We start from the raw sequence: 542,653 nt of genomic DNA on the forward strand, positions 1-542,653 counted from the left end.
TTTTTAGCACTCTCATGCTGCAGAATGTGCAGGCCAGGTCAGCTTACCATCCCTCACACATTCTCCCCAGATATTTTACCCATACCCACATAAATAAATAAATGAAAAGGCAAGAAATCAGCTAGCCCTTTTGTCCAGAGAAAGGCCAAGGTTTCAAATCAATGCTCTGGAAGGCAAATACAGAAATACCCTTCAATCACCATGGGACCTGGAAACCTCTCTAATTATCCAGGCTGACCCCCTCTGGCAGCCTTGCCTCATCTGAGCACTCAGCCAGGGCTGGGGGGTGGCCAAATGCCCTGTTGAACCCATGTCCCAGGTGCCCTTGGAGGACACCTGCCAAGACTGAGCAGCTTCAGCCCCTGCCAAAAACTTCCTTTTCTATCACTTATTTTTTATGAACTTCTACAAGCTGCCAAGAAAGATTTTCTTACATGGAGAATTGACGAAGACAGCAGGAAGACAAGAAAAAAATGCTCCTTCTCCCCCCACTTTTTCATTCATCACTTAAATTAATGAGAAGCATTTGCAAAGGATGCAGGCAATCCAGCCCACACTGCATGCTGGGTTTCCCACTCCCACATAACCCCAAGGACCAGCTTTGTGACAAAAGGCCCCCAACATGGCCTGAGCCACAAGACTTTAAGAATCACTCTTCAATTAAATTAAAAACATTTCTTGCAATAGTGTTATTCAGAGCCCGGGGCTTAAGGGAGGATTTCTGAATGCCAAATAATCCATTTATTAAAAATAAAAAAAATCCACCCTTACTTTATCACCTGCTGTTCTAAGGTGAGAGACTTAAACCAAACCTCTGCAGAATGCAACTATATTGACTACAAATGGGATTACTCATAGGAGCTTTTCATTTGTAAGTTTTCTGTAGAGTTTGAAGGTCACACATTAAAAAGGGCTACAACCTCCTTCAAAAAAACAGCAAGGGAGAGCACAGCTGCTTATGCAAGGAAACAATAAATGCTTTTCTTAAATGGCATAAATTGAGCTGTGCTGATGTTTCACAAAGCCACAAATCTCTGCTCTTATTTAACCATCTCGTTGTTTGTTCCTGGAGGAGACCCAGGCCCCTTCACCACCATGGACAAATAAACCTCACAGCTGCAAAGTGTGAAAAGCCATCTCAGAGTGCCCAGTACAGCTCACAGGTCAGGTAAAGGATACCTCTGAGGAGAAGTCACTCTGTCACATATATCCTTTACTTTACAATTTGTAGCCCAATGATTTGACCCTCCAGAGGCTGACCTTTGATATGGTCAAAGAAGAACCTTTGGTCCCTTTAAGGATCCCCCTTGAGATCAAAGCTTTGGAGAAGTCACCACATCCTGGCTGTGCCCAACCAAAGCAAGGCAAGGGCAGACACATCTTGCTGGCCCCAGACCCTGCTGGAGGGCTGTAGGCAGCTTCATGGAGGTGACAGGGACACCTATCTTGTCTCTAACAGCTCCAAGCCTGCAAAAATGAAGTGATGTGCTCTCCCAGCTTCCTTCCCCAGCCCCAGGCAGCACTGGTGATGTTCATCACGTGCTGGTGGACTCCCTCCTCTCGGCAGGGACGTGGTGGATCTCATTTAGGGGCAGAATGAACTCACCTCTGTCTTGCCACTGGTCTCTGCAGTAATTAGCTGTGGCTCAGAGGAACCCCTGTGCCAAAAATGACACATCTGAAGAGACCCTTTTATTTTTAATTAATTTCAGGTCCTTTAATTGTCTCCTTCAGCACATTTCGGTGACATCTATCTTTCAAAAATGTCTTAATTAAATGCCAGATTTTCAGAACTTTGAAGGATAGCAGCAGAAGTGTCATGGGACAAATGCACAAACTCCTACCCCACCAGACACCAGGGGCTTGGTTATCTTTTCCTTTCAAGGAATTGAATTGTCTGGCCCTCAAAATGTCTGCTTGTAGCAATTTTTGAAATTCTTACTATCTAAACCACTTAGTAATTTAGCTTCAGCCCAAGGCAGACACAGGTAGTACCCATGATTTAAAAACACACCAGTTCTGTGCCTGGAAAACACTAAGTGTGTTTCCTGCTTTCAACTTGCAGCAGAGAATGAGTAACACACCATGAACACCCAAGCTACAGGATCAGAGACCTGTGTAAAAACTGACTGCCCTGGAAGGACAAAGAAAGAAAACAGATGACTGCTTCTGCTCTCTCCTCTCTTGTTGAAGGAGTCCCCAAAATGAATGGAGTGAGCACTGGTCTGACTCAGGACCAAACCTCCAGCCCACTGCAAGCAGAGCCACTGGTGGGGAATCCTGCAGGACCTGGTGTCTGATTCACTGGAAACCACATTTCTGGAGGAGTTATTTGTCCTTCAGAAAGCCAGGAATCACTCACGTGGCTCCCCAGAGGCAATGGCTTGCAGGCACTGCCTGAGGTAGCTGATTCTAGTTACCCTGAAGAGTACCTTCTTCCTCCAAAAGCCCATAATAAGCAGTAAAGAAATCAGTGAGGAGAAAAAGGAAGATTCACAGGACCAGAAGAGCCCAAGCCATGAGAGAGTGACTCCAGGAGGTTGCATTATTAAGCACAGACATCCACCAAACAGTGCAGGAACTTCTTTTCCAAAACAAGCACCCATTACACATCCTCCCACCTGACCACAAATCTTCCTCTGCTGGGGTGAAATCCACCTTTCTTATGGCCCCCGAAGCTTTTATAAGTCTGGACCAGTGAGTCTGCAATCCAATTCTACCTGCCTCAAATACCTGCTCACCTTTCAGCTGTCCCCACAGCACCCAGTTTGTCTCCCCCAGCTTGTTTAAACAGGATGCAGAGCAAAATTCTCTCAGAACCAACTGTAACCAACTCTCCTTCTGTGATGCTGTTCATTCATTGCATCTGGCACTTTGGCACAGTGGCTTTGTTCTGGACTGTGACATCTCCAGCTTTCAACTGTGGGAAAGGCAGGTTGGGGGGATGGAAAGCCTTCCTGAAAGATCACAGACACAACTGGATGGTAATGGGGGCAGCAGCATGGCCAGGCTCTTCTCTTTGGGCTCCTTATCCAGACAGTATCAAGGGCAAGTCCAAAAATGGCTGTGGAACAAGGATGTGCAGCCCATGGTAGTGCCATGTACTTATGGAAGACCTCAGGTGGTCTGAAATAACCAGGAATGATCCTCCTGGACCCAGCCTTTCAGAAAACCCTTAACACTAGGTGAAAACTTGATCTAGGCTGGCTAAGTTATCCCTTGCTAGTCCTGGGAAGGCTGGTGACTTCCCAGGAGTCCCCTAGACTTGGCACCCATGTGGTCTTGTAGAGCAGGCAGCTGTCCCTCACATACCCAAGGCCAGGGTCATCTTTGTTGCTTGGCAACTTCATCAGGTATCACATAATGACATGGATTTTAAATACTAAATAAATCATGTCTTTCATAAGCATTTATTGCTCATTAGTTTGGACACCAAGCTAATGAATGACTCATTTGTCTTCTAAATCCCTAATGACCATTAATTACGGAATTTACCCAGCCTGCTTAGAAATGAAAGTAAGAAATCAACTGTCAACTGTTTAGGGAGATACACAAAAGTTGCACAGCTATTTTTAAGGCTCCAGGATGCTTTGTCAGGGAATTGCAATCACTCACGGAAGTGCCGTGCTTTAATTTCTAGTTGGAAAGCTTTGGAGCATTTCTCCTGGCAATTGTTAAGTGGCTGAATGATTGCTCCCCATTGACAAATGAGGGGCTGGCAGGTCGCAGGTGGTTTTGTGCATTCATACAAAGTAGCACAATGCAAGACAGTGCTGCTGCTGCTGCGTGTGCCTCACCACTTGGTATTAACAAAGAAAAATACCAGGAAAGGTTTCAAGTGTTTTGCTTATTAAGCAGCTGACTGATTGCTCCAGACTGGCAAGTGACACTGAGAAAGGTACAGGGTGCTGCTGCTTTCTGGCATCCTAAAGCAGCTGAACTTCCTCTTGAGCTAACAAATTAGTCAGGGGTACAGTAAGAAGATGAAGGGTTTGGTGGATTAAATATTTTAAAGTATCTGTTATGTGATGTGTTCTTGTCAACCCTACACCCCTCCTGTTATAGATGGAGCAGCTCTTTCTATTTACTCTGAAAACAACAAAAGCAGGACTTGGCTGAGCCCTCGAGTCACAAAAGTTTCCATGGAGGCAGCTGGGAGCTCAGCATAATTGGGTGTTAGGTGAGGAAGCATTTCCTTGTGTTTGCTTTCAACCTGCTGCTCAAAATATTCTCCGGTGGCCTTTGTGCTTGTGTTCAACAGGGTGGTGAATAATCCCCTGGTCACTCCATCCATCACCTTCAAGATATCACAATTTCTAGCTCATCTCACCTGCAGTCATTTCTTTGCCATGAGGAAAAGTCCCATTCTGTTCAGTGTTTGGTGTCTGGAAACTCCTGTACACCCTTGGTCATCCCTTACCCTTCTCTGTATTTTTCCTGATATATGTATAGTGCTGTTGGCTTCACTGGAATTAATACAAGCATTAAGTTGAGCTTGCAGTTAAGAATTTATTGGTTTTGTGTGTGTATGTTAATGTCTTCAAAAGTCAGGCACACAAATATAATTTCAGTGACATTGGGCTAGAGGAGAAAAAGCATTGGCTGGATCACCATATGCACAGGCTACAAAAGCATGGACTTTGCAAGGACTTGGTTATCTGGATCACTTGGTAGCCAGGAAGATGTTACCATTAAATGATGCAATAGCCAATACATGCCTTTGAACTTCACAAAACTCATTCAATCTATACCCTGCAATTTACATATTCAAGTGTTGGCTGTGCGCATCTGCTGATGGGTAGAAATGAGACCTCATATTGACAAAACAAAGCATTCAAAAATCATGTGAGACACCATCCTGCCTTCAGAAAACATGTACAGGGTAATTTTCTTCTGGGAGGGATTTTTTTACTCTGTGATTGCTGAACCTGTGAGATTTTCTAAGTTGAGGTTTCTGGGCTTTTTGGATTAGCCACTTTCTTTGCTGGCATCTCAGCATCTTGTGGGAACTTAATCTATGGCAATAGTTTTGCTGCAGCACCTTCCCCCTTGCTGCTTCCCCAGTGTCCTCCTCACAGAGGCTCTCATGGCACACACAGGCAGTGGACATTCCGTGCTGTCTGAGGTGGGATTTTTTAAAAAATTAAAAAAACCCCAAACAACATAAAATGCAAATGGAATGAATCATCAGTTTTGTAACATCCCCTGTTTATACCACTGTTGAATGGGGCAATGCTCAAGGTCTCAGCATCTTTGATGGAGAGGAAAAAACGGTTCCCAACTAGCTCTGCCTAATTACAGCCTCATTAATGTGAGAACTGAGTGTACTGAGCCACTGGCAAAACTAGGCTGCTACAAGGCAAAGGCCACAGATTTCACAACCTCTGTCACTGCCAGGCTGGAGCTTCTCTGGGAGATCTCATGATGAACCAGTCCAGATATTGCGAGTGTGGACATACAAATACTCCTGAGTCTGGGTTTCTACTGTTTCACGGGTGTGATAACTGACGGGAGGTGATGCCACCCCCAGCTCTCCTTCAGCCAGTGTTTATCCCCAAGGCTTCACTCCCTGCTTTGCCAGAAAGCACAGCCTGGCCTGCACTGCCACAGTTCTGCTACCACAGCACCTTCCTAGGGAGCCAGCTCCAGTAACTCCACACTGACAAGCTGGGACAAAGCAATCACATTGAAACTGGCCTTAAAATATATATATAAGTATATATATATATATATATATATGTATAAAAGAGGGTTAAGTGTTTCATAACACCACCACAGACTAGGAAATCCCCTGGACTCCACCACAGACTATTAAATCCTCTGGACTCATTGCTCTGAGTTTGCAGCTCCTCATCGAGAGGTCCAAAATGAAGGTGGAAAACACAAGCTGGGGTGCAGGCAAAATACACAGGTGATTAAAAGCAGGCTGGGCTCCCCTAGCCCACCCTGGCTGCCCACCTACCTGGCTGCCCAGGACCCTCCTATCTCCCATGATTCAGTGGCCACCTCAACTAGAAGCCCCTTGATTTGTTTTTTTTATATAAAAACTGGTGTGTAAGCAGGATGAAAGGTTTGGAGCATGGGCTTAGCTTCTAATTGATTAGTGTATTCAATTAATTGCCTTTCATTTATTATTTTTTTTTCCCCCCATGCTATCTCCCATCTTCCCAGAAGCAACTTTGGCAGCAGAAGCAAGGAGAGAGCAAAGCCCAGGGCTGGAGGTGGGGGCTGAGCCAGGGGGTAGCGGCTGGGAAGAGCCCGGCGCCTGCTCCTCCTTCATCATCACTGGGAGGGCAGCCAGGAGCCAGAAAGTTTCATCATGTCCGAAAGAAAAGAGCAGAGTAATGAAAGACTGCTCAGACAGGGCTGCGGGGTGCCAAGGGTAATAAATCAATCAGAAGGAAAGTAAAAACAAACAGGAGTGAAAACTTCTTCTTGCACTGAATTTCAAGCCTCGCTTTGGTTAAATTTAGAAACATTTGGTAAGTCTTTATTTTTATACAAAACTTTTGCAGTAGAATTCCATTTTCCCTCTAGACTTTTTGTTTGAATCAATAATTATTTTTTTTTTAAATAAAGAATGAGCCTTCCACAGAGGATTTTGTAAATGCTACAGCTACAGAAACGCTATTTTAATTAGGATTACTTATTGCCCAAATTCATTTTGTTAAAGTAAAAACTCATGTTTATTTAAATGTGCAATTTGGAAAAAACATTGGCCAAAATCCTCTCAGAAGAAACCCTGGCCACAGTGTAATGAAGGGGATTTTTGTTCTTGATTACAATGAGGACCAAGATTAATCACAAGATGATTTTGAGAAACAGCTGAATTTTTGGCTAGAGGGGAGGGAGTTAAAAAATAAAGTTGGCATAAAGATGAAAATAAAAGTAAAGACTTAGACATTTTATTTATCTAATTAGCTAATTATCCTGTCCTAGCAGTTCTGCTGTCTGCACAAAACAAAAATAATCTTAAAAGAGCACTGAACTCCTGCAGATTTCCAAAACATATTTTGGAAGCTGTTTTGCCATCTGATTCCTTCCCTGAATTTCTCTTCTCTCCTTAGCCTGGCCAGAGACTGATTAAATCCCTTCTGTTCATGCTGGGGGGTGAGATGCAGGTAGGGACCTGCCAACAGGGAGCTTCCCAAGCCTCAGAGCAAAGCTGGAAGCCATCAGTAGGGCCAGGCTGGGACATGGTGACTTCTCTTGTGCATTCAAAATGGAACCATGGTAAATAAAGACTATTTTACTCCCTTTTCACCTTTTGGGAAACATGCAGACCAACCCTTTGCTCTGAGGGCATTTTTGCATTTGTAATCAAAGCTATAATTTAATGTGTTAGGTTTTCCTCAGGAAAGAGGAACCTTAGCAAGCACAGACTACAGAGACATTTCCAGCTGAAAACCATCAACAGCTACAACCAGGGTGAGAGCAAGGTCTTAAGCACCCACCACTTTGTGGCCCTTGGGGCACCAATAAGTGATTTTTTTTTTAGTGGGACTGTCTGAAGAAGAAACTGCTGAAGAGCTTGAAGGTACAGGGAGGTTTACAGAGGGAAAGAGTTGGCCACTGACAACCCAAAGAGGGAGCTTGTTGGTGGGCCTACACAAGTTCATCAAGCTGCATTTTTCAGGTGAGGAAGAAAGGTGAGTGCAGGGAAGGCTGGTGGAAATTTGGAACACTGGGGAGTGATGGATTGATGTTAGATTGGAGCTGCTATAGACACATTGCTGGCAGGACATAGGCATGGCCTGGATGCAAAGAACTTGAGGTGGTGACCAGACATTGGCTAGGGTATGTCAAGAAAGCAAGCTGTGGCTGTGATCTGGGAGAGAGATGTTGGTCTGTGAGTCAACAGCATGGGCTGAATTCAAGTCCACAGATGAGAAAACCTGAAGAGAAGCAGAGGGAGAAGGGTCCCAAGGACAAAGCAATGTAGAGCTCCAACATAAAGAAGGAAAGAAGTGATGCTCATGGCCTGGTGTACCACCACCCCTTCACCACTGGTGCTCAGGGAGCAGTGTCCTTCCCTGGCAGAGTTGAGAAGAGCAGGAAGATCTGCCCTGCTAGGCAGTGTGGGCAACAGGAGAGCTGTGGGGACACTGGGAACTCAGCCTGTGACAAGAAGAGCTCAGCTGACCTGCTTGGACAGTACCCCACCTGCTGCAATATTTCAGAGAACAAGAAAGATCCTCAGGGAAAGTCATAAAAAGACTCTGAGCTGGAGGCTTATGAACAGATTAAATCCTAGAGGTAGTCCAGCAAGCTCAGGTACACTTGTGCCAATCATGTTCCCTTCAGAGACACGTTGCCAGCACCTGAGGTTTTACATACCCAGAGCATCATTTGAAACACAACTGCTGTGCTCAGGGGCTTTGCTCTGTGGCACTCCTTGCAAAAAAGGCATCCATACCCCAATGCACCAGCTTGGACACGAGCCAGGTGAGAGCAAACCATCCCTGCTCCAAAGCCCTCAGACCCACAGCAACCTCCCAGCAAAAGCTCAGCAGCAAGCGAGGTGCCAGGAGCAGCAATTAATTCAGTTTGATTTGATTTGCTTTGCTTCAATATTGCCCCAGCAAATGGGGTCCTGCTCGTGGTGCAGCAGCAGCAGCAGCAGCAGCAGGGACTTCTGCCCAGTGGTGGGGACAGAATATGGCTGTGCTGGGACATGGTCCAAGGTGGCACTGAGGACAGCCACCCCCTGACCTGGGAGAATCATGGAGGGTGCAGGGTAAACCTGCCAGGCAGCCCTTGTCTCAAACAGGTCCTTGCAGATGATGCAGTAATATTAATTTTTTTCTGGCATCCAGAGGTATGGATCTTCACAGGTTGCCCCTAGCAGATGCCTGCCCTCACACAAGGCACCCTGTTTCTTCCACCTCTGACGTTCAAAGAATCCGTGGGAAGGGTGGCAGCTCCCTATTCCGAACGCTTTTTGCCTTTTCCCTCCAGCTGCAGGTCCCTACTGATTCCCATGTCCTCCTCTATCAGGACAGCTATTTTTGTCTGCAGTTTTACAAAATGTCAGCAGGTATCACCACGTACTCCTTGGTTATAACTGGGGGAGGTTTCAGAGCTTTCAGCCTTCCTTGGGGAGAACTCTTTCGTTTTGACAATGCTCTCCCCAGCCTCTTCCACTGAGAGTTGAGTGGATTAGTGTGGAGTGTCAAAATGGATGTATCATGCAAACACCTTCAGCCCACAGCTCTTAGATCATTTGGCTTGCCTGGTGGAAGTGAGTTTGATGGTCATGGTGCCTTCTTTGTCTGTAATAACTACTGGTAAAGTGATCTCACAGGAGTAAGACCAGGAGGGCAGGGCAAGGAGTGGGGTATTACCACCAACAACCACGTGCCAAAGGTGAGTTTGTAGCAAAAACCAGAGTGTGCCCAAGCAGCAGGGTTTGGCTTTTGTGAGCACGTTGCCCAAGGTGAAGCTGGAGAGAAGAAGCATCCCATCATCAGAGGTGCCATGGCTGACGTGAGACACATCTCTGCCCACTACCAGCAGGAAGGAAAGCAGATGAGGACATAATTTCTCCTGCCTGTAACGCTCAGCTTCTGGTCTTGCCATCAACCAGCACCCTTCTGGTCAGCCACATAGAGCAATCCTTCCTGATTCTGTGAGGCCACTTCCTCACATCTAACCCACCATATGCATCAGCAAAAAGTTGTAACAATTTCCCTAAAGCCATCATTCGCTTAAATCCAGAACAAAACATCTCTTTGTGCTTCCCAGCGACACTACAGTCCTCAGTAATGTAAACATAACCTCCTTAAACTTATGTTTTCCTGTAATGCTTCTTAGAAACCCTCTCCAGAATGAGTCTTCTCACTCTAATGCTGGACTTGTGTTTCCAGCATCCTTGGTTAAAATTCTGTCTCAGAGGTTTGACTTGTGTTCACTGTGCCATGCCCAGAAGCACTTCACTAATCATTGACAGCCCTGGTCGTACACTGCAGTGTTTCAACACCCTTGGCTCAGGTGCAAAGAGAATTTTGTAAGACTTTTATGAGTTTGACAGCACATTGCTGAGGTGGGGAGAAGACAGGCAATTCATCAGCTGCAGAGTCTCCAAGCTCTAAGACATTTCTCATCCCGTGCTCTGTGTGGAGAACTTTGTCAGCATTCAAGCCTTGGCTTGAGAGGCTCCTCATCCCACTGCTGGTGCATGGCACCAACTACTTGCTGTGGAGCTACTGAGTCTTTGCTAAAAATTATCCCTGATGGATCCTCAAACCTTCCCAAACCTCCACCCACTTCCGACAGATGTAAGCAAATTTGACTGTTATTGTATGAAACAAGATAGGAATAACTAATAGGCAATTTATTTCATGCTGTCAGCTTCATGATTATCCACCTCAGAGATATGGCCTAAGAAAATGTAAATAAAATGTGTGGGTCAGATCCTCATCTCTGCAAATCTGCCTCATTAACTCCATTAGTGCAAGGGAATTCACAACATTTCACAAGCTGACACTATCATACACGTGAAGGCCAGTGCCAGCCACCAGGAAAGGAGCTGTGCATTTGGTGTACAATGTGGGAGCTGAGTGTAGAGGCAAAAGAGCCCAGATATGATAAAGCATTAAGAAAAACTTCCCACTCATCTTGAAGATTGACTCTCCCTTGGGTAGTGCTTAGTGTAAGGGCAAGTCTGTGCTCGAGTGGCTTTTGGCACGTGTCATGTTAGGATTTTTTATCATACTCAGGTGAGGGAAAAGCTGAGCACTCACACACACAATTCTTGTGCTCAAGTCTTCCCAAGCTGATGTTGGCCTGTGGTGAGCACAGGGTTTTCTACTAAGGGCTGCCAGACATTTTAGGTCCCTTGGACAGATACTTGGAGGTGCCACAGAGCAGGAGGTCTGGTGTTCTGCTGTCCCCATAAGTCACCTAGTGACTAAAACCAGACAAAATTAGCAGCCACCCTTAGCAATAACAATGTCTGTCATGGCTTCAGGAGTCAGAAAAGGCAGAACACTCCTGAAATCCTGCTCACCTCCTTTCCTCCCATTCTATACCCTCTTACACAGACACTTGTTCTCAAAGCCATCACCTCCAAACATGCACCTATCTTGCTATATAAGAATGTTCCAGGGAAGGAATGTTCCCTGGCTCCTGCCCTGGCAAGGACGAGGGCTCCTTTGCCACCATCCACCTGCAACTAGTGTTAGAAAATGACCTTAAGGACAAGCTAGGAGTTCACATTTTTTTTCATATCACACCCATCACCCTTAGTTCATTCCTTCATGCCCTGAATTGTTTTGCTTATAAGCCTCTTTGCAAGAGGTCTGAGTAACTTCCATGGTTCTCCATCAGAGCAACAGCTTCCAGGGTGATTTCTTTTTTCCTGAACTTCCTTTGCTTGTGTTCCCAATGACAAGGGCTGGCACATTGCACAAAGACAACGTCACACCTGCTTATTATGGGGAAGGACACCAGCATCTGTAGCTGGTTTGACAGCAGACAGCACGACAGCTGTTTCACAGGGTTCTCCATTGAAATAGCAAACAAGAGGCTCGTGAGCATGTATAGGACATATTTATAGCCTAAACAAAGGGGCAATAACATACATAGTGACAATACTGACAAGCCTTGTTTGCTCACAGCTCTCAGCAAGTTTGTGCCAAGTGCTGGCTCCTGGCCAGGCCAGTGGATGGTACAATCTGGCAAAACCCACCCTCCCCCCTGGCTCTCAGGCAGCTGCAGCAATTTACACCAAGGCAGAAATAAGTAATAATTTTCTCAGTTACACACCAGAATTACAAGAGAGGGGGGAGAAAAAAAAACCCCAATAACATGCAGAAAGGCTGGGGACAAGCTGAGATGCTGAGGTGCTGGAGGGGGATAGCTCTGAGCATGTTGGGTTTGTGTGTGGTGTGGGGATGGCAATAAAGATACAACCATTTTACAAGGCACTGATAGCTGCCTGCATCCAGCACTGAACAAGGCAGACCCCTTGTTTTCAACCTCTTTAAATGGGAGATAGGTATGGAGGGAAAAACTGAACCTCTGTGGATGCTTCTGCAGAGGGAAAGGGGGACAGGGCTCCTCTCTACCCCAGGGCCTCTAATTATTCTGCAAACAGCAATTTTCTCACCCAGGAAAAAGAGAGATGAAGATCACCTCCAGCCTTGACTTAGTCCCCAACCATCTGTGTAATGCCAGAGGATGCTGCAGGGAAGAGGCTGATGGCAGCAGCCACTGAGAGCTGAAACAGGACATTAGTGATCACATCAGTGAGCCGAATTTTGTCTGAAACTAGCAAAGAGAACAACCTTTGCTTTTCTAAAAGCATTAGTGGCTTTTTAAAAACCATTAGTGGCTTTTTTTAACAGCAGCACAGTGTCAGGAGCACAGCTGAGTATTAATGCCATTTCCAGGCAGTAGTTCAACATGTGAGGTGGGAACTGGACTCTTTTCACAGACGACCATCAACAAGACAAGAGGACACAGTCTTAAGTTGTGCCAGGGGAGGTTTAGGTTAGATATTAGAAGGAATTTCTTCACGGAGCGGGTGATCAGGCTATGGAATGGACTGCCCGGTGAGGTGGTAGATTCTCCGTCCCTGGAGACATTTAAAAAAAGACTGGATGTGGCACTCAGTGCCATGGTCTAGCAACTGCTCCGGTGGGTCAAGGGTTGGACTAGATGATCTCTGAGGTCCCTTCCAACCCAGCTAATTCTATGATTCTATGATTCTATGATTCTATGTTTTATGAAGGTCTCCACCTTACGTCTATTTTAAATTCATTATTATAACCCAATGACCAAATTAAAAAATAATATGGTCACTTAGTCCTGCTTTCTAGGGGAGGCCTTGCTTCTCCATGGGTATCTTGCAGCACCAGGTTGTTGTCTTGACTTAGACAAGAAGAGAAAGAATTCACTGCTACTGTTTATAGCAATTAATACCAACCATAATGAATGATGCCCTGCCTGTACATCTTCGTATAGCATAATTATACCCCATCACACCCCACCCTGCCCAGAACTGCTGTTGAGTGTAAGACATTTGTTTCATTTCCAGCTAACCCTTGCATCAGTTCCTCACATATGGCCAGAAACCTGCCCACATGACAGTGTCAACAGGCTGGGAATTAGTGTCCTGATCATGTAACTTTGATTTCACTTGTAGGATCTTAGCAAGAAGCTGCTGTAGGGCTACGTTCAGGTCTATATCACCAGTTTTGTGACATCATCTTGAAGTTGGCTTGTTATGTCACAGGTAGGTATGACACAAGAAAGGTCTGAGGGGTTTTATTTTCATTTCCATTAAGGCAGTAGCAAACACCTCATTAGTTTTAATTTTAGCTTTCTAATACTAAAACCAAGTTTCTCGTCAGGAAAATTGAGATATTTTTTCCTCCAGCTATCAAAAGCCACAACGTGGGTATTGTATGCTAAAAATGCCAGGAACAATGGCAACACAAGAAACTCGTGTACGCAAATGGATGAGGCAATAAAACCTGAATAAGACATTTTCAAACATTTAATGATTACATGTTAAAGCACAATTTAAATGTCACAGCGCCTTATGTGTTCATGAAGAGGAAAACAAAATGACTGAGAACTCCTGGCTAAAATAGTCTTGTTCCTGGCACTGATTGATATTCTTGAATGGAGGACTTGATGGATTATGATTTTTGCAAGAGAATCATTACATGCCAGGTGCACAAATAGAGAAGTACAGCTTGTTGACACCTCTGTGCAAAATAAAGCCATTCTAGGAATTTTGATTCATTATATCTCTATTAGGAATCAATCCACCTGACCTAAATTTTGCATCATAAATCAGATTAAGAAACCAGGCTGAATCTAAGGCAAAGGCTGTACGTCCTTGGTTTTAAATCACACCACTGGATCCAGCACACAATTATTATCCTAAATGCAATAATCTATACTGTATAATTTAGGTCAATTTGATTTCAGAGTAAGCAAGAGCTTACTTGCCCACTTACTTACATAGCAACTGAATCTTTTTAGGGACATTATTTTTCTTTTTTATATATCTGTTGGTTTGTTTTTTTGTATTTTCACATTCACTGCTCAAGATGTGAGGGAAGAAAAACCCACCATGCATAAAGTACTGCAGGAAGATCATAAAGCAACTTTGGAGATCCTTAGTAAAGCCATATCATCTTCTTCCATGGGTAATTACAGTAAATGGGATTTGAACAGCTAAGCAGAGAGGCATTGATTTTTGCTGGCTGGCCACAGCACTTAGCAGAAGCCAGGTGGGTTTGTGATGCTGATAACTGAAAATCTGCCCCTCAAAAGTATAGAGGAGCAAATAGGTCTGGCTGAAAGTCAAAGGGATTTGCATCCTCATCTGAGGTGCTTTTGAAAGTATCCCCACTGGTATCAACCTGGAATTTGGAGTGAGTTTGAAAAAGAAAGGTGGCAGCATTTTCTGCATAAAATTAGACAAGTTCATTAACCGTGAGGATTTTTTTGTTTAACTTTGAGGAGCTGCGTCGCTCACTCCTCTTTGAGCTGCACAAGCAAGCCCAGGGGTATGGCACCAGTCTCTGATGATGAAAGAGCCACGAGCAGAAACAAAATGGGCTTTTGAAAGCTTCAAGCTCATGACAGCTGTGAGAGAGCAATAATTCAGGAAATGTCTTGGGTAAAATCAACTCCAATGACTTGAAGCTTTGTTTTATCATTATGAGCATAAAGGAGTTTCTTTTAGTTATCAACTGCGAATCTCAAGGGGCTCCCTGTAGGATTTGATAATAGCACATCTTGAATAGAAATGGCTGCAAGTGGCAGCAAAATAGCATTAGGAAAGGGACATTTTACCCACAAGCGTCAGTTCCGTCACTAAAACATGAGACTCCCCAGCTTGACACTGACACCCTATTCCCAGCCCATTCCCACCCCAACAGGGAAAGTCTCTCTCCATCCTTCCATGCACTCAACCCATCAAACAGAGATGTCAAAGCTGGTTGTTTCCCTTCCTATGGAAAGTTCCTGGGAAGCCTCCAAGTGAGATGGTGTATTGCTATGGCCTATAAATGGTGGCCACTTACGCTCATGCGTGGGGTGTAGGAAATACAGTGTGCTGTTCATGCAAATGCAGACACTTTGCCAAGGGGTAAGCACCAAGGCAGAAGAACCAAGAACCAAGGCTCAGCCCTGCAGGGCACCCCCAGGTCCTGGGGAAGCTGGTCCCCATCTGACCACTGTGCTGCCATAAGGCTCAGTTGAACCAATTTTTGTAATAATATTTCTACTCTGAGTTTGCACAGTCCCATTTATAAAGGAGATCATTTTCATGGTGAAGGAAATCTGTACACACACCATGTACTTATTTTGTTTTGACTTGTGTGCATTTTTTGTGCCTTTGAAGATGTTCTCGTGGTGGGTTTGGCTGAGATGGTGACAGACTGAGCCTGGGGCAGGACCAGTCCTCACACCGTACCCCATGCTATGGCAGAGACCCCCCCCAGCTCAAAACAGCTCAGTATGAGCCTGGGAGAGCACAGCACAGCACTGGAGAAAATGCCAAATGCCATGATTATCAGCCCTGCAAGCTGGTGCCATTTACACCTGCAGTGGAAACAGCCTGTAAAGGGAACATAAACATTCTTGGCTGCTTCCTCAGTCTTCCTTTTCTCCAGCACAGTGATGTGAAGGGACTAAGTGAAAGTAAAAATCTTACCTACTCTGTATTCTGCAAAATAAGACTCTACCAACTTTCTTTTTGCCTTTCTAACACAAGACAATGAATTCTCTTAAGACATTTCTGATGTTTTCCAAGTCCTTGCATATGCTTTCCTAAGGAAAAAAAAAAAACTGAACCTTTCTTCCAGAGCATTTAGACACATTACAAGACTGGATAACGGACTGCCCATTTCCCTGAAGTATACATGTATTTGCTGACTATCTATGAGAGGAAGCTGATAGAAGCTTTAAAAAGCTGTAAACAGTAATAATAAGATTTTTGCAGTGGGTAAGCTTGACAGCCACTGTGCTGAGAAGGTTACTTGCATATCTTCAGTATTACCCCTGAGTTTTAGCAGAATTTTTGATCTAAATGGTTAATGCTGGAAAAGGACAACAGCTGTGTGTCACACTTCTTGGGGAACTTTGAAACACCTTGATGAAAAAGCATTTCTCCTGAACTGGGTTAACTTTTTTATTCCATTCCCAAATTCCCCTGAGTACAGGCAGGTTGTCTGAGGATGCTCAGAGAGCATCCTGCTGGGGTTGCCTAATTCCCCTATCAAACATCACAAAGTCCCATCCTCACCACAGGCAATACCAGTGTTATTTTCACAGAAAATAAAGACTTTTCAATAGGCACAATTTAAATAATTCAGTCTTGGCTTTTTAAAGGAAAAGAAACAAACCATTCAAACGTGGAATGATTTCTTCATCGGAATATTTCAAAGTCATGTCAGTCTATCTATTACCCAAGAAAAATTACTTTGACAGCACTATCTACTCTTGACATCCAAGTTGTCTCTCTAGCCTATTATATTTTAACACAGGCATAAAATATTGTTCAGACAGTATGGTTAGTCTAAAAAAGTAAATCTAAGTGCTTTGAAATGGCCTATTAGGAGATGAACTCTCAGTTTAGCTGCAGGCAGGGAATGAATCCAGTGCTTTCCTCAGTTCTTCAATGGCAATCCTCTCTGCACTGCTAACCAAATACTCTTTATTCAGAGGGATGTAAAAAGGGACTAATCTTCAGAAGAAGAGAGGGCAAATTAGACAGAAATCAGAAGGGAAAGTGTAATTAAAAACTCTGACGCATGACATCGTTAGAGGATGTGTCTGGGCTCTCCTGCTGTGGAAGAAGTAGAGACAGAGTTAAAATTTACTTCAGTCCTGAGAACACACAACTTACTTGGCCTCCTGCACACCTTAAAATGCAACCTTTGTCTCTGCTCTCTGGCTCAGTATATTGCAAATATTCAGTTATAAATAAGGGATAACGTGGGGGACCCCTTCCCATGGAGCAGCTGCTCCCAAGTCCCAAAGATGGGAGCACAGGGCAGTTCCAGCCCCTCTCTCTTCCATGTGAGGTCCAGCAGTTTCTGACCCTCCTGCAGCTTAGCCTTCAGCCACAGGACTGGCATGAGCCTGTGTCTGGCCACATCAGCCTCTCCTGTGTGTCTAGATACATGGCTTTTAGTAAACAAATGGTCTCAGCTGCTTCAGAGGAATTCAATTCTCCCCTGGAGCTGCTCCTCTCTTTAGCATCTGCCTGTTCAGAGTTTGCCTTTACATTGCAAGTTAAACATTTGTCTATTTAATGTCTGCTATTCAGCAACTACTTTTCCTGCCACTGGTGCATCACGTGGCAGCTTCTACAGCAGAGGACCCAGAATTACAGCCACATACATAGGTACGAGGCCCAGTTAAGCACCTTCAGTAACTTGCTGCCCACCAGGTGTATGATTGGGGTGTCACACATGTTATCCTAAGTGAGCAGCATGTCTTCACTCTTACTCCAGAGACATCACAGTGAAGCATATCTCCCATCAAGCAGCAGCACAGCAGTGGCACCCCAGGGAGAAAAACCACTACAGAGTTGGTGCTGGGACACATCAGTGTGGCTGGGGATTCTACCAAGAGCCACCCCAAAAGTGCAGTGTTGGCCCGATGCATCCCATGATGTTGAAGAGAAGCCAAGCAGGAGGTGCCAGCCCCAGCCAGCAGCAGCCCATGTCACCATCCCCACAGGCTGTCCCCAAGCCCTTGGTAGTTCTGGGTGCCCAGGGACCCTCTGGCCAGGGACTTCAGCTGTTCCCCTGTACCTGAAGGGGCTAGAGGAAAGCTGGAGAAGGGATATTTGCAAGGGCATGGAGTGATAGGGCAAAGGTAATGTTTTTGAATGGAAAGAGGGTAGGTTTGTATCAGATCTTAAAAAGAAATTCATTGTGAGAGTGGTAAGACACCGGCCCAGATTGCCCAGCAAAGTTGTGGATGCCCTATCCCTGGAAGTGTTCCAGGCCAGGCTGGATGGGGCTTGGAGCAACCTGGGCTGGTGGGAGGTATCCCTGCCCATGCAGGGGATTGGAACTGGATGAGCTTTAAGGTCCTTTCCAACTCAAACCATTCTGTGATTCTGTGACTGATCCTGTGAGCCTGAGCACTGCAGCAGCCGCAGGACCCAGCTGCTGTAGCTGAAGTCAGGCATTGCCACCCTGTGGAGAGAGGAGGGGAGCGGAGAATTTGTCTGGGGAAGGCTCCCAGCACTGCCCGGCGCTGACACCTCCTCCAGACCCCGCGGCTGGATCCCCAAAAAGTGCCAGCTCAGAGGTGGCCTCTCTCCCCACTGATGGAGTTTGACATTCGGCTGTTCCCGACAAAATGTGCCCGGCAGCCGGCTCACCCGGTCAGACTCTTCCTCACCGCATCCTCGAAGAGGTGTGGCCAAAGGGATCCCCACTGGGGTTCCTAAAGTTCCCCAGAGAGCCCAGGAAGAGTGCAGGGAGAAGCACGGCGTGCCAGCAGCTGCCCAGGGTAGGAGCATCCCATGCTTCCCTTTGCCCTGTGACAAATCCCAGCAGCATTAACCACGTAGAAAATCCACCTGCATCCCCCTCTTCCCTGGATGACGACGAGGTTTAAACGCTTTAGTGCTTCCCACACTGCGAGGTCACTTCTTGCTGATACACATTTACCATCACAATGGCTTCCCTTTGTCTAATTATCTGGTTATCAGCCACCAGCTTACTCTTACAAACATGCTTGCCTCGCTCCTTTTTTATTCATCATGTCTGATTAGTCTGGAAGATAAATGATACTGGGTTAAACAAGCTTCCTGGGCCAATCAATCAGCTCTGGCGATGGCAGCTCCCGATGCTCGATGAAACTCCCTGCCCTGCCTGCATGGGGGGGATTTCCTCCCCATCCCCCTGGGACTGCAGCACAAGGATCCACCAGGACCTTGGTTTGCTTTTTATAATTGAAAACTGAAAACTCTCCTAATTAATGATCCAGCTACAGGGTCTTGTTGTGTCATTACTCCTTATTGATGAAAAAGGAATAACAGCCATTGGATAAATTAGGACATTCACACTGCTGCTAAATTGCATGTGCTGTCTTGTGAAGGACTTGAGCATGAAGGGGCTTATTAAGAGTGGCTTGATGACAGAAAGGGACATCAAGGATTACTGTCCCCTGCTATTCCATGCGCCTGAGTTACATGCCCTCTGGTAAGCCAGGAGGTCTTTGTGCCCTTCCTCACGTACTCTTCTAGAAACTCTTTTGCTGGGAGGTTGACATTTTTGACCCCCCCACTCCTTATGGTTACAATCCTATGAATTTATATCCATCTTTTTTCTAACCCAGCATTGTCCTCTAACTCAAACCATTCCTTCTTCACCCCCGTGTCTTTGTCAGAGAGAGCACTCAAAGACAAGCACAACTCTCCCAGCCCACCAAGCATCCCCAGCCTCCTCTGCAGGATAAGGTCTCCTCTGCTCTCTGTTTCTCTCAAGTCTTTCTCTATAGCCATTCCAGGTTGAATTCATTTTTCTTGAGGATGTGTGACCCCAATATGTAGTATTCCAGTCAAGGACTTGTACAGAGCTTGTCTGCAGGTAACAATACCTCACATTTCCTCTGTGTGGGGAAAGTTCACCCCACCCTAAGCTTACAATTGACTCTTGGACGCCTGCAGCAGAGAGGTTGTTCTTCCCAGCCCCTAGCTGTACCACAAGCTCCTGGCACTTTCTGAAGTACCCAGGTGCAAGACTTTGCACTTCTCACAACACATCATTCAATTTCTGATGGTTCTTAAACAAAAATACTGTGATTGTGTTCTCCACTGACCAGATCTCCTGAATGTGTCCCAGTGGCTAGTGTGGTAAATACAACCAGCCTTCTTGAGCCATTAAGAAAATGTCATTAAAAACAAAATTTGTCCCATGACTTACCTTTGAAGAAAGTGTTTATTAAATTCCTTGCTTGGTGTTGTCCACCTGCAAATAAATTTCCTATCAACCTTACTTGTTCATTTTGAGAACCAGCTTTTTTAGTTTCACTAAGGACTCCTTGTGAAGCACTTTCTCAAGAGCTTGTTTCCAGGAAGAAGATTTACTGCCCTTGTGTTGCGGGTGTTTGTTAGCTTAGCCAAGGAGAGGGAGAAGTCAGATTATTCTGGCATAAACTTTCTGTCAGCACCTTGCAGGCTTTTGCCTTGCCATGCCATCCTTCCTTTTCATCTGCTTAGGACTCTGATCCTTTGTCTACAGAAACCAAAGCTGCCTTTCATACTGTTTCAAGAGTCCACGGACCCAATCATCTGGGTCAGCCTTCTGGCAGCAGCCTCTGAATTGTCAAACACTTTGCCAGGTGCAAATCTTTCCCAGATCTTATCCTGTGTGGGGCCACCTCCCACTCCAGCCTTGTTCTCCCCCTAAAGACAGGGAGGACACTCAACCAGTCTGAGGAGAAGAGGAGACAGGCAAATAACATCTGCCTTTACAAAAAGTGTAGTGGAAGGGAAGCTTTCTCCAGTTGCATGGAATGGATGCAAGTGTTTTGCCTCCTCCCTGGAAGTGTTCAAGGCCAGGCTGGAGGGATCTTGGTCTAGGGACGGGTGTCCCTGCTCATGGCAGGGGAGTTGGGACCAGGTGATCTTTAAGGTCTCTTCCAAATTGTTCTATGATCCTATGACATCCACCTCCATGTAGAAAACTGGAGAGTTGAAAAACATTCAAACCTTCCCAGAGGAGGATTGGTCCACCTGCCCCTGCTCAGTGCACAGCACACCTTGGCCAAAGACCTCTATGGATGACATCTCCTGTCTGCTCAGACCATACTAAGCAAAAGACAGACTGGAGGTATCAATGGAGCACAAACAATAATCCTGAAGGTGTCTTCAGGGCACATGAGCTGCATATGGAGACACACAGCTATTTAAGTGTGCTATAAAGTGTCTCACCTTCTGAACCACTCCAAACCAGCCATGGGGATTCTGCAAGCCAAGCAATTGTAGGGGAGGGAGATCCAGGAAAGACTGGCATTTTAATATAGGCAATAAATCCTGCTTCATGAAGAAACATGTTGAGGTAAAATTGCCAGTGGCTGTTTTAATAAGTATTTATGATACATAAAGGGATTTGAATCATAAACGCAGTAATTATGTCTTTACTACAAAGCAGTACAAATATAAAGCCTCCTACCTATTACATTGAAACTGTAATTGCATCTCATTAAAGAAAATAAGCAAATAAAAATTAAAAACTTGAGGGGGGTGCCGAGAAGCACTACCCAAAGTCTTGGCTAAGCATTACGGGCTTTGTGTTGTGCCACTCAATCAGCCTAAATACCTCATAAAACAGTGGAGCCCTGAAGATTTGGGTGGTTTTGGGCAACCCAGAAGAAAGCTTTGCTCACTTGAGGACTGAAGTTTCCGAAGAGATGTGTTCACTTAAAAGCCATAAAAGAAACCTCAGCTTTGACCTCACACAAGTGGGAATTTACCAGCACCTTCCACAGGGCTGCAATTGCATCCCTCCAGCCACAAGAGAAGGTTAAAGCCTTCCCTATCCAAAATAGGTGTGAGTGATAGGCTGAAATAAGCATTTTAAATTCTATTTAAGTACACACAGCTGAAGAGAGTCTTTTGTGCTCTGGAAACAGAGAGGTGCCACATCACTGCATTCCTCTACTGCAGGCACCAGGTGGTTGCAGAGTAAATTAATGTCACGTGGAGAATTAACAGCTCTGGGGTTCAGGCCCTGGCCACAGACATGCAGCCCAATGGTTTCACCCCTCCCATCCCACACGGCCTTTGCCAGGACTCCTGTGGGCTCCTCACGGGGTCTTCCTTCAGCATCTCCAGAATTTCAGCCTTTTTCCCTCTATGGTCACTTAACCAGTGTGATTTGGGAGCGAGGGGCTCTTCCTCCTCCTGGAGACATCTCATTCCTGGACAGTTTGGGTCTCCAAAGGCATCAGGCTTCACTCACTGTGTTCATGAGCTCCTTGGGGTCCAGTACAGCTCTCATTGCCCCAGGTCACCTCAGTCCCCATGCCTGTCCACCTTGTTGTGAGAGCACCTCCCCAACATGTTGGAGCGGTGCTGGAGTTATTGATGCAACTTTCCTACCAAATGTTCCTGAGTCTAATCGCTTTCTTAAACTACACAAACACAATCTCTGCACCACAATCAATTATTTAACAGAAAATGATGCATTGAGTTAGAAACTAAATACCATTTAATATGCTCCAGGAATTCTAATTGTGGGATTTCACTGTATTGCTAATGAAAAATTTAACTTTGCAGTGTTTTTAAATCTTCCTTGAATATAGATAAGACAATATCTATATAACTTCTTTTAATGTCTGGAATTATTTTGCCGTTTTAGTGTAATCAGTCTTTCTATTTTGAAGAGGGTGCCCTTGTAGGCTATTTGTTTTCCTTCTGTTTTGCAAATTGTTCCCTTTTCAAGAGTGTTTGTTTAGTGTCAAGAGGTTATTAAACAAACCAAGCACAGTCCTTAAACTAATCAGCTAGAAGTGACAATAGAGATCAGGAATAATTCAATATTAAAGAGGTTACTTTTAAAATTGATCTGAAAATGTAACGTCTTGGGGGGCTGGGGGGGGGGGGGAGAAGGGGAAGCACTCACATATCTCTTATTAAAGGTGAAAAGATGAGCAGGAGGGACCAAATACCTGAAGAGCAAGAGCCCACAGCTCCCACTGATGGGAATTGTTGAGCTCTGACATTCTGCAGCTGATTTCCACATTCATGTATGTTCTCTCCTACAGAATGACCCAAGTGAAAATCCCAGGGGCCTTGCAAAGAGGTGAGACCTGCACTTCCACCAGCGTTTGCTTCCATCTGTGAGCAGTGTCCAAGATCTTTCCTCAAGTACCTTGTGTGCTGCCATGGCTCAGGGTGGACCCTGACTCACAACAAGCTCAATGCTGCAATTGGGAAATCTCTGGAGTGAGGGCTGAGAGAGCTGTATCATAGAACCCCAGAATCTTTCAGGTTGGAAAAGACTCATGGGATCAAGTCCAGCCATCATCCCTGCTCTACAAAGTTCTCCTCTAAACCATATCCACCAACACCACATCCAAACGACCCTTAAACACATCCAGGGATGGTGACTCAACCACCTCCCTGGGCAGCCTATTCCAGGCTCTTTATTCCTATCCTATTCCTATCACTCTTTATGTGAAATGTTTTTTTCCTAATGTCCAGTCTAAACCTACCCTGTCACATCTTGAATCCATTCCCTCTTGTTCCATCACTACTTGCCTGTGAGAAGAGACCAGCACCAACCTCTCTACGGTGTCCTTTCAGGTAGTTAGAGACAGCAATAAAGTCTCTCCTCAGCCTCCTGAGGAGACTAAATAGTCTCTCAGACTAAATAGTCCCAGCTCCTTCAGTTGTTCTTCATAAGATTTATTCTCCAGGCCCTTCCCCAGCTTCACTGCCCTCCACTCCAGCACCTTGATATCTCTCTGATATTGAGGTGCCCAAACCTGGACACAATACTCAAGGTGTGGCCTCACCAGTACTGAGTACAAGGGGACAATCAACCTCCTGCTTCTGGTGGCTACGCTATTTCTAGTACAAGCCAGGATGCCATTGGCTTTCTTAGCCACCCAGGTACACTGCTGGCTGATATTCAGCCACTTCTCAATTAGAACCCCCAGGTCCTTTTCTGCCTCGCAGCTTGCCAGCCATTTCCCAAGCCTGCAGCATTGCCTGGGGTTGTTGTGGCTCATACTGTTGATGTTGGCCCATTGATCCAGTCCATCCAAGTCTCTGCAGAGCCTCCCTATCCTCATGCAGATCAACACTCCCACCTAACCTGGTGTCATCTCTGATGTGTGTAAATCTGTCTCCCTCTACCAAGGTGCTCATTAGCTAATTAACACAAATCACTGTGTGTCTCAGACCATGTTTTCTGGAGTGTGACTTCTCACTTGCTTTTCTCAGTGCCCCCAGGCCCCTGAAGTTCTGGTAAGCACATTGTCTTGGGCACAGTGGTGTTCCCTGGGTTTGCTGACCTTCTCATCTCTCCTTCCACTTTCTCACAGCTGGTCAAAACACAGGAGGGGAAAGGAGTAGAAAACTATCCACCAAGGGACTTTCTGAAGGACTTTTAGTCTTACTTATTTCAGCTGTCATTCCTTGTGTAGCAAGGACTGTATCTCTGCCAAGGACTCAGCAAACTCTTGGCACAGTAAGTAGCTTTTTCCATCTCAAGGGCTTTACACCCCCTCCACTGACTTTTGCCCAGGGAAGTCACAGCACAGGACCTGTGCTGGCCAAGTGTCCTCTCACAGAAGCAGCTCCTCTCTGAGCAGCAGCAGGTCCTTGTGTCTGCCAGCCTGGTCTGTAAAGCACCTAGGAGTCAAGCTTGGCAAACCACAGGCAGGGCTGGTTTTGCCAGCAATTACAGCTAGAGCCAGGCTGGCTCTGAGCAATTTCAAACACCAGAGGTGGGAGGTCACCCCAGACCTTTTCAGATGGGACATCTCTGTGGTTCCATTTGATACATCATCAAAAGGTCACTGCTGTGGTAGTGTCACGGGAGGGTTCCTCATCCCAGCTGTATCACCACCACACATGGTATCTCCTCAGGGAAGTGGCCTTCACCACATCAAGAGGTTTGTGAAGCACCTGGGAGCTACCTGCCTGGCACTGCCCATACTTAGAGCCTCCATGCCCACCAGCCAGACACGAACAGCCCTCACATCTCCCAACGCTCAGTTTAATCAGCTCAGTGCTCCTGATGGAGGCAGAGCAGAGACCTCTGGGGTCTCTGGTCTCAGACACAGCTCACAGAAGAGCTGACATGTTGAATTAACATAAAGCCACCCTCTTATAATAATTTTGGGCAAAAGATCCTCCAGCCAGTCTATTTATACCAGAGACACACAGCACAGAACATGGCACAAGTCCTCTGGTGCTGCTTGCTCCCGGTGCTAATAGTTTGGGAAGTGTCACCAAGATCATCTCTCTGCTCATGTTGTGACCAACTTTGGGGAAATTAATTTAAAGGGAGCAGCTGGTACCAGTCCTGTGCTGTCAGACAGCAGCAGCACTGTGCCTGCAGTGTGGCTCCATCTCACATGAGGGTGCAACAAGCAGTGGCAGAGCATCCCTGTGTGGGGGGCTGGCTTTTTGTATCTTCAATACAGAGAAATCACCTCAGTTCTCATCTCTGCAGCTCAGATCATGCCCCAAAATCCCCTTCTGCCCCCTCTGTGGGACAGAGCAAAGATTCTCTGGCAAAGCTGCAGCTGCAGGAACTGCTGGCTGGGCACTTTGGTGATGCTATAAGTGGGGTTTGGGGATTTTGTGATGTTTTTTTTCTTCTTGATGTCACCTGAAATGAGACTTAAGCTGAAGTTAATAAAATAAGCCATTCATAGGTGGAGGTGTAGTAAATTTACTGGTTTTGCTGTAATGTAAAACTTCCCTGTTTATTTAAAGCAGTTGAGGGGAAGGAAGGGAGGAAGGGAGGAAGGAAAGAAGGGAGGAAGGGAGGAAGGAAATGAATGCTGCTGTCTTTAACACAGAAAGGGGCTCTTAAAAGCAGAAACGATAGAACTACTGAGCCAGCCATCAACAAAGTGCCACGTTTTGTTTTTCACTTATTCTGGTTACAGTTGTCTTCAGAAATGGGAAATAAAATATGCATAAAGAAAGACCTGCAATCACAAATGAGGAACAGGACACTGCAAAGAGGACAAACAACACAACCCAAGTCACTTGCTTTGTTACAATCCTGGGATAAACAAAGCTGCTTAATAAATATTGATATTGTTTGTACATCCTGCCTTTGGGAATTAATAGCAGAGTGATGCTCTAGCCCTTTTCCCTCCCTGGAGAGACACTAAGCTCAACACATGGGTGTATATGCTCCCCAAACTACTTTTCAGAGAAAGATGGAAAACAACTCCACAGCACCATTACAATATCCAGAATGGATTTTGGAAGTGTTGGGATGATAGCACTCCTTTAGTTGGCTGTCTGTGCAACACCTAGGAAAACCCATCTCTCCCAGTGCAAAATAATCACAGTGGCTCATGCTGGAACCAAGTGTTTGCACAAGGAGTGAATGAAGGGTGACTTCAAGAGTCCCCCTTGTCAGGACAGGGCTGCCCTGTGTTGGGGTGCACTGCTGGATCTCTAAAAGCTCCTTGGTAGACCTGAAGCCAGTTCAGTTCCTATCCCAAACTGGTCTTCACACTCCATGGGACACCTCTAAGGAAGCCTGCTAACTGGGTCTGAGGTTCATCTTTCAAGCTAGGACCACAGATACAAATATCCCTTTTTTCTTCTCTGTCTCCATGTAAAACTCACCCATTGCCACAGACTTGGCTTCTCTTCAAACCACTGTTCTCCCAGAAGAGCTCTGCACCCAACCACTCTGCAGCCCCCCTCACTCTGCCTCTGAAAAAAGGACACAGTGACATTCCCACAGCGATGTTTGGTCTCACTCATTCCAGCCAAAGCTTTTTAAACATGTGTCAACGTTTATGTAAATATTGAAGCAAAGATCCAAGGCAGGGAGACCGAGCACGTCTCCCGCAGTCACGGGGGTGCGCTCAGCTCCCCATCGCCAAACCACCTCACCCACTGTCCTGACACCAGCGTCCCTTGATGCACAGCACAACCAAGAGACAGCACAACAGAAACCACCACAGCAATGGCAAAAAAACAGCTGAATCACCTCCAGGCTCCCCGTCAGGAGGCATCAAGCCAGCCCTAACTCCGGCCGGCATCTCCAGCCCGGGAGCAGCAGCTCTTTCCCCTCCTATCTCCTCGGGCAAGGACGATGCTCCCCCAGCACCAAGGGTATTGCTGCCACGCCAGGCAGCTGACTGCCAGCTGGACTCTGCTTGGTCCTACCCATGGAGGAGCTGCTCATTCCTTCAAGGGTTGAAAAATAAAGAGCCTTGACCTGCCAAAATCTATTGTCCCCAAACAGCAATGAAGCGCTGGATTCGGGGAGGTCCCAGCAATGCAATTAAATTAAACAATATTCCTTGAAAATAAAGCAAACCGAAAGTTTCAGAACAAATGTGAGACCTTGGTACTTATTTTAAAAATGTTCTTTAAGCTTCAATCTACAGTCATGCTGAATAAAGCTATAGCTAAATGGAAAGTTAAATGTATTCACAAGGTGTTAATGTCTACATCTTATAATTTGCAGTCTCTCAGAGAAAGCAAAAGTAACTACACTTAGTGCTATGCCAGAAAGTGGTTTCTTGACCAACAATGTTGCTTAAGAATGCAATGAACTGCTTCATTCTAAAGTGGTCACGGTTGTTGATGACAAGAAGCTTTGTATTTGAACGTGGCACGTCTTTTGGTCCATGTGAAAACAAGTTTGAATGTTAAATATTTTCTGACACTTTGGACTTACTATTGCTGCTCTTCCCGTTTTCTTCAGGTCAACGTCTAGTTCAGGGCAATAGTGTACAAGGCTGAAATCTCTTTAGAAGAAGTAGTCAGCAGGTCAGCACCAAGGCAGCACCTCAGTAGTGCACAAGGGCTGGTCACCAACAGGGTTTGTCTTCTTTTCCTTGCTGGAGTCGATGGGAAGGCTTCATTATGTTTGGAGCTGGCTGTCAGCATTCCCACAAGATATTCAACCATTTGGGGTCTCACCAGGAGCTTACAGAGCTGGAGCTGAACTTCCCTTGTTTGGTTGCATGAGATCAAATTCCAGAGCCTTGTGCACATTCTGACCAAGTACTCTCCTTGGAAATGCTTGGGCAGTTCCTGACAAATGAGCTGGAGCACTGTAACATTTTACCAGGCTGGGCAGGAGGGCAGCTGCCCCTTCAGCTGGAACTTTCCTCTCCAACCTGGTGGGTGGTAGCCACGTGCAAATCCTGTCAGAGCTGTGAAAATACAAACAGTCCAGCTTCAACTGGTTCTGGGGCTCAGGCCCTGAGGAAACCACCTTCCTGGGAGTTCAAGCTAACACATTTGCCTTCTCAGTTCAATAACCCCACCTGTGAGGTAAGATGTCCCCAGCTGAAGGGGCAGTTGCACTGTGGCTCAGCTGCTCACAATCACAGGGCTGTTCCCTCATCTCCCTGAGGCAGTTCCACCTCATCCATCACCTCCAGCATCCATGGTACAACAGGCTCAGTAACAGCAGCTGCATCTTTTGGGTTTAGTCTGACTGCTCTTTGCCAAGCATGAACCCTCATCAGGAGATAAAACTGGCTGGTGAGTGAAGGCCCTCAGGACCACAGCCCCAGCTGTTTTCTGTCACCCTTCCCTGATGGAGGGAGAGCAAAGGGGTGACTTACACCCACCAGGATGGGGAAAGAGGGTGGAAAGCATCAGCTTGAAATACATGGACATCCTTGCAGAAGCACTGCTTGTACCTGGACCCCCAGCCAGTGTACCCTCCACAGTCATTGTGCAAATGACAGTGCTAGAAAGTAGAAGCATTAAGCAGGAACACAATGTTAAACCATGAATAAACCAAGAGGAACCCACCCACTCCTGCCAAGTCTCTGCTGGGTGCTGGGGACACTGGCAGTCCCTCTCCCCTCCCCACCAGAGTAGGACTAAGAATTCATTTGTGAACCTCCCTCATTCTCCCTCCGTATCTTTTTTTTTTTAATGTGTGCCACATCTGCTTGTTCTCTGTGCTAGTCAGATGATGACATGAATGACTGAAAACTATCTTCCAAATGTGCATGTCTCGTTTAAACTACCAGGAGGTGTTTAATTATGGCTTAGCTCTGGCACACGCTGCTTCTGCTGCTGCATCTTATTTTATAGAAGTGCCTGGGTGAACCCCAGGTGTCCGTGTCCTCCCCTACTCTGCATCACTGGGATCACACAGGGATGTACATAAAGGATATTTACAGTGCCCTCCTCCCCCCATGCCCCTCCTCTGTCTAGCAAAACGTATTGCTTAGCATCGTTTATTCTGTGTATTTTTTACCATCACCTTACCAGCTTCTCTGGTAATAGAGAGGTAACTTGCAATTAGCAGCCTCCCTTGAAGAGAATGCAAATAAAAACACTCAGGTGTAGGCAGTACAAGAGGTAGAAATAACACTCTGCTTTCACACTGGCCATACATCATCCCTACCCATGTTACTGCCCACAAAGCTTCAGCAGAAGCAGTGTGAAGATTTTTCTCTGGAACAGCAACTGAGGGCAAAACCCTCAAACCCAGTTGGCATGTGCACAAAACACCACATGAGTGAGCCCAGTGGGTGTCTGCATTAGCAGGTATTGCTTGATGCACCCTTCTTGCCTATCCCCATCCGTGCTCTTCAGTGCTCCTTATGCACAGAGCTTTATTTGCCTTAGACTCTGATTTTTCTGCAGGTCACAAGCCCCACTGCTCTAATCTCTCCACATCACACTGGTTCAACTCAGTCTTGATGTGTTTGTTATCCCTCTAATTTTAGAGTGAGATCAAGGATGAAATTACACCCGAGAGATACCCACCATGAAGTATAAGCACTGAATGTAGGGGTGGGGGTGGGGTTCTGGTTTGGTTTAGTTTAGTTGGCCAAATACTTATTGGGAATATTTTAAAAAAGCTTTGCCCTGAGAATTGCTGATAGCAGATGTTTCTCCACCTGGCACCAGAATTTGAGAATCACCAGGCTCAAAGGACAGCATCAAACCCTTCTTTCCCCCCCCTCCCATCCCCCTACTCCATGGAATAAGGAACAGGATGAAGTTGGTTTGAATTCAAATTGTTTTACTCAACAGACAATACAGACAGACCCCTTCTGAAGGAGGTGAGAGTCCTGCCAGGGCTTTCTCAGCTCTGTTGGAAGCACAACCTCACCACTTTATCTAAACTACTCCCACCCACTTCCCATAGAGGCTAAAATCAGTCCACCCCATGGAGATCACACCCCTGTGGCCAAACCTGGATGGTCCAGATTGCACCAAAAAATGCAAATTCACAATGTGGTACTTTGGGCCTGAAAATGTTCTCACTTCTCTATTCCAGACACACTCTTCTCATAGGCACTGGAACACTCATAAAGGCAGAGCTGGGCTGCCTGCACCAAAGCATGGCCATGGCTCAGGAATCCCTGAGCACAGAGCAAAGCAACTTGGGTTGCTCTCCTGGGCCATGCTTACAGACCCCTGTTTCTCCATGGGATTAAAAGGGGGAGAGCATGAGAAAGCTGGGAAAGCCCAGAGGTAGATGGCTTCTGTCCCACTGTCCAGAAGGAGGGGAGCAGCAAATGAAGACAAATTCATGGAGGAAACGGAATGCAAAGTCACCAGCCCAAGGTCAGAAAGTCTGAGCCAGGTCCCAGCAGGCTGGGAACAGGTTTGGAAAGGTATCCCAAAGGCATGCTCATTCTCTGAGGTATAACTCACTTTGTAGGAAGAGCCAGAGACCCAATCTCTTCTGCCCAAGACAGGGGGCAGCCCTGCCCTACTCTGTAGCTTCTACAATTCCCATATGCTTATCCAAGACTCATCACTCCATACAAAATCATCCCTGCCTGGTGGGTTCAGAGGACAAATGGCACAGGATGAAGACAGAGACCAAGAGCATGGGAAGGCAGCAGAAGACCCATGGCTAAGTTGATGGCAGTGAGCTGGGAACCCCCATCCCAAGTGATTTTTCACGGACACCAGGGCACAGAGGTCAAAAACAGTCTGTGGTGAAGGAGGTGAGATGAATGACCTAGCCAAAGAAAGGGTGATATGATTCCCTAGAGACACACAGATCACATTTTATTTCACTTAGAGAGGTGACGATTCCAAATAGCTCCGTGAGTTATGGAGTGCTCTACAGCAATCCATGCTGTTATCACCAAAACAAAAGTGGTTCCTGTCAGCCACAAGCCAGGCAGGAGGCAACACCCTGGCAAGAGGCTTACAGGGAAAGCTGGAGGAGGAATCCTCCATTGGTCAGAAAAGCAAGAACCACTGGAGACTGCCTGCACACCTCTGCTCTGCTAGCACACTGCAAGTCAATCAGACTTGGAGTTCTATCCAGTGATGAATTTTAATCAGTGTTACCACTGGGCCACAGGGACTAGCTGCCAGGGAGTAAGTACAGCCCACTGCTGGTCACCACAAGTGACACCAGACCCATGGTGTGGTGGAAAAAGCAGGAAATTCTGATAGACTGCTTCCCTGTGCCAAGCCTGATTCCATCTTTCTGATGATCACTCTACTGGCACAAATAACAAGTTCACAGATCCAATCAAACCCCAAAAGCCAAATATTACAAAACCACCAGATGAGGAACCAAAAAGAGGAAAAAGAAATTTTTTGTTTGTTTGTTTTTGTTTTGTTGTTTGTTTTTTTTTTAATTTAAGCCCAGAGTCAATCTAGGAGAGCCCTGTAACAAATATATTACCCAGCTGTACAGTGATCCCAGCACTGGTCTGCTTAGCTCTGCAGTACCTCTGCCACCTTGCTCTGACATGAATTCCTAATGCAATTGAATCTGATTTCACTTCCCAGGGAACTCATTTGAGTCACTGCCACATATCCCACCACTGCCCCACTGCAAGGAGTCCAATCTGAAGCTGGGGGGGAGGCTGATGGCTTTACACCCCCCTGCCAAGGGCCTGGCCCTGCCCGGTGCTGGGCTCTGCCCACGGGGGGTGCTGGGGTGGCTGATGCATGGCAGAAGTCACTGTTGGTGACTCTTAATGAAGTGTGAGTCAGCATCACCACTGTAAACCGTGTCCTGAGGAGAACTTAAATATAGAAACTCCTGCCCAGGGTGAAAACAAGGGTAGTCAGGCTGTTGTGAGGGAAGTGAAAGCAAATTCAGACTTGGAAAGCGTGAATGTTTTCACAGTGGGATTTTTATTTGTGCCCTTCTGAACAAAATTATCATTTTTTTTTCCTTTTTGTGTTCTCAGCTGACAGGAGGGAAAACCAAAAAGATCAACAGGCAGGGTACCCTAACCATACTGTGTTCTCCCCTTTTTATATTTCAAAGTTTTGCTCTCAGTGAACACTATGTTATCCATGCATAAAATTGTCGCACCTGGAAAAGCACTAGAACTTGAAGAGACCTCAAAAAGTCCCTCCCCAAAACCAGAGGTTCTGGACAAAGGGGATGACAGGGAAACTAAGTGAAAGAGATCCATGGAGACAGAGCTTTGAGGTAAATTTCTGCATCTCTCACACACATCCAGTAATGGTGAATTACATGGGGAAAAGGCTGGGGGTTATGCTGATGTTTTTTTAACAGACAACCTGAAGTTTTTACAGGCAAGAAAAATATAGTAAAAAGTTCTGAGGCATCCTCACTTTGGGGGGTGGAGCACTATAATGAAATCAGTGAGTGTTCAGACCCCTCACGTTCAGCCCCATGGTGCTGTGCTCTGGTGCACCAGGCATGTACAGACAGGGGCCCTGGAGCTCAGAGATACAGAAGTTTCTCATATCCATGAACTTCAAAAGGATCTGAATGTTGGATGACATTAGAAACCCGAGCAGCAGGTCCAAGCTTCCATTTTCTTATCATAGATGCAAAAGTAATGTGCTCAGACGCATTTGTAGAGGCAATGCCAAAAGGGCACCCAGTGTGGTGGTAACACCTTTTTTGCGTGGTCACTTAGTGGGAATTGGGCAGCCCTAAGCTACGAAAACAAGGATGATGCTGGGCTTAGCTCCAAGGGCTCCCTTTTGGCAAGACCCCTCTCACCAGCACCCCATCACCCAGTGAGCCTCCACCTCCTCCTAACCCCCAAAACCCCCGCTCCTCAGAGCCTCTAATGCTCTGGATGCTGTCCCCTACTTCTCCCTGCGGGGACGCTGAAGAAGTTAGCCAAGCCGAGCAGATCACTGGTGGTATCACTCTCTGCCCTCCATCCCTCCATGGCCACTCAACTCCCCCTTTCCTCGGCCCAGTTCCCGCAGCCTTTCCCGGCAGCGCTGCCGTTCCCGGCCGTCGCACGCCCTCTCTTGGGGAATGACCCTCAAAGCCAGCCTTATCCCCAGTGCATTCAGGGGAAAAAAAAACAACAAACCTGTCCAGGGGAAAAAGAGAGCTGGGAATACCCTAACAGGCAAATCTAGCCCTCCCAAAATGGAGCCATCGGAGATGTAGTCACTCTGGTGTGTGGTGACAGCATCACCCAGGACACAGAAACACACCAGGCTCCATTTTCAGAGGGCTCCACTACAGACAGGTAGCTGGGTGTGTACAGAACTCTGCAGATACACAGAGAAAAAAAAAAAAAAAAAAAAAAGGTGATGGAAAATCGATAGTGCATATGATCCTGAGGAGTCATCTGGCGTGGCTCCTCATCCCACCCCAGCTATGCTGCAGCCAAATCTGATGGATGTCTAATGCACTCTTAGACACCTTCTGTGCTGGACACCCACAGCCTTCCCAAGCAACCTGCTCCCACGCCTCACCATCTGAAAGCTTCTCTTTCTATCTGACCTTGCTACTGCATCTCAAGGGCCTTACTCTTTCCTATCCAAAATAAGTACAAACAACACATTGCCATTCTTCTCTTGAACTTAAGGACCATCCCCTTGTGTGCCTTACACCAGCTTCTGCAGGGTGAGCAGCTCAATCCATCCCTCTTTCCTCCCAGGTTGCATTTTCCAGGTTGCCAGGCTGGGAATATGGCCCAGCCTCAGCCAGCTCACAGCTTTCTGGTTGCATTCTGCCCATGAGTGGAGACCTGCTCCAGGTGAGATCTTCCCAGAGCCCAAGAGAATGGGATTACTTGACAACCCTTCAAGGCTCCTCTCCAGTTTGCATATCTGAGGATGTGCACACCTCAATATGTACTCTGGCCTTTCCAACAGCGTACACAGTCACCTCCTGCTTATTCAGTACTCCTCCATATCCTCTCTGAGAAGCAGTTTCTTGGCTACTTTTCCAAACCATCCCCTCTGCTCCTCTGGCTTTCCAGCACATGTTCACTGTGTGGACTGCATCCAGACAGAGTAGGTAATAGAGTAGGTAACTTGCACCTCTTCAATTCTCTTTTCCTTTTTTTTTTTTTGTCCTTTTCCTCTGTTTTTCAAGGTCATTTTGAATTTAATCCTCTTCTCTGCCTTTATGGCATATGCAAATTTAACTGACAGGTCTTGTACTTAATCAATCCCAGCACTAACAATGACATGGAATAGAGCAGAGCACAGGACACATTCTGGCACCATCAGACCACACTGATTCTCCTGGCAGTGGATCATCCATGTCTGGTCTCATGGTACATTACCCAATGGGCTGTGAAATCACTGTACAGGAGATTCATTTTAGTTGTATGACCAATATTTCTATGAAATATTTTTAATATTTGTAATTTGCAATATACAAATTTGTAATTTGTACTTTGTCTGTCATTAGTAATATTTGTAATGTGTAGTATTCCCACAGCTGTTTTTAATGCAATTTGATGTGACTAAAGATCATTTTTTATTTATCAGCAATAAAAGACAGCAAAGAAGAAGCTTCACATCTGTTAAATCAGCATTATCTGATGCTTGCCCAAAGAATTACCACCAACAGAGAAGGCAATAGGGAAACACGTGGGAAATCACCAGCCACTCTAACCCAAAAGACTTGTATTTGTGTGTTGTAGGTACAACAAGTTTAAAATGTCCAAGGGCAGTGACTGACCTGGGTCTGCAGACAGGGATGGTCACTCAGTCTTACCCCAAGATAAACCATCAGCCTTATTCCTCCTACTCCACTCTTTCCCACCACCAGTCTGTGGCAGTTGAGGCAAATTTTTAAAAATTCAGCTCTGCTGTTGTCCATACTTCCATTTGACAGCACAGTTCATTGACTTTACAGGCCAGAGGGGATGGTTACATTCACCTTGTTTGACCTCCTGAACCAAACCAGGCTCTCCTATGTCACTTGGAGATTTCCAGCAGTGGATCAAGTGATAACCACTTACAGATACCTCAAAATTTAGCTGTTGCAATGAATCCTTGCCTCCCTGAGAAGTTTACTTTTCTATTGCTTGGAGAAAGTAATTTGAGAAATCTAGTATGAGAAGCAAGCTCTATTTTTCAATTTAAAGACTGTTGGAATACAAAGGTTTCCAGTAGCTACAAGCTGGCATAAATTTATTCTCCAGCATCTAACTTCCATGAAACAAACTGCTTCCCACTTCCCATTTAAGACCCATCTAAGAAATAAGGGGGGAAAAAAAATTAAATATATCGTGTGGTTAGTTGTAGGTAGGTAGTGCACTAACTTGAACAAAAAATATCTTGGTCAAACTATAAAGAATTCTGCTTTGTTGTTGTGCCTGAAATCAAAGGCACAATTCCAAAAAGAGATTCCAAATCTCTGGAATCTAAGATAGCATCTTTATATTGTTCATCTTACATTTTCTAAAACTATCATATGGGTTCTGTGAACATGGGAATCACACTGGTCTGTAATGTTTTTTTCACCATTTTACTGGCTTTTTTTTTTCCCTTTGGAGGAATGGTAATGGGAAACAGAGGAGGAAATCTGAACTGCAGTTCTCAGAAAACATCAACCACAAATTAATTCAACATCTATGTGTTTGATTTGTGGTGTTCTGAAGTAAAAGCACATCCATCCCATGCTCTGCTCCACAGGCTGCAAAGCCTGTACATATCAATAGAGAGGTTTATTGATTATGCCAAGGCCAAATTGAATAACTTCATGAGAACTGAGAACAGTAACAAAAAGGACCACTGCTGCAAAAACCCAGCCAAAGATTAATCCTAACCTTGATCCTGCTCCACGAGAGCCACTGAGCACCGGCCCACCAGTTTTGATCAGAACAACCCCACAGAGAACACCCAGTTCACCAGCTCATTCTTTTTCTTGAACCCTTCCACCTGGAGAGTATGGCACTTACAGACCTGGGGAGATCAATGTTGGGAGAGCAGGCACCAAAATCTCATGTAGATGTTCTTCTCAATTAAGTATTTTGAGGCTTAAGAGCCAACTATGCCTTACAATTTCCCTCTAATTTTGCCACCTTAGAGAAAGATGTTGGGAAAGGTTTGAGCAGAACTTATTTTGATGCTGCAAAAGGCAAGTTTAGGCAGAGTCAGTGCAGGGTTCAGCAGTTGTTGACTCTTGTCCCGCCTTAGGCTTCCAAAACAATGTTTTCCTGGAAAAGAGGGAATCCCAAGAAGCCTCCAGTCCCATCTCCCTTCTGAAGCCTCTGAACAAACTTTGTTTAAGGAAAGATTATTTCAATCATCCAATCAGTAGTGAATTAAAGCTAAGACTCTTTTAAAGACCTGCCTTGCTTTGATCCAAATACGTATTTCCTTTACAATCAGTTTGCCTTCACATTGGTTTAAGCCGGTTTGTTTAGGATCAGCTGGATCACTTCCTCTCTTCCACCCTAATTTTGAAAGCAATTTAAAGTGCAAGTAACCATTGACACACAGTGTGTGCTCAACAGACACTGCATGGGCTTCCTACCCCTCACTGTCAGGCAGGGCTTTGGTGGGACCTGATGCAGCACTGTAGCTCCACCAGTCTGTAAGGGTTTAACTGGGACCACAGCAGCTTTCTTATTGTGTAGAGCCTCCAAAATTGTTACTGTATTGTGTAGAGTCTACACAAGTCTCCTTTTGGAGACTTCACAGCATATGTCATCAGTCTGTAATAACACCATGCAATGGGAATTACGGAGTTGTTGGAATCAGCGGGGTTTTGCATATTAATTGCAAACACACCCAAAAAACCAAAGGAATTTATTGGTTTAATCAGTGTTTCAGCTCTAATAGTGTTCAAGATGCATTCTCTCACAAATTGTAAGTAGCAGCACAGTGTCACTCCTTGCTGATGCTCTGCCTTTTGGGAGGGTTGCTAAAGTTTATGGCCCAAGCTCCCTCAGCTGCAGTGTTTGCACCCAGTAGGGTCTGGCAGGAGTTGAGCTTTTTTTTGACACCTCTCTTTCCTAAGCAAGTTGCTAGGTGCTGGCAAAAGGAGCTACTCCACCCTGTCTGCAGATGCTAATGGTGTTTTCCCTGAAAGGGATTTATATAGTGACACTTCCTGGGCAGGATACAACATGGAGCATTCCCACCTCTAGGGTACAAAGTCTGAGACTGATGATTCCACATCTCCAAACCCTACATAACAGGACGCAGTTGCCACACCAGCAATCAGAGGGTAGCTCAGTGTAATGTGTTTAAGGATTGGTTCTGACTTCATGGATGCTGAGAAAACATCTCAGTCTGAGGAGAAATAAATCAGTGTATTTGCAAGCAGACTTTGGCCCCTGGGCTCCCAGGAAGGGCACCTCCATGAAAAACGAGGAGCCAGGAAAAGGAGAAGCAAATGTCAAGAATTCAACTGTGTGCCCAAACAAAACAGAGAGAAACCCACCCAGATCTGATCTCCATCACCTCACACATTCACTGCAGCATTGCACGGCTGATGCAAAGTTTTAGGAACAGCATTACAATAGAGAGGGAAGAGCAAATCACTCCCTGAAAAGTAGCTTCCTCCCCAGGGAGTTAAAACCTTTTATCATACCATCATTATCATACCATCAAAATTTCATCTTAAAACCAAGATTGGACAAAGAATCATTGTTCATAAAGCCTGTGCAGAGGATGGCTCACATCTTCAAACAAGTTATTCTCCTGGGCATGTTGCCTCCTCATTCTCAGCAGCAGGTCTCTCCTCTTTGGGATGGGGAACACATCACAACACCTAAGCAATAAGCAATTTGTTGACAAAGAGAAATGGCACCAAGAAAACATTTCAGCTGTATTCAAGAGCAGGCTTGGATATATTTTGTTTGTTTTTCTAGACATGATCTGGCAGCTGCAAGCAAAAAGAAGAGCCAGGATCATGTGAACATCCCCTTGCTGGGAGGAGTGCAGCCAAAAGCTGCAGGCAAGCCATGCTCTCCATGTCACAGTGCTCACAGCACACTGGAGGAAATAATCCTGCATTAATAGAACAGCAGATCTCAGGCATCAAACAGGCCTTTTCCATTTCTACCCTAGACCATGAGAAAAGAAAAAGAAAAAAAGAAAAAAAAAAACCCAACCAAAATCAGGAGCAAACAAAACACGGAAGAGAGATTTGCCATCAGCCCCCTGTAAAGAAAATCTACTCCCTTTTATTAGAACATAGAGCTGTGTCATACAGAGTAGTTGTTTATTTAGGCTATTTTGTAATTGGAAGAACCCAAAGGAGATGGGCATTCATGGCTTTCTCTGCAAGGAAACAGGGCCACAGCTCACAGCTCCTTCAGAACTGTGCTCAATAAAACCCTGAGAGGAAGATCCCACCAAGCACTGTGCAGCAAGGGCCTGGGCACAGCAGTGGCACCTTTCAGGCTGTGTCCTGAAACCAACAGCTCTCAGCCTGACACACATGGGCAAAGAAGGGGAATTCTGATGTATGTTCAAGCCTAGGATATCAAATTGTACCTCAGCCTCAGGTTCTTGTCTACCCAGGAGGTACCTCTACCACCTCAAATTCTGTGTTCAGCTCTGGGCCCCCACTACAAGAAGGACATTGAGGTGCTGGAGTGTGTCCAGAGAAGGGTGATGAAGCTGGTGAAGGTCTGGAGCACAAATCTTACAAGTTGCAGGTGAAGGAACTGGAGCTGTTTAGCCTGGAGTAAAGGACACAGAGGGGATACCTAAATCTTTCTCTATGGCTACCTGGAAGGAGATTGCAGCGAGGTGTGAGCTGGTCTCCTCTCCCAAATCACAAGTGATAGGACAAGAAGAATGGCCTCAATTTGTGTCAGAGGAGATTTAGATTGCTTATCAGGAACAACTTCTTTACTGAAAGGTTTGTCAGGCACTGGGCCAGGCTGCCCAGGGCAGAGGTTGTCACCATCACTGGAGGGATTTCAAAGTCACATAGATGTGGTACTGAGTGACATGGTGCAGTGGTGGCCTTGGCAGTGCAGTGTTAATGGTTGGACTTGATGACCTTTAAGGTATTTTCCAGCCAAAATAATTCTATTAGTCTATGCTTCTATAATGCCTCTGCTCCAAGGCTATTCCAGGGAACCAGCATTGCCCTCTACTGCTTCTTCATAACTCATTAAGGACAGTAACAAACTAGCTTTAAATCAAGAGAAATTAGATCTTAGGCCCCTGCTTTAACCCCTCACACAGGCTTCAAAAATGAAGATCAGTTGTGGGCAAGTGGGCTCAAGAAATAGTGAAGCATCTCCCATAGATCTGCTTGACACTTGCTATGGAACCAAGGGATTAACTTCTGACCTGGCACAGAAAAATGGGTCCCCATTTGCATGTTAGCCACAGCTTATAGTCAAGCTGTACCTCTTTCTGCCATTAGATGTGGAACCAGCTCAGAGCAGGCTCTCACCTGTGAGTGCCAGGGTGTCCATACAGTAACAGTTTACCTCTCTTGTCTGTAATTAATCTTCCAGTGTCTGTACCATGCAGACATTCACAGTAAAAAGACATTCACAAACTGCTTGTAGTCTCAAAGTCAATGAAGATTCAGTTAGTCTTTATTTTATTCTGACAGGCTCCTTTATCCCAGAGACAATACTTAAGACACAGGATCTTAGCAGGAATTCTTCCCAGAATTCAGTCCAATCACAATAAGGGGAAAAAAAAAGTATTTAACAAAAACATATTTAAAATAGACATATGCCATTTTGCCACTAACTGCCACAGACCCCCTTAACATCAGTCTGTGGCATAAAAAGAATAAGATCACATGAGCATTCACCAAATTCATCCTCCTTGCTTTGTGAGTCCACAGAATAAACTCATCCGGGCACCATAAGCCACCAAGCAAGCATTAAGCCACCAGGAAAAATGCTCAGAGGGAATTTCCAAATAGTAAGCCCAGGACCAAAGTGGGGTTCAATGCACATGTGTAAAACCATGAGGCACAAAAAGCAGCACCTTGTTTTTCTAACAGCAAAACAGAAGAGGAGAACGCAGATGTGGGGCTGTCCTGGTCTCCTGTGGTCCAGTGCAGCCTCACTAACCCAGACCTCAGTAACCTCACCAACCTCCATAAGGAGGGGAGCATCAAGAGGAAAGTCTGCAAGCCCAGATCCTGGATAATAGAGGCACAGGACTCTGCACAGGACACCAGACTCCAGATGCTCTTGCAGCACAGGTTCCTCAGAAAACTTTTCCTCTACACTGGCTGGCAAAAACTCAGCCCCAGCAGCTAAGCTGCTCCACTCAAGCCAAGGCAGGATTTCCTCACCCATCTCCCTAGGGTGAGGAGCCAAGAGCTCCCCAAACCAATGAAGGTCAAAACATTAGGAAACAAGCACCCAGAGAGCAGCCTGCTGACCTCTGGGAGAGATGAGTAACCTGAACACCCTCCTCCAGGGGTCAGCTGCAGACAAGGGGTATCTGGCGCCCCTGCCAGGGCTCTCAGCAGCATCCCTACTTCCCCTTCCACAGCATTTTGTGTGCTTGGATGTCTCCTTCCTCCCCTCTTTCCCAGAGATCCCTTCCATAGCCAGTGCTGCTCAGGCACAGTACAAGGATTCACATCAGTAGCACAAAGATCAGGGATTTGTCACTACAATATCTAAGTTGCTTTGAGAGCATGAACACCTTTTTTTTTTTTCAGTCTTTTAAATTATTATTTTAATTTGAGCATGCAGCTAGGCACAAAACAGAAGTAGCCTTTTCCTGAAACTCTGACCTTCCATTCCTTCCAGGTAGGTTTCCTTATTCACATCACATCTGATCACCTCACAATTCTTAAAAATATTTGCTGTAGTCATCAAGCAAAATAACACCTCTGAAGGGTCAGACATCCAGAGCAGACACTGGCTAATGGTTGTTTGAAATTCCAGCATCACTTGGGAAAGCCAGTCCCAGAGAAAGCTGACTCCAGCCTCTGAGTAAACATTGATTCTCCTCCTCCCATCCAAACCAGGGGACCAGAATTACCCCTTTTATTTGTGCATGAAGCATATAGAACCCATAAGGGGAGGAGGATCCAGTGGAAGCCCAGAGGCTCAGGAGCCCCCCTCAAGCTGCTCCTTGGGCTGTGCCTGACCACATTCTGACCCACAGCCCAGGGACTGCCATCCCCACCTCCAACACTGCCTCTGCTTTTCCGGACAGCTGCACCACCAAGCACTGAAGTTTTTTTCATCTCCCAACTGCTTTTCTCTGTGTTACTTCAGAAAAAAGGAAAAAAGAAAAAAAAAAACAACAAAAAACCCAAAAAACAACCCAACCCACACGTGTAGCTGTTACCACGATGACTGGGATGGAGGAGCCCATCCAAGTACCACCACCAGGGATGCTGGGCAAGAGCCATCAACCCCCCACAGAGGCAATACCGGAGGTCCCTGTGATGAGGAGAGGAAACAAAAAAGCCTGCGGGCAGCTGAGGGAGACTTGATTCTATCGATTGTGTAAACTGTCAATGGAGTGGCAACCAGATTTTTTTTTTTTCACTGTTTCTATCCTGGGGAATAATCCAGCCTGATAATTAGTACATAAGAGATAAGTGGAAAATGAGACATCTAGCCAGGGTGGTTCAAGCCTCCTCATGACATTGATAATGTGCAGATACATAGATCACTGTCGGGGCAAACTGCCACTGTGAGCCTGTGTCTTCCCATTGCCTCATCAATCCATCATCCGCTTAGCTACTGACACCTTGGCAGGCACACACCACCAGCCCTGCATTTGAATTGAGAGGAGAAGGCTCCACCAGGGAATACAGATTTTAAAATCTAAGATTCAAATTTGTTTAAGTATTGTGAACAGCAATTCCCTTGCAAGGCATCTTCATTGCCCTTTTGCCAAGGGGGAACAGTTGGGTCTTTGTTAGAAGTACAAATTGCTTCTTAATGCAAAGGATAAAGCAGAGCCTGGGCACCTCCTTAGAATTCCTCCTGGCTCCTGCTAATGCTGCTGCATGTCAATTTTAATTTTTTGAAATTTAAACCGAGGGCTTTGTATCTAAGCTCCATTTCGTCAGAGGGGAGGGGAGGAATAGTCAAAAAGGATTACAGATCCGGGGGGAATTGAGGATCCATAGCAATTATTCTTCATTTGGGTCTCAGACACCGTTTTTAATCATACTCTAAATAGTAGAAATGAACAAGACATTAGAGATTGATAAGTGTCTAACACAAGTAGCTGGTTATGAACTCTGCTTCCTTCAGCAGGGGGATTTTTGAGGACGGGATGAAGGAGGGATTGCTTTCTCTCTCTGACCCTCCCAGCCAATGAGAAGACAAGACCCACTGAGGACCAGGCAGGAGACAGAAGAGACCCTAAGAACTTGGTCATCACTGGGCTACCCTAAAGTGCACTGGGCTACCCTAAAGTGAGGCTGGAAAAAGTTCATCCCAGCTGGGGTTGCCTTTCCTCCTGCAAAGTCAGGGGCAAAGCTCCAGCCTTGGCACTCCAGCTCCTGTCTCTCTTACCTGTGCAGCTGCACTGATAGCAGTAAGCTGGCAGGGAGGTAAGACCTTCAGAGGGGGAAAATGAAATGACAGGACAATAAAACGGAAGTAAGAGTGTTTGTAAATCGACTTAGGTCTTATAGCTTCAGCAGAGCAACCCCAATTTGCCCAAACTGAGGAGATTACCTGCTGGGGTGATGATGACAAATGCAACTCCTCCACCAAGGTCCTTGAACAGCCTGCACTAGTTACAAATGCATGCACTTTTAAAAGGACACGGAGTGGTTGGGATTTACTACGGACCAGCAGGAGAAAAACCTTTCCAAGTGCTCTGAATCTGTCAGTCTTCTGTGCACTTTTTCTCCCAGCCTATCTGGGGCAGACCCACCTATGGTCAGGTGAGGTTTCCAACCCATATACACACTGTGTAGAATCTCTTCTCCACTGTTTTTTACATTTGTCATATTACAGAAACATGGCTTACCATAATCTCTGATTAAACCACTTTTCTTCTACTTCACTAACCTCTTGGATCAGGCTCAGCCCCAGTAAATCTTTTTATGAGATCTGCTTCACACTCTCACTTTCACCTCTTGATGACTGTGTGCCTCTTGTTTACAAAACTTTTTTCCTCTCCCTCTGCTTCTTTCCAGCTATCTTGAATCATAATGAAGACCTAGCCAAGGTGCCCCATCCTCCCTTTAAATGTTGCTGAAAGGGATTGAAGTGACCCCTCCCCTTTACCTCCCAGCCTCCCATGGCACCACCACAGTGCTCCTTTGCAGCACTGGTAGAGACAGAAAGCAAGAAGACATCATCTAAAAACATAATTTAATGTGATATTTTGGTGATAGTGGACAGCAACTGAATTTTTTTGCAGGAACAGGTTTGACGTTAATGACACCATCATTCACACGAGCATTGCATTGCACAGGAAATAAAAGTTTACGCTTGACCCCATACAAACAAAGCAGCAGAGGAAAAATCAGTCATGGTCCAGCCCCACTTCATGAAAATTATCTGAAAATTCAGCATAATCGTAATTAGTACTCATCAACAAAAAAATGTGACTGGTTCAAATTCCATGTGCAGCACAGTCTGAACTCAGGGATCTTTTACACACCCCCCAGGAACCACTCGAGCAAGAGTTTGAAGCTGAGGACTTCCTCGTGTGACACACAGAACACTGACGCTGACAAAGGGAGAGCGAGGTTCAGAGCAAACGTGGGAGAATAAGGAAGGGGGTTGCTTTGTAGCACTTCTATTTCGTTTCCGCGGGGGTTAAAAAAAAATAAAAATCAAACATACCAACTGATAATGAAGCTAAAGTGACCTGCAGAGACAGCGGACACCGGCAGGAGCAGCAGCACAACGGGGCAGGGGCACAACCAGCCCCGTGTGTGCTGGTAGTGGGGCCAGTCGTGTCGCATCGCCTGTCGTGTGTTAATCGGGGTATAAAAGAAAGCCGGAGAAAGTGCTGTACTTATTGTTGTTGCCTCCGTGCGCTTTGCCTCCGTCCAGCTTGACGTACACCTCGTCGCCGGAGTCCAAGTGCAGCACCACGCTGTTGCTGGCGTAGTCGTAGTTCTGGTCTGCATCTTGGGCTATGGCACTGGCCCGCACCTGACAACACAGCCACGGGCTACTACAGATCCTAAGCGCCTCTTCCCCAGCCCTTTCATCAGCACCCTGAGCCCTTCGTCCCCAGGCTCTACATCAGCCCCCCGAATCCCTCTTTTCCACCTCCTCCATCAGCCTCCCCCAGCCCCTCTTCCCCATCCCCTACATCAGCGCCCCGAGTCCCTCTTCCCCAGCTTATCCATCAGCTACCCCGCAGCCCTTCTTCTCCAGACCCTCCGCTATCCCCATGCCCTCCCTCCCTCTCTCTCCTCGATTCTCCTTCCCCCCCTCCAGCCCGTCAGTAAAGTTTGCAAGCCGGGAGTATCGATCTCATCGCGGCTCTACAGCTGTTCCCCATCGTGCACACCCCCCATCCCCTCCCGACGGTCGGGAGGATGTTCCGGGTGCTCCAGTCCCCCAGTGCCGGCGGCCGAGAGAAGCGGACCCGGGGCGGGGAGGATGAGGAGGGGAGCGGCGGGGACCCACCTGCCCGTTCTTGCAGAGGTCGGCCCACATGCTGGTGCCGTCGCCGCCGCGCATGAGGATGTGGTAGGTGAAGAAGTAGATGCCGCGCACCTGGCAGGTGAACTTGCCGCTGGCCGGGTCGTAGTGGTTGCCCAGGTTGGTGACCACGTCGTCGAACTTGAGGACCTCGTAGCCCTCGTGAGGGCTCTTCAGCCCCACGTAGAAGGCGATGCGCGGCCCGCTGAAGGCGGCGCTCAGCCCGCCCGCCGCCTCGCCGCCCGCGGCCGCCCCGCCGCCGCTCCCGCCGCCGCCCGCCCCGGCCAGCGCCAGCCCGGGCAGCCCCGGTTTCCCCGCCTCGCCCCGTTCCCCCGGCGGGCCCCGCGGACCCGGCGGGCCCGGTTCCCCGGGGGGTCCGCGGGGGCCCGGCTTGCCCGGCCGGCCCGGCTCCCCCTTGGGTCCCTGGACGAAGGGCGGCGGGGGGTTGGCGCCCAGGTCCTGCAGGGCCTCCACGGCGGCGGTACTGCCGGGGCCGGGCGGGCGGCCGCCGCTGTAAGGGTCGCAGATCATGCGGCAGGTGCCCATCATCTCGTAGTGGGCTCCGCTCTCGGCGGGCGCCTGCAGCAGCAGCAGGGGCAGGGCGACGAGCAGGGCGACGGCCATGGCCAGGGCGAGCCCGGCGGCGGCCAGCAGCCGCCTCCTCCGCTGCCAGAGCCGGGCGGCGACGGCGAGCAGGTCCTCCTTGCCGTGCGAGGCAATGGTGGCGCGGGGGGGCCGGCCGCTCCCTGCGGGGGGGGCGGCAAAAAAAGGCGGTGAGCCCCTCGCCGCCGGCGCCTCCCCGCCCGGCCCCCGGCTCAGCCCGCCCGCCGCCCGGCCGCTCGCCCCGCCATGCTGCCGCCGATGCCCCGCACCGCTCCGAGGGGACGCGGCTGCCCGACCGCCCGCCGGGGCTGGGCCGGTTCTGCCCCGCGGGAAGAGGTGCGAGGAGAGGGGGGGGAGGGAGGGAGCGTACGACGACAGGGGATCGCCCGCCCTCGTCGCCGCCCCGACGTGGGGAGCGCGGAGAGGAGCTGGGCAGAGCGGGCGGACCCACCTGCGGGGCCGGGGCGGAGCCGCCGGGGGGGTCTCGGAACTCCGCTGCCGCCCGCGATGCGCCCGTCTGCTGCCACTGGCCCTCCCGCTGTGCCGAGCGCCGGTGACAGGGCGGGAGGAGGGGAGGGGAGAGGCGGTGGGGCGTCCCGCGTACCTCCCGGCTCTCCGGTCCCCCGACGGCTGGCACTGAGGGGGGAGGGGGCCTCCCGCCCACCCGGCATCGGCTCAGTTCCTGCGGGTACCGCCCCAAATGCGCCCCACTGAAAGCGGGACGGTCGGGAAGGCATCGCGTTTCCCCGCTCACCGGCCGCCCTAAACTGCTTTCTCCTTCCATCCCTGTATTCCTTTATCCCTATATTCCACGATCCCTCCGCCCCACCATCCTTCCATCCTTCCCTGCCTGCAGCGGGACGGTCTCTGCGCGACTGCCTGGGTCGAGCCCCCCCATCCCACCGCGGTGAGCTCCGTTCCACCCCCGAGCCACTCCGCTTTCTGCGGGAGGGTTGCAAAGCCTCTCGCAAGGCAACAGGTTGCCCGGCTTGTGCCCACCTGGCTCCCTCAGCCTCCCCCCGTCCAGCCTCAGAGGTCCAAAGCCAAGCGGGGCAACATCGCGAGTGGATCTTGCTCCTCAACACATCCAAGTGCAATTAGAGTCCTTCCACCCGTCCTGATTTCCCGCAGTCACGCAGGGTTCTCCCGGTGGAAGGGGGACCCTGGGAAAAAATGGTTTTAGCGGGGTTTAAGCGGGGTTACAGCACAGTGTTCTGAAGGGTTCACCCCGTGTAACGCTGGGTCAAAGTCAAGCGGGTGTTGTCAATCGAGAAACTGTGATTTATTGCCTTTGATTTTCTGAGTAAATGGTGGTAGTACAGAGGGATCTCTTGCCTCGTTAACTGCCCTACAGGGCAGTTCTCCCTCTGGAGAACAAACTGTGATCTTATCCACACATTCTCAGATCAGTGGGTTAAGGAAGGACCTGACCCGCAGAGTGGTACAACGTTTACATAGATTTCCTAAAGGCAACATTTCAATGTCCCCCGCTCCCCTGGTGCATTAGAAAGGTTCCCAGCAGGTTCATCGGGGGTGAAGGCATTCTGGTTTGTCTTAAAGCTGCAGGTCGAAGGAAGCAAGCCGCTCAGCTTGATCCAAGCCTGCTTGAAGCTGATGGCCTGGAGGCATCATATGCAAATGGTGACATACAGACTTCTCCCAAGAAGTGCAGAAATGCCCTAAAAGGATTTGGGACTCTTGTTAGCTTTCCTTCATATTTAAGGAGGGGACATCAAGGCTTTCCCATATGGCATGCACACACTTCAGGACCAGATCTCATTTCAGTTACAATCCCTGTATGTGTTAAGCATTTTTTCCTGGAGTTATTTGGCTTTGCTCTGCTGCTGCTGAGATCAGGATTCATCCCTGCCCCTCCAAGTCTCTCTGATTATTTTTTTTCTCCATCTCTGTATTTGAAGCTGCAAGGGAAATTAATCTTGTAAATGAAAACCTTTCCCTGAGAATTGTATATATTTATATATAGATAGTATTCGAGTAGCCATATATATTACTTAGCACAATGCAGCTAAATGTTTTAAGAGATGAGATCATGACAAAGATGTAAGTCCTTTTCCTCTCCTCTGAATTAACCGTTGCATCCGACAGAGTTATTATAAGCCCCTACACTTGCCTAAAGCCTTGTAAAATTATTTATAATAGTTGTTTCTCTTACAGCCTTAGTATAATTTTCCATATATTAACTGTGCTAAATACAAATAAATTCACAACTAAATTACACTGCTTTGCCGATCATCCCTACTTAAGCTTCTGTTAATTTCCCTTTTGTTCTGGTATTTGTCACTAGCTTGGGTCTCCACGTGCATGTGAATCCTTGCTATTCCCCCGGAGCTCTGCAAACCACTCTGATGTGTCTTCTTAATCTCCTGTTTTCCAAAGGCAGTAGCCACACTGTAGCTTTTCTAACCCTTTTCTGAATAATTAAGTTCTTGTATTATTTGGGCTCTGTTGCAACTTTCCGATTTGCATTAACTCACTTCTATAATGAGGTGACCGGTGCAGGGAGCTCAATTCCAAATGAAGGTTCACCAGCGCCTTCTGCAAAGCCAGAATAATATCACTGTGGCAGGCTCTATTATTCCCAGGGATCAACAGGGACATACAAAGAAGAATCAACATATTTGAACTTTCAGAAAGACAAAATTTGCCCAGTTCCTAATGAGGATGGTTTAGCACTTAAACAAACTGGCAGAGAAGATTAGAGAGATCTCAGCAGTTAGGTTAAGCATCAAACCTTTGCAATTTTATTTGGGAATAATTTAACTACATGTCTGTGATGCAGTGAGGCAGGCTGATCACCTACTTAATCCCTCCACTGGATTGCTTCAAAGTAAACACAGTGTGACTTTAATGTATAACACATCATATCCAGCAGGATCTGTGCTGTGCTATCCTGGACACCTGGAGTTATGGGCTGACTGATGTAATGCATCTTGTGTCCCAGGAAACAGCACTCTGATGGGTGAGGCAGCTGGTACCACCTACTGATCCTACAATAGTAGTAAGTATTTAGGAATATAGTTTCCAAAAGTGCATGGCAACACTCCGCTTACAATTTTTATTCGTTCTCCTGTGCTATGTTAGGCTCTTGCTTTCTGTACTCAATGGGATGCACTGAAGAAGCACAGGGAGCAGGAAATAACCAGGTTAGTTCATCAGGCAGTGTCTCAAGTACCACTTGATCTGCAAGGAGATGCCTGTTGTCCTTTGAGGTCACAAGTACCAAAGCCTCTCTTAGAGTCAGGCACTTCACATCTTTTAAGGAGTGAGTCAGGTTGGGGCTCTGCTGCAGGCTGTTCAGAGCTGGAAAACTCCAGTTCCCCTGGGTGTGCCCAGAGAGATAAAGACACCCACAGAGCATCCCTGGTGAAACACAAGGTGTGTCTGGACCTTGTCACTAGATGATGGCTGAGCAGGAGTTTTGCTGATTGCTGTGGTAAGTCAAAGCAATATTTAAGCACCTAAAAGCCTGCATGGATCTAAATTGAAACTCCATTTTCAGATGTGGTGTAAGGACTCAGGCACCTGACATGCTTAGGGAAATGTTTGACAGATCAAGCACAATTCCCAGACGCTGTGCCAGTGTCTCACCACTCTCACACTAAAGGATTCCTTCCTAGTATTTAACCTAAATCTCCCCTTTTCCATCTTAAAACCATTACTCCTGCCATTACACACCCTTGCAAAAATTCCTTCTCCAGCTTTCCTGTTGCCCCTTCAGGTACTGGAAGTTATAAGGTCTCCTCAGAGCCTTCTCTTCTCCAGGCTGAAGTTCATTTCATGAACTGAAGCACATGGTTTTCTCCAAAGCCAACAAGAACTGGACTATCCAAGTCCATAACCCTCTCAGGACACAGTAGGACTCAGACCTATGGAGGTGGTGAGGGTTCTGGCCACATGTGCAAATTGACCACTGTGTATTTTAGCTTCTCAGAGACTGAAGGTCAGTGTCTCTCAAGGTAAGTGCTTCCAGGATTCAACAGAAGCTGAGGGAATATTTTTGTTTCAAATTTAGGTGCTTGAATTCTTCTTTAACCCCTTCTTTTTGTTCCTTTTTGGATTTGGCCCTTAACTGGAAAATGTAAGAAGAGCTGTACCAGCTTAGGGCTCTTATTTAGGGAAAATATCAGGATCTAAGTAATTCCATGGTGATACTTCCCTGGTATTTTCCCTCAGCCTCCATCAATCCATGGCTTAAGGATTTCCTGAGCCACAGTGAAGTACTTTTTAGAAGCTGAAAGCAAGATTGCTGTGAATGCAGTCCTTGGATGAGTACCCTCACCTACCCCAGTGAGTAGCTTTGTTTCACTATCTTTTGTGCTGATTGATGGAAGTTATAGATAACATTACTCCCTGATCCTCTGAAGTGCTTCATTCATTGCCTTTCTCACATGACAAGACTCACAGATATTTCTCATTGCCAGAATTAACTATCTGGAACTCCAAGTATTCAACAGCTAGTAAAACATAATATAGAGTCCTTATGCTAAAGGGTTCACATTTCTGGATGAAAGCAAATTTGCTAAAGTTTAGAATGTGTAAAATATTATTTCCATTCACAAAACAGAAAATGTAATGATACTGATTATTTCTGCTTAATGGAGGGAAAATTTTAGAAATGGTTTGGCTTACTGTATTAACTGCCATCACTCCCCACAAATACTTTGCACTTCTTCTTGACCTAAGATGGGTTTTCCAGCCATACTTGTTTTACAGCACAATGCTGAATTTACTTGATGGACCCAGAGGGTACACAGAGTCTTGCACAGCAGAAAAAGCATTTTATTACATAGAACATGGCCAGGAGCTGGCTCTTGTGTTACTGCCTGTAAGGCAGAGTTGGAATAGCTGTGGCTGCTCCAAGCAGAGGCTTGTGCTGCTGTAGCAAAACATAAAATCAGGGAGATTTAGTTAGATACTAGGAGAAAATTCTTCACCATGAGGGTAGTAAGATACTGGAATAGGTTGCCTAGGGAGGCTGTTGATGCCCCCTCCCTGGAAATGATCCAGGCCAGTCTGGATGGGGCCTTGAGCAACCTGATCTACTGGGAGATATCCCTGCCCATGCAGAGGGGTTGGATCTTGATGATCTTTAAGGACCTTTCCAACACAAACCATTCTGTGATACAGACAGAGTCAGGGCTTCTGTTCTGCCACAGTATCTGTTAACAGATCCTGCACACAGAGAAGTTCTGGTGCAGCTGGCCAGGCTTTATCAGGTGTATGGTCACACCATGTGTATCACCAGCACTGTGACCTGCTGGTATTTGCACTCTACCATATCCACTGATGTACGAGGAAGGCAAAGGAGCCACTGCTGGCTCTTTCATAGCATGTGGGGTGTTTCATTAGATACATTTGCCTGGTTGAAAGGGAGCAGTTCACAACCTCCAGATCTGCCCTCAGGGCACTGCTTGGAGTAATACCAAAAGGTGTGGAGAGAATCCCTGAAAGCCAAATGCTGTCACACTCCCCAGACAGGTGCTGTTCACCAAATCTGGGAGAACTCAGCCTCTGTTTTCTGCCAAAGATCAATCAGAGCAAGTGGAACTTGCTTCCCACTTCTGACCAAATGGGCTTTTCACCCTTCTTTTTCTCAGAGCAGGGCCACACCCTGATGTTAATTCATCAAAGTTTCGATAAACTCTGTAAGAACAGAGAAACCCCACATGGTGATTCAAGCTGGTGTTGAAGGTGCCTGGTCCAAACATTTCCTTCTCCCCAAGAAACTCTTAGGAAGTTCATGGGAGCAGCTGCTGACACCTGGCCCCAGCAGCCAGGGTGATGGAGGAAACATTGCAGGAGCTACAGGTTCTTTGGAGCTCCCTGTTCCCAGAGCAGATCTTCAGCTAAAGTAGGTTTAGAGGGAAACAAAAGTGTCCTTAACAAAGGGCAGGATGTGAGCAACATCACCCACAAAACTAGCAGGTCTGAATGACATCTTACTTAAAAACAGTGGAGAAGAATGAAGTGAGAGGCTAAGTTTGCTTGCCCTTAACCAGCTGAAGGCTGGAATTTGGGTCACAGGGAGAGCAGATTCAGCTCTCCCTTCCTAATTCTCTGCTTCTCAGTGTGTGTTTACAAACTGCTTGAGGAGAAACAGGTTGGGCCTAGATTTGTCTTGTTCAATTTATCTCCTCAGATAACGAATGCTTTTGCAGCGTGACGGCTGGAATAGCTCCGCACTATCTATACAACCAAGCATCTGCTTTTTAAATTGAGCCTTCTGTACAAAATGCAGATAATGAAATAATAATTAAGCACATTTATGGTGGGCATATGAGTAACCCAAATTTGGAGGTCTGGCTGAAGGAAGAGATCCTCCCCTTGCCTTCTGAATGTAAGAGCCAAGCTGCCCAGCAATGGGTTTGTGTGTCTGAAACCAAACCCCAGGCAGGCTCTCCAGCTGAAAGTCACCCAGCTCCCTTCTGAACCCTCTGAAATGCCCCATGGGACTCAACTCTCAAGTCTTTGTGATTTCAGAAGAAGGGAGGAAGGAGGCTGGAAGGTCAGAGCACTACAGTCACTCCATTTATGCAGATCCCTTCTCTTAATTTAGCAAAATTTCCACACCCACCACGAGGCTGATTATTCTGTGAAGGGAAAGATTGCTGCGAGGAGATGATGTGTATGGGCAGCTTGGTTTAACCAGGATGACAAACACACATTAAAAATGCTTTTGACGTGTGTTCAGGCTTCCCTGTGGGAATTTTACTGAACCTGCAGTCAGGTACCAGTGAGAGTTCATTCCCAGAAGGCAAAGACAAAAATAAAATTAGTAAGAAATATTATCCAAACCCACAGGTGTGCCAGATGGCACTGAATGGACATTGGCTGGAATGATATTCAGTTATCACAATGAACTTTTACCCTGTGTCCCCCAGAATTGAATGGGTTCCTCCGTTAATCACGTAGCATGATGAGGAAGATAGGAGGATTGGAATCCCAAAGCTAAGGATGTCAGGAATTGGCTTCACACCTCCACTGGGTGCTGGAAACTCACAGCAAGCAAGGTGTAGAAGCTGAAGAAAGGCATATGGGCAAGATGGGGCAGATGGTCCCTGGCTCCACCATACCCTGGTGTGGTTTGCTGGTGACCAGTGGAGAGGAACTGTTCAGCTGAGCAGAGGCAGCTGTGAGGTTTGTGCAGACACAAGTTGCTTTATTACATTCAAATAGCCCAAGGTGAATATTACTCCTTGTCACTTCTGGAGTAAGGGTAACTTGGGGTGTTGCTAGAAAGGAGACAAAGGTCAAGGAGAATCAGTACTGGCACAGTGGCATGAATCAGCTGGGCAAGGTCACCCACTTCTGGGATACTCAGGAATTAATTACTAGTCTAACTGTGAGCGTTGTTTTTGAAAAAACCTGGTTCAGCTGAAAGAAAAAGTAATCAGGAGAGATAAACATGGCTCTCTGAAAAAAATGAAGCTTTAAAAAAGCACTAAACCAAAGTAGGCAAGATGGTTTTCAGAGATTAAAAAAAAAATGCTTTATTAAAAATAGTGAAATTGTTCTAAAATATGTAGCTATCTATGATGACTCTTCAATATAAATCCAAATTAAAAGCGTGACAATGGGCTTTATTTAGAAATGTTCTGACCTTTCTCGTATGACTCGTGTCCTGCTTTCTTGTTACTTGTCATTCTCAGTCACTGTATCTTGCTTAAATGAAAAGTGTAAGCTCTCCAGGGCATAGGACTGCATCTTGTTGGGTCTTTTATCTGCTCTGTACAACAATGCATGCGACAGGGAGACTCTTAAAACTGTTAAATAAAATATTTCATCTCCAATTTTGCAACTTCACTGAATTTGCAAGAAAAAACCCAACACACCCAATAGTGTAGCTATTAGTAAGAAGTTATTGGCTCACATAAGTAATAAGAGTTAGGTTGAAAAATAATCTCAGAAAAGCAGTGTTGTCCATGGTAATGATGATTATTAAATCACAGAATGGTTCCTGGGGGAGAGGAGTGGAAGCCCACAGCTTGGGATCTAGAGAGCAAGGTGGGGTTCTTTTTGGAGGCTGGGCAAAGCCAGAGCCTGCACTGCAGGGCTCGGTGCCCTGCTGGCAGGAAGACGAATGAGAAGCCCTAACAACCTTCTCTATTTTGTTCTTCTATGATCCTTATAAGAGAGATTGATGCTGACAGCATCCAGGTGGTACGTCCATGACTCAGCTGTCACGTCACTGCTTAGGGCTTAAAACCAGTGAGTCAAGGAATGAAAAACAGGTGGAAGGAGGAGGAGAGCCCTCCTGAGGTGCTCACCTCTTGCTCAGTGAGCAGGGCCAATTGCAGACCACAGGGACCCAGAAGAAGGGGAGGCAATGACAGAAGGAATGGCTGGTCACTGTCCTCCAAGGGCAGCAGGGTTGCAAACCATTCACCACACCTTACGTGGTGTGGAAGAAAAGCCTGGTGTGAGTTAATGGGATTCTGCAAGCCAGAAACGTCCCCCCTGCTGACTTTTGTAACTATGATCCGTATGTAAAGCTGTAGATGAAGTAAATCCATCTAATTCAGTTCATGCTAGAGAGGAAAGGTACCACCACAGACATCTGGACATGTATTTCCATCAATATAAAGTTTATTTTTTCAGATTTCATTTCAAGTGATGTCCTAGATCCTATTCTGAGAATGGGTCCTCAGTTTCTCTGAAAAGCCAAGGAGTCCTAGAAAACATAAAGAAGACTCATTGGAGTCCTAGGTTTAGGTAGCTTCTGAAACACTGGTTCCTGTCTGGGAAAGTTAAAAAATGAAATCTGCCACTGCTGACATCTAAACTTGAATCTACTTTTTCTGCCACTGTCTTAATTGGAAGGGCAGCCTCTTGTAAATCACAGTAGCAGAAGGTCAGTGGCCTCTCTGGGTGGATACGGCACTTCTGCCTTTGGGCATGATCAGTGTTTAACCCCATGGAAACCTCTTCAGGGATGGGGACTTCCTGACCTCCACAAGAACCTTTTGCAATACTTCATAATCTCTGCTTTTCACAAAACATTTTCCTGCATCTGAAATTAATTTCTCTGCTGCCATTTAAGCTTCTAATTCCTCCCATTATCCATTATAGGCAGAGAAAGCAGGTGGTTCCTTCCCTCCCTTTTTGTGATAGCCTTTTACACTTTTGGTGATTGCTACCTTGCAAATTTTTCCCAAAAGAAAACTCCTGCTCCTTCCTTATGAGACTTCACACTGAAACATCTAGGAAAAGGAGAGCGGTCATCTGCAAACCTGTTTTATCACAGAACTAGAAGACCACTTCTTTCCTGGGAGTCCCAAACAAGTAGTTGTTAACGGCATCATCACGAGCCACATCTAAGGCAAGATTTTAGCTGCATTAAGCTTTGCTCAAGGCTCAAAGACATCATCTGTCTGCAACCCTCTCCCAGTCTGCTCACTCCCTGTCTGCTCCACCCCAGTTGCAAGTCAGGCAGTTCTGCAGTTTTCAAACCTGACTGCTTCCAGTCTAAGTGACACATCTTATGGTGACACAGCTGCCGTAGGGTCTGCAGGAATTGTCTGCAAGCCAAGAGCTCTGTCCAAAGGAAGGAAAAATGGCAAGGGTATCATTGTGTGAAGTGAATGAGTAAAAGGCATCTACTTCAGGACTGCAAGGCATGGTAACTGAAAATGGCATTTTGCACTGTCTCTGCTCTGCAAAGTAAACCAGCTTTAAAAAGTGCTAAATCATGGCACTGGTTCTGGCAAGCAATGAAACTTGATCTTATTTTATGGAGTTTTGATCTTCACACATGCCAGGAAAATGGTTATCAAGCTAAAGTATTCCAGCCAGCCATCCTCTTCCTGCATGTTTGCAGAGCTCCTGTGACAGCAAAAAGCTGTTGCTTCTGGAACCAAAGAGTTAGTAACAACTGATGTTGTTTATGCATGCAAAGCATTTGGAATTAATGACAAATTTGTGCTTGATTTAAGTGCATTTTTAATTACTTTTGATTAGGCTCAAGAGGATCATTTTCTTTTACCAATTTTCAGGATATTCAGAACATCTGGAAAATAAACCAAGTCTTTGCACTCCAGGTTGTTGGTGTAAACTTCAACATTTCCATGTTGAAAAAATCCTCCATGAGTGGGGAATGGCTGAGGCATCTTGCTTGGCATGAATGTCCTGGGATCTTGGTGCCATGGAAATGGCTGAACATGCAAACCTTTCCCTGCAGCAGAGAAGGGAGAAGGGAGAAGGGAGAAGGGAGAAGGGAGAAGGGAGAAGGGAGAAGGGAGAAGGGAGAAGGGAGAAGGGAGAAGGAGAGGAGAGGGAGAGGAGAGGAGAGGAGAGGAGAGGAGAGGAGAGGAGAGGAGAGGAGAGGAGAGGAGAGGAGAGGAGAGGAGAGGAGAGGAGAGGAGAGGAGAGGAGAGGAGAGGAGAGGAGAGGAGAGGAGAGGAGAGGAGAAGAGAAGAGAAGAGAAGAGAAGAGAAGAGAAGAGAAGAGAAGAGAAGAGAAGAGAAGAGAAGAGAAGAGAAGAGAAAGAGAAGAGAAGAGAAGAGAAGAAGAGAAGAGAAGAGAAGAGAAGAGAAGAGAAAAGAGAAGAGAAGAGAAGAGAAGAGAAGAGAAGAGAAGAGAAGAGAAGAGAAGAGAAGAGAAGAGAAGAGAAGAGAAGAGAAGAGAAGAGAAGAGAAGAGAAGAGAAGAGAAGAGAAGAGAAGAGAAGAGAAGAGAAGAGAAGAGAAGAGAAATCACAGCAACTGTATCATTTATTCTGGAAGGGCTACACTACAGTCAGGGATGAAGCTGGCTTTGCAGCTGAACACAGCTCCAAGGCTCCATGTGGGACCTCCCACTACCAGGCTGCCCCAGTGGATCCATGCTGATGGAATCAGGAATCAGGCACAGATGCCAGTGATTCACTGGGAGTGCAGGAGGCTGCTCTCTTTAATATATGGCACATATGGCATGAGAGTGTTAATAGAATTTATACTGTAAAAAAATTATCTCTGCACCACGTATGGAATTCCTTGGGAGGATTTATTCAGTAGACATAAAATCCAGTGGAAACAGTCTAACCTTTCTGAGACTTATTATTTTTTCTCTTCATTTATGGAAATGCCTTAATTTATGCAAGGTGAATATCAGAAAAAATTGCTATAGATTTAGTAATAACCTAGCTCTTGCTAATTATATACTTTCATAGCTATATTCTGCTCTTGTTTATATGAGGAGTAAAATTATTTAAAGCCACTGGGTCCCATCCAAAATCATCTATATGACTCTTCTGAATGGGTACCAGCACTATGGTATCAGTTGACCCCAAAATTTTGCTAATAATGAGAAAAAAATTGAAGAAAAAAATGTCAGAAACAAAGAATGTTAAAAAAAAATTGCTTTGTACCTTGCTTACTCCTGTATATGTTACATTAAATATACATCAAAGTAACACTCTCCCATCCTTACCTGCATGCAAAGCAGTAAGATGCAGGACTTCCTGAGGACAGTAGGGCCTCCCTGGGGCCCCAGGATACCAAGGTGCTGACTCCTTGGTGGCAAGGAGAATCTTTAGCCAGGTTACTAAGTAAAAGACGACACTCCAGTAGCCACACCATCTGTCCATCTGTGCTTACCCTTTGTGAGCCAGTTTCAACCAAACTGTGACAACATCCTTCAAAAATCATGTTCCTTCAAATATCATGAACATCAAAGAAGCCTTAGTCACTGCTTTGGTGAGAGGAGATAAAGTTTGCCCAAGGGTTACACCATATCTGACAGGGATGGCCAGCTGGGAGGACACTTTCAGCCAGACATCAGGAGTCTCACACATGGGGTGATGGTTGTTGCACAGAGGGAGGAGGTGGATGGAGGGGAATAAAACCACAAATCCATTGGAAAACAGGCTTCTGTTCTTCATCAGTCAAGACATCTTGCTCGGTGCATCTAAACCTCACACAAGTTTCATCCTGTACTTTTCCACAACTGTATCACTGAACATCTTCATTGCTTACGGACACTAATGAGTGCAAACTTAAAATACACCCCTGAGGCCAGCTGGGGTTATTAAGTAGAGGTCACAATTAATGAGCTCCACCAAATCTTGCTCCGGTGGCTTCCAACACCATCACCCCACTCATCTGCTTCAGCTGCTCCCCAGAGTCTCCACCACACAGCTTCAGATTTTTTCTGCTTTCAATTATACTTTCAACAATTATTTCGAAGGATGTCCTGTAAATCCTCACATGTGCTGCCAAGCAGTTTCAGCATTCCCCACCCTCCCCCCTCTCTGAATTCATCTCTTTTCCCTTTGCCATTATCTCACCAAACTGAGACACTGGTGCCTCTGCCTCTTCCATAACACAAATTGACTCAGAACAAAGAGGGGGAAAACATTGGTAAACGTGATTCCTTTAACCAGGATCTTATGTGTGCTCTCTAAACAGTATCTGGTGTGGCACGCTTGTAGGTCTGTGAAATGTCCTAAGTGATCCTCTTGCTTCACTGGGCAGTTATAATCACAGGCCCCATAGGGCCACCATGAAATCCCACCTCAAGTCCCATCCCCACTGACAGCAAAGCATGTGGAATGAAGGTGCTGAAATGAGCTATTGAGCTTTTCCCTTTGACCCATCAGAGGGGTTGTGTCCTGTATGGTGCAGAAGAGAAGTTCAGCTATTTCAAGGATGTGGGATCAGATGGTCCCATCAAGCCCACCTTCTCCCAGATGCTCTGCTCCCAGGTTCATCTAAGGTTGTGCTTGACTGCTGACAGAAGGCCCAGAAAGGTCTATGTAGACATCTTGGTGGTTTCAGTACCATCCTTATAAGGAATTCTCCACATCTTTACAATAGGCAGTGTTTCACAGGATGAGTACAGCCAAGGCAAGGGGTCTGCCCCAGTTAAGGCAGGGTGGTGACCCTGCAGACACCAAACCCCATCACTCAGTGGCTCCAGTGAGGGGACAAGCAGGTGGCACTTTGTATAAGACCCTATAGCACAAGGACCTGACTCTCTGAGCCCTCCTCACATTGCTACTGTATATTCTTATATATTGTATGGATATCTATGTTTGATGCTCATATTGTCTCATGCATCCACACAGAAATTATCAAGCCCACTTCAGGCTCTACAGCACTACCTTCTGCAGTGGCCACCAGAGGTGGAAATTGTCACAGACACATCTCAGTGTCACACCAGTAATTCTTTTCCAAGATTGTGCACAGGAATGTGCATTGGATCTGCTGCACATACCATCCCATATAGCTCTGGTTTTACCTCTCCAGCAGACTGATCCAAAAGCTGGCTTTGCTCCTGGGCTGCTCTCCTTACCCTGGCAGTGTGGAGCCTCCCAAGCTCAAGCGAAACACCTCGGCACATTCCCCCCAACCAAGTGGAGGGCTGGGTGTCAGGATGAGTGCAAATAGCTAAAAATAGTCCAGAAACTGTGGAACCAGGGCTCTTTTCCCGCTCCCGGCTGTGGGATGAGATGCTTCCCCAGCACAGAGGCCCCACTCACTGGCTGCAGTGAAGCTGCTTGTGTGGAGTGCTGGTGACATGTTGTGGCTGGGCTGGTTAATCACACGTGTTCCCAGGAGCTGCCAAAGCTGGTTGGGTAAGAGATCAGATCTAACACAAAATATTCACACTGTACACCCAAAACCTACACAAAGCAGTGAGGGCTGTGGTTATCCACCTGGTACAGGCTCAGCCTTTCTGCTGTGGTTGCAGGGTGAAGCCTGAGAGGTTCAATACTATTGAAGTGTAATTATATACATACATGGAGTATTATTGAACACACTATCTCAGCTTCAAAAATATTCTGATTTAAGCTTGCACCTGATGATATGTATACAGAAAATTCCCCTACAGGTCCTACAGTTCAGTAAGACTCTTAATAAAAGGCCCTGATGGGTGTCTAAGGCTGTGCATAAGAATATTGACTTAATAAAATGAAATACACTTCAGTATTTCTTCCTAACCATGGTATGGGTAATCCATGTTATTCACACTCACCCTATCCCCCTCTGGGAGCAGACCCCAGCTTTGTGTTTAATGTGTGTACCATCAAACTGAACAGTAGGCCAGGCTCTTTGGGACTACAAATAAGATAGTTGTTTAACTAGCATCATTATATGCATTTAATTCAAAAAGACTTCATGCATGCTAAAGCACATGCATAAATTGTTACCTATTTATTAATTGTTATTGATTGTTCCAGCCTGTGCTTGTGAACCCAGAGCTCACAAGCTGCAGGTCGAGGGCAGATGCAGCCTCTGTGAGTGCTTCCAGCAGAAGGAGTTCAGGCTGCATAGCTGCACAGTGACACCCAGAAAATATCCCAGTCCTTCCCTGTGCCCTCATGCCAAACTGACATTTCAGAACTCTGATATCAAGTTGTTTAAATACTGCCAGTTTATGCAGGATCTCTCTCATCCTTTAACAGTGTATTTACTTTTTTCTCAGAAGAGAGAGAGTGGTGTCTAATCATGTCAGGATTTTCTTAAGTAATTCTGCCTCAGGGTAAAGAGTATTTTTTAATACAACAGCAATGGATCTATATGGCTTTAAGAGGCAGATTCTCCTAACACTCAGGGCCAGGCTTAGAGGAGGCTTCTGAACTGAATCTGTCAAAAAGGGTTTACATTTTCTTCAGGGCGAGTTAGAAAAGGGAAGAAACCTAAATGCTTTTGACAGTTGTATTTCAAGTGCTATCTGTCAAATATGCCAGGACCAGATCACAGATTTCCTGAAGATTGTTGTGGCTATCTTCAGCCTTTCAATAGCAATCTGGAGAGCAGATAGGATCCAGGTGGAAAGGCACATTGATGGAGTGCAATGACAGATTTTGCATTAGGACAGAAGAAGAATAGGGAGCATCTAAATTGCACATGGGTATTCTAGGTAAGTGAGGTCTGACAGGCTAGTTTGCAAAAAAACAGAGAGGAAACAGAAACCAGAAGGTTGCCTGAGGCCATGGCTGCGCTACCTGGGCTGATCAGTGCCTTTGTCACATGAGTATTTGTCCCTTAAGTTTTCTGCTGCTGTGGGAAAAAATATTGTGCTTGACCTTTTACTTCCCATTTATGTGTTCTTTTGAAGCAAAGGATCTCTACCAGTCCTCATTTCTCTGAAAACAGCTAGGGGCAGAGGGACCAAACGATGTCATGGGGTAGTGAGGGATGCTTAGGAGTGGAGCCGTCCCAGGACAAGTATCCCACCTCCTGCAGAGCCCCATCCCTAGAACCACCTGCAGCACCAGCCTGGGCACCTGCTCCAGCAGGACAAACAGCACTTACAGAGGACACCCAAGAGCAGCCTTGCACATACATGTTCAAAATCAGTGGCAGCAGAGGACAGAGGCTGCTTAGACTTTACATGGCTTCCTCTATTTAGCCCCCAGATTTGTTACTGATTCCACATGTGACATTATGCAAAAGCTCCCATTGACAGCAGGACCATTTAGGATGATTTCTAATACTCCAGCAGCATCAAATCAGATCTGCTTCAAGGTGATCTGCCAGCTCTGCCTCTCCATTACCCCACACACTGCTGTTTCTAAAGCACCCTATTACAGTACTCTGCTTTAATGCCATGCAGAGAGGAGATCTGCAGGTCCCATTATTATATGAAATTGAAATTCTTTGTGCTGGTTGCACTCCTAGGCTTAATGCAGTGGTTTTACAACACCAAGAGTCCACCAAAAGCAAGATGCCACACATTATATTGGCTACACTGATTTGTAGATAAGGAGTGCACAAATTGATGGCACACTGTACCCTGATATTGCAACAAAAATGCCAGTGAAATGTAGTGCTGTGTGGAGAGATGTGAGCTGTTCCCAGGTGTATTGTCAGGCTGAACTAGTGGGGAAAAGGTGTTGTGTTTGTTGCTGAATGTTCTTGGGATCCCATATGGTAAAGTGATGCTGGTCTGTTAGACCACATGTGATATTATCCTTACTGAGAGCCTGCTTATCCCAAGGTATTCCAGGGACTGTTGATACCCTTAGTCCTGCTACAGGTGCTGTCAACCATGTAGTTATGAATGCTTCACCACTGGTTGTGTTTACCCCTGGGTTAGCAAAACAAGGACTTACATGCAATAAAGTTGAGTTTCAGAGTCCAGGAAGAGATCCCCAACATAGCTTCCATTTCCTGTATGTTTTTTCCTGCACCATGAATACCTTTCAGTTACACCCAGGTGGATGGGCACAGGCTTCAGCAGGTCTTTGTTTCTTACATAGTGGATCCTTGTTCAGAGCCTGAGCAGTGCCTGCAGGGAATGCTCTGCAGTGAACTGCATTTTTGCAGGGCTTGAGAAATTGCTTGAGTATGGAATGAGCAGGGGGAGCAATTCAATATTGCAGGAGGCACCAGGATTCCCCCTGTGTCATATAACATGGAGCAGATGTGCCATATACATCTCACCTCCTCCAAGCTGGGAAAGATGCTCAGCACTGAGTCTTAAAACCAGTTGATGCTGAGCACCAGCCCCCCCCTTTTTCCCTCCCAGTTTAATTCCAGCCTGGTCCTGGTAGCTCCTGCTCCTGCAACCTCTAACTTATACTGCATACAAACACTAAGCTGTTGTAATCCTTCCTCCCCAATGGGTCAAGACATTAATCACTGACACTGCAAACAGGAATCATTTGCCACCACAAGATTGATGGAGTCCCCAGAGGGTAGGTGGGATGGCCAGGTGGCACACAGAATGACTCTTAAAATATAGCTATCATATATTTTACAGTATTGATAGATATGAATATCAGCTGTGCACCTGTTATGAATAGTTTACTAAATTTAAGGGACTCTTAATATCACTGTCCTAGCTGTAATTCCACTTTCCTACCAAAATATGCTGTCTTCTGAATCCCATGTCAATGCTGACATAAACAGCTCCTGTTTTTACATTCCAAAGAAGCAAAAATAGCCCATCAATAACAGTGAAATACAAAGGGTAGATCCATTTTTTTAGCATCATCAGGATGCTAGGGCCAGGCTACAGAAACAGATGCAAGTGCCATGGCACAGCCCCATGGCCTGTGCTGCTGGGAGGCACCACTGCAGAGCAGAAGAGAAACATTTCTCTATTTTTTTTAGTATTGTGGAATCAGAGGGTTTTATAGGCATCATAACCACTGGGAATAAACCACACAGGACAGTAATGGGTCATTTGGAGAGTCAGCAGGAACAGCCCCAGAGGGGATGAAGGGATGTCCCCAGCAGCATGCCCAGGGCTGGGTGCTCTGCCAGCCTGTGCAGAACCAGCTTCATGGGCTGTGTGATGGTCCAGATCTGCCCTGCCACTGTCAGACTGAGCCAGGCACTCACAGAGGTACCTTGGCATCTGCTTTAAAATACATTAATGCCCTTCCTCTTGATGGACACATTTGCAGTATAAATAGTTATGTCCTCTTTATTTCACTCCGAGGCTTAATTAATATATAAATCAAATGCTTATAAAACTCACAAATGCTTGGGAAGATGTAAAATTTAATTAGTTTGCCCACACAACTCCATATGTCAACTGTTAGCTCAATTACTCTTTGCCATGAAATACTGACTTCACTTGCTCATATTAGTAATTTCCCTCTATCTCAGAGTCATGGTTAATCAACACCCCAAACCCAACACACACGCTTGTGTGAAATTAAATATTGAGCACAAGGAGCCAGAGCCCCTCCTTAATGAAACCACTGCTGGGTTGTGCTCAGAAATAAGATTCTCATGCAACATTGGGGCAGATGATAATCTCTACTGTGCAGGGCAGGTTGTCACCTCACTTGGGGACGTGTTCCTGGACCAGCTGACAAGAGGTGCACTACTGTGCTCATGTTGCCACATAGAGGGATGGAGAAAATACATCCCTGTCAGCAAACTCATCCCCCTTTCCTCACACACACCCTCCCACCCCCCCTATTTCTTCTCCTCCCCATTCCCATCACACAGACTCCAAAAACCCCCTCACTGGAGCTGGGTGGGATGCAGCCAAGCCCAGCAGCATTTCCCTGGCCAGGAGTGCTGCTGGGGGAATTGGAAGGAACCTTTACTGGCTCAGCCACAGCACTGGGAAAGCTGGGCTGGTCCCAAGCCAGTGGGACTCTTTGGTGGGGCAGAGGATGCCAGGGGCTGGATGTGCTGCAGCAGAGGGTGCAGCAGCCAAGTGGAAGATGGAAGGGGATGCACCAAACCATTTAGCTGCCATCAGGAAAATTCCCATGGATCACAGATGCCTCTAACTCTAAAAAATACTTTAAGCTCTTATTTTTTCCCCATGCATGCAACTTGCCTGCACATTATTTTCCCATTTGTGCTGTGAACACAGACTATTCATTTTCCCTAAAACTAGTTTCTTACCCATTTTGCTGTCAAAAGCCAGTGCAGGATCAGAGCCTGACCATGACCACAGTGCATGAGCCCTCAGCACTCTCTGCCCTATGGTCTCCCCCAGGAGGCCTGGGCTTTTGAATGTCTGGAAAAGTTCCCACTCACTGTTGTTCTGAAGGCAAGGGCACACTTGTCACTGACCTCCTGGTTTGCCCCTGGGGTTTGGGTTTTTCCCCCCTTCCTGTAAGGGGGGAGCTGCAGACCTCGCCACCTGAGATGCTGCTGGGAAGCTGTAAGCTTTGGATCAAGATTCACCCTACATAGTGCAAATCCCCCCTAAGCCCATGAGATCAGGTGAGAGGCCCATTTCCCTGTGGATGTGACCATCTCAAAAAAAAACACCAAAAATTCAAGCATAAAACCATGTTGGGGTGGTGGTGGTTGGGGAGGGTGTTCTATGCCACCCTGATAAACACAAAGCTGGAACCCAGATGCAATATAAAATAATTTTCATCCTCTAACTTCTTTCTTCAGGCAGTCAGCTTCTTTCTTTAGTTCAACTTCGCTCTTCATATTCAATTCTCATTATATTTGATCTTATTTTTCAATTAAATTCAATTGTCTGTGATCTTCTTAACTTCCTATGCTTCCCTGCACGCCTAATACAGACAAATTTTGCGTTTGTTCTTTTCAAATTTTTTTTTCTCAAGCTGATGATGATTTGCTTAATAAACCCATCTTCCAGCAAAGACAACCAGGTGCCACGTGGGAGCAGAGCCATGGTTCACTCCAATCCTGAAGCACATCTGTGTTGCCCATACACAAGCAAAAACAACTAAAATGGGGCTGCTGAGAGGGGGAAATATCTTATCTGTCTGCTTCTGCTTGACATTGGGAAGCAGGAGTAGGCAGGGAGGGACTTCAGAGCTGTGGCGTGAAGCTGGGCAAGTTTTGCCCCTTCATCAGCCAGCACTGGGGCAGAGGAAAAGGAGCATCCCTCTGCTTTTTGTTGTGTCCCTTCAAAACACAACCTTGATTTCTTTAATTTTTCCAGGGGGATAAAAGGAAGTGTTCCATGCAAAGCGTGGTGTTAAACACAGGTTACAAGCACATGGGGGAGTCTAAGCCAAGCCAGACCCCTGGTTCCAGGTGTCCAATACTCAAAGTATTGCAATGCCTGCAATGAAGCCACGGGGTAGCTCCAAGCTACACATCAGATGTTTTTTTCTTAAGAAACCCTTTCACAGAACCTTCCCCAGGGCACCCAGAACCCAAACACAAGCAGAGCCCTACCTCGAGTCCAAACTCATACCTCCTGTGAGCCATGCAGCAACTGCTGCAGCCAGACCCTACCCTTGGTCAGGATGGGGGGACCAGAGGAAAACTGGGGCCTGTTCAACAGAGAGAGGAAGGAGCTGTCAGTAGATAGGAGAACTTCCAGGACAATTTTATCCACAGCTGTGAAGCACCCAGGGAGCAGAGTGACAAAACAGTTCTGGGAGGTTCTTCCCTTGGAAGTGGTAAAGCTACCACCTATGAAGAAAAGAGCTGGCAGTGGGCAGAGTTCTGACATCACTTAGAAAGAGATTAAGGCAGGAGAGGTGCAGCAGCCAAAGAATAAACTTCAACATACACAGAGGTAACGTATATTGTCAGCAACATCTTTTTATCCAGCCACTTCTCCAAGGGTAAAAGGCAGCTGGGAGCACTCTGCCCTGCCCAGTGACCACCAGACCTGGCATTTGCAGAGGAGATGCTCCTGTGGGGTTTCCTCAGTTATTGCATTTGGGCTGTTTTGTGTCTTTTATACCACAGCAGAGGCTGGCTATTTCACTTTTGGTGTCATCATGATGCTTTCAGTGCTTCTGGAAAGGTTACAGGAGCCAGAGGACCAGTGATCAGGTGAGAAATTGAGTTTCCACCATGTTTTTAAATACTAATAAATGCTCAGTCTCTCTGGTTATGATAAAAAGCTAGGAGCAACCCTCAAGTGTATTTCAGAGATGGAAATACCAGAAGGCAAAGAAAAAAGGCCCCCAATTTTATTATTTTGTATAATTGGAGAGCAGACGCTGTCTGTAGCACGCTGCCATTGGGGACTGCAGATTTCTAATAAGAAATCCTCGGGGGAATTAGATGTTGTTTCAGTGGTGTTGTGGTTGATTTACAGAGATGCACCTGGAGCCAGAATCCATGTCCTGAGTCACTGTACTTCACTGAAAGCAAAATATTTTGGTGTTGGTTTGTAAATCCCTGCAAAAAACTGGGTCTGCAGTGGAAATAGTGATAGTCCCTTAATTATAGCAGAGCTTGTGGGAGCTGTGATAATTAGGAGTTTCTGGTGTTCTGGAAATCAAAGTGGTTTCTATTTTCTTCTTTAATTAATTCAGGCTTTTATCTGTGAAAGCAGAGAGGAATTAAGGTTCTGCTCTGGGCAAAGTGTAACGATGCTACTGCAGTCTCTGGCAGGGTGATGCCATTGGACCCTAGGACTTGGGTGATGTCCCTCGTGCTGAAGCATCCCTGGCCTCCACTTCTCAATAGTTCAGGAAATGAAGTTGAAAAGCCAGAAGAAGACATAACATGAGCAGGATTTGCCATGTAACACAGATATGATAGGGAGTTGCTGCACAGGGAAATGTGTCTGTGTATCCATGGTAGAGGACAGACCTCCTGCCAGCAGAAATTCTAGAGAGGCAGATAACAGACACTCAGCTTTATCACCTCCCCACACTGGAAAGGGTTACCCAAGACGTGTGAAAATCATAGGATTGGTATAAAATAATTACTTTTTGGTTTATTTTTTCTGAAACAAACTAATGATACGGGTTCCTTTTATTTCACTCTGGAAGGGGGTGTTTCTAGGAGGTTTTCTCTGGCAAAGAGAGTTCCCTGTGGCTGGGAACTCACACTGAAAATCCATGGGACTGTTAAGAGATGATGACATAAGTACAGGACTTGTGATTAAATCATATGAGATAACCAAAACTAATCACTTCACAAAGGAAAATTACACATGCATGGATGGCAGAGTGAAGTTTTTCACTGCAAGTAAAGCCTCCAGCTGATGGGATGACCTCGGTGCTGGAAACAGGAGCATCTGCCACCCAGTGGAGCTGAAAGTGGCAGCCCAAACCAGGATATTGCAATTAACCCCCACAGCTGATTAATTGAATCCAGCCCAGACAATGTTATTGAGGAGCTGCCTGAAAATGATCCTTTAGATCAAATAAATCAGGACCCTTCCTGGACAAGCCACGCTCCAGTAGGAGCACCTCCATACCTTCATCATTTCCCATTCAGTGAATTTTGCTGCAGGTTCCCAAACCACGGGCTCAGCAGTGGAGCTGTGCCCCGGAGCAGCTTTGTGTTGGATGAAACTGTTTTCCCGGGAAGAAATTGAAGTTCTACATCCACTTCGTTTAAAAAAAATTTTTTTTTTTTCTTTTTCTCCTTTTCCTACTAGATGGCGCCTGCATGACAGGCAGGGACGAGTCCCGGCAGAGCCAGAGCCGGAGCATCTCTCGACCAGGTCTCCTCCAGGGAAGGGCTGATAAATTACGTTTTTCTCCGAAAAAAATAAATTAAGAAAAACAAACCAAAACAACAGGCAGTTGTGAAAGAGAGAACCTGCCGGGAGCTGATTAGAAGCAGGAAGCCGTTTTCTGGTAGAGCCACGGTATTTGTACTTTCCAACCAACTTCCCTGGGGGATGCTGCCAGACTCCCGTGGGGTACAGGACACAGCCAGAAGCTGAATCTGGGGTACTCCGAAGCCCTGTATGGACACGTCCAGCCCGAGCATCCTCCAGAGCACCAGTGCAGCACGGCAGTAATGCAATGGCAGCACTGTGCCCTGCCTGTAACCTGACCACAATCTGCTCCCCAACCTGCCTACTCCCGACCCGCAGCTCCGAGGATCCAGCCAGCTCTGTCCCTGGAACCATTACGATTCAGAACCACCCCAAGTACTTCCAGTACTTCTCAGCAGAGCCAAGGAATGACTCAAGATACTACTTCTTCATCCAACTAAGATGCTATTTGTGCAACACTGGCTTTACAGAACCATCACAGCTCCCCCCACACCCATTTTTGCAGCCCCAGCTCATTCCCCTTGAAGTGCTCTCTATTTCACAACTGCACCAAATTAATTTCTGGGCCCCCAGTCACTGACAATATTTACCCATAATAATTAACCACTTGTTATCAATTCCAAACACACACACACACCTTTCACACCTTTCCAGCCTCTCAGCACCTTTCTGAGCTCGATGGTTCCGGCACCTCCAGGCCATGTGTCAGTCTGGAGTGCAGAGGCAGCAAACCTGCCTGATGCTTCAGTTGTACTTTTAACCCATTTTCTCAACCCAAACGGTACCATTGGGCCCCGAGAAAGTAGCTTCCTGTCTTAAATATAGCTCTGAAAGGCCTGAGGAGGAGTTATATACACAGACCACCCTGCCAGCCAGTCTAGGTTTGCAAACACTAAGTGCCACTCCTGGATTTCAGGGGAAAGTGCCATTCTCTTGCTGTGACATTCCAGGTGGCAGGGTGAGACAGTGTCCCTGAGCTCTGCTTTTCTCATGACATTTGCTCAGGTGCAGCTGCCACTGCCCAGTGCTGCCACATGCCTGATGGGCTCCAGTGCACAGCAGGCTGGCACATAAACCTCTGTGATGCACGCACAGAGAGGGGGAAGCAGCACAGGGGGGCTTGGGGACCACAGCCTTGGTGTCTTGGTATAGTGATGCCCAGACATGCCCCGGGACAGGGGAGGAATACCCACCTTATCAACTAGGTGCGGGCCAGGAGTTGAGCTGGCCTGGTGCACACCTCCACAGGGCCACCTCAGATGGCTCAAGCATCCCACAGAGAGCCTGGAGACACAGGGTGGGAGCTGGGGGCTCCCTCCAACTCCCTGGCCCAGGAGCCAGAAGCTGCTGAGGTTCATCTTCTCACCCATGCAACACTGTGCTGGCACACGGGCACCAGCAAAGCCTGCCAACCCCAGCCCCCTGCAGATCCCAAGTGGCTGCTTGGCCCTGTGGTGGGGAAGGATGGGGAAGAGGGGGTGCAGGTGGTACCAGGGCCAGCAGAATGGTGGGGTCACAGCCAGCTGGGTACCAGCATTGCATCAGCCATTCCCCCTGTGCTCCTGTCCTCTACTGAGTGAGTGAAAAAAAAGACCCAGAGAAATTTTTTTTTTTTTTTTTAAATCCCCGTGGGTTTGACCCAGTGTTTTTGCCTGAGGACACCACTCTCAGTGCCAGCTCTCAGCAGCCTAAGTCCACGCTACCGCCGCTCTATGGGAGCGGGGCCGCGCAGCTCCGTGAGGGGTGGCTGCAACAGGACAGCTCTTTGCCGGTGAGGGGGAAAAACCCATTATCTGCTCCCACACCCCATGCACAGCTTTTAAGAGCAAGTGCACGGCACCTGATAGCAGGGAGCCAGGCGCACCAAGCCGCACCCTTCCATTAAAGTGAAACCCTGGCTGTCACTGAAACGCACTTTATATAAACAGAGAATTAAGGTCTGCCTCTGACTCCTGCCTGTAGGGGATACCGCATCCCCTGCAGCCCCGGCGGCGATGTCCTCCGGTCCGTGTGTGTTTAACCTCGGCAGTGCCCAGAAGCGGGCCAGGGCTGGAAGGCTCACAGCTCCCTCACCCCTGCGCGGGGCACTGCTGGGCCGCGCTGTGCCGAGCCACACTGGGCCAGACTGTGCCATGCCAGGCAGTGCCGAGCCGTGCTGGGCCACGCAGTGAGCCTGGCTGTGCCGGGCCAGGCTGTGCTGTCACCCTGGCTGCCGAGCCGAGCCGAGCCGAGCCGAGCCGTGCCGTGCCGTGCCGTGCCGTGCCGTGCCGTGCCTGAGCGGATGTCTGGCGGCCGCCGCGCACATGGGCGGGAGGGCGGAGCCCGCAGCCTGACATCACCGGCTCTGGCTCACCGCTACCGGACGGCTCCGCTCCCTCTCCCGCCGCCGCGCAGAGGTGAGCACCGCGGGGGGACGGGCACGGCCGGGATTCGCCCTTGCGGGGACGGTGCGGAGAGGCTGCCCCACCAGAGGGGCTCGCAGGTGGCGGCAGCGGGGCTCGAACCGGAGGGTGACTGGGACGGGGCGGGCCGAGCCGGGAGTGCACTGCGGGGCGGGGGTGGCTCGGCTCGGCGCGGCACGGAACGGGTTAGCCGGGCTTGGCTTGGCACCGCTGGACTCGGCCCGGCTGGGTTCGGCTCGGCATGTCAGGGAGGTGCCGCCCACGGGGGCTCGCTCGGTCCCGGGGCTCCGTCCCGCCGGCACCCCCCCGTCTCCCGGAACCCGGCGGCGAGGCTGGGGATCAGGGCCCGGTGTCCCCCCGCGGCCCGCTGCACCCCCTGGGCTCGGGCAGGGGGATCCAGGGGGCGGTCCGGGCTGTGGCCGCGCGGTGTTGGGCTGGAGCCAGAACTTTTGGAGGTGACCCAGCCGCGTGTGATCGCTGGGAAGAGGCGGGTGTGATGCTGCTCCCCTCCGCGCTGCCCCGTCCCTGCACACGCACCCAGCTGGACCAGGGCAGGGGGTGTTCTTGGGGTCCATCGGTGATGTCCTCTGAAGTGCAGTGGGGTGTTGAGGTGTCAACAGGTGAATGAGTGGGGTGGTGCCCCCCCAGAGAGCAGTTTGTGCTTGGGTTACAGTTTTTCACTCTCCGTTCTCTAAAGGAGAGGAGTGGTTTCTTCCAGCCATGGAAGCACTGAAATATTAAAATAATCTCTGGGAAAATCTTGGCCAGGGCCCATAGTCCCTCAGGGATGAGTGGGAAGCAGCTGTATGGTTTCTGTACTGCTGCAGGGGCTTGTTAAAGGTTTGGATGCTGAATGGGGGGACTTCAGCAGTTGATCTGCATCAGAATAACGAAGGATGGAAGTTGTGAAGGAAACAGAGAGGTGACTTTGTAGTAGGACCGTTGTGGAGTTGATGTGACCTGGTGCAGGACTGTCCCTGTCCTGTGACCCTCTGCCCAGGGGGTGTGTAGGGCTGTGATGGCCCCTTTGCCATCACACAGGGAGCTTGGGGGAGCATCCCTGTTCATAATGCCTGCACCCCACAGAGCCCAGCAGAGGATGGATGGGTTCTGAGGACCCAGATCATTTCCCTCAGTATATTATAAATTGAACAAATGCACAGAGAAATGCCTCCCGTGGTGAGAAAACAGAACTGAGAGGCAGTAGGACGGCCTACAGCATCAATACTTCTGGAGGCTGAGGAGATGGAGGACTAACGAGATTTAAATATCATGTCAAGCTTAAGTTTTCTCCTTTTAAAATCACATTTGCTATGAAACAAATTTACAGTGATACAAGATCCCACAGTCACTGTACATATTTGATTTCCTCTGTAACTGTAAGGACAAAAATGTTAATGACTCAACAAGACTTCGCTTAAACAGATACACCAAATCCCAGGAAAACAGCAATTTTGAAAGCTTGGTAATATTTTTTTATGTTTTGTTTTGTTTTGCTTTTTGTTTTTGGTTTATTTTGCTTTTTATTGTTAGGAACTATGCTTTGACTGTGACCTTGCATCATCACACTTCTAAACAGAAGCAGGGTTAGATTCAGAGGAAACACATTTCTTCCGATGGTGGAAGAGCCAGGCAAATCACTCTGCACTCTGGAGAGGTGGGGGAGGCACTGGCAGCTGAGAGATGTCACATACCAAGAGTTAAAACCCACCAATTTGTTACCTGTAAGTTCACCATCACATAGTAGCTTTTTGTCAACCCAGTGATGGAGTAAAATGCTAATTTTTTTCAAATTTTATTTTACTGCTTCTTCATAGAGTAGTTTTCCCTGTAGCCCTACAGTGGATTAAGCAGCCTCCTGTCTTCATCTAAGTTTTGGTGAAATACAGCTTAACTGAAAGGATAAGACATTTTGAAAGGATGTCAGTGACACATACCAGTTCCAAAAACCCTTAAGTACTTCAGGGTCTAAATCACTTGAGCATTTTGAGAATTTTGCCCAGTGTTTAAGAAGTACACAGAAATTTCTCCCATCCTCTTCCCAGGTACTCTGATTATCAGTGACTCTCTCTAAAGCCCTGATTGTGGTAACACTTGCATATGCATTTCCATTTAGTTCATATGAAAAAATATCCTAAGAGCTCCCCATGGACCTCAGGCTTCAAGGATCAGGGTCTGTAGCTAACCTGTCCACCACAAAAGTATCCTGATAGCAGCTACTGGTCATGTGCAAGCACTAATGGATACCAACATGCATCAGTTCAGGTACTTAGAATAAATACCTTCTCACCACAAGGGTGTCCTTGCCAAAGGTGGGGACAGGAGGCGGTGCTCCAGCAGAGCTGCCTTTAAAAAACATTTTAAAGACCATCAAAAAGGATCCCAGATGGAAGGAACTGACCAGGCAGGCAGCATTAGTTCCCTCTGCAGGAGCCAGCCTGGTGAAACCACCTGCTGCCTTCTCTTGCTTTTCCTCCATCTCTTCCCAGGTCCAGTAACACTCCCTCTTCTTCCTTCTTTCTTGTCAGTCTCATCACCTGCTTGAAGGAATGAAGGAAAAGAGAGAAATGTAACATAGTTGGCCAGAATGGCACAACAGAAGAGACCATCCTTACCTCTCCAGGGTGACCAGGGAGAGCCCTGTGCTCCCTGGGTGAAGAGAGCTGGCTCTGCTCTCCTGGGTCCCAAACCAAAGACACATTTCTGCTGGACACAGGCGAACAGCCAGGGCAGGCAGGGGGAGGTAGAGTGTGGTAGGGTCCCAGCATCTCAGGGATGTTGCCTTTTGGTGGAGAGCACCCTCTTCCCCCATGCAGATCCCCCAGCAGGCTGACCCCGTGCCATCAGTTGTGTTTTCCCTCCACCCCAAACTGCCTCCTGGGCCGTCTTCTCCCCACTGTGTGGTCTTGTGTATGTTCTGAGTCACTGTGAGAGGCCAAATCAGACAGGCAAGGGAGTGCTGATCTTGGAGACCCTTCTAACAGATGCCACAGAGCAGGAATAGCCAACCCAAATATTTTCGTGCACACGCAGTGCAATTCCTGTACATCTTTCCTGGAAAGAAATAAAGAGGATTCAAACAGCCAGAGCCTGCCAGCTCCCTGTGGTGACTGCTAAGTCAGGTCTCACTGTCTCCAAAGCCCTCCAGCTCCCAGCAGAACTGCACACATTGCCTGGAGAAGAGTGGGAGAGATTTTCCCCAGCTGGGTTCAGGCAGGAGCACCTCCTCCCATCGTGTCTGGCAGCAGGGTGTCATTAGATCTACTTGAGGAGCTTCCACCACCTGGGGGCTTGGCTGCTTCCCCACTCTCCCTGTACTTCAGGGAAGGGAAGGCTCAGAAATGGGTCATTGTGAAATAGTCATTAACTTGGTAAGAGAAACAGCAGAATTAAGACCCAAAGAGGTGAGAAGCTACACAGGACTTCAGAGCAGCACCTGAAGTTTTTGTAAACCACCCCTTTAAATCACTGAAAAACTGTGAGGTGATAAGTAGGGAAAATAACCTTGCAGTCAGGTCTCTCAGATCAGATCCCATGTGTTATGTCAGCATCAGCACTGCTCTACCAAAAAAACCCTTCTTGCTTCAGAACTGTGTTCTCCACAGTCTTACCAGGAAACCTCCAGGCTTTCAGATTCTAAATTTATGCCATTTTATTGCAGGGCATGTCCTTCTTAGGCACAGGCAGCATGGTCTTTTAGCAGAATAAGCTCTTCAGAAAAGGACTTAGTGCAAAGGAGGGCCCCTTGCCTTCAGAGTCAAATCTGGGAGAGGAGATTTTTGGGACAACCTATGGCAGAACCTGTTGGTAGCTAAGCTTGAATGTACGTAGTTCTGATGAAAAGAACAAGACAAAAGTTTGTTTTCTAGTTCTGTCATGTAGGTGGGTGATTGTTCTGCTCAGCATTAACATTTCCCATTTAACCTTGAGAAGGGAAATTGTGCCTGCAATGTGACCATGGGCTGATGTATTTCTGTGGGATAACTAGCTAAAGCATCTGAGTTGATGTGGAAAAAAAAGTGCCTGTTTTGCCCTGGTGGGAAATTTCTCCTTCACTTTCCTATTTTGAAAGATGTTTTTGAATTTTGGTCACAGTGAAGAACATCCCATGGTCAGGGAGATGCCCTTGGTTTCACCCTGGCTTCCAAAGTCAACATCCACAATATTTATCAACATTCAAGCCAGAGGGGGTGTGGATTGAGGAGGGTCAGTGCCTGTCAGCCTGTGTTTTCATTAGTGAGTGATGGAGTCTGGAGGCATGTCCTCAATTTGTAGGTGACACTGAGCTTGAAACGTTGTTGAGGAGAGACAAAAAATTAAAGATTGTGACAAATTGGAGAGATTGTCTAAAAAAACAGGGCATGTGTTATGTCCTGTGTGGTAGGATTGACCGATTGCATGGACACGGGGTGAGTGACCAGCCAGGCAGTGGCCATGGGGAGCCAGAGGCCAAGGAGATGGGCACCATGGCCCGTGAGTCAACAGTGTCAGGCAGTTGTGCAAAAGCAAACACCCTGCTGGCATGAAGAAAAAGAAGTGGGACATTGGGGAAGCAGTGGTTCTGCTCCAGTCAGTGCCTTTTAGGGGCTCAGTTGGCAAATGCAGTTCTGGGTGTCCTCCAAGACAAATGAGAGCAAGGAAGAGAGGCTGAGTTATCAGACACTCAGCACGAAACAGCTTTGAGGAGAGAGTTGGGTTTCACTCATGCAAGAGAAACTGAAGGGATATGTGAAACCTATTCTCAAAATACAGACTGTGCCTGCAAAGAAGGGGGCAAATAATTTGCAGTGTCCTTTGGGGGTAAGAGAGGCAGCAGTGAGGTTAATTGGATTGAGAGATAGAGGGGAGAAAGCTGGGCTCTGACGGAGCTTATGGAAGTGGTTTTAACAGATAAAGAGCTGATAAATGAGATAATCAGGTAAACACATGCCCTGGGGCAGGAGGAGGGATGAAGACTTTCAAATGCAAAGAGCAGTGGTGTGGAGAGAGGTGGCAGGAGGACATGCAGCAAGTCTGGGGTTACAGCAGCCCTGCAGGTCTGGGGTCACAGCAGATCTCACAGAAGGTTTAGGGTCACAGCAACCCCAGGAGCCCACGGCAGGTCTGTCCTCACCATATCACATGAGGGGGCAGGCTCAGCACCCAGAGATGCTTGCTCGGGGCAGGAGCATCTCCCCTGGGGCAGGTCCCTGTCCCACCTCCCCACCCTGGTCCCAATCAGCACTCCCTGCTCCGTGTGCCCCGTGGGCCAAGGGGCTGGTGGGGGGAGCCCAGCTCCTGGTGTTTCCTCATTCTGATGGCCTGGCTGGCGTCCCAGGGAGGCTTGCAGCATGGCTTTGCTGCCTGAAGCAATAGCAACGGGTGATTTATTCCTTTTGCCAGTTCCTGGTTTGCGCTGTTGGGGAGTTAACTCTGCTTTGGAAAGAGAAGGAGGGAAAGAGGAAGCAAGCCTGGCTTCCCCCTTCCTTCCCTCATCTTCAGAGCAGAAGGGTTATTTCCAGTCAGGCTGGGTAGGACTGAAAGGTCTCTTGAAATGTGCACCAAGAACTGCAGTTAAAGCAGCTTTGGATAAGCCCTTTTAAATCTGTTCCAGTCTGAACAGGTACATGGTACATGCTCTGTTTCTCAGAGGGGCACTCTGGGTGTGGGAAAGAGACTAAAATGTTGTATTTTTCCTGGGAAAAAAAAATGGCTGTAACCAAAAAAAAAAAAAAAATTTAATATTTCTGCTTAGTCCAAGACCTGAATGGGGACTTCAGGTGCTGAATGCAGTTCTCTCACTGGGGCTTCTCAAGGGTTAACACAGCAGCAGATGCCCAGGCGAATCACTGAGCAGAGGGCTCTGCAAATAGAAACTGTAGGGCTTCAGCTTCATGGTTCAAAGGTCCCTCCATGTAGATTGGAAGTCCCCTTGGAGCAGAGATCACCCCTGTCCCTCCAATGTGGGACCATGCTTCAGGTACCTGGGTGCCAGACATGCCAGCAGAACCAGAAGGGACCACCCTGGTGCAAAATGCAGGGCATTCCTCTGCTCTGATACATCATTTGATTCCTCATGTGGCTTGCTAGTCTTTCCACCCACGTGCTCATTAGGGGATGTAGATAATAATCATAATCATGTGCTTTATCTCAATGCAGAAGCTGAAGCACAGAGCAGGTTCCATGATGACCTGCACCAGGTTGAGTCCACAGCTACTCGAAACTCATTTGTGGTCAGTCTAGACAAAACCTGTCCTCAGGGGAAGACACAAAAGCAGTTGTTTTAGTGAAAGCACTGCTGGCTCAGACTCTGTACATGAGACTGAGCTCAGAGATGAGCTTCTGTGTGAACAAGAACCAGTTTTGTTGCACTGGACAGGACCATTACTTGGAGCTCCTGATGAGGTTGCTGCCATGTTCTCTGGCAGTTTGTCTCAGGGATATGTTAAAGGCATTGCTTTTTTTATTAGAGTTATTGAAAATCTAAGCTGTCTTTTATCTGATAAATCTGAATACTAAGACAGGGAAATGGGCCTTGATTTTCTTTTTTTTTTTTTTTTTTTGGACAAAACTGAAGTGAAACTCATGCCTTACCACCACAGGTCCATCGTTCTTTAGGGTTTGCAACTCAAACACCTCCAGACTGCGAGTTACAGGATACAGCTAAGCTATCCTCCTGTACCAGATGAAGTGCAAGGGGCCTGAAAAGATGGGCTCATTGTTAAAGATGTGGTCAAGGATATCTGGGTCCTCCCAGACAAACTTGCTGGAGTCCCATAGTCATTAGTGTCTCGGTTCCCCACATCTGCTGACAGAGGATAAGGACTGAGCCAGCTCCCTGTTCATGGTGGGGGATGATCTGCTCGGCAGATTGACTCTGCTGTGAGCCCAGAGACACCTGAGTGGGCCCCTTGCAGCCCAGCTCCCACCAGAACAGCTGTCCTGCTGCAAAACCTGAGTGAGGATGCTCAGCAAGGGCAGAGAGGCAGAAAAATCTTGTTTGCCTGGCACTGAGCCTAAGCTAACACCCTCCTGCAAAGCCTCAGGTGCAAAATACATTGAATTATCCATGTTTTTCATCTGTGAGAGCTCCTCCCTCCCTCTGCCTGGGACACAGAGATTTGACTGCTTCATTTTACCCAGCTTTTGTCTGTCTGATCCCATTCTTTTGGGCAGGACTGCCCATCTGGCCAGTTTTGGTAGGTGCCTGGCAGAGCAGACCTCCTCAGCTTGCTGGTTGCCCATCTCTCGCACTGTCCTGCAAACAGCAGTAATTGCAGTGTAGTGGTGAGCTGCATACAGGAACGAGTGTGCTAGAGATGGAGATAGCATCCCCACATAGTGACATAAGAGAGTCTTTAATAGTCTATCTGAAGGGCAGCTTCACATTGGTTTACATCATTTAATTAGGGAACTGCTTCCCAGTTAGGATTGAAGCTGGTTTACTTGTGTGCTTTAAACCATCTTGTAGTTTCCTTGGTAAGAAAATAATCTCTTTGTGAATTGCACATGCCATAACAGCAGGGGTAGAGTTCTCTTGATAGGGAAGATCAATAAATGAGGTTAATTTAAGGCTGCAGCATCCTAAAGTTGTGTCTGAACACTGTGGTCTCTGCTCTAGACCTCCTCTGCCTCCGAAGTATCCTGGCCATGGTGCATTGCACTGACTTTGTGTGGGTGGACCTTGCCACACAGAATTAGCTTTGGGAGGGAGAGTTTTAAGCAGGTAACACATTGCTCAGAGGTGCCAAGAAAGCAGCATGAACATGGTAAGTCAGGGGTGGTGGTGGGAACAGGGTGAGTGCTCCACAGAGATACAGAAGCAGAAAAAACTGTTGCCTAATCAGACACTCCATTTCCAGGTATCTGTTAGGCAGAGAGCACAGTGTCTCAATGTGTTTATGGTAGAAGAGGGATTTTCTCCTCCTTCCATGGGGGATTGCAGAGCACTGCAGCACTGCCATCCCACCAGAGGCTGTACAGTGGGGACAGGTCCTGCTCCAAACCCCCGACAGTCGGAGCACAACTGAAATATTCACACCAAAATCCACAGAAGATATTCTGAAGCTTCTTACTTCTGAACTATCCTGCTGACTTCAAAGGCCATTTCATTCTGTCATCCCTTTTAATCAAAATAACTGAAGACAGCGAAGCTGTTTATCTCCAAACATTGTTAACATCTCTCTATGTGTTCAGTGGCAGCTACAGGACAGGCAAAACACATTACAAGAAAATCTGTTTGCAGCAGAATTCCCATCCCAGTGGGAGCATGGAGAGAGCTTTTGAGGTATTTCAGATGATTATAAAATGAATCTGCAGGTAACAACCGCTTCACCAACCTGAAGGTTGGTTTCTCTCCTCTTAGCTGAGAGCCAGAGATCTGTCTCTCTACTTCAGGATAACATTTGTGCATACGGGTGGTGGAAAAGCAGAGGGGGGTAGGGATGGAAGTGTAGAAAAGAAAGCTTGTTAGGCTGAACAGTAGCATTGGCCCTAGAACAAATAGTTTTGGCCACAGATAAATTCAGCTGGAGCAACACGGTTCCTAAAAAGTAAAGCAGTGAGTTTTTGATAAAGAGTCTGATAAGAATGGGCATGGAGAAAAAACCCAACATTTTTTCAGATAGAACTGCTTTACTTAACACTAGAGGTTTTGCAGCACAATTGGTTGTGGATGAAGAGGACTCGTCTGCCCATATTGCTCTCCAGTGTTCCCATTGACCTCAGCTCCACACCTCAAGAAACCCCAGGTCTCTTCTACCTCCTCACTGATCTGTTTCTTCCCCAACTTGCAGTCTTTGTCATCTCTCACACTTTTTCTATGGCTCCAGGTTTATTCCTCCCATTCCCCCCCCCCTTTTTTTTTTTCAGGGGAATGAGCAGAACTGCAGTGTGCGTTTCAAAATATGGCTTTTTATAGTAGTATAGCAGTGTTCTCTGTGTTGTCTCAGTCCCAAACAGAGTGAGTTTGTTGATTCTGGTCTTTACTATCATCTCTGCCAGAGTGCCCAGTGGAAAAGCCAAATGTCTTGGTGTGTTTGTTCCCTGCTCCACCTCCTGAGCTCTTTAAAAATCTGCCCTTAGGGAATGGCAGATTCCTTTAGGACAGATAAGCCATTCCCTAAGCAAGAAAGCAGATCTGAGCTGCTGGTGGCACAGCCCCTGTGCAGCCTGGCAGTTTCCTGCCTGAGTTTCATCTGAGCTCCCAGGCTGGCTGATGTGCTGCCAGTGAATTTATTGATCTTCTTGAAACCTCTCCATGGCCTCAATACCTAATCTGTTATGGAGAGCCGAGTATTACAGGGCAAAAGTCATTAACGTTTGTAAAGCTCATCAAGATCTTTCATGAGCAAATCCCATCATGTTTTAAGATATTTTTAAATGTCACAATTAAGTTCTCATTATTCATTTAAGAGCTGAAGCAAACAGTGCTTGCCAAACCCAGTATTGGAACTGGCAAAAGCTGCAACTTCTTCATTTACCACTTTTAAGATACTTCTGTTTCAACTGAAACTCCCTGCCTTGATTCAGCTCTTGCAAATCAGAATCACCTCCTGAGCTTTCTCAAGTGTGGGCTCAGGAATCCCCATGGACTCCTGGCCCTGAGCTTTTCAGAAGATGCCCGGTAGCTCCTTGGGGATGTGAGCTGGTCCTGGTTGCTGTTAGCACTGGCCTGGCTTTGCAGTGCGGGGTGCTAGCATGGAGAGCAGCAAAGGGTAGAGAAGTGCAGCCAGGAGGTGTTGGACCACACAAAACTGGGAAACCTTCCTAAAACCCTTTGCCTTCCAGCCCAGTGTAGTGTTTTGTCCCCCTCCAATGGTGCTTGTACATTACTGCACGCTTGCGGGTTGTTTGGCAGATCGGTCCAGGGCTGCTGGATCCAAACCCATGCTGACTTCTGTCCAAGTGGCCGAAATGGCATTTTGCCCACGACTACGGACGTCTCTGCAAGAGCTTCACAACGAGCTTGCGTTTCCCCTTGTTTTTTTTCCCGCTAGGATGTCTGGAGGAGACATGGCCAAACCCCTCCTGGGCCATCGGAGCACGGATGGTGATGCCAGCGTCACGCCTGCCGCCGGCCGTGCCATCGGGGTTCTGGGGAGCGGGGACTTTGCGCGGTCCTTGGCCATTCGCCTGGTCTGCTCAGGCTTCAAGGTGGTGGTCGGCAGCCGCAACCCCAAGCGCAAAGCCAGCCTCTTCCCTTCCGCAGCTGAAGTCACCTTCCAGGCAGAGGCGGTGAAGAAGGCAGATGTCATTTTCGTGGCGGTTTTCAGGGAACATTACTCCACCCTCTGTGACCTGGCCGACGTCCTGGTGGGCAAGATCCTGGTGGACGTTAGCAACAACACCGAGATCAACCAGAGCAAAGAATCCAACGCCGAGTACTTGGCTTCTCTCTTCCCAGCCTGCACTGTGGTCAAGGGATTTAACGTGGTTTCTGCTTGGACCCTGCAGTCAGGTGCCAGGGATGGAAATAAGCAGGTATTGTTTTCTTCTGACAAGGGCCAAATCCCAACTATTTCTGCATCGGCAAATGGCCTAAGGCTTCCAGGAGAAAGGGTCTGAGTGCTGGCTGTGGCATCCAGAGACCAACCCATAGCTTCCACGTTTCTTTGCTCCCAAACAAAGTACTCTCACTTACTTCACACTTTGTAGGCTTTGGAGCCTCTGCCTAAGTGAAAAGTGTTATTTAATTGTATGTTTATGTATACAAGGCCAGTGAAACAAACTGGTGGTGCACACATGAAAGGCAGCCTCTCCAGGACAGAGGTCCTTGGCAGCCATAGTAAATCCCCATCAGCAAGGGAAGCACCATGCTCTGGAAAAACATAGGCTTCCCATAGCACAGCATCCCTCCCAGCACGCTTGCTCCCAGCAGCCTGATCTCTCTTTGCCCTGTGTGTATCTCTCTGTTCGTTGCAGGTTCTGATTTGCTCAAATAACCAAGAAGCCAAGCGCACTGTAGCAGAAATTGCTCAAGTCATGGGATTCACCCCTGTGGACATGGGCTGCATGTCGTCAGCCTGTGAGATTGAGAACATGCCCCTGCGCCTCTTGCCAGCCTGGAAAATCCCCATCTTTTTGTCTCTGGGGCTTTTTCTTTGCTTTTTCACTTACAACCTGATCCGCCAGGTCATCCACCCTTACATCAGGGAGCAGAAAAACAAGTTGTACAAGATCCCCATCGAGGTGGTCAACACGACATTGCCTTGCGTGGCCTACGTCATGCTGTCTCTCGTCTACCTGCCTGGGGTGCTGGCAGCTTGCTCACAGCTCTACTATGGTACCAAATACAGGCGTTTCCCAGACTGGTTGGACCAGTGGCTCCAGCACCGAAAGCAAATCGGGCTCCTCAGCTTCTTCTGCGCTGCTCTGCACGCCGTGTACAGCTTCTGCCTGCCTCTGCGCCGCTCCCACCGCTACCAGTTAATCGAGACAGCTGTCAAGCAGGTAACGTGGGTACTCTCCAGGCCAGCACCTCTAGTTGTAGTCTTCTGCACACATCCAGGTGTTGGGGAGAGGGTTTGCTATCTTGGCTGTTGCATTCGCTCTCCAAAACGCAGTGGGAATAAGCTGCGGGCTACACAAGGACTTCTTCCATGGACCATCCATCTCAGCAGGGTGCTGTGTGTCCATCTGCAGCCAGGGATAGGATCAGCCTCCCCCTTGCCACTGCTCCCCAGAAGCACAGACAGTCCTTTGAAACCAGCTTTACCCGGCACCTGGCATGTCTTGTGACTAGGGCAGAGGCAGGAAAAAAATCACAGAATCATAGAATCATTAAGGTTGGAAAAGACCTTTAGGATCTCCTTAAGGTCCATCTGAACCAAGCAACACCAGCCATGTCTTGAAGTGCCATGTCTACACCTTTTTTGAGCACCTCCAGGGATGGTGATTCTGCCACTTCCCTGGGCAGCCTCTTCCAACACCTGACCATTCAGTGAGGAAATTTTTCCTAATATCCAATCCAAACCTTCCCTGGCACAACTTGAGGCCATTTCCTCTTGTCCTCATGATTCTGCACTTCTTCTGCCCCTGGATTCCCGCTGCTCCAGCCTGCTCCCTCCTGGGATGGCACAAACTTCATGCAGAGGAGTGGGGAACCAAGTGAGGAATTGCCCCATACCCAGTCTGCTTTCTGCCCCAAAATATTTCCCAAGTGTTTCCAAATGCTCATCCCAACAGAGAGGAGGGGGCTTTCAGCAGCAGTGCCTGTTGAAAGCATCCATCCAATGAGATCCTCAGCCTCTCTGCTCCAGCCTTGAGCAAGTCCTTTTTGATTGCCACTGTCACACATTAATCTTGGGCAAGCATCCTGTGTTCATTTCCCCTCTACCTCCTGTTTTTGAGCAACATCTTTGTTTAGTAAATTAAACCCATTAATGAGCTAAAGAGGATGATTCTAAATGTTCCTCTTTGCCATGCAGGATAAAACCCATCTTCCCTTCCATTATCATGAACAATTTCCCCCTAAATGCACTTGAAATGAAGGTTATTAGGAGACTACTGCATATTCAAGTATCTGTATTTGTTTTCATGGCTGTAAACTGACTTCTCATTCTAATTATCTTTCCAAATGCAACTTTGGGGCTTGCTGCTGTGCTTACAAGCTGTGGGAGCTGAGATCATTCAGCCATTCTTCCCAGCAGGCTTCAGATCTGGTATGGCTTGGCCAAAGAGCATTGGGATAAAAGAGCATTTTCACACCTCCCAAAATGCAGGGGCAAATGTACACTGGACCAGGACCCAGTGCATATCAAGGAAACCTGCTTCCAAAACCAAAATGAATACATATAAAATTCAGTTCCTCTATTCCTAAGCGTTCTGTTTTAACAAACCTTCGTTGTCATGCCAGGCTGTGGAGAAGAAGATGAATATCTGGGTAGAGGAGGAAGTCTGGAGGATGGAGATTTATATCTCTGTTGGAATAATTGCCCTGGGCTTGCTGTCGTTACTCGCCATCACTTCACTTCCATCCATCGCAAACTCTCTTAACTGGAGGGAATTCAGTTTCATTCAGGTAAAGTTGATGTTTCCCAGTGCCAAAGAGTGATTTTGCCATCTAACATGTCACAGATCCACGTGGGGATGAGCAGCAGCCTTTGCAAGGAGGGAGTCTTTAATATCTTGCTGAAGTTCTTTCTCACTCTAGATTTAGCAGCATTAGTTAGAGATCCTGAGAAAAATACGGTGTGTCCTGGCCTGGTGCTGGGGAGCAGCACTGCCATTCACAGCTAAAATCCTCCTGAAGTCACACAAGGTAGAAAAGCAGAAAGTTTTAGGGTCATTCTGAGAAGGCAGGCAGGTTTGCTTCTGTGGGCAAGATCCCCTTGAGCCCTGTCATGTGTCAGTCCTGGTGACTGCAGGGGCTGCTGCAGGATAGCTGACACCATACATGAGCTGTGTACACATCTCAGGTCTGCTGTGGGGTTCAAAAAGACCTAGACTGGTCTAGCCCAAGAAGCGAGCCCAAGAAGCACAGAGAAGTGTGTATGATTTCAATGAAAAGTCCATCTCTGATTCTAAAAGGTGAATTAGAAATGTAATTTTTCTTTCTCCAAAGTCACTCACTGGTTTGGGAGCCTTCTTCCCACTTCCAGTGATATCCAAGCTCCCAAAAGCCAAATTCCCTTACTGGCTCAAGCCTACTACATGGGACATTCACAAATCCCCAGTTCTGGGGTTGCAGCATTTTCAGGGATGCACTTGGAGCCAGGCTTATGGATAACCAACAGGGATACCAAGTATTCCCTGCATGTTCAAACTGCTTTTGAGGCCACATTGTACACGCCATGTCCCTGTTGTATCCCTTCCAAAGGGGAGGTGCAGGAGGCAGAGGTGAATGAATAACTATCATCCACCCTCTCCTGTTGAAGCTCTTCAGCACTTGTGCAATTAATCCAGTGTTCATTAGAACAGGAGTTTGAAGCCTGCTTCCCCCCCCACATGCCCTGATCACCAAATGAGCAAGTCAGTTTGTCTTTTTTCCCCTCTTGCTGTAGGCTAATGAATAATTATTTACACTGAGTAAAAAAGCCTCACCAGGAGAGCTCAACTCCAAGAGATCATCCTTCAGGGAGAAGGGGGACCTGGCTTAAAACCTCTTTCAGTTGGGACAACAGGAGCATATTAATTCCCACCTCTGTCTTGGGAAGGCTGCAGCCGCTGGGATGTTGGATGAAGCAACCCTGGCTTAGGCATCTCATACCAGCAATCCTAAATGAAGGGAAGTATCTCCTTGCAGTCTGGAAGGAGGCTTTGAAACCCCCTGCATTTCTCTTTGGCTCCCCAAGCAGCCTGGCAGCTCTCCTGGAGTTTGCTGGTGTAGTGTCATGTACCTTGTCACGACCACGACTGTCACATCTCCCCTTTGGGACCCCTTCCCATGTCTCCTGAGGGAATGTCAGCACTGGGACCAGACAAATACACGATACAAGTCTCCAAAATAGCTCTTGGCTGCCCCACATGGGAACTGGCTGGCTGAGTTCATGGAAAGATACCCACACCTATTTCTGTCCATGTGGGATAAAGTGTGACAGTGACAGGAGCTCCAGCTGATCACATGCCCGAAAGGCATGGCTGGTGCCTTGCCCCACTGTGGAAATATCATGTAAAAAGAGCAGGTGACAGATCTCAGCATGTTATCTTCCCTGTGTGTTTGTTTGTTTTGTTTTGTTTTGTTTTAATGAGGACTCTTTTAAATGATTTACTCTTCACTAAGTTAGCAATGGAATTAAGAGCAGATACAGCTACAGCTCCCCTGAACTAACACACAGGCACAATCTAAATACGAGGGCTGAAGCATGAGGCTGCTTTCTCAAATATTTGGGAAGTTTTACACTTTACCCTGTTACAGCCCATTGGAGGCAGTGTGGCCTGGGCAAGGTGAAAGAAAGGGAACATACAGAGAGCAACCACCCCAGCCAGGTGACTCCCAGAAGATGCTGAAGTCTCAGCTGGACTGGCTGGTGTATTTGAGAGATGCTGTAGCAAAAGCCACATTTGAGAGCTGGCTGGGGATTGTTACAAATTCAGGAGTCCCCTTTAGTCCCCTCCTTTCCTGGAGCTTCCCAAGCCTGACAGTGTGTCTACCTGTATCAGTGTTAGGGCATACTGCCATGCTCTTAAGTTGTGGCAACTTAAGATGGGCCTGATGGGCCAAAAAATCCCGTTTGGATTGTTGCAAAGATTTTATATATAGAAAAAAAATTTAAAAAGAAATTAATTATAGGTCCTTCACATATATGAATTTCTATTAAACAGAGTTAACTTGGATACACAGTTCCCCTGTATGTCCAGTTTTGATTTACAGAAAATGTACAGGACCTAGACACTTGGTAACAGGAATGATTTCTATGCAATTCAACTTGTAGGAGACATTTTTAATGTTCCCTGGTGATTTACAAATCAACTCTAATAGGCTGAGAAGAAAAAATGTGTATTATTGCCTTTACCTTCCCACCCTGAGAAGTCCCTCCTGGAATTTGAAGGTTGATTTGACCTCCTTTCTTTCTTAACTCATGTATCACATGATATAAAAAAAAATCTGTCATCAGACCTTTTCTAAGCCCTCTGTTGATGAAGTGTGAGCCAGAGCCACTTCCTTGGAGCTAATGGCTTCAAGGGGCTGACAGGAGCACAGGTCAGAAACATATTTGGGTCAGGAAGGGGCTGTTTGCTTTGGGTGCTGCCCTGACATTTCTAAATGAGCCACATGCAACTGAATCACCTTCACTAATGCCCTACAGGGAGCCTCAGAGACACCAAGGAGATGGAGGGAAATACAAGATTTTATATAGAATACAAAAATCATGTAAAGCCTGAATGAGAAAATACCATCTTTGTACAGCTGGCTTTCAGAGGGCTTTAATACCTTACGTGGGTGATGGCCCCACATTCCTCGTGCTGGGACAGTGCAAAAGAAACCCTGTCACTGTTTAAAACAAACAAACAAAAAACCAGCCAACAAAAAAAAACCCAAACAAACAAACAAACAAAAACAAACAAACAAAAAAAAAAACCAAAACCAAACCCAATCAAACAAAAGTTTCATAGCCAGCAACTTCATAGAGAAGATAAATGAGAGCAGAGCTTCAAAACTCAGTGTGGTATCAGGGTTAAGCACGCTGGCAGATCAGCCCCATGGGATGCTCAGTGGGCTCCACACTGTACTACCCTGAGTGTACAGTCAGCTGGTTATAGGGAGCTGTATGTATACAGTGAGACAAGCTGCCATCAGCAGACTTTTTTGTTTTTCATGAACTCACAGACCAACCTGTACCCAGCTGGCAGGTCCTGCAGCCAGAATTAGCACTGGGACCCCCCCCTGGGCAACCCCAACTCTCACCAGATAGCCCCTCATGGTGTTGGGAATGGATCAGCTGGCTGATGCACTCTGAGGAGTTGCCAGTGCTGTTCCCAGTGCTGTTTCCAGCCACTGGCTGCTTATCCATGGTTTTTGGGGTTTTTTTTGCCAATTAGCTTTTCTGCTTCACGTGCCCTGCCAACTGCATGCAGAGGTTGGTTACTGAGCTCCTGTGGTGCCTTTGTCCCCTTTTGTCCTACTAATTGGACTTCACCCTGTCCCCTTTCCCTGCTTTACATCTCTGCAATGCCAGATGAGCCTCAAGCTGGCACTTCCAACCTTACCCCACCCGAGATTTTATTTCTTTTTGCCTGTTGGAGAGAAGCTCAGAGTAAATCAATGGTGGATGAGCTATAGGTTGGGTCCTGCTGCTAGGTTCAGCTGCAGTCCTGGTAGATCACCCTAGATCTGGTAACATGTTTTAGGGTAACTTGCCTCCCCTGCCCAGTCCTCTCAGCTGCCTACATGATTAGCTCTGGAGGTTAGAGGGGTCTTGATCTAGTTCATGGGTAGCAACATAGTACATTGTTTTAAGTTGTCTGGATTTTTTAATAGTTTCTTAGCAGTAAAAAATCGGAAGGGATTGAGTAGTTTTGCAGCTGTGATTGTTTTTTTCAAGAGAAAATTATGAGTCCTTCCTCCTGTCTTGCCCTGCTCCCTTATTTCCCTGCTCTCTCCCCTTCCCTGGACATACCTTCTGGAAGACCATGTTTCTTGCTGACCTCTGACTACCTGCACTGAGTCAGGTATTTTGACTTGTAACTGAAAAGTAAAATTACTGGAAAGAGAATTGGTTCTACCTTGGCTCAAAACAGGACACTTCCCTGAGCTAGGGACAGCAAAATTTTTCCTGTGAAGGCATCCAGAAATTTTGTTGTTATTCCAGGCTTAGATCAAGCATTCAAAGTAGGGCATCAGAGCAAGCTGCTACACCCACACTTTTATTTAAAAATACATCAGGAAAGGTTTGCACTTGAGACACCCTTGGGAATGAGCGCCAGGCTCCTGATGAGTGCCAGCAGGGAACAGAGCTGGGAGGCTCAGGAGCCAACACCTCTGAGGCTGGAAACCACCAGTGAGGGGTCTACAGTTTAAAAATCCTCTTGAGGGATCTGGAAATCTTCAGGCTATGATCTGAGCTGAAAATAGGGGAAGTTCTTGTCTGTATATCAGGGGCTGGTTCCTTCCTGCCTCCCTACATGGATAAAGGGCTCTTGACTCCCCGTTTCAAGGACTTGGTCCATCATGCAGCCTGATGGCCTGACTCACCAGCCAACACACATCTCCAGGACAGGCAAGGGATATCCTTCAGGACTGTTGAGCATTTCTGTTTCCACAATCTCATTTTCCTGTAGATGATGGCAGCTACCTGAAGGTCTTTTTGCTTTGTGCAAAGCCACAGCTTCCCTGACTCCTGGCGGTGACAACAGCTGGTCTGGAGCCATGGTGCTGATGCTTCACCACCCTGGTGGGCAGCCTCTCACAGCCATGGGCTGGCAGGCAGCAGAGCTGGCAGCTGGGGCTCAGGAGGGGCATTTGGGAGCTGCCCATGGTTACAGGTTTTAGCAGGGGCTGTGGCTGCTGCTTCACAAGGAGGCAGGAGTCCACCTCTCAGCTGAGTTGGCAGCATCTTCTGGGAGACTCCTGCTGCATTTCTGTTATCACAATTAACCTCTGATTAGTAAAAGAAGAATGCAGTCTGGCACGCTAGCCAGGAAAGGTTTCCAGTCACGTTTTATTCTGCCCAAGAATTGCAGGAATACTCATTGTTTTCACTGTGCTATATACACTTACAAAACAGTGTTTAAAAACAGGAAATTAGCCAGGCACAAGGTCTTCTGCTAACTGGCATGTGTTTTTCTTCCTTTTAGTCCACCGTGGGATTTATTGCCTTAGTAATCAGCACTTTGCACACACTCACGTATGGATGGTCGAGGGCATTTGATGAGAACCAATACAAATTCTACCTGCCTCCAACCTACACCCTCACCCTGCTTGTCCCATGTACTGTGATCCTAGCAAAAGTCATCTTCAGTTTGCCCTGCATCCAGCACAGACTTCTGCGAATCAGGAGGGGCTGGGAGAAGGGGAGATACGTGAAGTTTGTTCTGCCCAGCGCGACGGGGGAATATTCAAGTGGGGAGACCTCCAGCAATGTCTGATAGAGCACACCCCCCACCAGCCCAGCTGTGGCAGAAGATTTCAAAGCACTATCAACATTTCTATAAAGGTGTTTCTTTTTCTTAAATATATGTATGTTTTGGTATGATTGTATTATTATAAATAATAAAATTTGGTGACTTTAGAAAATGAACCATGAAACTAGTTTAGACAGAAGTAGTTAAATTATATTGCTGATTTGCTAGAACAATTATTGCCTTAAAAATGACTGTGAAAGCCAAGCTAACAGTACTAATACACATGGGAAACTGATGGACTCTGTTAGTCAGATCAGTCACTGAGGTGCTGACTGGCAGCTCCCTGGACTGGTACTTCTCGGTTGCTTCCCTGGCTGCTCTCATAAATTTCAATTTTTTTTTCATTTTAATATGAAGCAGCACAGATTTTCTGGCAGCAAAGGTATTATGCCTTTTGAGTGTCTGGATCTATCAAGACAGTGAGGTTTAGAAAGATGAATTCTCTCTGGTTTTGGTCTCCTAAATGAATTCTATGGACAAGTAAGCAATATCCATGCCATGTAGCAGCTGCAGATTTTACTAAGAGCATCCAAACCTGGCAGCAAATACAAGTATCCCGGTTGTCTCAAATGCACTTCTGGTCCTGTAGGCTGTGTCTGGTGCACATTTATAAGCTACAGAAATAAAGCACCTTTTCTAGGAGCATTTGAAGAGAGGGATGTCCCTAACATCACATGTCTGCTCTTCACTGCTGACTCTGAGATGAAAACTGCTGCTGCTGCATGTTCTCTGTTTTACTAAGCCAAAGTTTCAAGCAGTATTTGATGGAAACAGAGTGAAGATAATTAGAGGAAAGACAGGCTGCTTCACAAAGTTACATGGATAAAACCAATGCTTTCCAGCTGGCCTTATATCAAATAATAGGATGAAGCTTTTAGAAAGCATTGTCACCTAGACATGCCCATTTACACACACAAAACAGCAGCTCTAAACCCACTGGGTTCAGTAGCAATGATAAGATCTTCAGATGGTCTGGCAAAGTGAGTTTTGACCACAATGTGAAAATACAGCAACTGTAGATTTTGAGCACAGTCGTTGCCTTGTACCTTAAGAAGTAATTTGCCAGATCACAAAGCAAGTATCAAGTGTTCTTCTGACTTCACACCCTCTTTGGACAAGGTACAGGGCAATGAAGATTTCTGTCCTAATTTCATTTTCCACCTGTCACTTTCTATCCCTTCAAGCTTTTGCTCTATCAAAATAGTTCTCTAGGTTTTGGACATCCAAATCACCAGAGAATGGACAGCCATTCACCAAGGCTCAGTTAAAAACAAGCAATCAGGATGATGCAAGACAACTACCTCAGTAAGGTCAGACACAAGGACATGACTTGAATAGCTCATTTTCTTACACTTAAGTAAAAGACCCCACTCAGTGTTCAGAATTGCTTTGAAAAACAACATCTGTCAGCATCAAATGAGGTCTGGACTGTGGGATAAGAAAGTACTTGTCAGGAGACCAGTTAATATAAATGACAGGGGAGCAGTGATCAATTCTGAGGCACAGAAACCCATCTACAAGGCAGCATTTCTTCTGTAACCTGGATGATTTCTACATGGACAGAGGAGCTTAAGAACTCCCTGTTTACCTCAGCTAACTACAGTGAGTAATATTCTCCAAATATTACATGGTGCCAGTGCTGATCCTGAGGGATTTCAGTTCTTGCCTAAGGCTTATGATGAAGTCTCCAAACACCATGTCTTGTCACCAAATAGAAATCAATCAGCCAGAAGGAAATCACCAGATTTCATAATCGGTTGATCTTTTTTTTGTTTGTTTTTTTGGCAACATGAGGGAACTACCATTCTTTCATTCAGAAAGCTGCATTCAGCTTTCCCCATCCACCTCCACAGACCAGCCCAGATCAAATCACTCTCCTAGCAGATTGATTGCCCAGCACTATTTATTTGTCATTGAAGGGTGGGTAAAATTTTCACATGGATTTGAGACAGTTTCACCTGAGTATAATTCCACCCACGCCAGTGGGTTTTCATTGAGGGAAAACAATTCAGCAAGCAAGTTCTTTTAGTCTTCTCTTCCATTTCATCATTAAGCAAAGTCAACATAAAGGCATCAGTTTACACATTTTCTGGTTACAGTAGTGTATTTTGATGCCTCTTTTTTCCACTTAAGCTTTTTTTTTACAGCAGGCAAGACTACTGCCTGGTGATAAAAAAACCAGAAAAGCATTAGTATGGAGGGAAAGAACATTACAGAGGGTTGCAGACTCTCCCTTCACGGGGAAGGTGTGGTTTTATTGTGAGCTGCTGCAGAGTTAAAGACTCACCTTTCTGCCCAGCAGAAGTAAGGTTTGCACCTTTGCTTTGTTTGTTTGACTTTCACACCCACATATCATTACCCATCACTGGCAAAGGGACAGTTTTCATGAGCAGAAGTAAAGTCAGGCACCCAGAGCTACCTGAGGAGCTGGCTCTGTTAGTGAGTCACTGTGGTGCTTCTTATGTGGACACAAGCCCAGGTGAACAAACAAGCCAGCTCAAAATCCCCACAGCTGCTAAAAAAAAAAAAAAAAAAAAAAAAAAAAAGACTGGCCAAGTGCTCCAGGGTTGCCTGTGCCAAGGTACTGTCCAGCCAGTCACTGTCCCTTTTAAAGACTGAAATCTGTTCCTGTAAAGGCAGAAGAGCATTTCAGATGGTGCCTTCTGTAGGCATAGGATTCTAAAAACTTGGAAACAACAGCTTGAGTGATTTCTGATGATTTTGGAATGGTGAAAAGTACTTTGATGAATTTTTCAGTTATCTTTCTTACACTTTTTTTTTTAATGTGGACAAGGAGCTTAGTGACGTTAGCTTAAAATTTAGCAGTTAACTGGTTTTGTACTTGGAGTTGCTCTGTATATTTGTACACACACACATATATATATTCTGGAATGTAAATCCTTTATATTTTTATTTTCTGTATTGCCAACTCTGTGCCTCTGAAATATGTAAGAACCAACTGAAAAGCTGTAAGAAGCCAGTTTTGATCACTGGCATCTGTAATTATATAAAAGATATTCTGAACAGGTCCATATAATTAAATCTGAACTTCTTTGAGTCTTTTTTCCATCCTCCCCATAAACAATACCATTACTCTAACAGCAGTAGTAGAGTAGTGTAATTATCTAGAATTTAACCACTAGGAAATAAAATACACTACAGACAGCAGATGGTAGAGTCTTGTTATCAAGGCAATAAGTGAAAATGAGCATTGCTGTGATCCGTGGTGCCAGGGCCTCAATTACTCAGCTTCTGTGCATGTAGGAGGGCACAAGTATGTAGACACTCATTTCATTGCAAGAGGCTCCTGATACTTCATAGCACTTGTAGCACAGGATCAAAGAAGCTTAAGCCACTAAAGAAAAAGTGCAATTGGTCCAAAGTTGAAGAGAGTTCCGGATGAGGGTTTACAGGACTGAAAAGAAAATGGGAGTTTTAATACTATCAATTTGTTCTCTGTTTCTTAAGTCCATTCTTCATAGGAGTGGCATGCCCAATCAACCAACCTCTGGATCTGCAGCACTGCATTTTAAAGAGCTAATTTGTAAGTTGATTTTAATGAGTTCATTTAAATTCCTGGGCTGAAGATTAACCTCTGCAGGTACAGTTCTGTTACTCATTCTGTTTTATAATGCAAGGCTTTTAACAGTGCAATTGGATTTTTGCTCTTCAGGGATTTACTTATAAAGTGACATATCAAGCAACAATTAAATCTTTAGGGGGATGCACTTGCTTCAGCCCCTTTATGCAGCCTCTCCAAGATGGCCAAGCAGCTGCATGATCTGCAGCAATCAGCAAGAGAAGTCTGGTGTTACTCTTGAGCCCAAAATTTCATGCACTGAGCTAGTGGGATCTTTGGACTGTGCCTGAGGTTTGAGGAATGAGATTTGTTACACCAGGACAGTTTCCTTTTAGTATGCCTTCATAAACCGCAGCAGCAGTTTTGCAGAATTTCTCAGCAAGGTTTTGTAGTGCAAGACAGAGCCGTGCTTGTTTTAAAGCTGAGTATACAATATACAGGAGGAAGATACCATTTCTGACTAGAGGCAGCTCTTGTTAGCAGAGTGTGTGCAGGACTTTCCAAATCAAAGACTAAAAATACCTGTTGTGTGTGGCCAGGAGGATCACATATTACAAGCCAGAGTGTTACAGTAACCTTTCAAAGACTCAAAGTGGCAATACTGCAGTCCTCCTAGAAAGATAATCTGCTTTAGATTTAGAAACCTCAGCACTGGAGGATCACTACAGCTGTTGTTCAGCTGGTAAGTTACTCTTCTTATCTGTTTCCCATATCTGATGTGCAATCAGCCAGCTTCAGCTGCTGCTGTGGCACGCCAGCCTGCTAGCTGGAAGAGCTGTCTACAATCAGATGTCTGCCTCCAGTAGGCAGATGCTCTAGAAAACAAAGTTGCTGTGCAAGATCCAGGTCTGCTTTCTGTGTTTATTTGACTAGGGAGGGGGGGGGATGTGAAGAAATGGCCAGGATACTAACTGCTAGGATATAGGGCTTTCATTGCTAGGTTGCTGCTTGGACTCTAAAACAGACACAGATACATGCATAAAGCCAAAGATGTGATAGTAGTATAAAAGATACCACATCTTCCATTTTAAAAAATCTCAGTTCATTGAAAAGAGTCTTCCCAAACTGGCCTTACAGACTATGTTCCCTGGGCTTCAGGTTAGAAAGCAAGAATTAAACCTTCCCAAAATGCAGAATGACAGCAGACAGCAGCAGGTCTTACACTGCTTGCTGGCCTTCCTGGTACACAATGCTGTAATCCACCTGGCAGAAAGCACTTTTCTGACTAGCTGCTTTTAGTCCACCACAAAGGGAAGAATCTATTGCTACCTGAGAGAGAGGATGCTAGCAAACAAACTGTACAATCCACATCTGATCAAAAATACTATAACTTTATATAATACTATATATAACTTTATATAATACTGTAATACTTTAACAGGTAGATGAAAGCTCTCTGTCCCATTCTCTCTCCCATTGCATCACCAGCCCACACACCCACCACAGCTCCTTGCCATCTGCCAGGCATGCCATGCTTCAAGACAAGGTCCTGGTCCCCAGCTAAGCAGAACTGGGTGCTGTGCAGAAGAAAGGAGGGAGAATAACACCTCCCAAACAACCTGCAGTACCATGCTGGCTGCCCCCATGCACACAGCAGTCTTCCCCTGCAGACTGCACAGTTGGACCCTCCCATGCATCACCTCTGGATTGTGAATGGTGTTTGAGGGTTAGAAGTGATAGTTTGCAATTAATAAGCAATCAGTCAACAAGCTGGGGTAAACCCCTACCCTGACACCAGTGCTGTGAGGCTACAAGGAAGGAACTAAAGTAGCCCAAATCAGAAGGAAGGAAGGATTTTGGTCACCCAGGTTCTACCAGTCACTTAACTTCCCCCTCTTTGATAGTCTCCCTGGCACCTGCAAGCTGCTGCAAGAAAAGTGTCAGGAATGCCAGCAGAAAGTTCATCACACCTTGTCCCTGTGCAACAAATCAGATTTACCCTTTTAACCAGGCAGCATCTATGCACACCTCAATGACTGACACCATAAAGCTGTGCACAGCACTTGGGTTTGGGCTCTGAAACTCATATCCCAGCTCAGCTCCTCACAGCTCAAAAAGCGTGGCCAAGAGGACAGATTCTCCTCAGCCCCTGCTCTACAAAGAAGAAAGAGTAGGAGCTTAGGGTCAGAAGCATGGAGGATACATTTGTTGTGTGTTTAAGCTGCGTTGCTGAAGATGTTTTGCTCTGCTTTGCACCTGTGCCTGTTCTGGGTGGTTTTCCTTGTGTTTAAAAAAAAAAAATAAATTATAGGCATACTTAAAGTGTACTTCACAAAACCTCAGCAAATTAACACTGATCTTTTCCAGACAATTCTTCAACTGGATGTTCTGCAAATGCCACCTCACAGCATGCAAAGACTTAGATGTGCTGGAACTGGCTCCACAAAGGATGCTCTCTAACAAGAGGAATCCAAGCACCGACACCACTTCAATTTGCCGCTTTTTGATTTTAATACAAAAATAAATACTTTCTGCAAGAAAGGCTTCAGCTTTCATCACCAGAACCCTTGTACAGACTTTGCAGGCTAAACCAATCCACAGATAAGCACTCCTCATAAACATGACATATTTCTTGGCTTACACAGGTTCTGGAGAATGAAAGAACAGGCTGTGCTGACATCTGGTGGCTTTGTCTGCAGACAAAGACAGTTCCTGGCACCGAGTCTTTGCTTTTTGCTACTTCACTACTTTTTTTTTTTTTTTTTTTCCTGATGTAACTTATCTCATTTCCTTCCAAGATACAAAGCATTATGATAAAAACATTTTTGTTTCACTGGCCAGTGGACAGCGATGTCCTATGCAAAGCAATAAAAACCAAAAAATATTCTTTGTTGTTCAGTATTACCAACAGTTTTAAAAACTGCTTTATTTCAAAGCGTATTTCTTCATTAATTAAAAAAAAAATAAACCCACTGACTGCCACAGGAGACGCTGCTATTGTGTATCAGATGAGGTGCAAACCTAACCTTTAAAGCACCACAGAGGTGTCAGACAGCGAGAAGTAAAGGGAAGTGGCTGGGAAAACATACAAGGGTGTGTCTGTTTCTTTAGCTCATTAGGAGAGTAGGCAGAAAAAGAAATAGAATATAAAAGTCAATAACCTGATAATATGAAAAATAGCAAAGTTGTCTCCTGGGCATCTTTGCTTGACTCATTAATCATTTGCAAATCTGTGCCAAGTAGTACTACAGAAAGGAAGCTGAGTCCAAACTGTCCAATAAGAACAAGTGTGCACTTGCCTGGAGTATTTGTAATGTCTCCAGCCAGCTGAAGTTCCTCTGAAACCATCAGTCATATGAGACCAAGAATGACTATTGCATGTCCTGGTTTTTCATTCTTAATCTCTGGATACTCAGGATTTCTGTGGCTGTTAGCTTCCAAGGACAGGACCCATGGAAATTCTCTCATGCCTGTGGTAACTCTTGGACTGTTACCTGCAAGCTCGTTTTTAAGTCAATCATCTGTCAGGGAATGTGCTGAATTCTTCCAGGGAATGAAAGTGAAACATCTCAGCTTGCAACTGGATCACCTTTAAGACAGAGTGTTTACATCAGAAAAAGCACCTCCCCAGTTTTAAGAGCAGTGCATAGCAGATCTTTAAGGACTCCTGTATTTTTGGTGTCAACATTAAGCTTCCCAACCTATGTCAGCAGTTTCTTAGCTCTTGCTTCAAGAAGCAACATAACTACCTCTGGACAGAAAAATACACAAATCCACAAAAACTGCTGCATGCAGTGTTAAGGGACAAAGCCAGAAAAAAACAAGATGTCTGTTCCAGCATTTTATGAGTTCAATTCCAAAAAATTACTAAAATGCACCAGTTTTATACCTTTACTGCTACAAAAAGCAGCACTGCTCCAGCATTTCTGTGCTCAGTGTTGTACATGCCAAATTTTGCATGTTTATTTAGTTACATTGTTACCTCTTTTTCCACTTCATGATAATTCCTTTCCTAATTCTAATTTTCTTTCTTATTCTTTAGGGGTTATTCTCCCACAATCCCTAACTAAAATTCCACTCTCTGAAGTGGTTTTTTTTTTTCCCAAGAAATACTCAAGCCCTACACAACACCCTTGTCTTCCATTGGGATTGCCCTTCCCCACCACAGCCCTTCAATGCAGAAGTTCTACAGGTTTGCAGCATCCACTCTGGATGCTGGGTTTTTTGTTAAAAAAAAAAAAAAAAAAAAATCCTGGTGAAAGGCTCAAAGGACATCACACTGAAAGATTAATCCTTATTACCTCATGATGTCTGAAAACACTAGCAAAGCTATATGACTTATCAGATATCTCACTCTTTAGTAATTTATTAGCCAGTGTTCATAGATTTCATTCAGTACTCAACAATTCTGAAATCCAACCTACTTTGACACCTGGCTTTATCATATTACACTGAAAAATGTTGGAAGAGCATCTATCTAAACAAGTTCTCAGTTATTATTATGGCTGCTGTGGTATTTATTTGTAAGAAGCATTATTAAAGGTCCAATTAAGAAAAAAAAACCACAAAAAAAACCAAACAAACAAAAACAAACAAACAAACAAACAAAAAAAAAAAAAAAAAAAAAAACACACACAAAAAAAAACCAAAACAGGGTAGAAAACCACTTCAGGAAGAATCCTGTTCCCAAGTATGGCCGCTGAGAGCATTACAAAAGGCTCCACTGTGCTGCTACAGAAAGGAGCCAGTGAAATGCCACTGCCAGAGCAAACTGAGCTCATGGAGCAGCAGTTTAACTCTTCCCTTGGAAAGTGAAGCTAATCTGGAGTGCCAGACACATCATTCTTGAATATTTGCATTAAAGTATTTATCATTTTCTCACTGATGCTGTAGAATTGTTCTTTCACTCAGTGTGGCACCAAACATTTGTAACTGTACTAACCCAGGAAGGACAGTTGTTAAATTCTGGTGATTCTTCCAAACACAAATGTCTTAAGAGAAAAGGGATCATAAAACCAATCCAAATCTGCCTGAAAGGACTGGAGACCAGATCCACAGAACAGGACAGCTGGTACTAGCAACAGAAAGGCAGCCTGGACACAAAGAAGAGGCAAGTGGTAAGTTCTCCCCACAAATTAGTAAGTGTATGCAGTACCTAAATCCCAAGAGAATACAGATTATTTCAGGGACAGAGAACTCCTTACAAGATAAAGAAACAGTCACCATTTTAATTGCAGATGACAAAGTGGAAGACTACTGTAACAAGACAATAGAACTCCGTTTGAAGTAAAGCTGTTGGTGAGTAAGACCAGCTACCAAAATCAGTGTAAACCAGAGAACTGTCAGAAAGGATGAAGATAATGAGGTGGGAACAATCCTTGGCCCTACATCTAAAGTGAAGAGACCTTTCATTTAGATACTTTGGAAATCACACATCTGCTTTCACTAACACAACAATCTTTGGCCCTACATCTAAAGTGATAGGAACTTTTATTTAGATACTTTGGAAATCACACATCTGCTTTCACTAGTACACGTCCATATTAGAAAAAAATAAATCATCAAAGCTCTAGGAAGCAGTAAGCTTACTTCTCTAGAAAGTCTCTGTGGAAATAGTATTGTCAGCTGTCACCCAGAGTTGAGAGTAAATGTGTGAGTCTAAAGCAATTGCACGTGAGGCTCATTTGATTTAGCAGAGCCTATGCCCAAAAAGCAAGCTAAAGCAGAAAGCCAGTATAACTTCTATTTCAGTGAAGAGAGGCTTAAAGCCACGGTGTCCCATCTTGGTATCCCCTAAAAAGCCATTTCATAAACAGTATCTATCTAAAGGTACTCGATTGGGTGTCTGATTACTTTTTCTTATTCTTGACTTGGTTAATGCCCACTGAGAGTCAGGAAAAGCCAGGAATTACCAAGAATGAACATATAGTAACAGAGTATTTGGGTATCAGAAAGCAGGAAAGAATCAATTCTAGTCTTGAAGACATGTGGCTTGCAGACTGGGCCTCTCCTCACAAAAAATGCAACCATTCAGGTTTATTCTTAAAACTGAAACCATGAGCTCTGATGCCATTTGGAAACATGTCCAGTCCCTATTTATGCAGACTGATGTCCTGGCAGAACTTGGGCTGCTACCTCTTACATGAAGGTGTCTCCATGAAGTAAAGCTAGAAACAGGGGACCTGATTCTTTAACACAAAAGCCTCCCAACAGTTGTTGTCCCTTTCAGCATGCTAACAAGGGCTGGAAGAGAACATAAAGGAAAGCATTCACCAGTGAAGAGTGTGAAACACTTGCCAGTCTGCACATTTAAACAAAAGAGACCAAACATTAAATGAGAGAAGTAAAGCTATGACTTGAAAAAGAGAGATTTGCTTCTCCAGCTCTCTGAAATACCTGGAGATTTGGTCATAAAATGTTTTCATTCTCATTAAAAGTTTGCACTGTGATGGCATCTTACTGTGCATTGTATAACCTCCATATGTAGCTAATGTCTGCTGCAGGATGATACCAAGAATGTGTCACAGGTCCCATTACACTGCCTGCATCCTAAGAGGCAAGCAAAGCAAAAGGAAATGCAAGAAAGAAAAATGGTCATTTATGTCCCCACTTTCCCCCCTCTCAGTCTTAGCATATTGACAGAAGTTAATTTCAATAGGAAGGGAATTGCACTGTTTGCAAAGCAATCCTCTAGGATTTATTGATCTTTAAGAAAAATCTCATTAAGCAGAATAAGGAAAATTTACAAGTAAGGGAAAACAAAACAATCTCTTGGGATCTTTACCAGGCCGAAACAGGATTAGCTTTGTAGTTTCTGTAATCTTCCTCACAGAAGAATGCTAATTCGGTCTCATTTGCTAGAACAAATAAAAAAATTAAATATTTAGCACACCAGTAAATGAACCACCTAACAGGCAGCTGTTTAGAATTTCACAAGACAGTTGGCAACTTTTTGGTCAAAGACAATTACAGATCAGCACACACTTCCCCCCCCCATATTTTTGCAGAACAGATTCCAGTATTAAACACGTTGTTTAATCTTGTTAACAAAAATAAAAACAACACCAAAAACCTGAATATAAGGAAGTAAATATGTACACAAGACCCCATAAGATTTGTTTAACAGAGCCTTCAGATTTGTTTGTATAAGCATTCAGCAAATTAAGTGATTGCATTTCTAACACCTTCAAATCCTAGAAAAATAATGGAGGGTTTTTGTGTGTGTGTGTATTTCTCTGTTAAGAAAGGGGAAAAGAAACTATTTTTTTCCATTAAATTAGCCTGTAGGTATAATAATTTAATACTTAGAGGATGAGTAGAATATTTTACAGATCACTTTACATTCTCCCTCATGACCCATCAAAATATGTGTCTGAAGAAGTTAATTTTTTGCCCTGCTGATGGTTAATTCATGAGGCTTCAACAATATGCAAAGTGAAAGACACAAATTGGCTTCTCCAGCAATACCTTCAAATACCTCTAATTATTCACAGGGGATATGGCAGAGCTAAAGGACCCACAAAGGTTCAGAGCAGTCACAATTCTTTCAACCCAGTAGGTCAAGGACTTCCTCTTCTAAAACATTAAGTCAGCAACATTACTAATTCAGAACAGAGACAAATCTGATGGAAAGCCTTCACAATTATTCAACATGGAATACTTTAAGGTGCTGTGCCAATAAGTTCCATGTTTGTTTTTTAAATTAAACCTGAAGTTAATGAAGTCTGCCTGTCTTATTAAAAAAAAAAAAAAACAGAAGGGTTTTTAGAAAACAGACAAGACTTTGCAATGAATACTGAATTGTTTATTAACGTTGTTTGTTAATATACACTCTGCTTTAAAAAAAAAGAAAAAAGAAAAAAGAAAACAAACAAATGAAAACCAAACAAACAAACAAAAAAACAATAAAAAAAACAGGCAAGCATTAACTTTGCTGACCAGATAATAACTGTAATAATAATCACTACCACAGAGGCTTTCCTGAGGATACTATCTAATGACCTCATAATTTATAACTCTCTCGTCCAACCCTGTAAAGTGCCAAGGGCAATCAACAGCAGCTTAGAAGAAATGTTCTGTGTGTCCCAGAACTTCCCACATTTTCTAATGGCAATTCTGTTTTATTCTGGTAAATCTTGTCAAGACTAGATATGGGAAAAATCTAACATGTCAATAGGACATGTTATAATCAATCTTCTTACTGATTTAAGTGAAACTGTACAAAATGGGGAGTAGGAGTATATGCTGTCATGCTACACTTCTTGTTGAAGAGAAAAAGGAAAACCTTTAGGATTTACTAGAAAGACCCCACTTCTAACTTAGCTAATTTTCATATCAAAATTCAAAATGGAGTCAGGCCATACTGCATTTTACAAAGTAAAATATAGGAATATATAGGAAAGTACTCTTTCCTATCACAAACACTCACTATATACTAATGACTCACTGCTGTAAATTATTCTGAAAAAATTAAAAAGCGGTTGTAAATGGTTTCCTGCCCTGAACAAGCCACCTCTCTCTTTGTTCTGAGGCACAGAACAGGCTGCTCCATACCAACTTCCTTTCACTACTCTGATATTTTGACACCTTTTTCAAAATCACATCCAAGTATTCCACTGCTATAGCTACAAACCTACTTTCAAAGATGGATAATACCTACAGGTATTTATCAATACCTTTTTGAAAGAAGCCAGCTATGGAAAATGTTCTTTCTAATCCAGCATTTAGCACTGTCATCAGTCCCTCTCCTGCACTGCCTTTTATGCCCTGGGTAGATAAAAACCATGCTTGAGTCAATCTGCTAATGAAATTACAAATCTATAAGACTTTAGTGCCAGTAATCCTCCTTCCTGAGTCCTCTTTTTTTTTCCTCCAGGTAAAAAGACCTGGTTTAGTACAAATAGACAGAAAATAACTATCATCCGTATTACAGGAACACCCAGAAACCTTTAGCAAAGGTTCACTGAAGGCAGTTGCAGTGCACCCCAGAGAAAAATATCAGAGAGAGATCCCAAGTCACTTAAAACCAGAAAAGAAATTGCAAGAAATTAAAGAGCCAAGAAATCCATGAGAAAGAATTTCCATTCAATAGCTGGGGAGCAATCAGAGGGCATGAGGAACAGGAGGGAGCTTTCTCTGCAACACCCCTGCACTTAAGAGCCAAGCAGTTAAGCTCTCCAGCTAGGCAAATCAGATTCAAATGAGATGATGTCCATATCAAGGTGGAATGCAACTACATCCCTGAAGTACCCTGCTGCCACAAAGTCATTCAGCCACATTTATGAGAAGCCCAAAGGACATCCAAGGACCATCAATTTTATCATGACAGACATTTCTTTACATTATTACCAAAAGACATGCCCTATATGTAGTCCCCCTGTCAAAATGTGAGAAATCAGGTCAAGTTTCAGCTCTTTGCTATGTTCAGCACATTCTCTAAATGATACTGCTGGAGCTTTCCTGAGCAAACTGGCTATCAGGCACTGTATGCTGCACATTAAACAAATCTAATCTTATTTCATTATTCCACGCTGGTTCCACTACTTACATTTCTAACCAAAACATCAGTTTAAATGTTACTGATAAGACTAAGCAGACATGGTACTAATAACCTATCTGTCAATCATTTAAAATTACTCTCAGCAGAATTATAAGCATACCCTCTAAAAATCACAATTTGCATTCTGAATATTTGGAGTGCAGATACCTGCTGCCCTCAGTCCAATGATTTGAATGTACATTATCCCCCCTTCTTCCCTGAATAATTATTAAGCAGTGTAAAGAGCATCAGGAATAGCATTTACTTTGCAGCAGGCTATCCAAACATAATCAGCCAGTTATCAGTTTAATGACAATCACAATGAACAGCACCTTCAGTCAATACAAATGTGTTCCTACCTACTCCAGCTGCTTTCAGTGTGCTGTCTTCTTTCAAAATCAGTGTCTCATCATCTTCCAAACTCACTACGAGTTCACCAGTCTACAAATCAGAGAACCAAAATAAAAAGATAAGAATAAGGATTTACCGACTGTCTCTGTCCCAGTCTTGCTTGACAGAGCAGAGATACGCCTGAATTAAAGCACTTAGAGGGGAAGAACACAGCTAGTAATTGTACCTTAGATTTGTGTGCTTGGTGAATAATCTTCATTGTATCTGAAAGAAAACATAATATTTTCCTCAAATAAGGCTTAATAGGCAGGTACCACTGAAAGCTGGGCGAAGGAGAGACAAAGAAAGGGGGGGAAGCTCTTTTCATAATTTTGTGTATTCAGTCTAAAAGAGAAGAGAAGAGATGACCTTTATTTCCTAGTCCTGCAGCCTCTCTCTTAAACTAATAAATCCAGCCATAAGGTACCACATCCTATTGGGCTTGTCTACTGACTGAAATAAAATAACTAATTAATGATCGTCCCAATTGCCAGTCAAAATCTATCAATTTAAATGTCAGTTAGGGTGTTTCAACCTAACAGATTTTACACATACAATAGGGGCAGGACAAGGAGTTAAGGTGACAGGCAGCAAGTGATTAAGACACAGGAACCTGACCACTTCAGATCATTTCTTGAAATTTTCGTTCTCATGAAGAAAGCACTCACGTAGAAATTTTGTTAAGCAAGTCCATTTTCCATGAGCATATACAGCCATATACAGCATATACAGCCTCTCCTCTGTTTTATCCTACACCCTCTTCAGTAATATCTATCTCTGATATGCTGTGCAGTGTAGCATTTTGAGAAATGATGCTATGGAAAAAAAAAAAAAGAAATACTGCTTTCCTCTGGCAGCATGGGCAGGGCTTTGTTAACAGAAGGGGAAAAATGGTGGAAATAATATGCACTCACAAGATGAGTGCAAAGATCCTGAGGGAATGGAAGTCAGAGGATGCGCCTGCAGCACTAAAAAAAAACATCCAACAAACAAAAAAACCCAAATAAACTCCAAGCCTCTGTGTTTGAAAAAAATCAGAATAACAAATCATTCCCTTCCCAGCAAAGAAGTAAAAATCAGTTCTATTTGTCTGCTGATTTTCTGTTCTAGTTTGCTTTTGGGCATTAAATTAACACTACTCATTGAAAGAGTCTGGTAAGTGGAGGATGCAAGAAAGTTAAATATACAAGCTGAAACAACTCTCAAACTACTGAGAACAAGTATTCAGATATTCAGAAGAACAGAGATCACATGCCTATTGAGGACTTTGTTTCCATACCACTCTGACCCATTTTGAACATATTTTTTAAGATGTTTTTACACTTAAATATTTTTACAGAAGCGTAAAACCACTCTCTGTTGCCACCACACCACAGAAGTGACTGAAAAAGCAGTCTTAGCATGCTGCAATAACTGCAGTAATTAGGTGCAAGACATACACAGAACTACAGCTTTTGGATCCAACAGATAAAAGCATTTCAAAAAGATCAAGCAAGCCCAGCAAAAACCTATTGAAATCATGAAACCTTTCTACCACAGCAAACACAATCCAGCCGCTGCCTGTTAGCTTCAAATTTCTCCATCTTGTCACATCCCCTTTTCTCTAGTCTTTGCTCAGTCATCCTCTGAACTATTGTCTCAATTTTACTTCTTCACTGCTCCACCAGTGGCATCCAGAAGTTTACTGGGTCTTTATCTTGGCTATTAAATGGCTTCCCTAACCCTGTTACAGAGACTAAACTACAGTCTGTTTGCTTCCAAGCTAAAAAGCCTTATTTCCTCTCAATTGGCTTTCCTGTTTCTTCCCAACTCAGTCCCACCCAATCATATTCCCAGATTTTTATCTTTCCTTTTCTAGTAACAGATCTTCCATAACAACAGTTATCTAATCATACTCTAAGCCTGGCTCAGTGAAGGATCTACCATGTTGCTCCACATTCATGGAAAAAAGAGAAGCTGCTTATGAGACAAGTTGGCACCCTGGCTGTCATCATCTGTGAAAAGATGGCAAAGACAGGGTGGGAACATGAGAAGATCAACTGAAAAGAGTTCCAGACCAAGGACAAGAATGATGCATACAAAGAAATGAAAAGAAAATGAAAGTCATGAACTCTGAGATGTGAGTTGAAGCACCAAGCCAAAAGGGGAAATGTTATGGTATTTTTAATGATGAGAGAACAAAGTGATGCTGGATTCTAGAGAGAAGGAAGCTGAAACTGGCACAAGGTGAGACAGACAAGTCCAACTAAGATTTCTGGCACTGCCAAACAAATTAGAAGAAAAAAAAAAAATCTAACTCTTAGGAGCACTATTTGTGCCAAAATCTCACTGCCCCTTCAGCACCAAAATACAAGGAAGACAGTAGAGCACACAAGAGGTGCCAAAACCATGAGCATGGATGATTCACAGCCAGAGGGGAAGGTGAAGAACTTGGCTTTGATTTCTGTGTGAAAACTTCCATGCAGCTACCACCATCCCACAAGAATTAGGCCTCCACTTAACTGGTGTAACAGGTTTGAAAGCTCTGGAGTGTTTTTCACCCACATTATACCCAGTCCTACACAGCAGAAACAGGTGCTCAGCCACAAAATATGCCTTCAAAAAAAATATACCAATGCTCCCAGTGATGGAAAAACAAGCAGCAGGGATAGACTTGAGCAGGAATACAACTGGTAGCAGCAGTCTTCCATAGGAGACCCTCACCTAGATATTAGGGGGAGGAAGGGCACTTCCAAACTCATACTTACAGTTACCTAGTTTTAAGACCTTAACTAATATATTAAAAATAATAGTAACATTCATGTCCTTGACAATGTAAATCTTAAGCCCTAACTTGTTTACTTGGGGTTTTTTTTGCTTTCATTTTGCACTGTTTCACCATCAGCAAAAAAAAAAAAAAACCAAAAGGAAAGGGGTTTTTTTTGTTTGTTTGTTTGTTTGTTTTTTGTGGGTTTTTTTGTAACATGCAAATAGTGTATTGGCATTCATATGTATTCCATAGGTTCCTCATTCAGTTCTTTGAATCACTGTAGAGGAAGGAGTTTGTCAACTCCAAGAACATGGGAGGCAGAGGATCCCTTGCAGCAAAACCCCAAGGGAACTTCAAAATGTCAAGTTTAGGGAAAGATACATTACTGACATCCAAGTTAACAAACCTAAGAAAGGAAGTAGTTTAGGAAAAGAAAGGAAGTAAGTTAGCCTAAATTTCACACTAGGCTATTTTGTTTAAGAGTATATTTAAGAGCATTCATATCTACTTTGAGCCAAGTATCCCTGCTTCTATTATACTGAGTAAATTATTGAATACTTAAATCCTAAGCATTTTCTATTTATTGCCTTCAGCTCCCACTTCACCATTCTTCCTGACTTCACAATTAGTAGATAGTGAAATACACAAGCACGAATTTCAAAGCATCTGAAATCACAAGCTGCTCACTAGAGTAAAATCAGAGTTAAAAGGCACTTATAATAAAAAATAATTTAAAAACTTCAGTACCAATTATTAAATAATGTATAACCATGCAGCCTGACACAAAGATTAATAGAGAACTTCCAAATAATGGTCAAGATCTGCAGACGTGGCCTTATCCCAGCTACTAGGGCTGAGTAGAGTTGCAAATTCAGGCAGGCACTGCCACCAGCATGAGTATTCTACAGAGCTGTCTTTTAACTTTATAGAAATTGGCATAAACTATTATGTCTGCATTTTACAGTAATTAACACAAGAAGAAACCACATACCATACTTGTGATTTCTGAAAGGAGGAGGAAGTCCTGTTCTTGAAGGCACATCTATTAAAATAAAAGCACAAAATTAAAAAAGGTTGTCTTATTTATTATTTATTTCCAGTATTTTCCTTTTCATTATTTTATGCATGCATCCTGGACATCACTTACATCAAAATAAATCCACAACACAAGAGATTTGTTTGAGCATCAAATACTAAAACATAACCTTTAGCTCAGACTCTGTAGTTACTCCATGTCTGATTAACTTCACTGGAGCATGAAGTCCCTCTGAACAAAAGGATCCATGAGGACAGTGAGTGAATGCAATTAGGATATGATCACAGGAGTCTTATCCTTCAGAAATCTGCCAGGAACGTCCTGTTACCAGTTTGCACAGCATCTCTCTTTACCTTACACAAACAAGTGACATCTGTCATTCATAACCAAATTGTTCATTAAACACAGCCATGCCAACCAGGCACAGAAATGAACACAAACTGTAGAAAATCAACTCTTTAAAATCAGAGAATAATTTGGGTTGGAAGGGATGTTTAAGGGTCTTCTAGTTTAACTCCCCTGCAGTGAGCAGGCACATTTTCAACCACACCAGCCTGCCCAGAGCCCTGTACAACCTAACTTTGAATGTTTCCAGGGATGGGACACCTACCACCTCTCTAAACAACCTGTGCCAGTGTAGCATTTTCAGTCACATGCAGAACAGAGACCGTAAACAACTGCAAGAACACAAACACCTTCCCTGACACCAGTGTTCCCAGAGACAACCAGGGACTTCACCAGGACTTTGGAAGGCTCAGCCACTTGTGGGGTGCTTGGCAGCAAGGTGCTGAAACCATAATTTCATCAGTAATTTAACAATCAAACTCTTCCTTCAAAACAGATTATAGTGAAGAAAGAACACATCTCCTTTTGGACCAGGAACAGCACCTAACCATCCATCTGTGGAATGAGGTTCCAAAAAAATCTTCTTCAAGATACTAGCTTTGTTTCAACAGAAAAAAGCAAGTTTCTTAGCATTGTTTATTTTGTTCTTCATAACAGCAGCTGTACCATATGTTCTGAAAGGGCTTGTAGATTTCTAAAATCACCCCAAGACCTGGCCATGCCTCTTACTGCCTAGAAGCATGGTAGTTGCTGAAAACACAATACAGCTGAGAGGCCCAGGGCAACGTCCCAGGAGTTGCTCAAATGTTATCAGCTCCAACAGGCTGAGACTTGTTTAAGCTGACTTCATGCAAAAAACTGAATTACATTAGTCTGCACCCTTGGAATGTCTCCATTTAGAGGTGTAGAAATACACCTACAAAATGAGGATAACTCCCTGACTACTGAGCTGCTGCATGGGCTGGTCTACATTAACTTTCAGATACACTTTCACTTTCAACCAGGCTTCTAAAACATAAAGCCCATACATGAGTAAAGCTGCACCACAAAGCTGAAGATGGAGACAGAAACTCAAAAGCAAACATGCACAGTGAGACCTTATGGTGTCCAAAACAATTTTTCAAGATCCTCTCTTCTCACAAAGAGCAACCTGACTTGCGTTTCCACATTCCACAGATTGGTGTAGTTCCTAAGGATTAAAGGCTCACTAAATTCTATTAGTTTACTCCTATTAATTTTTTAATAGCTGCCTGACAGAACTACTCAGGGAGCCTGAGGCACTGAGCCAAACTTGGCAATGCCCTTGTCTCATTTTTACTGAAGATGGGGATTTGGGCAGAGGGAGCAATCTAACCAAATTTTGGCATGGCATATGGAACATAGAAGATCCTATTAACTCCAGACCTCTCATCCAGGGCAGTACATAGGGAAAGTAAAAGGAATTCTGTCATCTCTACCAAAGCCACAGAATTCCCATTTGTTTGCTCCCCTCCACTTTCTCGTACAGAAACACCAATATATGGCACTGAAGTAAATGAATGAATAATACAACAGCCCCTTACCCTTCTGCACAAAAGCCATGAACTGTTTTACTGTCTGATCCAAGTTAACTCCATGGTACACCACAGGTCTGAAGTTCCGGTGTTCAAAAGAGCGAACAAGACGAACGGTGATTGTTGAGCTTTCTCCTGACATGGGAATTAATTCTGAATAACCTGGAAAATAATATTAAAGAGAGAAATCATTGCTTTTCCTCTGTGTAGGGACATAGGTAGAAAACATGGTGCAGGTGGGGCCTCATTCAAAGACTAAAAGGCAAGAAATTCACTAGCATTATGTCTTGCCGGCCTTCCTTTTCAGTGTTTCTACAGAAACACTAAAATAATCTCAAAACAAATAGGGTTACCTAGGATATTATTTGATACTGCACATCCAACAGTCCAGTATTATATCTGTGGTGTGTAATACAGCATCAGAACCCCTGTTCAACACACAAAAATGTTATGCATACATGCAAGTATGTCTTTGGGTTTTAGGTGACTGACGACTCTACCTGCTGAGTAACCTTGTGCTCTAAAAGAGTGTACTGACATGAACAAAATCAAAACCTTTCTAATGTACTTATTTTGTAGAGAACATAATACCCTGAAAAATGCCTAAGCTCTTACACAATGCTCACTTTCACCACCCTACATGAAGTGGAATTCCCTTTCTCCCTCACATATAGCAAATAATTATCCTGGCATACAACAACATAATTAATGGAATTAATTCAATCTATAACAGTAGGTCTCTAAGAATGGCCCTACAGGGCTTATACTACTTTACCAGACCAGGAAAGTCAATGGAATCACCTTATCACCCCGAACCCCTCTTCAAAGAAGCCCACGTGTTCTCTTGGTTCTTTCTCTCCACAGAAAAGCAAGCTATTTACTGCCTCAGCAACCTTTACTGCTTTGGGTGCTGGATATTCCTCAACAACCTTGCTTTCTGGTCACACACACTGAACTGCCATGGCTGCTGCAGCAATGAGCAGACCCCAGTCTAAGTGCTGCAACATCATACAGGAGTACAGCATCCTCTATCCCACTGCAGGCATTTCAGTCACCACTTCCAGTCCCACAAAGGATCCTCTTACCTACTAATCCCTTTATTGGAAAGGGGAGAGTGGTGTTCACGGGGCTGGTTTTGACTTTTTTGATTTGAAGATAATTATTTAACTGCCCCAGCATCATGCAGGTATCCAGGTACCTCCCAGCCTTAGCTGTATCCTGGTGAAGTGAAGGAGCAATGTCTGGAAATACTTTCTGCAGAACGGGGGCACAGACCCCCCACATTACAACACAACTTGCTTTTACATCCCCTTGGTTAGTAACTCAGAGAGCTCTCATTCCACCTTCATTGTAAATAACGTGACACACAAAACTTGTGTCATACACAAATAAAGGATAAAAGAAAAGCATACTTGGCATCTGAAAATAACTAGATTTGTATTAAATAGCAAAAATGCATACTTTCTTGATGCTATTTTACATGATTTTGAGATCTGGAAGGCACAGGAGAAAGCGGAAAAGCATTGGAGGAATACAGATGTGGGAGTACAGAACATTAGAAACCTCCACATTTCACGTTTATTGCACAGACCCAACGGCCTGATCCCACCTAGGGCTGGGACCGGGTACTACCCCGCGCCTCCTCCGGGGACAGCACCGCAGGTTCCCCTCAGGACGCTGCCCGGGCCAGGGATGCTGATGGCCAACACCTCTTGGGAAGAGCCTCTCCGGGCCCGTTCGCCTCCCGCCAGCAGCACCAGAACCCCGGGCGGATCGTCCCTCACCCCCGGCCCCTCAGCCTTCAACCCCTTCAGCCCCTCAGCCCCTTCAGCCCTCAGCCCCTTCAGCCCTTTCAGCCTTTCAGCCCCTTCAGCCTTCAGCCCCTCAGCCCTTTCAGCCCCTTCAGCCCCTCAGCCCTTTCAGCCCCTCAGCCCTTTCAGCCCCTCAGCCCTTTCAGCCCTTTCAGCCCTTTCAGCCCCCTCAGCCCTCACCCTGCGCCCGCCCCGCCCGAAAGTGACCGTTAACGGCCGCCCACCTTACCTCCCGCTCCACCGCCGGCACTTCCGGGTGCCTCTCCTGGCCCCGCCTCACACAGCTCCACCAATCACGTCCTTTCGCTGCATCCCACCTCCCCTCAGGATTGGCTGCAAGGCTCTCTGTCCCCGCCCCTTGCCCCGCCCCTCCCCTCCTTGGGCTGTGTCCGGGCTCACACCTCACGCCTCCCAAGCCCCTCAATCCCCCGCCAAGCCCGCCCCTCCGCACTCTCATTGGCCCCTCCCTCGTCTTGTTCCCGCCCCCGACGGGTGCTGATTGGCGGTAGCAGTGCGAGGGCGCTGCGATTGGCCAAGGGGCGCTCTGGCGAGGGGTGAAGCGGGGGGGGGTGGCGGGGGCAGCACGGCAGACGGCGCTGGGTCCGGGTAGTGCGGGGACATCGCAATGAGTGAGGTACGGCCTGAACCGGGGGGAGCCGGGGGAGCCGGGGGTGGGTACTTCATTTTTCCACACCGCCGTTTGTTGGCGGCGGCAGCAGCCGCCTGTGGGTGCTCACCCCCACCTCATCTTGGGTTCTTCCCCCTTCCAGGCTGCGTTTCAGAAGGCCGCTGAGGAGGTGAAGAAGCTCAAGTCCCAACCCACGGACCAGGAGATGCTGGACATCTACAGCCACTACAAACAAGCCACGGTGGGCGACGTGAACACGGGTGGGTACTACCTCAGACCCCCGCCGGTGGGGAGGCGGGGGCCGGGCCGAGCCCCTCGGACCCTGCGCCTCTGACCTGGCCCCTGCGAGCGGGGAGGATGCGGTTGCGGCATGGATGGAGCTGGGCTGGGGGCACTTCGGGGAGCTAAACCTCACCCTTGTTGCGTGTCTCGCTCGGTGCAATCCTGCGGTTTAGCAAAAATGACTCAATACCCACTTGGCATGGATTTATGTGCAGGCGGGTAGAGGCTGAGCTGATAAGGGTTTGTGCAACCCCTGGTTTTTAGATTAACCCAGCTGCAGTCACATAAATCGTATGGCAACGGTCTGAGAATCCTTTTCGGGTTAGTTTTGTGCAAATATTGGGTCTGGAGACCTATCAGTAAGTAGCTGCCCAGGTCAAGGGATGTTGCTTTAATACAAATAAGTCTCAGTTTAACAGCAAGGCAAACTATATTAGTGTGGGATTGCTATTCTTGCGGGGAGGGGGCAGCTTCTTTAAAGTGGATTGGCTGCTAAAAATAGTATTAGCCAAAAAAAAAAGAGAGGAGAAAACTTTTATAGGACCTGCAGTTAAATACTGCATGTTGGCAGTACAGTAGCAGAAATATCTCTGCAGGTACAGTGTACACAGGTCTCTCTTGCTACTTTTTTCGCTACAGTTCTGACACTGGTAGCTTAGCCTGAGAGTAACATTTAAGATGTAGCTCTCTCTTGACCTTGTGTAGCACTTGAGTAAGTGAATTAGTAAGGAAAAAGGTCATTTGTTTGGAGCACTGGCCTCCTGACCCAGTTGCTGATGACATTTGTATGGCATTGGCTGGTAATGAAACGTGCAAGAAATGGTAAATGTGGGGATTCACAGTCTCTTTTTCCCAAGAACTGACCTTGGTTTTAAGATACAATCCTTTTGGTGTGGCTGGACTTTGGCATTATTAATCTTTGCCAGGGTGAAATGGTTCTATAGAGCTGTAAGTATGCCAAGGTTTCTATAAGTTAATGCATTCTTTTCAAGCAGTAGCTTTCTAGAAGAGCAGCTCATTTAGAATTAAGCTAATAGGGCTTTTTGTTGTAGAGCTGCCACCCAGCTCTGCAGGTGACACTGCCTTATGAGCATTACAAGGGTATTTCTGTGGCTACTGTCCAGGTCCATTTGTTAATCCTAAACATTCTCTTCAAGGAGGCAGAGAAGAAGTAAAACCCCAGAGGGGGATTTTACATGAAGAATAACCATACACACACCCACATCTCACTGATTTATTTATTTCACCCCGAAGTAGCCTGCAGTGATGTTATAATTCAGAGCTTATACCCCTAGATGGCAGAACAGATTCAGAGCTATATGTTGGAACCATATCATTACTTTTAATATTAAAAGTTCTAAGCTGTATGCTACTAGCTTTTGTTTTCATGTCTAATGGACAGTGTAATGGACCTTAGGGCATTTCTGCTTTATTTTAGAGTGATGGTCTTTAATTAGATGGCTGTCACATGACAGCAGTTTCTTCTTAGAAAATCAAATCACACTATTTGATGTGATTTGAGCTCTTCTGCTCAAATGCTGCTGTTGTCTTAAGGGAACTTACCAGAGAATATCTCTGGCACCACCAGAGTTCCAACATGCTCACTTGAGGTCGTGTCCTGACTGCAAGTTAGTAAGTAATAGCTGGAAATAGAAGCTATTGTATTTTATCATAGTTAAGAGTTAGATATCCTTTAGGGAAGTAGTAGATATTATCTGCACTCAGACCACACAAATTAATCCTGTTGCTTACCCTGTCTCCCTTAGACCGCCCTGGTATGCTGGACTTCAAAGGCAAAGCAAAGTGGGATGCCTGGAATGCATTGAAAGGTAAGCATCTACTTAAAAAAATAAAAATTAGTGAATAGTTAGGAAGGAAATCATATATGGATCATCAAGAAATAAAGTAGTTCTGCCTTGATGAGTTCTAGGAGTTTAGAATGCTATGATAATTAACTCTTGCCTTTGTTTACCTCTGTGAGGCAGAAGTAAACCTGGAAAATGTAGCCTGTGTGAAAGGGAATTAAGGTCAAAATGCCCAGCTGGCCCAAGGTGTTATGCAAAGGAGAACTGTAACAGCAGAAGAAACCTAAATCTCTATTTATTAGGTCCCAGCTTAGTACCCAAGGGACTGAGCTCTCCCTCCAGTTGGTTTGTCTCTTCTAAAGCTTTCCTCACTGGAACATGTCACTGGGCTCTCTGCTTTAAGTGAGGAGCCAAACAAGTGGTTTAATCTATGGAAATGGTTGGGGTTTGTTTTTTTTCTGGTGTTCTAGGGATCCAGCACTACCTCTAAATGCAGTCTTAAGTCAATTGAGTAGCTTTTCTGTAACCACTGGGTGTGGCCTCAATAGAACAAATATACAGTTTAGTTGCTGTTAATACAAATGTGTAACTTTGCTTCTAAACACTGTTTTCCCATGACTGCTGAACACATGGTTAAAACTTTAGTGCTAGATTCACAGCCCAGTGACCTTCTTAGCTCCCTTGCTCTCTGGTTGCATGCTACTATGTGCTCTAGCAAGATTGTGACCTGCATGGAAATGAAGTCAGAATCTGTAAGAGGTGTCTGACTGCATCCTGTGTTCTGTCTTCCAGGAACATCCAAAGAAGATGCAATGAAAGCTTACATAGCAAAAGTGGAAGAACTAAAGGGCAAATATGGCATCTGAGGACTAGCTATAGCAGCCATTTGCACACCTGACATATGCCTTATTTCTAATACTGTGGGAAACTGATTTCCAATAATGATTTTAAATACCTGCTGTGTTTTAGTCAGTTCTCCTGGCACCTGTAGTTTGGGGAGAAGCTGTGTACTCGCATCATGTACTGACACGTTATAAATTCCTTCTGGGAACAAAATCTGGAACTCATTAAAGTGCATTTGGTATTTTAGCTGTTGTGATGGTCGTCCCTTAGAGAGAATTGGGAGCTCATCTCTTCGCTGCTGCTTCGCAGCTCTCAAACACAGCCTTTGGCGCAGCCTCTCCCTCCCTGGTGCCACTAGAGGGGGCTCAGCAATCTGTGTTTAGTACAGTGCGGACTTGGGTCCGAACCAAACCGGGAGTGTCTGAGGCTGCTTTACTTCCTGCCTCGTGTAGATGAGCCGGTGCTCCACTAAGTTTATCGTGCCGAGGTTTAAAGATGTGTATACTGAGAACAACGTGGTTGGTATTTGTTGCCTGAGGTATTGAGAAACTGGTCATCAGTTGCCAAATCATCTTTCATAAAATGTTTCTTGGAGATATTATTCCCCAGCCATGTCAGGGTTCTGGAGATCAGGCAAGTACTTGGCATCTGAACACAAAACCTTCCCTGTAGAAAGAAAAGGGTCCGCACACAGTGGAGGTGTTGATGCCCTTGATGCTGATGCTACTGCAGGGTGCTGGTGTTGCCAGGGACTGAGGCTACAATGAGGGATAAGCCAGGGATAGACTGGCTAAACACTGACAAGGCTGTTCAGAGATTTACAGTGATCATCACCAAAAGTTTTATGGCATTTATCACAAATGTGACCATTTCTAGTAGGCTTTTACCTGTTTGGGTCTGCCTAGTGTAGTCTGTTGGAATTGCTGATGCTGGAAAGGGAAACTGCTTTTAAAATTGTGGCACTGAACTATTCCTGCGTGGAGCATATGAGGATGAAGTCACAGGCTTATACTTGAAGGTGTTCTAATTCCTGCTGTGCTGGTTAGCATCTGAACAGGTGAAGGCTTCAAATAAACAGTCTTCACATAGCAACTGATTTACAGAAATAATTAAAGATAAAACCTCCCATTACGTTGTCTGCCTAGGTAAGTATGTAGTTCTATAGGAAGTTACACAGGCTTTGCTGTGGCATCTAACTTGTGTTTTCTTATGTCACTCATAAGAGGTGGAGATAATTTTACCTCATGTGCTTGCAGAAGTTAAAGCTTCACCCTTTTATTTTTGATGGGAAATGTTCCTGGAGCTACTTGCTCACCCTTTACCATGTATTAGAGTAGAGAAGGGTTTGTTCCCTGTTCTCATAAGGAAAAGGGTTGTTTATTCTTGTCCTTCTGTGTAAGTGATGTAAGCATTTGGGGTTTTTTACCCCCTCTTGTATCTTCTTGTTAGTTATTTGAGGTTGTGTTAATTACAGAGGGATAAGAGCTTCAGAGTTCAGCATGAGATGTGTTTAGCTCTTTGCCAGCTCTAAATTCCACAGCCATCTCCATCTTCACAGCTGTGTTTTGTGAAACTGGTTATCCTTGGAGGATTCTGCCATCCCATAGCAGAATGTAGCTCTTTGGCTCACATTTGCTGGAAACTGATGTACCATGAGCACACATGCTTCACCAAGGCACTTTTTGTCAAAATAGGTGTGGTCAGAATTTTTGTCTGCTAAAGCAGTGGGATTGGATTCTGTCTAAATAGTGGGCTGGGAGTAGCAAGTTCTATATCCTAGTCCTCATTCAGCTTTATTTCCCTGTGAGACTTAACTAATTGTTACAGTGCTGCTCTCCTTTCTCATACCTGTCTGGCATGGGGAGAGCATGGCTCTACACACAGCAAGTGTCCCAGGGAGTGCTTGGTCTTGGCCAGGCTTTTATACATTGCCTTGTACAAATACTGCTGTGACTGAGAGCTCTACCTTGGATGTCTTTATTTGAGTAATTTATTTTTACCATGTTAACACCTTTGCTCCCACCTTTGCTTTCTTTAGGAAAGTAAAATCAGCAGCCTTACTATTTAGCTTGCCCTTTGGCAATGAAGCTGCCCTTTTTTTCAGTCACCTGTGTATCTCAGGAGTAAGCTTAAAAGTTAAAGTTGTGGCAGTAAAAACCATGCAGCAAGAGACTGTGCAGAAGGCACCAAGGCAGGCACAAAGGTACTGATGTCTGTGCTCAGTGTTGGTGAGGAGAAGCAGCAACACCAAAGTTGCCTACCCAGCTGTTAGCTGTGGGCACTGCCACTGCCTGGGGAGTGTTGACAAAGGCTGAGCTGAGTTTTGGAGGGCTGGTAGTGTACAGCAGGGTGACTGCCTTTAAAAACAGGGGGTTGTTGCTGACTTACTGACAGCATAGTGCTTGCTGGTGTGGAGTAGAAGATTCCTGGGCTGCATAAATACCACTGGCAATAGTGATGCTAAGGGCATCTGCAAACAGATTTGTAGATAGAGGTAATTGCTTTTATTCTACTAGCCAAGTAGTAAAAATAGACAACCAACTATACAGCCTTGAGTTTTAAAACAGAACTAAAGAGCCTTGAACCAAAATAAAACTTCAGAACCATCAGTCTGTCTGCAGTAGGATACTCTTGATGGAAGAACACCTGCTCCTGATAGCTGGTCAGTGCTGCAAAACAAGGGATTGTTCTGACACCCCTTCAGGGAGTTCCTGCTATTTCCTCTGTATTAGATCAAAGAGAGACCAGCACATCCTGAGCCTCCCTGTGCTTGTGAAGGGGAAAAGATGTGTGCTGAAAGAAGCCCAACATGCAGGAGGTCAGAGGGCAGCTGGCACATGTGCACTCGGCTGCTGTGCTGAGTTTGCAGAGCGTGCAGGATGGAATCTGAACTTTGGTTATGGCAACAATAAATGTTAACTTGTGTGTGTGATAAGACAGTGTTCCTTCCATCGCCCTTCTGCTATTAGTTCTTGCACAGAGAAACTAATTGATTGGCATCCAGTGCAATTAGAGATAAGCTGGAATGGGGTTGCTTTCTTTGGGTTTATTTCTTGCGAGTTTTGCTTGCTTTTAACAAACATGTGCAGGCTCAATGCCCCTAATGCAGATTTCACAGTGCTGCTGAAGCTCGTAACAGATTTTTCAACCCTGCAAAGGTAAGATTAAAAAGCACTCTGAAGCAGTGTGCAACTGTTTCTGCCACAATTCTTCAGTCCTCAGCTGGAATGATCTTGTTTCACAAGGGAAGTATTTTAACCTTTGAATTTACTTGACCCTGATGATAGTGCTAAAAATAAGTGGCAACTATAATCCCTGTTGTTCAAAATATTTGCTCTGCCCCCTGAGTGTTCAGAGCAAACAACGTTGGGCAATGTGACTTTGGGGTGACTGAGCATCTGAACTGTCTTGTGGGATTGATGTAAATCAGGGGAGACAGAAAATGCATTTTGGCTTGGACAGGTTTCTGAATACCACAGCTGCTGCCCAAAAAGGGTTATGCAGTCTTCCAAGTTGTCCTTTTGCAACCATCCCACCATCTGCTGTGGTTTTTGAGCTATCCAAGTCTTTGTTATCTCGAGTACCTAAAGATGTACAGAGGTGTTTTCAAAATCATTGAATGTGTCTTGCCTCTCGTATTTGGAAGATTTCCTGTACTTTAAAGTGAGTAATGGAGAAGTAATTTAAAAAATAAAGTTTCATTAATGAGCATGGGCCTGGGGAGGACCAGCTGGCCAAAATTCCTGGAGCTTTTTAAGTTTAAGAGGCCATATCAAAAACTGGCTGGAAGTGGAATTGGTGGCCCATCAAGTCTCCTCTAGCCCTTACCTTAGCAAGGGTTACTTGAGCTCCAAGTACTGCCCTGCAATGATCAGCTCTTACTGTTTATATAAAAGAACCCAAATCCCTGGCACACCACGATACATGATCTTGCTGCCCAGTTGGTTCTAAGCCAGGTGCTTGTTCTTTTTGCAAGCCCAGATTGCCTTGGACAGGTTATTCCACACTCTGGAGAGGAGGAAAGTGGCTTTACTTGTGTAACACAGCCAGAGAGACACCTCATTTTTTTCCACCAAAGTTTAAAAAGACAGTGGCTTGTGCTGTTGCCCAAAAGGCTGAGATAATGATATGCCATCTCCTGACAAACACTGCTTTTTTTTAATAAGTTCTGAATCTGAAAGGTGAGGTCACCATCTTAAACTACTTGTACTTTAAAAACTGAGAGTTTAGCCACATTGATATGAGTTTTTATTGAGAGAAGACTCATCTATTACAGCTAAGAAACTGAATCATATGATTATCATAGAATCATAGAATTGGCTGGGTTGGAAGGGACCTCAGAGATCATCGAGTCCAACCCTTTTACCACTGTTGCGGTTGCTAGACCATGGCACTGAGTGCCACATCCAGTCTCTTTTTAAATATCTCCAGGGATGGAGAATCCACTACTTCCCTGGGCAGCCCATTCCAATGCCGGATCACTCTCTCCGTAAAGAAATTCTTTCTAATATCTAACCTAAATTTCCCCTGGCACAACTTAAGACCATGCCCTCTTGTCTTGTTGAAAGTTGTCTGGCAAAAGAGACCAATGTCCACCCAGTTACAACCTCCTTTCAGGTAGTTGTAGACAGCGATGAGGTCTCCCCTGAGCCTCCTCTTCTCCAGGCTGAACAGCCCCAGCTCTCTGAGCCTCTCCTCATAGGGTCTGTGCTCGAGTCCCTTCACCAGCCTGGTTGCCCTCCTTTGGACCTGCTCCAGGACCTCGATTATCCTTCATCTTGTTCTGTACTGACATATTGACCCAAATTTTTCTAGTAATCCTAAAAGGGCTAATGTTTGTCACATCAGTTTGTCACAATGGATGTATGGAATCAGCTTGAGGTATGTCCTAAGCCACTGTATTGCCAGAGGTCTCTGAAAAGGGCTGAATCCCGAGCAGAATGATTGAGCACCCAGCGTTGGCCCTCTGCAATGTGATGCTGAGGTAGGTCCAGAAACTGATGAGAAGTGAAAAAACCAAAACAAACCAAACAATTCTTGCCAGGATACCAAAGTTATCCCTTTCAGCCTGTCCTTCTGTTTAAAGTCTTTCTTTATTCATGGAGTTAGGGTGGGGGGATAAAGTCACTGTAATGAACTGGCATTTCACCAGCATGTTTCTGACCCAGCTATGAGTGCCTGAACAGGTACTGTTTGAGGATCCTGGACCTCAGCAGTGTGTATTGCCATGTCCACCAGCCCAGGTCAGTCCCAAAGGTGTGTGGGAGAGCCTGGGACTGCAGGAACACACGGTGGCTGCATCTGCAGTCTGCCTTCCACTGGCACCAGAGAGGTCCAGGCAGGAGGCAAAGCAAAACCATCTGGCCCAGGATCTGTCTCCTCTTTAGGCACTTAGCTGCATCTCTTATGTGCTAGGCTGGGGCTGTGTGCTCAGCTGCAGCACCCTGCAGTGAGGGGAGGAAAATCCTGAGCTAAAGTGGTTTTGACAAGGGGCTGGTCTTAGCTGTGCCAGCCCTGGTGCAGCCCACACCCCCCTTATGTCACACAGACTGCCTGGGGAGTGGGTCACTCACTGAGGATGAAGCTGCCTGTGTTTCTGTGTTCCCAGAAGCTGCTTGGTCTTGAGCAGCTTGCCAGCAACTTGCTGACTCTTTGCCCCATTCCATAAGCTCTATTTCAGCCCAGCTAGGCTGACCACAGCCCAAGCTGAATGCAGCTTCTTCAACTTTGATTTTAAATCTACTGCCAAAAAAAAAAAAAAAAAAGTGTATAGTAACAATGATGTGAGACAGTCTCTTCCTTCATCTTCATATCATCTTCTATGTGCTTGCTTTTTGGGAAAGGTACAAATAAAACCATTCTGCCACTCACATAGGCCTTGGGCATCTCCCAAAGTCTCATTCTGCAAGACACTAAATTTCTATTCATCTCAAAAATCAGATCAACTTCTGTCTGGAAAGACACCTTGAAATAGGGACCTGACAAACGTGAGACTACAAATGCCTGGCCAGACCCATTGCTGTGCCAAGAATTAGACTTAATCAGAATTGTATTCAATAGACAAATACATTTACAGAAGTAACCAGCCTGGAGATTAGATGAACATGTACTGGTGGTGACTGGGTCACTTGTGTTCTGCATTATCTTGAAGCAAAATACTTCATTGCAGAACTGGTTCCCTAAGTCCTGGTGACTCTTTGACTTTAGTCCTGAACCTCCAGGCTTCTGCAGGAGAAAAGCTGGAACACATTCTTCAGTGCTAAATCTCTCATGGCTTTAAATGAACCAGATGAAACTATTTCAATGTTTTACAACAGTCTCTGGTAATTTCCATTATTTACAAACACATTTCCCTGAAAACTTTCTCTCCAGGGATAGGATGTGAAATGCCCGCTTAAACAATAGAGAAAAGGGACTTTCTAAACAAAATAATGAAATTGGCAATATACCAGGAACTCTGCATTAACACAGCTGAACCAAAAATACATCTGAAGCACTGTAACACTCATTTACTGTTATGTAGGTAATGTGTTTTCCAGGAAAAAAAAAATCCTTTAAAAGTGCTGAACTCTTTTTATTGTAAAACAGTTTTCACATACAATTTTCAAAAATAATGTTTTTGAGGCATTTTTCCACTATTATCTTTTCTTCAATCAATTCTGTTACTTTATCTTGAAAAGACAGAGGATATATTTGGCTTGTTTTGAGACAGTGAAGATCAACTAATATTTCCCCTTGAAAAAGGTGCACATTTCTAGCAGACTTCATCCATCCAGACATCTTTGTGAGAAGGTTCCTTCAGCCAAGCAACAGCACAAAGAAAGTGCTCATAAACTGTTAGTAACTGTTTTATTAGCACAAGTGTTATGATCACCCTCTTCTCTGTAACTTCACTGTAGAGTAAATCTGAAAGTATCAGATCAATTCTGGCATTAATTACAGGGCAAGTTGAGTTCTGGGTTATGTTTTATATTTGGTAAAACTAAATTAAATACAAAATACCAAGTCAATTTTGTGTTTGCAGCAAAAGCACCACCCCCAAACCACCCTTTTCCACAATGAACCAGCTTGGCAGATAGCTGTATTAGATAACTAATAGTTCCAACTATGACGGGGGGGCAGTTTCAGTTTCAAAAGTAACTTCTTTAAGTTCCTTATTCTCCATTTATGCATACTCATGTGTGTCTTACCATGGGTTTCTACAGAAAAATATTATCTTGTTTGGAAGGACACACCTCAATTAGAAATTATTTTTTCTAATTGCTGAATTCATGAGGATGACTCATGTATTTTAAAGACAGCTTAATAATTTTGCTAATTGGGAGCCAAATTGCCTAATGCTTTGCAGAACAGAAAGTGTAAGTCATGTGAGGTTTTTGCCAGATAAGCATTGGTGTATTTTGTCTGGCCCCAGCCTGCATTTGCTTAGCACTTTGCAGTCAGTGTTTGTTCAGTTCTTGCAGCAAATGAGACAACCTGCTTGTGCTTTTTGAGCCAAAAATACATTAATATTGTTACTGTTGGAAGTTAGAAGGGTGTAAGAGCAAATGCATATGATCAGCCTGAACACTGGGACACAGAACTGCTGTTTAACCTGTGGAATATATATAGCCCAGGATGTTCATGCAGCTATTCCACAGGCTGATGAGCCTGAAATGCAAGGAGATGTGGCAAGCAACATGTCTACTAGCTTGGATAACATGTTCAGGAAACAAAAAATGTTGCAGACCACAAATGGAGTTTTAACAACAGATCTTGCAAAAAAATTTGCCATGTTGCAAAAGCAGAAAGTCCCAGTTCAGTCTTTGAAAGAAATCTGATCTATTAATGTATACAACTTTTAAGAGAAACAGTTGAACAAAAGATTCTGCAGAAAGTGAGAAAGAAAAAGGTCAGAATCATCAATAAAGTGTGATGAAAATGAAACGCATTGTTCAGAACACACACCCTTACTAGAAATAGTGTTCCAGAAAACACCCCCAGCCAAATCACAGCAGATACAGATATATGTGTATTCTTAAAGGAAACAGAAATCCCTCGTAAAACTCTTGTAACAAGAGATAAAAATAATGAGACAATCTGTACGGACAGCTGATTTGTTCAGAAATGGAAGCTGTTATGAAGGGTAAAGTTTTGATAACTTCCACCCCCTCGTGTTGGAGAAGCAGATCCTTCCATCTCCCCCCGGCTATAAAGGGAATGGTCAAATTCTGACCCTGACAACGTAGGAGGGAGGCCCAGGAACCACGACCTGAGGAGCCCGTGGAGTCACTGCAGACCTCTCCGCTGGAATCCAAAATCACAATTTGGCAGTAAAACAAGAGGTTTTGACGGCACAGCAAAACCCAACTTTCTTGGGCTTTTTGTTTTTAAAAGCTATTTCAGACAAAAAAAAAAAAAAAAAAAAAAAAAGTTAAGACAATCAGTAATTCTCGAGAAGATGGCAAAACATGAGTGCGAAAAAAGAGCAAGGGCATAAAACTTTATGAGCAGAGATTTTTTTTGCTGACAGTACAGGTAGAGCCATAAGGCTAAGTACGCTGGTAGGAGATAAGAGTGCCCGGGGGGGAGGCTGCAGCGGGCAGGGAGGAGATGGGGGCTGGAGAGGCTTGGGGAATGCCCGGAGCGGCAGGGCTGGGCAGGAGATGGGTGTTGCTGTGTTCTGTGCCTGAGCACAGCCGGGCAGCCCCGGGAGCCGGTCCCGGAGCGGAGCAGCGAGGTTCCTCGGCAGCACTCAGTGCCATACCCACCCCGCGAAGGGCTGCGGACCCCGGGGGTGGGCGAGCAGGTCGCGGGCTCGTTCCTCGTCCCAGCAGGGACAAAACCACTGCCTGGAGACACAGACCTCCAGCCCCCCTCCAGCAGCTCAAGCAGGCACACGGGGAGGGAGGGGTGAAGCTGAAGCGCGGCGGGAGGAGCCGCCTTCTCCCCGGGGCGGTCGTGGTCTCGGACGGGTACGTCCCAAGCCCGTGCCTCAGGGCAGGGCAGCGCTGCCCGTCCCCGCTATGCCTGGCCGGGGGAGCTGTGGGGATCGGTCCCGGCCCCGCTCCGCCCGCCGGTGCTGACTCAGCGGTGGGGGGGCCCGGAGGCGCCGCGGGCGGGGCGGGAGCGGTGCCCGCCGCCCTCTGGGGAGATAAAAACCCGCGGCCGGAGCCCGCCCGTGTCTTTCTGCGCTGCCGACAGCATGACCGCCATCGGGGCGCAGGTACGTGGCCGCCTGCTCCCGTCGGGGGGCCGCGGGGGGCTCTGGGCACCGGGGCAGCTGCTGCTGCTGCTGCTGCTGCTGCTGCTGCTGCTGCTGCTGCTGCTGATGATGATGATGATGATGATGATGATGATTCGGCTTGTCCCGGCACGGCCGGCGTCGGCTCGGCCCGGCCCCGCGGGGCGCAGCCAGCCGGATCCCCCCCTTTCCTTCCCTGATAGACAGCAGATCCCCGGCTCCCCACTCCCCTCCAGCCCGGCAGCAGCCCCTCTCCCTGCCCCACCTGGCCCTCTGAACAACACCACCTGGGAAGAGGGGCTGCAGGGTGCTTGGCTTTTAATTAAATTTCGCGTCCTCCAAGAGTTTGGGTGAGGAGGTGGCTATAGCCCACCCCTTCCAGCCCCAGGGGAGTGGAGCCGTGCTGTCTCCGGGCTGATCGAGGAACGGGGTCCGGACCAGTGCCGGCAAGAGGAGAGCGCTGCTGGCTGTGGGAGGAAGGGGGCGGTGCTGGTAACTGGGTGCCCCCCTTCTCACTCACACACGTCCCAGCCGCCTCCCCCATCCCTGGCGGTATCCTCCATCCTCCCAGGGTTCCTCCGGCTCTGCCCGATCGGGAGGCTGTGCTTCGGGGGCCCTGGGGCAGGGTTCCTGCTCAGCCCGGAGCCTTTGTCATCCCGAACCCAGGCCTTGACGTGGGAGTATTGTTCGTGCAGCCAGGGGACCGAGAGAGCTTCACCCACCCTTCCTTTCTCCAGGGTACAGCCTGTAACTGTACTGCCGTCCCATCTGAAAGGGGGTTGATGTGCACAAGCAAATTACTGCAGATGTTGAAGTCCAGGAGCATTGTCCCTTTGCTTTCATTTAAACTTAAAGCTGACCTGTTGACTCAGGTGTTCTTCTCCCTTCCCTATCCTTTAAGGTGCCGAGGCTGCTGGCACATCGGAGACTGCAGAAATCCTTCTTTGAGACACTCATCCGGAGCCTGATCATCCTGTGTGTGGCCATAGCAGTGGTCTTGTCATCCATCTCTGTCTGTGATGGCCGCTGGCTCTTTGCAAGGGGTCAGCTCTTCGGACTGTGGCACTTCTGCACCATTACCAATGGCAGTGTCCTGAAATGTGTCACTGACCTCAGCCTGGCCAAGGTGGAAGGGCTGAGCGTGGCAGTGATTCCCATAAGAAGCATGGTTTCCTTTGCTGTTGTGGTTGCTATATTTGGCCTGGAGCTGCTGATGGTGTCCCAGGTCTGTGAGGATGCCAACGCCAGGCGGAAGTGGTCAATGGGCTCGGTTCTCATCCTTGTCTCCTTTCTGCTGTCAGCCACTGGGGTTCTGAGCTTCTCCATCCTCATGAAGGATCACCTTACCTTCACGGGCTTCACACTGGCATACTGGTGTGAGTTCATTGCTGCCTTTCTCTTCTTCCTTAATGGGATCAGTGGACTTCACATCAACAGCCTCACACACCCCAGGAACGGGGTAGGCAAAATCTAGGTGCAAAGGGTGTACCTCTGCCTTTGTGTAATCAGCTTTGCCAATTAGACTGGAAAGAAAGGGAGTCTAATGAAGTTTGAAAAGGACAACGTGTCTTAAATTGTGTGCAAGGAGGGGAAGCATGAGTCAGTCTTGGTGCCTGTAGAAGACGTACCCACCCACTGGTCATCATGGAGAGCTGTGCAACATGAGCAGAGCAGAGATCAGTCTGGCTGTTGCTGAAATGCGTTTTTGTGGAGGAATAGATTAAAGAAAAGTGATGTGCAGACTGGCATCAGACTGTGACCTGCACATGGGCTCAGTTTTGAGGTCTTCACAAAGCCTCTACTGCTGTGAGTTGGGTGCTGCTGGGCTTTCCCCTGCACTCTGGAGCCTTTGAAGAGTGCCACAAGTTCAGTATGCCTCATGGCTTTGTCCTGTCTCAGGCACAGCTGATTAGTGCCTGGCCATGCTCACTGGTGTGAAGTATTGAAAATCTTCATTGGATCTCATTCCTCCATTTCTCTTTGGAAAGAGAAAGCACACAGATATTGATCTGGTCACCTGTTTTTGTTTCCTGTCATCACATTCCCTGTACCTATCCTTTCCTCTCTGAGTTTTTCTGGGACCTCTGATAGAGGTGCAGGGAGATAAAGTTGTCTTGGTGCCAAGGACAGGGGTTGGGTGATGCAGGTGTACGGGGAAGTGTTATGATGCCTTCCTCAGGCAGCAGTGCATGTTCCTGCCTTTGCAGCCTCTCCCTGAGGTCACCACTCCTCTGCCATCCCTGTGGGACATGTGCCAATCACTCAACCAAACCAGCTCCCTCACAGCTCTTGTGAAGCTCTCTGTGATGGGGCACTGCTCTGCCTGGTTTCTGTATTGTCCTTTTGGGACAAGTGAGCAGGGGCTCACACAGGAAGGTGTTATGGCTGGGCAGACCATGCTGGGATGACCACCACACCTTCTGGGGTGTGTTTTGGTTGTCAGAGTTTCTCACTGGGGCAATGGGAAATCTCATCCTGTAGCTCATCCTGATCCTATAGCATTTCTTATAGGAATAGAAATCTCTACATTATCCTGACCAGACCAAATCCTTTTCATCTTCTAATTCTACTAGTCCTGGGAGGAGAAGCAGATCATGATTGCCTAAGAAGGAACCAAAGAGGGCAGCTCTAATCTGTCACAGCAGGTTGAACTACAAAGGGACATGGCCAAAGTTATATTAAAGTTGGTCTTCCTCCTGCCAATGACTGAGTCAAGATCTCTAAAACTGCTTCAGCTTTGAGGTTCTCCAGAGTGTCTGATGAAAAAGGAGAGATGTCAGAGGCTGGTTGCCCTGCATGTCAGAACTGTCCAACATACTGCACTCTGTTGTCCACAGATAAAAATGTGTTCAAGAGTATTTCAGGGTTTCTGGTTTAATGTTTGTTTTGTACCCGCTGGTTGAACTGCTTGTATTTTTGTTTTAGAACAAATGTTTTTACATGTTTCATCTCTGTAGTTTGTCTGATAGCTGTTGAGCAAGGTTTTAATTTCCTGTGCAGCCAGTTTGACACACTTCTTCACCTGAAACAAAACCATCAAATCACAGATGTGGAGAAGGCTGTGTAGGTGAGCCACGAGTAAACACCTTGGTGATTACAAAGCTGCCTCTGGAAAACTGCACTGTGACTGTGTCTGTCTTTGGGAAAGTGCTTCTGACCAGCTGAACTGCACAGCTGAAGACGTGCTGGTGGGCTGAACTTGCAGATCTGTGTGAGCAGTGCTGTTGGCTTCAGCAGAACTCTTACCCCAGAGTCTGCAATGTCCAGTGCCCAACTGTTTCACTTTGGTGTTACCAGGTGTTTAGTGCCTTAAGGAACCAATAATCACTTGTGGTGCCCGTGCCTGGCAGAACAGTTCCCCTGCATCTCTAAACGTGTCCATGGCTTGTCTAGAAACATGGATGTAACTTCAGAGTGCCTTCTTGGTGATATCCCAAGCTGGAAATCAATTCTGGATGGACTCTGTGCTAGTGGGAGGCTGTGCCCCCCGGCCCCTTTCCTGGGGAGGGCTGCTATAGCCAGGCTGAATCCCAGGGTGGTGCCTTCAGGTTAGAAGGAGGCAGTGGATGAGTGGCCATTCAGTTCATCCAAGGCCTGGTGCAATTGCGAATGGTTTTGGGATGGCCTCTTCTTGCTGGAGGCCTTTTGTTGGGGGTAGGGAATACTCTAGGGAACATGTAGTAGCTTTTCCAAATGCCTTTGTATTGTACTGCTTGACTTATTAATGCTGGGAGAAGGTGTGTTTTGATGGATAAATACTACAAAACAAGGTTGGTTTGTTAAATAAATTTCTTTGAAATGAGGTATCTGTAATTCTCACTTTTTGTATTCAGCTATTGGGGTGCAGGCTTAAGGGGATGAGTGTGGTCTATGTAATCTCCCAGGCACCAATTCAGTGTGTTTACCCTGCTAGACCAAAGAAGAAATGACTACTTGGTGCTTTGCCAACCTCCAACCAAGGGAGCTGAGGCCACGTAGCTGCTGCACACTCCCCTCTCCTTTTCCTCTCCAATGTCTCCACACCAACCCCAGCAGCCAGCGCAGCTTCTTGACTGCAAAACAAGAGGAGCAGTCAGCTGTGCTGCTTCGTGGGAATTGGAGATAACCTTGTAGGGTCTTAATGATTTCCTGCTCTTGCATATGCTCTGTTTACCAGCTAAAGAGCTCTTTCCTGTGTCCTTCACCTCCCTTTCCCACACCGCACCCCATGTCTGAACCATCCTTGCTCTTTTCCCAGCTTCCCTTATCTGGCCTGCAGAAGTAGTGTCTGAGTGCAAATGTGTTTATAAAGGTTTCTTTCTCTAAGCTCACTGTCCATAAAGGTTTAGTTAGATGTCAGGAAAACAGATTCCCAGCTTCACCTCTGAATTAGTTTATGTAAGCTCCAGCAAGTTAATTAGCACCTGGTGTTTTTCTGATAGGAGAGGTCACTGGCCTGTCTCAGATGGTTTAATATCTCTTAAAAGCAGGGAAATGAATGTCACCTTGTTAATGAGCTGTTTAGGCTTGCTTGGTTACTAACTTTAATTAGAAACTTGAGCACAAACCATTGCTTGTGGATAAGAATAAGGAAATAACAGTACAGGGCATGCTAGCCAAGGAGGTATCCTGGACTGTTACTGGCATTTTGATTTTTACTCTACAGTATCTTCATTACCTGGTTTTGGAGGGACATGTGGTTCAGGGGTTGAACTTTGCTTGCTTTTGTGAGTCAGGAGAAGGTAATTACAAGAACATATCTGTCCTCACTTGCCTTCTCTTTTACTCTGCTGAGGCCTATGGTAAACAGGTAATAGCCCTTTTAAACTCCTCATGCCCATGGAAGAAGGATCTCCTTTCAGGGTGAAAGAAAGGTCTGCTCCAGGGGGTGTCCTGGAAGGGATGTTGGCTGGGTTCCTGTGGCCTCTCACCTTAGAGTGGATCCAACCCCTGTGAATTGGCACCCTCCCATCTGACACAGTTCATTTCAGGTCCCCTGATGCCCAGTGAGGTCCTTGCACAGTGTAATTATTCACTGCATGACAATATTGCTTCTTGATTCCAACAGTTTTGCTGGGAACTTCCTTGTTGCTGTGTTGGGAGGGAAAATCCATTAATCACTTCCTCCTAAATTCAGCCTTAGGTCTTAGACCTCTGATGTCTGGGCTAAAGGAACTGCTTTCTGCACTGCTGGCTCCCAGAGCTGCAACTGGCTTTTCAGGGGACCTGGACTGAATAGCCACAGGCTGTTACCACTGTCCCAGAGCAATAATAACTACTTGTCTGAAAGATGGTAGTCAAGTCCTATTTACTGATAACAAAAGCCTGCTTTATATTGAATACTGAGGAACAAATATAGAGAAAGGGAAGCTGATGAATATGGAGCTCGTGTGGAGTCTGTGCCAGTTCTTTCAGAGTGCTGATGCTGGAGGCTGTGTGCCTTGCACCCATTCATCTCCCACTTCTTGCACTGCTTGCTGAGATTTGCTTCCCTGTTCCTCTTCATCTCCTTATAAACATTTCAGTGTTCCTGGGGCTAAGTAGCCCTTTTCTTCAGTATTCTTCAGTACAGTTAGTCAAGAGAGATCCCCAACAGAGAAGGATGCTCTTGCATTGCCTGTGCAGAAGATGGGTGAGGTAAGAACCCATCCCACTATGGTGGTGCTCAGCAGTAGCTTTTTAACATCCAGGTCATCACAGTGCCTGAGGCCAGCTGTTTCTGGCAGCTGCCTGAGTGGACTTGCTCTTCCCAAAGAGCTGAGAACTCCAAATGCCAGCTGACATCCAAGGGTTTCTATGGAGCCTCAGTTCTTCATACAAACTAGTCCAGCACTTGATCCTTGAAGCAAACAATAGAGAATCTGGGAATACTTCTCTTTTTTTTGTTGTTGTTGTGATTTCAGACAAGTCAAATAAAACCAAAATGGCCACGTAAAACAAGACTTTATGGTAGTACTTATTTTTTAATAAAATAACCAGCAGTGTTTTATTTTGGGACATGTTGTTTGCCACTTTTACTGCAGGAGTTCTGTACCTGGTAGGCATCACACTCAGCCTGAGCTCCACCCAACCTGTGCTATCAGTGCTGGTTCTAACTACGTGCTGAAGGGCTGAGCTCTTACACTGGCTTTGGGAGAGCTGATAATTGCATCAGGTCTAATTAATTACATGTTATGGTAGCTCTGAATTTATATTATTTCGTTTATGCTGAAAAAAGGCACTTGCATTTAAACCAAACATCTGCTTCGGCTTGGCTGACAAATGTTTACTGCTCAGACAGGGAACATACAAGTTGTTTCACTCTTCTTGGTCTTATTTTCAGGCTGCAAAGGAAATAAGCCTAATACTTGTGTCTTTTTGGAAGTATCTGACTTGCTAAATGTGCTGGGACAGAGTGAACCCTTGAGAAGGCTGAAGGCTCAGCTTGGCTTGGGTAAGTCAGGCAGAAGTGAGATCTTTCATCCAAACATGCATGGGGGGGAGGAGGGCTTTTAGTTCTCCCTCCATCACAGGACTGATCCTGCTTCTGCTTTTCTTTCAATTTGTTTTGGTTTTGGGGAATGCTGCTTGGCCAGCATTTGACATACTATGCATATTTTGCGGATGTCTTGAAGGTGACCGGAAGAAGGGAGAAGTGTGGTAAATGCCACTTGTAAGAATTGCCCCAAGTGGGGAAATGCAGCTACCAAATCAATTAGGAGGCTTGATTGCATTTGTAAAATTAATTTTTGTATCCCTTTCCAACTCAAAGCAGGAAAATTTACATAACAATGTTATATTTAAGAATATAAAGATATAATAGAAATTCAGATACCTTGTGACAGCATATTAGAGTCCTGCACAGTCCTGTAGATTTCAGCATGCTGAGTGATCATCACCTTGTAAAGAGATTTCTGCGAGCTGCTATGGTAGTGTTTTTCATAAGACACCTTTATTGTCCTATTCATTTCAGCTTTATATGTCCCAAGGGGTTTCATTGCTTCCCTTCACAAACTTGCAGGACAAGTCTCAGAGATACAGACACAATAGGAAAGAGCCATCTTACTGAAGTTTTCTTGGCAACCCTTGGAATATGTTATAATAGCTTTTTTAACCATTTCAAAAAATTATCAAAATCCAAATTGGACCACTGCTGTTTTCAAGATCTCCACAGTTAAAAGAGACAAAAGGAGAAAGCTGTCTGAACCTGCCACCATCATTGGAGCATGCCCAGGCCATGGATATGCAGCTGGACAGGAAGAGTTAGCTAAGCCATGCTTTATGTTCTAATTGTCCCTTATCCATCATCACAAGAGAAAGACTTTAAATCTTGGTAAATTTTAGGGATGAATTAATTTTGGATTTCAAGTCCATGAGCCATGCCAAAGAATGGTGCAGAAACCTTCATCCTACAAAATCTGAATGGGCTCCCAGCTTCAACAGCAGTAGAAAAAGAGCATGTCTAAAACTCACCAGCCTGGCTTAGCCTGGACCATGTTGGAGAGAGGAAAATGAAGGGTCACACTTAAGGTAGAAATAGCAGCTGAGAAATGTTGGTGTGGAAAGAAACACAAATGACTGTGGCCAGAAACCCAAGGAAGAACATAACGTTTCGCCCCATTTTGCCTTGCAATATAACTCTGGTGCTACACAGGATATAAATTAACAGATGTGCTTCAAGAACCCTTGATCTGCAGCCAAGTCCCACTTTTGAATACACACACAAGACTCCACGCACGGGCTGTGGGACTTGAGCATGGAGGTATCCTCCAGGAGAACTGTGTTAAAGCACACATGATCTTTGGAAGGTTGCTCTCCTATGCCCTGGTGGGCTCGACCTCAGCATCTGCATCTCTTGAGTTAAACCACTTCCCCCGTTACTGGCAGAGGTGCTGAGATGCTGACCCAAGTGTTTGCTCAAATGCCACTGCCTCCATTTTCTCTGAACTTCCAGCTGAACCTAGGTAGAAAGGTCACAAAATACTTAGTTCAGTTAGTTTATCTTGGAGCCCTGCGTCGCAGAGAGCAGTATAACAGGAAAAGGAGAGCAGGTTACCTTTGCCAAGGTTTGGATTTGTTTCTTTAACCCTCAGTTTAAGAGGCTGGGGTAGGGCCTGCTTCTTGTCACTTGTAGTGTTATTCCTGTTGCAGCTATGCAATTTTCTGCTAACCTGTTTTTCTATTTAATTGCAGGTGAAACTGTTCAGAAAGTCTAGCTGGCCTCAGTGTTTTGTTTAGATTTTCCCAGTATTTTAATTGTAGTTCTAAAAATGTGACATTTTGGCACTATAAGGAAAAAAAATGCAAATTTTCTTTTTAAAACAACTTTTTCTGAACCCTGGTAAAGGATCAGTCAAAGCATTTCAAACCTGTCCTCCATTTCAAACCTAGTTTTTCTTCCACAACTAGGTACTAATGTTTTGGGGTTTTTTATCCAAAAATTCTCATGTTTGGATAATGTTTTCCCCCCACCTCTCCCAGCATCAGCATTTCAGAGTGCAAGCTCTAGACCATGCAACTACAAAGGAAATGGTCCCACTTCCAAAAGCTTTACCTTATGAGGGTCCTAATAAATTTGGACTGGATACAGCTTTTGAAAAATCCCTCCCAAGGATCAAGCAAAGAAAACATGCATGGGATGACAGGTAATAGCATCATATGTCAGAACCAGTTGATTATCAGTGTGACTGTTTGTGGGATGGTACCCCCACCCTCCATTCCCAGACAGTAATAATGTTATCTGATTTATGAAAGGGCTGCAATAGTTGAAAGCAGAAGTTTGCATCTGGCATACAATTACTTAGGCTTGCCAGGTCTAAGAAGTATTTCACAGGTGACCTTAGGTAGCTGGAAAGAAAACCCTGGGAGAAAACATGCAATTCATTGGAGAGTGTATCCTACTCAGTAATGAGGCATGCTTGAGCAATAAAAAATAAGGTTGTATAAACAAAACTCACCTCACCATTAAGAAAACAATAGAGTACAGCCACGACAAAGCCCTAAAAGATAAAAGAACCATGGTCACGACATTGAAGTGCAGTTTCAGTTTTTGAATGGGGAGGAAGCATCACAAAGTAGGTCAGACAGCTTTTGCCATTGGGACTCTGCTCTGTTTTCTTCTTGTAAACAACAGTTTGTCACTATTACCTGAAATGATCCAAGAGCTAATTCAAAAAACAGCTGAATTTCCATTGTGCCGCTGCTTGTGTCTTCAGGGAAAAAAGCAAAGATGATGTAGTGGACCCCAAAGAGAGGGATGAGGAGGAGGGTTGATTTTGCAAGTCTCCTGAGAACAAAAAGAGAGGGGAAAGCTCATGTAGCGGGAGCAAGAATTCTGATGAGCTAACAAGACGTAAAGTCTTGATGTAAGGGACATACTTGTATTGGTTGAAATCACTGCTCCGTCCTTCAGGTGATCTGAGCTTCCTCATCAAGATTCTTAAGATGTTGACAAAAAAAATGAAATTAATCTGGAAAAACAAAATAAATTTTAAAATGGAAGGATGTGAACAAAACAACAGCAGAACCAAATGCCCAGTAACCACTTGTCTAACAGCCAGGTATCAACAGCCAGGTATTTTGGCTGAGCGGCTGGAGCTCACCTCCCTACATCCCTGTCCCCATCCCTGTCCCTACCTCTCCAGCCTGCCGGCCACATGAAGTTTGGGTGCCAGCTGCTTTCCTCCCTTCTATTTATTACAGCTTTAGTTATGGGGACCATCAGGGCAGGACACCAAAGGGCCCTGAGGCCCAGCACATTGTTAGGATCTTTCCTGACTGCGGGGCTCTGACAATCTCTGCACAGTCTGGCTCCAATTTGTTTGCCATCAAAGAGGCATCACCAGAGCTACCACTTGCTAACTGAGACTGAAAATACTGTTTATACCCTGACAAAAGACATGGCATGGTTTGGGATCATAGGATCGTTTTGGTTGGAAATGACCTTTATCAAGTCCAACTGTTAGATGCAAAATGTCTAAACCACATCCCTCAGCACCACATTTACACATCTTTTAAATACCTCCAGGGATGGTGACTCTACCACTTGCCTGGGCAGCCTGTTCCATTGCCTGACAGCCCTTTCAGTCAAGAAATTGTTCCTAACATCCAATCTAAACCTCCACTGGCTAAACTTCCATTTTCTCTTGTTCTATTGCTTGGGAGAAAAGACCAACCCCCACTGTGCTACGGAGACGAAGTGGTTAAGAGTGGGGGTAGGAAAGACCGAGCTCTGAAGTTCTTCCTTTTGCATTTCCCCCCTCTCCTAGGGTGGATTTCAGATAAAAATGTTGCTCGCTTTGGGGAAAGGTGAAGCAACAGCTGCTTCTGTTCGTTTCTCCCCCAGGCAAAAGAGCAGGAGCTGCAGGGGAGGCAGAGCCAAGCACCTCGCTCCCACGGCATCAGGGAGCAAGCAGCCTGTGCTCTCTCTGCCCTTTGCATCAGGGCTCAGACATAGATCGCCCTGCGCTCCTCCTGCCCCCAGTGCTGCCCGCCGACCCCTGGCATCCCTTAACCCTCCCGTGTTCCTGGGGACACCAGCGTGGCCATGGCTTCTCCTCATGGGGGCTTGGACGTGCCTGCGGGTGTCGGAGCAGGGCTCTGAGGTGGGGTTCCCTAAGAGAAGTGGGTCTACTTCAGATGGGACAGACACAGGATGTCCTTGGGTTCCTGGAATTATTGGATGAAGAACAGCATGACCTGGGCTCCTGAGTGTGTCTGCAGAGAAGTGGAAAGAAGTTGTGGATGCCTTTTCCTTGGAAGTGTTCAAAGCCAAGTTGGATGGGCCTTGGAACATACCTGTTCCAGTGGAAGACACCCCTGTCCGTGGCAGGGGGGTTGGGACTAGAACTATTCTGTGATTCTATTGAAGGAGCTGAGCGGGGAACACGTAGGATTAAGGAATATGAAGAGCAAAGTGGAACATTTGGGACGGCTTAGGGGTGAAGGGAAACTGAAACATTTGAGAGAGGTTAGAGGCAAAAGGAGGCTCAGGTCTGAGGATCCTGTTGTTTTTTTTAATCCCCCAGGCCGGGCATGAGCGGTGTAGGCTGAACAGGACAGTTTGTTGATGAAAAACTTCTGGGGAAAGGGGGACGGCGGGATTCCTGCTGGGAGGGATTGCCGCGGGCAGCGCAGCAATGAATGTTAGCCCAGGAGCACAAAGGAGTTTATCGGTGTTGACTTTCTGCCCTTTGAACTGCTAAGGACTGTGCGCTGTGAGGAATAAAGAGATTAGATCTGAATTCTGAAGGACGGGCTGTTTGTTTGTCTGTGGCTATGGGCTTGAGAAAAGCCTCTCTTAGGTAAAGAGGCAGAGTCATGCGGGCGGCTCCTGGTTTCAGTGGCTAAGCTAGATGTGATCAGGATTTTGAAGAAACTTGGAAGGGGACAGCGGGTGGCCCTCCAAAGATAAAATCAGACTGTGCTTTTAGTCTTAGTGGCATTTAAATATCACGGAGTGGCTCCTGGTGCGTTAAGAGTTGACTCATTTAGAAAAATCAATGCTGCAGCCTCATGAAGTTTATCATAAATCGCTTGTCTGGTCAGCTGTGTGTCTTCTGTGAGTGAAGCATCGCTTAGTGGTAGGTAGGAGCAGAACTTTAACCTGCCATAGGTATTGAGTATTGCTTGTGCTAAACTGTACCTTTACATCGCTACTGCCTCGTACTGAGCAGTTTCCCACCGAGTTTCAGTGCCTGTGCCTTATCTCAGTGGGTGATCCCAGAACAGTCTAATCACAGCCCATTCAGGTAGGGTGCATGTGCTTTCAGCTGCTTTCATTGCTGAAAACAAAAGCTAATGGTCATGTAAGGCAAGTTGGTTTTGGCTTTGCTGAGAGAAGCATTGAGCGGGAGACACAAACGCGATTGTACTGAAATGTACATCCACTTTAGTTTCTCCTCCTGAGCCTTCCTTTGAAACAGTCCAAAACAAGCTTCCACAAGCCAGCCAAGTTCGTATGAAATCAACAGGATGTGGAAACCTGATCTTCTTCAGGCTCTTGCTTCTTGGGAGGACGCTCTAACTTTCCTTATGAACTTAGCTTCGGGGCATTAGTTACTAAATTCTGCTGAGCAGAAGTTGCTTAAGCGGTAATTCATGTGTCACACCAGTTCAGGCACATGTCTGAGATCAGTTCATTAACACACTTCTAAAGCATGTTGAATAAATGATCTCTGGCTTCACAGTATTTGAAAATGCAGTTTGAATCTGCTTGTCCCAGAAAAGACTTACAAAAATAGACAAAACTACAGGGCCTCTAATGATCCACCAGGTATTGGCATTAGTGTTAATATCCCAACACCTGTGAAAATAGAAGAGAAGGTGCAATCAGTTACCAAAACACTGGTATCTTTTCAATGGGGGTTGGGTCTGTTTTGCACTTCAAGTAAGCCCCTACTCTCTTTTTGTACAAAATTAAGTTCCTGTTGTCACTTAGCTGCACATTTCTGACAGAAAACTTCACCTACACAGGACAAAGGACGTCCTGCCCCTACAGTATAACCACTGTTCAAAATTTTGGAAGGGTGAAGAGAAAGGAAGAGTTTCACGTTTCTCAGAGTCACATGGACTTCAGATGCTGAAAACATTATGGGCTGAATTCATGCTTGAATGCTACCTCACCCTTGAAAATGCTCAGATGAAATTTGAGGCTCTTTCTCAGGTTGCTCAGCTGGATCTCTACTCCCACCCACGCTAGGATCCAGGTTTACACCACAGCAGGATGGTGCTTGGTTTGCTTGGCTGCCAGTGGTTAGGAATGAGCAGGACCCCATGGAGCAGCCTTGCTCCCCCAGTGTGCCACCTTCACCTCTTCCACACAACTTACCCAATATTTTCATGGAGCTGCCTGGCAGTCGCCCATGCAGCCACAAACACGGTCGGGGCACCTGTGACGGAAAAGCTGGTTACTGCTTGACAAGTCCATCCCAAAGGGAAAATAGAGACAGGGTTATTAAGGAGGACCAGTACCCCATCCAAGGGCGATGAACCACCAAAGGAACTTCCTTTCCGAGAAGAAAGAAATAACCAGGAGAGTGTGGAGGTACAGTCCCTCCACAAGGAGCCAGCTGTAGTTAGACATGATGCAATACTGAAAGAAGACCATGGTGAGCTTACAGCCAGCCTGAGGAGAGAGAGGATAATTAGCTGATTCCTGGCTTTGTATCTACTTTCTAACAGAGAGAAGCTGTAAATAAATCTTGGCAAACAGAGATATTATAGCTATTAGGGGACTAAATGGGTGACCTTGAGACAGGCATCACATGACAAGGAAGCAGGAGGATTAAAAAAATCCCCAAACATCTTTTTTGTTTTGTTTTGTGTTGTTTCCCTCCCTACTCTTACATTTTAGTTTAAAGCATTGAATATTTTCTGCAATGACTCCCCTCTGCCCCTGGTTGTCAAGACATTTTGCTGCTTATTAAAAAAAAAAAAAAAAAGGAAAAAAAAAGGAAAAAAACAATTTAATCTTTGGGAGATTCTTTTTCCAAGCTCTCTGGGTGCGAACCCATCTCTTAATATCAGGTCTCACACTATAGTATAAGTGAATAATATTTAATGTGTTCTTGAACTTTTCTTGCCAGCCCCATTTAGCAAGATCTAAAAGCCATGTAAGAATCTCCACCCTGGTGATGTGTCCTGTGTTCACAGCCTGAGACACTTATGTTTAGGCATTTCTGATTTCCTGGTGTCTTCTGAGGCCATCTAGACAACGTAATCAAGATGATCAACTCAGGTACCTACTTCAGAGTGACTTGGAAGCCCTCCATGCCAATACTTGTCAGGGCATCTAGAGCTGGGAGGAACAGCATCTGGGTTTCTGTGTGTATGCTCCAGTTCTCATGCCACCATCACCCACACAATATCCATCCCAAGCAGGAAAATCTCAGCCAGGAACAGGCAACATGCAGGACTGAGTGATGGAGAAGGGTCAGGGCATAGCTTTCCTCTCCCATGACCCCTCATGCTGAATGGAAATCTGAGAAAGATTCCCTTCCTTGCACTCTAACTATTGTTTGGAACCTGCTGGGAAACTGAGGCATGGAGCAAGCTGGAGGGCAAATGGTTACCGTGTATGTCCCACAGTAATTGGTGTCTTCAGAGGAGAACAAAACAGCATCCTTGATGAAGTTGGATGAGGCTCGCAAAATGAATGATGTGAAGAGATGCATGTGGATGTAGTTCCTGGTACAGCGAAGTCTTCTGTTACAATAAGAGAGACCCTGTGAAGTTATATTTCTAACCCACACAGGTAGCTTGTGGCTGTAAACAGCAAGTTTCAATGCCCATTAATGCTAAACTAACAAATTAAGAACAATATTTTTCTGTTTGTAAAAGGAAGCCTATTGCATTTCTCAAGAGGTATATCTTAGAGACGACCTGAAAAAGGTGAAGCCACATCACTCAGGTACTAAACCAAGTTGATTGTTTCCAGAAGGATAGTGATTTCACACCATTATGCTTGTCTAGCCTCCCTGTCTCTTTTCTGGAGTAACATGAACCAAAGCTATTCATCCACACCTGGGTGGATTGATTTGATTTGCCTGCACAGTCCACTTGTGCCTGCAATCTTTTCTGTGTTAATTTTCCATATAAACTGTATCTGGATGCTGTGTAGATTGAAGATGACTTTGCCAAAGTAGTTGGGGTTCCTTCTGCCCAGCAGTGCAGCCCTGACATTTACTGTGAGGGGAATTAATTTCACTGAATAAAAAGCAAAGTACAAATTCCAGGTTATAAGGATGCATGAAGATAAGCTGACTGTCAGACCACTGCTGTAAATCTGAAACACCTTCCCAGAAATCAGTGCAGCAGCTCATAGAGCGAAGTTCAAGCCAGAGTGAGGAAAAGAACAGCAGGAGGACAGACACTGCCTGAGGGACACTGAAGTCATGGGAAGATACCAGCAGGGACCTGTTGCAAATGCCAGTCTGCAAAACACATCCAGCTATGTTTCACAGAGGACAGGAGAGCACAGTATAAGGAGCAGCCCTGACATTTTCTGGGAGACAAGATTCAGATAATTTTTCTCACTGATTCCTGTGAAGATTTGCAGGAATAGTTCCACTTTTAACTTGTCCTGAAAGCCAACAGAAGGATCTCTGTCAGCTACAATGACCAGAAGTCCTGGCCAAACACAAACCAGAGATAACTTCTCCTCACCTAAAAGAGATCAGGACTGCTAAGGCTACCATCAATGTCACGAGGGAGGTGCAGTATCCGATGGTGTACATGGTCTTCAGAGTCATGAAATAAGAACGCTGCAAGGGAACATATATTCACATCTTTACCTGTGGCTGTCTGTTCGAAATAAGCCCATACCAAGATAGAGGTGTCTCCTCCTATTTAAAAAATGATTGTTCTCCTAAAATCAGCTACTGAAGTTTTTTACCTTGAGCAACCCATTTTGATAATTTTGGAGGAAGCGTTTATGCTGAAAACCACCTGTAACCCTACACCCCCTTAGTTAAGTCTCATTACCATTCAGGCTCCCCTTAACACATTCCTCCCAAAAGCAGCAGAATTGTGGTCACAGACACCCAGACTCACTCTTGCCTCATTTGTTGTGTCATTGACATTGTAGCCACAAGCGATATCAGGTCTGGGATATGGTTCTGACCAACCCTCACTTGTACAGTTCCGGTAGACAAAACCTGCATGGTAATAACAAAAAACCAAAACAAAACAAAAAACAAAAAACCAAACCAAAAAAAAAAAAAAAAAAAAAAAAAAAAAAAAAAAAAAAAAAAAAAGAAAAAAAAAAGACAAAACCAGGTGTGATCAGTTCCAATTGTATCTTTGTTCCCCTGACACACAGGGTTACTCCAAGAGCAAAAAGAGTATTTTCCCCCAGACAGTGCACTCTGCATAGCTGGAGATGAAATACAGCTGAGCTAATTACGTTGATACTTGCCCAGTGTACTTGTGTGGGTCATAATATTGTTTGCCAACTCAGGGATGAATGTGATGGATGTGTTTTTATTAATTGCAACATAAATAATACTGTTCAGTACATCTGGTGTTTCTTGGCCAGTGTTCCAAGATCAGCAAACACATGACTGTTCCAACCACAGATTCAAAGTCCATGCAAATCTGATACCTTCCTGAATGCTCCCACCTCCTCACTGTGGTTTGTCATGGTCTGAAGAGAACTCAAAACTTTAGATGGTCACAGATTTGTGATGAAATTTTAATGGAAACTAAAGGACTTGTTGCCACAGCCAGGTTTGGACATTGTCTTACTCTGTTGATTTCCTTGCTTACAAAAGGTTTGGTACAAATTAAAGGCTAGGATGGGGTTCCTCTCACTTAAGTTAGCCCTCTGAAAGCTAAATGTCTAAGTCCAACTGTGTCCTTCATGGCTGTTTTTCTAGTCAGTGAAGAAAAGGAGCCATTTGCAGAATCCATCTAATTTTCAGACAGACATCTGCAGAAGGCAGCTTGTCTGACCCAATTCTGCTGGGCAATCTGGCTTTTAAACTCCTAAATCTGATTGAGATGGATCCCCAGTACGTTGCATATGGTTGAGTTGGACAGGTTTGAACATATCCATATTCATGTTTGGCACTGAAGTCAAACTGGGAAATCCTGTCATACACCTTACAGTCTCAATGGGAGAAAGTGACCCTGGCAGGCATGTAGGTTATGTGCTGAGGAGAAGAGAAACTTCCATAAAGAAGTAAAACCACTGCCCACTGTCCTAATCACATTCACATGTCAGGTATGAGCCACACTTCAGAATCACAGAATGGTTTTGGTTGGAAGGGACCTGAAAGATAATCTAGTTCCAATCCTAGCTTTGCTTCAGTGATGGCAATACTAGCAAGGATTTAGATAGGGCCTGAAATCCACAGCCCTTCTCAATAGAAGCCTTGCCAGAAGGCACCATGAGTCTGTTTATCACTAAATGTTAAGCCATGAAGACTCTAGGACATCCAGTGCCTGCAAAACATCTCTGCAGAGTGGAGGGAACAGAGGGAGGTGCATATGCAGCTGTTTGGCACTAGGTGATATTCTTTGGGGGCTGCTGGGACCATCAAGACATCAGGGCTTCTGCTACATCTGGGCTAATTCTGGTGACCTGGCAGCATGTCTGCACTTGATTTGAACTCACCTGTGTAAAACTGCAATGCACAGCAAACATTCTGTGATCTCCAAGTGGGAAGAGCTCTGGGTGTGTCAGTATCAGACTATTATTCTGATGCTTTTATGAACATTTTGTTCCAGCTTAGCATCTTTGGAAGGGCCAGGCTTGCTTTTTAAGCGAGGTTTTCTACACCTTGCTGCAGTGCAACAGCAACAGGAGAGAAACAGCTCTTCCAAACAGTTCTCCCCAACCTGCCTTGGCACCCAGCCAGGCTGTGCTATGGTGGCAAGTTCTCTTCTTCTGCTTTAATTATTGAGACAGAAGTGCTTAACTTGGAGCAGAGCAATGCGCTTGTAAACATGTCTGCAACTGGGTTTTGTCAAAGCAGATGAGACTGGAAGAGGTGAAGTTCTGCATTCATGAGAGCATTTGACTGCATCAGATGCAAAGCATGGGAGGTTGTGCAGGGTGTTTCATACTGATGGATGTGAGCACAGATTTAAAAATGCTACTTGCTTATGGGTGACACACACCAGGGAAACTGCAGCATGCCCTGCTTAGAGCAGACTGGGGGTCTGCAGTCTGTAACCATCAGTGCTTGGTGTTTACTGGAAGCTTCTGAAGTTGCCTGGGCAAGGGGGAACACTGGCTAAAGGGATGGCAATGGAAGTGGGGACATTCGGTGTGGCCTTTTCCTCTGCGTCTGAATCCTTGCACTGGTCACACCTTCCCTCATTTCTTGCCCAAGACACAATGTGCAGGACTGGATGTGAATTGCAGTTAAATTACAGATTATTTTGTTTCTTTGCTCTGTTATGTGGGAAGGGGCCAGACAGTCTGGGCTGCAAATGCAAGTGGAGATGTCAGCACAAAGCTCAACAGCACAGAGTCCAGGGTTTGGTCAGAGCTTCATCCCTTAATGTCTTTGGCATTTGTGGCTGCCCATCTGCTTTGTAAGTGGTGAGGAGAGAAAACTTTTGCTTCTTTTCCAAGCAGACGGATCTTTGTTTTTCTTTTGCAAAATTGCTTCAAACAGGGCAACAACTGTAGCAATAATTAAACACATGAGTCACAAGCCAACCGCAGTATAAAATCAGAAGAGAATGTGGCTATGAGAATGAGAAGGAACTATTGCTGACTTTGACCCAAAAGGCCAGATGCACAGACCAAAATAAGATGCAAATGGCAATAGACCATATCTTGGGTTTCTGTTTTGAACATCCTTACTCTGATGATTGCTTATCAGAAGTGGTTTAGGTCTCAGCTTCTCGATAATGAGGGCAACTTAAGTTTAAAGCTGTTAGACTGTCTCCAAGATAATGCAATACAAATTTGAGATGTAATTTTGACCTTTGGATGTACAAATTCCTGTTCTCTCCCCAGTGAGAGGGCGAGAAGCAGGGAGCGGTTCCCTCTAGTGGCTGTACCAGCAGGGATTTAATTTAATGTATTTAAGGGCTGGGATCTAAAGATTTGTCAGTGCATGCTGAGCAGATTATTGCCTCAGAGATCTCCGTCTTTGAACATCTTATCCTCTGTCTTTAAAGGGGATTATAGGATTCAATGGACCACTACTTTTAGTGTGTACAGAAAGTAGCATGGCATTTATTTTCATCTAAATGGCTCATGTCTGATTTTATTTATAGAGCTCTAAGTGCCTCTTCTTGGACTTATCTAATCTTTATTAGACAATCTAATATTTTGTCTGCTGTTCCTCCCTCCATAAAATGAATCTGTCTGCTTTTCTTTAAGCACGGGATCTCATTAATCCATGTCCTATAACCAAAGAACACAAAAACTTCTTCCAATTTGAATCATTAACTCTCTAAAGAGAAATGTAAGCACATTTCTGGGGCATTGCTGAAAAGCAGAGCTGAACAGAAACTCCTACTTAATGGCTAATGATTACTGTAGTATACTGGCAATAAATTTCACTTAATTTCTAGCTTAGAAATCCCAGAGAAGGGACAACAAATGTTGCTTGAGCTCATCTCTTTGAGTGAGTTGTTGGTGAGCCATGAAACCTGAGTTTCCATGAATTTTTGCTGTTTGTGTGGAGCCTATCACAGCCAAAGGAATGAATCCTCAGCACAGATTAACTCTTTCTGCATCTTTTCCCCCTACCTGGCTGTCTGTCTTGCCAGAAATTTTGTGAACATAATGGTGTATGGTTTTGTCCCCATCAAGCTCAACCAAGATCAGTCACTGTCTCTTAGAGTCATTAGAAGGAGAAAGACAGACAGAAATACATAAACACAGAGATGGGGTGGAGACAATTATTTCCACTAATAAAAAATAACAAAAACAACCTACTATTCAGGACAGCATTAACTTCCTGTGCGTTTCTCCACCTGGCTAAGGAAAACAAACACTTAAAACATCTTGCTACTCTAATTCCAAGCTTTCCCATGTTTAGTTTAGTCTTGGAAGTGGAGCTGTTAAGTGGCCATCAGGTCTTTAAAAGAAGGGACACAATTTCATTTGAAGTGCAGACCTGACAGTGGCATCTTTGTAAATAACACATTTTAACATAAAATAACAATCAAAAACACCTGGGCAAGAAGAGCATATTCTCAGTGTTACCTTTTTTCCCAGTCAGCATCTGGAAGAATACAGGGCACTGAGCATGGACAGTCTGTCCCACCAGGGATGAAGGCCAGCAGCTCATGTTATCCCACATCCCAGCACATCTGCCTGAGGGGGACACAACACAACATGATGCAGCATCTCCACACCACAAAACCTCTCCCAGCAACAAAACACCATGAAACATCTCCAAGCAATGAAAACACCATGCAAAGTCTCCATTGTCCTGAGAACTGTCTTGGATGGGAACAGAACAGGTCCTGCTTTTTTCAAAGCAGTCCCAGCAAGCTCCAGGCCCATCCCAGTGTGGTCCTTGACTCCACTGGTCTCTACTAGCCAAAGAGCAACTTGGCCCTTACAAAGTTTGCATCAGGTCTCTGGTACCCATCTTGTCTTCTGGTAACTACTGAATAGACCTGAAAAGATTAAGGAAAGCAGATGTGAATTTTTTAGCTCACTTTTCAGTACTGCCTGCTAATGCTAGTGCTGGCCCACACCTGTATGTCCCTAGAAAGCTGAATGTGTTTGCATCTTCAGAGTTCTGGTGCAGAGGAAATGGAAAGCTCAGCATCACAGCCATGCCACAGGATAAAAGCAGAAAAATAGGTTGTCAAACCACCCTCCTCTTTGGTGAAGGGCACAGGTAAAGGAAACAAACAATACTGATTTATTCATATCATCAAACTTCTTGTATGTAATGAGACAGATCTGTATTCTGGAGTATCTGGCAACCTGTCACCAGGCACCCTGTCACTGCTACATGGGAGTGATGCCCTGAAGCTGTGCTCACACCCATCATTAGCAAGACTCACAGGGATAAATAAAGTAAAAACAAGGATTTTAGGCATCCTAAGAAACCAGACAATAGACCTTTCCTCTGCGTACTGCCTTTGGGCTAGGTCAGGGTGAAACACTTCTGCATCTCCCACACTCTCTACTAGAGAGGAAGGCTTGGAAACTAGGAAAAAGCCTCAGCTTTGGCTCTGAAGGGTGGCTTGTCTCTGGCCAGACACCCTCCACAAAAAACATGTCCTGGCAGCTCCATCACTTTCCACACTGGTGAGTGTAGCAAGACAAACCTCTTTTAGGGAACGGCACTTCAAGGTCCAACCAGGTGTTCCAGCAGAGACTCACAAGCAATGCGCCAAGCCTACAGCTCTCAGAGTTGACCAGCCCAGATCAGTGCTGCTACTCCAAGAGCAACCAGCCTCTCTGCTGGCTAGCTTGGGACTGAGCTGAGCTTCTGTCTCAGGCCTCACCTTTTATTGGCCCCCTGGTCCTGCTCATGCGCAGTGGGGGCCCACCCTAATCAGGCACAGGTGGGCTTAACACAAGCTCATGCCCACTCCCTGGCAATTAGGGGCACCTGGTTGCCTTGTTACACTACAGGTGAGGACCTGCCATGCCATGGTCCACAAAAGTCACCCAGGAACAGTTCATTCTGTGAGATGCTGTGAATGACACAAAGCCATTTGCAGTGTCAATACCTGGTCATGCACACAAAATAGTCACATCTGGTGCCTCCATCCAATCTCTGAGTCCCCTTGCACATGAACACACTTGCCCAACTTTTTTTTTTCTACAAACTGCAAAAGGAGAGTTGGGAATGTGATGAGGACTCAGTACTACAAGACCTTCCTTGGCCAAGAAACTCCTTTATATGCTGATAAATCCTCTCTAAAATGCAAGAGTTCTGTTACATGACAATAATTTAGAGCAAGGTAAGGAAAATAAGACCCTGAGGACATGTGATTTAATTTTTCCTGATGGTATTCATTGATTTTTAAAGCAAATATAGTTAAACAAATTTGCACTTATTAAGATGACTTTATAAAAATACCATTCAAGATGAGAAGAATTCCAAATCCTTGGCTATCTGCAAGACTTTTTTGCTGCTGTGGCCTCTAGTTTTGAGTACTTCAGCTGAGCAGCTGAATTAGAAGGCTTTTACTACTCTTGCTGTCACAGTAAAGTCAAGGTTCCCCTCTCAGAGCCTTTTAACAGATCTTACCTGATTTTGTGCTCCTGAATGAGAGGTGCATACAAGATGCATGCCTCCTATGGGAAGGGATGTGGGGGGATCAAATTTGGAGGCTACCCAGCTCACTTGAGAGCAGTTTTTACTGTGCACATTCATTCAGTCTTTACCTGAGCTCAGAACTGGGTCATTTTCAGGTGTTCTGTTCTTTGCCTCCAGGGACAGAAGCTCAGCACAGTTTTCTTTTTCCTTTTTCAGGACACTTAGAAGGTCACAGACAGGTGGTACAGCTCTGATCTGCAAATTTTAAAAGCAGTGGAATAACTTTTCCTCTGTAAAGTTTTATCTCCTCAACAGGATTTACCCTTCTTATGCTCATATTCCCCCTGCAACCCAATCAACTGAGTGCAGGTAATTTTTCCTGGAAATACAGTCAATTTCCTTGAAATACAGTCAATTTTACTGTTTGGGTCTGCTTTTTTATATAGTAGCAGCAGGCAAGCACAGACTGAGTTTCTGCCTTCTCTGTTTTGCTGACATTGCCATTATTGAGAAAAATGAACATGTTATTCTGCTAAATTAAGTACATGAGCAGGATCCTCTTCCGAAAGACTGCAGAAACATCCAAGGCACTGCAGGAGTCTTCTGGAGCAACAGAGAAATAAATACTCACCCTGGGCAGTGTTAAACCATTAACCTGAGAGGTAATTTTCCCAGGTACCAGTGATTCAAATAACTGGCTGAAGACCTCTCAAGTCTGTTTCATTGCTGCTGATCAGGAGCAGCCTGAAAGCAGAACCTCAGCCAGGTTCTTGTGAGAAGTTGAATGCTCATTCATCCTGTGATCATTTTCTCACCTTCCCATCTTTCCACATCCTCCTTTCTCACAAAGCAGTGGGGAAATGTTGACCTAAAGTCAATCCTTAGGAAGCAATTCAATGTGCAGATGATGTTACACGTACCTGTACCACAATGAATATATCAAACAGCTAATGACCATTAGCATGGCACATATTGAAAATCACTGCAAAATAACTTGCACAAGGTTCCAGTTGTTATGTCTTGCAGTGAAAAATTACATATACCATTATATTATTTTACCAGTTTCTATTATTTTTTACAATAAAAATATTGAATACAAGTGGGTTCCCATTTTAAAAAATTAGATAATTCCTCCCTCATGAAATTAAAAAAAAAGTCTTTGTGTATTCCATTATGGAACATATACATACACACATACGTGTATAGACATACATACTCAAAAGATTAAAGTCATCAGGATGTATTATGACAAAAGTATCAGAATTTTTTTAGGTACTTCATGCAGGGAAAGTTAACCCAGCAGCATCATATAACTATTCAACCTCATCAATCTTGTGGCATTGCTGATCACTTCCAGATTAGATTTAGGAGACAGAATGATCACTAAAAGCCTTGTAATGAGAACTATTATTTTTCTACAATTAAATTTTAGTCTAACAAACATCAGAAACTGTATTCCCACTCATTTCAGCTGGAATTATTTTGGGTACTGTACATCTGAACAAAGTTTGATCTTGTCAGTGGTGTTTCCATGCCTCATCTAATTGGTCTGTTGTGTTTAACTTATCTTTCTCCCTTGACTTTGTGCATCATGAAATAAACTAACTAAACCCATTTGGTTTTGCATGGTATAATGACTTTCCTGGAATCACACATGCAAATAATTCAGATTTAAAAAGCTATCCTCTGATGCCAGGATTTAAATGCATTCTTAACCAATGTAATATTTGCAAAAAAAATTAAAAATCTATTCAAGCTTTGAAAATAATTGTCTGACTGGAGTAACGTGGCTAAAGAAATGTAATTGCATTTAAGAGTTTCAGTTGTTAGCTGATGGCTGAATTTGGTAATTTCTAAAAATGGAGAGATTTTTAAAATGTGCATCATTTATCACTATCTATGATTATGTATTTGATCACCAATAGTAATGCAATTTACTACATTTTCTGAGTTCACAAGTATTAAAGTGATACTTAAGACCTCCAACATATTTATGCTGTAGTATCTCTTTCCACAAGTTTCTTTGAAAATACATTAAAACCCTGTATTAATGCTGAGCATTTGAGGGGATCAGCAGGACTCCTCTGGTCTGCATGCAGGTCCTTCAAGATGATACTGAACATGCTTAAAATTAATGGTATCAATCACTTTGTAATAATACAAGAAACAGGAAACCTGTCCACCCTAAAAAGGGCTACACATCTCCTGGGCACCATTTGCATTTAAGAAATGTTGGTCCTAAGGAAGCATTTGCTGAGAAAGAGATTTAAATATTATTTCTTTATAGTTAGAATGGGACTGGACACTTGTAGCACATTCAGCTGTGAAGACCACTTTGATCCAGCATTAGTGTCTTGTTATTTCTTATTCCTACTTAAGGATTATTTTCTTATTATTTCTTATTCCTGTTTAAGCAGGAATATGGTGTAGTCAATGCCTTACAATTACTGTGTGTGATGTTCACCATGCTCTCCTGATTAGATACCTCTTATCTGGTAATACAAACAAGGTGGGTAACCAGATTTTACACTCGGAGGAGGCAGAAAGCCCACAGGTGCTGTTTACAGACCTTGTTTCCCATAAATGCTGTCCAGCCAACCCTGGCATCCAGCAGGGCAGGCTGGGTGCTGTTTGCTGAACCAGGTGAAATCCCACACCCCAGCTGCAGCCAGAGAACCCCAACACCACTGCCAGCTGTGCTCAGGCTCCCTCCTGTTTACCATCCCCAGCTGGGAGCAAACCTTGAAATCCTGGAGGAAAAATGGGCTCCTCTGTGGAGGGTTTCTTTGTTTTGTCCTAAATGGGTCACAGAAACAGCTCCCAGACCAGGGCCTGCCACATTTTGATGAGGGGGCAAGACATCCTCATACTTTGTTTAAAGAAAATATGAGGCACCAAAACCATTCCAAACAACAATAGTTGTAACTAAATGCCCAGGATGTTGCAGTTTGTGGTACAGGTAGCAACAGCCAGCTATGTTTTTTTAACTTATGAAATGAATGGATCTAAACACTGTTTAAAATAAATTATATTTCCAGCCACAGAATTCACGTCCATTTAATTTGAAAGCAAACCAGGGTTGGTTTAATGAGAGGACTTAAAGAACAAAAGATACCTGGCAAAATCAAAATAACTATTTGAAGGATGAGAAAGAGTGGAGAAAAAGTAGAAGAAGATGTTCTCAGTGGCACCCTCACCAATGATATCTATTTACAGAGTTCTTTAAGTAATACCTAGGAATAAGAAAATAAAATGAGACAAGAAAAGGCTCATAACCACTATTTTCATTATGGAAGATGATCACAAGGCAAAAAGTCTGCAAATCGCATTCAGTCTGCATTTAAAATATCAAGGCAGAGCTCAGGTTTTCTCAGAATTTGAACCAAATCCCCTGCTGGGGCAAATAGAATGATTTTTCCATTAGTTGCAACAAAACAGTAATTTTTTACATGTACTAAGATCTTGATCCTTTCCCAGCTTCTCACCCCTAAGCTGGACATATTTCAATCTTAGTTTTGCATGCTTTTAAAATATGATAAGCTGAGAAGAACCTGAAGATCACAGCCCAAGTTTAACTGTCCTTCCAGACCCACCTGAGTGTCCAGCACTCAACAGTGACAATCTGCCACATAAGTTCCCAGTTAAATGATAAAAGTAGAAGAAACCAAACTTTGCAGGTTAAACATTGCTTTGCATTCCTTCAATCTGAGTGAAGGGAGGCTTTGGCAGTAGTGGGCATTCCCCCTTAGGGGATTGCTTGCTGATGTAAATCAGTTAAAACTTCTCTAAATGGTGTCAAATCTTTTCTCCTTCACCACAAATCCTGGCATATTTACCAAAATAGATTACTAACACTGCTGTCTTTATAAAGATGGGGAAACTGAGGCATTCAGCATCTAGCCATCTGGCCATGACAGCGAGTGCAGGAAGCATCAGAAGCAAGAGAAAAATACAGAAATCCCAGCTTCAACATAGACAGTTTCAAATAAAGACACTGTGACTCCATGGAATGGAGATGCACATACTCAGATGTGTGATTCCATGCAACTGGGAATAAATAGATCTGAACACCTACCGTGGAGGTTGAAATCCAGAAGATGATCACCCAGATGGTCCACATGGTCAATCACAGGCTGTTTCCTTCATGCCTTGTGCACCAGAGGTCAGCAGGCTGTCTGTGTGCTCTCCAGCATGGCTCTCAGCTCCTTTCAATTCATCCCTTTCCCTCCTTGCTTTTTTCCCTTCCCAGCTTTGACCACCCTTAACCAATGTTTCTCTCCAGCTGCATCAGCAGTGACAGGATCCCCCCCCCCCCTCCTGTCCGCTCCTCCTCCTCTGCAGAAGTCTCCTGTCCCAAGATCAACCACCAGCACCTCTGTTGATCATGTTCCTGCTGTTGCCTGCCTCCCTTCCCAGCTGTTATCCACTGCTATCCACGGGTGTCACTGGGGAATGATCATTCCTCACGCTCCCAGGGTAAGGCACTAAGCAGGGCTCCTGGGTAAGATTATCAGCCCCGCCATGGCAGAGGTGATCAGTCATGGGGAAATAAGGATTTATTTCTGGAATGAGAGCCCTGCTGAGAAAGAGGGTCAGAGGAATGTGATTCAGGCTGCCTGCACTGCTTCTGCTCTCGACAGCTCTGCACATGCCTCCTGCAGTCAGCACGTATTCCCTGGAACCAGAAACCAGGAGGCTGGCAGAGCCTGCTCAGGGCAGCCGGGTACCCCTGCCTCCCACCTAGCCTGGGGGAGCCCTGCCACAGGGGCTGAAGATGGCCTCAAGTCTGGGGTAGGCACCAGAGAAGGGCAAACAGGGATGCTTGTCTTCCTAGCCCTTCCAAAGAGGACTATAAATGCTCCCTGGATTTTATTCTCTAACCCAACATCCAAAGAAACAGCCAGGATGTGTTTTGTCCCAGTGCTTTAGATTGCAAGGTGTCATTGCATTTGGATCTCTGTGGTACCTCATGATGGGACAGATTTCAGCCACCCTGGGGTCTCCATAGGCGGCAGTGCCTCCAGAGCCCCCTTCCCTGGCAGCAGAGTGAGCTTTGGTTTTCCAGGTTTTGTTTCTGTGGCAAAACTCGTGTAAAGGGCTGGTGTGCTTACACTGGGTGTGGGCTCCCAGCTGACAAGGCAAGTGCTCCAAACCCTTGCTTGACAAATAGTACCATAATGAAAACATCCTCAAACAAAAGCCAAAGTTTGTGCTGTGTGCTAATGCCCTCACTGCAGTCCACAAGCTGGTAAAGTGTCAATAAACATCTTTTACCAACTTTTCCAAGTTTTTGTCCTGTCACCCCAGACGCTGGTGATGAGGCACTGCCCAAAATTCAGGGTCTGCTCCCCAGTCTCCTAAGGATGTTCTCTGGATCTGCCACTGATTATGGCCATGAAACATCTAGCTTGTTCCCTGTGCACTGAAAATCCAGCTTTTGCATGAACCAATTCATCTTCTGAGCAGCACGGTGAAGGAACCTGGGTCTCTTAGTGAGCATTGCCCTTTTCCATGCCCACTCTGAGTGCAGTAACTCCAGCTCATCTCCACATCTGCTCCTTAGGGACAGGTGAATTGCAATGCTTTGTTTTCCTACACCCTCCCCTCACCCCTGACCATATCCCAGAGCAGGAGGCAGTCAGCAGCACTATTTGCTCTGCATCCATGCCAGCTCTGTCCTGCCCAGCTGCTCACACAGCATTGTTTCTCTTGCAAAGAGCAAGTGTTTCAGTCTTCCTTGCCCCAGTCCACACGAAACTTGTAGAAACTTTCGTTTTCTTGTTAAAAGGGGGTCTGAAAGGCAGCCAGGCAATGCCATTACAGTAGTCTGAAGAAACCACATTGGCAATGCTGTGTCGTCCCAGTGGGGTGCCAAGTCATTCTCTCTCTTCCTTTGGCTCAAGGAATATTTTATTATTATGTTCATATTGCAAAAGCTTCCCCTGAAAGCCATCGCTCTTGCTCACATTTGGGGAATTGAGGGAGCTTTGCTCCTGGGTGTACTTCTGAATGTGAGGCATTTGCTGCAGTTGCCCTGGAGCTGCAGGAAAACAATGTTGGATTTAAAGAGCAACGGTGTGAACGAAGAGCCCAATATTGTGTGGCCCTCCCATTCCATTCACGTGCAGGCTGAAAGAGCCGGGATGCAAAATAAAAACTGGGAAATTGTCACCCAGGGGCTGCAGGTGTTGATGCAAGGGGACAGACAGCATGGGCTGGGAAACCTGGGAGCAGCAGCAGAGTACAGAGAATTCTTAATTCACATATCCTGAAATGAGGTTTTTGTTTAATTAGGCAATGTAGAGTTGCACCTGGCTGCGTGCACCAACCTTGCTTCCTCCCCAGCACATCCATTTTAAATCTGCCACAGCTGCTCTTTCAAGCCTATAATCCAGATCAGAATTAAAACACCAGAATTTGTTCGTGAAGTCTTGAAAGACTTTAAACTTTAGTGGTAAATAAAAAATAAGTTACTTTGCTTTGTATTACTCTGATTGTCAGATTGTTTACTTATCAAGCACTAACCGACTTTGATATTAAATATTTATTTATTAATACTTAAAATTTCCATTAGCCCTTCAATCCAATAGTTATTTCCTTTCTCTCTCTCACTAGATGAGTAATTAAATTGTTTGTAGTGCCTCTATTACAGCTTGACAATCAGACCACTCGTTTTTCACCTGGTGTTTGGAGGGGTAAATCTGGGGTGAGAACCGCCCATTTAAATCCAATCTGTATTTACATTAGTATTCTTAAAGAAATACGGAGATCTGTTGGCTGGTAACCCCCTTCTTTTCACCTGCCTTTCCTACTAACTTGCTGCCTCTCAGGAAACCGTACAGAGTGCTTCCCGAGGAAGTTTTGTGTTAAAAGATGAGCGTTTTCCAAGAAAAAAGCGCCTCTGCCCTGCGTGCGGCCACTCTGTGGATCCTGAACACGACGCTTGGGAGGAAAGAAAACCCAAAGGTCTTTTTTCTTCCTTTCTATTATTTATTTATCTATTTATTTTGCAGTCAGAGCCCGCTGAGCTGCAGCTGAGACGATTCCCCCCCCCCCCCCCCGGCCCCCAGGTCCCGAGTGGTGCAGTCCAGCCTGGCTGCCGCGTTGCCTAGCAACCGCCGCGGCCCGCCGCCTGCCTGAGGTGAAAACCGAACCCGGCCAGACCGGACCGGGCTGGGTCACCTGTCCGGCTCTCCGGGGGGTTGTCCGAGTACCGGGTTCGGGAATGTCCGTCCGCCGGGCCAGGGGCCGTGAGCCGCTGTGAGGGGAGGCAGGGGCTCCCTGTAGGGCGGGAGGGTTGGAGGGGGGGTGATTGTCCTGGGCTGTGGCGAGGCGATTGCAAAGACCCAAAGCGGCTGGTGCGGGACCCAGCAACTCCCCTCAGGGCTGGCGGGAGGTTGAGGAGAATGTGGCAGAGGTAGGGGTGCCTGCTGTGAAGATCTTCTGCCCGCTAAGAAGCTCTGCTAGCCTTACTACATACGAGTGGACCTCAAAAGGAAGTTTTGTGTTGCTCCTCAAGCACGTCGGTGCTTCTGAAAGACTCAGGCAATCTTGTAAGGTCACTAAACTGGATCCCTTTCTGATGGTGAGGTGTGCAGGGAGCTCTGTGAAGCACCAAGGGAGTAGAAAGCTCCAGTGCTGACAGAAGAAGGGCGATACCTGAGGGGATTTGCTGGCCTGAGAGGAGCTGAGGTGAGTTTTGCCATTGCCTTCAAGGGAGCCAGGATTTCACAGTTCCAGAGTTGTGCTGGTGGCTTTAACTTAAGAACATCCATCAGCCACAGATTGCAGGACCTTGGCACCTAAACATTAGTCCTGTATTAGCCCTTTGAGGAATACTGCAGTGTTGTTATAGTTGGTGAGTGATGGTGGTAGCATCACTTTAAATTACTGGTAAGATTACACTGGGAATCCTTTGCTAATGTAAGTCTGTCTACTGCTTTTCAAAACTTGTGTTCCTGGTGAGGAATGCCAACCCAGAAGGAGGAGGATGGCAGTTGTATAAATTAAAGTTGAACAGCATGAGTGGAAAGAATGTATGCCTTATGTTTAGAATTTCATGGCATGCTTTTGTCCGAGTTTGGTTGGCCTCAGTCCCTTGTACGAAATTTACTGTTGTGCACAATAGTACAGTTCCTCTTACAGATTTTCTGTTGCAAGTGGAAAATTTGTACTTGGAGCTGGGTAGTGGAAAATATTATTGAGGCAAGGGTTCTGGTAGCACATTATTTTAAGCTTCTTGCTTATTTATTATTTAATACCGTACAAGGCCATAAATCAAAACAGCACTTTATGAGCTTGAAGCACCTCTCAACTTCTGCCTGGAAGAATTAAAGCAGACTAGAAAACCACACAAATGCCAGAGGTGAGACCATAAAATGTAATAGGGGAGGTGGACCTCTTCAGTCCTCAAAAGTACTGATTCAGGTATGCTGGGCATCACTTTGATGATCACCCGTCTGCCCTTCTTCCCTCAAACATTTACTGAAAAGTATTAATTTTAGTTTGGGGCCCTTCATTCAAACCATTATGAAAGTGTTAAAACAATAATATGGGCACAATACCACTCCAGGTAATAACACTTCAACTTTGAAACTGTTGAATCTTGATGTGGTGCCATAGTGCAGGTGACACACAGGATCATACAAGTGAACTTTGTGGTCAGTCAGCCTTTTGTGCCCCTGCTCCAGGAGCAGGAAGGTGCCTCTGGACTGGAGCCTGGCAGAGGAGTCCATACTGTCCGTACGTGCTTTGGTGTTATCGTGGCACTATGCTGAGCCATGCACCCCCCTTCCTCTTCATGAAGAACTACAAAATGAAGTGTTTTCAACCCTGTTCTTGAGGCCTGCATCTTGTCTTTTTCAGTATTAAGTCCTCTGGTTCATAGGAGAGCCAAAGGCTGTGTGCTGTATTTATGAAGATAATTTTTTGTGGGTGGATTGTGTCTGGTGTCCTTACTGTGTAATATTTGCACTTGTCATTAGAGTAGTTTATGATCTGATAACTGTGCTTCCTTAACACAGGATCTATAGTATCTATGGCTCTCTGGGTTTACGGTTATCTTCACTAAGCAAATAACCCAAAGCTATCCAAACAAAAGATTCAAATGCCAGTTTTCTTATCCCTCATATTAATATTTTAAAATTAAAAATGAATCTGCAAGTTAACAACCCCAACACTCGGGAGAGACTGGAAAAACAGCTCTCTAGAAATCAGTTTGGGTGGTGGGATTATCTGAAGAACCTGCTCTTCTTGTCTGTGCTGGGGGACAGGAGGGAAGAGAGGGATGGTTTACACAGTCCTGAGAGCCAAGTGTCCCTGATAAGCCTAAACAGAGGAACATACCCAAAGTGCTGGAGTTTGCAGTGGAGCAAGGTTTCTTGGAATCACCTTCTCCTTGTACTTGGCTCACACATGGTAATCTTCTTCAATAGGAAAGAAACTTCCTCCCCCTTCTAGGTTTTTTTAGGAGGTTTTAGGCATTTTTAGGCAACACGTTACCAATGCAATGGAAAACACTTTTATCATTATGCTGTTTTGATTTGCCCCCAGGTGCTGACAAGTTTTAGTACCATTTGGACTCCATTTCTTTCCTAACATGGATGTGGTTCAGTCAGCCTCCACAGAAATCCTCATTGCTGAAGAATCCTTCAAGCAAATGTCCAGTGTCCTTCTGCACAGCCTAGTGGAGGAACCTACAAAAAGACATGCTGTCCCCCATCACCTGCTGGAATCAAGTAAGTTTGTGCTCTCTGATTGTTCCCCAGCCTTGCAGTGATCTTAGGAGACACTTTGCTATTTTGGTAAACTTTCCATTTAAAGAGTCATGTCTCCTTAAGAGGAGAAATAATCTGTCTCATTTTTTTCTCTATAAAACATTGTGTGCAGCATAAATATACTTAATCAATGTAAGTAACAACCATCATGTGTGTTTCACTTGGTCTTCTTTTCTCCCTGTTTTATTATCTGTCTGTAGAAATTTATTCAGACCTTCAGAGGAGCAAGGTCATACAGGCTGAGCCTGCTGTGTTACACTACGGAGGGTATGAAGTTGGAAAACATCACCAGCAGACACTGGTAAGTGTCAGAGCAGGGATCTTCTGGGGATAAAAGGATAACAGAAGCTGAGTACAGTGCTTGTGGTCGTGAGGCCTTTTACTCTCTGGAGTGATCTGAAAAGCAGCCCTTAAAATCAGTGGCCCTGTGGTAACAAAGCAGATGAGCACTGTGCTGTGTGCATCACTGCCTTGTACACTCTCTGGTTTACCTTTCTGTTTCCTGTGTCTGCAAGCAGTGTTAGCAACATGTGACTTGCATGTCATGAACAAAGGAGTCTGTCTTAAAAATGTACTTGGGCTGTCACTGTGTCTGCAAACATGTTCACTGCTGGGAAACTTCTGAAAGCACCCGTGGCCTCCTGCCAAGAGTGATTTAATCTAAGGAAAGAAACTCAGTGTGTAGTTTTGGTTGCCTTTCCCTGTGAGAAGTTTGGGTATTGCCTTCTCTCTGCTGTTTTTCTGCCTTCTTTATTCATGTGGTGATTATGAGGTGGAATAATTTGAGGTTGAGGTTGAGTTTGGGTGATTATGGTGAAATAGGTTCTCCAGATATAATGAAAGTTAACAAGATGCAGGAGACTTCACAGCTGAGCTGCTGGTTGCTTTGTGATCTGAAACAAAACGAGGGGACATTACACAGTTCCTGTTGATTCAGACCTATGTAAAAGCAATGTCAGTAGGCTATTTCACTTTTTGTTCCTTTTGCACATACGCAAAATTAGACCAGGACTTGATTCAACATGAGCATCTTCTTTAGCAAGACACTGACTTTGATTCCTAGGTAGGGAACTGTTAGTTGAGTCCAGAGAATAAAAACACAGGACACATTTTTATGAGGTTTACATACTTTTATTTTTTTCTTTTAAGTTCAGAGCACATTCAGCATTATTTCTGCTAAAGTAAAAATGGTTGCTTCCTTGTTTAATACAGCTTCTTTCCTATGGATACTCTCACAAAAAGTACAGTTGGCATTCTCAGTTGACCCCATATTGTAAAGTGTTTTGCAGTCTTGGCTTTATTTTGTTTTACAGAAGCTGAGAAATATTTCTGGCGATGTCGTAAACCCTCACATAATACCACCCCAGACAAGGTATTTTCAGATCAAATACAACAAAACAGTGAGTGTCAGAAAGCCTTCACTCTGCTCCTTGCATGCAGCACCAGTTTTCTGTCATATAAGCAGCTTTTACATGTGTTCTATGTTATTTTGGGTAATTTTCTAGCACCGGCTTGTCCCTGGCTTGGCCTATGTGGTTACTGTTGATTTTTGTCCTGATGAGTGGCGGTATTACTATGACTGCATCCGAATTCACTGCCAGGTGAGGATTTGTTATAAAATATATTTACAGTTGTAATGGAATGAAACAACTATTAGGACATGAGGATAATGATAAAGGTACAACTAATCTCCTAGAGCCACATGGGTTTATTCCCCCTAAGTTTGGAAGCATTTGAAGTATTTCTCACTGTAAATATCCCAGAGCTGTGGATAGAATATCTTGCTTATTCTGTTCTTGTGTGCCAGTAGATCAGTCCTTCTGCCATGCTGATGGAATGTTTTTACTGAGCAGGCTTAGAGGAGCTCTAAGAGGTTGCTGCAGGTTTGGAAAGACAGATAGAAACTGAAAGCAGGTAGAATATTGATATCCTGAGGTGCAGCACAGTGGTGATCTTGAAGATGTTTTATGCCCACTTACTGGGCAACACTATAGAAACTTTTTCTTTCCATAGCATTTATTCATTGTAAGAAATAAAGATTTACCCCTTTTGTTTCAGGGAGAGGATACATCAATCGTTCCTGTGCATGCTTACCCTGTTGTGAATGTTGTAGAATTTCCATCCTTTATAAATCTGTCTGATGTATCAGTTGGTAAGAGGTGAGTTAACAACAGACATTTGTCCACATTTTGTGAGACTCACACAAAATCTGAAAAATCTTATTTTCCTCTATTTGTGCAACTTAATGTCTTGGAAACTTTTAAGGAAACCAGCTACCATCTGCTTATTAGCTCCGTTACTTATTCATACTTATGTACTGAAGTATACAGAATTTCCATACTCTCAAAATATAGAGAAGAGATTTGACAGAGTACAAAATACTATTTTAAATAATAGGGAATTTTCCCAGCACAATGGGAATGCTCAGAGGTGCTCCAGAGGGAATATGAGCGTTTCTGAAGAGAATACTGGTGGTTTCAAACCTTAATTTTTAGCTGTATTTTTCATCATATGCTTTAAAAACTTCCCTAAAATCAAAGTTGTAGCCGGAAAGGAGTCTCTTGTCCGGGATCGACGCATTGATATGGTGATATAGACTCGTAGGATGTGATCTGAGTCTATTGCCCACAGTGTGGAACTAGCAAAGATGGTCTGCTGCTATGGAAGCAACCAGTCGCTCTCTCAGCTAGCTCTAGAATGAGCTGCCTCAGTGGGTGTGAGCCTCACTATTTATTGGCCCCATGGTCTTGCACATGCTCCATAGGGGCCCTGCCCTGACTGGGCACAGGTGGGGTTGATAGCAGCTCACACCCACTTCTTGATGATCAGAGGCACCTGGTCGCTCTGTTCCACTACAAAAGTTCTCTGAGCTACTTGGTACTGTACAGAACTCAAGGCACTATGGGCTCAATCATAGCCCACTGAGGTCAGTGGAAATGCTGCCTTTTGCTTCCATAAGTGTAGGATAAGATCTATATTCTCACACCCAGCTTTCTGCTCTAGGTACAGAAGGTCCATCAGGCAACAGATGACATAATTGTCTTGTTTCTAAGTCAGTTTTGTTACCATACAAGGTCCACTATACCTTAAAAGAAATTGCTTCTCCAGTCTACATCTGCTGCATGAACAGGTCATATTAGGGCAGAGAAAAAAGGACTTTTATTTTTTATTTCCTTAGGCATTTCAGAATGTGCTTTCCAAAGGAACACCGTGTATAATGCACACTCTTTGCTAATCAGCAGGATAGGATTTCAGTCAGACATTTTACAAAAAGCAAAAATAAGACTGGGTAAACTGGTCTTGCTTTGTAAGATGATGGGTGATGTTACAGCAATGCTTTTGTGTTTCAATTTGATATGTGAAAAGAGATGCACATGAAAGCAAGATGGCTTGAAAAGATGTGTGCTCATACCCCTCATACAACCAGCATGAGACATAAAGGGCTTCCATTAAAATCAGGCCAGGACATCATTACTTCTGCCAGGGTTTAAGTCCAGTCATTCTGATGTGCAGGAGTTTTCAATGCTTAGGAAGACTGCACAGTCTTTTCTCATCATCTGCCTCAGGCTGGGCCATGGCAGGAGGCTGATTTCTGGTTCTGTACTTTCTGTTGCTCCAGTTCAGATTGTTTGTACTTGCTAGATACTGCATATGTGAGGGTGCACATAAATAACTTCTAAAATGTAAATTTATTAAGTTTTTCTGTAATCAGATTCTGTATGGGTAGGAGACAGTAAGTCAAGATATAAAATATTAGCATTCAAATAAAGATTTAGCTCTCATTTCCTCTCTGAGTGAAGGATCTTAAATATTTTACTGTTTTGGAAAAATGAATAATCGGTGTTTTCACATTAATAAGTAAGCTGCTCTTCTGAACACAGATAAATTCAGTTCATATCATGCATAATATAATTTTCCAGCCTGTAATTGATGATCAACTGTAGTTTCCTTAATTTCTTTCTTTCTCTCTTTTCAGTAAGGAGTATGTTATCCCATTGCAGTGCAGCTGTCCAATAGATTTTGAGTTCCACATTGATTTTATTCAGCCTCACAGAGCCTTCACTGTCCAGCCAACATCTGGTAAATTGAACTTAATTAAAATTCTGAATGTTAAATCCATATTTATTAAGTGCAGCTACTTGTGTCAGGGTAATCAATGCCGTACAGAAAAAGCTTTTGCCTCTGAGTGTTTTCAGGTAAATGCACGCTGATAAATATTGGGCCTTTCCAGCCTCATGGCAAATTGCCCTCTATGGTGGGTAAATTTCTTCTGTAAATGCCCAGCTGCAGATCTCTGGCTAAACAGAGGCTGCCTCAAGCAGTCTGTATAGACTTTGTCTGCTCCCTTTGCTGGTGTGGCCTTTGGAGAGAGGCAGGAAGCCCAGCATTTACCTCTTTTTCACACCTTTCCCCAAGGTTTGTCTGGCTCCTACCCTATTAAAGGAACAGGTATCTGTCTTTATGGAATAGTTGTGCATCACGTTACGTGATGGGGGCACCATGGAAAAGGTGACCTCTGCTCTACCAAACATGTCCCTGTGCCTGTTTTTCCCCACGGATCTGGAAGAATTTGGTAGAATTGTGTCTGTTGCTTCAGGAGCCATTGCAGTGATGAGCACAAAACACACTGCTCTGGGTGTTTCCTGGGATGGCAGTGGGTATGAGATTCAGTCTAGAGCTCTGGGTACAGGCTTGATAAGAGGCAAAACTTCTGGCTACAGCAGCTCAGCAATTTCCATGCCTTGTGTACTTGGAAAAACACAGGGGAATCTGTTTCTAATGCTTTGCTCATGAAAGCAGGAAGTGCCTGGCAGCTGCAAATGAAGAATTTGTACATCCAGTCAACCATCTTCACAACAGTAGGCAATGTTATAGTTTTTCTGTCAAATCTCTCTCCTATTGCAAAACATCTCCTGTTATCTGGCCACTGATAGGTCTTGAAAGATACTTTGAGATCTGAAATATTTTCCAGGCCTATTGCCATCCATTCCAGCACTGATACTGTTTTAAAAAATTGTAGTCCAGAATCAATGTCAGCATATTTACATAGACTCATGTTAGAGAGACTCTTACTGTTTTTCTTCTCTAATCCCAGGAATCATCCCAGGCAATGGGAAAGTGGAGTTAACTGTGAAATATTCCCCCCTTGAGTATGGAACAGCACAAATGACAATGCAGTTACGGATTTCAGAGTTTCACTCAAAACCCTATGTATGTGTATTCACAGGAACATCAATGCCACATCTGGGTCTAATGTATGTGTGACAGACTGATCTTTGAGTATGTTTGCCCACTGCTAAAAATATCTATGGAATAGGATTTCATGCCATTTTGCTCTGATAATTTTAAGCATTTGTATCTATGGAGGCTTAAAATGCACTAATGCAACTAGAGTGTTAATAAGTGTATCTCCTGTCTTAGTTATTTGCTTGGAACACCCTTAATCTGTGTGAAGTGAAACTATACCAAAATAAAAATGAGAAGCTGCAAATCCTTGAAGAACTATTGAGCATCCTCAGCTTCTGTTATGCTTGCTTTATGTTATTCTTACTGATGAGGCCCTGCAAGACACAGGAGTTTTAAGCAATAACCTCTTTTGGGCTGTACTTAATTTGTTGTGAACTCAGAATATTAGAAAGTTGGGTTCCAGTTGTAATTTGGGAGATAAATTTCCAGTCTCTGTGTATATATATATATATATATATAACAAATAGCAATATAACAAATGTCCCAGGCTTACGCACCATTTACAGCATACTCATAAGAGCAATATGTGTTCTTCTAACACCTAGAAAACAACATTTTGACAAACAAGGAAGTCGTACAGAGAGAAGAGCTTTGTCTGCAGGAAAATCCATGGTGTGGAGACGAAACCAACCACGACTGAGGCCTATTCAAAAAGTAAAGGTGTGAAGAGACAATAATCACAAGTACTTTTCTGGGCTGAAATTTTTCCTTGTTTCTATTTCTATTAACTTATGTCTTGTAGGAAATAGAATACCAGAACCTCATATTCCCCACAGACTTGTCAAATCCATATGCTGTAGCCACTGTTTTGAATCAGAAACCAGGCAAATTGAGGAGGAAGGACTTAAAAAAAGGTAATGTAGCTTGATCTTAGCATTATTTGTAGGCTTCTAATGAGGAACTCAGATGCAGAATTGCTGAGGTAATGTGATTATAGTTTCAGTAAGAAATTTCACCTTAGCATTATGAATTAATGAATTATGTTATAATGGGTAGATTTCCCCATTGAAAATTTGATCTAGTTTGAGGTGTTTGTGGCTTTCTGATATTCCTGCAGCCCTTTGCCAAGGCATTGAAGGAATACAAACCAGACAGATGAAGGAAGCTATATTTCAACAAAAAGTCAAGCAAAATATTCAGGAAGAGGAAGCAAATCAATTGAAGTGGTACGTGTTAATTAATCACACTTATAACATTAGGGTTAGTTTAACTGAGGCCTCTGTGAATGAGGTGTGTAATGTCCACAAGTGCATAATGCTGCCATTTCAGATTCAGTTAGATTTCTTTACAGCTATGTTACTGTTGTTTTACTTTCATTTTTTTCTCTTCTAATGGAGAGGAGACTCGGTAGTAATCCATAGCAGTACCCACTGTGGTCTTTGGCTGTGTTATGGTTGCATTCAGAACAAAACCTGCTGAAAATCTTGTTCACCTAACCTTGTTCTCATGCATCCCATATTGTGCCCTTAAGATCAAATGAAACCTTTGTGATGGTTTTCAGTAAATCCAGGCTAAAATGTGTAATGAGTTGAGCAGAATTGCACATCAATTGTACATCACATGGCATAAAGCAAAACACGTAGTTGTGTGTGTAACCTCACTGTGGTATCATTTGCAATCCACAAATCTCATCTCATGATGAGTGTTATAGAACCCTAGACACCTTAGGAAGAGGACAATCAGTCTGTTAGCCATTAAGTAAAGCAGAATGTGCATTAAGTAAAGCATTTTTCTTGGCTCCACTGTAAATGCAGGCAAGTTCATAAAGGCAAAGATCCAGTCTCTATGGAATTTAAAAAAGAGATTATTGAAAACCGACAGAGGGAAGAAGAGCAAAATAAGGTTAGTCTTAGCTGTTTTTTCTATAAATTTAAGCAAACATATATTTTCAAACAGTGCAAGTCACTAGTGAATTTTATTAAGCCAAATATGCCTTCAGCTTTTCTGGGTGATTCTGGCTATGCAAATGACCTGTGTTTCACTTGGAAAAGACATTATTTTACTTTGTTTGACTTGCTCAAGGATTGTAATAGTCACTCCTTAGAAGGGAATGAAGACTGTGCTTTGTCAAGCAGTTCCAGAGTGTTACATTGTGAGTTCCAACAGTTTTAAGGGAGAAAAGAATTAAGTGGATGCTTGGTACTAATGTGATTGTTCTTCCTGACAAATTAGATCCAAAGAGGAGATCCTGTCATAGATCAGGAGTTTCAAAGGAATGAAACACAAGTTTTTTCCATACGTGTTATCCGGCCTGTGGACCAGGTTTGTTTATGTTATTATTGCCTCCTATATGTCATTATCACCTACTAAGCTATCAAACACCCACTGATACTTGGCACTGAATACTTTTCCTCCTAATATTCCCATTTCTTTGTCAGTGTCGTATTTCCCATTTTCATTTTAGTACAGTAGGGTGAGCACTGTGCTGCAGCTTCTGATAGTCTGATATCAGAGACAAGTGGAAATCTGCAGGCCTAAACTGGGAATCACATTGCTTGTTTCTGAAAAGTCTCTCAGGAGTATTTCTCTCATGCCAAATAAGGTTAAGCATATCACAAGATTTGCAACTGTTTCCTGCAACCAATGCTTAAAACATTTTCATTTGACTTAATTTCAGTGTTTAGAAATAACTGGATTCAGGCCAAGGAATGGCTTGGGCTGAAGGAAAATCCTCTCTTGTTAGTTGTAAAAGGGGTGACCTTTTTCTTTACTGTTTCTTTTTTTTAAAATATTATACAGTATCCAAGTGTCCAGCCCACGTTTGACCTGCTCAGGAATGACCCTTGGGACCACAGAAACAGGATGTTAAGGAAATTTCAAAAAGTAGCATACAAGGTAACATGAACTACCAGAATGCAGTGTGATGGCATGACATCTTAGAAATATAACGTAAGAACATGGAAACTAACATGTAAGGAGGCTTCACAGCTATCCAGGGATTTGCTAGTTTCATAGAAGTGTCTGCTTTACCAGGAATTAAGTTTCGTAATCAGGTGGTGCTTAATACTGCAATCAAAACCAAAGAAATGCAGATCAATTTAGATTTATGTTTTTAAGTGAAAAATAATTTTGCACAAAGAAATAATATTTCAAAGGGCATATAGAATAGGGTGCCCAGTTTTGAGCCCTTAGTACAAAAGAGACATCAATAAGCTAGAGCTAATTATAGAACCACCAAGATAGTCGGGGTTTGGAGCACTCATTCTGTGAGGAGCCTGGAGAGGGAAAGCAGAGGGAGAAAGCAACACCTTCCAACACCTCTGAAGAGGTAGCTGATGGTGTAGACAGAATTTTTGCAATGGTGCATGGTGGGAACATGAGAAACAACAGGTGTAACTCTAGCCCTATATAGATCATGTATAAAAAAAGTTTTTTTCAGTGTGAGGCCAGTCAGTTATTGGAGCTGGTTGCCTGGAGAGGCTGTGCAGTCTACTTTCTTGAGTGTTTTCAAGACTAGACCAGATAAAGCCGTGAACAACCTGGCCTGATCTCATCTCTAACCTTGCTTAAACAGGAGGTTGAACTGGCTCCTCCAAAGATTCCTTCCAGCCTGAAAACCAAAAACTAATTAGTAAAATAACTTCTCTAATTTGGTTTAAAGAGTATCTTGCATCTCCACTGCTCTTTTCCCAGTAAATCTAAATGCAGTAAGCAAGATGGAAATGTCCTTCTCTTCTAGTATCGAGTTTGGATATTCTTTAATCCATTCACAATATTAGGACCAATACAGCCCTGATCAACTGACTGTTTGCCCATTTTTAAATCTGTATGTGCCAACAGACACAGCTACAGGGTTAAGACCTGGCTAAAGAAAGTCTAATTAACCTGTAAGACTAAATGAAATGTTTAACTCTTTTGTTGCATAATGTCGCAGTAAAGTTGAGATCCATTTAACAGCTCTCCTTCCACTTTTTCTCCCTCCTAAAGAGAAAATCATAGTAAAAATTCTGAGATGTCTGAGTGAGGTCTATAGAATAAATACATTTGTAATGTATGTGTTTCTATGGCTGTAAATCTAGAGTTTTTGGCTTAATATTGAACTTGGAAATCATTCTTTCAGATTACAAATCAGATTCGGCTAAAGAATTTACTGCTTCTATTCCGTGGGCAAACCAAAGAAGCCAGAGGTCTGAAGGAAAGCTCTGTGTCTGGTAAGGAGTAGAAGAAAAAGGTGATATTTTTCACCATGAATTTTGGTAATTTAGGTTGTACTGCAGCATGTCAGGTGTATTACATATAAACTTAAATTCCTTACAAAGGAGTCTTACTAAGAAAAGATAAGTGTGACAAGGCAGAATCATAGAATACTTTGGTTTGCAAGGGACTCTTAAAGGTCCCTTTAGTCCAACCCCTCTGCAGTGAACATGGACATCTTCATCTGGATTAGGTTGGTCAGAGCCCTGTCCAACCTGACCTTGAATGAGGTCTGACACTAGAATGTCATGAAAGCAAAATATCTGAACTCAATGAAATGAGATATGGGAGCCATGAGTTACATGCCTAGGTGGCTGGTACTGGGTTGAGTTCTCCTGTTTATAATTTTCTCATACAAGTCCTTTCAAGCAATCACTTTACAGTGAAATGAAATTATGGGCTGGGAAAAGTCCCTTGTTCTTTAACATAGAAGGAAACTGGACTTGGATGGGATTCACAGCTGAGTATACTGATGACTGAAGACAATTTATGTCTCTCATTTCCCCCTCCCTTCTACAAAAACAATTTGACACTGGAACACTTCTCCATATCAGGTCTTTTCCTGTTTCAGCCAGTGGGCATTTTTGGTTCCCAGTTTGCAAGAGTTGCAGGGATGCTTCAAATAGAAGGCATAATGGCAGTTACTGCAAGAGTTTGCTTCTGATTTGTCTCTGCCTTGATGAATGGACTGAGACAGAGGACCATGCTGGAATGAGGGGGCTGTGATGTCCTTTTAGAAAAGGAGAAACTAGATCTGTCTGATCTAGTATATTATATATGCAGGTATTGTGCCTGCATCTTGTTGATGTGGCTATTAAAGCCTGGAGGAAACATTACCTTAATTTTTATATTAAAATTACTAGACATACTGTCTTAGGAAGATCTTAAATGTATTTTGTGGCTTGATTCCATTTTTGAAACAGTGTACGAAGGTGTATTACAAAAAGTAATATTTGCTTTCCATTCATGGCAGAAGGTGGGAGATTCAGCAAACCAGAGAAGAGTGAAGAAACTCAGGGCTTTCCTTCTCTCAGCACTGAAGATTGTGTGTTGCCTTCTAAAGTTCCCTTTTCCAGTTCTCGACGTGATTTGGTAGGTACAGTAACTAAAAAGTTGGCCAACACTCAAGGAAATTGTTGTTGAAGACATTGGCCCCAGGCCTGGTACTGCCTTTATTATAGTTCTAAAATGTGACTGGTGTTCTGGGATTCCAACAAGTTAATTAAGGACTTCAGATTTATTAAGGATGCTGCTGAAAACAGTAAAAAAAAAATATCTTTGCATTCTCTTAATTGCATTCTAAAATTCTGAGTAGTTCATTAGTGATCAGAGTTAGTTAACATCTGTGATTTTGCAGAAGAAAATAAATTAAAAATAACTAAAATACCAAAATCCCAAAAAAGACAAGAGAACTGTCAAACAAAGTGTTTGTATAATTAATTATTTCCATATGTTTTCTATGAGCTGTGCTGATGGATTGCTGCCAATGCAAAATCAAATGCCTACCTTATACTGGGTTTTAAACACCATATTATTTCAGGCACCTGATGCTCCTGGCTTAGTTCCTATCAAATCTATAGATGGGAAAGTCAGACACATTCTTCCTTTTTATGACTTGAAAGTGAGTCACTACAGCTCCCTCAGCTGTATCATATTTCTGTTTTTCACTAATCCAGAGAGATGTGTTTTCTGCTTGAATCAGTGGCCCCAGTATGCAGCCCAGTAGAAATGTTGCCTTAATACAGCTGTTCGATTAGCATTAAAAACAAATCTTACCTGTTTCCAGAAGTAACAACCTTATAGTTGACAGCAATGGTCTCTTTCCAGAGAAATTAATCACCTCAGCTGAAATTGTTATACCTCAAACAACAAAATCCCACTATGAATGAGAATACTGCAAGCTCTGCATGCCACATATTTTTTCCTTTGAATTCAGACTTCTGTAACAGTGACATTATTGAAGTATCTTTCCTTTTAGAAAGTAATGGAAGACTTCTGTTAATTTGGCATCCAGTTCAGCATGCTTCCTTCCTTCATTCCTGCACAGGAAATGCAAATACCTCCTTGAAATATATAACATTTTTTCAACTTCGAGTTACAGAAACATTTTTTCTCCTGAAATCTAAACCTAGAAGCTTTCTTGTATCATCTTTTCCCCTTGTTACACATTGGTTCATCTGTCAGTGTTACGTATATTACTTAACACAGCTTTTCTCCACCCCATTAAGTTCAGTATATTTGATCAAGAAACTGTAAAATCCAGGATCTCTCCTAGAAAAGCAAGAATGGAATTTTTTCTTTGTGCACTCATTCAGTTTATTCTGGTGAAGTAAGGATTCTCAAAGTTTTGGTCGTATACCATGTTTCAAAATAGTGATCCAGCCATGAGATTCGTGTTAAAGCTGGAATAGTCCATTTCATCTGTGACTTAATCAAAAGTGATTATTGTAATCTGCTGCAACATATCTTTTTAATTCACACTTAGGCTCCTCGGCATGCCAGAACTATGAAGTATCAGCCTTCAGTCATCAGACCTACCCTACCACTGAGGCAAGGAGCCCAGGTAACAAGTCATCTCAAATGCAGACTTTGCTGAAGTCTCTACCAACTCTAAATTTGTATAGTTATTTGTAGAAATATTTGTAATTTCTACAGTTTTGTCTCAAAGTTTTATATAAAAGGCTTACTACACTCTGAAAACCTTTGATGTCTATGTTTTTCAAGGAGTTGGTTGGAGCAGTTGCTTCTCCTGAAGAGCAGTTTAGCCAGATCTCCCAGAGAACGGATTTTCACAAACCATCACCAGAAGAAGAAGCAGAAAGGGACAGGAGCCTCTTAAAACTGGTTCCTCCTCAAGCTTTAGTCTACCCTATGGAGAGCAACCCACTTCGTATTTTTGTAAGTAGAAGTTTACATCCACAGAGAGCCTGAGAAAGGAGGCAAAAAGGTCATTCCTTCATCAGAAGTCTGATGTGGAATTGGTGGGCAGTTGTCTTACTCAAATTGGTATAAAACTATCCAGAGTGAGTAATCCTTCAAGGTACAAGCCCTAGTAGGTAGAAGTCAGAGATCTCTTCCTACTGAGGGCACCATTTCTACTATAAAGTAGAATTTGATCAGTTTAGGAGAGGGATGAAAAGGCAAAGTTGCCAGTGATATCAGGGAACTGGAGACCCTTCCAGTTGTGCTCTCCACAATGGTCACTGGTCCCAGGATGACCTGAAACACCATGGGGCCCCTCCCTTCTCCATTTGTTTCTCCATTTCAATGTTAAAAGAAAAACCATGACCTCAGTATCTCAGTCCTTTTATAACCTCAGGCTCTTGCCCAGGAACGTGGTAAAGGTGCAATCTCTTCCTTCTCTCCAGTTAGGGGAGGGCAGTTCTGCCTGATCCTTAGGTAAACTGGGAAAAGTGAAGTCAAACTCTTTGCTCACATTGTGTCCTGCTGCCCCAGAGTTTCCAACACTTCTCATAGCATCCCAAACATTTCCAAATCATTAGGCACAGAGATAAAAAAATTACAATCACATGCATAGGAGGATTTTCTGTTACTTAATTATCATGTAGATTGTGCTGCTTAGTACCAACTACAGAAGCCATTTCCCTCCCAGCCTGGAGGTCCCTGAAGTGTGTCTGAGCAGGCAGGGGCAGCTGTATAGGTCAGGGCAGTGCTGTGAGTACAGGCAGCACCTCTGAGGCAGCCTGGCACTGTGTCTGGCTTGGGTGGCTCTGTCTCTCAGCATGACTTGGCTGCAATGGCCCAGAGCCCTGTGTGCTAGTCAGGTGGTCTTGGCATAACATATATGGTACAGACTTGTCCTCACTGCATGTGGCCACTACTCCAGTGAACTTACTGATAAGATCCTCTGTGCAGCTCTTTCATCCCTCTGTCATGTCAGTGTAGGAGCCAGGCACAGCCTGATCCCACACTACCCAGCATTGACTGTTGAGAAACAGATTGCTGGTGCATTGAAAGAGATGGCAAAATGCTCCCTAACTTCCACCACAGCAAGGCTAGTTCCCATTCTTTGATTCTGAAAATTAGCAATGGATTTTGCTGTAGCCAGTTTCTTTCTTCCAAAGTTGGGAACAACACCTAAATTGCTGTATTTTAAACAGCAGAAAGTATGGATGGACCAGATCATGGGTCTGTGATTAAGGGGAGATACAGGAAACAAAGGGTTACACTGAATGGAACAGTCACAATGAGACAGTGGTATGAATCTAGGGAGACTTCATTTGTAAGAACTGAATTTTCATCAATTTAGTTCTTTATGGTGCTCAGAATGATTTTTTACAATTGTCTCTTCATTATTTTTAGAACCCCACTCCAGGATTAATTCCAGTTTTACCTCCTTTGGCCTATTCTGAAACAAATATTGAATATCATCTTTGTCCTCATCCAAAATATACCTTTACCAAGGAATGCCCCAAAGGATCCAGTATTCCAGTCACACAAAAGAAATTTCTGCATCACAAGGTACAGCTTTTTGGGTTTATTGTATGAGATACCTGACTTGGATATGTTCTTGCTGAGATTTGCTGCAAAGAATCAAAAAGGAAGATGGTCATCCTAGATAAAAAACATTTACAAATATAAATTATGCATGCATCTAAATATTCAGTATATGGGTCATAATAACTTGTTCTTGGTAGGCTTTATCCATGTCTCTTTATTTATCCCTGAATATTTCTCTGCTCTTTCCTGCTTTTCATTGTTTATTTACAACAGACATGGTCTCTTTTCATAAACTTGCAGTGGAGGAAACATCTTTTAAATATGAAGAACTGCAGCTCCCCAAATTCAGTTCTCAGCCAAGAAGTTAGGTGCTCTGTGCTGCAAGCCTCTCTCCCCACTGCACTGTGCTGTATGTTAGTGCTCTGATCACTGTAGCACTTGTCATTTCAGGAAGTGATTTGTGGAGTAATGGAATGGAGAAGATTCTTACCTGTGCTGTATTCCACTTTTTCTAACACTCCCTCATTGACAACTTCAACACCTAGGTAAGAAAGAATTTTAATATGGAGTGCCTCTCCCCTGCATCAGTTTCTGCTGTCTAGTTTTGTTGACCAGTAAGTAGTCCCATAGATAAAAGTGGGCCTGTGGGTGGGATTAATGCTGCTCAGAAATCCAAAACCAACAGGGAAAACCCCTACTGACCTCCTTGAAGGGGTAGCTTAAGAACAATATCATTAGAGTTAATACCTAGCCCTAGAAGGAGTGTTCCACTTTGAACTTCCAATAACATTTACCCCAAATCCTTTTTGATTCAGTGCCAAAAGACCCCAGGAGGTTCAAGCTCTGTCTCTCCTGCAGAGGTATAAATGGTAAAACCTTTAATGTATGGGCACCTGCACCCAGTTGTAGCCCATGTCTCTCAGGCTCACGTTCCCTCATATCACATCAGTTTCTGTTGCACTCAGATTTTCCAGAAATATTTAAAAGTACATCATCTTCTTTGTAACTACAACTACTGTGAAGCTTCAAAAGATAATTATTAAGTGCAGTTACTCTCTGTCCATCTTAAACTAATGTCATTGCCATCACAGGGATCCTTACAGTTTAGATATGCTTCCAAGAGATGTGCCACCAATGCTGGATGACTTACCTGAGAGAGACAGGGAGAACATAATTGACCAGTAAGTTTCTCCTCTATTTTGTTTTCAGTGTGATTGAATATGTCTTAACCACTTATATGGATGTATCTAAAGCTGCCCCAAGAGACCCTCAAAGGCAAAAGCACAAAGTTCCTCTTCCATAAAACATACTTCTTTGTTGTTGGCTAAAACATGCTTTTAAAAGGATAAGGCTTGATTATTCTATATCTTACTAATTTTTAGTGAGACAGGTGAAACTGAATTCAAAATCACTCTTACTCCGGAGATGGTGAAAGCTGAATTTCCACAAGTTGGGCAGGCATTCTCAGAAGAAGGCAAAGAGCAATCAGAAAAAGAAGAAAAGTAAGTATAATTTGAAATTACAGGAGAGGAATGGGAAGGAATCTGAAGATAAGCATACCCCTCAGAATTACAGTCATACTGGGGTGCTCTAGGTGCTCCATCATGAGTGGGATGCAGGTCTGGTGCTTTGAGCAAATTTGTACTGCAAATGTGATCTCTGGGCTGAACTTCAGAAGGCAGCTGTGCATGTAGCACGCTGGCCTGGATGTCTCTGACTTCAGTTTTAGCAAAATGGTCTAACACTGCAGACAGTTTTCTTGCCTTCATGGAGATATTCAGTGTCCTTGTGCCAGTGGCCTTTTACTTTTCAGTGACCTTTTTGGTTAGATACTTATTAATGTTGGCAGAGAAATGAGCCCTCAGAATGTCCCCCTGGCATCATGATTTTTCTCAGGCTCTTCCTAGGGGTGTCTCACATTTGCTCTGCTGTCCTAGCTTCACACTCCACTAACAAACATAGTATTTTAAGCATACATAAACACAGAATTTACCTGCTCCCTAAACTGTTGTCAACCGGACACTGTAAAGGCCAAATTCTGCCTTTTGCTTTCCATGTTGTCAGGCCATGGTTGTTCAGTTTCACTCTTTTTCCATTTCTTCATAAGTAATGGAACACCCTCTGTGTTCATTGTTAAACAAGAGAGAAAGTATGTGTGAGTGTCTCTCCCTGTGTTTTTGTCAGCATTCAGAAGTAGCTCCCCTGGCTATTATAAATACAAATGCCTTTTTAAACTTCTTGCAGAGATCTGCACGACCATCCAGAGGAACAGATTCAGCCTCAAACCAACGAGCTCAGAGAGAAGGTTCAAAAACATGTGGAGAACTTGAAACTGACAGCACTTAATAAAACCCTTATTCTGGGATAAGAGTTGTTTTATGAAGTCCAGAATTTGGCACTTATCCTGTTAACGCATGAGGCTTCCTGTGTCCCAGCTACATGTTCAGTGAGGTCAGCAGCTCCTGATGCAATGAGAAGAGAACCACCAGTAAGACCACTTCAGGCAAGGACTCTCACTGTGGTAATTACACCAACCACAGCAGTTGCTCCAATGAGAATCCTCAGTGATGTACCTGCTCATTTTGTTCTGGTGTGAAGGACCAGAAAACCACAGTACTACCATGTAAATAGTTTGGTAGTTCATTTACAGCCCACTGTTTTCAAATAAAATGTGAAAAGTCCTCATGAACAAATTCTTTTGATTTTGTTTTCTTAGTTACGACCTAACCTTAAAATATTGCAGGTAAGTCACTAAGTCTCAGACTTGACTGTAGATTTCACTGGCTGCTAAGAGCTTTAATTCAGTTCACAGCTCTCTTGGCAAAAGGGTGATGGACTGGAGCAATGAACTTCTACCCTAGGAACTACACCCTGAGCATTACAGTTCACTGGAGGTTTCTCAGCACATCACCGTTCAGCTGAGATGGCTGCCACTGTCTTGTGGGCATGCTGGAGATCAGACAAAATGGGTTTTATCCACAGTGAGCTGTTGGCTCATTTTGAAGAGTGCTCCAGGCTGTCTATGCTGTGTCCTGGAAGGCACGGGAAATGCAGCAATGCATACCATGTTCCTAAAAGTCATATTTCTTCCCAGTCATATGTAAAACCCCTAAGCAAAGAAATTCAATCCAGAGGGAGGAGATCAGTGTAGACAAACTGTAAAGTGCTTAGGGAGATAGAAAATGGAAAAATGGGGTGAAAATAAAACTGCAGAATAGCTTGTATTATACTAGTTACATACTATCTGTGCTCACTTTAAGGAGATCAGTAGCTGTTAAGTTTCTGCTCTCTAATTGGCAGGGGGCTGCTCAGAATGCAGGTCTGGATGTCTGCAGTTTCTCTGACTACAAACAGCTGCTTAAATACGTACACACTGGTCTTGGCTTTTGCAGGTCCTAAGGAAAGTGGTAGATCTCTTAAGAGGCACACTAAGACTTGAGCATGTTTCCTACCCATGACAAAAACATTCTCACAATTTACAGTGAAACCATTCACACTTCATAATTCTTAGTTTAGGTTAAATCAAGCATAGATAGTTCTTAGGAACTGTAATCCATCAGCTAAATTTCAGTGTCTAGTAAGGATGGAGTAAGTGTACAGAAGCAATGGTGATTAACCACAGATGAACTTTTTTACAGGAGCACCCTCTTTCCTCCCTTCTCCTCCAGACTTTCCTGGTTATCCTGATGGAAAGTAGTCATGGTTCTCCATTCAGTGGTTGGACATCAGCCTTCAAAGAAATGAACTTCCTTTCTTCTTTAGGTGATCTCATTTCTGCATTTCAAAGCTGTTATGGGACAGGTTTCACTGTGCACAGAAGGTAAGAAAAAGCAGTTACATTGCCCTGAATTTTTCCTAAAATACACAGGTACTGTTTTGACATCCGGGAAAGCTCAGACCTCTGTGCATTGTGTGCTGTCAGGATACCTCATAATATGACATTGACACAAGCTTATGAGCTATCAGAGGCAATCCAGCTGTGCCCAGGAACATGAATTTTTGCTCAATATTTATTTCTCATGTATCAGACCACTTAAATATTCTGGTTGACCACAGAACACTTTCCAAAGTGGGATATAAACTATTAAGAATTAACTTGATGACTGTTTACAATTCTGTGCCTTTTCAGTCCTTCATGAAACAGACGGAGGCATTTCAGAATATATATCAGAAAAAAAAAAGCAATAATGTAATGGAAATTGTGCTTGTGGTGTAATGTTACCCAGTGCACTGGAATATTTCTGACAGTTGTTTTTATCCAGATTATCATTTATAACACACTGAACCAGACCATGCTTTTTTGGCTGCATTTATATACAGAAAATTTACATATGTATTTGTTGAAAAGACTGCTAGTACCTGTTAAGAAACACTCATGTGCTTTATAGAGTCTTTTTTAAGGATTAGCCAGCAGGATTCAATAGCAATTGTGTGAAATGTCAACATTCAAGAGTGCTCTTTAAAAGAGCATTAGTGCAAACTTCAGCCTTCAGGCTATGTTTTTACAAACTGTGGAAAACAGTTTATCAAGGCATGTTTTAATCTGCTTTCTTATGCCTCTACTAAAGATGCAAATCACATTGTTTTGAAGGAAATATAACATTCAGTTCTGGATTAATCCCACTAAAGTGCAGATTTAGTTCACATACAGATAGCAAACTATTAATATGTTCTATATAGCCATGTTTTCATGCCTTCTAATGTTAATTTATGGGATGCCTTGTTTTGGGAATCAAAGGGCTGCATTCTTGCTAACTTAAGTGAGAAAGTAAGAATGTGGAAATTGATATGCAGAATCTGACAAGGTTATTTCTATTCACTACAAATAAAATTGCTGCTGCTTCCCTTGTTTGGAAAGGATTAATTGACTAAATGACAATGCAACAGTTTGACCAGTTAAGGTATATCCACCTCACCTGAAAAAGCCTGTCTTATTAGCAAGGTTGATAAACACTTATTCATGCTTTAGCTTTCCTCCCTTTTATTACATAAGCAATTACATAAGAAATGGGCATTAACCTCTAAATCAAATCAAAGGTGCATTTTAAAAATGAAGAAAATGTTAATGTTTTCATATGGAAATGATCCATGAGCTTAAGTGCTCTGTAACTGGGTTATTAATCTCATTTACTGTTCTATGATGAGAGAAAACCCATAAGGTCTTTAAAATGTAAATTAATTATATTTTATAAGAAGGCTGGGAGAAAAGCAGCAGTGTGTGTCTGATGTCAAGAAGTGGGTGAAATTATATTTTCATCTGAAAAGAATAGTTTAATGAACACCCAAAAAAGAAACCTTGTTACCTCTGGATTTGTAATGTAAGGTTCAGGTATTCCAAGCTGTAACTGAAGCTTTTCTTATGGTCTGGACATTTATTTGGCCTCTCTCCTGCACAGGTTTTTTTTGTGTGTCTAATGAGAGCTATGCTCACACTGCATCCTTTGCCTTATGGAAACACTGTGAAGGTTTCTCTCCAGCTGTTTAACCATAGAGAATTTTAATTCCTGCTGAGACCTCTCCTGCTCTTTCCCTTTGGTTGGAAATAGGCAGCAGCTTTAGAACTTATCAAGTGAGATAAACACAAACACCGTCATTTCCTTAGGTAACTGTGAGAAAACAGGGAATGAGGGCTTCTCTGAGTGCTAGTGTTGATAAATTTATCTGTAAATATAATTGTGAAATGTTGTTTTGCAGTCAGTAATTGCCTAATTTATATGGTTCTTGGAGCAACACCAAGCAGGTGATGTGCTGAGGACTTCTGTGACCTCTGAACACCAGAGCTGTCACTGATGTACCTAGGTTTTGCACAGAAGTTATTTTAAAGCTGGGTTGGTTTAAAAATATTTTTTTCTGCTGTCAGCCTGTGCAGAGTACCAGCACTGGCTGCTTGGAATTAGCCCTCTTCTTCAATCAGTTGTAGCTGGCAGTATACAGTGATAAGAGGGCCTTCTGAAAATATTTGGATTTCTTTTTTTTTTTTTTTTTTTTTTTTTGAGATGTAAAACAAACCTTCTGCCAGGACTCTGAGGACTTCTAAAGAAGCGAGCAGTGTCTACAGCTGTTTGGGCTGGTAGCACAGGAATCAGCTCCTCTAGCCTGAGCAACCTCCAGCTGCCTGCTGGCCAAAGGGTGGTCAGTGGTAGCCACTTTGGGGTGGTCAGTGGTAGCCACTTTGGTGTTGGGCCCTGGAGGGCTGTGAGAAACAGTGCCAGAGCCGAACACATTTCCTCTCTGGGCCTTGTGTGGGATCCTGTCATTACCCAGGTCTCAGCATCTGTTCAAAAGAGGCCTCGTGTCATCCCCAGAATGGAGTTCCATGCTTACTGCTCTCACAGACTGAAGGACTGCTACAGAACTGTCATGAACTGTCATGATTTTCTGCCCCTGTACTCAGCCCTGGTGAGGCCAAACCTCGAGTACTGTGTCCAGCTCTGGGCCCCTCAGTTTAGGAAGGATATCGAGGTCCTGGAGCAGGTCCAAAGGAGGCAACCAGGCTGGTGAAGGGACTCGAGCACAGACCCTATGAGGAGAGGCTGAGGGAGCTGAGGCTGTTCAGCCTGGAGAAGAGGTGGCTCAGGGGAGACCTCATCGCTGTCTACAACTCCCTGAAAGGAGGTTGGAGCCAGGGGGGGGTTGGTCTCTTTTGCCAGACGACTTTCAACAAGACAAGAGGGCATGGTCTTAAGTTGTGCCAGGGGAAGTTTAGGTTAGATATTAGAATGAATTTCTTTACGGAGAGAGTGATCCGGCATTGGAATGGGCTGCCCAGTGGATTCTCCATCCCTGGAGATATTTAAAAAGAGACTGGATGTGGCACTCAGTGCCATGATCTAGTAACTGCAGCAGTAGTGGATCAAGGGTTGGACTTGATGATCTCTGAGGTCCCTTCCAACCCAGCCAATGCTATGATTCTATGATTCTTCATTTTTGTGGGCAACTTAATTAATGTATCATTTCTACAAAGCTGGAATTTCTCAGAAGTCTCCCAGAAATACTGCTGTCCTGCACCATTCTTTCATGGGCTACATCCCTCTGTGTCTCTAAGAAACCTGCATTCCTCAAAACAAAAATGAGTGCAATATCATGGCAATAAATTCAACTGCAAAAAGATCCAGAAATAACATGATTTGGAAAAAAGAAATCCAGATATATCTGACAGGGCTATTTCGTGCCACTTAATACCTGCAGAAGCTAATTGGTTGTGAGGGACTTCCCAGATTATGTCTGTATGACCACAGCAGGGACTTGAAAATTAAATCAAGCAGCTCCTGAAAAACTCCAGGTGATTTCAGAACACCTGCAGGAAGTATTTTTCCAAAGCACTGGTACATCAAAAAAACATTTTCTGATGAGCTGCTCATTTGTGCCAGGCCCTGCTTCGTACCAGCACATTTGTGTTGGAGCATCCAAAGGTTAAACTGCAATAAGTGGATGAGGACTCTCCAGGGTGAAGAGCAATAGCAAGTCCTTCTGTCTTTAAAGAAACACAATTTCCAGGACCTATTGCTAGTTGAGCACATTTTTAAATGGTCACAGTTTTTCCTGCTATGAGGAAAGCCTTTCTAACTACTTCAGTCAGATTCTTTGAGTTTTTAATTGCACAAGGGACTGAGTTAACAGTGCATTATTTTTAATCAGTTGATTTTGTCTGGCTGCAGAATTCTGAACAAAATTATGCCTCCATCACCAACTAATTACTGCTTTATAATAATTTCACAGTGTGGAGTCTCCAGTAATCCAATATGCATTGCCTACAAATCAACAATGCCCTTTGTCACCTCAGGGATTTCTATTGTATGTATTATTGGCTGAGGTTCAGAGCACCAGATGAAGAAACCAAGGCTTATTTCCCTGGAGTTTGGATTTGCATGATTAGTTCCCTCTATGTTACCCAGAAAATGGACATCAAATATCAAGAGAAAATTGCTTTCAAACGATTCTCTCTTTGCTTCCCTGCCTCTCAAGCACCTTTCCCTACAGGCACCATTGTGTTTCAACAAATTTGCTGCTTTTGGTAACAGGGTAGGCACAGATCTGCCCATGCAGGTACTGTCAGCAATCATGGTGCTATGGGAAGGACAGATACAGCTCAGGATGCTGGAAAGTGTTACTGATCAATATCCACCACCAGGTCTAGTAGCCTAAAAGCTTTTGATTACCCATGCAGCTAAGAGACCAGGGAATCTCAAATTTCTGAAGTTCAGTTCTTCTTGCTAATAACCCCTCTGTGTCAATGGGATGAGTATTTCCAGCCACTGCTGGAACAGAGCACAGTGTGTAGTAGCTGTTGGGTAGCACTGTGGTACAGCTGAAAAAGAACAAAGCAGCTATGACAGTAATACTCACCTTGGTCACTCATTTATCCCTTCTGCAGGCACCTCTCCAGCTTCTTGCATGCACCCTTCCTCAATGGATCCTTCCTCCTGCAAAGTGCCTACTGATGAGTTGTCTTTCAAACCCGCCTTCCAGAATCACTGGAAGTCATAGCCCAGCACTGGTTTCCTGCCTGCAGCCTTTCCCTTTAATCTGCACCACTGGAAATTCCAGTTTATGGAAGGAAGGCAACTTCAGGGCCATTCCCAGGGCATCATCTGTCATTTTGCTATCAGACAATTTAGCATAGTCTCATTCTTGCCTTGCTAAAGGCAGGTTATATAGAAGCTGTGAGCTTCTGTTCATCTTCTGTTCACTGACAAAAGCATTAACACAATTGCTGGGACTAAACTAAAGCTAAACTGTACAGTTCAAATCCAGGTAGCAAAAAAGGCAGGTTTCAGGACAGACTGCTCACTGACATCAGTGTGCAGCATCCAAGCAGGCTCACAGTGCCCACAGTTAAGTCCACTTCGATTAAAATCAGTGTAGACAGTTGCTTTGTGCATCAGTCAAGCCTATAGAGATGCTTGAAGACTCCTGCAATTTAGAGTGTAACTCTGCTTCTTCAGAATTAAAAGGTAAGAGTGAATAAAGATAAGAAGTACACATAATGACTGATCCTGATTGCTTGGTTAACTAGCAGGAAAAAAAAGAGAGAAGATCTGAAAGAGCACCCACCTGGGTGTCAGTGTAAATCATCAGCTGATCCAGCCCTCTCTTGAGAACAGAGAATTTTTAATTTTGTGCTGTCTGTAGTTTGTATTTAGGAAGTGAGGGAAGAAAAGGTCCATATGATTTCAGTGTTACAAATGAGTGACAAAAAGCAAGACTGCTGCTCTGCTCAGTTATGCCAAATGCACTCACCTACTTAGCTCAAGCCAGGTCTCCAGAATGCCTGAATTATTTTTACTCAATCTGCATTGCTTCCTCTTTTGCTTCTGGTTTCTGAGCTGCAGGTTATACTCAGATTACATTCTCAAACTTTTTCTGAAATTATAGAAGCTGGAACCTTAATTTCAAGTATATTAACTTAAAACCTGCGTTGCTCGATCATCTGCCAAATAGTCATTTATAATAGCATGAGACACTGTGAGACTCCAGACTGCTACTGCTGGTGTCCTAAAACTGGTATTTCTCTCATGTTGTCAAAAAGGATCATCCAGCTTCACCTGAAGACTGGTTTTGGTCCCTTTTTTAACAGGGATAATTGTACGGCTGAAAAATTGTCATGTTGAGGTATATGTTATTCTTTCTGCCTCTTGGTGTTGTTTGAAATACTGTCAAAACTGTCATCCTTGATGCTTTCTGGTCCAAAGAAGGTGCAATAAGGGAGTAGCAGGCCCCAAGAAAACAGCAGGATACCTCTGTAAGAATTAATCTGTAAACATAAGAATCTGTGTTAACATTAAAACTACTCTTCTGCCAGTTCCTTTGGAGACTCAAGCACTGTGTTGGTCAGAAGAAATTCCTGGATTGGTTGTGATACTTGTGGCTCTGTCTAGCCATTGTTGGGTTCATTATCTTGATGTATTATTTAGAAGACTCTGTTTATACCAATAGGCAGATAAAAGGAAAGTTAGTTTTTCAAAAGTGACATCCTGAATTTCCTTCTGTAGTTTTGAGTTTTGGCTTTGATCTGCCTTGGCTGAGAACAAGAGGCATTTTGTCACAGACATCAATGACATTGCTGTTAACCCTTTCAGGCTTTGGTGTTTCTTGCTACATTAAACATTTGCCATTGCCATAATCCTACATTTAAAGCAGTGGGCTGGAATGCAGTGCCTGAGAGACCACTTCACCCTAATAGGCTGGATTGACACAGGAGGGGCCTGCCAGCAGCCTGCTTTCCTTGGAAAGCCTTTGCTTTGTTCTGCTGTTAAATGCTGCTACATGTTCTGTTAAATCTCCTGTGTTTACAATGGCATCAGATGCTGCTGCGAATCTCTGAGGGAGCAGATGGCAAAGAACTCCAGTACCTAACTCCCTTTGATGCCCCTGGCAATGAACCATCCAAGTATCTTCATAGATTTGAGCTAAAGGGCTGTGCCAGAATGCAAACAAAGGAATCTTTAACCTCAGACCCTGCAGCAGCTTGCTGATTGTGGACAGTCCTCCTCTCAGCCTCTCAGACCCCACAGGTTGTTTGTGAATATTGCTCTGGAGTGTGTTAGACTCCCCAAGGGATAGAGCAACATTACTAATTCATACTAATCGCTCTAAAAATAAGCAAAAAGCTGTGGAAAAATATCAAAGAGGAGGCAATGGAAAAGCACAACTATCCTGTCTGCTCTTTCAGTCCTGCAGGCACACCAGATCACACTGAAAATCTCCTTTTTAATGAGACATGGTGGCGTAACTTTTAAGTACCCTCAAAGATGTCAAAATTTTCCTCTATGTGTACTGATGACATCTCACACAGGAGAAGTGAAGGTATTCATGTACTTTCAGGAAAGAAGCAATTAATTATTACTGTGATTATGGTTATTATTTAAGTGAGTGTCTGTTCCAGGAGTTGGAGATTGATGTACAATTGGGTGTCACTGCTAAGGTGGATCTTATGTATTATCATTGATGTATTTTTAGGTATTATCATGTATTGTGGATCACAGGGTTTCTTGCAAAAAAGGTTGCAAAAGGTTGCAAAAGTCTCTTAAATCTTGAAGACAAATTAATAATTGAGTCTGTTTACGTGGGTTTTGGTGTGTGTATAATTGAACTCAGATCTCAGAGGTTCTTTCCAACCCTGACTATTCTGTGATTTGGTGATTCTGTGTTTCTGTTACTCAGATGTGAGGATATAATATTTGCAACCTGAAAGTAAAGAACCCTAGACATGATGACACGGAGACAAAACTGTTTATATCAGCAATTATTTGTGTAACTTGCAGGGAGAGCTTAGATCAGTCTGAAGACATTTCAGCTCTGGGAAGTCTTGCATATGTCCAGACTCTTGTTTGGTTTTATAATTTCTGTATTTGCCTATTTCTTATCTTGCTCCCTTTGAGTATTTGCTGCACTTGCTATGTGTAACAAAAAAAGTGTCCATAAATACTCAGAAGAAATCTAACAACACAGAGCTTTCCAGTGATAGCAACGGAGAACACCTTCTTGGCACAGAGCACTCTTAGAAGGCTTATTTACAGATGATATACCTGTGGTGAATTCTTACACTACCAACAGCAGGACAAACCTGGATTTTCATAGAGGAGACCCTAAGAATGTTTTAACTGCTCATTCAATGTTGTATTTGAGTTACTGGTCCTTTTTCTTTGCCCGTGGCAGCCATAGCTCAGGAAGTTGCTTGGCTCTAATGCAATGTCCTTCAGCTGAGAAGATTCCCAGTCACTTGTAACACCTGAACACCTGAATGCTTTGGGGGGTGCTGCATTTTCAAATACATTCTTCCTGTGACTGCCAGGTAATGTGACAATTCTGCATTCTCTTATGTTACACCAGACAGTGCCAAGGAGATGTTTTGTTTCTTATAAAAGTCTTTCTCTCCTTCTCTTTGCTGAAAGGTTTGATTATATTCTTCAGCAGGAAAGACCTATATTTCAGAGCCATATGGTCAAGACAACCTGGTTCCAATTGTTTCTCTGGGGACTTAGCTGTTTGTTTGAGGAATTCTCAGCATCTTTTCTTTGATGAGAATATCAGCAGCAGGTGAGCTCTAAAGACATTAATAATCATTACTAATGGAAGTAACCACATCATCACCTTATTCACATCTCCAGGTAAATTCATATTGTAGAAAGCAGATAGTAATTTATGTAAAAACTGCAGCTGTAGACTTGAACAGATACATCTACGATTGTTAGCAATTTCAGCTTGGAGATATTCTGATTTTGATCCTAATTCTGATTTTGACCAGCCTTCAGAAAGAATTTCTATAGAACTGTATTCATTTTATTTAACCTTGTTAGCTGCATTCTGTATGGGCAAGGTTTTCCAAAGAGTCTACAAATATCTCATGTGACCAACATTAGACAGCACAACTGATGGACTCCATGTGATTGTAAGGTGTTTCCAGCCAGGCACCCAGAATTTTTAGTCAGTTTTAGAATTTGACTTACTTCATAAAGGGCAGCAATTCATATCAGAAAACTATATGACAAAAAGCTGTCTTCTGAGCTGTGTATCTAATGTATTTCGAAATCTTTTGACTCATTGTACTTCAGTTTGTCTGCAGCTACTTGAGTAATGGAAGAGAGAACAGTTTGTTTCCTCTGGAATGGAGATGCTGTTTGTGAAATGGCCTTTCCAGGACTGAGTCACTGATGAAAGGAGGAAGCTCATTTAATACACACCCATGAAAAGTGCAAAGAGAAAACTGAGTTTTCAGTTAGTCTGAGTGAAAACTGAGTGTTGACAAAGTCTGGCATCATTAAATATGAGATCTTCAGCTGCTACATGAAATAAATGCTTTCCTTTTGTCCTGGTATTGGTAGCACTTGAAGCAAAGCAAGGTATCTGAATTGTCAAAGGTTTAGCATCTCAAACTGCTGAGCCCAACTCAATCCTTGCTAGAACCAAGTACAGGATGAAGTAATTGATCCAGTCACATGTAATTAACTCTGAGGCAGAGCCATCTCCACAGTAGTAGGGGACCTGGCAGTAGAGAGTGTGCAGATTGCAAGTCCGGGGAGTGGGACATCAGGTGCCCACCCAGAACAGTTCTTTCCTGAGCATGGCCAGGGTCTGGTCTGGCTGTGAGCCTGAGGTGGAGCCAGACACCACTTCTACCTGGGCACATCAGATGTGCCTCTGGGCTGCATAGACACAGGAAGGATCTTCTCTTCTTCTTCTTTCACCCCAGCAAGCTCAGCCCACAGGTCCTGCACACCCGGGCAGTGCTGCTGTGAGAGCACATGGAGCCCACAAGCAAAGTTCAGCCCTGGGATTCAGTTCCTCTGAATTCACTTGGTAGTTGCCTGATCAGCTGGAAGTGCTGTTGGGATTTGGTGACTTCAGCTAATAATCATAATGATAGATTTATTTTAATTATAGGCAAGGTCAGAGGCTTGATCAGGGGCCCTTCTTGTTACACATGAATCCTCATTAGACGACTCTTATTAGTGCCTCCATTTCAGAAGCTGTACATCTGGAATCACGAAACCATTCAGAAAAAAAAAGACCATCTCTTAGTTCTGAACTGACCATAACTTAGTTCTTAACATAATCTGGGTGCTGATTGACTCTTCCCAGGTTCATTCAGCAGAACATAAAACCTTTTCATCGTTCCTTCTGTGCTTTTGCAGCGTGCTCTGCCAGAGCCAGGCCTGCCCTCCAGTGGATGAATTTACTGCACTTTGATCTGACTTAGATTTTCTATAAGAAAAAGCATTACTGAAAAACACCAATCAAAACCATACAGTACCACAGGAAAAACTGAGCAGAAAAACTGATCAAAAGACTTTTGGTCAACAAATGAGATCAAGAAAAGGTACAATATGATTAGCAATCCTTTACTTTTCTAATTTGGTGTTTGCTTCAATCTGGAAAACAAGCTTCTATCATGTATTTTACAACAATTGTGAGCCAGACAGGACTAGCAGCAGCAAATGGATTGCACTGAAAACACTCCCATTTAAGGGAAAAAATGCTGACCACTTCACTAATACCAGGAAGTTTACCTCCACTAGGTCTTTCCTGTGTATATAGTGCCAGATGCAGTTCATCAGAAATGGCAGCTGCTATCCAGCCAGGTGAAACTCCTGTCTCAGTACTTGTGCCCAAGAGCACAACTGTAGTGAACAAAGTTGGCTCCAAGCCACAAAACTGAGGACAAGACCAGGACACAAAGTCCTTTCCCCCAGGATTCCTCTGTAACACAGTGTACTATGAATTACACAGAGGTTTGAATTATTTTCTGGACAGCAGGTGTCTCTTTTTAAATTGATTTTTCCCCAGTCTCAAGCCCTTTTAGAATCTACTAGAACACACAATAGGATAGCATTGTACAGAAAGTAAAGAGCACAAAAATTAGCATAGCCCTTCTGCTAATAATGATCCCTGTCTGGGTTAAGGAAACTCTTGCCTGTGGCAGTGCCCCCTCCTTTCTTCCCTGCTTGTCAGAAGCCAGGGACTTGAGTCTGTTCTCTGCAGGGGGAGCATCATTTTAGAGCATCAGCTCGTTGCTGAATGCACACTCTTAAAACAGGTGGTAGGAGCTCTTCAGAGGGAGCTCCTCAGTCAGGCTCTATGTATTTTCCTTTCTCAAATGAAAGACAAATCAGAAACTCAGCAGGAGCTTAGAGGCACAGCCTTGCAGAGAGGCAAGATGCTGGCATTGCTCTTTGGCAACAACTTAGCTCAAGGAAAGTGGCTCCTGACTGACTGAATTCCCAGCCCTGGGCCATTGCAAACTGTGTCCATGCCACCTTCAGCAGCCCATGCTCCAAGTGGGAGATGGCAGGCAGGTGTTCCTGTGTCAGGATCCATTATGATGAAGGGAAGTCTGAGCAGGCAAAAATGCAAGCAGCAATCCTCACAGTTTCACGTGAGTTGCTCCTGGTGTTACTCTGTAGGTCTGAATCTGATCTGTCTCTCACGCTGTGTCAAATACAGACCATAGACACGAAGTGCTCAGGCAAATCTGCACTTTAAATGGACTTTATTAAAGGTGCAGCTATGACAGCCCTGCAGCAGAAAGAACCAGAAAAGCATCATTTTTTTAATCTCTCCCTTTTGGTTCTGGGGAGAGAAAGTGTAGCAGATGAGGTACCTCTTACTTTTTCAAAGCCTAGGTGTAAAAAAACTGGCTTCATAGTGATGGGAATCCTAGGTAAAGCAGGTACAATTTATCAAGAAACTAATTTGTTTTATGAAACTTCAAATGGGAAGTGCCAGGTAAACAAGGTGTAGCCCTGTAAGAAACTTAAGGCAGTTTCTCTTTCCTGGTTTCATCACTGGTGGTGAGGTGCCAGCAGGCAGAGCAATTCTGTAGTTCATGAATTATCTTCCTCCACTGCCTGACACTGATAATGTCTTTCGTAAAGGTGAGCAGCCACATTCCTTAAATGAGAGGTTTCTGTGAGCTCAGTCAAGTCCTCTAAGCACTTAAAAAGATGTAAATTGTACAGATTACAGACGAAGCTATAAATTATTAATAAGCTTGTTCTAGAACTTCATCATGCACTGGAAAAGCATTTTTTACAGTGTAATATGTGTCAGCATGTACCAGCATGCTCTTTCACTCTGCTAAGCAGAAAAGGATTTAAAAGTATGTGGAGACAATTTTTTTCCTAGGGTTTTCTTGCTTGCCTTTTACTAACTTACATGACAAAATACATAAAATATTTTATCCCCCAAGAAATGAGTGGTGCTATTTTTAGCCTGAAGACATTGTATCTTGTGCTCACAGATCCTGTTGAAGATACAGCTGTTCCTGCATCAAAATGGAATAAATTCATGGTATACCAATGACAAAATTTAAACCAAGCAGATCTAACAGGTTGTGATTCTGAGGTTAAAATGTGTAGCATAATAATAGAAGTTGGACTCTGCAGAGACTTTTAAAAATAACCTGTAGTTCCCCTGATGTATTGCAGTTCTCTCTTGATTCTGCTGTATGTGAAGCACAGCCTTAATTTCAGCAAGATTTGACTTTTCAAGTGATAAATTATTTTTCCCTAACTTAGATTATAAATTACCTACCAAATCCAGCCTGCGTGCTAACCTCAAAGCCAGCTGGTGACAGCACCCAGCTCTGTCCTGGGTAGAAAGGACACAGTGCCTCCCAGGTAAGCTCTGCCTGTGTTTTCTGTAGCCTTCCTGAATGAAATAAGAGCTGTTGTGTTCAGCAGGTGGCACCAGCTGCTCGTGGCTCAGTGAGATGACACCAAGTTGTGCTAATGAGAGAAACTCTGAGTCGTCCCCAGAGCCAGGAAAGTGAGAGCTTCCGCACACAGGTCATCTCCAGAAGCACTGGAAAATACATTCTCATTGTAAGAAAAGTTTAATTTTTTCTCCCCCTCTTCTGCCATTATAGATGGGACTTTGTATTCGTTCACTTTCTTGTGCCTCATCTGTACATTTACGTAGTTTGTGCTTTACAGATAATACCAGTTAGTCCTGGACTCGGCACAATTCAAATAGTCAGCATCCCACAGCTAGGCTCGAGGTAAGTGTTGGTTTATGCCAATGGATTAATTACCAAAACAGGACATATATTAGTAAATACTTCTGTGGTCAAATGACACATCTCCAGCCAGAACAATACACCTGGCTGCCCTGTGTAACACAGGCTCATTTTAGCTGCCCAGCTTATGTTTAATTTCTGGGCAGAATTGGACAGGATGGAGGAGCAACAGCTTTCCCTGGGGAAATGCACTCCAGAGCCTGTGGGAATGTTTTATTTAGAACAGACAGGAGGAGAAGATACAAGGGTTTTGCCCTGTGATAGGCAGAGTCTGGCTATGGCTTTGCTTGACAGGGTGAAGAGTGTGTGGGTGGAAAGTATGAACTCAGAAGCTTCTAAACAATAATTCCTTCTCAAGAGGCAAGGAGAGCCAAAAGGGACAACAGCTTTAACCAGGTCTGGATACAGAAGTCATTCTGTTAAGGCAAGGAGTAAGGTTTTATCCTTATATAAGTGTTCTCTGTTTTGCTGTGGGTGCACAGCACCTCGAGTGTTTGCTAGCACTGATGTGGGAGTTTCACACTGGTCACAAACCCTGAAGCCACAAGAAAGTTAGAAAGTCATCTTCAGTAAGCCCTTTGATGTCGCATTGGTATGCAATTAAATGGATATTTCAGATTAATTCCTTTACATATTCTCTATAGTTAAAATGCATTGGCAGTGGTTTTTCAGAACTCCCCACCTTAGAAGTGGGTTGCCTTAGTTACCATGGCCAGCTTGAGAGACAGCAAATTTAGCACTAATACATTTTCAAAGCCCTGCAGTTTCTGTAAAATCTCTGTGTCATAATCAGCTACAGCATATGCTTATATCTTGGTGTTTCTGAGCTACAGAGGTGATGTCTAGTCAAGTAAAATCAGAGGTGCAGATTGTCACAAGCCAGAACAGCCTTGGGTCGTTATGTTAGTGACTGTCCTGTTTATATTGTGGAACAGGTTGTGGAATTTCACTTTAATTGAAATTATTTTGGCTTCAGGTGGCTCAGATATCTGGTGCCTGAAAACAGCCTGCTGCAGTCAAGATCATATTTTCCTCAATAGGAAATTGATAGGTCTGAAATCATCCACTGAATTGGTGATTCAGAATTTCCTCTGATGTTTAAGAAAACCACAGGAAACAAATACTCTTCAGGGAGTAACTACTATACATCATGAAAAGAGTTAACAGCACTCTCAAAGGCTATTGATTTATCTTGTTCTTATGAGCACAGTATTTGGTTTGAGAACAGCTTTCTTCAGTAACCTGTTGTGACAGAAGTGATTTCCCATCTCTAGTCTTTTATTCAACTTCTAAAAATTTAAGCAGTGTGACCTTAAGTTTAAAATAATTTTTCTATTATTTTAATAATTGTTTAAAGTTTCTAGAACATCTTTGGTTCCCCAAAGGAAATGTTTCTTCTCACAGCAGCAAAAGAACTATCAGTGCTCAACAGAGCATGGCTATTTCTGAGCTCAGGGTCCTGGGTGCCAGTGAAGGATGGGACAGGGAGTTCTGCTTCCCTGGAAGCATCTCCTGCACCAAACAGCAGCTGTGGGATCTCTTACTATGCATTAATCTGAACCTGGGCTTTTGTGATCAGCTGAGTGAAGAATTAAAAACACGCAAAAAAATGTTGTAGTTTATTAAATTATCCAGTATGTATTTCATGGCAGCCCCACAGTTTTTCCTGCTCAGTAAAGCTGCCACCTGTTGGTGCTTCTAAATGGCATAGTTGAGTTTGAGCTAAAATCTCAGACTCCATAAGAGTAGTAATTTAAAGGGAATAAAACACTAGCTCTACCTTGTATTGTAGCTTCTGGTAACAAAAGCAATGTTCTAAGTCTTCAAAGCACTAACTGACTCCCCCTTTTTTTCAGAAAATGCCTTTTATCCTGAAAGGTCAGACTTTGAGGCTGATGTTGTGTGTGTGAAGTTTCATCCTGTGGCTGAAATGTCACACTGAAAATGTTTTACAAAGCTTTAACTCGCAGTGGGGAAAATTAAATAATAAGTCAGCCTCAGTCTTTGGTCACAGAACAACACCAGGTGTATTTTTGCATGTAAAGGTATCTCCTGATACATGTAATTGTGCAAATAATAATTTTATGATTTTTAATGATTTCTAGTGCATAATATCAAGAGGGCAGATACTCCTCCAGCTGTGTAGATTCATCTGTTTCTGGTCTTTCTTCACAGGATAGCAAACAGAAATGCCCTCTGGAGTCAGACCATAGGTCCATTTGCTCTCAGAGTGGACAGGAGTTGCTGTTCAGGGAGAAAGTGTGAGCTCAGTCATTTTCTGCAGTCCTCTCAGCTTCCCCCAGTATCCACAGATGTTGTATCCAGGCTGTTAGGGAGTACATTTATGGGCTTGTTGTTTGAGAATTTATCTAATCCCTTTTTGGACCATCTGATCCTGTCGGCCTTGCAGCCTTTTCCAGTTCTAGAGTTTTATTGCCTGCTGTGTAAAGGAGTACTTTTAAAAGTGTGTTTTATAATGATTTATCTTTGCAACACCACCAGGAAGAAGAGCATGTTCATTTTTATTTGACAGAAGGGGAAGATTAGGTGGGTTGTTTCCAAAAGTACCTGTTAATAGTAGATGTCTCATGCATGAGTTTGTCTAATGAGAGGCATTGGAGGCTTGATTTTTTTCAGATGCCTGAACTGATTTCTATCCCAGATCAGTCATGTGCAGTGATTAACATCCAGATGAGGATCACTTGCAATATTGTTTGATTTATTGACTGACCCAGAATTAAATACCAATTCCATTGCAAACTGGAGGCCAAACCTAGTTCTCCCCAGTCAGGGTCAACTTCCTTTTCTTGGAAGTTTGTATCTGGCTCATCATTTGTTATCTTGTGCATCCAATACAAAAAAGGGCCACAATGAAAGCTGGCATCATTCACTGATGTTCCAGAGTTATCCACTGAACAAAGAGTAGCATTTGCTTGATTCAGGGAAAGCTGCAGTGGAAAACACAGTGTGGAACCACACAATTACAGCCAGTCTCTCAAGGCACATACAGAAAGGTACAGAATTAATACTGCTAGGAGTAAAAACATCTCAAAAGGGGTCTTAAGGTTTCCAAGTAATGCAGCATTCCCTAATGCACAATTCACAGTATTTCAAAATCAGAACCCACACAATACCCCCATCAAAATCAAGAGAGGAGGAGAAAAAAGCACACTTGCTTGTTCTTCCAAGCAGCAAGTGTCCAGAACCAACAAATTCTTCTGGCCTCATAACCTTCCATATTAAGCAGCAGGCAATCACGGTGGGATTTGCTTAGGTCAACCGAGAGAAATGGGCACCACAGTACCGGCTGGGGCGACCCAGAGCCCTTCCGGGGCTGCCTCCCTTCCCGGATCAGCGCTGGGTGATCCCACATCTCCCGGCTTGGAGCGTTGCCACCCCCGGGGAGATGGGAGCGGCCCCTTCTCAGCAGCTGCACCCCCTCCTATCACTGCCCTGCCTCTCGCCCCTTCCCCGCTCGGTGCCGGTGACTCCCCCCTTCCCGAGCCGGTGCCGGGTGACCCTCGGGGAAGCCGGGCAGACCGGGGGTCGCCCCCTTGCCAGTCCCGAGGAGCCGTCCCTGCCCCGCCGGTACTTGGCGGCTCGCTCGCCGGGGGGCGCCATAGCGGGCCGGGCCGGGCCGATCCGATCTGAGCCGGGCTGGGCCGGGCCGGGGCGCTGGGCGGTTGCGGGGCCGGGCCAGGGGAGGGACAGAGGGAGTCCCTCTGCGGCGGCCCCGGCGGGAACAGCGCAGTCGGCTGGGCCGACCCCTCGGAACCGGGGTGTGTGTTCGGGAAGGGGGGCAGCTCCAGCCCTCGGCATGGATCCCGCCGATGCCCGCGGCCCCGCTGCCCGGCGGGCGAGCGCTTTGCCTCGGCTGCTGCTGTCCGCCGCCGCACGGGCGCTGCTGTGGTTGGGTCCCGTGTACCTGGCCGGGTACCTGGGGCTGAGCGGCTCCTGGCTCCTGCTGGGGCTGGCGCTGTGGCTCTGCTGGGGACACAACCGGCGCTGGAAGCGGGACCGGCTGGCTGCCGCCTTCGCGCTGCTGGAGGACGAGCGGGAGGCGGTGTGCCAGGGCCTGGCCGCCCGGCATCTGCCGGCTTGGGTGAGTGAGAGCCGGGGACAGGGATGCGCTGCCCCGCCGAGCTTCCCTGCGACAGCCGCCGCAGCTCCCGGGAGTGAGGAGGTTGCGGGCTGGCAGCGGGGGAGCAGTGGGGAGCGGGGTGTTCCCTAGAGAGCAGCCGAAGGGCGAAAGAAAAGAGGCGGCAATGATGCTTTGGACCGAGCAATAACGCCTCTGATTTTGAAGTGTTGCCCGGTCAAGTGAGTAGCAAAGTGGAAGTTGATTTAGTCCAGGAAATGTGCATGGGGCTGTAAGCGTGCTTGTAAACCAGACTGCTACTGCATCCCCAGGGACATCTTTCAAATATGTGCTATGGCATTGCAGGTATTTTTGTGTAGAGGATACTTATTTTAGACCTTCTCATCCAGAAGATTTTTCTCTCCTTCTCTTTAGTGTCATTTAAAAAAATACCTGTAGACGTAATATTCTCAGCCTGCTAAAAAAAAAAAAATAAAAATTAAAGATTATCCCTTGGTGGTATGGAAAGCCAACCCGTGTTTGTTCTTCACATATGTTTCTAGGCACTCTAGGTTTTAAAGTGAAAAAACTTGAAGATGTAGCTGTACATTTTTTTCTGTATCTTTGTTTTTTTGTTGGGTAGCCTTGATTGGTGAATGGCAAAGATTGTGGGGTTTGGTTTGGTTTTTTTTTTCGTTGTCATTTGCTAAGCATTTACCAACGTGTCAGGGACCGGTAGGGAAGTGCTTTCCTTGTTAAGAAAGAGGATATCAAAGAGCTCTATTTGCAAGGTGTGTTGCATTTATAGTCTGCAAACTGTTATATATAGCCTACAGCACTTTGCTCTCCTTAATGCTGTGGGAAACGAAGGCAATTGGCACTTCTGAGAAGTCTAGGGTCTCCTAGCAGAGTGGATGCAGCTCCCTGCCCTCCCGCCGGGCATAGCAGCCTGTCTCTGAATGAGGTTTCTGCTTGTTTGTATTGACAGAACATTTAAAACAACTCAAAGCATTAATGAGTGTGGTGGTGTCCTCTCTTGCCCTGATGCAAGTGTTGTGCTTTATCCTCAAATACCCTGATTCCAGGTAACAAGAAATGGAACCCCTTCAGTCATTGCTGAAGAATCAGAATTGCCCCCCCAACACACACAGAAACAATCTCAAAACTTCCCTTTGTGGCTGAAAGTGTCTGTGGCTGAAAGTGTCAAACTTCATGAGTGAATGGGTAGGTGGTCAAGGGAACGGGTTATTGATTGCCCTGTACTCAGCATTTGCAGGGCTGCCCCAGCATCACTCTGCCCCCCAAGCACAGGAGAAGTTTTGCGAAAGGGGGAGACTCCAGCAGAGCCCACCGAGATGGTCATGGCTGGGGTGGGCACTGGGGCTGTTCAGGAGATCCTAACACCACTGCCCAGCACGTGTTCCCAGAGAAGGTGGAGTCAGACTCATTCCAGAGGCCTGGCTCCTGGCTTGGGAATTCCTGGAGCTGGCTGCTGGCAAGCAGGATGTAGGACCTAGGGATAAAGGGCCTGCAGCATGTGATTTTAGTCCATACTTTTTGTCCATACTTTTGCTGGGTGACTTTTTGTCCTTTTGTCCATACTGCCACTTCTCCTTTCTTGGTAACTTTTGTTCTCCATCAGTTGGTGTTTGCTTTCACACTGCTCTTGTGCTTGGTATTTTTTTATCTTCTCAGTTTTAATTTTCCTTCTGTCCTCTTCCTCTGTTTGATCTTCTGCTTCTTCCCCATGATGGTCTTGGAGGGTAATTCTCAACTGCTGTCTGCTCAGTTTAGGCTCTGTTGTGTTGTCTTTTTTATCTTTCATTTTTTTTCCTTTTGATGTTCACCAGCCTTCAACTGAAACAGCTCTAAAAATTTCTCTTTATGTTCTTCTCTCCTGATGTGCAGACGTGGGAGGAGGAATGCAATTCAGGCTGGGGGGAGCATGGGTTGGATTTGTAGTGTTTTAATCCTAGGAGAGGTTCTGGAGGTGTGAAGCAATGGCTGTGTCTGTCTTAGAGGAGTGGTGAATAGTTGTCTCCTCATGTGCCCGGTATTAAAGTGAGGTGGATATATCCAGTGATGAGTTGAGACCAATCACTGATTCCACTAATTGGTTAAAAACCCCTCTCCCTCAGAGATGTGCAGTGGCTTCTTCAGATGTGGCCCAGGCTCTGCTCAGTCCTGGTGGAGGGGATGCATTCATATTGCAGCCTTTCCTTCAGAGGGAATGCTGAGAGTTTCCCTCATCGACTTCACAATCTGTTTCAGAGAATTTACAGTTATTTTGCAGCACCAGTTTCTTGGCTGAAACCAGACAGTGAGTTTGGGAGAGAGGCATTCCGGTGCTAGACAGCTTCCGTGGGCAGGCTGTTTTGCTAGGAAACCAGGCTGGGAATCTGGTGTTGAACAGAGTCAGATCTGTGTGCTGGAGAGGTGAAACTTTCTGACTTCAGCCTTTAGTGCAGCCTTTTTGTATAACCAGACAGCACCCAGAGGTAGATGGGCTCCCACCTCCTTCTGGCTCCTGGGGGTGATGGTGACTTCATGATATTTTTGTAACCATTAGCAGGTTGCAGGTGAGAACACTACAAGTATGCTGGGTTTCTTCCTGATGTTAAATTCCTTTTACCAGGATAAATTGATGTTGCTGGATACAGAACAGTCCTTTTGCCCATTAATTCATTGTTCATTCAAAAGGCTCCTGTAGACGTTTTTGCTCATTTGTCTCCCTGGTACAAGAGGGTAAAAAAACAAACCAAAAAAACACACAACAAAACCCCAAACAGACATAACCCCCATGATGGATACATTCCTGTGCTGTATTTGAATGGAATGGCACTGTTGTATCAGGGATGGGTACTGCTCCAGGGTGAGGTGGAGCCATGCAGAAACTTACACATTTTCTTCACTTGTAAGTAATTGGCCCTTACCTAGTGGTTTTGATCTTCAAAGCTCTTTTCAAATGCTAAGTAATTTTTGCAGCATTCCTACAATCTTGGCAAGAAGTATGCCTGCTTTTGTAGATGGGGCAAACTGGTTTTGATAGTGTCACTTGCCCAAGGCTACAGGATTAAGGCCTATTCTGGTATAGTGGTAACTTGATGGTGGGTTCACGTCTTGATAGGAAGTGTTTTGGGCTGTGCTGTACTGATGAAAAACTCAAGGACAAGACCCTGCTGCCAGGGCTCTCACCAGTAACAAGGGTCAGAAGTGAATCTGTGAAGTCCAGAGCATATGGTTAAAAAGTGTGGAACTGTAGATGTTTTTTTTCCTAAGACATATCAGAACACAGTAAGTTCTTGAAATAAGTTATGGGCTCCAGAACAGAGCTTAGTGGTGTTACTGGACCAAACTAGAGCAGAACTCATCTTCTCCAAGCAGAACATGCATGTTATGGGAATACCTTGGGTGTTGGGTAGGCTTTGCTCAGTCCTTATGCCTTACTAGCCAGTGGATGATCTAAATGCAGTGCTTGGACACCAAGCTCTGGTTCTTCTGCAGAACTGCTCATTGAATTTGTGCAATTGATTGCCGCTGACCTTTGGTATTGGAAACCCACTGAAATTTGGTGGCCTTTCATAGTAGGCAGAAAGCTGCTTTTCACCAGAAACATGCAGCTGGCCACTTTCTATGGTGTCTGCCTCTGAGAGCCCCGTTGTGTTGGCCAAGGTGCTACAAGACACCAAGACACAAAGGTCTTTGGTACCTTTGAGCTACAGCAGTGCTATTTCTTCTGTCTGTCAAAGGAAACTGAGGCACAGAGTGTCTGAGTAGGGGCTGTGTTGCAAACACGTGAGTGATGGGGTGTAAAGCAGGAAGGAAAAGCACCACAGATGGCTGCTAACCTTATCAGAGCAATCTGAGGTGTGACTTGGTGATCTCTGACTCATTGTGGCTGCTTTTGAAGTTTGCCATGGTGTCTGGTTTGGGTGTCTGTGGCTCAAACCATGAATTCAGTTTTGCTTTTTCTTGAGGTGAGTCTATCTGCTCCCTCCTTCTCATGTTTTTTGCTTGTTTCCTGATGCTCCTGTGCACTGTTCCAGCTCTCTTTAGCTGCCACGTTGCTTCTTGGTCACCTCTTGCATTCATCTCTAGCAGCTTTGGCTCTAGTGAATAATCCCAGACAGTTTTAGTGGTTTACATTGTGCTACATTTCTCCCCTAACACTGGTGGATCTCACACATGGGCTATGACTTTTTCATTGAGGTATGATGACTTCATAGTTGCCCTGAGTCCTGGTCCCTCCTTTCTTTTGGGTCACATCTCTCTACTCACTTTGAGGTTTTTTGAAGGACAGCTTTCCCTGCTGCCTCCATCCTTGCTCTGGCCTTTCTGTGACTAATCTGGAGCTGTGGCACAAATGCTGTGGGATGCTGGCAATTGGTAGTTTCATTGGAGCTGGGGACCAGCTGCCTTCAGGCTAACTGGGATTTATATGCCTGGAGAGGACCTTTTTGTGAAAGATGAAAGGCTGGCAGGTGAAGTGGAGGTCCCTTGAGTCTCATAATCTGCTGTACTGTAAAATGTCAGCAGTGGTTTATCAGTATTGATTGTCCCTTCTGGTGCTGTATTCTCACTTTATCATGCAAATATAGCTGGGTAGGCTGACATTCCAGTGAACTTCTATTGTCTTATTTAATGAAAAAGTTGCTATTTAGAGCATCAAAAGAAATTGCTTATAGAGAATATGGTAATATCATTTTGTGTTGGTTTGGTTTGTGCTTTTTTAACACAATGATTGGAGACAATCTGAAGTGCTATATGAGCAAAGGAAATGGGCTCTGAAGCCATACATAAAACTGGAATAAAAAGCAAGCTGCTGTCCATTCCATCCAAACATTTCTAAGCCCCTCTCTGAAAGCTGCTGAATTAAACAGTAAGCCAAGGAGTGTAATTCACAGCTTTTCTGTAAGGAGGTGATGTACTGTCCTACCCAATTACTATCATCAGGCTAGATGATAGTCAAACTATTCCCTTTGTATTCCACTGCTCTTGAAGAGCTGTGCAGGGCCCAAAGGTTCCCTCTGAGAGTTTGTTGTACTGTCCTTCACTTCTGCACTAACCTGCTGCCAGCCCTGGCTGAGAGAAAGTGCCACAGCCATAAGACTGGGATTGTAGTCAGGTGCTTGTGGCTCATCTCACAGGAGCTTCTTACTGAGCTCTGAGAGGTTACTTGAGAGTTGTCTCACATCTGATGGTAATCAAACAAGTCTTTGCTTCAGGGAGCTGGAGGGATTTTGTAACAGACCCATAGACTCCTTGTTGGCATTTGATGTGTCCAACTTGAAAACACGATGCATGAGTGACTGCTTCATTTTAATTTGTCCTTAGCATCTTAAAAAGAGAGGTGAAAACACTACAGACTGTTACAGATGGTGGTGTATGCTAATGCCTTTGAATTCTTTCAGTGCTTCTTTTCCTTGAAGTTGTTGACACTGTGTGGAGAAATACTGCAGCAACCAATAAATAGTTTCCCAAGCAGGTTCTTGTTTCCCAAAGTGTGGTATCCTGGTTGAGGTGAGCTGGTACAGGAAATAGGTCCTGCACACCTCGTGATCTTGAGGGGAAGCAGGCTCTCATGGTTTCTTAAGGCATGACCAAGAAAGGGATGAGAAATCCAGTGCTGCTTTACATCATGAACAGGATATGACACTTGCTGTAATCATATAAATGCCCAGAGGCATACTGGTACATCAGTTCATGTGCACTCTTTTGCCTTTCACTGTTTTTTACTATTTTATTTGCCTTCTATGTTTTTTTTTAAGGTTTTATAACCTTTTATTAGATTATAAAGGTTGTATGTATGTGGGCAGAAGCATCTCACCTTACTCTAAAACTTGTTCCATGCTCCGTGGTATCTTTTACTTGTGTAGTATGCCAAAACAGAGGGCATGTGATGCTCACTTTGCTTTTCTTTGCACCCAGGTTCACTTCCCTGATGTTGAACGAGTGGAGTGGCTGAACAAGGTGAGGATCTCTGTGAGGCTGTCTCTGCTCTGAGCTACATCACAGCACAAATCTGAGAAAGCTGTGAAATCACTGCAGTATGGCTCAATCATATCCCTGTCTGAGCCTTGGAGCCACCTAAGTATAGAGCTGCCACTGAGGTTTTGGTGAGAGCCAAACGTGTGCCTGGTTGTTACAATTTTGATGGATTTGACCACAACACTTCTTTCTGAGGTTAAAAACAAACAAACAAAAAACCAGACAAGAGTTCTGTGCATGTAGATAGATAGATAGATAGATAGATAGATAGATGTGTACATACATCTATGTCTTTGTGTCTGTATGTGTTTCTTATTATCTTAGCAAAAATAGTGACACCTTCTCTTACCAGAGAGGCTCTGAGGGTAACACAGCACTGGAATCGAGGGAGGGAATAGCACTGGAATAGAGCCCAGGGAGGTTGTGGAGTCTTACATCCCTGGAGACATTCAAGGCCTGACTGGATGTTCCTATCAAGCCAGCTCTAGCAGTGGGGTTGGACGAGATGATCCCCAGAGGTCTCTTCCAACCCCTTACCATTTTTTTGTTATACTCTGTGTTCCCAGAATGTTCTGAGGCAGATGCTCCCATCGGCAGGTGTAGTGAGACTCTCCCTGGGACTGGACTCTGGAATTCAAAGAAAAAAACCAGAACTTTTAAATTAGTATCCAATAATTATTAGTAAAATTACTTGTAAATTAGTATCAAATGTCCTTTTTCCCTTTTAGCAAACTTTCTTTTAATCTAAAATCTCATCTCCCTTCTGTCTGAATAAACCTAACTTCAGGGACACTTTATAGTAATTAGGGACTATTGTGCTTTAGGGGTTTGAATCCTGGGCTCTGCAGGCTCAGTCCTTGTGGTTAGAAGCAGTCAATAGAATGATGCTGAAAACTCACCACTCAGTTATTAAACCAAATTGCTTTTCTGAGGAACTGAGATGGATTGTTCCATAAGGATGACATAGGAGGACAAATGTAACTTGGTATTTTAAAAGGACAGAGGTTAATAGCCAGGTGTTCAGTGATGTGTGCATCTGTTTCTCAACAAAGTGTGTCCTGTACCAAAAATCCTCAGTGTTTCTGCTTTTCCTCTTCACTAGATCCTTGTACAAGCTTGGCCATACTTTGGGACAATCATGGAAAAAACATTTAAAGAAGTTGTTGAACCAAAAATCAGAGCAAAGAATGTCCATCTGAAGACATGCACCTTTACCAAAATCAACTTTGGCGAGAAGGTAGTGTGAGTCCTTAGCAACACTTGCAGTACAGACTTCTTCAGTTCACATGGAAGGAGTCTGATGTTCAGCTTTTCAGTAGCTCTGAGTGTTAAACAAAATGGTATTGGTACAACTTTGCTGCCTTCTTTGTTCCTTTCTCATGCTGACTTGAGCATCTTCACCATGTAGGAAAGATCTTATGGGACACACATGTAGTGAAATGAGGCAACCAGGTGCCACTAATTACCAGGTAGTGGGCATGAGCTTGTGTTAAGCCCACCTGTGCCTGATTAGGGTGGGCCCCAACTGCACATGAGCAGGATTAGGGGGCCAATAAAAGGCCCTAATCAGGCACAGGTGGGCTTAACACAAGCTCGTGCCCACTACCTGGTAATTAGTGGCACCTGGTTGCCTCATTTCACTACATACACACATCCCTTCCCACTGGTTGTCAGGATCATGGGACTGGAGACAGAACACTTTTTTCTGTTTTACCCTTGCAAGAGGAGTTTCCAGAGCTCCCTAAGGCTCTCAGCATGGGCTGCTTGCTACCAGCCCTGTGTCTGAGGACTGCCAAGGCTGTTCACACTACCTCTTTATGGGAAAAACTTATGTTGTTTACTCATACTTTAAATACGGTTATGCAAAGTCTTTAATGAATGCTTCTGTATTCAAAATGATTGAAGTGAGTAGGACTTTTCACTTGGGCTTAACTTGAAAGATATTAACTATGCCAAATCTTGTTTGTCTCTATTTCAGTGCCCTAGAATCAATGGAATAAAAGCCTACACCAAAGAAATTGATAGAAGACAAATTACCCTCGACCTTCAGATATGGTAATATTGCATCATTGATTATATATATATATATATATATTTCTTGACTAATTGCCCACTTGACACTTGTGTGTGAGTTGTCATGCAGTGTAGAGCATGTCATGCTCTACAGCCTAGAATGATATGAGGTAATCTGGATGTCTTCAATACTTACAGAGATGAGATGCTGTGTCACTGTCACCTGCACAGGTCTATGTGTTGACTACTTTGGCCTGTCACTGCTGCCATGGGTGTGAGAATGTGTCCCTTGTCCTTGCCACTCATGGCAGTAAGAACACAAGCATTGGAACTCAATTTCCTGTTCTGACACCTCAGACAGCTCTCAGGCATGGAGGCACTTGGTCTGTCTATTGCCCCACTGTGGTTCTTCTTCAGTCCAACTTCTCCAGTTCTTCCAGAACTACTTGCACAATTTATTTTTAATGCCTTCCCCTGGATTAATTGTCTCGTTTTAATCACCATTTGTTCCATGTGCCACCCAACACATTTGCTTTTTTTGATTACAGCTGTTGTCTGAGCAGAAAACTGCCTCTAGCTCTGTTAACAACAACAACAACAACAACAAAATTAGATGAAACATTTTATACCTCCCAGGCTGTTTTGAATGAGCTTGTGTGCTTTGTTAACATCAGAGCTAAACTTTCTCCTGGTTTGGCCTGGAGAATGGAATTACTGGGGGAATACCACTTGCATGCTGCTGTAGCTCTGTAACTTTAGTGGGCAATTGACCTGCCTAATTTAAATGCTTTTCTTCGTGGCAGTGCCAGGAAAAAGCAGTGTGAAATTATGGAGTGTCTTGGCAGCTGCACAGAGCTGCTCAGAACTGTGCCTGCTGCTTAATGTGGCAATGGCATGGCAGCATCCCTGGCATGGCAGTGTCCCTCAGTGTAAAATGACATGCTTGATTTTCAGCCAGAACATGTTGTGCTTCAGTGCTGCCAATGAAGTGCTCTTTGTAATAGGTAGTTTTAGGGCCTTTGGCAAATCATTTGTGCTTTCTACATTGAGACTGAGGGATCTGATGCCTTTAAGGCTCTGCAGGAGACTGCTGCTGTTCTCTGTTAAACTACTTCTCCAGGCTGCTTCTCCCACATACTCTCACTTTCACTGTCTTTTAATAATCCTCTGCAGAGGGATTCCCCCACCCCCTCATTCCTGTCCCTCTGGCAGGTTCATCAGCATCTCCAAACTGGTCAAACACTTCAGTACAATAACTTAACCTGAACTGTCATCTGATAACCCAAGTATTTTCTGCATTCACACAGGAGTGTTCAGACTGCCTTATCTCTCTGTTGGAGATTTCTTCTGTTAAGACTGTTAAGAACTCAGCTTCTCTTACATTAATACATAAACATCAATTTTCTGCACCAAGCTGGGGGTTGTGCATTGTGCAGCATCTGCAGGAGGTAGTGTAGAACTTCCAGTACTTCCAGGAATGGGGAGATGGGCTTGAGCTGCTCCCTCTGCACCACCTCTAGGGGGCTGCATGCTGGTGAGGTTTAAGTGGCTGAATCTGCCCTCAGAACTGGTGCTGTGAGTACCAACAGAGTGTGCACATTGCCATGCTGAGACCAGAGTTTCTGGCTTTCCTCTCTTGGGTTAGGTTATAGAGAAGGGTAGCTGTGTTGCATTGGACATTAAAAGATTAACTTGTCCTTGTGTTATAAAGATGACTCCTTTGTGTTGGTGCTTTCTAGCTGTAATCTTGTGGGAATTCCCTCAATGGTGAAATTAGATGATCCTGACTGCTGGCTGGCTCCCCTCTGGATGCAGCAGTGAGCAGCTGCTCCATGTTATCCTGGGGACAGCATTCCTGCCTTGGAAGCAGCCCTGCCCCACTCCAGTGCTGAGTTGCTCTCTCTGTTGGGAGCTTCTTGCATCCAGAAATCTCTGCAGGCTCTATAAATGCCTCTTGCTTTCAGCCTCACAGAAGTACAGGAGGAGGAGGGATTTTTTCCTCCAGTGTTGTCAAGGAAGCAGCTGATCTCTGAAGCCCAAGTCTGACTTGGCAGGGGGTAAACACAGGAAAAAGGCAGGAGTAGAAAACAACCAACAACTTTCCTGCTTATCTTTCCTTTGTGGTCTGTATGGAGTTATCTGTGTGGGTTTAGTAGCCACTTGTGGACATATGGTCCATCAAGTGTTTTGTTTAATCTGTTTGTGCTCCTGATCTCCCTAACGTGATGCTGTGCTGAATGCTGTGGCTCATACCTGTGCTGTGTGAAGAGGAGCTTCCTTCCCTGTGTGTTAAATTTGTGATGTAGTATCACAAACTGCATCCTTTCCCTGGGAACTGTGAAAAATAGCACTTACAGGTTCCTGGCTTGTATGGGCAGTAGCTGTCAGCAGAGCCAGTGACACAGGAGATCTGGTGTCACGTGGAGTTACCAAAGCGAACTTGAGAAGCTGCTTTAATTAAATCTGGTAATAACAGCTTATGTGTCCATAGCATCAGAGCCATTGGGGATGGTTATGTAGAATGCTGTCTCATTACAGTCTTGACTGTCCCACAGGAAAGATACTAGGAAGGAATTCTTCTCTGTGAGGGTGGTGAGACACAGTGGAAAAGATTGCTCAGGGAAGTTGTGGATGCCTGCTCCCTGGAGGTGTTCCAGGCCAGGTTGGATGGGGCTTGGAGCAACCCGGTCTAATGGGAGGTGTCCCTGCCCATAGCAGAGGGGTTGGAACTTGATGATCTTTAAGGTCCCTTCCAACCCAAACCATTCTACAATTCTGTGATTCTATGAAAGGACTACACTTGAGTTTTTGGCAGGAAAACCAAAGCTCAGAGATGATTATTTGTGAAGCACAGACACCTTTTGGCAAAGACAAAGAAGGAGGCTATGTCTTCTTTCATAATCTTTTTGTTTGGCGCCTGAGATGATGCACTCGGTTGGTGTAACTGAAGTTCTGTAAATTTTTGCTCTGTTCAGCTTACAGGACTGAACAGAAATGTTTAGACAGTCACTGCTTACCCTCAGGTCCTCTGTACAGACTTAGTTTATCATTTATCTGTCTCATGGTTCTGGTGTCTGTATGTTGTTCCTGTATCTACTTTCCAGCACAAATATGCCTGATATACAGCTTCCACGTGACAGATAAGAAAGGATCAGGGTTCTTGCAGTGGCTAAATGAAAGACAAGATCCCTTCCAGACTGGGACCTGAAATCCCCAAATCTGAAATATGTGATCCCAGCTGGAAGTAATCTGTCAATACTCTGGACTCTCCAAACAATTTGCCCTAGATGTAAATAATGACTCCAGAGCATCGGGAGCTGACAGTTGCATTCTCCAAATGAGTTACTGTCAAAGCATTCCAGAAATGCTCTCCAGTAGTGGATTTTTCAAAATGGGAGCTTTTCAAGTGCAGCCACTTGACCTCCTACAACTGCTTATCTTCCCACTAATTATGCAATTGCCTGAACTGCTGTGTAGCCTTGTAATCATTGGCTATAATTATCAGAGTTTCAAAGAATTCAAAGGCTCTTAATACCATCCAGAAGAAACTTGCAATCCAGTTGCTTCCTACTTCATTAATCTGATTTAGAACTCATGATAATTTTTCATTGGAAATGTTTTGAATTCTCACTTTCATGCTTTTCTGTGGCATTTACAATATGTGAGATGTCATAGTAGAACAGTGTAGTAACTAATATGTATAAAAGTGTGCAATGTCATTTACTCTTAAAAGAGAATCTCTGGACTTGCTAACTGGCAAGTTTCCAGATCTGGAAAGGCTGTCTCCTGTTTGTGCATAATTGGGGAAAGTGGTGTACAACAATACTTGGAGCTTTGGTGGAGTTTGACTTAACTAAGTTTTTAGGATCCTAGAGAAATTAAAAGAATCTTGGAAAGCTGTCATTCTTTAGCAGAAAAGGGATACTTGCCCTGTGTTCTATTCAGGAGCCTGACTTGAGAGGAAAAGGGGGAAGGCAGAGTCAGTCTGGTTTTTCTCATACCCTGTGGTATTTAGTAACCTTTTCTTATTTGTCTAATAACTGCTTGCTCATTTTCCCAATCTCAAGTCAGGCAGATGAACCAGCAGCCTGCTGTGCAGAGTGCTTGAGGGGGCTGTGGGCCATGAGAGGTTGAGGCACATTGGGAGCTACTTCAAAAAGGGAGAACTGCACGTGCTTTTTCCAAAGGGATATGAGATGTCCAGGTTAGTTGGACTTGTCAGTATGTACTCCTGTAGGATCCCTACCTTCCACCAGTGGATTGCCATTGTATCCTAAACAGAGGGCCCAGCTTTTCCACCTGAGCAGAGTGGAGACTCAGAACATGCACTAGTACAAGCTTTTCCAGTTCTCATCCATGGTGCAGGCATGGTTATCTGCATCTCCTTGTGCAATATGTGATTTAGGAGCAAAAATGGATTCTTCTTCCACTCCTGGCAGGTGCATGAAGCATGGTCCTGTGGATAGTGGCAGAAGGGCTCAGTCCTAACACCTCTAAGTAGGGGTCAAGTGTGCTCTGGCTGGGGGAGGACAGCAAGGTTATGCTGAGCAGAGGGGACAGACACAACCACAAGAAGCTTGGACTGGAAAGGAGGAGTAAAATTAATGGAAAAGAGTTCATCCTTTCTACCAAGCACCCTGATGTGTCTGTATGAAGCAGCCTTAAGGATAATTAAAGGCTCAGGCTCTGATAAAAAGGGTGAAGACTTCTCTGACATCTGGACTCTAAAACACGATGGTTACTGGAGAAAATAGACATCTAGGACTGGGTGGGAAGAATATTTGAATGTGTGGAATGGCATAAAGGTTGCAAATTGAAACAAAGCAACTGTTATTTGTAGTGTTGAACACCCTTAAGAACTGAATAAAATCCTCCTGGATTAATTGCTGCAAATGAAGGAACTGATTTTAGCTTCTCATTCAGGGTTTTATTGTGACACAGCTCTATTAGCACCCAGTGTAATGAGCTGTAAGATAATGCCAAATTATAGAAAAAAATAAACGTAAAAATAAGTTTTTTTAATTATGTGAATCGCTTATAAGAAAGATTGTGTTAATTTTGGCATGTCCTGTGAGGTTGGTTATTTAAGAAATGGTAATGCTCTAACATTAAAGGCTTTAATTGGTGTATTATGAGCTTTTAAAATTCTGCTAAGTGACTCTCTGTAAACAAATACTCAGGAACTTTGCTTGCAGAAATGGAGACAAATTCACAGGGTTACACATTCTTGGCAGGCTTTTTTTGGGAGGGGAAGGAATCTGTGTGCTAATTACAGGGTGAATTAAGTGGCAACTGCAGCACTATTTGTCCATATATGTCCAAGTATCTTGTCCTTTTTCTTTGATTATGAGGTGAAATTATGCAGGCAGGTGGATTATGCTGCTTTACCTGTAGAGTGTTTGTGTGTCTGCATCCAGAAACAGGTATTTCTCAGAGGCCTTTCTGACAGAGGCATCAATAAACCTGGGTTCTGCTTCCTGAGGAGTGGCTATTTTTTTTTTTTTTCATAAGGTGGTGTTTGTACCTTTATTAAAGTCTAAAGTGGTTTTGAAATTGCAAAAATACTGCACTCAGCATTCATTTTATTTAAAGCCTGATGTTCTCCATGGCAACTGACCATAACCTGATTTAACTCCTTTTTAATTCTGCCTCCAAGGGACTACGTTATTTTTAGTGGTGAATTTATCCTTCAAATGGGTGTTTGGGTTGTGGGCAAAGGTGATCTATAGGCTTTTTGATTGCTGGCAAGGTGAGGACCCCATATGTGATGTAAGGACAACTCAGCATCAGCTGGGAAGCTGAGTCACCAGGTTGTGATGAGGGGTAAGGCAGAGAAGGGAGCAAGGAGGCACTGGGCTTGTGCTCTCCTGTGACTATGAATTTCCAATGAGAATTGATACCCTCCTTGGAGCAAGCTTGCCTCAGCCAACTGCCAGTTTTAAGAATGGAAAAATAACCTTGACATACAGATGCTGCTTTGCCATGCTGCAGGTCGGTCAATATGCCAGCTGGCTGTGGAGTTTCTCCTGTGAAGATCTGACCCTTACTCAATGTGTTAATTGAATCATTTCCCTTTTCAGTTGCTTGAAACTCTGTCGCTGCCTGTGGGGTCACATTGTCATTCATTAAACTAATTTTGTTTGTGCCCTGTACAGCCCAAAATTTGTCACTGGATTACTGCAAACTGTGAAATAATGTGTGAATTTTCTTTCAGTTACATAGGGGACTGTGAGATCCACATGGACATATCAAAATTTAACCTTGGAGTGAAAGGCGTGCAGGTGCGTGGCACGTTGTCTGCTCAAGGCTGTGTGTGGCAGGAGGTAGCATGTCCCACTGGGGAGGTCATGGCACTTAACTGGGAAACCACCAACTAGCAGGCTTGGAATGGTTGGCTTCATTGCCTTGTGTTTCAGCTGAGGCAATGGTGCCTTCCTTGGAAAGAACGTAGGTACTGCTTTTAAGCTTCTTGGTGTGACTCTTAAATAGGGTCAGTGCTGGAGCATCACAAGCTCATGTGGGCCACCTCCTGCCACTGCAGTTCACAGGAGCTGTGTGTGTGTAGAGAACTTCTTTCAGGAGTTCATAAACTGATGGAGATTAGACCAAAAGTCTCTTCTTAAAATGCTGAAAATGAATCACTCCTCTGTATGGCAGTCAGGACTGCAGGGGCAGTCCACAAACTCAGAAAACATTGCTCAGTATCAATAGCAATGGTTTGGGAGGGAGGAGGTTGTTGTTGCTATTAAATTCCAAACAAAATGGCTTCAAGTAGGATTTTAAAAACTATCTCCATCACTGAAAAGCTCACAGTTTTGAAAGTGCATCCTGAGAATACCTTCAGACTCAGTTTTCCTCCTTCTGTTCTGTTTGCAGTTGTATGGAACGCTGCGGGTGATACTGGAACCTCTTCTAAGTGATCCACCTTTTGTTGGAGCAGTGACCTTGTTTTTTATGCAGAAACCAGTGAGTTGGCAGTGGGCTGCACCCTGCGGCCTTCTTGATACTTGGTCTGTCTTAACGTGTGGGTTCCTCTTGAGTGGGTGACACAAGCTGCCCATAGCTGGTAGCCCAAGCTGCGTGACTGGGAATGCCTCACAGTGCAGGTGTCAGAATAGCAAATTCCTGATCTTTCAATGCTTCTCTTGAACCACAAAAGGATGAGAATGGATTTACCCTATTGTCTTGTAGTGGTGCCTAAAGAATGGGAGGATTTTCTGATAGAGTGCAGCATCTGTTTCGTAGGCCTTTGAAACCTTTGCTGCAAGGTTCCTGTCGGGTGGATTTTAAATCTTCCCATTTATAGATTTAAAAATGTAGTTACCTTGGGGACCATCCAGTCATAGTTGTGGTTGAAATGTGGTTTAATAAAATATGGGAAACCTTCTAGTCTTGTAAAACCCAGTTATCTTATAGCACACAGGTTTCTTTGCCTTGTGGGTTATGCTCTGCCTTGAGTTCATGGAAGCCATACTTTTGATCTTGGATGAGGTGGTTTTGTGTTTAGATGTAGTAGCAATATTTTAGGACATGAAAACCCCTTTTTGTTTATTGTGACAATAGAAATACAGAGTCCTGAAGTCAGGTGGTGTTTGTAAATCCCCCCGCCTCAGGGCCTAGGCCAACCTCTAAGTGAAAGCATGAGGAAACAACTTCAAAGTCTAGGCTGAGCTGTCAGGTTTACCAGGCATGACCCCAAGGCATCTGCCAGTGGCCATTGCTGGGGGTATTTCCCTGGGCTTGCAGGGTAGGTTCCAGTGATGCTGTCCTTTGGCATGGCATCTTTATCAAACTAGATAAAGAATACCTGATACCAGGTATTGCCTTTAATGTACAGATGCAGTCAATTAATGATACTGGTTTTACTTTCTTTAAACAAATGGCTTTGTTTTCATAGAATCATAGAATCGACTGGGTTGGAAGGGACCTCAGAGATCATCAAGTCCAACCCTTGATCCACTGCCGTTGCAGTTACTAGACCATGGCACAGAGTTTAGAAGCATTTTAGAAGCATCTGCTTCTTTAAGCATCCTACATTTGTTCTGAAATAAACTTTATTGGTCCTGTATCATTTTTCTCCCTGATCTTGTTGTTGCAGCACTTGGAAATCAACTGGGCAGGAATGAGCAACCTCCTGGACGTCCCAGGGATTAGGTGAGTTTCTGATTTTCTTTACTTTGTTCTTCTTTAAAAATCCTTTGAAAGTTGGGATGTTTTTTTTAAGTACTCATCAAAGCTCTTCTCAAGAATGTTGTGTAAAAGGTGCTGTGCTGACACTCCTCCCATCTTACCTGCCTGTGGGGTTTGCAAAACCTGAGGAGGATGCTTTTTACATTCCATCAAAATCACTTCAATTGCTTCATTGCATTCAGATTTAGGATGGAAATAGTAAATCGCCAGAACCACAGTGGTCTCCACTAAAAACCAAGCCATTCTGTTTCCCATATGCCAGCTACTTGCAGAGGTAGATCTAGGTGACTGGCAGTCTTTGCTTACATGGTTATCTACCCTAAAGTAAAAAAAAAAAAAAGCAAGTTCCCCCCAGTCCTTGAAAAAGAAGACCACACCAGATTTATAGGGAGAACTGTTTAATTTCTGTGTAATATGCTCACTCTTTAGGTTCTTAAAAAAATGTAGCTCTTCCCTAATGTCTCCTGGGCTGATCTTGCACATAAAGGTTGCACAGCAAGGATTAAATTCTTAGCAGTTTTCAGTACTCTTAAGTTTCAAACTGTTTCTCCAGATTGGAAATTTGCTTTTTCCTTGCTCTTCAATGTAAGAAAAAGATCTGTTACAGAACAAAATATATTTGGTTACTCAGCCATTGCCTTTCTCCCTTTACATGCAAATGCAGACACCTCTGCTTGCCTCCTTTCCCTGAAGTTCATGGTACAGACTCAGAGGAAGTGGCTGGGCACTTCAGGTGCCAGCTCATGCATTAAAGGGCCTTTGAAGACCTTTGATGTTGAGGGAAAGGAAGCTTTCTTCTTAATTTGAGGCCAGAGTGGCCTTTGCCCTGAAGTTTGCCCTGAGAGCTCCAGTTTTTATCAGAGGAATTAATCTGTTCTTTTCTAACACAGTTTTCTTAATCCTTGCAGAGAGAAGGTATGTAGGTGTTCCAGCCCACAGCCTCTCATATAATTAAGTGCAAATTTGGTGTCTTAAAGTTTCGTTCCCTGGTTCTCTCACAGGGATTTGAACACAGAAACCTTTGCTTGTTCATCAGCACTGCACATGAAAGCTGGGAGCCTGACCATGAGTAGGCTGAAGTGCAGGTTGAACAAGAGATCTTCCTTTCAAATGAATTGGGTTTACTTAGAGAAACTGGATGCACTTGTCAGTCCACATGTACAAGCTGGTTTAGTTTGGTGTATCCTGAGCCTCAAGAGAGGGGATGATTCTGTGATCTTCCTGTGGGTTTTTTTTGACTGAAAAGCCAACAGCCTGACCAAGAGCTTCTAGGCTCCTGCTCTAAAAGATATAGAGTAGGAGAGGACTTTTCTCCTGTGTGAATCCACCTTCACCTGTGGTGACAATTTTGTTGCACAGCTTTACCCTGAGAAGCTGCATTATAAACACCAAGTGTAACAAGAAGACAGCAGTCTTTCAGATGTTTGATCTTTTGAGGTTGTCCTCTTAATAATGTCTTGGCTAATGCCAAGTTTGAGTAGTATGTTGAAATCCTCTCATTGATCACCTGGAGAATGCCAGACATCTTTTATAGCCATATATTTCATGCTTGGGAGAAGCAGGTCAAATTACTTGCCAAAGAGTCCTTGCCATATAAACAGAGCAATTCAAAGCAAAGAGTTAAACCAAAAAACTTAAAATGTGCAAGTTTTAATTAGACTGGAAGGTTCCCTTAACTCCCAGACGGACAGTACCATCTGTTCAGCCAGTGTGGTCTCCTCTGTGCCAAAGGTCCAGTTACTTTAAACAAGATTTTCCTTCTTGGTGCAGAATATACGAAGATACAGAATCTCATCTTTTGCTTGGTCTTCTATAAAAATGTGGGTGGTTTCCCCTTCCATGTTATGGTAAGTTCTCATCAGGTGGCCAAGAGCAGACAGCAGTGTGCACTGAGGCCATGTTCTAAGTCTGAACACAAACTACCTCAAGGTCTTTGAGCCTCCTGTAAAATGCTGAAAATTCCTGATTCCCTCTTCACCTTGTCTCCCTGGTGTCAGCATTCCCAAACACAACCAAAAGGCACATGGGTTTGTAGGACTTGTTTGGGTGCATGGTGACCTCACTGCATGGCCTAAGCTGCCGTTCATCATTTACAACCTGCCAGAGCCAAATTCACATCCAGCCCTGGTAACCCTAGCCTGGAGGAACGTGCCTGCATGCAAGTGGGCACTGCCCTGGGTGTGCCACAAGGCAATGGCAATTATGTGCAGAATGACAGAGGGTAAGATGGAAAGAGATCTTGAGAGTCTTCCCCATGCTAATTTTCTGCTCTGCAGCAGCTCAGCTGGGCATGAATTATTGGTAGGAGGCAGCCTGACCTACCACATGGATCCAAATCCATCCTTGGTGATCGGTTCTGGTGTTAAACTGCCCTCTCCATTTTCTATAATTCCAAGCTAAATGTCACAAACATGAGTTTCTTCTGCCCATGCACCACTGGGCATGGGCACTCACTTCACAGCACCCTTTTCTCATGCTGTGCCTCATTCTCTTGTTCTAACTGAAGCTGGGATTGATTGCAGACATTTGGGTTGTTTTTTGCCCCCACCTGCAGTGTAATGTCAGACTCACTAATTCAAGACTTCATTGCTGCACGGCTGGTTCTACCAAACAGGATCACAGTGCCTCTGAAGAAGAACATGAACATTGCCCACTTGAGGTTCCCCATCCCACATGTGAGTTGTTTTTTGGGTTGATTTGGGTTGATTTGGTTGTTTTTTTCCAGTGAGGCTGTTAATCCATCCACTGCACGTTTGCTGTACTCTGGATGCAAGCTCAGTGTCTTAGGCTCCTGCACCAGTTGTTTCAACCTGGATTGTAGGCTTCCTAAAAGCAATGTTTCAGAAATATAAAAGCAGATATTGGATAGTTCAAAATTTGGAGAGGGCACTCTAGACTCTGAGCTTGTTTACCAATTAAACCACTGGTTTCATTTGAGAATAAGACAGATCTTCAGTTAGAGACAGGAAATGCATGAGCAACAAGTGTCAGGCTACCTTATCTTTTTACTAATGCTGTGAAAGAGTGCCAATAGGGAGCTTGGAGGTTGACATCTCTTTGTTACAGAAAAAATCAGGGAAAAAATTCCCAACAGGAAATCTCCTAAATGTTTATCCAGATCTTCAGTCTTCTTCATCCTTTAAATACCTAATACAGTCATGGGTGAGGGTAAATATAAATGAATGACAAAGGGATGCTCCCTATTGCAAACTTGCATCACCAAATTGAAGCTGAATGGCCATTCTGCAGTAAAAGCAGAACCTCCCCATGGGTGCTTATTTCCCCCTTCAGTCAGTGGGAATTGCTCTTTACACTTGGTTTGACTGTGGCTGTAATTCTGTGTGCATATGTATCTTTCTGATTTAAATATAAATTGCAGAATATTTCCTATGCAATTATCTAGACTGTATCTGTTTAAGGTTTAGGTTTTTTCCCTCTAGGTAAGTGGTAGAAGTGTTTTAATATAGCTGTCACTGGAAATAAACTGCATCAAAACTCCTGTCTTTGCAAACCTGTCATGATGACTCCCCTTGCTGCCTGAAATAACTATTTTTAGGAGGCAGCATAATTTAGTTATCCAAAGATAATTGACCAATTTTGTACCTTATTTTTCAGGGAGTAATAAGGGTTCATTTGCTAGAAGCTGAAAACCTTGTCCAGAAGGACAGTTTCCTTGGTGCCATCAGGGGGAAGTCTGACCCCTACGCTCTCCTTCGCCTTGGCACGGTGCAGCATCGGAGCAAGACAGTTTCCCGAGATCTTAATCCCATTTGGAATGAGACTTTTGAGGTACTGAATCTTTTGATCTTCCATCTGTAGGATGCACAACCCTTTACATCCCTGTGCTTGGAAGGCCCTCTCTTAGCTGGCTACACTGAAGCAGGTCGACTCCCTTGGTACTTGATTGATGAGGCATTTCTGTTCCTTGAACAGGTTCAGATTTACATTGCAAACTTACAAAGTCATTCAGGTTGATCTGATTTACATATGTGGGTTTTTGGAGGAGGTGCAAAGTGCTGCTTTAAATATCAACCAGTGCAGCAGTCTGTGCAGCTGCAGCCTTCTCTAGCATTGATTCTTCTCTGCTTATTAGGGTTACCAGTTTGAGGGGTGTAACTTGTCATTCAGAAACAAGCAAAATGGTTTTGAAATATTTTCACCTGTAATCTATTGCATTTATTACATGATTAGCCGTGAAACAGTATAGAATGTCCTTCTTGTCCACAGCCTGAACCTGTGTGAGACTATGTGAATGCTTTTTTTCTTTAATCATTACTTCTTTCTCCCCAGTTTGTTGTTCATGAAGTTCATGGTCAGGACTTAGAAGTGGATTTGTATGATGAAGATCCAGATAAGGATGACTTTATGGGCAGGTAAATTAGCTTGACCCTCTGAAATGAGGTCCAGTAACCTCTGAAATGAGACACACAGATTATTCATACTGGAAATTCAATATTGAAGGAAGCTACTCCCTTTGTCCAGATATTGATACCAATTTATTAGTTCCTAGTGCAGCTAACTTTGAAAAAGGTAAGAGAATGGGCCCAGACTCCTGCAAGGAATCCTAGGGAGCCATTAGAAGTGATGGTTACTACACACCTTGAGATTTGCTTGAAATTTATTTTAGTTTTGCAAGTATTTCCAGGGGCAGTGTTTAGAGCTGCAGGTGCTCTCCCATGCACACCCATGCCAGTCCTGTGTAGAAGTTGCCATTTGGAATAGATTTGAGTCTGAGCTGCTTTGGTGGTGGTTTCTTCTCCTTCCCCTTGCCCCCAGCAGCACTATGCTATATGCCTAAATGTACACTGGAATGTTTGGTTTTTTGTCTTTTAGCTTGGTTATAAACCTGTTGGATGTCAGGAATGACAGAACTGTTGATGAGGTAAAGATTGCAGCTTGTTTCTAAGCATGCTTGGTGGTAAATGCTCACCTCTGCTCTCCTTCTGCTCCTACATTGATTCTGTGTGTTTAAAGCTTCCTTGCAGACTTGCACTGTGGTGTTTTCACAGGAAGAAAATACCTTTGCTCAGGAAACTTCAAGTAGCCATAACAATAATTTTTAGAATCCAGCTGGCAACCTCAGACAGCCCTGAGGTTACACTGAGCCAGCAGTGGGGGTATCATGTGTAGATATCTTGTGTCCTGTATGTATCAAATGTTTGTACAAAGCTACAGATAAAGTTTGGTGAAGCAGTCTGACTGCTAAGGCAAGAAATTATCAGATTTTATTGTGGTTCATCTTGCAACCCAACACTCTGCAAACAGTGCCAGAGTGCCTGTCTTGTGCTGCTGCTGGATGGAAATATTTGCAAAGCTCTTGGGTATTTTATTTGGGTTTTTTTGGGTTGCTTTTCTAAGTAGATGGACATGCTACAATCTAATTATCAAAAGTGCAAGCTAAGATGCTCAAAGTACAATTCATATTGTCTATTGTACGTAAGTCTCAGAGACTGTAACATATATAAAAATTATTCTTCTTCACAGTTCTCAAGTTACTCTTTGCTGTCTCCATTTAGTGGTTTCCCTTAAGTAAGACAACAAGTGGACATTTGCATTTAAAGCTGGAGTGGCTTTCACTAGTAAATGACCAAGAAAAGTTACATGAGGTGAGTATATTTGCTCAAAGGATTCAGATACTCTCATCCCTATGCAGTGATCAACAAAGTGTGTTGTGTACAATTAGGAGCCCCAGGCAAACTCACGAGAGTTCTTGTCTGACAAAGTTTTGATATGATTCCCCTACCCCAAAGTGGAAGGGTGTTTGTTTGCCCTACGTCCCTCAGAAATTCAGGAATAACTCAAATCTGGCAGCTGTTCTTGCTTGAGTTAGCAAAGCTTTGTTTGACTCGCTGAAAAGCAACCTCTCAGTTCTCTTTTTTGATAATTTTGATCATGTTTCCCTTCCCTCTTCCTTTAGGATCTGTGTAAGACCCCTGCCTATAGCCTCTATTAGTCATAGACAAATACCCAGCACAGGTACTTGGTAGGGCCATGGTGCCAAATGGTGTTTTGGTTTTACTTGTCCAGCAGAATTGCTTGAGTAAAGCCCATCTCCCGAGGATATAATTTCCTTATAATTGAGCAAAAGCATTTCAGTTCCACTGAAGTGAATAAAACATGTTCCTAGGATTTGTTCTGCTGACACCAGGTTCCTGATGTCGATGTTTTAGCATGGCTTTTAGATGTCTTTGCTGCACTGGGGAATCCAGCCAGGATTCTCTGCACCAGTGAGATTGAAGAGCATTCAGACCAGTGACTCAAAAACACTTCAACCTCTTCTTTTTTACTTAAAGCTGTTGTGCTGTGTTGGCTTGGGCTCTTCTAAATTGCAAGTTGTAGGAGAAAGGTGAAGAGCTGCCTGGCTTTCAGACTCTGTCCTTTGAATGTGTGCTGTGCTTTCTGTTGGCCTTGATGGGTGGTCATGCCTAAATTGTGGTGGGTTTTGTTTGTTTTATCTTTCCTGGCCTTCACAGGACAAGAAGGGTCTGCCTACAGCCATTCTGATAGTCTACTTGGAAAGTGCCTTCAACCTTCCTGTAAGTGCAAACCACATGCAGGCAGCCTTCACTCCTAACCTCTTGGTTTTTTTTTAAGAAGACCACAAATTAATTGTTTTAAAATACTCTCTTACTAATTCAGAAAAACCACTTTGAGTATTCGAATGGTGAATGTGGAGCAAAGAAGATAAAAAATAACAAGTACCTCAAGGTAAAATTTATATTCTTCTCCCATGCTTGCAAAGCAACATTCTGGGTTATGTGGTATCGTAGCAACTGAAATGAGCTGAGGGTAAAAGAAATAATCTCTCCACCATAGGAGTCTAAGTGACCAGGCATTCAAAGCAGGGATTGAAAGCATCACTCCAGGGAAAGTCCAGGAGGTCCAAGGGGCAATGCAACATGAAATATTTGATTGTATGTGGGGGTTATTTTTATTTTCTACTTTAGACAGAGAGCCTCCAGACTTCAGACCAAGTCACATTATCCTTTCTGCTACTGCAGAGGTTTTTTCCATGCAGAGCTGTTCTAGCTTGACCTCCCACACCAGGATGGGAAGGCAATGCTTTTTTGTGGTAATCTGCCCATCTATTGGAGGTCTGACCACCAGATTTCTTCCCCCTCAGTTTTGAAGGGATTCAGAAGCTGCTCTGTCCTCTCTCTTTGTTTCTGTTTATTATTTTCTTCACAAATACCAAATTTTGCTACTCTTATGTAAATGGTATGTGAAGAGTGTCTTTCTTCCTTTATTCTTGAACAAGTTACACATGAACACAGCTCAGATAAAACTTCACATTTTCTGAGTAGCTCCCCTCCTAAATGCAATCTTTACAATTTGAATGAGTTACCAGCACTGCAACACACATGGCATTCAGTAGTCCATAATTCTGGACTTGGTTGTGGACATTTCTCTTGCTGTGCTAAGACCAAATCCTCAGACTTAGTGCAACAGTGCAGAAGAGCAGAGGATAAAAGGTTCAGGATTGCTGCTTCTGGGAAGGAATTGTTACATATTTCAAGAGCAGTGGTTTAACATTACTTCCTATAAATGTGTCATCTTTTTTTTGTTTGGTTGGTTTTTTTTGTTCTTTTGTTTTCCTTTTATTAAATCACAGAAGACAGAACGAGAACCTTCCTCCTTTGTTCTGCTCACAGTAGGAAACAAGACTCAGAAAAGCAAGGTGAGGCTACTTGACTCTTCTGCTTCCTTGGACACCCATAAAATAGAAAGTATTTAACTCCAAGTAGCCCCTAGGAAGGGTAGGACTAGTCAAGCTGAAGTGAAGAGTTGTAGACATGGTTACAGCTGCAGAAGCCAGGAGGTGGGGTAAACCAGCGTGTGGGAGCACTGTGTCACCGAGTTGTGTTTGGTGGGTGTCTGATGAGCTGCTCTACAGGTTTGTGTTTCTGTGCTCGTGGCCATGAAGTCAGGGTGGCCAAGATACCCTAATTCTGCAAGGGTTACAAAGGAAGAAATAAGACATCTCCAATTTGGCTCATGCTTCCTGAGGGCAGGGTGTTATCTCCATCAAACTAGCATTTGTTCCCTTATCAGAGCTCCTATGCTCCACAGAAGTTTAACTGATTTTTTTTTTTACTTGGACAAAAGTTTATCTGCATGTTTTCTGCTGCATTTTCAGTTCCTTTTTCATTATGTAATATTCATTTTTGCCTGAAGAGCAGGAGTAATTGCTGAGTTCTGCCCTCACAGAAGCTGCTGCTGTTGCCCTGCAGCTGGTTGCAGATGAGAACAGCTCTATGTTCTTTTGGATACTCAAAAATAGGGATTAAACCTCTTGGCTACACACAGGCATGTGGGACTGGCACCTATTTTCCTTCGATTCTTCCACTGGCTCCAGCTAGAAATTTGGTTTTGCTTATGTTTTTACCTTTTTTTTTTTTTGGTTGTCCCCTTTGCACACCACATCACCTGCCTCTCCCAAGCTAGGTCTAACTTCCAGCTTTTTCCTGCTCCTTTCCCCTTGCTGACAGCACCCATGGCCTGGCAGAAGTAGCTGGTTTATGGAGCAGCCTCAGCCACAGCCCCCGCAGCTGTTTCCCATCCTGTTTCATCCTTGATGCATGATGCTGAGGTTGTGCCCTCCTACTCTTCCCTCAAGCTCTACACCCCTCAAACTCTTCCTTAAGCCTTCCTACCCTTTCCTTCCAGCTCACTGCAGCTTTGGGACCTGGCTCTGGGTGCCTGCAGGCTGGAAGCAGCACTCAGGCTTTCCCTGGGTGGTGAGGTGGGAGGAGAGGAGGGAGGGAGCATTGCCTTGCTGGTTGGGGCCAACTGCATCTTGCCTGACTTGTTCTTTGGTATTCCCAAGCCCTGCAGAACTCGTTCTGGTTTTACCAGAGACTTTGCTTCTGCACACTTCTGACCTGGAAGTTTCACTCTCTGCATCCGGGGGGCCATAGTATCACTGAATGAAACAAGAGGGTCAGTGTGAGCCTCTCAGGTGATCAGTGTCATGGTATTCTTTTCTGTTTACAGAATAAGCTAACCTGTGTGCCACTGCCTTCTTCTTGCAGACCTGCAATTTCAGCAAAGATCCCACATGGGGCCAGGCTTTCACCTTCTTTGTCCACAATGCTCATTCCCAGTCACTGCACGTTGAGGTGAGAGAGAAACCTTTCTGTTGAAGATAAGTGCACATAGCAAGAAGCCTCTTTTGTGGTGGATGTAATCTCAGTGCCGGTTGTTTCTGTGTGCTTCTACTCTCTACTGGAAAGGTGGAAGCAGCACTTGTTGTTGCACAAGCAGTTCTCTGCCAGGTGATGCTGGCGTCTGCCTTTGCTCTGGGATCATGTAATGTGTAATATCTCAGTTCAAATGTGGAAAATACCTGGCTGCAAAATGCAAAGGAGGTTTTATACAGGTTTTTGTAATAAAGCCATGAATGTTTTTCTGTCAGAAATCACAGTCTTCATAATTCTCAATGAGTCCTGTCTCTTCACCTTGGTATTTTGGTTTGTTAAGAAATCCTGTCTCTCCCTGGCATACACTGATATCCCAGCCAGGTCTGCAGCTGTTCAGGCAGCTTTGGAAGTGGATTTGAACTTATAAGGTGTGATGAGGTTAGGCTAAAAAATGGTTATGAAAACAGTTTGTAAAGGATGGAGCAGCTGTCATCCCAGCTGCCTGGGACATTTCCCCAAAGCAAGTAAGGAAAGTCAAGTAAATCTCAGTGCCTGGGTTTTTTGTTAAGATGGTTCCTTTTCTGAACACAGATGAGATTTTTTTACTCCAAAAATACTAATCTGTTATACTCCTGAAATATTGGCATCACCCATTTGGAAGTTACCATACTTGAGAGTGTCCTGAGGTAAATAAGATTATTTTGGTTTCTGTCTGAAATACTTTCTTGCTTTGCTCTTCCCAGTAGTGTTCTTTCCAGTTTGGCATCTAGTAACAACTTTTTTTTTTTTCCTGTTTAGATAAAAGACAAAGATCGGGATACTGCCCTGGGAACTTCAGTGATCTGTCTCTCCCACTTACTTAAGGACCCAAACATGACTCTGGATCAGAGATTTCAGCTGGATCATTCCAGTGCAGACAGCTTCATTAAGATGAACCTTGTGTTGAGGGTAAGTTGTTCTTTGCATACTCACCTGACTTCCCCAGTGGAAGCATCCAGTTCTAACCAGGATGAGAGGTGGGAGAAGAGAAATGCACCTTTGCCTCACAGATGAGTGGAAAGTAGAAGTGTGATAAGGTCTTGAAGTGCAATCAAGAGTGTGTGGTGGTGCTGAGAGGTATCCCTGAGGCTTCCTGAAACTTCGTGTAGTGCTAGTGCTGAAAATCTCATGACAATCAAGAATGGGCTGAGAAAAAGCTAAGCTGGGGAATCAAAGCTGCTAAACAGTAAGGGAGACAGATCGTTATGAACTGTTTTCTCACTGTGCTCTTGGCCAGTGTTTAGACACTGATAAACACATACACAGTGGGGCAAGGGAAGCAAACATCACAGCTAATCCCATAGTTCTCTCTTATCTTTAATGGCAGATTCCTGCTGTTACTGCTTTGTGGTGAAATGTCATCCTAGGTGATAATGCTGGCATCAACCCCAGTGCTTTGGGAGCACCACTCATTTTTTTCCCTTGTGATTTTTAGGCCTTAAATGCTGAAGAACCCAATCCACAAAGAACCAAGGCTGGTGTCAATGCCTCAAAGCAAGGTCCTGTGCGTGTCATGGAGAAGGGTGCAAACCAGCAGAAATCTGTCTCCCCACCAAACTCAGAGGTCTCAAAAATCCCTTCTGTGAGCAAAGACACCACAGCGCTTGAATCCCTGCCAAAAAAGGACAGCAGAGAAGACTTGGACACAAATGATAAAGCAGCAGCACCTGTACCAAGTGAAAATCTTGCTGGGCCTAACGAGACAGAGCGTGAGCAAAACCCAGAGCATGTCCCATCATCAGTGCTGCACACCACAGCTGCAGTAGTGCCCACGCTGCCAAACATACAGGAACTGAGGCTTGCACCCAGTGTTACTTCACTGGGTTCTCTGCCTTCTTCTTGCTTTGAATTAAGTAGCAGCAATCTGGACCTTCCTAAGTAGGTGTTCTTCAAGCTGAATTGTTCTTCTCTTGGGAAGGTTTAGGTTTTTTAAGATGCTGTTGTATGCAGTTGAATTCAAGCCTGCTAAGTAATTTGGAATCTTGGGTCTCAAATAACCTTACAAAGAATTGGCCTAAATATCACAGTCAACAGCAGTGTTAACTTGCATGGTGACTACTGGATGTAATGCAGAAGCATTTCCTTCTCTGGCTCTCCTAAAGGGTGCTTCATATGTTGGCTTTATATTCAAGAGCCTCTCACACAGCATCTCCTGGGTCCCATAACACTCATGGTTTTAACAACAGGCGATCTTAAGTCTGAATACCTCCTTTCTGTAAAAACAAAGTCTTCATAAGCACATCTGTCTGCCTAAAGTTTTGGATACTGTCTTCCAGTGAACAAGTTTTGATACTCAATGTATTTTGTGAATAGATGTGCTTGTGTGAGGCTGCAGGTGGTCTGCACTGTTGAGGAGGACAGAGCTTCATCTGTCCCTGCTGGGGCGCAGAATGGAGCCAGCAGGATACTTAATAAACTGAGGTAGCAAAGAAGGTGCATCTCAATTATGAGAGCATCAGAGCAGTTACCAACATGAATACCAAGCCCATCTGCAGCTCTTCAGTCCTGTACTCCTGGATTGGCAAATTCTCTAGCTCTGAATCAGGCCTCATTTAGAAACCATTTTCAAGCAATGTTTTGGATTTGAAACCACTTAAACGACATGAGATTTAAAAAGGTCACATTTTGCATATAGAGACACCCTTGAAGGAGCTGTGTAACATGCCTACTTGTACTTTGCTGCTGCATCTACAGCAGGCCAACAGGGTGCTTTTTTGGCCATTTATGTAGTAGGATTGAGATGCCTGTGCAGAAGGCTGGCCAGGCAGTGCTGGCACTAACAAGAATGTTTTTTCTGTTGAGTACCTGTGGTCCGGCTGCTTTCTAGACAGCAAACCTTAGGATGCCAGAAAGAAGAAGAGTGCCCTGAAAAGTTGGTTTTAGTTGAAAATGCATCATCAACTTCTGAAGCTTCTGTGCTAGGTCTGTCCATGTGGTGTGTTAGGAATCTGTACTGAAAAGTTGTGCCTGTGTAACTGTCTTACAGCGGGACCGAGATGCCCCTGGGAGAGATTCAGCTGACGGTGCGGTACGCGTCCATACGGCAGAGCCTGGTGGTGCTGGTGAATGCCTGCAGGTAGTGCTGATCACTGTTTGCCTCTCTCTGAAAAAGGAAAGGGGAAGAGCTCTCTGAGCTTGTCAGACATTCAGCAAAGCTAAAGCACAACCCCGTAAAAGATGCAGCAGTGTTGGCTGATTTCACATCCTTGACGTTTTATTTGCTGGTGTTCCGTTTCCGAGATAAAAACTTTTGGCCTATGAAGCCATGGGGGGTGGGTCTGATTCTGTGAGGCAGTGGGAGAAGCTCCTTTGCTTGTCAACACCTTCTTTCTTTTGACAGAAACTTAGTACCCTCTTCAAATCGTGGAGTAGATCCGTATGTTCGTATATACCTGCTTCCAGACAGAAGATGGGCAAGCAGGAAGAAGACTTCAGTTAAGAAAAAAACTCTGAACCCCCAATATGATGAGAAGTAAGAAAATGTTAGTTATTATTGCTGCTGTAGTAGTTATGCTATTGGTATAATGAGAGGGCTTGCCTGAGGTGTGCTTCTGTTACCCCTAAGGGTTGTCTCACGAACATTCCCAGGTCTTCCAACAAAATGGGACTTTAAATTGTGGTTGGCATGTACTTGGCTGGCCTTGCTGTGTGTAGGGTGTTGTCTGTCCCCTGTAGGAGGGCACACCTTCTTCCCACCCCCTACAGATGCAGGCTGTACTCACTTTGCACACAGACATTCCCCTACCCACATTTAACTCCTGTTGTTGCTGAGGCAATCTTTCCATTTGGGTACCTCATAAAACCTGCTTCTCTCTTCATACTTCTTTGCCTGATACTATTGTGACATCTTTCCACAAATGAAAGGCAGAAATACAAAGCCTTTAGAGACTGGATCATTTGTTTGGACAGACGGATGGAGGTTGTCATTGAGATGTGGTGGGAGAGAAGTGAAATGCTCCCACATCTTTGCTGATAGAACTCTGCTGCTGAAATGGGACATGGTTTGCATGAAACCAAACACTGTAATGCTCAGACAGAGATCCTTTGAGAGGTGGCTATAAGCCCATATGTAGAGGAAGGTACACTTGAGAAAACAGGATGATCCTGGGTGACTCAGGGATTTTTTTTTTATATGTCGAGTCTTTTCTCCATATGTGAGTGTAGGTCAGAAACAGAGAAAAGATTTTAAAATATTTCATCTTAACACACAAAACACTATCGAGCTGTGGAATTTTGCTTCTGCCTATTCTCATGTAATGCCACTGATTTAGTACCAACACAGATGTTAGGAACATCATCTCTTTTTCCTCATTGATTTCCTCACGTATTGGCGTGTCCTGTACGTCCTCAATTAGGTGCAATAGGTTGAGCAACACTTAGCTCCAAAACACATTACCTGTTTTACAGCTCTGACTTGAGGAAAAGCTATTCAGGTGGGTAGAACATAAATGATGTAGCATGGACAAATCTCAGTTGACATTAGATGATGCGTGCCACAGGTGTGAGTCAGAATCATTAAGAATTTAATTGCCACAGGTTTCAACCTTTGTCTCCTCTTAATGTGGTATGAGCCCACTTTGTAAACTTGGGGGGTTGGGTCAGCTATTTCCTCTGAGTAATAAAGGTTGCATGGAAAACATGCTCATCTTCCATGAAGAAGGAAAATTACAGTAAACAGTGTTTCATGATGGATGCACGTTTTCCTCCTTTCCCCTGGCAGGTGCAGTCTGAACAAGTGTTGTAGTCTTTCATCAGGCTGGAAGAGATTTCTAGTAATGTGACTAAAATCTTAACTATAGAATTACCTTTTCTTTCTTTTAAGTTCTGGTCACTGATGCTGTATTCTGTCACTGTTTTATGGCTGCTGGTGCCTATAGGATTTTAATTTTTGACAAAAGTCCCCTTTTAAACCTTTACTTTTAGGTTTGAATTTTTTGAATCTTTGGAAGATGTCAAGAAAAGAACACTAGACATTGCAGTGAAAAACAGCAGGCCGTTCATTTCACAGGAAAGGAAGGAGCTGGGGAAAGTAAGTTTAAAGAACTACACTACTAACTGTGTAGACCTGATAGAGCTGAACAGCTGAGTGATTCCTGTAATGTGGGTATAGTAACCAAGTCTTAGTACTAGGACTAGCAGGCTGGAAACAACTTTTTCTGCCAGGTTTTCACTGGAAATCACACTGTATCCATGTGGAAGCTTGTGTGGTCTCGTGATTGGTGTGCTGTGCTGCTTCATTTCATAAGGGTGCTCCTGAAATAAAACATGTTTCCTGGGATCCAGCACTGCCCATTTGGGGAATGGCTTCAGCAGTGCAAACACGAAGCTGAGAGAGTTTTGATCAAACCCTGGAGTTTGGCAAAGGTCTTTCAAGCTTTCTGCTAACAACTCCTGATTCTGTGGAAACTGGAACCACTTCTTCAGTGACAGATAAATTTCCAAGTGGTGCTGCTGAGAAACAGCTGCAGCATTGAGACAGCCATTAGTCTGTGTCCCAGGGGTGTGGGGAGCTCCTTCTCCCTTCAGTCTGAGCTGCAACCCAACAACTTGAAAGTGGGTCTGAGCTGGGAGGGGTGGTAGCTGAGCTGACCAATTTGTAGGCTGACTAATATTCAGAGGAATAAAATCTGCTTTTTGAAGGTGCGGATTGACTTGTCACAGGAGGATTTAATAAAAGGTTTTGCACAGTGGTAAGTTTCATCTCCCTACTTTGAACCCCTGCTAATGGCTTTGCTGGGAGTTTGCATGACTGCTGGTGGTGTGCTGGTACAGGGGATGGGTATTTTAGTGAGCAAGAAGATTACCTGACCTGCAAGCACAGGACTAAATTGAAATAATCTGGTAGTTTTATCTATGTTGCATGTTAACCCAGCTGCTAGTGCAATACCTGCCCTATGAAAGTTTTAATAAGAGGCCTGTGTGTCAATTAGCATCTTCAGCATAGTTTAGGTTACAATAAAAGCCACTGTTTATTAAAGTAACCTTGCAACAAATTTTAACTTGGATAAAGATCTTAACTAAATTAATGCTGTGATCAGCAATATATATATATATATGATAAAACTTTAATTACAAAGCATTTATAGAAACTGGTATAATAAGCTACTTAGAATTCTGTTTGTGTCTTCATTGTGGTTCAGCTTTACGCCTTAACCATTGGTCTGAGGCAAAGATTAAGAACCAGTTGTTTTTTTTTTCCCTTCTATGTCTGGAGTTAATGGCAGTAGTTCTTCCTTCTTTCTCCTTCAGTGGAGACCAAGGAATGCAGAGTGGGTAGTCCAGGAGCTTGCCATCCATGCAGGCAGGGAGCTAGCACTGGCCAGTGGGACAGGAAAATTCCCCTGGCCCTGCTGGCATCTGTCTCTGACATAAGGATGTGGCAATTAAGGAAGTAGGAGAAAAATGACACATCCAAAGCTCCTGGTAAAGAACTGAAGTTTGAGGCCACTTCCGAAGCACGAGCAATAAAGCAGCCCAAGTTCTCTCTGTTGCACCACTTAAAACTTGAAAGAAAGCCTTAAACTACTATAATTAATTATTGTGTCTGTCTTGCAGGTATGAGCTGACAAGGAGTAGGCGCAAGAAAATCTGATTTCTTCCCCTGTACATAAGTTACTAACTTTTCAACTTTACAAGAATGTACATAACTCTTGTAATTAATGTTTTGAACAGTCACTGCAAATTTGAAGCAGTCTCTGGCTCAGGACATGTAAATTTAATGATCCTACTCAGAGATTAGTTCTCACTGAAGCAAAAAAGAAGAACCCCACATTGGGAATAATTGGTCTCTAGATAACAAGTCCTTTATTTTTGCTGTTTCTGGCATATCTCCCACCAAAAAAACCCTTAAGTATGAATATTCTCTTGAGGAAGTGTTGTACCTGGAAGTATTTCAGACTGTCAGCTGTGTCATTACTTTGCTTGGCAGTCTCATTTCCCCAGGATCCTATTCATGTTGTTTTAACATGAGAGCACTGTAGTTTGAAAAGAATAAATTTTTAAACAGCGTTCTTCATCTATAGGGCTATAGAACCCCTTGGAAGAAAGGGGTTGTTTTTTGAGAAACTGAGAAATTTATATTCAGCAGATTGTGGCCATGGGTATGTATATAACGAGCTTCCAAAAGCAGGGAGATTAGTTTACCAAGATGTTCTTAAGTTTTTAGTTTGTGATGCCTTAATGTGTTTTGTTCTTTGTTACAGTACATTTCAAAATCTTATAAACCTTGATAGCTAAGCATTCTGCCTGAGGAACAGCAGAGTTTTGTAAACAAAGCTTTATTAATATTGGAGCAAAATATACCAAAATATTTTTGGAAGTTTGATGTAGGTGTTTCTGTACAATAAATTTCTGTCTTGCATAAAAAAACTTGATCTGTGCCTTTCTAAAACTAAATATGACCATGGTAATTTCAAATCTATGCTAGGCAGAAAAAAAACATAAACCACCACCTGAAACAAATTTCAAATATCTTTAGCCTAAATTACATAAATCCAGTCTGCCTCGGTCCATAACCAGGAAAAATGCTTGCTGAGTAACAATTTGCTTGCAGCATAAACTTCCCTGAAAATGTAAACAACACTTTTAAACAGGCTCTCCACAAACCCAAGAGAGGCCAAGGATAAAAGTGTTCTGGCAAAGGAAGTCAGAGCAGGATTGTCTCAGACTGACTGTGGCTGCAACATCCCAAATGCTCAGTGGTCATGGGATGTCTGGCTCTGTGCTGGGTTGCTTTCCCTGACTGATGCAGAGTGTATTTGTTCTCCCTGTAGGACTGAGCAGACAAGCTGATAGTGATTAGTACACTAAGTTTTTCTTAAATCACAGCTTAGAAAACAAAAAAACCAAAAATGCAGCAGCTTTTATTTGTTTCAAAAAACCTGAAACTGTTATTGGGGTAACAGAGGTTAGAGGTAGCTGTAATGTCTTATGCATCAAGAGGTACATTCTCAGGTAAGAGAAAACTTGCCAGAGAAGAACCAGAGTAACTCTTAATTAGCTATTAATTTCAGATTTCTCACAGTAGGTAAAATATCATCCAGGTTACTGATCTCTGAAATAGAATGAAAAGCAAAAATAGTCAGGCATATATACCTAGAACTTCAAATTCAGACAAAATTCTGGCTTAAATGTTAGAAACACATCTAGTGAATGAAATAAATACTCCTCACACCTTTTAATGCTTTTGGAAAAAAAACTCAGTTTAGCTCATCTTAATAATAATATGATTGAATATATGCAGCAAAGTATTTTGGTCACTTCCTGGGGAAAGATGGAAAGAAGAGGAAAGTGAAGTGAGTGTTAGCACCTACTCTTGCATCCTCCTGGTGTCCTGGTACACCAGAAGTTAACAAAACACTTTGTAGATATTTAAAGTTTTAGGAAGAAGCATTGGCATGGCACGAAGATAATTACAACTGTTGCAAGTATTACTCACCTAGAAGACAGAGCAAATCTTGAATGAGAGCTTGAAAGGGTGGAAAAAAGCACTCATGTTCTTCTAGCTTATTGATGATACTGAAATGTGCAAGTTAGACTGTCACATAAAAGGTACAAGAGCATTTTAAGTTCATCTCCTCAGCTGCTTTGCCATACTATGTTTTCTGTAAATGCAGCTTCTTAGTAGTGTATCAAATCATCTACACAAAAAAATGTGTTCTAAGGTTCTGAATCCTACAGCCAACAAGTGTTAGCAATCAAAAGAAGATCTCTGATTTCACTATTTTTGCCCTATATACATCCTTCCTTTCCATCCTACATAGCACCAGGTGATTTTGGGACTAGAACATTAACCTATGTATGTTAAATATACTCCCTGGGGGTGGCTGATATAACTGCCCCAGAGGTGGAACAAGGACAGTTTTATAAGCAGCTCTTTTCTAAGTTAAAACTGTGGGGAGTGCAGAGCAGCTGAGGGAATTGGTATTGTTAACTCAGCATGTGTCAGACTTGCTGCCTGCTGCAATTAATTTGTAGTATGTTTGCAGAGCCTGTGCTGAATTCAAGCTCTTATCCTCTGCTACCAAATACATGTATGTCATTATCTGTTGAAGACAGAACAAGATTTACCCACTTCCCAAATATTTGTAGGCAGCTTGAGACATCTGTTCTCTTAGCAACCAATACAGCTCAATATTACAGATGACACCTTGCAGCACTGTCTCCTCCCAACACACATGCATTGTTATTTGCTTTGTGCCCTTCTGAAACACACATCCTCTTAAGGCTTATTTGATCACCTTATCCATGCAAAATCAAGTTTTGGAACTTTCTGGCCTTAATTTTTCTCTTTGCCAGATTTATCCTTTTGAAAGCATTCAAGATCTGTTTCATGTAGTGTAGCAGTAGGACAACAGTAACTCCTGTACTGTCACAGCATTGTAACAGATGATTAAACTTTATTTTTAGCCTGTTCTCTCAATTCCTAAATTTGATGTTTGAGGAATGATCACTAGTGGAACAGCCCCACATACCTGTGGATGTCTCGGGTTCCCAGAAGCTGCTGTACCTGCTCAGTCATGTTCTCATTAATTATGTCACACAGTTTCCCAACAGTATCCACTACCACAGTGGGTGGAGCTGAACTGTCTGTGGAAAAAACAAACACTTCACGTTCCTTATAACTGTAGTAACAGGAAAGTGTTTAGGCACAATCCAGTCTTGCAGGTGCCTAGAAATTAATTTGGTTTTCACACATCTAGGCACACAAATTTATAAAAAACAAAGTACCACTAGGAATGGTGAATCACTAATCCTTTAGAAGCTGAAGAACACAGCAGAGATGGTAGCCAAGTGCACTCTACAATGTCAGTGGAAATCAGCAACTGAAATTGTTTATAGAAAGAGGACTCCCTGTCCTTTTCAAATCCCCCAACTTCAGAAGTACTTACTAGGTCTAGAGGGGGCATCCTTTGAGCTCCTTTGGTTTGTGATTATCAGGGAGACAGGAGGCTTCCTCATCTCTGCTGCTGGCTGCAGGCAGGAAACTGCACTCCTCAAAAGAGGCTCAGAAGATCTTGGCAGTCCCAGAGCCTTTCTCTCAGGCTGTGCACCCTACAGCACAGCCAACCCTTCAAACCCAAGAGCAGCAGCAGCTGCTGTTCTCCAGGAGTACAAGCCAGAAGAGAATGGGTACTGGGGAAGTAACCAAGTGTGTCTCTGAATACTGGCAATTGGTTTTTCAGAGACAATATTTTTTTTTTTTTTTTTTAAGTTTAGCAGCATAAAAAGGAAGTTTCTGAGGTCTGGATATAATTATAGTTGAATTATTGAGCAGAAATCTAGAATAAAGTTTGAGTTATTTTTTCCTGAACTCCTTATCTTTCAAGTAGAAAAAGAAATGTGAGCTCATAGGAAAAAAAGCTTTGAGAAAAAAAAATCTAAAAAACCAATTGCATCTGTTATTTCTTCTGCCTCCCTGGTATTCCTCAGCAATTGCTAAAGCCTTACAAATAATAGGGTTTTGCTACTTGAACTCCCAAGTGACAGCAACCTACTTTTATCTTCCCAGTGAAGAATACACCTAGTTTACCCATTTGTCAGCAGCTCAACATATTCTCTGTGTTCACATTTCTTCTCCTTCCTGTGGAAATGGTTTGAACAAATGCTATGCTCTTTACCTAGTTCCAGGAGCTCATGCAGATTTCTCATGGCGTTGGTCATTTCCCCAAGCTTTGTGTAAACCTCATTCATTCGTGGATAAACACCAGTCAGAGAATTCACATCAAACAACTTCTGGAAGTGTGAGACCATTGCAAAAAGAGTTGGTAAGGATGGTGTCTGGCTGTTCTGTAGCAAACAGAATTAATTAACACGTCAGTGTAATTGCTTAACAAAGCAAGGACTCTTGTAAGCTGTGAAACATACTAAAAACTAGTCTATGAAGAAAAAACAGGTGTTACTTTATTAAATCAAGGCATTTCAAGTATTCTTAAATCTGAAAACATTTTAAAAGAGTCTTCAGATACAAATATCCAGCAAACTGAAACGACTCTTCTGAAATCTTTCTTCACTGCTTAGTAAGTACATTAATGTATTTTCAATAGAAAGAGAAGGAGACTGAACAGGATAATACCCGAGACTACAGGGCAATGCAAATTCATCCCTGGTCAAATAACTTTGATTAAAGGCAGCCTTGCCCAAGGTGAATTTATCCATTATGTTAAAATAGACTTTGACTATGGACTATCTTCAAACAGCTATTAAACCCTGCAAGGCTTTCAAATGTGCAAATCAAATCACCATGTGAAGAATACATTTAAGAATTCCACAGTAACTTGGGATTATAAACCCCCAGATAAGAATTACCTTTTCCTTGTTTTCTGTTTCTTCCAAAATTGCATCTACTATGAATTGGAGGTCTTCAACTCGTATGGATTCTCTGTTATCCTGCAGATCTGCTAAGTGCCAGGGCACCAATTCCAGAGACAATTTTCTCAAGGACCTATGCAAATCCTTTTAAAAGAAAGGAAGGGACACAACTTATTTTAGTAACTTCATAAAGCATTTTTTATTACAGAAACAGTCAGGTTTTCTGTTTCTCATATGCAAAAACATTCCAGTGCTGGAGACAGTAACAACTGAGTTTTCACAGAATTTAAGCAGAGTATCTTCCCTGCATTCTTGGATTTAAAAAGAACACTGACAGACTAGAAATTATAGCTATATAGTAGCTATATATAGCTATATCATAGCTATATACTATAGTTTCAATGAAGTAAGACGTGTTGGTCACAGAGTTTGGTTTTAAACAAAATCACTTGTATTTAGGTGAGAAAGTTACTGTTCTGGCAAGACAAAAGGCAGCAAGAGAATGCTCCATCATTAACATGTGAAGTACATGGTTTTCAGTGTCCTCTTAGGGACTCAGCCAGTGAACAAGAACATTTAGTTGATACAGAGTACCTCTGGTCTGTAGTCACACTGCATACCTTTCACTTTAAGGTAGTATATAAATGCCTAGCAGAATTATTTTTAAAGTTTAACACCACATCAGGCAAAACCAAAAGCTACATGCAGGAAAAAAACCCTACATATAGGGAAAGAGCAAGAGGTGGTCAGCAGACTAAAGTAGGAATATAAGGGCAAGTACAATGATGTGTTACCTTTAGGGCCATGAGCTGATCTGCCCACATTTCTATAGTAAGTGGCAGATGCTCAAATCCACATTCCTGTCCATTCTCTTTATTATGATTTTGCACTGGCCCTTTACTGCGCCGGTAAATTAGTGGAGGAGCTCTTGGACTTTGCAAAATAGAATCTATACGGGACAAAACCTTCAACACAAATAAAAAATGTTATTGCTTAAATATGTATGACCTTTTATAATAAAATCCCTCTCCACGACAGTCATGGTTGTCTAAACTTTAAATCATAAACAGCTCCAGTAAGTCAGTATTGATGAATTTTACAGATGCATTCAGCATGCAATAGATTCAAAGGTTTAAAAATATACTAGCTAGGAGATATGTAAAAGGAGTGCAAATACACTTCCCTTTGAGGCATAATTAATATTTATGCACTTAAGGCATTGTTCCTTCCACAGTTTACATTTTGCTAAGTTTTATTATCTTCGAGGGTTTTTTATTCAAAGAGAAATAAAAGCCATTATCTCCTCAGGCACGTTTAAAACTGTAACATAAGAATTTGTTTTGTCCAAGATGTTGAATTCCCTCACTTAACTGATTTGATGTTTGCAACCTCATCTCTGCTTCCATGCTGATTTTCCAGGTAGTTTACCCTAAGTTAGAACAATTAATAACAAGTCTACTCCAACTACCAAATTAAGAACAATATGCATCTTGTGTGGAGGACTTATATGATTATGTTCACAATACCATGCTTCAGCTTACATAGTTAAGCAAAACTCATGCATTATATTTCATTGTAACAGTGCTAGGTTCACCCAGTACAGATCAAATTTGCATACCTGTAAGTATTGCTGGCAAACTGCCTGCAGCTGATTGACTCCTGTGATACTCTCAGGTTCTTTATTTTCTACTGGTTTTTCCCCAGTACTACTCCTCATAGATCTACACACCAAATACATAAAGTAGGTTACACAATAGGATTCCACCACACTGAACTAGGTGTAGAATATAATACTTAAAGTAAATACCATTAGTTTATCTCATGTCTTCAGGTGGAGGTTATTCCAGACTACATGCTAATTTAGAAGGGACACAACAAGGTGTACAGGTTGTTCTGTTACCAGAGGTTCTACTACAGCTGAAGACTTAAAATTCAAAATTTTACTTGAAAGAGTCAAATTCCATGCTCACAGTCTTTTCTGGCTTACTATATTTAGCTCACTATCCTTCTTGTCAAATCTAAGATGACTTTCTCTAAACTATCATATAAATCATACCTACTCCATGAGAGAACATATACACAATGTAAAATGAAGACCTGAACATTTAAAAAATATAAGAGATGTGTCTTTTACTGGCTATAAAATATTTAGTATTCAGTATGCACATGCACAGATGATTAAGTGAAAATACAGATAAAAACACTGTTGATACTGGGTCTCTAATCCCGTCAATGTATTTTCTCAGCAATGTTTCAGAAAAAAACAAAGTCAATTTCTAAGAATAATATGGACATAACTTCAGTAGCTGCAACATTCTGCCAACTCATACTTTCTCATTCATAATCCATAAATTCACCAGTAGCAAAAACCAGTTTGGTACTGTTTGTATTGCCTGCAATAGCATTCAAATCAAATCCAGGAAGAAAAAATGAAATAAAGACACACTGCTGTGTTTCTGTTTGGAGACCATGCCATCATTTCAGAGGTTCACAGGGTGTCTTCAGAGATACATTAGCAGTTGCTCACCATAGCCAGGCTCTAAGGAATGGTGACGAATTACATATTTTGTAAGCTACTACTGATATTAAAGGTTGCAGAGTATGTCTTCAAAAGTTCAGAGAATTCATTAAAGTTAATGAAGAAATATACTTACTGGATAGTTTTCTTTAAAGTTTTCTCTAGTTTCTTCACTTGGTGCTTGTAAAGTTTTAATTCTTGTGCAGTTGGTCTGTAGGAAAGAAAAAGTATCATACTGTACGTCTTGCATCTGGAGGTATCTATTAAACTCAGCCAAGTGGAAGTGAGAAAGCTTTGCCAGTGCTGCAACATCATTCTGGAAATGAAATTCTGCAACATTTCTACATGGCAACAGCAATTAACAGCAAACTGACCAACAGCAGTTGTTATTAACAGTGTAGGGAGGGAAGGGTGACTGCTGCTGCCATACCTAATTTCTACAAATCCCTTTAAAAGGCAGATTTCATACTATACTTTCACATTTGCTGGTACTTTTGGCTTCTTTCTTTGTAGAGGAAGTCTACTGGAGTGACCTTATAAAAAAGTGATTCTTTTTCTTTCTCACCTTATCTCCAAATCTTTCTTGAGATTTACATTTTCAAGCAGAAGTTGTTCATTCCTGGCTTTTGTTTCTGTAAGTTGTTTCTGGAAAGACTGCAACGCAGACTGTGTTATTTCTTTTATTTCATTCACTCCATAACCAACAAGCCTGAACACTTTAAAGTACAAATTGCATATGTGTTAAGAAGAGTTCCCATTTGCCTATAGCAAGACAGCATGGATGAGGAATTGGCCAACTGAGACCAAGGGCTTGCTGCATTAGACTGCCAGTGGAGAACCCTTCATTAAGGAGATCTACACAGTCCCCAGCAAAAAATCTTTGCATAAAGGCAGTGAGAACCCTGCCCAGAGAGTTTACAAGTTAGGAGAACATGGTAAAAACAAGGGGACAGAAATCAAACACACAGATGTTTCTGTGTGGCTCTCTAGGGGTTAAGATTTAGAGATCTGCATTGAGTTATTCTTAGCCATTCCATACCGTGAGCAGTGCTCTGTACTTAGGAGTAGCATCTAGATTTAAGAATTCTTCTTTGCTTTTTATTTCTCTCTGTGCCTGGTCTTCATCTTTTTTATATTGCCTATTCAGAAAAATAAATTGTATCAGCTTACTGTAATTCAATTACCTCAAAGATCTAAGTTGTTTTAGTTAGGAGTTATGTATGTTTCCACTAGCTGCAAAGTAAAGAGAATAGAAATTCTGCCCCAATACCCACTGCTCTGCTCTATTATTTCTGGGATGCTGTTTCATATACTAATTAGCTGCACTTATTGCTTGAGAGAAATTCCAGTACAAGCAAATCCCATTTCAGTTTTCAAGAAAATAATCTCAAATTATAGGAATGCCTTGGCTATCTGCTTGTTGATTTGGACTATGTATGTACCAGGACAGAGCTGAAAAGCTGTTACTACTTTTATTTAGGGAGATCAGTTGACTGAGCACAGGTAATTCCATAATTCTGCCCCCGAACTATGGCAAAAGGGGAAGGGGAAAAAAGTAAAGAAGAAAGAATTATAGCTCAAGTGTCTGAATACCCCTAACTTCCTAGCTGTCCAGGCCTCCTGTCTTGGGAAGGTGCTTAGCCTGACTAACATAATTCCTCAGACGAACTCAAACTTCCATGACCATTACAACCCTTTGCTGTTTCTTGAATGCTAAGGACATCTGCAACACAGAACATTGATTATTATAAAATTTAAGAACAGTAATGACTAATAAAATTTTGAACAGTAAAACCATAAGGCATTTTCTTTGAGCAAACTGGTCTTGTGGGAGGTGTCCCTGCTCATGGCAGGGAGCTGGAACCAGATGACCTTGAAGATCCTTCCAACCCAAAGCATTCTTGGATTCTATCAGATGAGACCTACCTTAGCTCCTTTTTCATCCGACTAATTTGAGATTCATAATAATCAATTAGACAAAGGAACCTGAAGAAAAGAAAAATGGTATTTTCAATTTCAGATATCATGCCTGAAAGATACCATGACCAACTTGTAGGAAGAGGCCAGCTTATACACCTGCACTGCATTTCAGAACTGACTGCTTCAAATAGTGGGGTTTCCCTCATACCAAACAAACACAGCCAGTTTTCCAATACAGAAAAGCAGACATGAACTCTGTACTAGTCTAAAAGCAGCAAAAATATTCCAGAGGAGACAACAGATTAATCCTCTTGATATCCTCCTCATCTTGTGCCCATGTTTACCCAGCAAGTTTAATGGCAAGGCTCAGCCATCACTGTGGGAGGTAGAGAGAGCAGGTCCCACAGAGCCCTAGAACATCCATCTCCTAAGAAATTACAAGTGCTTTCAAAGTAAAGTGCTCCGAAAAAAGAGCCAAAAAAATCTAAACAGCTGAGAAACTGCCTTTCCTTGAGAGCCACTCTGAGATTGTTTTGGAGAGACAGATGAGAAAACACAGGGAACAAGTTCAGTGATGTTTCCTCTCATACAGCGAGGGCACAAGAGAAAGGCCAGGGATACACAGACCCTTTTAAATGCTTCCCAGGTAAACCTTGCTGCTAGCCAGGCCTAGAAAACCAGGTAACATCAGCACACTAAAGTGATAGCTACATGAGGCCTAAGAACTGGCAAATCTCCGATTACAGCAGAACCCTGTAGATCCTATTGCAAGAGAAGCTTGGAATACTTCCAGAACTTACCCTAAATTACCTGGGAAGCCTTATAGCAAGCTGGAAGTCAGCAGTTACAAAGACCACTTTTAAGACTCCCAAGAGTTTTTCCATGGGGGCTAGGTAGTAGTGTTTGTTGGGTTTTTTTGTTTGGTTGGGTTTTTAATTTGCATTTTAAGATGTTAGAATCCCCATGATGGCACCAGCCTAGCAGGTACTGCAGTTCCAGAATGAATCATTCCCTTCTCTTTGCTGACACCTAGTGTATAGAGCAGCTGGTAATGTTTTAATTTCTGCCATGGATTTAGCTATTTTTTTATACAAGAAAAAATTACTGCATTGATGTACCTTTACAAGAATTCCTGTTTCAGCTTGCACTGTAGGGCCTCCAGCTTTTTTGATTTTTTATATAAATACATTTATATAAATCCATTTCTTCATTTAATATTACAGGTCATCCACCAATATAAGAAAAATTGCTTACTGCTGATCTAGGAGAGACTTGGGAGCTCTTTTGCAAAACTGACAAAACATTTTGTTTTGCGTGGCAACGCGTCGCTGCTCCTCCATCCCAGCTTTCCTCAGCTCCTTCTGCAAACGGGCAATGATCTCTTCCTGTTCTTGTAGCTTTTCCTGCTGCTGTTGGTATTTTGCCTGGAACAGATAATGACAACAGATAACTTACAAACTGGAGAATGTTCTGTAAGTGCCCAAGTAGGCACTTGGTCCCACAGAGGCTTAGTAGTTGGGTTTTAGCCATATGGAAGAGAGTGGCAGAAGCAAACAGGTATTTTTATAAGTTACCACTAGAAAGTTCTGGAGAGATTGAAAAAAACAAACCTACAAACACTGTACCAACTCCATAACTAAAATCATGTTTATTTTGATCAATCTAAACACTTTTAGAGATTTTAAAAAAAAAGTCCAAAGTTTGAATCTGCAGGCAGCACTATCTGAATTACCTGCTTAACCTGTTGATCTTTTTGAAGTTCTTTGACTTGATTTTGTTGCTGGCAAACTTTTGCTATTGTCTCATCTTCCAGCTGACAAATCTTGGACTTAATGCTTTTCACTACATTTTCCAAATCATTAGCCCGTTGCTCTTCTCGAGAAGCCCGACCTCGTTCCTGCCGTATCTCATCTCTGAAATAAATAAAAAAACATCCTTGATTTAAATTAAACTAATTCCATTAAGGTCCGTGAAGGAAGCACAGGCCTGGCAAACATTATCTGATGATGCTCCATAATATCTTGTGACAGCAGGTGTGGGAAAGAGGCTGGTATGAGAATCATAGGATGTTAGGTTGGAAGGGATCTCAAGGTTCATCTGGTCCATCCCTTCTAATATTGTTTACATGATATATCCCAGCACCCTGTTGAGATGAGACTTGAAACTTTCCAAGGTGAGGGAATCCACCGCTTCCCCTGCGAGACCATTCCAATGTCTGACTTCATACTGAAAAATTTTCCTCTCGTGTTCAGTCAGAATCTTCCCAGGATCAACTTAAGCACATTACCCCTTGTCTTATCCATGTAATTCCTTGTAGACAGGGAGTCTCCATCTTCTTTGTAGCTCCTCTTTAAGTACTGGAACATGGCAATAAGGTGTCCCCTAAGCTTTCTCTTCTTAAGGCTGAAGAAACCTAAGCCTATCCTCTTGAATCCCAGACCCTGGAGGTAAGAGAGGTCTGGAGAGAGGAAGACTTTTTCTTTGGTAGAATTGGACCTAGGCAGAGGTTAGAGAACACTTATTCAAACTGGATATCCACAAACCCACAGGCCCTGATGGGATGCATCCATGAGTTCTTAGAGAGCTTGCAGATGTTACTGCTAGGCCTCTTCCATCATCTTTGAGAGGCCATGGAGAAGAGGAGAGGTGCTTGAGGACTTGAGGGGGGCTAATGTCACTGCAGTCTTCAAAAAAGGGCAAGAAGAAGGACACAGGGAAGTACAGGCCAGCTAGCTTCATCCCTGTTCCTGGTAAGGTGTTGGAAAAAATCATTCTGGACATCATCATAAAATATGTGAAAGCAAAGAATGTCACTGGAAGAAGTCAGAATGGATTCACCCAGGGGAAATCATGGTTGACCAACCTGATTGCCTTCTATGATGTTATCACTGGCTAGATGAGGGGAGAGCAGAGGGTGCTACCTACCTTGACTTCAACAAAGCTTCTGACACTATCTCCCATAACATCCTATTAGGAAACTCAAGAAGTGGGGGCTAGATGAGTGGACTGAGAGCTGGCTGTGTGACAGAAAGAGGGTGATGATCAATGAAGCAGAGTCAAGTTGGAGGCTTGTAACCAGCTGTGTTCCCCAGGAATCAATACTTGGTCTGGTCTTGTTCAACATGTTCATCAACAACCTGGACAAGGGGACAGTGTATCCTCAGCAAGTCCACTGATGATACAAAGCTGTGAGGGGTGGCTGACACTCTGGAGGGTTGTGCTGCCATCCAGTGTGACCTGGACAGCCTGGAGAGCTGGGCTGAGAAGAACATGATGAGGTTCTGTAAGAGCAAGTGGAGGGTCCTGCACCTGGGGAGGAAGAATCCCAAGCACCAATATAGTTTAGGGGTGGACCTGCTGGAAAGCTGTTCAGAGAAGGAGCAGAGGGTCCTGACAGACAGTAAAGTATCCATGAAGGCAAATGGAATCCTAGGTTACATAAAGAAGAGTATGGCCAGTAGGACAAGGGAAGTCATTCTACCCCTCTTCTCTGCCCTGGTGAGGCGACAGCTGGAATATTGCACCTAGTTCTGGGTTCCCCAGTTCAAGAGAGACAGGGAAGTACTGGAGAGAGTCCAGCAGAGGTCAACAAAGATGACTGGGGGCTTGGAGCATCTCTCTTATGAGGAGAGGCTGAGAGAGCTGGTGACTCTGAAAGGCTGAAAGGCAGGAGAAGGCTGAGGAGAGACCTTGTTAATGGCTACAAGTATTTAAAGGGTGGGTGTAAGGAAGATGGAGCCAGACTCTTCTCAGTAGTTCCCAGTGACAGGATGAGGGGCAACAGACCCAAGCTGGAACATTGTAAGTTCCATTTAAACATAAGAAAAAACTTTTTTACTCTGAGGGTGACAGGGCATGGGAACAGGCTTGCCCCAGGAGGCTGTGGAGTCTCGTTCTCTGGATATATTCAAAACCCACCTACATGCAGCCCTGTGTCACCCCTAGGTGATCCTGCTTTATTGGGAGAGCTGGGCTAGATGATCTCTAGAGGTCCCTTCCAACAACTATCCAACTCTGTGATTCTCAGCCTCATACAGCAGGTGCCCCAGTCCTCTGATCATCCTCATGGCCCTTCCCTGGACACTCTCCAGTCTGACCACATCGTTTTTGTAGAGCAGGCGCCCAAACTGAACACAATAAAGAAGCAGTAGGTAATGGAAGAGCTCCAAAGGAACTAGGTCACCGTTAGTGCATATTACACAATGATCTCAGGAAAAATGTCTTAGGCCTTGGGTGTGACAAGACCTCCACCTGGCAGGAGACAGACACAGATACCACTTTTGCTTTGCATTAGCAGGGAAGTTCCTTCCACTGCATCTTACCTCAGACAACGATTAGCCTCCAAAAGCCCCTGCATCATTTTCTGCTGTCGGTCGGCGTCTTCCACCAGCGTTTTTAATGCAAGTCTTATTCCTAGAGAAGACTGACTGTCTAAGACACTTGTACCTGGAGACGTATAACATAAGCAAAGTCATAGTGAAAGGCTTTTAACAGCAGAACGTCACCACATCTCTGCCACCATTTATAAGTGATGGCTTTAGAAATGTCTTGTGATCACAGACTTTCTATTGGCAAATACAAAAACTTTAAAAATTATTTCCTTACCTGATGTATTTCCACAGCTCTGGGGGGCAGCAAGGCTCACGGGTTTCAACCCATGCCGCATTAACAGCTTGTTCAGGCTCTCCCACTCTGCCTTCTCCTGATGCATTTGGTAAAAGGGGAAGAAGAAGAGACAGAACCCTGAGTTCTCTCTGGATCAGCTCCCACTCACCTGTCCTTCCCTGGAGGATACCTAATGCCTCCAAATAAACACAAGCAAACCCCAAACCCCCAGGAAGCCCCATCCACCATAGGCAGGTGTGGGAGACTCTCTAATGGGATCTGCAAAAAACAAACAAACAAACAAAAAAAAATCCTGGGAAAAAGTGTCCTTAACAACAGACAGATTATTCGGATTTTCTGACCACTATTAGAAGAAAGTCGTGCAAAGGGTAAAATTTACCTTTCAAAAAAAACCCACACAACGGGCCCTCGGGTAACCCCAAAGCCCCGGGGGGAGCAGTGGGCCCCGATCCCCACCCCAGCCCCAGCCCTGAGAGGATGCGGGTGCCTGCTTTGGGGCTTAACTGCTGGTTTGTCTTCTTTCTGTTCTGTTTTTAACTGACAAGCAGCCCGGGTCCGCCACGGTACCTCTGTCATGGCGAGGGACGCCCGCTGCTCTCGAACCACCAGTGAAGGGGGCCGAGCCCCGCTCAGCCACCGCCTGCAAGCGGCCGCCGAGAGGCAGGAGAGAAAAGGGATGGGTTACCAGGACATGGAGCCCACCCGTAGGTCCCGAAGGGCGGCGGGGCACAGCCTCAGACGGAGCTGCCGGCGGCGGGAAGGCGCGGGGCCGGTCGGGAGGGCGGTGAGGCGGGGGTAACGGCCGTCCCGCCGCGGGGAGGGGAGAGAGGCGGCCGCGGGGCGGCGCTGGCTGCACGGCGCCATTTTGAGGCGGAGCGGACCGAGAGGGGAGGAGAGCACCGGGGAGGTAGAAGGGGAGCCGGGAGCGGCGGAGAGTGGCCGTGCTCGCCTGCCCGCGGAAGCCTTATCACTCCTCAGGCACCGCGACACTCGGGCGGGAGGTAGGCGCCTGCGAGCTGTGCTCTCTCAGAGCGACCTCTTCCCGCCTGGGGCCCGGCCGGGCTGAGGGAGCGTCTCTACGGGAGCCTTGGATACCGCCTGGCCGCTGGAGGAGGAGAAAGTGGAAGCAGATTCCGTCTCCAGTGGCGTGTGCTTCCGCTTTTCGCCTGGGCACCGGGGGAAGGGTGAAATTTCTTTGTGCCGGGAAATTTCTTTGGAGGCCGCCGGAGCTCCGCTGCCTGGGGCCGGGGTAAGAGCTGCTCGGGTAAGGGCTGCGTGTTCTGAGGGGGTGCGGAGGATCCACGGCGATCAACAGTGAGCTGTTTTAGGAGGATTTAGAAATATCGCTGTCAGGAATTAATTAAACAAACAAACAGACAAAAGAAAAGATCTTTGCTGGCAATAAATGTGGGTGGCGGTGAGAGATTTGCCGTCTCTGGAGTTGATACAGTCCCCAGGGCGCCATCCCCCGTTGTCTGCTGCCGGGCAAGGATTAGTTGGGTGGATGCACAGCCGTAATCCTATCCTAGTCTTCAAAACGAGCCCTTATGTATAAAGAAGTAAATCTCATTTTGGGCCGCTAGCTTGATGAACAGAAAATGCAGTGAAATGAGGCGGTCGGAGGTCGGTACAGAGCCGTGGGTTGGGGCCAGGGAGTGTGTGCCTGAGAGGCAAGGGCGGCAGACAGCCGCTTGGATGCTATCGAGTGTCCTTCAGAAAAAGCTGGCCTAGAGTTTGGTTTCAGGTTTGATTTAAAAAAAAAAAAAAAAAGGTATTACCATAATTTATTTGTTTAAAAAAAAAGGAAATTGCATGTTCTGGGATGTTTCCCAACCGTTTCAGCACTGGTAATAAATTACCTGCTAAAATTCACAAAGGGGTCAGGTACTGCCAGGGGTGATGTGGTGTCTGCAGGTAGCCCATAGACTTGCTCTCAGTGCCACCTCTTCTGGAGTTTACTTTTGTGCCGAGGACGCTTGGCTTGGGACAAGGGTAGGTCTGTCCTGAGCCCCTGTCACCCGCCCCTTGGAGATGAGGGAAGAGGGAATACTCCCTGCCTGGCTTCTCCGTGTGCTGGGGGATGTGAACCTTCACAGAAACCTGCCCGTGACTTTAGGGACAGCCAGAACAACCTCCTCAGCCTTTATTAGGTGGAGTAGACTGATCACTGCAGTGAGAACTAAATCCTATAGCCTTCAAATGGTCTGACTTTTTTAAAACTTCTAGTTCAGTTTATGAACAGAAAGGTGACAAAAGCACGGGCAGTAATACAGCAGTGTACGTGAGCATCTTTTAAAATAGAAGCTTAAGTCAGAATGCAGGAGGCTTAATTTTTAAATGCACATTCCTCTGCTAGGCTGAAGAGAGACCCTACAACCTAGTGCTAATTTATTATTCACTGAAACGTGCAGTCTATAAAAAACTAACTTATTATACTTACTGGTATGCACAGACTTCATGCAGAGAGCTCTTGCACAAATTAATCTATTTACTGAAAATGATATACTGAAAATATCAGTAGTGTTGTAAAACAAAGCTGTAGTGTGGTAAGATGAACTGATTTATTTATAGTTCACACAAATTTACAACTGAATTGCCAGGTCAAAATGCTAAAACAGTTTGTTGAAAAATGTTACAGTGGTTTAGAAAAACAAGCAGGTTGAAGTTGTCTGTGCTGTTTCACTCTCCCTGAGGTGGCAGGAGTCCCTGGTTTGTTAGGGTTTGTGACTGGGATGGGCAGCTCTTTATTTGGTTCCTGTTTTGGTAAGGTTGTTTCTTAGGATTTCCTTACAAGTTCAGCAAACCACTTTTCCATCAAATAATTAATGCTAATAAAGTTAGGATAAATTGCACACGCTAATTTTATGAAAGAAAGAATGCTTTCATTTGCCTTTCTGTCTAGGAAGAAAAATTGGTGGGTTTTTTTTTCATCATATAAATTGTAGTGTGTGATAGTTTATGAAACTTCAGAATATGTCCTTTATCTTAAATGGATAAAATGAGGAAAGTTTAGGCCTCAACACTTCTCTGCTGCTATTCTGCTTTTTTTTTTTCTTGCTGCTAATTGGATTAAAAGCGATTTTGGTTACTATGGCATCCGGTGAGGAGATTACTGTCTGTGAAGATGAAGTAAGGTAAAAAATCAGAACTGTGGTATGAGTAGATTTGGAAAGATATCCACATTGCAATAGTCAGTACTGAATCTAAACTTTTCAAAGTACTTAAATGAAAGGATATCTTGCCAGATCTCCTGCCCTGTGGGTGTTTGTTGTGCAGAGTTGCATTTCTGAATGATTAGATAATGCTTATGAGAAAGATTATATGTTTGTTAAAGCAGTAATAGCTAAACTGCTCATCCTGACTTAGTTAAAAAATCTAAAACACTTTTAAGAGACCAATAAAAATACTGTATTTTAAGACCTGGCACGAAATTGCAGGATTCTCCAGAGGCATATGAATTCTAAGTAAAATTTTGTAACCATACTGTCACCTGGCAAGTTTTAGAGGTTAGATGGTTATCTGTGTCTTTGTATGGTGTTTGTCAAAGTGAGTCTGTTTAACTGTTTGTTTATATTTTGTGATATTTTGTCATGTTTGAATGTTTGAAAAACACAAATAGAAGCAATTCTGTAAGTTTATTCTTTCAAGTCTCATTAGTGGTAAATCTTTGAACTATAGAAGTCAGTATTTGAAGTCTTTCAATATCAATTAATTTACTTTGTTGGTGTTTCCATAGGTCTCAGTACAGCCACTTAGAGAAGATGACAGATTTGGTGGCTGTTTGGGAAGTAGCTCTAAGTGATGGTGTTCATAAGATTGAGTTTGAACATGGGACCACTTCAGGAAAACGTGTTGTCTATGTTGATGGAAAGGTGAAATTGCTATGTGCTCAAAATACACTATGATACAGATTATATAAGTGCACTCCCACGCAACAGGCATCAGAACAAACAAAAGGCTAATAAGTGCAAGTGAGGTATATTCAGCTGGTTTACTTTTACCTAATTTAATGAACTGCATTGTTTGTTTGTTTTTCAGTTACAATTAAGGTGTGAGTATTCATGAAGTGCTTTGCTGTCCTTGGGCAGGGGCACTCTAGACACACAGAACATTGTGTGTTTGTTCATTCTCAATTAATAGTTCAGTATTGAACTGTTTCCAGGATTCTAGTTTCAGTTTTCTTTATACCAATGCATGCATACAGGCATACAGACTTATCCATTAATATCCATTGTCTTTTTTTTGTTTCTGCAGGAAGAAATAAGAAAAGGATGGATGTTTAAATTAGTAGGTAAAGAAACATTCACTGTTGGAGCATCCAAAACAAAAGCTACTATTAATATTGATGCAGTCAGTGGCTTTGCATATGAATATTCTTTGGAGATCAATGGAAAGAGCCTCAAGAAGTATATGGAGCACAGGTCAAAAACAACCAATACTTGGGTACTGAGCTTGGGTGGTACAGACTATAGAGTTGTTCTAGGTAAGTGGACGTTCAGTGACCTCATGTTGCTGCCTTTGAATAAACTTGTAGGCATTTAGTAACAGGTCACTATGAGAAAGCAGTGTTGCAGTGTGAAATCCTGGGTCATCTGAAAGTTTGGGATTCAATGTCAGAGACAGTCTGAAAAATAACACTCTTGTTATACCTGTGTGAGGCTGTTGTCAGTGTTCTGTTCTACAGCAGTGTGGTCTAGATTTGAAAAAAACCCAAAAATTAAATTCAGAAGGTGTTGTGGCTTCAGTATCCATAAAGCTGCCATAACAGGGCAATTCTCCAGGTGAAGCATGTTACAGAAGTGATGTGATCAAACCCACTGTGAGTCTAAGCTTGTTAGCCAGGTAACCAGGCTTTCCTCCAAAAATCTGAAAGGGAATTCAAGGAGTCTGTAACTGAAGAAGTACAACAATGTTATTCTAAATTTTCAGTATATTGGTCACCAGTTTTTGTCTGCATTACTTCTTAACTACAAATTTGATTTAAAACCTTCAGACTACTTTTTTACTTTTTGACTAGCAGGGCAATATATTTCTTCTCTGTTGCCCCTCTTTCCCAAATATGTTAAAAGGAGATGGGAGGAGGGGATCCCCTGAGGAATTTGATGTATGATGGGAAAACTTCCATGTAGTGATTGCTGTATGATTAGACCTGGAGATGAGATCTTGGACTATGGTTTCTTTTTAGGCCTCAGGACAGAATGAACTGAGGGCAAGAAAGACAGTTTTAATGTAGTGAAATGAGGCAACCAGGTGCCACTAATTCCCAGGTAGTGGGTGTGAGCTTGTGTCAAGCCCACCTGTGCCCAATTAGGGTGGGCCCCAACTGCACATGAGCAGGACCAGGGGGCCAATAAAAGGTAAGGCTCAAACTCACAAACTCAGCTCACACTACCTGGCAATTAGTGGCACCTGGTTGCCTCATTTCACTACATTTTAATGCCAGAAACAGATTAGTCTCTTCACAGACTTCTAAATCTCCCTATGCTTATCTTAAAGGCAAGTGGTGTTACGCTCTCTACGTGATGTCCTGTTGATGATGGTGTCAGTAGTGTAAGTTCTAGAGAAAAGTAATATAAGGAAGATATGCTAGGAGAGGTGAAAGAATATTCTGTTTCAAATAAAAAAAAAAATAAATCTAAGATTCATATTGCTACTTGGGTTTTCAAACATATTTTAAGAAAATGGTTTTGCTGGTTTTGAATTAAACTGACCTGAAAAAAAAGGTTAGAGCTTCATTGAATAAGCAGCATTCAAATAATCAGCAGAAATGACTTAATTTTTTTTGTCTTCAAGTTTTTCAGTTTAAGAATGTCGAAGTATCTCCGACAATATTCAGAACAATGCAGTGTTAATAGCCAGAGCTAGATAGAGATAACAGTGTATGTTTATAGCAAAAATAGTTTTCCCATTGATGACAGAGCCCTCCCACCTCCAATATATGAACAAACCCTATAGCCCAAGTACTGTGACTAATTAGGAACTTCTGGGAACTGACAGTAAATTCCAACAATAAATTTTTTTAATTTCCAGATCTCCTTGTCTGTGGGGCTTTGAAATATCTTTTTCTTTATACTTTGTGGTTTCTTTCTCCTTCACAGAAAAGGACACTATGGATGTGTGGTGCAATGGTCAAAAATTGGAAACAGCGGTAGGTGATCACTTCCAAAGGCTATGGCTAAATAACCAAAGCCCAGCAAAATAAGCCACAGAGGGGCACATTACCTCACATTACCACAGAGTATGAGCTTACACCTGGACAGCTAGTGTGCTATTAGTCTGCTCCAGTTGTCCTTCACTGTATTTTATAACTGAGTCTTTCAGTTAGGATGCCAAACTTCTGTCTGTTTAAGGATGAACAATGCTTTTGTTTACGTTTTTTAGACAAGGAAAATAAATTTTCTGTGTTGGTTATTCAGGGGGTTTAGGGAGAAAATTTTCAGGGGAGTGAGAGGGACTTGGGTTTTGTGCAGAGTGTAGAGTCACTTCATCCAAACTTGCTTGTGTAAGTGGTGACTGGGAGTTGAACACAGGTAGTCTATTACAACTCACAGTTTTATTCCATCTAGACATGGTCCCTGACACTTAGGGTTTAAGAGTCTTATTGGAACAAATAAAATCTATGTCTTTCAGTCACATCTGTGTTAATTTTTAGAGCAGGTTGACAGCTAGGAGGCTTAAATGATTTATTGTCTTTTTGTTAAAATGGATGTTACAGTGCATGTTTCAACATGCATACTATGTGGGCTTCCCCATCTTTGAGGGATGTGTTTTCTTAGCAGAATTGTCACTGTCATTACTGCTGCCACAAGTAGTCCCCTGGATGAGTACAAATGGTAAAATCATCAATTTTGCTGTACTTGAGGATAGAACGAAAAGTTTCACCAAATGTTTTTTTGGTAGAAGAAACATCCCGTTACAGAATCAGACTTGATGTTTTTCAGCCTTTTCTGGAATGTAACAAATGCACTAAGAGATACTCTTACAAGCTATGAGTACAAGTTTAGTTGTCAAACTGTGCTTGCATTAGAGTTACACAGATTTTTCTGCTCTCCCAAAGCCAGCAAAAACACAGCTGGCAAAAATCCCTGACAGGAAATCATGCAGCAACAGCTTCATATCCAAAGTACACAACTGTTACACTCAATTCAGGGATCTCATTGCCCTGTTCTAGAAGGTACCACTAAATCTTTCACATTTTACTCTGGTACCTATTGGCTGTACCACACAACTTGGAAGGAAACTTTTGTGTCTACTTTTGTTTTAGTGACAACATTAATTCACAGACTCCAACTTTACCATTTAACAGCAATGTGAAATTTTGATTGTCATCTTATACCCACAAATCTTTGCCTGGACACCTTGACAAAGCCCTGCATGAGGTTCTGCAGCTTTGTTCTGCATTTGTCACAGGTACCTATGGCTGCTCTGATTGTGGGAACTTCAAGTGATCTTGACCTTGGAAGTAGTCTGATGTACTCAACATTTTATTTTACTAAAATAGCATGTGTCTGGTTTTATTCTTGTTTCCTTTCTCCCAGGGTGAATTCGTAGAAGATGGGACTGAAACTCACTTCAGTGTTGATGGCCACAGCTGTTACATTAAAGCTGTCAGCAGCGGAAAACAAAAGGAAGGAATTATTCACACCCTTATTGTGGGGGACAGAGAAATCCCAGAGGCTGTGGAGTAGCCTCTAAGTAAAGGATTACTATAGGACTAAGATCAGAAGTTTTCAATTACTGTGGTAATTATTATAATATGTACTACTTAGTACACAGGTAGTTTGTGCTGGATTTATTTCCTAGTTTCTGTATATGAAATTATTCTTTTTCAGGACCAGAAGAAAATAATTATATACAACCTCTTACATTACCAGTTTTTTAAAAACTATTTGTGTGTGTGTATATATATATATATATATGTAGAATATATATTATTAAGTGCAGAGTACTTAAGTGATATAATATCTACTTAAGTGAACTTAAGTAGAAATTATATACTAGAAAAAATATTGCTATAATAAAATGAAAGATAAATACTCAGTAAGACTGAATCCTTATAAAGGGCAGGTGCATATTGAGAGAGGAAGCATGTGCTGGGCATTCAAATAAGCTGTTAAAATTTTCTCAGTATTTTTTTCTATGAAACTAAACTATCAGTTTTTTTCAGATGAGGTTGAAAAATTTTGAAGTTAATAAAAAGGGCATGAATTATGCATTCTGCTGCCAGTAGTTGTGCAACAGTATTAAAATAGTATTGAACTAAAAAAAATTCTTTATTCCAAGTAGGAGAAAAGTTGTTACACTGCCAAAAAAAAAAAAAATTAGGTTATCTGAAAACTGGTGCTTTTTAGAAATCGTTACAGTAGTTCAGAAACACTGCTTTTTTTCAAAAAAGAAAACAGAAGAAAATAATTCCTGCTATGAAACTCTTTAAAAAACATAACTTCTAGAAGCAGCCTGAAATAAGAGCTTATTCCTCAGTGCTGACTAAAGAAAAAAAACAACCAAAAAACCCCTTAAATCTGCACTACAGCTGTGGTTTTTCATGGCAGTAACGTGTGAATCAAGATAGATGAGGAAAAATGGGACATAAATAGAGGAGAAGAATTGATTGTTTAAATGGAAAAGGTAGAATAGGAACAGACAGAAAGAAGAGAATGGAAGCAATTCTGTTTTCAAACTTCCAGCACACTATCTACAAGCAACCTTGGAAGTTCTGTGAGAACAAGACTTGTGTGTTAGATGGTTCTTACAAGTTCATGGGTGGGTTTCTTATTTAACGTTACAGCAAAGGCTCACACACTACAGAAGCTATCCTTTTGCAACAAAGTAGACATAGCTAGTCTTGAAGATAATTTGAAAAACCCCATAATTCCAAGTATTATTACGCTAATTTAAAAGTTTATTTTGCAGTTCAAAAAAATTTCCACTTGCAACCCCACTTAAAGCTCAGCATTAGATTTTTGCAAGTAATTTCTTCTGGACTTGAGTGGCTCTGAGCACCATGACAGCTGTTTTGGGAGAGTCAGGTGCAGTACAAATGTCCTGGAATTAATTAACAAATTATTTTGAAAAGTTTATTGAACGCTAATTGAAACTGTGTTTTAGGGTTCAGACTTGCTCCCACTATCCCAGTGCTTCACATGGGGATGAAATGTGTTTCATGTGACAATCTTGGTTTTTTTCTATAGTTTTATGCAAGCCCTTTTCCCCAAGTAATTACAGTTTTCACAGTGGGTGACTTTTCCATCTGGAATGAGGTGTAATACTGAAAGGTGAGCCTTTATTTCTGTATTACAGCAATATTATAAACTGTTTGAGTGGTAGTTATAGCTGTAACTGGTGCTTATAAATGCTTCAGATGGGACGAATCTGATACTAGCATTTAGTTTGGGACAATAGATGTGTTTTAAACCCTGCTAATGTCAGACATAGTTTCAGAGTATCTGAATCCCCTTTTACACTGAAATGAGTATAATAACTCCCAGGCTTTTCTGTTCCCTGGCTTCAGGACACTGCAGAGGCAATGTGGGTATATCTGCAGTTGACCCTGGAACCTTCAAAAGATATTGGTAAAGATGGGTTAGTTGAAGAGCAGTTTCAATCTGTATTGTGAGCCAGTTCTCTACTATTTTGTTGCCTTTCAAACAGATTTAACACTGCTGAGGAATCTGAAGCTCAAATACTGTCCAAGCCACTTTCTTAGGACTATATGGAATAATGACAGGTTAGCCAAAAATGCCATCCATACATTTTTATTTCGAGTACATTTATCAACAGTTCTAGAAACCTCTTAACTAATAAAGACTGTAATGCCAACTACTGTTAGAAATAATGAAGTATTACCTCACATTTGATGTATATTTAATAGGATCATAGAATCATGAGATAGATTTGGTTGGAAGGGACCTTAAACATCATTTAGTTCCAACCCCCCTGCATGGGCAGGGACACCTCCCACTTGACCAAGTTGCTACAAGCCCCATCCCAACCTGGCCAACACTTAAAAGGAGGAGGCATCCACAACTTCCCTAGGCAATCTGTGCCAGTGTCTCAGCATCCTCCCAGTGAAGAATTTCTGTGAGGGTGGTGAGAGCATGTCCCTAAGTGGGAAACAGCTTTCATCTGATACATTCACCTGTCTACATCAAAAGAAAACACAAGTATCAGAGACAACCAGGATTTCCTGGGTTTACATATGCAGTATCTCAGATTAAGAAAATGTAATGGAAGAGTGACAGCCTACACAAGCATCAAGGGTGTAGTAACAGGTTTAAAGGATTAGATAAACATTAAACTATACTTAGTGATTCTTTATGGATTATTTTGTTCTAATCTTAAAGTACTTAATGTTTTGCTCATAGATATTTTAGAGCACTTGAGGCACTTTGATCACTGTGTTACCAAGTAGAGCATCCTCTTAAAACCCTAAGTACTGGACTTGGTTCTGAGGGGAGCTTCACAATAGCTACAGCACTGATACATGCTGCTTCTTCACCTGGGAACAAGTCAGCAAATATTGTGGAAGGGCCCCAAAACTTTTGAAAATGACAAAGGTCTCAGGATATTTTACATCATCTACCAAGCTGTCATATACCTCAGTGGCATCCCCCCCCACTGCTGGTGGCATGATATTTGATGATTTGCCTTTAGTGTATAAGCCTGTTATTACATCAGCCTCAAACACATACACTGTAGAGTGGGTTTCCCATGTTTCTTTACCCTCCATTAGGTTTTTCAGGTTCCTTTTAAAGTAGATGCCAGCTCCATACTTTTGTTCTGGAAAAAGAAAGAAAAAATCTTCTCAAGCAAAAAATAAAAAAGAAGCCTTTAACAATTGGTTCTTCAGGGGTGGCAGTACTCGGTGTGACATTCTGTGTGGCTGCTCAACATGTGCCATGCTTTTGGAAGTAAATCTACATAAAGTGGCTCTGATGCTATCACTGAGCTCCTACTGAAATCATGAGAAATCATGAGCAGCTGATGAGCATTCTGATTTAACTGCTGTTCCAGCAGTGAATATTCAGATTTAAGTGTTAATCCACTGATGGGAACATGAAGGTATAATGTATTTATATAAACACTTCAGTCCTCATGTACTAGGAGCTGGTAAGTACTGAATAAGGTAAGATTTTAATAATGTAAGATACAAAGAATAATTTAAAAATTAGATTTATAAGGAGGATGCAGCAGAAAAATGCTGTTGCAGTAGCACATGAGCAAATGCAAAGAAATGAAATTACACCATCATCCTGTTTTTTCACACTTTCAAAGTAATATGTGGCATGTACATTACATGGACAATGAAAGGCAAATCTCCACTTTTTGAACTAATTGCCTGAAATTCCAATTCCATGTTTGACAAGCAAAGTATCACAGCTGTCACCTGTTGCATGATGAGGCACTGATTGCTTATTCTTTCTGTTTCTGAAAACTTGTGTCTACTGCAATACTTTGTAGACACCACAACTTCTTTCCTAGGTGTGCTCTAGCTTGGATGGAGTCTGCTCAGATGACCTCTCTGACCACAGCTGATCTGGGCAGGGGTTTGGGCTAGGAGACTTTCAGAACTGCCTTCTAGCCTCAATTATTCTGTGATTCCTTTGAGCATGCTTTAAAGCATCAAGCTGCTAAATGCGGGTTTACAGCAAGTAGATCAGGACATTGACTTTCTTAAAAGAGTGATGCAACAGTACATGGTATTATGTATATATTAGCAATTCAGTCAACAGTGTCTGGGCTAGGCTAGAGTCCAGGTTTGTACTCTCAGGGCCTTACTCCATAGCAGAAGGAAGGAAAAACAGGAAAATCTCATTGTAAAATAAAGAAGTAAGCTCATATGACTCTAAAAGTGGGTAAGAATTCTTGGTTAGGAATGCCATTTTTTGTGATTTTAATCCACCCTTCGTAGCCAGCTAGTGCTCATTTCGCTTAAAGATCCCAAAGCAAATTCTGACCTGTTGGTGGAGAATACATCCTGTGAAATCCAGTTTGGCACACGGAGGCACAGAACTCAGCAGGAACACACTGGTACAACTTGTGGGTCACTGTGGAGATACCTTGTTTTCCTTCTATTGTTTTTTTCATTTGTTTGAACACATCAGATAAAAGACGATTATGTATCTTTTGGATCTGCAACATACATCATAGTGCAAAATAAGCAAAGACAGACCAATATACATTAAATCCATGAGTGCTCTGGTTCAGGCTATGTTCTTAAATGGCAAAACCTTTGATTTAGCTTCTATGCGTCAACCAGGTAACAGGTAATGCTTGTGATGTCTGCTACTGATCCACAAAAAAAGACCCATCCCAGTATCATGCCTCTCCTTGAAAACAGAGGGAATACATCCTAGTGTGCTTGTTCCCAGTACTTGAGTTGTGCCAAACAGGCTGAGTATCAACTACACATGGAAATAAGCTGTAAGGCACAGAGAACCTCAGCTCTCATTGATCAAAACTTCAGCTCTTGGGGAAAAACAGGTCCATAGATAAGAGGGCCTCTACATTAGGTTATGGTTGGGAATGTGGCTGCTGGCAGCACAACACCACACAGACGCTTCAGGCAGACTGGGTGTGCAGTCCTGTGGCAGGAGGCTGTACCAGGAGCCAGAGTTCTGACTGCTCAGCTAAAAACAAGCAGGTGCTGAAGCATGATCAGGCTTCTGCTCTGTTAAAAGTCATTTAACTGAGCCATGACCAATGCTCAGCACAGCACTGTTTTAAATTCTGATGTAACTTTCGTACTGGGATTCAACCAAGTCTTTGGTTTTTCAGCTCCAGAAGAATTTGCTCTTACCTGGCTGGTGTTTGCTGTTGTTTAAGTGCTAAATCCCTTTCTCATACGAAAGGCAGCTTGGCACAGGGCTGTCAGGTTTCCAGTTACCACTCTTACTACTGAGCACACAAATCCCTGCTGACAAACTTCTGTATTTCTCTGTGTTGCACAGCCTCATCCTTCTCCTGTTCAGTAAAGCACTGAACCACCTTCAACCCACCACTAATCAGAGCATAACTCCCACAAATTCAGTTGCTAATTTTTGGTGTCAAGCTCACAAAAAGAAACCAGACCCTGCATTAGTGTCCTGGACTACTGTGCTCATTCTAACCATACCAATCTCATGTTTCTCTAGAGTCCTATAAAGGAATATTTGAAGCACAGAGATACAGGACATACAGTACAGTTAACCAGACTTCTCAGAATTGAACCACACTTCAAGTGATTATTGGAATTATGTTAAAAAGACTTTGTAATAGGAGAAAATACTTTTAAGGACTTAAACTGACTTCATCTTAATTTTTAAGACGAATATTACTGACATAGTTCATCTGAGATTTTTAAGCATGTGTTAAACATTTAGTTGGAGTATATTAGCTAAGATTTAGTTCTTCCATGAATACCCCCTTTACCTTGAGAACATAAAGCCCAGCTTTTTCAAACTGTTTCTGTCTGTCTCTAAAGTCTTGAACGTACGGTTTCACCAGTGAAATCTCAACATCTCTAGCAGGAATCGTCTTGTAAGGGTCTCCTGAAAGCTGGCCTGCTTCTGGTTGGCCTGGATACAGATAAGGGAGTGAAATATTCATATAATATCTGAGGTAAAGGTGAGAAGGGATCCAATGCTTTAGTTTGGTAGTTCAGTTAAGAATAAAGAATGTTATTCTCTGAAGTAATGTCAGAAGCTAATATTCAGAGGGACTGAGATATATTCATTTACTCATTTTTTTTCTATATTTATTAAGGAAACCACAGAGAGAGGGAATCAAAGAATAGCAGTTTATCTTCTCCATTACATCTCTCTACAGCCCAGCTTCCATATAATGGTATCTATATTGAATGACTATACAAACAGGAGGAAAAATGGATCACCCTGTAACTTTTTGCAGCGCCACTGGTTCTAGCAGCTGTTAACAGAAGTCATGGGCTCTGCAGAACAAGTCCATTGGTGGGTCCTGCTAGCATTGTAGCTATCAAAGGAGCTCAGCAAAAGTATGTGTAAATTAAATGCAAATTTTGTATGTCTCCAGTGGCCAGACTCTAAAGGGAAGGTGTCCTGGAGGAAAGCAGAATTACAGCTGGCTGTATGATGACAGCAGCCCCTGTATAAACTCTGTCCTGCTGGGGATATTTCCAAGTAAGTAACCAAAGCTCACAAACAATCTTCCAAGGGGCTCATATGTTAAAACCAGAGTAATCTTGGTAATTAAAGCAGTGCTCAGTATGTGTGTGAACTGAATGCACGCTGCCCACTATCAGCAGTGCATAGATCTGTGTTGATTTATACTTATTTACACACTTATTTACGTACCCATTAAGTATAGCAGTTCCTTTTGTTTGGCTGTAGTCTTCTCATGCATACAAAGAAGTAATTTTTCAGTTGCCAGCACTGCATCAATCACAGCATCAGGGGGGCCTTGAAATTTCAGGCTTGCTTTTGCACCTCGCACTTCTTCTGATACACAAACACCAGAACGCTGCTCCTGACACAGTTTTGCAAACTCTTTCTTACCGAGGCTAAAAATGTAGTTGTTTTCAATCACAGCATGGCAACGTTTTAGAATTAGTACCATGGTTTGGATCCAAGATTCTGCTGCTTCCAATGCTGAATGCTTGTCCCCTTTTAGTTCAATAGCTTGTTCACCATTTGCAGTCTTTTTTACACTTTGACTGATTGATTCTGTACCAGGAAGAAAGATTTTAGTTTTTTATCAAGTGCACTGGAAGAGTGAAGAGCTTTCAAGGGCTGTAATAAATTCCTGTACTTAATCCAAGATACACAGTGCAAGAAACACACTACTCTTCTGCTGTCTTCAAAACAAACAAACCTCATGTGCAGAATTTATTTGCCTCCCACTAAATGCCTACTAACAAGTTAGGCACTGATGATGATTTTTATGTTTGAAAATTTTGTAAGGGACTGCCCAGTTCCATTCCTATTAGTGTAAAAATGCAAAGTGCTCAGACATTTTTGCATCCACCTTTCCCAAAGACAACTCTCCAGACACAAAGTTCTTCTTAAACAAACGCGATTTCAGATTCTCAAATCTGGAGTTACTTGAAATACCCCTTCTTTTCATTACTTACTGAAATTATCACTTGTGTTATAATGCTGTTCTTCTCTCAGTTTTTGTTCTGCTGAGTAAAGTTTTCTCTGGAAAACCTTGAATGAGAAAAAAATTAGGAGTGGTTTGGAGTATCTGTTGTCAAAAATGCAATTAATCTCTTCAAAACTTTATTAGAGAAGCAGTTTACAGCTGCAGTTCCACCATCACCACCCAAATTCTGAAATTGTTAACAGCTGACATTTTCCTAAAATTTTATTTCTGACAATATCAAATGCATTTCTGTTCTTCTCTGTCTCCTAAAGGAAGACACCTTAAACACTGAATGGCACCTTTACCAACTTGTTGCAGTTGTGGCATATCTGGAACTCACAGAAACACAGTAGATAAGTGTTAATTTATTGCAGTTTAATGCTGATTACTCAGTTTTAAACCCCAGACTATTGCCCTGCCTTTACCCCAAAGCTCCTCTCAGTGGTGGCAGAAGGAGGGCCTCTGAGAAGCACTGTTCTGCTAGGCATTTGGCATCAGGCAAACTGCCTTTCCTTCTGTTTTTGAGCAGAACTTCTGCTATGTCCTGGTTAACAAGGGATAAAGTGAGGACCACATAGGTGCCATACAGCTCTCCTTAGAGTTTATGGGATTGTTGCAGAATATGGAACTGAGCTCACAAACAGAATAGTTTGGGTTGGAAGGGACATTAAAGACCATCTAGTTCCACCACCCCCTTCACCTAGTTCTTGCACTTGATGAAACAATGGGTGAAGTTAAATGGAAACAAAAGCAAACTCTGCTCTTGTACAATAGATGGGTGTCTAAAATAGTCGTGTATTAATCACATCTGCCACATATTCAAATGGTGGAGAATGGCACACTGCAGTTGAAACTATCCACTGTTTGTTTGCAACCCTTCTAGCATGTTAGGTCATATAATATTTTGATAATGTTTTGCCCTAGAAATTTCCTACCAAAAAAACCCAAAAAACCAAACAAACAGTTAAAGAAGTTTCCTGAGGAGGGATAAGTTTTATCCTGTACTGACTTAAGAGAAGACTCCTTCTTATAAATTCACTGACAGTCATGAGAATTTCAGAGCTCCCTCCCCTTGTTATTAGACCACAGGTTGAAGACTTCTGGTTTAGTGAAGAGACAAGAAAGATTTGTAAAGATTAATAATGGCTGTTAATGAGACCTTCCATGCTGCTCACAAGTGTTGTAAGTAGTACAGAATTCAGACTATCTTAATTTGTAGTAATCTATGGGAAGGTTTTTACAGTTTGGGGTTTTCCTTATTGGTAACTAACAACAAATTTATTACCTCATAGGCATAGTCGTCTGGACAGATGACAAACTGTACATCTCTATACTTCTCAGGGTGTTTCCTGGCAAAATTTAGCACTTCTTCAATCATGATCTCTGCCACTAAATCAACAGGCAGTATTTCTGACCAAAACCCCCTTGATGGAAAAGAAACTGAGTGAGATTTGGAGTCCCGAAAGTGCTCCAGGCATCTTGCCACTGCAGCTTTTAATTCCTGCAGGAAAAACAAGTGCTTTAGTCCTTACATCACTCAACATGCACATCAATTAAAATCCAATCTAAATGATCATCACCTCACACAATAACACCTTGTTGCATAATTTTGGCCACACAATATGCAGTACAGAATTACAGGGCAGCTTATGCCCTTTTGTTACTATGAGTGTCTTAGAAGACGAGAAAAATCCAAAATGAGACTTAAGTTCATTCTGAAAAGCTGAGCCGGCTTTTTTCTGCAGTCTGCTTGAAACTGGAGGGTAGCATTTGCCATCCACATCCACAGAATTAACGATTGCTGTGCTCTGGAAAAAAAAAAAAAAAAGGTGCAAAGTTTCATTATATGTCAAGTTCACTATCTGAAAGCTTTGCTGCCGTGGAGAACATACTTTCTAGGAACAATTCCTTTTAAAAAGCCTGACTGCTGCAGACCAGCTGTTTGGAAGGCTCTTTTGTTATTAAGGGCAGCACTGGAATACATCAAGGTATGAACCCTCTAGAGGCAATGAATGCATCCCTCATTTTCAGAACAGTTTACACAGGACTTGTTCAAGCCACCAGAGTGTATTCAGCATAATTACTACCACAGCTATAGAAGTGACCCACTCATGCCTCATCACATGCAATTCTGCAGCTAATTCTCAGTGACCAGGAGAAAACTATGACTGTGCCTATTATCCCAGCCCATACAGATGCTCCCCATGTTAGGGTAGCAAGCACTTGTCACCACAGGGGAACTGCAAAGCTACTGCTGCTTCCATTTCCCAGCAGTTAATTTGAAATAATTAATTTCAAATTAACTATGCCAAATGCAAAAAACTTGTTTACAGAATGCTGGAACTTTTCTTACTGTAATTGTTAAAGATTATCTGAAGATAAAAGATCTTGGAGTGTATTTTCCGCAGTCTGGAAGGCAAGTGGTGTCTTTCAGTGCTATAAAACTGGTTAATAAAACTGCCTGCAATGTCAGCTTTGCAATCCTTTGCTCTCACATGAAAAAAACCCAAACAAACAAAACCCAAAAGGAACTTCCTATTCAGTTAAGACACTTATTTACAATAAATGCTAAGAATTTTTTTTAAGATACAGCATTTGCTAAAAGCAGATACCATTCCTGTGACGTAGCTTGCAGTCTAAGAGCTCAGTTGGATTACTATAACTAAGCTCATATATTTTACATCATATTTTCTAGTTGAAAAGTTAATTAAATCAATTTAAATGATGCACTGTTTAAAGGTAAGGTGCACATCATCTGCATAAGTTATTTTAGCTGTTTCAGGGTTTGCTGAATAACTCCAGTAGTGGCACCTATGAGAACATAAATTAGAGGGGAAAAAAAAGCAAGGCAAAAGTAAGAGTAGATTCCTAGGGAATCCATGATAAAATGTGGACTCTCTCTTATAATAAGAAGATAAATATTAACGTAGGGAAATATTACTATTAACCATTCAATCTTTACCCACTTCCTATTATACAGTAACAGAATGTATATAGAAAAAATAAATTAAAACATTCTAATGTTTAATACCCATTTAGGAAAAAAACAAACCAAACCCAAAGAGCTCCTTGCCACTATAATTTCTTTACCATTTGTAAGTTCTCATCAGGCTGAGAAGATAACTCAGCCTGAGTTAACTAAATGGATAACTGAGATAACTAAATGGACTGCTACAGTATGTGTCCTGAACTCTTGGGCTCCAAACCCTGCAAAGACTTGGAGGCAACTCCACGTTCAACATCTTACAGGACAGACTTACCTTCTGCTCTTCAATTAATCCTTTTATGATGCGCAAGCGAACGCCTTTATGTCTGATGAAAGTTGGTGAATGCTGTATTGGTGAAGCTGAGAGAATTTCCTGAAGTGAACTTGTATCAGCCAGAAACTTTTCACACGCCTTCTTCATTTCTGCAACTGTAGCCTCACAAATGTTCACCAGGCGGATTTCCCTGAGAGGTCCTGGCGAATTTGTCACAAAAAAATCCCTTACAGCCATTACAATCACTTGAGCACACAAACTGAGTGGGAAGCCAAAAATACCTGAACTCACTGCTGGGATGGCAACAGACTTTATAGTACTATCTGCAGCAGTAACATGTTTCAGAACATTTGTAATAGCTTCTTGAAGTAGGTTACAGCATTTTTCCTTTTCTTGACTTCTCCATCTTGGACCAACTGCATGAATAATTATCTTACAAGGCAGCTTTCCTCCGCTTGTCACAGCTATTTTGCCAGTTTTAATTTCTCCAGAATTTTTAATATAAATCTGGCTTTGCTCTTCTATTTCTGATCCTCCAGCTTTTGCAAGGGCTAAAGCAAGACCTGCTTGATGAGATAGATATTCATTGGCTGCATTCACCACAGCATCAACCTCGTGTCTTGTAAGATCATCCTTACAAACACAAATGTCAAGTCCCTCTTTTATTTTTTTCCTGTATACTTCAACTGCACAATTTGTACTTTTAAAGGTCAATGTACATGCAAACTTATCGGAAATGAGGCTACTTAAACAGTTCTCTCTTTTCTTAAGCACTTCATAGGCATCTTTATTGATGGGGATCATCAAGCTGTCCTCATCGATTCCCATGGTTCTCCCTAGGACACAGAATAATAAAAAGTGAAATCCAAAATACTACTGTCAAAACGTTGCCTTTTTATACAGAAGTGTGGTTTATAGCTCCCAGTTCTATTGACCTGTCATTATTTACCAATATTTTTTTTCACAGTCTAATCTTCTCTATCCCTTTTCATAGGCTTAGAAAGCTCAACCAAATAAAAAACCAAAGCCTGCTCATTATTCTGTTAAAATTATCCCCCTCATCTAGTAGCTCATTCCCCCCCTTTTCCTCAAGTTCTTCTCCTCTTTTCTTCCAGAGCTTTATGAATCACTGCAGTGCGAGTTTCAGGAAAGTGCAAAGTTCAAGCATGCTCTCTCAGCTTAAGATATTTGGATTCCAAGAAACAGTATTATGCTGCCCACTGTTTCCCAGAAATCTGTGGATACTTTCAGTTTCATCTTCTCAACAACCAGCTCCCTGCCTGTAACTGAACACAGGCAAATACAGGAGTGGCCAGATGCTCAGGGTCCTCTGGGAGATCACACACCCTCCTCTGAAACAGTCTGTCTACAAGATTATCTTCTTGAGACCCAGCAGATGCCAGGCCTGGCGAAATGTGCCCAGAGCCCCCAAAATGTCTGCTCAAGAGTCCTATCAGGAAAGGGATTAGCAGCGCATAGCTTGTAAGGCCTTTGGGCAGATACCTTTTCTTTAGAAGGGGCTGTCCCTATTCTTCCTCCCAAGGGACTAAAAGATGACAACAACAGCATCACTGAGCCTGTGGTGATTTGAGGATTTGGGTTTGCCTTTATGTTAATCCAAGGAGGATGTTTGGTTAGGATGCATGCCCTCCGGCTACTTGTTATCTCTCTCTCTCCTTCATACTGTTTATTTTCCCCACCATGAGGCTGACACCATTGTCAGGAACATATTTGTACATGAATCAGTGACATAATCTGAATTAAACAAAAACCAAAACAAACACCCCACATCACAAGCTTTGATTTGTACTAGAGCACCAACCTGAAAGACAAATGCAGCAGCACAGCTGAATGAGCAGAAAAGACATGGTGAGAAGGAGGAAAAAGGAGCTGGTAAGTGTGAGAGGAAAGTCTTTGAAACAGGTTATAGGGTTTTGTTAACTGGCTGCAGTACCACCATGATGCTGTGCTGCATTTGCCAATAGAAGTCCAGCTGAGAAAGCCAACGTGGAAAGCCTCACTGTGAGCAGGGCTTCAAAATGCTTGTAAAAGCAGAAAACACTTCCCCCCCCAAGGAACTCTTTTTTTTTTTTTTTTTTTTTTTTTTTTTTTTCCGTCAAAGGCTGAAGCCTGCCTCTGCCATCTCCTGGGCTTTCTCAGCATTTTGTTACCAATTTCTAGCAAGATCCAAAGGTGAGGATCACAGGCCTCCTTGCAGAGTCAGTGACCCACAGCCACACCTGCAGAGGAGATTTGCTCATGTAACCATGCCACAGAGATATTCTGCTGAACCATGTCTTTAGTTCCATGGCTCTTCTTTAGTCTGCACTTGAGAGCCCATAAGTAAGTTCTTTCCTTTAATGGAACTTAGGAATTCAGAAGGCCTTTAAAAACTACTTTTCTTTTAGGAAAAAAAAATGCTAAAGATTGGGGCAGTTTTTACATTATCACTGTGGCAATACAGTCCTCTCCTGGCAGATGTCAGCAGTGCTATGTGCAGCAGTTATATTAATTAGCATAAATCAATTTGTATGAGTTTAATCAAACTTTCCTCTAGGGAATACTTATAAACCTTCTTGTAAAGAGTCTAATGTTGACTCATAAATACGTCTAGTTTATACATTTCAGGTTGCTTTTGGCTATCCCATGTTGATGTTTTCCAGTTTGCTGGCTGTAGCTGGCAATTTTCAACTTAAATACCAGATGGTATTTAAGGCTAAATGAGCCTTGATGGCTAAATGAGGATGGCTAAATGAGAGGCTTACCTAAATCACTCTTTTCTTCAGTGGTCTCTAGTCTGAAACTCTATTTGAAAAAATAAAACAAACAAACAAAACAACAAGAGACACACACAAAAACAACCAAAAAACAACCAAACAAAAACCCACCACCAAACAAACAAACAAGAAAGGGAAATTTCACATTACTGCCTGATGGGCCGTGTAGAGCAGCAGCAGCTCTGCCGCGAGCAAAACCGGCAGCAACACCTTTTCAAACACTCGTATTAAGTTTTCTAACATTTAAAACTATTCAAAAGGCGAGGGGACCACTGCGGGCGAAGTCACCCACGGCTTCCTTCCGCCCCGGCTGACCGGGTGGGGCTGCGAAGATGAGAAATTTTACTTCACCCGGAGGGCCAGACCAAAGAATATTTTGTGTGTTCCTGTTTCCCCGCACCCCCACACCAGTGCCTGGTCACCTTTATCCCAGCTCGCCCGGCCCGGTCGCACGGGGCAGTTCCAGCAGCTGCGGGGCCCGTGTGGCAGCTGCCGCCCCCGGGGGGGACCCGCGCCACCCCCGCTCCTCGCACATCCCACACCCGCTCCCTCGTATGTCCCAGCCCCCGTCCCTCGGACGTCCCGGCCCCTGGCACGTCCCAGTCCCGGCCCCTCGTATGTCCCAGCCCCCGTCCCTCGGACGTCCCGGTCCCTCGCACGTCCCAGCCCCGCTCCCTCGTATATCCAAGCCCCGCTCCTTTACCTGGAAACTCTCCGCGAAGCAGCGCGGCTGATGGCGCCCGTCTCCCTCTCGGCAGCGGGAGCTGGAGCGGGAGCAGGGGCGGGGAAGAGGGGCGGCCGAGAGGAAAGCGAAAGCGAAAGCCGTCAGCCGGTGGCGTAATGGCGACGGAGCCGCTGCTGGTGCGGCTCAGCCCCGCGCCCGACAGAGGCGAGAAGCTGCAGCGCAAGATCCAGCTGTACTTCCAGTCAGCCAAGCAGTCGGGGGGAGGCGAGTGCCAGGTTCTGCCAGGACCCGAGGCCGGTACCTACTGGGTGCACTTCCAGCAGGAGCGAGGTACGGGGGGCAGAGGGGACGGGGCGGCTCGACCTGCGGCGGGGACCCGCTGTTCGGCATCCCCCCAGCCGCCGGCACGGCGGGGAGGAGGGGGCGGGAGAGCCCCAGGCACCTCGGGGGGAGCTCCCGCAGCCGTGTGAGGGGACATGAAATGGCCACCCCCGGGACACCATTTTGTGACCCCTTGCAGTTCGGGGGCGGGCAAAGGGAGGGTGGGGTCTGTGGCCGCTTGCAGCCGTCAGGTTTCCAGGTAACTTTTTCAGCCCTATTTGCCTGTCCCCAAATTACTACAGATAAGAAGAGCGTGGAATCCCGCAGGGATCACGTCCTGCAAATCGGTGACAAACAGCTGGAGATAATCATCCAGCCGGGAGAAGGGGAGCGGAGCAAGAGCCGGTATGCAGAGCAAGCCTCCCCCAGCCACGACGTCCCTTCCAGCTCTTCCCCAGCTCAGCAGGAGCAGCCGGCAGCCAAAAGCTATGGAGACAAGGCAAAAGAAGTCCTTACCAAAAAGGTACATCGGGAAGAGCAGTAACAAGCAGTGTCACAACCTGCCTTGCTCCTAGGTCCAAGCAAATGCCAATTACCTTCCCTTGGTGAATAAAAGAGGGGGCAGGGAGCAACTTCTGAGCGCTAGACCCACAGGTCATCCGTGCCTTGTATAACAGGCACCATGTTAACAATGTTAACCTTGATTTTGCCAAGAAAAGTTGGTCTTTGAGGTCCCTTTCAACCTGGTATTCTATTACGCTGTGTTCTCCAGCGTGGCTGTGGCACATACCAACCACTACTCCCCAAAAAGCAGCACCTTGGCAAGTCTGGGGGGAGAATCTGCACCAAGGGCTGCTCCCAAAAGGTGCAAGAGTTGTGTGAGATTTGGATTCCTTCCTGCTACGCAGACCTCTAACACTATTCCAGCATGTTCTGCACCTTCAAGCATCCCTTATTGCTTCCATCTCTTATCTTAGTTTTAAAATATGGGTTCTAATTGGTGCAGCAAACATTATTTCAGACACTTGGGACTAAAAGTTATGCAGGAAAGAAAATACCAGCTCAGAGTTGGGGACATGGGCAGGACCAGGCTACATGTTAGATGGAGTGGATGAGGCTTTACTGAGAAAAAGCTATTGGGCCAGAGGGGTAGCCCTGTTTTCCATAGTATCATAGATGCAGGTTTTGAGGTATTTCATATGATAGCATAGTGGTTATCTGACATCTGTAGCAGTATGCTGCAAATTTCCCTATCCTTTTGTCTGTGCATAGTAGAGGTGTGAACATATTTGTTACAGTTTCTCAGAATCCTTTTTTCTGCCTTAACCCTCGCTTGCTAAAGTATGATTTGGGGGAATTTTTTTAAAGAAAGATAGTAAGAGGAAACTAGAAGGTCTAATATAATTAAAGAACAATGCAATTTAACTTGCATTCACTGTTAAAACTGTTTCTGTCACTCAGCACTAAGGGGACAGACAGGGTTTTCTTTTGAGGATCCTTGGCAGAATGATGTTGGCACTAAGTTGTAGTTACAGTTAAAGCTTTATTTTTTTTAACAGGATTTTATGATTGGCATCACATGGAATTAATGATGAGAATGGCACAGGATTTCTACAAGCAGAATCAGTGTAGTACAGTTTTATTCTCATATAGCACTGAATTTTACAGCACAGCTTAGCTTATGGTTTGTAATCACCTGGACCCCCTGCAGATCATGTCAAATCTTAATAATTGGCCTGCTGTATCAATATAACAATCATAATCTAGACCCCAAAAAACTCATAAAATAGTGAATCATTCACTTGAGTCCTCAGAGGAAGCAGAGGACAGAGGAGGTGTCCCTAGGGGCTGGGGCACCACACGTCTCACTGTCCAGCAGCAGATGCAGTCCAAGTTCCCACTTTAGGAGTTGTAACTGCTTGATTTAATAGACAGTGCTCTGCAGGTTGTTATGCTTCTTTGTTCTGTATTATGGCCATCACCACCAAGCTGGGAGGCTGCCTGAGACCTTCAAGGCCTGGAGAGAACAAGTAATAGGCCTGGTGCCCAGGAACCTTGATAACAACAGGGAGAGGAAGAGGAAATCTGCTTCTTTCATCTGCATGATGCACAGGACCTTTGGGGCCCGATTAGGGGGGCAAAAGGGACTATTACATGTCAGAGAATGGCCATAAGCTTTATAAAATGGCTTGGCTGTGCTATGAACAATACCAGAGGTCAAGAGCAGGGAGTATTGGTCACAGTCTCAATCCATGTAGCAAAGTTATTGTCTTTGTTCCTGCCATGCTGATGATTTTAACATAGTTAATTTTCCTCTGACCTAGAAGCAGGCTGCTTTACTTATATGTCTGTAATGTCAGTGTGCATGGAATAAAAGAAACACTGTGTACAGTGTGTCCATAGTAATCTGGTCCTGATGGAACATGTAGAGGCTTTTCTCCAAATGCAGAAGCAGAGAGCAGAGAACCTTAGAAAAAAACAAATACTGATGTCTTCTTGTCTTCTCTCCAGATATTTCTTACAGTGTCTGCGACTTTGAATACCAGTATGTTCACCAAACAGCAGAGGGAGAAAATTACCACTATATGTCCAAATTTAAAAAGAGAAGGAAATCTTGATATTGATGGCTTTGAGAAACTGACAGGAGATTTTACAGATATTGAAGAAGCTTATTCTTATTTTAAGGGTATCCTTGCAGACAATAACCCAAACTATGATTTTTCACATTCTGAAAGTAAGAAGGGTCTGGAAGAAGCGAATGGTCCAAATACTGAAGAAATTAATGATCTTGTAGTTGTGTCATCTCTATATGAATATTTCAGTCATGCTTGCAAAGACAAAATCAAACAACTGCGGGAACGTTTTGGAGTGTATATAAGAAGTAAAGATCTTGATGATGGGAACACATCAATATGCCTCCTTTCTGATGGAAGTCCTGCATCTATAGAAGAAGCTCAAGATTTTTTTATCAGAGCTTATCAGGAAAGTGTGAGAGATCTGAAACAGGAAATAATTCCCATAACAAACAGTGGCATGTTAAATGACACAATAATGAATTTAAATGCTAAGTTTAGTAATCTCCTAGTCAGAGAGGAAGAGAATCAGTTGCTACTCCGTGGTCCAGCTACTTTGATTTCAGCTGCCAAAAGATTTCTGTCAGAGGGAGGTGAGAATGGTCAAGCTGAAAAGAATATGAAAATATCATCTGAACTATATGAATACAGGAATGGAATTGAAGTTGATGCTTCTGTGTTTAAATTGTTGGAAACAATATTAAGCAAAGAAATGGAAGACATTCAAGAAAAATTTGATACAGTGATAGAAAAAGAAGGCAGTTCATATGGCCAGAAGATGTTAATAGTATTTAGGCCTAAGATTAAAACTTGCTGTGATATGTCTTCACATGCTGCTGAAAGTTTCATCAATGCATTTCAGAATGCCTATGCAATGTTAAGAGAGAAACACATCATCTTGAAGCTTTCAGAAAAGCAGAAGGAAAGATTAAGTATGCTACTGAATGGAAAACCAGTGGAAGGTCTGCATGTAAAACTTAAGAAGAAGGAAGACAAGCTAATTTTAACAGGTTTACCAAACCATCTTTGTGCTGCTGAAAAGCACATCATGAAGTTTCTTGACATTGAAGACTCGACACAAACTCAAAATAGAACATCACTGTCCTCTGATCTCAGGCATCAAGAAGGAGAGTCTGAGAAGAAATACAATGACAGGCAGAAGAACAATCTTTCTTCTGAAGGGCAGTCTCAGACAAAGACAGATGAAGAAGGCAAAGACACATGTCCGATTTGCATGGACAGAATTAAAAACAAAGAAAAGATGAAAAAGTGCAATCATGAATTTTGCAAAACTTGCATTACCAAGGCCCTGGCTCATAGGCCATTTTGTCCTGTTTGTAATACAGTCTATGGACTCATGAAAGGAGATCAGCCAGAGGGAACAATGTCAACTAGTACATTGCCTTCTTCTCTCCCTGGTTACCCCAATTGTGGTACTATTTTGATTACGTATCTTATGAAAGGTGGTTTTCAAACCGTGAGTATATTTAAAGCCTCATAAAAGATATTTTTCCCACATCAAATCCAGTCTTGAACAAAGAATTAACTATTTTTCCATTGTTTCAATGCATATCCAGGACAGACATTTCTTTGTTCTGTACAAATCTGCAAGTATTAAATTCAGTATTTTTGGGTATGATTAAGTAATGTAGTAGAATTTAAGTAGCCAGGTGGTAGCCCACCATTTTATTTGTATCAGGACAGAGGTACCTTTAATTGGTCTTTAATTTGAAGACTGGGAATAACTGAACTGAAATTTATGGAGTGAAATAATGTCAGCAATGTTTTGCAAATGTAATGAAGATTCTCTGAGGTGTTCTTTTAGCTGCCAACACCAGTGGACAAAAATTAATAGTGGGTGGGCTTGTGAGATTTCCAGGTGAGGAATCAGCTTATGCTATGTGCTTAGAGTCATGACTAGGACTGAAAATTGGATAAATGAAAAAATCAGGGGTGGAGTGATGTGCATTTGTGAGAGCAAAGAGGAAAAAAAATTTTTTTAAATAACAATGTACACATGAATTATGACAAGAAAATGTGAATGAAACTTACATGAAAGAAGTTATCTAACAAGAAAAAGTATCAAAATCAGTCATCAGTCATGCCATGTCCTTCTGAATCAAAGATAGGATAAGAACATTGCAAAAACTGGGGTGTGTGATTTTCACACTTTCAAAGCATTTATGATATACAGTGGTTTGGTTTTTCTACAAAACAGAGCAAGCATCCAAACCCAGGGGCACCTTTTGATGGAACTACTCGACTGGCATATTTACCTGACAATGAGGAAGGGCGAGAAATTCTGCATCTCCTCAGAAGAGCCTTTGATCAAAAATTGATCTTCACAGTGGGGCGCTCACGTACTACTGGTAAAGAAAATGTTATCACATGGAATGATATTCATCACAAAACATCCAAGGTGGGAGGACCTTCCAAGTAAGTAGTCTTCTCTTTTTGTAATTTTATTTCTACTCTACTACTAGTGATTTTGTCACTAACAAAGTGCTTGTGGAATGCTCTATGGATCCAGACTGCAGGTACTTTCACCAGTTTGGACAGTTGGAACAAGGGTGAGCTCAGTCTTCAGTTGCCCCCTCAAGCCACTCATTCATCAGTGAGTTGCCTGAAGTACCTACTCCATTAATAACTACTCTGATAAGAAACTATTTCTAATACATCTCAGGAGAGTGAGCTCTTGATAGCAGCTATAAGGCTGGGCTCCTGATGTCAGGATCATAAAAGAACAACAAATACTCGTTGTAGTTTATCCTCCCCTCTGTGCAAATACTCTCCTCCTAGGTATCGTTTGCTTCATACACCTTTTTGGTGATGTGCTGCATAAAATCCAGAGGTGCCATTATATTCACCTATTGAATGCTTCCCCTAGGTCTGGTTTTGAGAAAGATGCATACCCAAGTGCCCTGTCATTTGCATGTAAGACAGGAGGCAGTGTTGAAAATCAAGTTCTCAGTGTCAGTTTGGACAACCAAATTCAGCAGATGCATTTTGTAAACTTTTAGCTTTGCCTCTCTGGTCCATAAACCAGGGTCTGTTGTCTCTGTAGAGTAAGAGAGAGCATAGATTTTGTAAAGTGTTTTAAGAGATTTTGATGAGAAGGTTCTGCAGAACTGTCAAGTACTTGCTTCACTGCAGAAGTAGCCCAAACTGTTGTTTTTTTTTTCCTTCTAGTTATGGTTACCCTGATCCTGATTATCTGCAGCGGGTTCGATTAGAACTGAAAGAAAGAGGAATTGAATAAAGAAGTTTATCAACCATCAGCTCTGAAGTGTAATAACATGTAACATGATATTTGTTCTTACTACAGATCCTTTACTTCCATCAATCATGCTTCCCTGTATGTGTAACCTTTCTAGAGTCTTGTGAGGGCAGTATTGGTGCTTACTGTGTGTGTTGAACATCAAATTGCATATCTTATTTTACCAGTGAAACTGACAGATCCACTGCCAGCTTTTATTTGATCATTTACTTCACCTTTGTGTTATTATTATGTTTATTATTATTATGATAGCATCGTGTAACCCATGTGCTGGAAAATTTTTATGCAGCTATTATAGTATCAGCTGTGATCAGGCTATGATCTTTTGTTTCTTTTTCTTTCCAGGATGGGAATGGCATTAGTGGTTTGGGTTTTAAACATGAAAGTGGCATGGGTAATGTATGAGGGGTATTTGTATGCTGCTGTATTTTTAACCCCGCAGAAGTGCTGAACACTCAGAGCCAAGTTGGAGCAGTGCCCGTGGCTGTCTCTGATGGTGGGGTCCTGGTTTTGTGCTCCTATCATATTTGAGCTTAAATGCAACTTAAGTCAGCTTTGCAACTGTAAAATTGTATTCTTCCTATTCCTTCCAATAGATGCTTTAAGTTATATCATAAAGATACTTTGTTGCTACTCTCACTGCTAATTACCTTGGCTGTGAAACAAATAGCTTTCACTGATTGCAGCTAGGATTTTTAGTGAATTAAACTGTTGCTGTTAGGCTATTGAATGTAACTAATAAATAAAATATACAAAAAATATCTGTTCAGGTCTGCATTCTACTGTACTGGTTTTCCCTCCTGTTTTAGAGACATATAAGTGTTTTTATTTCTATAATTTAGGAGTTTCCCAGCAAAGCCATGATTTGAGGTGATTGGGACCGCATGACACCTCCTTTTTTTTTTTTTTTTTTTTTTTTTTTTTTCCCCCAATAGTCCTACCTTGTAAATAGGCAGCAGTATTCTACCATCATGATTTTCAGATTTTCTAGTATTGGGCACTGGTTTCCATGTGGGGTGGGATGACTTTCCTACTGTGATTTTGTTTTATGTCACATTTTACATGGTTTCTTGTTTCCTCCCTTTTCTATGCCAGCACAGAAACATGCCATTCTTGTCACAAGGTACCAACATTCCAGTGGTTTCTAAAGTACTGGAATTTTTTTTGTGCACCAGCTATGAAGTTCAAATCTCCCCAGCTTCTTTTCATCTCTTGTTTTGCTTTCTGTTCCAATTGAACCAGTTCACTCTGTCAGCCCCCTACCTGATAATCCACCAGTTCCCATTTTATCCTAGTCAAAGTTTGCAGGCTGTGTTCTGCAGCAGAGTTCTGTTGAACGTCCCAAGCCTTTGTCCTATGACCAGCTGTACAGAGCCTTAGTTTCTAATCAGAGCTGTGCAGTTTAGGAGCAAATCTACCCAATTTGCAATCAAAGTCAGGTATTTAGCCTGGGTTACATTACAGCAAGCGAGGCGAGCACACATCTGGGCTCACTGGTGTGAGAACAGAGCATTAGGAACTAAAACATTGACTGCCCACCAAGAAAAAAAACAGCACGTTTGTCAGCACTGGTGTGTAGCTGTCTGCCACCTGCGATTATAATATTTAATGATATTTGGCTATTATCTGCTTCCTCAATTGACTTCCAGTGAAGTTAGGGAGGGAATTTCCATTTTCTGCTGTTTTATTGCCTCGTATTTGGGCACGTCAGCAAAATATGCTGCAAGAACACCATGACCTTCACAAGGGCAAGTCCTGAGCCCTTGGCTAAAAATGTCTCGGCCAGCTGGCACGTCGGTCTGAGGTATACATTCTTTAGTTGCAGTCTTGCACCGTTATAGAAGTATTTTCCGACGGAGAATAATGGAAGCGAGTAATTTTACTTTGTATCCCGATTGGATTCGGAAACCTAAGGCATGGAGAGCGAGGTCCGTGTTGTTCGGCGCCCAAGCGCTCTGAGCTCAGGCAGTGGGAGCTCAGTTTAATGCCACAAGGACTCATGTCCGGCTCTGGAGGCACAGCCCCGCCTTGCCCATCTCCTCAGACGGGCGGACTCCGTGCTGTCCCCTTCTGTCTCCCCCCGAGAGGGACCGGGGCCGAGACCGCCCCTCTCGGCTCGGTCCAGGGGAACCGCCCGTTCCTTGCACTGGGCGGAGCCGCCGCCGAGACTTTCCTGAAGAATCGAAAGCGAAAGGGGGGTGTGCGGTGCCATGGCGGAGCTGCGGCCGGGAGCCCTCCCGCTCCTGGTGAGCGGTGACTGGGGAGCCGCCGAGCCGCCCCGCGCCCTGAAGAAGAAGCTGCTCTGCTACTTCCAGAGCCAGAAGCGATCGGGCGGAGGAGAGTGCGAGCTGCAGACCGACGACACCGGGCACATCCTCATCTGCTTTACCCAGCCCGAGGGTGAGCGGCCGGGACGAGGGAGGGGGATGCTCAGGGCTGCTGCCGAAGTTTGGGGAAGGAGGTGGGGGGGTAAAGGGGAGTGTGCGGTGTCTGCCCGTACCCTCGCCTCCCCTCAGCGGTGTCTGTCGTGTTATCAGTGAGGCAGCGGGTGCTCGACCGGGGAATCCATGAGCTCGAGTGGGAGCACAAAGGGAGGCTGTCGCTGCTGGTCACCGAGCTGCCGGCGGGCGGACAACCCGCACAGGTGAGGCGGGCGGGGAGGGATGGTCCGGTCCGGTCCGGTTGGGTAGGGCGAGCAGGGCCATGGGTAACCGCTCTGCTCTCGTTCTGCTTCCAGGAGCTGGGACGGGCCGGCGGGACAGAGGCGCCAGGTAGGGGCTGCGGGGTGGGGTCTGAGGGCAGCCCTGCGCGGCACACTCACACCCAACGCTGTCCCTCTAGTGATAAACTGCAAAATGTAATACTTAAAGCACTGAAGTAAACTCCGAGGGATGTGTAACATTAGCTGAACGAACTAGCTTCCTAGGCAGTGTTTTTTTGTTTGGTTTGTTTTTTGTTTGTTTGGCAGTTGGTTGTTTTGTTTTGTTATTTTGTTTTTGGTTGTTTTTTTTTTATTTTAATTTTTTTTAGGCTCCAGCTGACATGGCAGGGGTTGGCTTTTTTTTCCTGCCTGCGAGCCAGCGTTTGCCAATGGCAGGCAGCCCGCATATCTCTGTCTGTAACTGTGGGAGGTGCTCCCGTGGGGATGGAGGGGGCAGACCAGAAGAGACACACCGCTGCTATCTTTTGTTTGCTGGTGTAGCTGTGCCCTTTCTTGTTTTAAACTAGGGGGTAGAGATGTCTTGCAGACTCGGAATAAGTTGTGATAAACACTTTTACAGAGGTGCCTAGTTTCTAAAGGTGCTTCTCTCCAGAAGAGGGATGTCCTTGACTGTCCCCTTACTGTTCTTAATGAGGATACTGCTGTAATGCATGGGAGGAACTGCTTACAGTGGTTCATGCAGCTCAACTAAGGACTAGTTTGGACATTATGCCTAAGGCTTTTTTGAGCTTAATTGGTGTTTCTGTAATCACATTCAACATATCTTTTTTAAAAAAGGAATATATAGAAGTCTGTAATTCTGGAAATGTCAAATGAAACTAAATTCAAGCTGTGCTAGCTCCTTGGGTCTACAAGAGTGTGACTTTTTCTTCCTGAAGTACACTGCAACTGAGAAAGCATTGTTATTTACCTCTAGTTAATGAACCCCAGGTGTCTCTTCTTACCTGCCAGAATAAGGACACTCAGCAGCAGGAGAAGATAGGTGAGTGTGCCTCTTACTGAGCAAAGACCAGTGTATTCTCTCTTCACTGGCTTTCAGTGACCTCAATGCTGCAGTAGTGCCCTCATCCTCTGGGTGTCTTGTGATGTTTGTCTAACAGTGTAGAAACCATGATCTTAGGATAAAAGAAATAATTATTTTTTTCTTTGTACAAGTACCTTAAGGAAACTTCCCACTTCACTGACTGCTCCCACTTCACAGGTCAGCTCCTTAGGGAGGACATGAAGTGGATGATGGCCTTTTTTCTGGGTTAGGCTCTCCCCAACACAGACCTTCTCTGCTGCCACCAGCCCTGCCAATGTGACCCATGGTAGAACATCAATAGCTGTGTACCCCAGGTACACCTGAGATCCTGTGGTAGCCAACACATGTAGACTCATGGCCACCCACAATAGTAGCTGGAACTGTAAATGGAATAAGCTTTTCTAGCCATTACTCCTGCTGTCCTTGACTGGGGATGCCTTTTCTCCTCACCTGCTCATACAACAACTCATGCTAGTGATATGCTCAGCTTGTTTGGGATTTTAGGGCTATTGTAGAAGAAAACCGAACACCTCAATTACTGTTTATTTGTCTGTTCTTTTCCCTGACTTTATGTGTGATCTGAACAGAAAGTAGCATGAAATCTTAGAATCATAGAATCATTCAGGTTGGAAAAGACCTTTACTTTCCTGAAACTTTTGCTTAAGGTATCGGGGTGTGATTTTTAATTTCAGAATCACGTGTGAAATTGGAAGCTGAAAAAGCAACCTCCAGGAATTCTGCCATAGTAGTAACTACTGCCCATGGCGAGGAAATAGAAGATGATATCCTAGAAATGTACTTTGAAAATAAAAAGAAATCTGGTGGAGGGCTCATTGAGTCCTATATCAGAAAGGGCCTGCAAAGGATCATCACCTTTGAGAATGAGGAAGGTATGATCATATCTTACGGGTGTTATGTTACTAAAGCTGCCTTTTGAAACAGGGCTCTGCTGGTGCTGTGTCTCTACGTGGGCTCTGCTGCCACAGAAATGTTGTATTGTTCCCAAAGAGAGACAGAATGTAAAAGGAGCAAATGTGCCCATCTGTCCAGTGCAGATGTGGGTTTCTGACCGTGTTTATAATAACCCACAAGGGAAGAGGTGGTTCTCTAGACCTATCCCAAATGTTTGATTGAGGGTCACAGAGAATAATGAAGGAGAGATAATGTCATGAACACTGCAGACTGAGTAAGCTGTAATTCTAGTCCAGAACACTGGATAAAGTGTAGTACAGTGTTAACTGCAGATCATGAAAAACTATTATTTTGTTGTATCTTCTTTCATATTAATTTTAATTGCCAGGATTTCGAAGACTGGGAGGGAAAGAGATATAAATGTTACATATTTGTAAGACATAGACATGAAGAGTCACCTCTGTGGAGAAAGTTATTTTAAAGTAGCCTCAGTTTATATTTACTTTTCCTCTGTTGGCTACTTGTTAGTGTGTGAAGGATGCATGCAAAAAGAGGGAACTTTATACTAGAGAAATTGTTAAATAGTTAAATATTTGTTAAATACACAACATAAACAGAATGGAAATCATTTTCTTTAGTTGCTTTTATTAAATACTAGTTTTCTGGAGAATAATTACTTGCATTTGAGGGCAGTAGAAAGGAGGTAGCACCTCAAAAAGTAATTTTTTTTATTTTTTTTATTTTTTTTATTTTTTTTTTTTGAGACTGGGGACAACTAGATCATAAAGTAGCTTAAATCCTGACCCTAATTTTGGATATAGCTTTGCCTTATTTCAGTTTCTCCTGTGATATGAGAAAATATGTCTGGCCAGATTTTGAAAGTTTAGTTCAGTTTAACACATGGAGGCCCCATTCCTGGAGACATTCAAGGTCGGGCTTGATGGGGCTCTGAGCAACCTGATCTAGATAAAGGTGTCCCTGCTCACTGCAGGGAGGTTGGACTGGGTGAACTTTAAAGGTCCCTTCCAACCCATTCACTGATTCTGTATTGTTCTGCTGTGGCTGGAGGGGGAGGGAAGATCATGTTTTTGTTTTCCTGTGGAGTAGATGCCCAAGAAGTTCTGCAAAGGAGGCATCACTCAGTGAAGAAAATAGATCTGCTTGTGAAGCCATGGCAAGAGGAAACTCTCCAGAACAGATGCCAAGTGGAAGACCCTCAAGGATCCCTGCCTTCCAATGTAGTTCTGCTTGAAAATGTGCAGGAGACAGCAAAAGAGGGCATGTTAATTTTGCTGATAGAGAACATCAGTGGCTTGTCAGATGAAGATGGTGACTTCAGTGTGGAAATGATACCTGAAAACCGTGCTGCTGTAGTTACTTTTACTGGAAATATTGGTAAGAAGAAGTCAGAGTTGCAGATCTTTTTCATTTGCTACTTGTGTGAGAGAGACTAAACAGGAAATTAATACTCTCTGTCATATCTGTTTAAGATATAACCTGATCATCACTTTAAATGAGGATTTACTCTGACTCTGCTCAAGTTTTTATTGTTAAGGTGTGGAGGCTAGTTAAGTCAGAAGAGGGCTAGCTCTCATTTGGGTGGTAAACCAAACAGGTAGGACTGAGACCAACTATAACTACTTCATACAAGCAACAAAACCATGTATTCTGTCTTAAAACATATTGATGATAAAACTTCTCCTTGTCTAAAAATGAACCTGATCTTATGTTCTCTTGAGGTTAAAGAGACCCATTGCTACTCAGTAGGAAAGCTAGTGACAAATTCTGGCTACAGTACTTGTAATCAACAATTGTGATCAGCCATGTGGTGAATACCAGTTGACAGATACTGAATCTGTGGGCACCTCTGAGCTGACAGGTGCTTTTGGTGAATTCACATGGTGTTGGTCTGCTAACAGCATAGTAGAAAAGCAAGCTAGAAGTCTGATATTTTTGTTAGTTTGTTTTTCTTTTGTTTCTTTGTTTTAATTCTCTGTTCTTTTTCTAGATGCAGGAGAATTTGCTAAAATTTTTAATCAAAACTACAGAGCAAATAAGCAAAATATCACTGCACGGTGCCTTGAGCTAACAAAAAGCATTAGGGCTGAAAATATACAACCTAACATCTCCAGTGACTTTTTAACTGTCTACTTTGAAAATAAGAGGAATGGAAATGCACATGTGGTAGATGTTCAGCAGCTGCCAGATGAAGATGCAGCTATCGTTACATTCAGTCACCATAAAGGTAATGCAGAAATAAAACCCCCATATTTCTCTGAGATTGTTTCACTTTAAGATCAAAATGTGGAGTTTCAAGAGAAGTGCCTACTTTATCCTCATAAAACAGCAGATCTGGTGCTTTGTCATCAGGTCTCTGCTAAATAGCAAGCTTAAGTTTTGGACCAGCTGGGCATGAGGCATCGGATTTTTTCTTTTTTATGCACTTTTTGTTTTACCCAGGAGTTGATCCTAGTAGAGTTCAGGTTACAGTTGGGGTTCAATAGGGACAGCACAGCCCCACATAGTGCAGGAGGCTTCTCCCTGGTGCCTTCACTTCCAGCTGCCCTGAGGCAATGTGAGCTGTCTGGCTCATCTGAGGGTGACTTCTTGGACAGCTTCTTGGCTGAAGAGCAGGTGCTGTGGCTTGTCTAGGCTGTGACAGAAACATGAGAATCTGTGGAAGGTGCAGGACAAGGGAAAGCTGTAGGCATTGCAATGAAAGGGAAAGGGAGAGCTGAAGGCAAGCTGAAGAAAATAAACCCTCTTTTTTAGGGGGAAGGGAGGAGCAGTGCTTTGATGCTGCCGAGTAACAACTCTGACAACTTCTGATTTGGGGAGTTCAAGGACAGCACATAACAGAAGCAGGGGCAGAGGTGGTGCTGGGCATGCTTCCTCCTGGGGGTGGATGGTGATGGTTCCTACCTGTCTCTCTTGAGTTAGTTTTTGGCATTTAAAACTAGTATTTCTGCCTATCTGGGAGGGGGGGGGGGGGAAGCTGTTGTAAAATTATTGTAGAAGAAGCATTTTTTATAGAAAACAAAATTAAAAAAAAAACACAACAAAACAAACTTAACTGAATAAACCAGGAGATCTTTGGTTTTAAATGCTAATACTAATTGTTTTGATGTTTGTTTGTTTTAGATGTAATCAACATCTTGGCAAAGAAGCATTCACTCAACAACACACCAATCTCTGTCTACCCTTACTATGTGTCAGTGGGAGTAGCTCTATATGGAAAGGAAGGGCCACAAATAAAGAAGCCAGATCCAATTACAGTGCCTCTGAATCCGTATATCTGGCAATACTTGCAGAGGAATAGGAGGTTAGTTGAGGCAGTAAATGAAGAAATGGCAAAGTGTAATTGTGAGGTAACCTGGCCTGAACCAAACTGTGCAGATCCAGTAGTTACTTTACATCCTTCGGCTTCTTTGTTTGAGCAGAAGAGATTAGCAGGTCGATTGATCAAGACATGGAATAAAAATGTTTCCACAGCATTTTCACACTGCATGTTGAAGTACAAAGCAACTGAATGTCAAGTAAGCTCAGAAGTGTGGGAAGCCATTAGAAACAGCTTTAAGCATGATGAAGTTCTGATAATCCCACTTATCTCCAAGAATTTAGTTGTTCTAGTAGGTGAAAAAGAAGTTATGAAGAATGCTGAACAACACCTGGTGCCTCTGATAGAAAAGACCACCAGAGAAATTGAAAGAGAAAAGCAAAGAATTGAAAGAATTGTGCTACTGGATACAGGAGAATATGCAATTTTACAGAGTACTGGTCTTGAAGAAAACGTTTGTAAGCAGTTTCCAGACCTGCAGATGATTTATGATCATAGGCAGAAGACACTTAGCCTGTGTGGGTTGCCTGAGGAAGTTAATAATGTAAAAGGGGAAATATTAGATAGTTTACACAAAATGGTAAAGAAAAGACTTGATGTCAACCCCTATATTTTCCAGTTTTTAGAGCATATTGATAATGAAACCATGTGTCAGAGCCTGTTTATGTCAAAACAAATCAGAGCCTTTTATGAGGTCTCTGCAGGAGCCATCATCTTGAAAGGAAATGCTCCTGAAGATCTCATAAAAGCAGAAGAAGAAATAAAGAAGGAACTGGATGATAAAAGCCTTACTGTGGAGGACCAGTCAGTCCTCCAGAAGGAGGAATGGAAGATGCTTACCAAGCAATACTGCTCTGAGGGAGCCATAACAATCACTCAGAAAGAGAGTCAGGTCATCATTGCTGGTTGTTCTGAAGCAGTAGCAAAAGCCTCAGAGGAACTTTTTAACTTTATAGATGAAAACACCCAAGTACAAGAGGTTATTGGAGGAAAGCCTGTGGCCGTCATAGTGTTCTTTGAGAAAGAGAAGACTGATGTTTGGGGTGCCATACAGAGTAATGGTGTGCAAGTTGACTTTAACACACAGCAGAAATGTAGAGTTATATCCTTGAGTGGGCCAAAAAGAGAAGTGCTGAAGGGAGTCACCTTAGTTGAGCAAACTCTGTCTGGCCTGCATTCTAAACGTGTGGTAATTAAAGAGCCAGGAGTCAGGTCATATTTCAAAGAGCAGGAACACTTCTTTGCCACCAGAGCAAAACAAGACTTTAAGTGTCTAGTCATGTTGGAAGAGTCAGGAGAACAAGGGGAGGAACATCAAGAACATAGTGATGGAGACAAGCCCTATAGGCGGGTGACCATAGGTAAAACAGTAGTAGCAGTGTATAAAGGTAACTTATGTAATTACCCAGTTGATGTTGTGGTAAATGCAGCTAATGAAGACCTGCAACACCATGGTGGCCTTGCTGAGGCACTGTCAAAAGCAGCTGGTCCAGAGCTGCAGGAGGAATGCAACGAGCTGGTGAGGAAGAACGGGAGCTTGAAGCCTGGGTGCACAGTTATCACGGGTGCTGGGAAACTCCCCTGCAAGAATGTCATCCATGCTGTTGGACCCAGGTGGAGGACACAGGAAGCACAAAAGTGCATATCCTTATTAAAAAGGACAGTAAAGAACTGTCTAAAGCTAGCTGACACATACAATCATTGTTCCATTGCTCTGCCTGTTATAAGTGGAGGGTTTTTCGGCTTCCCGCTGCAGACGTGTACACATACAATTGTATCCTCTGTCAAGGAGACCTTGGAAGAATCCATGGAAGACAGCAACTTGAAGGAGGTTCATCTTGTGGATATTGTACAGGATAACATTAAGGCTTTGAACAAGGCACTGGAAGAAGTGTTTTCTTGTAATTCAGTTTCCTCTGAGCAACTGCAGCCGATCACTACAGTCCCTCAGCGTAAAAAAAGCAAAATTTCTCAAAGTAGCAAGAACTTCCCATTTGTAACAACTCAGGAAGGCCTTGACATTGTGCTGAAGAAAGGAAGTATTGAAGATGCTACCGTAAGTGCTTTAAATTATGTGCTTTTAAAATACCGAGTGCTTTTTAAAATTATTTATTAATTTTTGTATTTAAGGAAACTAAACCACAAAACTGAGAAAAATGACCAAGCCTAGACCATCATCTGTAATTAGCAATGTAACATGTTTGATATGCCACTGGAACTGGCTATTGCTGCTGGTAGTAAGAAGTGCTGTTAGTTGTCTGTTTTACCTGCCAGATACGGATGGCTGTGCAGCGTTCCATTTTGTCACTTCCTGGCACAGGCACACAGCCCCCTGTGCTATACAATGCAGTACAGTTTGGCAGAGGCAACTGGAGTCAGCAGGAATGCTTGTGGGCTCTGAACCCCTACCTTGCTGGGCACGGACCACCTGCATGCAGCATAGACCTTCCCAGGAATCCTGATTTACAAGAGTGTGCTCAGTGTTGGCTCCCGCACTCAGTACCTGAGTATTCTGATGTGTGAGAGCAGCTGGGCTGCACCCAGATCCACTGTGGTCCTGAGGCAGTGCAGCCATGCATCCCTGAGCCCACAGACAGTCTGGTCCTGCCTCCAGCTGTAGAGTGTTGGTCTGGGGAAGCGTTGTCCCCTCTGCCACTGGTGAACGCTGGCACGCAACGCGCGGATGCTCTTGCGTTTCCTGTGGAGAACCAGCTTCACTGATTTGATTTCCAGTGGCCTCCTGTACTGAATTGCTGCTAGTGCAGTAAGCTACCTTACTGGGATCACTGGTACTGGATGCAACTCCTTTTATAACCCTTTCCATAGTGGCCAGCAAATCCTTTCAGGAGTGGATGCCTCCCGCAGCATGTACAGCTCCTCCATTTGGCTAGGGCAGAATTAAACTGTGTACAGAGTCCTCCTCCTGAGGAGCCAAATATAGTGCCTAACACAATGCCCATTGCTCTTTGCCTTCCTCTCTGTAAGCTACTGCTTTTCTCACTCCTTTCTCCATGGCTTTCCTTCAGACTTTGTTTTGATCTTCTCCTTTTTGTCTAGACCAAGTGTGTATGGAATGTCTTGCTACCTCAGTGAACATGGATTTTTGGTCTGTGAGCTTCTCTTAGAGAATTAACTTCATAAATATTTTAAAATGTTTGGTTGGTTTTGTTTGTTTGTTTGTTTTCAAATGAGTAGACAAGGAATGCAAAATTTTAATCTCCTGTCTGCTTGAAATTAATGTTACTGTTAACCAAGCTTCTATGTTGCCACAAGCAGGTTCATGGTATTAGAACTCTGCATAACTTTTCTGTTTTATTCCAAAACTTCGTTCACTCTCAGATTGCTGTCTTAGACCTAAACTTTGTAAGTAAGCAGGCTATATTTGATTAATCAGTGCAAAATTTTTAACTTGGTACTTAAAAGGCTTGATGCTTAAATGGTAGGGTTTATTTGCTTGCTGTTTTTCAGACTGACATTGTTGTCACCAGTGTTGGCAAAGATCTCCAGCTTGGGGGAGGCCCACTCAGTAAAGTTTTGCTAACCAAAGCAGGGCCAATGCTTCAGGTGGAGTTAGAAGAAGAAGGCCGAGGAAAAATAATTGAAGAAGGATCTGTTTGGAAAACACGAAGTTACAATCTAAATTGCCATGTAGTACTTCATGCTGTCTTACCATGGTTCCAGCAAAATGGATCTGTAAAGGTAGCAGAGTTTTTTGTTTTCCTGGGGTCTAATTTGACTGGGCTTTATTGTGGGTTTAATGCAACTTCTCCTTTGAAATAAGGGACAGTTTTTTATGATCATATAACCATAGAAATGAGTGTTTGGGCTGTTCTTTTTTAGCTGTGTGGCTAATCTCTGGTCGACTGATATATTGCTTATGCTGTATGCAGTTATCTTATGCTGTATGCAGTTATTGTATTTCAGTGCTAAGAGGTAAAGTCCTATATTGCACATACTGGAAAAAATTACTTTCGGTAACTGGAAAAAATAATTGTGCTTTACAGATCTTTGGCAACATCGTCACCAAATGCCTGCAGATTGCTGAGGAACTGTCTTTAAAGTCAATTACTTTCCCAGCCATTGGGACAGGGCGTTTAGAATACCCAAAGCCTTGTGTTGCTAAACTACTGTTTGACAAAGTTTTTGACTTTAGTAGTAAAAATGGAATCAATTCTCTTCAGGAAGTTCACTTTCTGTTGCATCCAAAAGACACGGATAATATTCGGGTGAGTTAGCCTGTTTTTCATGTCTCTGCTATATGCCCCTTTGTTTAGGACTGTCTCACAATGCACAATACTTAACTCTCCCATGACAATGGATCCACAAGGTGCTTGTTCTTGTACTAAAGAAGTAGCCTTTCAACAGTGTCCATCATCTGAGTTCTCTTGCCTTGTGGTCACCTGCCTGTCACATACAGCCCTGCTTCGTCCTGGTCCTTTTCTGTTCCCTGGTAATGCTACAGATTGAAGTGTAATTACTCTTTATCTCATGAACTCGGAATCACAGGATTGTCATGGTTGAAAATATCTCTAAGATCAATCATCAATATCCCCTCCACCCCAAATAAAATAAAAAAATATCTATATCACCATGCTCACTAAACCGTGTGCTGATGTGCTTTATTGACACAGGTTTTAAATACCTCCAAGGGATGGTGACTCTACCACCCCCTCACCTTATTCTTCAGCACATAGGACTTGCCTACAGATAACTTTGCTGCAACTCTTGCATAGATACCTTCTCCCTTGGAAAAAGGAGTGTTTTCAATTGAGTCCTAATGTCCTTTTAGGAGGAATAACTATGCTAGGGTTGCTGTGCTGGTAAACTTCTCCAGCAGAAAATATATCAGTATTGTGCTATCCCCCTTTCTTCAATATCTCGGCACAAGTTTTTCTGTCTCAGTGCTCAAGTTACTTATTTCACCATACATCTCTCAAAAAAGAGCAGTCATACTGTGAACTCATGCCCAAATATGTGTTTCCATGCATATTGACTTCTGCTGTTCTGTGCACTAGCTAACACATTTTGAAAGGCCAGACTGGGAGGTTCCTGTGCCAAAGCCTGAACTGTTGTGCACAGAGAAGGGTGGTGGCAGCTGCAAGATTTGAGTTAGAGTGTAAACTGGTCCTTCAGTGTAAGGATGCCACCTGCTAATGTATTCCCCTAAGACTTTGTCTTAGTTTTGTTACTCTGTCCGTTGCTTGCACTAAAAAACTTTGCAGCCTGAGGGCAATGCTGTGTCAAGACTTGCCACCAGCATTAGGGCAAATGGTAGGAAGTAATTTGCATTAAGCTCTTTCTAATTTTTTAAAATTTTTTTTAATTAACTTTACTTTTCAAAGCATAATTTCTGCTGTGTAATCATTTCCAGGCATTTAATGAAGAACTTGAAAACAGATGTGGAAATACTGTAGGTGCTAAAGGGAAGAAGAATATTCAAAAGAAGTCTAGCCCAGGCACAGGTAAGCTTGTGGCACAGAAGTTGTGTGCCTGCTGGATTTTATTTATTTTATTATTTTAAATATTCCAGAGAATGCCTTCATTATGCATACTTAGATATCTGTTTGGTAACTGCAGAGTGTAGAAACTGAGTTAAATGCTGAAAATGTAATCATGTTTTTACAGATAATATGTCAGTAGAAAGTTCCTCTCGTGCAGTAGAAAACAAAGAGAGGGGGGGGAGCAGGGGGTTGAGACTTGGAAACATTGCCACTGTCTTACCTTGGAGTTTTACAAGGGCTTACATACTAACATGTTGCCAAGTAGTGTCTGTATACTGGATGTGCAGCAAAGCAAGGCTTTTTTCCAGCCATCTCATCAGGAACAGCAAGAATGGGTATAGGTGAAGGTTGATCCAGAGACTCCTGTGAGAAGGAGTGGTTTCCAGTTAACTTGTCAGGCAGTCCTCTTCACAGGCTGTCTGGAGACAGACAGTGATCTCTAAGTGTTGCACCCATAAACCAGTGCCTTTACCTCTTACTTCATTGCTCCCTTCTGCTCAGGGTCTCTGTTTCCTTCCTGCAGCATCCTCCGACTCCTCTCCAAGGCCATCAGAGGATGTATATGAAATGATGTTTGGCTCCATCCTGTTCCAGGTGGCAAAGGGTGATATTACCCAGGAAGACACAGATGCCATTGTGAACATAACAAATCATAGCTTCAACCTCAAAACAGGTATTTTTGTTGGTAATGTGTGTGAAAACAATGTTTGTTTGGAAAGTCTGGATAAGGGGAGTAGGAATTTTTTTTTCCCAGTATTTCAAACCCTTTTGTTTCAAAGGGTGGTTTCTGTTTTACTGCCTAGGGTCCAAATGTTCATTTAGGAAATGTCTGAACCTTTTTCTTGTTACTGTGTCACAGGATGGCATGTTTATGACTCTTGTAGAAGGAGAAACTAGTGATATTAACTTTTTTTCAATCGAACATCTCTCAGACTAAAGTAGAAGACAAAACTCAATGAGGTTTTGACCTCAGTGAAACTTACTAGGTACTTTAGATATCACTTTGAATTGACATTTTTAAGCTGAAAATTTAGGCAATACTGCTTTTCAGTTACAGCCTTTGGTGTTTTTAGGACCGAGATACTTTAAGTATTTTGTGGTACATAGTTCTGCCTCAGATGGGACTTCAATGGCATTAACAGTGGATTCATGTGTCTTCTCATTTAAGGTGTGTCTAGAGCAATTTTGGATGGCGCTGGAAAAACGGTTCAAAAGGAATGTGCTCAGTTAGGTATGGTACAATGTTTCTGGCCTCCTTTCTGCAGGTGTGTCATGGTTTAACACTGGCCCAGCAATTAAACCGAATGACAGATTAATCCCCCTCTCTATTAATCCCCCTCCCTGATAAAGGAAGGAGAGAGAATAAGGGAGAGAGAGACTTATGGGTTGGAAACTAAACTACACAGCTTTAATGGAACAGTAATGTTAAAAAGAAAATATCATCATATTTATACAAATATACAGGAAAATTGACACCACGTTCCTCCCAATAACTCTCACGTCACCACCGAGGCAGCAGGGCAGGCCTGGGAAAGTCCAGGCTGGACTCCTGGAGTCAGCAGCAGTGAGGAGCTGGAGGCAGGAACACACAGATTCAGGCTGGCATGGATCAGGGCCACAGGCAGAGGAATGGATGGAATCCTCCCAGGAAGCTGAAGCAAACAGGGACAGGGGAAGAAGGCGAAGCAGGAAGGGGTTTGACCCTCGTGATCCCTCAAATTTATACTGAGTATGACATGTATGGGATGGAATCCTCTGTTTGGTCAATTTTGGCATCTATCTTATCCGTTCTTCCCCAAAGGAGGGCTGCAGGAGTAACCTCTTTACTTCTTCTCTCCTTCCAGAGGGCAAAATGTTCCTCAGAGCTGAGCAGTGTCCTTGGTTCTGCACACCAGTCTCTAGCAGTAACTATAAACATCGAGTGTTATCAGTCCTAGAAGCAGATACTGTCTGAGAAACTTGCTGTTAATTTCAGCAAGTACAGCTACTTACAAGAAACTTAGATGAAAGCAGAATTACAAGACAGAAAATCACCTTTATCCTGGACCAAACCAGGACGAGTTGTTCAAGCATTGCAGGGAATCTGTTGCACTTTCTCAGTGCCTACTGTACACCTATCTGTATCATGCTCTGTGCTTACACCAGAGGGGGCTTCTAGGTGTTTATGTAAGAAACTGAATCTATTAACTATTGCACCCTCTTATTCCAATAAGGCTTTCCATGTCAATCTGCAACTCCTTTTCTCATTCCCAAGGGAGAAAATATTTGCTTTTGGCTTAAGCAGCAACATTCTACCATGTGCTCTGTGACCAAGGGGTTTTTACCTAAAAAGGGGCATTTATTCGTAGACTGGATTTAGCTAGAGAACAGAAAATATACTGAGCAGTAAGGATGGGCAAGAATGTGATTTAAAACTCCACAAAGCGAGGCAAGTAGGAAAGAGTTGGGTGAGCTCGGAAAATCAACCAAAGGAAAATAATTATGTGGAGGAGATAAGTGGTAAACCTCTGTTGCATAGACCAGGTAAACAATTCAGGCTAGGTAGCCTGAGGGTAGATTGCAGGATTGTGTGTTTATGAAGACAGTGTAGAACTAGTCTGTGTGAAGTCCTTCAAGCCTGCAGAGTAAACTTGACAAATAAAGGCCCACAAAATTTGTTTGCAAAATGAGACAAACATTTTACAAACTTAAAATGAATTATTGTGCCTTGAAGGTGAGAATAGAAATAGGGACTTGCACAGTTTCTGGAAGGAGACATGAAGCTTATCTTGGAGCACATTTGTCATAATTTCGTATCTCCTAATGAGGATTAGTACACATATATTATTGACTGGTTCATTTAATTTCATTCTCCTATGTATGTTTCAGCTGCGCTGGCAGACAAGAGCTATATCATCACCCGAGGAGGAAACCTGCCATGCAAAAACATAATTCATTTTATTTCCCAAAATGATATCAAGCTGCTAGTCTCCACAGTGCTTGAGGAGTGTGAAACACAAAAGTACACCTCTGTCACCTTCCCAGCAATTGGAACAGGTCTGTCTCCCTTTTGAAATGGTTCAGTGCCTGTGATTTGGCTGACCTCAGAGTTCGGGTGATGGGTTTGATGTATCTGGAGGAATTATTCTTTGGTGAGAATATACTCAGAAACTGAAAACTTTCAAACTGCTATTAGATGCTTATGAAGACCTAGTAAGCTTTATTCCTTGCAGATAGTATGTGAAGAATGTAAGTGCTCTTGAGCCAACACCTCCTTGCTAACAGGGATTCAAAAGTATTTCTGTTCTTCTTGGAGCACCATAAATATTTGTCATAGCAGCTGATATGTGTGTGCAGCTCATCAGAGAATATCCAGGGAGCTGCTACTTCTTCTGAACTCAGATCATGCAACTCTGGAGAGCAGCCATAAAAATTGGGTTGATATGGATACAATGTGAACCTGTCCAAAAGGCCAGATTGTCCATTTTTCTTTACTTGTTGTGTTCGGTTAGAGCTGTAGAAGTCTTTTGAACATTTTTAACAGTTATTAATGCTTTTTAAAGGCAAAATACATATTACTTTTTTTCAGGTGAAGCGGGTCGTGATCCAGCTGTAGTGGCTGACAACATCATAGATTCAGTAGCTAACTTTGCAAAGAGTACCTCTGCTCCATCTTTGAAAGTTGTTAAGGTTGTCATCTTTCAGCCACATCTTGTGAGTGTGTTCCATAAAAGCCTGCAGAAAAGAGAAAGTTATGCCAAGTCATTCTTATCCAAGTTAACGGGTAAGTAGATGTCACTTAAATACAGGTTACAGATCAACCTGTTTAGCACCAGTTGATAGTGGTGAATCTTAATTACAACATTTATGTATTTCAATTTAGCATTTTGGAGCTCTGAGAAACGTTCTCCAAAGGAAAAACCCAAAATAGTTCTGGAAAAGAAAGTTGACGTCGCTGTTGTGCATATTTGTGGTGAAAACAAACAGAAAGTGGAAGAAGCTGAAAAGTGGTTGAAAACAGCAATTTTACAGGAACAGTTGCAAAAAGACATCACAGATGAAACTATCTCTCTTTTTGGTGAAGCAGAGAGTAAGGAACTGTGTGACCTGCAAAAGAAATATAAAATTGCTCTTTATTTGGATGGTTGCACTATTCAAATTTCAGGTATTATGAAAGATGTCTTGCTTACTCATTCAGCTATTCTAGAAATGATCCACAGGGTGAAAGCTGCTAAACAAGAAGAGGCCAAAGCAGAAATTTTACAAAATGTAATTGAGTGGAAGTACTTTGAAAAGGATTTCTACGTGCCTTTTGACAGTCACACAAATATGCGCTTGGAAGATGCTTTCGTGAGTAATCAGGAGTGTATTTCAGTCATCATCAATGAGAAAAAATACACAGTGTATGTAAAAGCCAAGTACGCTGAGGATGATAAAGGGGAACGCATAAACATTCTACGTCTTGATAAAGCTGAAGGTAAGTAAAAGTATCTTGATGTTCCTGTGTTAAAACAGGCTGCACACAGCCTAGTAAAAGCAAGAAATGGTGTAAGAGTGTGCAAAATATTGTTAGGAGCTTTGCGCAGGTCATTGTCTTGAGAATGTAGAAAGGAACTCAGCTGGGCAAGGAACATAAAGGAATCCTGAAGTTAATTTTTTTGGAAAGGTAGGTAATGTGTTCTGAAGTTTTTAAGAGGCTTACTAGCAATGAGTTGGGTATTTGTAGCAGTTGTCATTCTAGATCTCAGCTTATATCTGTTCTTGAGATGTACACCCTTCCATTTACTCCTCGTCCATTATAATATAAAGAGCTACCTTTTTCTTCCTCATCCATACAGAGCTTTTCCCTGTGTGTTATTTTTATTTGCCTGTGACACATTTTATAATCTCAATGGGAACAACTTTTTTTGTCTGCTTAATGCCTGAAAGTGAAAGTGGAGGGGTTTAAGTGACTGCAGCTCCCTGTGCCTTACTAATGCCTCCTATACATATTTTAAGATTTTAAATTTTTGTTCTCTTACCAAAAAGTGTCACATATGAAAAAGGCTTCATGCTTCTAATGGAGGGAGCCTATAATGCTGGATGTCTGTAGTCCATGCATCGGCCAGTGTTCCTGTTGGACAGAACAGGGAGGTGTTGGGCTTGGTATTAAATGAAAGAAGGGAAGAAAGGGAAGACTTTGCTTTTCAGGTGAGGAGTATAATCTTAAACTTTTTAAGGTAAAACCTTCCGTGTTCAGGTGCTCTGCTTCTAGTATCCTAGTTGTTGAGAATTAACTGCTCTAGTATTCCTGAATTTGCTCCATGTCCTTGAAAACCTGGTTTGCAAGGAAGGCTACTGGTACAAGATGTTGCAGGGGATCCCTCTTCAGCTGTGAAAAACAGATTTGTCTAGAAACTATCAATTCAGGCACATCAATTGCTAGTGATGCAACAGGCAATTGCAAACTGGCAAAGACCAGTGCTAGTGATAAGCTAAATATATGGGCTTTTAGAAGGGTTTGTAGCTGGTCATGTTTTCTTTTGAGCAGAGGATCTGTGTAAATATGTTTGCTTGTGTTTCTTCTGCAGATCAGCTGTCAACAATGCTCCCTGCAACGTGGGATGATCAGCAAAACCAGCGGCTCAGAATAGTGGAACTGAAACCAGACTCAAGAGATTATAGAGAAGTGCAAGAAAGGTTTCTGAGGACCTGTCCGTCATTTAAAATTGAAAAGGTAGAAGCACATAATCATTTCTGAGCATGAAAACTTTGGTAAGAAGTGATGAAGAATACTAAATAACAATGGAAAAATAAATCCCACTGGGATTTCTCAAGTTGTGCAAGTCTTTATGGCTGTTGCCAACTTCAATCAGCATGAGTTCAATGCTGCAGTTGAGGTATTTGGAACCACTCTTAATCAGCAGCTTCTTCAGCACCAAGAGAGGGTTCTTATTCTTTAAATCTTTTATAGCAGAGCACAGCACTTGCTTACTGAACCCATGTGGCCTTTGCAGGTAGGCATGTAATCTGCTCCATAAATCTGCAAAACTGTCATATAGTGCTTGCCATGGAGTATTTCTTTCATGTTTTGGGCTGGGTTCTGCTGCCTATCATGCAAAAGTTTGGAGTGGTTTGACTTGCTTACTGCATAATCTGGTATGCTTGTGCTGGAGGAGCATCTTGGAAGCAGATTGAACTGTTGATACACTAATATTTTTCATGATAGCAAAATTTGTTCTTTCTTTCTGTCTGTCTTCCAAAATTTGCAGATTGAGAGAGTCCAGAACCCATCTTTTTGGAAGTTATACCAAATTACAAAGTGTGACATGGATAAAAAAAATGGCAACACAAATAATGAGAGACTTCTGTTTCATGGGACGAGTAAGGAATCATTAACCTTAATTAACAACCATGGATTTAACAGGAGCTATGCTGGAGCACACGGTAATGGGAATTTCAAAAAACCTTCTGTTTTCCTGGATAGGGGTAGGGCTGATTTGCCATGCCATCTTTATAGTCCTGCCTTGTATGAAAATTTTATTTTTTGTTTAATCTCCCCATTGCATATAAAAAGCATAATTGGCAAAAGATTCTGTTGTGGTTTAGCCCTCCAGGCAGCTAAACACCACACAGAATCAGAGAAAAGGTAAAACTCATGGAGTGAGGTAAACGCAGTTTAATAGGACAGAAAAGAAAGGGAAAATACTAATAATCATAAAATAATATACAAAACAAGTGATGCACAATGCAGTTGCTCACTATCCCCTGACCAGTGCCTGAGCAGTTCCTGAGCAGCTGATGCAGCCAACTCCCCTCAGTTTTATTGTTCAGCATGATGTTATATGGTATGGAATCTCCTCCTGATTAGTTGGGGTCAGCTGTCCTGGTTGTGTCTCCTTGCTGGGAGGGCAGTATGAGAAGCTAAAAAGGCCTTGACTGAGTTAAGCACTGCTCAGCAACAATTAAACCATCAGAATGTTCTCAACATTCATCTCATCCTAAACCCAAAACACAGTGTTACGCCAGCTGCTAGGAAAAAAATTAACTATCCCAGTCAAAATGAGGACAGATTCATAGGCTCTGGAGATGATAGAGAAGTGGTTATTGCTACTGAAATACTCACCAATATTTGTTTTCCTTACTACAGCTGCTAATTATGGAAAGGGAACTTACTTTGCTGTTGATGCTGCCTATTCTTCCCAGGATCTCTACTCCAAACCAGATCAGAATGGGAGGAAGTACATGTACTTGGCTCGAGTCCTTGTTGGAGAATATTCTCAGGGGATAAAAGGATCAATTACTCCAGCAGCAAAAAATGCTAATAATACTCTAGATCTGTATGATAGTTCAACTGATAATGTAAACAAGCCAACCATGTTTATCATATTTAGTGACACACAAGCTTACCCAGAATATCTTATCACTTTCACTAAATAAGCATTTTGATTGCAGCCAAGATTGCATGTCTTTCACTCTTTGAAAACAAAATATACAATGCTAGCAACAAATATTTTCACCGAATTAATTACTTAAAGTTTGGTTACATTTAAGCAACCTCTGGCAATTTTTGACAGCATTGAAATAGACTGTTTGTTTACAGTCAGACTATTTTGATTTTGATACTCTATGGGAAACTACTGTTAGGTTATGTATCAAGACTTTATATTTTATTAGCTTTTCCATGCAGCCTTATGGCCATCCTAATTGCAATAGGTGGGGAGTGCTGGCAGGTGAGTGGAAGGGCTTTCTTTCTGCCACTAACCAAGCACTTGATACTGTATTTCTGATAGATTCTTGCACTCTGTAAATGTCAGCTTGCATTTTGAATTATGATATTATTTCGGTAAATAAATTAATTGTAGTTAATGGCTTGTGTTTGCCTAAACCTCTCTAAACGTTAAGCATTGGCTTTCAACCCACTAACGTGATGTCTCAAATATGAATTTGCTTGGTTTTAATACCATAATCCTCCCTTGCAGGTTAATAAGAGTTTCTACAGAAGGTTATCAAAGTTGCTCAAATTACTTATATACAGCCTAAGAGAGACAGTAAAATTTGAGAAGCTGTTTCTATTTATCATATACCCGCTGCAACAACTTTCCTTCAATCTTAAGGAGAGATTAATATAGCAAAGAAAAGGACATGGAAGTGTGTGGTGTTTGGTAAGACTTAATAATCAGCTCTTTGAGATAGCTTATTAACAAGCCAGAGTTCCATGGTGCAAGGGGAAAGCAACATGATCTTTGTAGCTTGTTGTTGGAATAAAAAAATATTTCTTGCAGCCTTAGATATCCTAAGATCTTCCACTGAAAGAGCAGAGTGATGCAGCACTTCAGAATTTTAAAAGCCCTTGGCTCCTCTGAATGAAGGTTTGACTTTTCATTTGATTAGACAATTAGGAGAAAACTTTCCAATACTTTCTTTACATAGGGAGGTTGCTATTACTTTAAAGTTATATTGTGGTTGGTGCGTCCACTTGAGTAATAACCATTGCAGGGTACACATTGCTAGGGGACATATTTTCTTGGGAAGGTGGTATGAAATAATGCAAACCTGTAAGTATCTCACCAGAGCCATAAACATCAGGCCACTGGTTCATCAATGTGGCAGGAGCCAGAGGTGTCTCACTGCAGCTGGAGAATCACTGGTAGCAGTCTGAACCTGCAGTCTAGGAGGCAGTAATATATCTGTTCTCAGCTTCTCCATCACCACAAGAAGCTTTGGAGAACATCATGGTGTTTTTTCACCAGTACCTGCACTGCAGCTGCCTAGGGTGTCAAGCATGGAGCAGAAGCTTGTAGCTCTGAGCTCTGTGCAGGTGATGAGTAAGATGCTACTCTCTCCAAACACGTTTATTTTAATCAAAAGGCCAGGGGGAAGTTGGAGGGGTACGAGGTGACCTGGTTCTTCTAGCAGTGTGCTGGGCTTCCATCTGCCAGCACAGGGAGGGAGAACACATTTTGCAATGTGAAGGTGAATGCCTGAGTCAGCTTTGGGTATTTTATCACAGAATTTTCAGGATTGGAAGGGATTTTCGAGATCACATAATTCCAACCCCCCTGCCATGGGCAAGGACACCTCCCACTCGATCAGGTTCCTCAGAGCCCTGTCCATCCTGGCCTTAAAAACTTCCTGGGATGGGGCTTCCACCACCTCTCTGGGCAGCCGTGTCTCACCATCCCCATGGTGAGGAACTTCTTCCCAACATCTAATCTAAATCTCCCCTCCTCTCTAGTTTGAAACCATTCCCCCTAGTCCTATCACTCCCTGACATCCTAAAAAGTCCCTCCCCAGCTTTCTTGTAGCCCCCTTCAGATACTGGAAGGTTACAATAAGGTCCCCTTGGAGCCTTCTCCTCTGCAGATGGAATAACCCCAACTCTCTCACTCTGTCTTCATAGAAGAGGTGCTCCAGCCCCCTGATCATTCTCGTGGCCCTTCTCTGGACACGCTCCAGCACTTCTCTGTCTTTCTTGTAATAGGAAATTTTTGTTTTAGCAAATTCTGCCAGGGAAAGGAGCAGGTGTGCCGCTGGGACGGGTTGGTGGCAGGGCCGGCCTCCTTTGGGCGGGTGAGGAGGAGCCGTGCCGCGACAGATGCTTCAAGGCTTCGGAAGCCTCCGCAGCCTTCTCAGGCACAGCTGAACAGGTTGCCGAGCCATCTCCTCCAAACCGTGTCCCCACCGGGATAGGTTGGACCGCATTATCCTTGCGGTGTCTCCTAGCCTGGCATTCTGCGACCGATTCTGAGCCGATTGACCCAGCGCAGGAGAGGGGAAACCCCCGAGCCGGCGCAGACACCGCCTCGGTCCTCGACCCCCTCCGCCGGGTCCCGGGGGCCGCCGACCCCTCCCGGCCCCCCCTTTACGGGAAAGGGTCAGGTTCCCGAGCTACGGGAGGGAAACGAAAGCGAAAGAAGCAATGGCGGAGAAGCATCCGGACTCCTTTCCTTTGCTGGTGCGCGGAGACTGGGGTCCCAACCCGCCGCCCTCCGCCCTGAGGAAGAAACTAGTCTGCTACTTCCAGAATCGGAAGCAATCGGACGGCGGCGAGTGCGAGCTGCGGACCGGGACCGGGACCGGAGACGTCCTCCTCTGCTTTGTCCTTCCCGAGGGTGAGTGGACGCGGCTGGGGAGAGGCCGAGTGGGGGAAAGTCCGCGCCGGCGGGTCCCGCGGGTCGCCGCCGCCGGGGGCTGCCCGCATGTTTCAGGAAAAAAAAGATTTGATTTGTAACCAGTCGGGTCAGGGCAGGAGAAAGAGAAACTCGATCTTGAACCCCCCTGCCCGTCTTCCCGGGGCTCACATTTTCCCTACCGCCTCCCCTGCCCAGAGGCGCAGGGGGACAAGGGATGGGGTTTACAGTCAGTTGTCACACATTTTCTGCCGCTTTCTATCCCTCAGGGGGGGAAACTCCTCACAGCCTTCCCCTGCTCCAACGTGGGGTCCCTCTGCTAGTAGAGAGTCCTTCACCAACCCCTCGGACATGAGTCCCTCCCGAGAGGTGCGGTCCCTCAGGAACTGCTCCAGCCTGGATGCCCACAGAGTCACGGCTGCTGCGGGAGCAGTCACCTCCTCTGGCACTTCCATGGCTGCAGACCCACGTCTGCCCCACCGTGCTCCTCCGTGGGCTGCAGGGGCACAGCTGCCATCTCACCACGGGGCTGTACGGAAATCTCTGCTTAGGCGCCTCCTCCCTTTCCTTCCTCACCGACCTTGACATCTCTGCTCCAGCATTGCTCTGATCTCCTCCTCTCCTCTTACCTGCAGGTTTTTTTGCTCTTTTGTCTTTGCCTTCTTGAATAAGTTACTCGCAAAGGCACATCTGCTGTTGCTGATGGGCTCAGCCTTCGTGGGGCCAGAATTCTAACCAGGGGAGCTTCCAGCAGCATCTCACAGGAGCCACCCCTGTGAGCCCCCCACCTTCCTACTACCCCTTACCAAACCCTGACACACTGACCCAGCACACAGAGTTACAGATATGTATTAGAATATATATATCTAATATGCATATTATGAGAACTTGCAGCATGATGATAAGCACTTAGCTGCAGTTGTGTTAGATGTAAGCATCCATGTGCATGTACAGGTATGTGCACAAACTTGTATTTATGTTTGTTTTTTTTTTCCCCCTCCTTCCTTATTATGCTTCCCAGTTGCTGACTAACTCGGCTGGTAAGTGCAGGACATTCAACCCCAAGCAGTGGGGTTGGCAGTGTCTGGAAGAGGGTGTACAAAGAGTGGGTGTACAAAAAGGTGTAAAAAAAGGACCCCTGGCAAGGCAATGTGTGTTGGAGCTTTGCTTCACATCTCTAGTGTTTCGATTGGTTTTCGCTTCAGAAATAATATCCTCTGCTGTTTTTCCTTCTCTTTTCAGGAGGGAAGCCTTGTGCATGCTGTTCTAGCTTTATGTTTTAGCTTCTCTTGTGTTTCGTGGGATGGTGCATGTGTCCTGATGTAATGCTGGGAAAGTGCTATGTAATTTAAAGTTATGTTTCTATTCAAATTTCCACAGAGCTGTTTGGTTGTTTGTTTTATTTAGTGAGGCAACGAGTTCTTGAGAAACAATCTCATAAGCTGTATTGGGGAGGCAAAGAAATCAAGTTGATTGTCTCAGACCCTGAAAGACCACTAGCTGCTGAAAAGAACACACTTCAAGAAAAATCAGTTCCCACAAAGGTGAATAACAGTTGTAATCCTAACCAGAGCTTCGAAATAGTGCTGAGAGTGTCAAATAACTCACTGATATTTTGCTTTAATTTTATTTTAGGCTCCAGGTACCACAAGCAACATTCAAGCAAAAGGTAAAACATTATCCATCATTCTGTGTGCTGATTCTTCTTCATAAAATGGAAATGTTGGTGCTTTTCTCCACAAGTCCAGTTCAGTGGGGAGTTGTTCTGAAAGTTTCTGAGTTTGGCAGCCTGATTCAGGTGATACAAGGAAAAATGTCTGGCCAGGAACACTGTAGACTTGATCACCATGGATGGAGTTTACCTTGCCAGACTTAGACCACAGACTTATTTTTTAGCTTCCAAAATAGCCTTTCTAATCAGAGGAACATCTCCAGAGGGTGATTTAGTTCTCTTATCCTTCATAACTGCTCTAGGAGAGATCTGCACAGAAAAACCTAGGCTGAAGGCCTTAATCCCAGGCCTGGTATCTCTCTGCCCTCTAGTTAGGAGAGTCTGTGAAGACAAGTGGTACATCTCCCCAGAACCTCAGTGGCATTGGTTAGGTCCTCTTTCAGCAATATTCTGCTAAGCTTTGTATTTCAGAAAGCAATCTAGAGAACAGTACTGCACACCCAAATGTACCCACATCCATGAAGAACAACCACTCAGCTCCAAGACAGACTAGAGAAGAACTTCCTGATCATCAAGTTCGTCAGTGATTACCCCCTATCTTTTTCCTGTCCATATGAAGTCTTGTTTGGTGCTGGTTTGGGTGGGTTTTCTTATTTCAAAATTAGATTTTGAAAGTTGTCATCTACTTATTCATTTTAGTAGAGAGGACCTTGAAAACCTTCAGATGCTGCTTTTCATTGCTTCATTCTGCCAGCCTAGCTTTCAGTTTTGGCTTTTGTACTTCACTGGATGTAGTGTAGTCTGTGGTTCCTGTCACAATCTAGAAATAAATAACTAGTGTCTGTAGGCCTGTGGCTTCTGCAATTACTTGTTTTGCTTTCCTCTTGTTGGGCTTATTTTGGTAGACCTTCCAAGGCCTTCTGTGTGTGTTATGGGTTTGGTATCAGTTGTTGTAGCTTGGGGGAGCTGGTAAACCCAGTGAGTGGGCAGAGCCAGCCTGTCAGTGCTGCCATCTGCTCCAGCCTTCCTCTCCTGCCTCTCTGTCTCTCTCCTTGGGGCTGTTGGTTGCTGCCCCCATGTTGTCCCCAAAGTGGAGTCCATCACCTAGTATGCAATAAGGTAACCCACACACAAAGTTGAGCTATTTGCTTTAATATCCAGTTTTGTGCAGGAAAGGTGGTATTCCACAAAGCAAGCTAATATTCTCAAAATGCAAGTGTTACTTTTACACCCAAAAATGTGAGATAGGACTTTAACATTATTCTGTCATTTGCATGCATGATTAGCTGACTAATTCCTCCCTTCCATTTGAAGTGGCAGTGCTCAAAAATTTCACTGCAAGATGCTCAAAGAGTTCAGGGGCTTTGTGTTAGTAGGGGTCCCTCTGGGGTGGGTATTTTAGTATGCTAATAGCTCACTAATATGTTAATACAGTGAACCCAATAATGTAACATTTTTTCTACTCAGTGCTCAAGACTGTCACCCAGATAAGCTGTGGGGAGTGTTCCTTCCCATCCCTTTCATCTGGCAGATGTTTTGCAGACTGGTCTCAAGGGCAGGCTGTTGACTACTTGGGACGTGTTTTTCTCAAACTGGAACCTGGTTTTGTCTAATTCTTACTGTTTCATTGTAATGTGAGCATTATTTTTATTCTGCATGTATCTTTTGTTCTCTTTTACGTTATTTTTCCACAAGTGTGATTTTTCTCCCTAAAATTTTACCCATTTCAATTAATAATTGACATCACCAGGACTGAGAGATTCTCGGGTGTTCCTGAGGCAAAGCAAGCAGAGATGTTGCTCTCCCCCTCCCCACTCAGGTATACAGCTGCTTCACTGAGCATCTCTCCCCTCATTTCTACCTGTCCTCTGCCATGGCCAGAGATGGTGGCCCTGGAGGTGTACACTGAGTGTGTTGAGTGCCAGGGTTTCACTCAATGCTCATCTCCACACTGCAGTGCAGGGATGTTCTGGTTTAGCATGCTAGAAGGGGCTTATATTCCTGCTTGGTTTTGTTGGGGCAAAGAGGGAAGAACTGCCTTGGTTTGTGAGTGTGGCTGTCTTGAGCATCCTGGGGTGCCCTTTGGCCTCTGCCAGTCCTGCAACCCTGTCAGCACTTTGTCACTGCTGTTTTCCATGACTTGTTGGGCAGCTGTGTCACCACATACCTGGCTGACACTGTTAGTTTACTCAGGCATGTAGAAGAGCACATCACTCCCATTCAGAGGTTCTCTCCCACCCCCCACCCTCATCTGCCTGCAAAGCTGGAACTGTGCCTTCCTCTGGCAGCTGCTGGACTTCTGGGGCAGTCAGTGGGCATCCCAGTTACATTTTCTATTGACAAAATCTTGTTGCATCCGTGCCATCCTTCTGTAGACATGTGTTCAGCACTGTCGTGCCACACTGATGGCAGGGCACGGAGGCTTTTCTGTCACGCTGAGCTTCTGGTCACCTGTGTTGCCTGTGAATGTCCTCATGGATGTTCAGACTTCTTATGCCTGCACCTGGGCTAAGAAACAGAATCAGGGACTGCAGGGCCTCTCACAACCCTTACCAACTCCTGAGCAGCCGTAGCAAATTATCTCAATGTATTCTATTTTATTTTCTTTATGTCTCCAGCGACCTTGGACTTTCTTACTCATGGCTGGTTTTATGCCAGCACAGAAGCTGCTTGCAGCCTCACATGTAGCATCTGGGCTACGTTGGATCCCCAAAAATCCCAAGGCACCCTGCAATATTTGATGGATTAGAGGATCACTTTTATTGGAAAGGAGAAAGAGGGTAAGAAAAATCTGTTCGTTCCAGGAAAAGTGTGCCAACATGTCCTTTCTCTTTCTGTTGAAGATGATGCAGAAGCCTTGCAGAAAGCAGAGGGTTCTGTTGTGAACAGTGCACTCCATGAGGGAACTGGTACTGCAGAGAACGTCGCAGAAAAGTCCACAGAGGCATCACCTTCAGTGGTGTTTGAAAACATAACAAGATGCAGTCCAGAAGAGTTATGTATCCTGTTGGAGAACATCAGCAACCTGTCAGGAGATGATGACTTCACTGTGGAAGAGATACATGAAATAAATGCTGCTGTAGCTACTTTTAAAAAAAGTATTGGTAAGATGGGATGAATACTATCATTCATTTCCCTGAATTTATGTGTAATATGAGCTTGATACCTGTTTCATTAGAGATTCACTTTTTAAAAAGTACTTGGACTGTAGTCCCTCAAGAAAGAAGTGTTATATACAGCTCCATGAAAATGTCTGTGATTCAGATGTTACACTGAAAAAGAAAATTGTGGCACTTTCATTAACTGAAATCGATGATAATGTCTCATTGTCTCAATAGCATTTTGGGTTAAATGTAAAAGAATTAGAGGTGAACTGAGTGTGGCGATTAGTTCTGTGAATTATTGAAGTATATAAAGTCACCTTTTGAGAAGATAGTGAAACAGAAGTGCTTAGTTTATACAAGAGATCAATAAGAGAGGAACAGAGACATAGTGGCAGGGAATAGCAGGGAGTGAGGTGGCTGTGTGCGTTTCCCCTTTTTGTCACAACACAGAGTTAGTTACTTAGCACCAAAGAAAGTTTTGCTTCAAATACAGAGAGAAGTAGACCAAACTGATTTCTCTGCTAGAAGTGATAGCTGGGTCTGATAATAACACTGGAAAACACAGTCAGTGTTGATACTGCTTTTCTGCTTACAGATATTGAAGAGTTTGTCAGAAAATGTCGGCAACACAAAACAATTAAGGAACAAAAAATAACTGCCAGGATTCTTGAACAGACCCAGAGCATCAAAGCTGAAAACCTTCCAGACAGTGTTTCCAGAGGCTACATCACCATTTACTTTGAGAGTGCACGGAGTGGAGGGGGGAAAGTGTCAGAGGTCCAGCTATTCCCTGAGGAGAACTCGGCCATCGTTACTTTCCGTGATCACAAAGGTAACACTGCCCTCTGTCTGACCACAGGCAGGGGGCCTGAAAGAAAATTACCCTAAATGTCCTGTTCCTAGGAAGTGCTCTGGACTTAGAAATACTGCTGAATGTTTATTGTTTCAAAATCTCTCTGTTTTTTATATTACCAAAGGGTCATTCTAATGCCTTCTTTTTGCATGGGTTGTTCCCACTGATGTTTTTTTTAATCTTTTTCTCCATTTATGGATATTTTAATCTGAAATACAACATGAACTTTACTTGCAGGATTTGTTAATGACTTCAGCTTTCACAATTAGCTTTCAGAAGCTGATTAAGATCAAATATATTCGTTATCAGGGATGGAGAGAGCAAAATAACAATCTTGCTACTATTCCTTGTGTTGAATCACTGTCCCATTTTTGTGTCAGCACAACTTCTGGTGATATCTCTGTGTTAGGAGACTCCTGGCTTAGTAAATTTCTTTAGCTTAAATTAAAGATATCTGTCAGGTGAGTGGTTTTCTTTCAGCTCTCGGAATTTGCTGAAGAATATTTTGTATATTAAGTTAATATGTAATCTGGATCACTGTAATGTGGTTTTAAGTCCCTGACAACATCACAATTCCTTTGCTTTGTCCTTTCCAACTGGAATTGCAGCCCCCCCAAAAAATGTAGAAGTGCACTGGCACAAAGTATTTTCTCTTAAGCTGAGAGTAAGAATCATTTCATAGTTGTGGCCCTGCTCTGTGGGGTTTCCTTATGACATGAGAGCAAGGCATAGCTCTACAGATAAATACAAGCACAAGCAAACTGGTTAACAAAGTAGTTGGAGCCAAGTCTCTTATCTTGTCCCCTACAGAGTGATTTGGAAATCACGAAGACATAAAAATATCTCTTTCAAATGAAAAAAAAGAGCAACCCAAAATGTTATTTTATTCATTGCAGTAGTTCTTAAACCAGAGTCATTTGCATGGTTTGAAGTTAATGATATTATGTGTGTTTGTCTCTGTGCCTGCTAACTTTCAGACCTAAATACTGTCTTGAAAAAGCAACATGTACTGGATGAGACAAAGATTTCTGTGCACCCATATTACCACTCCCTGGGAGCAGCTCTCTATGGAAAAGAAAGACCAACTATTAAGATGCCAGATCCCATTGAAGTGCCACTGGATCAGTATGTCTGGCAGTTTTTACAAAGGCATGGCAAACTGATCAAAGACATAAACCAGGAAATGGCAGTTTTCCATTGCAACCTAAAATGGCCAGAGGTGAACTGTTCACACCCAAATATTACCTTGTGCCCATCGTTTTCTCTTTCCAAACAGAAAAAGCCAATGATTAAGTTGATCAAGACATGGAAGCAAGACGCTTCTAATGCGTTCTCATGTATCATGTCACGTTATACAGCTATAAAGTGCAGAGTATATTCAGTAAATTGGGAAGACTTGAAAAAGAGATTGGTGAAAGATTTTACTCTGCTCATAACTGATGTTTCTGAGGGGTTGGTGGTGATTGCAGGCAGCAGAGCTGAGGTGGAGAGTGCAGAGAAAAAAGTGATAGAATGCGTGGAAAAAGCCATCAAGGAAAGTGAGAGGGAAAAACAAACCATAGAAATTTCTGTGCCAGTGCCACCAAGGATGTATGCCATCCTCCAAAATGCTGGGCAGGAAAATAATATTCGCAAAGAATATTCGTCCATAAAGATCTTTTATAGTGACACAGAAAAAGCTGTTCAGTTGCATGGATTACCTGCAGAAGTACATAAAATTGAAGCTGAATTACTGAAAGCGGTATACAGCATACCACGTAAAACAGTGAAAATTGATCCCCAGGTTTTCCACTATCTCCAGCGTCTAAATACTGAAGCAATGTCAGCATTACTGTTCACCAGGAAAAAAATTAATGCATCTTATGTGCTTAGGGATGATAGTGTGCTGCTATTTGGAGGTGCTGACAAAGATCTTTCAGAAGCAGAACAGCAAATAAAGACAGACTTAGAGTATGTGTGCATCGATGTGGAGGATGGTGAGGTCATTAAAAAGGAGGAGTGGAGGACCCTTGTTTCTTCCTTGCTTAAGGTGGACAATTCTTCCCAGGGAACTCTAGTCATCGATGAACCCAATGGAAAACAAAATAAAGTGATTATTGCTGGCATTTCTGAGGCCGTAAAAAATGCTCATCAGAAACTTAGTAACTTTCTAGATAGAAACATATATGTGGAGAAAGTAATCCCAGCTAATTCAGCCATGGTCGTGCAGTTTGTAGAGAAGAAAAAATCCAGTTTTTACGTTGAATTGAGGAAGAAGGGTGTGACAGTAGGCTTTGACACCAAGACACCATGTATCTCCCTGAGTGGACCAAGAACAGAAGTGCCAAAAGCAGTCACCTCGTTTGAAAAAATCCTCTCATCTCTTTACTTGAAAAATGTGACAAATGATAAACCGGGAGCTAAAGAGTTATTCATAGAAAGGAAAGATTTATGTGTTCTTGAGGCAGAGCAGAAGTTTGGCTGTTTGATTGAGCTGGAACAACAAGAAGTGCAACAACAGAAGGGCGGAAGAGTCGGTGACAATGAAAAGCTCTACTGTGAGGAAGTGCTGCCAAACGGGGTGGTAGTAGCGGTGTATAAAGGTAACTTGTGTAATTACCCAGTTGATGTTGTGGTAAATGTAACTAATGAAGACCTGCAACACCACAGTGGCCTTGCTGAGGCAATGTCAGAAGCAGCTGGTCCAGAGCTACAGGAGGAATGCAACGAGCTGGTGAGGAAGAACGGGAGCTTGAAGCCTGGGTGCACGGTTATCACGGGCGCTGGGAAACTCCCCTGCAAGAATGTCATCCATGCTGTTGGACCCAGGTGGAGGACACAGGAAGCAGAGAAATGCTTGGACATGTTAAAAGGGACAGTAAAGAACTGTCTAAAGCTAGCTGACACATACAATCATCATTCCATTGCTCTGCCTGTTATAAGTGGTGGGGTTTTTGGCTTCCCACTGCAAACGTGTGCACGTTCAATCGTGTCCTCCATCAAGGAGACCTTGGATGGGTTCACGGAAGACAGCAGCTTGAAGAAGATTCATCTTGTGGATGATGTGGAAGAAGTAGTTCAGGTTCTGTGTGAGACAGTAAAAAAAGTGTTTACAGCTGGATCATCCTCCCCAATACTGATGGTGCCACGCTCAGAGAGTGATGAGGTGACAGAAGGCCAGAAGGAGGAGGGAAAAGAGGATCTGCAGATGTTTAGAACAAATGAAGGACTTTGCATCTACGTAGAAGAGAAAAAGATTCAGGAAGCCACGGTAGGTCTTCTGCTTTCTCTTTAGCCTGTTGTATAGGTTTTAAAATTTAAATTGAAGAATTATTTTGCTTTACAAGAGAATTGCTATGTAAGGGAACAATGGCTATGGGTGAACTAAACAAGGATGCAAGCTTGCAAAACCAATGGTTTCAGCTTGGGATCTGCTACTGCAGCTATTTCTAGCGGGCAGCTGTGAATTTCAGGCTGTTTCATTTTCATTTAGGTTGTATTCATCCTTCAGAGCTAAAGCCAACATGTCAAACAGCTTGAATAACTTCAAAAAATTGTTCATATGATCTAGAGCTGTCTAGGTTGGATATTACGGGAAATCAGCACTTGTCTGGGCTGAGGCTGCAGGTCAGGAGAACAGGGGTGATTTAACATTTTTTTTAGTTCCCTTCTCTTTGGATGAATTATAGCCACAGTCTACAAAGAAGTTACTGGGCTCTAGAAAAACAACCCCACAGAAGAGTGCAGGCTGCCCAGGGAAGTAGTGGATTCTCCGTCCCTGGAGATATTTAAAAAGAGACTGGATGTGGCACTCAGTGCCATGGTCTGGTAACCGCAACGGTGGTAAAAGGGTTGGACTTGATGATCTCTGAGGTCCCTTCCAACCCAGCCAATTCTATGATTCTATGATTCTATGATTATTTGCTAAAGTCTAGAACTGATTCTCCTTAACTGGTTCCCCTCGTTTTCTTTTTTCATTCTGTTTGCTTGCAAAGAGTTTAACTGTTACACATCTAGACCATCAAGGCTCAGTTTATACCTCTGATGTAGTTCCTTTCTCTTATATTTTTTTTCCTTCAGTTATACAAAGTGCATCTTGATAAATCTCACTCTGTGAACAGCTCCTGATTTTTATACTTTTGGAGTTTAAAATTGCCATAAATTATAATTGTTTTCCTGTTGTTTCAATATCAGTTGCTTCAGTTGTCATTTTGGTGTCTGTAAAAGCCCATTCTAGTATAGAGCAACACTAGATATAAAGAGCCATATTTACATATTTAAAATACTTTGTAATTGAAATGTCTCCAGTGGAAAAAAAAAAAAGCAAAGCAAACATCAGAGTTTGGGTATTTGCCTGTTCTACTTCATGAGAGCACAACCACCTCCTTCCACCTTGTTTTGGTCTGTGAGATGCTGCTTTTCTTACAATCCCACTTCAGTGAAAAGGAGGAAAGGGACATTAAATTTTCTACGCTGAGGGTGGTTTATACAGCACATCCTGTGATGATGCTAGAGAAGAAGGAGAAATACTGCAGCAGTTTTTCACAGGGAAATTTAGAAAAGGCTGGGTCTGTGGAGAGGGGATGAGGCAGACTAGAGGGGCTGGGTTCATTTCACCTGCCCAGACATTGGCATCTGCTCGGGATGAATTAAATCACTGCTTTGCCTCCACTGGATGGAGGAATGGATCAGCAGGACCTACCTGCTCAACCTGTGGTGTTGATGCTGACTGTGGGTATTACTGTGGGTTTCCTACAAGTCCAGGAGTACTCATTATGCAGAAGTTGTGCTGAAAACCAGATTATTTCTCCATGGGCATCTTGTTTTTCATGCATTTTGTTAGTAGTGCTATTAGTCTTGATGCATATGTTTACTTGAAGTCTGACTACAGATATTTTTATTGTCATTTTGTTGCAGACGGATGTTATTGTCAACAGTGTTGGCTTAGATCTGATGTTTGGTGTGGGGCCTCTTTGCAAAGCCTTGCTGGAAAAGGCTGGAGTTGCACTCCAACAGGAGTTTAACCTAGAAAAAAGAACACACGCTGATGGTCCAGGGAGTGTGATCTGCACCACTGGAGGTGCTCTGGCCTGCAAGTATGTGCTTCATGCCATCCTTCCTCCATGGGATGGAAGAGGAGGACAGGCCCTGGAGGTATATTTTTATTATTAAAAAAAAGACACAAAAAACCCAGAAAGAAATTAAAAAAGATATTTAGAAAACAGATTTATTTGGGATTCTATCCTGAAGTTTCAGGATTTAAAATAGTTTAAATGACTTGACTCCATTTATTTCTAGTGGAGTGACCTTAACAGTGCATTGATACACTGAGAGCTTTTTCTAATCCCAGCATAGTCTCTGTGGAACTAATAATAAATTATGGCTTTAAAAAAAAAAAAAGTAAAAGTATCTTTGCTGTGTTTTACAGAGCCTACGCGATGTAATCCATTTCTGCTTGAAGAGAAGTGAAGAATTCGGACTTAAATCAATTGCTTTCCCAGCTATTGGAACTGGAGGATTTAAATTTCCTAAAAACATTGTTTCTAAGCTAATGTTTGATGTGGTATTCAAGTTTAGTAGGAATCATACTCGGAAGAATCTCCAGGAAGTTCATTTTTTCTTGGATCCAGAAGATACAGATAACATTCAGGTAGCTCTTCTCAGGGAAAAGCTGTCTGCTATGTGCTGGTCTAGTTACACCTTAACAATATAATTTAGTTATATTGCTTTCTTAAGGGAATAATTTAGCACCCCTTACTGCTGTGGGCTGGTGAGAGTAGGATGTCTCCAGGATTTCATTCAATGTCTCTAAGATATAACCTCTCAGCAAGCACAAGCTGCAGACAAAATTGGCCACATTGCTCTCACTGAAAACACCTGTAGGTGCTCACTCATCTTTTGACAGAGTTCTGGCAAGGCAAAGTCAGTATCAACAGCGCAGAGCCCATCTGAGGCTTCCACTGTCACCAGTGATACCCAAGACTGTAAAATGCATCAATCAGATGGCTCAGCAAGAGCTATACGACTGTTAATGTTAATTATAGAAATATCTATAATGTTAACTATAGAAATATTCAGTATATGAGCTCTGAAATTCCACCTTTGATACCTTTTTTCTCTTTTTAGGCTTTTACCATTGAACTAGGACACAGGGTAGTTGAAAGTTGCAACGCTGCATCACTACAGCCAAGTAAGTCGTGTAGGGGCAGGAGTTGGGACACAAGGAAGAATGCAAGTGCTGTGAGGTTGTTTTATATGTACAGGAAACAGATGAAATGTCATCAGGACACAGAGGGCAGGGTTTTGCCTCCTAATGGACTGGAATTCTTGAACTCCATGTGTGAAAATCTTAAAGAGGAATTTCTTTTGTTGAGGACGTGTTTATCTATTAGTAAGGCCAGTCTTACCCACACTGTAGAGGATATCCTGGTAGGAAAACCATTAGGATATAAGAATTTGGTGTCACTTTGTCAAAAAAGCCATAAATAACGTGTATTTCTGTACCTTTAATCTTCCATACAGAGACATACAAAATGGATCATTTTCTTTCCATTTATTAATTGACAGTAGTGTGACACTACCAAAAACTACATCAACAGTAAAGGTGTATTCATAGGAATATGTATCTCTTTCTTCTCAGTTATTGTACCAGTGAGATGAAGTTAAGACTGAGCAGCAAAATACAAGTTAGCTACATTTAGACCAGAAGTAAGCAAGTTATATATCTGTGTGGGTAAAGATGAAATAATGAATAATGGTGTGATGGGATCCCTGTTACTGGCAGTGCTTAAGCACTGTCAATTCAGTTAATTCAGGAAATTTGCAGAGCTGGTCAGATCAAATAACCCCAGGAGTCCTCTCTGAGTTTATATGGTGGGAATTTACAGGAATACAAATGGTTTCACTTTTGCAGTATTTCAATGGGAAGAAGACTGTGCCTTGCTGCTTCCAGAAGTGACATAAAGAGAAGGGCAGAGACTCTCTAGGTCCATCAGACTGATCTAGACTATATTCCCTAAAATTATAAGTTGAAGTTTCTGTCAGTGAAAAAGACTAATACCCCAAACTAGAGGAGAAGTGGCTTAAGATATTTTTCTTTCCCTTTCAGAAGCCAAAGTATTTGGAGTTCATGAAATCCAGATTGGTTCCATTACACTCCAAGTAACTAATGGAGATATTACTGAAGAAGATACAGAGGTTATTGTAAACATAGCAGATGGCAAATTGAATCTCACAAAAGGTATTGTCTTCAGTGTGGGGTTCTTTAGTGATAAATTTGGGCTAGCTTTTAGAAGTGGGTAAGGGAAAGAATTGTCTGTATGAGTAACTCTTACGAAGTATGTCTCAGGTAAGAGAGTTGTGTCAGGAAGTAGATCTTAAACTGGTTTTTTATGTGTCCTGGGTATTCCATTTAGATCCCAAACTTCTCAAACAGAAGACATCTGACTAGATGAAAAAAATGCTTAAAAAAAAAAAAAAACAAAAACGGGAATATTTAGTTCAAATAAAATTCTGAAAAAACTTCTCTTTTCCTAATACGTTTCACTGTAAGCCAAAGCCCTGCTTAAATAAATTGACCTGTCCTTGGTGAAACTGTGATTGCAAGCATGAAAGGCACCAAATTCAAAGCAATCAGAGTTTGGTGAGGGGCATACTGTTGGCTGGTGAGACAATGAATAAGAATAAGAATTATTCATAATGATTTCTAATCAATAAGGGAGACAGTGGTCTCTTTCCAGTCAGTGCAGTGTGTCATGGAGGGTACTTAGTGGAGCTGGCAAGGTTTTACATTTTGTGGGATCTTGTAATTTAAGAATCAGAGGGATCTGTAGAATACAGAAGTTGGGTAGAGTTTTGAGTAGAAATAGCCAACTTGCCTTAATAAATGCCTGTGCTGTTCTTGTATAATTTAAGGGGTCTCCAAAGCAATTGTGGAGGCTGCTGGTTCCCAGGTGAAAGATGAATGTGCTCAGTATGGTATGTCAGAGCATGCTTTTTTAATTAATTTTTTTTTCTTCTTTCTGAAAAATTAAAATTACTTTATAATTCTCTACTCTGATGGTACAGTTATTGTATGTGAAAAAACAGCTTTCACTTTTAAGAATTTTGAAAAGTCCTGTTTATTTGACACCTTCTTTGAAAATTTTTCTTTTCACAACTGAGCAGAAGATGGATACAGTTTTCTGATGCTAATGAGTGCTGGGAAATTAATCTAAGGTTTTTTTCCCCCTGAAATTAGTCAGGCTTTCCTGATTTAAGAACAGAAATAGTCCCACTGACTTTATTTTCAAGCTTAATTTTTAATATTGTCAGCTACGGCAGAGATGATATTTTGAAACTGAACAGAGTTGTGGAAGACTCACTTGGTGTAAGCATGTGTGGGACTGGGCTTTGAAAGCGAATAGCAAATCTGGGCTTAATATTCACAAATATATAATTATTTTTTATTGAAATAATGTACCTCTGCTTATTGCCCTGCTCCCAAGTTCTGTAGTCTGCATTGTGCCAGACCAGTAGAGCAGTAAAATCCCAGCTCAGTGTGGACGGCCCCTGGGAGCACAGGAAGAACATGCATGTTCTGGGTGCACAAACAAAATGTTCCTGCTCTGAGTCCAGGAGTTAAACTTTAAAAATGGAGTTTTCTGGTTATTTTTCCTAGCCTTTGGCACTGCAGGCTCTCCTCATTTATCAGCCTGGTCTCTCTTGCAATCAGTCATTATTTTGGTGACCAGTGAAGTGGTATGTAACCCTGTGTTCAGTCTATTAATCCTCACAATATAACTCCATTTTTAAGTGTTAGTAATCAAACATAAGAGCTCTGAAAAACCACAAATGTCTTTTTACAGGTCCCATACAACAGTTCTTAGACCAATTGGTTATTATCTTAATGAAATTGTTTTAACCATTCAGCTTGTCTGGAGAATGAGTTTGAGCTTTTGAGGAATAGTTGGTGTGACAAAGGATTTCTCATATAAATGACAAATGCCATTCTCTGGGCATGCTTTTAAAGTCAACATAAATTCTTAAGTTGTACTTAAAGAAGAAACTACACGGTAGTGGAGACTTTGGGAAACTACAAACCACGCAATTATTTGAATTACTTCCCCAAATTTTGCAATCAGAATATTTGCAGAGAAAATGGAAACAACTAAAATCAGAATAATATACCTTGCAGTGGATTTCTTTTTTTTCCCCACTTCTCTAGCATCAAAATAACCAGCTTTCTTATCAGAAGAGAGAGCAACTTTGAAAATTATGTGTCTTTTATCTTGTCTTCTAGCTGGTCAGTCTCACAGCTACTTTATTACTACACAAGGTGGAAAACTGCTGTGCAATAAAATCATCCACTTGATTTGCAACGACAACGTGAAGAATCTCGTCTCCAAAGTGCTTAATGAGTGTGAGCTAAGGATGTACAAATCCGTTGCCTTCCCAGCAATTGGAACAGGTTTGCTTTTTTTTGGGATGAGGGCTGTGATGAGGGTAGTTCAGAAACTGAGGCACAGTGAATGCCTTTACATAGGGATATCCCTATATATAGGGATAGCAATAGACTTGTACAAGAAACTCTGCAAATTGTGAGTTGTGAAAGTTTGTTCTTGTCAGTTCAACCACCACCTTCACACCTCAAAAATTCTGCTTTTATTTGGAAGTATTACAGTCAATACTGATGGAGCAAGAACGCTTAAAGGAAAAGGTATTGCTCCATAAAAGACACTCTGCCTCAAAACAGGAAGGTGTTGCCACCCTACACCTTTCTTCAAACTTCCCGTAGATCTTGGTTTGGGATTTCAGCCACACAGAAGGGCTGGGCTTGGGGTTTGTAGGAGAAGAAGGCTGGAGTTACCCGGAGACCAAAACCTTGACTACAAAAGTTGTGGGCTGGATACCTAGAGTTTACACTTTTATAGGTATTTTTTCAGCCTACCAGCTCCAGTGGAGGGCTAGAGGCAGGCCAGCTTCCTTGGCTTAAGCTTCTGGTTAGCCTGGGGAGCAGGGCTTGAAAAAAGCAGGGTGTCCTTCTTGGACCAAGACTTCCTTTCACTGGAAAAAGAAATCTTGAGTTAGTCCTTACTCAGTGTACCAGGTTAGGGTAGGAGCTGGTGTGTTGGGTCAGTGTTGGGACTCCACAATGACACTTATGGCAGGTCCCCAGGACCACCAACAGCACCTGCATGCTGGTGTCACAACAGCTGTGCAAGGGATGCCTTGGCTGAAACCGGCAGGATTCACACCAAAGTTTCAGGATAAGCTTTAGGTTGAGCTTTAGGCTGATTGTAGAGGAATGAGAGCAGTTATTTTGAGCTTGGTGTTCCCGTTTGTGTGCTGAAATACACTGCAGGCTTGTGCCAAAATCCTCCACTGATTTTGACTAGGTTTTACTCTTGTACCTGTTTTAAAGATGGGGATAGAGTTGGTGATGTGTGGGCTTAAAAATGTCAGGGAGATGCTAAGGCTGAAGTGCTTGCTGGAGCCTCAAAATTAAATAGGGCAAATCTCAGAAGGTCTTCCTGAGTCTGTGGAGGGTGTCAGCTCCTGGAGCTCAGGAGTTGAGGTGTAAAGCTGAGGTTAAGCCTCGGGGTTTGGCCAGAAAACAACTAGGGAGGAGGGTGGGACACCAGTCTGGGTGAGCTGGGGATGTGATGTCTTGATTTGAGTACTGTTCACTGATACATGCCTTTTATTTTTGTGTAGGTCAAGCAAAACTGAGTGCAAGAGAGGCAGCTGATGACATGCTGGATGCTATAGTGGAATTTGCAAGAGAAAGACCTGTACAGCACCTAAAAAAAATCAGAATTATCATCTTCCAGACAACCATGCTCAGAGACTTTTACACAAGCATGAAGAAAAGAGAACATTCAGGTCCATCCACAAAAAATCCACAGGCTCAGATTAAATGTAAGTTTTCGGTGTGCATGGGCAGATAAAGCTAAAGATCTTTTATTTAAAACTAATAATTAACTCATATCTCTTCCCAGCGGTTTTTTTGCGCAAAACCCAACCCACTAAGAAGGAAAAGCACTTGGCTCTGGAGAAGAAAATTTACTTAGCCACGTTTCAGATTTGTGGAGGAAGCAAACAAAAAGTGGAGGAAACTGAGGCCTGGATAAATAAATTAATTTCAAATGAACAGATTGCAAACATCGTTTCAGATGAGCTGATTGAACATTTTGATGAGAGGCAAATCAACGCCTTGGCAGATCTCCAGAAAAAAAACCTTGTTACCATTGAGCTTGAAAATAAATCTCCCACCCCTCAGATTAAAATTTCTGGCATCAGCAAGGATGTCTGTTTTGTTTCTGGGGAGGTGCAAAAAATGATCAAAATAATGAAAGATACTAAATTAGAAGAATACAAGGCAGAACTGGTTTTTAACCAGGTAGAATGGAGGTATCTTGGAAGCAATGACAGATTTGTTGCTTTTGATAAACTGACAAATATGCAGCTGGAGGATGCCAAAATAGCCAAAAAACCACATCTTACTGTCAAAATTGACATGAAGAACTACCAGGTGGATCTGAAAAGTCTACAGGCTAATGATGGCCAAGGAAAAACTATAAGCATTCAACGTGTGCCAAAGAATGAAGGTAAGTTACAGCTTTCTTAATAAAATTTTAATAGCAATTATTGAATTATAATCCTTATAAATGCAAATTTGGGTATTCCAAAGTAGTAAGGTATTTCATACCTTTTTTTCCTTTTTCTGTTCTGTTTTTGGTTTGGTTTTTTTGCATTTGTTTGTTTGGTTGGTTTTGTTTTGGTTTTTTTTCCCCTGGGCATGCCATAGGCAGCAGTTTTAATTTCATAATTAGTGACAGTTAGGACTTAAGTATGTATTTTAAATACAAATATTATCCTTATGTATGTGACTAGTGAGCACAGAGAAGAGTGCATGAAATTCTTTTGTGATTTTCAAACTTCAGTTAGATATTGGTATGGGGTTAATTAGATTAGAGAAAATGTAAAGTCTTAACAGTGCATTACAAAGCCAGTGATGTATTGAAGAGATTGAGTATTCCTGCAATAAACTACTGTGTTAAAGTACTGTCCTCTTAGCTTGCTTTATGCAGTTGGTTTGTAAGAGAAGTCTACAAAACAGCTCTAAGTGTCTCTGCTAACAAGTCAATCCCTGTTTTGCAGGCCAGCAGTCAATAGAGCTCCCTATGGAGTGGGAAGACATGAAAGATGAAAGGGTTAAACTGGTACCTCTCCAGCCATCATCTCAGGAATACCTGGAAGTTAAGAAAAAATTTCAGAAAACCTGTCACAGCTTTGTCATAAAGCAGGTGAAATCCTAAGGGAGGAAAAAAAAAAAAAAAAAAAGAGTAAATTCTTGGGCTAAAAACATGAATATACTTTATGAATATGTGTTTCTGAGGTCTCTTCAGCCTAATACTCCTTTCAGATGTCAGCCTTCCCAGCACTGCAGTACAGGGTGGACATAAATCAAATTTCCTAAGAGCTGCCCTACCATTTCTGTTTTCTACTAATGCAAAACCAACGACCCTCAGTCTATGAGCTGACTCTATATTTAGTTAATGTGGTATTTCCAATTAGGAAATTCTATACTGAAATAGAAGCCTGAGTAAACACGTTCAGAATGCAAAGGAAAATACTAACTCCTTGAAGATTGGTCATAAATCTCTTTACAGTTTTACTACTTCTTTCCTGTCATTCCCAGAGCCTTTCAGGCAAGAGTGTTGGTTTGAACCAAAGTGTCAAGATTTGGTTCTGCTAATTGAAAAGTCTGCAACACAGTGCAGAGATTTAATTGTGTGGAACAAAATGGAATTACTTAGAATCAGGAGGAGCAACAAATAAGGGAAAATACAATGAAATTAAAAACGAGAATATGTGTTTGAAAAGTCTGTTTGAATTATGAGATTCAATAAGCATGGGCACCAAGACATGAGTGGGACAAAATATTAGTGTACAGTGGAATAATTCAGGTAATTACCTGTATTCCACTGTACACTAATATTTTGTCCCATGACATTCAGGTAATTACTTTTTCATTTGAAAATGGAAAACTGTTACAGCAATGCCTTTCAGATCATACTTTGATGCAGATATGCAGTTGGTTTTCCCTTAAGCTATGTTGTTGACACAGGGAGCCAGAAACACCTTTCACTGTTTTTACATAGGAGTTTCTTATGGGTTGCTGAGCTGCACAGTAAAGGAAGTAATTTTGACTTCCAAGCTGAGATCTAGAAGAGAAAATCCAACATAATCCTATCACTACAGTCTACCTTGTAGTGAGCAAATCACCAGTAAAGATGATGAGGATGCACAAGAAGGCATTTTGGCTCTAGCAGTGGTACAACAGCCTATTTCTATAAATGACAATGCACTGCCACCATGGCTACCTCTGTACCTACCTGGTATAGGAGGCAAGAACAAATGGATACCAAAAATTACTGAGCTTGAAAACCCCCTGCAAGCTGCTTTGTTTCTGGTTTTTTCAGACAGCTCATGTATTCAGTTCCCCAACCCATGTCACACATTAAGAGGGAGTAGTGAAAATTACTGTAATTCTTCCAGTTTGGTTCAGTTTTAATGTTTTCCTGCTATGATAAATATTGATCCTTACCAGTATAAACACAGTTCCATTTTGTAACTTTGCAGATTGAAAGAGTACAAAATCCCTACCTTTGGAAGCAATACCAAATTAAAAAAATATCTATCTCTAGAAGGAACAAAAATGAAAATATTGAGAAGATGCTATTTCATGGGACAACTTCATCCTCACTGAGCAAGATCAACTACAAAGGATTTGATCGTGGGTTTTCTGGAAAGAATGGTGAGTTATTAACCAAAGCAGTTAATGTGCTAAACACATGCTAGGGAATGTCAGTGTTACTGTGCTGTCATTGCAACATCAAGGCTGGAGAACAAAATAAGAAGCATCTCTGGAGCATAATCTATTTGGACAGAGGAATTAACTTATTCAGTTAATCTCTTGCTGATGAATGCCACCATCTAGAGGGTTCCAGAAGCAGCTCACCTACTCTAAAATTAAGACTGCAGCTTTTGAGAAATAGTTTGGGTGATCTGCCTTCAGGAAGGAACAAGGTATTCTGTTCAGCATCCTAAATTGAGACACCAACCAGTAGCTGCTGGTATCTCCTCTCTTCTTAGACTAAGGCAGGTATTAAAGCAAAGGAGCAGATGCTTTTCCTGTTGCCTTCAAAGATGAGGACAGCACAAGCAATCAGAAGATCCCACTGCCCTACCTTCTTCCCCTTTAATAGTTGCTAGGGATAGCTTAAATATTTATCAAAAGGACTTTCTGCATTAGTTCAAAGGTTGTTTTGTCCAGTTTCTATAATCCAGTCACGTCATGTTTATTATTTGATAGCATTTAAAGATGAAGGACAGGAACCAAAGAAGTGGAACTTGGGCTGAACTGAGGTGCAGTCAGCCTTAGAGGTTCTGCAACCTTATTTCAGAAGTCCTTACTTTCTATTCTTAATGTTTTCTTCCTTAAGACATAATTGTAGATGCCTGTGACTGACTTGATCCTTAGAGAGCTGAGCAGCTTAACTCCCATTTGGTTGATACTTTGGTATGGTCTGGATCCAAAAGTAGGTCTTTTTCTCTCTGGATCCTCAAGAGGTACTTATGCTGATACGTCCTTGAGAAAATGAAGCCAAACATACACAAAATATATCAAGCCAGGTACAGATTGAAATGGCAGCCACCATTTCTTTTTAAAACATGACTGGGGAAAATGTAGTTTCACTTTCCTGCTCCTTGGTAGTGCCACATTGGATTTGCTTAGAAAGAGTCATAGTTCCCCATGTCCTCTCTCTGCCTGGGAATATTGATATTCACCTCCATCTCAGCCACAATTTATGATAGGAAAGGCATCTTCCCTTCTGTCTGGTTAGGTAGTTGTGCAAAAATATCTAAAGATCAGAGAGGAAGGCCCTGCCTGGTCTGAACAGCTTTGTATCAGTATCAAAAAAAGAAATTTCAGATTAAAAAAAATGTGATTCCTCTAACTTCTTACTGTGAAGTATAACCAGAAAACTGTAATTACAATTACATAGTCATTTTTAGTTGAAAAGGCTCTGAAAATTTGCAGTCTGATGGATTGCAGGCTAAGCAACATGGCTGAGCAGAGAGAAGAACCCTTTTTGTCATGGGAAAGAGGAGTCAAAATCTGTGTGTTGATACTTACAAGACATCTACACTGATGCATATTTGATTCTGATACAAAGGATTATAACTAGAATTCTCTGTTCAAACTCTAATCAAATGTGTAACTTCCACAGAGTGGAAAAAAAAATAAGGGAGAGGAGGGGGGAGGAAGGGAGAGGAGCTTTAGAGATTCTTATGGAAATAAAAACCACTAACTCTACTTGAAAACATTGTCTTTCCAAACAGCTGCAAGGTTTGGAAAAGGAACCTACTTTGCTCTTGATGCAATTTACTCTGCTAGGGAAACTTACTCCAAACCAGACAGCAACAACAGAAGATACATGTACTTGGCTCGGGTCCTCACTGGGAAGTACTGTGCTGCCAAGGGAGAACTCGTGGAGCCACCACCAAGAAACCCAGCAGAACCTTATGACCTGTATGACAGCGTGGTTGATAACATAGAGAATCCATCAATGTTTGTCATATTTAGTGATACTCAGGCATATCCTGAATACCTTATCACTTTCCAAAAATAGAATCTTCATGATAATCTTGAAAAGTTTTAGCGCCTTTTACAGGTAGGAGTTAGGGCAATTCTTGATTCTTGCTCATGGCTCAGTTTCTTAACCTTGTTATTCTTTTAGCCATGAGTTTCAATATGTCTTCAAATTATTAGCACAATAAGGCCAGGATAAGCCAATGTTTTAGAACATGCTATCTTGATACTTGGGTATCAAATTCAGTTATGCAGGGGTGCAGGCAAGATCTGTGAGAACAGCCCTGACCTCTTCCCACTCAGGGCAGAGGGAACTGGTGGGAGAGGGACCTGCTCTGCCTCAGCCCTGGCCTCAAGCAGGAGGTGTAGGGTAAGCCAGCACATCTACCCATGTGCCTATTTCCAGTATTCACCATAAGGGGCTGGCTGCCTATGAGGATTTATTTGTAATGCTCTTGTTTGAATACTCTCGAGAGCAGAATTTCTGCTCATTCTCAGGCATCCACTCACCCTTGTTGGTGCTAAGAGTCCAACAGAAAGAAAATGCAGTATTAAACGTGCACTTTGCATTCAGTGTTTCACCATCCTTATGCCTTTAGGGCATACTCTGTTAGTTCTTAGGTATAAATTCATATATTCACACCCATTTCTTAGGGGCATTTTCCATGCTCCCTTGCATTGCATACATCCAGCTTCCATTTGTGAAGTCATTGCTTTGGCAATTTTAAAGACAGTAACAAGGCACTTTTAATTTCTTCTTGTCAGTATTGAAGCATTAATTCTTCTGCAGAATTACTGATTTGCAGAGTATTATCTACAGTGATCATGCTAAAACCATTTGAAAGTTTTTAAAGTTCTATGAAGTAAGTAATTAATGGCATTTTCACACTGTAACCATATAAACCAGATATAAACCATATATCCATCCTTTTAATAAAAGCAGTTTCACACAGGTATGTTGTATTACAGAGTTGTTGTGTACACAAAAGAACACACTTGAAGTAGAAGTGTTGCTTCACATTTGAGTTTTTTAATGTTACAGTGATGGTATAATGTGAAGCTGAAAAGACTTCTAAAGTCTAAACAGAATTTTTTTCTTCTGTTGTCTGTGTGACAGATTTGTGCATACAGACTCCAGGTGAAATTGTTCTGCTATAGCCCAAATTAGACCTGTGCTGCAAATAGCTGACAGGATGTCTTAAAACCCTGTTGTGACATTCCCAGTGCTTGCAAAGGGAAAAAGTGCTTTTAGTGTCTGTAGGTATTTAGGCAACATAAAAAAATTCTGCCCTTCACAGCAGATGCCCCTGCAACAAAACAGATAAGCAGCCTTTAAAAGACTTTTCTTCCCTGTGAAAAGGTAAGGATTTTTCTCCCTGGTGGTGGCAGTGGTGGGACTTTCTTTACTAGTTCGTGTACTTGGGTGTGAGGAACCTGATGGAGGTCCAGCTGACCTCTTAGGTTGCTCTGCAGGAGCCAGTGCCAAGTCACCTTTGCAAACCCTATCCTATCCAAATCCTTATTAGCATTTTGAAAGGGATTCCTGGAGAGGAAGGAGACAGATAGAGTCTGCATAAGGCCTAGGGTTGGAGAGCAAAGTGGATGGAGGTCTGCTCCAGTTGTTCAATCTGATACGTCTCAACCATGCTGAAATATGAGGGGCTGCATTGGTGGGCTTGGGGAATCTAATCAACATCATCTAATCAGTCTGGCTCAGTGCTTGGGTTCAGGACTGGTGATTTTTTCTCTCTCACCCTCTTTCCTGTTCTGTCTCTGAACTGACTGGGACACCTCCAGCTTCCTGCTGGTAACAGGCAACTGAGTAACTGATGCTTATGACCCCTTTCCTCCTGGGGAGGAAAGCTGGAAAAATGAGTTTTCCCTCTCCTTGGGCCAACAAAGGAGCAATGAATCATTTGCCTGGAATGGTGGGAATTTAGCGTTATATAAACAACAATGAAATTCCACTTTGATGGACCCACCATCCCGCATCAAGCCCTGTCCAGAATCAAAACACCATCTTGAGCAAGAAACCTTCATTGGACACCTTTGGACCCATGGTGGTGACCCTCTCAAACTCCTTCATTCTTTTATTTCTTTCTCACTTTCTTACTTTTTCTCTCCCATCTCTTTCTGTCTCTCTCTCTTTTCTTTGTATCTTCTCCTTTTCTCTCTCTCTTTTGACTAAAAATTTATTATCCATACCTTCATGGGGTTATATCACTTTGCTTGTGCTAGTTGTCAAATAAAACTTTATGGTTGCACCTGACCCTTGGTGGCTGTAGTTTGTTCTTGCAGATCCAAAAATTCTAAGTTACTTCAAACTGTAGCATTGGGGATAATCTCTTGTACAGGGTTTGTGGACTGAGAAACTGGGAAGAGGCTCTGGTGTGTATGAAAAACAACATCCAGGCCCTGGACTCGAGCACCACGAGTAGCCACCACCACCAAAATGGTGATTCAGGCTAAGAACCAACTGGCAGAGTGAGGGCACATTGAAACAGTATCCCTCTTCAGGTGCCAGGATGCCACTTTTACTGGTAGCCAGGTTGTCATAGAATCATAGAAACATTGCATGGTTTGGGCTGGAAGGGACCTTGAACATGCTCCAGCTCCACCCCCACTGCCATGGGCAGGGACACCTCCCACCAGCCCAGGTTGCTCCAAGCCCCATCCAACCTGGCCTGGAACACTTCCAGGGAGGGGTCACCCACAGCTCCTCTGGGCACCCTGTGCCAGTGCCTCACCACCAGTGAAGAGTTTCTTCCTAATGTCTAATCTACAACTCTCCTTTTTCAGCTTAAAACTTCCCCTTTATCCAATCACTGCATGCCCTTGTACAAAGTCCCTCCCCACCTCTCCTTCAGGTACGGGAAGGGCCTCTATAACGTTTCCCTGGAGCCTTCCCCAGGCTGAACTCTCACCCTGTCCTCCTAGGAGAGATGATGCTGCATTGCTGCCCTGCAAAGGGCTGCACCGCACTACCCTGCACCGCGATGTGCTACGCTGCATTCCATTGATCTGCACCGCTCTGCCCTGCCCCGCACAGCCCCACCCCGCACTTCACCGCCCTTCCCTGCACTGCTTTACACTGCCCCGCCCCGCCCTGCCCCGCCCCGCACTGCACTACACCGCGCTGCACCGCGATGCCCCGCACTACACTACACTGCATTACACTGCCCCGCATTGCCCCGCCCCGCGCCCACCATCACCTTCACCCCCACTTCCCCCTCCCCTCCCCGCCCCGCCACGCACCGCACTGCCCCGCACTGCATTACACTGCCTCGCATTGCCCTGCCCAGCGCCCACCATCACCATCATCATCATCACCATCACCTTCACCATCACCTTCACCATCACCTTCACCCCACCCCAGCCTTCCCCTACCTCCCCCTCCCCGCCCCGCTCTGCCCCGCACCTCCCCGCGCCTTCCCCGCCCCTCTCCCACCCGTACCCAATCAGAAGCGCTCTTGTCCTCCACCCCGCTCACCCCTGCGCTCCCCGCCTGCTGATTGGCGGGGCCGCTCTCACCGGCGCTGCCTCCATGGCGACGCGGCGGAGGGGCAGTCGAAGATGGCCGCCGAGCCGGGCGGCGGTGGCTGGTCCGGGCAGCACCGGCCATATCGATACCGGTACCGGTACTGGCTGCTGCTCGCCGCTTGCACCGTCGCGGTGCTCCTGGGCTGCGGCCGCGCCGCCGCGCTTTCCCCCTCCTCTTCCTCGCCCTGTCAGCACCGCGCGCCCAGCGGAGCGGAGGTGGGGCCGCCCCGGGGGCTCCTCGGGAGGCGGTGGCGGGGGTGGGGGTGAGGGCTTCTGGCAGCAGGTGTGGGGGGAGCGGCGGTCTGTCCCCTCACGGCTCACCCGGGCCGAGCTCGGAGGGGTCTGGCTCCGCGGCCGGTGGATGGGGGGGTACGGGTGGTTTCTGACCGGCCGGCGCGGCGGGGTGACAGGAGGGGTTTTTTCTGAAAAATAGACAAAAAATGGGCTCTGGCAGACGAGAAGGAGCAAGGGGCCTGGGAGCTGTCCCTGGCGTGGTTGTCAGGGTGAGCTGCCTAATCCAGCGGCTTGCTCCTCTCCCTGCCAGGTGCTCTATCAAGTTCCTCTCAAGGAGAACCACGTCTTGAAGAGAAATGTGGATCAACAGCTGAGAATCGAGATTGTATACGACAGGAGTGTTGAGGAGTGAGTATGGTGTTGTGGTGACTTCTCTTTTTCTCTACAGCTGAGGGTAGAAGCCCTGTTAACTAAAGCTTGTTTGTTTTGTTTTGTTTAAATATAGTTTGCTACCTGAGAAAAGACACCTTATAAAGGTATGAGATATTCCTTGTTTGTTTGTATGTTTTTTATTATGTGGATGAAGTTAAGGCTTGTGAATTCTTTAATTAAAGGCTTTGAATGCCAGCAATTTCATATCCTCTGGTCAGGGGATACAGGGCTTTGCATACAGATTATGCCAGATTCCCAAATACTTCCAGTGTTCTGCTGAATGCTGTTTGACAGGTGCTTGCTATATCTCAATGAGTAAAGCTTCAGTGAGTAGTATGTGTATAATTTTTAAGGTTTTTTGACACCATTTAGAGTATTTTAAATATCTCTCCTAGCTTCTTTTGAGATACTGTGCAAGTAAGGAATAAAAGACAGTGGTGCAGCCAGGCTTGAGGAGTGCAGAGAGGTGGGAGCTGAAGAGAAATTTTATGTGCTGTTCCCAGTGCCAATAAGTTCATGGCTGGAATAAATTCAGCCTCTTTTGAAGTGACACGTTCAAATTAATAGTCCATCCCAATACATCCAATAACAAAATATGGGAATACTGAGACAAAATATTTCCTAAATACGTTGATAACGGTTGAACTTCATGGGAAGTCTGAATTTCCACTTCTCTGCTATACTGCAGCATCCAGCAAGCATCATGTAACTTGGCAGTTAATGCTTGTGAGGTGACTTATGTCTGCACTGCTGCTGGGTGACTTTTATTTTTGTTTTGTTCAGAACAAGCTCTTTCCCCAAGCTATATCTTATTTGGAGAAGACATTTCAAGTGCGCAAATCCACGGGTACCATCTTATTAAGCAGGTATGTGAAAGTTTGTTAGAAACCACTTGCCATATTTGGTACTTAACATTGTGTTACACAGCCTTTAAAGTAAGAATAGAGTAAGAGCCCAAGAAATGCTCTCCTGATTCAGACCAGTGCCCCATCTGACTAAGTGGTAGTAGCAGGAGCTCTTTAAGGAGTGTTCACAAATCTGCCAGCCTTCTGTCATCAACATGTACATTTGTTGTATAGGATATTTTAAAGGGTATACGTTTTGCCTGTTTGCTGTTACATATACCCCTATGTATGAACCTCTTCCTTACCTCTCTTTGAGCTTGTGGGTACTCTTAATGACTGGAAGCATTATGTCTTCCAGAGCAGGGTAACTAACAATTATCACTGTGTGAGATACATTGCATACCTGTATAACAGCATTGTGGGGTGCTGTAAGACCACTCTATAGGTTGTGGTTTATTTTTTTTTTTTAAATTATAAACATGTTCTGACTCTCCTTCATGTTTGATTGAAGGCAATGTGTGACAAACCAATATTTAAGGAGGAAAGCTGACCCCCACAGGTACTGCCGAGGAGCCTGTGCAAACCACACAAAATGTGGCCCAGTTATAGTTCCTGAGAAACACCTCCAGGTAAGCTAAGCCATCCAAGTGCTTCTTAACCTTTGAAATACTATTTTTTGTGGAAATTAATAAAAAAGTTAATATCACAGACTGTACAGAAGTGACCCATTTGTGGGAGATCCGTAAGTTTGAGTGAGAATAGAACATCATGAGTTAGTGGGAGTTTCTTTAGTTTATGCTGTTGAATCAAAAGTTGAGGAAAACTGGCCTGTTTACTGTTGTCTAACCCTGCAGTGTAATGGAGTGTGGAGAGAGGATGAGATTTGAAGCTTGTTAAATTTCCACTAGTCACTTCATGATGCACCTTGGTTGATGAGTCAGATTTTCACAGGACTGATAAATTTTGGGTTTTTTTAATAGGTTATCCAGTGAATCAGGAGCATGGTGCAGGAAATGCTTTTAACTTGTTTGCCAGCATGTGTTTTCGATTTATTTGCAGTATGAGATCAGCAGATTTCTTTGTTTCTCTTAGCTTGAAGTTTCAGCTACATTATTCAAAATATATATATGCCAGATTGCAGGTAAAATGCAATTGCCACCTACCTATACAATTTCTGTAATTTTTTTTTCTTTTTTTCTTTTTTTCCCCACAATTTGTAGGAAATAAAGGGTACTAATGTTGGGATATGTATCTTGGCAGGCCCTTTTTTGTCAAAAGCTGCCACCTTCCTGGTGTCTCATAAATCAAAAGAGCTGGTCATTTGAAGCTCTTGGCTCTGGTTTTGATTACCATCTTCATAGGGAGTTACCACATCTTCCATTGTTTTACAATGCCATTTGTTCTTGGCTTCAAGCTAATTGAATTTTGTCATGCAAAATGTTGGATGTAGCTTAAGTATTTTTCCATCTGAATGTCACCAAAGCAATGCAGGGTGTGCAATGAGACTGAGTGGCTCTGTGGACCCACTGGCTTACCTGACCAAGAAGGCGTTCGAGACGCTGACTTTGTACTGTACGTCAGTGCTCTCACTACTGAAAGGTGTGGCCATGAAAATATCATTGCATATGCAGCCTACTGCCAACTGGAAGCTGAGATGGACAGGCAAGTATTCCCCTGGTACAGACTCTTTTAAATTAAACTTTGGAGTTGCTTAATTGCTTAGATGTGGAGTTTAATTGTGTGCTTGTCTTGTATAGTATAGCACTATAGTTATATAAAACCACAAAACAAATCCAGTGGTGCTCAGCTAGCAAAGCTGAGATATTTAATTCAGAGCTAATCCTCCACTGTTGTTGCCTAAACTTTCAAGATCCTGCTTCTGTTGAAGTGAATGTCATACTTAACATAAATTTAAAGGAGGATGCAAATGGGCCCTACTTACCTGCTTTGTTTGTAATTCAGTTGTACTCATTGTAACACACTCTTTGCACCTCTATAGTGGCTTACTTGAAATGCATTTTTCCTACAGAGCTGTCACAAGCACCTGTGCAGAATACTGAATATAGAGATTGATCCTGTCCCAGCCCTCCCCATTTCAACAGTAAATTAGTCACTGTACTGCAAGCAGACTATTCCTGATCAGGGAATTTGTTTGGAAGGACTTATTTTTACATTGGTCTCCATTTCCTTCTGTGTCTACTCAAGAAGTGAGCCTCATCAAGTGAATATGACTTGAATTTGTTAGTATTTTGCTGAAAACCATTTAATTTTATAACTTTCTTGCAGGCCAATAGCAGGGTATGCTAATTTGTGTCCAAATATGATTTCAACGCAAGCTCAGGAATTTGTTGGCATGTTGTCTACAGTGAAACATGAGATTATCCATGCACTGGTAAGGGTTGATGCTACAAAATGTTCTTCCCTGAAATTTGTGCCTGCTTCCTCCCATGCCTCCAGCTTGTTGCAAGGAAGGGTATTTGGTGGATGAAAGCTCTTGCTTTGCCTCCAGTTTGTATGTTAATTGCCTTCAGGTGTGATACTTGCAGTCTGTCTGGTATGGAAGTGAGAACTCTCTTAAGGCATTTGACCTTGTATGTGAATGCATTATCAAAGGCTTCTGTGTGCTTGGTTTTTAATTTAAAGGGTTTCTCTGCTGGATTGTTTGCATTTTATCGTGATGATGATGGAAGACCTTTGACAGCAAGATACGCAGATGGACTCCCTCCTTTTAATGAAAGGTATTTTATTTTTTGGACCTCTCAGTGCTCTCCTGGAAGGATGATTTCACGTTGCCTTTTTGGGATGTATTCTTGCCTGTTGAAAATCCAACTTGAGTCTTGCTTTCCATTTCAACTTGAGAACACTTTGCCTTTGTTATGTTAAAACACTGGTGTGGGGTGGTTCTTTATATTGGTATTAAGTGCTTCTGTTATATACATATCTTACAAATTAAGGCAGGATTTCATTTATCAGGAGATTTAAAGCTAAGCATTAAAATTACTTGGGCTGAAATTTCAATGCTTGCTGTTATTGAATGAGTCTACAGAATATGTTTTTACTAAGCTTATTCTGGTTTATTAACTCAGAGTTGTGCATATAATGTGTATACAATGTTGTGTATATAATGAATCTTGGTGTAGATATTCGCCATTCTGTTTCTTATGAGGATACATTTTTGCACAAGTAGGATATGTTTATGGAAAAAACATGTAACCAAAGCATTCTTCTTACAGTCTAGGTTTGTATCAGTGGAGCAACAAAGTTGTTCATAAAGCTGTGAGGTTATGGGACATCCGTGGTGGCAAAATGCTGCGCCATGCCGTTCATCTTCTTGTAACACCTCGTGTAGTTGTAAGTGTGGATTAACTTAAGCTTTTACACTGTGTATGCCAACATTACCATCATGTTCTCAAGTTATAAGTATTCCTTATTCTTTAAGAAGTAATAACCTAACACAGAGTACCCATTCCTGAAAGTATGGCACAAATATGATGATTCAAGACTGTATTATTAGGTGAGAGGGTATATCCAAACTAAAGTGGAAATAGTTGACAGACAGTATGAAATAGATAAATTGACGTAGTAAAAGACAATGAAGGTACTGGGAAGTAAATTATGAAAGATTTTGCAAAGCTAAAATTAAATAGATCCCTTAGTCCTACTCTTCAGATGTTTTCCTCCAGACTTAGACACCTGTATAGCAGATATCCTTGTCACTGCTTTTCTTATTTATAAGTTCATCTTGTTTTCTGATTTTCTCTTTAAAAACATTGTTTTAATATTTTTCTAATTTGATTGATTACAAAGTAATGCATTTAACATTTTACCATGTTTATATACTTGGACATGTTTCTTGCTTCCTATACCTCTGACTCTCCCACTGCCACCAACAGAACTTGTTCTTACATGTAATAAATGGGAATTGGAAATAAATTAGTGTTAGTCATATTTGGCCACAAATAATCTTTTGGGGGTTTTGTAAATAATCAAACTTGGTTTCAGTACCTCTGTTTTGAAAACCAGCCATGCTGGTCAAAGTGTCCAGAACATTAAAGGTGCAAAGGTTTCCATCCTGACCCTGAGACCACAGCCTTGTTGTGTTACCTCTTCAGGTTTTTAAATATTTTGCAGAAAACACTTACCCATGCAAAACTATTTGACATGGACAGGTTCCTAAGAGAAAAGTGTTTTTTCTCTGAAATGTTTGATAGAGTGTTCCCACAATGTTTAAGGTTTTTTGTTAGTTTTCTTTTTTTGCATATGGTCTTAAGCACATGCATGCTATTCTCAGCTAATTCTGTTGCTGTTTTTCTCTTGTAAACTTCCATCTTTTCTTTCCAGGAGATAAGTAGACAGATTGTTAGGCTTGGTGTTGGGATACTTGGTTGGCAAGTAGTTGGCAAGCTTCTGAGTAGGAGAAGTGTTTTGTATTTGCAAGAAAACAAGATGGTAGAAAAAGAAATGCTGAAATATTGGAAAAAAAATCTAGAACTTTAGGATTGCATATGGTTATCTGCTTCAATGTTTTGAGGATTGTGTTGAATGTTTTATTTCTAGGAAGAAGCTCGAAAACATTTTAATTGTCCAATTCTAGAGGGAATGGAGCTTGAGAATCAAGGTGGCATGGGTACTGAACTCAATCACTGGGAGAAGAGGTTGCTGGAGGTAAGTGCTGATACTGGGGATGGAGGGGCATGTGGGAATATCTGTGCCCCCTGCTTTGATTTTTAGGTTTATAGTTATGCCTACTGGAGCCTTGAAAATGCAGGTGCATCATACCTCACTGAAATAGATTGCAAGCAGTAATAAACTACAAATACTTAAATGTCCAATTTCTAGATAAATCTATCATTTTAATTTACTGCTAAAGTCTCAGAGTGTGAGTTTGAGATATACTGGTTACTAAAAACCTAAATGTCTCCTACTTCTGTCTGCCACTAACCATTTTGAGAAGGTAATTTCCCTTTTTAGGGGGAAGGGGGCATTTCATTGAGTCAATTAAATTTTGTCAGCTTCTGCCTTTTACACATTTTACACATTTGATCATTCTGTCCATTTTCATTACTTCATCTATATTCATGTGCCCTGGGGTTAGCTTCTGCCATCTCTACTGCAGAACCTCATCTAATCAAGGAAATGCTTATTTTCCCTCCTGACATTTAAGCTTATTTTTATTTATAACTTTGTGTTTTGTGGTATTTTTGACAGAGATACACTTTCTAGTTACTGTTGTATGCACTGAGGCAAACAAGAAGGGTAATGCTTCAGCACAGACATTTTTGTGGAAGTAATCTTAAACAGTGCATGTTTCTTGAGACCAAAATTGTAACCTTTTCCTGCTTTTCAGCAACCTTTGGTGTGGAACATTAGTTTGAAGCCAACTGGAAAGACTGCCATTGGAATATAGATAATTAGGAGATATCAGTAGGACTAGTAAAAATGAGCTAATCACTGGTCTCCTTTACATCTTTCCAGATAAATTTTTTTTATGTAGAAATAAACCATATAGTTTGTTATTTATCTTAATTCAAATCTCATTAGGTAGCAAGAGTGGTAGCAAATTTGATGTTAGGAGGTCTTCTGGTGCTAACTCCTGACCACACTAGTAGAGAGGGAAGGCTGGAAAACTACGTTTTGAAGAAACAGTAGAAATGAGATTAAGTCCATTAATAGAAATTTGAGTTGTGTAATTAAGGGTGAGTGACTTCTGGTGTAAGCCTAAAGTTCATCAGATGGAAATGACTGAGCAGGAAAAAGACACTGGTGTTGCATTTCCAGTTATAAGGTGATAAGGAAACTCCAAGGTGACCAGAGTTGCTCTATGAGGATGGTGTGAACTTGCTTTTTCTTTAATGGGATGGAAAATTCCACTGCCACCTTAATAAAACTTCTTTTGGTATGCTATGATCCTTTAGTCGTGTGTCCTGTGCACCTTGCTCCTAAGAAGGACTACTAGGAAAATTAAAAATAAATCGTGCAGAAGAAAATTAAATGAACTTGGCTTTCATCTTACCAAAAAGAGACAGAAAATGTGGTGTTGTTCCTACTAATAAATATTCCAGAAGAAGGAAGAATTTTATGTGGAGAGAAGTGAGCACATGTTGGTCATGGTTTAGCTGGAATTTGGAGTGAGATTTCTGACTTCTAGAATTCTGAGGCTTTGTAGGGTGGAGTGGGGAAGGGTGTTCCTCTTGTGATCCTTTTATGAAAGAGATTGGGATTTGATTTTCAGCTATAAGAAGGGACTGAAAATAAAATGTTTTTCCATCAAAAGCATTTTCTTACAGTAATAATTTTCAGTGGCTTGCTAATAGTTCCTGGTAACTTTCAGAATGAGGCTATGACTGGATCCCATACACAGAATCGAGTCTTTTCCAGGATCACCTTAGCATTAATGGAAGACACAGGGTAAGAATTAATAAGATTTTGTTTGTTTGTTTGTGTTTTATTTTCATTTGTGTTGGATTTTATTTGAAATCAATGCACTTGTGGTTATCCATCTGCAACACAGATAACTGACATGTTACTTCATGCCATATTTAATCCATACCCATCCATATTTAATATCTGGTCTTAAAAAAGATGCCTTGCAGTGCATAGTACTATTTGTAGTGTCTGTTTACTTTTTTTCTTAATATCAATCTTCTTCCAGTTGCATGCAGTATGTATCTATTATTTTAGCTCTACTTGCAGATAGAAAGCATACATAGAGGAAAAGCAAAATTATCCAGAATGTCGTCTTCCTTCCTGCATTGTTTCTTTGCAGATCCTGATGCATTGCTCTTGAACAAATAAGCAGTAAAATTTTTTTTTAGTTCATCATGACTGAGAAATTAGTGGAATTTGTAAAATGTTTTGCTCCAGGCAGAAGGGGATTTATTTTCCTTTTTTCTTTATTTGAAGACTTAAAGGCACAGCATGAAGTTCTTTGAACTTCTGTCTTGTTAATCAGAACACTAATTTTTGAATTAACTCTGTTCTCATTTCCAAATACCTTTACAGCTGGTATAGAGCAAATTACAGCATGGCAGAGAAATTAGATTGGGGACGTAACAAAGGCTGTGACTTTGTATTGAAGAGCTGCAAATTCTGGATCGACCAAAAGAGACGGAAGTAAGAATCCAGTCTTTTAAAAAAACAAAGTGGAAACCCTGATGTTTGTTTACATTTATCCTTCAAATGCAACTCAGTAAAAAAAAGTAGAGGTAGATACATGTTAACAGTGAATGTTGTCCTGTGTACCCTCAGGGTGAGCCCAAGGAGTACCCCAATGTATTCAGAGCAGAAACGTCCCACCCCTTAAATAGAGAGCCAAACATCTTAGGATGTAAAATGCATTTACACTTGTAAGAGGGCTTTCCTTTTAGAGGAGGGACCTAATAAAAAAGTGCTTGGGTTCTTAGTTTGTCCCTTTTAATTGGAAATACAGCCTGTGTCCTTTTGCATAACGGGATTTTACTCAAAGCAACTGAAGGTGATGGCTTCAAGATCACACCATGTGCCTGAGGACATCATCCAAATGCTTCTTGAACTCAGGCAGGCTTGGTGCTGTGACCCCTTCCCTGAGTGAAAAACCTTTTCCTAATATCTAACCTAAGCCTCCCCTGATGCAGCTTCCTACAGTTTCCCTGAGTCCTGTCTTTGGATAGGAATTGTAGTCTATATAAAAGGTGAATTCTCTCAGCTGTTACAGCATAGGACAATAGAAGACTGTTCTCCACCAATTAAAAGAAAAATAACAACCATAGTAAAATTATGAAAAGCAGTTAAAGTGATCTAATGTGATTTTTATTATTATTTTTTCCTTTCAGGAGGCAATTAATCAGCCCATACTGCGACACTTTGAGAAGTAATCCATTGCAGTTAACCTGCAGACAGGACCAAAGAGCAGTAGCAGTTTGCAACTTGCAGAAGTTTCCAAAGCATTTACCTCAGGAATATCAGGTATAATGGATCTTACCTTAACAAAAACTGTTTCCATTTTTGTACTTTGCAGCCAAGTGATTATATTCGATTGTGTTTTTTTCTTCTGAACTAGTAGAGGAGGGTAGATATTGTGAAAAATGTCTGCTGGAGGGTGAAAAAAGTCTCTTGTGTTCTTAATAAAACAAGGATGTTGCTTGGCCAGGTAGCTAAGTATCATATCATTGCTCTGTAACAAAAGTCCCCCAGAGTGTTTTGTCTGCTGTCTTGTGTCCCTGCATGCTAAGAAATTATTCTGTTTCCTTCCAGAGAATGTTATGATTACAAAGGGGGGGCAAGGGGTACAGACAAATGTAAATTCTCTGCATTAAGTATTCTTAAATACTCATCATGATTCATGGGCATCCTAAGTAAGCTGTTAGTAGCATTCCTGAATACAATACAGCTGTAGTGATTGGTTCTGTTTAAAAGATTCTTGTCTTCGTGCACTTGTCTTTGTGGAAACTGCTTCACAACCTATTTTGGTTTGCAGTATTTTGACAATCTTGATGGAGTACCAGCAGAAGAATTGCCTTATTATGGTGGCTCAGTAGAAATTGCTGACTATTGTCCCTTCAGTCAAGAATTCAGCTGGCATTTAAGTGGTGAATTTCAACGCAGTTCAGACTGCAGAATAATTGAAAACCAACCAGGTCAGTTTTCAGAACTTCAGTATGGTATCAAAAAGACATTTTTTTAATAAATCTGGAATGGATTTACTATATGACCAAAATAATTGGATGTAAAATGAGTTTTATACTACTAGCTGTGTGAAAGCTGTGCTGGGGTGAGAAGCACAGAACAATTACCACAATTACCATGTACGCCTAGGAAGCAAACACTTATATTAGTACAAGAACTGTGTAACAGCTGAACAAAAATTAAGCCCAAATGATCCAAATATTAAAAGGGTGGATGTGGGGGTCTCCTTAGGGTTTGTTTGAGTCTCTGGAAAACAATTTCCCTTTGTACCTTTTATTTTTTGTTTGGTTTTGATCTAGGCAGGATGCTTTGTGAATTACCAGGACATGGGCTTGTCTCCTGGGGTAGTGCATGAACTTCAAATATTGTGGAGCTCCAGAGTGCTGTAGGATATTACCTGTCCATGCAGTTGTCTCAACAGCAAGCAAATAAACACCCTCTGCCCTCAGTCAGCAATCACAGCTAGCACTCCCTGGGGGCAACCTTATCCACATAGTTCTGAAGGAAAGTGGGTTTTGTTTGTTTGTTTTTAATTTTTGTTTTCACTTTATATTCAAAACAGTAGAATTTCTAAATTGATAATGATTAACCACCTGAAAGATTCCAAAAGTAAACTTTGACTTGCACGTGGAGACACTAATTGTAGCATATTAAGTTGATGTGAACTTTGTTCCCCTAGAAAGCTGCAATTCAGTATATTCTTTCTACCTTAGATCCTACCAAAAACTACGGTGCGGAAAAATATGGACCAAATTCTGTATGTCTTATCCAGAAATCTGCTTTTGTCATGGAACAGTGCAGGAGGAAACTCAGTTACCCTGACTGGGGTAGTGGGTGTTATCAAGTATGTATGTGTTTGGTTTGTATTTTTATTTTTTTTTAAATAACACTGAAGGGAAAAGTCAGTGTGTGAGCTGGCACAGGCAGGATACAGGAGCAACCACAAAACCATGAATGAAATGCAGACTAGATTTATTTTTGTTACTTTGCAAACTGGGGGATCACTGAAGCACAAAAGTGGGGACTCGGGCACCCTGGAGCTCTGTCCTTGCTTAGAGGGTCACTGAGCCTCCTGTTCTCCCCTGTGTGTCAGGGATTCACACAGACATAGTTTACCACTGTAGTTTGATCTTTCCCACAGCTGGGCAGGAATCTCAGATATGCTTTACAGCAGGGTACTCCTTCTCCTATCACAGCCTTTGTTATCTAACCACAGATGTTTTTGTCCAACACACAAGGTTAAACAACAATTATTATGATAGATATGTTTACAATCCTCATCTCTAATCTTCCCACAGTCAGGCATAAAATGTAGGCTGTGACTGTTAGGACTTTGCACCTGGATCCTGTACATGAGCATTTCTGCCTTAAATCACTAGATTATCTTACATTCTTTGAAAATAAATGTCTTCCCCCCCATAAGCCTGTATATTAGGTCATGCTTCAAGTTAAGCCTGTGGCCAGTGGGAAGGCTTGTGAGTTACTCCAGTCTTGCTATGGATTTCCTCTGCCTTACCCCTGTGACACTGTCTCCACAGCTAAGCAGGAATAGTTATACTGCAATCAGTTGTTGAAGCTTAGAGTTAAATTAGTTCTGTTTTTCAGAGGTGGAAAGCACAGTGCACCTGTCATTTTTTTATCCTCCATCTCACCAGGACTACCTCACTAGAAGTGTCACTTGCAACAACACAACTCTAAAAAGTAGCCATTAGCAGAAGCCAAATTTTAATCGGTCTCAGCTGATGAGCTGTATAATTGCACAAAAAGAGTACTGCTCGTGCCTTAAAGAATTCTTGAACCAAATATTTGCTGTGCCTTTTGAGGCAGTATTTTGCTGCCTCAAAATACTTGCGGTTAATGTGCCCTCTACTACTGGGTGTTTACAGGATGTAGTATTTACTTAGTGAGAGAACCTCCAAATTCCTAACTCCAAACAGCTATTTCTGATAAATCATAACGTAGACCTGACTTTCATTCTTTTATTTTAAGGTTTCTTGTTCTCCACAAGGGCTGCATGTTTGGGTCAAGGACACAGCGTACTTGTGCAGCCGCTCGGGTCAGGTTTTAACTGTGAGCATTCAGATGAGTGGCTGGATCCACGTTGGGAATCTGATTTGCCCTGCTTGTTTGGACTTCTGTGACTCCTGTCCTCCAGAGAGGGATCCTCCGGCTTCTAACTTGACCAGGGCTGCACCAGTTGGTAGGTTGCCTTACAGTTTGCTGAAGTGAAACTTAATATAAAATGTCTGTATACACTTGAGGTTTCTGTCAGCTCTGACTGTCATGGGAAGAGGGAAGTAGGACTGTCATCTGTCTATTCTAAGATCCTAGGTGTGGGACTTAAGGAATATGGCAAAGGTGTCCTGCTTTTTCCTGTGTAGTCATGCTTTTGTTTCTGGGATCAGGATAGTGGCTAACGCAGCACAGGAGTACGCCTGAAACATGACTACTTCATGTCAGCTCTCCTTCTGGTAGTTGTCACATAAATCTAGCTCTAGTCTGGCAGTTTACCAGAAAATCTGATCTGTGTTTTCAAAGCTATGTCATTTATGTAACATCCCAATTTATCACTTTGGTGGAAAGTGAGTTTTCACTTTTATAACTTCCCACTGACAATGTTAATCCAGAACATGAAATACAAGTGTCAGTTGGCTTTTTAAAGGAGGAAGGAAGCTTAATTCGCTGACTCCCAGCTAATGTTTCGGTCAAGAACAGATGGGTTTCTAAAAAGAAACTGGTTAAAGAGAACAGTCTTTACAGTATTTTGCATTAGTGGCTCTCCTGCAGCTTTCAGTGAAAAAATAAACCTGTTTAGTTTATCTGCACACTTGGCTCTTCCTTCAAAGGGATGCACTTGGGTTTGTGTGCACCAATTCAAATAGTTTTGTCTCAGAAATAACATTTCAGTGGTTGGTGGGATGACCTGTAGATGAGGTTTTAGCATGACAAAGCTTTAACCTGGAAGGTTCACACCATCTAGCATCTGAGTTCAAGCTCCATGATTCTCACATATATATGTGTGTGTGTGTACACAGGTTTTTATCTATGCAAGTCCATGGTCTTCTGAAGCCTTGTGGCTGTGTGATCACCTACCATCCAGAAAAATGCACTGATTCATAGATTAGGATTTTTTGTTTGTATTTTTTCCCTCCCTCTCCCTTCAGCTTGTTGTTTTGTGGCCTGGGTATTTATGTGACTCACAGCCATACAGAGCTAAGTATTCCTAGAACAGTCTTTTGAGGATCTGTGGATTTGAAATGCTGCTTCTCCCCAGTCAGGCCACAGGAAACTTCCTGCTCTTTCAATATGGATATTTTTTTTTCATTTGTTCTCCTAATTTCTATTAGTTAAGGAATACAGAAATTTATTTCATTATTAAGAAAACAATCATGTTATGTGGTTGGTTTGAATTGCTGCCCTTGAAAGCTAGAATAAATCGATGCAGATTCCTGTAAATATGTTTTTCTCTTTAAAATTTTATATTTAAAGCTTCATGGGGGGTTTTTTTGTTTTGTTTTTGTTTGTTTTAGACTTATGCTCCTGCTCGTCCAGCCTGGTTGTAACTCTTTGGCTACTGATGGCAAACTTAATTCCCCTGCTAACAGGATTATTTCTCTGCGCATAGCACTAAGCACGGGGCAAAATGTTCCAAGATGACAGACCAGCATGTTGCACTCCTTACTGTGGAGCACTGAGATTTTTATTTCTGCAGGCAGCTGTCTTCTACTGAACCTCATCTCTCCTGGCAAGTATCTGTGCAGATGGTAGTCAGGGAGGTACTGACAAAAGCAGACAGAGCTTGAGAGGAGAAAAATTTACTTTGTCATCTCAATAAGTGCCAATACTTTCCTGAATTGCAATCTTTGATTTTTTTTTTTTTTTTTTTTTTTTTTTAATGGAGTAACATGATCCACTGTGTCAACTGTTTTAGACTACCTAGCAACTGGGTGAACTTCACTGTTACAGGACTGAGGGTTGGGGGTTTTGTTGTATTGTGGCGTTTTGGTTTTTTTATATGTCCTCTGTGTGACTGGTAGCAAAGCATCCTCAAACTGGAAATATACCTCAGTGGTTTAGTCAAAAGCCATGTAAAAATCAGTTACTATCATTGCTATCAACCCAGATGTAAATAGGTGCTGGATTTTGTTTGTTTTGTCAATTCCTACAGTTTGTGAGGAGAGGAAGTAATTTAATGACAGAGACCAGCGGCTGGCAGTTGTCTCCACAGCTGGACTCTGCAGCTTTGAGGCTTCTCAGATTTTCTATTAGTTTTTGGTAAAGTGGCCAATTCTTGGGGTTCACTGAAACCTTCCTACATGCACAAAGTGGAATTTCAGACTGGTAACCAAGACAACTGTCTAGAAATCCCATTCTCATTTAGCATGTGCCAGTTCTTCTGTGAAATTTAATACATCAAATGTTTGAATATTCTCAGAGTAATTTGCTAGGCAAATGCATTTCAGTACTGACACATGGTCTGTAAAATTGGGATAGGTTTTTTGATCATTTTTTTATTCTGATGGTTTGCTTCCTCAATAATGGCATTATTAATTTTTTTAAATTATGAACATAAACACAGCTGCTCTTGTTTTTTTTGTTGAGGGGCAAACCAGTAGTGGTGGCAGCTGTAATCTTACAGAATGGTATTGACTTCTCTAGACCAAAAACTATATTGAATGTGTAAAGAAAAGTCTAATTTGTCTTTTTTGTTTTTTTTTTCCCTCCACCTTTTCTCAGACATATAAATACTATGGATTATTTGAGTATTTGTGATAAGTTAGAGAACCAGACATTTTTGAACCACACAAAACTAATCACTTGATGGACAAAAATGTAATGGGAAGGAAATGAGCAAACTCTGTTGAACTAAGGACATCTGCTTTTAGGACACTTGTTTTCATTTGTTTCTGACTCTATAATGTGTTACAAATAATCCTGTTCAGAGCAAAAGCAACTCTCTAATGGTCCAATCAGTAGTTTGTCCTGTTAGGATAGAATTGTGTTAAACTTGAGGGAGCACTAAAAAAATGGAAATGCATGAAGAAGGATGATGTTACTTTGCTTCTTAAATAAGTTGTAATATTAGAATTGTGAGCAGATCCCTTCTTAAAAGGAAAGGTGGGGGGTGAAAGGGGTACGGAGTGAAATTTCTTGAGCTACAATAATCTTGTTTAATAATAGGACTTCCACTGTAATTTTAAGAACCTGTGTGCCTGCTGGACTCAATTTTTTTATATTTAAAGAAACTCTTACCACACTGCTGAGGTGAGTAAGATGCAACCTAAAAATGTCTGAAGGCATCACAGCTGAGAGTACCTTGCACTGAGCTAGTTCCCCTTCTTAGCTGCAGTTTGCTTTAAATTGTACAAGTCCTAGGCTAGCCTTAAATAGGCATTTCAGAGAAGCAATACATATTAGGAACCAAATGCTTTAAATGTGTGCAAGTTTGAATTAAGAAATGCTCAGATTAGTAAGTGAACACTGATTATTTTCATATATGCACAATCAACAGTTGGTGTAAATGGATTTCTTGAAAACGTAAGGGGTTGAGAATACATCTTGGGTCCCAGAGGTTGTTAATGTATTTTTTTGTCTGTCGTGCAATAATACAGTTTAAATGGTATCACTCAACAACAATGCTTTTGATACTTGAAAAGAGATTATTGGTTATTTTTTCTTACTGTGAAATATTTGCACTGTCTGAACTTTCTGGTTGACTTTATAACTGTTAAACTTTTTTACTGGTGTTAATTTATTGTGCTCGTTATTTAATATGCCAGTCTCCTGTCTGTGTAACTGTGAAATTTGTCATATTTAAGTGAATATTTTTATCTTATATACAGCTGTTTCTCTTGAGGGCTTTTCTTTTATTCTCTCTTTCTGAGAATTAGCTCAAAGATGGCTTAAAAAGTCGATGCTTACCTACTTCTGAATTGTATGTGTTGATGAAAGAAAGGCTGTAGTGCACTGTACCCAAAGGGGAAGATCTGTCTGCCTGTCAGGGCTCTTGTGATCAGATTCACCAGTACCTGCTGAGTAGCTGCATCAGTGAATTCAGTGAAGTAAAACTATTACTGCCTTAATAATCTGAGATTTTAGTCATAATTTCTTTGACGTGCAGCCCTTCAACTGGCTGTGAACTGCAGAACTGGATGTGGCTTTGGGGAGTTGGGGAGGGAAGGTACTCCAGAGGGTAAAACCCCAACGTGTCAGTGCGTTAGAAGCTGGAAACGTGTTGGAACTGCCAAGAAATAGGTCAAGTTCCATTTAAAGTGGAAATTAATTGGTGACTGTCAAAAAGCGTTATCAGAGTAAACCTGACTACCTCAGTTCTGTTGGTCTTTGAGTTAAGCTTCTAGCCTGCTGTGTGAACTTCTAAGTCTTCAGATGAATTAAGTAAAAACATGTCTCAGGTTTTAAGAGCAAAATAAATACAGTAGGAAGCATAAGCCATTTTTGAGTGTAGAACATAGCTAAAATTGTAGCTTAAACCAATCCGTTATGTAGCCTTAAGTGCAGTTGCCCCAGAAAAGTTGGTTTTAAATGAGTCTGCAGGCAGCTAGTTTAGAGGTCTTGGGCATACTATAGGAATGCTATAGGAATATATAGCATACTATAGGAAGTATCCTATAGCATACTATAGGAAGCCCATCCTATTGTATCTCCTAGGTGTGAAAACTGAAATACGGCCCAAATAACCCTTTGTGTTGTCACCCAGAGCAGACAGGGCAGCAGCAGGAGCCCTGGAAATAGTGTTGAGAGATAAAGGAGTTAGCTTGTCTGTAACAGAAATATTTTCAGTGTATTAATGTCTGCAGGTTTAGTTTTTAAAAAAAATATTCCATGTTTGCTTATGGAAGTAAATTAATTTTGTGGTCTGTTTTTACCCCAGTAGTTGAAACCTAGAATATTTCAATTAGAAGTTGAGGCAAGTCATGCTTGAGGAACACATACTTTTCTAGTGTTGCAGACAACTAGGAGGAAGAACAGCTTTGAGCTAGAGTATGCAGTGAGCAGAGTTTTGCTGACAAGCAGGCAATTAATTCCTCTTGAGATAAATTGAGGTCTTGGAAGACTGTCACAGCCTTGGATGTAAGTTAATTACTGAAAGAGAATTTTTACCCCATTAATAGATTATCAACACGATGCAGCTCATTCATTCTGCTGTGTGTAAGTCACTTAGGAAAAGAGATGTCCCTTAAGAGCAGACATGGCCACAGTCTTAAATCTTCCTGTCCTGCAACTCTTCCTCCTTGGGGATATGTACCTGGGAAGGGGGTTCATGCCCTTTCTTCCCTGCGTGTTCTAGGAGCGAGGTTCAGCCCGCTGAGCAGGTCAAGGTCTTTCCCCAGCAAGATCCAACAAGCAGCTCCTGCTTGGCTGAATGTATCAGTCCTCAGGATTTGGGTGTATTTGTACATTAAATAATGTGATCTTACACTAACAAACTTCCCAAGTGCAAATGTTGCCTTTTTAATGTGAAGCTCACCCTGGAGATAAAACAACTGTTTTGAGAGAACTGGTTGACTTTGAACATGTGTTTCCTATTTTGGTATGGAATGTAAATATAGAACAAACTATTTTACATAGAGTTTGACTGGATTGAGATAAAAGGGCTAATTTTTGTTATTTATGGAGCAAATATTTCCTTATTTTACTGTGTAAAAGGAAAAAAAAAGTCATACAAATGAAGAAAAAATTGTTCATCAATAAAATGTCTGTAGAAAATTGACTCTTCTTGTCCTTTTCTTTGAGAGCTGACAATTATTACATGCAAGAATAAGTGCAGGAGAGGACCACGATTACAACAGTAATTTATTTTGAGAATTTTGAAAAATGAAATTACATCAAGTCTGCATATTGATCACTTTATTAAACTGTTATTTGATACACTTTGACTGTAAAATATTCTGTATTATTATTACCTCATACTCGACTTATCAGAAGTTCAGCCTGCTGGTGAAGTAAGGAGGTTCCTTAATTCTCTACCCCATCCTCGTGTATTCAATATTTACAAATTATGCAATATTTTAAGTCTTCTTCCACTCAAAATGGAAGATTTGTAATTCCCTGTTTTTTTGTAAAGGATTTGGCCTCACAATTCCTATTTCAGCTGGAGGAATGTTGGCGTTGCCCTGTGGAGCCCCAAGCTGTCAGCTGTGACCAGACTGGGAGCTGGGGGAGCTGAGCCACCTTTGCTGCTGTTCCACAAGGATGAGTGATGCTGCAGCCACTCTTTCTGGTACCCAGCCAGCCTTGCTTGCTGAAATACTTTGATTCTTACAATCTCTTTACTTTGATTCTTACAATCTCTTTATAATTGCAAGTAATACATTCATATATATATACAGATATATATATTACTCTGATAAATGTGAAAGACATAACATTTCTCTAAAATGCAGAGCAGAGACGATTTTATAATCTAGCTTTTTCCCTAAGCAATGTCAGCAAATACATAGAGAGATTAAAAAACCACTTGCCTTCCTCTGCTATTTCAGAAAATCAGATAAAGCAAAGCAAAAGTAGGTTACTCCTCCTTTTTGTTTGCCTGTCTCTAAATAGGAGTCTTTCAAAAGGGTATTAAAGCTTTTAAAAATGTGCCACTGTTCGTTTCATAGATGGCTTTAACTCTGAAAATACATCAAGTATGTAAAGTTACCCAAGATTTTAAAAAATGTTATGTTTCTAGAATTAATGCCACTGGTAGCAAAATATTAAAAAAAAAAACAAAAAACACCAAAAACAACCAACCAAAAAAAAACCCAAACCAGTATATGAACCAGTTTGTGTTTAAAATTCAGAAGTAGAGAGAGAGCTCTCTTTTCCAGGGTGTGACATGTGTTACACTGCAGTGGGATCAGGTCTGGGAAGATGTAGGAGCTGCACTGGTGTCAGTCCAGTGGAGTGTTCCAGAGGAGTCAAAATGCAGCCTGGTTTCAAATGCAATTTTACAGGATTTCTGTGCGTCTACAGCGGTCATTTTCACGCATGTATAAAAACTGGTCAAGTATCACAGAGGTTTTTTTTCACTGTTACTTAAGTCTTCAAAATGAGAGTGTTGCACCAGCTGCCAGCTGAGCCATGCACACATCCTCCCTGTCAACCTCCACTTCTTCCCCTCTCCACTGCTACCAACTAATGACTATGACTTGCTGGGAGATCCTGACACTAACATAAATTTATGTGGTTATTCAAATATTGGGGGTTTTTTCAACAGAGTATGGTAAGTATGACAAAGGTCAAAGTACTACTGAGGATTCCTCGTGTCCTGAAGTTAAAACAAACAAAAGAAAAAAACACCCCAAAACCCCTTATTTCTCCCCCACCCCATAAACTGATTCATTTATACAACTGCTGAACATTAATGTGTGTCTGAATACAGTAACAATACCTATTTTCCCAAAAGGCTTACACTAGGAAACAAAATCAAGGAAGGGCTAAACATCACAAAATATAAAATGTTACTTGTGTCTGAGGGGAATTATTAAAACCCAGCATTTGCCCACATGACTGCATCTTATTCCTGCCACAACTTTTTCTTTTTTAACTACTGCTTTTTTTATCTGAGCCATTTCTTCAGTTTTTCTGCGTCTTGTGCTGTTCTGTAAGTAATATTAGTAGGCAAAATGTTGAGCTTCATGTGGGATAGATTTATCTCTTCTTAGGGAAATTACGAGGGGAACTGTTTCCAATCAAGAAGGAAGTAGTTCTCGGCAAATGCCCACATTGCTTAAATACTGTTAATTTGTACATTCATTTCCTGTTCCCTGGGTTTAATGTCCTAATTAAAGGCAGATTTTTGCCCCCAGAAGGAGGATACTAAATACATTCTCTGTTGCTTTTCCAGCAAGTGTCACACAACCTGTTTCTCTACTTTATTTATTTCCAGAAGTCCTGGGAAGATGAGGACATGACCAGGTGAGGAGAGGGGATGTCTAAGTGTGTGCCGGGTGGTTCTGCAGGCACGAGATGAAATCCTGGATGGACTGACCCTCGTAGCAGATCTTGTAGATGGTTGTAAATAATGGAAACCTAAACAAAGTGTATAGCAATTAAAATAGTTTTTAAAGTTTATAAAAGTACTTCCATTCTACTTGCAATGGGGGGAAAAAAGGTGTTGGGCTTTTTTTTATTATTCTATTAAAAAAAGTGAAAATTTTTTCTCTGTATATAATTCTAACTTGGAAGCATGTTTATTTATGGCAATTAAAAGAATCTAGGGGCAATTCTTAGGGGTGACAGCAAAGAAGAGATGTTTTGGAGTAAAAATTCCTGTTCAGTTATTTGTTTACAAAACAATCTTGAATTGTATATCCTCTTTTTCCTCTTGTGTTCCAAATGCATATACAATTTATATTAGATACCGATACATCAAAGACTAAAAAAAATGAAAATATCCAATTATTTTCTTTTCCTGGCCTAACGGGTTCTTTCCCTCTTGCAAGCTCTCTTAGTCATGTGGTAAAAAATGAGTTCACAGAATGACTTGGAGCTGAGTGTGTAACTAAGTGCATTTGCAGGGATACTTATTAGACCAAATTTTGACTTAAAGCTCATGTCCTGTCAGAATGAGCTTTTCTCTCGGGTTTGAAAGATAAAGCCACCTGCATACTCCACAGCTGTTTATAATTCTAATAGGATTTTTTAGAAGTATTCATTTAGCAATCTGACCTCTCAGTATTGCTACTGTATGAGAAGGCATACAGAAGGCATGGAGTGAAATTTGGCTTTTCTAATGTGTAACTGGAGTTTTCAAATTACAGATAATCTTACATTACCCCAAATAACCAGAAGTACTTGTTATCTCAGCATCATTTATCACATTAAAACCTCCTCAGTGTGTGTAAACTTTTTTTGATGAGGACTATGCTCCTCCTCCATTTTACACTAAGATCCCCCAGTTAATGTTTGCACTGAGAGCATCACTGCTGTGAGCTGCACTGGTGATACACTAGGAACAAGAAACCCTCTGACCCATAGATCATGCCTGAAGCTGACTCTGTGCATGCCCTTGACTCTTGCTTAGGGACACAGGGATGTCTAGGTAGCTCCTTTGGATTATTATTGTTTGTTTGTTTGTTTACTATGTGTCTGTGGCTTGTTTTTTCTAACACTGTTTAGCCTTCACCTCATTCTACTGACCACAGCAATGAGGGGTCAGGCTAGGCTGAGCACTAACAGTGGTCCAAGATGGAGAAAGCAGTTGTTATGGAAATGCAAAGGGTAATTAGACATAACTACTGCTAAGGAGGTTATGAATCACTTGGCATTTGTTGTTGATTCTGCTTATTTAAAGTAAAAGCACTTACTTATCCAGCATGTTTTTCTGTTTCAGAATCTTGTAGACTTCAGCTGAGGTCTGGGGACCCTGCAGCTTTTGTCCATTCAGCATCTCCTTTTCCAGTTCCTCAAGGGACTAGAAGAAAGGAGACTGATTACTTGGGTCAGAGGGGATACCAGCAGTTACCAAGAAGGTAAACAGCTAACAATGCTTTTGTAAAACACAGGATTCCTTCATGCTTTAGTGTAAAATATTTCAATATCCTCCTTACTTTTCCTGTGCGAGCAAAGGCTTCTCCTACTCTTCTGTTGCGTCCCCCGTAGCAGGTAGTGATTAGGTCAGCCACGCCACAGCTTTCCAGGAAAGTGGCTATTGATACCTGTCCTTTGCAGAACATCTTGGAAAAGGCCACCATTTCCATCAGGCCCAAACGTATGACTGCTGCCTTGGTGTTATCACCGTAACCCAGCCCGTCGCAGAACCCGGCTCCCACTGCGACAATGTTCTGAAAATAGGGCAGTAAAAAATACAGAGGAGGAAAGGAAACATTCAGGCAAGATGTGCAGTTTGTCAGCAATGCCCTGAGCTTTAGGAAAACCCCACAAATCTGTCTTTACCAGTACAAGGCTCTATTTCCAAAGGCCACGAATTTATCTTATGAAGAAGGTGGGCAGCTTGTTACTGCTGAACAAAACCAGATGGGCTTATAAAAATTATAAATTACCCACTGTTACTCCCATAGGCAAAAATCAAAGCAGCTTGTTTCATCTAGTAATACTGCAATCATGCAGCATGGATGCAATTCATGTTTGTTTTTTCTGTGAGTTCCACACTGGGACTCAGTGACTTTCCTATTTAACTATTTAAAATACCCCACAAGGAGTCACACCTTTCTAGGTTTTCTTTGTGCATCTGTCATTTAAACAGGCACAAGTTCTACGTACAGGTGCTGCAGCAGATAAAAATTTAGTTTTCCCTACAAGAGCTGTCAGTAGAATTGCCCTTTTCTACAGCTCTAAACAAATCTCTCAGGATCCTAAACATATTCACAACTCCTCACTATTGTCCTGCACACACCCCTTCCCACCTCCCAATTTCCAGTGCCTAAAAACTCCCCAAATATATGTATTTCACTGTATGTGAGTTTATATGTCACCCAGTACTGTCACTGAGGTGTTTACTCCAGGGTTTTGCACCTGCCCCAAGTGCACATTTTAATTAGTTTAGGAAAGGCAATGCCAAAACAATGCTTTAGAGAAAAGATCTCCCACAAAGCAGAAAAAAACCTCTCTCCCCTCTTTCTCCTGCCACCAGTTCCAGTCTGCAGCCAAAAGCTAAACCCAGGGAATTTGAGCTTGTATGTGAAGAGACTTTTCTTGTATGTAAGGTTAAACAGTTCCCTCCCAGCCAGTCATCCCCCTCCTCAAGGAAATTACAAATGATTGAATATATGAAAAAGTACTAAAGATCACAGGATGGAGTCACTTGTAGAACATTTATAAACAAACTCTGAATTTTACTCAGGTGCCTACTCATTGGAAACTTGGTGATTCTGGTATCATAACACAGAGAATCTCTCTGGGTACACGCTTTCTAGGAGGTTACTACTTGAACCATGGAAATAAGTCATTAGTGGGAGCTCCTGTGTATACTAAGAGTCTTTGTTCCATGTTCTTGCAACATGCAGACAAGAAAATACAATGGGCTAAATTCTGCCCTCATAAGCAAGAGGTGCCTCTGGTACAATAAAGATAAAATGTTTTGAAATGTTTCGCCAGCAGCTGTACTTTTAAGTAAATTTTCCCTTTTTTACAGGTTGGAAGACTGAACCACACATCTTGTAGTGTACTTCACTCACTGACATGATGGCAGGACTCAGACCCCATGGCTTACAGATGGCTCAGGTAAGGGTATATTTGGCCCTAATTAAAACATTTTTGCTTGAAAACACTCACTTTTAAGGCGCCACAAATCTCCACTGTATCACAGTCAAGTACCACAGTAATCCTGAAATTGGGGGTCTGCATTAATTCTTTAAAGATCTCCCCTTGCTTTTTGTTTTTGCACCCTGTGGGAAGGAAAGATACAAGTTAGAGGTGGGGTTTTTTTTTCAGTATTTCAGAATACACACAATTAACTGAAATCTGAAATAATGTCTAGGGACCACTTTACTGGGATCACAGCCTAACCTGGGTGCTGCTCAACAGGAGATCTGTGTGACAGTGGTCACACAGACCACTGCTGGAAGCCAGTGTTAAATGTATGCAAATCCATTGACCAAGCATCACTTAATAAAACTCAGATGAAAAAGTAGATAGTGCCTAATGCAGATTTCTGCCTGACCGAACTTGTATAACCACAAACTTTGCACAACATACTATTTACAAATTACTTTGTACAGCACAACAGCACAATTGCTGCTTTGGAAGTGTGCACCAGTGTAATTGCTAAGTGCTGTTATGGGCCTCAAATGATTAATGCACAATTAATTCTCATTTACAAGGAGATCCACAGATTAAGAAGTTGAACGCTGGCACTGCTTGAACATTTTTGGTACCAGTTCTGCTGAGGTCACATATTACAGCACTCACCCCAGGTACTGACAGGAGAGCCCTTGGAAGTAAAGGGGCTGAGGTTTGCCTTTTTCCTGAGGGCTTCTGCCAGCTGGGAAAATATTTTTGAATGCAATTTCACCTAATTTTTACATCAGGACACCTGGTTTCCTTCAAGGAGAGCTAGGCAGTGAGTTTTTAGTAGCCTGAGGTGCTGCACTCTGGTAGCTGTGGGGTTTCTGCCCCATCTCACAAGAAACTTTATGTTTGCTTCTTGTTCTTCACAACAGTTGATGTTGGGGGATATCCAGTCTCTCTGAGGTACCCCTTTCTGGCCTATGTGGCTTTCCATTAGGACAAAAGTAAGGGGCAAAGCTTTTTGCACCATTGTCATCACAGGACGGTGCACTCAGACTGGGCCAGCAGAAGTTAATACCCCCCTCCCCCAAGAAAATGAATATTGCTCAGCTCTCTGAACTTTGTCTGGTCCTAGTTGTGCCTAGTTGCTCTGCTAGTGAATTTTCACTATTACTATAGTGAAATAGTAATTTCACCAGCTAGTGCAGTTTTCACTATAACTATAACCTTTGCAAGGCCAAGGAACAATATTGCAACAATAATGCATTTGTTTGTCTTCCTGAGCTACGGAAGGATGTAACTTTAGTTTCTCCTGCTGTTAAAAATCAATGGGCTTTTCAAAACTACTGACTGAACTTTCCAAGTCAGGTCACACTCAGTTCTGGGAGCATCTGAGGCTATGTCTTGGCAAGCAGGCTGCATGGGAGGGAGGAACAGAATGTTACTGGGGTGGGTTTTTTTTGGTTGGTTTTTGGTTTTTTTTTTTTTTTTTTTTCCTTTCTTTTTAACAAAGAAATTTGAAGACGGAAAAATACACCTCAGGAAGCATGAGCACATACAATTTCTGATTGCACTTCTCTATCTGGACTGTCTAGTGTATGGGCCATGGGTGTTATCAGTGGTGACTCTTGTCAGCTCCTACAGAAAGAGGATTAAGCTATAATTTTTTTAAAGGATGAAATGAGCTGTCAGCACTGAAAGCTGCTGTCAGGTTGGATCTGATCCTACCAGCACCTACTTCCCTGCAAATCCCACTACCTCCCTGAACAAGCTGAGTGACCACCGCACTTAGGGCACCACTTGGGAATCACACAGGAACCACCATGTCCCCCCCCCTCCAGAGGTTGTCCTCTTGCCTAGCCACAGGTGACACTAATCAACAACTAGTGGCTCTGATTTACTCTTTGCAATAGTTACCAACGGTGGTTTCACAGAACTTCTCATCAGCCACTTCGTTGGCTATGTTGGCCCCCATCAGCACACTCATTTCTATTTTCAGTTTCTCTCGGATGAGGTCAGATATGAGCTTCAGGCCTTCAGGACCCTCATCAATCCCCTGAAGAGAAGACAACAGTCAAAGCCACGTTATTAGAATGGGAAAAGTGACAGTGGTGAGTAGCCATTAACACAAATGCTCTGGGTTTGCACTTTGATAACTCTTAAGTCCAAGACAAGTTCAGGGAGAAAGTAGGGACACTGTGCAAGTGGCCCTGCATCCAGTGCTGCTGTCCTGAGGCTTTTTTGGATGCTGAATTTTTATCTTTGTGTTGAACTCTCAGTACAGAACGAGACCTTTACATTAAGCCTAAAATCAGTGGCTTTTCTGCAAGATCTAAGTATTAGTCTGAGTGCTTCATTGGTATTAAGGAGTGCACTGAACTCTCTCAGGGTGTGTTTGTTCTTTTTTCTTTTTAACCAAAGAAAGAAGTAAATTTGCAGGAATTTCCTTCTCCCACTCTCTACTCCTCTGTGTACTGCTGCTTGTGAGATAATTTCCATAGGGGGAAAACAAAAGGAGGGCAAAGCTGGTATTGCTATCTGAAAGCTTGAACTAGTTAATTTCTTACAGTTTTAAATTGGATACTTCCTACAATGCAATCAAAAGAAGTGGTAATCTATATTCCTACACTTTGCCTCTGGCTTTTAGTTTGTGATTCTCTTAAAATATTAATTCCTTTTAAGATTATAAGATGGTGCCTTTAGCCTTAAAGAAAGATTCCTCATTTTGTGGCAGCTTGAAATTGCTCCAGTTCTCCAAAATCATCAGTGTTATTGTGCTGTTTTAATGTGGCCAGGAACAGCTTTAGCATGTACTTGGGAGAGGCACTTTGACCCAGCTCACTTCCCATTTAGGAGTTAATTGAGGCTGTAGTCTGATGGTATTTTTCTGGCAGCAGCAGCAGCTTATGCAGCCCTCCTTCTGCCCATTTCCACATCTGTGCTGCTCCAAGTGGGAACAAATCCAGGCTAAAGATGGCTGGCAAAGACTGTTACTCCTAGCCCAGCTGGGTTGCCTCATCTTTTGCCATGGCCATGGCCACCTGAGCAGCAGAAGGCTAGATAAGTTCTAACTCTTGCAGAAAGAAGTGTCCATATTTATGCAGAACATGCAGCTCAGGCCTGGCACTCTTACCCTTAAGCTGAAGATAAGTTATTTGCTCTATACAGGTCAAGTCTTGTGAAGATGACAACTTACCTTGATCAGGGAAATCCCAAATGTCCCAGGTTTTATCTGGTCTGCAATCTGCTCGCAGACTCGTCCAATGAACTGATGTGGCAGAACAAACACTAAAATGTCTGACCCACTTGTTGCTTCGACCACGTCTGGTACAGCCACCTGGGACAAGAGCAACAACCAAAATGAGCCCCCTCATGTCAGGGAGGAATCCTCACACCTTGCAAAGGACCAACGTGCCACAGCCATGGCAGACACTCTGCAAATGTCCTTCAGTGTGGTGTTGCTGCTTGCTCTGCAGGCAAGGAACTGCAGCTCTCTCCTGAAAGATCCAAAGCAGCCAATGTTAGGTTTGACTTTTTTTTAGAATTTTGCTTTTAACTTTCCTCTCATCGTGGCCCCATGTGGATAATTTGGGGAAGATGACAGAGTCTGCAAACTTGCTCTGTCCTGGGAAGCCCTTTTGCTGCTTCAGCTTCTCCAGGTTGTTCCTGAAGATACTGAGCAATGCCATAGGGTTCTGCTGCAATGTGTGGTGGTACCAGAGAGCCCAGGAGAGCAGCAGGGTGGTGAGATGGAGCAGTCTGTCTGTAGTTTCAATAGGTCACTAGCTGAGAGCTATTCACAAATAAACTATCTCAAAAGGTGCAGATTATTATCATATTTGGGGTGGGATGGGTCATTTGACCAATAGTTAGAAAAATTTACCCAACCTGCTTAATAACTAGGAAGCTGTATCTTCCTCTTAGTGTTACTCAGAACAACAATTTAAGCCAGGCTACAGAGGCAAAAGCAGGAGAACCTGAGCCTGCTGTCACCCAGCAGTTCACTTTCAGGGCAAACATGGCCCTTGGGTGCAGCCTTGGAGCCCACTGCCTTGGAGCAAGTGGGATTCCCAGTGGGAGAACCAGAACTGCTGCCAGCAAGGTTGCTTCTCCAGGAAAACAGCAAAGAAGGAGCAGGGGAAGAAGCTGGCAGAGCTGTACAGGACGTGCTCTCATCTCTCTAAAATGTCACAGAGTAATGCAAGGGAAAAATCAGTTGGTTTGTTTGGGTGTTTTTCCCTCAGTCAGAGATGAAGGGGTGAAGAGTCCCTTCAGGCTTTACTGCAACCAGCTGATTTCTGCTGGTAAAGCCTCAGACTTTGCCTATAGAGAGGATGAGGCTGATCTCAAATGATGATAAGCCTGGTGGTGTGCAAGAGGGCTGTAAAAATAAGTGACATGTCAGTTGTTACCCAGGAGAACTGTGTGCCCAGTTCAAACCATAGGAGTGCAAATAATGCAATTGCAGCACTAAGTGGAGTACTAAATATAACCACTCTCCAAGCAAGGAGACCCACCATGTACAGCATCTTAACTTCCTTTTACAACTGCAGTTGTTCCAGAAACACAGCACTAAAGTCACAAAACATTGGCATTTAGCAAAATCTTCAACTGCCCAAACCTCTCCCCTTGCTTGCTTAGGTGGCAAGATATAATCTAAGCTGATAATTTAAGTTGAAATGCATAACTTGGTACCTAAAGTGTTCATGGAAATGAAATACCTTTTATTTTTGTTGGAATTTACAGCATCATTAATTATAGCAGAGTGTTGCTCTCCTGAATCACCCATGACGTAACAGCTCATTATTCACCACCTTGTAAGGCACAGCTATTAGCTGTGCTGTTGATTCCTTTTACAGAAGAAGGGAGAGCAGTACCTTCTTTTTTTTTTTTTTTTTTTTTTTTTTTTTTTTTTTTTTTTTTTTTTTTTTTTTTTTTTTCCCTGTGGGTTTGAAATATCTCAGCTCTGTGTAGACAGATCCCTGACTGCCATTTCTAGAGCTATGCTGATTTCTGCCAGAGAGGACAATGTTGCATTAGCAGCACCTGATGCAGTTGCGTCTTTAAAGGTGTGGATGATGTACAAGATAAGCAGAAGTCACAGAACTGAGTTATCTGTCAATACTGGAGTGAGTTTGGTGGCAAACCAGAATGAAGTGTTGAATTACTTCCTACTTTTTCATTTTGCTAGGTGTTGCCCCCCTTGTTTTTATTTTTTATATTTCAGTCATTTTTTTCCAACTTACCACATTTTTTGGTATCTTGTATCCAGGCAGATATTTAACATTTTCATGTTCCTGGTTTATTATTTCTGTGAGTTTTCTTCCATTGATGATCTCTTCAAATACCCACATTTTGACATTAGGATCAAATCTGTTGGAACTCTGGACATTTTTACCAATGATTCTTGCTATGACTGACCCCCTTTAAAATGAAAGAGTTGAAATAAGTAATAGGGAAAAAATAGTTTTATTGTGAATTGGAAACACAAATAACTTTAAATATAATAACTCATAGAAGGCTTGTGCTATACAGCTGTTCAGGTGCTTTCTACATTTATAAGAAAACTTCATCCACTACCCTCCATCAAAACCTCCTCAGTTTAAAAACACAGAAAGCAGAACCAGAAGGAACAACTGTAATAAGGAATCTGAAATCATATCAAATATTATAGATGGGGAGTACCATCAACAGCACTAAAAATACAGTGTCTGGGATTAAAATGTCTCTTGCTTCTTGGGTAAAATGTAAAACAGTCCAGGTGGCAAAGCAGTGCTGAATGATCTTAATGTGACAGTCTTCATGCATCTCATCTAAAACAGATGCATCCCACTTTCCTACTAATAACCAAAACAGTTACAATAAGGATTTTATGTAAGAGCTAAATCCTCAGAAATTGTTCTTTTCTTAAAAAAAAAAAAAATCTTGAAAAAATATCTTGAACCTGATGGTTTCTCTTTATTTACTGTTCTAAATATCACTGTAACAGGATCTGCAGTAGATGCAGCCCAAGGACATTTTAACTATACAGTTTAGTTTTCTTCAGTCATGCTGAGCATTTTTTTATCTCAGTTCAGACATTAATTTTATTTCTCCATCACCGCTGCAGCCTTGCAGACATTAATTTTTTTTTTTGCAAGAGAAAATTAAAAAACCTGAAGAAAATATTGGAAATATTGCTTAAGGCTCTTTAAATTATATGGGGAGCAGAGGTGATTATTTTTACTCCTGTGTGTTCCCTCTTTACATTTTAATTCTACTTTAATCTTTAAAGTACTGGATATTTTACTGACACAAATGAAAGAGGAGCTCTAGTTGCAGTGTTCTTGTCCTCTGACCCAGTTTTAACACACCTGCATGAAGAGGATTTGGCTCTGGTGTGTTCTCTGAAACCAATGAAATTCTTGAGTACATCCAAGACAAAGTCCAGGTAGGTTGTACTGTTCAAAGGAAAACCACTTTGTAACTGCTTCTCCTTGGCTCAACCATATTCTTGATGTAACAGGTTTGCACAAGGCTGAGTTGCTCAATAAGTAATCAAATAATAAGAACTTCATCTTAATCTTTTGATAAAGAAATCCTACTGAGATCAGGTTTCACATTGCTTAGTGTTGTAACTCTTTCCTGAGCCACTGGACTACTTTCTTTCTAAAAAGGGATGATTTGGTTTGGTTCTTTAAAATATGTAGGGAACTATTTTTGGGGTGAAATGTTTTAGGGTTGAACCTTTACTGTAAGATAAGGATTATCTTTAGAATGACTTATATTCTGGCTCTCTTGTCCTGCTATCAGCAGAGAGCAAAATCAAGGACTGAGGTGAGGATGAACTGTGGCTCAGCATAAGAAATATGTATTAAGAAGAAAAAATAATTTTACGTATAATCCTGAGATCTAAATTAATTAAAGCCAAGGATGCTCACATAAAAAGACTTTGCCATGTTTTTGTTTTCTCTAAAATTCAGTGTAGTGAAGATTAAGAGAAGGCAGAGATAATTTTAAAAAGTAAACTGCCAATCAGTTCCTTTTCCCAAAATAAGTCAGTTCATGTCAGAAGTGATTTACATATCACTAAGAAAAAGAAAGCTTTTATCTGGAGATTTCCTATCAGTATAATGAGAAAGCTTTGATGTAGAATAACGTAAATAAGACCCATGATTTACATATGCAACAGTGAAAGTGTTTGTGGCACAGATATGAGGTCTGGCGAAAAACTGAGCTGAAGGGATCCCCTTAGCTGCTAGTCCCTTCCTGATAGGAAAGGCAATCGAATATACTTATGTTACTCACAATTTTTCTGAGGAAGTCTTAAAGACCTCAGCAGTTGCAGGCGTCTTCCCCAACCATCCCATCCCAGGACTTTAATATCCTTAGCATCAGGAAGATCATCCTCATGTTTAACCTAAGTCTTTCTAACTGCAGTTTAAGCCCCTTTCTGTTCTAGAAGAGTGGACTAGTGGATTCTCCTTTAGATGCTTGAAGATGATCTTGTCGTCTTAAAATCATAGAATCTGCTGAGTTGGAAGGGACCCATCAGGATCATTAAGTCCAACTGCTGTCCCTGTGTAGGGCACCCCAAGAATCACACCATGTGACTGAGAGCAGCATCCAAATGCTTCTTGAACTCAGGCAGGGTTGGTGCTTCCCTGGGGAGCCTGTTCCACTGCTCAACCACCCTCCCTGGGTGAAAAACTTTCTCCTTATATCTAACCTAGACTTCCCGCAGCACATCTTCCTACCATTCCCTCGGGTCCTGTTGTTGGCTGCTAGGGAGAAGAGGTCAGTGCCTGCTCCTCCTCCTTCCCTACTGGGAAAGCAGTAAGCAGTGATGAGGTGTCCCCTCGGTCTCCTCTTCCTCCGGTCTCTGTCCCCTCAGTCTCTTCCTCCAGTGTTTTTATAGTAAAGTATTGCCCAGGTTGGAAGGGACCATGAGAGGTCTCTTCAAAGTTGAAACACCACTAAGTTCAGATGGGTTGCTCAGGGCTTTGTCAAGCTGAGTCTTGAAAAGTCTCCAAGGACCACCTCCTCTCTGGGCAACCTGCCCCGTTGCTTTATTATATTCATAAGGGATTTCTTTTTCTTTGCTTCTTTATATATTGAGTCAGAACCTCCTCTGGTTCAATTATGACAACTGGTTCTTGTTTTCCTTCTGTGCACCTCCATAAAAAGCCTGACCATCTGTCTTCAGTTGAAAGTGAGAACCTAGCTCAAGCTGGATCTTTGCTGAGGGCTCTACAGTCTAAATAGATCTAAGAAGGCTGGGAGAGCTTTCAGATTCTGAAGGTCCAGGCAGTGAATGAAACCTCTGTTTTTAAAAGCAGGTAACTGAACCATGACTAATGTAAACACAAACCCTCCTGCACACAGCTGGCAACCGCAAAATGAGGTGCAGCACTTCCTTTGCTTAACCACATCAGTCTCCTGACAGTGTTGACTTTGTCCTTGTGACCTGCTGAACTTCTGCAGCCAACAAGAGCTATTGCAACATCCCACATCATGTGCCAACCACGTTTCCGAGCTGCAGGAAAGACTCACGAGCAGTGATATGAATTGTCACCCGAGTCGCCTGGAGAAACATTAAAAAAACTGTTTGGCAAAGGCAAACATTATGTTCCTGTGTCGTGGTAAGACAACCTGTTCTGCTGCAGAGGCCATGAGTAGATGTGATTTAAACACAATGTTTATCTCCTCTGCAAAGATTTTACAGTCTGTGCATGTGGTAGGAAGCAAGAGATGGGCCCAGGTGGACAAACAGTATGAGTAAATAGATAGTATGGAATGGGCTGAGGTCTCTGTGTCTCCATGGCATAACTCCTTCCAAGTTTGTAGGTACAACTGAAAAAAGGAAAACTTTCTTGAGTACAGATCTGAAGGAAGACAGCTAGGTGCCTCTGGAGAACGTGCTATGGCAAGGGAATAGCTGAGAAAAGGCAGGAGGTGCTTGCTTGAGGATGCAGCAAGAGAATGATACAGGCTGCCACTGTAGGATGACCAAAGATGAAAGCTCAGTCCCAGACATGCAGCCATAGACGTTGAGGGATTTGGAAGTGACCACAAGCCATGTGCACAGGCTTGGACAGCCAGGTGTGGGAGAAGAATGCAAGCTCTGGAATGACGTGGTGAAAGGGGCAGTTGGGGAAATGCTGATGCAGAAATGATGGGGCAGGACTTTGTCTGCCAGAGTCAGAGAAAGCCAGATGCTGATGAGCTCCCAAAGACTAAGCTGTGCAATTACATGTCAAAGGCTGTGTCTTAAAAGTGTCATGAACAAAGAGCCTGTGATCCAGAACGTGGAGGCTCAGGGAGCGGTGGACTGGTTTTGCAAGGCAGGAAGGCAAAGAGCTGTGCTTTAACTATGCTGTATTCTCATCAGCTCACATCACCTATCATCATCTCCCTCACCTATTGATTTTTGGGGGGCATTTGCTTCCACTTAGCTGTTAGATGTTTTAAAAATCTGGAGGAGCATGCCCTCTTTGCACAGAAAAATTCCACAGAACTACCTGGAGGCTGGGTTTGCTAATTCCAGGCACATGCACATACACGTTGGGCTGTTTGTTTGTGCTCAGCTTACATAAACCTTAAGAAAAGTAGGATGTGAAGTCCACTGAGATAATATTTACTGACTCCTTCCAGACCCAAGGAGCTCTGGAAAGTCATGCTTTTGTCCAGGTTAGGAAGGACTGAGCAGTAGCAAACATATTCTTATGAAAGGGGATAAGGATAAATGGGGGACCTGAATCCAGTGCCCATACAAGGCTGTGTCTGCACCATGATGCAAAACGACATTTTTCACAATAAGAACAATCAGCCATTGGAAAAATCTCCCCAGGGAAGCAGTGGATTCCCCAACACTGTACTGTTTTGAGATTCAGCTGGATAGGCTGCTGGGCCATCTTGTCTAGATCCTGCTTTTTCCAAGAAACATTGGACTAGATGATCTTGGTGGTCCCTTCCAACCCGGTATTCTATGATGCTAGGATTCTAGGATTCTAAAATTCTATGACATGCTGAGGAGGATGGAAGTGAAAGATGCCAATAAGTTGTAGCTTTAAATTAAACCAGTGCCCCGGATCCTACAGAACAACATAAACAGCATCACCACCCTCCTCCCTGCGGGATGCTTACACCTGAGCCGCCTGAGCCCTGACAACACAGGTAGCTGCAGCTCGGGATCCTGTCTGCCTGTCACCGGGATGCCAAGGGCTCAGACCCCTCAGTGTGGCGGGGCCCCTGAGTCCTTCCCCTTCTCATGGGCTGGTGCATCTCCCAGGGACGGGCAGTGCCTGCCCCAGAGGTCCACAACACGGGGCCAGGTCAAGGTGGGGACACTGCTCCGCGGTTCAGAACCATGGAGACCCTCTGCTCCCTGTCCCCGCACCTGTTGCCAGGCCCCCGGCAGCGGCGGTGGGAAAGGAGGAAAGGAGAGGAAAAGGGGAGATGAAAAGGAAAGAAATGGGGGGGGGCAAAAAAAAAAATTTAAAAATAAAGGGATGGGAAGAGGGCAGAGGGGACGGAGGGTGTCCCCCCCCCGCGCTGCGGCACTCACCAGTTCCCCGAGCCGACGATGCAGACACGGAGCGGCGACATTCTGCGGGCTGCCCCCCGCCCGGCGCTGCCGCCGGCGGCTGGAACGGGCTTGGATGGGTTCGGCCCGGCTCTCGGCTCGGCTCCACTCGGCTGGGTTCGGCTGGACTCGGCTCAGCTAGGTTCGGCCCGGCCGGCCCGGCCCGCCTGCCAGCACCGCCTCTCCCGGCCCGGCCCCCAGCGCCTGCGGGAGGGGAGGGCGTGAGCGGGCGGTGGCCCCGGGGGCAGTGCCGGGAACCCCCCTGCTCCTTCTGGGGTCTCGGGGGTTTCAGCCTGGGCCGGTCCTTGCCTTCAGGGACTGCCCTGCCTGCAGCAGCTGTGAGCGGGGATTCAGTGCCCGAGGGGCTGGGGGGGGAGGGGAGAATTAGGGAAATGGCGCCTTCTCCGAAACTCGCGGGGATGAAGAGCTGCGTGGGGAAGGCAGGGGAGCCCGGTGCTTCTCGCGACGTGGGACCTTCCTGCCTATCGGCTTCCCCGAGAGTTTCTGAAGGGTGGGTAAGGTGGTGGTGGAGTTCGGGAGGGTTACCGGTGAGGAAGATCTCAGGGTTCCACCCGTCCTGGCCAGGCAGGTGCGTAGTGGCTTAAATAGTAACGATAGATGAGCGTGCCAGGGAAGGGCTAGGAATGCATTTGCAGAGCCAAACTCAGCTGATAAATTGTCACTGGTGGACTGTATCATCGTTCCTAAAATAGGACATCAAAAGTTGTCTGCGAGGAAGGACAAAATGGAGTGGTGTTCTTTTTCCTTACCTGATCTAATCATGCATGACACCCTACAGATTACTGCACTTCACCTCTCAGCCCTCCACTACACTCTGTCTCTTCTCCAAAGCAATCTTCTCTCTTGGTTGTGAGCCAGAGAGCTGCATTTGTTACCTTCCTTTGCTACCCTCTTGCACTCCTGCTTCCCCTCATCCTGCCATGCCCAGGCTCCTGTCCTGCTGGGGGGCTGTGGACTCGGTGGTGGCCACGTCTGCTGCCCTGACACAGCACTGGGGTCTGGCACAGTGGTTTCTGGCTCTGTGTGACACCATGGTGCATAGAGGCAGGCTGGCTGCCAGCTTTTCAGAAGCCCGTGGGTGGTACTGGAGGTACACATATGCTCAGCCAGCCTGCTGCCAGCTCATAGGACCAGCTATTTGGTGCATCCTGATGGTGGTAAGAGTTTTGGGGGGATGTAAAAAACAAAACTACAGAAAATCATGAGAAATAGTACCCGGGGAAGTGACCTGGACATGTTGCTGAACAGGATGGTGTAGCTGGGACTCTGGGCACATGTGAAGCCTGATGAGCAGGCTTCTGCAAAAAGAGGTGTTAAGCACATGCACAGTTTGGGCACAGCCATGGCACAAGAGCCCTTCTCCAGCTCCAAGTCAATTTCCTCCAGTCTCCTGCTTGTTCACCCTGATTTGCTCTTTGACCATACAGTTCCTCCGCAACTCTGAGGTCTCTTCACTTTTTCTACCCCTCTGAAGTAGATCTACTGTGGAGGTAAGGAGGAGCCAACATCTTTCTTGCTCCATTCACACCCTGAGACTTCTCTGCTTGTTGCAAGTTCTTCTGTCCTTGTGAGTCCCCAGGCCCTAAGGGGAGGACATTCTTACTCAAGTACTGGCTTCTGCAACTAGTTGATGCAACAAAAGGTGTTCCTAGTCTACACAGGACATGAGAATTGCACACTGTAATGGTTTAATCTAAGTTAATATGGAAAATTTTAATTTAAAAGGGGGACTGGATCAGTTTGGTGGCCTCTGGACTGATGGGTTTATGTGCCCTCCACGTTCAGTTGGCACTGACCATTTGGTTGGTGCACAGAAGGTGGCAGGGGTGAGATTGTCTGGAGATGGGCAGGCAGATGGATACAGCAGCACTTGTGAAGAGCTGGGAATGCAGCCTGGGACTGTGAGTGCGTGCATGAGCTCATTCATCTGTGACAGTAATAGTCCATGGAAGTAGATAACTTCTGCTGCTGCTGAGCTCTTCTCTGGATTGGTGCAGTCACTGCTCCATGGAGGTGGATCGGAAAGTGTTCATGCACAAAGGGCTGTTCCAGGAAGTCTTCAGGAAGCTTTTCATGAGAGGTTTGGATGTCAAGGCTGTCTCAGTGTTTGGGGACAAAAAATGGTCCAGAGGAATGGGTCCTTTGTCAGATTGCAGAGCATACAGGTGTATGCTGATGACTGTTGTTTAAGCAGTCAAGGAGAAGTATTTGTTCCTTTCCACAAAGGCACAATGCTTGCTTTTCGTATAAGCCCAGGAGCACTACCTCTCAAGTCTGAGTCATTGGTACATAACAGACACAAAAGCTCAGTCTGCTTAATAGGGAGGATAAAGACAGCCCTCTCAAGGCCACCCCCACCCAAGCTCACCTGATCTTCTGCACCTAATGGGTCACACACCACATGTGTCAGCATCCAGAGATTACACAGCAGAGCAGTTGTCTTCTGCAAACAGGAAAAACTTGCTGTCAGTGCTGCAAAGCCAGTGTAGCTGGTGGGCATTTTTTTCCAAGCTAGGTATGGCTCCTTCTGTGGTGGCAATGTGGCTGGCCCTTCAACACACAAAAAAATGTGACTGCCAAACTTGGCAGGTGCCAGGCAGAGGATGGGCAGGGAGGAGCGGTGGGGTCAGGTGCTCTGTAGAGAGGGACTTGAGGGCAAGGCAAAGGCCAATCTGTCCTGTGCTGTAAATACAGCCTTGACATACATTGCTTCCTTGGCCACTGGTTGGTGATGTCTGGGCACCCTACACTATTGGGTGAGTAGGGTGAACCAGGTAAGTATAGAATAGGGACAGTGCTCTGTTTTTCTCTGGACAAGCCAGAGCTGGTTCTGTAAGAACACTCTCTCCCCAGTTCTTGCTGCCAGCTCACAGCCTTATCCTACTCTATTTTAAAACTGGTTAGGTTTTTTTGCTGACTCCTGCTGAGAAGCTGTTTGAGACCATTGCTCCTCTCACAGTGAGAACCCTTCTCCCCATTTCATATCCAACTTAATGCCCATCTGCTCTAGCAAAAGCACTGTCTAGAAATGTGATTGATTCTTCTCCCCTGGTGCTTATTCTCCCCCTCTGCCTACCTTAAAACCCAAACACATTTACAGAGAGGAATCAGGTCACTTCTCACCGTTCATTTTGCCAAACTCAGCATGACATGCTCTTTTATCTCCTTTTTTTTCTTCCTCTGATTATCCTGGTGGCACTTCTCTGTACTTGTTCCAGCATGAATTCAGGCTTTCTGAACACTGATCACCTAAACGATGCCATAAAATCCCAGTGTTGTTTTACCCAGTGCCTTGTATCTTTGTACTTAATGTTCCTGGAAAAAGGTGGCTTGCTACATGCAAGACTGCATTTAGCTTTTTAATAACTCCATCTGGCATGTGGCTCTTCCTCTTCTGTTGTTCATAGCATCTAAGTTTTTATTTACAGCAGAAATTCTACCAGTCTCTCACTGTTACATTTCATCCTATGTCTGTTAGTAGGGCCTAACAATCATAATTCTTCCTGAAGGATTTCCTCTCTATTGAAAATGCCTTCCAACTTTATTGTTAGCAAGTTTCATTATTCCACTTGTCATTTTGTCATCTGTTGCCAACCAACAGAACTAACTGATCTCTCCAGTTCTGTATTTTTGCTATCAGCCCCATCAGCAGTTTTTACCCCCAGTACTATTCCTTCAGCATTGCTTAGTGTTCATGTTAATCATCTTCTGGAGTTTAACTAATAATTAAATAAGTAATACCAAGTCAAATCCTTTGCCAAAGTCCAGGTTGATAAGATCTATCAGTTTTCTTTTTGTCTGCAAATGGAGTTATCAAAGAAAGATATTGGGTTAATCTACATATATTATGCCTTGCTTGCACTTTAACCCATTTCCAGCTTCCCTCCACAAATTCTATTGCTCACAGCTGACATTTGCTCTATATGTTACCTCTAGATTTCAGTGATGGAGATGATTCTGTCTTCAGAAGTGAAGGGCAAAGAGCTCTTGAGTTTTGGTGGCTGTGTTGCATACAGTAATTTCCACATCCATGCCCTTTAGCCCACAAAGTGTGCTGCCTTTGCTCTCTTGGTTCACATCTTCTTCCTTAGAGAAGCTGCAAAAATATATTCCTTTAGCTTTTAGGTACCTGCCTTGCTGTTATAACTGGTGATGCTTTCCTTTGTTTCCTTTGTAATCACGCAGCCAAACCCCTTTTGTTGCTGTTTTCCTTCCCTGATTTGTTTTGATTTTGTGCTGTATCTTTAATTTTGGATGTCTGAAGGATAGTGTTCTCTGCAGATCATTCTCCTTTTTTTCACTAGGCTTCCTGCATATTCCCAAGGTGTCCTGCACTGCCTGCATCACATTTCACATCCTGTGTGGGCATATGGAGCTGCGGGTAATGTTCTGCTTTATTTTGTTTGATCTCTTTGGAGAGAAGGAAGAATCAGGGAGCCTCTTCTGTCTTCTGACTACTTGAAAGCAAAGCAGAATATAAATTTTGCAGTCCCTGGGTTGGTGATCGTGCAGCATCACTCCTCAGCATCTCTAGGAATGCAGGCTTCAGAGTTTAGGGAAAGAGGAGCTGAAAATTCACCTTTTTTTGGTGAAACTTGTAGACTGATGTCAGCAGGACTCAACAGCAAACATGGAGTTTTATCCCCGGTGAAGCCATGGGTCCAGTTAAGGCTGGGTAGGCCTGGAGTTTAGAATAAGGGTTTCCAGGTTCAGCCTGGGTGTGCAAGAGGAGTCTGTTTCGGTGTGAGTGTCCACAGAAACTTTTCTGTGGCTGAGGTCTGCAGATTAGGATTAACCCACCAGCTCAACTCAACCCAAACTGCAACTCGCCCTCACCTTACACTGGACAGCCTGGTGCAGGGCGCTAACATCAAAATTACTTATAAATCATGGGCCTTTTCATTTGCAACTGAAAAAGCACATAAGCTTTCGCTGAATTATATTTTAAATGGAAGAAGTGGAAGGTTTGCATTGCTTTATATGCACATATATAAGCACTAAATGATTGTATGCTTAGTTACTTTTAATTATAAATAGTAAATAATAATCACTTATACTGAGGTAGCATGTTATATCTCAAAGCAGCTCCTCCAGAACATTAGGTACAAATGAATAATGTCAGCTTATGTCCCTAAGAGCTGACAGTCCAAATGACTTAGAGTTTTACAGCTTCCACATGGATTTCTTGCAGTCTGCTTTACTGACTCCTGGGATCTAGAAAACAAATCAACAGTGAAGTTTTTACTGCATTCATTTTATTTAGTGGAGTTCTCTGCTGCAGGTTCTGATGGGATTACATAGGAAGAACTTTTTTTCCACACTTAAATTAGTTCTCCAGAAAGCTATTTAGCAGAAAATAAGACTGGATTTTAGCTCTATAGAAATCTGTGTAATCTCAAGTAATTTTAGGAATTCAAGCAGAACAGACTGAAAGGCCAATTGTAAACTATCTGTACTCTTGAGGGCTTTCTGTAATCCAACAGAGAAGGTTTGCAGTAAAAAGAACAGAAAAATGAGCAGAACTGAAAAATGCATTTGCTGGAAGAAAAACAGTACTGGCAACTTAGAGTTAATTTTCCATAAAATAGCTGTCAAACCCCAGGCAACAAACCTACAGAGACTTTCTAGAATCCAAATATACCTACTCTGTAGGTGGCACAGACTGCAACAAGAAGGTAGGATGTCATTTGGAAATTATGAAGCGGATGTAGAATTGTTTAGAGCTTGCAGATACAAGTGGGAGATCTGGTAATGAGAACAGCTCAGTATCCATATCCCACAGGTAGAGCTTATAGAGAAACATAATCAAATAATAAAGGACAGGTTTGCCTACAAAAACTACCAAGTGCTTTGGTAATTTTGCTTGGCTTCCAAACTGATCTTGTTATCCTGATACAGATGAAAGTGGCATTTGACTGAGATAACAAGCAGCTAAACATGATAATGGGAATCTACAGCAGATGGAGAGATACTCATGTTGCCATAGAAACCATGCAGGAAAAGTGTGTAGGAGTAAAGCATGGTGCAGAAAAGCTTCTAGGAGAAGAGGCTAGTGACTGAAGAACTGAATTCCCTCAGCAGCTGTTAAGGTTAGTTAAGACATTAATAACAATGCAGTGGCTTTTCAGGAAATGGAGAATCGTGAAGGAAAGGAGCCCTAATACTGAGCTACAGAACAGCTGAATGCATCAATGCTCTGTTATGCCATAGGATAGGGCAGAAGAAGTCTTTAGAGAAAGGCTGGAGATGGCCATGAGTTGGATGAACAAGCTGGGCGTCTCCTCAACCACAACCACAGTGCTTGCTGCCCTTGTGCCTGCTGTGTGCACACCAGAGCCAGGCTGGTGATAAGGGGACCTCTCTCCTTGGCCTCCTCTTCTCTCCCTGCAGTGGGTCCATATGTGCTCAGGAGGTGACCCAGCCCTGCTCGTTCAGTACCTGCTCACTTTCCCGCTGTGGAGAACCTGTTGAGTGGTCCTCAGTGCTACAGGGCTGACTCCTCAGTGGTGGGCTTGTGTGTGGCTACTTTTATTGAAGAGGGATTCAGGGTCCTAAGTGGACAAATGGTTGTTTTTTAATTCCTCACACAAAGGGCTTGAGTAGGGGGCTATCTGGAGGAAGTTTCTATTTCACTCTCCGTTGGGGTGAGTTGCACAGTGGAAAGGATCCCCCTGAGCTGAGAAAGCAGAGTCATCCAGGAACTGTTGAAGCAAGGTAGAAGGTGAGCCCTCCCATGGTGCAGAATGATTAGATAGAGGCAGTGGGCTCCAACCATCACCCTTTGTTCCAGGACAGCTTGTACCCTGCTGCAGCTGGCAGTGAGGCAATACCCAGACCTCTCTGCCTACTCATGAGCTGGAGAGAAAAGGGCAGGGAGGTGTCCCCGTGTGACCTGAGCAAGCAAAGGGCTGGTGCTTGGGGAAGACCCAGGGCACACATCCAGCTGTCAGCAGCAACTCCAGCAGTCTGCTGAATTAAAGCCATGCCTGCTTCCAGAAACCCTGCTGCTCTGTGCTGAGCAGCTGTGCAAGCAAAGGGACTGGGGCAAAGGGATTGAGTTGAAGTGATCATCAGTGCTGTGGCTGCAGAAGTGTCTCAATCTTGGGTCATGACATGGTTATCTCCTGCTGCTGCTGAGGAGCTGCCTCTCAGGAACAGGATTTAATCTGTGTGACGGCTTGGAAGCCCCTGGCAAGACTGGATGTAAGTGCTGTAACTTTCCCTAGGCAGTGGAGCTGGGTGGTGGGCAGGACCATAGGCTGTTGAGGTCCAAAAGAGGAAAGGCAATGTGACCGTGCTGGTTTGGAGAGGGATGGAATTGCTGTGGACTCTGATCTGGTGCAATGACTGCAGAGCAGTGTCACTACTTCTGCTATTTTTGCAGCCCCAGGCTGTGGCAAGCCTCTCTCTACACAGAGGCTCAAGAAAAATAGCTGTACAAAGGCAGCAACTCTAAAGAAGATGCTCTGGAGGCAGATGCATGCTCCTTCAGTTCTGTTCTTCACTGAGTTCCCAGGGATGGTCCTTTCCTCAGAAGGAGGGGAAACTCCCCACAGAGGGGAAACTACTGGGGTTACAATCCCAGACTGAGCCATTGCTGCTGCCCCAATTCACAGTTCTATGTCTGGATTGTGTTGGGGGGACCTAGCACTGGAGCCCAGAGCATGACTCAATGCAAAGTCACACTGAGGGCAAGTGGGAATGGTGCCAACTGTGTGTGTAGAATGAGAACGGGCTGTGGATGGGGAAAGAAAACTTTGTAGGCAACGTGAGCTGCTGCCCTCTGAGTTTGGTGCTTCCAGTTGGACCTGCATTAGAGCAGAATACAGTGCATGGGGCTTGATAGAGGGCAGCAAGGAAATTAGGAGATGACTGAGAGTGACTGAAAAGCCCCCATGAAAAATGGTTTTGACTCATTAAGGCTACAGAAGGAATGATGAATAACCTTAAAAGCAAATGCTGGAGATCCTGCATGTAAAACAGAGCAGTGCTTCATACAGGAGTTATAGCAAAGCACAGACCCAGTGACTCAGTGGTATCTGTAAAGCTCCATATTCAAGGCATGCTGTCAAATGATGGCTACAGTGTAAAATACTCAGGAGTCTGAAATAATTTATATTACATTTACTTGACCTTACTGGCCATTTTCATCTTTGGTCAGGAGAAAACTGTTATACATTGTAGCAGAAAGGCTGGTTAACTGGATTTCCTTTCTTCTTCTTGTGTCACAGCATCTAGAGTTTTAGTGGGCAGGTATCTTTTATTCTTATTAAGAACAGAATTTTTTTTCATGTTAATTATCTAGAAGAGCCCAGAAATCATTATATGTTTCCCAGACCATTAACAAACTGAGAAAAATCTAACGCTAAGAACCATTGATTGTACAACTGACAGATGCAGATGTGAAGCACTATTAGCAACCTTATTTTTCTGGCCATTTTCTCAGTAGCCAGCAGCCTTCCCGGCTCAACAATGATTAAGAAAAATGGCCCTCCTCGAGTGATAAAGGCAGCCTGCCAGTCTCTCTCCTTTCCCTGGAATGATGTCATTCCTCAGCATGCCTGTAGAGGATGTAGTTCACTCAGCGGACAGCAGCAGTAATTGCCTGTGGAGCAGAGGAGGGCACAAGTTCAAGCTATGGTAAACTTGGTCTCATCTAAAGATAGACTTTTTAGCTCAGGGAAAAAAAAAAAAAGCAACTTGTCTAACTGACAAGGGAGTGGTAGAGAACTTGTATCATCACTTATATTTAAAAAATACATTATAGGAAAACAATTTTAGATATATATATATTTTAAGCTCACAGGTGATGAAAAATATGTTGCGTTTTAGAGATTTACTCTTTGAACATGGATAGATCTTGCTGCTCTGAAGAAATGATACTGATCTGAAGAGATGCTGAGCCAACATGCTGAAGAGATGGCCAGATTATATGCTTCAGAAAAAATCAGCAAGAGTGGTAATATATGGTTTTGGTCAGATCCTGGACAGTTTTTGTAAAATTAACAGAATGATAAATTGTGGCAAATTTGGCAAATCTGTTTAAACATGAGTTACAGTAAAATATTATCTATCTGCTTCACTTTGTAGCCATTATCAGGCCTACAAGGTTCAATTTGAGAAATGTTGATAAATGTGTATTAACCTATTCATGCTTTCCTCCTCCGGATCTGGAGCTCTCCCTATTTCTTTGTCAGGACCAAAAAGTCACAGCTGCAAGGCTCAGGCAGGCTGCAGGCAGGGAACTTCAGTGCTCGTCCTCCACTACACTTACAAGGGCCAGGGTGGGATTTTGGCTGTTTCGGCCACTAAATTGGAATCGGAGGAGGAAACTGAGAGGAACGAACCTAAACACAAACGTTATAATTAGTAGCAACCTTAAACTAAAGATAAAAGATGTTTTGAACTGTCAGCCCTTGGCAAATGTGGTTACTCTCTCAGCGATATTCAGCGTTTTGCCAATGCCATCTTACGACAGGCTCTGGTACTACGAGTCAAGCGCCTTTTTTTTTTTTTTTTTTTTTTTTTTTTAAAGAGCTAAAAAGCAAATGTAGAGGGAAAGCAAATCTGAGTTCACCACCTTGTGCTCATGGAGCAGAAGTTGAGAGGCTGCAGAGCCATGCACTGAGGATCCTTGGCCTGTCCTGAGTGTTGGAGAAGTTCTAGGTGGAGGAACATCCTACCAACCATCTGTGATGATTGCAGAAGGTTCAGCAGGGGTGAAGTTAGGTCTCTGTTGGGACTGATTGTCCTCAAGCAGAGTGGGAATAAAGCACAGAAGTAGAATTCTTGCCTGAGTTGCTTTGGCTTCAAATTTTCCCAGAAAAATTTCAGTGGTCTTGGCACGCATTATGATACCATGCTGTTGTATTAAATTTTCAGTTAAAATGTCAAGAGTTTGGCAGAGGAGGAACTGACCTGTTTCTAGGGCAAGAGGAGTGCTGTTCTGGCCAAAATTTTTTTTGATGGACAATGTGACTGATCTGTTTGCTTGTGGTTCCACTGGAGAAAAAGACAGCTGAAAAAGCCTTTTTTTTTCTTCTTCAGTGACAAATGTACTTCCAAAAAGGCAGAAGCAGAGGATTTCATGCCTGTGCTATGGTAATATATAATGCCTCTGTGAGAGAGATTATAGGTGTAGGTGCAGCAGGCAGGTAAATGCTGTGTTAGCTGTGACTACGTGTGTGTGTGCTTGGCAAGGAAGAAGGAATACATGCTGATTTAGACCCAGTTTATAGCTTATAAATATATTCTAGAGACATGATGCTTATAACATGCTGTTGGCAAAAAATTTTTAATGTCACTGGGAAAGTGGGAACATGCTTGTAGGAGATGGGAAAGCCAGGGCAGCTTTCACAGGTTATGAAGCTGCTACAGGGGAGATGCTCTAGGAAACTATTTGTCTGCAATATGCTCTTTACATTTTTGCTTCGATGTAGATTCTCACATTGGGAATTATTAGCCTCTGCTGTAAAAGGTTGTTTACAATATTACCTTGCTCATTACACAACTGTCTGATTCTTCTTCACATGCTAAATGAATAAAGCTCCAACAAGGACCCTCTGCCCCTGGTTTTAAGGACTAACAGAGCCAGAGTCAAGTTTTGGTTTTTTTTGCCTGGCCCCAAAGATGACACAAAACCAAACCAATCTGTCCCAGTTAGCTCTGTTGTCATTCTGTGAAAACCTGCTTAGCCATTGCCCATATGCAGGAACTGGAGGAAAAAGAGGAGGAAAAATGTATTTCCTCTCGAGTCCAGGATGAGCTGTGGCTTCGCTCAGTGAAGAAACTGCTGAGTTTGGTCCTGTTTTACGGATCTCTGTAACAGGATTCAGCAAGATCCCCACCAGGGGCTTTCATGTCCCTGCCCGTGTACAACACAGCGGGGATCCCTCACTCGGCTTATTCCTGCTTTTGCTGGGGGGGAGAACGCTTGCAGCCATGAGTCCAAAAGCACTTTAAAGCCTTGCGATGGCTTCAAGCTCGGTACCAGCACCCCGCGGCCTAGCCCGGGCACTGCTGCCCGCACTAAAGATGGCGGCGGCGGTGCCCCGGAAGGGGTGGCCGTGCCGGGCCGAGGGGTGAAGGAGCGGGAGGGCGGGATTCCCCAGCCCGCTGCTGCCGCCGCCGTGCGGGGAGCCAAGCCCAGCCGAGCGGGGCGCGGGGGTGCCGGCAGCCGCCGCCATCGCAGCCCGCATGGGGCGAGAGCGGCGGGGCAGCGGCGCGGCCTGAGCGGGGCCGGCGGGCTCCCTCCCCGGCAGGCGGCCAGCCTTGGGCCGGGGGCGCCCCTGAGGGGGCGGGGAGCCGCGGCGCCATGCAGTGCGCGGACCCCGCGGCGGCCATGAAGGGGCCGGAGGGGGAAGGCAAAGCGGAGCAGCAGCAGCAGCCGGCGGCGGCGGGACAGAGCGGCGGGAAGAGCAGCGGTGGCCGCGGCGCCAAGGGCTGGCAGTACAGGTGGGCGCGGCGGGCCGGGGCGGTGGGCTGGGAGGAGGTGAGGGGCTGATACCGCTCCGGGAGCTGCCGGGGCTGAGGAGCCGGGCGCTGGGAACGCCCGTTCCCTACTTGTCGGGGCTGCCCACGCCCTCTCAGCCCTGGGCGCGGGTCGCCGGGGCGGCTGTAGAGGCCCTGGGTGGGCAGAGCCGCAGCGGGGTACCGGGGGGACACGGGCACCCACATTGGGTCCGGTCTGAGCCCTCCGCTCGTCTTCCCCTTCCAGCGCCCTTCGGGCGGCACACGGGTCGGCTGCCGGGCGGCTCCGGTTCTCCTGTGCCGGCACGAAGATACACGCCTGGGCTGCAGGTACTGCCAGGGATCCTGCTTTGGGTCCTTGCTTTTTTTGGTCTTGTTTTTCCCTCGCAGAACATGGAAAGTAGATTGAAGTTGCTGAAGGCGCTCCGTCGCTTTCCAGCCTTTCCGAAAAGCTAAACTTTGCGACACGTTTTATGCTCAGTGTGTCTTTGGAAGAACTTAATGTCAGTGTTTGGTTGGTTGGTTTGTTGTTGTTTTTTGTTTTATTTTTAAGCTTTTTATTTGTCGCTGATAGCGAAACTCGAAGTATGCCCGGAGTTCCTGACTTATTTTAAGAACAGCTGCGCTTAGCATAAATGGGGTGATTGCTCAGGTACAGCAAATACAGCAGAAGAGAGCAGAGAAAGCAGGAGAAGCAGAGGACACGGCAATAATTTGAAATGGATTCGGATGAAAATGCTTCCTTTGAGTGACCTGCCTGTACATTCGAGGGGTTTTGGGGGTTTTCATGTACTTCGTGCTTCCTCATTGAAAGAGTTTCCCCTCTCACACTGATTGTGACCCCTCTAAGGCATCACTTGAGAGATTTCCAAATCTCTGCTTTTAGGTCTCTTGTCCTTGACTGGAGTCCTGCCATGTTGCTGTTGAAAATACTGCTGTTATGTCAAGTTTGCACACTTCTCCTTCAGATGCAGACTCTCCAAAGTCGTCATCTGCCAGCCCAGATGGACTGGCTTTCTGTTCCCTGCCTGCAGAGACAGCAAAACCAGAGCGTGGTACATCTGTGTGTGCCTCACGGGATGGAGGACCATCAGGGGAATGTGGTCTCCAGCCCAGGCACCGAGTGCCTGATGATTTTAATAGGGAAAGAACAGCTCGGTCATTGCAGAGAATCTGGGTCATGAGTAATTTATTTTTCTGGTGACGTAGAGACGAAAAGAAAAGTGTCGATTTCAGGACCAGTATTTCAGGCTGCTTATGAGGAAAGCTGCTTTCCTATTTGAGTTACTGTTTTTCTGTTTTGTCCTGTTGCTTCTGAACTTTTTAAAAACTCCGTATAACTTTGAATTTTCATACAAAGATTGCTGTTACTCTGGCTAAGCACTTACTCTAAACATGTTTCACACATGAAGTGCAGGAGCTAGTTTATGCTATCCAAATGAAATGTATTGTATTTTCATGTGGTATGGAGGCAGTGGAAGGGAGGAGATGCCTGATTTGCCTGAACCTCTTTTTTCTCACACGTCAGTGCTGTGCAGTGAAATTCCACTTTTAAAAATTTCTATCCAGAAACTGAACTGAACTCTCTGAATGACAGTCGGTGTGTTGGCTTGGCAGCTGTAAGTGGGCACTGTCTGTGTTATTCCTTGCAGCTGTCAATATCACCTTTTGTTTTGTGGGGTTTTTTTCCTGTGTTACTGTGACAATTTTAATATACTAATTGATTGTACTATTGTGGACGCTTGAGGCAACTCACTGTTAATCTCTGCTCTGCTAGAAATCAGTTATTTAATTCCAAGTTTGTCCCTAATAACCCACAAAACTCCACTTTTTCTCACACTTCCTCCAAAGTTCTCCTGAATGGGACACTGTAACTTAGTTTTCACTTGATGGATTGATTCTAAAATGTGCTTGACAAAAGAAAGACCTCTCTAATAAAAATCAGGATATAAGTAATAACTCTACAATACAGAGTTTAGAAAAAGATTTTCTGTGATCTTTAATTTTTGTTGTCAGACCCATAGGACAACAGGTACTTGATACTTTAATGCTTCAAATGGGGAATCATGACTATGGAAAAAAAAATATATTCCCAATAGTTCTGGGACCTGAAATAATGAAAACTGAATCTCTCAGAGAAGATGAAAATCACACATATCCTTGGGGTAAAATGCATATCTAGAAAAGAAAACGAAGGCTTTTTTTGTAGGGGAATAACAAGGAGATTTTTTTTCTTTTAAATAGCTGTGATAGAGTTAGACAAAACATTGATCATAGTGGAGAAGGAGACAGCCAGAGGCTGCCAGACACTCCAGCTGATGTAGAGCTACAGCTTTGCAGCTTTTTTTCTTTGCAGGCTTTCTTTTTGCAGCCTGCTTATGCTATAAGCCTTGGCTGCCAGTGCAGCAGCGTTTCCTCTGAAGCTGGTAAGGGCTCAGTTTCTTCAGAAGGCAGGAAGTTACTTTTTTTGACTTAATAGAAGTTAAGGGCTCTTGAGAAACTGCTGAGACATCTGACAGGAAATGATCTTGTGTATTTAAGAATGTGTGCTCTCAGAAAGCATCTGAGAGCAACCAAAGCTCGGCTGCATTTTCCTAACTGGGGACGCTGTCAGAATAGTTTGAATTTTAACTTACAGTTAAGTAGATAAAGAGGCTCTGCAAGACTGTGCTGCATCTAAATTCTCTGTCCTTGTCTTCATTTAGAGAAGCAGTTACCAAGAGGTGAAACTTCTGAGTAACTTCAAATTATTAAAAGATTACTTGATAAAGTAATGTAAGATTTTAATATTTTCTAGACAGCTTTTTTAATTTCAGCAGTAATCAAACTTAGAAGTTTATAGCATTGCCCATGTAAAGAACTATTTGCATTCAACAACTCTGCTTTTACTCATGACCAGGTTTGTTTGGTTTCTGCCTAGGGTAGAAGAACAGAGTAGTTTCAAAGCAGTGAGAAAAAAGCAGTGGGACATGTGAATCATAGTCATTCAAACAACAAAAATTTCCCAATCAGAAAGCAGAATCTGTGACTATGAGCTAAGTTGAGAGCTGGTCAGAATAGGTGCCAGAGAAGTGTAATAAGTCATTTCAGCCTTCCTTGAGGGGCTTCCAGAGATTTTTGAGAGAAATTACTTGAAATAACTGGTTCTCATTTATCTACAAAATTCAAAGTTCAAAGTTCTGTGGTTGACTAGAGAAACAAGATTGTCTTTCACAGTTGGAGACATGCTAATGTGCTATCCTTTTTCATTTTTCTTAGTGGTTCTGCTCTCAAATACATAAATCCATTCAGCTGCTATGAAATTAATTCCCAGCATTTATTCCCTTGCAGGGAGAAATAGATGTAAAATGTTAATTTCCAAAATGATTGCTGATATTTAAGCTTAAGTTATATTTCAGAACCTGTTTACTTTTAAATTCTTCATGTATTTTTGTAGATAACTGCCTCTGTTCTTTATTTCTGAAATGGTTTTGGCATCTGCTCATTATGCATTTAGACATATATATTTATAAAGTGTCACAGATTATTGGTCTTTTGCTCTCTTTTTAAGGAAACAAGTTAACTCCAGTTAGCCATTCCTAGAAGCTTATGTAAGTGCTGCAGAGCTATTCACACTTGTGAATTGGTGAAGAAAAACATTTGGATGAAAGTTGCTTCTAAGAAAAGGAGTCAACTTGCTAGACTAATATTGAGGGTGGTGTTGATGTCAGTCTTGGTTCCAGAAATACATAGGGTTTTTCTAGTTTCTGTGCATTTCTAGTCACATTCCAAGAATGTTTGATCTTGGGAGGATAAATTTCATGTTTGGCTTTCCAAGCTGAAACCAGCTTGGTAGAAACAGGTACATGAAGAAATGGCAGCAGTGTTCAACAAGGTTTTGTGTTGCAAACTTGTCCCTTGCTGGTCCTCCATTCTTGTCTCTGAACTTAATACTTCTCATCATAGTATTAATGTAAGCATCAAATTCTTGCTTAAGCTGCAATACAGTGTGTTAGATGACTTAATTAATTCTGCATTCCTGAGAACAGGCTAGAATTTAAGTTAAAAGTCCCCATCTCTTGGTAAGTAGAAGAAAAGAAACCTCCTAAACCTTTATGCAACTTCATGTCATACTAGTACAAACCACTCTAATGACAGTCCTAGTTCTTCCTTTTTCTTACCAATCTCCCTTATTCTGGGTTTTCTTTTAGGACTGCTTAAAGCAAAATTATTTGGGATCCTACATGGAATTTTCTTGTATTTTCTGTAGTGGCAACTGTAAACCCCTTCCTTGTTGTGCACAACTGCAAAGCAAGAGAGGGGCTGTAATTTTGTGGTGTGTGACCTGGGAGGTCTGGCAAGAAATTTGACTTTCCCCTGCTCTTACAGCCCACCCCACTTCCTGGGTTTCCTGCTGTTGTTGTAAGAACCAGCCTGTGAGGTCACATCTTGGTGCTGGGATGGGGTTTCTGCTGCCCCTGCCATTATGCTTCTGCTGGTAGCTTTTGGCGTGCTTGCTCTGATGTCAGACTTGTGTGGAAGTGAGCCCTGTTCTTCCTTGTTTCTGGTGATTTGTGGAGATACCACTATGTGGCCTTCAGAAAGCCCTAGCTGCTTGCTTTCTGACTTGCTGATGGCCTTTTGAGCTGTGCTAAACTGGGTGCTGCAAAGAGGAGTTTCCCCAGTAGCTGCTGTGAAATTCAGAATTTATCTTTTTCAGTTTTGTGTGTTCTATCCCTTTTTATTACTAAAAATTGTATTAGGACAGCTGTCACATTTGTTTGATATGCTGGAGGAAAATAGCTGAAAAGCCTGGTGCCTGATTACTTTTATTTGAGTCTTTGCTTATAGATTGTGCCATACACGTAACGCTCATTTAGAAATGCTGCATTTCACATAATTTGTCCATTAGAATAAACGAGAAGCCTGTATTTTAAAATGGTCAGCTGATTATAGCCACCTCAGGATCCATTCTGTGTTACTGAAATGTTAAGATCATCTTTTATTAAGCCAATTTTACTAGTTGCTGAAGCCCCAAGCACTTCTCAAAAGGCAGGCAAGCCATTCATGTTCACACATGTATTTATAACCTGAAGAATGGGGTTGGAGCATATGGCAGCTCAGATGTGTTGTAAATAAGAGATGCAAGTCCCTTTATGAGAGATAATAAGTGGATAAAATTGGAGAAACAGGTTTGGATAATTTAAACAGGAGCTTCAAGATGGTTGATGTAGGGAACATGAACCCAATTTCTGAACCAGATCAACAAGGTCTGGGTTCTCTTCTCCAGCCCTATGACTCCTTGTTGAACAGCTGTAAAGAGCACTGCCCCTCTCTTGCGTCTTGGAGCATCCCTGTATTGAACAGGGTGGGCTGGAAAACTCGCTGGGGCACTGGTGACAAATGTGGGAGATGGTTCTGGCATGGCAGGGTACTTGTGTTAATATTGGCATATTCATTTAGAGTTCAAATTAAGCTAAATTGAAGAAGCACAAGTAATTCGTGCTTTCCCTTGCATAGATTTCCGTGGGAGTTAGTGGCTGTTTCACATCTCTATCCTTTACCCTGTGCAAAGGGCATTTTTCAGCTTCACCTTTTTGAAAGTAATTATATAGTAGCAAGTTAATTAAAATTGCCCACAACATTAACATCCTTCCCTGCCACACACATTCTCTCCCTAGATAGAAGATGAAAAACATACTGCATGTAGCTGACCTAATCATGTTGTTTAACACAGAAGCAGAAAGTGCCAGCCTGTGCTGCTAGGTTATCCTAGGTAGGTTCTTGTGCTGTACTCATCACTCCATGAAAATAAAGGCACTTGTGCAAGGACCTCTGTTTACTTGAGGATGTTTCCTTGCCATGTGCTCTGATGACCTGCTAGAATCTCCTAGAGCTGATGAATGGCTTTTTTTGTAGGGGAATCACTGTCTGATGGAAATGCTGCTGGGCAACTTTCTTTTTAAGATGCTTGTAAAGTTTGTGCAATTTCAGATTTTCTGTACTGTATAGCTGGAGGGGAGGACTGGCTGAAGTGGGGCAGGAGAAATGCTGAGGAGAAATTCTTCATGTCTGTTAAGCCAACGTTTTATTTGACATCCTGCTTTGGAGCAGTCAGTGTCAGGCGAAGGCTTTTTGCTACAGATAGGCATTTTTTTCTTTTTCCTTCCAGGTGCAAATTCCTGAGTTTTTGATGAGTCAGGAAATATTTAAGATCTTGATTAATGTTTAGACACTGTAGTGCCCAGTTTGTGTTGGGAAGCTGGTTTTGTTTGCTGCAGTGGAGGTGTAACAGAAAACATGAAATCTGCTGGGCAGAACTGTAGGATGCTGTATATTAAGGAGCTGGTTTTTGACCCTGTCTCTGACTTCCTCTGTGGTAACAGTCATATTGTTTAAACTGCCTTTCCCTGTAATCACTGTGTTCCCCTTTCTTGGAAGCCTAGTTTGGAGCAGCTGGCTCTGATTTTGCAAACCTTTCACAGTCAACTGCAGCGATAGTTTGAGTAGTGGTTATCCTTGCAGAAAAGTCTTCAGGGCTGGCTGCTGGCTCTTGGGTCCAGCTTCAGTTGTGTTACACAAATAAATTGTATGTGAGTGGAGTTCTTGCTGACTTGGTGTTCTTGTACGTGCAAGAGAAATTGTTTAGATGAAACTTGCTGCAGTTTTTTTCCAGGCAGATATATTTTGAGAGGTCTTTAAATGATAAAGTAGTTAAATAGCTTTATAGTAGTCCAGTGAGAGCAGTGTTTTGCTACTTGTTAATTAAATCTCTTTCATTTTTTTCTGTTGCTCTGCTGGAAAAGCGTTACAATGCAGCTTCATTTGTGTGTAATTGACCTATGGCATTAATGCACAAAAGAGAATCAATGCAAGTTTAATTAGGATGGTTTTATAAAGGCCCTTTAAATGAGATTTATCAGTCCCCTTGAGAACTTGTACTGATAGAAACTTTAGATGCAAACCTAACTGCTTTAGGAATTAGGGATGTCAGGGAGCTGGGTGGTGGGAGAACCCCTCACTCCTAGATGGGAATCCTGGGCTGGATCAGGCTAATGTGGCAGACAGCTGGCAGCTCCTTTTGGCTCTTCTGCATCCTTCCAGGCCAGGCTGGATGATGCTTTGAGCTGAAAGGTGTCCCTGTCCATGGCAGGGAGGTTGGAGTGGATGGTGTCCAAGGTACCTTTCAACCCAAGGCATTTTATCATTCCTTTGAGGCAAGCCTGCACTTCTCTACCAGTCTGTGCTCTCAAAGGTTTACATGAGTAAGAGAAGTTTCTATATCTAATGAGTGTGTGCTGCCAAATGGTGTTCTGAAGCATCCCTAGGGTCTGCTGTCAATGTTTTTGTCATATTGTTGGACCTTTTTCCTTTGCACTTGCTGGATTCTCAAGTTAAAATTGAACAGTCAGATGCATGTGCTGAAGAGGAGGAGCTTTGCTGCTGCTTTACAGCTGCCTGTAGGGCACTGCTGATAAATTGCACAGCAAGGTTACCTTTTTCTGTCTTTCCTAAGTGGTTGGAAAATAAAAGCAAATTTATTGATGTACATAATCTGTCAGCAATGCAGGGGCTTCTGCCTTGCCTTGCCGGGGCATACTGGGGAACCCAAACTTGCACCAACAAGCCATGGGACTGGAGAGTGTGTAACGTGGTGGTGGTTTCTTGAGTGCAAGTGATCTTTGCAGCTGCAGAAGTTGCAGTTGCCCAGAGTTCCTGTTGCTGACATAGGTTTTTTTCCTTCTTCCCTGCCTTTCTTTTCCATGTAACAAAAAGGGGAATCAGTGCCTTGGAGATAAGCACTTTTCAATGCTCAGGGCAGAAAAAGCAAGCTGTTACCCATGGTGAGCCTGGGGGCAGATAGAGGTGAATAAATCCTGTGAAAATGGTTACTGATTTTTTTAAAACTACATACTCAAACCCACCCATTGGTTCCTCCCCAGATTTCATCCACTCCCTTCAGGTACTGGAAGGCTGCTATAAGGTCTCCCCAGAGCTTTCTCTTCTCCAAGCTGAACGACCCCAACTGTCAGCCTGTCCTTGTAGGAGAGGTGCTCCAGCCCTCTGATCACCTCGGTGGCCCTCCTCTGGACTAGTTGGATTTTAATCTGAAGACAGTATTTTTCACCAGATTTTTGCATCTTGCTGTGAGCTCAGTAGAAAGAAGCCTCTTTCCCTTGGCCAGGGCCTCAGGGCACTGTCATGACAGCAGTGGTGCCAGCCAGGGAGGCTGGATCCCCTTTAAGAAGTTCCTCCCCAACATGTGCATGGTCTTTGGGCTTCTGGTTGTCCTTTGTGTGGGAAGCAAATCCACACATACTCAGCTGCCCCTTGAAGCCAGGACTTAGGCTTCTCCACAGACTTGTCTTTGGCCTCTGTGTTTGTTTGCCAAACAGCTGTTGGGTCTTCAGAGACCTGGCTGCTCGAAGTGTCCCTCCCATGCAGTGCTCTCTGGGTCCCAGCAAAATTAAAATCATCAGGGGGGCAGTCTCGGAAGTCTTCTGTAATTGCTTTCCACATGGGTGTAATTTTGTGCCGCCGCTGGTGGTGATTTGTTTGGGGCTTTTGTGGAGAGCTGTACTGTGAGGATTATGAGAATGGGGTGGGGAGTCCCGCCCTGGTTCTTCTTGGAGAAAACATTGGCCCAGTGCTTGTCAGTTGTGAACCTGGGTGTCTTGGCTGGAGCTCCTGGAAGACATCATTCTGGGGCTGCATCTGTGTGCAGGACTTGGGTGCTGCATGTAAACAGGATACAGGAGGAATTTGGCCCAACTGTCACAATCTTATTCCTCCCCCGAGGACAGGAGAGCAGCCTGACAGCTGCTGCAACCTAAGATGCAAACTAGAAAAGTGCAAATGAAGCTAGAAAAAGGATAAATAACCTAACAATAATGCTTTGTGGAAGCTTTATTCCTGTTGTGTGGTAGTGGTACTTGGGTATGTAGAAGTCTGGCGTGTGGTAAATGTCTTTGAAGCTGGGGAGGGATATTTTTCTGCAAAGAGTATGAACTGGTTTGTAATGTTTCACAGACGAAAGTCATTTGCTTACAGGTACAGTTACACTCTATCTCCCATTATTTATAAACTAAAAATTGTGGTAAATGGGCAGCTGAGTTCAGTGGTGTTCAGCCTTTGAAAAAAAACAAACAAAACAAGCCCCACAAGCCAAACAGATTTTGGAGAGGACAGCAAATATGCTGGGCAAGAGTTTAAGCATGAGTTACTGCATACATTTTTCTGGAGAGTGATTTGCAGGGCGTTTTCAAATTAGTCCAGTGGAAGTTAAAATTTTTCCATCTTTAAGGCTGTGACAGGTCTAAAACACTGGAACATTTTTCTTGTCATTTGTTGAAAGAAGGACATGAATTTCTACAGAAATCTGAGCTTTAGGGGTTGTTGGCTAATTGTTGCTGAGCTATTGCTCATCCTGGCTGTGAGCTGGTACACGTACCCATAGGTACATGTACATGCATGTAGGCAGCAGCATGAATGCAGGGGTATTCCTGAGGCTGAGAAGGATCCCAAAGCAGCCAGGTCTCACTGGCAGTGTTGAGAGAAGCTGCTCAGTGTTCTGTGTCAAATTCATTTCTGAAATCTGCTTTCTAAAAGTCAAAACCCCCAATGTGGGCAATTGTGGGGGTTTCTCAATTACATAGGTGCCTTTGAAACTACAGTAAAACTATGCTGTTCTATTAGGAGCAATGCTGGAAGGTTTTACTCATGTCCTGCTAACTGTGGTGGGCTATCTGTGAGCAGAGCCAGAGCCTCAATCTCTTTTTCTCAAAGCCTACCATCTTAAAAACTTTCTGTAGTGTTCCAGGGAGCTTTGATGAAAGTGAAATATTACTGGAATTTTGTAGGTGTTTTTTTACAGTCTTAACTGCCTTAGCTGATTTAGCAACAACAAATATTTCAGGTTTTTGATGCTTGTTGTAGAGGCACTAATCTTAAAATCATTGAAGAAATGCAGTAGTTATAGTTCCATGGCCCTGTTGTTCATAAATAATACTGAGAATGTTTTTTTGTATTCACAGTAAAGTACTATTGCTTACCCTGAAGAACATTAAGAGGCTAATTGTAGTTTTCCAACAGGTTTGTGTAAAGCTATAGACTGCCTTTCATGAGTTCTGATTGGCAGCATTTAAATATTTTTTTGATTACAATAAGCTGTAGTTCAAAGTTTGAAAATTTCCTGGCCCAGGCAATGTGGGAATTTGTGCTGGGAGGGTATGATAGGTGCATGTAAGGTCTGGGCTTTCTTATTTGCTTATTTGTTTGTCTCTAGGCTCTTACACTGTGAAGGGAAATGTTTTAAATATCTGCCAAGTTTTTTATACCCTGCAGGTATCTGTTTTTTGCATGGATGCTACAAGTTTGCCCAGCCTTTGGTAGGGTGAAAACTAAATACAGCCTTTTGAGTTTGTGCAGTTCTATTGCAGATGCATAAACACAATTAAGGCGGAAAACAGTTTCATCAAATGGAAATGATGAAACGAGCTGCCAACAGGCAGCTTCCAAGAGGCATCTCATTTAGCAGGGACTTCTTATTCATGCTTCATATCTTCAGACTTCTGCTCTTCCATGTGAGAGACAGGGTCTGGGGACCCCCTGTGTGTGCATATGTAGGGATTCTGAGGCACAGAACCATGTTTCTTCACACACCTGCACTCGTGTTCCTTTGCTGCTGTGTGTTCCTTCCAGATTGGCAGTGTCCATAATCCTGGAGGTGACTGGCTTGCTTGTCACTGTCACCTTCTCACACTTCTCTGAGGGCCTGTTTTCAAAGTTTTTCAATAAAACCATCAACTTTCGGGACTGCTGAGGCTAGAAATAGAAGTTATTGAAGAGGAGGCATTTGGAGAAGTTTGTGTCTGTTCAAAGTGAGAATCCAAGTGTAGTGGATGAAGGCAAAATGTAGACAATTGTTCATTTAGTGTGAAAATACATCACTGAAAATGCTGCATTCCCTTCTCTTTCTTCCTTTTTCTGAAGACTGACAAAATCTGGCATCTTACTTGTCACATTGGAAAAAAAAAAAAGTCAAATTATTTTAATCAAAGCCTGTTTAATTTAACTGTGTCAGATGGGTGAACTTCCAAGGCCATTGATATAGTCCAGCTGTATTCAGTCTGAAGTTGCTTTTCTGATTTTTCTGGGTTCTGTTAAACATACCTGTGATACAGGCACCAGAGCAAATGGGAGAGAGAGTACAGCAGCTCCAGGCTGGGTGTGCAGAGCTCTCTGTATAACTGCAAGGGTGAAGCTTACATTCACTAAGACTGAAAAACAATTAGCTGTGACTAGGGGCAATTTTCAGACAATTAAAAACCAAGCTCATACATTTTTACTACTATGCAATCTCATAATTTTCAGCTAAATTAAGACAGCGAGCAAGTCCTGTACTTCCCTGGCATGCCAAAAATAACAGATGAGAGGAGTCTGCAGAGGATGAGTTTTGTTATGTCTCCTTCAGCAATTTTGTGCATTTAAAATATATGACAGTCTGAATACTCTCTGCTTTCCTTGGTTTTATTTTTGTCTGTAATACCACTTAATGAGCTATTAGAAATAAAGTTCCTAGGTAGTCCTGCTGGCTGCTCTCCATTGCAGGATATTACTGCAATAGTGTTGGCAGCAGTGGTAGCTAGAATATATATTTTTAGTTTTAAATGTAACTTTAAAAATCAGCAACTTGCTTTTTCTTCAGAAGTGCACGTTTTCACATCTCTTCTTTGAAATGTGCTGCTAAATGGCAGTGATTCTCTCTCAGGTTATCTTCTTTAGTGGCATCCTAAATAGCTTCCTGTAGGATAAAACTTATTTGTTTTATGTTTATGAGCAAGTTATAACTGACTAATGTCCTGATAGACCATTTATAAATGAGTCTTAGACAGCAGCTTCAGCTGTTCTTTGAAATTTACCCCAGTGCCTGGTCTGGCAATGTTTGCAACCAAAATGCACTAACAGGGGTAATCCCTTGGCTCTAGTCGTTCTATTTTTCCTCCTCTTTTTACTTCTGCTGGTAGAACTGCCTGGGACTTCTGCCTGGGACTCTTCACTGCTCTTGTGGACACTAAATACTTTTCATACCATGAGCTACAGAAATGGTAATTTCAGGTCTAAATAAGATAGCTTAAATAGAAGCTTCTTTTAAAAAGGAAGTAGTCAGTGTCTGATATATGGGTCATTGTTTTAATTCTTCATTGGAATAATAGGAAGTTTTTTCTCATGCTGGATAGAGCTGAATGGTTTATCAAGTGTGTTCTTCAGTGTGGGATTATTCCCTAGTGTAGGAGGTGAGAGTAATGAGGTACCATTTATAGAATTATGGGAATATGCAGTATAAGGTAGGTCCTTAAACTTATGTTTTTAAGGTGATTATTTTGTAGCTGTAAGGCTTGTAAGCCTCGTTCTGGACAGTTGATTTTCAGAAGTGACAATGAATTTTGCCTGCAGTGATACTAAACCTCAGTGCTGGATGCTCTGGTTGAGTTCTTGTTTTTGTGGATATTGCAAGTTGAGGCTTTAAAAGAGAAGCTACCTGATTTTCCTGCCAGGCCAGAGGAGCAGATGTTTTGGCTTCTGTTTTACATTTCAGAATATCTTGATGTAACACATATTGTGTTCTGTAGAACACCTGCTCAAAAGGTTGAAGGTGTAGTTGGGAAGTTCTGGATGTTAAAGATAAATAAAACCACATTGGCACAGTAGTACCTGGGGACTGTTTTCATTTGGTTGCCATAAACAGGTTTCTGCTAATAAGGTAGTGAAAGTTTTAATTTTGGTGAGGAGTACAAAAATACAAAGCTTGCTTAGAGGAGAGGGCAGGAGACAGAAGAAGCATGGGCACTAAGTCTTTAATTACCTGTAACTAGTAGAGATGTCCACAGAAGTGCCTGCTCAATAAAACTCAACTACTGGTGAAACAAAATATGCGTTGAAATTATTTGGAGTTTAGTAAGTCTGGTTAAACTTTCTTTTGAAGTTATTTTAGAAACAAGACTGGAAAATGTGTGAAGTGTTGGTAGTTTTATTGAAATGTAGGTGCCATTCTGAAAAGGAAGGTGAAAATTCATTTTCTGAGAGTAAATGATGATCGAAAGTTGGCAAGATCTAGTAGTTGTTTGATGTGATCTGATTGTTCTTCTTTCCTTTATCTTTTTAACAGTGATCACATGGAAAATATTTATGGCTACTTAATGAAATATACCAATCTCGTCACTGGTTGGCAATATCGGTAAGTCTGAAGTGGTGCCTTTTAGTAATGTTGGTCTTGCAGCGTATAAATAAATGTATTCCACATTTTTTAAATACTGCTCGGACTTCCTTTTTTTGATTAGGCAGACTTTATGAAGAGTCTTATGTTTTTCCTAATATAGATTAAGCCAACATGTAGCATGAGTAAGGAAAAATGCATAGGAAGTCTGAACCTGTTAACTCATTTGCTGGCTTTTTTCTTCCTTTTTTTTTCCTTTTTTTTTTTCCTTTTTTTTTTTTCCTTTTTTTTTTCCTTTTTTTTTTTTCCTTTTTTTTTTTCCTTTTTTTTCCTTTTTTTTCCCCTTTTTTTTTCCTTTTTTTTTCCCTTTTTTTTCCCTTTTTTTTTCCCTTTTTTTTTTCCTTTTTTTCCCTTTTTTTCCCTTTTTTTCCCTTTTTTCCCTTTTTTTCCCTTTTTTTTCCCTTTTTTTCCCTTTTTTTTCCCTTTTTTTTCCCTTTTTTTTTCCCTTTTTTTTCCTTTTTTTTTCCTTTTTTTTTCCTTTTTTTTCCCTTTTTTTTTTCTTTTTTTTTTCTTTTTTTTTCCTTTTTTTTTTTTCCTTTTTTTTTCCTTTTTTTTTTTCCTTTTTTTTTTTCCTTTTTTTTTTTCCTTTTTTTTTTTCCTTTTTTTTTTTCCTTTTTTTTTTCCTTTTTTTTTTCCATTAGGAAATTCTGCATTTGTTTTTCTGCTGGGTCTTCTGTTTAATGCCAAATCATGCCATCATTCTTAAAGTAATAAAAAAAAAAATTGAAACTCCAGCCAGCTTTTCCCACAAGTTCTTCAAGATGTCTGTGTCCCCTGGAATGACTTGCTTTTCTTTAACAGGTGAAACCTGGGTGAATTTTCCTGCTTGATGCTGTTCCTAGCGCAGCACAGTGCTATCACAGTACTTGGAGAAACAAGTCCTTAGCATAGCACAGTGGCCAAATTCCTGTGCTACCACTGCTATGCAGTGACTTGTGTCAATACACTTATTGTTAAACTCGATTTGAATAGTTTAAGGATAATGTTCACTTTAATTTTTTTTTTTTTTAAATCTGAAATTGCTTTAGTGTCACATTTTTATATCTCAACTGTTTTGGATCTGGGGCTGTTTTATTGTTAATTTATGTAGTTTAGGATGTATTAAACCTTAGAGAGTAGGATATTCTGTTGGTTCCCAAAACCTTGCACTCTTCTGTGAGCACAATTATTCTGTGGTGCAGTTCCTTATCTCTGAAAAAAAAATTGATAAGAACTTAATTTTTGTGCAGTCTTGTTGGTGACTTAATTCATGTGCTTGGGGTTGTACTGGCTCAAGTCTTGTAAGTCCTAACCCCATCTGTGCCAACTTGTAATGAAAGTCCCGACTTGCAGTACCACCAACCACATCCCGTAGCCTGCTCCCCATGTGCCCCCCAAAAAATAATATAAACCTGGTTTCATTTAGTGTGTTTGCTTTACCATTTGCAGATTTTTTGTTTTGAACAATGATGCTGGCCTGCTGGAGTATTTTGTGAATGAGCAGTCAAGACATCTGAAGCCCAGGGGTACCCTGCAGCTAGCTGGAGCTGTAATTTCACCCAGTGATGAAGACTCTACCACTTTACAGTCAATGCTGCCAGTGGGGAGCAGTATAAACTAAGAGGTAGGACCTAGATTTATGGGCAAGGGATTATTTCACTAGATGACACACCTGTGGCTGCTCTGCTGGGCTTGGCAACAGGTCCAAAGGAGAGAACTTTTTTGGCAGACTGCTGCAGTAAGAGTTATTCCTGCCTGCTCTCTTGTCCATCTTTATAGATGATTCCATACTCTTTGGGTTTGACTTGGAGGAGACCATGAACTTCAGATGTGTTAGAATGGGGTTTAAGCTTTGTATGCAGTGTTCTTAAAGTGATTCAGAGTTTTCTAAATCATTGTAGGCAGCGATACTGTGTTGATGCTTGCTGAGTGCATTGTTCCTAATACTCAGTTTGTTGGCCTTCTTGTGGCCTTATAGAAGCCCATTCTTTGACTTTGTAGGCTATGGAAATATGGGCTAGTATCTTAGAGTATTTCTTTCCCTAAAGACTTGCATTTTCTAGTTCAGGGCAAATGTGTCATGTTGTTAGTAATTGTTAAAGTTTTCCCTGTGTTACAAAATCAAGGAAAAAAAAAAGTATGTTCCATTTATGTTGAACTTGATTTAATGTTTATAGTTAATTACAGATTAGCTGAGCGAGTTTAGAATAAAAAAGAAAGTCTTGTGACTGTTTAAGGAATTGAGCAGTCTTTTTAGCCTGTGCTTTGAAATGTCTTCATTTGCATAATCCTTTTGGTTTGCTTTGATTAGCAACTGATGCTAAGGAACGGCAACACTGGGTTAGCAGGCTGCAGATATGTGCACAGCATCACACGGAAGCTATTGGAAAGGTATTGTATTGACTGATATTTTTGTGGGCAAAAAAAAACCCCTTCAGGCTTGGGGTAGAAGCAGTTGCAAATACAACTGTACTGTTAACTAAGCCAAGTCCTTCAAAGGGGTGTGTGTCTGGGTTTGAAACTTGCATCAAGAAACATTCTTCTGAGTAATAGCTGACTTGTAATAGAAATATGCTTTAGGAATGAAAGAGTGAAGTCCATTTGCCTATGAAGAGCTGAACGCTCTTTTCTGAACAGGCCCTGGTGAGATGGTGTTTGAATAGGAGGGAGAGCTGAAAAATCTTGGTATTGGCCCAGTATTTTCTAAGGGAATTGAATTTTTTTAATGGATAAGGAAGCAAGTCTTCATTGTTACTGAATCTCCTCCAATTTGGGAGGTTTACTTTTTTTAAAAAAACTTTAAACTGCTGCTAGCTTGCTTTTTTTTTTTTTTTAACCCACTCAACAGTCCAAAAATACATCTAGGATGAATTCCAATGTCTGAGGAGCATGTCCTCAATGCTATATCTGAGCGTTCCTTCCATTTTTCTAACCATTTGGTGATGGCAAATATAGTATATTTTATAGAGCCTCCTGAGTACCTTAATATCTGTCTGATACCTGAATTAAACCTTGCTTTTAAGGTAAGATAAACATCTTGCAGCTGGCTGTGTTGTAAGAGAAGTTCAATGAATAATTCTTAACAAAATCCTATTCTCTTCAATCTGAGCTCAATCCTTGCAGGATCTTTTAGGAGGCAATTTCTCATACAGTTGCAGATCAGGGGTGAATTTTCCAGTCAGTGTGATACATATTGATCAATCTCATTTCACAATTTGTTCCTAATTATATACCAGGGAAGCTGTCAGCAGATACTGCAAAATGTTTTTTAGCAGTTGCTACTAATACATTGCTAAGATGCTGTCATCTGCCTTTGGTCTATTAAAAAAAAAATATCAAGGATTAAACTGTTCTGCTGTATCTTCTAAATCAAACTATTTGGTGATTATTAGGAATGAATTATAAATGTTTTTCAATATGCTTATTCACTAGAACAACCCTCCTCTGAAATCTCGCAGCTTCTCTCTTGCATCCCAAGGAAGTGCCAGCTCTCCTGGTGTGCAAAGAAGACCCAGTCAAAGTGCAGTTTCCTTTTTCAGTGTTGGACATCACAGATTGCCATCTGGAAAAAGAATTCCTAGTATGCAACCAGATCATCTTATAGATGTTAGAGAGGTTTGTAATTATTTTGCATTTTTTGAAAGACCTGTCCTATTATTTATAGGATTGTGTGGAAACCTGTTAGTCTTAGTTGAATATGTTGTCAATAGCCTGTCCTAAGATGCTATTGCATAACAATGTAAGGCTAGATAACTTGCCTTGGCTAATTGTAGAAGTATGTGGTGTGTATTTTATGACTTTTGTACTCTGCAATTATATCCTGATACTTAAAGTAGAATTTTTCCTCTTCTCCTCTTTGCCCATCCTAGCACTACAGGTGACAGGGGCATGTCCTTAAGGAAGTGTAGCATCCCATACTGTGATACTGTGATAACCACATTTCTCCTGTGTTAAGCTATAGGAGAATGGACTAAGCTGTACCTACATCTCCTGTGACTAAGGAGAAATTGGTCTTGATGTTTAAGATGGCTAATTCCATTTTCTGGCATGCTATTCACATGGTGTTAGTTTGTTTGCTACCTTTCTTTTAGAAGATAAAATGCTTATTTATTTTTTTTTAAAGGTAGAGTTTAAATACTTAAAAGGCCAGGTGCATGCCTGTTGCACTTGAGCATAACATGTCTTGAATACTTGTAAATTCAGTTTAAGAAGCTGCGGGAAAGTACAGCTTCTCTTTCAAAGGATCTGCTGCATGGCGATCTTTCTAATTTTCCTGTGAATTGCACCATAGCATGTTCTTCTGTTGGTCCTTTTCCCTTCTACATCTTCTTCTTTGCTGAATACCTGTCATGCTGCTGACTGGGATACCTTGTGAAATGGGAGATCTAAGAAGGTGTTTATGCTGACTTGCAGCTAATCTGACATCCAGGTGTGTGTGTGCTTGCAAAGTGAGAACTATAGCCTCTGTACTTTTGATAGGTCTGGAGTCTTTAATCAGAGTGCTTTTTCCTCTCCTGCCACTGTTTTCTTTTCTTTTTCTTTTTTTTCATACAAAACCGTGTATATAAGCAGGAAAAATTTAGGACTGTTCAAAGTATGTTATTTGAAAGGGATGATGTGCCAATTTGAACTTCAGTGCTCCCATATAGCATGGCTTGCCCTGTTATCTGTCTTCATCCTGGAATGAGGTGCTTACAGTACCACACTAAATTACTAAGAGTGAAGATTATCACAAGGATTATAGTGATATGGTAACTATCTGTCTTTTTGTAACCCAGCAGAGTTTTTCACAGCATTGTGAAAAAAACTTCCATGCAAAGAGTTATATCATGTTCAGGACTGAAAGAAAAGACACATTCTGATAGCAACAGGTGTGTTTGCACAGACAAGGCTAGGTAGCTAAGTGTTTCACTAGTTTTCTGCCCTGTCACTCCTGGGACATGCCAAGGCTGATTGAGCACAGTGAACTCCACTCCCAAAGAGCCAATATTCTTTAAATTCACACCATAGTGAGCTATGTAGCCCAACCCTGAAATGTTCCAAATGCCACATACTGTGAACTTGGATGAATACTTATTGCCTATGTATGTATTGCATAAAACCTTAACAGCAGTTTCTGGAAGGGATTGCAAGCTAAGTACCTTAGATAAAAAAATAGGAAAATATTACTAGGATTGCTGAATTAAAAAACGCAGCAGTGCTGTAGCAGTTAAATGCATGAATACATCTTAGATTCTTAAAATTATTCTGCTCTGCTAAATCAATCTGTTCTTACATTTAAATTAACTGCCAGAACATGTAATGATTGCAGAGTAGCACCATCCAGTTACATTAATGCCTTTTGTTTTTGCCTCCACAGAAAAGGGATTGCTGGGATGTAAATAGAATAATAGAATGGTTTGGGTTGGAAGGGACCTTAAAGCTCATCCAGTTCCAACACCCCTGAATGGACAGGGGCACCTCCCACCAGACCAGGTTGCTCAAGGCCCCATCCAGCTTGGCCTTGAACACTTCAGGGATGGGGCAGCCCCAGCTTCCTTGGGCAATCTGTGCCAGTGTCTCACCACTCTAACACTAAAGAATTTCTTCCTAAAGTCTAACCTAAATCTCCTTTCTTCAAGTTTTAAACCATTTCCCCTTGTCCTCTCACTACACACCCATGTAAAAAGCCCTACTCCAACTCCCTTATAAGGCTTCAGATAGTGGAAGGTTGTTAGAAGTTTCCCTTCATTCCCGTGCTTCAAAGTCAGACAATATTTTGCTTTTGGGATTGCATTCTGCTTGGTGTCCGGTGTGCTTTGCCCCTGTCCCTCTTGTGGGCAATGATGCCACAAAAGCTGCAATTTGAACAGAGAGTGCACGGGAAAAAATCCTGCTGCTTTTTCTTCCATTTCCACCAAATAAACTGTAAGTGTGGCAGCAGTGCAGATAATAAATGAGAATCCTGCATGGTTTGAGCTGAACTAAGTGATACAGGTCTTTTCCTATAAAGTGCTACATCTCTTCTTGTAAGGAATGAGAGGATCTTGGTACCCATGGACAGTACCTCATAGATCCTATTCCAGGCTCTGCAGAGCTGAATTACTCCTCACATAAGAGTGTGTGGGGTGTTTTTTTCCTGTTTGTATTGTGCACACATGAAAGAGGTATTTACTGCAGTGAGTATGATGGCAAAATTCCTCTTTGCTTTTTATAAAATCTTTTTGAAGTCACTTTGATACTCTTCTGCTTGTTAGTAAGGTGCCATGTATTGCCCTGGGAACTTCATCATGCATGCAGTGACTAATAGCTGCATCAAAGAAGAAAGAAAAGTATGGCTAACTGTACAGAATCTTTTACCTTTTAGCTTTATTAGCATCGTAAAAATCTGATGGTCTGTGTGCACAGCTAAATGTGTACCACATGCCTCACTTCCATCACCTGATAAATGCCTGTTTTGTTTGACAGATGATGTCTCAGGCTGAGGGCCAACAGAGAGACTTGATCAGGAGCATAGAATGCCTTCCTGCCTCCGGTCACCTTACATCCTTGGATCAAGACCTGTTAATGCTGAAAGCAACTTCCATGGCAACCATGAACTGCTTAAATGACTGTTTCCATATTCTCCAGTTACAGCATGCTTCTCAGCAAAAGGGGTCCTTACCAGCAGGTGGGTATAGACACTCACAAAGAGCAGAACCCTTTAACAAATAAAAATCTTTTCCTTCTTGCAGAAATACTTGTAGTAAATCCAGGTTCACATGGGTAGGAAAAACTGCTGGCTGCCTGGTTATTTGGGGTTTTTTTCTAGAGTCAGACTTGCTGGTGTTGGGTGAAACTTGTTTATATTGCTTTTATTTATTTATTGTTTTTTCTCCATTTTATGTCTCTGGCAGCATTTGTATAAATGTAATATTTAATCATTGGGAGCCTCTCACAACAGAAAGTAAAAAAGGCACCACCATAGAAAGGCTGCCTTTGGGAGGTAATGGCTGCTCAAGAACACTGATACTGGAAGGGAACTTTTATGGGACTGCAGATTCTGTGATATGTGGTGTGCAGTTCAGCTCTGTCAGATGTCATGCTTTGGGTTTTTTTTTCAGTTTTTTTTTTTTTAATACCAATTATAAGTGTTGACATCTGTGTAGATTTTATTTCTCATTAAGCATTATAGTACAGAGCTCTGCATTTGCACAGGTTGTTATTAATACTTTTTATGTGTCAGTGTTCTTATTTTGAGTTAACATCCTAGCCCTGAAACATGGGCTGAATGTTGCATTCCTTCTGAGGGCAGGACAGACTTGTAAGCAAATGCAAATTGTTTTAAAGGTAAAAAACCCAACAAAAACCAAACAACCCTGAAAAAAACCAACAAAACCAACCCTCTCTGCATAAACAACCAGCCCCCAAAAAACAAACAAATCCCTTCCCCACAAATGCCAGACCCCACTGCTAATAGTTGTGGAATATCACGTATTCACAGACATCAGACAAACCCATTGCAATGTCTGCACAGCTGATTGCTTCCATGCAAGTAGGGGCTGACCAGGCTCACTCCCCCTAAATTGTGTACATGTATGGAACTGAAGGTGTGGTTTCCTGTTTGTAGATCTTTTGCTTCTTACTGGGATTTTTTTTTCTATTTTTTTCCCCTGTGTGTTTACTGTGTGGCTCTTTGAGCAAAAAACGTTTGAGGATTCTTAAATGGTTATCTTGTACAACACATAAGGTAGACATGGTAAGTATGTAGCAAAGTACAGTCATAAGTTTGTCTCAGACCTTATCATTTCTATACTCCTATTATAGTTGTGGCATTTGTTTTGCCAGCGCAAATTATTTCAGTGCTGTAGTTAGCATAGCTTCTACAATGAAAAAAGTTGTTGGATGGAAGTATTAAAACTATATGAAAATAATTTGGGATTTTTAAATCACTAGAGGTATAAAAGGAGAGTATGTGAGTAGGATAAATTAACATTTTGATGTGTTTCAGTTCAAAATTTTATTTTAAAAATGAAAAACTGAACGGTACCTCTCCAAATCTTTTGTCTGAACTCCAGAGTTACTTGCACTGAAGAACTCTCCCTATCCCTGTGTAACTGTGGGAGGTGCACACCAGAAGTCCTTTTGTATTGGCATTTTGCATGTGCACACCTAAGGTGTTGGGATTTTTTTGACCCATTACTGTATCTGGGGAAACAAGTAGAGCCCAATGGGCACCACTGTTACAACTCCAGAGAGTGTTTTGTATTAAGGAGTGTTTTTCTTGGGTTAATACTTTTAAACTATGCAGGGAAAAGCTCGGTTCCTCTGGCTACTATTCAGTTAGTATCTGCTTGTTAATAGCCAAATCCAAAACCTTGCTTGAAGATGTCCAAATTTTGCATTTCTGGTAATATTATAGAGAGAAGGGTGGAGAGGGGAGGAGCAGCAGATTGGATGATGCATTACTAGGGCCAGAGTTAAAAACAGACCATTAAAGCATGTGTTTGTCTTTCTGCAGCCTTCTTTGGCCTTTCTAGAGACACCATAATACATTTGTTCTGTTCAAGGATTGCTCAGAAAATATTTTAAGTTGTTTTTTAGGAATCCTTAGCATGCTGGTTCAAGTGGTGGAGTCTTTTTGGTAGGCTTCAGGAGTTCATCCAGAAAAGAAAAGGGTTGTGTCTTAGTTCAAATGCTGCAGGAGGCATTTCTATATCTAAGTCTAGGAAAACATAGAATTGTGTTGGAAAAAATCTTGAATACAGACTGTTCTAATTGGAGAGATACAAGTTCTATTTAATATTCCTAGCATCATAAAGGCAAGTCAGCCACACCTCAGCTATATTTGAGTCAGATGTATCAAAAAGTGATGATGAAGACTTGTCTAACAGAGCATAAATTTAAACATGGGGGAGAAAGTATTAAACAGTATTTTGGGGTCTGTTAAAATGGTACTTCTGAGAATGTGTTAGGCATGTGCTTGTCAGGCTTAAAAGGAACAGAAGTTATGTAAGGATGCCAATTTGCTATAAATTGTTCAGAAAAAAAAACAACTAAACAGAAGAATGAAAGTACTGCCCCAGCTGCATCAAGGTGTACCATAAATCAAAGACTTAAAGAGGAACAGAGAAGTTGCAGCTATTAACTTTCCCTAAATTCAAGTCAAAAGTCCTGAAATTTACTGTATTTTAAAAAGTACTTCATTATCCTAAAAGTGAATGGCAACAACAATTTGTGACTCATGGAGAAAAATGTTGCAAGTGAAGGCTATAGATTCTAAGAGGTCTATGTTGTAGCAGAAGTGAAGTGCTGACCACAGTTTAAAAAAATGTGAAGTCTTTTAGAGGAGGGAAAGATAACAAGTAAAGAGAATACCTTGTGCCTACCCAGAATACTCAACTGCAAAATAAAATTATTCCAGTGGAAGAGAAGTATTAAGGTGGTGCCCTGTCCATTCTCAAAGATTAAAACACAACTGGTAGTTCAGATCATTTAAAAAAAAAAACAGAACTCCTAGAATTTAACAGCAAGAATTAAACAGAAGTTAATAAATAAGGTTATTTTTGAAGTAGCCAGCAGGGAGTATAGAAGGGAAGCTACTTGTTAAATTCAAGCTGATCTAGAGGCAGTGAGTGTTGATTAAATATGGCCTAGAATATGCAATTAGAGATGAGTGTGTTGAAAGTTACAGCTAAGAAAGTAGGTATGATAAGGAAGTTTTAAAGATGAGTAAAACCTTTCCAAAAAAGTGAGTGTGACAGTGATATTCTGAGCATCTTATTTTTTTACTTCCCTGAAACTGCTGTTTAAATAGCTTAAACTGTTGAGGGATTCTTGTTTCTTATTGTGTAATGGATTAGCAAGTAGTAGACTTGATGAAAATAAACTGTTTTGCTGTGGAGTAAGTTGTCTTGTCCCATTAGTAAAGCTTGACTCTTCCTGGTGGAAATGCTGCTTTATATCTGAATTAAGCTTACTCTGCCTGCTGTGGTTGAGGATGTGACCTAATTCTAGTTAGTACAGGTCTGGAAGTAAAGATTGTGTATCATATAGGAAGGTACAAGAGCCACCTTGGTACAGGTTCCTAAGCACAGGGAGCTGCTGTGTGGTGGCAGAAATTCAGGCTTCCTAATATTTTGTGTTTGCAACCCAGCCAAGATGGTTTGTCAGTTTGTGTATTCTTCAGTAAAAACTGATTGGAGTCACCTGTACATTTATTATCCTCTGAAAAAGAATGGAACATTTGTATTATTAATGAGGAACCTGATCTGTTCTGATAAATTAGCTGGGAGTAACTAGAGATGCTGGAATCATTGAGTGGGTAATAGCTTTCCAAGCCCTGCAGCATTTTCTTTTGGACAACTATTATTAATTCAGCAGTGTGTGCTTGCCTTCTTCACAGCAGCAAAAAGACAAATACCCTCTCCAGAGAAAACACTGGCAACAGAACTTTTCCTGCTTTGGGTCTTTTTAGTGTAAAACTAAGCAGGGTTTGGGAATCTGGTAAGTGGGGGGCTCTTTTTTTTTTTTTCTCTTATTTGTACCAGTTAAAGAAAATTCTAAGGGTTACTTAACATTCCTGTGTTCTTCCTGTAGTGTCTGATTACACCTTTCACGACACCAACTAGTTTCTCCAGTCCAAGTTGCATGTATTACAGCTCACCAATCGCAGGGCTTGTGCTAATGATCACTGAAGGTGGTGTCTCATTGCACCACCTTTGTTTAGTGGCTGGTGAAGGGATAGGCTGCAGAAGGAATTGGCTGCTTTCAGCTTGTTCCTTAAAAAAATAGCTCTTTGGGGAAAACTGCTGTTTACCAGCCTTCCAGAGGATGAGCAAGTTACAGCGTAAACTTTCTTTTGCTTCAGGAACGACGATCAGTTGGTTGGAACCGAAGGCATCTCTGGCAAACCACTTCAAAAATGGAGCAGCTCAGAATTTCCCAACAGAGATAAACAAGCCAGCATCTGTCAGAGAAGAGCAGTCCATTGCAGAGCCCTGCCAGCTAACAAGGGTAAGGTAATGTGAACATCCCGTTTCTGTGGGGAATTACTTTGTGGAATTATCTATAAATGTTCCAATCGTGTCATGTGAAAATGATTTCATGGCAATTCTTATCACAGGTTTTGATGAGCTGTGTTGGAGGAAGAGTGAGTGCAGTTGCAGTAAATGAAACTTTCTAATGGCTTTTTCACTAATTTTTGCTGTTTTCTGTAAATAGCTGTCAAGTGGAGAGAGCCAGTTGGGCTGATAATGCAAGGTGTTGAAACAGGCATCATTCCCTTGCATTTTTGCAAATTCCAGTGCAAAAAAACCTGACTGGTTTCTCTTGAAATAGACCCCGAAAGAACTGTCTAGATGAAAGACAAAATTGCTGTTCTTTAGCTATTAAATCTCCCTGTCATTCTTTTTCAGCTCTTGCTGTGTTTGTTTTTCTTAATCTGAGCAACTCTTGTCACTTGACTTCTAGATGGCTTAATGTATTTGAAATGCAACTACAGTCTGTACCATTATAACTGTCAACATTGATTTGAAGTGCTAAATACTGAAGTAAAAACCAGCAGGGATTATGATAAAGAACGTGTTTTCCCAAATAAGCTAGAAAATCATAATTACATTCTTTTTAGACTAGTTAATTTCACACAGTTTGGGTGATACTGGGTCATTTTGAAAAGGTAATGTGCTGTTGTATGGCTCTGTGACAACACTGCACTGTCTTACAGCAAAATTGAAACTGAAAAGATGACTTTTTATGGTTGCTATAGCTTATAGATTTTTAATAGCTCTGAGTAGTTGCTAGTAAGTTAAAAAAGAAAAGATGAAACACACTAGGAGCTTTCAAATAAATCTCCTAAATTTCTTCCTCTTTCTAGTAAATGTGTGAGTTACATTTCAAGTCCTTACTGTATATCACTGCCTGTATTTGGGATGTGACTTGTCTTATCACTCCCCTTAGGTATTTTCAGCTCCCTTTACTTATGATAGCAGAACCTTCTAGCATCCTTGGAGTCACCTATGTGATACTACAGTTTCATCAGGGTTTGAGCTCTGTGTGAGGGTTTGCCCCCTGGTGTTTTGGTGGTTGTGTGTTCACAAATTGTCCTTAAGCTAAGGCAGCTGCTCCAGCAGGACGAAGGGCTTTGCTTGGGCAGAAATACCTTGCTGCCCTTCTGTGGCACCCAGTGCCTCTCCCCTCTGCATCTCTCCCTCTCCAGCTGTTTGCCCTGGGAGGATTCTGCTCAGAGCCCTGGAAATGCCACCATCCCTTCTGCCTGAAGTGTTCAACCTTCTGTTTGTGGGAGGGTGGGTGGTAAAATGGTGCTGATGCAGTTTCTGCTTAGCTGTCTGGGTGCTTTAAGTTCTACTACCAGACAACTGGTGTGTGTATATGTGGGGTTTTTGTAAAACTGCTCCAAGTTACTTTTCTTTTCCCTTTACTGCTATGTGTTGGTACTAGTAGCAACAATGCTAATGCTTGTGAGGACTGCCTTGTCAAGCCTTGCTTGTCATCTGTCATGGCTGTAAGCAAGTAACCAGGAACTCCTCTGTGGTACAGCCTTTGGAGTAATGAAGACAACACTGGAAAGAATGATGTAGTGTGGAGGTGGAGGGGTGGTTTTGAGGTGGTTGGAATTTCTGCTAGCATTTGCTTTGCTATTTCTGCTGTAGCAGCCTTGGAGGGTCTGAAGGGCACCTGCAAGAAAGCTGGGGACTGGTTACAAGGGTCTGTAGTCATAGGACAAGGGGCAATAGTCTTAAACTATAGCAGGGTAGATTTAGATTAGGTACTAGGCAGAAGGGGTGTGAAACACTGGGATAGGTTTCCAGAGAGGTAGTGGAGTCCCTGTCCCTGGAGACATTCAAGGTCAGGCTCCATGAGGCTCTGAGCAACCTGATCTAGTTAAAGATGTCCCTGCTCACTGCAGGGGGGTTGGACTAGATGACCTTTAAAAGTTCTTTCCAACCCAACACATTCTGATTGTATTTTTGTGTTAGATGCTTGCATTATCTCACAGAACTTATAGGAAAGCAGGTCATATCTACTTCTAAGCTTTTTTTCTTCCTCACTTCTGACCTGTTGAGGGGGGTGAGAAATCTTAGCCTGAATCCTCTAAATTTAGTCTGCACTGGGTTATCATAATGCTCCTATAAATTCTTCAGCTGTTGTTTATCTTGGGGTAGATTCCATTGTGTAGCTTCCTGCAGGGTAAGCATTACCCTTTTTCTTCTTTCTTTCTTTCTTTCTTCATACATGGAGAATTAAATACAATATAAAGTCCTTTTCTACTACTGTCTGGCGAGTGCCATCTTTGGGTTGATGTATTTGGTTCTTATTGCAGGAACCTGAAGAAATAAATCCAGATGAGGAGGTGGAGGATATTTGTGATGATAAAGAAGATGATCTTGGAGCAGTGGAAGAACAGCGCAGCGTTATCTTGCATCTCTTGTCTCAGCTGAAACTTGGCATGGACTTAACAAGAGTAAGTAAATGGAACATGAAGACTGACTACAGTAAAAGTGAAGTGCAGTTTTAAACTTCTGTATTGACCAATATTGAATTTAGTATGAAATTGTGGCCTGTAGCAACTTCAGGTCCAAAGATTTGGTGTCCCAGTTTGAGGCAGGTTTTTGAGTGAAACATGATGGGGGGGAATTGATTTTATTTCATGCAACTGGCCATGTCTTTTCTGTTACCTTCTCTGTTACATCTGTACTGTGTTTTTGTTGACTTTCCTATAGTGGCTTGGGGGTTTTTTGTTCTTGTAATTTATACTTTCCATGCTCTTTTCTACAGCCTTCTTATATTTTTATCTTCCTACTTTCCTTCCATGATCTTTTTTCTCATTTCATAATGCTTTCACAGGCAACTCTTAACTCAATGTATTCATGCTGCTTCTAAAAAGTTTTTCTTATGTTCCCCATTATCTATCCTTAGGTGGCTGTTTACTCCTCTCTGTCCTATTCTCATTTCTCTGTTTGCTCTTAGCTATAGCGGGCAGGAACAAAAGTTACACTGGAGTGCAGATCTCAAAAGCAAGCAGCTTTGAGAAATTAACACCCAGTTGCTACTAGATATCTTGGGTGGCAAATCTGAGAAAGTCAGCCTGCTAACAACTTATGTTCAGTTCACTTCTGTAGAGGCTTTTTTTCCATAAACACTTTTAAAGAAAAAATCGATTTTATGGTGGCATGGAATGAGGAAAGAACTCTCTTGGAATTATATAAATATTTTTTTCAAACCATGTGTTTGGGCACTAGCTACTTGGCCACTAGAAACACCTGTACTGTGGAGCTTAGATTGCACAGTTTGAGGGGGGGGGGGAATAGTATGAACAGGCCCTGCTGCTTAACCAGGAATTAGGTCATTATTTAATTTATATTGAAGGTTGGATTTTATCTGTCTCTTTCTCTTAGACTTGACGATTTGATACAGCAGTCTCCCAGGTGTGGCTTTTGGCTGTAGAGTTGTCTTTAGTTCAGAGCAGGCAAAGAGTTGAAATGTGACAAGCCTGAATTGAAAACAGGTAATGAAGTTGTTAGAATCACATTTAATTTCAGTATCAGGGTACTGAAATTAAAAGTAACTTTGGTATTTCAGGTTGGTGTTGTAAGTGTATTCAGCCTGACTTGTGTATCTGTTAAAAGCTGTGTGTCTGTGCTCTACCTCTTTGAGTGCAGATGACTTAAGTGGACTCTCTTGATCTGGGGACATGGGGACATGGTTTAGTTGTGGGTCATCATAAATAGGGTAATAGGGCTAGGACAAGGTTGGACTTGGTGATCTTGAAGGTCTTCTCCAGCCTGAGCCATTCTGTGATCTTGTGGTTGAGACACCAATTGGTCTTTACAGCAGTTAGTTACATAGAGTTAGTTGCCACTGCCAGGAAGGAAAAGACTGGTGATGCTCACAGCCTGTTACTGTACAGCAAGTTCTGCTCTTGGCCTAGCTGAGGACAGCACTGCTGTGTTTTATAGGGGTGAATGTAACTGGGAAAGTATGAGGTCCTCTGCTCAGAGGTACAGGATCAACCTGCACTGTTATTTCTCATGGATGCTTGTCCTAGTTGCTTGCTTTTCTTTCCATTAGACAAAATCTTTCATAACCTCTCCTCTGAAACTCCCTTGCTATACTTTTGATCTCCTTCCTGCTGGTTTTCTCCTCTGGGCTTATGGAACATGTTATCTCTTTGCTGCTCTTCCATGGTTTGGTTTTTTTAGGGACGTTCAGTCCCTTTCAACCTCTCTAGTCCTAGTTGTACTTACTGGGCTTTTCCTCCTTGTCAGTTGCTTTTCTGGGACCTCCGATCACTGTATTTTGTCACGCCTTAGGAGAGGGTCAGGAAGGTTCAATCTGAAGGTTGTGGTGTCCAAAACAGGACAGAATCCCTCATCTGAGAGCTTCACTTATAAAAATGCCTGTCTCTTCAGTTTACTTACTAGAACTTTCTGGGTTCTCTTTTGTTGCAGGTGGTTCTTCCCACTTTTATTCTAGAGAAGCGCTCCTTGCTGGAGATGTATGCGGACTTCATGTCCCATCCAGATCTCTTCATTGCAATCACAAATGGCACAACCCCCGAGGAGAGGATGATCAGATTTGTTGAGTATTACCTCACTTCCTTTCACGAGGGTCGCAAAGGAGCTATTGCAAAGAAACCATACAACCCCATCATCGGAGAAACATTTCACTGCTCCTGGAGGATACCAAAGAGTGAAGTAGCCACTGATGCTGGCAGTAACTCCTCTGCTCACTCCCCATCAGAGCAAGTAATTCTGTCAAAAGAAGTGGAAGGCCAAACAGAGCTGGACTACTATACAGTAAAATTTGTAGCCGAGCAAGTGTCCCACCATCCTCCTGTCTCAGGGTTTTATGCTGAATGTGTAGAGAGAAAGATGTGTGTCAATGCCCACGTCTGGACAAAAAGTAAATTCTTAGGGATGTCAATAGGAGTGACAATGGTTGGTGAGGGTAAGTGTCACTTCTGACCTTAATTTTATAAAGTTAGTAAACTATCTATTTGAGAAGAAATCTGATATTTTATGCTTTTGGGAGAAATACAGAATCACAGATGGATACTGGTCAGTTGTTTTTGTCCAAAGACTTAAAAAATAAAATAAAAAATGCTTGCAGATATATCAGACTATGTTGTGTGTTTTCAGAATTTTTTAAATGTAATTTTTAATTTTTCCTCTAATCTTTGTGATCTGCAAGCCTTACTGTATTTGGTGATTTCTTACTTCATTTTTACTGTTTATAACATACAGAAAATACTAAAACTCCTCATAATAAACAGCAAGCTTTCATATGTGAAAAAAAACTATATAGGCTCATGCTTTGCCAAAAATCAACATTATATTTGGAAATAAGATTTTTACTTCAAAACCAAAAGGCAGTTCTGTAATATAAACTGATATTTGTGAATGTTTCTAAAGCATCAGACAAATTAAATTGCATCAGACATTTACTGAATAGAAGTGTTGTTGCATTTGCCTGTGTTGCTCTTACATATCTTAATAGGTTAGTTTTAATTTTCTTTCAGCTAGAGAAATTGGATCCTTTAGGGACAGAGAAGGTTAGCTGCCCTTAGGCTGTCACTTTCCCTTGGAACTGGTCTAGATGAGTCAAGAGATGAGGCAGCATCTCCCCTCCTGTGTCCCCTGTGGATATTGCTCAGCATCTGGGCAGTGCCAGGCACTTGCATGTCAACTGTGTATTTGGCAAGGGATGTGGAAGGCTCATCTTGGTGCTTTGCCTATACCAAGTAGTTTCTGAAGTTAATAGCTCCCCATTTATCAAATCTTGTCATCGGTATGAAAAATCTGAGAATTCCTGAAAAGTAACATCAGATGCACAGTGATAAGATGCAGGCACCAGTCAGTTGTAATACTCTGCTCTTAAAATGGCAAGAGGTAGATTTTGTGTTGGGCTTTTTAGTTTCTCTTTTCTTTTTAATAGGAATCAAGCAAACACATCTTAAAACCCAAAGAACTTTTCTAGTTTTTATGAGTTTCTTGACCTTTATTGCAAAAGCTACTGTCAGGGAAGGGTTGGATTTATCTTGGCAGCGAGGTGCAGTAAGGAGGATTCTCTGCTACCTTCAGATAGGCATTAGAGGATGCATTACAGAGCAAACAGAACAGCAATATTGGTTCTTCTCAGGATCTGCAGTTCAGGATATTCATTCATTATTTGCTTTTGGCAGCATATGTTGCTGTGCTTCAGAACCATCAATAAGAAAGTGACCAGGCCTTTTACATGCTGCTGAAAAATATGTTGCCCAGCATAGTTTTGTACTTTCTGGGGCGATATTATCAGGATGAATGTCTTTTCCCAAAGGAACCATAAATGCCTGTGACTCAGGCTAGTATTCTCAGGAAAATATGCACACCTATAGTCTGTAACAAAGATCACTTTTGTCATAAGAGGGGCCCTTTTTTCTTTTTGGTGTGAGGGGCTATGAGGAAAAGCAGTCAGGTGTACTATTGGATATGTTTCAGTAACTTGTTTGGTCTTTCCCAAAATGCTGATTTAGGAATTCTTTTTTTTTTTTTTTCACACAGGTCTCTTAAGTCTCTTGGAACATGGGGAAGAATACACGTTCTCTCTGCCCTGTGCATATGCTCGGTCAATTTTAACTGTTCCCTGGGTAGAACTGGGAGGAAAAGTCAACATTAACTGTGTGAAAACTGGGTATTCTGCAAGTATTAACTTTCACACCAAGCCCTTCTATGGTGGCAAACTCCATCGGTGAGAACACTTGTTTCTACTTTTCCATGTAATCTCCACAAGAATTATAATAGCTGTGTAACTCCCCTGCTCTGTGTGCTGTAATCCTCATTTGATATTCTGAGAAGTTTTTCCTGTCCATAAACACTTGTAGGTATATCACTGTGCTATTAAGCAATATTATAGCTAAATAACTGTATCTTGTGATCCTCAATTTAAAATCAAGTTGCCTTTAAAGTAAGGAAATTCTGTGTTTGTCTGACTCTGGGTTCAAACTGCCAGGAACTCGGAGCTCCTGACTTTTATTCCTGGCTTTTTTGTTTCTGTTAGAAATTGATTAATGTTTCCTTTTTGCGATTTGCTCTTTGAAATGAGGTTGATCTTGCTGTCTTAAAGGATTGCTTGTTGTTTGCAACTTGCATTGTACTTGCTCTGTAGGCAGCACTGGGAGCACTAGTAAATATTCTTTGGTTATGTATTGGTCTTAGGATTTCTGTGTAAGAAACATAAAACTATCAAGTTTAAGCACCTGGAAAATATCTATGTAAAAATACCTGTTTTAAAGACAGAAGTAGTGATAATTTTTCATGTGTATGTGTGGCTAAAAACTTCAAGTCAGATTCAGAGAAAGTTTGCTTGGGGTTACTTCTAGCAGATTCTAAGAAACATCAGCAGACTTGATGCAGAAGCTTTTATAGTAAGACTGCTGCAGATTAGCCCTGTGCTAATACTGAGAAAATTAAGGAAAGAACATTAAGTAATAGATAAATGAAGAATATCTGATTCCAGGCCATTTTGCTCTCATTTACTGGACTGTGCTTGTTTAAACCTTTCTTAGATTAAATCTATGAGACAATAATGAAATGTTTAACAGCCTAAAACATCAGAACTTAAATGTGGTTTGCTCTCGCAGGTTGCAAAAAATCAAATCTTAAGTGACTTTTCCTGAAACAGTAGAATAAGGCCATCTTTGTTTTGTTTTGTTTTTTTTTAAAGGAAAAAACGAATACCCCATCAAAACCTCCATCTCAAAGTGCTTTACCCCATAAGTTCCCATACATACTTTGAATTTAACTTGCAAATATAGCACCCCTGTCACATTGCTATCTGGAGAACTGAAGCTTACATGTAGCTCTGTTTCACTTCACACAATTGTAAAGGGATGCATCAATTGGGATTCTTGTTCCCATTGCTTACAATCTGTCTTCCACCTTGTAATAGCTCCTGTTGTGCCATAAAAAATAACTGATAGGATGCAACTTCAGTGATCTAATGTTTTGTTGTTTGTCTCTGAAATTAGTCACAGATGTAGAGGCTTTTTAAAGACAGATCTGTTTGAGGTACTGTAGCTATTGAGTATTTGACATGGTGATGATTGGACAGTGCCAAAAAAATCTCCTGATGGGGAAGCAGCAGTGTTGTCATGGTTACACAGAGCGCAAATGAGTTGCTATGGCAATGTTATAGATTTTTTTTCTTTTTGTACAAGAGTGACCCTTGTTGTTAGAGCTCAGCTGGACATTGGCTTCTTGGTCCTGTACCTCTTTAGCTTGATGAAATAGAGGATGATGACAACGAGCAGCTAGGCATGTGTCAGTCATACCAAGCTTACCAATAAATGCTGGCAGATTTTTATCACTCATATTAGTTCAGGTAAATGTGGTCTGTGGTGCTGGGATTTGTGTGTCACAGAGCAATGCAACATATGGGCTGCAGTAAGAGTTTAATGTAGCAGCTCAGTGCTGCACCTTAACAGTGAGTGATCCGGCCTTGTTCACTTTAAGATGAACAATAATTTTGTGACAGATATTAAAATATTGGGTGTCAGTTATTGTATTTTAACCACACAGCACTTAGAAAAAAAAATAAGATTTTAAGCTTGGCAAGATGTACCTGCCAAGTCCTAACGGGCTGGTCCCTTACATTTGTGGATTCAGATGACTCTTGAGAGGAGGACAGGGTTGTGTAATAAATGGCACACTGTGTCACTTATTCAGTTGTGTAATAAATGAATTTGGTGAGTTAGAGAAGTTACAGCATGAAAAAACAACACAAAATGAAAGCTGCTTGCTTCTCACCTGCTCCTTTGGTGGTTTTCAGAAGCTGTTGCTGTTGGCACTTGTTAACTTCCATGTGCAAAGAAGCAGCTTAATAGTTTGATGTAAATGTGCTATTATTGATCATGCTCTTCCATCTCTGGCCTGTTTTCTAGAATAAATCTTAAATTTTGGTCATAGAAAACTGTGCTTACTTGTCAGGTTTTTTTTTTTAATATCTTTCAACAAAGTTCAATTTGGTTTGAGCTGCTGGACCACGTTGTGGCTCCAGCTGCCTCTTGCACATACAAGATGTTGCAGAAGCCCAGGCAGCTGCCTCCTTCTCTGAGCCAGCAGACCCCCCTCTTGCCCTGGGGGTTCCCTGCAACCCTGTGCTGAAAGGTCTGGGCTTGCCATGCTCGTTTGGTTGCCTGAGGAATTAATTTCTCTGTTTTGATGCTTGGCTGAGGAGAGGACAGGTGGATGCAAACACTACTGGAAGTGACTGGTGCATGTGGAAGAAGGGCAGTGGCATCTCCATGTTCTGCACTCCCTTCCTCCTCTGGATGTGGGACCACACAGCCAGCATGGGCAAGGTGTGAACACAGAAGAGCTGCTTTCTGCTCCTCTGTATGCAGTTGTTCATAGGAAACGAGCAGAGCCAGGGGTTAATAGCTGTACAAGATGGAAGTGTGAAAGGAGAGGTAACAGGTACCTTGTGAGAGAGCTGAAGAGAGAGGTGTGTTGTGTTGTAGCAAGCTTGTGTGTACAGGTAATTGCATTTTAATTGCATTGTGTCCTCTGTGAATCCTGCAGCAGCTTGCAAGTGAGAATGTCTCAAGTCTTGTTTGCATAGTGTGCAGACCTTTTTGTTTCCTCCTCCTAGGAGACAAGCTGTGTTTCAGGGTGTTAATTTCCTCTTGATATTGAGAAGAAAAATACGCATCAGTGTGTGTAATTATGGCGATACTTGAGTGTTTGTGCAACACTTTGAATGAAACATTGCACACTAGAAAGACATTAAAAATGTCTTTATTGGCAGAGGTTTCTATGTAGGAGACAGGAAAGAAAAGCAGTTCTAGTTCCTGGTTTTCTACCTTGCTTCTGTCTTTTGTGTCTGCTGCTTATGTGAGCAACACAAAAATGAGACCACCTACATAGAGAGAACATTTAGATGTGAAGATGAGAGGTAAAGAGGCAGCAGGTAGTGAGATACGTTCTTGCTAGAAAGTTTAATTTTCTTTTTTTAAAGTCAGAACTATGTATCTGATGTTTCAAGGCAGAAAGATCAACTGCTTGTTACATGTGGACAAGCCTGTATTAGTTTTGGGGTTTTTTTTATTTCCAGTTCCATTAAAAGGTTTCAACAAGTTTAAGCTCAAGTAGAAAATGGAGTTTCCTGAGTAATGTGAAGAGCAATGAGTGAAAGTCACTTTGCTCTTTGAATTTACCTATGCAAATGCACTTCAAGTAGTGAACATTTTTCAAGGCAGGGTGACAAGTTTGCAAACTCATTCTGAATGAAGCTGAGTGATTATGCAAAGAGTAGTCCTCAGGTGTGTTCAGCCACAACCTTTTTTTAAAAAAATAAACACTGCTTTCCTAGAGTCACGGGTGAAGTGAAGCAGAATGCAACAAACACGGTGGTGTGCAGAGTGCAAGGGGAGTGGAACAGCGTGCTGGAGTTCACCTACAGCAACGGGGAGACAAAATATGTGGACTTGACAAAACTGCCTGTGACAAGAAAACGAGTCCGGCCCCTTGAGAAGCAAGGACCATTTGAATCTAGGTAGAGTATTTGTTTGCTGTTGTCTGACCCTTTTTGGCCTGAGCAGTCTGGTGAATGCCTTAGGAAAATCTGCAGGGTGTCGGTATGGTTTGTAGGTTGTGCTTAGCAGCAGTGACCTAAATTTTTTTATTATTTTTTTATTTTATTATTTAAAAACAAAACCTATGTGCATAACAATAAGTGGAAATAAAACCCCAAATTCACAACATAAAACAAGTGCAGGCACATACTTGGTTATCTGAACAACAGAATTGTGTTATGAGTTCATGAAGTCTGGTATAACAGAACCTTCTTATTTGTTTTGGTTTTGACCATCAGCTACACAGCAGGGCAGCTGCTGACAAGGGAGGTCAAGAAGGTGCTTGTTGAGTAACACTTCTGTAGAAGCTTTAAAGAGTGTGCAGTCAGAGATCAGACTGGCACAGCCAAACCTCAGAGTCATTCCTACCTGCTCCTAATTGCCATCCCAGCTGTAAGACTTGGCCACCGCCACCGCACCATCTTGTTCCCTCCTGGGTTGGTTTGTCATGCCTAAGTGGAGGGAGTGCTCCTCTTCTGAAGGAACTGCATGTGATGGTCCTACAGTTGGCTGAGAAAAACTTCTGAAAATGAAGTTAATGATTTGTTTTGCAGGAGGCTGTGGCAGCATGTAACAGAGTCTCTGCGGGATGGAGACATTGATAAGGCCACAGAGCACAAGCGAGCCCTTGAAGAACGACAGAGGAATGAAGAGAGGCTTCGTGCTGAAACAGAAACACCTTGGTGCACCAAATACTTCCTTAAAGAAGTAAGTTTCCAAGGAGCTGGGTGTTGATGAAGGCAGAGTTGCAATGAAAGCAGGTGCACATATGGGTCCGTTTCCTGACAGAATAGCGTATTTGGCCTTAGATTTTATAGTTTGGCTCCACTTCACTAACTTTTACCAAACAGTCTCATGGCACGTGGAAAACACCTTTATATGTACACGTGTAAGTAGATTGTAACAGTAAAATCCCCCAAAAATCAGTAGTACTAATTGTGTTTATGTTGTGTGCATATGAACCCAAGATGTTACTGCTAATAAGTAATGTAAGTTCATTCTCAGCTTAGAACTTGTGTTCTTGTACGTTACATTTTGGATGTTTATTTATTCAGTAGTTTAACTTGTATTTCAGAAATCATAGAATGGTTTGTGTTGGAAGGGACCTTAAAGATCATCTAGTTTCAACCCCCCTTCTGTGGGTGGGGACACATCTAAGCCCCATCCAACCTGGCCTTGAAAACTTCCAGGGAGGGGGCATCCACAGCTTCTCTGGGCAGCCTGTGCCAGTGTCTCACCACAGGAAAGAATTGCTTCCTAGTACCTGATCTCATTTTTCCTTCATCCTATCACTACATGCCCTTGGTAGTAAAAATATTATAGTGAGATTTTTAACAGTATGAACTGCAGACTGTTCAGGAAGACTGGGGGCTGCAGGTATGATAACTTTGAAACAGGCTTTCCTTGTGATCCAGATGATGAGACCCTGCTTGTGTAGAGATTTGCTGAGCCCCATGCAAGAGGGGAGGACTAAACTTAAATCTATGCTATAGCAGTTTAAATTTTCCCTGTAGTGAAAGCTTTATCTGTTAAATTGCAGTAATGTAACTTCTTCCCATATCTGTAGTCTGGCAAGGGTTTAAAACATAGGCTAAGAAGGTGTCTTTCTTGTTTGTTAGTTTTGTTTTTTAGAGTATCTTTGAGCTCCAGTAAAGTTTTTATGTTCTCCAAGGCTATGCTAATATGATGAGCTTTGATTTAGATATTTTTATTCTTAGGATCTAGGTTTAGAAGAGGTGAAATTCTGTTGCTAATCTGAGATACAGATCTACTCAGAAAATGTATAAATGTAATCCTGAGCTACTTAATTTCTGGGTGAGCATTTGGGCTGCATAAAGCTGATAATCCTATATAGCTGCCTTGTTTGACTTTTTAAAGTAATTTGGATCATGGAGTTGAGAGTAGTGGCTTTCTGTCTGGGTTAATTACAAGTGCAGTCAATTCCCAGAGAGTGTTATGGCTCCATATGTGTTCTGAAGTAGTCTCAGAAGTCTGCAGCACTGATCTCTGTGTCTTAATCTGTGGGAGTTAAAGGTATAAGCTATGTCCCTCTGATTTCCATGGCCGTCTAATGATTGTGTGAAGGGAATTCCCCTGGGGCAGTGTCTTTATTTTAACTATTTTCTCTTCAAATTGCAGGGAGATGGCTGGGTTTATCATAAACCCCTCTGGAAAACAGCCTCTGCTGTGCAAACTCAGCAAATGGACACTAACTAAAACAGCTGCTTTAAAATGAGTTTCTGATTTTCCTCTCCTTTTCCTCTGTCTATTAAAACACAGTAATCACACTGAGTGTCCCCTTTTTATGTAATTGTGAAAGTTTAAATGAGCATAAATAAATATACTAGGGCACTTTAAAGCTATTAAAAAAAAAGTTGTAGAGACAAACTTGACTGGTACATTCAAGCAACTTGCTTTTTCTATGATCCAAGAGATTTTATCTGAATTGTGTAAGATTCTTCTAAGTAGATCTGATTGCAAAAGCTGCCTAAGAGAAGAAGGAACTGTTGGATTTTGGAGTGACATGGGAACTTTTTTCAGAATCTGCACCAAGCTCTTTAATAACTGAAACCTGCTTAGTACCCATGTAGACAACAGCAACAAAATATTGCTGCTTTTATGCCCAGTGATTATCCTTTCCAGTGAAAACTGGAAGGGTGTTTGGAAGATGTGCCTGAAATCAGTGTTAAGAAACAACTGGATCACGATGACTTTTTTTTCTTCAGAGAGAACGTGTGCATGCATTGGAAGAATATGGGATATGTGTAGAGACTACCTTTCTTTTTTATGGATTTATAAAAGCAATTAGAATTGTAACTGCGGAGAAATTTTTCCTCTGAAACATTTTAATATACTTGAAATAATTGACTTGAATTGGAGAAATAATTTGAACACTTTTCAACTCCTAATTTTATTAAATCTCTTTGAGTGACTCTGAATTTTCTTATGTTATAATGTTATGAGGTTTGGCCTTTTTTCCTCCTCCACCTTCCTTTGCTGAGGACTAAGGCTTTCAAAATGAACAGAAAACGTACAATTTTGTATTTAAATTTCTCTGCCCATCTAATCGTCTCAAAGGTGAAGTATCAGTGTTACAAACTGTCCTTTGGATTGTTTTGGTTTTTTCTTCTATGGTGTTATTCAGAACAAAGCCGTGAAATGTGACCTGTGAATACATGGACTGTAGCTTCTGGTTTTTATCTTACCATAAAAAAAAAAAGCTGATTATGCTGAGGACTGGGTATTGATTTGAAACACAATCAGATATCAGGAAACTATTCAGGTACAAACATCCTTTGGGTTTTTTTATAACTATTTTATTGAAGGCTAAGAATTGCTGGCAATTAAGAATAGTACTTATTATGGCTTTCGTTATTGTTGTAACTACAAGCTACCTTAATTTTTCCAACAGTGGTGCCTTACTCTGTTTTTTCTTCTGATGTAGTCTTCCAATCAGTGTATATAACATTATCTGCCACTTCCCAGCCATGGCAATGGCTGCACCTGATCCAGCATCATGAGAACTCAACTGTGTGATCTGGTAAGATGTTTTCCATGGAGAAGATCCCAGTGTAAGAATGCATCAGAAGGTTTAAATAACCATGTTAACTTTCAACACAAACTGTAAATTCTGCAAAACAAAACAAAAAGTTGGGTTTATGCACAACTATCTTGATCCTCTTTTACTTTTTTTTTGGTTTTTTTTTCCCTGTGAAATGCACTGAGATCTCAATGCGATTCATAGTTTGTGAGAATTGGGGGTGGGGATAATAAAACTACAAAATGATTCATTTGTTCTGTCTGCTTTCATAGAGATCAAGTGACCAGGAAGAGTAGGCTTTTGTTATCTTTTATGCTGGAGATGTGTCTGTCTGGGCTTTCCTTGGCCCTTAAAGCAGGATATTTTGGCACTATGCACTTGAGCAGTAACTTTATTCTCCAGCAAATGAATGTTTTAGGCCCTGCTGTCTTGTTTGTGATACTCTACACAGCCATCCTGTTGTGTTAGTTTTGGACATCCATTGAGCATTTTCATGTTTAACCAGGAATAAAAATAAAAATGAAAACAGTGGGATTAGTTCCTTCTTGTTTCTGGGTCTGTGGCACATTTGGGATGTGCTCCTTGTCAACCTCTGGGGTTTTGGGTAGGAATTACAGTGGTGATCATGGCTCATTGGTACCTGCACCAAACTGGGGTGATAGAGCACAGAAGATAAATTAACAACACTCTGTGTTTCATAGGTGGGTTTTTTCTGTGTCACATGGCAGATTTTTTCTAAACATCAAGGGCTGTGGTGCAAGGTCCAGCAAGATCAGAGCAGAAACCAGACCTTTATCAGCTGAGTATGCTCCAGGGATCAGACTTGTGCTTATTAAAATAGAGACCTCTGACTGAGCTCTGAGTCACTGAGCTCTGCTGAAAATTTGGATTTGGGAATTTGTCGAGGTGATAGCTGTAAAACAAACTGAAAAGCTCCCATGTTGACCATAAACCCATTTGTGTTCCATATATAATATTATTAGTCAAGTTATTTTTCTTCCACCCTCATCTGGTATGCTTGTGGTTTCACACTGAGAAAGCTATTACTAATTTTGTTGTGTAAAAATAGACCCAGCACTGAAGAAGTCGTCTTGTGAAATACTTTAAACCATTTCTTTTAGCATGGGGGGGGGCTGCTAGAAAAAAAAGAAGGTAAAGCTTTCCTTTGCTCAGACCTCTTCACAATGTGGATTTAGTTACAGTGTAAATTTCTAGTTACTTCTGGAAGCAAAGTATAGTTGAAAACAGTTTAATAAAATTCTAGATGAATATTGAGCTTAAGTTGTAAGAATCTTATGTGATTCTTCTGAGAGTTGCAAGCACCCTATAGACTAATGTATATATTTTTAACTCTAATTCTCTTGCACAACTGCTGTTTCCCTCTTGTACCTTCTGGAGCAAAGGGAAGGAGTCACTGCTGCTTCCTTTGTAGATATTTGCCACAACCACAGTGGCAACGTAGGATTTAGGTTTATGTTCCCTTCTGTCTTATTAGTTTGATTGGGCTCCACTAAAATGAAAAGGAAACTTCTTACTGTTCTACAATATAAACTTAGTAATATAAGCCTAGGATCAAGTCTGTCTCCCGAGGAGAATTTGGATTTCAGCCATTTGAACTGAAGTTGCAGCCTTCAGTGTCTGATTTGTACGGGATGATTTTTTTAATTTTATTTTCCCCCCCTTTGTCCCAGTCATCTGTAGAAGGCCAGGTCAGAATGTTTTTTAAAGCTTCTTGCATTGAATTTGGAAGAATAAGTAACCATTGTCATCTGTGGTACATCCAAACAGCTTCGTGCAAAACTTAGTAGGGGAAGTTCTGCACTGACTGTTATGCGAAGGAAAGCTCAGACAGCCTCAGGGAAGCTCAGTGGGTTCCTCTGCTTTCTTATCTCCATGTTGCACAAGCTGCCCCGTGCTCTCTGTTCCTCCTGTGCATGGAGACAATAAAGCAATAATTAATGTATTAAATAAATGAGACTGAAGTAAGATGGGTGGACAAAGGGTGTTTTTATGATGAACTGGTAAGGCTGTTCTTCAAGAGAAGGGGATTAACTTCAAAAAAATCAGGAGGTAGCAGCCAAGCTGGGAATTGGTGAGAATCATAACATCACTTTGGCTGGAAAAGACTTTTAAGCTCATTGGGTCCAACCATAAACATAATGCACCACTAAACCATGTCCCTAAAATGAAAAGTATAGTCACAGTTGCAGGTAGAGACTTGTATGTGGTAGCTGAAGAGTTTTTTATTTGGTTTTCTTGCAACCTAACTCCTCCTCCTTCTGCCCTTCAAAGGGATGAGAGACAGATTTGTTGCAGGCTTTTAATTTAGGAGCTGTGGAAACAGTCCAAAGAGGTGGAAGCAAAAGCTGTTTGCATGGGCTGATGCTGTCAGAGCTGTGCATTTTAGTGAGCTGGAACAGCCCTGCAGATCTTCCCTGCTCCACAGTATGGAAGCCTGGGCTGTAGGAAGCTCATGGCTGGTGTATGGTTGTCTCCTTTCCCCTCTCTTCTAAGGATTGAACCATGAAGCTGTGTGCTGGCAAACACAGCATAACCTGAAATACCTCTGCTTAGGTGAGTGTCCAGGCTTGCAGGTTTTTATTACCTTTTGCTCGCAAGGGTGGAGGGATTGAGATTTGCCAGGGTTCAGAGCGAGGTATAACTTACCTTTTCCTTACTTGCTTTTTCTCGAGTGAGGCATCCTGGCTTGGTCTGGTGGTTATGGGATTAAAGTTCCTGGTTCTACCTGATCATGTTTCTTCAGGTTGAGTAACACAGCAGAGGGGTGTGAAGGAGTTGCAAGAAAAATTAACCAACACGTTTGTGTTGATGGTGTTACTGTGGCATGAATCCATTGGACAGAGGTAGCTGGAAAGTGGGCTCATACAGGAAAAAGTTGTCTGGATATTGTGAGAGCAGAACAGCAGTGTCTGCACTGGTGACTTAAGAAACCTCTCACTCCCACCTTGAACTATCAAGTACACCCAGGAATTCCTCAGTTAAAAAAGGTGTGTTGGATTTGCAGCAAATCAGTCTTGTGCAACCTGGATTATTGGGTATTCGTGACTTAAGAACTGTGATAAATTAACAATTATCCTGGGTACCAGCTTTTTTTCCACTGAGTGTGTGTTACAGAAAAATAATTTTTTCTACTGCTAAAACAGAATTTTTGTGTGTGTGGAGGCCACTAAAAATGGAAAATGGTCTTGGTCTCTGCAGAGTAAACAGCTAGAAGAGATGCTCATGGTGGCAATACAGGACTTAAAAAGATAGAAATGGAATTCAGGTGCTTATTAATAAAAGGTTAAACATTATATTTTTAAAAAACATTAAAAAGAATGCTTTGCATCATTATACATTTGAAGTAAGGTACAAAATCAGTTCATATATAATGTTGCGCTTGAACCAAAGTATTGATTCCACAGTTCAGTGTATCTATGGGAGAAAACAAATCTTATAAATAAGTTATGTACTGGATCCTACTTCCATTTTGAAAAATGGGGCGAGGTTGGTTTTGTTTTGGTTTTTTTTTCCCCATGAGCTAAAAGCTTCTAGCTTATCCTCTCATTTCCCACGATGGAGGCATTTTGCCTGCTGTGTCACTGCATGTTTCTGCTCCCATCACTGTCCTGGTGGTCCCCTCCTGGAGAAGCTGTTTTGCTGGCCTCGTTATCCGTGTTGTTGTTGAGGATGTCATCACAGTCCATCTGTGCCATCAGGTTGAAGCGCTCGGCCACGCAGTGGGCGGTCAGCCGAGCCTCGGGGTCGTGGTCCCAGCACTCGGTGATGGTGTCACACAGGAAACGCATCCCCTGCAATCAGAAGGTCTGGAATTAAGATCTGAAGGCAGAAAAGGAGCTGGAAGCTGATTGAAAGCAGTCGCTGTTTTAACCATGCTTTTGACAGCTTCCTGCAGAAATGCTCCTTTTGGCCAAGCTGAAGCATAGGAGGGAACAGCCTTGGTAAGATGGGGCATTCCTGGCACTGCTTGTGTTGGAGCAGCTGCTCCCAAGCACTTCCCATGCTCCCTGGAAATTCATTTGTGTTGACTGTGGGCCTGAGCTTGGGGCCAGAAGGAAATGGGCCCTCTCCATCTCCTGTCTCAGCCTTGCCCACTCAGAGCAGAGCATCCTCAGGAAGGGGCAGTAGAGGGGTGCAGATGGTGACCTGCAGGCTGGCCCCTGAGGACCAGGTCTCTGGGTTTCAACCTATGCCCTGGCTGTTAAACCTGGATGAAGGGGATGGAGGAAGTTAAAGGCAAGTCTGGAATTAAACTTTGTAAATAAGCAGCTTTCTGAAAGGGTGCATTGTGCCAGTCATTGCAATGTGCAGCTGAACTTTGCTTTCTCACCACAAAACAGTGTCCTGGGTTAGGTGGAACTGGGTGGTACTAAGCATGCTCCAGAGCACATTTGTTTCCTCTCATTAACAGTGGTTATGCCTCCCAGTAATACATTTTTTTTTCCAATTAAGAAGTGATCTGAAGAGTCCCAATAGAAGAAAATGACTGGTCTTGGAAAGAAAATGGCAACGTTTGGCTGGTATTTTCCCCACTCTTAAGGTAATTATGCAGCTAGCACCAGAAGCTATGTGGAACCTTCCTTTGCCCATGTAATTCCTATCATGCACTATTGCTTTTTGCATAATTTTGAACCAAGATTGCAACACAGTGGAAAAAAAATCATTATTCTAAATAATGCTTCATGGTTTTCGGCATTTTTTGTATATTTCCTAATTTGCAATTCAGACAACACAAAAGTCTCATATGGACCAACACAAGAGGAAATGCTAGAGATGTAACATCAGTGTCATCTGTCCTTCAGCAGCTTCCTCTGAACTTGCTGCCTTCTTCTAAGGTTCATTGTACCAAATCTTCCATGATGGACACAGATGAGAGAGAACAGGATTGTACAGTAAAACTGACAGATGGTGTTTTAGCACTTCTTATGTCACTCATTAGCCTGGTTGAAAGGATTTGAGGATAATTAACATGGAAAAATGAGCTAGCTTAGCTGAAGCTTTTAAAATAAGCCTTTTGTCAAATAGAACATGGCACTGTCATATAGTTTAGTCATTAGTTTCTGTGCTTCTGTTGCCCTGAAATGGTGACTTTTCTTTGCAGTTTGTCTTGTAAGTAGTGATGATGCTCTTTTGAATGGTATGATAGGAACATCTTGTTACCCTCACAAAATGGGATTTAGTTTGGGTTTTGCATTTAATACCTCAGATTTCCAAAGGATGCTGAGTTTTTTTACAAAGTATATTTTCAGTGGCAATATTGACTTAAGGTCCCACTGCTCCTGCTTGTCCTGCACCAGCCCTTTGGTTGTGGCAGTACCACAGGCTGTTCAGCTGCTTCATGAACCAGAGTCAGAAATTTTACCTGGGCTAAATAACCACTTTTTTTTTTTTTTTTTTTTTTTTTTAAATTTGTTGTGGGGTGTGAAGTGAGGTAGAAGCATATGCTCAGTGTTTTTAAGTTATCTGGGAAACTTTGGGGACATATGTCTTGAATGGGCTTTATTGTGCAGCCTTGTGAGTGGTTGCCCTGGAGCTGCTAATGGGCAGCACACTGTGTGAGTCCCCTGTGTCAGGGAAATTAATGCTTATGTCTGCTGAAAATCTTAAACTGTGGCCAGTATCCTGGATCCTTGCTTGACTGAGGCTGATCCTGATGGCTGCAGTGCGGAAGTAGCATTTGGAGAATTGGCATCAGTGGAAATGTCTGTGGGGACTTCTGTTCAGGTGAACAACTGGTGTTCGTGGTACCCAACACTTTCCTCCTGTAGGAAGCCCTTGACCCCAGGAGTGGCACAAACTGGTGGCTTTCTGCTGCTTCCCAGCAGATGGTGCTGCCTTATTCTGCAGCCCGGGGAGACTAGGCACAAAATGTAGACCCAGGCTTGTAAGGAGATGTTTATTACATCAACTAAGAAAAGGAAACCTTTGAGGAACACAACGTGTCTTCTGTTCCTCTTCCCCAGTGAATATCAGGTGGTCAAATAAAAGTTACCACCTTACAAGCCTTGCTCTGTTTATGTGCAACTACAGCAACATTATTTTTCAGAGGTGTTTGCTGTCAGCCCTTCTTCAGCTCAGCAAATGGAGCAGTTATGGCCAGACTATCAGAGTGTGATTTTTGACAGCTCATGCCTCTTTATATTTTTCCCGTGGTTTCACACTTTGTATCAGAGACTCTGGGAGGTGAGTGTCTGGATGAGTATTCAAAGGTTTCAATTGTATAACAATGCTGATTGAAGTTCCAGTATTCGCCTTCATCAAGAAAAAAGACTGGATGAATTTCAGCAGTGGACTTGCTGGCTGATAAACTCACTGATGGTCCCTCAGAAACCCACAGATTCGTTTGATGCTGTTTGCAGCTGTGGTTGGTCAGGTCAGTTGTGAGTGTTTGGGCAAAAATGCTTTTGAGAGGAGATGTTGTAGGGAACACGTGGCCGTCTAGGATGATGAAATTATATCTTTCTTCTTGAAAATCCTGGCTTTATATGCCAGGCAGGCAGAGAAGAAGCAGTAGTAGTGTGGTTTGGGAGGAATGCTGCAGAATGATGTGCTGAACACTGCAAGGCTCTGTGGGTCACCAGGGTCAATGTTTCATCTTGTTTTTCAGATGAACTGAATTGTTGATCAGTGGATGGTGTCTTTCCACAACATATGTGAAATTTAAGGAGTGCCAAAGACAAGCAAGATTTGAAAATCATGGTCAAGGTGCTCGGTACCCCTTGTGTCCTGAGTGCATGGAAGAAAGAACTGGACATGGGGGAGAGAGGACTGTATCAAGACCAGGAGGCAGCTGTTTCTGGAGCTGGTTGGTCTGGGTGTGCACAGGGATGGTTTTAACAGGGCATTTCTATTAATTGTTGAAATACCTATATTCTAGAGGGCTGTGTTAAACTTTATGTGCTGAAATGCTCTTCCTCAGATCCTCTGAGCTGAAGGCTGTTGAAAAACTTCATCTTGAAGTCTTGTGCTTAGCAGGTTCCCTGCTCTCAGTTTCATGCATGGCTCCAGATTGTTTCACTTGAGATGCTTCCCATTTTGGCTTTCATTGCAAAAATGTAATTGATTTTTTTTCACATGCCATGCCATGGCTTCTCGTGTTGGAGGTAATTTCGTGCTTGAAATCTCCACAACCAAGAGGGAGGAAGCTGGATTAACTTTCCTCCCATCCTCCCTTTTCCTCCCATCTGCTGTGAGATGGCTCTGTGTGAGGGACCATGTGTTTCCCATGCCAGAGCTTTCGGGATATGGTGGTTATGGGACAAATGTGGTGACTTGAGTGATTTACTATTCCATGAGGATAATTTGCATTGAAATGCTCTATTTTGCTGTTATCTGCAAGATAACTGAATTCCATTCACTTGGCATTCATAACTCTTCCTGATCAGGGCAATTTATTTGATATCTGATTTTACTGTACCCCTGGCTGATGGCTTTTAAACACCAGGGAACTGGGTCTTGTGGGGCTTCTGTGGGCTCAGCCAGCCAAGAAATAGCTGTAAGAATGGTCTAGGAGATCTGCCTGCTCTTGCTTTGATTACAGCTGTCATGGTTTTTAGGCTGGGTTACTGAAGTGAGACAAAATGGGTTGCACCTTTCTGAACCAGCTGCTCTTAGCTTACCTGATGTACCAGCCAGCTGCTTGGGATTTCGGGGCGTCCTCTGCCATGCAGCACGATGTCCCTCATGGTGTCCACACAGGGCTGCTCCTGGACTTTTGACCCAAAAGGCAGCTCGTAATTCTTTACCTCTGCAAGGAAGCAATAGCAGCGTTACAGGATGTTTTTCATGCATTGCCTTTTTTGCTGTGGTTCACCAGTTGAGAATAACTGTGGTTATTTTGTTGTTGTTGGGTTTTTGTTTTTTTTGGTTTTTTTTTTTTTTCCCCTCAATTTGCAAAAAGGAAGAATTCTGGAGACAATTTAGAATTCAAACAGAAATGTAGTGCTGGGTTTTAATGTAGATGTTTTCAGACACAGGGCTGAGGAACCATCTGACCACCTTCTAGAACCCAGGAGATGGATTACAAAGGGCTTGGTCTGCCTTTGGGTGAGACATACTATGAGCATGTAAAATGCATTGCACGGGTGAAAAATGGGAGAGGTAGCCACAGTACCAGTATCCAGATTCCTGCTGTGGGCAGGGATTGGGTTAGAGCAGAAGTAACTCTTCCAAGAAAGTAACCCCATTGTGGTGGGAGGCCAAGGAGAAACCCTGTTGCAGAGGTGAGAGGCCACCCTGGTTCCTGCCAGCTCCTGCTGGGATGCAAATGCAAATGAAATCAGAGTGTGGGAGGATGCTCTGGGTTACTGGCGTGGGAGCAAAGGACACCAGGGGCCTCTGAGCCATGCAGGGCTCTCCCACTGCTGAGCGTGGGACATATGGGGCAGCTGGGGGAACTTTCTTGCTGGGGGATGGAGCTTCTTGCAGCTCTAGGGGCTTGCATTGCAAGTAGGTGAGGTAGGGAAGGAACCAGAGAGAGCTTAAAAAGGGGAGGGAAGGGAGCAGGCAGAAGGGCAGGCAAGGGCTAACAGCAGGGCAGTTAATTAAATGCTTTGCTAGATGCAATTTCAGATGCCAGGATGTGGCTCTGTTGGAGGCTGGAGTTTGTGAGTCCCTGTTGCAACAAAAACTCACTGTTGTTTTCTGAAAAAAAAACAACAACAAAACCCAACCAACAAGTGCCTGTGGTCAAGGAGAGGGAGGCAGCTTTGGCTCTCCCTGCTTAGTTTGCTTTGCATTGCCAGCACTGACTCAGATTTGACTTGGTGCTGGCTGGCTTTGAGCGGGGGCTGGACCAGATGAACCCCCTAGGGTCTCATCCTGATCCTGGCCACTGAGGCAGCCTCCTTGAGCTGCAGCACACAGGGCAGGCAGCCATGGGGAGGATCTGCTGCCAGCTCTTAGCTCTCCTGCAGAGACCCAAGCCACCCCAGATCGGGTTCTGTGCCACTGCTGGGGACACCAAGTGTGAGCCATGTCCCTTATGGGGAGGAAGGGAGCAAAAAGGCAAGCAGCAACCCTGGTGTGATAATCCTACCTCCTACCACCTCACATCTGGAGGCCATTTCCCACAAAACGAGGGCCATGGAGTAGACATCCATCTGCTTGAAAGACTCCAGGTCTTCCAGGTTCACTCTGGACTCCAAAACCTCTGGGGCCATGTACCTGGCGGTGCCCACCTACCCACAAAGAAGACAGAGGTATCAGCAGGGATGGGAGAGGATTTGGGACCACAGGTGATGAAGGATGGTTTGAAAAGGGTCCCCTGCAGGAGGGGGCCAGTGGGGTCATCCTGACCTGCCCGCTGTTGGCAAAATCATCCACTGTCAGGGAAGGGTCGAGGCGTATGGCAATGCCGAAGTCGCAGAGCACGCACTCCTGCTCGCTCTTCACCAGGACGTTGGTGCTTTTGATGTCCCGGTGGGCGATGGGGATTTTTGGCCTGCCGCAGGCGGTGTAGTCGCTGTGGAGGTGGGCCACCCCGCTCACCAAGGAGCCCGCCATCTTCTGCAGGTCCATCCAGCTCAGGATGTGGCGGGAGAGGTAGTCCTTGAGGTTGCCCCGACTGTGGTAGGCAGTAATGAGCCAGTACTCCCGGCGGGGACCCGCGCCCCGGTCCTCGGCCGTGAGGAACCGCAGGACGCTGTCGTGCTTCAGGCTGGCGTCGGTGAAGATCTGGCTCTCGTTCTTCCAGGAGGAGTACTCCTCGCAGGGGAAGATCTTCACAGCCACTGTCTCGTACTGCCCTGAGCGGCTGTGGCTCAGCTTGGCCCTCCACACCTCAGCAAACTGCCCTTTGCCCACCATCTCGTCCAGCTCAATGGGCAGTAGCTCCGTGGGGCGGCTGCCGGCGCAGGCGGGGTTGGCACTGCCCGGGCTCTCGTCCATCAGCACCGACAACTTCTCCTCCTGTTCGGCGGATCTCCCCGGTTCCGGCAGCACCGGGGGCCGGCCCGGTTTCCCCCCCCACGCCTTGGTTCTCTTGCGCCGCCTCTGCGTGCGGCACAGGTAAAATGTCACCGTCACCATCACTGCCACCAGCAGTGGGGGCAGGAGGCTGATGGCGGCCACCGGGATCACCTCTTTGCTCTGCAGCATGGAGTAGCCTGCGGGGAGGAAAGCAAAGGTGAGGGTGCTCCATTTATCAGGCAAAAAGGTCCAGGACACCATCCAGTGTAAACCAGGCCCAGTGGTGCCGACAAAATGGATCTGGTGGCCTTTGGCAGCTCCTGAGCACTGCCCATGCTCAAGGTGAGAGTAGCCAGGGTGGAAGGAAGAGAGGGATAAAGGTCAGGCAAGGCTTGGGTGGAGCAAACGATTTGAGGGGGTTTAGGCGGGGGACTTTGCTGGAGCCCTGTGGCACGTGGAGAGCCCAGAGGGATGCTGGCGAGGGGTGGGAAGAGCACAGGACTTGTGCATCCCCAGGGAACACCGGGATGCTCTGCACAGTAATGAGTGAAGGAGCATCAGTGCTGCCTGCCAGTGCTGGGGTTACAACACCCACCCCTGCCAACCGAACAGCCAAGCAGGCATGGCTGCTTTTGTTTTATTTCTTCTAAACCCCTGTCAGCCTTCAGATCATCAGGGGGAGCACACAAAGCGCCCTGTCCCTCACACAACGTATAATTGTCTGTTCCTTTGATGTTTATGATTCCTGGAATAAACATGCTGACTTCAGTAGAGATATTCAAGTAAAATCTTACTCAGAGGTTTTTTCTGCCAAGTATAATAACCCAGGGGAAGAGGGATAAGAATCATTCCATAAGCAAAACTCTCACTGCTTGACCTCAGTGTGTGCAGATCATAATTCAGGTTCTGGAAAAACAGAGCGTTTAGCTATTTTCCTTGGCAAATTTCAAAAAAATGTGCTGCAGCTAATTTCTTCAAGGCTGTGAAAGTGTTTCTAAAATAGGCATCAGGTTCAAACCACAAGATCAACCAAGACTGATATAAATCAATAACTAACTCAGGAATATGTTTATTTTGGAAAGCAGTAGGCTTGGATATCACCTACAGCTTTAATGGATTTACCCGGTGCTTAAGGTCCCATCTCTGAAACTCTGAAGGAAGAGAAGATATTTTTAAGGCAGCTGCATGCCCAAGTCCTGAAAATAGGAAGTTAACACAACTTTAGTAAATTCTTTCTAGAGGATGCCCCTTCCTTCTTGGATACTGAGCGGCTGCAGCATAACTTAGACCATTTCCAGGGAAGAGCAAATGTAGTTTCTCTGGTGACAGCTGTGGGTTTGTAAACTCAAGTCTTGCTGAGCATTGTTGTGTGGGTCTTTCCATCCCTGCTGGGGGAGGTGGAACTCCAGAGCCAGGATTAGCTGGCATAGGGGTGGAGTGGACTCTACCTAGGGTCTTCACAAGGTGTCTAATGGGTTCCATGGGTTCATTAGGGTCATCTCTGAGCTCTGATGGGACCCCCTGCAGGCCTAACCTGAAAGTAGGGTTTAAGGTCCCATCAAGAAATGGGAAAAAAATTCTGCCTGCTTCAGCTGCTGGAGAAATGCTCATCTGTATTAGGTATGTCCTTTCTCAGCCTTTCTCTACACCACTGAAGATGATAGTACAATAATATTTGAAATACAAATGATCTTTTAAATAAAAAAAAAAAAGGATGTAACAATGGGGTCTCTGAGTCTGGGGTCCCACAAACCAAGTCTGAGAGTTCATTTTTTTAAGGCCCACACTGTTCTGCCTCAAGTTTCAGTGCCTCAGGTGCAGGCTGGCAGGAGGTGGCTCTCTGGTGGGAGCCTTGGGTGGGGGTGGCATTGCCAATGAGCCAGCTGTCAGTTTTGTGTGAAATTACAGATCCCAGCACTGGCTTTGGGATTTGACTGTCTTTCCCTAGAAGTTTGTGTACCTGCTATGTTTGGCTCCACAACCAGCAAAGAACTGCCACATTTAGCATTTTTTGCCTTCATTAAAACTGGCTTGTTTGTTCTGAGAAATTGCATTTTATGTGATTTCCTCCCCCCCACACACGGGTTTTGTTGTTGGTTTGTTTTGGGGGGTTTTTTTGTGTTGCAGGAGAAGCCATGCTGCTGACTTGCAGATTATGTTTAGGCGCATTTTCGATATCTTGTTTCTCAGTAATTATGGAAAATCAGAGGGGTTTTGCTTGCTTTTGTTATGGGTCAGGTTTTTGATGGACACTTGGACAAACCTGGTCTGTTTGGATTTAGGGAGGTTTGGACAAGCCCCCAAAGGCTCAGGATCTCTCTGGATGCATTTCAAAATATGCGACCCTCCCAAGATGCAAAACCAAGCTGCCTCTTAGTTTTCCCCCCTGTGGATTTACAGCTCCTGTAGGATCTCCAGCCACCTGCAGAGGCATCTACAGAAGTGCCAAGCCTTGCTCACCTCTGTGGGTTGCAGGCATGGGGGACACTGGTGGTTCCTGTGGGTGTGCCAGGGCAGGATTTGCTCCATCACAAATTATTTAAAGCTTTCAGAGCATTGATCATGCTGGGTTACATCAACTTCTGGGTTCCCTGGTTGATTTGCCCTGTGCTGAAGGGCACTGAGAGATACGGTGGATTTCCTGCCTCCTGATGTTTCCAGACCAAGGCTGGAGGCATTGCTGGGAGGAATGGTTTAACCACAGAAAAAACACTCTGCTCTGTAACAAGTACCAATTTTACCAAATTTTTACATACGGAGGTCAGCGAAAACGCTGAAAGCGCTACTTCTGGCACTGGGTCTCCTACTCTATTGGAAAGAGAAGTTATTTGTCATTAACTTCAGGTGCTGCTCCCCCTGTAAATGACATTAACACGAGCACTCACCGTTGGTGTGGTTTTCAAAGATGAGTTTATCATTGCACTCTTGCTCGTCCACGCAGCCGCAGATGTAGATGATCCCCTCCTCGCTGGGCTGGTGGCTCATGACGCAGCGTGAGGTGTTGTAGTTGGGGACCATGAGGTTCTCGATGGGGTGGTGGGGGTTGTGGCAGAGCGTGCTGATCCTGATGCTCTCATTGTCCTGTCTCCTGTGTGTGCCAAAGGAACCAACAAAGCGTTGGTCTGGTGGCTCAGCCTTTGTGTCACCTGTGTCATCTTAAACCAGGCTGTAAGATTGATAGTTTTAAGCCATGTAGGGAACAACTTGTTTGTGGTGGCTCTGGTGTAGTTCTAGCTGGAGGGGTTTTGTTAAAGCCATTTAGGTCTTCCAAATGGTGAAAAGAGAAATGTTTAGCACATGCCAATAGTAGAGTGTGAGCCAGAGACTCCGTTTGTTTCCAGTAAGTAATTCACCAGTTCATAATAATCCCTTGAATGAGGTAGTGCCAACCCTGAGTGCTGTGCATAGAATTTGGGGCAAAACATTCCTCCTTTGCCAACACCACAGGTTCTGGGGTTGTATGGTCTTAAGGAAACCCTCCAGAATGAGGCCACGCCCCAGCCCCCAAATGTCACCTTTTCTGCAGTACAAACACCTCTGGCTCAGGAGGGGCTGGAGTCTCTGCTGCCCAAACCTCACCAAACCTCATCTGTGCAGAGGAGAGAAGGGGACCATAGGGACCAAAATTCCTGCTCAGCAGCCACCACTTAGCTCCTGCTTCTCTCCTGCTCCTCTCAACCCATGTGTGCAGGTGAAGGCCAAAAGCACCATCTCATCTCCTGGAGTCTCTCTCTGAGCTAATTGCTGGTTGTCACACCCTGTCCTTGCAGGACCATTTGCTCCTGCCTCCAGTGACCTGTGGGAGCAGAGCCCTTCAGTCTCTGCTTGAGGCTATTTCTAGAAACAGCTTGACCTTTGCAACTGCCAAATTATAGCCCAAAGGCGATGTGACTGTGAGCATAGGGCTGTGTCTGCGTTGTTACCATGGCATGAGACATCAAGCAACTACAAATGGAACCTGTGGCGGTGATGTCCTGGTCCTCATCGGGTCTGAGGCAGAGGAGTGCTGGGGCTCAGCACAGACATGGATGCACCAGTACTTCAGTCCTACCTCATCACCTTCCATTGAGGTAAGAGGGAGCACTGCATTTAACCGTGCACCAAGCATTCAGCAAGTGCAGTGAGAACAGATGAAATATTTCAAGCCCTAATACCAAGAAGTCTCATTCATGAAACTCCAGTTACTCAAAATCACAGCTCATAGCACTGGGTATAGCTTCATATTGTCCCTGCCCTTGGAGCTTTTCTAACCACCAGTGCTCTAGTAGCCAGGTTAGGTCCTTCTTATATGCTGTGTTTCTGGCACCTAGATTGGGCTCCTGTTGAAGTTGTGGGATTGTGTTCCATGTAGAGCAAAAGGATAGGTTTGGCTCTGGTTGTGCTCCAGCTCCATGAGCACAGAGCATTTGCTTTCTGGAAACCTCCAGGTGTCCATGGAGCTGGGCAGTGTTGGATCAACACAAGGGGGCTTGGCAAGAGGGCCTGGCATAGCCACATCTTGGCATGCTGAAGTTCCCTTATTTCAGTGTGTGGCAGAGCTGTCCTTGCTGGGCTCAAGACTTCATCTCTACCTGTTCTTTAAGCTCATCTGTCCATCAACAGCCACCACCACCAAAAATGGTGATTAAGATAAGAAGCAACTGGGCAGAGTGGTAACACATTAGGACTGTATCACTCTTTGGATGCCTTGCTGTCCATTTTTTTGATAGCCAGATTTTCATAGAACTGTAGGATGGTTTGGGTTGGAAGGCACGTAGTGTTGATAAATACCATCTAATTCCACCCCCACTGGCCTGGGCAGGGACACCTTCCACTAGACCAGGTTGCTCAACCTGTGCCAGTGTCTCACCACTCTCACATTGAAGAATTTCTTCCTAATGTCTAACCTAAATCTAGCCTTCTTCAGCTTAAAACTCTTCCCCCTCATCCTGTCACTCCACAACACTGTAAAATGTCCCTCCCCAGATTTCATCCACCCCCTTCAGGTACTGGAAGGCTCTTCCTGGAGCCTTCTCTTCTCCAGGCTGAACAACCCCAACTGTCTCAGCCTGTCCTTGTAGAAAAGGTGTTCCAGCCCTCTGATCACCTCAGTGGCCCTCCTCTGGACTAGCTCCAAGAGATGATCCAAATATGCCTCTGCAAGTGAGCAGGGTGCAGTGACACTGGCTTGGAGGGCAAGTGCTCTCTGCAGGGATCTGAATCTCCAGATGGGACTTAGTATGAGGTTGGAGATGCTGGGAGGAGGCTGCAGGGTGGCATGTGAGGCATCTGTCTCACCCCATCCAATACCTGATGCTGTGGGGTTGCTCCCCTGGTGTGGGGGTTTCTGATCCAGGGGTCCTGCTTTTTCCTGGACATGTAAGCTGGCAGTGGGAAAACCTAGCAAGATGCTGGACTGCCTACCTAGGACTGAAGGTGGCTTCTCCATGCATGTGTAGGGGAATATGGGGACAAGGGGTGGATTTTCTTTGTTTGTGTTTCTTGTTGGGTTTGTGTTTTGCTTTGTTTTATTTTTTCAAGTCCATAATGCAACAATTATGTTGAGGCAAACTCCCACTGGAAGCGGGGCCTACAGCTTTCACACTAATTAGCAGGTTGAGATAAAGCCTAGAGATAAGTGCTTGGCTGGCTTTTACTTTGGCAGCCAAATTAAAAGGGAAAGAGGAGGAAAATCACTCTGGGAAGACCCAAAATGGATGGTTTGGCATTTTTTTCAGCTTTGCTGATGGGGACCAAAAAGCAGGGGGAGGCACTCTTCCGGGCCAAGTGGTGTGGTGCATGCTTGGCCTGAAATGCAAGATTGTGTTTCCCTTCCAGGCATCTCCAGAAGAACCAAAAAAGCTTTTGTTGTTGTTTTGATTTTTTTTTTTCCCAGGGGATAGGCAGGAGGTGGATTAAGCCCAGTGGGTTGAATCCCAGTATGGGTACCAGCTCAGGTGTCCATGAGCCAGATGAGGACAGACCTTGGCTGCACCCCTGCACATGAGCTGGGGTTTAACCAGCCTGAGTTTGGGATCAGGGCTGGTAATGTCCCCCAGTGGGTTCATCCTGCAAAGCTAAATTCAGGCGTTTATGTGGGTTTAGGGATCCATAGCAAAACTGATATACTTTGTGTCAGACACTTAAGTGTTTAATTTATTTAGAAAATAAACCCGCACTAATTATAGGGCAAATTGTAATTTCGATTATAATGGAGACAAAGTCCTGAATTAGTTTAATAGGCAATAATTGAAGATCAGGGTTACACACATATGCATTTCCCACCAGCTGCCACCCCATGAGCCCCTTTTTTCCTCCACGCCCCCCCTCACTGAGGCAATTGCCACTCCACTTACCATATGGCCACGCAGATCTCGTAGGGGTCCTCGCAGTAGGAGTTGAGGTTGCAGTTGCTGTAGCACACCTTGTCCTCACAGGTTGGGGGTGTGGAGTCACACCACTTGCAGAGGTTGGTCTTCAGGCTGCGGCGGGCGCTGGCACAGCAGGCTGCGGGGCAGGGAGGTGGTGGTGGGGGTGGAAAAATAAACCCCATTTTCAGTGATTTTGCACAAGCAACGGAGAAAGGAGCCCGAATTGACCCTTTTTCTCCATGTGTTTGTTTAGAGCTTTCATTTTGCTCCACTGCTTGCTTAAATGTGCTTTAGATTATGCCAGTGCCTAGAGGAGATGGAAGGATGCCGGCAGCACGGAGGAAGGTCCCACCGGGCCAGAGCTTTGCAGAGCCTGGAAAGCTGCAAGGAGCCACGTTTTCCCTCTGAGCTTCCCATGCTGTTTATACAGTAATACTGTACCCATACTGTTTATGCTCCCCATACAAGGGGGAGTTTATTTCTCCTTCTTCAACCTAGGCTCATATCAGTGTCTCCCCTCATCCTGAGCTCATGCAGTGTCCGGAAAGGGACATCTTTAGGTCTCTGCAGACCTGAAGACATTATTTATTCCCTTTCTGAGGAAAGAGAGGTGCTGAAGTGGGATGCACAGCCAAGCTGGGGCAGCTCCTTCCTCTCCTACTGCCTCCTCATCCTCCCTTTGCCCATTCAGTGAGCCCAGTCTGGGGAATGTTTGCCACACTTTCCCTGAGCATCTGTGGTTTGAGCAATAAAGGATGGGCTGAGACTTCCCAAGCTCTGGGGCAACAGCAGCTGCTCCCTCCAGGGCCCTGTTGCCTGTTCTGGCCCAGCCCAGCATGAGATGTTCTCCAGCCCCAGGAATGCTGGATCCAGCCTCAGTGGCAGGAATAGCTGCTGCCCATGTGGAGCTTCTCTGCATGTATCTCATGGGCATAAAATTATCTCTATTTTTATACAAAGGGTGAATGAACTATACTTGGTTAAGGGATAAATCCCAGCTAAATTTAAATTTCCTGTTTTAAGGCTGCTAAATGTCTTTAAAAATAATAATAAAGACACCAAATGGCCTATGTAGAAATATATATTTATAAATTTTTACTTTACTCAAGAGTGCTCTGGTAGGAATATGAACTATAGCAGCCAATTTTTCAAAGGTTTGGATCAGCTGTACTTCTCCATCTGCCACTCTCCTGAGCTGCCCAGCAGCACTGAGAGCTCTCAGCTTCTGTGAAAAGGGCAGTTGTGGCTTTTTCATCACCAGCCATTTGTTTGAACAAGAACCAATCTGCAAAATCCCTGACCTTCACATGGGAAGCCACAGCTCCTGCAAGCAAAGCCCTGCAGTTACAGGAGCACCCACATAGGTACCCTGAGCCTGTGGGTAAGCTGCAGAACCTCCTGCTTTTTTGGTGGTCACATCTGCAACCTGCCCTAACCCAACTGAAGAGCCTACATTCCCTTTCCTCTTTAATGCTCATACAGTTCCATAAACAAAAAAAAGGGATATTTAACTTCCCTGCTCCCAAAATCCAGGGTGCTCAGCTGCCTCCAACAGCATCTCGCATGCCTGCTCCACTTCCCTTGCTGGCCCAGACCCCCCTCCAGTACACAGCCATAAAAGAGCTGCTGGAAGGCTCCCACACAGAATTAAACCATTTACAATTTCCCGTGGCCTCGTATGTAGGGCCAAGGTTAATGGCAGAGGGGAAACCTGGCTGCAGAGAATCCTGTTGCATCTGAAAGCTGGGAGGAGGAAATTTTGGTTTAAATGACCCATGTGAGGCTTAAAATGTGGCTCAGCAGGGACCGTGTCATTCAAGGCAGTGGGAAAACCAGGAGTGGAGTGGGTGAAGATGCTGGCCACAACCTCTTGCTCAACATCCCTCTGTCCACAGGGCTGCTGTGGCCTTGTGGAACCAGGATGGAGTGGGAGACCTCAACAGACCCAAAGCCCCACATCCATCCAAGGGTTGGCTGCCAACATTGTGACTTCAAGCTGGGATCTGAAGGACCTGAAGCCAGGGAAGGCCACTCTTACCTCCCCACCATGAGCTGCCAGGGCAGGATTCACAGGACCTCAGGCAACTCCTCTCAAGGATGAGAGTTTTGGAGGCAGATCAGAAATTATGCTCAGCATTTGTGCTATCTACAGCAACTCTACAAACTCCATCAGCGCTGTAACGCAGGAACAGAGAACTGAAGGTAAATTGGTTTCTCCCCCCCAACCCACCATGGAGTGTCCAGAAAGGGACATCTTTAGGTCTCTGCAGACCTGAAGACATTACTTATTCCCCTTTCTGGGGAAAGAGAGGTGCTGGAGAGGGGTGCACGGCCAGGCTGGGGCAGCTCCTTCCTCTCTTACTGCCTCTTTTTCCTCCCTCTATCCGTTCAATGAGCTCCAATCTGGGGATTGGGCTCTGATGGTGTTGAATGCATATTTCATCTCCTCAGCTCAAGCCACCCCAGCCCTGGCTCATGTTGAGCTCGCAGAATGCTAGTGGGGGACTGTGGGCTCAGCAGCTCCATCACCCTGGGGGGCCCCATGGAGGAGAAGCAAAGGGACAAATCTGGGTTGCAGATTTTGCTGATGCAGAAGAGTGATGGGGCTTGTTATTTATGTGCTTATACCCACTGGATCCCTTTCTTACTTATTTGTATCAAGGGTCTGCTTGAGATCTCAGAGCAAAGCATTAGCCCTGGCAGTTTTGCACGGGTGCATGTGGTGGGGATCTTGACTTGGCAGTGGTTTGCACTGTGGAGCAGTGAAGCCAGGGCAGATGAAAGAGTTAAATATGGAAATGAGATCCAGAAATATAGTGGTAACTGGACAAAATTCTTTGGAGACAAATTGCTCTAAACTAGCTCAGGCTGCAGTTCTGTTATCTGCTCTGCAAGAAAGGTCAGAGCAGAAATATCTTTTTTCTTTTTTTCTTTTTTCTTTTTTTTTTTTTTTTTTTTTTTTCCCTCCTCCCTTTCCTAGGAAGCTAAAAAGAGCACAAAGCCCACTGCAAGTTTCTTCAGGACTTTGTGTCCTTGAACCATTAGCTCGTAGGTACAATTTAACTGCCACATCACTCATCTTGGCCCTGATTAGACCCAGATGAACACTTTCAATATTAATACTGGGATGATTTAATAAAGCTGCACGAGCAGTAAAAGTAACAATACACTTCCATAAAGGGGTTCCAGATGTTGCCAAGGCAAATGCTAAACATCAAAATACAAACTTCAAAAAAAAAAAAAAAAAAAAAAAGACAAAAAAAAGCTGGATAAGCAAAACTTGGAACAAACTATAAACTAATTAAAAGTGGGTTGAGTTTTCCAAAAATAAATTGAAGCCATAAGGATGTGATGTGAGCCAATAAATAGTACAGTTAGTAAAAGTTATTGTGGAAAGAGAGTTAGAAAGATGGTTTGAAGTCACCAATAGGTGGGCTCACAGTGATCTTGGCTTCCTATCAATAGGAAGGCTTGTTCTCCTGTGCCCAAGAGTGGGATCACATCTTCTGGTGTCTATAACTGGGACTCCAGAGAGGTTACTGAAAGAATATGTGATGATTTTCAAGTAGAGGAATAAAGTGAAAAATATATGCCAAAAGTGCCTGAGTCTCTCCTGCAAAAGCAGCAGGGGTGATAGCACCACCCAAGGATATGGGGATCATTTTGTGTGTGTTGGGGCAGTCATCCAGCTTCTTACTGCCCACAGAGCACCCACGCTCTCCACGTGGCTCCCTGCAAGGCATATTGAAGCACCATTGCTGTAGTCAATAACCTATCCTCTTCCCTTAGAAAAGAGCCACCAAAACCAGCTCCCAGAGGGAATTTCATACTGGTCCCATGGCTGCATCCACGGAGGCAGCTGGCTCCCAGCAGATGAGCTTTTTGCTCATTTGCCAGGTGGCTGCAGCTGTAAGAACCCAGTGGGATAAAGAGGACTCTCATCAGCTCCTGTCTGCCAGTGCAGACCCAGATAGCAGGTAAGTCACCCACCACCTGACTGCTGCTCCAGCTCTCTGAATGCTGCAGTCCCCAAGGAGAAGGAAACATTGGGGAGCAAGCTGGGGTGCAGGGAGGTGGAGGCATGGTGCATCCATTAGGGGGAAGGAAAAGGCACTTCGTAGCCACTGCAATGGCATGTGCAGGCAATTCAGTTTTGCTGCAGGGCAGAATAAGCAGCTTTAGTTCTCAAATGTTCTCTCTGGCAGCCTGTTTTGTGACAACTAAATGCCAGATGGACTTAAGGAAAGGCACTTGGTGGAAGACATTAAAGCCCTCACCCCTTCCAAGGTGGAAGTGGAGAAAGGTTTCTGCTACGTGAGACCTCCAATGCACACATCAGCTCATGCTCCACCTTTCAGTAGCAGATTGCCCTTAAATTGCTTTCATTTTTCAAGGACAAAAAAAATTAAAATTATAATTTTTAGGTCATAAATGCTTTCAAGTGAGGTGTACCTCCTCTTTTCTGTGTGTCTCTGAGCATATTAAGGTGGGGCTGACACCGACTCAGTGGTTGCAGAGGGCTTGCAGCCTGCTCAAGGAGATCTCTGCACCATCTTTTCCATGCAGGTCAGCCAACCTGTAATCCCCAGGCTGTGCACTCAGGAGACTGATTCCTTGGAGATCAGCTGCTCTGCACCTTTCTCTAATCAGCAACATTCTTAAATGCAAGATTGGGGAGCACCTGTATCTCAAACCTGCAGCTCCTGGAAACCTCCAGGTAGGTGCCCTGATGGAAACCCAACCTGTGCTGAGACCTCATTTCCCACCTGGGTGAGCCTGGGCTGAGTGGCAAATCCTCCATCAGCTGCTGAGTTGAGGATTAGGCTTTGCCTTGGGATTTCACCCACAGCTAATGACATTGCCATGCAATAACAGAGCCTCTTGTAAAATTATGATGAGAACAAACTAATTCCTTCCCTATTATATACAGTACTTGTTTTTAGGATTAAAACAACAGCCAGGTTGGTGAACCATGAGCCCATGGTTCTCTCTGACCCATGTGAGGAGACCAGCATTTTGGTGTTCTCCTCTGGCAGCTTTCTCCTGAGCTGTCTCCTCCACAAAGCAACCACTCGTGATGTGGATGGGCTACATGAAGGTAATTCCTATATCCTTGATTTCCAGGAGATCCTATTCAGGGTCAGAAGTCCCCATTGCAATTGTCCACTGTGACATGAGTAAGAGAGATCCCAGAATTCCTGGGAATTCTGATCCAGGTTGAGCTGGATCCAATGTGCTGGAAACCACCTGGCCTTTCTGTGGCATCTCACAGTGCTGCAGGACCTGCCCAGAACTAAACTTCAAGGTTCTATACTTTTATTTGGAATGGAGCTTAGTTTCCTCCAGCTCAGATCTCATCTCCAGTGATGGGATCTGGTGCCACTTCCAGCTGCTGAACCAAATTGGATTTTAGTATCAGGCTGCTCTTCTCCAACCATGTGTTTTGCTAATGCTGTATCTTCATCTCTGTAGGAGAGGTAGGGCAGATCAAATGGAGCTGAAAAAACTTATTATCCCATTTTTAGCCCCTGTGAGGCACCAGCCCCCAACTCCTGCCTGAAACCCAGCAGTCCTCATGCTGCCTTTGGTTCAGAGGACCAAGCTCTGCCCTCAGGTATGTGGTCCCACATCGTCCTGCATAATAAATACTGTACTTGGCAGAGTAGAGCATGGAGCAAAGAAGGAGCCAGTAATGTTTCCTTGTGAATAAAAAAGAACTGATTTTGATTGTGTTAGACATCAGTGCTTTGTGGTGCCAGAAAGACATGGAATATACATTTCTGGTTTGCTTGGACCTTCTTCAAACAAGCTGGTAACTGAGTTATTCAACCACTTATTTTTCCTTTGTGAAAATATCCCTTTAAATTAAGTGTTTAGCAAATACTGCTTAGTCCTATTACAAAGTAAATTGGGTATGGGTTGTACCAGCAGACCTCTCCAATCTCTTTCAGATGCTTAAATTACATCATGATGTAACTTTACCCCAGGGAGAGGGGAGCTCTGCAGAACGTTGTCCACCCTTCTGCTTTGGTAATCTCCACCATTTCTCAGGCACCTTTCACAAGTTGACTCTGCTTTATGCTGGGGTGTTGGGACATCTCATGCAGGGATAGTCCAGGACCATGCCCCAGAAACCCAGCACCATCTGGGTGAATCAGGGGCCAGAGAGGTGATGCCCAGCGGTCTGTGGGGAGGATTTGGCCAGAGAGCTTTCTTTGTGATTTCAGTCACTTGACGTCTGTGCCTGTAGGCAAGGATGAGGGGAGTGTGCCTTACCCCATGATCCTCTGTCTGCCCTTGGAGCCTCTTGTTTGCATCCACCCTGACACCCATCTTGCTCCTGCCCAAGGTGCTGAAATCATGCAGCACCCTGAATGCCCTCCCCCACCCCCAGAGAGACCCTGCCCCTCTGGGAGACCTCAGCCTTCCTGCCCCAGTTTGCACTTTCTGTCCCTCAAAGCTCCTTTTGCTGGGATGACCCACACTTGGTCCCTCTGGGGCCTTGTTTATCCCAGAGGTGTGGGTGCCAGTTCTGGGTCTGGTGGTGCCCACCACCGGCGTGGGTTGGCAGGGAGCAGAGGTGCTGCCCCGGACAGCTGGGCTGGCGGGGATGCCTGTGACTGAAGGGCTGCATGGGCAATTATCTGCCATATTGTGCTCTCATTTGTGTTTAAAAACAACAACAGCTTAACTGACTCATAGATCCTACGGCCTCTGAGTCATTTTTTATTTCTGGATTTCACTGCTCTGCCCTTTGCAATGAAGGGACTTGCATGCGTGCGCGCGCACACACATCGAGTTCACGTTTGTTTTTCCCCTATAAAAACAAAACGATTTCCATACCATTAATGAAACAGAAATGATTTGACTTCGTACCCTGGCTTTTATTTTCCATTGTATAAACTCTGCAGATGAAATAATGATGGCTGTAAAGTAAACTTACTTTTTTTTTTTTTTTTTCCCCTTTCCCTTTCCAGGCAGCCTCTTTTTGAAATAGCAATAGAGAGTCACTTACAAACTTGGCTTATGCTGAGCCTGTAGTAATTAACCCCTTCATCCCCAGCTTCTCCTCTCTTGGTGTTTAACCACAGTGTGGGTGGAGGTGGCAGAAGGTCTCCTCTGGGAGCAGAGCAAGCAGGGAAATGAGAGGCAGGAGGAGGAGAACTGGTCTGTGCCCAGCAGCAGGGTCAGCTCAGGGCGGTGCCCCCATGACTTGCACAGCTTTCCTGGGAGAACTGGGTGCTGGTGCTGCTGGGTCAGAGGTACCTGCACTCTTCATGCACACCCTGTTTTTTGGGGTGCAAGTCAGCACTGCTGTTTCATATTTAGCCTGGCAGACCTGTCCTGGGTTGTTTCCCTCCCTTGCCCTCTCCCCAGGGACCACCAGCACTGACATCTCAGCACAACATCCTCTCTCCTCCATGCCGCCGCTGCCGAAATAATCTGCGGTAAATGATTTAATCACCAAATCTTGCTCTTTCTGTTTACAGGGTTGTTATGATTTTACAAAGTACTCAGAGGAATATTAATAGGTGAAGTAATACCTTACCCAAGCAGCAGATACGGCTGGAGCTGGGCATGCCAGCACGTGCCTGCCTTGCCCTGCGGGATGGGGTGAGCTGCCCTCCCTGCCAGAGTGGGAGCTCTGCTTTTGGATATACCCTGATCATTACACATGGTCCACCCTGGAAATATTTCCATCTTCAAGGTTTCAAAACAGGCCGCAAACATTTTTCCTAATCGCATCTATCATGCAGTGACAGGGCCCTGCCTCCCCCCAGCATCAGTTCAGATGCTTCTCCAATGCCTGGCTCAGGTGGGTAAGTGACACTGAATGATGAGATACTGTTACTCTTCCCAGACTGGGTGATGTGTTTTATATTATTTCTCTTGGATTTATTAAGCATTATGTAAGTGGCTAACCAATCCCGCATGCAACGCAATCATGGCTGGTTTAATGTCAGTGGAAAGTAAACAAAAAACTACGCTCTGAAGTGGCTGAACTTGAAATCCATTTCCACATGCAAAGCAATTCCTGGAGGATCTTCCCTGTCTCCAGGCAGCTACTTTGCATCCAGGCTCTCATGCAACACATTACAAAAGAGTTATGGAAAAATTACATGTTGTACATGACAGGGCTTTATAATCAAATCATCTATTTATTCTCCACATTAAATGATAATAAAAAAGTTTATTTTATGTAATTATTTTAAAGTATCTTTGCAGACTTCAGCTGCTCCTTGAAATGTGTTACACTGGTATATTGTTTCTCTTTTAGCCAGAAATTCCTTCAAATGCGAAAATTACTTGCCAAAGAAAGTTGGGCATTCAATTTTGAAGGAAAAAAGAAAAAAAGCAAGCCAACCCTGCAATCCTGAGGTTCTGAAGCCCAGCAGGACCCAGCCCATCACAATGGGGAGGATGATCTGTCCTTGTTTGGCTTTGGAAGGTCTCTAAGTACCAGGTGAGGAAAAAAATATACCCCCTTTAGACTTTAAAATCAAACCCTTTGAGGAACATTATTCTTTTTGGTGTTACTGACAACGTCCTTCCCATTGACACCCTGAGACACTGAGCTGAGGGTGAAGGAGCATGGAGTGGATAAAACACAGACCTCGTGGCCCTGTACCATTTTGTTTGTTTTTCTCGGTGACTTTGAAACATTCAGTGATGTCTGAAAATGTTGTGGGCATTTCTGAGCCTGTTTTACTGATGCACTTAACCTCCACTGAAACAGCAGTGAAGTCAGTGGCTGGAGATACCTGGTTGCACATTACTGGTGTCATTTTTCATTGTGAGCCCCTTTAGGCACCTGAGAACCTGCTTCCCCTGGGAAAGCAGCTAAGCCCAAGCAAAGGTAAATTGCTGTATTAGGCCTGGCTGTCCTGGTGTAACAGCATTTTCCCCTTGCTGGGCTGCAATTTGAACATTAAGGTGGCACCAAGCCGTGATCCCAGGGGCAGATGATGGGTTGTGAAGGGGCAGGATGGGACAGCCCTGAAGGCAACACTGGTGGCCAAGTTCAGAGCTCCATGTGGGTATTGCTACCTCACCTAGCCCTGTGTTGACTTGCTAGATGAACAAAGTTGTCCTAAAACCAGGAGGGAATCTACAAATTGGGGGTTTGTGTGCCATTCTGGAGGCTTTTTTATCCCCTTGGAAGATGAGCATTAGTGTGACTTGCAGAAGTATTCAGTGCCCCATAGCCCTCGCTGAAAAGGTGGCCCAAGGGAGGGTTGAAGCTTAGTGCAGGAGTCTTTCAAGTTGCATGGGACAGGAGTGTAACACAGGGTTTTTCCATTCCCTAAATGCAACACAAGATCTTGGCTGGCAACAAGCCCCTTTCATTGCACCTTCTGCTCTTGTTCCTTTTTCTTCATGTTTTTTGATGTCCTTCCCGTGCACACGTGGTACTGGAAAAGCCCTAAGAGAGCAAGCTAAGCTGGTGGTACAGCCTAAACAACAAGTTTGGGGCCTAGGAGGGGAAAACACCCTCCAGCCCCTTGGGAAAGCCACATATTCTCAGTCCTACATGTTTCCGTCCACTAGCACCACACCATGCTCACCACAACCACAGCAAATCCCACCAGCCCAGAGAGCGTGTGAAGGGAAGTTCTCCTGGTGGATGGAGAGCACAGCAATTTATCCAAGATCTGAGGAGAGGGAAAGCTGTGGAGGACAATGTTCAGAAGCAGATTTAGCAGCCCTGCTGATCCCTTGGCTTGGCTGGGGCTTTGCAGGGTGAAGCCACACATCAGTGTTTGCCATAGTGTGGTGTGTGTAGGCTGCTGGTGGGGTCTGCAGAGGGCTAAGCTAGCATGTACCCTGTGGGAAATGCTGAGGAATGGGGTTTAAATATACCCCATTTCCAGAGGGTTTTGACATTCCACTCCTTTGGAGAGTGCATTGGAGTGATCCAGTTTTGACTAAGCTCTGGTCTTAAAAATTAGTCTTTTCTGCTCACCTCCCATGTTGCCTGGGAGAAGGAGTCACAGCTTGGCCATGCATGGGTGGTTTGAGCTCATCTTGTTGCAAGCCATGGCAGAAATTACTGGGGATTTAACACCTTGTGCCGGTCTGGGAGCTGAATGGCAGAAGGAAAGAGTCAACAGCTGACTCCACGGTGCTGTTGCCACCATTCTTGTTGCTCTTGTTTCTCCAGAGACATCAACAGTGTATTCTATACCTGTTTTATTTAACTGCAGCTTTTGCATCTCATTCTCAGGAAAAGCCATCAGAGATGTGTCCCTCTCTCTACATAGAAAAGCATCAGAGATCAGCATTGATTGATCACTTAGAAAAGCAAGTGAGATGCAAGTTGATTGCAGATATTGCTCTGTCTTGACCAGAGCAATCCAAGAAAAACTACTGCACAGCAAGTTTTTGGGGTTTTCTTTACTATTATCATCATATTATACTTTGGAATTCAGTTTTATGTATATTTTTCAGCCTCTGCAGGAATCCTGGATCTCCATGAATAGAGGGAAGTGAAGCTTAAAGATACCATCCAAATAGGTAAACATGTAAGAAACATTATCTGGGTCACATTTGGGCAACAGGATTCACTCTGTTTTAAGTGCAAATGATTTACTCATGGTTTAGATGAACTTCCTGAGGAGTGTTTGAAATTCCTGGCACACATTTGATTTACCATCTGCTAGAAGGACTTTGAAGAGCCTGCAAAGAGACATTAGACTGGAGCTGCTCTTCATATCTCAGGTGGGTTTCCCTTGATTGACTTTTTTTTTTTTTCATTTGTTTGTATGATTTTGATTCCTGAGGAGCAGCAAGGCTTGCAAGTGACTGTGCAATGAGCTGTGTGGGGCAGAGAGTCTTAATTCCCCATCAGTGTGCTGTCATCAGGTTGTTCCAGCACTGCCTGTTCATTATGTCTGTTAAAATTATTGTTGAGTTTTGCCCTCATTTAGTCCAGATCTAACAGTAATTAAGTAATTTGTGCTGTCAGAGAGAACTTGTACTTGAGGCTAGCCTGTACCACAGGCACTAAAAACATTCTCACTTTTCCTAACATGTTCTGCATTTAGTGTGTAAATAGATGGGGTCGTCCTCTCTTCCATTTCTTTCCTGATGTCTTTAAAAAAATACCTTTTAGGGAGCATGTGTTGTAACCTACCAAAAAGCACTGCTCAAATTGGTTGAATTCAACTTGAATATTTTCCATTTTTCTAAAGCAGAAGAGAGATATGGCAGGAGGGCAGAGGGAGCAGGTTTTCAGAAAGGCATTTTTTTCAAGAATGGGTCCAAGAGTTCCGTTGACAGGGCCTGAAGTGCTTTTCCTTGCACGTGAAAGTAATGGGAGGGTCTGTGTGATGCCTCTCTAGAAGCCCCTCTTGCAGAAGGAGAGGGTTCCTGCAGATCCCAACCCCTTGTCTGAGCTGCAGCACAGCTCTAAGGAGCCTTGGAGGCTGGAGGGGACAAGGCATAGGAGCAAAGCTGCTCGTCCTGCATGGAGAAATGGAGAAGGAGGGGAATGTTCCCTCTTCACTCTCTCCCTTTCTGAGATCTTGTCATTTTGCAGTAGCACATTGCCTTTTCAGCTCAGCATCCTGCCCCAGGGTACCCCCCAAAGCACACTGTGGGCTGAACATTGACAAACGAGACTTCTGCCCAAGAGCTGCCTCCCGAGCCACAGCCTTTTGCAGAGGCAACAGCCCCACTGAGGGTGAAAGAAAAGCTCCTGCTGCTTCTGCAGCTCTTTCACAAAGAGGTGAGCATTGGGCAAATATACAAAATGTGAGTAAATGTGTGCTGGGGGGACCTCTCCCCCAAGCAAACACCCTGTGCTTCTGGTGGGAAAGTCTGCAACCATGTTCTACCACCACCAAGTGACTTTTGACATATTAAAGACATGGCAGGAACTGAGCTCCCAGGGGATCCATTGGTCTTATTTTTGTGGACTCTTGTACACTGGGTCTATTTGAAGAAGGATGATTCATTGAACTTCTCATTGCATATGGCTCTGTATGTTCCTTCCCATTGTAAAGAGAAGGGTCTCGTTTGCCATCATTGACTGGTTGGAGCTAATTTTGGGATAGACCTAGCATGGAAAAAATTCTTTACACAGCAAGACAGCAGCTGATCCATTTTCTTCCATGCTGGATGCTGGTGCTCGGCATCTTCCAGGCAGGAAGTTTTATCAGGCAACATCAGACAGATGTTCCTCATCATGTCCCAGATGTGTTGACTGGTGACCTTCTCTGTCAAGCACTTATCAGGGGACACAGACATTCATTCTGCATGGGTGGCATTTTATTAAATGATCCAAATGAAAACACCAGTGGATCTTTTTAAGGAAAAATCTGTAACTACTGTAATAGTTATAAAGACCCCAGAAGGACTTGTAGTTGTGGCACTTCCAAGAAGCATTCCCAGGAAAGAGTCTGAGTTCCTGATTTTGCAGCAAAAGAGAAGATTTTCTTCTCTGGATTTCCAGGCACTGTATGAATTTACATTGGCAGTATCATCTGTCTGATGTGATGCATGGTGTGCAGGTGACTGCAGGACACAGTCAAGCTGCCTAGTTTGAGAGGGATGAAGTGAGAAGAGATCTCTGTCAAAGTCTCAGAATTTTGCACTGTCCAGGTAAGAAAAAGATCCCTCTCAAGTGGTGTCACAACCAGCAGACCAGGAACTTCAGCAGGTGTCTCTTTAGGGCTCCCAAAACAAAGTTGTTTTTCCCAGAGGGAACATCCTCACAAGGGTGTTGGGGAAACCCAAAAGGTTAGAGATACTCAGGTATAAGGCAAAGAGATGCCTTATTAATGATCATATCCCATCTGCTTGTCACTTCAGGTGACTGCTTCAGGGCTTTCTTCAGTTCTCTGCTTCCCCCGAAGAGCTGCAGTTTTGGACCTGGCAAAAATGTAGCTCCTGGCCATGGAGCTAAAGGGCATCTCTATCCACAGCATGGCAATTATTAAGATTTTAATCTTGAGTCCATCTTTAAATAATCCTGTCTACTCAAAAGTAATACCTGGGTTGACAGAGATCCTCAGAGCTGCAGACTCTCAGGCTGTGGTGTGCAGCTGGACACATCAATTGCCCCAATGCTGAGATGCATTTGCTGTGGTATAAATCAGCTGTCCTTTGGCAGGTGTGTTCCTGGCTTATCAGTGGGAAGCAAAACACTGGAGTGGAACAGCTCCTTGGAAGGGTAAGTCCTGGAGTGGTGGAATTGGTGGGACCATGGGCTACAGTGGGGGTTGCATGATAAGTTGGCTCTTCCACTTCTAAAAGCTTGAAAGCTACCAGCAGCTGGCAGGAGAGTTTCAGCCCTACACGGGCTGTAACAAAAAGATGAACCAACTGGTGAACAGGGAATAGGACTCTGGTGAACCTTACAGATCCTTTCCAGAGGCAGGATTCATCTCTGAACTCAGGGATGTGCATGCAGGGATGTCTCAGCAGGGCTGAGACAGCTTTTCAGCCACCCCTTCACTTCTCCCTAATGGTCCCTAAGGAAATACTATCCCACAGTTGGGGTCCCACAGCAGGGAGATATTGTAGCTGTAATCCACAGGTTTGATAAGGCAGGCAGCCATCAGCAGTGTTATCTCCCTGCTACATGGAGGCCCCTTCCAGAGCGAGGCTTTCACTTGGCACACAGCACTGAGCATGGGATGTGGAAAGAGCAAAGTGTGTGGGAGCTGCTGATTTTGTCTCCTTGGTGGGACTGTTTTTTTGTTGGCTTTTTTTTTTTTTTTCCTTTTTTAATAATAAGATCAGATGTGCTTCCTTGAAAACAAGACAATCTATGGGAGAGTTCATTAGTTTATGGCAAGTTGCAACACTATTATTGCAAATGTTATTGCAAAGAGTTATCACTAAGGGGAGGGGAAAATAATGTCCTGAGGAAATAAACTTGATGTAGCAAAGCAGGGAACAATATAAAGCTGGAGAGGACAGGCAGCAGAGCTGAATACTTTCTCAGAATAAAAATTCCCAGTCAACTGGTTTTAATGCCAATGTTTGCTTTCTGCATATTCAGTGAATACGTGGGATAGATTTGTTCAGGACTCCCTCTCTAATGGGAGTAACAACTATCATGATTGCAGCTGGATGAACTTTTTTACTACTAATGCATGAAACTGTCTTTGTGGTCATCATTGAATAGTGATAACACCAATTAAAAATACAGCTTTGAGTTTGGGGGGTTGTTTTGTCTTAAGAAAATGACATGTTTTAACTTTGAGTTCCATGGAATAACATTTCAGAAATTACTTTCCTCCACAAAGCCCCCCACTAAAATATGGATTTACGTAGCTTTAATTTTAAGCTTGTCTCAAGTGTGAGCAAAGCTGGAGATGCAAGGGGAGGAGGAATGCTCACTTTTGTAAACCTGACATAACTGCACACTGCCAGCTTCCTTAGCCTTCAGTTTGTCTGACTTACATCAAGGGCTGAAGCTGTAGAAGTGTAAAGGTGAATTCAAAATAATCCATCACTTGCCTTGCTGAGTGTGTCATGCCACTTGCAACACTGAAGATGACTCTGGTTTTACATTATTAGGGTTTTTGTTGTGCTTCCCCCTTTTATTTCCTTAGTAGAAAAATTGTTGCAACTTTGTTCTTATTTATCCTCACAGTGGGATGCACAAGTTTCTCCTTTAGGCAGCGGGGTGCAGTGCCTGGTCCCAACCCCACTACCTGTGCCCTGCCAGCATGGGGTCCCTCTAGGCTCTTGGTTGGTTTTGAGGCTGATAATTTCTTCCTTGGTGTTTTGACTGCTTTAAAACAACACCAAAGCACACTGTGCTGCTACTTGAGGACCAACCCTGCACCATGTCTGCTGGGGCAGGCAGCACCCACCTCTAAATGCTGTGTAGCATGGGAGAAGTGGTGCTCTCCACTGCCCTAACTCAGCCTTGGACATGAAAAGACACTTTCTGCAAATGGACACCTTTGCCTGGGAAATGACTCTTCCTTCATCCTCTTCCTTCTCTTGTCCTCTCACCAGCTCAGGTTTCACCCCGTGCTCCTGAACTGTGAGTGTCTTTGGGGGTGCAATCCTGATAGCTCCCATGCCCAAGGAGCGGGCTGGCATTTCAGTGGCAGGATGACCCCTGGTTTTAGCTCTGGTGACCTTAGGAATAAGAGGCCGACTTGTTGAATGAGCTGCCTGAGGAGCCTGGGATAGGTCAGAGATTGCTTGAGCAGATCAAAAGCCAGAGATGTTTTTCTGACAGCCCCAGAGCTCCCTGTCATGATTTATGAATTATATATGCTCTATATGTTTAACTGAAGAGGCTCACTTGGGGGAGAGGGGCTGGTTTGTGCTAGCTGGAAAGAACGTGTGGCTTCAGAGAGCCATCATGTACCAAGAGATATCCCCTCAAATGTGCCCTCTGTGGAGCAATCAAGGTGCCTTGAGGGACTGTTGCAAAGAGCCCAGGAGACTCACAGCAAAAAATGTCAGGATATTTTAGTTGTCTCCATTGTGTTTTAATGGGAGACTGAGTTATGGGGAAGCAGACCCAAACCCTGGGAGCTCTGGGCTCAGGGCAGCAGACCTGCATCCATCCCTTACTTCACAAATCCTCTATCTCTTTGGAGTTACAGTAGAGCCTTGGTTAGTGCTACATGCCCTGGGAATTGTGAGTTTCATGTCTTCTTTTGGAGGCTGGATGCTCCAAGCCACTCTGCAGGGCTCCTGGGGCTCTTCATGCCCTGAGAGCTGTTGTCACACCAGTGACGCTCTGCTCACATTCCTGAGGTTGTCTCAACAGTTCAGAGAGTTGTGGTGCTTTCCTCTCTTCTCTTGTGGTGCTTTCCTCTCTCCTCTATGAGATAAGATTTTGCTCAGCCATGGTCTGATCCAAGCCCTACTCCTGACAGAGCACAAATGAGGCTTTCCCAATTCTGATGCAAAACAGGGCAGGAAATATCCTAATTATTAAGTTTAAGGGCAGAGAGTTTCCATGTGCACAATACAGGGATCCCCATATCACATCCATAACTTCTAGGTTATAGTCTACCAAGCAGATGGTCTTGCAGTCACAGAAGGCTTTGGAGGAACAAAAATCCATCACATCCTGAGCCTGAGTAATTACCTGCTGAAATAGCATTAGTGGGTTGTGCTTTAGCACAATAACACATGGTTTCAGCTTTCAGCATGTAAATCTTGTTTTTCCTCTGTCCCATAGAAGAAGCAGATGCTTTCCTCTGCCAGAAAGCATCTCTCCAGGACCTGGCTAGAGATGATGACGAGCTCACCTCTCAGCTCTCTCCTGGCCAGACTAAAGACACTGTAAGGCCTCAGCCCATACACTGTAAGACAGGTTCTCTAATCCTGAATGGTCCTTGTACTTTTTTGCCCTGGACTAGATAAATCCAGAACTGTTCTAGCTCTCTGGTCTGGAAGGACTCCTCACACTTTCTCCTGAGAAAGCCATGTAAAAATGCTGCCCTCCAGCAGCCACTGGAAGTTTCAGGGTAGATATTTTGAAACCTCGCTAGGGTTGGCCAGGGAGAATTAGGGAAATCCAGTAGAAAACTCATTAGCCTGTCAGAATGGTCCTTTTTTGCATTGCATGTGGACAAAAGTGGTCAGATGCACTATCTGATGGCAGAGTTGGTAATTAAGGGGTTAGAGATGGACATTGTGGAGCATAAATCAAAGTCTCTGCTGCCCTAATGTAAGCTCTTAGGGAGAGCAACAAAGTCCCTAAAGATGCTGGACTTGAGTGAGTTACTGTGAGATACCTGAGCTGCAATGTGCGCCATGCCCTCCATGACAAGCCTTAAATCTCTGAGCTAAGAGGAGTGACTTTGCTGCTGTCACCAAGACAAAGTTGTCACTCTTTAAAGAGAGGCTGGATGGGTGGTAGGATTTGTTGCTCAAAGAATAGCTGAGTGTGTATTTTCTGTCATTTTAGGGATCTTGCTATTCCCTTCGCTTTTAATGTCAATGTGAAGTGGGCTCCCAGGGTATTTTTACTGTGTCAGAATGGCTGCATGGTTGATCATAACATGATAGATAAGGGAAGTGAATGTAGCCCCAGAAAACATATATCATTGTTGGGCTGAATCAGAGAGAGCAAGACTTGGTTTGCTTTTTTTTCCCCCCATACAGAGACGAATTTTGTCATCATAACACTCCTGTAACCTTTCAGATGAACTTCGGAATCGTGATATGTTTTGGTTTGGCTTCTTTCAGATTAAAACCTTGTCACTCAGAAAAAGGAAACTTCAAGTTAAATAACTCCAAAATTAGGTATTTCTGAAGGGTAATTAGTGGTCTTCTTTCTTGCCAAAAATGACCCAAGACTGTGCTTTAAATAATACCTTGTAGTAATTCCTCCAGCTCTGCTCCAATGCAATCAATTTAGCAGGGTGTTATTGGTATAGCGTCCATTTCAAACCACGTTTTAAGGTATTATCTACAATACTATGTGTTTTGATGTTTTTCTGGTTGAAAACTCAAGCAGACCTTATGTCCTAAATTCCCCCCAACCAGGACTCAGTGCTTAGACATGGCACCAAGGGTTGTGTTTGCCTACACCAGAATGATCGGCAAAACCAATTCTTTCATTCCTTGTTGCTGTAGATAGGGGGACCCTTGTAATGTGAATGCAGATACAGATCCCTGCCCTCAGTAATTTGATTTGAATGCAAAAATACTGGAATTATAATTGTTCTACTTTGTCACTTTTGAGGAAAAAGCCATTTTAGTTACATCAAAATGTCTATAGCAAGGGGAATGGGTCTGTCTTTGTAAAACGTTCACTGTAAAAAGGGTTGTTGTCCACACAAATACATAAATATATTCTGGATTGGGATCTGTGCATGTATACACATACATAGGCACAGTATATACAGAAAGATATACACACGTACTTAGAAGATGCATATATAACACTCAGTTATATACAAATCTATTCCCTGTTATGAAACAATCATCAAGACATAAACAAGAGAAGTTAAACCATAGATGGGCACGTTTTCAAGTGCTGCTGGACAGTTTTATCTACAGTCTTGAAGAAGTGCTATTAAAACCTAAACAGGGCACTTCTTACAAAGAAATCTTTACGTAAGTGCTGGAAAGGTTTGCCGAATAACCAGATGTTGTTGCAAAGACACTTCTCCTCCCCCTCTCCCCTTCTTTCCTTCTTTAATAGTTCGATTAATTCTGCACATAAACCGGGGCTGATAAAAGTTCTGAGCTGCAAACTTCACCACATCTGGACACTGTCGAAACCAGATCATTCAGCAGTGCACTTCAGTTGCTTTTAACTTCCCTCAATAAAATAAAAACTTCCAACAAGTAATGCTGACCTATATATATTTTTGCACTGTAAACACTGACATCTGTGAGCTGCTCCAAGCGCGCACGCAGCCCTTTCCACCAAGGCAATCGCTCGCCCTTCTTCGCTGTGAAAGAAATACACAGCCCATGCAGTTGTAGCAGTCTATTCTGCTAAATTCTCAGCTATTTCCAATACTCCAGCTAATTGCTGTCAGGGGAAGAATCAAAGATTAGAGATTTTGCTGGAGGAAGGAAAAATAAACGACCTCTCAGAGTATGTTGCTTAGCGTTGCCTAACCAGAAACATTTTTCTACTCACAGAAGGAGAGCAGCAGTAAGGGAAGCAGAGCCGGTCTTCTCCAGTAACCCATTTTCTGGATCCTGCCAGCATCCAGGAGCCCACTTTCACGGCATTGACCAATTCATCTTCCCTCTGTGCAGGCAGTCTCCTGCGTTTCTGCTGTCAAGCCCTGGAGCCCCGAGTTTGCGAGGCTCCCAGCCAGGCTTGCCGGGAAGGCGGATCCAGCGGCTCAAGCCCAGCTGTGTGTGGGGTCCGCCCAGGAACTGCAGTTTATGAACAAACTAAGCCTGACTCTCCTCTCAGAATATATACAATTATGGGAGGGGGGAGCCAAGGGGAAGAAGCCTGGCTCAGAAAGAGTTTGAATTTTTTTTTTCTTTTTTCTTTTCTTTTCTTTATTTTTTTTTCCCCTTGTGACAATGCAGAGATGCTGCCTGCTCCATACGGCCCAAGGATCTTTGGAGGGGACCTAATGTCTACTGCAGGCATCTAATCAAAAAGGCATGGATACTCCTGTGTGCCTCTTTCGTCTGAATAATACACGGAAGGTATTGCTTCAGTATGCTGAGCTGCCATTAATTCACTGGTTTTATCCCCCTTTTAGAAATGAAGTCTATCTTTTAAGTAGGCTTCAACGGGCTGTATTTTTAATAGGGACAATTAAAAGTTTTAGGGCAGCTTTTTCAGAAAGACCACATCAATATAAGCTTAGGCTAAAGTAGGTGCTTTTGACCCATTAAAGCAGCAGGATTTAAATATATACTTATATGTTTTCCTGAATCAGGGCCTAAAAAAATAACATAGAACAGTTAAATAGCTGCTTTCTCCCCACGATCTCAAACTGCTTTACAAAAACTTGTAAGAAATATTACCCCCACTTACTAAAGACAAACTGTGAAACATAGCAGAAATCTAACTTACCTTGGTCGTTAACACAATCAGCAGCAAAAGGAGTAAAATTCTCAAACCCTTGCCCTATGATCTACCCCATCCTTTAGACTGCATCAAAATAATGATCAATGTAATCAAGCGTGGCAGAGAAAGAGATGTAGTTAGGAAGGCTTTTTGAATCAAAATGCCTGCCCTAAGGTGAGGCTGTTTTTTTTGTTGTTGTCGACAAATACATTGATTAATTTTTAATGCATACAGAACACCCTGATTCAGTGACTCTTACTTACTCATTTTTACAACTCACCTTTTAGGTCATTAATCAACATGGGGTGAATACATGGCATATTTGTATATGCTTGTGTGTGTGTGTGTGTGACCAGTACCCATGAGTGTTTTGCTCTGCTGCACTTGAAGATCCTTGCCTTGTATGAATCTTTCTGTTAAACTGCACCCATTTGTTTTGTAAACTATTTCTGTAAACTATGCTGTTAGGGAGTTCAGTAACAGTCTTGCTTTTCCCTTCTTTTGTTTTCAAGAAGGAAAAAGCAGCAGTGCTAGATGAGGTACAGATGCAGCTGATAAACTGAGCACAGCTCTCCTCTCCCGTGGCTACACATGTACTTGTGTAGCCATGAGCTCCAACTCACTTCAGGATGCCCAGACACAAGCCAGTTTATCCTGTCCTCCATCAAGAAGTGACTCTACATCCCTGGGATAACAGAGCAGGAAGATACCACCTGGGGTACACACAGAATTTATCTGGAAGAATGAGTCCAGAGAGGTCTGCTTGACCCTGGGAGCTTCTCTTGCTCACAGCTCAAGTCCTAGGCAAGGTGCAACATTGCTCTCCCTCATTTGGCTGCCTTGGCATCAAACTGGACACCTTTCTGTGTTGCTGTGTAGTGTTAATGACAAGGAGATGGGTTGGCCTGAGTTTACAACAGCTGAGGTATAGCCTCGGAGGGCTAAGGACAAGCAAATGTTTAGCAAACTTTCAGGAAGACATGATGTTCCAATAAGGGCGCTGAAGCTGCTGTGTGCACCGCGGTTTCTCTGGGTGAGCTGCCAACTCTCCTCCTTTGGATTCAGAGTGTTTCCAAATGCCCGTGGATTGCTCAGACTGTCTGGTGGGCCTTTCAGATGAGAGCCCTTCTTCTGCATGCTCTAGCAAGTGGGTAAGGCTTGTGTTGGGAATGTCACAGATTATTCATGATCCCTGGGAGCCCTCTAAAATCAGGAAGGATCTCCCGCTGCCTGTGCAACTCAGAGAGAAATAATGTCCCTAGCAGGAGCCCAGAGGGGCTTTTAACAATGGTGGACATTGAAAAACACACTGTGTGATTTGGAAGTGCAAGGGAAGCAGGGGATATTATTTTTTTAGCCACAGAACCTGGGAAAGCAGCAGGAAGCCTGCACAGTGTCCCTTTGCAGTTAGGGACCCTGAGCCACAGGAGCTGAGTTTTCAGAAAAACACAGGCAATCCCAAACAAGTTCTGGGCCAAACTGAGCCCTGTAAGATGCTTTGTCCTGCCTGCAGAATAATCTTAGGAAGAGACCTGGGGCTGGAGCTCATTGAAATGAGAGGAAATGTAGTGGATGTCCCATGCCATGGCATCTTTACAAAGCAGTTGGGTTCCTAAGGGAAGTTTTGTAAGCAGAGGATTTTGGGGGGAGCAGTGTTTATCCTGCTCTTCATAAACAGCTCTGCTTATTTCTAGAAGGTGTTAGACCTGCTGCTTGGTAAAAAGTGGTTGTCATGCTGACATGGGCAAGGGGTTGCTTTGGGACCTGGCTGCTGGGCTCTGCAGGCTGCTTTCTGCAGAGAGGGAACCTGAGTGTTTGGCACTTGCTGCATCTAAGATGGCACAGAGCTGGATGTACCCTCCCATAAGCTGCATTTTCAGCCCACTGAGTTGATGCTGTTGTAAGTGAATCTCATCTGCAAAACTGGAAGAAGCCTGGTAGCTTTTTTCTTTCCCAGTGCTATGGTGTAGTCACTCTGGCTTGGGCAGGGAGCCATGAAGCCCGTGCCCCACTGACCTGGGCTTTTCTCTGATCAACAGCTCTGTTCTGGAGCCCCTGCTTATTTCTCAGACCTTATCCAAGGAAAAAATGCAAACTAAAAATCCAACAGAGTTACTCAGGGAAAAGTGAGTAAGAACTCTGTGGTTTAGCCGAAAGTGTCTAAACTCACATTGTAGAGCCTTGCTTCCATGAGAGAACACAATGACCTTTGGCATAAGACATTGGGGAGGAAGAAAGAGATAAATGGTTATTTTTATTATTGACTTGTTTATGCCTTTTGGTGTAAATTCCCCTGCTCCTTTATTAGTGGTCTGGACAATCTCATAATTCAAGACACACTGAAGACTGGATTTAAGCTGAGGAACATGAGGTCTCTGCAGGGTGATTTTATGTTGCATTGTGGGAGCAGTTTTCCCAAAGTTCTCATTTAGGAGCTGGAAGATATTTACTAGAGAAGTAATATAAAACTTGGGCCACCTGAAACAATATAGTGTATATTTAAATGAAGGTTTCAAACAGCCTGGGTTCCCACTGTGGGAGGCAAGGCTCTGAAATCAGTCAATAGATTTGAAGCTCCCAATGTGTGCACTAAACACCCTCATGCAGGGTAACATCACCATGGGCATGTGCCAGACCCAGGTGAGTAAAAACTCTTATTCCTCCCAGGGGCAAGGACCACCTTCACGTGACAAGGGGTGTGAAGGGAGAGAAGGGGAAGAAAGGAACTGTGTATCCATGTCTGGACAGTGTTAATGCAATGGCCAAAGCTCCCGAGTTTCCCTGGACCTCCTCTATGCCTGCTAGAATCCAAAGATTATTGCAGGGGCATTGGGTTCTAAATGACTATAAGAAAAGGTGCTGGTCTTACTTCTGCAATCAGATGTTTCCTTGCACCTCTACATTTCTTGCACATTACATGACTGGACTGATATCTGTGGCATCTGCTTTTTTAAGCTTTTGATATCAGATTCACCCTGCCATGCTCCTGCCCCTCAGCCATCACTCGTTCTGGTAGCCACACAGGATAAATGCATTTTTTGAGGGATGCCTGGCTTTTATCAGAGTCTTTCCATAGTCCAAAAACCCTACCATAACTTCTAATGTCTCTTAGACTGCATGCAAAGGGCTCCTTGACCAAAGCTGCATCAAGTGTAAGTAAAGGCCTAACTTGCCCATCTTTACTAATTACACTGTTACTGAGTTCTTTGGGTTTTTTTCTGTTCAGTTCTCTCCCATACCTTTCTGCTTTCTTACTATGACATTTTGAGGTTTTTTCTCACCGCTCTCTTTTTGCCACTTTTGAAGCCACTTTCAGCAAAACTTTAATTCACACTATTGGTGTGCTTGTACAGATTCCTTCAAAAATGGGGACTAGTTTTGGCTTTCTTGTTTGTATTCATGGGTCCAGATCTTTTGTTGCTGAAATAAATGGAAACCATTGCTACCAGTTTCAGCTGGACTGGGACCAGGTCCTTTCCTTTCCCCCTTGAAAGACACACAGATCTCCCTTCCACCCTCCACTTATCTTTCCGTGAGTCCTTCTTTCTCCAAATAATTAACAAAATGTTGATTTTTATACTATTTAATGCATAGCAAATTCATTCAGATGACATGTGCCTATGAGGAGGCTGGAGTCATGTGAGGAGAGGATTTCCCATTTATTCTTTTTAAACTGACTTTTCCCCCTCCACTCTTCCATGCTGAAGCAGCTACTCATATATTTTATTGACAGCTCCTTGGCAGTTCCAAGCACTGTTTTCTGCTCCATCCATCATGCCAATGACATCAGATGCAGACAGACGCCAGTGTCTTCAGTCAGGATCAGCCTTTAAAGACCGAAAGCACAAGCTGGCATCACTTCAGCTGCCAGAGGCCCCTGGTTAGCAAGCACCTTCTGGTCTGAAGGAATTAGCCTGCAGAGGGAGGCATGAGCAATTCTGACAGCCTGGCTCGTGATCTCTGTATTATTGTTACTGGTAGTGAATTTCTGATAGGATCCAGGAGCCTGAACTACAGATCAGGAATGTGCTTTTGAAGGAAAACTCCTGGCTGTCCTGCTTTGGCTTGCAGTCTTAGGGCAGGCACGCGCCAGATTTTTTTTTCACCAGCAGCTAAGCTGGAAGGTGTGAAGGGTGGCTAATCCCTAGGGATGGGCTGGAAGCACCCTAGAAAATAGTGCCTAAAATACATGTGGTGTGATTGGTGGGTGCTCATCTCCAGCTGTGTTGCTCCATGAATCTACTCATGTTCTACCTCTCTGCTGGTGAGCACCAGCACAGGCAGACACTGCAGGGGCAGCAGGCACACACCTCTCTCATCAGCTGGTTATTAACCCTGGAATATCAACTGGTTATTAACCCTTTCATTAACCCTTCCTGGGTTAATGAAAGACCAGAGTGTTGCAGGATAAGTGTAAATCATAGCCACTGTTTTAGGTGTTCATATTTAAGCCCCAGTAGCAAGGGCATGGTTGTTGGTGGTATAGTTATACTATTATGTAATTCTTACTGCCTCTCAAAACTTGAAGGATGAAGAACTCTAAATTAAGTTACTGAAAATTAATGCTGTGAAAAGGTGGAAATTATCCAGCCTGTTTCCCATGAGTATGGCATGTATTGTTTGTTTAAAGTGTGTTATCTGCTAGAGCAAAGGAAGCTGTCAAAAGAACCTAGCAGGAGAGGGAACACACAACCTAAAAGTGTCAGGGAGCTAGTTGCAAGGTACATACCTTGCTGAACTTTCTTCAGTGAAATGAAACAGTTTGTCCAAAGTAAGACTAATGGATTTACAGCCTAGGAAAAGATGGGATTCCTGTTTGTCAGAGACTGTGCCGGGGGTCAGGAAGGGCTGAGAGGAGGGCACTAAAGCAGTCTGCTCCTTCTGCATATGTTGTCATGGCTTAGAGTAATCATATTCAAACTTGCAGAAAGAGCATCCTTGTTTGGTGAATGTCAGGTATTGCTTTCTCTGCTGTAAGCTGTGTACCTCTCTGGTAAAGAAGTCATTTGTACTTTGATGGGAAAAGATTGTTTTTGAGAAAATCCACCTCTCTGATGACAGCATCAGAGTCTGAAGGGACTCATAGGTAGGAAGCTGAGCTGAGGTTGCCTTTTTATGTTTGAAAAACAAAGCATATGCTTCCTAGTAAAGATGCTAAAGAGCAGAAGAGTGTCCTGGTTAGAGTCACCAGCAGGAAACTTGCATTCTGACAAGAAGGGGTTCAAAGGCAGCCTGACTGCACTAGTGTTTAGGTCTACCTAGGGGGTAAATGCCAAGGCTCATTTTGACCAAAGTAATGCAAGTGCTGGAAGTACTCCTGAAAGCAGTACTGTGCTGGGACCATTCTTCTGTCACAAAATACCATTGGTTCAGTTTGTGAGTTGAGGTGTGGAAATGTGGCTCAGGAAGAACACTTTGTTGAAAACTTGGGTGCTTATTGAAGACCTCTCCATTGCATGCCAGTTTTTCAGGCCCCCTCGTGTTCTCCCCTAAAGCTCCCCAGGCTATGCTGTATGTGAGGGCTACCCAGGCTCTTGGTCATCTTGATTTGGGCACTTCTGTCATTATCCTTCTCCTACAAAAGTAGTGTTTTAACACGTCTCCAGATCTCATAGCAGTATTAAGAAAATTCAACGCTGAATATAGGTTTTGAAATGACTGAAGGTTAGACCTGCAAAACAGTACTGTACTTTATTGATAATACTGTTTCCATAATAAAAATATTTAATACCAAGTATGATATCCTGCATGAGCTGCATGTAAATATTTCCATTATATCGCTGATATAGATCAGGAAAATTTCAGTATGCACATCCTGCAAATGCAAGTGTAATTGATACAAGGTATGTATCTCAATGTACATCTTGAGTAAACATTAGAAAACCATATCATAATGAAAAACAGACTTTGTTTTACAAAGTGCAATCATGCTTTTACATCTAAACTGGACTTCAGGTTTAGAAAACAAATCTTAAATCAGTTCTATTCAGAGGACAAATCATAGCTCACATATTTGTAAAAAACTTGCTCTAGGAAAGCCTTTTGTGGAAAAGCTCGGGAAACTCCATCCAGCTATGGTGGTGGAGGGGTGGGAAAAGAGGGATTGATGTATCAGTTCAAACAATCTGAGGAAAAAGTTGAATAAACATTGGAGACAACAGAATAGAAACCAGACGCCAAATATTAATTCATGGCATCTTCAAAGGGGATTTTGAGATTTATTTTAATTGTTGTTGAAAGAAAAAGATTAATTTTTGGATGAAAAATGTATGCAAATTCAGCTCTGGCCAACATTAAGAAAAATTACTGTTTCCTACTCAAAGCAGAAAAAAAGAAAAGCAAAGAAGTTTGAATATTAATTTTTGATTCCCCTGAGGTGCCCTTTAACCTGGGTTTGAAAAGGACAGGGATATAAAAAAAGGAAATAATAAAAAATGTAGTGCCTGAGTCAAAGGACATGAATCCGGTCCAAAAAATGGGAAATATCAAGGGTGTGATGTGATATGTAAACTGTGGAATGACAGGGCTGCTCCTGAGTGTCCAGATGATGTTTGGAGTATGAGGAATAAAAAAGGAAGAATCTCTCCATCCACTTTGGTGGTCCCACAAGGAGTGTGTGGGCACCACGGGTTCGTGAGGAAGCAGAACCAAAGGCTGCAATGGTGAAGGTGTGGATATGTATAGGTGATGTATTAACTGATGCTCAGTAAGAGCTGCGGGTCAGGCTTGCTGAATGTCCCTCCAAAGGGACACAATAGGAATGCACAGTAAGATTTGTTTCTTTTGAAGAAGAGATGAGGGTGCTGGGACTGTTACTTCATAAATGGTCAAGGCTTCCCCATAGCCGGATTCGGGGGATTTTTAATTGCTGGAGTACCTCCTGGGGAAGCGTGGCTGGATGGGACAAACATCAGTGCTATCCCACAGCGATGCTGGGCAGGACAACGTCCTCCTGGATGCTGTGGCACGGCTGGGAGGGAGGCGATGGAGAAGGCAGGGCAGGTAAAAGCCGGCACAGAGTGAGTGACTGTGTCCTTCGGTGCTTGTCAAGGACCGAGAGTGGGGAAATGAGGGGCTCAAAAAAAAAACAAACCCAAAAAAACCTCCAAACCCGACTGCCTCATGGTCACAAACCTGCTGCGGGAAAGTTAATAGTTGCTGAGTCTATAAAGCGAAATGACAAGTTGCCCTGCTACAGATGGAAGGTGAGACACAGCATGGGTGTATCGGACACTCCTCAGTGGCCTGGGAAGTGAGAGGAACACCAAAAAAAAAAAAAAAAATCTTAGAAATAAACAAAATAAATCTTAGAAATAAACCTTTACAGCTGTCTGAGCGGCGATGAGCGTCCGGGGGACGGCGGAATGTCCGTCCCTCTCCTGGGCAGGAGGCTCAGCTGCCCGGCGACCATTACCACCACGGGGGGTGTCTACACCTCGCTGTGGGCGGAGAGGTGCCCACCGCCGGGCACCCCACCGGGCAGGGCTGGGCAGGAGGCCGGCAGCCTCGGAAGGGCTCAGCTCAACCTCCTCGATGAGCTCCGGCCGGGGCGGGAGGCACGGCAGGGCCGGAGAAGGGCTGAGGACCGGCGGGACCCGCCTCGCCTCGCCCCGCGGGCAGCGCCGGCCCCCGGGCGGCCACGCACCCCACACCCCCCGCCCCGCCGCTCTCCAGGACCTGCGATGAGTTTGCCCGCCGGAGCCGGCCTCAGCGCCTGCGCGGAGGGAGGCGGCCGAGCCCCTTATCCCCATGGAGAGCTCCGAGGCCGAGCCGAGCGATAGCCATCCGGAGGAGGACGGCGCCGCGCCCCGCAGCGGCTTCCCGCCCCCGGAGCAGCCCGCAGCCACGGCGGCCACGGTGAGGGGGTGGCGGGTGGCGGCGGGGCGGGGACGGGACCCTCCCGCGGGCCGCCGGCCTCGGCACGGCCTACTCCGCCGGGGCCGAGCGCCGGGCTTTCCTGAGCGCGCTGCCCGGCAGCCGCGCCGCCGGTCCGGGGCGGGAGGGGAGGGGTGCGGAGGTCGGCCGGTGCGGGGAGACCGGGACCCGGCGGTAGCGGGAAGGGGCTACAGGTGGGATGAGCCCTCCCTCTGCCTGCCCGGGCTAGAGACCCTGCCTGAGGCTGAGCTGTGCAGCATGTCCCTCCGAGAAGTGGGATTCGCCTCCTCTCGGTACCTCTTTGGCCGCTGTTGGAGGGCTTTGTGTGCTGACTGCCCTGCTCCTTTATGCTTGATGATGATGATTATTATTATTTTATTATTATTATTATTAATTTTTTCTTCAGTTTGTTGCCCTCCACCTTCCCCGAGTTTCACAAATAAATCCCCCTCCCTGCTGCATTCAGCTGGAGGTTTCCAGAGCTCTGCCGTTCCAGGGTGGGTGTTTGGTCCGGACTGACTTCTGCCTGCCAAGGTGTAAAAGATAACGATCCTCCTCTGAGAGATTAAAAGCAAAACATTTCAGTCCGGATATATTCTGTTTCCTGTGAAAGGGGAGAGGTGGTTATGTGTGTCCCAGGTGTCCTGAGGAGGAAGTCACCAGTATTTGGGAAGTGCTTGGGTAGAAAGTACTGGGGCTGGTTTGCTTGTTTTTGAAAAAGGTTACTTTGTTATCTATAAGGAAAAATATTTCTCCTCCTTGTATTTTATTGGCTCACGACGGCTTTTGGTATTCAAAATTGTGTATTTGTTTTTTTCCCCTAAAGCAGGTTTTCTGTTTTTATTTGCTAATGTGATACAGAAGATAGGTATAAAACTGCCTTAGCCTTTATCCTATAGAGACCTGTCTTATTTGAATGAATGTGGTGCAAGAAGAAGGGGAGGCAGGGTTAGCAGCCTTTGCCTTGTGTGGCTAATGTTACATGAACCTTTATTTTCCTCCTTTAAAAGATGGAAGACTGTTTGATAAAAAAAATGGAAATCACTGTTTCGGAAGCTGAAAAGCGGACTGGGAGGAATGCCATGAACATGCAAGAAACATATACTGCATACCTCATTGAGACAAGGTGGGTGATGAGAGTTCGCTCTCAGAGTATGTGGTTGTGCCATTCCAAACAGATTCTCCCTCCTTCCACCACTAAAAATGTTCAGGTTCAGTTGATGAGAGGATTTAGCTGGTGTATGATTTGTTGTGCAGTTATCAAGCTACCCTGGAGGACCTTTTCCCATGAAAACTTGGCATCTGATCTCCAGTTCAGTATTAAATCTTGTATTGTGTAACTGGATACTGTAATTCTTCATTTGGAGCTGGGTGGAAAACCGTGTGCTTGAAGGATGTTGCTTTAATATGGCATCAATAACTGCTTGGTTATTTCTTAGACATGGGTTGGCTTGTTTTTTGTACATATATATTTGAGGTTATATGTGCAGCTTGTGTGTGAGAGAGCTTCTTGTGCATTGTGGTCTGAAGTAATGGTTGGGCTTGTTTGAAATCACAAGAAAATCAAGAAGTCTTATGACTTGTGTCATGTGGTCAAAATTTACTGCCTCACTTATATTTGAAGTGTTTTGCTTGATCTAATCATGATGTCCTTGTAGATGCACTAAGGGTTAGGGTTAATTAACTATTTCTTTCCTTCATACTAGCTTGAACTTTCACTGGAGAACTTAGTGCTGTCAGTCTTGTTTTAACAAGATTAATGATACAAGTATGGTCAACACACTTGGTACCACAAATACAACTTGCCAGTTTAAGTATTGAGTGGTGAAAAAAGCTTTGAAATCTCTTCTTACTTTTATCCTTACTTCCCAAGCAGTCACAGATGACTCCTATTATGCAGGATCGTGTTACTCAGCTGAAGCAAGAATTTCAAAATTAGACTTTATTAGGAGTTTTGTCTTTCCTTTATGTTAACAGTTTTAACCTCAAGGGTTTACCCTGGGAATGATCTGCTGTACAGATAAAGCCTGAAGCAAAGCAGTTGCATTTTGTGAAGGCTCTGAAGAGTTCACATTGTTATGCTATCACACAAGCCTTCTACTTGCTAGTTAAAAGGCTACTTAGCTTGTTTAACTGGTGAAGGAGCAAACCAGTCATACTGCCTAGAGACCTACTGGGATACATTTACTGTATTTTTGCTTAACTTTGAGAATGAAATCCAAAATAGACATACATCATGTTTCTCAACTATTGTAGCTTTTTGGCAGTTGCTCAGATGCTTAAGAAATATTTTTACAGTGTATTGATATTAAAGATCGTATCACAATGACATAAGTAATTTTTCTTTTAATGATATTTCTGAAGGAAAAAAGAAGTAAATCTGAATTGTTGGTGTCTAACTGTGATGTGAAGTATACTCTGGGGGCATCTTCATGCAGGCCTAGAATGTGCTGACTGCATCTTCTTTCTCAGTCTTCTTTATACTTTAGGCTCTCTCCTGCTTGTCTTTCCCAGTGGTTCTTTCATAGGGGCAAAACTGTATTTTGCTGCACAGATTGCTTTCTTTCTTTAAGGTTTATTTTATTCTGTGGTCAGCAAATACCAAGACCAATTACATGTTTGTCACAAAGCAATTGAAAATGTGGGTTTGTCACATCTCTCATAAAATAGGTTCTCTATTCCTTTTGCTGAGAAGGCAGAATTTCTTGCATAAATATAATTGCTGGCTATTAAATGTGCTTCCTGCTGAGCCTGTAGCTGTAGGTGGGCTTCACAGCAATTTGTCTGTGGGTAATAGGATATTTTGTACCTCAAGAATACAGCTCAGTTTATAGTAATATAAAAAGAAGACCACTTAATAGTAGTTGCGTTATGTTTATGTGAGCTGGGGTTCTGCTATTACTGCTATCTAGGATTTAATTTTGATTTGAATTGAGGAATTGCATGCAACACAAAATAGGTGCAATTACAGCCACTGTATTTGTTACAGAACAGAAGCTGAGTACCTAAACTTTAACACCTTGCTTTCACTATGAAAGTGTTGATGAAAGTGTTTTCCAAGTGATGGTGTTGCTTCCTTTGTCTTTTCAAAATGCAAAGCTCTATTGCCATTCTCATATTTTTGCTATTTTTGTTTATTTGTATTTTTAAAGTAATATTACACTTCCAGGTAGATTTCTTTCTTTGAAACAAAACAAACTCTGCTGCTGGAGACTGTAGAGCCCCAAATTCCAAGGGTCATGCTTCCTCAGAGCATCTCCTTTTTTCTTGATTTATGCCTTTCTGCATTAGCTAAGTAGATTTTTTGGTGAGCTATTTCTGTTCAATTAGTCTTGGTTTCACAGTTTCCATTAAACTATGCAGTTATTTAAAAATAACTTAGTTTTTATATTCTCCCTGTGAGAACAGATGAACACTTCCACCTCTTTATGGGAAATGACATTAAGGCAAATACAAATTCTTATAATCAAGATGCATAACTAAATATTCCTTCTTGAGATGTAGGTACTTGGATTTCTGTAAGGGAAGTGGCAAACATCCATGACCACACTTAAATTAGGATTTGCTTTCTTTTTAGAAATGTAGGCAGCTGGGTCTTGCACCAGAGTCTGTATGAAAATAGATTATATGAAACCCAGAATTTGACTCCTAGTCAAATTCAGTTTGATTCCTTGTTTTTTCCATGACAGAAATTTAAGCAGAACACAGAGCACCTCAAAGTGCTGTGTTGATGGACTTTCAATACGTACAGAGGCACCTTTTCCCTTGTTCTCCAAAATAGTAAATGTCTGCTGTAGTGGTAGAACTGTCATTTAGTTAACTTTACTTCTGTCCCTGTTGACTTGCAGTTCTCTAGCTTGATCCTCCTGGTCACACAATATGATGATCAAAGTATGATTTGGTTGGGTTTTTTTGTTTTTTGTTTTTGTTTGTTTGGTTGGTTTGGTTTTTTGATGTGGCTTTAGGGAAAGGTAACACTACTTTGCAGGGTCCCAGGTTTCCAGCCCTGCTAATCCTGACTTTCTTTTGAAGTAATTTGACAGGGTAGCTCACTGTATTTGCTTGTTACTCTCCCAGTATGGCTGAGGAAGTTACTAATCTTATCTCTGCTTTCAGTATTTGGAAAGTTTTCCATTAGTTAAACTGTGACATGAGTGATGCCTTCTTCTCCCTTAAGACCTTAAATTGCCCGTCCAAAGAGTAAGGGCTTTTAAAAAAATGCTTCTGTGAGAGAAATGAACTTGGAAATCAGTAGCCAGCCAGGTCACAGTTCAGTGGTAGTAATGCTGCACCATGGGACTTCAGGACTTTTTTCTCTGTTTTGTTTTCTTTGAGTTCTTTTCCTAAAGTCTCCTGTCCCAACTTGGGCTAGGCGAAGAGCCCAGGCATGCATTTCCTGGGGAGAGGCACAGAACAAATGTCTGCAGATATGTGCTGTCTTTTGATAAAACAACAAAATGCAGATTTTGGTCATTGAGAGTCAAAGATTTGTCTTTGTCTGCCCCCGCAGAAGGAGGTATTGGGAGTAAAGGAAGAAAGTCTGAATTCAGCATGAACTTTAAACAGGGGAGAGTCAGGATATGAAAGATGATGGAGGAGCTGAAAGCTTGCTTTACTGCTGATTTGTACTTAACTGATACTATGAATTATTAACCTGCCTAGGGGATGTATATTTTAGTTAAATGCAGCCAGCTGTTTAGGTGACACTATTAACAAAAACTTAAAAATCATCTAGCTGTGAAAATTTTCTGACAAGAGAACTGGCACTTGGTTGTACAGCTTGCCAGGTAACTTTCTGTGTTGTACAAAGTACATAGTTGCTCTGTAATAATAACTTCTCTGCCTGTTCAAAGGCTTACATACAAAGACAGTTTCTAAACTGCTAATGGAAAAAGTTGCCCAACCCTCCAAAATGGTTTTCCTCTACAGAGAGAGTGAACCTTGTCTGCTGTAGGGGAGTGGAAGTGTCACTTCTCATACACAGGAAGGTCAAAGGCTGAAAGCAAAGTTGCTGCTTCCGAGATTGAAAAGGTGATTGCTTTTACAAGGAAATGTACTCATGTGTTTCCTTCTCATCTGATTTACTGTTTTGCAGCTATTCCTCTTTTTATTGCATTCAGAATCGTTTAATGGCTCATTTAAGATAATTAGTTTTAAATGGGAAATGCGAAGAGGTTAATTAGATGGTCTAAAGTTTTCACATTGGCACTTGGAATTAAGGCAAATGAACGTGACTTTTGTAGTAATATAATCTTCTAATCACTTCTGATAACATCAGTTATGAACGTAAAAGCTGAAGGTTTAAATTTTGTCTTTTAGTTTTTTTCAGGCAGGTTGGTTCATACGATGAATAACATGCATTGTTAGAACTGTACTTTGAAGGGAAACATATGGTTTTCCTGCCTGAAGACTGTACAAGTATTATATTGTGTTTCTAAAACCAAAACAAATTGAGAAGTTTGACTGAATGTCAACAAGTGATTATAATCTTAATTGAAACTGGTCTGCAGTACTTGCATTTAATGGTGGAGTTCATAATGTGGTCTAAAAAATTAGATGGTAATGAAGGTATTAAGTGTAATGAGTACCTTTGTGGATTTCTACTTCCTTTCTGGAACAGGGTTCCTGGGGAGAAGTGCTCTTGTAATTGGTGATGTTTTATGGTCTCATATGTAACCAGGTGGAGACATTTTTGGTGTGATTAAAAAAATTATTCTTCTCATCTTGCTTGCCTGACCCAAATCCATAAATGCAGTTTCAAACACTTACTACTTCATTTAAAAGGCAGTGGTGTGGCTGCAGGCTTGTCGCTGAGGACTGTACAGCACTTTCCCAGCACAGCTTTGCTCTCTGTCGAGAGCAGAATCTGGCTGCTTTTACTTTATCAAAGCCTGGGGGGAAACCTTAATCTAGTATTAATAGTTTCAAAAGTTGTCTTAAATCTATTCAAATGGTTAATTTAAAAAGCATTGCATCTTTTTTGGATGTTGCTCAGCTGCCATCCTGAAATATTGTCTTCCCCCTTGAGTCAATAATTAAGTCACAAAACTGATGTTTCACAGCCTGTTGAAAAAACCCAAGTGACTTGGGTGGGTGCTGCTGGTGGCAGAGGCAGCTGGGATGTCCATCCTGCAACGAAGGGGCAGTGTGATGGCAGCCTCTTGCTGAGGCTGTTAGAGTGCAGCTTTCTGTAATGGGATTTGAGCAAGAACACCCAAACATTTATCTGGACAAGTGTCTGTCTCCCTGTTTTGCTGTCATAATTGTTTTACTTGTTTTCTCTTAAGTCCTTTTCACCCAGAACAAGAACTTGATAAAAGCAACAACTAATACCAAAAAAGGCAGCATTCTCACTTCTGAGGCAGTGAGAATAAATGCATGTTAGAATAAAGGAAGTATGATTTGAGAAGAGTTACAATGTCAGGCTGCTTGGCACAGGCTATGTTGAGGAGGTTGTATCAGATGCTATTTAAAAAAAAAAACTCTACTCAGACAGGTTTGATTTTCAAGTTATTCTGGTATTAATTTAACCTTTTTCTTTGGGGTATAATGTGAGGCTTGTGTATCCCTCATAAGGGTTGTAAAGCTTGATTAATTTAGACTTAGGGAAGCCTAACCTGGTATCCAGACATCTGCTATGTTAGAATAAAGTGACAGCAGGCTTTAGTTCTAGTGAACTTCCATAGTTTCTTCAGTGTGGGCAGGGAGGATGTAGTTGGTGACTGGCATGATCTGGTCTGGCAGTCTGTTTCCTTCCTCCTCAAGTTCTTGAGGCCCCATGTGGACATTAAACAGGGTGCCTGCATCTCCTGTGGGATAATAGTGGTTTGTTCTGATGCAGCTCTAAGCTCTGTAAAGCTGTGGTCCTTCCCTGCTGAAGTGCTGCACACCTAGGAAACCTTAGAAAAATTTTGATTTCACTTTAGTTTTCTGCTTTATACTTGGCGTGTGTTTGGACTGAGATGTTACTACTCTGGTTACTGTGTTTTTCAGGTTTTTAAAATAAGGGGCGTGTTCCTGTTAATGCTGACAAATACAAAGCTGGGCTAGTAGGCACCTTGAGAAAATTTTTGCACAGTGAAGGCTCCACGGGGTCATTGCGGCTTCTGCTTCTCATGACTGTTCTGCAGAGTTCACTGTAGAATTAAGAACATAGTTTACACTGAGCATTCTGTTGTCAGAAGTCAGAGTGCCAGCATACTGATGTAGTGTTGACGTGAGCCCTTACAAAGGACAAATGGACTGTTACAATATTTAAATGTGATGATCCAAATATTTGTAGGATAGGAACCTGAATTGCTCTAACCTGTATTCTGTACTATGGAAGGAGATTATATGTAGTTCTTAAACAGACTCAAATCAGTGAAGCAGCTTCTAAATTTCTGAAGTCATTCATCTTGATTTTGTTTATTTTCTGCTGTTAGTTTGTAGCAGAGCACTATTCATTAGTTCTCACTTTTGTAGCATTCACAGTACTGAAGCTCATTATATACTGATGTGAATCTCTTTGACTTCAGGAACTGTGAGTTCTGAGAAAAATGCAGATCAACTTCTACACAATAAAGCTGACTTGGAAAAAAATGGGTGCATGGAAGAATAGCAAGCCAGAGCAGGATGACTTAAGGCAGATCAGTTATGGAAGGCAAGCTACCAAACTTTGTACTACTAATATATATTACTGCAGTTGTGTTTGATATGAGAGTGCTATATTGAGGCCACTTAAAGATGCATAGTACCAAAATCCAGGATAGTTCTTTTCTGACATCTTGTGAAATTGTGTTTTTACAGAAGCCCACATGAAAACAGAGTGGGGATGTCCGAACCAGAAACTTCATTGAAAGATAAACTCCTTTCATTCTTTGTGCTGATTGTTGATGTTCTAGGTTATTCAGAAAGTGATAAATATAAGTTCAGATTTTCACTGCATTGGCAATTGATTGGATTAGAGACAGAAGACAACACTGAAGTACACACTGTGTTGAAATGAAACAGCTAAATGAACTTTTTTTTTTAATGCTTTGTATTCTTGGGGTAGAAAACTTTACATTAAAAGTTGCTCATGGCAGTGTAAGCCCACAAGAATAAGTTAAGTGGAGATGAAAAAGATTTGTGGCTAGCAGCACTTTTCCTTAGTGACTTGTATTGACAAAAAAAATAAGAATGATATTTAGAAAGTAAAGTGAGCTGCTGTTCTTGCAGTTTACCTTTGGTGGTAACTTCTTTGGCCTCTGTAATTATTGTGTCTGAAATGTGTTAACTTGCTTTAAACTGCCAGTAGTGGGTGCACATGTTGCCTGCCTCTAGTTACAAGATGATGCTGTATGTCTTAAATGAAAAAAAAAAACATAGATATTAATAATAAAACTCTTCTATTCCAGAAAAGTCAAAACTCCAAAGAAGAGCTAGTTAAGCCCAACTCCTATGCCAGGCCAATAAATGGTTATGCTTAGGTCTGACAGGGAAGTTCTTTTCTTCTTCTCTGATAGAACACCCATTATATTGCACAGAACTTCTTGTTCCAGATCTGAGATCTGGATTTGTAATTTTCCTGCCTTTAAAGTGGCTGCATTCTGCTTCACTCTGTGCAATGTGTCTGCCTAGCTCAAGGTGAGTCTCTGGTGTGTTCCTGCTAGTACAGCAGCACCTATATCTGCACTGCAGATGGGTCCTCCTGGGATGTGGCTGGGTTCTCAGAGCAGTCCTGGCCTGTGTTTTTCTTGTCTCCCTATTCATGTTTGCTTGTGCAGGATGTTTTCAGACAGAGTCTACATAATCTATGATGTGTTGATGGTGGCAGTCTTGCCTGAGGGTTGGTGATGACCCATGCAGAAATAGTGCTCATAAAAGCTCTGGTGGAGGTCAGTGGAACTGGCTGATAGCTGCTGAAGCTGGAGATTAAAGGGACCCCTAATTCTGAAGTACTTTTCTGTGAGCCTCTTGAATGGCCAGATTATTTACCAAACCCTGCTGGGAGTTTTTCCTCTAAGAAAGTGAGATTTTGTGCCTTCAGCTTCCAACTAAACAACTAATCTTCTGGGGCACAGTAGCTTAATTCTTTATCTATTTAAATTTACCTCCACCTCAGCAGCAGTACAGTCACAAGATAGCTGCTTTTAGTTGAAACGTTCTTGAAAGGTTTAAATTGTGCAGTGTAGGGAGGAATGCTGCACAGTCTGTCAGCCCAGCTCTAAGCTGTGCTTATACCCTCTTCAGAACTGTGGCTGTGGTTGCAACTTCATTAAAGTGAAATAGGGAAGAATTCTGTGGGATGTTGGCAGTCTGATTTAGTGGTTGCCAGCAGTGTGCTCACCTTTTTTTCTTGTCAGTTTCAAACAGTTGGGATGGCTTGTGTGAAATGCTTATGAGTACATCCTTCTTTCTTCCTCCTTGTGATTTTTAAATTTTTTTCTAAAAATCCCATCACCTGGAATAAATGTCCTTTCCACAAGGCAAGGAAAGATATACAGAAAATGTACTGCCTTACTAAAAAAAAAATAATTGTATTTTTGCATAATTCTGATTACATTGCTTAACTTCAAAATGTAACCATGCATTTTAATTTACTTCTAAATGTGAATATAGCAAGGCTGTTTCTCTAATGAGAGTTTAGAAATTAATGCCAAAGTCTTCTTACACTTGAAGAAAATTAATCAGATAATTGGGGCCCCTCTGGAGTGGGACTGGGATTTTTTCAGTAAAGTTATTAGAAATCTGACTTTGTAGGTTAAGAATAGCTTAAAAATAATTTGCATGCTATTTAGCTGTTTCTAAGCTCTTATGAATTCAAAAATTGCATAGCATGAATTCTGCTGGAAGATACTCAGTAGAATAGTGTACTACATTGTATCTTATGAGTTAGTACTTTCAGTTCATAACTTCTTGTGCCCAGTTCTGGGCTCCCCAGTACAAGAAGGGTGTGGACATACTGGAGCAAGTCTAGGGAAGGACCATGAAGATGATTTATGGGCTTGGAGCATCTGACATACAAGGAGAGGCTGAGATAGGTGGACTTGTTCAGTCTCTGAATGAACCAGCTCAGCAGGTCTTAGTGATGTGTATCAATACTTGGTGAAGAAGGTAAAGAAATTGGAGTCAGGCTCTTTCTGTGATGCACAGAGAGAGAACAAGAAGCAGTGGCCATAAGCACAGATACAGAAAATTCCACTTAAAGGTAAGGAAACCTCTTTATTGTGAGAGTGATCAGACATTGGAAGGGGTTGCCCAATGTGGTGCTAAGTCTCTGTCCTTGGAGATGCTCAAAACCCCACTGGATGTGGCTCTGAGCCACCTGCTTTGAGCAAGGGAGTTGGGCTACAGACATGCAGAGTTCCCTTCCAACCCCAGTTTATCTGTGATAATCTCCTAACATAGCTAATACTGTTTCACACAGGTTTATGCCAGTGCTTTGTATGTTTATGATTCATTTAATATAAGAACTAAGGTAATCATAGACATCACTGGTTTCTGTTAAATGCCTTGTCTGAATTCTCTGTGTTTGTTCTGACATCTTAACTGACAAGAAGTGTTACTGACCTGGTGCTTATTTTATGATATTGCAAACTGTTTTTGTTGCTTAAAATGTCTTGTATGAAGAAGGAATTTTTTTTTCAGGTTTTTACATTAGTTTTCAATCCTTTAACATCCCATGATTTTTCCTTTTATAGTAACATAAAATCCTTTAATACCTTGCTAGGTGATGTTTGCTTTAAGTTTTCAACAGATTTTTCAGATGCCTCCGTTTAGTTTCTGCTTACTCTGTCTTCAGGTAGTTTGTTAGACTACATGTCCTTAGTCTTTAAATATAAGAAGATACCCCTTTGAACAAGAACAATTGGAAATGCCTTGAAATTTGCTACATTATTTTCTAGAAATATCCTTTATTATTCTTAAAAATTTGTTAATATATTTGAAGTTCTATTTTTAACTACTCTAGCTATTGCAGACAAGACAATTTTTATCCTCTGAACCAAAAGCTTTCCTGTTGAATAGTGGATTTCTTCTTGTAATACTCTGTATCCTTCAGCTGCTCATGAAATTTTGCTGGCTTAGAGCCTAACACTTTTCTGAGAGAAATGTCTAGTTCTGTAGTGATGAGAACTTGTGTGACCATTTACTTTACTGTGATCTCTTTGTTTCTGGTGTGATAAAAATGTGTTAACTTTTCCCCTGTTCCTAAAAAAATGGATTGCTATCAGGCAGAAATTTTAAGTCATTTTAAGTGAAGTGTGCAGGTGGGAAATTAATATTATTTTAGGTTATGGGCAGGTTATGCAGTTACCATTACTTGGGTGCCTATTTTTTCTTATAATTGAGCTGGTGAGGGTGAAGGGGGTAGCTTGCTAATTTGCTGTTTTGTCTTTCAGAGCTGTGGAGTCCCAGGGTGAGGGGCAGTGTGCCCCAGTGGACTCCCTGTGGCGCCGTTACAGTGAATTTGAGTTGCTGAGGAATTACTTGACAGTTACTTATCCACATATTGTTGTTCCACCTTTGCCAGAAAAAAGGGTAAGGCAGCTGAGGCAGCAGCTTGCTTTGTATTGCTTGTTATTTATTTAGTATTAACACTCTTCTGTTTAAATAGGCTGACTTTGTTTGGCATAAGCTATCAGCAGATAACATGGATCCAGATTTTGTGGAGAGAAGAAGAATTGGTTTGGAGAACTTCTTGCTACGTGTGGCTTCACATCCTGTTCTTTGCCTAGACAAAATGTTTTATTCATTTCTAACGCAGGTATGGTAAAGTGATGTGCTTTCTAAATATGTTCTTAAGTGATTATTTTATTTAGGTTACTGTCAGTTTTGTCTTCTCCCCTCCAATTGATCCAAAGCTTTTTGTGTATCTGGAAGGATAGAAAACGTAAAAAAATTGGAGGTAGAAAAGGCCTGTCCATCTGAAAGCTTCCTAGCAGCCCACTGCAGTTATACAATTTTACTTCTGATGGACTTTATGGCTTTTTTCCAGTCTAGTTTTGAGGTTCCAAAGAGAGAATTTCCACCTCTTTGGAACAGCATATTGGGAACTCAGTATGTTTTAGTTGGGAAAGCTTCTTAGGACTAAAGCTGAAATAGTTAGCATGCTATACTGCTGGCTGCAAGAGACAGTACTGGCTTCCAGATCACTCTCAGGGTGTCTGTGGTTTCCTTAGCTTTGCAGTTTGAATCACTAATCCATTTTTGTGTGTTGTGATCCAAAACCAGTACAATATGTTATCACAAAAGGTGTGATCCAGTTGTCACCTAGAGCATTACATTCTTCAGTTTTCAGCTCTTGGACATGTTGGGTGTGTCTTTTTTTCTGTGTTTTGATGAGAGATCTTAGACTGAGCATGTATGGTCACTGAGCACAGTACAGTATGCAGATAAAACTACTGAAAATGGTGAAGGAGCAACTGCTGCATGTGAACAAGGTGACTGTGTGTGCACTGTGAGCAGTTGTCACTTGTATGTTCCCTGTATTCTCTCTGCATCAAGCTGCTGGTAACCCAGCAGGGAATAGAAGGTAACCCCACTTCTTTCTAAAGAGCTGAGCTACTTCTGAGTAGTGAAGAGGAGAACTTTAGAGGGGAGATTAGTAAATAAGCACAACATAATGACATGTTGTTCTTAACCCAGAGTCTTGAGAAGACATGGGCAGGGTAGATGAGGCAGAATCCAGGCTTACTGTAGTATAATTTCTGATACAAGAATTGACTTAAGGACTTGGAAAAGCTGTGGCACTCTAAAATCACTAACTGAGCATTCTTTTCCTATATTTTTAGGAAGGTGGATGGAAAGAAATGGTGAATGAGACTGGATTTCAATTAAAGGTAATTACTGTAGTTGTCTAATGACTACTGTGACACACAAATAGTCCATCAAACGTGTTTTAGGCTATTTATGAAAGGGTGTTTACTGTCAGACTGAGTTACAGGCATTGCTTTATGTATACTTGTAACTACAAAAACCAGTGGTGTTCTTAGCATGTACTAGGTAAGACTTAGTTGTTAAGTTGAAGATTATTAATTCATGCCTATGTCTGATTCTCAGCCTTGTAATTCTGCTAGTAATGTAGAATTATGACTATAAGAGTTAAATGCACTGGAGGCCACAGCAGTGCTTTTGTATATTTTCTCTTTAGTTTAGCATTGTTTTACAGGTAAGTGTCAGATTTAACCTGGTGCAAGATGTCAAAAAAAAAGAAAAGGAAAAGGCAAGCAAAGGAGTCTGAATTGCAGGATTTCTCTACAAGTATAAGTTATTTAAAGTGACTAAACCAGATTGATTTGGTGCCCCTTAACTCCTTAACTGAATGTATCTTAAAATAGTGCTGAAATAGCCATTTGCATCAGTGAACTCATGGCTGGGTAAACTGGTGTAAGACTTGAAGGAATAAATGATCAAAGGTGATGTGCCTCTACTGGACAAGAATCTGTGTGCTGAGCTATGTCTGGAAAAGTTACTATATCAAGACAAATACTGAGCTTTTGTTTCATTGTAATGTGATCAGCTCTCATGAAATCACAGTTGAAAAATAGGTGGGTTATGAAGAATTACTCTGATTAGTGAGAGCTAAAGAAAATCTCTGGTGCTCTTACTCTGAGTTCAAGGGACTTTGATACTGACATTTAATGTTGATAACTTAAGTTTACAATAATTTTCTTCCACCAAGATAGGACTTGCATATTGCTCATATGCATAATGCAAAAAAATGTAGATCTCTTGAGCTGTGTTTTGCTCTCCAGCACATCTTTGTTTCAGCTTCCACTCGTAAGTGTTCAGAAATTTTGTACTGGCAGGGTATATTCAGGAGTGCACACAGAAAGAAAGTGTATTTGCCTACCTGAAACCATATTGTAGATTAAATGAGAGCTGAGCAGGTTCTGCTTTCCTTCTAGGTTTGATTATGTGTATAGTTTCCCTTTTACAGTTCTTGTTACCTTAGGAAAGAAAAATAACATTTTGCAAAAGCCTGAGAAAAAGCATTTTTCCTTTGTCCAATACCTGAAGTATAAACCCCTCAAGATTGGAGGTTATTTAGCACTACTCTGGAGGACAAACCTCTATTTACTACATGGCTCAGGCTAGAATCAGACTACAGGTTTACATGCTGCTGCATTAAAGCAGGATGTGTCTTTTGTCCCAAGGGGCTTGAACCAGGCTAACTAAACTTTAGATTAGGCATTAATGCAGTGTAGCATGTTATAGTTGAATGTAAATATTGGAGACTTTGTTTACTCTGCCAGCAATAGTTAAATCATCTCTTTCCTTCCTCCCACCACCAGCCCTTAATTTTATTCTCTAAGGGATTTGTCACTTGGGATTTTAAGTCTTCCTTTAGTTTAGGAGGGAGATTATTTCTCTCTCTCTCTAATTTACTGAAATGATTATAGGATCATAGTGGGAATTAACTGTCTGAAAACTCATTGGGTGCACCCCATGTGATGGGGAGTTCATCTCTAAAGTGCTGGTGCATAGAAGTCTTAAGTTTAAGGCAGGAGAGACATTTTTCTAATTCTGGGGTGCGAATGCTCAGAAGTGGTGTGTGGGAGTTACTGTGCTGTAAACTGCAAGAGGGAAATAACCATACTTAGGTGGTCAGGAATTGGCAGGATCTTTGTTCCTGCCTGACAGTGATGTGTACTTACTGAATTCTTCCTTCAGAATGCTACATGTGTCTCTTACAAAAAGGAAAAACTTACCCTCTAACTGTAGTGTGGGAAATGATGCTGTTCAGGTGTAAACCCCCTAATGTGAAGGCTGTACCAACAAACTTGAGTGGTTTTTGGTGTCTGCAGTTTGAACATAATACAGTATCTTGTGAAATGGCTCCTTAGAGGGAAGGGCTCTGGTTTAAGGTCAGCGTAGCTTGGTGGAGTTTGTGCTGTGAAAGAATGGGTGAGAAATACACAGAGGTGCATGGGAATGACCTGAAATCTGACTGAGTTGTATAATGTCTCCTTGGGTTATAGCAGTAGGAGGTCCAAGGCCATACAAGCCTCTGGAGCACTCTGAATAAAGGCTGGAACTTGGAGTTACTGATGTTTTGTGTTCATGTGCTATCTTGGATGGGTTCCCCATGCTGCCTTTTCCTTCTGCAAGATATTCTCAGATGAGCAGTGTGTGTAGCAATGCAATGAACCTGTTTTATTCCAGTGTCAGGCAGCCTTAGTCATGCAGGTGTCATTCACTCACCTTTCAGTGTGTGGGTTGTGTTTTGTATTGGTGGTTTGGTGATTGAAAGGACAGCTAAAGTTAGCCAAGTTTTCTGTCAGTAGCTCTCATTCTAGTTGCAAGAAGCAAGCTGCTTTTCCTTCAGCTTGGATTCTCTCCTAAGTGTCCTCCAGACACAGAGGTGTTTCCAGGCGAAAGGGACTAGTGGTGGTATTTAAATATGGGAATAGTGATAGGTGAAACTGTGGTTATTTCATCTGTGGAAATGATTGCAAGGGCCCTAAAAGGGAGACTGTGTTTTTGGTTTGGGAAAAGATTCTTCCTTCAGTGTCAAATTCAAAGCTCTTCAAGCTCCAAGTTGGCTGTAACAGTGCACAAAATATTCCTGTGTCATACACAAGCACCAGCAAATACAGCTGAAGTAACTTATTGCTAGCAGTTGCAGCACAATCTGTTAGCTAGAAGAGTAGACTGTAGGAAATCCATACACCTTATAAGATGTGTCTGTTTTTCTTTCACTGAAAAGAGGGATGTTTTGATAAAAAATAAGCTTCAGGTATTTTCCTGGTGTTGGAGTTTTCATGAAGTACAGATGACCCCAAGTGAGCTGTAGGTAAGGTGCCATATAGGAATGAAAAGTTATGGTGATGTGGGACCTCTGGGGATAAGGTTGGGATATTTCATCTGTGCTTGTGTCTCATTAAGAGTAAATACTCATTGCACAGTTCAATGAGCAATTAAACTGAAAAAACCCCAAATACCACCTCCTTAGAGGGGTTCCTTATTGCTGTTGCAGGCATAGGTAAACCAACATCTCAAAAAATGTAGTAGCCAATTACCTTTTTAATTAGGTATTGAACTTTATTTTGTAGAAATTTATATATGCTCTGTTTTGGGAAAGAACATTGCTTTAAAAATGGCTCTATTCTGAAATACAAATTACATATTTTCTGTAAAGCAAGTAATAAAATAAGGGAACACCATATATAAGATTTTGATTTCACTGGGGAACTATTCCTAGTAATAAAAAGCATATAGAGGTCACTCTACCACTGGTTTTATTTGGTTTGAAAAATATAAAATAGTTTGTCCATATGGTCTTATGTTACCTCATTGCTTCATCTAAAAAGAATGCAGGGCTGTGTATCTTAGCTTGTATGATTTGTGTAACATTTTACAAAGGGACTAATTTTGTGGGATTTGGGTTATACCAGCTTAATTTTAGTGGATACTGTTTACATCCTAGTTCACAAACATAGCTTAGTTTTTTGACTTTTCCATAAAACAAGCTGACATGCAGGGTAGCTAGTGTCAAGTTGTTAAATGCCTGAAGATTTAACTATGCCAGGAAGGCAGGATTTTTTTCTAATGGTGCTGCCAGAAGGCTGAGATTTTTTTTTTTTTTTTTGTCGCTGGAATTTAATTGCATTAAATTAACACAGCTTTTTTCCCCTTTTTTCAGGCAGATTCCAGATTAAAAGCTCTTAATGCAACATTCAGAGTGAAAAACCCAGACAAGTAAGATTCCACATCCTTCCTCTCTCCCTTTCCCTTTTTCAGTTACAACTGTCACTTCTGATGAGAGAATATTTTCTATCCTTAGAATAAATTCAGAACAGAAAAATTATCTTTCTGCACTTCAAATTTAAAAGCAGCACAGTAAGGAGGTAGTGTGAAAAGGTTTGATAAATACTGTTTCTAGGAGCATTTGGAAAAATGCCATCACTTACTTGATGCAGAATGAGTATTTCATTTTAGCTAAATTAAAAGGAAGAGACAAAAGAATCCCACCAAAAACAGACTTTGAAAAAGCACCCTGTAATATTTGTTGGTAAAGAAATCTCTACAGGCCTGAACAGAATACAGATTGAGAGGAGGTCTTTCCAAAAATCTGCTAGTGTGTGATTCTGGATGCAAGCACCCTGGTGTTGCAGTTCATAGTTCTCTTCAAGCTGCCAATTTTCACAGATGCTTTTGGAAGTCCCAAGGTCAGTTCAGCTCTCTTGCAGTTTGGGAAGCTCTGGGACAGGCACTAGAGCACTGTGCTCTCAAGCAAATGGCTCAGAAGTGTAAGGGTGTGTAGCAGGAGGCTGATCATGCCCTAAGTGATGTGAGGAGGGTAAAATTAGCATTTCTACTTCTGCAATAATTAGAAACAGTGTGCAGCAGTAGGCTCAAGGGATGTAGCTGTTTGCCATTTACAAAGCAATAGAGAGAGGCATTCAGACACAGAGGCCTCTGAAGTCTGATAGTGGCAATGGGAGATGCTTTTTAGGGACTGTCCATTTGCCTGAGTGCTTTGTGTTGTCTGTTCCCTTTGTGCTTCCCCGTCATGTGGGGTATTGTATTAAGGATGTTACCTTTATGAAACTCTTTATAGAGGTGATTTGGTGTAGTCTCTCCTTTAGCCTCTGTTTGCTTTTGTAGCCTTTTGTGGCAGTAAAGAAACTTAGCTACAGCTTAGTATCAAAAGTAACATTCACAAATGAGATCAAAAGGCAGCAATTCTGTCAGTAGCTACAGGCGAGATTGGACCCTTGTTTGAATGTTTCATCCTTCATCATCTTTGTGGCTGATCAGAGTTAGTTTTTCCTGCTTTAATGGCAGGGAAACCTTGCCAAGTACTCTTCCTGTAGTCATAAGTGAGCAAGACTGGTTAGGGCTGAGAGGAGATATAAACTGTTGTCTTTCATGGTAACTTAATGTTTCTTAAAGCAAAGCTGTTGTCAGAAGTATTTTGGTAAAAAGCAGGAAAGGAGCTTATACAAGGAAAACGTGAGGAAGGGCTTGTAACAAAAACAGTCCCTGAGGATCTCTATTAAAGGAGGTTTCACAGCACTTGAAGAGATAAGGCACATTCTTTCTTTTGTATTCTGCCAGCTGCATAGCTTCCAAATTGAATTTTTGCATACTAGTTGTTTAATAAATAACTGATGAGCATAACTTAATCAGTTTGGAGAGTACATTTCGTGTAGCATGTGTGTCTCTCACAGAAAGAGCAGTGCCTTGCTCTGCTTAGCACACTTAAATCTCAACACCTTAACCCTTGTTACCTTTGGTGCTTGTGTGACTAGGTGGTAAAGTGGGTTCAGCAAGCTCACCTTGGTGAAACAGATGTGACTGCTGTGTGGAGTGTAGGCTTTCAGGTTCCTGGGCCAGGGCAAGAAAAGAAGCTGCAGCTCCCCAGCTCTGTGAGACAACCTGGACTGGGAGCTGCAGCTCTTCAGCTGCAGGGCAACGTGAGGAGCTTTTAAAAGCTGAAATGATGCTGTTCTAGGAGTTCAAATGTGGACTGGAAACTCCCCACTTCTCCTGGGGGAAGCAATTCATATCTTTAATGATGGAATTATATGGTGATTAAAATGTTGTATTCTGATGCTGGGAGTTAAATTTGTATCCGGTGCAGGCCTCTCTAATTTGGTCTCATGGCACTCATCCTAGTTATCTTTCTGTGCTGTCATCAAAACAGCAAGGTTTTTTTAGGTGCAAAGTTTCTCTAGCAAACTGAATCCCTTCCTAAGACAAAAACCCAAACAAACAGAAAAACACACAACAAAGTAGCTCTCCTTTTTTTGTCTGTTTAGGTGGAAAAATGGCTTATTCTTTAGTGAACAGTACTGTTCTTCCTTTACAAAACTTGAAAATAGTGCTGCTCACCTTGATGTAGGGAAGAGTTCTACCAAAGAAAATTCACAAAGTAAATAACTTGTATTAAAATATTGTGTTCTGTAAATGACATTTTCTTCTTTACCAGTACTGTAAAATATATTTTTAAGAAGAAACCTAGTGGTGTTCTGCAGAAATATGGCCTGATCTGTACTTTATTTGTGTCTGAAGTTCTACTTAATAGTTCAATTAAATACCTTGTCTGTTGGTAATGTTTCAGAACCAGTGAAACCAAGGTAAAAGCACTAGGCTTGTTTCTGAGTGCCAAAGCTACGTCTTGTTTCACTTTTCTATCACACAGGGGAATAAACATCCCTTTGTGTGCCCTGCCAAACTCAGTTTATTACTTCACAATTATATAGATTTTTGAAATGAGCAATGAGTAGGATTAAAACAAGTACTTGAGAAATAAACCTTACATTTGCAACATCATAAGTCTCTTATAAACTTTTTTCTGAAAGATTATATTTATAAAATTTTCAGTCTTGGAAGACTGGGCAAAAAAAAAAGCATCACTATAAATAGAATTGCTTTGGTTTATGTTTTTCCAAGACAATAAAAAGAAGACAGATGGGTGATTTTTATTATTTTATTTTTTAATGGAGGAGGAATCAGCATGGGAAAAGATGTATTGTTGCTTGAGTCCAGGATGCCAAAAGTCCTCTTAGGTTTCTGCCTCTTACCTTCATGGAGCATGGCATTCCTAAAAGTTTCTGTGCCGCAAAACAGGATAAATAAAACTTTTAATTTTGAATTTCTGGAGTGGAAAGAGGAGTCTTCCTGAACTGAAGGAATGCTTTTTAATCTTTTGTTTTTCATTCAATTATTTCAAGTATCTTCACTGTACGTGTCTGCAGCTGTCTGACATGCAGCCCTGGTGCATATTTTATAAAGTGTAAACTGAAAAGATTGCTCTCTAAACACCACCGTGCAGATCAATGCCTATATTTATTTTTTCCATACAGTTTCTCTGCTGGCTTTTAAATCTTTTTATGTACTTTAACCCTCTGTCTGTCATAATCCTATAAAAGGTGCTCCTTGGAGATGAAAAATAGTAGAAATGGTAAAAAAAAGGTAAAGCTCCTACTTCCTGAATGTAAGGAGGTGAATATTTTGGGGGGAAAGACTTCCTGGCAGGGAAAGAAAAGATGTTAAAGGGAAACCCCTAGAATTTCATATTTGGTCACCCAAAGCAGGTGACCTGACTCATGTCAGCAAGACCTCTTGGGTGCAAACTATTTTGAAACACAAACATGACTGTGTGCTCGTGGTGGGAGGAGGGATGAAGGTTTTAATACTTCAACATCAACCTGGAAGGCTAATCTTAGTCTTCCATTCCTTAATTCTAGCTACATCCTTCTGTGTTTGTTTATTTTCAGATAATTGCTTAGCAATTTAGGTAAAGGTGTTTGTGGCTTCCTATCTGGTTGAAATTTATTCTTGTGTACCAAAGTATGTTGAGTTAACTTGTATATAGTAAGGAAGGTTTACATGTACAGGCATACCTGTTGCTGTGGCTTAATTGCTTACCTGTCACTAACAAAGCTGTGGCAATTAATTCACACTCTTCATTAGCATCAGGTAAATGTATCAACTTAAACACACCACCAAGGCTTAACTGGGGGTGTGGATAAAACATCTTTTCAGTAGGGCCAAGTTAGTCATGTGCATATGGTCACTTGCAGTGGGTTACCTGGTTAGCATCTTGTTGAAATGCAGTGACTTGAGGGCTTTTAGCTGTGTGTGGCTCCTGTGCAGGTACAGGTCTCAGCAGGGTGTCAGATATAACTAGGAACAGTTACTGTATGGCCTAGCCTTAGAGGAATTGTGGTAACTGTGAATGCTTCCTTAAACTGCTGAAGCATATTCAAAAGGTGCTAGATGGCAGCTTGAAAGTAAAGTGTCTTTGTCAAGTCAGAAATGTGAATGCATTTTTATTTGGAAGTATTAGTTCTTCAGTAGATTTTGGTTTTGTACTTATTTGAAGTATTCTCTTCACTCATGCTTGCTTCTATAAATCCCATCTTTTTAAAAAAAAAAAGAAAAAACAAATCAAACCAACAAGCAAGCAAAAAAAACCCTAACACAGTGATGAAGTGATTTCAGTTATTAACTTATATTTCACTAAATTTTCTCTTAATTTGTTCTGAAGTTTTATCATTTATATAAAAACCAGCAGTTATGCAAGTGTTGAGTTGTTCACTTTAGGGAAATCAAACTCTGCAGTCACTTCTTTAGGAGCCTTCAGCTAATTCCACCTCAACGTAATCCGGGCTCGGTCCCGCTGGCTGCAGCCCCGTGTCTCTGTCTGGCAGTCTGTGAAGGTGGTTTTCAGGATGGCTAATGATCTACTATCTGTTTCCTGCTCCCAGGAGGTTTACTGAGCTAAAACACTATAGTGATGAACTGCAGTCTGTCATATCACACCTTCTGCGAGTCAGAGCTGTAAGTATTTCCCATGTGTGTCGTGACAAATAGTATAATTTATTTATAAGGCAGTATTTCTTGTTTAGTCAAGAGAACTGTTATGTGTGTTCTAGAATAAAGGCAGTTCTGCCTGAGAGAGTCTGGCTCTGGAATGGGGGGGCAACAGACAGAAAGGGGATGGGCATGTTGCCTTTGTGCAGATTTGGGGTGGAGGGATCCTAATGCAATGGCTGAATTTGGGAGTCACTGGAGAAGCAAACACATGCATGTGGCTTTTCTGTCTTCCCTGATTGTCTCATATCAGAGGGAGGAGGATGGAGATTGCTGCTGCTCTCTGCTCAGCAGAAAAGTTTTTTTTTGCTGGTTGTCCAGACTGGGAAGGGCCCCAAAACACAGATTTCTGGTCAGACATACAATGCTTTCTTTTCCAGAGCTTGTAGTATGAATCATGTATGCTTCCCAGCACGTTATTTCTTTTTTTGGCTTGTTCTTCAACCTGTAATGAATAATGTTCTTTCTAATGATGAGAACAATTATGTCATATTTCAAGATATTCTATGGGTTGAGAGTGGACAGTTTTATTATTTTTTTTTTTATTCACAAAACAAAATAGGTAATTGCAATTCCAGTAGTGAGGAGCATGATACTGCTTCTTAGTATGTTTAACAAGGATTGAATTTTTGATGGAAACTGTGCAGCAGAGAGGCCTGTAATTGATTGCCCTGTTGAGTTGAGGTTCTTGAGAGGATTAATCATTGGTCTACTGACAGTGCCTTTTTCTCAGGGCTGGCTGTGCATGAGGTCTGTTGGGCATTTTGCATGTTTCTTTTTTACTGCTTTGACAGACCAGTAATGGTAACTGCTACTGAACTTCAGTCTCATTCATTGGTACATGACAATTACAAGAGCTTTACCTGGATTGCAAGTCACACTTCAGGGTATATGTATATTCTTTTCTTCTGAGGTTCTTGCCAGCATTGTTGTACTGGCTGTAGCAGGTACTGACTCTCCAAACAGCTGAAATGACATACCTAGATTTAGCAAGAATTTCTGCAATGAGTAGCTCTTTTCCTTTCTTTCGTTTCACTAAGCTGGATGGAAAAATCAAGTCACATGTTGGAATTTCCTGTGGTCCTAATGACAGGATGGATTTCATCTTGCATCCTTAAAATAAGAATGAGTGCCTATAAATCTGGCATTATTCAGGTAAAGAAGGCTGTGCCTTACATCTAGTTATCAAAAGCTGAAGGTAACTTGATTATTTGTGGTCTTCATAGGCATATCCTAAACATGAGTACTTCCAAAAATTACTTGTTACTTTTCAATATAGCCTTGATTGTCACTTTAGTATTCAAAGACTTAATGCTCTTGATTTTTCCTTCAGTAGTGACTTAGATTATATTTAGGCATTATCTTGTTTACCTATGTATAACCTTTGAGACTTTAGCTTCAAGTTTGTATTTGGGTTTTCACAAATCAATTGCATTTCATGTTGATAACCAAAACCTGATTTTAATATGTTTTAGAGGGTAGCAGATCGGCTATATGGTGTCTATAAGGTCCATGGCAACTATGGAAGAGTATTCAGGTAAGAGTTAATCCAGTTTTTAAAATATATGCAAGACATGGAGAGAAAGAGAGAGAGAGAGAGAGAGAATTTCTTGGGTTTTTTTGTTACACGTTGGAAAAATGTATCAGAAACATTCAAATGTCTGTCTTGAAAAAGCTTTGTATTGCAGTACTAACAAGATTTCTGTATTTGATATAGCAATCTCTGGATCTCCTGAGCTTAGTCTCTAGTGGAAGACTTTTTGGTTTGTGTACCAAATCTCTGGGGCTTTTGTTGTTGCATGCATTGTTTTTCTTCAGAAAGTCACTTAATACCTATTTTCATGCAGCTGTCTCTGAAAAGCTCCTAGATCCTTTTAAGGGTTAAAAATCAACAACTATATCTGTCCAGTTTTAGTACCTTTTTAAAGTGAATTTGCCAGTCATTTTTTGATTTATGTGAGTGAATTGCATGCTCAAGTTTTCCATCTCACTGGAGAATTCAAGAATCTAAACTTCTGGTTAAGGGAAACCTCCTGCTTCTACACACCGTTCAAGTGCTAAATTTAATTCTCTGGGTTAATGGATTGCAGATGTCTTTCTCATTGGGGGTTTTAAAGTGAAATTAGGTGTAGTTCTGTAATAACACAAAGACAAACAAATGTCAGCATCAGCACAGAGGAATGCTTATGAAAAAAGGAAGGGCAGAATAGATGCATTAGACATAAATTATGTGAAATATAAGGGAGCCTTCTCTTCTCTTGTAAAAGAGTTCTGAATTTAATTCTTGCAACTAAGAGGTTTCATAAGGTTTCACAAATCTGAGAAGACAATTAAAATTGCAGTGTACATAGTTGGGTGTCCAGAATAAGTGCCTTGCTATCTTTATGGTAGCTTTGTTTCCTTCTTTATCTAAGGGATCTCTCCCTAATGTGATTAGGGTGTTGCAGTAACTAGATGCTGCAAATTGATATTTTTTTAAATGAACAGAACTAAACAGCACTCTGCTATGAAAAAGAAAACAACATACAGCAAACCCTTTCAGGAGAAGTAAAATGTTGCAAATGTAAAATCCCATTGGTTTTTGGACTGCTCTGTTGCAAATCTGGAAAGCTTAGTTTCTTGTTGATGAGCACGTCAGATCAAATTCTGTTTTAAAAATTTAAATTCCCCCCCCCCTTTATTTTGAATGCTAGTATAATTTCTTTTTTAAACAGACTTTTACCTGCTTTAAACAATACTCTTTCTGCTCAAAACCAAACTAAATATAATTGTGAGGATGAGTTTAGGTGGCAGGGACAATTGTTTAACCAAGTGCCATAGGTAGACAGCCTTGCCACATTCTCATTGTTTCTGCTTAGAGGAAGAAAACAGTTTGGCCCAGCTGAACTTTGAGGCATTTTCTATTCAAGTATCACCTGGAAAGAAACTATATACAGGATGCAGCTTATTAACTTCCCTTACCCTTCACGTGTGATGTTGTTTCTCGTTTGTTTTTCCTACAGTGAGTGGAGTGCAATAGAAAAGGAGATGGGGGATGGGTTGCAGAGTGCTGGCCACCACATGGATGTGTAAGTACTGACTGAATATCTGATAGTTTGATGTAAGCCAGATGTAGAACTCTCCCTCTTTCCTTTCTTTTCCCTCAACCCCAAAGCAGATACAAGTAGTGCACTGAGAAGGTTGGGGGTGCATTGTTTTTAGGTATACAGTGTTTCTGTGACTTGGATGCAGGCACAATTTTAGCATCCGTGTACTGTATTAAGTAGCTCAAAAAAGTCTCAGGAGAACCAGAGGGGTTTCTTTTTTATTATTATTTTGAAATTGTAGAAGTGCTTGGAATTCTTCCAGATTTTCTTTTAGGCTACTATGCCAGAAACTGGTGGAGTACAACTTTAATGTACTTCAGACCTGATGTGTTCCATTTGGTTTTGATATTCAGCATTTTGTACCACGCAGTAGATGGTACGCAGGTTTGGACTTAATTACAGAAAGTTAAGAAATTTAATTAATCAGCACCAAAACTCTAATGAATTCTTGAAACAAATACAGACTGCATGTAATAAAGTAGAGAATCCTCCCTCTTTGCATCTTTCAAGTCACTTGGCAGATACGCAAAACACAGTCTTCAAAATAAGAGTTCACAGAAGTGGTGTGTTGGGCTCAGGCATTCTGCTTTTTAGGTAGTCATATACAGTAACTGAAGCAGTATAATTTCTTGTTGCTTGGATTTCCCTTCTATAATTGCACAGTACAGATCATTAGTAACTCCAGCAAGAGGTGGAAGCTGTTTGATGTTTGTTCATACAGTATTTTTACTGATAAAGTGTATTATGTGTTGTGTTATGTATTATGTCAGTATTAGTTTAAAGTGTAGATTTTCATATGCATTTCTGACTGGTTGTAATTGGTGTTATGCTGTGTCAAGTGGAAGGGTTTGAAGAGTTGTGCCCAAAAAAAGAAGGCCCTCAGCTTCTTCAGGATAATTCTGTTTTTCTCAGATCTTTAACAGTTTGAACCCTTCTGAATTCACACTTCTGTGTTTTGGTTAATACAGTCGTTTGCATAAAAAAATAGCTATGCTATTTTGTAGGCAGGTGAGTGGTGAAAAATACAGAATGCATTCTGCTTTCAGTAGAAAATAATTGAAGTGGAATACAATGTTACACTCCTACTACAGTATGCAGAAATCAAAGACATTATGGAAAAATGGTATAATATAACTAGATTAAGGAGGCACAGGTAGGTTTTCAGTGGTTCAGATACACCACATTAGAGGTCCAACACCTGGAAATGCATAATGAACTAAAAAAACTGGGTCTCACATCTCGGTCAGGAGGCCAAACCTCTCCACACATCTGAGATATTTAATGTTTCTGCCTTTAATACAGTAAGGGTTAAAGATCCAGGGTAATGGCAGTGAGTTTGTGGGTAACTTTAATCACTGTGTGAAGTCTGAGGTATTTTTCATTGTTTGTCATCTCATCTGCTCTGGCACTCTCACACAACAAGTAATCTCTTGGTGACAATCAAGTAAGAAGCAGCAACTGTGAGATTCAGGAACTCATTCAGTGACCCATGTAGTCTCTTACCAGTAAGGATCACATCAATGATCTCTTGAAAATTTGAGTTACCAGTCCAGTTACCATTCCCATAACATCAGACAGGAGTTTATTGCATCAGGAAATACTTCAAGAAGCTTGTGTAATAATGATGTTAAACTTCAAGGCTAATTTAATTATTCTGTATCTGCCCCATATGCTGTAGTCTTTTCTAGATGTTTATTTAAACTTTTGCTTTGTTATTGTTTAGAATGATCTAAAACTTCTTAATATTTGGAGAAGACATCCCAAAGCAGCTCTGGGTGTGTGCTGTATAACAGGATGAGGCTTGCTGAAGTGATAGAAAGGAGCAGAATATGCCAGGAAAACTCTGAATGGCTGTAATTCTGTCATTTAAAAGATGAAAGAAGAAAATGCCAGAAAAAATGCTTCTGTCTTTTGTGCTATTAATGAGTGACCTTTTATCTCTATATCAACTAGATTGTCATTGCAGGTGGAAGCAGTCTAAACTAAAACAGGGGCTTAGTTGATGATTCCCATGAAGAGTGATAACATACCAGGTACCTTTAGAAGTTACTGAAGTGTTTCTTCTTCAGATTTTCCCTGGTTGGCCTGTCTGCTTAGGATGAACCAGCATTTAAACTTCAGTCTAGGCAGTTAGAAATATGGCTTGTCTTCAGAACTTAAAAGTAGAGAGGGGTTTCAGCCACCTACAGTCTGTGTGTCTGCAGGACTTTTTTCAGAAAGTGTGTTTTTCAACACCTTAGACTTCTTCCTTACTTTGATTCATGATGTGAATTCTTACTCTGCCTTTTCTTTTGTCCCTTTTACTTAAACAGATCTGCTGTTGCTGGTTACTTTGTATGTTATGCTTTTTTATCCCAAATAGCCTTGATAGGGCCTTTCTTGGATGTGCAATGTCTTTGATTTCACAAAGCATCAAATTGACTCATCTTGCTTGTGTATTTATAAATTTCATACTTGAACAGATGGACATGTCTTTAACTCTTCCTTAGTTTCCCTTCCAGTTACTCTGCAAGGAGCTTTTCTCTCTCTGAAGATCCTTTGCTTGCCCTTCTGAGCAGGCCTGGGGTGATGGTAACTTTCAGAAGTGTCTTCCTAGAATTACTTCCCTTAGATTCCCAGAAGTATAAATGCTGTTGTTGATTATTTTAAAGCTTCCATGGGGGGATTTATTGCTCTCTCCCAGGTGAGATTACAAGTTCCCTTTCAGTTTGAGACCCTTGCCAATTCTTCCACAGAGCCAGTTACTGGAGAGGTGCAGGAAGAAAGGGAAAAACTCAATGACTTTTGCAAAAGCTTTAAAGCCAAGAAGTGCTATAATTAGCATTTGGGTCACATTGTACTGGTCACTAGATAAGCATGGACGTACTCTCACTTCAGCCTGCAGCTGTGCAAGGCATTGCCACATACTTGAGAATCCAGACTGAGCTGGCAGAATAGATGAAGGGATTTTGTGATGGGATCTCATTCATTCTGTGATCTCCAGTGGCAGACCCCCAGTATTGCTGGCTAAAGTGGCATAGCAGTTTCTGTCACTGTGCCAGCTGAGATGTGCAGTTACCTCAGCTATAGGTTTGTTCCTGCAAACGTGTCCAAGTGTAGTCATCTTGGTTAGTGAGAACCTATTAAATACTGTCCTGTAATCAATATAAACTAGAAAAAAGTGCTTTTTGCCATTTTTAGGAGACATCAGCCTAAATGACAGAACCCTTACTGAATGCAAGAGTTGCAGAGTGGGTCTGAGTCCTTGTACTTCAAAAGTCTCTCTAAAAGGAAGGTTTAAACTTCTTGTTGCTCTAAATTTATATGCCTGGCTTATTCAGCAGACATAGCAACAGACTTTCAAGGAGCTGAAGGACTTAATGTCGTGGTGTTCAGCGCACCACTGTGAGTTCTTCCATATCAGGCTGAATAACAAACAATGAAAGCAGCCTCTTTGCTTTTCTGAAGGTAGGATGTTTGTGTTTCTATGTTTTACTGCTGTAAGCCTTGCAGGATTTCTTCTGTACCATATCTTTTTTTGCCTTGGTGCTGCCTGTTGACAGTCCACTGAAGAAAAGGTACAAATTTGTTTTTCTTTGCTGTAAAAAAAGCTGCCTCCTCTTCAGCAGGAAACTTACCATAGAACTTGTCTGAAGATTCATAGCAGTGACAACCAAACAAACAGGCCTGAAGGAGTGTTTATATTAGCTGACTCAGAGTTTAATTAAAAACAAAAGAAAATAATTTTTTTGGAGATGCCTTTCTGTGTTTTATTTGTGATGGGTGTTTCTGTCAAACAGGTGTCTTCCCTTATTACTGTATGTGTAGTCCTGAAAGGTTAAATTAAGGAACTTGATGTTTAACCATGGCTGTTTTTCACCAGATATGCAGCTTCTATTGATGACATACTGGAAGAAGAGGAACATTATGCAGATCAGCTGAAAGAATATCTCTTCTATGCAGAAGCACTACGGTATGTACAGAAGTGCATAGCTCAAAGGGAAGCTGTAGTCCTTTCCTTTTAACACTGTCAGAGTGGTTCCAAAGAACATTTATCAATATGCTGATAGGCACTGTCATATATATATATATATATATATATTTGGTTGTACTTGAAGTTTATTTGCTATCCTCTTCCATTCTCTGAGAAATGCGAAGTTCAGTGTTGTGGAATCTCTGTTCTCACTTTTTCTTTTGCTTACTCATATTTGATGTGGGTGGCAATAAAAATTAGAACTGAGCTGATCAATGAAAATGATGAAATGAAATGATGAAAGCATTAAGCTCTGTGTACTGTGGAAGGTAATACTGTTTGTTCCTCTGCTTATGCTGTTTCCTTGGCTCCTGGCATAAGAGTGCTCCAGCTTCAGCTTTCAGATGAGATAGGCAAAACAGAGCTGCTACAGCCATTACAGATTCCAGCAAGTTTCAAAGTGCCCTTATGTAACTTTCATCTGCTCTGCAGTATTGTGCAGCTAAATACTGATTGTATTTTACTTTTTTTCCATTAGCTTTTATGGGGCAGTCCTCCCTTACAAGTGTAGATACAAAAGCAAATTGCTTTATGCTGTAAGATTGCACCTAAAGCTATTTTGCTCCCCACAAGCTGGCTCCAGACCTCTCGGAGAGGCCTGACAGTGCTGTAGAGAATCAGGCTGGCAAGTGTGACAGGTGCTGTGTGGGAACCCAGAGCACAAGGATCCTCTCCTGGGAGATGAGCAGGCATCCGGCCTTGGAGCACAGATGTAGCATCATCAGCCCACACAGGACTGGGACTTGCTGCAGGTGGTCAGAGGAAACTCCTCTTTTCCAGATGAAATATATGAATCTGGGAGCATAGTTTCTTGTTTGTTTTAAGAAAGAAATGAATGAGGAATCTGATGGTTGGTTGATACATTGGTACTATGACAGGTACCATTTCCAGGTACCTTTTGTCCTACTTGTGATTTTTCTGTAATATAATCTAAGAAAAGCTGTTTGACAGTGGTGTTGTTAAGTAGGTGGTAGGGCTCATCTTGCTGAGAGCATCTTGGAATGAGTCTAAGAAGAGGAGCAGAAGAGCAGTATGCTGCTGCACTAAAAACTTTATACTTCAATCCAAGCTTGGTTAACTACAGCATTTGCAGAGTTATGCATTCTGTGATAAGGCTGTTGAATTTGAGCTTGATAAATAACTGAATGTCCTGCCTGCCTCCGTCCCCTAAAAAAGCAATTATGATACCTGTGAAGTTCAAATGGAGGGAAAAGTAGGAAAGCAAAGTATTACATGACAGATCTTTCATTGCTTGCTTTTCAGGGCAGTTTGCAGGAAACATGAGCTGATGCAATATGAATTGGAAATGGCTGCACAGGATCTGACGTCTAAGAAGCAGCAGTGTGAGGAGCTGGCAACAGGAGTGAGTCTTTCCAGTCTTCTCCAAGATGCTTCTTTAAAAAAATTCTTTATTTGAGCCAAGTTACTTAGAGTGACATTTAAATGGCACTAAGATGCTGGATGCTGCTTATGGGAAGCAGTATCATATGAGCTGTAGGCATCTGAGGTTTAGAGTGACTTGGTTCTTGGTGACATAAGCTGTTATGTACCAAACTTCTTCTATTGGAAACAGAGCAGGTAAAGGGATGCAAATATGATCTGAGCAGATTAACACAAACAACTCTATCTTAAAGATCAAAATTCTGGAAGGCTTCCCCAGCCCTATGAAAGATGGATATTACTAAAATTTGATTAGTCCCTTTTACATAAACCATTATTTTCAATTGGTAATTTCAAAAAGGTGTCCAGAATTCTTAATATTTCTGTTGGATATATTGATGCTATATATACAACTATATTATGGCTTCTCTCATACAGAACACAAGATTTAAGATCTTCCTACTTCAGTAAGAAAATTTCTCTGAAAGATTCCCCATGTCAGTGGAATGACTCAGGGTCCAATCCACAGACCAGCCTTAGGAGTTTGAACACAGAATTACTTACTCCCCACTTTGCTTTGTCTGATGTGAGCCACCATACCCTGAAAGATTTGTGAAATGTCAGTTAAAGCCAAAAATCATCTGAATAATGAGAATAAGCCCAAATATTGTTAAAAATCACATAATGAATTGTGGCTGTGCTCAAGAATCCCAAACCTAGAGTGTCTTTGTTTTTTTGTAGACTGTGAGGACATTCTCCTTGAAAGGGATGACCAGCAAGCTCTTTGGACAGGAAACCCCTGAGCAGAGGGAAGCCAAAATAAGGATTCTAGAAGAGCAGATACAGGAGGGAGAACAACAACTTAAGTCTAAAAATCTGGAGGGCAGGTAACTGCACTTGGCTTTTTCAAAGAAAACGCAGGGCTTGTTTTAGCAAAGGTCCTTGGCTGGATGCTCTTGAAGGTGTTTGCATTTTATAAGTGTTTTTAATATATTCTTGGTGTTTATGAGCTGTCTATAAAAGCTCCTGTCAGCTGCAAGTTGTGAAATAAAGTACAGTATATGCAGTTAGCTTCTGGTCTGAGTGTATGGCTTATGTAAAACTTGATGACTTTCCCAGTTACTGAGCCCACTCTAATGGGTGACTTGCATGCTGCTATGTTCAGCTAGTAATAATATGTTTAGCAGGTGGGCTTCTAAGTCTGCATCTGAATAGCCTAAGACTCAAAATCTGATTTGCTTCAGATATAGTATTTAGTTTGGTTTATGTGTATGGATCCCAAGCTAATGTTCTGCAGCTTCTCATTTGGGGGACAAGTGACTCTTGTTTGGAAGAGATTACAAGCTCTGGTGAGTTGTGTTTGAATAACTGCTTCTTGGTGCTCTAATGAAATTTTCTTCAGGAATGCAAACATGAAAAATGGGCACTGACATTCCTGAAGCAATGTGATTGTGTCAGAACACATTCATGGTATAACACAAGGGGCAAACGTGGTATCTCCTAATATGTTGGGATTAGAGCTGGAAAGATAAGACTAGTTCATGAATAGTTCAAAACAACAAGACACTCAGTAAATGCAGTTTCTTAATCATTTTGACAGAAATACTAGAGATCTGCTTTTGTAGCTCTGGAAGCAATTTTCAAGCAAATGCTTGCCTTGTATGTATAGTCAAGCAGAAATGAAAGCTATGAATTACAGAAATATGCCTTCATTTTAGTTAAGAAGACCTGAAGACACATTACCAAACCAGCAAAATTAATACCTGAAGTGAATTGTTGAAGTAAAATTTGCACTGTAAATGTTTGTTGTACTCAAATGTCTTGAATCCTGATGACAAATTAATTTTCGTGTTGGAAAGACCAAGATTCAGACTTGAGAAACGTCAAAGAAATGTGCAGTGTTGTGTGCTGAATGTTAGCATGAAGATACTTAGCTACCCAAACAAAATCTGGCTAAAGAACTATATTCTGAATTATGCTGGTTCTATAGCACTAATGCTTACCAGGGAAAAAAAACCCAACCAACCAAACCTAACACATGCTGTGAAACTGATTTTCTAATTTAAAATCCTTGAAAAGATGAAGTATTAGGCAATAGTGCCAATTAAAAAATGAGGATGCTATGGGATGCAAGATAATTCCAAGACTTGGTTTCCTGACTGAAAGATGGAGTACTTTGTCATACATAGTTCTCTGCTGAGAGTCCAGAGGAAGGAAGATGAGTTAAGGATGGAACATGTGATAGGTATGGTTACTAACAGAAATATTGCTTTTTACTTCCAGAGACTTTGTGAAAAGTGCCTGGGCTGACATTGAACGGTTTAAAGAGCAAAAGAATCATGACTTGAAGGAGGCACTTATAAGCTATGCTGTTATGCAGATTAGCATGTGCAAAAAGGTATGTTTGGCTTCTGAAGGACCAGGATAGTGTATTTACCATATCAGCTGGGGATCAGATGCAAACTTTTGTTAACCTTGCAATCACAAAAGGCTGGAAGTCACTAGCATTAAATATATTTTATCCTGCTGTAGCTCAGTGACATGTTAATGTGGGTGGATATGTGTAAAATAGGCAGTGTGGTCTCTGCCTTATCTTTGTGTGAAGTTCTGAGGGACTTTTTGCAGAGTCTTCTGTGAAAGACAGTCTGTTGATGAGGTTTGCAAACAAAGTATCTTTCCACCTGTTGATCTTTACCTTCTTTTAAAGGGAATTCAAGTTTGGACGAATGCAAAGGAATGCTTCAGCAAGATGTGATTATCTGGAAATAAATTCCTCCTCCAAGTGCCAGAGAATGGAAGCACAAATGTACAACACCAATGTTAAGTTGATACATGACTTGCATATAAATCATGAAATAAATGAGTTGAGTAAATAGGTTTTCTTTCTACTGATTGTAATTGTTAATAAAGGACAAAAAGGACATTATTAAATGTTTAGCCCTGACTGCCACTTCTGTGGCATGTTTTGTATGTGGTAGCAGATAATTCAGGGGTAAAAGAGTTACTGAAAACCACAGCTCTCTACTGGGGCAAAGGTATAGGGAAAGTTATCCCAGAAAGTATAAACTGAACTGTTCTGAGACTTGTGAAACACCATGCTCTGTAACGTGTAGATCACTTCCAGATTACCTTTTTTTCAGCCCTTGCTGTTTAGAATTTGTAATGCTCAAGGGTGCTTTGGTTTTATAATAGGACACACAGTTGTGTACTTGAGGTCTACACCATAAGAGGACAAAACATGAAATACTGTCATGCCTAGGGTTCATATTTAGATGCCTTTGCATGTCCATAGAGATATGTATTTTTCCAGAGCTGAGGATAAGCAGTCTCAAGCTCCTGAGATGTTTGAAACTCTCTACAGTAGAGGTGTTGTACAGTGGTTTGATACAATATTCTGCATTTACTGGTTCCCACTTAAGTTTTGATATGGGCATTGATTTCTTATCAGACTTCTTCCTGCAAGTAAAGGAGACTGGTAGTCCAGCTGAGCTGCAAAACCAAAGTCAAAGCTGGTAAGAAGTGGTTGCAACTTCTGTTTGGTTGTTTGGAACCTGTTTACACTAGCTGTGTACCTGGCCTATGTACCTCTTCTTGTAACTGGAGTGGTTTGATTCTTAAAATAATAGTTCTTAATGAAGATGCTGAATTAAAAAATGTGGTGCAACTTCTGTAGTACTTACGAGCAGTGATGTGCAGAACCCATAATGAACCAAGGTGTCTGTTTGGATCTTGTAATGATGTTTTAATGTGTGTATATGTCTGTTTCAGTGTGTGTGTATGTTTGTATATACACACCAGTATAACATGATTTACAGTTACAGGTACTTGCATTAAATGTTTCCAATTATGAAAAACACTTATCACTGTCTAATATTGGGCTCTTTCTACATACTTAAAGTTCCTGAAATCTTGTGGAATTTGTCAGACTTGATTGCTGGTCCTTAAGGAAGCTTTGTAGTATTCTGTTGAAAAGAGCATTTAATTATTCTCGATGATAATACAACTCAGATTTTTTTTTTTTATAAGAGATACTTCAGGAAGTCCTTAAATGTTCTTTTGATAAATTATCAATAACATAATTATGAATATGTCCTGTGTTACTTTTGTCTCTGCAGCATTTCTTTTCCATAAAACCACTGTAAATTCATAGGCCTGGTGTACACTGCAGCTTAGAACTCTGATAACCAATGTTGGCTTTTCAAATCATGTGGCAGTGAGGGCTGAGAGATGGTGCTGGGCAGAAAGAGGTCTCTCCATTTAACATTTACAAGGAGAAGTGTCACTCTGTTCAGAGGTTGCAGTTCCAATACAGGCTGAAGGACTCTTACATTCCAAACCAAGAAGTTGCACACTTGATATATTCAGTAAACCTTCCAAAGGAGTGGTGCCTTAATACAATACCGTGAGGCGCTCAGAGTAGGTATTTTTCATGCACTTTGATTTTTGGGAGATCCTTCTGGTGCCTCTTTCCACATTTCACTTGCTGTATAGCTTATTAAATGTATTAGTATGCCTTTTTTTTTTCCTTGATAGTTGTACTGAATTTAAGAAGGGAACAAAATGGTTCTTGTAAGTTTTGTGCCAAATAAGCTAAATAAAATTGCTCTTTGATATTTGTGTTATGTTGCTCTCTGTAGAAATGCTGTCTCCCTGTTCTGACAACTGCTGTTCAGTTTGTTGAAATCCATCTTGGCTCCCAAATGGTCTCCAGACTCGGGTTCAAAACTGAAGAAGTAAATGGTGCACAGCTAGCTGATTTGCCTTTTAGGTGAAAAACATAGTGCCAAGGCTGAAACTAATTAGATGCTTCTTACAAGCCACCTTTGATCACTGCTTTGGTTTTGCCCAAGAAAAACAAACTATCTGAATTTCATGCATGTCTGTATCTATGTAGGAGAGAAAGTATTTAAAAGGGTTTGCATTTTTTGACAGAAATTGTGTGAGTTAAGGATAACTTGCAAGTTTTGTTTCTTTTATTTCTGCTGTTTCTTGAAAAGCACTGCATGTACTCTATGTACTTGTGAATCTTTGTAGTAAAGTTTTCTCTCTTCTAACTTTTTTTACTTGTTCAGGGGAAATCTAGCTAATGGCTGTTCCCATGTGGTTAATGGAGTCCATGTGACAAATGCACACTTGTGAAATGTGCATTTTTCCCATTACAGTGCAGATTTACCTTCTGTAACTCAATCTGCTTTGCCTCAACGAGCTTCCTTCAGTTATTTGGTAAACATCAAAAATTGGTGGAAGGCCTTGAGAATAATGGCAGGTGGGTTAACCATTTTAACTTAGGCAGAAGAAAACACTTTAAAATAATTTACCTACATGGATCATGTAATTTGCTGGTGGAGCTGTCACTTCTGTCCCAGGCAGCTTTGCTGGGTGGATTACCACTGCTCCTGCTGTCCTTGACCCTTTCCCATTACCAGCAGGACCTTGACTTGTCAGTGCATTTTCCTTGCTGCTGTTTTCCGCTCCTGAAGCATTTCTGTCTGAAATGGAGAGGATTTGTCTGAACTCACTCCTTTTTAAAAAATTGTTTATAATGTGTTATTTCAGCCACAGCAGGGTTAACCTAGCAGCTGTGTGCAGGGACTGCCTTGGCAAGCACAGAGCAAATCTTGGATCTCGAGTCCACCCAGAGGAGGTGGCCTCATGCAGGTGAGCCAGAGCAAAGAGGTGGCTGTGGCCCAACCCGGGGCAGAGCCAGCAGAGCAAGGCTGAGGTTCCAGAGCTGAGCTTCAAGCACTGCATCCTAGGAGAGACCTTATTTGGCAGTATGATTCTCCCTACCACCGAATCTTTTTGTGTGTTTCAGTTGAAGAAACAAGGAACGCTTTCCAATACCCCGTAAAGGATTACAGGCAAGGAATTTGTTTTAATTCCCCACCCTTGTCACACCATGGCAAAGCAGGGCTTTAATTCCAACCCATTCTGCACGTCCCTGGTGCCTCTCTCTATCTTGTGTTTGCTCCTGGAGTTCTGTGGAGTGGTGCAGTGAAAATCCTCACAGGGGGATGCTGTAGAAGTCACGCGAAGGAATCATTTGGGATGAGAGCTCTGAAGATAGCAGCACAGGCTCTGGTACCACATCAGTACAGCCCCTGTGCTCACCTCTGACAAAAGCAAACACTCATTTGCTGCTGCTGCAGAGTTAACTTCTGCTCTCAGCCCCGTGTTCCTGCCTGGGGGGTTCCCTCCTGCTGTCCCGGCAGAACGAGGATTCCTCATCCTTGTGCAGGATGCAAGATGCAGCTCTTGTAGGGACCTCGGCAACCCAGCAAGAGGAACTTGGTTGAGCTGCTTCCCTCTAGTGGGCGGCTACAGGGAAGGGCAGGATGCTCGCTGCGGGTGGTGGTAGCCAGAGAAATAAATGCCTCTTGAAATGGCAGAGGCTTCGGTGTCCCCTCAGCTGAAAAAGGGAGGTTTTTGGTTTTTACCTCTGTGTATCCCTGGGGTGCAGCAGCAGTGAGGATCTCCGGCCTTGGGCAGGCTGGAGAGCTCTGAGAACTCTGTGTAAGCAAAGGGCTGTGGCTTTTTGGCTGATGTTTTCTGATGCTTCTTGGAATGACAGTGCCATCAAAAGGATTTTGCAATTGTGTCTTCCGTAGCATGAGCTCCAGAGAGGAGGCTTTTTTTTTTTTTTTTTTTTTTTCCTGCCTTTTAGTTGCTTTTGAATGGCTTCCATTTGACTGGTCTCCACAGCACTGTTTGTTTGTTTGTTAAGAAAACAAATATCTTTTTCCTTTGGCTGGTTGTAGAAGATATCCAAACCTCAAAGAAAGCCAAATTGGAAAGGGTCTGGGTGGATTTGGAGGAAAGCAACTCCAGAGAGTGAAAGTGCAGAGAATTTAGTGCTAAGGGGAGATGGCACCGTGCTTGAAGAGGGAAGAGGGTTAAGCTGTGTGCACAGGAGGGGAGATGGGATTTTGAGGAGAGGTGCACAAGATGGAGAGGAGGTCAGGAGGAGAGATGAGCAGGCTGGAGGGAGAGCAGAGATGGGATGGGTGGAGGAACTGGAGAGGAGAACAGATGGAAAGCTGTACCTGTGGGCTGTGCTGTGCAGAAGGAAAAAGCAGCACTGCATTGCCCTTATTTTGAGGGGATAAAAAAGTGATGGAATAGAAACAGGAGATAGGGACATTCCAAGAAGTGTCAAAGATGTAACTATAATATTGATGATAGTCGCATGATTATATCTAGGCCTGAATAAAACTCATGGTAGTGTCTGAGCTCAACACTGACAATGGTGTAACATTTCTTTTGAGCTCAGAAAGAGAGACTTTATTTTGTTTAATATTTTTATCTATTTTTAGTATGATTGCTTTGAATTTTCTAAATGAAATAGCAGCAGCAGCTTCACTCTTCAAAAACACAGCATAAATTTTGGGTACACTCTGGTTCCACCAACACCAGTATGATCAGCCACATGATCGGAGGGGCTGCTGGCTGCTGCATGTCTGAACCAGACTGTCCCACATACCACAAATATCCCAGGGGCTAAAATTAATAAATAGCTTCTTCATCTGCAGTGAACACTCTGTGATCTGTATATATCACGGCGTATGGTAAAACCTATTATGTTCTTTTCAGAATGTAGCTGTGAGTTGCTACAGAAAATGAAGAGTGACTTTAGGGTGAACCTCCCTAGGATGTTAAGGTGGAAAATGATGTAGTGGAAGGGAAAATGCAACCCCGACCGCCCTCTTGTGGGTCTCCAGCTCGGACTCGCAGGAGCTGGAAAAAAACTGCGGCAGGAGGGAGGCAAATGCCACCTCCTCCTCCCCTCCTGCTGCTCAGGGGTGTGAGGGCCATGGCAATAGCCAGAGGGCAACGAAAGCCTCGATATGAAGGGATGGTTGTACAGATACCCACGCAGGGTTTAGTGAGGATTTGATGTTTTGCTGTTGGTTGCTGTTAATATTAGTGTGTGTGATGCTGCCATTTTCTGCTTATGTGCAGGTTCCTCAGGTGCCTTTCACACCAGGCAAACCCTGCTGGGGGTTGGACTTGAAAACACAGGTTCTTGAGATAGCAGTGTGGCTTTTTGTTTTTTCTTTTTTACTTTTTACTAAGCCCTTGGGAGCAGTGCTGGCTCCAGGACTGACCTGTGACCCATTGTGTAAGCTCTGCTCCTGTAGAAGAGATGGCAAAGTCGCCCTTGCCCAGTGCTGCTTTGCATTAACTTCCTCTGGAGCATGAGCTCACTGATCCCACCTTTGAACCTTTCCTGTGACAGAGAGGCTAAATCTGTTGGATGGGGGCTAAAAGCATGGACTTTATTTTCTTTGCCTGCTTAATCTTCCAAGTGAAGGGTTGGTAGGCTCTGCCTGCTTCCCTCTGGTGGCTCTGCAGACACTGAATGCTTGGGGACAGTGGGGCAGAGCCACAGGCTCCTTGCTTGTGCAGCAGCATGATCCCTCCTGTGCCATATGTCCCTCTCATCCCGCGTTTGCCAAACTGGAGCAGGCATTGCGATAGTCACAGCGGTGTTTCCACTCCTGTTCCACATTCCCTACTCTTCTTTATGGATCACGTTAGCCCCTGAGGCTGTCACTGCCCATTTCAAGCCATGTTTGGAGCTCCTCCTGTCGTTCAGAGCAGCTCTTCCCCCTGCCCGACTGCACCGGGGCTGCAGAGAGCCATGCCAGCTCAGAGCAGCTGCTCATTTATTTCCATCCCGTGACTCTCATCTCCACTTCTCAGCAGTACAGGCTACTCTTTCCTCCAGCAGCTCCTTCATCTTCACTCCTCCATCACCCATGGATGCTGAAGTAATGCTCTTACCACCCAGGCTGTTAGTCAAGATGCTGAGCAGCACCAGCACCAGCAGATGGTGAGCCAGTGCCAGACCCCAGAGTACACCCAGGAGTTCCCATTTCCAGGGATGTACCGAAAACTCTGGCCAGGTTCTAATTTATTTCAAGTGCACTAGGCTGGCTCTCTGCTTTCTTACTCAGAGCAGGACCTCTCCAGCCTGCGTGAGGAAAGCTACGCCATGGCAGCTTTACCTGCATTAATACTATTGCTGCATTAATACTATTGCTTTATCAAGAAAACTGTAATCTGGTAAAATGGGAATCGGTTTGACAAGATCTGTTTTCTATGAGCATGTTGATTTGCATTAATTTCTTATTTTCCCAGAGTTTACTATCAGGCCTATAATAATCCACTCTCTCTAATTGAGAGAATACTTGTAAATAGGTGATATAATAACCTTCTTCCACCCTCATGGAATTTCCCTGGAAATTCAAGACTTGCTAAAAATCAGAGTATGAGGTTTCAGAGATCTGTTATGTCAGGATTTCTGTAAGCTTGAGAAGCAGCTCTATGGATCTGCAGACACAGGCATTCATTTAAGAAGCAGGTGTCTAGAGCTGCACCTCAGGATGTGACTCAGGAGAAATTATCTCCTTGTGATGGAGCTAACACACAGCTACATCTAAGGAAGAGCACATGGAGAGTATGATTCAGGTTTTGCATCCTCCTAAATGAAATTAAAAGAGTATCCTTTTGGAGTTTATATATTATTACATTATTATGCTGTTGCTGAAGTTTAGCCAGATTCTCTGACATCTCAGAACTGAAGTGCTCAATTAACATTTGAACCATGTAAAACATCAGGAATATTCACCAGTGGATGGGGTTCTTTGTGGACCAGGAGTTAGTCTGGGAAGCTGAACTGTTAGAGAAGATGAGGAATCCTCTCTTCAAAACTGCAAATCCTTCTCTATGCTTTCTTCTCTAAGTACATCTTGCCTCCTTACAGATAACTGATCTTTCCTAACCTCTAACTTCTCCTCATGGTTGGCTTTACCCCTCCGCCCCCCTCCATAATACTTTACCTGTTTCTACTTCTCCTCTAAACTGGGATAGGGATTTTAATGTGTTACCTTTTCCAGTTCAAGGTTCCTTACATAAAATATTATGAAGTAATTGCTGGTGATTGTTTGCTTTCTGTCCAAACTCTGTCTCCCTGCTGATGCAGTCATTGTTATTTTTAGCTTCAAAATGCTAAATACATAATGCTTAGCTGGGTCTTTTTCTGTTTCCTTCCAACAAATCTAATGATTGTGTGATTACAAGGCAATCTAGTGGTTACTCGGTTTTGTGTTACTTCTAAATTTTAAACCATTTCCCTTTTCTCTCCCATGTTTCAGTCCACTATAGAGCTTCCTACGCTGGAGTTAAAAAAAGATGGTAAGCCAGGGAGTGGGTCTCTATTGCCAGCAAACAGAAAAGTGACAGGACAGATGCCTTGGTGGTGGTCCTCAGCAGACTGTCTTGGAGAATTTTTGACTTGATGCAGGTGAGGTTTCTCCCTTCCTCCCTTCCTTCCTCTCCCTGTTACCTAAGCAGGGTAGGATGGGTTTTGCACTGTGGTACCAGATCCCCTGCAAAATCAGGGAGCCAAGTCTAATGGAGATGTTCCCAGAGGGTCATGGGGCTGCAGGTTCCTGGTTTAGGGGTGTTGGCAGGACTTTTCTGGTCTCATGTGCAGGCTCATGAGCTGCTGTAGGAGCCAGCCTTGGCTTTTCATGCAATCTCTGCATTGCAAGATCCCACACAGGGCAGGCAGATAAGGGTATGGAGGGACAATTAGCTGTTAATAGGAGCTGGGTTGGAGATAAGCACCAGGAATGAAACCACAGAGCTCTGCAAGCCCAGCTGGAGGTTTGGGTAAGGTTGGGTTTAGCAAACACAGGCTTAGGTGGTGGAAGAGCTTATTTATAAATTTGGCTTCCAGGACTGGCTTGCACATGAATGTGCTGTACTTTGGAGATCCCTCTGCTCAGGAGCTGAGCTGGGGCTATTTTCTCCATCCCAGGAGCAACACATGGGATACAGGTGCCCTGGCTCTGTGAGACAGAGCAGGGTATGGCATCTCAGGTTAGAGTTGGCAATGTGGGGTGAGAAGGCATCTTGCATTGTCCTGGGTGGATTGAGCTGCCTGGGCAGACACAGTTGTTCTTTCCCTTCCTCTTCTGCTGGCTACCTTTCTGCCTTCCATCAGTGCTAATGTTCTGGCAAGGGAATCTCTCCACCAGGTGTTGGTAATGACATTGTGCCAAGTTCCTGCCTGCAAACGTGTTGTAACTCTTGACTTTGTGCACTGCTGTGTAAGGCAACCGGCCCGTTTCCTTAGTTGCTTTTGTTCTGAATGTCCTGACTCAATGGCTGCTCCCTTTCATCCTCCCTTCACCTTAGTTTGATGTCTTTCCAGTTGTTCAGTCTGCTGCCTGAGCTTGCTGCTCAAAAAATTCGGGTGACTTCTACTGATACGGTGGCCATCCCCAGGACACCTGCTCTCCTCCTGCTGGGACAGTGCCACAAACCCCTCATCTCCCACTCGGCAATGCGACATCGGATGGGAAGGGACATGAGGATGGGAAGGGCCTCAAGAAATGCAGCTGAGATATCTGCTACTTCCCTCTGAAGTCATCACCAGCACCCCCAGTCTCCTGGGATGTCCATGGGCACTGAGGGCACTGCTGTGGTACAGGGGGCTCTGTAACCAACCTGGAAGCTGCAGCAGCCAAGAGTGTGTTGAATTCTCTCTCTGTCTCAGCAGCTGTCTCTGAACAAAGGGCATTTCTGCATCCAGTGAGTGGAAAAGTAAACTGTTGTGTGGCTGTTTGGGATCACTAAATCCAGCTATTGGTTTGCCATAATCTGGGAGAAGAAGCAGGAGAATAAAGCATAAACATGGCATTGCCTCATCCCACTGGCTGATCTCACCATTGCTGTTAGTCCTTGGGTTAACACATGCTGAAGATATTTCTTCATCTCCACGTGTTTGAAGAGGCTGATAATTGGAAGGATTAGCTGCCCTGCAATGTGTAAAGGGGCAGTCAGACCTGTGCATTGCAGAAGACAGGATCTGGTGCTATTTCTGTGTAGCATCCCTGGGTGCTGGGTGTGAGAGAGAGTCAGTCAAGTCCCAAGGTAGATGTTTAAGGTAGGTTGAAGAGATTGCTCCCTGGAGATCCTTCTCTGTCTGCCTTGACTGCACAGGGAGTTGCAGACAGATAATTAGATTTCAGATGTAGCCTACCCTAAATAAGTAGTGGAAGCTGTAGTGGGTTGCTGTGGGTTTGCTTTTGAAGATTTTGGCCTCTTTCTCTGCAAAAATTGGGAACTGGGTATTTTACAGATCCTTCTTGGATTTGTTCCAGAAACACCAGCTTTGTGGTCTGTAGCAAAGGGAGCCCCTCTCTCAGAGATGTTTCTCTCTCTATTTCCCTCAAATATTTTTAAAAAAATGAAAATAGAACTTGCAGGTCAGTGTGCCTCTAACACCTGGCTTTAGCCACTTGATGTCTTGGGCATGAACCCCTGAGGAGCCAGACGCTGACTGGGGAGCTGGGTGCTGCTGCTGTGTAGGTGTTGCTTTGCCTTGCGGGACAGCCTCAGGCTGGCAGAGAAGAGTTACCTGGTGGTATCTAGGCTCGGTGTGCACAGAGCAGCTGCTGATCCTCAGAGAAACGTGCTCCAACAGGAAAAATAAATCCTGCCTGTACCTGTGCTCCTTTGCACCCGCCGGAGCCCAATTGCAGCACTGCCGCCTTTCGTGTCCAACCCCAAGTCAACGTCATTCCCTGGGTCAGAAGATTTGTGCAAGCAGAGTCTTCTTTGTGAACTCTCTCAAATCTCAGCATTTCAGCACAAACGCTCATTGCAGTCAGGGTCACTCATGTGCTGCTCCATGGAGGGGTGAGCCCCGGGAAGGGCTTGGGCAGCCATGCGTGAGGCGTGGGGAGGGACCGTGCGAAGCAGAACCATGCTGCACGCCTTGTTCAAGAAAATGCCTTCTGCCTTCTGATCCAGTGGGTAAAACCCACGCCAGACTAAACACAGCAAAACAAAACAAATCAGAACACCCAGAATGCCACCAAAAAAAAAAAAAAAAAAAAAATTAAGGCACAATTTTTGCAAGGTAAATGGTTGTTTCTGGGTTTCTTCTTCTTTGGCTCTCTTAGGGAGCCCTCAGCTTTTCTCTGTAAGCCAGACCATGTGTCATGAGTTTGGGGAATTGAAACAAATCAGAAACTCTTTGCCTGCTGCTCAGCAGTCACCCTTACAGGACAAGCATTTGCAAATAGCAGCTGATCCACTGCAATCTGTGCAACGGAGAGGATGGGGGAGAAGCCATCTCTGCCAGCACTCACAGGTGAGTGATGTTTGTTAGATAGACTGGATTGTGAAAAAAATGTAAAACAACAGCAAAAAAACCCCAAAAGTAGTCATAGTCTAAAAAAAATTTGAAGAGTTATCTAAACCCCAAGAAAAAACATTTAATGCAGACTCACTGCTGACCTTGCCTTGCAAGCTGATATATTGTCTTTGCTATAACCATGAAAACAAAATCCTTCAGATCAAGTTTTTCCAACTGGACAGTGTAAGAGAAACAATTTCCATTTCTGGGCCTGGAGAGTTAAAATGAGAGTAATAATTTCTTTGTTTATGACTGACCTGTCAGAAGAGAGGCAGATCTTGGCCATCAGCTTCCACCTCCATCCAAACTTCAGCCGTTGGAGCAGACAGAATGGAGCTTTTCGGTTGTACATAGTTCCAGATGTAAAGCTTTTTTCCAGCTGCTCTGAGAGGTGTTTTGGATCTCTCGCTTGGCTGGGGACCATCTCCAACAGGAACTTAGGGACCTGAGCCTGGACTTGTCCCTTCTGTTTAGAAAAAAACAAACAAAACACCCAAGGGTGGAAAGCATTAAGTCAAGGTGCTCCTCTCTTGCAGCCTTCTTTTGTGCTGACTTCTTCCAGCCTGCTTGGAGATGCTTCTTCCTCTTCCCTTCTTGATTCAGGTCAGTAATAATCAGGCTCTCATCTTCTTCAATTTTGTAAATTTTTTTTTTTTTGCTTAGATTTTATGCCTCTGCTCCTTGTGACGAAAGGGGCCTCAGGTTTCTGTCCCACTGCTCTGCCAACAAAGTTAACTTAGGCAAATTTTCCAACCCTTGAGGACAGTCTTTGCCCACTGGGTCAGGATGGTCCCCAAAGGTTAGAGTGACTTCTCTTTGGGCATCTTTCAGTGGGGGATGCACTGGATCATCCCTTGGGGCCATGGAGGTGCAAACCTGCCTGTCACTGCTGGGTGTCTGCAGAAGTTAGGGAAGGAGGAAGGTTAAATGGAAAGATGAACTGCCTGGCACCGTGGCCACTGCAGCTTCCCTGCTTTAGGAGGTTAAGTTCCCTTTTCATACCATGGTTCCCTAAACTTGCACTTCACACCAGCTTAGTGCCTGGTGCCCAACGCTGCAAATCTGGAGGGCAAACCTTCCACGGGATGCTATTTAGGTTGTGCAACACAGCATGTGACTACCTGGCATTTAGCAAGATGGCAGGTGAGGCTCTTCAGGGCTCAGGCCTGTTGTATTTTGCCCTCCACATGGACTGTCCTGCTCTGTGACTGCTGCTGTGCAGATGGCAACCACTTGTAGCCTCTTCTTCCCAATGCCCTCCAGCAGCCTGACCAGTGCTCTCCAGCAGCAGCTCTGGGAATTCCCAGGGTAAGTGCACAACTGGTGGGAAAACACCTCAGCCTCCCTCCCCAGCACAGCCCCAGCCCCAGGGGCTTCTCCATCTCCCAGCCATCCCTTGTGGCTTTCTGAGCTGTGGAGGACTCTTCCTGTACCTGGCTAAGGGAGGACACTGTGCCCAGCTGGGGCTGGAGGCAGCTGCTTGATGGAGGAAAAGCATCTCCAAAAAGCTGCCTGATAGCTCTGAGTTCCTTTGCTTTACTCACTGCCTCTTCTTCTTCCTTGCAAAACCACCATCCCCACAGCGCACCCTTTGCTCCTGCAGGCAAAGGTCCCAGCTGCAGCAACCTCCTCTTCATGCTCAGTTTCAGAAATCCTTTATTTCACACCACAAAGCAGGTGCTGCAGCTGATGTGGCCCCATGTTCCTGGTGCTGTCTTTGATGTACTCTGGTTCTTTTTATTCCTTGCAAAGTGTGAAGCCGGGGAATCTTATGAGGGGTCTAGAATAAAATTCAGCTGCCACTGTGTGCCTCATGGTGTGACAGCAAGCAGCATCTTATCCCACCTCCCCGGGTCTGGAAGAATTTCCTTAGGGAATAAATCTGTGTCACTGGTAGCTTCTGGTTGGCTGTGGTGTCACCTGAAATGTCCCTGGGAGAGGAGGCAGTTCAAAGAGTTGATTTCAGAGCTTTTAAGGTGTTGGGGACAGGCAGGACCTGCAGCCATCTGCACAAGGGAGCACAATCTGCTCAGAGCACCTGTGGGTGGGGGATGTTGTGACAATGGGGGGGGGGGGGATGTGGGACCTGGGCAGGGCGCAGCTGGCAACCCACAGGGCATAACAGCAGCTGTGGAGTTTGGGAGCTGACTCCAGGGGTACCACTCCTCAAAGAGGGTTTGTGAGTGTGTGTCAAGGCTTGGCTGCTGCCTCGGTGGCTCTGGGATCAAACGGGCATGTTGTGTAGTGTGAGTATTTTGTGAACAATTAAACTGCAATTGGTGCCAGCAGGACTGCTCTTACTCACAACGTGCTGACAATTAAATGAAGTGGAATGTTCAATGACCAGTACCTCATTTTCTAGAGGGTGGTTGAGATTTCTCTTTTCACACTCCGATGCAAATTCCTTTAAACTTAAAGGAAAGGGAAACAATTCATCTAAGACAGATCACAAAAACTTGCTGATTCCTCTAGGTATGTGCTCTGTGTTTCTGTTGCTTTGCTGCTACAGGCTTTACCATATGTCTGAAAAAAATTCTACCATGCAAAGATTTTTGTCTGGACCTTGAAGCTTCACTAAAAACTATGCAAACATGAAGGTACAGCCTGACCATGGCAGTGCTTTTACCAGCAGCTGCTGACTGGGGTCAGGAACATCACAGGAGAGGACCATAGCAGCTCCCCCCTCACCCTCTCTGCTCCCTGGATTTCCCAGCTGCAGTAGGTGATTTAAGGTTAACAGTCCTTCAGCTGTTAATTTAGATGTCAACAGGCATCTTACAGGGAATGGTAACTGGATGTGCAAATTCAGCAACAAGGGAGTGAGCACATTATATTCCTGTGGGTGATTGTGTGTTTACATATTGTAACAGACATCTCTTTCTTTTGATGGTTGTGTCCAGCACAACCAGGTCTCCAGTTCCAGCAGGACTGCTCAGGTGGCACAACAGTATCAATTAGTTAGGAATGATTTGATGTAGTAACAGATGTGATACGTTGAGACATTTAACTGTTTCCAACAGTAAATATCATCTGTGTCTTTCTTGCTCTGTGATGTTGCAAAGGGATGCACCACTCTGAGCTGCTACCTGTAGGAGTTTAAGTCTGGTGTAACTGAGTGGCTGCTGTTCAACACTGGCTTCAGGACACCACTCCTGCAAGGTCATGTGAAATTAGTATCCATTTGCCTTTTTCTACTTGCACTTCAAAGGACACCTTTTTATAGCTCTGAAGTATTATGAAAACCATTTTTCACTCGACTAAAGTTTGAAGCTGCAGTGTTAACCATTTCCTATGCTCAGTGTTTCTGTGGTGGAGTCACAGCAAAATTCTCTGTTTTAACCAGGCCCGTTTGCTATTTTAGCATTCCATATTTTAATGTTGTCTCACCTGATGCTACACCCTGATCTTCTAGTTCTTTTATTTGTGATTGAGATGACTTTCATATTAGCTTTCTATTGCATTCTATATAAAAGAAAACCAGTGTTTTGGACTCACTTTGTGCTCTTTAACCTCTCTGCCTCATGTTCTTATTGCTCTGCTTTGGCCCTAAATAAGACCTGGTTTTCTTCCTTTTTAAGGGCATGGCCTTACTGATTTCTACATGAAAAATTCCCCAGATAACTCATTACTATGCACAGCTATAGCACAGGATGTTTTATTTCTTGACAGCTCCAGCTTTGTAAATTTCTCTGTAAACTGTGGGAAATAAGGAGCCATTTTAGTACATAAGTAGGCTGTACTACAAGCAGACACATTTCCTAAGCAGAAACCAATCTGTAAAATATTGCCACTTTGCATGCAATTAGGAATGAGATTGACTACCATATCTTTAATTAAATATGCTAAGCGAGTGGCTCAAAAATGGCCAAGCTGACAAAATTAAAGTATCCTTGATCTACATCTAAATATACATTTCTCAAAGGAAGAGGCAGCTTTTAATCATTCTTTCATATGCCAGTAGCTGGCATTGACCTCATCTTGCATCTACCACTGTTGATAAGGAGTCTCTGATAATATGATGGTTTTTTTTTTCACGAAAGTTACTTTCACCCCCAGAGATTCGTGGATTTAGGATCACCTTGTTGGGTTTGCCTTTTTGTATTCACACTCTCCTGCCCTTATTTGTTTATTTATTTATTTTTACCATTACAGCAAAGTTTATTTCCTCCGTGCCTCTGACTTTTGACATTGGAAAGTTAACTTTGTCTGGGAGTGAGGACCAACTGCACCACATCCAGCAACTCTGCAGCACTGTCACCCCTCTGGAGGTGCAATGGGAAAGGGAAGCTGCCTCTTGTACTGGGACAAGGAGCTCCCCCACAGCTTTGACTCAGAAAAAGATTCAGTGTGTCATCTCACAGTTTAGTGCCACCATTTGTCCTCTCTGGCTGTGTGCTTTCATCCCCTCACCTACTCCTTTTCCACCTGCCCTTTGAAGCACTGATGATATGTTTCTTCTCCACCATTTACTGAAGCTCTTCTCAGACCGGGCAAGAGTCCTTCCTTCAACCCAGGGATTGTTTTTTCTTTGGCTGCTTGTCTGGTTTGGTGTGCATGCATCCAGTCAATGAACAAGGCCAGTTTCTTCTACAAAGTAACACAGCTTTATTTATTACAAGCCATTTTAAATCATTTATTTGACTTTTAAATTATCCTCAGCGCTGAACCCTCATCTGCTTTGCAGATGGAAGGCAGCACTTACCAAGCAGCCTTTATTGTCTGGGCTATCCCCAGCCCACAGTTGAATCATTTTGATGTTCTTCTGTTATGTTGTCCCCAGGGCTCAGCCAGGCTCCCTGGATTTCCCAAGCAGGTGGTAATTGCTGTTGTGGAGGCTTCCTGAGCTGGTGTCACACAGGCCAGCCTCCTGACCAACCTGCCAAGCTTTCTGAATCTGCCTGGGCATGAAACATCAGAGTGTGCCGTTCTTCTCCAGGGTCTCACCTCCTTGACACATTTTGTCCTCCTTATTTCTCAGCAAAACCTTCCAGGGGCTTGCACCAGTGTGAAAGAGACTTCGCAAATGCCATTCCAGGTGTGATTCTCTAGCTGCCTGTAAGCTCTAGGAGACCAGGAGAGATGGTGCTCTTCCACTAAGCTGGGAGGAATCCGTGTATGGTTTGAAAACAGCATCAGTGCTGTTAGCTGAAAATAGTCTGCTGTTGCTACATCACCAGCTCCAATATTAAAAAACAACTGCTGCCACTAATGAGATCATCTATGGAGAGATCATTTCATGTGCAGCATCCCTTCATCGAAGTCACTTGATGGTTGTTTTGTGATTTAAATAATTTTCTGACAAAATTTCTCTAATGTCTCTGAGATGTGTTTCTGGACAACCCCCCTTCAAGTTCAGGTTTTCATAGGCAGTAGATGAAATGTACAAATAACTGGAAATATAGTGGTTGATGTTACTCAGTAGTAAACAGGTTTGTTAGCTTAACTTGGGATAACACTTTACAGTGAAGACCTTTGCTCTTCTGCTTATAGGTACTATCAAAGCTGCCATCTGGGTTGGAGATCCTTTGTCACTGTTATTGGATAAACTTGACACAGAGGGACAGCCTGATACACCTCCTTGATACATACACTTGGTTTTCTTAGGATGATAACACAGCCACAGCTTTGAAAAGTTACTGCTTCAGGACAGGCACGTTGTGTTTCTTGGACTGAAAGTGCTTGATCAGACTTGTGCTCCATTCTTTCAGCCATGCACAGGTAGGATCAGCTGCTCCCCAGCCTAATGGGATGCACAGTACCCTCTTAAAAACAAGCACTCCTCTTGCTGTCATTTATAAGAGCAATACCTGAAATATTGCCCAAATACTTGGGCTTTTTGGCTGCTTTCCCCATTGCATGCCTGTTCTGTGGCTGCCATTACCCAGCTGAGTTTGTGGTGAGACTTCCCTGTGGTTTAAGATGCTGCCAGCCAGGATGGGTTTGGTGGCTCTTGCCTCAGCCCTTGGGCTGGCAGGAACACCATGGCTGGTGGCAGAACTCCCTGCATCCTTCCTATGGTGGCCCGTTTAGCTCTGGTCTGAAGGGATGGAGCACAGCCATGAAGGGCCCAAGCTGGGCAGCAGAGAGTGGTGCCATGGGCTGGTATCAGGTGAACCAAAGCAGACTTTTTTCATAGATTTTAGTGTCTTGTATACCTGTGTTGGTGAGCCATTTTCTTCCTGAGTAATTTTGGGTTTAGCATCAGTGATTTGGATATAGCATAATTTAATGTCTTGTCCCTTTATTCTACAGTATGAGACAGGAAGAACAGAAGTTCCTCATCAGCCTGTATCAGACATGGCTTCATGTAATTTTATTCTGTCTTCCTTGTTTTCCTCTGAAGATAATAATCCCAATCTTTCGTGAATTGCTGTGCCTTTCATCCCACGTGATGCTCTTCTTTGAATCCTCTGAAGTTCCCAGTCTCTTTGAGGTGGCTGGAGATGGTTGGGCCACAGCAGTCTGCTTGAGGTTGTACCACAGATCCATGCCATGATATTATATCTTTTTTATTATTATTGTTCTCCATCCTATTTTATCTGTGTGCTTGTTTTATGTGCACATTGAAAGGATGGAGTTGTTGAGCTTCCTGTTACACAACAAAAAACTAGGCTGGGAGGCACTTTGGGATAAAGACAATGATCTAGGTTGTTCTGTCTGCTCCTAAAGACCTCTGGTGACTTCACAGCCCTTTGAGAAAAAATCAGGAATACTACTTTCAAGAAAAGTTTACTAATTAGCTTTGCCTTGGATTTAGAGAAATTTTGTCTAGTCCACTTCTCACAAAAAAATGGAGACATTTGAGTAAACTACTTATCAACAGCTTTACCTTCTTGCCTTTCCCTACAAGAACCCCCCCCACCTGAAGCTGTACCTTGGCCATTTTTCATTTGTTAGGTATCTTAGCAGTTTGCCCTTTGTCCCAAATGCCCAGCTTCATGCTGATACAATGAATGTCCAAAGCCATCCCTTTACCCCTTCATCGAGCTCTTCTGAAGGTCTCTGAAGTTTCCTGTTGTCCTCTGCAGCTTGGTTAACGCAATAAAGTCATGCCTATGCTTTTTATTTTTATATATATATATATATATATATATATCACACAAGCTTAGGATTCATCTTTTCCATGGTTTTAGGATGGAAGGCTGAGGCCTTTGCTATTAACCTGATGCCCCACTGAAAAGTGACCACCTGACTCTTACCCATAAGACAAATTACGACATTAGAAATTGACAAGTTTTGGAAGACAAAATAAACTTCTGTTTTTCCTTATTACTTACTGATACAACCAATAATTCTGAGGGAACAGAGATTTGATTTTCATTTAGAAAATCTTACTTGCTGTAACATGATCTTCCAAATGTTTGGAAATCTTTAACCATTCTGAGCAAGGTAAAGGTGTGTAGCTGCAGTTCTGCTGGTGGCCCTGTTGTTTCAGCTTCTGACAATCAGGGATAAGCTCTGTGTGATTTAGAGAATGGTTAATATCCTGTAGCCTGTCTTGTTCCAACCTTTCCTTATTATTCTCTCACAATTTTTGAGAGTACAACCAGAGAAGACCAGTAAAGGGAGAGAATTTTTTTTTTTTTCTCTGTGATGAGCAATCAACTTTCAAAGCTTCAGCCTTTTTAGGCATTTTTTACTTTCTCAAGAACCTCTCCCTGTTTGGTCTTAGAGGTCCATTTGTGCCCTTCTCGTTTTCATCTTCTTCATTGCCAACTAAAATTTGAGATTTTCCTTTTTTCTGTCTTTCATAGATTCAGATTTCCATATGTCAACTTTCCTTTTGGCTCAAATAATTTATGGAAACATCCCATTCAGCACACTGGCTTGATCCCTGTCTCCCCAGGAACATATACCCTCTTGGGCTTCATTGTGTTCAGCAGTATCCATGTCATCTCCTAAAGGCTTAATTTTTCTAATTTTGGGTTTGTTTTTTTTTTCCCTTTTAGTTTTCTTGTTTTAACTTTGAACTTTTGGTTAATAAGTATCCATCTCCCACCATTGCTACTGCATGTTCCACCTGCTCTTTGAATCTCTGTCCTACTTTTAATGGGGTAAATGTTAGATTCATGAAGGGGTATGAATGCGAATGTAAAATGCAGTAATTGTTTTGCACAAACATGTGCAAACACGTGCACTTTGGGTGCTGAGATGCTTGGATTGACACAAAATAGACACGAAGTAGCTGGTGTGCTGAGTAACCTCCCCACAGGAACAAGCCTGCTAAGGGTTCAGCTAATGCTACCTTTGGAGTTAGATCCTCTCTAATACTCTCAACTAGAGAACTCAGCTGCAGTGGGGCACTTGGGAAAGATTAAGATGAATGAAGTAAAGGTGTGACATTAAATTGCATTAGCTAAAGCCCACTAAATCCCTGTGTGGATGCTCTCTTCTTTTACAGATGAAATATCCTGAGTTTCTTTTACATTTAATTCTGAAAGGCTTAATTCTAAAATGTTCATGCTGGGGTTTAAGGCCCTCTTACTTTCCCATCTGCAGTTAAATCAACTTAAATGTCTCAGGTAGGCAGAAAATCTAAATTAAGAGTGGATGGTTTCCTGCTCTGCTTATAAGTTGTGTTTTAGGGCAGAAAAATTGGTTCTCTATACTCTGCCTCATTGTGTCATTTGACAATTTATGTTAGGCAGAGCACTACATTATCATCATTTCTGTTTTTTCTATCAGGCATCTCAGCATGGGATATTAAACATCCTCTTTTCTTTTAATCTGGAGATTTATAATGCTAGTTTTCCAGGAATGCTGTGTGGGACTGAGTCAAACATATTACAGATAATCTGCATGTCTTGTGTCTACACAAAACCACCTTGACTGACACTGACTTGCTATTTCTCTTTTTTTTCAGACAGTTATCTCTCTCATCAAACCATTACTTTTCTCTGGGATTTTTGTGATGTCTTCAGCTCAGGTTTGAAAGCACTTCAAGCTGCTTTATTATTGTAAAACAAATGAGCCAAGTCAGGTGTGTGTGTGTGGCATTAGAAAATAATCTGATAGGAAGACTTCTTCAGGACTCAGGTGGAAGTGGGACAGTGTTCACCTCTAAACAGAAAAGATTCTGGAAATGAGAAGAGCCAGGTGACTGTCACACCCCTTCTCTTTCTGACCACTCTTTTCCCATAATTATTTTTGTTTATATGCATCAGATGCACAAGTATATTGAGACATATTATGTCATGGCCTTTCTCTGCATTAGTTCATGACTAATGAACTCATGCCAAGTCCAGCTGACAGCATTATGATTGATCCCTCATCTGCTGGCACTGTAGGGCAATGCAGGCTTGATTGATTGAGTGTTGCTTAACCAAAGCTGAAACTAATGTTTAGATTAAAAGAATAACCCAGGTGGGTGGGGGAGAACACATCTTTTATCTCCTAAAGACCAGTTAATCTCATCCAGTATCTAATTCCAATTGTTTAAGGATTCTCCAAACATAGAAAAGGATGGTTTAGCTTAATTGTGCACTTCCATACCTTCACTTCCCATATTTTCTCTGAGATGGCTACTGAGCCTGACCCTAAAAACCTATGGACAGTTCTCTCAAATTCCCACACTGTATCTCTCCAGATCTGCAGCTGGTTCACTGGAAGTTACTGGCTTGATGCATAAATTTCCCAATGAAATTCTTCAGGTTGTCAAGCAGGAGAACAAATGAGATGGATTCAGAAGTAATTGTGTAGAACAAGCAGAACTACTTCCTGTTTAAGACTTTTTAAAACACATTCTCTAGCAATTCCCTTTTACTTTCCTTTACTTAGCCCTCTTAAAAAAAAAAAGACTGAAACTTACTCAGCTCCACACTGTGCAGACATTGCCTTTCAGAGGGTTTCTCATGGGAGGGCAATTTCTGGAATTCAGAAGGGAGAGGGAAGACTCTATTAAAGACTATTACATCTTTTCCCTAGGGAAAAGCAGTTTGCTATTTGCAGAGCTGTGTAAGAAAAAAAAAAAAAGGTCAAAATGCAAGCGCTCCTTTATGCTTCTCAAGCTACTGACTTTATGTATTAATTTTATATTTTGTTATGTCAAAGCACTTAATAAATACACACTGCAGTATTAAAAGTGTGTCAAAACATTACTTTGAACAACGTCAGAGCTGTGTGACTGGGTGAGGAACTACCAACTCCCTTGAGAGCACGGGTGGCAAAGAGGCCAAGGTCCAAGGTCTGACACGTTCCTACCACTGCCTTGTTGGGGGAAAGTTCCAGACTGATAAAGCAGTGCAAGACTCTCACAGAACTTGACAATTTGTAGGTGCTCAGTTCCTCTCACTACAACAACAACAGAAAACTCCACCATAACCCAAAGTGACATTTGAAAACCGAAGCATTTCTTGATTAAGGTCACAGAAGAATGGGAGGAGAGTAATGAACAGAACCCAAACATGCTGATTCCTTCTTCTTCGCTTTAAGCACAAGGCAGTCTTCTTTCTTCTTCATATTACACTGCTAATTGCCAAACAAAATTGTTTGAAAAGCAGGTTCCAATTGATGCGTCCTTGGAGAAAGACTTGTGCTCACCCTGCAGAAAGCCTTAATTCCTCCGTGCATTTTAAAATAAGGTTTTAGTGCTGAGCTTCCTGACTCAGACTTAATGAAATCCAAAAGATTTTTTTTTGACAGGTAAAAAATGAATAGAGTCACCAAATTAATTGTCTTTGAAGGGAAAAAAAAAAAATCAAAGCTGCATAAATGTAAATCTTCCCTCCGTTCCTAAAACTCTATTTTTGGCAAATAAAAGTTTCCCATTTTATTCAACAAACAGGTTAATGACTCTTCTATTTATGTAAAGCTGTAGATGACTGCATGAACTGTAGCCACATTTTATTAACTCCTTCCTCAGTTCATACAGATGAAGAACTCAATGCAATTATTTTGAAATATATGCATTACATAAAGTCAGTGCAGACCTTCAAACTCGGCCCTAATGTCATTAATATTTTCTTCCTAGTGCAATTTATTACACTGGATGGCACAACCTATGACCTGCATAAGGATGCAGAAGCTTATTAACACAACTCGTTAAAAGGAACAAGAAACCCTACATGCAGCTGACTCACCAGGCAGACGTATCTTACTCCTAACAGGACCTGAATGGAGGGCATAAACCCTGCGGCAGAGACAGGGTGATCCTACAGGACATCCTGGGAACAGCTGAACTTGTAGCAAAAAGCTTTGGGCCGCTGCTGATTGAATGACTCACAAAGCTAAACCCGATGAAGCTGGTAAATTTTACCCAATAGAGTTTACGCAGATTTTGGCTTCAATCCAGCAGAGCACTTAAGCACACGCTTAATTATAAGCAAGTGACACACAGCAATTTAGTTAAGCACGTGTTTCGGTATGTTGCTGGGCTCAAGACTTTATTAAGGGAAACGTGAAAAAGTTGGTAACTCCTAAAAGAGATGAAGTTGAGCGATGCGAGAGATACCCAGACACAGCCGGAGAGGTGAAGGTGCAGCCAGTCTGGGTGGAGAGCTATGCCGAGGAACCGCGGGCCTCCGGAATACCTGGCCTCTAGCGATTCCCCAGACTGTTTACCGTGTGGGGTAACGGAGGACATCGTGATCCTGGAGATTACAGTGCAGAAACCTCATCTCGGGACTCCTGCATGGATCCGGAGGCCCTCGGCAGTCCCACTCCCACCCCTTCCAGACGCACACGGGGGCCCTGGGGCCTCCTGCCCGGCCCGCACCCCTCTGCCCTGCAAGGCCCGGGGTCCCCCGAGAGGAGCGGGGTTAGCACGGGAGAGGGGAGCCGGGCTCAGGGGGGGCCCTTTCCCCTCAGAGCTCCCACTGGAAATGGGAGCCCCCTGGGAGTCTCCCCGCAGCCCCGAGGCCTTCCCGCTCCCCGCGACCCCCGGGCCTTTCCCTGCCCCGCTCCCCTCAGGGCCGGCACAGAGCAGCAGCGCTGGGCCGGACCCGCTCCATGAGCCTTCCCGCCACCCGCCTGACCCGGGCCGACAATCCCACCCATCCCAGCCCCGGCGGAAGAGCCCGGACGAGCCCGGCTCGGCGCGGTTCGGTTTCCTCCTCCTCCTCCTCTTCGCTTCGCTGCCGTCCCGCCGCGCCCGGGCGCCCGCCGGTCCTCCGGGCGTGTTTCCCATGGTGCACCGCGGCGCGGCGGCGCTCTGGCCGGGCTGTCGCTGTCACCGCCAGCAGGAGGCTGAGGGAAGGCGCCGCTCGCCCCGCCGGAGCAGGAAGGAGCCGCCGCCGCCAACTTCCCCTCGGCCTCCCCTCCCCCGCCGCCGCCGCCTCCCCTCCCCCGCGCCCCGCCGCCGCCCCGCCATGCCCGGGGCCGCGGCACGGGCACTCTGAGCCGCCGCCGCCGCGCCCCGGCCCGGCCCGCCTTCTCTTCGCAGCTCTGCGGCCGGTAAGTGCCGGCGGGCGGGAGCGGGAGCGAAAGCTGGCGGGGTTCGGCGGGGTTCGGCCGGGCCTCCCGTCCGTCCGTCCGTCGCCGTCGCGGCGGGAGGTGCGCGGCGGGAGGGAGGGAGAGAGGGAGGGAGGAGGAGGAGGAGAGGAAAAGGAAGGGAAGGGGGGGGCCGCGGCTCGGCTCGGAGCGGCCCGGCCCGGCGCGTCCCGCCCGCATGGGCCGCGCTTGGCCGCGCTGGCGGAGAGGCCGGGGAGCGGGGGATGAGGCGAGAGGCGGCGGGAGCCTTTCGTCCCCGCTCCCCGCCGGGCGGGTGGGCGCCGGCAGCTGCGTTCCGCTCCCTTCGGCCGGCGTAGGGGCTTCCCCGGGACTTGCCGGCCCCCCGCGCCTTGGGCCGGGAGCCGCGGGGCCAAGCAGGCCTCGCCGGGGAGGTAGGGATGGGGCTGGCGCTGCCAGCGGGGTCGTCTGACAGATGGACAAAGAGCCACGGACGGAGGAACGGACAGGCGGGCAGGCTGGCAGTCCCCTCCCGGCCCTGTCCTGCCGGGCGGCCGTATCCCCCCGCCGCCCGCGTCTCCATTGTTCCCGGTGTAAGAGAGGTGAAGTGTGCCGACCTGTGTGGATTTATTTTATTTTTATTTTAATAACCTTTTGCGCGTCTGCGCTCAGCTGCTCGGAGGAAGCTTTTGCGAGGGACCCCTCTCCAGCGTCAGGAGCTGCTAACAAGTGCCAGGCTGGAAGTGGCTGGGAGGGCAGCGAGGAGCAGTAGGAGTGCAGGAGAAATTAGTTGGGCTTTAAACGCTTCCACTCTTCCTCCTCTTTCCTCCCTCGGTGCCTGCCAAAGCTCAGCTGGGATGAGTACAGCACTGTCTGTATTACAGTGCCTCATAAAAAGGGAAGACATTTATGCTGCACACGTAAATCATTTTTCTGATCACTTAATTTTTTGTAACATGCTCAGAGCAGCTGTGAGGGCTTTTGCACAATGATAAAAACATAGATGATATGTAGAATCCAGAGACCACAGCTTTAGTCTTGCTTTGCAAGTCTCCACAAAGCATGACCTGCCTCTGTGTCTGCACACACGTGACATTCTGGTCCAAGAAGTTTTAGATGAGGGAGATTTCTTATTTCTGAGGAGCAGCATCTTCACCATTGGTACTGAAAAGACAAATGACAGAGGACTATGTTTTTTCTTTTGAGTAAGATCTCTGTTGCCTTGTTTGTTTGCTGTACTTACTCAGAGGTTTCCCTAATACTGTACAGGCTTGCTCTGAATATGTACCTGGGCCTGTCATTAAACATTTTGGAATGCCTATATCAGATTTCATCCTTGTAAGTGATACAACTTTTGCAGTCGTTCTCCATCAGATTGTTGCAGCATGCCTTGGAAAGGAAAGAGGTGGAAAAACAGTGCTGACCTGTATCAGTTTTTGCAGGCATTCTTCTGTTGTACTCAGAATTGGACTGGATAAACTAGCGGTCCAATCTGGGCTTCAGGTCTATCCTGCTGTGTAAAAAGTTTGCATACCTTAGGGCAGTGTTAGTTTTCCCGTGTTCCAAGGCTTGGGATTCATGCATGTGTCCAGTGACAGCTGTCATCTGCAGACACTGGGGCTGTGCTGGGAAGCTCTAGAGCTCACGAGGTTTGCTTTCCTGTGGGATCTGCAGACTCCTGGTGCAGGGCACAGATGGATTCCTAGCAGGGGCAAACCATGCTCTTGTTGTGGTCATTAAGGAAAACTACAAAGTTAGTTTCTCAGTTGCACGATTTCCTGAAAACAGTTTTCATGGCCTTTAGTGATGAATATTCAGCTGAATGTACACGTGGATTCCGTTTCCAAAAGTATTTTCTTCATAGTTGTTTCTAGATGTCTGTGTGCTCCAATTCCCCAGGTATCCATGTCCTCAGTGAGTTCATGTAAATGCTGACCTCTTGTATTTAGCTGCCACATGCACATGCACTTTTTCTGTCTTCCCTCCTCAGGTTAAGGCCTAAGAGAACATACGTGGATGTAGTCTGTGTTTCTGCTGTTGTCCGTGTCCATACGTGTTTAATTTCTGCTGTATTGTGACCTTACCCTATCTGTGGAAAATCCCCAAGATAATGGATTATGAAATCAAAGCATAAGTAGCTAAGTAGTTATCTGAAGAACCACAGTGGTTAAAAAAAGATAGGATGAAAAAGTACTGAGGATGTGAAAAGTTGTATTGCAGGCTAAATTGTTCACCTGAAGGAACACATACTTCTGCAATACTTCCATGTAGCTCTGCAAAAGATTATTTTCCTTCTCAGTTCAGTGTGTACAAGTTTATTTGTGTGAAGATTTAAAGCTCTGTGGAGTGTACATGTGTTCTAGAGACAGCTGGCATTGTAAAACTGTTGGGGTTGGAAGTTCTTCCAGCTGAGAACTTCTGTGTACCAGTAATATGAGTTGAACTACAAGAATACTAAGAATATATCACTGTGGTGAAGTATGGTGTCAGTACATCTAAGGGTTTGTCTCACTTCTAGGTGAGTTCTTTGCACCACAGGTTTGGTAATGTAAATTTGCAAACAGTGAAGTTCAGGGTAGTGGTTGGTAGTGTTTGGATTTAGGTCAAACTTCTTAAAGGTTAGTAATGGGGAGGAAGAGTTTGTTGTGTTCTGGTATTTTGGGGAAAGGCAGAGAGGGATTGTCTGCTGTATCTGCTGCTAGGAATTTTTAATTTTTTTTGTGACTAAGATCTCTGTAGATTCTTACCTATGTGGGCTGTTGTCCCTTTCTAAATATTACAAATGGAGATCTGTCTGTATGGAGCAGCTTGATGGGATGGGTCTTCATAAATGAAAACATCTTTAATTATTTAGCATAACTTGGGATTAAGTTTTGTTTCATTTTGGCTCTAATACGGAATACATTTTTCTGTGTGAAGTAACAAAAAAGTTAAATAAGAATTAGTACTGTTAGTGTAATGTCTTGTATAAATAAACATTGCTGCTGTTCTGGAGACCCTACAAGTGAAAGGGAGATGCCTGACTTTCTTGTCCGAAGTGAACAATGTCTTTTATGTTAAATGAGTGGGACAAGGCATGAAAAATGAATGCCATTAGAAATACTTTTTTACTTTGAAGACTTTAAGTGGATCTAACAGAGAAAAGATATCTTTTATTTAAAATAAGAACTTTTTGTGCCTTTGCCTAGCATTTTAATGATGCTGTCTTTCAAACCAGCATCATTTATGATGAAATACATTCAAGCCTTGAGCTGGCAGTCTGATCTGCATAACTGTGCTTAAAAACAAATGAAGTCCCACAGAGTTTCCATGGATGTGAGCAGACCTGGGTACCTGCTGCTGTCAGGTTGCAGGACTTATGTGAAGGATCAGCACTGTCATGAACTTTAATTTGTTTGGGTTTTTTGGCAGGAATACTTTTAGGGAAATAGTATTTCCTGGAGTACCAAGATTCATAAAATAAGTTTTTTTTTTCTTTTCTTTTTCACTTCTGTGTGCTTGTCTGCAGAAACCCTTGAATTAGTATTGAGTTTCTACATGTAACTTACTGGTTTTTAAGAGCTGAGACATAGCTATTGACAGGCCATGTCAGCAAAACACAGCCCTTGGCTATAATGTGGAGCTATATGCCAAGTACAATCTTCTGTCTAACAAAAGAAAATCCATTTGGGTTTTGATGAGTTTTATTTTCATTTACACAAATGCTATTAGTTCCTTTATTTTGGTAATTTTTAGTGAAGTTAAAAACACAGCTCCATCTGTTTAGTTCATTAGTATTCTCTATACATTTTAAATATAAAATTTTTTTCATCATCCACATAGAGTATTTTATACATCATCAGTAATGCTGTGACTACACAGGTGACACATGTTTAACCTATTTAAATGACAAATTATCATACAAATTAAAATACAATGATACATGAATATTCCAATATTATAAGTGATTAAATTGTCTTCCCCTGACTGCATGTAGAGATATTTTTGATACATCAATCAGCAGGTTGGATAAAAGACCTGGAAAAATCCATGGTATGGTCTCACAGAACTTTATTATAAATGTGTCCTAAGGGTAAATTCAGTGTCTTTCTAGAAGACAGTGGAAAGCACAACATGCAGAAGGGTTAGAATCTCTGGATAATTTCTTCCATACAGTCAGAATTTTATTTTGGGAGATAATACAGACTGATACTACTTTTTGCTCAGAAATATTTTTTTAGAACACTCACAATATTATCAGGGTGTTAATGTATTCAGGGCTATGTTACCAAGTGGTAACAGTGTGAATATAGTCATATCATTAATGTATTACTAATCTATATGGCTTCATTATTTTATTGCACTTTGGAAAACAGCAAGACAGTGCTCTTTCATGGGATGTATTTATTGGCCTGATCCTGCATTTTATAAACCCTGCTGTCATATTAGTATTACAGTATCTGCATCTTGTCACAGTTTGTGCAGAAAACTTTAGGACCATACTGTCTAATTCTTCCCTTAAGACCAGGATGATGTTTTTGTAAGTGTGGAATTAAACAGTCTGATGGTAGAATGAAAATCTGTGTGGGAAGAAGTTCCAACCTGCAAACAGTGGTAGGGTTTGATTTATCAACAGCCTGTCAAATATAAACTGTCTGGATCTCTTGCATTATATGAAAAAAAAACCAACATAAAAACAACCAACCTCAAAACAACAACGAAACAACACAAACCACAGCAAAAGAACCCCAGAAATCAAGGTGCCTGTAAAATGTCTGTAAACCAAAATAATTTCTTTATCTAGCACATGATACTAATAATCTGTTGTGATATCTGTGCAAGTGGACTCAGGGATGAGGCCTTCTGCTCTGAATTTGTTTCAGAAGGAAGCTAAGGTAAAGGCTAAGGTAAAAAGGTGACCATTCATAAATTTTTTTACAAGTATTTTAGTGTTTTTATAACAATTTTGCATAAAATGTGTAAAAACATTTACTACTTGTGTACCCCAAATTGGGGATAAAGGACATCATTAGAAAGGTTTACAATGCAAGTAACATCCTGACCGGGTCGTGTTACCTTAGTGCTGGAGGTGAAGTGAGAAATTCTGATGCTGGGCAGATTTAATGTAGTTATATGTTTACTAACAGTGTTTAAGAAAGGGAAAGCAAATATGTTTTTACACTTTTCTACTTTGAATTTTAGCTACTGTGTGATTGCCCTGAAACACTGTCGGATTTCTTTTTTTCTATTGTTGGGATTAGACTTGGAACAAGAAAACAGTGGTATGGTCCTAAAATGAACATGTGCAAGTGTGTGTATTTGTATATTTGTATATAAAGCACTTTTAGAAGGTATTTATGATGATCTGTGGCCTGAAACTGCAGTCATTGAGTAGGAGAAATGTTCAGCACAAAGTGAAATTTATTTTGCCTGTTACCTGGGTTAGCTGCCTAGGATGTAGCTGTGTTCTGTAGTTTACTGGGAAGGGGCACAGCAAGGAAGCAACTCAGGAATTCGCCAGCTTTTCTGCTGGCTTCCTTTGGTAATGAAAACTACTCAGTCTTGCTTTCAACAAGTGAATCTGTAGCATTGCATTGCAAACATTCTTCAGTTTTGTAAAGGGAGTGGAGAGGGAGCAAAATGAATATTAAAGCCAAAGAATGAATATGTTTCACAAAATCCACAGATGACTTTTTACTCTGTAAGCATAAGGGTCAGTATTTCCAGATGCAGTGGATGATTTCAGCATTTTTGAAATAGGAGTACTTTAAAGCAAATTGTCATCTGTTTCTGACCTCCTGAAGGATGATCTCTGCTTTTTGACTGCATAGGCAGTGGTTCCTAACATAGGTCACTGTTACCTGTGAACATCTTGTCAGATGAAATATATATGAGCTTTAAATTGTGTCATTTACAGTGCTGAGCATTTCTAGATACAACAGTAAGTGCATAAATAAATATAAGAAATCATCTCATTTTGTGTCCTTACAGATTCTTTTAACAAAAAAGTTCTTCACAGAATGTTAGGGGTTAGGAAGGTCCTTGAGAGATCATCAGGTTTGTGAGAGATTGGTAAACTCAACCAACTCTCTTGTTGCTGAGGCAATCTTAGACTTCTTACCTTGAAGAAAACTTTTGTAATGACCACAGTAGGTCAAGTGTAGAATGAGGGGGTCAATATACAGAGGAATCAAGATATGATAGAATTATTTTGGACCACAGTAATTTACAAGTTTCCCAGAACTGTCCCTGGAATATTGATTTTCAGCTTATGTTTTGACCTTATAACCTTTTTTTAATTTTGGTAAAAATCTAGTGTGAAGTCCTGTGTGAATATTGCTGTAATGATATCAAACAGAAATTAATCATTTGTAGGGGAGAAAGAGTGCCTTCATCCCTCAAGGAGGAAAGTTTTATTAGGCTGCTGTTCTCACGAGCTTTCTCTGTCACTGGTGTGTCTGACAGTTGTACTCTGATGAATTTTCATCTGAGTCAGCAAAAAGATGTGAAAGTTATGTGATTGCCTCCTGGGGATCAGGAAAGCTTGTATTGTTGGCGGGTATAAGGAAGTAATGGAAAGCTACTTGGCTTTAATATTGCTTTTTCCTTATAGAGATTACAAAGTTTGCCTTTTAAATGACTGGTAGAAAAGAATTCTTATGTATTTGAAATGCATTTTTTATGAGCACCGATTACTTATACCCAACATGAAATTAAGAGACTGGCAGGGGGAATAAAACAGAGTTTATAGAAAAGGAGCATGCAGAAAATGATCATCTAGTTGTCAGAGTAGATTGCTTGAATATGTAGAATTGGTGGCAATTTGTAGACAAAACCAGTGGGTTTGTCGTAATCTAACACTTAAAAGCAGATCGTGCAAACCAAGCATGTTCAGGCTTTTCTGGTACTTGTTAGAGGCCTTTACTCAGTCTCCTGTACACCATACTGGATCAAATACAAGGCAGCTCTGAGTGTGAATTTACTGTCATTTTTCAAGGAACAGCAATGCCAGACGGATAGAAAATGTGATCTCTCAATTCTTTGCATGACCTTGCAGATTACTGTCTAGTGAGCCTTGTGAAATGATTGTATTGAATGTATTTCTCTAGGACTTGGCTTCATCATGAAGTTATTTTACTATGGCTTCTCATAAATTTCAGACCTGTTTGGGATGGTAGCTCTTAATTATTGGCCTGCGAGTTAATGGCATCAAGAACCTTCAAGATTTTTGTTCCTAATAATTACAGGAGTTATTATAAACATGAATCATATCTTTTGATCAATCTGAATTTCTGTATTTCAGCACTTAATTAGCAAGGATTAGCTTCAGGGTACCAGAGTGATTGAGGTAGAATCCAATTTCCACAATCTTTTTATTCACGAGGGCACAATCCTGGGAAGTCTGAATTTTATGTTTTGGATTTTGAGTGTTAGTGGGCCAGGATACCTGTGTTATTAATGCTCTTATTAAATGTCTCCTAAACATCTCATGTTTTGGCTTGCCTTGATCTGAAAATGGGCTTAAGTGTTTTAAAATTGTTTGAGAAATGTAAAACTGTAATGAGAAATAATAACCTTGAGGTATGTGATAGAAGTCAGAGAGATTCCTTGTTCATACTGTTCTTGGGGTCTGGAGGTGAAGAGTTACCTGGAAGCACTTGTTGGAGTTGTAAATTGTCTTTTGAAGAAGGCATGTTGCAGAAGCACACTGGATTTAGTAGTTACTTAGTATGACCCTTTTTTTCCCTGAGGAGCAGTCAAATTAAAAGAGGATGACTTCATAATTTTGGAATTTTATGTAAGCAGGGGAGGCATAGGTCTTACTTGATTTAATCTGACCACAAAAGTTGGTTATCAATAGGGAGCTGGTGGATTTGTTGCAACAATATGGGAAAAAAACCTCTTGACTGTAGAAAAGTGTATTTTAAAAAATTTCTTTATTGTCTTGGCACATTTATGTGGTCTGTAACATGCTCATGTTCCAAGAGAGGGTTTTGAGAAAGCGGTGTAATTGCTGCCTTCTTTGTATTTCTACTCCTTCCCCCTCTGGCTGATTTCATATGGTCTTTAAATACTAACATGTGGCCCTTTATGTTCTGACTCCTCTGTTTATCCTTGATGAAGATGCCTGATACTATTCTGATGTTGTTAGAGCGTGCTGGTTAGGCCACAACAACCCCTGATTCCACTGATGAAAATTGTTCCTTGGTACCCAGTTCATAACTGGTTGAATACTTCAAAGAACAGTGATAGATGTGAGGGTTTTTTTTTGTCAGTGGTCTCCTTAATGGAGCATCACAAGATCCTGTGGTCCTTGTCCCTTGATGAATCAGGCATTAAGAGGAAAAAAGGGATACCACCAGAATATACTCTCCAATGTTGCTTCTACAGATAACTAAATCATTGTAATTTCCTGCTTTTATGTTCTTATACAGTTGTCATTTCTGAGGGGTCCAGACACCTTATGGAAATAACCTCTGCATTATGATTAATAAATGTCACCTCTCATTCTTCTTCTTTCCTCAGGGGTTTATTATATGGGGCCTATTTTTGCCATTGGTGCAGTTATGTGTGTGCTGCCTTGTGTTTGTTAAAAAAGTGAAGTAGATAAGCTTATTTGTGTGCTTGAAGTAGTTTATTTTCTGTGTTTCATGTTTAGTTTCATGATTTTTAGTTGCCAAGTAGATTAGTCTTGTGCAATTGCTCTCTGAAAGGCCTTTTATTTTTATTGTAGGTAGGCTAGACCTATGGTGTTTGAGAAGTGGAGTGAACAGTTAACAGAGATCTAAGTGTTAGAGCTTTAGAAAGGGCTCTTTTAGATCCTGTGGCCCAGACCACTGGTGGCTTTGACAGATGGCCACTAAAGGTAACACTGTGGTGTTTAAAAAACAATGTAGAAAGCGTAGGATTTGCTTGGTCTGCCTGCAGTCAATCTTTTACTAATGAGGTATTAATTCTATCGTATTTCAGATTAATTGAATTTTGTGAGGTTACTGTTCCATGTTTTGGTGGAGGTGTTGAAAAACAGCCAAAATGCAACAAATTTGCATTAAAAATAGTTCTGCTGGGATATGGCACTGGCTCATCAGCAAGTTTAAATGGGAAAGTACCTTGCTGGTACCCCCATGTGCAAAGTTAGTCTATAGAGAGCAAAGGATATATCTCAGAACTTAGTTTTAGGTGTTACAGAGGTGTTACCCTGAATAAGAAAAAAATGTGTACTTGTGCATGCTGATGTCCTAAAACTGAAATTGCAACTTAGGAGAACAGTTCCTGTGTTCTAAAACACTTGTGTGGCCTGAGAGTCTGTGTTGAAATAATGCTTTCAAATTGCTGAAATAACAAGACCAGATTGGATGAGGCTTTGAGCAGCCTGGTCTAGTACTCTGTAAGTTCTGTTTTCTATCAGTTATCCATGTCCTTCTCACCCAGGGCTTGTGATTACTGCCAGCCAGTATTTTCCTGAAAGGTTTCCATAGGTTGTCATTTATGTAAACAAGGGATGTAACCCAGGATCTCCAAGACCACTTCTGCTACTAACTTCAAATCTTTTGGTTCAAAACTTTTTTGATTATACTTCTATTAGCTTATTGATCAATGTTATTTAGTCTGTGTAGACATACTGAGTATCTGTCTTGAATTTTTCCATAATTACTTATTCTCTTTAATGCAGATACATGGCCTTTTAGAGAACAATGGAACTGAAGTAAAGATACTGCAGGCAAAAAAGCATGCTCTTAAAAGAACAGGTTTAGGTATAAGTCAAGCTTGCAAATGTTAAAATTGCAGCACTAAGCTTTGCCTATACCACCTTAATTTTGCTATCATAAGATTATGTACATTATGTTACTATTATATTATACCTTAGTATTACATAGTAGCCTTTGGTCATACCTGAGCAAAGCATCCCCTCTGCCTCCCCTTCTCCTAACTTCCTATCTTTTTTGAACAGAGAGGATACCTGCTGCTCATTGAATAAGCAGCTACTCTGTAATTTGGTTTCCTCTCATTGCATAACATATGTTCTCTGACTGCCTGCTCTGAAGGCAGAACAAAGATCTTGGCGACATTTCTGTAATGGTGATCTGTAGGTTGGTGAGGCCTTCATAGATAGTTCCTAGTGCTCTCTTCACACCTAAATTCCTGGTGGGTCATTGCCCCTGCTTTGGAGACAAGAAAGTGGAAGTGTGGGGTGGGGAATGATTTGCCAAGATAACAGCTTTGCCCAACAGCAGAGGCTGAGCTGAGAAAAGAAGCCAACTCTCTTACAGGTCTGTTACAACATCATGGTGGTTGTAACTATCTAGTGTTCCTCTCTTCAGCATTACTGTTGTGCTTACTTTTCTTGATCACAGTCTTACATCTGTGTGCCCACGTACCTCTTGGGATTCTCCACCAAAGTGGCTGCTCCATGTTAGCTGGGAACCTTCTGCTCTTTTTCTTCTCTTCTCTGCTCCTTTGCTCTTCAGTGATGAGGGCACAGGTGAGGCCAGGCCTCTCTTGCCTGCCTTCTCACAGTAGTGCCCAGGTAACTGGCATGGGCTCACTTTTCCATTTGTCCTGTCCCTTTGTCTCCTCAGGCCCTGTGCTGTCTGCAGGAACAAGAGCCCTATGAGGTTCACCCTTGAGGCCTATATTGAACATTGCTTTTTCTTGCAAGTATTTTACCAGGCCTCAGTGAAAGAAAATGGGTATTTCTCATCTTATGGCTGGAGAATTTATGCCTGGGAGTAGGGTGAAACTTTGTGTTTGGTGTAGATGTCCATTGGACTCTCAAAGAGTTGTGCTCTTTTCTGTTTTGTTTTGCTTTTGAGTAAAAGAATATACAGCATTGCATCCATCTTAGTATTTTCAAAGCATTGCTCTTATTGATTTAATTGAAGTCTTGAATATGCAGCACGTAATGTAAATCTGACCTAAGTGGGCCAGGGTAGGCACCTAGAAAATGATAAAAATACAAGTATTAATCAGCTATTTTTAACAAAAAGTTTAGTAGAAATGGCTTGTGGAGACTTGTGTAAGATCTCTGGTAGGATTAAGGGTAGGATCCTATTTTGCAAGATTGCATTCAACTACTTAAATAGCCATGACTTTCTTTTCCTCCTCTCTGTATCTCATTTACACATTCCAGCCACAAATGGAGCAAGGATGGTATAATCTGTCACTAGTTTCACCTGTTTCAATGGAGCAGTTCCACCCAGTGTGCTGAAGGAAACAATTTGATTCAGAAAAGATATAACTATACAAATCCACTTTAAAATATGATATTTTAATTAAAAGCACAGTGCCAGTAGGCTGGAGAGGCTAAATGCAATCAACAAATGTACCTGAGGTGTGATAATCTCTGAAACTTCTACATGCTTACATGCAACTTCTTGTATTCTCCCAGAGGCTTTCATATATGTTTTAGGGATTTTTAAAAAGCTCTCTGGAAAGAAACACCAGACATTCTGTTTTATATACATATATACAGACCTTTGCCAATTGGGGCCAGTAGAGTAACTGATAGCACCAGCAGGTTATCTTCTGTGAAGCAATGCTAAGCATAGTGCTTGTGATGAGAAGAGGTGCTTCACAGATACTGGCAAGTAGGTGAAGAATGGCCATACCTGAGGAATTGAAGGGCTTGTCAAAAACAAACAAAGAAATAAACAAAACCACCCATCACAGTTTAAAAAAAGCAACATGTTTTTCTCTTCTCTTTATTTAAAGATGAAATTATATGAGATGGGCTGAGACAGGCTGTGATTGCTGGACAGGGGAGGGCCTGTTCCTGCACCCTGTTTTGACAGGTGCTTCAGACACTCTGTGTTTATGGTAAATCCACTCAGTAAGTTAACCTGGCAGAAAATCAGTAACTGGAAAAAAAATATTGCCAGGCTGGTGGAGCATATAAACCAGTATATCTTTATATGAGCATCAGTCACAAAAGAGAGGGTGGACTCTCAGAGGAAGGAGGTGGGAGCAGAGCTGCTCCTGTTGATGACAGCAAGCTGTTAGATTGGTTCCCCTCTGTCATGTAATTGCCTTGTTATCACCATCAAATGGAAAAAAAAAAAACATTGGATGTATTATCTGAAATACTTGTACAAATATTCAGCTTGAGGCATACATGCAATACATGAAATTTCACAACATTTTAACTGGTTATACTGACATTATAAACTGCTCAAAGTACTTGAAGGATGCTGGCTAGTGTAGTGCTTTCTTTCCTTCATCTAAATGTCATCTGAAGTCTCCACAATTCAGTGTCTGAGTTGTATAGTGTAAGGGCAGAAGTTCTGCATTTTTCTTTTGAGATTAACTGTACAGTGGTAAAAATTTCCATATAAATTCACACACAACTACTTTCTATTAGTTTATTAGAAGTTTAGAAGTTTATTAGGGTTTATTCTAAATTTGTTGTTAGTGCCACAAAAATCAGTGTGCTGGTTTGTTGTTTTTTTTTTTTCAAGAGAAAAAGTAACATTGTCTATGATTTCTGGCATACTTAAAGTATATTTGCTGAGCTTGTGACATCCCTGTGGATTTTGATGTGTAACTGTGGCTTTGTTAATATCATATTGAAAGCTTTCTGGTATGCACGTTTAATATTAGGTTATGGTTATGCTGGTGATGATCTGATACTGATTTTCAGATAAACAAGGTGGTAAAGTTTTTAACACATGGATAATTTTATGCACGATAAGTAGATTTTCTGTGAGTAATCCTGTTGATTGTAAGAGGACTATTCACAGCTTGCTATGAGTGTAAATCTTTGTGGGATCAGGCCCTGTACTGGCATGTGTTCAGCAGCATGGCACACTTAGAAATAAGGGTGCAACAAGTCTTAATTTATCATATGTTACATTTTAGAATGTGTTAATTTTATGGTCTGCAAACATTTTTGCAATTAATTATGTTTACTTTTTGTGCAAGTCAGCACGTTCCAACTCATTCTTATGAACACTTTTGTGTTAATTTAAAAATTTCTTTTTTTGCTGTGTTTTATTTTTCTGAGTAGGGAGAAGATTTTTTTTTCTTCATTGAAGAACATTAAGTAGAGTATTATTTTTATTTCCTAGACTTCTGTAATACGTTAGAAATAGAGCTTTTGATGTTGTGAGAGCTAGCTGTGTTTCCTTTTATACTGGACTGCATCGGCATTTTAACAGTGCAAATAAGTATCTTTTTTGATGTGAAAATACTCAACGTGTTTCCTAGTCTGATAAGGTTTTTAAGCGGATGTTAGGAACCTGTCAAATTCTAATTTTTTCTTTCTTTTGGAGAGGACTGCATTGATGGCAGTTTTATTCATGGTGATGCTTAAACATAAGTAGTTTTAAGTAAGCTATTATGCCCCATGGAATTGCGGGATTATTTGGGACTTACATATTCCCTTTTAGGAAGAAAGCATTTGAGAATGTAGGTACACTTTTTTTTGGCACAGCTGTTAGGTATGGCTGAACAGTAGCTGCAGCTTGGTTAATTTATGTGTGCACAATGCATTTGTGGAGCAGTTTCACCACAGGCTTTGTTCTAATCTAACCAGTGACTGGTGCTGAAGGAAGCAGTCCTTTTCCCTCCTCCCTGCTTCTTCATTTGTCCATCTCCTGTACACCCTGCCTGCATGTTCCTACTTTCCAGAGCTGATGTGGAGATGTTTTTGTCCATCTTTTTTTCCTAGTTGCACAATGCTGTGCTCAACCCAGAGAAGGCAACGAGAAGGTCTGTCTGGGAGAGAGGTGCAGGGCACTGCCCCTGTGGGCAGGTAGCCCAGGTATAGATTGCTTCTTACAGCTGTATCATTGAAAGTTGGTTTGTTTTTTTTCTAAATAAGAAAATACACCAAATGCCCCATTGCAATGGCCTTGTGGTTGTTTGCTTCCCTATCTGAATTTAATAATGGATTTATTTTTATCTTCATTTTCTAATAGAAGCATATGAACCTCTCGTGTCACGGGAGCAATTTAGTGAGGTCTCAGTTGTAGTTGCTTTTTGTAGCAGTTTGTCTACTTGGACAGGTTTTATGAGCAGTCCCAGTAAAACTGCTCTGATTATATAATGATTGGAAATGTTCAAGCTAAATAGGAAAGTGTCTGTGACAGAAAGCCAAAGTGAATTACACTAAATAGGGAAGGAAAAAAAATTAATCAATTCTGGATTAGCATAAGGATGCTGGCTAGTGTAATTTTGTAGATATATGTTACATTCTACCATTCAGCAGAAATCATAGTGTGACTACAGAGGTGAGCCCTAAGAAGTAATAATATGGTTAGGAGTTTCCAGAGGTTGCCTTTAAGTTTATTGTGTGTACATTTTGTACTAGTAGCCTTTATGCATTTTGTTTGGTCCCAGCATGCACTCCTTTTTTCAAAGGCTGTTGTGGAAGAAAGGATGTGGTAGGAAAGTCCTTGTTTACATCTTCTGTAGCTTAGGTATTTATTCATTAGGAATTTTGCCTTCTCATCTTAAATTAAAACACTCTTGCCAAAAAGAGAAACTAAAATAATGTCATCAGGCTACTTCCAGTGCAAGGTTAACCTGAAACTATCTAACACCTTGAATTGAGCTCAGTCTCAGCTTTTGTGAGGGGTGTCTTGGTGGGTGTTTTTTGTCAGAACAGGATCAAGTTGCTAAAGGCACATTACAATTCCTATTGTGCATCCTGGCTCTTGTGTTTGGGTTGCTCAACTTAGAAATATGGTCAAGGGGAATCTGTGGCTGTGTATGGAAGTAGTGTTTCTCTCTCAAGTCTCTGTCAGAATCCTTCACAAGGAGCTAAGGTTTGACCCAGGAAAATAATTATATTTTTAAAAACTTTATTTTCCTGTCTTTTTCAGCCTTCCTTCATTCTATTTTACTTTGGGAAAACAGGGAGAAGTTATAGGAAATATTTGGAGTGGGTATGGATACAGGAAGTAGCAAATCCTGCTTTTTGTTTTTTTAAAGAAATAGAAGTCTTAAAACAAGAGGCTTTTGCAGGATATTGTTTACAAGTAGAAAAAGTCCATCTTACTTTAAAAAAACAGCAAAACCACTAAATTAGTGCTGCACATAGGAATTTTATTTTTAAAGTGTACCCAATTAGTATCTCTGGGTTCTGTCTCATTAAATTAGCAATTGTTTACTACTTCTTTAAGAATAGAAAAGACCCTTACCATGGTCAGTCGAAGTGAAGGAAACATAGACCATGTGTTTAATCTGGTGGCTAAGAAGTTTTGCCACTTTTCTTCAGGCTCTCTGTTCAGCTTTACTTGGTAGCAGCCACTTTCCTAGCAGGCTTTTTAAAATGCATCAGGGTGTTCCTTTGATTGTATTTTAATTTTTGATTCTGAATTGGTAAGGTCATCACACTTTTTATTTATAATGTTTCTGTTTGAGTGGATGTTTCTTTGATTTAGGAGTATTGTCTTTACCACTTAGCTCTCCAAAGTACTGCACCAGCAATCTTTGGAAAAACTGATGCTACTGAAATGAATAATTCTGAAGTACTGCCATAGGGTTTGGCATTGCAGCAGCTACTGAAATGAAGCAACGTGGTTCACTGGCTGTGGATGTTCTGCAGGCAGCTGTGGGGAACTATATGAAAAGAGAAGGTGCTGGGATGATCTCAGGACCTTTTCTGTGGACTCCCTCCCCTGGCCCTTTCTCCTCCTTCCAAAATGCATGCATACCTAGGAAGCTCTGCCTGTGGATGTGTCTGATGAAATGCTTTGCCCAGAGGATAGGTTTGGAGAGTCTCTTTCAAGCAAAATTGAAACTTTAAAGCTTTTGTTGACAGCTTTTGTTTCCTCTGGGCATATAGAAATACTATATATTAAAAAAAAATCACTCGATTATTTGGTGAGGCTTCATAAAATTTCTGAAATTCCATGGAAAAAGCCTCAGCAATAGGGATAACAATGTTTTATGCCAAGAAACGTGCTTGTATGTGTTTGTATTATTGTATCTACCCTCCAGGTAGTATCAAAAGAAGTTGATATTTATTTCACACGTCTTGCACTTAAAATATTTATTTAATCTTCGCAGGCTTGGTAAAGTGAGCTTGTTTGAATGCTTTTAGCTTATAATTTCTTTATCACACTGTCATTCTTCCTAGAACACTTCTCATCTCCAATTTAAACGATAGGATTTCTTTTATGTGAGCCAAAAGGTGTCAGTTGACAAATCACATGTGTTTTACTGAATCGATTGCAATTGGGATTCTTCTGATTTGAATTAACAGCTTATTTTTGTTTGTGGAGCTTCGTTTTAGAACTACCTGAGTGTCAATTAAATTACACAGAGCACGCAGCCGAACACTCTGAGTTCTCATTGTTTTTTAATGAAAAGCCAGATGCAGTACACTCACTGTACCAGCTTCAGATATGACTCAAGATCATGACTGGAAAACAACTTGAGTGCTTTCAGTTGCATGACTCTACTAAGCCTGCTTGTCAGAGTGAGAAAGAAGCAGCTTCCATACCCTTGCCAATTGAGACAACTAACAAGACCAGTGAATATACACTGCTACCCTGTCTTCTGGGCAGCTGCTGAATGTCTCCAGCTGTCCTAATATTCTGCATGTCACGAGTCTTGTGGTCTCTGCTGGGGAGAGTAGCAGCTCTTAAGCACTGTTAGACACTTGGTTTCTCTATTTGCATTTGCCTGCCTGCCTTCCTGCCAGGAAATAGCTTTAAATCCAGGATTTCCGCAATTCATACCTTATTTGAGAGTGATGTGGCAGTATCCTCCATGTGGAGCAACCTTCTGTGCTGTTTTTGTCAGTGGTTTGGACAGACAGATTAGGGCCACCTTGTTCTCACTGTGTTTGTTCTCCCTGGAAAGTGTTTCAGCATCTTAAGTTCTTGTAGTCTTGTACCTGTCCATGTCATTCCTCTAAAGAATCTATAGTGAGCTTATGTTGTTGTATTTCTGTAATATGGAACAAAAGCATAGTGAACAACAATCTGTGTGGGATGTACCCTGAGCATGGATGAATTTGGGATAAGGGCTGAAATGAATAAACAGATTTGCTTCTCTTCCTTGGAGTCTGTCTTTCAAGCTACATATTTAAAATGCCCTGCCTGAGATGCCAGTCTCAACTTTAGATCTTTGTGCCATCTCTTATCAAGTAATGGCTCCATGGAAGACAGTTTCTTAAGAATTATGGTTCCTTCTCACTTTTCTTACTTGGCATAGGATGTTCCACACTAAGACAATAAATTTATCTTCATTAGGTTCTTCTGGGATGTTGTACAGGATCTCTCTGGGAGATCTGCATTGATGGAAAAAATACAGCCTTGGTGCTGTGCCAAATTTTTTTGTTTGTTTGTTTGCCTCTGCTATTGCTGAGGAACTATCAGTATGGTTTCCCAGTTACTTCCAAGAAATACTTCATGGATTATATAATGTCTGCAGATGGCATAATAAATTTGCATTTTACCTTGAAGATGTGTGAAATCTCATTCTCTTACTATAAAGTGGATTAACTTGAGAGTTAACTTGCCACCTAGCACTACCTGAGCTCACTCAAGATGTTAAGGAATTGTCCATATTTGAAGGCAGGTGCTGTGAAAATCAAGAGTAAGATTTCAAACTTCTTTATGTTAGGATTGCAGAAGAACAAAACAGGACAAATGGCAAGCACGAATCTTCTGAAAAGAAACTTTTCCCATATTTCCCATATTCTTTTCCTGTCACAAGCTTTTTTGGTCCCTAGGATGTGCTTTTTGCATAGAAAGAAAGAATATTAAAATGATATTAATGACATTATCATATATAAACAGATTTATCTGGGTGACTCTGTCCTATACTAGTTGACTGAAAAGCTTCTTTCTGTGGAGTGTCTCCTAAATATTTGAAACTCTGAAAATTCAGACCATCCTGTCTGTCAGCCTTTCTACGATATATTCAGAAATTAGAACCTCTCATGACAAAGAATAGAGACAAAAAATTTCTTCTGCTTCTGAGTTTTGCATGAATTGCTACCAACGTGTTCATGGGCATTTTTTCATGTGTTGGGTGTGTGGTGAGTTGGTTTGTTTCTTTTCTTGTTTGTGTCTTTAAGAAACTGAGTGTATTTTGCTTTCAGAAAGTTAAGAATTAGTATTGATATTTGAAACAAAGTATAATGTAGGATAGCTTGAGAGCTCTTTCAGCTGTTCCTGCCTGTGGCTTGCATTCCTACCAAGTACTCTAGGATTTCACCTGACCAGTATTTTTTTTGTAAACTCAGTGTAGTTTGATGTAAACAAATCTTCACAAATGTTTATGAGATATCAAGAATTTTCAAAATATTTTTCTGGTGAAGAAAAGTATTTGAGAAGTGAACAAATGGATCAAACGTAAAAATGAAATGTGAACATTTTATCCAGGTTTGTAGGATCCAGTCTTTTTTTCAGGTTGGCAGGCTGGTGTCACGGTTTAACACTGGCCCGGCAATTAAACCGAATAACAGACGCTCTCTATTAATCTCTCTCTCTCCTTGATAGAGAAAGGAGAGAGAATAAGGGAGAGAGACTTATGGGTTGGAAACTAAACTACACAACTTTAATGAAACAGTAGTGATAAATAGGTAAAATTACTAAATATATACAAATATACAGGAAAATGGAAACCACATTCCTCCCTCCTTTCCCCCAATAACTCTCACGTCACCACCGAGGCTGTAGGGCAGCCCTGGGAAAGTCCAGGCTGGACTCCTGGAGTCGGCAGCAGTCGGGAACCGGAGGCAGGAACACACAGATATGGGCTGGCACGGATCAGGACCACAGGCAGACGAACGGACAGGATCCTTCCAGGATGCCGGGTGAAGGAAGGGAAGCAGGAAATCAGGAAAAGATCTGGCTCGGCCCTCGTGATGCCTCAAATTTATACTGAGTGTGACGTATATGGGATGGAATACTCTGTTTGGTCAGTTCTGGCATCTATCTTGTCTGTTCCTCCCTAAAGGAGGGTTCAGGGGGGACCTCTGTATCCTCCCCCGGACGGTAAAATGTTTTCCCTCAGAGCTGAGCAGTGTCCTTGGCTCTGCATACCAGTCTCTAGCAGTAACTATAAACATCAAGTGTTATCAATCCTAGGAACACACACTGCCTGAGAAACTTACTGTTAATTTAGCAAGTGCAACTACTTACAAGAGACTTAGCTAAAAGCAAAAGTACAGAAACAGAAAACCACCTTTATCCTGGCCCAAACCAGGACAGCTGGAAACTGGCAGGTGGGCTGTTCTGTATGGTGATGGCCCTGCCAGTCCCAGACAGAGAGACCAAATTTCTTTGGTTATTAATTGTCATTCAGAGCTGTAGGAGGAGGCTCTGGTTTAAAACTTGAATGGAGATGGAGCCTTTTACCATGCTGCACTGTTAGGGGGACAGAAGGTGAAGCTGATGACTAGTAATACACCAACATCACATCTGTATTGTAGTTTTCAGTGCATACAAACCAAAGATGCTGATGCTCTCCTAATACTCCCCAAGATATCACCTTGTGCTCTGGCTGGGTCTGTCTTGTGTTTTCCAACTCTGCTGTGCCTCTGCTCCCATCCCTCTGTCTGCAGTAGCTTGTGTACAGCCTTTGCCCTCCAGCTGTGGGATAAAGGGGTGGAGAAAGGAAGTCTGTCTGTCTCTCTGTGTCTGAAAGAGTAGACCAGAGCATTGTGGAATGAATTGAGGGCCTGGGGAATGGGGTGAAGGAGGCTGACTGCTGTAACTGGACAGCCAGCATGCCAGGGAGTCTTAGAACTGTGCTGCATATGTAATAATAAGTACAATAAGAAGATGATGCCAGTTCCAGCTTCACAAAAACCTGCTGCCCTATGTTAAAAGACAATTAATAATGTCATGACACTTGTTGGAATATTAGGCTTTTGTATCTATCTTTGCAACATAAGTAAATGTAATGGTATTGCTATTCATGCCTGGAATTGATGTTTCCTGACTAATGCTCCTGCTTAGTGGGTGTGAAAGTGAATGCTTTTTTATTAAAAGATCTGACCTCTCTATAGTTTTTATTTGACAAAAATCATTAGCCAGAAAGTTGTGTTTTCATAGGATAGTTGAGTTGGAAGGGACCTTTAGAGGTCATCTAGCACATCCCTCTGCAGTGAGCAGGGACATCTTCAGCTACATCAGCCTGCTCAGAGCCCATTCCAAACTGACCTTGAATGTTTGCAGGGATGGGGCATATACCACCTCTCTGGGCAAGCTGTTCCAGTGTTTCATCGCCTTCAGAGTAAAGAATTTCTTTCTGATGTCTAACCTAAACCCAGGGAAAGCCATTCCCCCTTGTTCTGTCACTACATGCCCTTATAAAAAGCCCCTCCCCTGCTTTCCTTAAGGTACTGGAAAGCCACTATGAGGTCTTACCCAGGCTGAACAACTGCTGGCTCTCTCAGCGTGTCCTTACAGCAGAGGTGCTTCAGCCCTCTGATCATTTTTGTCGCCCTCCTCTGGACTTGCTCCAACAGGTCCAAAACCTGGCAGTGCTGAGGCTGCCAGTACCCACAGTACTCCAGGTAGGGTATCACCAGAGTGGAGCAGAGAGGCAGAACCACCCCTGTCAGGCTGCTGGCCTCGGTTCTAGTGATGCAGCCTTTTTCTCTCACTGATGGATGTGAAGATGTTCCAGCAGCTACAGCATGCCCTGGGGTAGCTGCAGTGAAAGGGCACTGAAAGGACATGGCATTAGGGATAACAGGACCAATATGAAAGAGGCATTTGTAAAAGACAGTCAACATGGAAAAAGGGAACAGAGTAAAAAGGGCACACAGAAGGAAAAAAAAAACCCAAAACCAACAACCCAGTTCTCTAAGGAATGAGAAGGAGGAATTAGCTATCATTTAATTACCTGAATTTTGCCAGTAATCAGCAGGCACCTGACTTGAAACTTTTTATTTGAAAGTGTTCAGTTGTGAACACGTGCATGTGTGTGTGGAAGGAGAATCTTTTCATGTTGAACCAAGATATCCAACTTTTTGCTTTTATTTGGTATCAGTTTTAGGACTGCTTGTGTGTGTATGTCGAGAGCTGACCGAGTTCTGATAAAATGTCTTTTTTTATGTGAAAAAAATTTAAGCAAGAGCACCAATTGTAGATGTTTACTATTAAAACTTTCTTTGTAGGTTGTTGCACTTGAGAATGAACATTGAAGACAAGCTGGGAGGATTATTTCTTAAATGTGGTGGCATAGACCAAATGCAGTCATCCAGGGCTATGGTAGGGATGGGTGCAGTATCTGACCAGTCTGGAGTCTCGGGAGACCGGCAAGAGGCAGTGCTTCAAGATCGGACTATGGCACACCAAGAAATTCTTGCAGCAGATGAAGTGTTACAGGAAAGTGAACTTCGACAGCAAGAGATGATTTCACATGATGAACTCATGGTCCATGAGGAGACGGTAAAAAATGATGATGACATGGATACGCAAGATAGACTTCCTCAAGGGCTGCAGTATGCTGTGAATGTCCCTGTAAGCAATTTCTTTGTGAAATATTGGAGAGAGTACTAGGAAGCTTGATATGGTAGTCTAATCTTACTCTGGCAAGAATCTATTAATTGCTTGTTTGGATTTTGATTATCAAAATATTTATGAATGGATGCTATTTATGAAAATGTTGTTTTCTTCTGGCTGCGGATAAATTTTTCCAATTAAGTATAATCTTTAAGTATCTGTTTTACAAATATTTTATAAGCAGGCTGTTACCATAGAACTAATGCGTTAAAATGTGCTCTTTTAAATATATTTAATGTTCAAGGGTAACTACAAACCAGAATAAATAGAGTTATTAAAAGGTGCTTACTGTTCATACTGCTCATAGTACTATTTAGTTTCTTTTGCTATAGGAAGCATCTTGTATGTTTTTTAAGTATGTGGACGCTTAGCAGTTGCATTCACACTGCAGGTTGGACTGTGACACTTCATACATGACCATAAATAATGCCCCTCCTCGATACCTCAAAGATGGTGTACCTCAGCTTTCCCAGAGAGAATAGAGATGACTTCCTTTTTTGAAAACAGAGCATCTGTCTGTAATGCAGCACATCATCACTGTTACCCTTCAAACATAAAGGATAATTACCAGGGCTTTAAAAGGAGATAGCAATATATACAAAGAATAATCTTTAGAAAGGTAGGATTTTTAAAACACATCTCAGTCAGCTGTAGATCAGGTGATCCAGGAGTTAGAGAAATGTAAGAGTATCATTCTCTTTCCTGAAGTTTACATCAGATTATTTTTTGGAAAAACTTCATTAGCACTATTTTTTTTTTCCTTAAAAAATCCTTCTGTCTTAAATATATAATAAACTATTCTGTTAAATCTTGCCTTGACAACACACGGACTAAAGTAAAATAGGTGTGAAAAACTGAATGGTTTTACAGATGGAAGTGATTTTAATACAAGAACTGATCTCAAAATCATGACAGGTCAGAAGGAAAAAAGATGTTGGGAGATGAATGAAAGGATCCATCAAAATGTCATTCTAGAAACTAACTATGCCCTTTTTATTTAAGATACTTATTATTCTTTTCACTTAAATTTCTGAAAGAATGAAGCCACAAGATAATTCCCTCAGAAAAAGGTTTTCTGTTTCAGCAGTTTGTCATCTTCTAAAATTGAAAAATTGCTTTTCTGTAGTGAGAACCTTACCTGAAACTGGCACTTGGTATCTTAACAGATCAGTGTAAAGCAAGAAATTACCTTTACTGATGCATCTGAACAACAGAAACGAGACAAAAAACAAATACGAGAGCCAGTAGATTTGCAGAAAAAGAAGAAAAGAAAACAGCGTTCACCAGCAAAAGTAAGACATTGATTTGGCAAAACCAGGATTAAAAGAACCTGAAGATTTGGTTGACTATGACTAATTTCATTAGCATTTGAAACAGTTAGGCTGGAAATTGTTTGTTTGCTCAGTAAAGATGCAGTTCTGAAGTTCACCAGAGACCCAGAACAAAACCTGATATAACAGTGTTTTTCTTTGAACTCTTTTTAGCAACATGAACCCTTGACATATTTTAATATCTGTCTCTTCAGGCAGTTCTTTCTCCAAATTTTTTTTTTTTTCAAATTATGAGTCAGTAGCTTTGTAGACAATTTATAAACCATTACTCTGTATCTATCTAATAACAGTTGTGCTTTTCTGTGAGCCTGATAATTTGATATGCTTCATGCATAGTAGTGAAAAGTTTCTAAAAGAAATCTAAAATGGTAGTTTTGAAAATTCTAAAAATTTTACTAATATATACAAAATAACTCACCAGTAGGTAATTCCTGTGGTCATAACCATCTTCATATATGTATTTATTTATATCAAAAGATTCTTAACCATAGCTGCTGGTTTGTTACTTCAAAATTTGTTTTGTAGATCGATTCATGAGGAGTTTGTATCCCTGTATGTCTGAAAACAATTTTCTTCTATTGAGACGCACTTCAGATAGAACCAGAATCATTTCACCTCATGAGGTAGCAGTGTTATATCTTCTAGTAATTCCCCAAAACCAGTATAAATCTTCAGACTTAAAATATAGAACATATGCAGGCTGCTCTGATAGGCAAAAATCAGATATGTACAATCACACAGAAGCATTAAAATTTAAGCCTACTCTGGACTCAACCCAGACTGTGTATACATTGAGGGAAAACTCACCCTAATGCCAAGAAAAACTCCAAACCCTCATTTTGGCCTGGGAGAGGGACCTCTCGGTCCTCCTCAAAGCACTATCAAATCAGGTTGCACCTGTAGTATTCTTTAAAAGTGGAGAAATTTTTTTAGGTTGGGTGTGGAAGCACATTCCCAATCTTGTGCATCAAGATTCTTCTCCCTTTGATAGAAAAAGGAGATCTAGGCTGAGTACCTCCACAGATCACTTCCATGGAAACATTGCAAGGTAGGAGGGGCATGTGTCTCTTTCTACAGACATGTACTTGCATGCTTCCTTTTTATCTCCCAATCTGTCAGGGTTAGTCTTTTGAGATGACAGAATGATCAGGAGAATTGTTAAACAGGTTATTTTTCAGTCTCTTCCACTTCTTTCAGACTTGTCAGAGTAGAAAGGCAGCAAGAAGCTGAAGGACTGACGGAAGGACTGACTTAGGTGATAGACTACTGCAGTTTAAGTTAGTTATTCCCAGAGTAATAGGACTGATTTTTCATCCAAATGGCAGCTGGGACTTTTACAAATGGAAGTCAATTAACATGCAAAACCATTTTAAATTTTATATTAATATAGTCAAACAAGTAGGTTTTTTGAATCCTGTCTACTTCTCCCTCTTCATGCACACGGATACACACATGCATGTACAGACACACACGTACACACACAGACACAGACACAAGCTTTTTAAGCTTTTTTTGTTGCTCTTACTAGGAAGACTGCACTGACAAAATTAACTTCCTTGGTTTAAGAGCTTCTATAATGATTTAATGCAGTACAACAGCCCAGATTTAGGATAACCGAAATTAAGTCTATTTTCTGCACAATTATTTTTAAATTTCAATATAATATATGAAAAACATTTAGTAACATGTATTTAAATTTATTTTAAATAAACAGTTAGTGTTTCATTAGCTGTATGTTACAGAACAGAGTTTTTATAACTTTCTGTATCTGTAACTTACTGGAGCTGTAACATCCCAATCTTACAAACGTATGAATGTACTTGTCCTTCAGAGTGAATGCACAAGAATTTGTTAGTTTGAAATTTTCACTCTTGCTGAGTTTTGATACAGCTGAGTTAAGAATTGTTTAAGTAGATCCTATAGTATTTGCTGCTATTTAAGAGATACTGTTTTAGTTATTGACTTTCCCTTTCTCATCACCGTCATTATCATAAAACCTAAAACCTTGTAGCTAATCAAATCACAGATGTGTCTCCCCAGCAGACTTTTATTTTTGTTAATAACAAGGGACTAAACTGTTTTACTTAAGGTTATTTAAGCTCTTCTTTATAGTAAGTAAGTTAAGTAAGAGTTTTGGAAATGTAATTTGTTTACTGGTTTTCTTACTCTCTTGCCAGAGATAGTAGAGAGTTGGGGATTTGGTATTTTTTTCTCTTTTTGAGAAATTAGAGAAAACTTGTGATGAGCTTTATTGAATGAGGTAGATATGGTGCAATTTTTAAATTTAAGTTTTCTTCAACTTTATATGGAAATAGTGGCTTTGTTTGACAGCAGAGCAACTGAGTGGCAAGCTGAATTAATCAGAGATATGCTCTAATTAGGTATATTGAGTGAGCAATATTTTATTGAGTGAAAAAATTGAAAGGGGAGAAGAGTAATATTTTCTTTGTTGTTTGGCTTTGGGGTTTTGTTTTTTAAGATAACTATTTTGTCTCTGAGACTGCGGGTATTATGTAGATATAAATAATTTGTATTACTATCTTGGATAAGTTTTAATGCCTTTTAGCAAACATTATTAGTTATGAATTATAGAAAAAGAATATAACTTATGCTTTAAAGTATGATTATCCATGGTTTAGTGCCTAGAGGTGGTTTGGTTACTCTGCATCCTTTCCAACAGACGGAGAAAGTAAACAACAGCATATAAAGTGCCTGGGCTGTGAACAGGGGAGCTTTAAGCTGATTCTCCATGAGCTGCCTTTGTCTCCGTCCTGTGGAAATGTCTCTTAATACACGATACACAAGTTGGATTGCACTGCAATTGGAAATGTGTACTAAAAGCCTAACCCATAGCTTTGTAGAAATTAGCATTGTTTACCTGAATTATTTAAGTTTTCTGCATCAAAAAAATTAATGTTTTTTTTTTTTTTAGTTAATAAGACATCTTTAGAGGGTAGTGTGAGAACAAATTTTACTCTTTTTAAAATAGATCCTTACAATAAATGAGGATGGATCACTTGGTCTGAAAACCCACAAATCTCATGTTTGTGAGCATTGCAATGCTGCCTTTAGAACCAACTACCATTTACAGAGACATGTCTTCATTCATACAGGTACTGCTTGACTTCAAATTTGTCTTTTCTACTATATAAAGAGTTGTTTACTTATGTTAAAAATGTTTTCAGCTCTATGCGAATTTCAGTTTTAAGAGTTTACCTAACTTGGCATCTAAGCTTAGAGATTCCATGCACCAAAGTGTCAAAAGAATACCAGAAAAAAAAAAAAAATCAGCATATATTTAATGAACGGAAGACCTAACTGTTTACAAGGTTTCTTTTCTTTCTTTATCAGAAAGTAATGGGTTGACTTGTAGCCTAAGTGCCAAAATTGACCCCTTTGTAAAATGTGCTCCGGCTGCTTATTTGCCTGATGAGGTATCTCTCTGGTTTGGAGAAGTGCAAAAGGTACTTAACTATTATAACAGCTTGCCAGTATCCTGAATGCAGTCTTATGCCAGCATCATGATTGATCTTGTTCATGAGGAAATTACAGCCATTTCAGACCACTCTTCCCTGCTAGTCTTAATGTGACTCTTAGGGTCATGGAAAGAATTCTGCAGTTCATATGCTTAGTAAGACCTAATATTTTTGGTATGAGAGTATTTTTGGAATTCGCTCAGATGCTGGTTTTTTTAATAGACATTTGAATATTCCTCAAAAGTAGCTATCAGAAACAACAGTGTGTAGTTATTAACTTATGGATGTGGAATTATATTGTTCAAGGTGAAAAACCATTTCAGTGCAGTCAGTGCGACATGCGTTTCATACAGAAGTACCTGCTACAGAGGCATGAGAAGATTCATACTGGTGAGTATAGTGCCTTGAGTATCTTTACTGGCGTGCTTAAAAACTGTTTCCCCACTCAGGCCAGGTTCCTGGTAATAAGTATGCAGCCTAAAACCCTGTTGTCATTTGTTTTAACTTAACAGATGTTATAAAACTTTTAAAAAGAAATCAGTTTTGTGCTTTCAACTTGCTACACTTTTCTTGGGCTGTAAAGTGAGTGTAAACCCTAGTAAGCAAATCCAATTGTAGTATTCTGTAAATAACCCCAGGGTAGCAAATCCTGAAGTTTGTGCATTTATAAAAGTTGAGGTTTGTTAAAAAGTTCTGTCCTGTGTTAAGTTAATTCAGACAATTTAGAATTATATTTAAGTTGATTTATTTATTTGTTTGTTTTGGAATTTGGTGGAAAAGTGCCAGGACTAAAATGGACAAAATGCCTAACCCCAAAGGTATTAGTGTCAGTTTTACTTTTCACTTTTTTTTCTATCTCTTTTTCTTATTTTCTTTTTTTTTTTTTTTTTAAGAAAGGTTTAATTCAGAAGTGTTCTAAAAATAAAACCTTAGTATAAAAATATACAATATAGGTCAAATAAGGCCTGAAATTTAAACCAAAGTGAGTTAAAGTTTATACATGTTTATTTTTTTATCTTCTTGCACTGCACAAAACCACATTCTTTAACAGGTTTGGCTTCGTTGGGTTTTTTTGCATTTTGGTGCATGGCCTTTCAATCCCTCTTTAAATATTTTGTAATATGGTCCCTTTGGACTAGATGCCAATTTCTCAGCCTCTTTCAGAAAAGCAGAGCTGATGAATGTGCACAGTGTTTCTTGGCTGTAGCATTTAAATAGATATGAAAGCTACTAACATGCAGTGCAGTGTGTGCATGTGTAAGAGTTGAGAGGGAGAAAAAACTCCTGCAAAATGAATTTTCAGAGCAGCCTACAGGGAGTTACATGCACAAATACCCTGTTGTTTATGGGATTTTTGTGTCCTAGGTTGCCATGAGTCCAGACTAAGTAGGTTTCCCTCAGCCAGTCAGCTACAGAAGAGTCCTCCATTCTTCTGTCCAGTGTCTTTGTTCTGCTCTTAGTCTTTCCTCTGGCTCTGAATTGGTGAACCATGCTGCCTTCACTTTGTGTAGATATTATTCTTGAAAAGAATGCTCATTCACTCTCTTCTGTCTATCTGGCCACTCCATCTCACACCCTCCCCTCCCCCTAGAACAAAACAAAACAAAACCAAAAGCAGCAAACAATTAAAATGAACCCCCAAATTTAAGTGTAGTCTTCACATTTTTCAGATTATTTTTTTTAAAAATGAGGATTATTCCCTGTATGTGGCTTTGAAAATGAGAGTGGGCAATATAATTAATTAACGCTTGACTGCAAGTATTTTATAAAATGAATGCAATTTTTTTTTTTAATTCAGCTTTTTAGCTCTAATCAGAGTTCAGTGTTGATTGTAAGTATTGGAGGGAGGGTGTGGTGGTTGTTGGTTGCAGGTTTTTTTGCCAGCTCTGACATACACTGGTCTTTGTTCAGCAGAGACATTTAACAAATTAACCATATTGTTATCTGACTTTTTAAATAACTATGTTTCCCTCCTCCCCTCAGCATTCTGAGGAGTAGTTTGGTTGTTTCTCAGAAAATTCAGGATGGTGATTGTGAGTGTTATCCTAGGTTACAAGTAGTCAGGAGAAAACATTTAAGACCCTGCTTCCAGAAGTGGAAGAAGCCTTCTTGAAGTCCATTTGCTTAGCAAGTGTTTGACTACTGCTTAATTTTTTACTTGGTCCAGTAACAAAATATCTTAGTTGGCATTTTACATACCTGTCCATGCTCTCACTTCCATTTGACAGAATGGAGCTGTTTTGTGTAGCATTACCCTGTTGTTGGACTGCATAACTGAACCCATCCAGGAAAACTAAATTTTCATCAGTGAGTCTATGTTTCACTTTGATGGAAGCAAAGGAAAGCTCTTTTTCTATTATTCATACTCTTTTTAAACGTATTTTTTATATATTCTATATTGCATTTTTTTTTCTTTTCCATTTTTATCTCTCTGCATAGCTGCTTTTAGCACCAGCTTTTGTACAGTGTTGCAAACACTGATGGAGAACAGGATGTTTCTTACTCTTAAAGATGTTTATCAAATTTTCCAGTTTATTTTAAGCTAAGTGCAGACTGTGGTAACACTTAGAAGCCCCATTTTATGCCTCTTACAAGCCCTGAATTTACAGCTGCCTAGGATGGTCCCGGTGTAATTTGAATTCAGTTCTCTCAACCACTCCTTCAAAGGAAGATATGAAGGAGGTAGAAGGCAATCAATGAACAGCCTTATTCTGTGTAAATAATTAAATGGTTGTATCTAAAAGCAGACATTGCATTAATACTCAAAATAACACTAGAAAATAACTGCATGTAGAGGAGGGCAGCAGTGCTAGAACCCTGCTGCTAAACTTGTCACTAATGGTACAGAAAAATCACAGTGTCAGTTGTAAGAGAGGGAAAACTCTTTTGTACACAAATATTATCATAGTTTGAGTTTACTAGGCTCATGAAGATGATGAATACTTGCTGGTTTGTTGTTGGTTTTTTCCAAATATGTCTGCTTTCCTTTGCCTTAGAGATGTTTTTATACACCTTACCCACTCATGCATTCATGTGTTCCAATTCCATAACCCACAGTAGTTTCCATTTTAAACACAATAAGTGAAATTACATTTTTTTAAAAAATGAAGCAGCACTGGGGCTAACAATTCAAGTGCCTTAGTATTCACCCATGCTGCTTTTTTAGGGCCTTTTTTGGTATTTGTATTTTATCTCTAGATTTAGTTTGTAATAGTTGCAGCCTTTGTACAAATAGCACTTGTAGTACACTTCATAAATAGTTCTGATAGGTTTCCAGCATAGGCACAAAAAATAAGCTGGTTTCATAAATAATGCATATAGTTATTGTATTTTTAAAATGTTACTGTTTTGTTTTTGTTTTTTTTTTTTTACATCTGATTCTTTCCCACTCACCAAGACATTTCAGAAAAATATGTCCTGGAGTCTCCCTGCTTTAGCAATATGTTATTATTAGTGATCTCCTCCATTTGTGACAGACCCTGCTTGAAAAGTACTACAAATTTTCAGAAGGCATCTGAAGTTTCAAGCTTCTGCTAGGAATAAATTATTCCAGAAAGCATATCTTCATATTACTTTTTAATCTTTTTCTAATGATATCTTCCTTATGAAGATTAAAGCAAGAATTAAGTGTGATATCAGTTTCACAAAGTGTTTCTTAATCTCACATCCAGAGTCTTCTGGAGTTCTACTGAATAATATTACTTTCTGTGTTGTGCTGAGTAATTCAAGGGCAGTGTCCCCAAACTTTTCTTCCCATTGAGGCATGGCCAGAAGTGCCTTTGTGTACATATTTACAAAGTCTCCCAAATAGCTGGTGTTGTAGTACTCTACAATGAAAAACCTCAGATGCCCTGTTTGGCCCTATTTAAGCCTTGAAGAGGGAATAGACAGCATGGAAATCCCCCTGCCAGTGCAAGTAGAGAAATATTACAGAACTGTGTGAGAATTCCCTTGCAGGAATGGATGTGAGGCTGGAGGTAAGTGCAGCACTGATGCATTCTGCATTTCAGCCCTCTTGGGGTAGCAGCGTAACTCCTTAGAGGGCTCTTCACAGCTAGAACAGGACTGAGCTGTCTTGCTTCTCTGACTTGGTTTGGCTTCTGTAAGGCTCAGGATAGTTTTCATCCCAAACAGCTGCTCGTTTCTCTAAAAAAAAAAAAGTTGAATATGTGAAAGCAAACTTCCAGGCAACATAAGGAGAGTTGTTCAGTGAGGCGACTTAAAAGAAACACAGAGGAGAATAGTGGAGCAAAGGGGAAGAAAACAGTAAGTAACAAGGTTTAAGTAGCTGGCTTGGGGAATGGAAGGGTTCCTGTTACATAAACTGGAACAATATCACCAAAACCTGTTGCCTTATCTTCCCAAAAAATTAAAAACTGATTGGAATTGGATTCAGGAAGTCTCAACAGATTGGGTGCAAGCAGAACACCATAGTAGTGAAGTCATAATGCCTGACAAATAAGGAAAACATGAGGAATGTATTAAAAGTTTAAAAATAGGAAGATAGGAAGATGTTCTTATAGACAGCTCTAGAGAGGATTATATGACTATCATTATAATTTATAAAGGGTGCTCAAAAAACCCCAAAATTTTGTGGCTATTTTAATAGGCAAGAAATGGTAACAGTTAGTCTGACTAAATGAGAGATGAGCTGGGAAGCTGAAATTGTGAGCCTGTAGAAAAAGAACTAGTGGAAGTTGAGAGATGGTAGGAGAGAAGATAATTTGGTTTAGGAGAGAATACATTGGAACAGTTTCATTCAAAAAAAGGGATTGGCTGAGAAGCCACATGGAGAGGTAAGAATTAATAATTGGAATTAGAGCATAGGCTTACAAAGAAAGAGACTTAGAAATTGCTTGGAATTAAGAAGATTGAAACTCTAGGTGTAAATGATCTGACTAGAAGCAAATGTGTGGGTGGTACAGATGTTTTCCATTCTAGTTTCTATAAATACTGGCATCTTATTTTAAGGTAACTTATTTCCATTTGTAAAAGAATGTGGCTGAACAGATCTATTCTAAATGGAAAATATGCACTCTAACAAAACTTTAAATAAGAAAATAAAATGCATTAACATTTTAATAATCAATTATTAGCAATAATTTAATGAAATCAGCTAATAAAATAATTTAAAAAAATAAATCTACCTCAGAAAAATAGAAATATGCCTGTGTCTGGGAACAAAAAGTAGATGGTGTACATCCCAAAAATCAGTGCAGTACAGTATCAAGAACAAAGAGGACGTTGACAGATTCTTCTAGGACACTCCTTGATGTCTATGTCAGTTGAAAAGAATTCATAGTAAATGTTAAGATGAAAAATTACTGTTGTTCATGGTGAGTTTTATTAAATAACAGTGAACTTTGGTAAAAGCAAACCTGACTTTTCATTGTACTTGGGATTTGTAGGTTTTGTTAGAGAAACCTAGAAAATAAGTATATCAGAGGGAAGATGCAAGGCAAAAGTTAAAAGCAATATAAAGTTACTGCATGTCCTGAAAAGATCATAGCAGGGCTTCTTTGTGAGGAAAAAAACAAGGGGAGAACTGAAGATGAATTCAGGGCAATGAATATTGTCTGAACAAACACCTCATGAAAGTGAAACATAGCCCAAACAAACAAAACAACCAAACAGAAAAAAAGTGAGTTTCCTAGCATCTGTTCTGCTACAGAGGTTTCTTGTTTTCATCTTAATTTTTAAAATAGATTAATTTTTAAATTATTTTTAAAAATGAAAATAAACCAAGTATTGTTTCCAACAAAAATGTTAGGATTTGTTTCAGAGCATTTATTTCAATTATAAACAGAGTTAAGGGGAAAAAAACTATGGAAAATGCAAAGTATCCTACAAAAATTTTAAATTAAAGCTTGGAAATTGACAACTCACTTCTAGAAGGGATGGATTTGAGTTAAATGGGTTTTAGAAAGTTATGTAGCAGCAGTTCAGGAAGGCTGCCTTTGCTGTTCTTAATTTGTTAGGTTTAAGACAGATATCTGCACCTTCATTGGAAAGAAGGGGAGATAACCTACTTTTAGAGGTTTTTAGTGTAAAAGCTTACTATGATTTTGAAGTATCAACTACTGAGTCTTGGGACAGTAGTGATGTGAGAAAGCTTCATGGTGGTTTTCAGTAGCAACAGACTAAGCTCTTCTCTAGGATTTCTAATAGAGAATGTAGTATTTGACCTGGTGATTGTATGGAAGAACACAAGATTTATTTTTTTGGATTAATATTGCTATGTTTTGGGCTTTTTTTTCCTAATCAGGTGAGAAGCCATTTCGTTGTGATGAATGTGGTATGAGGTTTATTCAGAAGTATCACATGGAAAGGCACAAAAGAACTCACAGTGGAGAGAAGCCTTACCAGTGTGAATACTGTCTGCAGGTAAGATGATTCAGTGAAATCTTTCCCACTTAAAAAAACCCAAACATTGATCAGTTCCCAAGTAGTGCAGGTAGGACTGTGGGTTGTCTTGGTGCCCAGGTGTAGCAGAGTCACAGCTTGATTTTATTGATTATATAAATGTTGTTTGACATTAGAAACTGGTAAAATGGATGAGTTGTGCAGTAAATTTGTTAGAGCTAAAGGTTTCTTTTTTTTTCTGCTAATACATTTATTTTTCAATAACAACAACAATAATAACTAAAAATAAAATAGTAACTAATACTAAAAATGTTTTTGCAGTATTTCTCCAGGACTGATCGTGTGCTGAAACATAAACGTATGTGCCATGAGAACCGCGACAAGAAACCCAACAGAAGTGCCACCAAAGTTGGCTTTTTGCCATCAGAGGAAGATTCCGGCTTCTCTACTCCTATGAAAGACAGCTCCTTGCCAAAGAAGAAGAGGCAGAAAACGGAGAAAACAAAATCTGGGGATAAGGAAAGTGCAGACAAATCGGAACAGAAGAAGGACAAAAATGACTATTTGCCTTTGTACTCTTCCAGTACTAAAGTAAAAGATGAATACATGGTCGCGGAATACGCTGTGGAGATGCCGCACTCTTCGGTCAGCGGGACGCACCTGGAAGAGGCAAATTCTGGAGAAATACACCCACCTAAGCTTGTGCTCAAAAAAGTGAACAGCAAGAGGAGTCTGAAGCAGCCACTTGAGCAAAGTCAAACCATTTCACCTTTATCTACGTATGAAGACAACAAGGTTTCAAAGTATGCCTTTGATCTTGTGGATAAGCAAAGTTTACTGGACTCTGAAGGTAATGCTGACATTGATCAAGTTGACACGTTACAGGAAGGGCCCAGTAAACCTGTACACAGCAGCACTAATTATGATGATGCAATGCAGTTTTTAAAGAAAAAGAGGTATCTACAAGCAACTAGTAATAACAGTAGAGAATATGCCTTGAATGTAAGTACCATAGCATCTCAACCTTCTGTAACACAGGCAGCTGTGGCCAGTGTCATTGATGAAACTGCTACAGCCTCAATATTAGACACACAAGCACTGAATGTTGAAATTAAAGGTAACCATGACAAAAATGTCATTCCAGATGAGGTACTACAAACTCTGTTAGATCATTATTCACACAAGGCTAATGGACAACACGAGATATCTTTCAGTGTCGCTGACACCGAGGTGACCTCCAGTATATCAATCAATTCTTCTGAAGTGTCCGAGGTCACCCAATCTGAGACAGTTGGAACAAGCTCTCAAGCTTCCTCATCAGACAAAGCTAGTATGTTACAAGAATATTCAAAGTTTTTACAACAAGCTTTGGACAGAACTAGCCAAAATGATGCCTATTTGAACAACCCGAGCCTTAATTTTGTGACTGATAACCAGACTCTTACAACCCAGCCAGCATTTCCTTCCATGGAGAAGGTCTACACATCCATACCCGTCAATAGCTTCCGATCGGGAATGAACTCTCCGTTGAGAACAACTCCGGACAAGTCTCATTTTGGACTAATGGTTAGTGATTCGCAGCACCCTTTTCCCTTTTCAGGTGATGAAGCAAATCATTCTTCTTCCTCCTCAACACAGGACTTCTTGGATCAAGTGACTTCTCAGAAGAAAGCAGAGGCACAGCCTGTTCATCAAGCATATCAAATTAGTTCCTTTGAGCAGCCCTTTAGGGCTCAGTACCATGGGGCAAGAGCTGGAATATCATCTCAGTTTAGCACTGCCAATGGACAGGTGAACCTTCGGGGACCAGGGACAAGTGCTGATTTCCCAGAATTTCCCTTGGTGAATGTAAATGATAGCAGAGCTGGGATGACTTCTTCACCCGATGCCACAACGGGCCAGACTTTTGGCTAAGAAATATTTGTAAATAATACTGGCACTTTAGAACACATTTGTTAAAAGGGGGCTGCTCTGTATAAGGTGGAGTTCTGTACAGCTTTTAAGAGCGCTATGTTAAAACAAAAGTAAGCTGATACTAGCAAGACCAATAACTGCTTCCTTTCCTTTTTCTTTTCTTTTTTTTTTTGGTTAGTCACCAGTCATTGAACTGCCTGTTGTTGGTGTCCCCATCAAAGGCAGTTTATTATTCACTTGTTTGAATACAGAAAGTATTTTACCTTCTATGAAATTTAAAATAAACAAAATCCCCAGGTAAGACTTTCCCCCATGATTGTTTTGTTACTGGTTTCTTTGTGTGCTTTGGGAGGACAGTTTGTTGTCTGATCCTATTCATTTGTCATTTCTAAGCTTGTCAGCATAGTCATTGCTCTTCAGCAGGGAATCAACATGTACGAAACACACAGAATAAACAGTAAGTTTCAAAGTGAAGAGAATATGGCTTTAAAATATGGCATTTTATAGAAAAATAATGTTTCTTCCATCTCTTGCAAAAATAATTTTAGATCATGTGCCCTCTAGTTCTTTGCATTATCTTGCGTTGTGTTTGGAGGAAAAAATTAATTCTGATAGACTAACCCTACTATTTAAAAGTCTAATTAATTTAAAAATACTTTTAAAACTTTTTTAAGCAAAATGCCTAACTGCTAAAGCCTTTACTTCATTCCTGAAGTAATGTGTATTTCTTTGTACAGCTGAATCTAGATGTAACTTTTTAATTACTTTTTCATATGCAGATATCAAGATTTTGAAGTTTTAGTTAAAATACGCTGTAGATTACATTCCCAATTGCATAATGCTTACACAAACTGTGTATTCCAGATTTAAAAGCTTAATTGTACCTTACCCTACATACTCGGAATGGTTAACATAGAGCACTTAGCCAACTTGATGGTTTTTAATGTCTCAAAAAAATAAAACCATTTTTAGGTTTGATACGGTTGCATCACTTTCATCTCATACAGTTCCAATAATTCATTTCTCTTTACATCAAGATTGGGTATTCTTAGCTTCTGTAAAAACTGTTTTAATTCCTTGTCTAGAATTGAGACAATTCAGATCATTAAATTGACTGAAGTATCCCTGAAAGCTGAAGAATTGGGCATTCAAATTCCCTGTCTTTTTAGCGTTTGCTTAGTGAAAATCATTACAATTTTCCCAACCAGAACCACTGAGTAATGCTAGTGAACAGGATTTCTTTTTCCAGCATAGGTGAGTGATCAGATGTTTTCGTTGCATTTCACAGTATAAATAAACTGCAAAGTTTATCCCTGTACCATGAATATGTTTTTTTGAATAGTACTTTGTCTTGAAGTATGCAGTATGGTACGATAAGTAGTTCTGTGTGCATTTTTAAGGTGGTAAGATTTGAGTAGCATAACTATTGTGTAGTTTAAGTTAACAAGTTACAGATTTTTGAACTGTATGTTCATTCTATTGCACCTTCCCTAAAGGGACACTGTCTGGTAGTTTTAAGGCAGTTTAAGCCTATTGTGGGCTGATTAACCAGGGAAAAACACACACACACACACACGCACACACATACGTGTGTGTATATATATATATATATATGTATGTATGCATGTATACGGGTTTTTTTTTTGGTTTGGGTTTTTTATAGGATTACATCTGTCCCTTGACAGCACTATTTCTAGCTAGTATCTCTCAGATGAAGCTATCAGCTAGGAGAAGAGACTATGTCTGAAGGGGCTAAAATATATCTTGTCTTTTAAGACAGGACTTAGGCAAGACATTCAGCAGTTCCCACTTCTTCCCAAAGCAGGAGCAGTGTTTTTCTTAATTTTCATTACTAGGAAACTGACCCACTCCATCTGTTTTCCCTAACGGGATCACTATTAGATCACTAACTTCACTTGGTACCATTCAGGGAGAAAGTGCACTTGTTATCAACAGCTGTCTTCTCACATTGACGAGAAATACAATTTATGTAAATTTCTTGGTTAGTACTTTTGTATAAGGAGATGGGTTCTGGTTCTGGTTGGATCCATTGACCCTGTATATGAGATAGGAAGGTGTTTCAGTGTGCTTTGACTTACCAGTAATTTTGTCTGCATATTTGGCCTTGTGTTAAGAATGAACATGAAGGGAAAATAGTAAATTCCTTAAGGATTTTAAATGATAAATGTAAACAACTTTTTTTTGAAAGAATGTTTTTAAACTGATTCATGTCTCTCTGTTTTTCTTCCTTTATGGTCAGTTTGGGTTTTTTTGACTTTCCATTCCAGTTTGCAGAGATACAGTACTTATGGCCCCTGTATCCAAGGAAGCCACCTCTTGTAGCAGGTTTCATTTTTGATGTTTCATTTCCATGACATCCCACCTTTTGCTGCCTGAATAATACTGTGTTGGCATCTTTGTTCTAGTGCCCTGTTGTTCCAAGTAGATTACCATTAATAGTGCTGTTCAGTAAGTACAACAGGCAGCAAAAGCCAAAATAAAATAAAAGGGCTAGATTATTATTGCACTTTTCTGGCCTGGTAGGGAGGTAAGAGGAATAAAGCCTGCTTCTCCCAGAGGAGATTGACTGGGGTTAATTTTAAAAAATTATTGCATTGTTCCTCTGCTGTGAGAATGTGATCAGAAGGGAGTAGCTCTCAGTCCATGCCATCTTCACACTTAGGAACCACTGCCTGGGTGTGAGTGAGCAAACTACTGAACAGAGTGAAGGAACCTGCTCTTCCCCAGAGCAAAGTGGGAATCAGATGAGGAATAATCAGATGAGGTTACTGCTTATGTTGCAGCTCATTCCCTTGCCTGCTGCTGAGCCACTGCAGCTCTACTCTGTGCCTTAGGACAGGTGAAGTCACCATCTGGCCCCACAGGGGCTATCTCATAGGCATCTTCCACATATCCAATTAAAAGGGTGGTGTGAGTAGCTGATACACTGATGCTTGGAGCTTTCTGTGCTGGAGGAATCCACTGAATATACTGCTATGATTTCCTGAGTACATGCCCTTTTATTCTGGAGTAAGCGTGTATGTAGTTCTGGGAGGTTTACCTAAGTGATAAGCTCTTGCTTGTTTAATAATCCCATTATTTAATTGCATTTTCAACTGCTCATGTTTTTGCTTCTTTTAACCTGCTAGAGGTGCACACTCTTAATATTTTCTGTGTTCATTTTTATTAGCTGTCTGTGTATGTCAGGAAAAAAGTGACTTTGGTTTTCTGTTTGGATCCTTACTGATCATGTTCAGTTGGTCAGCATAAGGCTGGGGTGAGCATTTATATTCCACAGAGCTAAAAACAGACATTCTTACCTTAAAGTCATGTAAGCACTGAACATGTGTGTGTGTGTGTGTGTGTGTGTGTGTAACATGGAATTTTTTGGGGATATCTCTTGGTGATAGAGCAACAATGATTTTTAAAGAGGAAATTGATGAAATTTATTGCTAAACTGTATATATACATATACACACACACACAATACATGTGTGTGTATATATATACACACGCACATATTAGTAGACCAGATTTGGTCCTAAATTACTTGACAGTGTCCCTTTTAGCATGAATTCTTTGATATGGTTTATCATTAATAAAACAGACAATGAAGGAATCAGCTTGTAATGGTATACTAATAGGCATTTACATTTTCTTAATTTGATTTGAGAATGAATTAATCATAAATTACAAGGTTTGGGGAGAGGAATTAACCATGTGTATCACTGTATGTTGGTTTACAAATAACAACAAAAACCAATTTAAATTGGATGATAAAAGAACTATGATTATGATCTTCTGTCTCCTAGTGTTGTCTTTAGGAAAATTGTGTTTCAAGAAGAAAATAGGACAAGAAAGTGTTCATGTGAAATAACACTTGTATTATTTTTATATCGTACTTGTCAGTTTTTTGGATGGGAGCTTTTAATTGTTAATTGAGAAGTACAGTAAAATCTTGCTAATTCGCTGACCACTAATCAGAGCATCTGAGAGGTTCATACATCCCTGATGGTCTCTTCCCCACCTCTCTGCAGTGGTCTCAAAAGTACTGTAGTGAGGTCTGATATGAGTAATACTGCACTGCTTCACCCAAGTATACTACAGAATCAGAGCTGGTATACTGGGAGTTCGAAGGAGTATTGAAAACTAAATTACAGTTGTCAAAATAAATGAACAAAGTACATTTTGTGATGTGACATCTTTGCCTTTATTGCCTGCTTCTTCACTGTTTTGAAAATTGTAATTTGTAAAGGGTTTCTGAGGCATTGCTGCGAATTATTGGGGTTCTACTGTAACTTTTGAATTTTATTCTGAAGTATTCATGTTCTCCTGTGAAAACTTTCCACCTGGACAGATACATTATATTCCATGCTCGTTCAGAATATTTTTATAGTATTTGTATCATATATAGTAACTATTTGAAATGAACCAGAATATTTGGATGAATCCACTCTGAATTTTGCAGCATTGGATTACTTTATGTATGTATATTTGCTAACTAAACTTTCTTGGCTTTGAGAGCTTTGATTTTTATTCTTCTTTTTTCCGCTTGTTTTAATACCGTTACAAACTGCAGGGAAAATCCTGATACACCTGGGAATCCATTGGGAAATGCTCACAGGCAGAAAAATGCATATGCAGTCGGTACCAGTACACATGTGAACTTTCAAATTACATGGTCGGTACTGAAGCAAATGAATAATGTTACAGTTTCCTAGTGTTAAATTTTTCACTAAAATGAAGCCTTGTAACTTTGAAAGTTCCTTCAACTTACAGTAATGCATGGTTGTTAGGCATGTAATGCATTTAGCTAAAACTCACTTTGCAAAGGACAAGTACTAAGAAAGTATAACTGCTAATGGAAAGACATGTCTTTAAGTTAAAATTTAAACTTTTGCTCGGTTTTGATTTGCTTTGTGTCAGGAAAATAAATTTATAATCGCTTTGGCTCTACTCAGCATATAAAACCTTACGTTTCCTTTGTAAAAAAATCACATCTTTTGGTAGGAAATGCAAACTGAGGCAAGCAAACATTTCTTAGGGTTGTTTCTTGCTTTCCTTAATCCAATGGATGGAAAGGTAATATTGTGTAAACAACATTATTTTATTTTTTTATGCAATATCATGCTGTAAATATGATTTATCAAATAAGGATGTACCTATGATTGAATCTTTGATTCTGCACAGCTAGAGTTTATATATAAATATAAATGTGTCTTGACAATCAAGGACTTATGTCAGTCTTCCTTTATGACGTTTCTTATTGTTATGCATTCCATTTGTTTGATTTGAGTATTTGTAATGTCTGTACAGTATGTAATGTTTTTATAGCTTGTTTTAAAAAACAATGAAAAAAGCCTGTAAATACATAACAAAGTGATTGCAGTACGGCTCTGTTAGGAGGCACATGATGATGTACTGTTTGCAAGCAATAATCCATGGCAGTGCTAACTTCACAACTAGCATAAGGATAAGTTCCAAAAATAACTTTGGGAGTTAATAGCCTTGTTTGAGTTAATAATGGATATTCTTACTCATTTCTTTTATAAATAAATTCAAATGCCCTCCTGCTGGAGTATCTTAACATTGTTTACACAGCACAACTTCAGTCACAGAGGGGACAGTCTTTAGATCTATGGCTTCATCTGTGCACACTTTGAGTAAGAAATGAATGGCTTGGCTGCACTTCTGCGAGATGAGGAAGACTGCAAAAGTCGAATAGCTCTGTATCTAAAGGAGGAGCAATACTATTCTGCTTCTGTGCTGATTCCTGGCAATTCCTCTACTTAAATTTGGAGTCTTTTTAATTCCTGATACTGAACTGATGAGACCTGGGCCTCCCATAGAAAGGAGTAGTCCTTTTGTTATTTCATATGCAGATACGCAGTGAACTTAATGAGTCTTCACCTCTTCATACGAGTTGTGTATTTTTTGAATTATGAGATGATGAGATGGGTTTATTCTGATAAACTATATGTCAAACTTATAGTTTGAATTGAAAGGTATTAGACTGTACAGAGCAGCATAGCTATTTGAACAGACTTCACTGATTTAGGACCCCCCACCCCCAATTTATAAATGTATATGACCTGCATTTTATAGAAAAAAAATGTTTTTAAATGCTAGTCATTTATATAATATGTGCTTTGAAGGATTTGCTAGTCCACTTCTGTCACTTTTAGTACACTGGTATCTTTTATATGTAATGTATGCTTTTTAGTATTATTATTATTATTATTGTAGTAAAAGCATTTCAGCAGGAGGAATTTTGCAACAGTATGAGGGGCTGAAATTTTCATTGTCAGAAATGAATTATACTGGACTTTGTCTGTGTAGTCTTGTCTTTATTTTAATGCTGTCCAGAAGGGAACTTGGAATTCAATAAAGCAAGTGGCCTCCTTTTATTTTGAAGGCATACTATGTAGTGCTGAATTGGATCTGGAAATATAATTAATTTGAAGACAGAGAAATTAGTACAAAATCTAGTGTACAGAATAAATTGTGTTATGAAAAACCTGATGATATATATAGTGGAACACTGTTACAGTGCATTTTCTGATATAGTGTTATTTTCCTCAAGTCCATATGCCTTCTTTGTATTTCAGTTAATAAAAAGAAAAAAAAATCCATTTAGGTAAATTTAGAACTATAAGTTCATTTCAATGATGATACAGAGTTTCTTTATCCTACAACATCTATTCCGTCCCTTCATTATCAGGCAAAGGACTGTAATCTGAGTTCCATCAGTAAGACTATAACTGTATATAGGTGAGAGATGTTTTTGTAGGAACCTGGAAAGTATGAATTTGTATACTCCTTTCTGACAGAAATCAGTATGTGAGTCTTTATTTCTGTGAAATGAGGAATTTCCTGATGGCAAGAGAGAGAGAGAGTGTGTGTGTGTGTGTATGTGTGTGTGTGTAGGTACATGAAAGATACTTAGATCTCATGGCAAAAATGATACAAGTATAAAAGGATTTAATGTAGTTCAACACATCACTTAGATTTAATATGTAAAAGAAATATTTAAATTTCGTAATTCCTTTAAAAGAGAAAAATAGTTTTGCAGGAAACAAAACTATTTGGATAGCAGGCTTGACCAAATGAATTTTTTTGGTTAAACTTGATATATTTTAAGTGATTCTATTTCTGCCTTTATTTCTGCCCTAGAAGCAACTTAAAATATTTTGGGAGTTACTCTTCCTGTTCAGTTGACTGTGAGTGTAATTTATACCATGGTTTATAAAATGTGGCATGAAGGATTGGATTGTTTTATCTGTACAATACAGTGAAAGATTGCTTTTAAAATTTGATTTACATAATCATGGTGAATGGTATTGTATTCTAGGATTGATTTATTCATTAAGTGAATTAATGAGTTTCATCTTTTGACATTACTGTTTTCTTAATGGTTAACTTAGTCTTTTTGGGTTTATAATACCCTTCTGTGTATTGTGATACTAAGGGAAGTTTTGGTTTTGCTTTATTTTTAATTAAACTAATAGTTTGATAATTTATATTTGCAAATGATGCATTTCAAATGTGGTCACTTGCTGTTTGAAAAATAAAAATATAGAATACTGTTTTATGAATAGACTTAGCAGCATTTTTCACGTTAGATAATTTCAAACAAAATTTTAATGAGACAGCTGAAGGCGTGTAAAGCTACGTAGTATGCAAGAACTGAAGTGATTTTTCAACAATGTGATGAAATATTTAAATATTTGATTTGATTTGAGGGTTTGCTTCCCCTTTGGATAGCCTTCTTGCCTCCTTTGATTATAGGAAACAGAATATCTGACCTTAATTCTTATCCTGGACTTTTTAGAAGATTGCACTGGAATCACTTTAACAGAAACACCTAGTATTAGACCAGCGTTCCTTTTTTGACTCTTGTTTATACTTGAGGGAATATATTCAGTGCCAGCAACTCTTCATGCAAATGAGAATCAGGACTTTCTTTTAATCTCAGCTGCAAGAAAAGGAAACTTGAGTAATCAAGTATTTAGCCTCTTGGCTAAGGATGTGCCATGTGTGCACCAGGATCTTTTGTAGTGTGTGTAGTATACAGAGTATTTAATATGTAACAGATTTTTTTTTTTTAATCATTGAAGCAAATATGTCAAAACCATTGAAGATCATAGCAATTATGCACTTAAAAAACCAGAAATGTGCCCTGTAGCATTACTTACTGATAATTTAGTTTTCTCACCTTTATTTATTCATGTGTTAAAGGCATTGTTTTCCCTGAATGTTTTGGTAGGATCACTTCTGATAAAGACTTGATTGCTGTGAAATGCTTGGCTCTCTGGGTTTTACTTCCTGTAAGAACAAATTTTGTATAAGAAAATGTTAAAAGCTGCCCAATAACCTTTAAAGTGAAAAGAAAAGTAATTTTGTGAAGTTCTGTGTTTAAACTTGAGATGTAAGTGAGCTGTGTTGAGGATGTCAGATGCTCCTCACCTCTTTTGCAGCCCCTGTCCTGGTTCTGTGTTTCATAATTCTGAATTGTGGGTGCACCCTGCAGTGTGCCTGAGTAAGCAGCGTCTGTGTGCTCAGCCCCCCTGCTTGTCTTTAGCTTGGTTATGTTCACTTACATTAATTATTCTTATTTGTTGTGGTTATGCAGTGGAAATAGGAAATCAAAGCTGCTAGTTTCTGCTTACTGATTTTCATTATGTAAAAAGATAATGAAAAGAAGATATTTTTCAATATTTTAATGCTTAAAAGAATTGGCAGAACACTTAAGTTTTGTCTGGAGGAAAGGTCCATTAAATTAGCTTTTTTGCTTTAATTTTTTTTTCTAGGAGAAAACCAGTTTTCTGATTGGATATTTGTTTATTTAGATGGCTTTAAAAATCTCTCTCTCTCTGAAATCAATGTTTTTCTTGCACTGCATAGGAGAAGCTATTTGTAACCTCCAAGACAGGCAGCAGTTTAGGAAAGTAGATTTGGAGGTGGATTGGTTTAGGAAGTGGTCTGGTAGAGTGTCCAGTTTGGCTGTCCTCCAATGCACTTACAAATCAAGAGAAGATCATTTCCTACAGAATATTGTTTGCTTTTTTGTCTGCTTTAGTTGTCAACATACGGAGTTTAAAGAAGAGAGTTTTCCCCTGGGACAGCATGAGGGGGTTAAAAGGGAGCCCACGTTTGCTGTCCTTTCAGAAGCCAGCAGCCCTGCCCTGGCTCCTCAGGTAAGTTGCCTCCTCTGTGGCATCCTTCCCCTTTCTTCCCATCAGGGATGGTCTTTAGCTGCAGCATCTGCTCTGGCTTTTGAATTTCAAAGGCAGTCAAATGCATACACACCCGAGTTGCTGGCAGAAAATACCATGATTTGGGGAGGTTCCACCTTAAAATGTGTGTACGTGTGCAGTTGTCTTTTGCAGCCTATCCAACTACATCCCCTTTGCCAGAGTTGGTAGCTGTGCACATGATGCAGAAAGCATGGGATTGAGTTCCTTCCTCCATTATTTGTATTTTTGGGTGTTTGCTGTGTGTACAAGTAACTGCTGTTTTGGAGCCCATCTCCCTGGGCAGCTTTACCTGTCTTACACTGGACAGCCAGGGTGTGTTGCTGCATGGGAACTGTACACTGCTGTCTGCTGACAGCAAAGCAGCTTGAGTGGGGTTTTTTGATTTTTTTTTTTCTTGGCCAGCAGCTGCACTGTTCAAGATTTTCAGCTGGAAATGTGGGTGCCTAGTCCCAAACAGAGCTTTGTGCTGCTGTCTTTTGACCTAAATCAGTATACTGGCAGTAGCTCATATGTAGCTGCTGTGATGTAGAGGTGTGTGTACCTTGGCTGCACAGCCTGGGAGAGTTAAGCTGGCCCAGTGATGGAGGTGCAAGCTGTGCCACTGAGCATGATAGTTTTTCACTTACTTTGCATATGCAGATTTGTTTCCTGTGGTAGGTGTGATCATGAGTGCCATTTCAGAGAGGCAGAAATAACAGCTTGTGCAAGTGCTGCTAGATCAAAAGGGCTGACCTGGCCTAAGTGAAACTGAGAGGCTGTCATTATTTCAGCAATGTAACTCAAAAGTATTTCTGTGATTTGAGTAATGGCTGTTGAAGATGTGTAAATTTTATACTCTGAAAACCCTTTGGGAGCAGCACTTTATTAACTGGTTTGTCTTGTCAAAAGATAAACTGAGTCACCAGAGATGATAAAGCAACAGCTACAAGTGCTGGGAATGTGTCCAGGATAATTGCAAGGTAATCTCGACCATGCAGTTGATATGTAGGAACAGAGCAGAGGATGTCTGTCATCTGAAGCTCAGAGCATAACTTCCTTGTTTTCTCTCAAGTCCTGTGTTTTCTTCCATTTGTCTTCCAGTTTCCAAAATCATCTTGGTTATAAAGCTAATTATAAACAGAGCAGAGCAGCCTGAGAAAGATACAGCTCAGAAAGATGGCTAAGCCAGTGCAGGGATTCTAGTGTGCCAGAATTGTCTTTCCCTCCACAACATGGGTTCACAAAGGAGGATATTCTCTAAGCCAGCATTTGTTAGCTTAAAGGAGAGTGTCAGACCAAAGTAAACAGGATGATCTGTTCCCCAGTTGAGCCTGGAGCTGGGCTGGTGGGTGGTGCAGCTACTTGAAAATGAGCCATAAAGGCAGTGGGAGTTCCCACGTCAGGTAGGGAAATGTGCTTGGGCAGTGCTGGCTCTCAGAAACGTTACTGGTGCCTTTCTATTTTAAGAAATTGAAACAAGGATGTTGTTTGTGGTGATGCTCTGGTACTATATTGATCGCTGTTGTTAATGCACGCTGAACAAAATCAGATAAAAATGCAGCTTAAAACCAAAGTATTTTACAGTTTACAACTGTGAGTGAGCTCGAATGGGAAAAGTCTGGCTCTTCATTTAGTCTAGGGAGACAATCTATGCCTTACTATTGATCCAGGTTTGTAGATCATTAAGCAATGTGATTAGCTAAATGGCATGATTTATTCACAGCTTGTACTGTGTGTGTGTACACAGACATTGCCTTGCACATTGCTGCATTAGGAAAGATGAGTATGTCTGTCAGTTGAAGAAGATGGTGATGAGGTATGTGATAATTAACGTCCATGCTGCTAAGAATCAATCCCTTTCACATTTCATGGGTTGGCTCACACTGGTGCATGTTTCAAATTCACACCTTCTCTTGCTGAGCCACCTCTCTGCTGCTACTATCTCTGTTTCTGAGGGCCACATTTATATCTTTGACACCCCTGTGTTTTTCCCTTTACACGTTTTATCCCTTTTGTCACCTCCTTCACTCTCTTAAACCAATTTCCAGAGTCCATCCCCTGGAGCAGTTTCCACTGACATCATATCGTAAGTCTTCTCAAATCACAGTTCAGGATGTCCACTACTTGGGTCTGCCAGGCTTCAGGTGGTCCATCTGACACTCCTGAAAACCTGCATAGCTTGAGAAGGGTTCCTGCTGGTCTCTCTTTAGTGCTAGCCCTGAAAGAATTTGGCTTGGCTAAAACAATTTTAACTTTTAATTGCATTTTTCCGCCCTTTTTTAATTTTTTTTTCCTTCCAGTAGAGCTAAGGTCCTCGGCATAGGGAAAGAAATTTTAATTAAGCCTTTTAAAAAACATTCTCAAATGGTTTGCAATGGTTTTGCTGGCAGGTGGTGCAGACCTCGGCGCAGTGTGGATGAAGGCTCACATGAACACAGCATGTGGCTGAGCCAGCTGTGACTCACTCAGCCATCCCCAGTGTGCACGGGGGGGGGGAGTTTACACCATTCCACATCATCACATATTTGTTCTGAGTCATCTAAGCTACAGCTGTTTCTCTTGCATTCGGGTTACCTCTTTCTTTTCAAAGCCTGCTCTTTAGAGAAAGCAACCCCCTTTGCACATGACTCTTAATTTGTTGATTACCCTTGGAGTGACTGCACTTGGAGATGGCCTCAGTCCATGGTTCTGCTTGTGGAAAAGCAGCGTGCTCCTCAGGAACGCACACGGCCCTGCTGTAGGAGTGCTGCCTGTGGGATGCTCTTGCCAAGAAGGAAAATGTTGAAAATTGCCACGACTTAAATAAGAGCAGACGGAGGCCGATGCTGAGCGCTCCTGAAAGTGGAGATTTTTAACAGTGGTGCTTGGTGATTTTAGAGTGTCAATTGGGGTCCTTGAAAATACCTTTTGCTGGATTTCTGCAGCTGTTATTTCCAGTGGAGAGGCAGGATTTCTTTAAGGAGTGGTCAGCAGCCGGGGGTGGCAAATGCCCCAAGAAACTTCTTTAAGCCCTTGCTTATCATGCGCATGCATATGTAGGGACAGGTATGGCTGCAGGCAAGCCACAGGACTCATTCCTTTACTAAATTGGTGACTCTTCACCAGATCTGCAACAAAATGAAGGCACTAACTTCAGATTTTACACTGGCCCTTGAGGGAATCTGGTTGAACCCGTTCCCTGGTAGTTCTAAAGCGACCTCTTTGAAGAGAACGGGAGGAAAGCTTCTGAAATATTCCAGGAATGGGATATCTCAGAGAGAAATCTGCTGATTTCTTCAGTTAGGCTTTGCCCTCCCTTGGGAAGAGTGTGCCTCTCTTCTCTGAACTCTTGCTCTCCTTTTCTGCCACTAGCCCAGCTTTGCTGTTTCTGTTGAAGAGTAAAGGATTGTTTACACTTGGCCTCTGCAGGACACTGGAAAGTCAAAGCAGGTTCACTACATTACCTGGATGATTTTTATGAATATTTTATTGAAAATTAACATGGCCCTAACTCATTTTGGCTTACTTTGTTTTGGAAGTAAATGAAGTCGGTTCAAGCTTTAAGGGGGAGAAGGATGTGGGTGGGGAGCGGGGTGGGGTGTGGGGTGTGTCAAGCTGTAGATTTGACCCTATTTGCATTGAGACTGCCCCAAAAATAGGTGCCTTTAATTCATGTGGAGCTTTGTTAATGCAGGGTCACAGGGTTCCTTGGCAGCCCTGCACAGGGAAGTTACACTGAAGTGAGTTCCTATTGAAACCAGGTTACAGCCACTCCTGTGCGGAACCGGCGACCCGTTTCCCTGTGGTTGGCAGCTTTCCCTCCTCCTGAAACCGAGCATTTTTATTTAGTTAGTTAGTTAGTTAGACTCCCGAGACTTTCAGGTTGGAAGCCTAAACCCTAAATCGCTTCCGTTTCCCGCACCGGACAATCCCGTGTGCCGCTGCCGATCTCTTGGGCACTGCGGTGTCACTCAGCCCCTCTTGGATAAAGAAAAACAAACAAACCCAAACAAAAACCCCGTCCCGTTTCCCCCCAGCTCCATCGGGAACCGCCACAAACGAGTAGATAAAACCCAACAGGTAGCGGGAGCTCCTTGCGGGGCAGGCCCCAGCTCCCGGCCTGGCCCGGCTCGGCGGGGGGGCAGGGGTGCCCGGTAGACGTGGCAGCCGCTCGGGACGTCCCCGCGGGGGAGGCGGCGCTGCGGGAGAGCGGCGGGGGCGGCGGCCGCAGGGACGGAGGGAGGGAGGGTCCGGGCCTCCAGGTGAGTGGGACCGGGGCACCCGCGACCCCCGCTGTGGGGATAGGGGGACAAGGGAGAGCGGCGGGGACACCTTGATTCGCTGTGTCCCTGTCCCCTGCCTCCGGCTGGGGCGTTGAGGTTGTTTGCTCTTGTGGGGTGGGGGAAGAAGGGGGAGGCTGTGGACTAGGGACGGGGGGACCAGGGGAAGAAAGGGCTGAAAAATAAATGTGAAGGAGGGGGAAAGGGAAGAAGAAAAAAAAAAAAGAAATAAAAAATAGTGAGGGAAAGGAAAAGAAAAAAGGGGAAAAATTAAAAGCAAAAAGGGGAAAAAGAAACAAATCAAAACCAAAAACAGGAAAAGGGAGAAAAACAAAGTATAAATAAATAAATAAATAGGCAAAGGGCAAAATAAAGTTAAATAAAAAGGTTGGGGGAAAAAGCAAATAAAGAGGGGGAAAATATTAAAAAACGGGAAGGAAAATAAGGTTAAAAAATGGTAAAACAAGCATAAAAGGGGGAGAAAATGGGGGGAAATGACAAAAGAAAAGCAAGAAGGAAAAAAAAATTAAAAAGTAAAAAACCCCACCAAAAACAAAAACAAACAAACAAAAAAATCAAAAACCACACAAAAATACGAAAAGGAAGGGCGAGCAGGTACTTGCCACCCGAGCCGGGCTGGGGTGGGCGCTGCCGGTGCGGCGGGGCCTGCGGGCAGGAGCAAACAGGAGCCGTCTGACCGCACCGGGAAATTAAAGCTGCTGGGTGAGCCCGGGCTTGTTTCCCACTTCTCGTGTCCCGCAGCGTTAGTTACGCTGCAGAGAAACGCAAACCCAAAAAGAGCTGGGTAGTTGTCCTGGCTGTGGCAGTGAGTAACCGGGAATAAGCGAACTCTCCCTATGCGTGGCGTCTGCTGCATTAGTGGCTGTTTTATTTCCCTTTAATTCCTGCTATCCTCAGGGTCCCCTAAATTAGGTGTTTTGGAGAACTTGACCTGGAGAGCTGAGGGGAATCTATTAAAACCAGAGTGCTGTTGGCTTCTGGGTCCTTTGAGGGAGGGAGGCTTGGAAGCACCTCCTCTGGCAGGCAGGGAGGGAGGAATGGATGGAGGAGGTTTCGGAGGTCGTGGGACCACACGCAGTTGTGCTGGGAAAGGCGTTAACCTTCCCTCTCCAGAACCGGCTGTGGAGCAGCTCACAGCAGCCACGTTTAGCTCAGAAATGGCTTTAATGTGGCGACTTACAAAACACTGCTTTGAAAGGATGCGGAGGGCACGGGGATTTCATCTGTAGGAATCTGGTTTTGTAATTAAATCTGGAAGTGGAAGGGAAGATGGAAGGGGAGATGAGACTGTGATATTGGTATGGAAAGATTAAAACAACTGTTCTTTAATTTATAGACTGGTTAGTGTCTTTGGCAGAGGTTTTAGGAAAAGTAACATCAATTAACTTTCAAGTTAGAGGCTAAATTATGTTAGAGGAAAATTGTTCCTGTTTGGATTTTTTTGGCAGACTGGTGTGTATCACAGAAAAAGCTTCTGCTGAGTTGGTGACCTAGATAGATAATACCACCTCAAAACATCTCTGTGCTGTGCAGCAGCTTGGGAACCATACTGATAGTGTGCTGCATGGGATGAGAGGAAGACCCCTGCCCCAAGGAACTTTCAGACCTTGCGTTGCAAAAATAGTGACACCTCGTGGATGCAGCCCCCATCCTGGTGTGTCTGTTCAGCTCCCACCCCCCCTCCTTCAGTGTCCTCCTTGGGCTGAGTGGATCTATAAAAGGAGGAGGGATGTCAGCAATCACAGAATTGAGTCATAAGGGTCTTGGGGAGCAATAGTGGAGAGGCAATATTTTGGGCCTGTAGAGGAGAAAGCTCTTGCACCCATGGGAGCAGGAGAGGGGCTGGGTAGAAAGGGCAGGGGAGCACAGGGCTTTGAGGCTGAGAAAATGGAAGGAAATTGTGAGATAAAGGAAGGGTGACTATCTAGGAGGGTAACATCTGCAAGGTTGAGCTCCAGGTGTGAAATCCAAGAGTCTGTATTTTGCAGGCTGATGATATGAGTGTGTCAAACCTACCTGTGCTGTTGCACACCAGGTCCTCTGGTCAAGTGGCTTCAGCCACCCTGAGCTGCTGCTCAGGAGGGGGTCAGAGCCACTTCCTTCTGGGTTCTTGGGTAGGGTGTTCAGAAGAGCCTGGGTTGCAGCTTCTTCCTACATCCAGCTGGAACTGCTGTGAGAGAGGAGTTTGGCCACAGTGAATCCTGCACTGG

At 42.8% G+C, this 542,653-nt stretch overlaps 20 protein-coding genes across 37 annotated transcripts; 13 read left to right on the plus strand and 7 right to left on the minus strand.

Moving 5' to 3' along the window:
* Window positions 1-43,743: 43,743 nt before the first annotated feature.
* Window positions 43,744-45,045, minus strand: C1QL2 (complement C1q like 2). The gene is made up of 2 exons (XM_030454490.1): window positions 44,407-45,045; window positions 43,744-43,923 (listed from the first exon to the last, which is right to left on the minus strand). The coding sequence occupies exons 1-2, from the start codon at window positions 45,043-45,045 to the stop codon at window positions 43,744-43,746; spliced, it is 819 nt and encodes a 272-aa protein (XP_030310350.1).
* Window positions 45,046-69,198: 24,153 nt separating this feature from the next.
* STEAP3 (STEAP3 metalloreductase) lies at window positions 69,199-90,875 on the plus strand. Of its 3 annotated transcripts, none has more exons than XM_030453778.1 (5): window positions 69,199-69,298; window positions 79,282-79,765; window positions 80,207-80,734; window positions 82,140-82,304; window positions 87,521-90,875. In XM_030453778.1, the coding sequence occupies exons 2-5, from the start codon at window positions 79,283-79,285 to the stop codon at window positions 87,809-87,811; spliced, it is 1,467 nt and encodes a 488-aa protein (XP_030309638.1). In that variant the 5' UTR covers window positions 69,199-69,298; window position 79,282; the 3' UTR covers window positions 87,812-90,875. The 3 variants fall into 3 exon arrangements, with proteins under 3 accessions (XP_030309638.1, XP_030309640.1, XP_030309639.1); XM_030453779.1 differs by lacking the exon at window positions 69,199-69,298 and adding an exon at window positions 69,309-69,384; XM_030453780.1 differs by lacking the exon at window positions 82,140-82,304.
* Window positions 90,876-94,439: 3,564 nt separating this feature from the next.
* C7H2orf76 (chromosome 7 C2orf76 homolog) lies at window positions 94,440-109,637 on the minus strand. 6 transcript variants are annotated; one of them, XM_030453782.1, is made up of 7 exons: window positions 108,064-108,157; window positions 106,988-107,140; window positions 105,036-105,086; window positions 101,483-101,520; window positions 101,265-101,346; window positions 98,152-98,224; window positions 94,440-94,956 (listed from the first exon to the last, which is right to left on the minus strand). In XM_030453782.1, the coding sequence occupies exons 1-7, from the start codon at window positions 108,155-108,157 to the stop codon at window positions 94,953-94,955; spliced, it is 495 nt and encodes a 164-aa protein (XP_030309642.1). In that variant the 3' UTR covers window positions 94,440-94,952. The 6 variants fall into 6 exon arrangements, with proteins under 6 accessions (XP_030309642.1, XP_030309644.1, XP_030309643.1 ...); XM_030453784.1 differs by lacking the exons at window positions 94,440-94,956; window positions 108,064-108,157 and adding an exon at window positions 109,469-109,637 and having other exon boundaries at window positions 98,042-98,224; XM_030453783.1 differs by lacking the exons at window positions 94,440-94,956; window positions 108,064-108,157 and adding an exon at window positions 109,019-109,049 and having other exon boundaries at window positions 98,042-98,224.
* Window positions 109,329-112,593, plus strand: DBI (diazepam binding inhibitor, acyl-CoA binding protein). Its single transcript, XM_030453787.1, has 4 exons — window positions 109,329-109,423; window positions 109,560-109,677; window positions 111,466-111,528; window positions 112,297-112,593. The coding sequence occupies exons 1-4, from the start codon at window positions 109,415-109,417 to the stop codon at window positions 112,368-112,370; spliced, it is 264 nt and encodes an 87-aa protein (XP_030309647.1). The 5' UTR covers window positions 109,329-109,414; the 3' UTR covers window positions 112,371-112,593.
* Window positions 112,594-121,434: 8,841 nt separating this feature from the next.
* Window positions 121,435-125,372, plus strand: TMEM37 (transmembrane protein 37). Its single transcript, XM_030454682.1, has 2 exons — window positions 121,435-121,552; window positions 122,472-125,372. The coding sequence occupies exons 1-2, from the start codon at window positions 121,532-121,534 to the stop codon at window positions 123,042-123,044; spliced, it is 594 nt and encodes a 197-aa protein (XP_030310542.1). The 5' UTR covers window positions 121,435-121,531; the 3' UTR covers window positions 123,045-125,372.
* A 3,939-nt stretch (window positions 125,373-129,311) lies between these two features.
* Window positions 129,312-147,343, minus strand: SCTR (secretin receptor). The gene is made up of 13 exons (XM_008497023.2): window positions 147,299-147,343; window positions 143,352-143,478; window positions 141,201-141,311; window positions 137,081-137,184; window positions 136,694-136,791; window positions 135,601-135,733; window positions 134,501-134,654; window positions 134,358-134,418; window positions 133,763-133,832; window positions 130,907-130,998; window positions 130,676-130,814; window positions 130,486-130,527; window positions 129,312-129,488 (listed from the first exon to the last, which is right to left on the minus strand). Exons 1-13 carry the CDS (start codon window positions 147,341-147,343, stop codon window positions 129,312-129,314), a joined length of 1,353 nt encoding a protein of 450 aa, XP_008495245.1.
* Window positions 147,344-150,347: 3,004 nt separating this feature from the next.
* On the plus strand, window positions 150,348-169,269 carry CFAP221 (cilia and flagella associated protein 221). Its single transcript, XM_030454082.1, has 23 exons — window positions 150,348-150,364; window positions 152,776-152,960; window positions 153,200-153,300; window positions 154,313-154,399; window positions 154,505-154,600; window positions 155,058-155,158; window positions 156,976-157,079; window positions 158,095-158,254; window positions 158,792-158,906; window positions 158,989-159,100; window positions 159,304-159,412; window positions 160,001-160,088; window positions 160,419-160,508; window positions 160,986-161,081; window positions 162,307-162,397; window positions 163,414-163,532; window positions 163,981-164,061; window positions 165,165-165,338; window positions 166,764-166,922; window positions 167,352-167,446; window positions 167,993-168,082; window positions 168,284-168,403; window positions 169,146-169,269. Exons 2-23 carry the CDS (start codon window positions 152,822-152,824, stop codon window positions 169,267-169,269), a joined length of 2,451 nt encoding a protein of 816 aa, XP_030309942.1. The 5' UTR covers window positions 150,348-150,364; window positions 152,776-152,821.
* Window positions 169,270-186,823: 17,554 nt separating this feature from the next.
* Window positions 186,824-219,457, plus strand: ESYT3 (extended synaptotagmin 3). The gene is made up of 23 exons (XM_030454083.1): window positions 186,824-187,519; window positions 193,424-193,465; window positions 194,586-194,720; window positions 195,462-195,538; window positions 201,711-201,777; window positions 202,373-202,462; window positions 203,595-203,650; window positions 206,241-206,361; window positions 207,302-207,475; window positions 207,977-208,059; window positions 208,520-208,568; window positions 209,203-209,292; window positions 210,160-210,222; window positions 210,326-210,394; window positions 211,299-211,364; window positions 212,719-212,805; window positions 213,625-213,774; window positions 214,301-214,743; window positions 215,852-215,941; window positions 216,206-216,337; window positions 217,789-217,894; window positions 218,506-218,555; window positions 219,421-219,457. Exons 1-23 carry the CDS (start codon window positions 186,824-186,826, stop codon window positions 219,455-219,457), a joined length of 2,973 nt encoding a protein of 990 aa, XP_030309943.1.
* A 1,143-nt stretch (window positions 219,458-220,600) lies between these two features.
* On the minus strand, window positions 220,601-234,290 carry CEP70 (centrosomal protein 70). Of its 2 annotated transcripts, none has more exons than XM_030454593.1 (16): window positions 233,942-234,290; window positions 233,219-233,315; window positions 232,936-233,059; window positions 230,346-230,526; window positions 229,868-230,037; window positions 228,620-228,679; window positions 227,733-227,832; window positions 227,259-227,347; window positions 226,830-226,904; window positions 225,794-225,896; window positions 224,970-225,140; window positions 224,173-224,319; window positions 223,485-223,653; window positions 222,339-222,453; window positions 221,303-221,382; window positions 220,601-220,918 (listed from the first exon to the last, which is right to left on the minus strand). In XM_030454593.1, exons 1-16 carry the CDS (start codon window positions 234,101-234,103, stop codon window positions 220,857-220,859), a joined length of 1,905 nt encoding a protein of 634 aa, XP_030310453.1. In that variant the 5' UTR covers window positions 234,104-234,290; the 3' UTR covers window positions 220,601-220,856. The 2 variants fall into 2 exon arrangements, with proteins under 2 accessions (XP_030310453.1, XP_030310454.1); XM_030454594.1 differs by having other exon boundaries at window positions 233,807-234,005.
* Window positions 234,184-241,246, plus strand: FAIM (Fas apoptotic inhibitory molecule). The gene is made up of 5 exons (XM_030454596.1): window positions 234,184-234,488; window positions 236,976-237,111; window positions 237,494-237,722; window positions 239,338-239,387; window positions 240,778-241,246. Exons 2-5 carry the CDS (start codon window positions 237,001-237,003, stop codon window positions 240,925-240,927), a joined length of 540 nt encoding a protein of 179 aa, XP_030310456.1. The 5' UTR covers window positions 234,184-234,488; window positions 236,976-237,000; the 3' UTR covers window positions 240,928-241,246.
* Window positions 241,247-242,395: 1,149 nt separating this feature from the next.
* PARP9 (poly(ADP-ribose) polymerase family member 9) lies at window positions 242,396-255,165 on the minus strand. Of its 4 annotated transcripts, XM_030454060.1 has the most exons (11): window positions 255,076-255,165; window positions 254,361-254,400; window positions 252,315-252,431; window positions 251,596-252,158; window positions 249,916-250,143; window positions 249,621-249,836; window positions 248,325-248,400; window positions 247,549-247,917; window positions 246,650-246,795; window positions 245,197-245,371; window positions 242,397-244,018 (listed from the first exon to the last, which is right to left on the minus strand). In XM_030454060.1, exons 3-11 carry the CDS (start codon window positions 252,421-252,423, stop codon window positions 243,708-243,710), a joined length of 2,193 nt encoding a protein of 730 aa, XP_030309920.1. In that variant the 5' UTR covers window positions 252,424-252,431; window positions 254,361-254,400; window positions 255,076-255,165; the 3' UTR covers window positions 242,397-243,707. The 4 variants fall into 4 exon arrangements, with proteins under 4 accessions (XP_030309919.1, XP_030309922.1, XP_030309920.1 ...); XM_030454059.1 differs by having other exon boundaries at window positions 242,396-244,018; window positions 251,596-252,431; XM_030454062.1 differs by lacking the exon at window positions 254,361-254,400 and having other exon boundaries at window positions 242,396-244,018; window positions 251,596-252,431; window positions 255,076-255,162.
* A 38-nt stretch (window positions 255,166-255,203) lies between these two features.
* Window positions 255,204-261,987, plus strand: DTX3L (deltex E3 ubiquitin ligase 3L). The gene is made up of 5 exons (XM_030454064.1): window positions 255,204-255,387; window positions 255,681-255,901; window positions 257,890-259,428; window positions 260,170-260,387; window positions 261,141-261,987. The coding sequence occupies exons 1-5, from the start codon at window positions 255,213-255,215 to the stop codon at window positions 261,208-261,210; spliced, it is 2,223 nt and encodes a 740-aa protein (XP_030309924.1). The 5' UTR covers window positions 255,204-255,212; the 3' UTR covers window positions 261,211-261,987.
* Window positions 261,988-263,428: 1,441 nt separating this feature from the next.
* On the plus strand, window positions 263,429-282,547 carry LOC103531436 (protein mono-ADP-ribosyltransferase PARP14). Of its 2 annotated transcripts, XM_030454406.1 has the most exons (19): window positions 263,429-263,628; window positions 263,766-263,872; window positions 263,966-263,999; window positions 264,867-264,932; window positions 265,667-265,864; window positions 266,994-267,281; window positions 267,895-268,131; window positions 269,028-271,279; window positions 272,692-272,922; window positions 273,228-273,449; window positions 274,595-274,685; window positions 275,248-275,397; window positions 275,893-275,955; window positions 277,593-277,760; window positions 278,293-278,487; window positions 278,587-279,180; window positions 280,274-280,419; window positions 280,955-281,129; window positions 281,833-282,547. In XM_030454406.1, the coding sequence occupies exons 1-19, from the start codon at window positions 263,439-263,441 to the stop codon at window positions 282,120-282,122; spliced, it is 5,697 nt and encodes a 1,898-aa protein (XP_030310266.1). In that variant the 5' UTR covers window positions 263,429-263,438; the 3' UTR covers window positions 282,123-282,547. The 2 variants fall into 2 exon arrangements, with proteins under 2 accessions (XP_030310266.1, XP_030310267.1); XM_030454407.1 differs by lacking the exon at window positions 264,867-264,932 and having other exon boundaries at window positions 263,435-263,628; window positions 281,833-282,541.
* Window positions 282,548-284,340: 1,793 nt separating this feature from the next.
* Window positions 284,341-308,332, plus strand: LOC103531376 (protein mono-ADP-ribosyltransferase PARP14). The gene is made up of 17 exons (XM_030454516.1): window positions 284,341-284,797; window positions 286,223-286,359; window positions 286,451-286,484; window positions 289,331-289,591; window positions 290,187-290,423; window positions 291,422-293,694; window positions 295,341-295,577; window positions 295,852-296,073; window positions 296,550-296,613; window positions 297,532-297,663; window positions 298,338-298,400; window positions 299,704-299,871; window positions 301,119-301,322; window positions 301,403-302,011; window positions 302,565-302,710; window positions 304,050-304,224; window positions 305,814-308,332. The coding sequence occupies exons 1-17, from the start codon at window positions 284,605-284,607 to the stop codon at window positions 306,101-306,103; spliced, it is 5,445 nt and encodes a 1,814-aa protein (XP_030310376.1). The 5' UTR covers window positions 284,341-284,604; the 3' UTR covers window positions 306,104-308,332.
* Window positions 308,333-309,636: 1,304 nt separating this feature from the next.
* Window positions 309,637-323,741, plus strand: LMLN (leishmanolysin like peptidase). The gene is made up of 17 exons (XM_030454351.1): window positions 309,637-309,819; window positions 310,148-310,245; window positions 310,343-310,373; window positions 311,053-311,135; window positions 311,626-311,743; window positions 312,598-312,776; window positions 313,401-313,506; window positions 313,758-313,852; window positions 314,348-314,465; window positions 315,672-315,779; window positions 317,446-317,522; window positions 318,117-318,227; window positions 318,926-319,058; window positions 319,570-319,729; window positions 320,492-320,622; window positions 321,768-321,978; window positions 323,309-323,741. Exons 1-17 carry the CDS (start codon window positions 309,637-309,639, stop codon window positions 323,401-323,403), a joined length of 2,037 nt encoding a protein of 678 aa, XP_030310211.1. The 3' UTR covers window positions 323,404-323,741.
* Window positions 323,742-327,575: 3,834 nt separating this feature from the next.
* LOC103531375 (glycerol-3-phosphate dehydrogenase [NAD(+)], cytoplasmic) lies at window positions 327,576-344,510 on the minus strand. 2 transcript variants are annotated; one of them, XM_030454730.1, is made up of 9 exons: window positions 344,307-344,510; window positions 343,519-343,740; window positions 338,219-338,396; window positions 336,169-336,309; window positions 334,890-335,028; window positions 333,018-333,130; window positions 331,334-331,567; window positions 331,091-331,197; window positions 327,576-329,813 (listed from the first exon to the last, which is right to left on the minus strand). In XM_030454730.1, exons 2-9 carry the CDS (start codon window positions 343,557-343,559, stop codon window positions 329,717-329,719), a joined length of 1,050 nt encoding a protein of 349 aa, XP_030310590.1. In that variant the 5' UTR covers window positions 343,560-343,740; window positions 344,307-344,510; the 3' UTR covers window positions 327,576-329,716. The 2 variants fall into 2 exon arrangements, with proteins under 2 accessions (XP_030310590.1, XP_030310589.1); XM_030454729.1 differs by lacking the exon at window positions 344,307-344,510 and adding an exon at window positions 339,326-339,412 and having other exon boundaries at window positions 343,519-343,790.
* A 10,322-nt stretch (window positions 344,511-354,832) lies between these two features.
* OSBPL11 (oxysterol binding protein like 11) lies at window positions 354,833-393,924 on the plus strand. Its single transcript, XM_030454728.1, is given in 14 exon segments — window positions 354,833-355,011; window positions 368,174-368,242; window positions 369,710-369,834; window positions 369,837-369,884; window positions 370,572-370,651; window positions 371,693-371,875; window positions 374,708-374,909; window positions 379,089-379,234; window positions 381,561-381,701; window positions 383,689-384,187; window positions 385,780-385,966; window positions 389,588-389,770; window positions 390,404-390,557; window positions 391,989-393,924. Coding segments are annotated over 14 exon segments (2,235 nt in total). The 5' UTR covers window positions 354,833-354,871; the 3' UTR covers window positions 392,067-393,924.
* Window positions 393,925-396,901: 2,977 nt separating this feature from the next.
* LOC103531434 (TGF-beta receptor type-2) lies at window positions 396,902-428,372 on the minus strand. Its single transcript, XM_008497078.2, has 7 exons — window positions 428,254-428,372; window positions 409,656-409,806; window positions 406,206-406,408; window positions 402,709-403,517; window positions 402,449-402,590; window positions 401,031-401,158; window positions 396,902-397,202 (listed from the first exon to the last, which is right to left on the minus strand). Exons 1-7 carry the CDS (start codon window positions 428,303-428,305, stop codon window positions 396,990-396,992), a joined length of 1,698 nt encoding a protein of 565 aa, XP_008495300.2. The 5' UTR covers window positions 428,306-428,372; the 3' UTR covers window positions 396,902-396,989.
* Window positions 428,373-436,805: 8,433 nt separating this feature from the next.
* Window positions 436,806-471,405, plus strand: SNX4 (sorting nexin 4). Its single transcript, XM_030454605.1, has 14 exons — window positions 436,806-437,007; window positions 438,036-438,151; window positions 448,389-448,527; window positions 448,604-448,753; window positions 449,781-449,828; window positions 453,635-453,690; window positions 458,211-458,283; window positions 459,792-459,853; window positions 461,319-461,384; window positions 465,265-465,354; window positions 466,678-466,777; window positions 467,536-467,681; window positions 469,078-469,192; window positions 469,502-471,405. Exons 1-14 carry the CDS (start codon window positions 436,900-436,902, stop codon window positions 469,547-469,549), a joined length of 1,317 nt encoding a protein of 438 aa, XP_030310465.1. The 5' UTR covers window positions 436,806-436,899; the 3' UTR covers window positions 469,550-471,405.
* A 20,913-nt stretch (window positions 471,406-492,318) lies between these two features.
* Window positions 492,319-528,483, plus strand: ZNF148 (zinc finger protein 148). 5 transcript variants are annotated; one of them, XM_030454675.1, is made up of 7 exons: window positions 492,319-492,397; window positions 513,456-513,801; window positions 515,010-515,135; window positions 518,164-518,287; window positions 518,957-519,040; window positions 524,916-525,034; window positions 525,335-528,483. In XM_030454675.1, the coding sequence occupies exons 2-7, from the start codon at window positions 513,472-513,474 to the stop codon at window positions 526,925-526,927; spliced, it is 2,376 nt and encodes a 791-aa protein (XP_030310535.1). In that variant the 5' UTR covers window positions 492,319-492,397; window positions 513,456-513,471; the 3' UTR covers window positions 526,928-528,483. The 5 variants fall into 5 exon arrangements, with proteins under 5 accessions (XP_030310535.1, XP_030310538.1, XP_030310540.1 ...); XM_030454677.1 differs by lacking the exon at window positions 492,319-492,397 and adding an exon at window positions 492,921-492,993; XM_030454678.1 differs by lacking the exon at window positions 515,010-515,135.
* The last annotated feature ends 14,170 nt before the right edge of the window (window positions 528,484-542,653 follow it).

This window comes from Calypte anna, chromosome 7 (assembly GCF_003957555.1).
Source record: "Calypte anna isolate BGI_N300 chromosome 7, bCalAnn1_v1.p, whole genome shotgun sequence".
NCBI classification, from domain to species: domain Eukaryota; kingdom Metazoa; phylum Chordata; class Aves; order Apodiformes; family Trochilidae; genus Calypte; species Calypte anna.

Bases quoted from the DNA above. Each gene is read 5' to 3' on its own strand.
- FAIM (XM_030454596.1), top strand. From the start codon at position 237,001: ATGACAGATTTGGTGGCTGTTTGGGAAGTAGCTCTAAGTGATGGTGTT. The intron at 237,112-237,493 runs GTGAAATTGCTA...TTGTTTCTGCAG, and splicing joins TTGTCTATGTTGATGGAAAG to GAAGAAATAAGAAAAGGATG. The intron at 237,723-239,337 runs GTAAGTGGACGT...TCTCCTTCACAG, and splicing joins AGACTATAGAGTTGTTCTAG to AAAAGGACACTATGGATGTG.
- ZNF148 (XM_030454675.1), top strand. From the start codon at position 513,472: ATGAACATTGAAGACAAGCTGGGAGGATTATTTCTTAAATGTGGTGGC. The intron at 513,802-515,009 runs GTAAGCAATTTC...GTATCTTAACAG, and splicing joins AGTATGCTGTGAATGTCCCT to ATCAGTGTAAAGCAAGAAAT. The intron at 518,288-518,956 runs GTACTGCTTGAC...ATATTGTTCAAG, and splicing joins ACATGTCTTCATTCATACAG to GTGAAAAACCATTTCAGTGC.
- CFAP221 (XM_030454082.1), top strand. From the start codon at position 152,822: ATGGATGTGGTTCAGTCAGCCTCCACAGAAATCCTCATTGCTGAAGAA. The intron at 160,089-160,418 runs GTTAGTCTTAGC...CTGACAAATTAG, and splicing joins GGGAAGAAGAGCAAAATAAG to ATCCAAAGAGGAGATCCTGT. The intron at 162,398-163,413 runs GTAAGGAGTAGA...CATTCATGGCAG, and splicing joins GAAGGAAAGCTCTGTGTCTG to AAGGTGGGAGATTCAGCAAA.
- SCTR (XM_008497023.2), bottom strand. From the start codon at position 147,343: ATGTGGACCATCTGGGTGATCATCTTCTGGATTTCAACCTCCACG. The intron at 136,792-137,080 runs GTGAGTCTGGGT...GTTCCCTTGCAG, and splicing joins ACACAACAAATGAGGCAAGA to CGTTCTTATTTCATGACTCT. The intron at 133,833-134,357 runs GTAAGTTGTGTG...CTATTTTCACAG, and splicing joins CAGCTCCATGAAAATATTGG to GTGTTGGGATATTAACACTA.
- LOC103531434 (XM_008497078.2), bottom strand. From the start codon at position 428,305: ATGGGTTACTGGAGAAGACCGGCTCTGCTTCCCTTACTGCTGCTCTCC. The intron at 406,409-409,655 runs GTAAGTGGAGTG...TGGCACACACAG, and splicing joins GAGATCTGCGTGGCCATATG to GAGACAGGACAATGAGAGCA. The intron at 402,591-402,708 runs GTCAGGATGACC...CTTTGTGGGTAG, and splicing joins ATTTTGCCAACAGCGGGCAG to GTGGGCACCGCCAGGTACAT.
- C7H2orf76 (XM_030453782.1), bottom strand. From the start codon at position 108,157: ATGCTGGGGCAGTTAAATAATTATCTTCAAATCAAAAAAGTCAAAACC. The intron at 105,087-106,987 runs GTAAGGGGCTGT...TTATTTTAATAG, and splicing joins CATGGCTTTTGTGCAGAAGG to ATGTGCCTTCAAGAACAGGA. The intron at 98,225-101,264 runs GTAGGAACACAT...TATTTGTTCTAG, and splicing joins ACTGAAAGCAGCTGGAGTAG to CAAATGAGACCGAATTAGCA.
- CEP70 (XM_030454593.1), bottom strand. From the start codon at position 234,103: ATGGCGCCGTGCAGCCAGCGCCGCCCCGCGGCCGCCTCTCTCCCCTCC. The intron at 233,316-233,941 runs GTGGGCTCCATG...CAAATGCATCAG, and splicing joins CCGCCCTTCGGGACCTACGG to GAGAAGGCAGAGTGGGAGAG. The intron at 224,320-224,969 runs GTAACACATCAT...TTCTTTTAAAAG, and splicing joins ATCAGCTCATGGCCCTAAAG to GATTTGCATAGGTCCTTGAG.
- PARP9 (XM_030454059.1), bottom strand. From the start codon at position 252,423: ATGGGAATCGATGAGGACAGCTTGATGATCCCCATCAATAAAGATGCC. The intron at 249,837-249,915 runs GTGATGATCATT...TTTTTCCTGCAG, and splicing joins ACAAGGTGTTATTGTGTGAG to GAATTAAAAGCTGCAGTGGC. The intron at 244,019-245,196 runs GTCAGAATTTGC...TTCTTTTTCCAG, and splicing joins GATGTATTCTCCACCAACAG to AACAAAAGTATGGAGCTGGC.
- DTX3L (XM_030454064.1), top strand. From the start codon at position 255,213: ATGGCGACGGAGCCGCTGCTGGTGCGGCTCAGCCCCGCGCCCGACAGA. The intron at 259,429-260,169 runs GTGAGTATATTT...TCTACAAAACAG, and splicing joins TGAAAGGTGGTTTTCAAACC to AGCAAGCATCCAAACCCAGG. The intron at 260,388-261,140 runs GTAAGTAGTCTT...TTTTCCTTCTAG, and splicing joins AAGGTGGGAGGACCTTCCAA to TTATGGTTACCCTGATCCTG.
- C1QL2 (XM_030454490.1), bottom strand. From the start codon at position 45,045: ATGGCCGTCGCCCTGCTCGTCGCCCTGCCCCTGCTGCTGCTGCAGGCG. The intron at 43,924-44,406 runs GTGGGTCCCCGC...CTGTGTTGTCAG, and splicing joins ACCTCTGCAAGAACGGGCAG to GTGCGGGCCAGTGCCATAGC.
- LOC103531436 (XM_030454406.1), top strand. From the start codon at position 263,439: ATGGCGGAGCTGCGGCCGGGAGCCCTCCCGCTCCTGGTGAGCGGTGAC. The intron at 272,923-273,227 runs GTAGCAGAGTTT...TGTGCTTTACAG, and splicing joins AGCAAAATGGATCTGTAAAG to ATCTTTGGCAACATCGTCAC. The intron at 281,130-281,832 runs GTAATGGGAATT...TCCTTACTACAG, and splicing joins GAGCTATGCTGGAGCACACG to CTGCTAATTATGGAAAGGGA.
- LMLN (XM_030454351.1), top strand. From the start codon at position 309,637: ATGGCCGCCGAGCCGGGCGGCGGTGGCTGGTCCGGGCAGCACCGGCCA. The intron at 310,374-311,052 runs GTATGAGATATT...TGTTTTGTTCAG, and splicing joins AGAAAAGACACCTTATAAAG to AACAAGCTCTTTCCCCAAGC. The intron at 317,523-318,116 runs GTAAGAATTAAT...ATACCTTTACAG, and splicing joins GCATTAATGGAAGACACAGG to CTGGTATAGAGCAAATTACA.
- STEAP3 (XM_030453778.1), top strand. From the start codon at position 79,283: ATGTCTGGAGGAGACATGGCCAAACCCCTCCTGGGCCATCGGAGCACG. The intron at 79,766-80,206 runs GTATTGTTTTCT...TGTTCGTTGCAG, and splicing joins CCAGGGATGGAAATAAGCAG to GTTCTGATTTGCTCAAATAA. The intron at 82,305-87,520 runs GTAAAGTTGATG...TCTTCCTTTTAG, and splicing joins GGGAATTCAGTTTCATTCAG to TCCACCGTGGGATTTATTGC.
- SNX4 (XM_030454605.1), top strand. From the start codon at position 436,900: ATGGAGAGCTCCGAGGCCGAGCCGAGCGATAGCCATCCGGAGGAGGAC. The intron at 437,008-438,035 runs GTGAGGGGGTGG...CTCCTTTAAAAG, and splicing joins CCGCAGCCACGGCGGCCACG to ATGGAAGACTGTTTGATAAA. The intron at 465,355-466,677 runs GTATGTACAGAA...CTTGCTTTTCAG, and splicing joins TTCTATGCAGAAGCACTACG to GGCAGTTTGCAGGAAACATG.
- DBI (XM_030453787.1), top strand. The intron at 109,678-111,465 runs GTGGGTACTACC...TGTCTCCCTTAG, and splicing joins GGTGGGCGACGTGAACACGG to ACCGCCCTGGTATGCTGGAC. The intron at 111,529-112,296 runs GTAAGCATCTAC...TCTGTCTTCCAG, and splicing joins TGCCTGGAATGCATTGAAAG to GAACATCCAAAGAAGATGCA.
- TMEM37 (XM_030454682.1), top strand. From the start codon at position 121,532: ATGACCGCCATCGGGGCGCAG. The intron at 121,553-122,471 runs GTACGTGGCCGC...CTATCCTTTAAG, and splicing joins TGACCGCCATCGGGGCGCAG to GTGCCGAGGCTGCTGGCACA.
- ESYT3 (XM_030454083.1), top strand. From the start codon at position 186,824: ATGGGAGCGGCCCCTTCTCAGCAGCTGCACCCCCTCCTATCACTGCCC. The intron at 206,362-207,301 runs GTGAGTTGTTTT...CTTATTTTTCAG, and splicing joins TGAGGTTCCCCATCCCACAT to GGAGTAATAAGGGTTCATTT. The intron at 208,569-209,202 runs GTAAAGATTGCA...GTCTCCATTTAG, and splicing joins ATGACAGAACTGTTGATGAG to TGGTTTCCCTTAAGTAAGAC.
- LOC103531375 (XM_030454729.1), bottom strand. From the start codon at position 343,559: ATGTCGCCGCTCCGTGTCTGCATCGTCGGCTCGGGGAACTG. The intron at 339,413-343,518 runs GTGAGTGCCGCA...TCCTTTGAACAG, and splicing joins ATCGTCGGCTCGGGGAACTG to TACAACCTACCTGGACTTTG. The intron at 338,397-339,325 runs GTGTGTTAAAAC...TTCATTTTAAAG, and splicing joins GCCAAATCCTCTTCATGCAG to GGGGTCAGTCATAGCAAGAA.
- LOC103531376 (XM_030454516.1), top strand. From the start codon at position 284,605: ATGGCGGAGAAGCATCCGGACTCCTTTCCTTTGCTGGTGCGCGGAGAC. The intron at 297,664-298,337 runs GTATTGTCTTCA...GTATAATTTAAG, and splicing joins CAAATTGAATCTCACAAAAG to GGGTCTCCAAAGCAATTGTG. The intron at 302,012-302,564 runs GTAAGTTACAGC...CCTGTTTTGCAG, and splicing joins ACGTGTGCCAAAGAATGAAG to GCCAGCAGTCAATAGAGCTC.